This window comes from Scyliorhinus canicula, chromosome 3 (genome assembly GCF_902713615.1).
Source record: "Scyliorhinus canicula chromosome 3, sScyCan1.1, whole genome shotgun sequence".
In the NCBI taxonomy this organism is placed as follows: domain Eukaryota; kingdom Metazoa; phylum Chordata; class Chondrichthyes; order Carcharhiniformes; family Scyliorhinidae; genus Scyliorhinus; species Scyliorhinus canicula.
The window spans coordinates 238,300,273-238,876,988 of record NC_052148.1 but is presented as its reverse complement, the minus strand read 5'-3'; the positions used below and the strand labels follow the sequence as shown (position 1 = coordinate 238,876,988).

At 46.1% G+C, this 576,716-nt stretch overlaps 4 protein-coding genes and 1 pseudogene across 12 annotated transcripts in view; 3 read left to right on the top strand and 2 right to left on the bottom strand.

Moving 5' to 3' along the window:
- Positions 1 to 18,589, bottom strand: part of inpp4b (inositol polyphosphate-4-phosphatase type II B) — a 1,043,608-nt gene extending 1,025,019 nt beyond the window's left edge. The window contains exon 1 of the mRNA XM_038792440.1: positions 18,564 to 18,589. The gene's annotated coding sequence lies outside the window, so the exon portion shown is untranslated. The remainder of the gene's footprint in view (positions 1 to 18,563) is intronic.
- An 83,580-nt stretch (positions 18,590 to 102,169) lies between these two features.
- usp38 (ubiquitin specific peptidase 38) lies at positions 102,170 to 152,390 on the top strand. 3 transcript variants are annotated; one of them, XM_038792437.1, is made up of 11 exons: positions 102,170 to 102,373; positions 106,397 to 107,122; positions 110,239 to 110,374; positions 120,063 to 120,192; positions 122,804 to 122,905; positions 125,366 to 125,524; positions 128,117 to 128,310; positions 129,571 to 129,664; positions 131,060 to 131,166; positions 144,532 to 145,909; positions 150,761 to 152,390. In XM_038792437.1, the coding sequence occupies exons 2-11, from the start codon at positions 106,438 to 106,440 to the stop codon at positions 150,926 to 150,928; spliced, it is 3,153 nt and encodes a 1,050-aa protein (XP_038648365.1). In that variant the 5' UTR covers positions 102,170 to 102,373; positions 106,397 to 106,437; the 3' UTR covers positions 150,929 to 152,390. The 3 variants fall into 3 exon arrangements, with proteins under 3 accessions (XP_038648365.1, XP_038648366.1, XP_038648367.1); XM_038792438.1 differs by lacking the exon at positions 102,170 to 102,373 and adding an exon at positions 103,471 to 103,596; XM_038792439.1 differs by lacking the exon at positions 102,170 to 102,373 and adding an exon at positions 105,512 to 105,800.
- Positions 152,391 to 187,560: 35,170 nt separating this feature from the next.
- On the top strand, positions 187,561 to 453,899 carry gab1 (GRB2-associated binding protein 1). 4 transcript variants are annotated; one of them, XM_038792432.1, is made up of 12 exons: positions 187,561 to 188,095; positions 351,516 to 351,810; positions 382,568 to 382,781; positions 396,007 to 396,093; positions 414,458 to 415,062; positions 418,331 to 418,413; positions 419,971 to 420,274; positions 437,102 to 437,191; positions 439,069 to 439,168; positions 448,135 to 448,267; positions 451,401 to 451,529; positions 452,033 to 453,899. In XM_038792432.1, exons 1-12 carry the CDS (start codon positions 188,024 to 188,026, stop codon positions 452,186 to 452,188), a joined length of 2,268 nt encoding a protein of 755 aa, XP_038648360.1. In that variant the 5' UTR covers positions 187,561 to 188,023; the 3' UTR covers positions 452,189 to 453,899. The 4 variants fall into 4 exon arrangements, with proteins under 4 accessions (XP_038648360.1, XP_038648363.1, XP_038648362.1 ...); XM_038792436.1 differs by lacking the exon at positions 187,561 to 188,095 and adding an exon at positions 286,007 to 286,126; XM_038792435.1 differs by lacking the exon at positions 437,102 to 437,191 and having other exon boundaries at positions 187,562 to 188,095.
- A 10,120-nt stretch (positions 453,900 to 464,019) lies between these two features.
- On the top strand, positions 464,020 to 471,279 carry LOC119963666 (annotated as a pseudogene).
- Positions 471,280 to 475,964: 4,685 nt separating this feature from the next.
- On the bottom strand, positions 475,965 to 565,519 carry ints10 (integrator complex subunit 10). 4 transcript variants are annotated; one of them, XM_038792428.1, is made up of 18 exons: positions 565,340 to 565,519; positions 560,971 to 561,038; positions 560,288 to 560,391; positions 541,774 to 541,913; positions 536,006 to 536,087; positions 535,147 to 535,287; positions 533,088 to 533,259; positions 529,494 to 529,663; positions 524,162 to 524,298; positions 517,310 to 517,463; positions 506,069 to 506,151; positions 501,693 to 501,839; positions 498,870 to 498,978; positions 496,819 to 496,898; positions 487,864 to 488,026; positions 484,161 to 484,254; positions 478,787 to 478,858; positions 475,965 to 478,099 (listed from the first exon to the last, which is right to left on the bottom strand). In XM_038792428.1, exons 1-18 carry the CDS (start codon positions 565,466 to 565,468, stop codon positions 477,943 to 477,945), a joined length of 2,202 nt encoding a protein of 733 aa, XP_038648356.1. In that variant the 5' UTR covers positions 565,469 to 565,519; the 3' UTR covers positions 475,965 to 477,942. The 4 variants fall into 4 exon arrangements, with proteins under 4 accessions (XP_038648356.1, XP_038648357.1, XP_038648358.1 ...); XM_038792429.1 differs by having other exon boundaries at positions 484,161 to 484,212; XM_038792430.1 differs by lacking the exon at positions 478,787 to 478,858.
- Positions 565,520 to 576,716: the final 11,197 nt, after the last annotated feature.

Here is a 576,716-nt window from a genome sequence, read left to right as displayed (position 1 = left end):
GACGCTCGCTACGCGAACTAAGCCCGCTAGAACCCCCAGTGACCAGAACGCTTGCTGAAGGTTGCAGCCCAAGACCAGGACGAAGGCCTCGCTCCCTGACCTTGCCTGTTCCTGTTAGATAAGTATTCTGATTACTTTAGTTTAGTCATAGCTTAGTCTCTTAGTGTGTGCATGAGTACTTATTATAACTGTATAATAAATATTATCGTTTGGACCTTACTAATCGGTGTATCGTCTTTATTACTTTGAACTTGACCTTGGAATACTCGTGACGGTGTCTATACGGCACCTGGCGACTCCTAAGCTGAATAAATACATAGAACAGAGCCTAGTGGTGTTAAGCACTTGGAAGTTAATACACCCCAATAAACGCGTTTTGCCCACATACCAAAACGTGCAACAACTTCAATAGGCTATGTTCATTAGTCAATACTACTGTGGCCTATGCAGCTTCAGAAGAGGAGACAATCCACTGTCCAGTGTTCACACCAGCAAGCAACTGAGACAACTGTTGAAACTTAGAAGTTCGGTCCGACTATAGTAAGACATTAAGAATGGTCCCACGACCAAAGTTAACATGTCCAGTTTGATACCAGTGTAGTGTTACAAGTCGCAACCCTTTGAGTTTACCGATCATGGCTTATCACTTCAATATCTTTGACCTCATGATTCACGGTCAAAGGTACCGCTTCTCCTTTTTGGTGACCTCACGACCCTATGTACTGCTTGATATCCTTTCAAGTTGCCGACCATCTCAAATCACGAACTGTAACTTTATCTTTAAATTCACACACTCTTGCTGAAAACATGGATTTCCAACTATGTCCGACCCGGTGAACCAGCCCCCCCACTCCTTTTCACATCTGTTTAACACTGCTTCGTTCCTTCATACACTGAGTGGTCATTTGTTTGTTTCTTTATTGCATTTTTATTTGGTATTGCTCTTTTTAAAAACAATTATATTTTATTAAGTTAGAATACAAATCTCAGGAAAGAAGTTGGAGATTTATTTATCTAATTAATTATAATTTTTAAGGGCCCTTCAGAGATTCATGGGCCCCTTCTTGGCTCTCCGGGCCCCGGACTGATGTACTGGCTGAACCAAGACTACTGCTTGATATCCTTTGAAGTTGCCGACCATCTCAAATCACGAATTGTAACTTTATCTTTAAATTCACACACTCTTGCTGAAAGCATGGAATTTCCTTAATTATGCCAGACCCGGGCCCCCCTATTCCACATCCTTCCACTACCTCCCCTGCTTCGTTCCTTTTCATGCACTGCTTATTTGTGTCCTGTTCTCTTTTTTTTCTTATTCCTTTTTATTACTAAAACAGTTGTCTGTGTTTGTTTCTTTATTGCATTTTTATTTGATATAGGGGGCCCACTTCATCAGGGGCCCACTTGCCATCGGGCAAGCTGACACCCTGGCCAGTCCGCCACTGGTTGTGTGGTGTCATGGTCGCTGTTCTGAAGGCTGCGTAGTTTGCTTCAAACAATGGCTTGTTTGAGGTTGCGTGGTTGTTTGAAGGCATTATTTTAGAGACCTCTATAAGATCACCCCGAAGCCTCCTACGCTCCAGGGAAAAAAGTCGCAGCCTATCCAGCCTCCCCTTATAACTCAGCCCATCAAGTCCTGGTAGCATCCTCGTAAATCTCTTCTGCACCCTTTCTAGTTTAACAATATCCTTCCTATAATAGGTTGACCAAACTGAATACCGTATTCCATGTGTGGTCTAACCGAAGTCTTGTACAACTTCAACAAGACATCCCAACTCCTGTGTTCAATATTCTGACCAATAAAACCGAGCATGCCGAATGGCCTTCTTCACCACCCTATCCACCTGCGACTCCACCTTCAAGGACCTATGAACCTGTATTCCTAGATCTCTTTGTTCGGTAACTGTCCCCAACTGCCTATCATTAATTGAATAGATCCTGCCCCGATTTGATCTACCAAAATGCATCATCTCACATTTATCCAAATTAAACTCCATCTGCCATTCATCGACACACTTGCCCAATTGGTCAAGATCTTGTTGCAATCTTATATAACCTTCTTCACTATCCACTATGCCACCAATCTTGGTGTCATCTGCAAACATACTAACCATGCCTCCTGCATTCTCATCCAAATCATTGATATATATCACAAATAACAGTGGACCAAGCACCAATCCCCGAGTCACACCGCTGGTCACAGGCCTCCAGTTTGAAAAACCCTCCACAACCACCCTTTGGCTTCGGTCGCCAAGCTAATTTTGTATTCAATTGGCTACCTCACCCTGGATTGCGTGAGATTTAACCTTTTGCAACAACCTACCATGAGGTACCTTGTCAAAGGTCTCACTAAAGTCCATGTAGACAACGTCGACCGCACTGTCCTCATCTACTTTCTTGGTTACCCCTTCAAAAAACTCAATCAAATTTGTGAGACACGGTCCGTGATATTTCAGACGTTTTCGGGATTTCCCCGTTGTTCCTTCCTCCCGTGTTTGTTCGGCCTTTGAGGCCTGAGGGATGGGTGTCAGGTCGGTCCTGTTTGAAGCCGGTGAGGAGCCCTGAGGGAATGTCCGGCGGCCGGAGCGGGGACATCAATACAGAGATCGGATGCATGGGCGGAGCTTGACACGAGGTGAGGCAATCGAGGTGGCAGGCCCGAGTCCAGAACGCGATGTAGAGGGAGAGTAGAGCACATTGGGTGGCTCCCACTGAAAATGGATTTTTGAGGAGTTTGAAGTCCGGTCCCGGGGGGGCCCGCCGTTGAATGAGAAGACGGGCAAAAGCGCTGACAAGATGGCGGATGCCAGACCGTATGGTGGGGCTGAACTACTTATGGTGGAAAAGATGACCGAGGTGATGGCGGTGGATCTGGAAAAGCAGTTTGCGAGGCACATGGAGGCTTTTAGGAAGGAGACGGTGGTCGCATTGAAATCATTGGTGGAGGAGGCAATCGCCCCGGTGAGGGTAGCTGTGGCAAAGACATCGGCCGAGATGAGAGAACAGGGCGAGAAGGTGAAGGAAGTGGAGAAAGCCGTGCGGGAGACAAGCTGCGGAGAGTGGTGGAGGTCAACAGAGGACTCCGAGCAAAGCTCAAGGACTTGGAGAACTGCTCGAGACGGCACAATCTGAGAATTGTGGGCTTGCCACAAGAAGTTGGCAGAGCTGATGGGGGAGGGCAAGAACCCCTCCCGGTACGAGCTGGACCAAGCTCATCGGTCATTAAGGCCGAAGCCCAAGGTGAATGAGCCGCAAAGAGCAGTAATTATCTGCTTCCATAGGTACTGCATGAAGGAGAAGGTGTTAAGCTGGGCGAAGCAGAAACGCGAGGTGCAGTGGGATGGTGCTGGAGTTCGGATCTATCAGGACTTGACGGGGGAGTTGGAAAAAAGACAAGCAGCTTTCGGGCAAGTGAAAGTGGCATGGTACAAAGAGGGGGTGCGATTTGGTATGGTATACCCGACAAAGCGGAGGGTGACGTATGACGCCAAAGACTTTTATTTCGAGACAGTGGAGGCGGCTGAGACATTCGTGAGGGCGGAAGGCTTGGGACAGACGTGAGGAGCGGAGCTGGAAGAGAGACTGTGGACTGTGATTGGGGAGCTGGAAAATGTATAAATGTTATAACTTTCTTTTTACTGACGTGTATTGTAATTTACTTCTCTTCACATTGTTACAGAGTTCAAGTTATTGGTTGGGTTGATTGAAGTCGGCTAGTGAACGGAGGCGAGGTGAGAGGAAGGCTGCGGACATTGGAGCCTGGTTAGCAGGTTTCGATGGGCCGACGAGGCGAGCGAGGGGGGAGGGGGTTGATGCTGGGAGATGTTTTTTCGAGAGGAAATGTGCGGGGGGTGTTTTTGGGGGGGGGATGGGTTCAATGCTAATAATGTATAGGGGCGGTTCAGGCTCATGGGGCAGGGCCCGGTGGTATGATAATGGTGGATATGATGATGGTGGATAAGAAGGGTGGGTGGGGGGGGTGAGAGACCCCTAGTTAGGATAGTCACGTGGAATGTGAGGGGGGGTTAGGAGGTCCGGTCAAGAGGTCAAGGGTGCTTGCGCATCTTAAAAGTTTGAAAGACGATGTAGCAATGCTGCAGGAGACTCACTTGAGGGTGAAGGACCAGGTGAGACTTAAAAAGGGCTCGAGGGATAGCGGTGCTGGTCAGCAAAAGGGTACGTTTCCAGATGGAGGTGGTGGTGGCAGATCAGGGGGTAGATATGTGATTGTGACAGGAGCGCTGGAGGGGAGGTTAGTGGCACTGTTAAGTGTATACGGTCCCAATTGGGACGATGTCGGATTCGCAAAGAAAGTTTGGGGCCATCCCCGACTTGGAGACACATGAACTGATAATGGGAGGGACTGGAACTTGGTGCAGGAGCCAAGGTTGGACAGGTCACTGCCGCGCACGCTGGTCCGATCAGGAGGGGCGAAGGCGTTGGCTGGGCTAATGGTGGAAATGGGAGGGGTGGACACTTGGATGTTTCTGCACCCGAGGGAACGGGAGTATTCGTTTTTCTCAGCAGTCCACAAGGTATACTCGCGGATCAACTTTTTTGTGGTGGGGAAGGCTCTGCTGGCTGGTGTTAAGGGGTTGGAATACTCGGCAATTGCAGTGTCAGATCATGCTACGCATTGGGTGGATGTGGTACAGGAGGCCGGCGTGGAAATTAGATGTGGGACTTTTGGGGAACCAAGTGTTCTTTGACAAAATTGAAAAGGTAATTGAGGAATATGTAGGTTTCAAGTGTACGGGTGAGGTGTCGAAGGCAGTTGTTTGAGAGGCTCCAAAGACGGTGGTGAGGGGTGAGGTGATTTTGTTTAAGGCCAGGATGGACAAAGAGAGGTTGGAGCGGCAGAGGGTAATAGATGAGATGTTGGAGGTAGATAGGAGTTGTGCAGAAGATGGGGACCCAGCGAAGCTGGAAAAGAGAAAGGAACTACAGGCGAGCTTCGACCGACTGTCCACCAGGAAGGCGGTGCGCCAACTGAGACGAGCAAGGGGTGCAGTTTACGAACATGGAGATAAGTTAGTAGGTCATCTCCGGAAGGAAGGAGCGGCAAGGGAAATTGTTCAGGTGAGGGATAGGGCAGGGAAGTTGGTGGTGGCTCCGGATCTGATTAACAAGGTTTTTGAGGAATTTTATGAGGGGTTGTACAGGTCAGAGCCACCTAGGGGATACCGGGAGATGCAGGAATTTCTAGATGGGTTGGAGTACCCGAGGTTAGGGGAGGGGGACAGGGCTACATTAGAAGGAGCGATAGTGGAGCAGGAGATAAAGGATGTGATTGGGAGGATGCAGTCGGGGAAGGTGGCAGGACCAGATGGGTTTCCGGTGGAATATTATAAAAAAATTCAAGGATAAGCTGGCACCCCTGATAGTGGGGATGTTTGAAGAGGCGATAGGGAAGGGGGTGTTGCCACAAACCTTGGGGCAGGCATCCATTTCTCTGCTGCTAAAAAAGGATAAGGATCCGACGGAGTGTGGGTCATATAGGCCCATATCGCTTCTGAATGTGGACGTAAAAATATTGGCGAAGGTACTGGCGGGTAGGCTGGAGGAGTGCCTCCCGAAGGTGATAGGTGAAGATCAGACGGGGTTCGAGAGAGGGTGGCAGCTCTTTTCAAACATTAGAAAGGTATTGAACGTCATTATGGCACAGGCAGAGGGGAAGGAAATATAGGTGGTTATGGCATTGGACGCTGAGAAGGCGTTTGACCGGGTAGAATGGGGGGTACTTGATGGCAGTTCTGGAGCGGTTTGGAATTGGACCAAGATTTGTGAATTGGGTAAAGCTACTATATAAGGAGCCAAGGGCGAGTGTCCGCACAAACAACATCAGCTCGAGATACTTTTCTCTCCACCGTGGGACTAGGTAGGGATGTCCTACGTGCCCCACCCTGCTGTTTGCACTCGCGATTGAGCCATTGCATTAAGAAGTTCAGAGGTATGGAACGGAATAGTGCGGGGGGGATAGAGCATAGGGTATCCTTATATGCCAATGACTTGCTGTTATATGCCAAGAAACCGAGTGTGTCAATAGGGGGAATATTGGAGCTGCTTCGAGTGTTTTGGTCTTTCTCGGGGTATAAACTAAATCTAGATAAGAATGAGTCTTTTATGGTGTCTCGGCCCGGGGGGGGGTGTGCTGCACTGCCATTCCGTAGGGCAGGGACTCACTTTAGGTATCTGGGGGTGCAGGTTGCCCGGGAGTGGAGGGGGCTCCGCAGGTACATTTCTAGTTTGGTGGGGAGAGTGAAAGTTGATCTGGCAAGGTGGGGTGGTCTCCCTCCGTCACTGGCCAGTCGGGTACAAGCAGTTAAAATGAACGTGTTGCCGCGATTTCTGTTTATTTTTCAATGCCTGCCGATTTTCCTGCCAAAGGCTTTTTTTCAGAGAGATGGAGGGAAGGATTACTTTGTTCATATGGGGAGGGGAGGTGGCCAGAGTTAGAAAGGTGCTGCTACAGAGGGGAAGGCAGGCAGGGGGTTTGGGTCTTCCATACTTGATGTATTACTACTTCACGGCGAAGGTGCGGAGCTGGGTCAGAGGGGTTGATTCCCAGTGGGTCAGAATGGAGGAGAGTTTGTGCAGGGGGTCGGGATTGAAAGCACTAGCAACAGCGCCGCTCCCGATAGCCCCAGGGAAATACTCGGGGAGTCCGGTAATAATAGCTTCATTGAGAATTTGGAAGCAGTTTCGCCAACGTTTCGGGTTGGGGGCAGGGTCAAGGGAAATGCCGATTCGGGGGAACCACAGAACTGAGCCAGGGAGGTGGGATGGAAATTTTTGGAAATGGGAGAAGAAGATTAAGACATTAAAAGATTTGTTTCTTCGGGGTCGGTTTGCAGGTCTGAAGGAGCTGGAAGTGAAGTATGGGCTGGAGCAGGGGGAAATGTTTTGATACATTAGAGGTTCAAGATTTTGCCAGAAAGGAGATCCAGAGATTCCCAGTGGAGCCGGCCTCCACATTGCTGGAGGAGGTGCTGACGACAGGGAGACTGGAGAAGGGGGTAGTGTCAGCGGTTTTGGAAGAGGACAAGGCACCACAGGAAGGGATCAAAGCAAAGTGGGAGGAAGAGTTGGGAGAGGATACGGAGGAGGGGTTCTGGTGTGAGGTGCTCCGCAGAGTGAATGCCTCCACCTCGTGCGCGAGGTTGGGGCTGATGCAGCTGAAGGTGGTATACAGAGCGCACCTCACAAGGTCAAGGATGAGCGGATTCTTTGAAGGAGTATGTGTGTGAACGTTGCAGGGTGGGGGCCACGCTAATCACGTTCATATGTTTTGGTCCTGGCCAAAGCTAGAGGATTACTGGAAGGGGGTTTTTAGGGTAATTTCTGAAGTGGTGCATGTGAAACTGGGCCCGGGCCCCCGGGAAGCCATATTCGGGGTGTCGGACCAGCGAGGGTTGGAAACGAGTGCAGAGGCAGATGTTGTAGCCTTCGCCTCGTTGATCGTCCAAAGGCGGATCCTGATGGGTTGGAGAGAACCTCCCCACCCTGTGCCCTGGCGTGGCGGGGGGGACCTGTTGGAATTCGTGACTCTTGAGAAGGTTAAGTTTGAACTGAGGGGAAGGATGGAGGAGTTCTACAATTCATGGGCATTATTCATCATGCACTTTTAAGAACTGGATAACATTGAACATTAGTTGGGGGGGGGGGGGGTGGTGTGTGTTAATGGTGACTATGGGTGATTCCTGATTCCTTTTTGACATTTTGAAGATGCCGGCTAATGTTTGGGGTTTGGTGGGAGGATGGGATCGTTGTTATTGATATGGGGTTGACATATTTGTTACTGATTATTGTTTATTGTTGGTGGGTGTAAATTTGGGAGAAAGTGTGAAAAAGGAGAATAAAAAAGTTTTTTTTTAATAAATTGAGAGACACGACTTTCCCCTGACAAAGCCATGCTGAATTTCCCTAATTATTCCTTGCCTGTCTAAATGCCTGTAGATCCTGTCCCTCAGAATACCTTCTAACAACGTACCCATGACAGAAGTAAGACACGTCCGGTCGGTAGTTCCTGGGTTTATCCCTACAGCCCTTGGCACAACATTTGCTACCCTTATTCAGGTGTCATCAACAGTGCTATAAAGTAGCACTTATTCAGAAATAATCTGCTCACCAATGCTCAATGTTTCCAAGAGGACCACTGATTTCCACATCTACAGCCTTGGCCCTCAAATGGACATGAGAGATAAGGGAGAGCCCTTACCAGGAGCGATAGTGGTGCCCTTACCATTACAAGTTATCCCAGTGTGGTATTAAGGAGCCCTAGTAAAATTGAAGTCAATGGGAATCAAGGGGAAAACACTTTATTGGCTAGAGTTATGACTAACATGAAGGAAGATGGTTGAGGTTGGTACAAGCTAATTATCTCAGCCCCATGATATCACTGCAAGAGTTCATCTGGGTATTATGCATCTCCAGATGCTTCATTAATGATTTTGTCACCATCCTAAAGTCACAAATGGGGATGTTCTCTCATCAGTGTACGATGTTCAGTCCCAACTTTTTAATTAAAACAGCCAGTGCCTCAATGCAGAAAGACATGGGCAACATTGAGGCTTGGTCAGATAAGTGGTAATAATGTTTACCCACACAAGATGTGGAGATGCCGGCGTTGGACTGGGGTGAGCACAGTAAGAAGTCTTACAACACCAGGTTAAAGTCCAACTGGTTTGTTTCAAACACGAGCTTTCGGAGCACTGCTCCACACAAGATGGCAATGGCCATCTCCAGCAACATAGGATCTAACAACCTCTTCTTCATGTTCAATGGCATTTCCAACTCTGAACCCCCCCACTATCAACATCCTGGTGGTTTACTGTTGATTACTTATTTAATTGGAATAGCCACATAAATATATAGCTACAAGACTAGGTCAGCTGTATCAGGAAGTGGGTAGTGGGGGGGGGGAGGGGGGGTGCGGTAGCGAGTAGAGGCGGCATCGTGTAAGGGCACAAGTTTGGGGCATTGGTAACGGCGCCTCTCCTGTTCTCGCCGGCCCAGTGCTCCACAAACCTGGTGGTAGTGGCGGCCCGGAACGTCTGCGGCAGTGGAGAAAGCATACGAGAGTGGAGGGAGCATTGGTGTGGGATACAATTTGTGATGTTCTGGGGAGGCTGGATAAGGGGTTTCAGAGGTGGCAGTGAGCAGGGATTGAGAGGATGGGGGATCTATTTATTGATGGGCGCTTTTTCTGTTTGGAGGTAAAGTTTGAATTGCAGGGAGGGAACGGATTTTGATATCTGCAGATAAGGAATTTTGCGCGAAGGCAGTTTTCGACCTGTCCGCTCCTCCCACCACAGGGAATGTAGAACAGGGTAATTTCTAGAATGGGGGCGTGGGAGGGGAAGGTTCTGGATATCTACAAAGAGCTTATGGAGTGGGAGGAAACCCAGATAGATGAGCTAACGGGTAAATGGGAAGATAAGCTGGGGGGGGGGGGGGGGGGGGGGGTTAGGTAGAGGTGGATGCCTTGAGCAGAGTCAACATGTCCTCATCATGTGCCAGGCTCAGCCTGATACAATTCAAGGTAGTTCACCGGGCACACAGGACCGGATGAGCACGTTTTTTGGGATAGAGGACAAGTGTGTGAGATGTGCGGGAAGGCCAGCAAACACATGTCCATGTGTTTTGGGCATGCCCGAAGCTTAGGGGTTACTAGCAGGGATTTGTGGATGTCATGTCCATGGTAGTTAAAACAAGGGTGGCGCTGAGTCCAGAGGTGGCAATCTTTGGAATGTTGGAAGATCCGGGAGCCCAAGGGGCGAGAGAAGCTGACGTTTTGGCCTTTGTCGTCTTGGTAGCCCAGAGATGGATATTGTTAGCGTGGAGGGACTTGAAGCCCCCGAAATCAGAAGTTTGGGTTAGTGGTATGGCTGGGTTTCTCAGACTTGAGAAAATGAAGTTCGCCCTGAGAAGGACAATGTTAGTGTTCGTCCGGAGGTGGCAACCGCTTATTGACTTCTTCGGGAAAAGCTAAACTGTAAGCAGAGGCAATAAACTGTAGGGGGGGGGGGGGTATAGTTAGGCTACTTTGTGTTTAGGGTAGGTAGGATTAATGAGAGATGGAGTGATGTTTTTTGCACTATGTTTATATTTGTATTTGTACCGTTTATGGTTATAAAGGTATAAATGCCTTACTAAAATGTTTTTTAAAAAAAGACTCTGTTAGATGTGTTAAATTATTCTCTATTTGATGTAAATGTATCAATCATACAAAAAATTTGTGAAACAATTGTTGTACCGTCAATTACCACGAGACGAGAATGGTGGAACAATCGAGGCTTTATTGCACAAGATGTTGTGCCTCCTGCAGCTGGAACCAGAATGGGAGCAACACAGGAGAGCGTACACTTTTATACGCCGCCTGCTGGGAGGAGCCAGCAGGCTGGGATTTACTGTGGTACCTGTAATACAGTGGCAGTACCGTAATACATGCAATGAGTTACTGGTGGTGTTTACCACTACAATAATGTGGATTCTTTATTTGAAGCTAAGAGGGGGGGGTCAGGTTCATTGGCTTACCACCCAACTGCAAGTCATGGGACTAATACATCATACCCTGTCTCAATGGCAGTACCCTATTTCAATGGCAGTAGTGATTGACGTAATTTAAGATACAATCCTTAGATGTATACACATGTCACAACAAGAGGTTGGGGATTCCATGGAGAATAATTCACCACCTAACTCCCAAAAACCTGATCGCCATCTACAAAGGCACAAGTCAGGAGTGCGATGGAATATTCACCACTTGTCTAGAGGAGTGCAGCTTCAACCACACTCAAGATTGACACCACCATGAACAAAACATTCCACTTAGTTGGCACCTCATCCACCACTAGATGGCAATGTATACCATCTACAAGATTCACTGCAGAACCTCACCAGGGCTCCTTCAAGAACACCTTCCAAACCTTCTATCACTTCGAAGAACCAGGGCAGCAGACACCAAGAACTGGAAGAAGTTCTCCTCCAAGCCACTCAGCACCTGGACTTGAAATTAATAGGTCAAAATCTTGGGACACCTTCCTAACAGCACTCTGGTTGTACCTACACCACATGGACTGTTGCGGTTCAAGAAGGTGGCTCATCACGACCACCTCAATGGAATTAGGCAAGGGCAGCAAATGCTGACCTTGCCATCGATCTCCACATCCCATTAACAAATAAAAAAAATCTTTGAACCTTTGTAAAAAAAATCAATTCCACCAAACTTTCATGTCTACCATCACCTTTGGTAAATTAAAGCAGGTTTTGTGGTCAGGAATTTGTCTTGCAAGATGCAGCTTGCAGGACAAATTGTAAATAATATTGGCTATCTTCGAACATACACATTCATTGATAAACATTGCATTCCATAGCTGGCCTATCAGTGAACCCAGCAGCACGTGATCCATCATGTTCCACAATATATTTGATCAATTGTGACTGTCCTTACAATTTGTAACCCTGCGCTTAGAAGCCTTTTTATATCTATGGCCTGTATCAAGACAACATTAATTGCTTTTTTCTTTTTCACATCATGTCAACTCTGCAGAGAAGCAAGGGAAGGGTAATATTGCAATCTGTAGTCTCAGTTAAAGCCCGCTAGTCTTTTTTTCTTTACATATTTTTATTCTCCTCCTTTTTCACATTTTCTGCCAAATGTACATCCAACAATAATCAGTAACGAATCCCCATATCAATAACAACAATCCCATCCTCCCACCAAACCCTCAAACATTAGCCAGCATGTAAACAGAAACAAGTAACAAAAAGGAATCAGGAATCACCCATAGTCACAATTAACACATACAGTCCCCCTCCCCCCAACTCTCCCACCCCCACTAATATTTGATGTAATCCAATTCTCGAAAGTGCATAATGAATAACACCCATGAATTGTAGAACCCCTCCATCCTTCCCCTCAGTTCAAATTTGACCTTCTCAAGAGTCAAGAATTCCAGCAGGTTCCCCCGCCACGCCAGGGCACAGGGTGGAAAGGTTGATCTCCATCCCAACAGATGGAGCAAGAGATCAACGAGGCGAAGGCTGCAACATTTGCCTCCGCACCCGTTTCCAACCCTGGCTGGTCCGACACCCCGAATATGGCCTCCCAAGGCCTTGGGTCCAGTTTCACATGCACCACTTTAGAGATTACCCTAAAAACCTCCTTCCAGTAATCCTCCAGTTTTGGACAGGACCAAAACATATGAACGGGGTTTCCACCACCCCGCAACATGGCCCGCTAGTCTTCATTCCCTTCTGCTTACTTACATGATCTCTTCCTCTCAATATCATAACATTTCATTAGTTTTATTGATTTAGTTCAATGGCACAGTGGGGCAAATGGCCTCCTGTGTTGCAAAGCTCAATGGAATCTTTGTCTCGACTGAAAACTTTCAATAATCACATGACACTTTCCATCTTTGCTACTGGACTTGCTATTCATTTATATATTTTTCAGCTTTTTTTTTAAAGATTGTCTGGCCTGACGTTTATTCACATTGAAATGCATATGTCATTCCTTTATCCCTCTGCATGAATGGCCCAAATCTCCCAAATTCTCTTAATTATCTATATGCATCATGTGATTGTGTCATCAGCAAAAGTAGAAACATGATTTTCAGAGTTATATCATAGATCAGCCTCGATCTAACTGAATGGTGGACGGGCTAAAGGGGCTGAATGGCCTAGTCTCGTTCTTATGTCCCTTTCTCTGTTTCTGTAATTTAGGTGGGGATGATCCTGCCTGAATAAACTCAACGTCTTTGAGGAAGTGACAATCCAGGTGTACTGCAGTAATCCCAATGACATAAGTGTAGTGACGTTCAAATGGTTTTGATAACGTTCCGCAGAAAAGGCTATGAATTAAAATCAATTCTTAGGGTATTTAGAATAAACTCCTGTAAAGGCAAAGAGACTGGCTGAGGGATAAGAACCAATAAGCAAGCTAGCATTTTATCAACTGGGGAATCACCAAGTGACATGTCTCAGGGCTTGGTTGAGGATCCCCACGAGTGTTGGACATTGAATTCTCAAAGTGGTTAAATTTGCACGATAAACATGGAAACGCAATCAAATTGGAAGAGGCAGCTCAAAAAGTGCAGAACAAGTTGGGTATAAATGGGTAGATAAGTGGCAGATGAAATCTAATCCAGACACTACAAAGTGCCATGCATTGGATAGAAAAATAGGCAACAGACATAATTCATAAATGTTGTTGAAGTAGTCGAGGATGAAGCAGAAAAATACCTAGACACTAAGCATGTCCAAACAAAGCAGGTCGGCATTCAAAGCCAAACTACGTTGCCAAAATAGTGCAATGCAAATCAGAGGAAATAATGATCAAACTCTACATTCTATTGTCAGATTACCCCTGAACACCTCACCAATTGTCAAAACCAGGAGACTTGCGAAGACTGTCCAATGTCAGCAGTGAGCTATGTGGAAAGACTACAAAAAGGTGGGCATTTCAGTCCAGTAAGGAACTGTTTTTGAGTGGGATATAATAAAATTCACGACGGTTGACTTTTTCTACATCTTTTAATATAAACTGTGGGAGAGAACGAGAGGACGCAAGTAAACTCGCAAAAGGTAATGTTAAGATTGATATCAGGAAACTATACTTTAACACAAAATTATCAATGTATAAAATAAACTTACAAACAGAATATTGGAGGGGAACTTGAATCAAAAACAACTGGACGTGATAATGGCGGGACATTGGAATTTCTTCGGATGGATGAATTAAGATGGGCCAAATAATCTTCCTCATCCAAAATCATTGTATTAAAAACAAGTCAACCCCAAACATTTGTGAACAATGCAATTATTAAATAACCCAGAAAAAAAACTCTTTTGGATCTCCATTAATAACTTCCTCAAAGGGGAGTATATTTTTTTTGAAATTTGTAATCAAGTTTTGTTTTTTCTTTCAAATCAGTTTTCATAGTTGGTTATATCTTCGAAGTTAATTTGAGGCAACTTTATAACTTCTTTGAAGCCTCAGATTCAGATCGAAATCAAAAGGAGACTAATGTCGGAACAGAAGTAGGCCACTTCGCCCCTCAGGCCTGCTCGGTCATTACGTACAAGGGAACAGTAGGCCATATACTCCCTCAAGTCTGTTCCATCATTCCCAAGATCATGGCTGAACGGATTGTAATTTCAACTCCACTTTTCTGCCTACCCCATACCCATTGACTCCCTTGGGGGATGGGGCGGGCGGGAAATCTCATTGGCTGGCCGCCTCCACTGCTGAAAAATACGCGGTAGGTTGGTCAGCAAGTCCAGCCCATAGATTATAAATAAAAGGTCCCAGAATGGATCCCGGTTACACCCCACTTGTTACACCTTGAAAACCCCAAAATGATTCATTTATTTCTACTCTCTGCTTCCTGTTAGTAAACCAATCCTGGATCCATGCTAATTTGTTATCCTGACACCATGAGTCTTATTTCGTGTAGTAAGCCTTGATGTGGAATCTTGTCATAACAGTTCTGGAAATTCAAATACTACCCATCCACAGATTCCCCTTTATCCACCTTGCTTGTTACTTCCTCAAAGAGCTCTAATAAATTAGTTCACTGTGATTTCCCTTTCACAAAACCAAACTGACACTGCTTGATGGCACTGAGATTTTCCAGGTGCCTTGTTATAGCTTAATTGTAGATTTCAGCTATTTCCCTGTAACAGATGTTAGGCTAACTGGCTTGTAATTTCCTGCTTTCCATCTCCCTCCACCTTTCTTGAATAGAGGAGTTGCATTCACTATTTTCCAATCTGATGGGACTCTTGCGAGATCTAGGGAAGTTTAGAAGACTAAAATCAAAACATCCACTGGCTCAGCAACAATTTTGTTTCAGATGCTCAGATGAAATCCACCAGGACCTGGGACATGTCAACTTTTAGTTCAATTTTCACTGTACCTTTTCCCTGGTGCTGAAATTGTTTTAAATTCCTCGTCACTTTCACTTCCTGAGTTACAATTATTTACTGGATGGCATGTGTTTTCTCCAGTGCCGATGCAAACATCAGTTCATCTGCAATTTTCTTATTTTCTATATTAATTCCCCAGGCTCCTTCCTTCTAGGGCACCAAAGCACATTTTTGGTTCCTCTTGTCCTTTTTAACTATCTGTAGAAACTCTTACTATCTGTTTTTAAATTTCTGGATAGTTTTCTCTCGCACTCTAATTTCGCCCTTATTATTTTTTAGTCCATACTTCGCACAGATTGTAAAAAAGACAATGTGTTGACCTTCCACTAACCTTTGCAGAATTATACGCTTTTTCTTTCAATCTGATATTAATCTTTAATTTCCTTATGTTAGACATGGTGATGCATCCTTCTCCTGGCATCCTTTTTCTCTCACTGGAATGCACCTTTGCTGAGCGTTAGGAAATATTTCCCCGAATTTCTGCCACGGCATCTCTACTAACTCATTCCTTTACCTAATTTCTCTTCAGCCAGTTCTGTCTTCATACCTTCATTACTGCTCATATTTACAATGCAGGGGGAAGTCCAACACCTGGTCGTTGGCATGACACAGAAAACTTTGAGGGACGGCAATAGGCAGTTCACGGAGCTGATGTACATGTTAGAAAATCAGCCCTTCCCTCTCCTCAGCAGTGATGCCTCCATAGCTCTCAATTTTCTCCAACCAGAAGAGGCGAGAACAACCACGGTCCTCTGACAGCCAGAATGGTATACTGCGGAAGGTTCAACCATGAAACTGCAGCCAAATGTTGAGTTAATTTGTAACCTCTCCTTGCAAAGCAGGTCGGTTCTTCTCCATTCCGCGTAGCCAAACCTTCAAGGGCCAGACCAGTACCTTATGGGTAAAAGGATAACTAGGAAAAGAGTAGGGCCCATTAAGGACCACAATGGTCATGTGTGTGTGGAGCCGAAGGACGTAGGTAGGGTTCCAAATGAATACTTTGTGCCAGTGTTCACTCGTGAAAGGCACAGTGTGGTTATAAAAATCAGGGTGAAGGACTGTAATAAAATTAAAGAAATTTGCATAGACAGAGAGGAGGTTCCAAGTGTTCCGGCAGGCTTAAGTAGACAAATTGAACAGGGCCAGATGAAAGGTGACCATGGTCGCGTACTACCGGCCTCATCGCGCCCAGCCCAGGATGCAGCAAGGCCGTTAAATTTCCCGCGAGGCCTCGAGAGGTTTAATTGCCTTGTTATGCCTCGCGAGATCTGTCGAGGTGCGAGCCTGGCAGGACCAAGATGTCCAGGTGGCAACTTGCCCATGCAGAGTTTGGGCTCAGGGGTGCCCTGCCCTTATCAGGTAGGGCGAGGAGGGCCCGAGGATCCCCTCATTGGCAAGTTGGGGCATGGGGGTGGGGGGTCCTGAGGCCACGGTGGGGGTTCTAGAAATCGGGGCACCGAGATCTCTTCCTGCATTAGCAAGCAGAGCTCATTAGCTCAGGAAATTGTACGAAGTACGGCCACGGTGGGGTGTCCCTCGTCGAGGACCTGATATGAAGCACAGTCTCATTTAATAGCAGGGTTGTTCACAGCGCTGCCAGTGCCGGGAAATACACGGCTAAACGCACTCGACACGCGACTCTTTTTCATTTCTGTTAACTCGTGCCCCACGTGTGTAGATGAGGGTGATGTACCATCAATTCGACTCAAGACACATTTAGGATCCGAATAGTGGCTTTAATCTGCTAGTTGTTAGCCCGGTTGTTAGCTTCTACATAGAATGGCCGACCGCCGGGAACTCTGGGTACTTATACCCCGCTTCGGAGGCGGGGCCTACTTGCCTCTTGACCAATTGGAGAGCAGTCACATGACTAGTCCCAACCAATCGGACGAGAGGCACATGACCAGCCAGAGCCAATGGGAAGCCAGTGCTCTGCACCAATGGCAGTGCTCATGTCCACACCACCACAGAGGGCAATGCATTTGATGTTATCTACTTGGACGTCAGCAAAGAATTTGATCAGGTCCCACATGGGAGACTGATAGCGAAGTCAAGAGCCCATGGGATCCAAGGAGATTTGGGTAAATTGGTTCCAGAAGTGGCTGAGTGGCAGGAAGCAGAGAGTGATGGTTGAGTGGTGTGTTTTTCAGACTGGAGTATTGTGTCCAGTGGGGTCCCATAGGGATCAGTGTTCGGACCCTTGCGGTTTATAGTTTATGTCAATGATTTAGACATGAATGTAGGAGGATTAATCAGTAAATCTGTGGAGGATATGAAAATTGGTGGGTAGTAAATAGTGAGGAAGGTAGCCTTGCCTGAGGCTGTTTAGCACAGGGCTAAATTGCTGGCTTTGAAAGCAGACCAAGGCAGGCCAGCAGCACGGTTCAATTCCCATAACAGCCTCCCCGAACAGGCGCCGGAATGTGGCGACCAGGGGCTTTTCACAGTAACTTCATTTGAAGCCTACTTGTGACAATAAGCGATTTTCATTTCATTTCTTAGATAATCAGAGGATATAGACAGGCTTGTCAGGTGGGCAGATCAGTGGCAATTGGAATTCAATCTGGAAAAGTGATGTACTTGGGCAGGACAACAACAAGGGAGTACATGATGAACAGCAGGACCCTGGGAAGCACTGAAATCAGAGGGACCTCGGTTCCTTCAGATAACAGGACAGGTGAATACAGTGGCTAAGAAGGCATATGGTATTCCTGCCTTTATTAGCTGAGGCATAGAGTTTAAGAGCAGGGAGGTGATGCTTGAACTGTATGAAGCGTTGGTTAAGCCACAGCTAGAGTATGGTGTGCAGTTCTGGAATCCACATTATAGGAGGGATGTGTTAACACTGGAAAGGGTGCAGAGGAGGTTTACCAGGATGTTGCCTGGGCTGGAGGTTTTTAATTATGAAGAGTGATCGGATAGACTGGAGTTGTTTTCCTTGGAGCAGAGGAGAATGAGAGAGGCATGATTGAGATGTATAAAATTATGAGGGGTACAGATCGAGTAGACAGGAAGAAACCTTTCCCCTTGATGGAGGGATCAGGGGGCATAGACTTAAGGGGCAGGAGGTTTAGAGGGAATGTGAGGAAAATATTTTCGCCTAAAGGGTGGTGGGAGTCTGGAACACACTACCTGAAAAGGTGTTGGAAGCTTAAACACTCAAGAAGTATTTAGACATGCACTTTTGATGCCAGGACAGACAAGGCCATTGTTTTTGACCAGCGTAGACACTTTTTTTGTTTTAATTTAGCGTATCCAATTTATTTTTTTCCAATTAAGGGGCAATTTAGCATGGCCAATCTACCTACCCTGCACATCTTTGGGTTGTGGGGGTGAAACCCACGCAAACACGGGGAGAATGTGCAAACTCCACACGGACAGTGACCCAGAGCCGGGATTGAACCTGGGACCTCGGCGCCGTGAGGCAACAGACCAGCGTAGACACAATGGGCCGAAGGGCCTTTTCTGTGCAGTAAACCTCTATGACTCTGTGAAGGGGGGGGGGGGGGGGGGGGGGGGGTGTAAGTGACACCAGAGACAGAACGACCTTCAGAGAAGCCTTTTATCTCCAGAGACAGTAGGCAGGCCAACCACCTCACGAAATATCCAACCAAAGATGAGGTACCTACCCAGTCTTCTATCCACAGAAAGGCTTTCCATTCACCACTGAGCTTCTAGACACCTGAAAGGTGAAAAAGAAAAAACACTAACAGCCTGACAAATATCAGTTTCACCACCCAGAGAGAAACAATTACCATTAACTACAACCAATCACCATCAAACTATCCAGATTGTCCAGGCATGGGGCACCTCCCATCAATGGAATAAGCAACAGAAGCTGTTTTGTTCTAGTACAGAGACAATGATTGAATCGGTGTACCAAAGAACATCTAGTTCTAGACTAGCTGAATTTATTATTGTATAACAAATTGTGGGTTGGAAACTAATACTAACAAACTGGAACAATCACAAACAGCAACTAAGCACAACATATTCTCCTACAGACTCCTCCTAGGTTACAGTGTCACATGGTATAAATTGCCTGCCACTGAGTGTTCGGAGGTCAAACATGTCTACATGTACAATTGCTTATGGGTATCACTATACAACCTCCAAAGAGCAAGAGCCTTCAGAGCCTACCATTCTCCCAACCAGACAGCAATACAAGACCTTCAAATGTAAAGATCTCGAAAGAGGCAGATGGGGTAGTGACAACTTTATTAATACATGTCATTAATGTTGTTGATGTTTGAAATGAAATTGCATTGGGTTAGAACAGTTCATCCTTGCAACATTAAAGTTGGTACACATCCCTCATAAAAGGTGGTGGTGAGCTGCCTTCTTAAACCGTCATCACAGCCCTGGTGATCCCAAGGAGGAAGTGCTTCCATTATAAAGGAAGACTGGACAAATTGGGAATCTTTTCATCAACAAAATTAAGAGGTATTCAAAAAAAAAAAACTCAAAAGCGAAGCCTTGATAAAGTAAACCCAGAAATAAATAAAAAATTGGCACTGATTTGCGAATACTAGTGGGCCGACTACCGGGCTAGATTAAAATCAATGGAAGAAACCTGGGCACTTCCAGTCCCATGGTCGATTAACCAAGTGAGCAATACAAACACATTTTCAAAATAGGCGAGTTGTAATTTTTGCTACAGCAGGAGAACTTTCCTCCATTCAGTCCCACAGTGAGTAACCTGGGTCATTAATTTTTCTTCACTCACAGAAGCTTCAACGTTAATATTTACTGTAAGCAGGTTCTGCTGTAAATTAGTTCTGCACCAAATGTTACTAAAAATACCGCCCATAATTGAAGTTGTGTGTTGAATAAATTTAGCATGCTCCATATTTCCAAAATAATGGTTTACAAAAAGCAGAGTGATTAAAATTACAGTGAGAAGGGCTTAAGACTGCAAAGAAACTACGAAGGCTTTCAAACTGGCTCGTGAGCACCACCCATTGGTGATTTCAGGTAATTGTTTTCATTTTTGTCATCAAAAATCAAATTTAAATAGCAATGACCTGCGTTCTGAGGCGAGTTACAAACCTAGACAGCCATGGGATCATTTTTAGCAAATGATCCACAAGCAATTATATAATTGCATCTGTGAAAAGGGGAAACAGATGCTTTTCCAGGTTTTCTGGCTGCGGAAAACATTTAACTTTTGAAGAGATTATTGAATCAGACCCACAGAAAGCAATTATTTGGAACAACTTGTTCAATGTGTTGTATTCCACAACGTGGAACAGTTCAAGCGAGTACCTCTTAGATTATGCTTTATCCAGTAATGTGGATACCCACTCCACTCCACTACTTTTACTTGGACATGCTGCTAATCTTCCCAAGACCAGGATTTGAACAGCTATATTTTAAAATGTAGTGCCATGCAAGGGTTGGCTCAAATATGACTTTACCCATTTATCAATTAAATATCAGAACAAAAATAAAATGAACCAAAATTAATGGCCCAGAATTTGCTGGAAAATCAGCAACTCTAATGCAGATGGCATTAAGTATGTAAAATCTGTAGGGAAGAGGGGCGATGGCAAATCCGTCCAAATTACATAATTCTCCCATTAACCTTGTTATGATCCCCTGGGCCAGTGTGTCATCAATTCCAGCACACTTGACCCAGAGTCGCAACACAAGTGAAATTAGATGTTACGTTAAAATACCCGTGGGCCTTGGCTGAGCTCAATAAACTGCAGACACCAGATTTGTAAGTTTAACAGAAGTAACTTTTTATTATGTAGCATTATAATTAAACTGAGAAAAATGCAACTGCCTGTCAAACTCACCCTAACTTTCTAACTATGCCCACTCTCTACACACAAACAAATCAAGAGGGGAAAGGGTTGTTGAGGGGTAAAGAAAATATTCATAAAAATAATAGGAATTTGATGCACTGGGATGACTTCTAGTTGGTGTCTTTGAGATTCCGCTTTAGTTTGAGAGAGAGCGAACGCGAGCGAACGAGCACGAACGAGCGAACGCGAGCGAACGAGCACGAACGAGCGAGAGAGCACGAACGAGCGAGAGAGCACGAACGAGCGAGAGAGCACGAACGCGCGAGAGAGCACGAACGCGCGAGAGAGCACGAACGAGCGAGAGCACGAACGAGCGAGAGAGCACGAACGAGCGAGAGAGCACGAACGAGCGAGAGAGCACGAACGAGCGAGAGAGCACGAACGAGCGAGAGAGCACGAACGAGCGAGAGAGCACGAACGAGCGAACGAGCACGAGCGAGCGAGAGAGCACGAACGAGCGAACGAGCGAACGAGCGAGAGAGCGCAAACGAGTGAGAGAGCACGAACGAGTGAGAGAGCACGAACGAGCGAACGAGAGAGAGAGCACGAACGAGCGAGAGAGCACGAACGAGCGAACGAGAGAGAGCACGAACGAGCGAACGAGAGAGAGAGCACGAACGAGCGAACGAGAGAGCACGAACGAGCGAACGAGAGAGAGAGCACGAACGAGCGAACGAGAGAGAGAGCACGAACGAGCGAACGAGAGAGAGAGCACGAACGAGCGAACGAGAGAGAGAGTACGAATGAGCGAACGAGAGAGAGAGCACGAACGAGCGAACGCGAGACAGAGCACGAACGAGCGAACGAGAGAGAAAGCTCGGGCGAATGAGCGAACGAGAGAGAAAGCTCGGGCGAATGAGCGAACGAGAGAGAAAGCTCGGGCGAATGAGCGAACGAGAGAGAAAGCTCGGGCGAACGAGAGAGAGAAAGCTCGGGCGAACGAGAGAGAGAAAGCGAGAGAGAGAGAGAGTGAGAAAGAAAAAGCGAGAGAGAACAAAAGAACAATCCAGTTGCCTCACTGCGCTCGAGCGAGAGCAACCAACCCGCTCCCATATCCCAACATAGTATGGCGAGAAACAAATAATTACCACTTAAGCCCTATTTCCATACAATTAACAGGAGTGACCCCATAATTCAACGGCCTCCCATGATCCAATCGCCTCCCCAGCAAATTGCCACGCGGGCTCTGATTATTACTCGTTTTTAAAAGGTGGACTGGTGGAAGGGCTGCTGCGGCGATGCATGGCGAGTAGCCATGGCAGAGAGCCCGGGGGCACTAGGTTTTCTGCCCCTGTGCTCGGGTATAGATGGTATAGATGATTATTTGGATCCCACTGAACATGCCTTAGTGGAGTTGCTGGCTGGCTGGGTAGCTAGACGCCAGTTGCAGCATCGATGACAGAGACTTACGGCCCTGCCCTACACCCTGCGGATCCGACCTTCCAACAGGCCAGGGACCCAGAGGGGGAGACCCTTGACGGCTCATGGTGTACAAGCATCGCTGGTATTTCAAGCAGATGACAGACAGCGTGTGCCGCAGGATGCTCCGCCTGAACAAGCAGACACTGCAGCACCTGTGCCATGTCCTCATGAACTTGGCACCACATGGAGGAGGAGGAAGCCCACTTCAGGTGGCCAAGGTCCTCGCAGCCCTGAACCTCTGCGCCTCAGGATCATTCCAGGGTTTGAGCGGGGACTTGTGTGGCATCTCACAAGCTATGCCAAGGAGCATCGGACAGATCACAGTCGCCCTGTTTGCCCAGACAGCTAACTATATAAACTTTGACACGGACCAGGCCCAACAAGATGCCCGGGCAGCAGGATTCTCCACCATCACCAGATGCCCCAGGTCCAGGGCTGATAGATTGCTCGCAAGTCACCTTGTGCCCACTTGGCCATCTGGGAGTGCCCTACATCCACAGGAAGGGGTTCCACTCCCTGAGCCTCCAACTCGTGTGCGACCACCACCTCAAGATCATGCATGATTGTGCATGTGTCCCATCCATGCTCGCTCACACCCATCACCTGGGTGGGGGGTGGGGGGCAAAGAGACCCAGGACCCCCGTGTCTGGGGAAACAGGGGCATGGGTTCGGTGGTGGCGGAAGGAAGTACCAGAGGCGTCCTACTAGTTGTGGTGAAGGTTCTTTACTGTATCTCACACAAGTGTCCACCACTGTCCTAACCCCGTAATGAACCTGTACATCTCTGGACACCAAAGGGTAATTTAGCATGGCCAATACATCTAACCTGCACATCTTTGGACCGTGGGAGGAAACAGGAGCACCCGGAGGAAACCCACTCAGACACAGGGAAAATGTACAAACTCAGGCGGCACAGTGGCGCAGTAGTTAGCACTGCAGTCTCATGGCGCTGAGGACCCAGGTCCAATCCCGGCCCTGGGTCACTATCTGTGTGGAGTTTGCCCATTCTCCCCATGTCTGCATGGGTCTCACCCCGACAACCCAAAGATGTGCAGGCTAGGTGGATTGGCCACGATACATTGCCCCTTAATTGGAAAAACAAATAATTAGGCACTTTAAATTTAAGAGTGACCCAAGGCCGGAATTGAACCTCTATGGTGCTGTGAGGCAGCACTGCTAAGCACTGAGCCACCGTTCTACCCAAACATCGTCTTAAACATCCCCTCACCCTCAACAACAGTACAAATAACAAAATGTCAGTAAACAACAGCTCGAGAGGCCACAGGGACCAGAAACTGCGGCAAGGGACAGGAGCGGTGAGCAAGTGGGTTGGTGGAATCACAAGGTGAGAGGTCCCCAGCCTACACCGAGAGAAGGAGACCAGCAACCCAGAAAGCAGGCAAGAGTGTACCAGGATATTGGGGCAGACCTGGTAAAGCGCAGAGCCGAGTTCAACCACACAAAGGCAGCCCTGTACAAGAGCAAGATCAGATTCAGGATGTTATTGACAGCCAGTTTTTGGGTAACTTACCGGGGCAAAGAATATAATTTCACTGCCCCGGCAGAGGAGGACAAATTTGCCACAAGAATGGTCTGGACAAGCAACAAGAGGCAGCGGTGAGGAAGACACAGAGGAGACGAATGGGAAAAATTAAAAAATGGTAAATTTTGCGCAGGACTGCTTCATATCGCTGTGAACTCAAGAACCAGCTCATAGAAAGGAGGGGCGAGGGCAGCAGGCAGCCAAGCTCAGGACAGGGCGAGGAGGAGACAGTAGGGATACGAGCAGAGTGGGCGTAGCAGGGGGTCAGATCAACCCTGTGTGGGGGTCCATCAAACTAGGGGTAAAGCTTGCACAAGGAAGTATGAGAGAGAGGGAGGGCCGTGGCGCATCTCATAACCGGGGAAAGCGCATCTTCTGGGGGGCGGAGGGGGGGGAGAATGTGCAAACTCCACAGAGTGTCCCAGAGCCGGGATCGAACCTGGGACCTCGGCGCCGTGAAGCAGCAGTGCTATCCCACTGCGCCACCGTGCTGCCCACGAGGAGACAACTATGGAGGGGGGAGAAACAAAATGATACGGTGTGTGGCTGGTGGGGGCTTTGGACTGGCTTCAGTAGGTCGATATCGGGAACATGGAACAAAATGGCACCATAAACAACCGCCTTGGAGTTCCCTGAACAAAGGGAAACCACGGAGTACAAAGGCTCACCCAGTTGCCGGCCATGTTGGGTGACCCCTGGACAAAGGGAAGCCCCGGAGCGCAGTTGCACAACCACGAGGTAAGTATGGTTGATCCTGCAGGAAGGGTGGGGGCAGGTAGGCAAAATCCCCACATCAGGATAGTCACCTGGAACGTCAGGGGACTAAATGACCCAGTGGAAAGATTCAGAGTCTTAGTCCACCTGAAAGCTGACATAGTCTTCCTCAAGAGATACACCTGAGAGAGAAGCACCGACTGCAGGTAAGGAAGGGCTGGGTGCGACAGACCTACCATTTCTGGTACGGGACAAGAGCTGGGGGGGGGACGGGCATGCCACAACGAGGACAGTTACGGACTGTTCCGCTGTCATGCTCAGCGATGTCCTGGATGGGGCACCGAAAGTCCTGGTAAATGTGTAGGCACCCACTGACAGAATTTATTAAAAAGACCATGTAATAATCCCCGACATAGACACGCACCGACTGATGATGGGGTGGGGATTTAACGGTGTACAGGACCCACTGACTGGCAAGTCAAACCCCAGAACAGGGAAAACGGCAGGCTTGGCTAAGACACGGTGGCACAGTGGTTAGCACTGCTGTCTCACAGCTCTAGGGACCCGGGTTCAATTCTGGCCTTGGGTTACAGTATGGGGTCTCCATGTTCTCCTCGTGTCTGCGTGGGCTTCCTGCGGGTGCTTTGCTTTCCTCCCACAGTCCAAAGGTGTGCAGGTTAGGTGGATTGGCCATGATAAATTGCCCTTAGTGACCAAAAAAGGTTAGGCGGGGTTATTGGGTTATTGGCCATGCTAAATTGCCAGTAGTGTCCAAAAGGTTGGGTGGGGTTATAAGGATAGATTGGGGGAGTGGGCCTCGGTAGGATGCTTGTTCAGAGGGTCGGTACAGACTTGATGGGCTGAATGGCCTCCTTCTGCACTGCAGGGATTCTGTGATCACCAGCAGGGCTAGCATTTATTGTGCTCGAGGTGATGTGCCACTTTATTGAACCGGGTAGTGGTTCTGTGTCAGGGAAATTAACGAGTTGCCCACTTAGAAGCATGCTGGGAATGCTTGACTATATTTTAACACTGCTTTTGAATGAAAAGGTCAGTTAACATAAACAAAATACTGCTTAGTATTTTGGACTTGGCTTTATGATAACAAGTTATTCTTCTGAAGGACAACAAAACACGTACTCGAGTTGTTTTTAACCAAGGGCAAGAACATAAGTACTACGTATTTTATTTTACGTACTTTCCAAGGTTTATTTAACATAAACATGGCTGTTTACTTCTAGAGCTGTTATTTCAGACTATAAAGATATGCTTCCTTCGGTCTAATCTCAGAGTACTGTGGAATGGTTATGTAGCCGAACCACGGCTCCCTCCGCATATATTTGTGTCAAATAAAATGTCCTGAATCGAAACTCGAAGAATTTGTATTTGTTATAATTTTCATGACAGATTGACACCATAGTCCTGTTTGAGATGGCATTCCATGATTTTGACATGAAGGAATAATGATTTTGTTTGAAGTTAAAATAATGTGTGCAACACTCCAAAAGTTGTTTTTGGCAATAGAGATCACAAATCAGGGAGGTGCCGTTGAACCAGCCTTAGTAAGTTGCTATCGTGCATCTTGTTGATGACACACATTGTTGCCATTGTGACACTGGGAGAGGAAAGGAATGTCATTCAAGCAGCCTGCTTTATCCTGGATAGTATCAAGCTTATTGTGTTGTTGGAGCTGGAATCATCCGGGCAAGTGGAGTGTATCATAACACACCCCTGACTTATGCCATTGAGGTGGTCGAAAGCCTTCAGGGACTCAAGGTACCTATTCCAGAATTCCCAGCCACTGACCTAACCTTGCAGCTCCAATATTTATATGGCTGATCAAGGAGGTTTCTGGTTAATGTGGACCTCCAGAAAGTTGATGGTGGGGAATTTGATAATGGGAATCCTGTTCAACATCAAAGGGGGGGGCATTAAACTTGGTCTTGCCAGACATGATCATTACCCAGCACTTATCTGCCCAAACTTGAATGCTGTTATGTCTTGCTGCTTGCGACACATACTACTGCATTATCTGAGGTGCTGCAAATGCAACCAAACACTAATCATTGGCTAAATCCCAGCTTCTGACCTTATGACAAACGGAAGGTAATTGATGAACAGCCGTAGATGGTTGGGTCTAGGATGCTGCCACAAGGGTTTCCTGCTGTGGTGTCCTGGAGTTGAGGTGATATGCAACAAACACAACCATCCTACCTTTCTACTAGGTGTGACTCCAGACAGTGGAGAGTTTTCCACGATTCTTATTTACTTCAATTTTACAAGCATTCCTGGATGCCACAGTCAGTCACGCACTACCTTCATATCAAGGTCAGTCAAACTCGCACCATCTCTCAAATTGAGCGCTTTTATCCATGTTTGGGCAAAGGCTGCGCTGAGGTCTGCAGCAGAGTGGTCCTGGCCGAACCCAAGCAGTGTATCGATGAGCAAGTGCTTCACCTTTGATTACTTTGCAGCTGCTTGGAGGGTGCTGGTGCTGAGTGTGCATGGAGGACAATATATTGCATGAATTGGATTTGTCCTGTTCTTTGTGGACAAGACATACATGGGCAATTTTCCACCTTGATGCCAGTTAGAGGCACAGCTAGTTTTGGAGCGCAATGGCCCTTATTGTATTCATTGCACTCAGTTGTTTATTGATATCACACGGAGGGAAGTGGCTGAAGACTAGCATCCATGATAGTGTGGTGGTGGAGGAGGCCAAGATAGATGGTCACTTCTGTCCGAGGATGGTTGCAAATACTTCAGCCTTGCCTTTGCACTCACATTCTGGGCTCCACCATCATGGGGACCAGGACTGTTTATGGAGTTTCTTCGTGCTGTCAATTGTTTCATAGTCTACTATTTACAACTCAATATGGCAGGACTGCAGAGTTTTGACCTGATCTGTTGCACATGGGATCATTTAGCTCCAACAGTAACATGCTGTTTCCACTGTTTAGAATGCATTAGACCTGTGTTACCACTTCACCAGATTGGCACCACATTTTTAGATGTGCCTGATGCTGCTCCAAGCCTGCTGCGTATAAAAATGATAATGTTAGTGAGGGATATGTTGGGACACAACAGCCTGGAATTTCATCTGGATGCGCAGTCAGGGTAATTCCTGACTCCACAACACTAACTTTTAATACTGGCTGCCCAGATGTTGGATTTTCAATCCGGAGTGGGGAGGGGTTGAGTGGGCTATATTAGAAATCAGGCCAGGTTCCCCAAAGCAGTGAAGAGGATTCTGGGTGAAAAGGGGGCCTGGGCGGAAGGCCTGCCTTCAGGGCTCTTGCACGGTGTCTAAAAATGAAAAGATAAAACAAATATCCCTCCAACCTTCACCTCTCACACACTTTCACAGCCACACACTCACCATAACCCATCCACCAATTCATCCAACAGTCATCGTGGCAGACCTCAGGACCCATGCAGAGATTAGATAAAATAAAGATAGATAAAGTAAAGTTCTAAGTGTGTTACTAAAGAAATTCAGAAAATAAACTTTTCTACATTTGTGTTGTTTTTACATGAGGCATAATTGCAACAAACATTTAATTCAACAGCACAATCCCTCAAGAACACGCATTGGAGTTGATAGTCCCACTTCAAAGAATCTATAACCACTTGTAGCTGTCAATCAAACTAAACTGGCAGTTATTTGCTGTAATAATGGATTGTTGTGAAATCAATCCTGCAGCAGTAATCCAATAATGGAAGCCCTCAACCTACGTACAAACAATGAAACAGCACGCAATAATTTTTAAACACTCCAGACATTTTGCTTTAAAAACTTAAAGAGCAGGATTTTAATGCTTTGACAGCTCCCTTTGGCAGGGGCTTTTGACAGTTCCGCTTGACAGCTTCAATTAACTTCATAGTTAATGAGTTTATGCATTTTTCACACACATCCATGCCTCCTTTTAACAATTTAACAATAACCTCCCACAAAGGTATCCTAGGACCAGATGCAAAGGGGCAACTTATCTCACCAAAGAAGAGGTGATTGAAAGAAATGTAAAATCTTCAAACATGCACATACCAGGTTTGCTCTGCACCGAGTTTATCACTGTTGGGCGACCAAGAGTGGAGGCAGCCAATTTAATTAACCAGCTGCTTCAGTGAACCTTGTGACCCCTCACTCCATGAAATGGGAAGTGCCACTTTCAGGGGCAGGACTTCCAATTTCTGAGTTCATGCACCATTTTTGCCCCAGAAGTGAGGTTCTGCATTGCGGCAGAAATCCAGGTTAAGGTTACAGATTGTGGTGCAAACCTGCTGCTGATGGCTACAGTGCCTCATGACAAGTTTGGAATTGTTAGATTTATTCGGAATCAATCCCATTTTTCACTGTGATAGCAGCACCCAACACAATGGGTGGTCTCCTCAATGGACTATGTGATGATCTCTCCTACCAATGCTCTCACAGAAAGGCACACCTACAAATGATTGGTTGGTGAAGGAAAAGTTTCCCCCTCTGTTAGTTCTTTTATCACTGGTGAAGGCCCATTCTGACATATATCCTTCAGGGTATGGACAGCTCAGTAGCAATACCAGCCATTCTTGGCGAAAGACACTTAAGGATTTCATTCTGTCTCTTCTATATTCTTGTTACTCAGTGCTTCTTCCAAGTGATTTCAAAATTGAGGATTTGGAGTATGGCCATGTCATGCTGTTTCTTTACTCATTTGTGAGACATCTCTTCCAATTCTGGCACAAATATTTGGATGTTGTGAGGATGACTTTACAGGGGAAAGTGGCGAGGAGGATGTCAGGTGGCCCATCCAACTTTATTCTTATTCGATTTTGTGTAGCTGTTTGAAAAGTCAATTATATCGCTATGGGTCTGGAGTCACATACAAGCCAGACTGGGTAAAAATGAAATTTCCTTCCCAAAAGGACATTCATGTTCTGTTACTGATACTAGTTGATTCTGATATTTGTACTCCCCTTGACATTAAGTGCCATTACCATCACTGCATCTCCCATTAACAATATATTGTGGCGACCAGAGGCTGTGAATTCAGGTTTCCAGCATCTGTAATATTTTGCTTCTATTTCAGCCTTAAATCACAACAGCCCTCGGCAAGTAGACTCGTTCAGTATTCGGGGAATCTCGCTTGGAGCTTTACACAACCCCCTCAGATGTACTGCGAAAACAAATACTCACATTTAGTCAGGAAATTTAGCTCAAGTCACTGACGAAAACGTCAACAGATTTTCACACTGGAGGGTTCCGCCTTGCTCCAAAACTAAAAGCGAATTCACTCGTGTTCGTGTGCACATTTAGTTAACTCTGACAATCGTTAAAACAAAACTTTCAGGAATATCGCACACTCAGCATGACTTATTGAAGTGAAATAAGTTAGAATTGGTGGTTTCGTTTCCGTCGCCAAAATGAAGAGCCGTCAACAAATCGGGAGTCACCTCTTTGAGAAGTCAACTAACCCGAGCTTGGCCCAAGATTAGCCGAGAACACCTGTCACAAGCCGGCGCGCGGACTCACCTGAGGCGCGCTCTCCGCCACAGGTGAACGCTGCAGGGGAGCCTGTTCAGCAGCCTCTCAGCTTGGCCGCCCAGCGAGCACCTCTTCCAATCACAAGTCCCAATCACCCTCCCCTCCTCCCACGTCAGCCCGCCTAAAGATATTATTCTACCAAGGGCTCTGGTTTTTTTTTAAATCACAATATCCCATTTTACCAGAAGCTATAATTTAAAAGCGCAATAAAAACACCCGAAATGCTCTGAGAGGCACAATCTAGGGAAATGGTTTAAAGAAAAATCCCGGGAAATTGGCACATGATAGGCGCCTACTCCTGTCTTTTCGTTCAACCCGGATAGTTTTTTCAGATGTGAACTCGTTTCTCCGTTTCTTACTTCCGTATTTGGAACACTCGCTTGGTCAAGGCTAATATTTGTTTCAGGGTGCTGCTCGTTCTAACCACATCTTTTGCCTGGAAGAAGCTGAGGGTATAAATTCGACTTCGGTGTTATTTTGTAATGATGGTTGCACGTTTCCACCAGAATTAATCTTTGTTGTATTGAACTCAATCTACTTTTAAAGAAAAATAAATGTAAGTTTCCGATTACATTCTTCGATTTGGAACACTTGGCCAAGCAGAGTTCTTGTCTGTTTCTTTGGGTGAAAAAGAGGAAAAATCTATACAGACTGTATAGTTGATTGTTCGGAAGCATGTTTCCTGCGGTATTTGCTGTAACTTGTTTTGATACATGTTTGTAGTAAAATACTTTTTTTTTTAATCATTCAATGAAAAGATGGTTTGTTAGGGGCTAAATAGTCTCCAAAAACAGATGCAGGGATCATCATGATACGCAATTAACCTGTGCCTTTTTAATACAATTCAAGCACCAGCTTTATGCAGCCTGCTCATCTGAATAATTACTGCAAGCAGCCACTGCTAATTATGGAGTTCGATGACTGCACGCATCACCATGTACGGGTCTGAAAATTGTGAGCTAAAGCTGAGCTGCACCTCTTAAAGTGGAGGAGCATTGTAGCTGGAGCAGCTAAGTTGAGGACCTAGAATATAGGAGAGATATCTTGTACCTGCTGGTGGTCAGATGACCCTCTGAACATAAGCTTAAAAGGCAATGGGAAAGGATAACAATGAAGGGAAATGTCAGAAGTCAAGTCCTGGAGGCCTTGCTGTAGTGCCACAAGATGTCAATTAATATCACATGAGATCAAAGTCAGTTTATGTATCTTCACAAAACATCCAATCCTCTGTGTGCTTAACTGGATGGTCCACCAGCATTGGGCTTTGGACAATGGGCTATTACTGAGAAAAGAAATTCATAATCTAATGTAAATCATGGGCCTGGAATCAACTAGCTCTGATCATTTTTGGGTAACTGGTCAGAGGGGACCATGTTATGAGTCAACTAGCCCTGCCCTCCCTTTTGTGTTTAAGAAACTGCTTCTCTCTAGGCCACAGAACAGACATTGAAGAAATAAGATCCTGAGTGCAACATTATTTTTTTCTCCTTCTTCATCCATGCTGAAAGTGGTTGCTGTTTCCCCATCAATCTACCGCAGGCAGCATTTTGAGAATCAACCCAGCAACTACTGACTCAGCAAGAAAAGTTAAATCATTCATCAGCATCTTTAAAATGAACTCGGTACAGACTGCTAACTCAAAGTAAACCGGGATTTATTAATTCTTACAGGCTCAGAAGAAATAGGATGGATGTAGACAAAGCCAAAATAGGTTTGAATTATGGGATTTAGTGAAGATTTTAGAAGAAGAAAATAATTCGGTAAAGTGTTGTTGCTGCTCAGTGTGGTAGTCTGAACACCTCAGAAACAATTGGTGGCATTCCAAAAAACCAACATCGGGTGCTGCTACCAAGACCGTGTCTGTATCCATGATGGGGGGCTGGTTTAGCACAGGGCTAAATCGCTGGCTTTTAAAGCAGCCCAAGGCAGGCCAGCAGCACGGTTCAATTCCCATCCCAGCCTCCCCGAACAGGCACCGGAATGTGGCAACTAGGGGCTTTTCACAGTAACTTCATTTGAAGCCTACTTGTGACAATAAGCGATTTTCATTTCATGATGGGAAGCCCGTGTTCCAATGTAGCAGAGGACCAGAAAACCCATGAGATGCCTTTTGTATCCTAGGCACCAAACAAAGAGAACCATCCTCGGCAATGCTGGTTGCCTTTGAACCTTGCTTGTGGCAAAACAATTACAGAGAAGTCACCTGACAGGAGAATAAATGCTACAATATTGGTGGCAAATGCTTTCAGGTTCCCTAACTTAAAATGTATCTACAGAGTAAGTGTAGTGGCAGTTGGGGTCATTCTGAGCTTACAGTGCAGGAGGTTAACCCATTGCTGGGAAAAGACTAAGCGGGGTGCCAGTTACTATGTTCAGAGATTACAGAGCAGTGCAAGCAGACTGTGAAAACTGAAGAGGACAGGCAAATATTCTGCATATCTGCAGATGGCTGAGACAGTAAACTTTCAAGAGGCCAGAATCATGTCTGTTAGAGTCTGGCCCAAAGTTTTTTTTTGGTGCTTTGTCCATTTTTGATCCCTTTTTAAATTTGTGTTGTGTTATTGGAGTATTTGCATTTTCACTGGCATCTGTTTCAATGCTTTGGGAATTTTGATGTCCAAGGTGTGAGGATAAATCAGCAAAAGTTGAAGGGAATGTCCCAGAGGATGGTTGGCAGAAACCTTCTGTAAGATTGAAAGAGGGGCAAGGAACGTTCTCAAACAAACAAGAAAATGTTGAGAGAGGCACCTCACCTAGCTTGAAGTGCCAGAGGAGAGGGCTAGACAGCCGGTTACATGCCGTAGTGTCCCAGAGGATCTGGAGCATATTAGTGAAAACCCGCCCATCCTCAAAGTAAAGGAAAAGGGAAGGCAATATGCACTTGTGAAAATCACAGGAAAAATGAAGTGTGGAATTGCCCACTGAAGAATCAAATGGTCAAGTTCTAAATTCTATATATAACTGAAGCCAGAAATTTAGCTTCATAACCCACAAAAGACAAAAGTGGAGAACTCCAATACCTCACAGGGGCTAAAAAAAAACAGTTCATCACCCGCTGTCACCCTAGAGATCAGGGGCGAGATTCTCCGCACTCACGACGCGTCGGAGAATAGCGGGCGGCGCAAATCTTCACGGCGACGCTGGTCCGATGCCCTCCCGCTATTCTCCGAACCCCGCACAAACTCCAAGTCACCATTCCCGTCAAACGCCTCGAACGTGCCCCCGACATGACCAGAATCGCTAGTTTTTGGCCCCCCGCTATTCTCCGGCCCGGATGGGCCGAAGTCCCGACGTCATCACGCACTGTTTACATGGCGTCCAACACGCCTGCTTTTCAAGTTCGTCAACCAGTCGTGCTGGCTGACGACAGCTTCGAGGAGGTGAGCGCACCGCTCAGCGCACCGCTCAGCGCACTGCTGGAGTCTGGCCACAACGGGGAAGGCATCCCTGAGAACGGGGGGGGGGTCCAGAGCGGGGGGGAGTGGGGGAGACGGAGGGGGGGAGTGGGGGAGACGGAGGTGGGAGTGGGGGAGACGGAGGGGGGAGTGGGGGAGACGGAGGGGGGTGTGGGGGAGACGGAGGGGGGAGATGGAGGGGTGGGAGTGGGAGTGGGAGGGAGAGAGTGAGCGAGTGACCCGTCCAACCCCATAACAAAATGTCTGCCACCATGCCATGGCGTGCCGGTCACAACGACAAGGCCGCTGTTTGCCCTGTGGCTTACGGCCACAAGCCACTGACGCACCCGTGAGGAGGACATAGTTAACTGCCCGTTGGATGCAGAAAGTGACCAGGGGTTAGGCTGCCTGCGTGTCAGCAGCGCGTCCAGGCCACCGGGACACACAGGTATCCCGTGGCAGGCGGATGCCGAGGTGTCGACTAACCTCCGTCTAACATGTCCCGTTTCTCTGCCCCCACCACCCTTCTGTAGGTTAGCACAATGTCTGTGAACAGAACGGCTATGTTCTGCGCAGTGGTTGGGGCCGCTGCACTGCATTTGGCGATGCAGCAGCATCCACACCCACAACCCGCAGTGGATGCAGGGCCAGCTGCAGCAGCAGAGGGAAGGGCCGAGGATTTGCCAGTCGTCGAGCAGCATGGGGAGGAGGAGGAGGAAGAGGAGAGAGTGAGGGTGCAGCCACGGCGCCAGAGGCGACGACCAAGGCCGAGGGTGTACCGTGTCCGGGTCTCTTTCCTAACAATGACGGACATCACCTGCAGGAGGAGACTCCGGCTGAGTAGGCGGACGGTGATACATATCTGTCACCTCGTGGCGCACCTCGCCCCACGTGGAACGGGGGGGAGGACACGCGATCCCAGTTGCCATCAAGGTGACGGTCGCTCTTAACTTCTATGCGACCTGCTCCTTCCAGTCTCCGAGCGGGGACCTCTCCGGGATCTCCCAGTCATCGGTGCACAGGTGCATCCGGGATGTGACCGACGCCCTCTATGCCATCGCGGACCTCTACATCACCTTTCCCGAGGACCGAGCAACTCAAGACTCACGAGCTCGTGGATTTGCCAGAGTGGCCAGAATACCGATGGTGCAGGGGGCAATCGATTGTGTTCACGTCCCCATGCGCCCGCCTGCAGGGGACAGGGACGTGTTCACAAACAGGAGGGGGACATACTCCATGAATATCCAGGTGGTATGCGACCCCCACATGAGGATCATGAATGTCTGTGCAAGGTTCCCAGGGAGTGTGCATGACTCCTACATACTGGCGCAGTCGTTCATCCCTGCGATGTTTGAGGGACGTCCCCCCCGGCTGAGGGGCTGGTTGCTAGGCGACAGGGGTTATCCGCTGAGGTCTTGGCTGATGACGCCTATACGGAGGCCTCAGACCAATGCGGAAACCCGATACAACGAGACCCATGCAGCAACCAGGGGTGTGGTGGAGCGCTGCCTTGGCCTCCTGAAGATGAGATTCAGGTGCCTGGACCACTCCGGAGGGGCCCTACAGTACCAGCCCGACAGGGTCGCTCGCATTGTTGTGGTCTGCTGTGCGCTGCACATCGTGATGCAGAGGGGAGATGACCTGCTGCAGGAGGCGGAGGGAGAAGCCAGTGGCAGTGGTGCCAGCACAGAGGAGGAGGAGAGGGAGGAGGAGGAGGAGGCTGGCGGAGTGGCAGGCGCAGCACGCAGACACGACCCAGGTGCTGGTGATGTCCAGGAGGCGGCACGACAGACCCGGCGAGGACGGCGGGCACGCGATGCCTTGGTGGCAGCACAGTTCACGCGTCGCATGTGACGTTCCCGCTGAACACCAAACCACCACCTGCATCGCTAGTCGTGCAGAGAGTCAACACACAACTGCCACCACCACAAACCCCCCCCCACCCCCTCTCAGTGTACACTGCTTCACTTCGACATCACCCTTACCACTGGGTCCAGACGGTATGGCACAACATTGATGGCTGTGTCAGCGGGTGTGATCAGTGCCATGTGGAATGATGACAGCCCGCTCTGCGAAGAGCTGTGAGCTCAGAATCGTTAGAGAGAGTCTGACCCATGGCAATAGCTGAACCATCGACCTTGGTGGCCGCTGAGTTCGTCACGGACACTCCATCACGTGCCCGCGTGGGCTAACTGTGGGAGGGGGTGGGGGGAGGGGCAGGGACTGCACACCCGGCACCGAAGTTTCACCGCTCGTCAACCCCAGCGACACTCAGTCACCATCACGATTCCTGTGGCTGTGGAACAATCACACGGTTTTACAAATAAGGTGGAACAGTGCGTTTAATGTTAACAATAATTTACAGGTGCCCTAGCCCCTACAACTAAACTGTGCCCTTCACCCGTGCCAACTTACTCTGTGTCTCACTTTGTTGCCTTACGGGCCCTACCACTACGTCTACGTGAGTCCCCAGATGATACAGCAGGAGTGGAGGAGGACTGCTGCGAATCGCCCCCTTCGACTCGTTTCTCCTTGGCCAAGCGTTTCCTGGGGCGACCCGGCCTTGATGGGCCAGGCTGCTCTGCGGGCGTCTCGGGTGATGTTGTGCCACCCTGCTCTGCCTGCTGCCCACCCGATGCACCAGGGATGGGACGGGGGGAGGCCGAGAATTCCAGGACGTCCCGTGATGGACTTAATGGGACGGGCCCCAAAACCTCCTCCTCCCTCGGGGAGCCCGGTGGCCCCCGGGCCTCACTTTGGGATAGACGTGCGAGCAGGGAGGTGCCCCGTCGCGCCACCGACACCTGGTGCTGCCAGTCCTGGAGGCCTGCGACGGTATCCACCAGGATCCGAACGTTTGCAGACACGGAGTCCAGGGAGTTAGACATTCCCGCCAGGGACTGTGCGACCTCAACCTGTGAGTGCACGACGCCATCCAGCACATGTGTCAGGCGGTTGATGCTCTCGGCGACTGACTGCTGCGACTGGGCCATGACCTGGTGAGACTGGGCCAAGGCCCGCAGGGCGCCGGCAATGTCGTTTTGACTCTGGCACATTGCTGCCTGTGAGAGGGCAACCCTGTCCAGGGCCGAGGATGACGCGTGCACATTAACCCCAACGCCTTGCATAACCTGACCCATTGCCTCCACCGCGGATGCCATCCATGCGGTGTCGGACTGGGTCGCTGCCATGAGCGGCACCACTCCCTGCTCGTGGACGCGGTTCAACTCCTCTAACAGCGTCTGCAGAGCCAGGAAGATAAGACAGCCCTCATCCCGTCATTGTTTCCCTGGGTTTCTTGAGGGATCGGCTGTACGGGTGGGTTGAGAAACACCAGGAACTCAGAAAACGTCTGGGAGCCAGCTGCATGCTGGGCCTGGCCTGGCCTCCGCCAGTCCGGGCCCTCATCTGCTCCGACCTCCACCTGCTGTACCTGCTCAGCTGTGATGTGTGACCCAGGAGCCTCATCACTAAATAGGCCAGCCGGGGTGAGTGTCTCTGGGATGGTGGATGGTGTGGGAGATAGCAGTGCCGCAAGCTCGAGGTCGTCTTGGGTTGATGCCTCCTCTGTGTCATCGTCCAGGTGAGAGGCCGCAGGGCGTTGGCGGGCCATTTCTGTTTCCTGCTGTGTCGCCGCCCTCTGGGCGTTCTGCTCCACAGATTCTGTTGGGGAGGATGGGACTCCCCGCTGATCGGGCACCGAATGTTGTACAGCCCTGGGTGAGGTGGGGCCAGATGCGTGTCTCCGCCTGGAGGCAGACGGCCCTGGTCGTTCGGCATCACGTCCTAGGGAAGAGAATGAAACAGCTTATTTATATTCGCTCGGCCGGGCGCTGGACGGTCCCAGTAGGCAGGGTGTGAAGGGACAGAGGATGGGGGAGGTGTCCAAGTGGGCAGGGTGTGTGAAGGGACAGAAGATGGGGGAGGTGCCCAAGTGGGCAGGGTGTGTGAAGGGACAGAGGATGTGGGGCGGGGGTGTTTGTCATGGAGGGTTGTCTCACTTGTTGCAGCTCCGCCAACCTCGCATAGTGCGACCTCCCGGATGCCAGACCCCCCAACAAGGTCCAGAGCCCTCTGCTCAAACGTTGTGAGGGGGTGCAGGTTGGACGAACCCCCTCCAGTCTGGTGCCGCTCACGGGTGTTGTGAGCGGTCTTGGCCTGTTGGGGGAGGGGACATAGGTAGATCATTACAATACGGCAGGTATCAGCAGTCCGTTCAGATACTGGCACAGTTTGGGGGTCAAGTTGTCATAAGACCATTGCATCTCTCCACGGGAGCCAGAGCGCTGGATCTGTGACAACTTTGTGAACCACCCTCAACTAACTCTTCCCCAATCCCCCTCCACCCCCCCGTGCCAGGGGGGGAGGTGGGTGATTAAGTAAAGGGGGGGGAGGGATGGTTGTGACCAGGGGGCACCTTCTTGGCACTTACCCTGGCAGCCCTGGTGAGGCCGTGCATCTTTTTTCTGCATTGCTGTGCTGAGCGAGGGGTCTGCCCCACAGCACTAACGGCAGCAACCACCTCACGCCAGGCCTGGCGCACAGCGCTGGCAGGTTGGCAATGCCCTCTACGCGGGCAGATGATGCCCCTCCTCTGCTCGACGGCATCGAGCAGCGTCTCGACATCGGCCTCAACAAACCGAGGGGCAGCTCTCCTGAGCTCCGACATCATGGCCGACAGATTCTGTGCTCGCCCGCGCCTTTTTACGGCGTCGGGCGGCGTCACGTGGGCGTGGTCGTATCGTCGTCACGTTCCATCGTCATCGCGCACGTGATTGACGCGGCCGCGTTCCTAGCCCATTTCCCGGACGTGAATACGTCGGGAAATGGACCCTTCCCGACTGTCGTAAAACGCGCCCGTTTTAACGGCCAACTTCGCGATTTTTCGCGGGTGCGGACAATCGCGCCCCAGATTTATCAATGTGCCAGAACCTGAACTATTAAACCCATGGGATGTGAAAATAACAATTAAGGGGTTACAAAGTTTACAGGCAGTGCAACAGTGCAGTAACAACAATTTGCATAGTACAAGCCTTGGGATACAAAAGGTGGCTCCACAGCAGCTTATGAAATTCAACCACCCAAAACATTCAAGTATTAGCCCAACCCCCCCCCCCCCCCCCCCCCCCTGCGCGGCGTGTACTGCACATGTGCACGTTGATGCCGGCGCCACTGCGCATGCGCGGATCCCGCCGCACCCAGTTCATGGCGGGATCAGCAGCTGAAACGGCGTTAACCGCTCCAGTGCCATGCTGGCCCCCTGTAGGGGCCAGAATTAATCGTGGGGTCGGCCCGTTCACGCCGTCGTAAAACGCGACGGCGTTTACAACAGCGTTTACGACGGCGTGGACACTCTGCAGCGGGATTAGAGAAACCTGCCCCTTGTTTGTGATGCAGAGGAAGGTCACCTGTGTGGGTTCAATTCCTGCACTGGCTGAGGTTATTCATGAAGGGCCCGTCCTTCTCAATCGTACCTTCACCTGAGGTGTGGTGATCCTCAGGTTAAATCACCACCAGTCATCTCTCCCCCTCAAAGGGGAAGGCAGCCTGTGGACATCTGGGACAATGGCGATTTTACTTCCTTTACCTATTCACCCTATGCAAGATCTCGCTCCACAACCCTCCATTCACCCAGGACCAGCTCCTCCTCCCACCTTCCCTTTACTGCTTCCAATAGTGCTCTCCCTCTCTAACAACCATCCGCATATATCGGATATCTTCCCTTCCCCTATCTCATCTCGAATCAGCATCCTGTCCATAAGTGTAGATCCTGGTAACCGAGGAAACAGAGACAGAAACAGAGACAGTAGCGAACCTGGCCAGAGAGAATGGACGAGGGGCTGTAACCAATGCCCTTCGACACAAACCTACACAGGAAGAATCCTCTATCCACCCCCACCTCAGCTCCAACTCCTCCATCCACCCTCGTACTTTATTGATGTTTGCTGCCCAGTTGTAAAACATCAGATTCGGTAGCACCAGCCCACCAGATTGCCGCTCCCTCTGCAGGAAAGCTTTTAGAATCCTGGGAGTGTCACCTACCCAGACAAAGGCCAAGAATAACTTATCAACACGAACAAAAAGAAAAGATTTAGGGACGAAGATCAGGATACACTGGACCACAAATATGAACCTCAGTTGAGTGTTCATTTTAACTGTCTGCACTCTCCCTGCCAGGGACAACAGGAGGGCAGCCCAACTCTTCAAATCCACCTTCACCCCCCTCCACCAGAATGGCCAGGTACATGGCCTAATCATGAGCCCACTGAATCCCTAAATACCTAAACCTTATCTTGGCCAGTTTAAACGGCAGCCTCCCCAAATTTGTATCCTCCCCCAGCGAATTCACCTGGAAGATCTCGCTCTTAGCCACATTCAATATTTGCCCTAAGAAGGACCCAAACTTCCTTAGCAGCTCCATTGCCCTCCCCACACTACAGATACGATCTTAAACATATTGCAAGAGGTCATCCGCTTAAAGGGCCACCCTGTGCTTTATGCCACTCCCCCGTCTCTCTCTACCCCTCCACCTGCCTGACAATCTAAGCATGATGGCCAGTGGCTCAATCACCAGTGCAAACAGCAACGGGGACAGCGGACATCTCTGCCCTCTGCCCCTGTACAACCAGAAGTACCTTGACCTCATTGCGTTGGTCCATACATTCGACTTGGTGGCACTGCTAGCAGTCTCACCCAGAAGATAAATGTTGGCTAAACCCCAATTGCCCCAAAGTCTCAAAAAATACCTCCACTCTACCCGATCAAGTGCCTTCATGGAGATGATTCCCCCTGGAACATTCCCCAAGGAGGGTGGCAGGACCTTATTTAAAAGTCTCCAGATGGCATCTCTCGACAAAGCCTGTCTGGTCCTCAGAGATCACCTCTGCAAGCACCCCTCCAGATGTGTCGCTGGTACCTTTTGCGTCAGCATGCAACAGTGAAGTAAGCCTGTAAGAGACCCACACTCCACAGGATCCTCAATAAGTGTGCAAGGTGGCAAAGTGTTTTTGAATTCCACCAGGAAACCATCTGGCCCTGGTGCCTTCCCTGATTGCATGGAACAAATACAGTCCATAATCCATAATCACCTCCAACCCCTGCGGTGCCTCCAACTTCTACCTCTTCTCCCCCTCCACTATTGGGAAATCCAACCCATTAAAAAACTGCTCCAAACCCACATCACAATTCTAGTTTCTCTGTCATCGTCCCAGTTGAGATACTTGGGGGCTGGTTTAGCACATGGGCTAAACAGCTGGCTTGTAATGCAGAACAATGCGAGCAGCACGGGTTCAAATCCCGTACTGGCCTCCCCGAACAGAATGTAGTGACTAGGGGTTTTCACAGTAACTTCATTGAAGCCTACTTGTGCCAATAAGTGATTATTATTATTATTAACTCAACACAAACTTTGGACTGAATTTGGTACCATCCTGATCTACATAAATCAAGGGAATAATTGGAATTAAAGGAATAATTGGCAATCTAGTTGTGTGACACCCCTTGGGGACAAGCAATATTAAATATGGTAGAATTTTTCATCAAGGTGAAGAGTGACGTAGTCAATTCTGAGACTCGAGTCCTGAATCTTAATAAAGCAAACTACGATGATATGAGGCACAAATTGGCTATGATGGTTTGGGAAACGTTACTTGAAGGGATGATGGTGGATAGTCGATGGCAAAAATTCAAAGAGCGCATGGGTGAATTGCAGTAATTGTTGATTCCTGTCTGGAGCAAAAGTAAAACAGGAAAGGTCGTCAAACCATGGCTTACAATGGAAATTAGAGAACTTTTTAAAAATAAAGATTACAAGGGAAATTAGAGATAGTATTAGATCCGCAGAGTAGGCAAACAACTTGGCCAGGAAAATCAAGAGACCTGAAGATTGGAAGCAGCTTAGAATTCAGCAAAGGAAGGCCAGCACAGCTGCGCAGTGGTTAGCACTGCTGCAACGCCAATGACCCGGGTTCAATCTTGACCCTGGGTCACTTTCGGTGTGGAATTTGCACATTCTCCCCGTGTCTGCGTGGGTTTCATCCCCACAACCCAAAGATGTGCAGGGTAGGTGGATTGGCCATGCTAAATTGCCCCTTAATTGAAAAAAAATTTTTTTTTAACAATTCAGCAAAGTAGGACCAAGGGATTGATGGATAAGGGAAAAATAGAGTATGAGAGTAAGCTTGCACGGAACGTAAAAACTGACTGTCAATGTTTCTATGGGTATGTGAAGAGAAAATGATTGGTGAAGAAATGTAGGTCCCTTTCAGTCAGAACCAGGGGAATGTATAATGGGGAACAAAGAAATAGCTGATCAACTAAATAGATTGGTTCTATCTTCACAAAGGAGGACACAAATAACATACAGAAATGTTGGCGAACGCAGGGTTTAGTAAGAAGGGGAAACTGAAGGAAATCTGTGTTAGTAGAGAAATGCTGGGGGGGGGGGAAATGGGTGGAATTGAAGCCGATAAATCCCAGGGACTATAATCTACATCCCAGAGTACTGAAGGAAGAGGCCCTGGAAATAATGGATCCAGTGGTGATCATTTTCCAAGATTCTATAGACGCTGGAAAAGTTCCGACATTTGGAGGGTAGCTAATGTAACCCCACTATTTCAAAAAAGAGGAAACCAATGCAGACACGGGAGAACGTGCACACTCCGCACAGACAGTGACCCAAGCCAGGAATCAAACCTGGGTCCCTGGCATTGTGAAGCAACAGTGCTAACCACAGGGCAGCAGGGTGGCGCAGTGGTTAACACTGCTGCCTCAAGGCGCCAAGGTCCCAGGTTCGATCCCGGCTTTGGGTCACTGTCCATGTGGAGTTTGCACATTCTCCCCGTGTTTGCGTGGGTTTCGCCCCCACAACCCAAAGATGTACAGGCTAGGTGGATTGGCCATGCTAAATTGCCCCTTAACTGGTAAAAATGAATTGGGCACTCTAAATTTATAAAACAAAACAGTGCTAACCACTCTGCTACCGTGCCGTACACCAGTCGCTGAAGGTAAGTATGCAAGTGCAGCACGAGATCAAGGCGGTAAATGGTATTTTGGCCTTCACAATGAGAGGATTCAAGTACAGAAGCAGGAATGACTTGCTGTAGTTATCACAGGGCCTTGTTGAGGCCACACCTGGAATACTGTGTGCAGTTTTGGTCTCCTTATATGAGGAAGGATGTTCTTGTTCTAGAGGGAGTGCAAGAAAGGTTTACCAGACTGATTCCTGGGATGGCAGGACTGACGTTTGAAGAGAGATTGAGTTGGTTAGGAGTATATTCACTGAGGTCAGACGAATGAGGGGGGAATCTCACAGAAACCTAGAAAATGCTAACAGGACCAGACATGGTAAATGCAGGAAGGATGTTCTCGATCGTGGGGGTGTCCAGAACCAGGGGGTCATAGTCTAAGGAAACAGATTAGGACTTTCCGGGCTGAGATGAAGAGACATTTCTTCACCCAGAGTGTGATAAGCCTGTGGCATTTGCAGAAGAGATCAAAACTTTGTATGTTTTCAAGAAGGAGTTAGATGTAGCCCCTGGTGCTAAAGAATCAAAGGATATGGGGGTAAAGTGGGAACAGGTTACTGAGTTGGATGATAAGCCATGATCATACAGAATGGCGGAGAAGGTCCAAATGGCCTACTCCTGCTCCTATTTTCTATGTTAATATCATAATGGGCATTGCATTTACCATCTGGGGAACTTCTTTAAAAATTAAAGAGATATTTAATTATCAATGTCAAGTTATCATTTCTTCCTTTTTCTTTAAACAGTTCTCAGAAAGTCTAGTATTGAGAAAGCTCAGTTGTGTGTGTAGCACAATTAACTGCCAGCTAAATAAAGTTCAAAATTCAAATCCAAGTTATTAACTGACATTCAAAGTTGACAATTTCATGGTGGATGAGTTCTCTTTGTCTTAATTAAATTGTGAAAGAAGGATCATCCGCATTGCATAAATATGGTCCAAAAACTGCAACTATTATAAATATCAATTTGGGAATTATTCTTACTCGCTATTTGCCTTCAAGTTGTTTCTTCTGTAAGTAACTTCCCTTTTCACAGTCATTCTAGTCAAAATTGGATGAATGGCTCAATGTCATCATGTCAGTCGCAATGCGCCTGTTAATGCTCATTTGAGTTTCAAGGGTGAGAGGTGCCACAAACATCACAATGATTATGCTGACTAATTTTAACATTATTCAGTACTTCGGATCATGTCACACCGATTAAGCAAATTTGACTCCTGGAGTCGTGAAGCCAACAAACCAAGATAAATTCGAACTGAACTAGTTTACTCGCTTTAGTTGGTTCCCTTGAACAGCTGCTGCACTGTTATGGACAAAAAGAATATATTGCCTGTTAACAATTTGATTTGATACTTCAATAATCCTTTTTGATTCTGCATTATTTAAATTCACCTTTTGCAGTATGAATTCCACATGGTGTATGTATCGCTTGCCTGATAAGGTAGTCCACCATTTGTTCGGTTAACAGGCAGAAGAAGGCAACAACAACAAGGAAATTGGCAACAGGTAACTGCAGCCAGACAAGATGCATGAAGATAACCCTTCATGAACAGCTGTGAATGATGAGGACATTGTGGAATCAGAGCCACTGAGCCAGGGAGAGGATTCAGAAACTTCTGCTGACAAGGATGTAGAAGGGCCAGAATCAATAATCCCTTCCTGGTTGCGTTCTGAAAGGTAACTGCAACTATGCAATCGTTCGCAGTCATTACCTGGAACCAAGATTTTGTTTTAGACTGGTTAACAAGACAGAAATAACATGCATTGAGAAAGGTATAAGTAATATTAAACAATCTAGGTTGCACAGTTTTTTCAATGCAGTCGAATAAAATTATGTTCAATTCACATTTGCAATTTCTTCATTTTTCTCATGCAGCAAATCACCAAAGTCCACTATTGTGAACATCCTGATGTAAAAATCTATTTTACCAGCCCTGAGGAGAGTTCATTATAGTGAAGCTTGATTGTATTGATCACACTCTGTAGAGATAGTGTTAGTAAGCTTCATTACTAAAACAAATCAATACAGAATGATACCCAAGAGTGATTACAAGAGCAATTGAATCACAGGTTCAGAATAGTGTGATGATTTTAACGATGCTTGAAAAATTAAGATACAAAATTGACATTTGTTTACTCAGCTGCTTAAAGATTTGCAAAGTTGAAGCTTGCATTATTCTGTGCCATTACAAAACCTGTATCAATAAAGATATATACTGGCTAGATATATCCTAGGGGCACAATCTATCAGACACAGATGAGAAGCGCTTCATATGCTTTAATTGTGATTAAAATCTATTTGGACTTGCTTGTATTCCAGCCAGCATTCACCATAATGTTTTGAGACTTTTTTCTGAAATTTGTAAGGGTGAATTTTATTAATAATAAATAATAATAATAATAAATATTAAATACTAAACCGGGGATGAGGGCTAAGACTTGCTCAGTAGACAGGGAAGGTAACATGAAAGTAATTGACCAGTGTTTTGCTGTTGTAATGATGGCAAAACTACCAGTGTTCTCTGTCATTCTAACTGTTAAAATTGTGATATTATCACAGATTTGAGCCAAGGAAATGGGACGGAAATTGTCGGAAATGGAAGGAGAAGGGGATTAAGACACTAAAAGATTTGTTTCTTGGGTGTCGGTTTACAGGATTGAAGGAGCTGAGAGCAAAGTATGGGCTGGAGCAGGGGGAAATGTTGAGATACATGCAGGTTCGAGATTTTGCCAGGAAAGAGATACAGGGCTTCCCGGTGGAGCCGGCCTCCACATTGCTGGAGGAGGTGCTGATGACAGGGGGACTGGAGAAGTGGATAGTGTCAGCGGTTTACGGTGCTATTTTGGAAGAGGAGAAGCCACCACGGAAGGGATCAATGCAAAGTGGGAGGAAGAGTTGGGAGAGGGTATGGAGGAAGGGTTCTGGTGTGAGGTGCACCGGAGAGTGAACGCCTCCACATCGTGCACGAGGTTGGTATACGGAGAACACCTCACGAGAGCGAGGGTGAGCCAATTCTTTGAGGGGGTAGAAGATGTGTGTGAACATTGCAGGGGAGGGGCTCGCAAATCACGTTCATATATTTTGGTCCTGTCCAAAGCTGGAGGATTACTGGAAGTAGGTTTTTAGGGTAATTTCTAAAGTGGTGCCGGTGAAACTAGACCGGGGCCCTTCAAAGGCCATATTCGGGGTGTCGGACCATACGAGTTTGAAAATGGGTGCGGAGGCAGATGTTGTAGCCTTCGCCTCGTTGATCGCACAAAGGCGGATCCTGTTGGGATGGAGACCAACCTCTCCACCATGTGCCCTTGCTTGGTGGGGGGACCTGTTGGAATTCTTGACTCTTGAGAAGGTTAAGTTTGAACTGAGGGAAGGCTGGACGGGTTCTACAATTCATGGGTGTTATTATGCACTTTCAAGAACTGGATAACATCAAAGATTAGGTAAGGGCAGGGGGGGTGGGCGTTGGGAGGGTTGGGGGAGGGGGACTGTATGTGTTAATGGTGACTCTGGGTGATTCCTGATTCCTTTTTGTTATTTGTTTATGTTAACATGCGAGCAGTTGTTTGGGGGTTGGTGGGAGGATGGGATTATTGTTGTTGATATGGGGATTGACATTATATTTGTTACTGCTTATTGTTTATTGTTGATGGGTGTAAATTTGGTAGAAAATGTGAAAAAGGAAGAGAATAAAAATATGTTTTTTAAAATTGTAGTATTATCATAACTATGAGCATTACAAGGGTTAATGTAGTGTCGAGAGTAGCTACTAGAGGGAGCTGTAGATATAATTATATAAGGCAGTGATGCTAGACCTTAGGTGAGGAGTGTATGCAGGAGATAGCTAATGAAGGACTTATGAGCAGATAGTGTGAGTAAGGTTAGATTATAGTTTATACCAGTAGTGAGATTAGCAGTAGATGAGTGTAGTTAGATGATATTGATCAATTCTGTACATTTAAGGATTAAGTGTCGAATCCCAGTTTTAGCGGTGCAAATACAATCAAAGTTTTACTTAAGTAAAAGCTATACTGTGGTCTTTCTGAACACTATGCCAATCATCCTGAAATTTTTTTTAAATTTAGATTACCCAATAATTTTTTCCAATTTAAGGGGCAATTTAGCGTGGCCAATCCACCTACTCTGCACATTTTTTGGGTTGTGGGGGCGAAACCCACGCAGACACGGGGAGAATGTGCAAACTCCACACGGACAGTGACCCAGAGCCGGGATTCGAACCTGGGACCTCAGCGCCGTGAGTCAGCTGTGCTAACCACTAGGCCACCGTGCTGCCCTCCAATCATCCTGAAATAAGCAACACAAAGAACACCACAAAATTGGCAGCAACCTTTGGAGCCCACATGTGTACAATTAAGTGTGTAAGTCTGGAAGTTGTTGTTAGTAATTCCTTGTTCTTCCACAGGAAAATCCCTGCATATGAAAATCTTCAAAATCATCTGATGTGGTGCAAGCTTTCACTTTTTATGCCATCAATCTCACTGTAAAAGCTCTGGAGAAAGTTCTGCCTTGTTGAATCAGGTGTAGCTGGATGTTTAAGGGTGAAGTTTAGTTCAGTTGGCTAGTGTAGCCACCTGGGGTGGCCACTGCCCAACACAAAATGGAAGATTGCAAAGAATGCAGGGAAAATGGACATGTTGGAAAGCAAGCAGCTTGCAAGGCGATTGTATATTGGGACGACTGCAGAAACCAGTTTTGACTGTTGCAGAGACCAGACAGCACTGTGAAAGAAAACCCGTTAACATACTAATGAGGCAATACCGGGCGAGTCCCAGATACAATGGACACAAGTTAAGCATAAATCGATACATTCTATGGAAGACCAGACCCAGTGGCGCCAGAGAAGCCCAAACAAAAGGTCCCAAGAACTGCCCCAGCAACCAAGGAACTGCCCTAGGATTGGGGGGTTCAAACATATCGATTGGGAAGAGACCCAATCAATTCCAAGCAGGTAAGGGAGTCCGCCCAAAGGGGCGCGGGCCCCCTGGGACCTATAAAAGAAAGGTCCCACACATGGTTCACTCTCCTGTCTCCGGGCTCCTGTCTTCTACTACAGCCGTCGAGCAGCAGCCACCAACAAGTAAGTGCCTAACGACGATGACCGCTACCTGACATAGGCACTCCTGACACCCTTGGCAATTGATAGCAATCCGAAGTCTGCAGACCAGAGCAGAGCAAGAGGCCTTGTTCCCTGACCTCGCAGTTCCTTTGAGATAAGTATTAGTTGTTTAGCGGTAGGAGTAAGTTTAATCCTTTAGCGTGTGCATGGGTAGTTATTATAATTGTATTATAATAAACTCTAGTTGTTTGGACTTACTAATTGGTGTACGGTTTTATTGCTTTGAACTTCACCTTGAAGCTTGTGGCGGTGTCTTAACGGCACCTGGCGACTCCAGAGCTTAGAACGAGAAACAGAGCCAAGTGAGTGTTAAGCACACTCCCCCAGAACGAACAACATTTAATGGCAGACTCTGCCGGGACTCGATTAGAAGTGCCCCCCCCCCCCCCCCCCCCCCCACTCCGAGAGAACCCAGAAATTTGAATTGGAAATCCAATTGGGAAAAGGAAAAACCACAAGTGTTCAAGGAGTTCAAATCAATAACGATAATTCGGAAGTGTGTTTTTGCATGCGTCACTAACAGGGTTGTAAGGTTAAACTGAGAGATTTTTGTTGCGTCAAACTGTCGGAAGTTTTATAATCGGAACATAGCGAAAGCAGTACCCGTATTTAAAAACATTACCTGATCATCCCCTGTTCCAAATTAAAGAGAGAAAGAGGAAATGGCCATGCAGGCAATGGAACGCCTCATGAACCCAGAACAGTTCATGGTCGCAGTGACCAGCAGTAGCAGAGTAGGTCAGTGTCCCGTATGGGAGCTGGAACTCAGGAAATATCTCAAAGGGAAAGGATGGCCCCTTTGGAGTGAGTTTTGTGTGAATGAGGAGCCAGGTCCCAGGAGTATAGGACATACTTGGTGGGAGAGCCTTTCTCAAATTCACAGGAAGAATTTAAGTAAAGCACGCAAGCCGATGGCAATTGTGTCCTGCTTGGCACAATTGCAGAGGCACAGAGGAGGTCGTTCGGACGCTCCGAGCAGAATTAGAGGAGAGGAATAGGATGAGTAAAGTGGATGTCAGGGACATCGAAAAGGAAACCCTAGAGTTAAGAAGGAAGCTGGCAGAGTAGGGTAGAGAGGTGGATGATGCCAAGAGGGCACATCAGTCCTGTCTAGCCCATCTGAGCAGTTCCCAAACCCAATATGAAAAAACCTATCAAGATGTGCAGCGTGCAGTCCTGATAAGAGAAGAGTCAGAAAAGCAGGTAGAGGCACTGCAAAGGCAATGCTCTGACCTAAAGGCAGCTTTAAGAGCACTCCATGCTGCCACCACTGAGCAAAGGCAAAGCACAGTGGATCACGCAAAGTGTAGGAAGCAGATTGCGGAACTGCAATCTCTGCTTTCCGTACAGAATGGGTTCCAAAGCACGTTTGGAACACAGTTAGATGAGGAAAATGCCCCAGATTGGCAAGAATTAAGCGAGACAGCGCAGCGCTATGTTCAGGGAACATGTGCGCCAGCAGCGCAACAGAAAAGGAAAGCGCCCCAACCCCCCACAGATCAGATAGCACCCGCACCTATGAACCCAGTCACCACCCAGAGAAAGGCAACCATAGAAGGCGCACCCGACATCACCTACACCACCCCCTTAACTGTAACCCAACTCAGGGACGCATGTGAGAAAATCACCCCGTTCCTCCCCACTGCAGACCCCCACCAATTTTTCGCAAAAGTGAAACAGCAGGCTACCATGTACGGCCTGGATGAGAGAGAGCAAGTGAAGCTCACAGTTTTGAATTTAGACTCATCAGTAGTTGCAGCCCTCCCCGACCCACAGAACGTTGGAGGAGGCACACTAGAGGAGATGCATACATCTATTTTAGATGCGATAGGGTACAATAGAGGAGACCCAGTCGAAGGCCTAAATAAGTGTAGGCAAAAGAGGACAGAGCATCCCACAACATTTGCAGGAAGGCTGTGGATTCATTTCACTGCCGTTTTTGGTGATTTAGACCGAGCGCATTTAACCCGCGATAATATGGTTAAATGGACCCGCACCATAATCTCCCACGCCACAGATGCAGGACAGAATGTCTGCAGTAGTTATGACCCATCAGAAGAGGCCCATAATGAAAAATGGGTTTTGAAAAGATTGTCCCGCGCTTGGGAACAATCTGCCCAAGGCAAGGTTAAAGTAAAGACCCCAGAAGAAGCTCAGGCTGCAGCAGATATACAGGCAGTAAGAGCGCACCAAAACCCCGCATGGGTAAACGAAGGAAAGAACAGCCCCCCACAGAAGTCGCAGGAATGTTACAACTGCGGACAGTTAGGACATTTTGCAAGGGAATGCAACGGCCCACAGAGATCTCAGAGAGGCCAGCAGACAGGCACTCTGAACAGGAACAAAGCTAAGCCTATCCACAGTATAGGGACGCAGTCAGGACAGACCAATGTGGACGGAATGGACTGACGGTGTTCGGGCTCCCCCACTTGGGTCTGTGACACCCTCTGGGACCGATCCGGAAGGCCGGTGGTCACAGCAAAGATTAGAGGGAAGCCCATAGAATTACTTTGGGACACAGGAGGGTCCCGCACAACAATTAATTCCACCATTACAGCACAGGCAGACACGTGGCCGGCCACATCCACAAATACACTCAGCGGATTTACAGGTCACTCGCAGCAGGGACACATTATAGCCCCTGTATCAATTCAGCTAGGGAACATCTCCACCAGACACCCCATTGTTTTAGTTAATCTGCCCCGCACAGCAGAACACATACTGGGTATTGATTTTATGAATGCCCACAGCCTGTCGTTCGATCCAGTCAATCAGTGTGTCTGGAGAATGGCAAAATCGGACAGAGCACCCGCAACTCTCACAGTAGGAGAGTATGCAAATAGGATTAGCGCAGTAGGCAACTATTGTTTCGACCTGACCACGCTTAGCACGGACAAACAGGTTAGGGCAGTTTTGAACCGACACAGGACAGCATTTGCCAGTCACCAGCACGACTGCGGCAGAATGACTGGACAAGTTCAAGTTACTGGACCTGACCCGAGACCACAGAGACAGTACCGATTTCCCCTAGAAGCAGAGGGAGAAATTGGAAAGGTTATAGAGAGCTTATTAGAGCAGGGGGTACTTAGGACAGTAGCCTCGACTAATAATGCCCCTATTTGGCCAGTGAGGAAGCCCGACGGATCATGGCGTCTGACCATTGATTATCGGGAACTCAACAAAGTAACCCCAGCAGTAGCCCCCACGGTAGCAACAAGTCCCGAGACCATGCTCAAGCAGGGACTCCACTCCAAATATTTCACGGTATTGGACATTAGCAATGGCTTCTGGTCAATCCCATTGGCAAAGGCGTGCCAGTACAAATTTACCTTCACATTTAAAGGACAGCAGTATACGTGGACATGCCTCCCACAAGGATTCCACAATTCACCCTCCATTTTCCACCGACAGCTGGCAAATGGATTAGCCAAATTTTCCCGACCCGAATGTCTGGTACAGTATGTGGACGACCTATTACTGCAGACAGACACCAAGGCAGAGCACATCACGCTTCTAGCCGAGCTCCTGGAAATTTTACAAGAGATTGGATGTGAAGTTAACCCCAGAAAGGCCCAAATATTAGAGAATCAAGTGATGTATTTGGGTACAGTCATCACGCACGGCAAACACGAGATCAAGTTCAAAAGAATTGAATCGATTGTCAAATTGCCCCTTCCCCAGAATGTTTCAGCCCTCCGGTCGTTTTTAGGACTGGTTGTGTACAGTCGGAACCATATCGATGGTTTTGCGACAAAGGCAGCCCCGCTCTCAGACCTCCTTAAGAAAGGAGCCCCTTGGGAATGGCTTCCGCAGCATACAGAGGCTGTGGAAGAGTTAAAAAAGGCCCTTAGCGCAGCACCCGCGCTACAAGTTCCAGACCAACTCTCCCCCTATGCAATAGAGGTAGCTAGCACCGATCTGACCCTCTCGGCCGTGCTCCTTCAGGAACGGCACGAGCAGCTACGACCCGTGGCTTATGCCTCACGACTTTTAGACCCCGTAGAACAAGGATTTTCAGCATGCGAGAGGCACCTACTAGCAGTTTTTTGGGCAGTTTAGTACTTCTTGTACATTACCGGACTCAATCCCATCACCATTTTGGCCGAGCACACCCCCACACAGTTACTTTTAGACGGTCGACTGAAGGACGGTTCAGTGAGCCAGATAAGAGCAGCCAGGTGGACACTACTGTTACAAGGACGGGACATAACAGTTAAACGGACCAAAACACACACATTTTTAGCGGACAACCTCCAGTATCCAGGACAACCCCATGAATGTGAGATTGTAGCACCCCTACACAACACAGGACCCTTCATTGCAAAGACGCCCCCCAGAAAGATAGGGAATTCAAGCCAGAGCCCCCAGCACACAGACACTTGTGCCCCATTGAAGATATATGTGGACGGTTCATCCACAGTTTTAGATGGAGAACGCATCACTGGATGCGGGATCTATGTTGAGGATGCGCAGGGTCGCGCACTAGAAGAAATCGCATTAAAATTGCCAGGTCACTTAGGCGCGCGGGCAGCAGAGCTCGCGGCCATTGCTTATATAGTGGACCACCCAGATTCGTTCCCCAGCCCAGCAGACATATATTCGGACAGCTTATATGTCTGTAACAGCCTGACCGATTTCCTACCCCTGTGGAGGACAAGAGGTTTTGTCTCCGCAGACGGGAAGCCCCTTCCATCAGCCCCATTACTCCGCCATATCCTAGCGAAGGCAAAGGATAGGACGTATGGCATAGTTAAAGTTAGGAGTCACCATAGGTCATCCCCCCCTGGAAATGTAAAAGCCGACGCACTGGCAAAAGCAGGTTCCAGGTGAGGTCACTTTTGGACACCCCCAGCTAGCGCACCAGCTAGCGCCCCTGTGAGTGCAGTTCAGGTCTCACAGACAGAAATCAAAGATTTAGTACAGGCACAGAAGCAGGACGAAAATCTCCGGGAGATTTTTAAAGGAAACTTTGTGGCCCAGTACGATAGATTCAAACACGCTTTGATCACACATGAGGGTGTGATCATTAAAGATAAATTGTATGTGGTTCCTGAACAAGACAGGAATCAAATGATTGCCTTATTCCATGACAGTCATGGACACCAAGGGATCGACCCGACCACAAGACACCTTAGACAACTCTGTTGGTGGCCCAACTTACGACAAGATGTAACCCACTACATAGAGAATTGTTTAATTTGCGCACAGAATAACCCGGAGAGGTATCCAAAGAAGGCACAACTCAGCCACACTCGCCCCGTTAATGGCCCCTGGACAAACCTCTAGATCGATTTTATAGGACCTTTGCCCCCTTGCAGGAATGGCTATAAATATGTTCTGGTGGTCATAGATACCTTTACCAAATGGATAGAGGCATTCCCTTCACGCACCAACACAGCAAAGACAGCTGCAAAGATCCTGACCCACCACATCTTTAAGAGATGGGGTGTCCCCAGAAGTATAGAGTCAGATCAGGGATCTCACTTTACAGGACGGGTCATGAAGAACGTCCTGACCATATTCGGCATAAAACAGAACTTCCACATTGCATATCACCCCCAGTCAAGCGGGATAGTAGAACGCATGAATCGGACCCTAAAATCAACCCTTAGGAAGATGGTACAGGAGAACAATTCGACTTGGGATTCAGTGCTCCCATTCGCACTAATGTTCATCCGAAATACAGTTTCATCATCTACAGGTTTCACCCCACACACACTCATGACCGGACGCCCTATGAAAGGATCAGAATTCCTTTTAGGACTGGACATGACCAGCCCAGAAGTGATGGCCCTCACACACGAGAAAGCAGTCAAAGAATTAGTTGAAACTGTGAGGTCTGCACAGTTAGCAGCCGCAGTAACATTGGGAAAACGACGAAAACAGAGCACGGCCTGTTTTAACAAGAATGTACACCCCACAGAATTTCAGGTTGGACAACAGGTTATGCTATCTGTTTATAACCCCAGCATGTTTTTGGCTCCTAAATTTTCCGGCCCGTACTCAATTTCGGACAAAATCAGCCCCTCGGTATATAGGATAAAGTACCCCAACAGTAAGACTGCGTGGTTTCATATTAACCAACTGAAGGCTTATGGAACACAGTCAAACCACTCGCACCATGTCCTGCTGGATGCAGCAGAACACCTCGCTCTGCCCACAAGAGACACATTTCCACCCTCCCCCTCACAGACCAGTTCCTCATCGGACTCGACCTCGACTCCGCCCACTGACTCCAGACCACGCCCCGGAACGCCCACAAGCTGCCACAGCAGAGACAGTCCCAGTGACTGTGAAACTGAGGACAGCCACAGCACTCCACCCTACATCCCCCACTTCAGCGACTACGACCCCGACTCCAGTGACCCCATGGAGATCACTTACATTAAAAATCTGGACCCACACCCAAACCCACCAACCAACACAGACGACCCCGACAATGCTCCTTCAATTTTAGGCCCCACGATTTGGCACAGGAACAATTCTTGGCGACTTGTCCGCAATGACGAGAGTGACCCCCGGTCACACAATGCAAAGATTGCATGCCTGATCCATACAAGGGTATGGGATCCGGGAGAAGAGGAGGACTTGATGTCTGACTCCCGACACGGCAACCCCTTTGCGACCCTGTTCGCAGAGACTGAGGAGAAGTGAGGTGTCCAGATGATGTAAAAAAGGAACCGCTTGAGAGAAGTGATGTCCTTTCTGATGGAACCTGCACGTATGTATGTTTGTTTGTATGTTAAATGTTTGATTGGAGATCGGCCACTTACTTTTCAGCTGAAAAGCTTGTGACCACCTCACATGCACAATAGTTTATCCGCAGATATTTCTGAGAACTTCACTCAGTTGAAATGTCCTCTGGTGAACCGACAACAACTTGTCTTCTGTTTGCAGATGTTGGAGCATCTTGGCTCCTCCCTTGTTTTTTAGGTGCCCCTCTATTCTGGGAATAGAGGCTGCAATTCCACTATGACTACATTCTTGCCCGTTCATTTCAGGTTGCTCAGGCAGTGGAGAAACAGCATTGAGGACTCGCCCTGTCTGAGAACCCCCCTTTGGTCAACTAAGCTCGGGTACAGCACAGCATGCCCTACCCGGGGATCCCATACAAATCTTACCCGTAGCGGCCCACACGCAACCCATTCGGATATCTCATTTCTAACTTTTGGTTTCATTTTTGTTTAAGGTAGCCCTTTGGCAGCCATCCCATATGCTATTTACATCCAGGAACATTCGGATGGTAAATCGCAAAACCTGCGAGACGGCTCGCAGTGGCAAAGTTGTTAGGTGTATGTCTGGTCCTAAATTCGCTTTTGAAAAAAAAATGAGGGGAGTCACAGGGTGTGACTTGGCCATTCATTTAAGGGACAATTGGAATGAGAGGACAGATACACTAACATTACAGGTATTGAACGAATTATTGACAGATACTGTGCTTGATCCCATAGCTTTCGAACAGTCGAAGGAAGGATCAGAGCAAGATCAGCCATACAAAAGGACAGAAGGAAGAGAAGGAAGAAGACCACGATGAAAAACTACATGCTTTTAGTTACTGTTTTTGTATTTTTGCGCGCGGACACAAACTATTTTTCCCCTATGACCCCCGCCGTTAATGTTTCCCGCACATCGACTTCTCAAAGCCCAGTAATGAACAGCAAGGACCAGACCTGGTGCACAAAATTCATGAACTGGTACTCACTTTCGTATGTCATTGAATCACTTTTGGTGATTGCAGTTCTCTGCATCATAGTGCAGACCCTCAGGATGAGGAAATGGAGAAGGAGAGCCTCCCGTTCTTGCGCCTCAACCGTTTACAGAGTTCAATCCCCTATTTTCGGATTTCACCAATCCCCCCAATACGGGGAAACCACTGGTTTGTCCCTGGGAGGATAGATTTAGGGTTTGCGGGGTGGCACAGGGCAGAGATAAGGAGGTTGGGGGACCTATTCGTAGATGGAAAGTTCGCGAGCCTGGGTGAGCTGGAGGAGAGGTACGGGCTACCCCCGGGAAATGCCTTTAGGTACCTACAGGTAAGGGCGTTTGTTAGGTGACAAGTGGTGGGATTTCCCCTGCTGCCGCCACGCACGGTACAGGATAGGGTGCTCTCGGGGTGTGGGTTGGAGAGGGGAAGATTTTGGCAATATACCAGGTGATGCAGGAGGAGGAGGAGGCCTCGGTGGAGGAGCTGAAAGGTAAGTGGGAGGAGGAGCTAGGGGAGGTGATCGAGCAGGGGACTTGGGCAGATGCCCTAGGGAGAGTCAACTCTTCCTCTTCATGTGCAAGGCTCAGCCTCATACAGTTCAATGTGTTCATGCGGCACACATGACCGGGACAAGGATGAGCCGGTTTTTTGGAGGTGAGGAGACCGGTGTGGTAGGTGCTCAGGGAGCCCAGCAAACCACACCCATATGTTCTGGGCATGCCCAGCACTGCAGAAACTGTGGAAGGGCGTAGCGAGGACGGTGTCAAGGGTAATAGGGTCCAGGGTCAAACCGGGCTGGGGGTTTGCAATATTTGGGTTTGCAGAGAAGCCGGGAGTGCAGGAGGCGAAAGAGGCCGGTTTTCTGGCCTTTGCGTCCCTGGTAGCCCGGCGGAGGATTCTTCTTCAGTGGAGGGATGCGAGGCCCCCAAATGTTGAGGCCTGGATCAATGACATGGCAGGGTTTATCAAATTGGAAAGGGTGAAATTTGCTTTGAGGGGGTCGGTACAGGAGTTTTTCAAGCGGTGGCAACCGTTCCTAGACTTCCTGGCAGAATGGTAGACAACGATCAGTGGCAGCAGGAACCCGGAGGGGGGGGGGGGGGGGGGGGGGGGGGGGGGGGGGGGGGGGGGAGGGGGGGTTTATTTCAGTTTTGCTTCTATATAGTGGAGGTTTTGTCTGGGTGTATATATTTGCTATGTGTTTGGGTGGGTGTTAATTTATTATTTTTGTTACTGAGTTTCCTTAACATTTTTTGCATTTTGTACTTTATATTTTAGTTGTTGATATTTTGTGAAAACTTTAATAAAAATTATTTTTTTAAAAAAGCTTGTTCTCATGTGCTTTGCCTGCAAACACCAATCTTTTAGCTATTGGAAGTGTAGAGCCTGATGAGAGAGACAACAGGAACACATGGCAGGGTAGAAATTAACAATGAAATGAACAACTGTACGGTATACACAAATAACTGAACTACAACTCCTCTCCTCGAAGGGCCACCCTCCCTGACCTGCACCCAGGTCAGGACTTTTATACTGAGTGGTTTTCCCCTTGTTAAGGAGGAATCCTGCCCCCGATGAGCGGGGGAGCTCAGACTCAGCTGCGTAAGGGGGGAAAATCGTACACTGCACAGTCCTTGGCCCCCAAAGGGACCGTGACAGGAAGTATTTTAGATTTGGGTTTTGGTTGGAAATCCAACCCCCTTGCTGCGTCTCCATTTCTTCTCTTCTCAGTGTGTCGTGTTTGTGAGATTCGATTATGTCGTTTTCCAGAAATGCTTCTCTTGCATGTTTATTTTACTTCACATGAGGTGAAATAGCAAAAGCTGAGTAAGGCACTACTTTCTTCTACTAATGTTTCTCCTTGCGTTAGACTTGATTATTTGTTTGAAGGATAAATACTCGGTTGGGCAGAATTTTAATTTTCCCCACTGGTGGGTTTGCAGGGGAGGATGGCCACAATATTCTTTGGATGACCTTCTCACTGGGCTCTCACCCGCCCCAACCTCTCTGCAATTTTACACTGGGACGGGTGAGGCGTAGTTCATGGTGGCTGGCCAACTGAGCAGGTTACAGGCCCATTAAGATCCATCGAAGGAGACCAAATGGGAATTTCCAGTCAGGCTCCAGGTAACTGTCGGGACAGTACAGTTGCTTGGACACAGCCTCCTTGTGGCAGATCAAGGAGTTACTGCTCTGGATGGCTTTAGAGGCTCCACCCCCCCACCTGCCACCCCTCCCCTTCTCCCACCCCTCCCCTTCTCCCACCCCACCCCTCCACTTCTCCCACCCCACCCCTCCCCTTCTCCCACCCCTTCCCTTCTCCCACCCCACCCCTCCTCCCACCCCACCCCTCCCCTTCTCCCACCCCGCCCCTCCCCTTCTCCCACCCCACCCCTCCCCTTCTCCCCTCCTACGCCAGCTGGCCCGCCAGCTTTGAAAGCCCACCCATCATCCTTAACTGAACAACAAGCCTGCCTCTTGTCATTAATTGGCTAATTCAGGGAAAAGCACAGGTGAGTGGCTGTTTCCCATACACTGTGAGTTTTGACCCCCATTCGAGACTGGCTGCGAGGTCCAGAAGCCTGCGGGAAGATTCAGCTCCTGGAACTTATTCCTGTAATATTAGATGATACCCTATTAGCTTCAATTTGTCATGCAATGTTAAACTTGTAGTGCCACCCAGTGGTGCAGTATCTGTGGAATCTGAGAACACTCAACATTTTTAATATCTAGATGTATATGTGTAATACCTATAAAGAAAATGACCAGCACAACTTTTAACTCTCGGGCAGATCAAGAAAATTTGAGGGTGACTGAATTGACCAGCTTTTCAACATATTCTGGGTGATGTTTAGTTTTAACTTTTCTATTTTGTTAATAAAATCAATAATCTTACTTGTTAGTCATCTTTGTTTTTTTGAACTGATGGAACCATCAATTCTACGGACACGTGCTTGTAGGATTAGAATAGCGGTTTTAATATACTTACAACAGAGCCCGCCTGTTAGCCGTTGAACTTTCGGTGAACTGGCTGGCTGACTCTGTGGCACGGATCTTTATACAGCAGCTCCAGGGGGAGGAGTTATGGGTGGAGCCAAGGGGGGAGCCCAGTACAAACTCTCAAGTACTCCCAGAGCTACTCCCCCTGGTGGTCAGGTAGTGCAACTGCACTTACAATATTGATACATATATATACTTGGAACAGAGTGACATTGGTAACTTATAATACCGTGTGAATCTCATTCACCACATTCACCCCCTGTGAAAAAAATTGAGTCCGGCGGGGGTGGTGGCTCACAGAGTTAGTCTGTCCGGTGGGCAAATTGTTCGTTTCGATCTGCGGAGCACCGGGGCTGCAGCCTCTTGCGGTGGCTGGGTGGGTGTTGAGAGCTGGGGTACGATGGCAGACTCCGGGGCGGGTCTCGTCCAAACTTCATACATCTCTGGCTCGACCGGAGACTGGGGGCGCTGGAGGCGCGCTGGTGCTGGCGCGTGGAACCGGTGGGACGAGCTTGCGGAATCGGGGGCGCGAGGGTGCGGCAGCATAGGGAACGGGGTAAGGGGTTCCTCAGTGGGGGTAGAGGGGGGGGCTGGATCCAGCGGGTGCCAGGTCCCGAAGGGATACTGTGTCCTGATGACCGTCCGGGAACTCCACGAATGCGTACTGGGGGTTGGAATGGAGGAGGCGCACCTTTTCAACAAGGGGGTCAGTTTTGTGCCCCCTGACGTGCTTCCTCAGGAGAACCGGGCCTGGTGGCACGCCGGAAGTGAGACCCCCGTGGTAGTGCCCCTAGAAAAAATGAAGAGCCGCTCGTGAGGGGTTTGATTTGTCGCTGTACAGAGAAGGGATCTGATTGCGTGAAGCGCGTCTGGGAGGACTTCTTGCCATTGGGAGACTTGGAGTTTTCTAGACCGGAGGGTCAGTAGGACGGTCTTCCAGACCGTCGCGTTCTCCCTCTCCACCTGCCCGTTCCCCCTGGGGTTGTAGCTGGTAGTCCTGCTCGAGGCGATGCCCTCGTCGAGCAGGTACCGACGCAGCTCGTCGCTCATAAAGGACGAACCCCAGTCGCTGTGCACGGAGCTGGGGAAACCAAACAGGGTGAAGACACTATGCAGGGCCCTAATGACTGTGTGGGAGGTCATGTCGGGGCACGGAATGGCAAAAGGGAATCGGGAGAACTCATCGATGATGTTGAGGAAATAAATGTTCTTGTTAGTGGAGGGGAGTGGTCCTTTGAAATCGATCGCAAGGCGTTCAAAGGGCCTACAAGCCTTGACCAGGTGGGCCCTGTCTGGTCTATAGAAGTGCGGTTTGCACTCTGCACAGATCGGGCAGTACCTGGTGACCGCTTTTACCTCCTCGTTGGAGAAAGGCAGGTTTCGGGCTCTGATGTAGTGGGCGAGCCGGGTGACCCCTGGATGGCAGAGGTCATCGTGGATGGCTTTCAGATGGCTGATCTTGGCGCTGGCGCATGTCCCGCGGGTTAGGGCATCCGAGGGCTCGTTGAGCTTCCCCGGTCAATATTTAATATTGTAACTATAGGTGGAGAGTTCGATCCTCCACCAAAGGATTTTATCATTTTTTATTTTGCCCCTTTGCGAGTTGTCAAACATAAAGGCAACCGATCGTTGGTAGGTGATGAGGGTGAACCTCCTACCTGTGAGGTAGTGCCTCCAGTGACGAACAGCCTCCACGATGGCTTGTGCTTCCTTCTCGACAGAGGAGTGTCGGAGTTCTGAAGCGGATAGGGTACGGGAGAAAAGTGTAACGGGCCTCCCTGCCTGATTTAAAGTGGCTGCTAGAGCTACCTCTGAGGCGTCGCTCTCAACCTGAAAGGGAGTGGATTCATCCACCGTCCGCATGGCTGCTTTGGCGATGTCCTCCTTGATGCAGCTGAAGGCCTGGCGCACCTCAGCAGACAGGGGAAATTGTGTGGCCTTAAAAGTGGGCGGGCTTTGTCCGCATATTGAGGGACCCACTGGGCGTAATATGAAAAGAACCCCAAGCACCGTTTGAGGGCCTTGGGGCAATGAGGGAGGGGGAGTTCTAAGAGCATGCGGTCTGGGTCTGGGCCCAGGACTCCGTTCTCCACGAGGATGGCCAGTCTGTTTGTGCGGAAAACGCATTTCTCCTTGTTATAAGTTAGGTTTAATTTCTGCGCCGTCTGGAGAAAATGGTGGAGGTTGGCGTTGTGGTCCTGCTGGTCATAGCCGCAGATTGTCCAGATATGGAAACGTGGCCCGCAGCCCGTACTGGTCTACCATTCGGTCCATTGCTCGTTGGAACACCGAAACCCCGTTAATGACGCCAAAGGGAACCCGGAGGAAATGGAAGAGGCGGCCATCGGCCTTGAATGCCGTGTAGTGGCGGTCCTCCGGGCGGATTGGGAACTGGTGTTATGAAGACTTCAGATCCACCGTGGAAAATAGCCGATATTGGGCAATCTGATTAACCATGTCTGCAATTCTGGGGAGGGGATACGCGTCTAGGAGCGTAAAGCGATTTATGGTCTGACAATAGTCAACGACCATGCAAAATTTTTCCCCGGTCTTGACGACCACCACCTGAGCTCTCCAGGGACTATTACTGGCCTCTATGATCCCCTCACTGAGCAGCCGTCGGACCTCCGATCGGATAAAGACCCTATCCTGTAGGCTGTATCGCCTGCTGCGTGTAGCTACTGGTTTGCAATCTGGAGTGAGATTGGCGAAGAGAGGAGGGGGGGGGATGCGCAGCGTGGCTAGGCTGCAGATAGTGAGAGGGGGCAGGGGCCCGCCAAAGCTGAGGGTGAGGCTCTTGAGGTTGCACTGGAAATCTAGGCCTAATAAGAGTGGTGCGCAGAGGTCAGGCAGGACATAAAGTTAAAATTTTGAATAACTAGTGCCTCGAATTGTGAGCGGAGCGACAGTGCGTCCTTGGAGTTGGACTGAGTGGGAGCCCGAAGCGAGGGCGATAGTTTGGCTCACAGGAAAAATAGGAAGCGAACAGCGTCTTACCAGCTCTGGGTGTATAAAGCTCTCGGTGCTCCCGGAGTCAAAGAGGCATGGCGTGCTGTACCCGTTGATCTCCGCCATCGAACTTCGTAGGTGCTTGGGGCGGGATTGATCTAGGGTGACCGCGTTGAGTTGCGGGCCGCGTGATGAGTGCCCGGGAAAGTTGTAGTCTTCCGAGTGGGCGTCCGGTCGAGTAGATGCCGGTACGTTCTGGCGAGCTTGATGCAGGATCGCTGCGCTGAGTTGCGGGCTGCGTGATGAGTGCCCGGGGAAGTCGTAGTCTTCAGATGAGCTATCTGAGCATGGAGATGCAGATGGGGCCCGTGGATCGCACGTGGTGATCGGCGAGGAAGATGGCGGCCCCCATGAGTCGCACGTGGCCGGTCGCGTGGTGGGGGTTTGCCAAGATGGCGGCCCCCATGGATCGCACGTGGCGGGAGGGAGCGGAGTCGGCTGCAGCGTTTCGGGCCCCGCGGGCCCGCTGGTGTTGGGAGCGATTTGTTCTCTCTACTGGGGAGTTAGAAACTGGGGCTCTTTTCGCGAGGCACACTCTGGCATAGTGGCCTTTCTTCCCGCAGCTGCTGCAGGTCGCGGATCGGGCTGGGCAGTGCTGCCGCGGGTGCTGGCTTTGGCCACAGAAATGGCAGGCTGGGGCAGCTGAGTAGCTGGCTGGGGCAGCAGAGTAACTGGCTTTGGCAGCGCGGTAGCTGGGGGGCCGTGCGGCACAGGCCTGGGGGGGATTGTTGGTCGGGGGTCCACGATGGGGTCGCGGGGTCCGCGGGAAACGAGGTGAGGCTGCGGAAGGAGACTTCCATAGTGGTAGCAGCCTCCACAGTAGTATCTAAGTCCTGGGCCCCCTTTTCTAGCAGTCTTTGGCGCACATAGTTCGATCTAAGGCCCGCTACGAAAACGTCCCGCACAGCAAGCTCCCTATGTTCAGCCGCGGTAACGGCTTGATAATTAGTCATTAGAGAGATTGTTCAGTTCCCTAACAAATACGGCTAGCATTTCTGTAGGCCGCTGACGGCGAGTCGTAAACACGTGGCGTGCATAAACCTCGTTAATGGGCCTATCGTACATTTTGTCCAATATCACCAGCGCTGCGGTGTAAGAACCTGCCGGATTTAGCTGTGTGGAGATTCCATGGCTTACCCTCGCATGCAGTAGGCTGAGTTTTTGTTCCTCCGTTGTTCCCGCGGTGCTGGCTTCTGCCAGGTAGGCCTTAAGACATCTCAGCCAGTGGGAAAAAAATTCTTTAGCCTCTGCATCCTGCGGGTCGAGTTCTAGGCGTCCGGGCTTGAGGGCTGCTTCCATGGATTTACTTCGACTGTTTGGTAAGTATATTAAATTGATGGAACCATCAATTCTACGGACACGTGCTTGTAGGATTAGACCAGCGGTTTTAATATACTTACAACAGAGCCAGCCTCTTAGCCGTTGAACTTTCGGTGAACTGGCTGGCTGATTCTGTGGCACAGATCTTTATACAGCAGCTCCGGGGGCGGAGCCAAGGGGGGAGCCCAGTACAAACTCTCGAGTACTCCCAGAGCTACTCCCCCTGGTGGTCAGGTAGTGCAACTGCACTTACAATATTGATACATATATATACTTGGAACAGAGTGACATTGGTAACTTATAATACCGTGTGAATCTCATTCACCACATGAGGTATCCGTTCTGTGGGTAGGAACCACTTCGCCTAATATTGGTCTTTTGACTGACTACAAGCAGCTTCTGGAGCCAATTTTGTTTTTTTTTAAATGCATTTTATTCCAAACATGTATCAAAACAGGTTACAGCGAATAAACACCCCGGGAAACAAACTTCCCAACAATCATCTATACAGTCTGTACAGACTTTTCCCCTTTTTCAGCCCCCCCTCCACCGCGCGAACAGCCCCCCCCAAACACGGTCACAAACATTCCCCACCTTTCCTCAAATCCCCCTGAAGAGCCCCTTCGCTCATACGTTATCTTCTCTAATCGCAGGAAGTCGTACAAGTCACACAACCATGCCGCTACCCCCGGTGGCGATGCCGACCGCCACTCAAGCAAAATTCGCCGCCGTACAATCAGAGAGGCGAAGGCCAAGACATCGGCCTTCCTCCTCTCCATGAGCTCCGGCTCCTCTGAAACCCCAAATATCGCCACCAAGGGGTCCGGATCCATCTCCTCCTCCACTATCCTGGCTAAGACCGCAAACACTCCCGCCCAGAATCTTCCCAATTTTTCACAACCCCAAAACATGTGCGCGTGATTCGCTGGCCCCTGCCCACACCTCTCACAATCATCTGCTACCCCCGAAAGAACCCACTCATTCTCGGCTGAGTCATATGCATCCTGTGTACCACCTTAAATTGTATTGGGCGCATCCTTGTACAAGAGGAAGTCCCGTTTACCCTACGCAGTGCCTCACTCCATATTCCCCAATTGATTTCCCCTCCTGATTCCGCTTCTCATTTCTCCTTGATTTTCACCACCCGCTCACCTCCCTGCTCCCCCAGCCACTTGTATATATCCCCAATTTTTCCCTCCCCTTCCACATCAGGAAACAGCAGTCGCTCCAGCAGGGTGTATCCCGGCAACCTAGAGAACCCCCTCCAGACCTTTCATGCAAAGTCCCTAACCTGCAGATACCTGAACTCATTCCCCCTCGGCAGCTCTACCCTCTCCCATAGCTCCTCCAGACTCGCGAACCCTTCCTTCTAACACAGATCCTTCACCTTGACCAGCCCCACGTCCCTCCACCTCCTGTATACACCTCCACCCCTCCGGCTCAAACCCATGATTTTCGCACAGCGGCGTTAGCACCGATATCACTTCCACCCTAAAATGCCTCCTCAACTGATTCCATACCTTCACTGTGGACTGCACCTCTGGGCTCCTTGAATACCTACTCGGAGCCGTTGGCAAGACTGCCATCACCATACCCCTCAAACTAGACCCCTTACAAGCTTCCTCCTCCAACCTAACCCACTCTACCCCTTCCCTTTCCCACCACCACCGCACCTTGTCCACATTCACCGCCCAATAATAATGAAACAAGTTCAGCAACGCCAACCCCCACACTGCACCCAATTTTGATTTTAGCCAAACAAGACTGCGGACATTTTAAAGAGTGGCCCCCTCAGTCATTTCACTGTGATTCTTTACATCTCTTTTTTTTAATGATAGCATTGAATGCTACCATTTTTTTGAGGAGAAAGTGCACTGAGAAATTGGATACAACTGAAAGGAATTTATTTAATCTGCAGTGCCTTTGGGAGCTGGATTCTGCAATCCCCACTGGGAGTGATTTTGGCAGGGTGCAGCAACTAAAATATGGTGGGTGAGAAGCCCTCCTCCTTTCTGCCCATTCCTGACCGGGTCCCCATAATTCAGGCAATGGATAAGGCCTGTCCTCCTTAGGCCTATTGAGTTACATACAATTAATGACCTTAATCTGCCTCCACCACCATAATACATTGGGCAGTGGAAAGCATGCGAAAGTGGGAAGGCTGCATTTTCATCAAAGCTGGTAAAAGGGCAGGAAGGGGAGGTATATCCTTTTGGGGGGGGGGGGGGGTACCTTGTACACATTGAAGCACTCTCCTCTCTCAAGATTGTATCCCCTACTTTGTGCCTCTCCACCTGGCCTCCAAAACCTACCCCTATGTTCCTTGCATCCCCTCCCTAGGGTGCCCTATACCCTCCCAGGACTAAAAGCCGAGAACTCACCTGGAACCACTGAGGTCTGGTGTTGCTGGACTGAAAGAGCTGCCAGCCATTCAGATTGGCCAGGCGCTCTCAGGGGTGGGACTTTCTTCCATTGAGTGCCAGGAGACCCAATCTGCTGGCTAGGACCACCCGCAGCATAATATCACTGCAGGGCAGCCATTTTTCAGGTCGGCCATAAATCTAACAGTGCACCCCACTGTAAAATTCAGCCCCAGGAATAAACCTGGTTTGTACAACAACAGTATATAGCACATCAACATGAAATGTCACAGGAGCAATGTATAAAAGAAAATATTCTATCGAGCCACCTAAGAAGCCATTAGTCCAAAAGTTTGATCAAGAGCAGCATGGTGGCACAGTGGTTAGCACTGCTGGTTAGCACAGCGCCAGGGAACCGGATTCAACCCCGGCCTTAGATCACCGTGTGTGTGGAGTTTGCACATTCTTCCCATGCTTGCGTGGGTTTTCTCCGGTTTCCTTCCACAGACCAAGGATGTGTAGATTTGGTAGATTGGCCCTGCGAAATTGCCCCTTAGTGTCCAAAGGTTAGGTGGGGTTATGTGGTTGCGGGGGAGTAGGCCGAAGTAAGGTGCTCTTTCAGAGGATCGGTGCAGACTCGATGGGCCAAATGGCCTCCTTCTGCACTGTAGGGATTCTATGGTCAAAAATGTAGGTTTTAAGGAGTTTATATTAAAAGGCTGCACCCAACATAATATCAACCAGGTTTCTAGTTGTTTCTAGCAATGCCAACAGGCTTTACGGTCGAGGGGCTCAAGGTGACCCATCCCTCGAAAATATGGTGAAAGGAACACAGAGATTTACATTGCAGTCACAATAGAACATAGAACAGTACAGCACAGAACAGGCCCTTCGGGCCTCGATGTTGTGTCGAGCAATGATCACCCTACTCAAACCCACGTATCCACCCTATACCCGTAACCCAACAACCCCCCCTCCCACCCTTAACCTTACTTTTTAGGACACTACGGGCAATTTAGCATGGCCAATCCACCTAACCCGCACATCTTTGGACTGTGGGAGGAAACCGGAGCACCAGGAGGAAACCCACGCACACACGGGGAGGACGTGCAGACTCCGCACAGACAGTGACCCAGCCGGGAATCGAACCTGGGACCCTGGAGCTGTGTAGCATTTATGCTAACCACCATGCTACCGTGCTGCCCCAACAATGTTTTGCTATCAGTAAAAGACTTCCAATGAAATATTGCTGTTGTGCTATGTTCTTGCAGTTCAAGTGTGCGTCTTTTTGTCAGATATTGAATTGAAAACCCTTGTTTGAGTTCATCATTTACTAAATTTGAATCATTCAATGTAAACTGTGTCAATTCAGGTTCTTCCATGATACCAATATCTGACTCTTACGTTCTAAATTTATATTTATAAAATTGATCATCATTACTCTCTGACAATGTCGCATGTACATTCAAAAAATCCCAAGAATATTGCTAATTTTTAATATTGTTATGGGAGCGGCGTTTTCAAAACCCCAAAATGTATCATGGAGTTCAACCAACCTCTCCCTTTAATGTATTGTTGCTTTTGAAGCACACGGCTTGGTCTCCAGGTGTGGTATTACAATTATGGACACGTGGGTTTTTAAACACAAAACAATGTTTATTCCATGAATTCAACTTAACCTTTTTAAATAAACATTGGATCACTTACCACCCCTTACTTCAAAGATAACCCCGAAAATAATACAACACTAAATAATCCCTCAAAATGTTCCTTCAAACCTCCAAAAGACTTAACACCTTTAAACAGAAACACATCAGGTTAAAGACATTACTATTATGAGTTTAAATCACCCAAATGATTCAGAGATAGTCTTTCCTGGCAGAGATCACCGCAGATCCAGCTCACTGCAAACACAGACACACCCAAGCTCTTTTTCTTCATGCAGCTGTCAGCAAACCAGCCAGGTACTTTTCAGCTACTCTCTCAAACTGAAACTAAAAGCAGAAGTGAGCTCAACTCAGCTACCCCCACCCTCTGACATCACTTCAGTAATATGAGCTGCTTCATTTCTTAAAGGTACATTGCTTAAACATCCATTTCTCCCATGACAATATGGATAAAAAGAACCACAATTCATGTTTATATTGCCCATCCAATCAATGTCTCGTTAAAATGCAGATGATCATGTAATGAGGTGCATTAGCTTGGAAAAAAGTCACTTAAAGCGAAGTGGATACGAATTACACCATTTGTTATCTGATTGTTAGCTTGGTTCTGCAATATTAATGTGTATCTGTTCCCCTTGTTGCACAGTTGGAACTTTGGTAGTCGGTATCCTAACGTGTTGGTCAGCATACACTTTAAACAAAAGTATTGGGACTGGATTCTCCAATTTGAAGCCTAAGTGCTGATGCCGACGTGGGAACAGTCGTGTTTTACGCCAGAACAAAACACGCAAAAGCTGCTCCGATCCTCCATCTGGTGGGGGGCTAGCAGGCACACAGCGTAAAGCCCCCGGCTATACCTGCGGACCCAGCCGGAGAATTGCCTGGTCCATGGCCGCGCATGCGCACCCTTACTCCTTGAGCTCCAACAATATATTATTCTATTCCTTTCTCCCCCTTGTGTTTATCTGTCCTTCCCTTAAATGCGTCCATGCTACGCGTATCTAATCCCAAAACTTGTTTTAAATTACTTGAAGATGCACATTTGAACGGCAAAAACATAGCACAACAGCAATATTTAATTGGAAGTATTTTACTGATAGCAAAACATTGTGACTGCAATGTAAATCTCTGTGTTCCTTTCACCATATTTTCTCCATCTACCAGATTATGAAATAGAGTTTCTGAGTGTGGCGATGCTGGACACAGTCCGCAGTCAGGTTGCCGGGTTTCCAACCATTGGGACCACACATGGCCCGTGCCGTCGGGACCGCGGCCCATCTGGGGCGGAGTATCACACGGGTGGGCTGGCCAAAGACACGCCAACGGCCTTGCGACTGCACGCGGCTCGCCTCCCGATTAAATGTTGTGAGAGTATTTGCCTCCACCACCCTCTCAAGCAGCGTGTTCCATATTTCCACCACCCTCTGGATGAAATAATCGCCAGTTTGAAGGAGTGGAGCATCGCAGATTGGCGTCAAATCAGCGGCTGCCCCAATTCCGGTGTCAGAATCCATTCACCGCCCGATCGCAAATCCCAATTTTCGGCGTCGGGCTACAGGGGAATCCAGCCCAAAACTTCAGCAGATTCCCTCGATTAAAAAATAGACTACGGGTGAGATCTTCTAGTTCTTCACGACGGTGCGTTCTTCCGGTCCCACTGACAGCAAAGCCCAGCCGCAAATTCCTGGCAGTGTGAGATGGATCCAGTGGGAGGAAATTCACTTGGATGCTGCCTGGGATGGAAATTTCATCTACAATGATAGACTGGCTTTGTTTTCCCTGGAGCACTGGGGGGATCTCATAGAGGTATACAAAATTATGAGACAGAGATAGGATACATCGTAAGAATAATTTTCCGAAGGCAGAGGTGTCTAAGACCAGAGGGCATGGATTTAAGGTGAGGAGCAAGTGGTTTAGGGGAGACCAGAGGAAACATTTTTTCATCCAGAGGGTGGTGGAAATATGGAACACGCTGCTTGAGAGGGTGGTGGAGGCAAGTACTCTAACAACATTGAAGAAGCATCTGGACAAGCACTTAAATCGCCAGAGCATAGTAAGCTATCGAGCAAGTGCTGGTAAGTGAGATTAGTATAGATTGGTTTTTGATGGTCGGCATAGACAAGGGCGATGAAGGACCTGTTTCTGTTCAATAGAGACTGTGACTCGATAATTTTAAAGTCAAGGTGTTGCTTAACCGAGGGCCAATGTTGGTTAGCAAGCACAGGGGTGAAGAGTGAACGGGGCTTGGTGCAACTTGTTGGTGTTTGGGTTTTGGAAATGCAATGCTGTGCTAACAAACTGGCTTGCCATAGTCATGTGACTCTACCATGAGCAGTCTGCCACTTACAAGAAATCTTAATATCAGTTCAATAAATGCCTTCACAGAAACACACCAATGAAAACTGCTGTCCTTACATTTGCACCGGGGGACTTGGTTCTGGGTTCTGAATTTAAATTAGCTTACTTTTATGGTGGGTAGATGATGGAGGATCGGTCAGCAATATGATGAAATAGTCATGTCTCGAAGTAATAAAGGCATTCCTGCAGATGGCTTTTTTTATCTTCCTGTTTACACCCAAAAATAACTTCTTGCAAATCACTAATGATTACAAGTTTACTACAATCTATATCACTCATTTCCAAAATACTCATTAAGTTGTCTTTGGACAGCGCGGGAGATGGAAAGCAATTTTCAACGACAGCATAAACAAGGCATTAAATTCAATGAAACTGACACATTAGTCAATAGTTCATTTTCTGAAAAGTAGAATTCTTCCACAATGCTTTGATTTATTAATAAATAGATTATACACAATTATGAATCCCTTTTTAAAAAATCACATTAGCTCTCCTGCTTCATTGAAAATAATCAGTAATGAATTTCTACAAACTACGGGAACAAAACGGTAAAATGTGTGTTCTTAATTCAGTAACCTTCGATTTCCATTGCAATTATGTGAAGACTAAATCTCCACAAATTTGATTAGCTTTGTTCAATCAGCATATTAAAATCCAATCTCTTCATTTAGCAGCTAGATCAATTCAGGCATCTAGAATGTAAATGAGAATCAGTGAATGTGAATAAGTTAAACTGCTCTTAATGAACTCGTGACAGAAAATCACCAAAATATTTACTGTTTTACAAATAAATACCGCATGTACATTATCTGGTATTTCATATGAAGAGACAAATGGACTCTTCTGCTCCTATTTCTTATGCTTCTATGTCTAAGAATTAAGTTTGGGCCCTCTTTTATATATGTTTTTAGAAATTTAGAGTACCCATTTAGTTTTTTCCAATTAAGGGGCAATTTAGCGTGGCCAATCCACTTTACCTGCACATCTTTGGGTTGTGGGGGCAAAACCCACGCAAACACGGGGAGAATGTGCAAACTCCACACGGACAGTGACCCAGAGCCGGGATCGAACCTGGGACCTCAGCGCTTCAAGTAGTGCAGAGGTCTGGTGGCACAGTGGGTAGTATCCCTGCCTCTGAGCCAGAAGCTCTGAGGTTGACTCCCACCCAAGGACTTGATGGCCAAGGAAGAAGGCTAAGTTCATAACATGGCCAAACAGGTTGAGCGTCAACCTACAAATCCTTCCAACATGCCAATGGCTAAGAGTGACAGAGACTCCTGATCAACCATGTTTGATGTGGAGTGGCGCCCCTCAAGCTATAAGTCCCTGGCGTTAGACCAATGACCTGTTCCAGGATTTACTCGCTATGGAAACAGACAAAAGTTTGCCTTAGTACATCACTAGGTTCGCGAAGAGGATTGGAGTTTCAATAGTGCTGCACACAACAGTATTTTGAATGTTAAGGGAAAACACGCAGAGTGCAATAAGGTTCAGATGTGTATAATAAATTTGAAAAGGGAGCATCTAAATCTTGCTTCAAGTAAATGTTTATCTTAGTTTATTTATTGCATTAATAGGATTAAACATCCTCGATTGCTTGATGATAAAACAATTTTACAAGATAATGGATCAGGAAACTGGAAAGCTGCTTATTTGTTTGCAATTTTGATGCATAGGTGAAAATTGAACAATATTATTGTTTAAAAGTTAAGATGAATGTTAGGTATATTGTGCAATATTTCAGGCACAATTTTGCATGGCATGACTTTGAAAGTATTCTCAACTGGCATTGTAAGCTGCTTTCCTTGCACTCAGAAAGTGGAAAAGCACATGACTATGCAGAAGACTTCATCTATCCTGCATACATCCAGGAAATTTGTTGCCTTTGAGACTCTTTTTATGCCACAAACATCTCGGGCAGGATTCTCCATTCCCGCGGCAGAGTGTTCACGCTGCCACAAACACCGTTGCGTTTAACGACGGCGTGAACGGGCCGCTCCCACGTCTAATTCTGGCCCCTACAGGTTGCCAGCATGGCACTGGAGCGGTTCGCGCCGCTACATGGGCAGTTGCGCTGGCGCCAATGAGGACATGCGCAGTGGCGCCGGCGCCAACATGCACATGCGCAGTGGACTTCTGCAATGTGCCGGCCCCAATGCAACATGGCACAGGGTTACAGTGGTCGGCATGTAGGAAAGGAGGCCCCCAGCCACGGAGGCCGGCCCGCCAATCAGTAGGTCCCGATTGTGGTCCAGGCCCATCGGACGCCTGCCCCCCGCACAGGCCGCCACCCAACCCTTACACACCAAGGTCCTGCCGAACTGTGCGCCAGCAGGACTCGGCTCTTTTCCTACAGCCGCTCAGCCCATCTGGGCCGGGAATCAACGGGCATGCGGCCTGCGACCGGCACCTCACGCCAACCACGCCGGCACCAATGGCGCCGATTCTCCGCACTCAAGCCGGCGTCGGGGCGGCGTGCCGCGTTCACGGGGATTTTCCAGCCCGGCGCAGGGCTGAGAGAATCCAGCCCCTCTTACTTATACCTCAATTTTAACATTGCCATCTGGTGACCTATAAACAACATCTGAACTTTTGCATCCTTTTCTGTTCATCAATTCTCCCTTGGCATTCCTTTTTTTTTTTAAATAATTTTTATTGGAATTTTTTACAGAAAATATAACAACAAACAATGAAAAGCAACAATAAAATACCATAATAACTGTAACACCCCCAAGACCGTATCAACGCATGTATCACACACCACCCCCCCCCCCCCACCCCCCCAGCATTCCTAATGACTGCTTGCTTTTATTGCTAACCCTTCTTTCTAAGGCTGTAATAGTGTCTTGCATCAGTATTACCATTCCTCCTTCTTTCCTAGTTCTGCATTATAAACTGGAATATTTATCTGCCGCCCACATTTAGTTTGTAGCCAGGTCTTAGGCAGGGTTAAATATATACAGGGGCACCAGTTGAATTTACCCTCGAAGGTCCCAAAAAAGCCCCAGAAATGCCATAATTGGGGCGACAAGTGAGAGAAGTGGCCCCTGCACATGGAGCAGACAGGATATGTGATCCTCTAGCTTTGGACAGGACCAAAACGTGAACGTGGTTAACGGCCCCCCCACCCCCGCAACGTTCACACATCTTCTACTCTTTCAAAGACTCGGCTCATCCTCGCCCTCGTGAGGTGTGCTCTGTATACCACTTTCAGCTGTATCAGCCCCAACCCCGCACACAAGGTGGAGGCATTCACTCTCCGAGGCACCTCACACCAGAACCCGTCCTCCATATCCTCTCCCAACTCTTCCTCCCACTTTGCTTTGATCCCTTCCAGTGGTACCTTCTCCTCTTCCAAAATACCTCCGTAGACCGCTGACACTACCCCCTTCTCCAGTCCCCCTGTCGTGAGCATCTCCTCCAGGAATGTGGAGGCCGGCTCCTCCGGAAATGTGATGAACGGTATTTACCATTAATACCTTGCCCCTTTAAGAGGCTTGGAACCCTGGGGGACTCTGCCTCTGGCTACGCCCCCAGGAAACGGTATATAGGATAAGGCTCCATGTGGTGAGCACACTTCTCTCGGATGCTGTTCAGCTCTCTGTAGATTAAAGCCTTTTGATTACCGACCTCGCTCTCGCGTCGTAATTGAGGGTGCCTCAATTTAATCTACAGACACATCAAGATGGACAGCGCTCTAAAACCGGAGAAGCTCAACCTGGACGCCAGGTCGCCTGAAGCCTCGGAAAATTTAAAATATTGGCTCCAGTGTTTCGAGGACTATCTGGACTCCTCAACGACTGATGTCGACAGCACTCGCAAGCTGCGCTTACTACATGGCCGGGTGGGCCACCGACTCTCCGCCGTGATCGAAACCGCTACGACCTATGAGGCGGCGGTCGAAATACTGAAGAAACGCTTCATAAAACCGACTAACGAGGTACACGCCAGACATTTGCTCTCAACCTGCAGCCAGCGTTCCGGGGAAACGCTGGACGAGTTTGTGGAAAGACTCAATGCGCTCGCGAGGAACTGCGACCACAAAGCAGTGACGGCAGAAGAACACAGGAACTTACATATTCGCGACGCCCTTGTGTCTGGTATCAGGTCCTCGTACATCCGGCAGCGGCGCCTAGAAGACGGGGCAAAGGATCTCCAGGGCACGGTAACGCTCGCCTCTTCTCTCGAAACGGCCCACCGTAACCTCCGTACGTACTCCGCGGACATTGCGAACCTCTCTCGATCCCCTCCAGACTCGGCCGCGCTACAGACCTGTGTCACCCGACAATCCACTCACTCCGGGGGTTCCCCATGCTATTTCTGTGGGCAAGGCCAGCACCCATGTCAGCGTTGCCCGGCCCGATCCGTGATCTGCAACGACTGTGGGAAGAAAGGGCACTTCGCGAAAGTCTGCCTGGCTGGGCCCAAAGGCCACAAACAAAACCCTCACCAGGCCCAGAAATCATGCACCTGGTCTCACAGACTCCGCAACGTGGCCGGACACGCCCACTTCCGACGCGTCATCGACCTCGTGCGAGTCATGGGAGCGGCCATCTTGGCGGCGGCCATCTTCGAAACCCGACACATTCGACCGGCGGCGGTGGCCATCTTGTGACTCCGAGCGGCCATTTTGTGAGTTCGACTCTGACGGCCCGCATCTAGGCGCAATCACACTCGATCAATCGCGGCCGAAACACCTGAGAAACTCAATGATGCGGGTGCAAATCAACGGCCACGACACTCCCTGCCTATTCGACTCCGGGAGCACGGAGAGCTTTATCCATCCAGACACGGTAAGGCGCTGCTCCCTGCGCACCCACTCCGCCTCCCAAACTATCGCCCTCACCTCAGGGTCCCATTTGGTTCAAATCACGGGGTATCGTGTCGCTGACCTCGCAATCCAAGGCGCTAAATACTCCCGTTTTTAAACTTTACATCTTTCCTCAACTCTGCGCCCCCCTGCTGCTCGGTCTGGACTTTCAGTGCAGCCACCGGAGCCTGATACTGAAGTTCGGCGGACCCCTGCCCCCACTCACGGTATGCAGCCTGGCGACACTCAAAGTTGCGCCACCCCGCCTCTTTGCGAACCTCACTCCCGACTGTAAGCCCGTCGCCACCAAGAGTCGCCAGTACAGTACCCAAGACATAACTATTATCAAGTCAGAGGTTCAGCGGCTACTGAAAGAGGGGGTCATAGAGGCCAACAACAGACCTTGGAGGACTCAAGTATTGGTAGTCCGCTCCGGGGAAAAGCAACGAATGGTAGTGGATTATAGCCAGACAATAAACCGCTTTACACAACTCAATGCTTACCCACTTCCCTGCATAGCTGAAATGGTCACTCACATCGCCCAGTATCGGGTATTCTCCACGGTTGACCTAAAATCGGCCTATCATCAACTCCCTATCCGCTCAGAGGACCGCCCCTACATGGCTTTTGAAGCAGCCGGTCGGCTGTTTCACTTCCTCAGGTTCCCCTTTGGTGTTACAAACGGAGTCTCCATTTTCCAGAGAGCGATAGATCAAATGGTGGACCAGTACGGCTTATGGGCTACCTTCCCGTACTTGGACAACGTCACCATCTGCGGCCATGACCAGCAGGACCACGACACAAACCTGAGGAAGTTCCCCCAGACTGCCCGGGTCCTCAATCTCACGTACAACAAAAAGAAATGCGTGTTCCACACAACCCGGCTAGCCATCCTCGGCTACGTCATGGAAAACGGGGTCCTAGGCCCGGACCCCGACCGCATGCGTCCCTTAAGTAACTCCCCCTTCCCTGTAGCCTCAAGGCACTCAAACGGTGATTGGGGCTTTTCTCCTATTACGCCCAGTGGGTCCCCAGATATGCGGACAAAGCCCGGCCACTCATTAAGACCACGGTTTTTCCCCTGACGGATGAGGCCCAGTCGGCTTACGACCGTATCAAGGCCGGCATCATCAAGGCCGCCATGCACGTGGTGGACAAAGCCATTCCCTTCCAAGTAGAAAGCAACGCATCAGACGTCGCCCTGGCTGCTACCCTCAACTAGGCGGGCAGACCAGTAGCGTTCTTCTCCCGAACCCTCAACACCTCGGAAATTCGACACTCTGCAGTCGAGAAGGAGGCACAAGCCATTGTGAAGGCCGTGCGACACTGGGGGCACTACCTAGCCAGTAGGAGGTTCACCCTCGTCACTGACCAATGGTCGGCCGCCTTTATGTTCGATAACGCACAACGGGGCAAAATAAAAAACGACAAAATTCTGAGGTGGAGAATAGAGCTCTCCACCTATACGGACGATATTAAATATCGCCCGGGGAAGCTCAACGAGTCCCCAGATGCCCTGTCTCACGGCACGTGCGCCAACGCGCAATTGGACCGCCTGAGATCCATCCACGATGACCTCTGCCACCCGGGGGTCACCCGGCTTGCACACTTCATCAGGTCCCGCAACCTACCCTACTCCACAGGGGAGGTCAAGGCCATGACTAAGGCATGCCAGATCTGTGCGGAATGCAAACCGCAATTCTATCGACCAGACAGGGCCCGCCTGATAAAGGCCTCTGGGCCCTTTGAGCGACTAAGTGTGGACTGCAAAGGGCCCCTCCCGTCCACCAACCGCAACATCTATTTCCTCACTGTCATCGACGAATTCTCCCGCTTCCCTTTTGCTGTCCCCTGCCCCGATATTACCTCGGCCTCCGTGATCAAGGCACTGCGCAGCATCTTCACACTGTTTGGTTTCCCTGCTTATATCCACAGCGACCGGGGTACATCGTTCATGAGCGATGAGCTGCGTCGGTACCTGCTCAACAAGGGCATCGCCTCGAGCAGAACGACGAGCTATAACCCGCGGGGAAACGGGCAAGTGGAGAGGGAGAACGCAACAGTTTGGAAGGCTGTCCTCCTAGCCCTACGGTCAAGGAGTCTCCCAATCGCCCGCTGGCAGGAGGTCCTACCCGATGCCCTGCACTCCATTCGGTCGCTCCTCTGTACGGCCATGAACGAGACCCCTCACAATCGTTTGTTTGTCTTCCCCAGGAAGTCCACCTCTGGGGTCTCGCTTCCACTCTGGCTGACGACTCCGGGTCCAGTCCTACTACGGAGGCACGTGAGGAGCCATAAAATGGATCCAATAGTCGAGAGGGTCCACCTGCTGCACGCAAACCCTCAATATGCCTACGTCGAGCACCCCGACGACAGGCAGGATACTGTCTCCCTGCGAGACCTGGCACCCGCTGGCTCTCCCACGGACCCCACCGACTCTCCCACCGAACCCGACGTTTTCCCCACCGACCTCCCCCCCCTTCTACTGACGCTCCCCGCCCCGCACCGACCGCCGACTCCGACAGCGCCCCCCCCCCCCCACATAGCACCCCCTGCCCCCCAGTCGGCACCGGCACCGGCCACCCCGATCCCCCCCCCCCCCCCACCCTCCCCCTCCAAGGCGGGCAAAGGCTCAGTCAACCTTGCTCCCTGATAGACCACCATCGGAACCGACCGCATCCATGGCGCCACCACCAGAGCGGCGAAAGTCAGCACGGACTATCAGACCGCCACAAAGACTGAACTTATAATTTAAAACACTTCACCCCCGACGGACTATGTGTTTTTTTTAAACAGGGGGTGAATGTGATGAACGGTATTTACCTTTAATACCTTGCCCCTTTAAGAGGCTTGGAACCCTGGGGGACTCCGCCTCTGGCTACGCCCCCAGGAAACAGTATATAGGATAAGGCTCCATGTGGCAAGCACACTTCTCTTGAATGCTGTCCTGGTCTCTGTATATTAAAGCCTTTGATTACCGACCTCGCTCTTGCGTCGTAATTAAGAGTGCCTCACTTCTCCTCCTCCAAAATACCTCCGTAGACCGCTGACACTACCCCATTCTCCAGTCCACCTGTCGTGAGCATCTCCTCCAGCAATGTGGAGGCCGGCTCCTCCGGAAAGTTCTGTATCTCCTTTCTGACAAAGAACATAGAACGTTACAGCACAGTACAGGCCCTTCGGCCCTCGATGTTTCGCCGACCTGTGAAACCCCTGTAAAGCCCATCTACACTATTCCGTTATCGTCCATATGCCTATCCAATGACCACTTGAATGTGTTTAGTGTTGGCGAGTCCACTACTGTTACAGGTGGGGCATTCCACGTCCTTACTACTCTCTGAGTAAAGAACCTATGGTCATTGGATAGGCATATGGACGATAACGGAATAGTGTAGATGGGCTTTAGAGGGGTTTCACAGGTTGGCGCAACATCGAGGGCCGAAGGGCGTGTACTGCGCTGTAATGTTCTATGTTCTATGTTCTTTGTCAGAAAGGAGATACAGACTTTCCAGAGGAGCCGGCCTCCACATTGCTGGAGGAGATGCTCACGACAGGGGGACTGGAGAAGGGGGTAGTGTCAGCCCTTACTACTCTCTGAGTAAAGAACTTCCCTCTGACATCTGTCCTATATCTATCTCCCCTCAATTTAAAGCTATGTCCCCGCGTGCTGGACATCACCATCCGAGGAAAAAGGCTCTCGATGTCCACCCTATTTAATCCTCTGATCGTCTTGTCTGCCTCAATTTAGTCACCTCTTAACCTTCTTCTCTCTAACAAAAACAGCCTCAAGTCCCTCAGCCTTTCCTCGTAAGAACTTCCCTCCATACCAAGCAACATCCTTGTAAACCTCCTCTGTACCCTTTCCAATGCTTCCACATCCTTCTTATAATGCGGCGTCCAGAACTGCACGCAATACTCCAAATGCGGCCGCACCAGAGTTTTGTACAACTGCAACATGACCGCATGGCTCCGAAACTCAATTCCTCTACCAATAAAAGCTAACAACCCTCTCAACCTGGGTGGCAACTTTCAGGGATCTATGGACATGGACACCGAGATCTCTCTGCTCGTCCACACTACCAAGAATCTTACCATTAGCCCAGTACTCTGCCTTCCTGTTATTCCTTCCAAAATGAATCACCTCACACTTTTCTGCATTAAACTCCATTTGCCACCTGTCAGCCCAGCTCTGCAGCTTATCTATGTCCCTCTGTAACTTGTAACATTCTTCTGCACTGTCCACAACTCCGACTTCAGTGTCATCTGCAAATTTACTTACCCATCCTTCTACGCCCTCCTCCAGGTCATTTATAAAAATGACAAACAGCAGCGGCCCCAAAACAGATCCTTGTGGTACACCATTAGTAACTGAACTCCAGTCTGAACATTTCCCATCAACCACCACCCTTTGTCTTCTATCAGCTAGCCAATTTCTGATCCAAACTGCTAAATCACCCTGAATCCCATGCCTCTGTATTTTCTGCAACAGCCTACTGTGGGGAACCTTATCAAACGCTTTACTGAAATCTATATACACCACATCAACTGCTTGACCCTCATCCACCTGTTTGGTCACCTTCTCAAATAACTTAATAAGGTTTGTGAGGCACGACCTACCCTTCACAAAACCATGTTGACTATCTCTAATCAAATTATTCCTTTCCAGATGATTATACATCCTATCTCTTATAAACCTTTCCAAGACTTTTCCCATAACAGAAGTAAGGCTCACTGGTCTATAGTTACCGGGGTTATATCTACTCCCCTTCTTGAACAAGGGGATAACACTTGCTATCCTCCAGTCTTCTGGCACTATTCCTGTAGACAAAGATGACTTAAAGATCAAAGCCAAAGGCTCAACAATCTCCTCCCTAGCTTCCCAGAGAATCCTAGGATAAATCCCATCCGGCCCAGGGGACTTATCTATTTTAACACTTTCCAGAATCGCTAACACCACCTCCTTACGTACCTCAAGCCCTTCTAGTCTAGTAGCCTGTATCTCAGTATTCTCCTCGACAACATTGTCTTTTTCCTGTCTGAATACAGATGAAAAATACTCATTTAGCACCTCTCCTATCTCCTCGGACTCCACGCACAACGTCCCACTACTGTCCTTGACTGGCCCTACTCTTACCCTAGTCATTCTTTTATTCCTGACATATCGAGAGAAAGCTTTAGGGTTATCCTTGATCCTACCTGCCAAAGACTTCTCATGTCCTCTCCTGGCTCTTCTTAGCTCTCTCTTTAGAGCCTTCCTAGCTAACTTGTAACTCTCAAGCGCCCCAACTGAACCATCACGTCTCATCATTAGATAAGCCTCCTTCTTCCTCTTGACAAGTGTTTCAACTGCTTTAGTAAACCATGGTTCCCTCGCTCGACCACTTCCTCCCTGCCTAACAGGTACATACTTATCAAGGACACGCAGTAGCTGTTCCTTGAACATGCTCCACATTTCCATTGTGCCCATCCCCTGCACATGCATCCTCAGTCTTGCCTCATCGCATAATAATTGCCTTTCCCCCAGATATGACTCTTGCCTTGCGGTATATACCTATCCCTTTCCATCACTAATGTAAATGTAATCGAATTGTGGCCCCATCACCAAAGTGCTCACCTACCTCCAAATCTGACACCTGTCCTGGTTCATTACCCAGTACCAAATCCAATACGGCCTCGCCTCTCGTTGGCCTATCTATATACTGCAACAGGAAACCCTCCTGCTCACATTGGACAAAAACGGACCCATCTAAAATACTCGAACTATAGTGTTTCCAGTCAATATTTGGAAAGTTAAAGTCCCCCATAACAACTACCCTGTTACTTTCGCTCCTATCCAGAATCATCTTTGCAGTCCTTTCCTCTACATCTCTGGAACTTTTCAGAGGCCTATAGAAAACCCCTAACTGGGTGACCTCTCCTTTCCTGTTTCTAACCTCAGCCCATACGACCTCAGTAGATGAGTCCTCATCAAACGTCCTTTCCTGCCATCGTAATATTGTCCTTGACTAACCATGCCACCCCTCCCCCTCTCTTCCCACCTTCCCTGAGCTTACTGAAATATCTAAACCCCGGCACCTGCAACAACCATTCCTCGCCCTGCTCTATCCATGTCTCCGAAATGGCCACAACATCGAAGTCCCAGGTACCAACCCATGCCGCAAACTTACCCACCTCATTCCAGATGCTCCTGGCATTGAAGTAAACGCACTTTAAACCACCTTCCTTCCTGCCGGTACACTTCTGCAACTTTGAAACCTTACTCATGACCTCACTACTCTCAACCTCTTGTGTACAGGTGCTACAATTCAGGTTCCCAATTCCCTGCTTAACTAGTTTAAATTACATCACGTTCATCAGGTTCGAAAGACCCAGACCCATGCCTGCCTTCCCCTCTGCAGTAGCACCTTTCTAACTCTGGCCACCTCCCCTCCCCATATGACAAAATCTCAAAACTGCATGTATCTAAACATTCCCTCCTGCTCCAGCCCATACTTCGCTTCCAGCTCCTTCAATCCTGCAAACCGACCTAAGAAACAAATCCTTCAGTGTCTTGATCCCTTTCTTCTCCCATTTCCGAAAATTTCCATCTCACCTCCCTGGCTCAAATCTGTGGTTCCCCCGAATCGGCATTTCCCTTTGACCCTGCCCCCAACCCGAAGTGTTGGCGAAACTGCCTCCAAATTCTCAATGAAGCTATTATTACCGGACTCCCTGAATATTCCCTGGGGCTATCGGAAGCGGGGCCGTTGCTAGTGCTTTCAATCCTGACCCCCTGCACAAACTCTCCTCCATTTTGACCCACTGGGAATCAACCCCTCTGACCCAGCTCCGCACCTTCTCCACATTCGCCACCCAGTAGTAATACATCAGGATCGGAAGACCCAAACCCCCTGCCTGCCTTCCCCTCTGTAGCAGCACCTTTCTAACTCTGGCCACCTCCCATCCCCATATGAACAACGTAATCCTTCCCTCAATCTCTCTGAAAAAAGCCTTTGGCAGGAAAATAGGCAGGCATTACAAAATAAACAGAAATCGTGGCAACACGTTCATTTTAATCGCCTGCACCCGACCCGCCAGTAACAGAGGGAGACCATCCCAACTTGCCAGATCAGCTTTCATTCTCCCCACCAAACTAGAAATGTTGTAACTGTGGAGTCCCCCCCACTCCCAGGCAACCTGCACCCCCAGGTACCTGAAGTGAATCCCTGCCCGTCAAAATGGCAGCCCCCCCAACCCCTGCCCCCACACCTGGCTGACATATCAGAAAATACTCACTCTTGTCTCGATTCAGCTTGTACCCCGAGAAAGACCCAAACACTCGAAGTAGCTCCAATATTCCCCCTATCAACACACTTGGTTCCGACACATACAACAGCAAGTCATTGGCATAAAAGGACACCTTATGCTCTTACCCCCCACCACACCATTCCTTTCCATACCCCCGAACTTCTTAATGCGGTGGCCAACGGCTCAATCGCGAGTGTAACAACAGGGGGGACATAGGACATCACTGCCTAGTCCCACGGTGAAGAGAAAAATATCTCGAGCTGATGTTGTTTGTGCGGACACTCGCCCTCGGCTCCTTACATAGTAGCTTTACCCAATTCATAAATCTGGGTCCAATCCCAAACCGCTCCAGAGCTGCCATCAAGTACCCTCATTCTACCCGGTCGAATGCCTTCTCAGTGTCCAATGCCACAACCACCTCTGTTTCCTTCCCCTCTGCCGTGCCATAATGACGCTCAATACCCTTCTACTGTTTGAAAAGAGCTGCCTCCCTTTCACAAACCCCGTCTGATCTTCATCTATCACCTTCGGAGGGGCACTCCTCCAGCCTACCCACCAGTACCTTCGCCAATACTTTTGCGTCCACATTCAGAAGTGATATGCGCCTATACGACCCACACTCCGTCAGATGCTTATCTTTTTTTAGCAACAGGGAAATCGATGTCTGCCCCAAGGTTTGCGGCACCACTCTCTTCCCTATCGCCTCTTCAAACATCCCCACCATCAGGGGTGCCAGCTTATTCTTGAATTTTTAATAATATTCCACCGGAAATCCATCAGGCCCTGCCACCTTCCCTGACTGCATCCTCCCAATCACATCCTTTATCTCCCGCTCCACTATTGCTCCTTCTAATGTAGCCCTGTCCCCTTCCCCTAGCCTCGGGTCCTCCAACCCATCTAGAAATTCCTGCATCTCACGGTCTCCCCCGGGTGGCTCTGATCTGTACAACCTCTCATAAAACTCCTCAAAAACCTTTTTAATCTGCTCCGGAGCCAGCACCAACTTCCCTGCCCTATCCCTCACCTGCACAATTTCCCTTGCCGCTGCTTCCCTCCAGAGCTGGCCTACTAAAAGACTGCCTTATCTCCATGTTCATACACTGCACCCCTTGCTCGTCTCAATTGGCGCACCACCTTCCTGGTAGATAGTCGGTCAAAGGTAGAAGTGGAAAGTTAAAGAGGAGGGAGTCTCCACCAGCAACAAGGTCGGAGCAGACGCAGGGGAACCACTTTGTGAAGTGAGTGCCCATCAGGTCTGGCTCTGAATCTCAGTGAGAGGGTGGGGTGTTGACTGGACCTGAGTTTCAGCCAAGTATGTGGTGAAAACTGAGCCTCATTCTCAGCAGCGGCATGCTGGCTAGGTCTGAGTCTTAGCCAGAATTGTGTTGGCTGGGTTCAAGTCTCGATTGGGGCAGGGATAATGGTGCTAGCTGGCTCTGAGACTCACCTGAAGGGGGGTTCAATACTGGATCAGGTAACTGCTGAGTGAGTGCATGGGGAGGAGTTTGAGAAGAGTGCCATGTGTATACAGTCGGGGAAGAGGGGATAATTATGATGTGTGTGTGCCTATGAAGTCAAAGGAATCATTTGTTTGATATTTTACCTGAGAAAGTACTAGGAATTAATTCAATTAATTATTAAATTATCAGATTTTGAATTGGAAACCCTTGTTTGAGTTAATCATTTACTAACTTTGAATCATTAAACGTAAATTGTGTCAATTCAGGTTCTTCCAATATCTGACTCGTACGTTCTAAAATTATATTTAGAAAATTGATCATCATTACTCCCTGACAATGTGGCATGTACATTCAAAAAGATCCCAAGAATATTGCTAATTTTTAATATAGATATAAAGAACCTCAATTCATGTTTATTTTGTCCATCCAATCAATGTCTCGTTAAAACGCAGATGATCATGTAATGAGGTGAATCAGCTTGCAAAAAAATCGCTTAAAGTGGATGCAAATTACACCATTTGTTATCTGATTGTTAGCTTGGTCCTGCAATATTAATGTGTATGTGTTCCCCTTGTTGCACTGTTGGAACTTTGGTAGTCGGTATCCTGACGTGTTGGTCACCATTCACTTTAAACAAAAGTATTGGGACTGGATTCTCCAATTTGAAGACTTTGTACTGATGCCGGCGTGGGAACAGTGGTGTACCTGCGGATGTGGCCGGAGAATTGCCTGGTCCATGGCTGCGCACGGCAGCGGCCACGCCATGCAACATGGCGCTGGCCACGCGCGGAGCCAGTCCTGCCACGTGCTGTCCCCCAGTAACCCACCTTGCCACCCTGGAACCCCCCCCCACCAGTGCACTGGCCCCCGCCAAAGCCCCACCTGCCCGCGGAACAGCTCCCCCCCCCCCCCCCCCCCCCCCGAATGCGGTGGCGTTGGACTCAGTTGACAGCAACCACGCCCGGTTCACGAAAAGAAATAGCACACATGCCCCACGCCATCAGGAACTCGGCCCTTTGGGGGCGGAGCATCAGGGTGACGTCCTGAGGCCACCCATATGGTGTGTGGGGTTGAGTACGCCATTTCCGAGGGTCAGAACATTGCAAAGGTGTCGCTGCCCCTGATTTCACGCAAACAGGGATTCTCCGGCCGATTGCCAAACAATTTTGGCGACCAGAGAATCCCGCCCTTGATATTTCCTGCAGATGTGGCAGTCTGGATTAATCTTGCTTTCCAAAAACTAACACTCCAGACATTGCCAGTTCTGATCTTTATTTGTTCATTGTTAGCTGCAGTCTATCTCTGGAGCTAGAAGACTTTTGTGGTCTAGGGTTTGATGTTCCTGTGGGTGCCAAATGAATGGTGCCAGCTGTTTTTTTTTTTAGAAAATATTTTATTGAGGTATTCAAATGTTCACATTTTAAACATCAGAGGGATCCAACACACGCAAAAACCCCACAATAACATACCCAACACCCCAAGCCCTGACCCCTAACTAGCCATACATTAGATTCCCTGCCTTTATTCATCACTTCCATGCCTCTCCTCCCCACATCCTGCACCCACTTCTGCTGACGGTCAATTCTCCTTGAAGAAGTCGATGAACGGCCGCCACTTCCGCGCGTACCCGTGTACTGAACTTAAGGCAAACTTAATTTTCTCTAGGCTAATAAACCCTGCCATATCACTGACCCAAACCCCCAACTTTGGAGGCTCCGAGTTCCTCAATCCCAGCAAAATCAGTCTCCGGGCCACCAGGGAGGCAAAGGCCACAACGTCAGCATCCCCCCCCCACCCCCTCCCCGGGCTCCCGAATCTTCCGCCAGCCCAAATATTGCCACCTCTGGACTCGGAGTCACCCTCCCTTCCAGGACCTCTGGCATGACCTCTGAAAATCCCTGCCAAAATCCCCTCGGCCTTGGACAAGCCCAAAATATATGTACATGGTTCACAGGACTTCCCCCACACCTGTCCACCTCCACAAAAAATCTACTTATCCGGGTCACAGTCATATGGGCACTGTGGACCACTTTGAACTGGATCAGACTAAGCCTGGCACACGATGAGGATGCATTGACTCTCCTCAGAGTCTTCTCCCAAAGTCCTCCCAAACCTGCAATATTATCACTGGGCAGCAACCACAGAGAGGGTAAAGGGTGGATAAAGGAGCCAGAAGCCGAGTGGGTGCTTATAGAGGAGGGCAGTTAGGGACTTTTACACCAACAACAGGCTGACAACACACGGAACTGACGGAGAGATTTCAGCTGACTGGGGGGGCGACACGGGACAAACTAAGGTACCTGCAGATCAACAACTTCCTACGAAAGGAAACAAGGATGTACCCACAACCACCACGACAATCACTGCTGGAGGACCAGATGGACGCGGTCATCCTAGGGAAAGGGAAATGTGGTGACATGCATGGGCAACTACTCAGGGGGAACCAACACCCAACTGATGAGACAAGGGAGAAGTGGGAGGAGGACTTGGGGTTTGAAAGAGGGTGGGGACACTGTAGCGAAGCACTGCACAGGATCAACTCCACCTTCACATGCACAAGGCTGAGCCTAATGCAGTTCAAAGTGTACACAGAGCCCACTTAACCAGAACCCGAATGAGCAGGTTCTTCCCAGAGGTGGAGGATGAATGCAAATGGTGCCAAGGAGGCCCGTCCAGCCATGCCCACATGTCCCAGACTTGCTGGGTTTTGGGCGGCACGGTAGCACAGTGGTTAGCACTGTTGCTTCACAGCACCAAGGACCCCGGTTCGATTCCTGGCTTGGGACACTGCCTGTGCGGAGTCTGTATGTTCTCCCTATGTCTACATGAGTTTCCTCCTGGTGCTCCGGTTTCCTCCCACAAGTCCCGAAAGATGTGCTGTTAGGTAAATTGGACATTCTGAATTCCCCCTCAGTGTACCCAAACAGGTGCCAGAATGTGGCAACTAGGGGATTTTCACAGTAACTTCATTGCAGTGTTAATGTAAGCCAATAAAAGCTTATTATTATGATGGACTCTACTGAAAGTTTTTTTAAAATTTAGAGTACCCAATTATATTTTTATTCCAAATTTAGGGGCAATTTAGTGTAGCCAATCCACCTAACCTGCATATCTTTAGGTTGTGGGGCTGAAACCCACGCAGACATGGGGAGAATGCGCAAACTCCACATGGACAGTGACCCCCCCCCAGGCCGGGATTCAAACTCGGGTCCTTAGCGCCACAGTCCCAGTGCTATCCACTGCGCCACATGACGCCCCTACTCTACTGGAAGTTAATTCCTGTCATGAAAGTTTTGCAAAATTTTCCCACAACTTCTGACGGTAATCAAACAAAACTTGAGGCGATCTGTGCATTTCCAGATCCCTACCAAGTCTGAGAAGCCAAAGGAGCATCTATTTTGTTAAGGTTGAAAGACTGCACTCTCAGATATCAGAGGACTCATTAAAGGTTATGAAATATTCCCAAAGTAATACTTTTTTAAAATGCAGACTCTCTTACCTTCCCATTTCATTATCCTTCCTGCCACCATTGCAAACACATAGGATTTAGAAGGCAACCTTTAAGTTACCATGCATCTGCCGCCATTATTGTTCTGCGAGCCGAAGGTCGCAGGTTTGGGACATTATGTCACTAAGGAGTATTTCTGCGTTTCACTTCTGGTATTGTTCAAAGTGCTGAGCGATCGGTGCTTTAGTGTGAGTTAAAATGCATCACCAGGTGAATGGATTCTGGTGAGAGCAGCTGACTCTCAACACTGAGCAGTTGCAACAAGTCAGGAGTGGGGCTCAGGGCAGGGAGCAAGGCAAAGCACAAGACATTGTGCACGATTAAGTAAGTGAGCTCGGAGATTACCCTTTGCTTCGATATTTTCCCCATCTGTTCTGATACAATTCTGTCTCTCACACACTCCCACTGGATTATTGGAAGAATAGGACTGTGTGTCCACATACCTGAAACCCCACACTTCCTGCGTTAACAAAAGTGCAGACCACGACACATAACTCTACAACCCTTCTGACACCCACCCCGACACACACTTTGAAAAACCCTGCCCTAAACTGACCTCTGTAATCTCCCAGTGAGCCACTCAGTTGTATTAAATTTCTATGAAAAAGTCAAATAAGTAAAGAAATTCTGTAAACGTTTACCATAACCGTGAACCTTAGATAATGACCTTTATATCTCAAATCTGGGGAAAACTGGAATAATTAGGTGGAACAACTGACATTAGAAAAGTATCAGTAGCAATGTTTAGAGTCAGCAACGGTGTCAATTTAAAATCCACTCAAACAGGTGGATTTGTGTTTGTACAAGTGGCACACAATAAAATGAGACACATCAAAAGATGTGTACATCACAGTGAACGAATGACACTTGTCAGGTCCAAATTAAGCCTTTTGTGTTCTATTCAGCAACTTGAATTATTATCAGTCGTGATCGCATTGCACATAGGAAACACCAAGTACTTAGATGCAGTGCAGAGCAGGACCGAAAGACGGATCCCTCGTGGTTTTCTTATTTTAAAATGCCACTTTATTAGGTTGATGTGCAATATTTTAATTTTCCTCATTTTCCACAATATACACCCAACAAAAGATAACCAACAATAACAAATACAATAGGCTAAGACATCCGTCCCGCATCCCCCTCCAGCCCAGGCTGGTCCGACACTCCGAATATGGCTTCTCAGGGCTCTGGTTCTATCCTCACATGCACCACCCCCGAGATGGTCTTAAAGACCCCCCTCCAATACCCCTCCAGTTTCGGACAGGACCAAAACATGTGAATGTGGTTTGCGGGGCTCCCCCCACAGCGCTCACACACATCCTCCACCTCCTCAAAGAGCCGGCTCATCCTCATCCTCGCGATGTGCACCTTATATACCACCTTCAACTGAATTAGCCCCAACCTCACGCATGAAGTTGAAGCGTTCACCCTCCGGAGCACCTCACACCACAACTCTTCCTCCATATCCTCCTCCAACTCTTCCTCCCACTTCACTTTTATCCTCTCCAATGATACCTCGTCCTCCCCCAGAATCCTCCCATACATTGCCGACTCCACTCCCTTCCCCATTCCCCCTGCCATCAATACCTCCTCCAACAACTCTATCGGGAACCACTGAACCTCCTTGCTGGCAAAATCTCAGACCTGCAGATATCTAAATACCTCCCCCTGCCCCAGCCCGGATTTCTCCCCCAACTCCTCCAGCCTCGCCAAATGGCCCCTGTAGTGAATGTATAACCTATAAATCCACACTGTATATTACTGTGTCCCTGTGGGCTCCATCTGTGAGCCGTTGCGCGGGTCTGCCCACAGGGGGAAATGAGGAGCATGTACAGGGCTCCGCCCTTGGCTCCGCCCCCAGCAGGAAATATAAAGTGCTGCGGTCCTACGAGTCCGCCCTCAGTTCAGTTTAGTCGCAGGCAGGCTCAGTTGTAAGCCGATTAAAGCCACAGTTTACTTCACTCATGTCTTTGAATGAATTGACGGTCGCATCAGCCCCCCAGAAACAAATCCTTTAATGCCCTAACTCCCCTCTCCTCCCATTTCCGAAAACTCCCATCCCACTTCCCTGGCTCAAACCTATGATTCCCCCGAATTGGCATCTCTCTTGACTCTGCCCACAACTTTAAGTGCTGCCTTAACTGCCTCCAGATCTTCAACGTCGCCGCCACCACCGGACTCCCCGGATATTTACCTGGGGCCATCGTGTATGGCGCTGTTGCCAACACCCTCAGCCATGACCCCCTGCACAGGCTTTCCTCCACTCTAACCCACTAGGAATCCCCCCTCTGACCCAGCCCCTCACCTTTTCAGCATTCACCACCCAGTAATAATATAATAGATTCGGGAGGCCTGACCCCCCGTGCCTGCCGTCCTCTCTGCAGAAGCACCTTCCTAAACCTAGCCACCTTCCCCCTCCAAATAATTATTTATCCTCCGTCTCCCAACAATCCCACATCCAATCTCCACCCCGGCCTCTGCACTGCCCCTCTCCAACGCCATGTCCACCCAATGCGGCGCTCGATCCAAAATTATTATTGCCGAATACTCAGATCCCTTAACCCCAGCCAACAGCACCGTCCCACCAGAAAAATATTCTCGAATAAACCTTGTGGACCGAAGAGAAAAACAAATACTCCCGCTCCCCCAGGTGCGGAAACCTCCAAGGGTTCACTCCTCCCATTTCCTCCATAAGACCAGTCAACGTCTTCAACCCCCTCCCACCTTCCACCCCCACCCCGACGGGACAAGCCAGCGCGTTTGCAACCTGTCCATCCTTGGCTTCTGCAGCAAGTTCCAGTTCCCACCCACTATCAGCTCAAGTGAATCCAAGTCGGGGATGGCCCACATACCTTCCACACGAACCCTGCATCGTCCCAGGTCAGGCCATACTTCTTGCCAACGCCACCATCCTCGCCTCCAATGCCCCTGTCATTATCACATACCTACCTCCCTGGTCCGCCACTACTTTCTACATCTGGAACCTCACTCTTTTACTAACCAAGACCACTACCCCCCGCACGCTGCCATAAAACCCAAAATGAAACACCTGGCGAACCCAGCCATTATTCATCCTCAAATGGGTCTCCTGCAACATCGACCTTCAAACTCTTTAGGTGCGCAATCCTAAACCTCTTCACTGGTCCTTCCAACACCCTCATGTTCCACGTAACTAACATAACCCTTCTTATCCACCATCATCTTAACTCTGGGCCCTGCCCTCTGGGCCTGACCTGCCCCCAACTACTGTTACTGTTATAACCTGCCTGCTTGCTGCTTACCGCTGGCTGGGGACTAATGGCAATCCCGCAGTCCTTCGGGAGTATGAGCTTCCCCAATGAGGGGGGCGGAAAAATCATTAGCAGATTTTCGTTGTTTGTGTTACTAACCCACTATGATCCTGGAAAGCCTTTGCTCATCACGTGTGATGCATCCCCGTATGGTATTGGGGCCATCCTGTCCCACAAGATGGAGAACGGGGCCGAGCGGCCGATAGCTTTCGCCTTCCGCACATTGACTGCAGCGAAAAATAAGTGCGTGCAGATTGAGAAGGAGGGCCTGGCGGTGGTCTTTGCTTCCACCAGTATGTGTATGGCCGCCATGTCACTATCACGACTGATCATAAGCATCTGCTGGAACTTTTCCGAGAGGATAAGCCAACACCGCCCATTGCTTTCGCACGGATCCAGCGCTGGGCTTTGTTGCTCGCTACCTACGAGTATTCTCTGGAGCACAAAAAGCAGGAATCCAGATAGCAAATGTTGACGCACTGAGCCGATTGCCTTTATCAACCAGCCACATGTCGACCCCCACAACTGGTGAGGTGGTTGCAACCTTAAACTTTATGGACTCCTTGCCTGTCATGGCATCACAGATCCGTGAGCGGACCAAGACAGAGCCAGTTCTGTTAAAGGTTCAACACATAGTCTTGTATGATGGGCAGCATAGACAGCTCCCAGGCGAGTTGCAGGCATTTTCCTCCAAGTTATCAGAATTTAGCGTGGAAGAAGGTATCCTCTTGTGGGGGACGCGTGTGATTGTCCCGGAAAAAGGACAGGAGCTGATACTAAGGGACTTGCATAATGGGCATCCGGGTGTGACCAAAATGAAAATGTCGTCCCGGAGTTGTGTCTGGTGGCCAGGCCTCGACACCGACATTGAGAAGGTGGCCCAAATCTGCTCCATTTGCCAGGAGCATCAGAAGCTCACGCCAGTCGCGCCCCTACATCACTGGGAATGGCCAGGGCGGCCTTGGGCGCGCTTGCATGCGGATTTTGCCGGCCCTTTTCAAGGATCCATGTTCCTTCTATTGATCGACGCCCAGTCTAAATGGTTAGAGGTGCATTTGATGGTAGACACAACGCCCTTCGCAACAATCGAGAAGATGCGTTTGTCTTTCAGTACGCATGGCCTCCCCAAGGTGCTGGTCACGGACAACGGCACTCCGTTCACAAGTGAGGAGTCTGTGTGGTTCATGAAGATGAACTGCATACGTCATATCTGCACCGCTCCATACCACCCGGCTTCCAATGGGTTGGCGGAGCGACAGTGCAGACATTTAAACAGGGCCTCAAGAAGCAGTCTTCTGGGTCTATGGACACGAGACTGGATTGTTTTTTGTTTTCATTCAGGACCACTCCACATGCGGTGACTGGGGTAGCTCTCACGGAACTCCTAATGGGCCAGAGACTTTGCACCCGCCTTGGCATGGTTTTCCCGGACATTGGCGCAAAAGTACGCCGCACTCAAGAACGGCAGGGACATGGCTTTTCTCGGCATCGGCCAAGGTTTACGCCCGGTGACCCAGTGTTCGTTCGAAATTTTGCTGGTGGTGCCCAGTGGGTCCCTGGCGTTATCTTTCACCGAACAGGCCCTATCTCTTACCAGGTGCAAGCCCAGGGTCGTCTCCAGCGCAAGCATGTGGACCACCTTCGGTCCAGAAGACCATTTCTTCTAAAGATTCCCCACCCCTGGAGCTCATTTCTGCAGTCACAGAGACCAGACACAGTGGAGAGTATTCCTCACAATATTCCCCTGGTGCCGCACTCAAAGCCTGCGCAGGTTGTTGCCGAATTGCGTGGAGATAGAGATGCCGAGATGACGGAGGAAGCGGACTCCGACTCCGAGATGAAGACACAGGACGCCTCAAAGGGGGAGTCTTCGGGCCCACGGGCCGTGGATGTACAACCGTTACACCGTTCATCACGGAAGCATCGTTCTCCGTCTCGTTACATACCGCCCGATCCAGCGCCTCATGTAAATGGTGTCCGGCCTGCGGCAAAACGAGTGCGACGCCCTCCTTCGCCAGGGTCTTCGGTGGATTCCTTGGACTTTGGCGGGGGAGGGATGTTATAACCTGCCTGCTTACCACTGCCTCAGGACTAATGACAATCCCACAATCCTTATGGAGTATGTGCTTCTCCAAAGAGGGGGGCAGAGAAATCATGAGCAGATTCCCTGCATAAATAGAGCTGGCCAGTTTGGAACCAGCTAGAGAGGAGTGAGCAACAAGGGAGTTACTGCTGCTGTTGTATATATATATATATATGGACTTCCGGTTGCGGCTATGACTAGCTAAGCCGCACATTTGGAAGCTCCTGCAACAAAGGTGTTTTTGGGCCAATTGGAGGGCCCCAACGGCGCTGAAAAAACGAATCCCGGTGGGGGAAGGTCCCCTGAGGAGAACTAGACCGATTTTATGGTCGGTACCCGGAGCGGAGCGGCAAGAAAAACGGCAGTAGCTCCCCAAAAAAAGCGGGGGAAGAAAATCAAAATGGCGGCCGGCGGTGCACCGGAGGAGTGGAAGAAATGGGCGGAGGAGCAGCAGGCCGCTCTCCTCCGTTTTTTCACGGAGATGAAAGTGGAACTCTTAGAGTCCATGAACGCGACGGCCACCAGGTTGGTGGGAGCCCAGGCGATCCAAGAGGCGTCGATTAAAGATCTGCAGCAGGAGATGGCCGCGAGGGAGGAGGAGGCCACAGTCATCGGGGCAAAGGTGGAGGCGCACGAGGCACTCCACACGAAGTGGCAGAGCCGCTTCGAGGAGCTGGACACTCGGATGAGGAGGAAAAATTTGAGGATCCTGGGCCTGGAAGAAGGCCTGGAGGGGTCGGATCTCCCGGGATATGTGGCGGAGATGTTGAGCTCCCTGATGGGGGAAGGGGCCGGTCCGGCGCCCCTGGAATTGGAAGAGGCATACCGGGTCATGGCCAGGAGGCCTAGGGCAAACGAGCCCCCGAGGGCGGTGCTGGTGCGGTTCCAGCGGCTAAGTGATCGAGAGAAAGTCCTGAGGTGGGCTAAAAGGGAGAAAAGCAGCAAGTGGCAGAACTCGACGGTAAGGGTGTACCAGGACTGGAGTGCGGAGGTGGCAAAGCGGCGGGCCCGGTACAACCGGACAAAGGCGGTGCTACACGCGAAAAAGATCAAATTTGGAATGTTGCAACCGGCGCGCTTGTGGGTCACCTACAAGGACCAACATCATTATTTCGAGTCCCCAGAGGAGGCCTGGACCTTTGTACAAGAGGAAAAGTTGGACACGAACTAAAACCTGGGAGCACCGGCGGTCGTAGCCGCCGGGGGACTCTTGATTGTGCAAGTGGCCCTTTTCTTTTTCAGGCCAGGTCGGAACTGGGTAACAGTTTCGTGGAGTGTTTGGGGTGTTTTTTCTCGAACGGTTGACTTTTCTGAATATTTGAAGGTTTCGAGTTGTTGGGTGTTTCTGTATATTTGTACTGTTGAAATCTCTATTGTGGGTCGTTGGCTTCTTATGGGGTGTTTTTTCCCGTTTCCAATTTCCCTTAGTTATTTACCCCTCCTACCCTTTTTCTTTGGGTGCTTGGGGGGGTTTTTTGGTTCTTTTTTTTCTTTTCGGGTTATGGTTATCTGCGGTTATTTATACTGTTTGATGGAGGGTGATGGTTGGGCACGCGGTTAGTTGATAGTTAGTTAATTATTTTGTTATTTAAGTATGTAGTTAAGTATTTATGTATTTAGTTGCCATTGGGTATTTGTATTTATAGCGTTAAGTTGGGGAGACGGGACGGGGGGGAGCGGGTTGATTATGCGGGTCTTTCTCGGGGGTTTTAAGGGGATCTTTCACGGGCGCAGATGGGGTGAACCGGGAGGAGTCGGAATGTGGCAGGAGCAGCCGGGTCAGCGGAGACCAGCTGACTCTCGGGAGTACGATGTGGGGTACATCGCGGCTAGGAGGGGTCCTAGCCAGGGGGGGGGGGGGGGGGGGGGGGGGGGGGGAAGGGGAGGGGACTGGGGGGGGACACCGGGTTGCTGCTAGAAAGACCAGGGACGAGAAGGGGAGAGCCGGGGGGGGGGGGGGGGGGGCCATCGCTATGGGAAGCGGGTCAGAAAAGAAGGGATGACCCGGGGCGAGCAAGGGACAAGACATGGCTAATCGACAGGGAGTAGGGACGGGTCGCTCTGCGACCCGATTGATCACGTGGAACGTAAGGGGGCTGAATGGGCCGGTCAAAAGATCAAGGGTCTTCTCACACCTGAAGGGACTGAAGGCTGATGTAGCAATGCTGCAGGAGACTCATTTGAGGGTAGCAGATCAGGTCCGCCTGAGAAGGGGGTGGGTGGGACAGGTGTTCCACTCAGGCTTGGATATCAAGAACCGGGGGGTGGCGATTTTGGTGGGAAAGAGAGTGTCGTTTGTGGCGGCAGAGGTGGTGGCAGACAAGGAGGGCAGGTACGTGATGGTGAGGGGTAGGCTGCAGGGAGAGAGTGTGGTACTGGTAAATGTGTATGCCCCGAACTGGGACGACGCGGGTTTTATGAGGCGCCTGCTGGGCCTCATCCCGGGACTGGAGGCAGGGGGCCTGATCATGGGAGGGGACTTTAATACGGTGTTAGACCCTGGGCTGGATAGATCGAGTTCCAGGACGAATAGGAGGCCGGCAGCGGCAGAGGTGTTAAGGGGGTTCATGGAGCAGATGGGAGGGGTAGACCCATGGAGATTTGGTAGGCCTAGGGCGAGGGAGTATTCTTTTTTCTCCCACGTCCACAGAGTGTACTCTAGGATCGATTTTTTCGTATTGAACAGGGGGCTGATACCGAGAGTGCAGGACACGGAGTACTCGGCCATTGCGATATCGGACCATGCACCACATTGGGTGGACGTGGACATGGGGGAGGCGCGGGACCAACGCCCGTTGTGGCGCCTGGATGTAGGGCTGTTGGCGGACGAAGAGGTGTGCAGAAGGGTGAGAACGGGCATTGAGAACTATCTGGGTACGAATGACACAGGTGAGGTGCAGGTGGGGACGGTCTGGGAGGCCTTGAAAGCAGTGATTAGAGGAGAGCTGATCTCCATAAGGGCACACAGAGAGAGGAAGGAGAGGCAGGAAAGGGAGAGGCTGGTGGGGGAGCTCCTAGAAGTAGATAGGAAATATGCGGCGGCGCCAGAGGAGGGGCTATTAAGGGAGCGGCGTAGCTTGCAGGCCAGGTTCGACCTACTGACCACTAGGAAGGCGGAAATGCAGTGGAGAAGGGCGCAGGGTGCGGCGTATGAGTACGGGGAAAAGGCGAGCAGGATGCTGGCACACCAGCTTCGTAAGCGAGATGCAGCCAGAGAGATTGGGGGAGTGAGAGAGAGGGGTGGGGATGTAGTGCAGAAGGGGCAAGAGGTGAATAGGGTCTTTAGGGACTTCTATAGGGAATTGTATAGGTCTGAACCGCCGAAGAGGAGAGGGGGAATGAAGAACTTTCTCGACAAATTGGGGTTCCCAAAGGTACAGGAGGAGCTGGTGGAAGGGTTGGGGGCGCCGATAGAGCTGCAGGAGCTAATTAAAGGGATAGGCCAGATGCAGGCGGGGAAGGCGCCGGGGCCGGATGGGTTCCCGGTGGAGTTTTACAGGAAATTTGTGGACTTGGTGGGTCCAGTGCTGGTGCGAGCCTTCAATGAGGCGCGCGAGGGGGGGGTTCTGCCTCCAACAATGTCGCAGGCCCTGATCTCCTTGATTTTGAAGCGGGACAAGGACCCGGTCCAGTGCGGGTCCTACAGGCCTATCTCCCTCTTAAATGTAGATGCCAAGCTGTTAGCAAAGGTCCTGGCAACCAGGATAGAGGACTGTGTGCCAGGGGTAGTCCATGAAGACCAGACGGGGTTCGTGAAGGGACGCCAACTTAACACAAATGTTCGGAGATTGTTAAATGTGATTATGATGCCAGCAGTGGAAGGGGAGGCGGAGATAGTGGTAGCGCTGGACGCGGAGAAGGCATTTGACAGGGTGGAGTGGGAATACTTGTGGGAGACGTTGGAAAGGTTTGGGTTTGGGGAGGGATTTATCAAGTGGGTAAAACTGCTCTATTCAGCTCCGATGGCAAGTGTGGTAACAAACGGGAGGAGGTCAGAATATTTTGGGCTCCATCGAGGTACCAGGCAGGGATGTCCCCTATCTCCCTTACTCTTTGCATTAGCGATTGAGCCGTTGGCGATGGCACTGAGGGGTTCAGGGGGGTGGAGAGGACTGACAAGGGGAGGGGAGGAACATCGGGTCTCGCTCTATGCGGATGATTTGTTGTTGTATGTGGCAGACCCGGAGGGGGGAATGCCGGAGGTAATGGGGATACTAGCGGAGTTCGGGGACTTTTCGGGATATAAATTAAATCTGGGGAAAAGTGAGGTCTTTGTAATACACCCGGGAGACCAAGGGGAGGGAATTGGGAGGCTCCCCTTCAAAAGAGCAGTTAAAAGTTTTAGGTATTTGGGGGTGCAGGTGGCAAAGAACTGGGGGACCCTACACAAGTTGAACTTTTCCAGACTGGTGGAGCAGATGGAGGAGGAGTTTAAGAGGTGGGACATGGTGCCGCTGTCGCTAGCAGGGAGGGTGCAGTCAGTTAAAATGACGGTCCTCCCGAGGTTCTTGTTTTTGTTCCAGTGTCTGCCCATCTTCCTCCCCAGGGCCTTTTTCAAGAAGGTAACGAGTAGTATCATGGGGTATGTGTGGGCACATGGCACCCCGAGAGTTAGAAGGGTCTTTTTGGAGCGGAGTAGGGATAGTGGAGGGCTGGCGTTACCCAACCTTTCAGGATATTACTGGGCGGCAAATACATCGATGGTACGAAAGTGGATGATGGAAGGGGAGGGGGCAGCCTGGAAGCGCATGGAGAGGGCGTCCTGCGGCAACATAAGCTTAGGGGCACTGGTAACGGCACCATGGCCGCTCCCTCCCACGAGGTATACCACGAGCCCGGTGGTGGCGGCCACCCTCAAGATCTGGGGGCAGTGGAGGCGACACAGGGGGGAAGTGGGAGGTCTGATAGGGGCACCACTAAGAGGGAACCACAGATTTGCGCCGGGAAACACAGGAGGGGGATTCCAGAGCTGGCAGAGGGCGGGTATTAGACAACTGAGGGACTTGTTTATAGAGGGGAGGTTTGCGAGCCTGGGAGAGCTGGAGGAGAAATTTGGGCTCCCCCCGGGGAACACGTTCAGGTACCTCCAAGTGAAGGCATTTGCCAGACGACAGGTAGCGGGGTTCCCCGCGCTCCCCGACAGGGGGGTGAGTGATAGGGTGCTATCAGGGGTCTGGGTCGGGGAGGGGAAGATCTCGGACATCTATAAGATTATGCAGGAGGTGGAGGAGGTACCAGTAGAGGAGCTGAAAGATAAGTGGGAGTTAGAGCTGGGGGAACAGATAGAGGACGGGACATGGGCAGACGCCCTGGAGAGGGTTAACTCGTCGTCGTCATGTGCGCGACTAAGTCTCATTCAATTTAAGGTACTGCATAGAGCCCACATGACGGGGACAAGGATGAGTCGGTTTTTCGGGGGTGAAGACAGGTGTATTAGATGTTCGGGAAGCCCTGCGAATCATGCACATATGTTTTGGGCATGTCCGGCACTGGAGGAGTTCTGGAAGGGGGTGGCAGGGACGGTGTCGAGAGTGGTGGGGTCCAGGGTCAAGCCAGGATGGGGACTTGCGATCTTCGGGGTTGGGGTGGAACCGGGGGTACAGGAGGCGAGGGAGGCTGGAATATTAGCCTTTGCGTCCTTGGTGGCTCGGAGGAGGATCCTGATTCAGTGGAGGGACGAAAGGCCTCCGAGTGTTAACACCTGGTTAAACGACATGGCAAACTTTATCCAATTGGAAAGGATCAAATTCGCCCTGAGAGGGTCGGTGCAGGGGTTTTCCAGGCGATGGCAACCCTTCCTAGACCTCTTGGATCAGAGATAGAAACTGAGGCCATGACAGCAGCAACCCGGGAGGGGAGGGGAGGGCGGGAGGGGGGGAGGGGGGGGGGGGGGGGGGGGAGGGGGGAAAACGACGAAGGAAGTACGGTAGCGGCGGTGGCACGGGCAAGGCCTGCCCGAGGACGCTGCTAGAAATGATAAGTTGGTCTGACTGTCGGTTCGCCGGCGGGGGGGGGGGGGGGGGGGGGATGCGCGGGTAGGGGGGGGGGGGGGGGGGGATTCTTTTCTCTTTCTTGTTAAGTAGGGGGGTTTGACTTTGTGTTGTTATAATTTAAATGTAAATGTAGGGGGGGTTAAAATGTTTGTATTTTGAAAAATTCAATAAAAATTATTTAAAAAAAAAAAAAAAAAAAAAAAAATATATATATATATATATATATATATGTTATTGTAAATAAATGTTATATCTTTCTAACCTTCAACTCGTGCTGGATTCTTCGTGGCCCTCACAAAAGTTACCATTAAACTCCTCACCAGGCTCCAATGTCCGTAGCCCTTCCCCACACCACACCTCCATTCACTAGCTAACTAAAGCTTGCCCAGACACCCCTCCCCTCCCCCACCCAGTCCCAGGAAACATCCAGACAAAACACACCCCCCCCCAACCCAACATATTCCATAAAAACATACAAATCTCAGAAAAACCGTCGCTACAAAAACAACAAAACTTAACCTAAATAAGATAGCCTTCACAAATGCCTCCGCCGCCTCTACCGTGCAGCCCACATGAAATGTGCTCTTCCCCCAAGATCCATCCATATATCCCAGACAGGCTGCCCTCGTCCAACCCCGCATGGAGAGTATCCTTTCCAATAAAGTGGACGGCGTTGCTACTGGGAATATCAGAAATGCCTGCCAACATAGTCCCGTTACCCCCTACCCCCCCCCCCCCACCCCCCCTACCCCCCCCCCCCCCCCCCCCCCCCCAAGTCATGGTTTCACCTTTAACTCCTCCAAGTTGGAAAACCACCCCTCCAGAAACAAATCTTTCACCCCCTCAAGCCCTTTATCTTTCTACTCCCAAATGTGGCATCTAATTTGGCCTGCTCAAACAAATGATTCCCGCTAATAGGGGTCCATCTTGACACTGCCCTCAACTTAAAATGCTGACAGAGTTCCCACCATATTTTCAAAGTGGAGATGACCACTGGGTTCAAAGAATAATTCCCTGGAGCACAGACGCCGTCACCAGTGCCTCCGAGCTAGACACTTTGCACGTCCCTGACCCCAGCTGCACCCAAGTAACTTCCTGGTCCACACACCACCCCAACACCTTCTCCGCATTGGTCGCCCAATAGCAAAACATCAGATTTAGGAGCACGCCCCCCTCCCCCCCCCCCCCCGGCCTCCATATCCCTCTGAAGGACATCCTTCTGAGTCAGAAGAGTTCTCCCCACCCATATGAAACCTATTATGAGCCGCTCCATCGTTCAATAAAACTTAGGTAGAAACACTGGGGGGGGGGGGGGGGGGGGGGGGGGGTCATTGAAATAAAAACACAAATCACAGCAAGACATTCATCTCATCTCAATGGCTTTAACCCAGTCTGCCAGCGACAACGGAAATCTGTCCCACCTCTGCAAATCTGCCAGACTAGTGCAATTCAATTTGCGAAGCCTACCCCAATTCCCAGCCACCTGGACCCTGTCAGACACCAGACATTAGTCCCAGCGAGGCAGAACGGCAGCACCCCAAACCCAGCTCCTCCCTGAAGGGCCAACCACAAAATAATCACTCTTACAAGGAAGTTTGAAGAAACCTGGACTCTTCATCATTGAAAGGAGGCAAGTAGACCTGACAAAGATATACATGACACTAAGAAGACATTAAAAGGACTAGAAAGTCAATTTTGAGCATCAATACAAATTATTATTTTTAAAAATATTTTATTAAGGTATTTGAAAATTTTTATAACAGTAACAAAAACAATGACATCAACATGGTAAAATAAACATTCCCCCCCCCCCCCCCACAGCCCAATCTTCGCACACCTCAACCATACAGCAACAATCTGCCTCCCCCCCCCCCCAACACACCCTTGGAATACTGCATCTGCTGACATTTTTTATTTTCCCCGAGAAAGTCGACAAACGGCTGCCTCCTCCGGGAGAACCCTAACATTGACCCTCTTAAGGCAAACTTTATTTTCTCGAGGCTGAGAAACCCAGCCATGTCACTGACCCAGGTCTCTACACTCGGGGGCTTCGAGTCCCTCCACGTTAATAAGATCCGTCTCCGGGCTACCAGGGAAGCAAAGGCCAGGACGTCGGCCTCTTTCGCCCCCTGAACTCCCGGATCTTCCGACACTCTAAAGATCGCCACCTCCGGACTCGGCACCACCCGTGTTTTTAGCACCGTGGACATTGCCTTAGCGAAACCCTCTAAGCTTCGGGCATGCCCAAAACATGTGGAAATGATTTGCTGCGCTACCCGCGCACCTCGCACACCTATCCTCTGCCCTGAAAAACTTGCTCATCCTAGCTGCTGTCATGTGTGCCCGGTGGGCTAACTTAAATTGTACCAGGCTAAGCCTGGCGCACAAGGAGGAGATATAAACCATGCCTAGAGCATCCGCCCATAGACCCGCCTCTATCTCTCCTCCTAACACATCCTCGCACTTGCCCTTAAGCTCCTCCACCAGAGTTTCCTCCACCTCCGAAAGCTCCTGGTAAATATCCAATACCTTCCCGTCTCCCAATTCCTTCCCTTCGCCAACTCCGGAACCCGCCATCTAGCCTACCTGTGGTTGTTATAAATAGGGGTCCAAATCGATGCTGTCTCCATTCTCTTATATCTCCTCCACTGCCCCCAGATCCTCAGAGCCGCTACTACCGCCGGACTTGTGGAGTATCGGGCCGGCGAGAACAGGAGAGGTGCGTTACCAATGCTCCCAGGCTGGTTTCTTTACACTGCGCTTCCGAGAGTCAGCTGACCCATGCTGACTCGATAGCTCCCGCCCCGGTACCAAGCAGTCTGTCTCCCTATTGTACTCTCCTCTCTCCCCCCACATGAATAAACATTTTAAAAGCATCACAGTCCCCAATAAACAACAGAAAAAAAAGTGAAGAAACAATCATCTTTGAAAAATAGTCACCCAAAAAGCAGAATGAAATTCAAAGCCCATCCCCCCAACAAGGTCCCTGCAAGACAGATCAACCGTTAAACATCCACACAGCCCATTGTTTCACATAGAGCTACTTAAATTTTTACAATCCAGCACCGCAAATCGCTGCCACAGTACTTCTCCAAGGCTCAATGTCTTTTAATTCGCCTCCAGCTTCAGTTCTTTAATAAAGGTCAATACTTCGCCTGGCGTTTCAAAGTAGAAGTCCCATTCCTCATGCGTGTCTCACAGGCGGGCTAGGTACAGCATCCCGAACTTCACCCCCCTTCTTAAACAGGGTCGTTTTTGCCCGATTGAACACAACTCGCCCATTGGCCAAATCCGCTCCCAGGTCCTGATAAATGCGCAACTCACAGTTCTCCCACTTGCTGCTCCGTTCTTTCTTGGCCCATCGCAAAACGTGTTCCTTGTCCATGAAACGGTGAAAACGCACCACCATGACCCTCGGCATTCGTTCGCCCTGGGCTTCCTTGCGCGGGCTCTGTGTACTCTGTCCAATTCCAGGGACCGAGGGAATGCCCCAGCCATCAATTCAAATTAAACTACAACTCTAGATCTAGGAGCACATATGTATAAATGAATAAAGGCCAAGATTAGAAAGTAATAAGTTCATGAAAATAGCAATCAATATCTAGAACGGTCTTCTGCATAGATCAATGGATGCAGAAGCTTTGAGTCATTTAAGAGGCAGTCACATGCTGTGGTGAGGAAACGCACAATTTTCTTTATACAGAAGGATGATCTGTAGGTCTCCCTCATCTGTATTATCTCTGTAATATTGGCCCCGGTGGCCCTTTAATGTGTTTCCTTTACCAAATGTTCTGCCACTCATGATGAATTACAATTACAAATGGGGGGCTGGTTTAGCTCTGTTAACTGGACAGTTGTGATGCAGAACAATGCCAATAGCGTGGGTTCAATTCCCATACTGGCTGAGGTTATTGATGAAGGCCCTACCTTCTCAACTTTGCCACAACAGAGAATAATGGACAATCGCAGCAGGTCTGACAGCATCTGTCTGGCTTTGACAAAGAGTCATCCAGACTCAAAACATTAGCTCCCTTCTCTCTCCACAGATGCTGTTACACCTGCTGCTCTTGTCCAGGATTCAGTTTTTGTTTCAGATTCCTTCATCCGTAGTAATTTGCTTTTATTCTCAACCTTGCCCCTCACCTGAGGTGTGGTGAACCTGAGGTTCAATCACCACCAGTCAGCTCTCCCCCTCAAACAGGAAAGTAGCCTGCGGCCATCTGGAACTATAGAGGCTTGACCATTACAAATGGAAAAGTTGAGATTACATTTTCAATGGGAATTATGCACCAATTTTGGTAATGTCACTATAATAAGCAACACAGGCAGAGTGAACATGATCAATAATGACACTGGTTGCAACCACACACTTCAAGTGAAACGTTGTCCACAGGTTGTTACACTACATTTAAACCTAAACATTGGCAGTGAGTACTAGGAAATGACACTTGACAGTTTGATTGTAGCGTCATAGGCACGAAAGATGAAAATATATATCATGTTGGCGACGCGCGATTGCATGTGCTGAACAGACACGATTCACCTTGTTACCCACCCTGTTCTCAAATGACACTGAGTGCCTGGGCAATCCTCACATTTGCCTGGGTGGGAGGGAAATTGGCGAAACCTCAATAATTCTCTCGGAGATGACGCCGGCGATCACAAAATATGTAGTTTCATTTTAAAGTCTTCGTTCCCTTTTTTTCTCCCTCTTTTTCCCCCGCGAACTCTGATTCACAAACACAACAGCGGCGCTTCATTGACCGACTAAGATGAAGCAGTGCGGGGTCCTGTGTGCTGTTGTCGCGCTGACGTTTCTGGCTGAGGTGCCCACTCAGAGAGAGTGAGAGACGGTGGGTGGGTTGTCCGTTTGGATGAAGCGGTTTCGATGGTCGGGCCGCCTGCGTTGAGCGGTCTGTTCCTGGAGCGGGTCAGGGAGTGAGAGCCAGCAGGCGGGCGGGGAACGCTTGGAAGGCTGTGTTGCGGTGTGAGCGTGTGGCCGGCGGCTGCCATGGTTTCCCTGGGTAAGTTGTGACACAGCATTCCTTTTTGGAACGCTGAGACGCCGCTGACTCGCGCCGCGATTGTCTCTGGCCTTCTCAATATGACTTGCAACATTTCTGGCTTGGGAACTTATTCACTTTCCGTCGACCTGGTTTTGCTTTTAATGGTGGTTTATTGTACCGTATAGTTTCCTCGCATTACAGTGGGGCCCCCATGTTTTTTTCTCGCCATTCGTTTAAAAGGTTTATTTTAATCGGCAGCCACAAGTGTGCACAAAATTACACTGTCATGGTGTTGAAGTAGTGTTCAGAGATCAGCTGGATCGCTTAGATGCCAAGAGAAGTTTTTGCTCTATTTATTAAGCAACTGGAAATAATCGGTCTGATTTATTAAAGAATTCCGGGGTCTAACGAATGGGATCCCATGTTTCGAACAATATATTTTTCCATTTTCCATACTAACGTTTATGCCTCGACGTGTCTGTTCTTTATCTAACGTGTAGCTGTAGTTGCCTTGCGCAAAGAGGATCAGACCAAGTTAAGTGAAATAAACATTACCGGCTGTGTTGCTTTTTGCTAACCAGGAGTTTGCTTTCAGAAGTGATGCCCAGTAGTTTTAATTTGAACAAAAGCAAAATACTGCTGGAAAAAGCTGAAATAAAAACAGAAAATGCTGGAAAAGTTCAGATTAGTAAATACTCCGCAGAGAGAAATATTTCAGGTCGATGACCGTTCATGAGAATTTTACTTAATTATGGCCACTGAAAGTGGGTGGAGATACTTGGCAGGGATTTTCTATGTCCGTTTTCACCGCCCCCACCCCCCCCCCCCGCCCAGGGTTTGCTGTCAGTGAGACCAGAATGTCCCTCAGATGAGAACAGCTGGAAAATTCCAGCCAATGTTTGTTAGTCTGTTTCTCTGTAAACAGTATATCTTACAAATGAATGGACAGACTTCCTTGAAACTTGTACACCGATAGGATATGTGTAGGATATGGCCTGATGTAGAACTGATTTGTTTCTCGCAAATCTTGGAATTTTTTCTTAAAGGATCCATAAAGGTACATGTAGGGTAAATTGACTTTTTTTCTTTTAGAATGTTGTGTTTGATTGAGAATGTTGTTGATTATTTTAGAATGTTGTGGATTGCCTTAGCCTCTGTGGCGATGTGTCATAGCTGTCAAAATATGAGCAGAGTTTTCAGACTGTTGGATGTGGATTGGGCTGAAGCTTCCACAGCGAGACGTAAGCTCTTAATAAAAATATTTATTTTCTCCGCTTTGTGGCTACAATGCATCAGATAGGCAGGGAGAAACCTCCAAGAAGAATTGTAATAATGTTGAGTTCAGAAAGCGTGGCAGATGTATGCACTCTACTGCACTGCCCTCTTGTTCAGATTTGTTTTAAGCCTGGTTCACTTTTCGAATAGCTGGCTGGTAGTTGAGTATAAATGTTTATTCTTTGAAAACTTGGTTATACTTTAATAACATTAAAATAAAATCTTATTGTGCATTTTCTTGTAAACCTGTATGGTCAGTGACAGAAACTAGAAATTCATTGGCAACTAAATGGGGAAAATTGTTATTTTTTAAACTCTAAATATTCTTGCTACACTTGGCTCATTCTTTTGAAACCAATGGCTAATGGCGGCTTACAATTACACAAATACCAACACTCTTTTGGTACTTTACCCAAACATCCATTTTCGTGTTTGAACTTCGATGGAGTATTGGTAGGAAATTCACCTGTGGGAAGAGTTGAGTTCACCTTATTTAAACTCCACATGTGCCCATTACTGCACTCATGATAGTGATCATGAGCAGGAAGGAGCCATTCTACTTTTTAAAATCTGCACCGCTATCCATCTGAAATTGACTAACTCAGCAAAGAGCAGGTATCCTGATTCAGTACCATACAGCATCACGCAGTGCACCACTCCAAATCTCTTCATCCTTGAAGGACTTAACAGTTAGCAATTTTGCAATTCAAACCCTTCAATTATTTTTGCATGACTTCATAATTGAGTGGACTCGAAAACATTTTGGATGTGGAAAGCTCTGCCAATGATTCTGCATTCCTGTGTGTTCTCTACAAAAGTTCAGAAACTTCCAGGAACACCCAGTCTGTCCTAACTTACGAAACACAGTAACCAGCTACTGAAAACAAAACGATGTGCATTAATATAGCGCCTTGAGCATATTTAAATATCCCAAGACTTTGCGAATAAAGTTCAACCCAGAGCTACAGAAAAGATATTGTGGCAGCTGATACAAAATGTGGTCAAAGTGATGCTTTTAAAGACTGCCAGAAGGAAAGAGAAGCAGAGAGGTTTAGGGAGGGATTTTCTGGAAGCAAAGACATAGGCAGCTGAAGGCACGGCTGCCACAGATAAGAGTGAGGGAAATTGGGAATGCACAAAGGAGCAGAAGAGATCTTTGGGGTCGCAGGACTTGAGTCGATTGGACTGGGTGAGGCCATGGAGGAGTTTGAAAACGGGGGGGGGGGAGAATTTTAGAATTAAGGTGTCACCATATTGGAAGCCAGTGTAGGTCAGTGTGTTCCGGGGTGATGGGCGGTGAGTGAATGGAATTTGGTGAGAGGTGGGATACGCCCAGGAGAGTTTTAGATGTCATTGCAGTCAATGTCTTTTCTGTTGGTTTACAGCAACAAAAATGACGTTCAGATTTTGTTTAATTTCCTAAATCTAAGGACCCCCGTCAAATTCCTGTTAGATGAATTGGACATTTAAAAAATATAATCTTTATTGTCACAAGTAGGCTTATATTAACATTGCAACAAAGTTCCTGTGAAAAGCACCTAGTCGCCACATTCCAGCGCCTGTTCGGGTACACAGAGAGAGAATTCAGCATGTCCAAAGTACCTAAGTCTTTCAAGACTCGTGGGAGGAAGCCGGAACTCCCGGGGGAGACCGTGCAGACAGGGGAGACCGTGCAGACTCTGCACAGACAGTGACCCAAGCCGGGAATCGAACCTGGGACCCTGGTGTTGTGAAGCAACAGTGCTAATCACTGTGCTATCGTCTATTTGAATTCTCCCTCTATGTAACTGAATAGGCGCTGAAATGTGGTAACTCGGGGCTTTTCACAGTAATTTCATTGTTGTGTTAATGTAAACCTACTTGTGACAATAATGATTCTAACATTTCTGACTCTTTGGGGCAAACCCAGTATTGTCCTCCTGAAGTTCTGGGTATTCAGTTTGAAAACCTGTGATTATCTGAAGGTCTACCTGAAAAGACTGCAGTGTACCAACTTTGTAAATACAAATGAACCCTGATGGAAATGCATTATAATTCCAGAGAAATCATACGCAAATGCTTGAAAGCATTAGCAGCAAAGCAAATAATGCAAATCGGACCCAGAGTAAAGGCAGCAGTGCACTTCAAATGGATTTTGCGCATTAACTTTTTGTTGGTGCACAATGACAAGGTAATGGAAGTAAATGATCCCGCCAATGCAAACGTGTTTTCACTTCTGATTTTAGCAGTGAATTTCCTGCACTAAACTAAGGAAACACATTTTAGGAGGATTTCCAGCTAGTATTTGTATATATTTTCAAAACTCCTTTTTTTTTTCTGCTGTGGCTTTCATTGTGCCGTAGAAGATAATTTGTCTGATACTGTGAATTATTGAAGTTTTCTAAACGGAGGTTTCTAAAGTATAGATGAGGAATACTGCCACATACTAATCCAGTGGTGGCAGGAGACTAGCACCTTGGGGAGGACATACAGTTCAAGAAGACAGTGGGTGAGGATGGTCAGCCTTTAATGGTTTGAATCTGAGCAACTTTATTCCATGGTTATTTCTGAATCTTCTCGAAGCCAGCTTAACAGAAGGGCAGCAGCACCAGGCGCCATGAGCAGGAGAGAGGAATGGTGGAGTGGGTGCGGAGGGGGGGGGGGGGGGGTCATTTCTGTAATTCATCCATGTTTGATCTTTTTCCCAAAAAAATATGATTTGTCAAAATGTAATTGGGAAAGTACTATTTACCTTTTTGACTTTCTATTTTCTCCTCTCTCTCTTAGGATCTGACTACCTCCAGTGTAATCCTGTGGTACAGTAATCAATGATGGATAAAATACTGGAAGCCCTCATCACTTCTTCACACCCCCTACCAGTGAAGAAGGGGATTGTGAAGAAAGTGGTGGATGCAGCTGAGAACTCAGTTGACCGAGAACAATGCAAGGCTATGTTTGATCTAACAACGAGGTTAATTTTAATTGGGGAGGACAATTTCCAGAAACAAGTGGGTCATCAGGTACTTGACGCCTATGCCAGGTATCACCGTTGTGAATTTGAAGAGTTCTTTAACAAGGGCTTTATTCTCAACCTTTTGCAGCAAGGTTATGGATCATTGGATAAGAAAGATGTTGCCATCATTGACTATATCCACATGGGACTAAAACTTATAATGAGCTGCCCTTCTGTACTTGAAATCTTCGGCTGCATGCACACTGAGGTGCTGCGATTAGTTTGTGAGAGACCAGAGCCGTTGCTGTGTGCTAGGTTGAGTGAGTTGTTGTCTGACTTTGTACACTGTATCCCAAGGGGTAAATCAGCAGTGCTGTTTTGCCAGCAGCTAGTAAGGACAATAACTCAGTTCCAGTGCAATGCAACACAGGAGGAAGAGATTCGTGGATTTATTTCTCAGGTGAACAAAGTAAGCAATTTGCTACAAAGCATTTGGAAAGCTGAGCCTGGTGCACTTCTGCCTTCTCTACAAGAGGTATTCGTAATAATCTCTGCTACAGGTAAGGGACACGTTAAAGGATGAGTTCATTTTTGTTGACCCATTTAGTTCAGCGTTCACTTTTAAATGATTTCAGAAGAAGATTGTCCCATACCTCAATTTTTCCATTCTCGTACTCCAGATAAAGACCTCACTGCGATACCTTACAAACAGTCGTTCTTTGTGTCAGTAAGCTAATCAGCTATTTGTCGCGTCAAAATCAAGACTGATCTGATCACCACTTGACAATCCCGCTCATGTGTGTTCGACAGGGAGTCACAAACTTAGCACCAACAGCTGGAGCTCATTTTCTCTTCACCTCCACCCTATGGCAGTGAAGCCAGTTGAAGCATCACTGCCATTATCCTGGCGGAGATCAGCTAACTCTGGAGATCAAACCAGGGACCCTGCTGGTCTGTAGAGTTTAGTTTCACATTCCGAAATTGTCCTTTTATTTGAAGCGATTGTTTATTTAATGTTCTTCTCCCTTTTGTTTTCCTTTTGCCATCTATGATTCTTTCCTCCACAAATTATTCTCTGACTAGAGGCAGAAGAGCATGCAGTCAGCTCACATGCAAGGGCACATTCATGTGGGGTTTTATTTTGCCTATTTTAAAATGATGGGCACAAATTTGACTCTTGATCCTCTCGCGCCACCCCTTCCAAAGCTCTCTGCCCAGGGGCTAACTTGTTGAGATGCCAGTCACACCATCACCCTCCCCTGTGGTGGTGAGGATTCCCTGTCCACTTGGCCCTCTCCTGGACTCGCGTAAGTGGAACTTTCCAAGCATAAATAAATATAGCAAAGATCATATATTTTGAAAATGTCTGCTACTTGTATGTCCCTCCCCCTTTAAGAATGAATGACAAATGTTTAGAATTCTAAGCAAAATTTAATCAATGAACAATAAATGTGGAACTTTTTCAAGGAACAGCTACTGCGTGTCCTTAATAAGTATGTACCTGTCAGGCAGGGAGGAAGTTGTCGAGCAAGGGAACCGTGGTTTACTAAGGAAGTTGAAGCACTTGTCAAGAGGAAGAAGAAGGCTTATGTTAGGATGAGACATGAAGGCTCAGTTAGGGCACTTGAGAGTTACAAGTTAGCCAGGAAGGACTTAAAGGGAGAGTTAAGAAGAGCGAAGAGAGGACACGAAAAGTCGTTGGTGGATAGGATCAAGGAAAACCCTAAGGCTTTCTATAGGTATATCAGGAACAAAAGAATGACTAGAGTAAGATTAGGGCCAATCAAGGATAGTAGTGGAAAGTTGTGTGTGGAATCAGAGGAGATAGGGGAAGCGTTAAATGGATATTTTTCGTCAGTGTTTACACTGGAGAAAGATAATGTTGTCGAGGAGAATACTCAGGTTCAGTCGACCAGGCTAGATGGAATTGAGGTTCACAAGGAGGAGGCGTTAGCAATTTTGGAAAGTGTAAAAATAGATAATTTCCCTGGGCCAGATGGGATTTATCCTAGGATTCTCTGGGAAGCCAGGGAGGAGATTGCAGAGCCTTTGTCCTTGATCTTTATGTCGTCTTTGTCGACAGGAATAGTGCCGGAAGACTGGAGGATAGCAAATGTTGTCCCCTTGTTCAAGAAGGGGAGTAGAGACAACCCTGGTAATTATAGACCTGTGAGCCTTACTTAGGTTGTGGGTAAAATGTTGGAAAAGGTTATAAGAGATAGGGTTTATAATCATCTTGAAAAGAACAAGTTGATTAGCGATAGTCAACACGGTTTTGTGAAGGGTAGGTCATGCCTCACAAACCTTATTGAGTTTTTTGAGAAGGTGACCAAACAGGTGGATCAGGGTAAAGCGGTTGATGTGGTGTATATGGATTTCAGTAAGGCGTTTGATAAGGTTCCACACGGTAGGCTATTGCAGAAAATAAGGAAGTATGGGATTGAAGGTGATTTAGCGGTTTGGATCAGTAATTGGCTAGCTGAAAGAAGACAGAGGGTGGTGGTTGATGGCAAATGTTCATCCTGGAGTTCAGTTACTAGTGGTGTACCGCAAGGATCTGTTTTGGGGCCACTGCTGTTTGTCATTTTTATAAATGACCTGGAGGAGGGTGTAGAAGGATGGGTTAGTAAATTTGCAGATGACACGAAGGTCGGTGGAGTTGTGGATAGTGCTGAAGGATGTTATAAGATACAGAGGGACATAGATAAGCTGCAGAGCTGGGCTGAGAGGTGGCAGATGGAGTTTAATGCGGAAAAGTGTGAGGTGGTTCATTTTGGAAGGAGTAACAGGAATGCAGAGTACTGGGCTAATGGCAAGATTCTTGGTAGTGTAGATGAACAGAGAGATCTCGGCATCCAAGTACATAAATCCCTGAAAGTTGCCACCCAGGTTAATAAGGCTGTTAAGAAGGCATATGGTGTGCTAGCCTTTATCAGTAGGGGGATTGAGTTTCGGAGCCACAAGGTCATGCTGCGGCTGTACATAACTCTGGTGCGGCCACTCCTGGAGTACTGCGTGCAGTTCTGGTCACCACATTATAGGAAGGATGTGGAAGCTTTGGAAAGGGTTCAGAGGAGATTTACTAGGATGTTGCCTGGTATGGAGGGAAGGTCTTACGAGGAAAGGCTCAGGGAATTGAGGTTGTTTTCGTTAGAGAGGAGAAGGCTGAGAGGTGACTTAATAGAGACATATAAGATAGTCAGAGGGTTAGATAGGGTGGACAGTGAGAGTCTCTTTCCTCGGATGGTGATGACCAACACGAGGGGACATAGCTTTAAATTGAGGGGTGGTAGATATAGGACAGATGTCAGAGGCAGTTTCTTTACTCAGAGAGTAGTAGGGGTGTGGAACGCCCTGCCTGCAACAGTAGTAGACTCGCCAACTTTAAGGGCATTTAAGTGGTCACTGGATAAACATATGGATGAAAATGGAATAGTGTAGGTCAGATAGGCTTCAGATGGTTTCACAGGTCGGCGCAACATCGAGGGCCGAAGGGCCCGTACTGCGCTGTAATGTTCTATGTTCTAATAAGTTATCAAATTCTCCAGCTTCATTCTCAATTCTCTATTCTCTATTGTATGTCGATCAATTATTGAATGCTTTCCTGATTCCTGTCCTGGTTTGAAATTAAGATGATGCCCATCAGATAAGAGTCCTGTATCTGTTTGCTTTACAGACTCTATATTTGAACCATCTATTGCCCTCGCAAGCCTTGTTCAACACATCCCACTCCAAATGATTACAGTTCTCATTCGAAGCCTGATCACAGATCAAAACGTCAAAGATGCCAGCATGACTTGTGCTCTCTGCAGGTAAAGAAGAAACTTTTATGTATGTAGGTAGCACCTGTCACATACTCTGGAAAATCCCAAAGCACTTCTGAGCTACTGAATTGTTTGTTGACTTAGCAGTCACTCTCGTTATGTGGACAAATGCAGCCGCCTCTTTGAGCAGGTACTGTGTAAAGCCCATGTAATGATTAAAAATGGAGGGGTAGCACAATTTGAGGGGGGGGGGGAGGGGGCAGAGAGAATGGCACTGTTCATTCTCCTTCCATCACTTTGCTGAGGCTCAAGTGTAGACTGATGGCTCAGTGAACCCGCAAGGGGGAGGGACAGCACTGGGGAGACTGCTGTTTAAACAAGCCCAACACAAATTCCGGTACCTAGGGATCCAAATCGCTCCTGACTGGACGGGGATCCACAAATGGAACCTGACCAGTCTGACAGAGGAAGTCAAAAAGGACCTGCAGAGGTGGAACACACTCCCACTCTCCCTCACAGGGTGAGTACAGGCGATCAAAATGAATGTACTGCCACGCACTGGACAAATTAATCATGGCGTTTGTATGGGAGGGGGGGGGAAGAAAACTAAGATCACAAAGAAGGTCCTACAGAAAACAAAATCCAGGGGTGGCTATCACAACGGAGCTGTTGGAGTGTTTCTTGGGCGGGGATGGGAGTGCACTCCCATCCCCGCCCAAGAAACACTCCAACAGCTCCGTTGTGATAGCCACCCTCCAAACGTGGAACCAACTACGGCAGCAATTCAAATTGACCGAAATGTCCAACAAAACCCCCATCTGCAATAACCACAGATTCACACCAGCACTCACCGACGCCACCTTCAAAAGGTGGAGACAAGACCGGGGGGAGGAGCATTGACAGTCAGGGACGGTAGGGTCACAACACTGGAAGAACTGATGCAGAGATTCCAACTAGCTGAAGGCAACAAACTCAAATACCTGCAGCTTAACAATGTCCTACGGAAGGAGACAAAGACATACCTGCGACCACCATGACAGACACTATTAGAAGAGCTACTGGACGCAGACATCCTAGGCAGTTGGAACTGTAGTGACGTGTACGAACGTCTGCTGGAGAGGGCCGACACCGAACTGAACATGACAAGGAGGCAATGGGAGGAAGACTTGGGGTTTGAAATAGGGTGGGGACTCTGGAGCAAAGCACTGCACAGGGTCAACTCCACCTCCACATACATGAGGCTCAACCTAACGCAGCTAAAATTTGTACATGGAGCCGACTTGACTAGAACCCGAATGAGCCGAATAAAACCCGGAGGTGGAGGATAGATGTGAACGGTGTCAAGGAGGCCTGGCCAACCACACCCACATGTTCTGGTCTTGCACCAGACTTGCTGGGTACTGGACAGCCTTCTTCGAGGCAATGTCCAAACTGGTGGGGATGAGGGTGGAGCCAAGACCAAAAGTGGTGGTCTTCAGGCCTGGTCTGGTATCAGGCCAGCCAGATCTCTTCATGGGGAGGAGGGCGGATGCCCTTGCCTTGCCTCCCTGATCGGCCGCTGCAGAATCCTGCTTGGTTAATGATCAGCAGCACCACCTAAAGCTGCAGACTGGCTGTCCGACCTATCAGAATTTCACCAGATGAAGAAAATCAAATTCACCATTCGTGGGTCGGATGAGGGCTTCCACAAAACATGGGAGCGATCTCCCGACTTTCCTGAGACCTGTTTGTGGGCAACACATAAATAAATAACCAGTAGCCAGGGGGAAATAGCCATGGCAAGATAGAAAGAGGAAAACGAGCGAGGGAGGCTGCGCCGGCGGGGGGGGGGGGGGGGGGGGGGGGGGGGGCCGGAGGAGAGCGGGGGGGGGGGGCGCAAGGCGAGGTAGCAATTGTAGGCTGAGCCAGCCAGACAGCAAGAGATTGTAAGTAGTGAAACCTAAGAAGGAACCTTTGTGACTGTACAATAAATGAAATCGAACAGCAATGTATATAATTTTGAAAATGCCAATAAAAAGATCTTTTTTTTAAAAAGTGTATCCGAACAGGTGCTGGATTGTGGCGACTAGGGGCTTTTCACTGTAACTTCATTGCCGTGTTAAATGTAAGCCTACTTGTGACAAAGATTATTACATTTCTTCACCCAGAGAGTAGTCAGCCTGTGTTAGCTGCCACAAAAAGCAATTGAGATGAAAACATTATGTTTTCAAGAAGGAGATAGATATAGCTCTTGGGGCTAAAGGGATCAAAGGATATGGGGGAGAAATTATGGACAACCATGATCATAATGAATAGCGGAACAGGCTGGAAGAGCTGAATGGTCTTCTATATTAATGCAGTACAAAATGGGTTTTATCGACTTCCGATGGCGGCCATGCGCGGGTAGGTCACGTTTTCGGCAGCTCCCGCCGCTAACGGACCAACGGGCCCTTTCAAGGAGTTTTGATGGCCCCTTTTCAGCACAAATCGGCAGGCAAACGGCGCTAGAAGGCTCCCCACAGTAGTTTATGGAGGGGACCAGGAGCAGGACGGCCAAACAAATGAGCAGCGGCAAGAACGGGCGCAGGAACAGAAAATGGTGGTCGGCTCGGATCAAGCAGCGTGGGCCCAGTGGTCGCGGGAACAGCAGGAGTTCCTTAGAAGTTGCTTTGCTGACCTGAAAACGGAGATGCTGTCTCCAATGAAGGCCTCAATGGAGAAAATGGTTGAGAACCAGAAAATGCAGGAGAAGGCGACCAAGGAGATTGAGAAAAAGGTCTTGGATAATGAGGACGAGATACTGGGCCTGGCCGTCAGGGTGGAGGCGCATGATTTCCTACATAGGAGGTGGCAGAAGAGATTTGAAGACCTTAAAACAGTTCCAAGATGCAAAACCTGCGCATTCTGGGCCTACCTGACAGGTGCGGAGGGGTCGGACGCGAGCGCATTTGTGACCACGTTACTGGGGACCCTGATGGGGTCAGGAGCATTCCCTCGGCCTCTGGAACTGGATGGGGCACACAGAGTCCTTGCAAGGAGGCCCAAAATGAATGAACCGCCGAGGGCCACGGTGGTACGGCTCCACTGCTTCTCTGATAAGGAACGAGTCCTGCGGTGGGCTAAAAAGGAGCGGAGCAGCAGGTCGGAGAACAGCCTAATCCGCATCTACCCGAACCTGGGAGCAGAACTGGCCAAGAGGCGCGCTGGATTCAACCGTGTTAGGGCGGCCCTCCACAGCAAAGGGGTGAAGTTCGGGCTGTTACATCCGGTGATACATGTGGGTCATGTATCAAGATCGCCACCATTACTTTGATACACCGGACGAGGCGTGGAATTTCATTTAAGCAAGAAAAGTTGGACTCCACCTAAAGGACAGCCACACTGGGACGTTACTCTGGTGGGGATGGTAATTGCCGAGTAGCCGGAGGGAGCGACATTATGTTGTTCCCTCTTATTTTTGTTTGTTCCCTGTGTCTTCGGCCATGTTTTCAGCTTTTGTAGAGGTAGACCGCAGAGGGAAGAGAGGGACCCTACACGTAGGGCTGCTCTCCTGGCAGCCGGAGCCGTTTCTTTTATGTGGTCGGGTTTGTTGTTTGATTCGTGGGGAGAGGGGGCGGGAAATATTCTTTGGGGGCCGTTGAAGCAGATAAGCTGAGTTTTCCACAGGCAGGGAGGGGCCCGAAAAAACGAGGCATCTGAATAATTGGAGACCGAAGCGGGAGCGGCTGGGGTCAGCATGGGTCAGCTGACTCACAGAAGCGTAAGGGGGGGGAGAGCCAGTGTCAAGCAGGTGCTTGACTTGGGGGTTTGGGATCACGGGGCTGCTAAGGGAGGGGGGGTTGGGATGCCGCTTTGCTGACAGAAAGGAGCCAACATGGGGGAAACAGAGGGACAGTCGGGGGGGGGGGGCAGGCAATGGGAGAGCTTGAGTAAGCGGGGGACGCGGGCTCGTGGCTGGCTGAAAAAAGGGATGGCTAATCTGGCGGAGGGGGAGGGGTTAGTCCCCCATCCAGGATGATCATATAGAATGTGCGGGGCCTAAATGGGCCGGTCAAGAGGGCTCATGTGTTCTCGCACCTAAGGGGGCTAAAGGCAGACGTAGCCATTCTACAAGAGACGCACCTAAAACTTGCGGACCAAACAAGATTGAGAAAAGGGTCGGTGGGCCAGGTAATCCATTCAGGGCTGGATTCAAAGACCAGAGGAGTAGCAATCCTGGTCAGCAAACGGGTGGTTTTTGAGGCAGGGAATATTGTGGCTGACAAGGGGGGCAGATACATAATGGTCAGCGGGAAGCTGCAGGGGACTCGGGTGGTGCTGGTGAACGTTTACGCCCTGAACTGGGACGACGTGGAATTTATGAGACGCACACTGGGTAAAATTCCGGACTTAGACTCACACAATCTGATTATGGGGGGTGATTCCAACACCGTCATAGACCCTGTATTGAACTGGTCAAACCCCACGTCGGGGAAGCGACCAGCGGCGGCTAAAGAACTGAGGGGATCCATGGAACAGGTGGGGGGGCGTAGACCCGTGGAGATTCACCCGACCGAGGGCAAAGGAGTTCTCTTTCTTTTCCACAAGGTTTACTCCCGTATAGATTTCTTTGTGATGAGCAGGGCGCTAATCCCTAGGGTGGAGGGGACAGAATATTCGGCCATTGCAGTTTCCGATCATGCTCCACACTGGGTGGATTTGCGTCTTGGGGTGGAGAGAGGTCAGTCCCCATTATGGAGACTAGATGTGGGGCTGCTGGCAGACCACGAGGTTTGTGGGCGGATAAGGAGGAACATTTAAAAACTACCTGGAAACTAATGATACGGGAAGGTAGCGACGTCCACGGTGTGGGAGGCCCTGAAGGCAGTTATCAGAGGGGAGTTGATCTCTATCAGATCCCATAGAGAGAAGAAAGAAAGAGCGGAGAGAGAAAGGCTAGTTGAGGAGATACTCAGAGTAGACAGGAGTTACCCGGAGACCCTAGTGACGGGGCTACTGAAAGAGCGCCGGAGGCTGCAGGCGGAATTCGACCTGCTGACCACTGGGAAGGCAGTAGCACAGCTGAGGAGGGCCAGAAGGGCTGTCTACGAATATGGGGAGAAAGCGAGTAGAATGCTGGCGCACCAACTTCGCAAGAAGGAGGCTGCCAAGGAAATTGGGGAAATACGGGATAAGGAGGGCAACACGGTCATAGACCCAGAGGGGATGAACAAAGTTTTTAGGGCGTTCTACGGTAAATTGTATGAGTCAGAGCCCCTGCCGGGAGGGGAGGGGACGAAGCAATTCATGGACCAACTGAGGTTTCCAAAGTGGAAGAGGATCTGGTGGAGGGACTGGGGGCCCTGATAGAGCTGGAGGAGATGGTAAAGGGGCTAGGGAACATGCAGCCGGGCAAGGCCCCGGGGCCGGATGGCTACCCTGTAGAATTCTACAAGAAATTTTCGGAACTGCTGTGCCCTCTCCTACTAAGGACCTTTTAATGAGGCCAAAGAGAGGGGACCCTCCTTCCAACAACGCCACCGGCTTCGATTTCACTCATCCTCAAACGAGAGAAAGACCCGCTACAGTGTGGATCTTAGAGACCAATATCGCTCCTTAACGTAGATGCCAAACTGCTGGCCAAGATCTTGGCTGCTAGAATTGAATACTGTGTCCCTGCGGTGGTAGAGGAGGATCAGACAGGCTTCGTCAAGGGCAGGCAATTGAACTCTAATGTATGGAGGCTCCAAAACATCATCATGATGCCCACAGAGGGAGGGGAGGCAGAAGTAGTGACGGCGATGGACGCAGAGAAAGCCTTTGACCGGGTGGAATAGGAGTACTTGTTGGAGGCGCTAAGAAGGTTCGGATTCGGTGAGGGGTTCATAGGTTGGGTCCAGCTACTCGACCAGGCCCCCGTGGCAAGTGTGTGCATGAACAGGGTGAGGTCGGAATACTTCCGGCTCCACCGGGGGACGAGGCAGGGGTGCCCCCTCTCCCCTTGCGATAGAGCCGCTGGCTAAAGCGCTGCGGACATCAAGGAACTGACGGGGGCTGGTTTGGGGAGTGGGGGGGGGGGAAGAGGACCATCGGGTCTCACTTAACGCGAATGACCTGCTCCTGTACATCTCTGACCCACGAGAGGAGATGGGGGAGGTCATGCAGATTCTGAGGGACTTTGGCAATTTCTCGCGGTACACGCTAAACGAGAAGAAAAGCTAGATGTTTGTGATCCAAGCTGAGGGTCAGGAAAAGAGACTGGGAGATCTTCCGCTGAAGATGGTCGAGAAGAGCTTCCGGTACCGAGGGATATATGTGGCTTGAGAGTGGTATGCCCTCCACAAGCTTAAGCCATCTCAGCTGGTAGAGCAGATGGAGGGAGACTTCAAAAGCTGGGACATGCTCCCGCTATCGTTAGCGGGCAGGGTGCAGACCGTTAAGATGACGGTCCTCCCCAGATTCCTGTTCGTCTTCCAGTGCCTTCCCATCTTCATCCCTTAAGACCTTCTTTAAGCGGATGAACAAGATTATCTCGGGATTTGTATGGGCAAACAAGACCCCGGGAGTAAAGAGACTGTATCTAGAGCGTAGTCGGGGAGGGGGTGGGCTGGCGCTGCAGAACTTTTGCAGCTACTGCTGGGCGGCCAACATAGCCATGATTAGGAAATGGGTATTGGGGGAGGGGTCGACGTGGGAGCGGTTAGAGGCGGCCTTATGTAAAGGCATCAGCCTAGGGGCACTTGTAACGGCACCACTGCCATTCTCGCCAGCCCACTACTCCTCCAGTCCGGTGGCAGTGGCGGCATTAAAGATCTGGGGTCAGTGGAGAAAGCCCAGGGGGGTGGTGGGAGCCTCAGTCTGGACCCTGATACACAACAATTACAGATTTGTCCCGGGCAAGATAGACGGAGGGTTTCAAAGCTGGCATAGGACGGGCGCTAAAAGGATGGAGGGCCTGTTCATAGACGGGATCTTTCCCAGCCTGAAAGTGCTGGAGGAGAAATTCAGTTTGCCCCCTGGAAATGCTTTCAGATACCTTCAGGTATGTGCCTTTCTAAAAAAACAGGTGGTGTCATTTCCGCTGCTACCCCCACGCAGGATACAGGATAGGGTGGTCTCCGGCACCTGGGTAGGGGAGGGGAAGGTGTCGGACATCTACCAGGAACTTCAGGAGGCGGAGGAAGCCCCAGTGGAGGAACTTAAGGGCAAATGGGAGGAGGAGCTAGGTGGGGAGCTAGATGCGGGCCTGTGGGCAGATGCCCTAAACAGGGTCAATTCCTCCTCATCATGTGCTAGGCTTAGCTTAATCCAGTGGGGGTGGGGGGTGGGTGGGGGGTGGGGTGGGTGGGTGGGGGATCGTCACATTGTATTGTTCTTTTCTTTGTGTATATGGTTAACTTTTATTTCATTTTATGTTAACGGTGGCGCACGGTTATGCAAAAATTATGTTTTTGACAAAATCTTTGAATAAAAATAATTTTTAAAAAACAAAATGGGTTTATCACCTCAACTGATCATTTTTAATTGTGGTGTCCAGTTCTCCACCCTTGCGTAACTTGATTTCAAATATCATCAACTTTAAAGAATCTTCAACATTTAATTGCTTCATTGGTGTGCACGAGTCAGATTCCCAGGAAATTATAATTTTTTTGATACAGAAACTATTTTAAAACGTACCTCTTCCTTGGGAATGTGTGTCAGAGAAAACAAATGCAATTTGAAGAGGCTTCTCTGACCAGAATCATCAGCAGGATATCGGAATTTTGCCTGGGGATAGAGGGGGTAGGTTCAGGTGAACCTACTAGGTTAGGGCAGCACGGTAGCACAAGTGGTTAGCACTGTGGCTTCACAGAGCCCGGGTCCCAGGTTCGATTCCTGGCTTGGGTCACTGTCTGTGCAGAGTCTGCACGTTCTCCCCGTGTCTGCGTGCGTTTCCTCCGGATGCTCCGGTTTCCTCCCACAGTCCAAAGACGTGCAGGTTAGGTGGATTGGCCATGATAAATTGCCCTTAGTGACCAAAAAAGGTTAGGAGGGGTTATTGGGTTATGGGGATAGGGTGGAAATGAGGGCTTAAGTGGGTCGTTGCAGACTCGATGGGCCGAATGGCCTCCTTCTGCACTGTATGTTCTAATTGAATCCCAAACCAGCGTAAATTGACATGGAAAACTTGAACGTAAGTGACTACAGGCATAACTCACCCATGCTCTTTTGAATCAGCCCTGGCTGATTCCACCCAGATTTTGCTGGAATCTGGATGCAAAACTAGCAGACACAAGTCTCTCATCTCATTAAAGCTCTATCATATCTCTGTAATATGGGGATGTCACTTTATTGTATGGTCAATAACCTTTCATCTCTGATAGCTAACTTCACATCCAGCTCAAATTGGAGGGATAAAAGTCTCATTGTTTCCTGGCAATAATGATCCTAAACAATATAAATGTTAACGTTCCCAATCCAATTCCCAGTGGCTATTGCCCCAAGCACACAACAACAGTTAGCATATGTATTGCACCTTTACCGGCAGCAAATGTCCCAATCTTTTCACAGAGGCGTCTTCAGACAATTGGAAGATGAGCCAAAGGCGAGGGCATTAGGAAGAGTGACCAAAAGTTTGACCAAGGAGGTGCTTTTTTGAACAAGTCTCCAAGTAGGAAAGGGAGGTGAAGATGTTTATGGAGGGGATTCCAGAGCATGGGGCCTAGGCGACGTAAGAGACAGCTACTATACTTGGGCGAATAGAGAGAGGGTGCTTCGGTGGCTGAACCCGAGGACACAATTCTGGAGAGGTTATTAGGATAGAGGCACAGAGGTTTTAAACACACACAACTGTAGGAGTATAAGAATTTAAAATTGACAGTCACAGAACTGTGATTTTGGTCAGGGCTTAAACCTGAATGGAGAGATTCGAGCATGGAGCTGGGAATATTCTATCTTTTAAGTTTTCTTAAAAATATAGACGGTGTTTTGATAAATTTAGACTGATTTTAATTTGGTCGCGTGCAGCTTAATTACTGGATCCTAAATTAACCCTTTAAACTGTCTTAACTCAACAGAGATATAACCATCAGGCAAAGACTCAGACACTGAGCAAATAATATCAAAGTTTATTGAATAAAGGATAAAATAAAACAACAGTATGTTTATCAATTACCTAAAGGAGCAAAAGAACCAAAGATGAACCTATGCGATACAGACTTCACGTCTTCAGATAGATGGTCAGAAGAAGTGGAAAATGGCACCACCTCTTATTTACCAACAGGAATTCTACCTCTGCCTCAGAAGAAAAACTGCATTATGCGGGATCCACACCAACAGGAATTCTGCCCCTTAGCCTCTCGACCTGTGGCTACACCATATACATTTGCATGCCAACAGAAACTCTACCCGTCCCCAAGAGAAAACAATGCAGGGAACAATAGCACTGCAACACCTCCCCTATACCATTATCTTTCCTCTACCACTGTACCATCGCCTCTGGTTGGGGTTTTCGGGGGGGGGGGGAATGTGGTCTACTCCTGTTCTTATATTTAATGTGAGGGAAATATCAAGCAAATGGAAATTGACCTTGTGGGAAATTTATAGGCAACACAGTTAAAAAGCACTATAGGAAGCTTTTGTTTAAGAAATAAATTCTAGAATGCTTATTTACAATATTGTTAAAATGACGCAATTAAATAAACGTTTAGTTGAATATGCAGCAGAGAAGGGAGTATTTTTAAACGTCGATATGTAGAGTTTAAATGTTTCTGGTTCTATTTTTTTTTGTCTCCTGAAGAATGATTGATTGGCTGTCCTGGCCATTAGCTCAGCATGTCGAGACGTGGGTGATTGCGCTGCTCAAGGGATTGGCTTCGGTCCAGAAGTTCACTATCCTCATAGATGTCACTTTGCTTAAGATCGAACAAGTAAGTGAGGGGGAGGGGGGAACCAAGTGTAGCTTTTCCATCAGAAGAACCGAACACGGAAATGACTGTTGCCGATGTGATTGTACGAATACTAATGCAGAGATGTGAAACTGATTTAACATGTAATTTGAGTAGGGAGAGAAAGTTTGTGTGAGCATTTTGTGAAAACCTGCGCACACCTGTCAATATGGACCCGCAGCATCTGCTGAAGAAACTGTTAGTCAGATGTTTATATGAACAGCCAATTTAGTGGTAAATTATATCTCTTACACTTGCACACCTCAAATGAAAGTAATCAATCATCAAATTTAAAGACTGTTTGCATCACTTGAGAGTCCTGTTGAAATCTCAGCATTGAAACTCCCTGTTGCATTAATTATGTGGAAGATTACAGCATTAAAAGTATCAACGCTTAAGGTAATAAAACCTGAAAAGAAACTTGAAATAAATTTTTATATGATGCAATATAATGCTGGGACGATATTAGTGATGCAGAATGATGAGTGTTGCCGCAAAGCAATTGAAATACTTTATGTCGTCTCTCCCCCCCCCCCCCCCCCCCCCCCCCCCCCCCAAATAGCCGAGTCATAGAATCATAGAATTTACAGTGCAGAAGGAGGCCATTTGGCCCATCGAGTCTGCACCGGCTCTTGGAAAGAGCACCCTACCCAAGCCCATACCTCCACTCTATCCCCGTAACCCAGTAACCCCACCCAACACGAAGAGCAATTTTAGACACTTAAGGGCAATTTAGGATGGCCAATCCACCTAACCTAGTGGGCAGCACGGTAGCATTGTGGTTAGCACAATCGCTTCACAGTCCCAGGGTCCCAGGTTCGATTCCGGCTTGGGTCACTGTCTGTACGGAGTCTGCACATCCTCCCCGTGTGTGCGTGGGTTTCCTCCCACAGTCCAAAGATGTGCGGGTTAGGTGGATTGGCCATGATCAATTGCCCTTAGTGTCCAAAATTGCCCTTAGTGTTGGGTGGGGTTACAGAGTTATGGGGATAGGGTGGAGGTGTTGACCTTGGGTAGGGGGTAGGGTGCTCTTTCCAAGAGCCGGTGCAGACTCGATGGGCCGGATGGCCTTCTTCCGCACTGTAAATTCTATGTCTAACCTGCACATCTTTGGACTGTGGGAGGAAACCGGAGCACCTGGAGGAAACCCACGCACACTCCGTGTACACTCCGCACAGACAGTGACCCAGGGCGGGAATCGAACCTGGGACCCTGAAGCTGTGAAGCAATTGTGCCAACCACTATGCTACTGTCCATTTCATATAATTGAAAATAGTTTCCCCATTTTCTAACCTCTGCATCATTTCAAACAACTGTGTACCCACACAACCAGCAAGTATGCATGAATGAAGCAGGAGCATGTCCGTTGTAATCTATTTACCCTGAAAGAACGCATTATCTAATATCCTTTTCAACCTTGCATTTGCTTTGTTTGTTCCAGGGTCAGAATTTATTGTACTTGTGCTGCTCACTCTGTGCCTACAGCTGCTGATAATATGAATGCAGTAAATTGTCCTGTCTTGGCTGTGTTCCAGAAATACTGCTTTATTTGCCATTCACTGAGCCCGTAGCTGTTTGGTGGAAATCTTGTGTGTTTAAAAGTGGGGAATTGCAGTTACAGTAGCTTAAGGATTTAATTGAGCAAAACCATGATTTTTTTTTTTCTCTACGTCCCAGAAGTGTGTCAGGTCGAAGAGTAGGCATTAGACTTTCCTTTGGATCTCCACAATTATAATAAAGAGAACCAAGAGAATTTCCAAAGATGATTGCCTTGTTTTTGAAAATGTTTTTTTCCAATTACATTTTTAATAAATGGTAGAACGGCGTCTTCTGAGGCAGAAGTAGAGGATGCAACAAAAAAATTACATAATTATGGAATTGAGTTCACCCATTAGAAATTAAATTTAATATCAACTTAGTTTGGTTGTGGGTGGGGTGGTGGTGACAAAGCGCCATGTGCACAGGCCGGTCTCCAGTGTGGAGATCCAATCTCTGTTCTGCACTGTGGTAGCTGATCTCAGCTAGGCGGTGGTAGAGGCCCTAGAAGTCACTCAACACCCTGACTTGGAAACATATCGCCGCTCCTTTGCTGGCACTGGGACAAAATCCTGGAATTCCCTCCCTAACAGCACAGTGGGTCTACCTACACCTGAAGAAACGTAACGGTTCCAGAAGGCAGCTCGCCGCCACCTTCTGATGGGCAACTAGGGGTGGGCAATAAATCCTGGCCTAACCAGCGATGCCCACATCCTATAAATGAATATAAAAATAAATCCACGTGTCCCTAGATCATGGAGAAGAAAATCGAACGTGGCTTTTGCTGTTGATTGCGACCAATATCGTCTTTCAAAAGTAGGAGAGTGGGTGAGAGCTGTATCTGGCTCAGCTGTGATGCTTCTCTTGGTCAAAAAGTTTAAATACCTATTGTGCAAACATGTGCATGAGTACTGATTACCTGCTAAGGTACTGAAGGATGACTGATAACCCTGTGGATCCAAGCGAAGGTTATTGAAGTGTGTCCATAGTTGTCAAATTTGTGAAAACAAAACATTATTTCATGGCTACTAATTGGTGAATATATTTTCTGTGTTAGGTATTCCATCGTCTTTGGTATCCGATTGTGCGGCCTGGTGCTTTAACGGTTCTATCCCACATGCTGCTCAGTTTTCAGCATTCTCCAGAAGCCTTTCATTTAGTAAGTTATTCTACTTGTGCTGTTCAGAAAGAAAACATTTTCTTTCCTGGTATATACCTTTGCTTTCTGTGGCATTCTACTTTACTGTAAGACTTCAGAAAATATTTATAACATTTTTTTTAGGTAAGAAAAGATTAGCTAGTCAAAATGGAGAACAGTTGCTATTTCATAACTGGCTTCATTGTGAGCATTAACTGTTCTTGTGTTTTTTTTTTGTGTTTTATTAATTTCCTATCAAAACTAAATGTAAGATTAGTGCACTAAACTAGGAGCAGTCGAGAGAAGACTTAACAAAAGGTTTGTCGAAACGTTTATTAATGTTAAGCAATTGGGCAGACTAAATGCAACTTAAATTTGGCCTTGCTAAATTTATTGCAGATGGATGGAGAGGGTACAATGAGTGGAGTTGGAGACAAAGTAATAGTTTCACTGTCGAGATAACGTACTGAAGCAATTTTGTTTTTGAAGTGCTGGGATATATAGCAAGAGCAGTAGAATATAGATGATTGGAGCTTATGTTACATCTCTACAGTGAGCTCTCAGGCCACATCTTTGACCTTGTGCTAAGTTCTGGTTGCCCACACCACAAAAGAAAAACAGTGCTCTAGCTGGGAGACATTTGGAGTACAGTGACGAATATTAAGGAGTACGAAGTGGCAAGTAACAAGTTTGACTCCAAATATAATGGAAGTGAGCATTCAGGAAAGATTAGAGACTGTCAGGTTGTACCTTCTAGAAGGACGCTAGTTAAAGGGAAACTTTGTTGAACTACATGAAATATTAAATCATGCAGAATCAGCAAAACGTGAATGTTACCTCAGAGTAATCAGTCGGACCAAAAGACATAAAATTAATGAGAAGTAAATTTAAAGCCAGTTTTAAGGAGGGCTATATTAGGTGTATATTTGGAATAATCTGCCATACGAAGTCATAGACATTAGAGAGGCACCAAAATATGGTTGAATGTTGTAATTGAAGTGAGAGGATATGAAATAGATGAGCTTGACTGGGCCGAATATCACTTTCTCGTCCTTGTTCTTTTTAAACTTACTGTTTTTCACTGCACTCTTCAAAAAGACACCTTACAAAATGATACAATAAGAACAACTTGTAGAAAAATAGAGCAGGCCCGTCAGTATTTGTGAAAAGAGAAAAATCAGGTTAACCTTTTGCCTGTAATCCTGTTGTCAGAAGTACAGGGTGCTTTAGCTTTTTAAAACTATTTCCGTTCTTTAAATATTCTCCCAGTAGAAATACTAAGTATATAAAGCTTGATTTCTCACTTGACTATTAAAGTAGTCAGTTTTTTGAGTGCAGTGACTATTTTGTAGGTAAGCACAGCATTGCACAAAGGCAGTGAGCTAAAATAGCTACGAATAGATTATTCCATATTTGCAGTCAATGAATTACTTCACATTTACAATTCACTCTCTATTAACAAAATTGCACTGCGACAAACTCCAAAGAAAAATATCAGTTCCATTCTGAGTTGAAGGCACTTTTAATATTCTTGGAGTGAGATGGTGGTCCATTGCAGGATTATTGACTCATCATTAAAAAAAAAGGACTCGGGGGTTAACTATCAGTAACAAGAAATTTTAGCTTGATACGTTTATGACCTTGTCAGCATGGTAAATTCTTCCTTTGCTGCTGCGATAACCAAGAATCAAGCTCAGTGTGATTCTCCACTTCCATTCCTCTCTATGTTTAAGATCAGGATTATTGCACGTGATGACAGGCCTGGTTGAGTGTAGCAGAGTGTGAAAGTGAGTAAAGCAATGGTGCCCAAAGTGACCTGGAGCAGTGAAGTCCAGGAGCTGAGAACATGGGGAAGGCCAAGGTTAGGGGCGGGACTGTAGGGCTCGGGACACGATAGCCTTGCAACCGAGTTGACATGAATTGAGGGTTAGGACAAGCCACCCAGGTTACTGAATGGGCAAATAGGATCACACAACAGGAATGCAGTGGAAAAGCTGCGGTAACTCCAGGGAATGGTAGCCCTGCCCACATTTCAGCTAGTTGCTTGGGAGTTACAGTTTCCAATCTGCAAATAACAGTATTGAGAATTTGAACTGGAGGGCAGTGTCAGAAGGCCTTAAGGTAGCAGCGAAATCAAGTGTAGATACAATTCTTGCAGGGAGCATGGCAAGGTGCTGTCAAAGCCAAGTTTATGAATTTGATTTTTATTTGATATTTTAAAATTTTTATGAATATATAGTGTGGTGGGTGAATAACTATCATGAGAACAGTATTCTACTTGCGATGGTATAACAAAGTTAAATTTTGTAATATGATTGGATAACAAAAGTAACAAATGTAACCCAATTATGAAAGAAAATAAAAGACTCCAGTCACAATGTGACAGCAATAGATTGCCATAAACAAGAGAAATGTTACTTTGCACATATGTAAATATCCAAGATTTTACAGGTGTAACTCCATGAACTGATCTTTCCACAGATTGTTCCTCTCACTATAAAGCTAGTTCAGTTCCTGAAAGATGACGATTCGCCGACTGGTAAAATCTTCCTCATGCAGTTGACTGAGTTGGTGCACTGTATGATGTATCAGTATTCTGGGTTCCCTGATCTCTATGAACCTATTCTAGAGGCCATTAAGGTAAGAGCCTCAGAACTAATTGCCGGAAGCAACTGGGGTTGGATCTTACTGGGCGCTACGGTGGCCCCCACCCACCCCCAAAGCAATGTTAACAGCCTTTAGGTGAGACCTCTGACTAGGAAGGAAGTCCTGTATTGGGAGAGCTACCAGTCAATCAGACTGGGAGCACTAACCACTGCTGGGATTACAGACCATTCCACCATGCCGAGTAAATCAGAGGTTGGGGGTCTTAGGAAGGGGGTAGGGTTTAAGAGGCATGGGCAGCAGTGACTTTTACGGGGTGGGGGGGGGGGGGTTGCCCTCTATGAGCCCAGGGCGTCCATAAAGCAGGTTTTTCTTCACTCTTGCCCAACACCAGTTCATGCAGCTAAAGCTGCTGGGTTTCCCACATAGTGTGGGCCTCCCCCAGCTGTGGATAAAATAACAATGGCAATGAGTCCTTTAATTAGCCGTTCGGGGGCCTCAATGGGCCCAAAGGTGGGTCGTTATTGTCTCCGCCCCCGCCCATAAAATTTAACATTGGTAGGGGTAGGCAGCAGCAAGACTGGATTTTACATGGCTATCCATTACCTGCCTTCAAACTTGCTGGCAGGGGAGTCTAAAATCCAGCCCCTGGCACATTTTCTCAGATTTTAATAACAAAAGGTAGGTTACAACCAAATCAACTTGCAGCTTCATGGAAGGTAATGGAAATTAATGGCAGCTATTCCAGCATTTATCCATTCTATCTTTATGTTGAACTTGACCATCTGAAGTATGTTGTATAATTCCCAGAGCTGCAAATTGGCAGTTCACTAAGATCCAAGAACCGCATCTCAAGTTTAATTTCTATTCACTTCATATGGTGCAGAAGTGCAATGCATATATTCTCTGCATTTTTAGAAAAAAAAGCTTTACACAGATGTATTTCATTCTCTGTGATAATCCCCATTCAAACCTCACTGTATAGTGGCAAGCAACATTCATGTCTTTTAAATGCCAGGTGTTGAACATCTTCAAGAGAGAATTTAACCAACTTCCCTTGACATTCGGTGGCATTATCATCGCTGAAACGCTTACTATCAACATCCTAGGGTTTAGCATTGACCAGAAATTGAACTGGACCAGCCATATAAATACTGTGGCTCCAAGAGCAGGTCAGAGGCTGGATATTCTGCAGAGAGTAACTCCCCTACTGACTCCCCAAAGCCTGTCCACCAACTACAAGGCACAAGTCAGCAACTCACCACGGTTCTTTGACTGCACTTTCCAAACCCATGACCTTACTACCTAGAAAGACGGGTAAATGGGAACGCTGTCACCTGCAAGTCCGTGTGTGTCCCCCCCCCCCCCCCCCCAAGCCACACACCATCCTGTCTTGGAAATATATCACCCTTCCTTCACTATCACTGCATCACATGGACTGCAGCGGTTCAAGAAAGTAACACATTGCTAGCTTCTCGAGGCGATTTGGAGTGGGCAATAAATGCTGGCCTAGCCAGCGATGCCCCCATCATAGGATCACAAAATCCCAACATGCAGAAGGAGGCCATTGTGCACCGACCTTCTGAAAGAGCACCATACCTAGGTCAACTCCCACACCCTATCCCCGTAACCGCACCTAACCCGTGGATATTAACGAGCAATTTAGCATGGCCAATCAACCTAACTGACATATCTTTGAACTGTGGGAGGAAACCAGAGCACCAGGAGGAAACCCACGCAGATACAGGAAACCATCTTGATTATAGTACTGATAGACAGTGATCATTCGGCTATGATAACCTAATCATCACTCACAATAATAATTTCTCAGCTTTCTGTTCAGAAAAATCAGGTAATATTCCATATTGTGCTTCAAATTATAAATAAACTTACGGGGCAACACGGTGCACAGTGGGTTAGCCCTGCTGCCTCACGGCGCCGAGGTCCCAGGTTCGATCCCGGCTCTGGGTCACTGTCCGTGTGGAGTATGCACATTCTCCCCGTGTTTGCGTGGGTTTCGCCCCCACAACCCAAAGATGTGTAGGTTAGGTGGATTGGCCACGCTAAATTGCCCCTTAATTGGAAAAAAATAATTGGGTACTCTAAATTTATAATAAAAAAAATTATAAATAAACTTAGTAATTCTACAATTGTTTTGAGTTATTGATTTATTTTTGTAGGGGGGAAAATGCTCAGGCACTAAGTTTCTTCTTTGGTCAGTACACTTGATCTCCTACAAAGTGAATGTCACTGATACTATGACCCTTGCTATCATTTTCCAAATATTCACTTGGTTTAACTTTGGTTTAACTAATTTTCATCTATTTATTCCTATTAACATTGTTATTATGGTACATACTCATGTACAAATTGAGTTTCTGAGACAAGATTTTAGCCTAAGCATTTTACACAAGTAATATTTGAGAGGTTTATATCCACCGTCTCCTATTGTCTCACCACCTGTTTAAGATGGTACATCAAAGAGGCCAACTATTACTCAAATATATTTGGTATTCTTGTGTTCAGCTGTTTGACATTTTTGCATAATCTGGGTTTTTGTTGTCATATAGTGGATTATGAGACTACATATACATTGACAGATAACTAAATATAAATTTGTCTTTGTAGGATTTGCCAAAACCTTCTGAAGAGAAGATGAAGATGACTCTTAATCAAAGTGCTTGGACATCGCACTCAAATTCTTTGGCATCTTGTTTGTCGAGGCTTTCGGGAAAATCTGAAACTGGAAAAACGGGGTTAATAAACCTGGGCAATACATGCTATATGAACAGTGTCATTCAAGCATTATTCATGGCTACAGAGTAAGTGGTGGAATTCACTTTAGTATTGCACTGAAATTAAGGTTTTAATACTCAACTGTAAGCTTGACCCAATTGTAGCTTGTTAACATAATGTGGACTCGGTGAGGAGATTCAGGGCCCAGTTATATTGCCATTTTTGCTGAATGCTAAATTATTTTGGATCAGTATTCCTATCAAAATGTCATAATTACAGCAGTCAGTTGGGTCCCACTTGCTGGACACCATCTCACAATGGATTGATTCCTACTGGATGCAGTGTTAGTGCATTTTTTAAATACTTGGGAGGGCTGTTGCCTTCATAGATATTCTTAAGCAATAGAGGAAAGCAGACGCTCCCACCTTGCAGTTTTCTCATTATAAAAATCTGCTGTATGTGCAGAGGTCCTTCGTTGCTGATCCCAGCCTGCGTTTACGGGATGGTCGCGTCACGGTACTGTTACTGGGCTAGTAGTAATCCAGAGGCCCAGATCAGTGCTCTGGAATCATGAGTTCAACCTGATGGAATTTAAATTCAATTAATCTGGAATCAAATGGTGCTCTCCATAATCCTAAAACTACTGGATGGTTGTAAAAGCCCATCTAGTTCACAAATGCTCTTCAGGGAAGGGAATCTGCCCTCCCTAGCTCGTGTGTCTCCAGATCCACAGCAATGCGGCACTCTTGGCTCTCCTCTGACACCTAGCGAGCCACCCAGGTGTATGCAGCTCATCACCACCTGCTCCAGGGCGATTAGGGATGGTCAATTAACCCTGGCTTTGCCGGCAATACCCGAGTCCCAATGGATATTTTTTTAAGAAGACATGCTGTTGCTGATATAACTCTTGAGCTATCCACTGCCATGGATCCCAGTTTACCAGACACTGCTTTGAGACTGCTAACTGCAGTATTACTGATGTGGCAATGCCGGCGTTGGACTGGGGTGAGCACAATAAGAAGTCTGACAACACCAGGTTAAAGTCCAACAGGTTTGTTTCAAACACTAGCTTTCGGAGCACTGCTCCTTCCTCGGGTGAATGGAGCAGTGCTCCGAAAGCTAGTGTTTGAAACAAACCTGTTGGACTTTAACCTGGTGTTGTAAGACTTCTTACTGTGCAGTATTACTGCAAGCATTTGTATCAATGAATGTTCAGTAGAACGAGAAACTTAACAATTCTGTAAAAATAATACTTGCCCACGGTTTACTCGTTGTTGCTTTTTTGTGGGGAAGGTCACATTTTAGAAAGTAGCTTTGTTTCTTAAATGTTCTCAAAATTCCTTCAGTTTCAGAAGATCTGTTTTGTCACTAAATCTAAATGGAGCTCGTTCTGTGATGAGAAAACTGCAACTTCTCTTTGCTTTTTTGGCTCACACTCAGGTACCGTTTTTTTCTTTTAAAAATAAAACAACCCTTTCATGAAATTTTACAATTTAGTCTGATGGCTAAGCATTCAGGTGCTTTTATCTAGTGATTGCTAATTTCAAAACCTTTGTGGTAAAAGTTCTTCATTTTGGCTTGGGGAAATGGATATTAAAATTTTAGTGACATTAGCAGGATTTTTTGCCATTAATACTGAACTTTAGGAAGAAGGAGGGGGCCTGAGTTTAGACCGCAATATGGAATAATCATAGATTTGTCCCGGGCAAGATGGACGGAGGGTTTTAAAGTTGGTACAGGGCAGGCATCAAAAGGATGGGGGACCTATTCATAGATGGGACTTTCCCTAGTTTGAAGGCGCTAGAGGAGAAATACAGTCTGCCCCCTGGAAATGCTTTCAGATACCTCCAAGTCCGCGCCTTTCTCAAAAAACAGGTGGGGACATTTCCGTTGCTACCCCATCGCAGGATACAGGACAGGGTGGTCTCTGGCATCTGGGTAGGGGAGGGGAACGTGTCGGACATCTACCAGGAACTGCTGGAGGCGGAGGAGGCCCCAGAGGAGGAACTGAAGGGCAAGTGGGAGGAGGAGCTGGGCGGTGAGCTGGATGAGGGCCTGTGGGCTGAAACCCTAGGCAGGGTGAATTCTACTCATCGTGTGCCAGGCTCAGCTTAGTTCCGTTTAAGGTGGTACATCGGGCACACATGACGACGACGAGAATTAGCAAGCTCTTTGGGGTTGAAGACAGGTGTGCAAGATGTTCAGGAAGCCCAGCAAACCATGTCCATCTGTTCTGGGCATGCCCGGCGCTTAAAGAATTCTGGCAGCGCTTTGCAAAGGCTATGTCCAAGGTCTTGGATGCTCGGGTAGAGCCGAGTCCGGAGATAGCGATATTTGGGCTGTCGGAAGATCCGGGAGTGCAGGAAGCGAAGGAGGCTGACGTCCTGGCCTTTGCACCCCGGTAGCCCGGAGACGGATCTTGTTAATGTGGAGAGACTCGAAACCCCCGAGTGTGGAGACCTGGGTTAGTGACATTACAGGGTTTCTTAGTCTTGAGAGAATAAAGTTTGCCTTGAGAGGGTCCTTGCTGGGGACTGGTAGAAATTTTCATCTTAAATTAAAAGCTGAAGTTAGTGTTTTGATCTTTGGAACTTTTTCACAAAAATATTTAAAGGTTGGCATTTGCAGTAAGTGTTTGGCACTTAAGCATGCTAGTTGTTAAGTGTTTTTTATGGTTGAGTTTATGCATTGTTAAAATATATTTGCAAATTTAATTGCAGTCTGTCTCATTAAAAAATAATCAAAATGTGACAAAAGTAGCAACATTTTTGGATGTTCAGCTTCTACATATTTCAGTTGGTGTTAAATATTCAGTTTCCATTACTGTGCCAACAGAGAGCAGCATATGCTCCACAGAGCTTCTTTGAAGAATCAAGGCCACCATGGTTCACCCCTGGATCCCAGCAAGACTGTTCTGAATACCTCCGGTTCCTTTTGGATAGGTAAGTAGTGTTCTTGTGTAGCAACCTACGTTCTGGAATAAACATTGTAAACTAGGTCGCTCAGTCCCTTTTATGTGACAGGCGAATTAAATGCTGCACTGCTGTCTGTGGATCGAGTCAATGTGGTGTCAAACCGGGTAACAAGTCTTCCACTGTCCTGATGCATCATAATGCTACACTTTTCCAGTGCAACCTGGAGGTGATGGTGTTCCTACGAGCTTCCTGCCTTATCCTTCTTAATGATAAATGTTGCGGGGTTGGGAGATGCTGGGTGCGATTTAAGGGGAAAATGTCAGTGTCATCTCAGGCACATCTGGCAGGGTGTTTCTTGACGGTCGCGTTGGCGAGATCTAAACCCGTGTTCAAGGGCACTTGGTGCCAGAAATGAGCCCCCACGAGATTCTCGCCATTACTGGCTCCCTCATCTGATTCGTCCCTCGGCTTTTTTCCGTTAACGAGGGGGAGCTGCTTTTAAACATTCCCTCACCAATCACCCCCAGTCAACACACAAGCCCATGCCTACTCGCACGTGGACCTACTTCCTGCTTTGGCAATGCCGACCTGGCCAGGCTTCCCAAAGCTGTGGATGAGGCAGGCCAGCCTGTTCCCCCGAGGAGGTCACCCCCTATAAGGAACGTGTGCTGGAAATCGCAGGTTGTCCAAGGAGAGAGCAGTCACCGACAGTGAGGTTTGCCCGCTCCAGAGAGGTGAGGATACACTGCCCCTTCACCCAGATGACATGTCTCGAGGGAGTGGTTCATGTCAGACAAAATGATCCTTGCCTCTCACTGACCACATGTCCATTCTCTTGCAGGATCTTTATCTGATGAGGCCATGCTACTCCGAGTCGTTGCCCCACCCCCCACCTCCCATGAGACCGCCATTGAGGTGTCACAGCTATGAGCTCCACCTTCCACCAGCGCAGAGATACACACCTCAGTGGGTGGCATTAGTGGACAGGCTTCTGGGCCACAACGTGGTGAGCACCACACAGTTGCTGATGTACATCGGGTGAAGGCAGGAACATCCCAGGGAGACAGCTATTGGAAATGTGCTGGATCCCAGGACTCAGCTGGGTCCCAGTCAGATGCCGAACCTCTGGACAAGGTTCTCCCAGAGCTGGTGCAGATGATAGGCCACGGCCGTGACAATCAGGAGCGGTATCAGTGATATTCCAGTGACTGCAACGCCGATTGCAGGTGTCCCAAAGGCTTTGGGCGCAGGAGATGGTGCGGGCAATATATGGCATGAAGGCCACCAATGCTAGGTGGTGACCGCAGTGAAAAACTTAGAGCATGATGTCTGAGCCATGTGTCCTGGAGCCCAAGGCATGGCACAGTCTGAGGCTGAGGGCATAGATAACGTCCCAGTCACTGAGGGGACATGTCCCAAACACAGGTGGACATTACTGAGGCACTCCAGAGCATGGCCCAGTCACTGAGGGCGTTGACACCATGGTGCAGACAATGGGAAGTCTCCAGGACTTGAAGCGCCAGATGATTCAGAGGTCTCTGGAGCTCACTCCAGCTGCCCCTCAATACCATGGAGTCCCCAGGGCCCAATGGACACCGTCAGGGTGGAGGAAGCACTAGAGGCCAACCTGGGACTTGCCACAATGGCGAGGGTGGAGGTCTCCAGTTCTTCCGAGTGCCCATTATAATAGGTCTCTACCTCCGTTTCCAGCCTCCGTATCTCGGCAGATATCCCATGTCCACCAGTAGCCAACCCGTTATCCTGAGATGGTTCTCAAAGACCAGAGATCTCCGAGTGCCTCAGGATGTGGCTGGCATGCCTGTTCCCTGGGTAGCAGGCACATGACCATGACACTGAGGCAGTGGTCGTGCATCATCTGAACATTCAAAGAGTGAAACCCCTTCCTGTTAGTATAGGGCACTCCCTGGTGCAAGCAGGTCGACATGCATGCCATTGAACCCCCACAGGACCTGGCGCACCCTGGCAATAGCAGCACATCCTGCAGCCCGCGCATCTTGGTGGACCTGGTCCAGCTCAAAGGTGCCAAAGTCTTATGCCCGGGCATAGGAAGCATCCATTACTTGGATGCACGCGTGCGCCTTAGATTATGAAATGCCTCGATCACTGGAATGACCTACGGCGACATGGTGGTTAGCACTGCTGCCTCACAGCACCAGGGACCCGGGTTCTATTCCAGCCTTGGGTGACTGTATCTGAGTCAGGCACTTTCTCCCCGTGTCTGCGTGGGTTTCCTCCATGCGCTCCAGTTTCTAGCTACAATCCAACGATGGGCAGGTTAGTTTGAGTGGCCATGCTTAATTGCCCCATAGTGTCCAAAGATGGGTTGGGTGGAATTATGGGGAAAGGTCAGGGGAATGGGCCTAGTTAGGTTGCTCTTTCAGAGGGGTCAGTGCAGACTTGATGGGCTGAATGACCTACTTTTGCACTGTAGGAATTCTACGGTTCTATGACCCACAGGCATAAAGGTTGAGGGCTGTGGTGACCTTCATGGCCACCGGGTGCGGGTGTCCTCCTCATCCACGGGGTTCCAAGTCCGCGGGGATGTAGCACAGGTGCTACACTGTCTCTCTCCTGAGCCATCATCTTCTGCGGCACATGGTGTCCATCATCTTATTGAAAGACCAGCGACGGGTGTACTCTTTGGGCTGTCACTGGCCTCCCCTTCTGGGTCCCTCCTGAGGTTGATGGGTGGCCGGGTCTTGTGGGTTTGCAGCGACCCCCTGCACAAGGTGCCACCTCCAGCCTGTATTGCCACAGCTGCCCTCTCCGGGTGTCCCTGCCTCGGCTACCAGCAACAACGCGAGGGCAGTCTCTGCTGGATCCACACGAGCAAATCTGTGAGGATTGAAGGAGAGAGACAGACCGACAGTCAGTTAGGGCTTCCATCCTGGGACTCTCAAATTCCCACAAGCCTCCCCAACCTGTGCCTTCTGTCTTCTCCCAGAGTGCCATCCAGTCAGCCAGTTGTGCTGGGAAACCTAGCTCTGCACACTCACTCCTTTTTTTTTAATAAATTTAGATTAGCCAATTATTTTTTTTTTTCCAATTAAGGGGCAATTTAGCGTGGCCAATCCACCTACTCTGCACATTTTTGGATTGTGGGGGCGAAACCCACGCAGACACGGGGAGAACGTGCAAACTCCACACGGACAGCGACCCAGAGCCGGGATCGAACCTGGGACCTCAGCGCCGTGAGGCGGTTGTGCTAACCACTAGGCCACCGTGCTGCCCTTGCACACTCACTCCTGACCACATCAGGAGTCCCCAGACCTCTGCCGGGACCTTTTGGGAAACCGTGCTCCGGTGCCCCCCCCGATTCACACATTTACCCTTTGGTCAGGAGAGGATCACCAATGCTGATACCGAGATCTTTAGTGTTTGATGGTTGGTAGCTGCCTACATGCTACTGACGCTAATATAGTTCAGGCATCAAGGTTTGCTTGACATGCAAATCATCCTGTGAGACATAGCACACACTCCCTTGGGGAGGCACGTGAGTTGAGCGGAGTGAGGTGCTATCACAACTCACAAGGCTAATTACTCATTTGAAAAACCCTTCAGCTGCGAAGCTTAGAGGCTGCTCACAGTCAAAGGGGGTGAAATTGAATTTCAAGATAGAAGGCACAGCAGCACTCTGTCCTGGAAATGTTTGGAAGGACAGATAGGCTGCAGCTCTGGTTGCCCCTGTTATATCACTCCTTCTCCCCCCCCCCCCCCCCCCCCCCCCCCGCTGAACTCCTGAGGGGCTCACCACCACCACCCCCGAGCGCTGGAGCAGCAGCTCCTTGAGCTGCATGCTGGAAAATGGAAATGGCTACTCCCCTCCCCTCAGAAGCCATTGCGCCAGCTTCATGTTTTTAAAAAGGAACACCAAACGGCGCCCGGGTGATTTCTCCATGGGGATTTGGGTATTCCCGGGAGGCTGCTGCATTCGACTTCAATCTCGCTAATGAGATTGAAATGAATGCAAATGAGGGTCAGCGATATTCTTTGGTGACATCTGCAACTATCCATCGGGGGGGGGGGGGGGGGGGGGGCAGGGTGAATTGCGAAATTGTTCGCACCCCGCACAAATCTTGATTTCTCCTTTCTCGATATTCACCTGGCGCGTCCCAGTCTGCGCCGGGCGCAACGGGCCAGTTAAATCGCAGCCAGTTTCAACAAAATTACTTGCTGCAGTTCATCACATAGGCAGTACAGCAGTGGTGGAGGTGATATATATTGGTCGGGGTTCTCCAATCCAAGTTCGCCCCGCAAGCGGGAATGGAGAATTTAACCCTCAGCAGGACCGGACATTCCCGCTGGCGTGAACGGACGTGGAATTCTGGCCATTGTGTCTGTTGGCATAGCAACAAGCTGACTACCCTATACTGGATGGTGATCAGCTTCTTGAGTGTGGTTGCGATTGAACACATTCGGGTGAAAGGTCAATATGTCATCAGGTCATCTCGACTTGTGCCTTGTAATTGATGGAAAGACAACGACGGGACAGGAGGTGAACCATTGTCAAAGGGTAGCCAGCCACTGCCCTACGTTTGTCGTCAGTGGTAATGTTGTTTGATACATCGTCCAGTCACTGGTGACTGCCTTCCATCGCTGGATGATGAAGGTAGAGAGATTGTGTTCAACGACCTTCGTGCCAGTGAAGGTCAGGTTGGTCCTTTTCTCTGTGGGAGAGGGTCATTGCCTAAGAAGTATTATTTAATATTCTTTCACGGGATTGGGGATCATTGGCATTGCCAGCATTTATTGCCCATTCATAGAAACATAGAAGGAGGCCATTCGGCCCATCAGGTCTGCCCTGACCTTCGAAAGAGCACCCCATCCAGGCCCATTCCCCTGCTCTATCTCCATGAGCTCATCTAGCCTGCACATGTTTGGACACTAATGGGCAATTGATCATGGCCAATCCATCTAAGCTGCCCATCTTTGGTCTGTGGGAGGAAACCAGAGCACCCAGACCAGGCACGCAGACACAGACAGCACAGACTGTCACCCAAGGTCGGAATCCAGCTGGGGTCCCTGGCACTGTGAGGCAGCGGAGCTGGCCACTGCCACCCCTTTTGTACATAGGTTATTCCTACTTGCCATTGAAGGTGATGGGTAACCATTTTCCTGAGTTTACACTGGTGGTTGGGGAGCTCATCAAGCCGGCTGCTTTGACCTGGATAGTATTGAGCTTCCCATGTGCTGTTGGAGCTTCATTCAGGCAAGTAGAGAGTATTGCATCAAACTCCTGACAGTCAGGAGGTAAGTTACTTGACGTGACAGAAATGGGTGAAGTGCAGTTTGACCAGTCCCCACTATTCCACAGGTCACTCCAGTAATTTAAAAGTTTGATTCCTTCACCAAAAGGACCAGTTGTTTACCTTCACCACTGTTAGCCAGAATAAAAGAGGTTTTTTTAAAATTCCAATTAAGGGGCAATTTAGCATGGCCAATCCATCTACCCTGCACATCTTTGGGTGATGGGGTGAGACCTACGTAGGCATGGGGAGAATGTGCAAACTCCATTCGGACAGTGACCTGGGCTGTGATCGAACTTGGGACCTCGGCGCCGTGAGGCAGCAGTGCTAACCACTGCACCACCATGCTGCCCCAGAATAAAAGAGACTTTAACCAGTCTTCTTTCAATAAACAATAAACTTGTTTGTTTATTATAAAACCAGTCTTGTCAAATAGCAAAGCTTAACACCCAGTATAAAATATGAAAGTATACTAATTACTCTTTCAAAGGGCAGCACGGTGGCGCAGTGGTTAGCACTGCTGCCTCACGGCGCCGAGGTCCCAGGTGCGATCCCGACTCTGGGTCACTGTCCGTGTAGAGTTTGTACATTTTCCTCGTGTTTGCGTGGGTTTTGTCCCCACAACCCAAAAATGTGCAGGGTAGGTGGATTGGCCACGCTAAATTGCCCCTTAATTGGAATTGGGCACTCTAAATTTTTTTTTTTTAAACGTACTCTTTCAAGATAGCCGAAGTCTCTCTCTCGCTCTGTCGCACACACACACACAAAAATAGAGACATTCTGCCAAAGGTTACAAGTCAATGGCTCAAGGAAAGGAAAGTCCTTGAAATGCTGTTTTTTGATTGGTCTCTCAGCGCTGATCCACAAAACAATCAATGACTCTTGCATTGCTTTTCAGACAGGCTTGAAAAACACTTCCAGGTACCCTATTCCAGCATGTAGAGAAACTCCGGAGCAGTTTGTGTTCACTTCCAGTTGTGGACAGTCTCCAGACTATAAAAAAGCTGCTGTCTTTTCATGAGCAATTGGTCCTCCTCCTTCTCAAAGCAAAACCAAAACCAACTCTTAAATACTGTTTTCCGAGAATGTTTTTTCAATCCGAGCCGCAAACTACCATGTGACCCCCCCCCTCTTTCGGCACAGTACACCAGGGTCAAGGGGTTTCCAGATTCTTTGAAACTGTTTCATCAGCTTTTCTTCGAAAAAGATGTCTCTTCCAGGAATAGAGATCGGAATCTTGGCATTAACCATTTCCGAAATAGTGTCTTTTAAAGTACAAATTGTTCCAGAATGTTCTGAGTCCTTGAACCATTCTCTGTAATTAAAGTGTTCATGACACTTGCCACAGAATTCCCAGCCTCTGACCTGCTCTTAGAATCGCTACCGTGTAGGAGGAGGCCATTCGGTCCATCGAGTCTGCACCGACCCTCTGAAAGAGCACACCACCCAAATCCACTTCCCAATAACCCCTTTATCCTAACTTTCACATCCCTGGACACTAAGGGGCAATTGAGAATGGCCAATCCACCTAACCTGCACATCTTTGGACTGTGGGAGGAAACCGGCACACCCAGAGGAAACCCACGCAGACATGGGGAGAATGTGCGAACACCACATAGTCACCCAAGGCCAGAATTGAACCCAGATCCCTCTTGTTGTGAGGCAGCAGTGCTAACCACTGTGCGGCTTTGCCACCCATGGTGCCACAGTATTTAAATGGCTTGTTCAGTTTCTGGTCAGTGATAACCCCCAGAATGTTGATAGGGAGGATTCAGAATGGTAATGCCTAGATGAACGGCATGGGGCGATCACTAGATTATCTCCTGTTGGAAATGGTCATTGCTTCACAGCGTCCGGGTCCCAGGTTCGATTCCCAGTTTGGGTCCAGTTTCCTCCCACTAGCCCCGAAAGACGTGCTTGTTAGGTGAATTGTACATTCTCAATTCTCCCTCAGCGTACCCAAACAGGCGCCATATTGTCGCGTCTAGGAGATTTTCACAACTTCATTGCAGTGTTAATGTAAGCCTCCTTGTGACAATAATAAACATTATTATTATTGTCTGGCACTTGTGTGCGGCGCATGATGTTACTTGTCATTTTTCAGTCCATGCCTGAATGTTGTCCAGGTCTTTCTGCATATGGAAATAGATTGCTTCAGTTTCTGAGGAGTTGCAAGTGACGTTGGGCATTGTTCAATCGTCAACAAACATCCCCAATTCTAACCTTATGATAGAGGGAAAGTCATTGAGGAAGCAGCTAAAGATTTTTGGGCCAAGGACACTATCGTGAGATACTTGCAGTGAAGTTCTGGGACTGGGATGATTGACCTCCAACCATCATCGTCTTTTGTCTGGGCAATGTCAAATTTTGCTGACCTAAGTTGCTTTGTTATTGGAAGAGTTGTGAGTGCTGAACACTGAAATTATTGCTGAATAGCTCTCGTCTTGACTTGATGATGGAGGAAATGAAGCAGTTGAAGGTCTGTCAAGAGTCAACATCAGTACATAACGCTGATAAATCTCACAACGTTCTTAAAACAGAATAGGTAACTTTTTGACTTATTGGAAATATCAGGTAATTTGATTTGATTTCCTTAAACAGATTTAATTTCCTTAGTTTAGCTAGAAAAAAAGACTCGAATTTAAACAACACATTTTACAACGCAATTGCTTCCCAAAATGTTTTGCAGCCCACAAATTACTTTTGCAGTGTGATCACTGTTATAATGAGGCTGCTAATGTTTACGGTATCACAAATATTACTGAGATAAATTACCTAATAACTTGTATCTGGTAGTGTTGGCTGGGGACCAGGGCATAATGAGATGTCCCCTGCTCTTGTTCAAATGGTGCCATGGCATCTTATATGTCCACCGAGAAAGCAAGCATGAGATCTTGTATCTCACCCAAAAGACAGTACCACCTGAGACTGCAAAGCTCCTTTCAGCTGACCTGCTAAGGTGCTGTAATGGGGATTGAGCCCATGGCCTTCTGGCTCTGGTTACAGTCATTGAGCCTTTTGTTTTGCTTGAATCATTTTAATGAATAATTGAGTTTGTTTCTATCGTACGAGAGAAGTTGTGAATTCTTGGCAAAGGTATGAAATGAAAGGGAGATAACAGCTGGGCAAATTAGCACTGCCCCACAAAGTTCTTTAGTTCCCGTCGGAACTGCCCATTTTCAACAAGGACCATTGATTCCGGCTGACACAGAAATGGGTAACCTCTCCAGGCTAGGTCCTTTGAGCACAGGAGAGACAAAAGGGGGATAGAACATCTCTTTTCTGCTATCCACTCTGTCTATGCCCCTCATAATTTTGTAGACAAGAGTAGAATTGAGTTGGCAATAACCGAATGGTGCGCTTTAATTTTTTTAAATATTAAGGGGCAATTTAGTGCGGCCAATCCAGCACATCTTTGGGTTGTGGGGGTGAGACCCACGCAGACATGGGAAGAATGTGCAAACTTCACACGGACAGTGACCCGGGGACGAGATAGAACCTGGGACCTCAGCGCCGTGAGGAAGCAGTGCTGACCACTGCACCACCGTGTCGCCGGTGGCGCAATTTTAAAGCAGGTGCAAGAATAGAGAAAACAGGCAGTTTACGTCTACAAATCTCTGAAGGTAGCCAAGACAAGTTGATAAAGCTGTATGAAAAGTATACAGGATCTCTAGTTTCTAAATCGAGGTCTTGAGCTGAAATTTGTGGGAGGATTGCCAATGAAGTTTCAACATTTGCTGTCATCATTGACCATAGAGTCAGCATTTCCGTGGTGCGCAGATTCGTGTGGAAATCCTGAAGTTGGAGGCTGTCACGAAAGGCCGGCACCACCCACGCACAATAGGAGTTGCAAATCATTGAAATCAGCAAGAATTTCAACTGCCTCACGTTGCTGTTCGAACCCTATAAAACATTACACCTCGTTCAAGTACAGCAATGCGATTAACAAAATATGACAAATAAGTGGCAAAATGTTTATTTAATTGTGTTACACTGTTAAATAATAACTTTCTTTTCAAAAGCTAATTAATTTTTTTTAGCTCTTCAGAATGTTTTAGCTTCTACTTTCATCCCGTGTGTATGTTCCAATCTTTAATTTTCTCTGACATAACATTTTTGGGAAGCGATTTCATTTTTGTTTCCTGTTTGTGTGTCTGTGAAAAGTGTTGCTTCATGTGACTGGTGGCTTGGACAGCCTGATGTCATCCCTCCGGCTTCTGCCCTGTGCCTGGCCAGGAACGAACGGCGCAGTGCATTTCTGTACCAGTGCACAGCGATAGAGATGAAATTCTCACCAAGCGATCGACGAAAGCAAAGAGTGGGGATTAATGGGTGTTTCTCTGGTTGGCAATCAGTAGCTAGTGGTGTCCCTCAGGGATCCGTGTTGGGCCCACAATTGTTCACAATTTACATAGATGATTTGGAGTTGGGGACCACGGGCAATGTGTCCAAGTTTGCAGATGACACTAAGATGAGTGGTAAAGCGAAAAGTGCAGAGGATACTGGAAGTCTGCAGAGGGATTTGGATAGGTTAAGTGAATGGGCTAGGGTCTGGCAGATGGAATACAATGTTGACAAATGTGAGGTTATCCATTTTGGTAGGAATAACAGCAAACGGGATTATTATTTAAACGATAAAATATTAAAGCATGCCGCTGTGCAGAGAGACTTGGGTGAGCTAGTGCATGAGTCACAGAAGGTTGGTTTACAGGTGCAACAGGTGATTAAGAAGGCAAATGGAATTTTGTCCTTCATTGCTAGAGGGATGGAGTTTAAGACTAGGGAGGTTATGTTGCAATTGAATAGGGTGTTGGTGAGGCCACACCTGGAGTATTGTGTTCAGTTTTGGTCTCCTTACTTGAGAAAGGACATACTGGCACTGGAGGGTATGCAGAGGAGATTCACTAGGTTAATCCCAGAGCTGAAGGGGTTGGATTATGAGGAGAGGTTGAGTAGACTGGGACTGTACTCGTTGGAATTTAGAAGGATGAGGGGGAATCTTATTGAAACATTTAAAATTATGAAGGGAATAGATAGGATAGATGCGGGCAGGTTGTTTCCACTGGCGGGTGACAGCAGAACTAGGGGACATAGCCTCAAAATAAGGGGAAGTAGATTTAGGACTGAGTTTAGGAGGAACTTCTACACCCAAAGGGTTGTGAATCTATGGAATTCCTTGCCCAGTGAAGCAGTTGAGGCTCCTTCATTACATGTTTTTAAGGTAAAGATAGATAGTTTTTTGAAGAATAAAGGGGTAAGGGTTATGGTGTTCGGGCCGGAAAGTGGAGCTGAGTCCACAAAAGATCAGCCATGATCTCATTGAATGACGGAGCAGGCTCGAGGGGCCAGATGGCCTACTCCTGCTCCTGGTTCTTATGTTCTTATGAGTCTTACTTTGAGGTCAGCAACTCGTGCTGCCCCACTCACTGCAAACAAAAGCAAGGAAATGATGCTGAACCCTTTTATGTATCGTTGATTAAGGGCGTGACAAGAGAGATGCTAAGGTTGTAGGGAATCTAGAATTAGGGGGCGCAAATTAAAAATAAGGGATCTCCCATTTAAGACGCCAATTGGGAGAAATTCCCCTCTCTCGGGGTTGTTTGCCTTTAGACTTCTTTTCCCAAGAGAGTAGCGGAGGCTGGACCAGTGAATATATTCAAGCCCAAGTTATTTGATCAAGGAAGGAGTTGTGGGGGAGGCAGGAGAGTGCAGTTTGGGCCACAATCAGATGGGCCATGATCATATTGAACGGTGGAGCAGGCTAGACAGGCTGAATGGCCTGCTCCTCCTATTTTCTTGTGGTCTTATTAAGCCTAAGATGGTGTATTCTGTTCAAACACTACTTTAGTAAAGACGTCAACTCCTTGGATTGGAGAAGGGGAAGAGGCGATGGATTGGATTTGTTTTTTGTCACATTAAAAAAGGTACAGTGAAAAGGTACGAGCAGCTCAACACATCATTTAGTAACTGAAAAGATAATAAAATTAAAATAAAATACATAATAGGGCAACACAAGGTACACAATGTAAATACATAGACACCGGCATCGGGTGAAGCATACAGGAGCGTAGTATGAATCAGGTCAGTCCATAAGAGGGTCATTTAGGAGTCTGGTAACAGCGGGGAAGAAGCTGTTTTTGACTCTGTTCGTGCGTGTTCTCAGACTTTGTATCTCCTGCCCGATGGAAGAAGTTGGAAGAGTGAGTAAGCCGGGTGGGAGGGGTCTTTGATTATGCTGCCCGCTTTCCCCAGCCAGCGGGAGGTGTAGAGTCAATGGATGGGAGGCAGGATGGTACCAACAATGAGGAACCAGAGTGACAGGGAGCGAGTAGAAGAGTTGAGTTTGCTATCAGATCAGAGAAGGTAAAGGGGAGATTTATTTGAGGTATTCAAAATTATGGAGGATTTTGACGGAATAAATAGGGAGAGTTGATAACTAAAGGATGCCGATTTGAAATGAAATGAAAATCGCTTATTAAGATAACTAGCATTAGATCTAGGTGAGGAATGTCAAAAATTTGTTTTATATAGTGGGTTGGTGCGATCTGGAATGCACTACCGTAAAGGGTGGTGGAAACAGACTCAACAATAACTTTCAAAAGAGCATTGGATATGTACCAGCAAAGGAACAAATAAAATGCAGGGCTGTGAAGAAAGAACAAGGGAGAGAGATTAATTGTATACTTATTTTTCAAAAAGAGCTGACATGGATACAATAGACCAAATAATGACCTGTCCTGTAACATTCTATATATTCATATTACAAAAATGCTGATTTTCCATGAAGCTGAACTGTATATACCTTACAATTCTTCATTTAAATCTACAGAAAAGGAAGTGTTTTTGGGTGGGAGTAACCCCATGGGATATCGGGGAATACGGAATACCATGTGGGAGGGGGGCATAGAATCTCATAGAATTTACAATGCAGAAGGAGGCCATTCGGCCCATCGAGTCTGCACCAGCCTTTGGAAAGAGCACCTTACCCAAGCCCACACCTCCACCCTATCCCAGTAACACCACCCAACCTTTTTTGAACACTAAGGGCAATTTATCATGGCCAATCCACCTAACCTGCACATCTTTGGACTGTGGGAGGAAACCGGAGCACCCGGAGGAAACCCACACAGACACAGGGAGAACGTGACCCAAGCCGGAATCCAACCTGGGGCCCTGGAGCTGTGAAGCAACTGTGCTAACCACTGTGCTGCCATGCTGCCCTGTGGGAGGGGGGCACTGGTCTGGGTCTTTATAATAGTTACACAGAAATTAGAAGAGGTTAGAATTCTTGTAAATTACCCTGAGTAACTATTGGTCTAAGCCTGGCGGAACTAACCCAAAGTTCACATTTTAAATTCCATTTTCAGATAATTCACAGTGCAAGGCAATTGTCCAAAGAAAGTCGACACTTCTGGGCAATTGCTGTGCAAAAGCTTGTCTGTGAAGTTCAGAGAGGGATCCTCCAGTGGGTCCTTTTGAGGTATCCTCCCCCCACCACCACCAATCCGACACTGGGGAGCTCAGACGTTGTGGTCCACTTCCCACTAAAGAGTGGAAGGTTATTGAGTCTACCTATTGGTGTGCTGCAAACCTGGATCAGAGGGGGAGTGCTCACAGGGAGCATTTAAAAAAAAAAATCTAAAGTAAACTTTGCTCTGGTAACAAAGTTAAAGAAAACATATTATACCAATTTTGTAGATATATTTTTTTTAGTTTCTCACACAACCAGCAAAATACCCCAGTTGATCGCTACAAGTATGGAGAGTAGCAGATGTGAGGGTTTTTTGGTCAATGTTCTACTTTGACCCTTCTTTCGGGATCCTCACATAATAGTTTTATTCCTGCCCCCAGCCATCGCTAGTACAGTTTGATTCAGGCCTTCCATCTGGGAGGAATACAGGCAGGAAAAGCTGGAAGGAATTACACTTTGGGAGAAACTTGTACAGTTTTAAAACAAAGTAGTGGCCTTTACAGTGAGTCTGTGTGTGTATAAACTTAGGATCATAACGAAAGTCGACCTATGGACAAATCCAAAACATGCTTAGTAGAAAATTATCTTGTGTCTTTTAAATTTCACTGCTGTTCCCAGTAAACCTCCCTTTGTTTCCTATTCTTCTCCCTCCAGGTTGCACGAAGAAGAAAAAACTTGTCGGATTCTTCATGAGAGTTCCCCCTGCAGCAGTAGCAGCTCGGCACGTGGCAGCAGCTCTCGGGAGCATCCTGAGGAAATGGCACCTCTCTCGGATGGAAATCTGCCAAGAAATGACGATGATGATGGGAAAACATTAATAGAGAAAATGTTTGGGGGCAAACTGCAAACCACAATCCGCTGTCTAAACTGCAAGAGCACCTCTCAGAAACAGGAGGCTTTCACTGACCTCTCTCTTGCCTTTCCACCATGCCTTGAGGATGTTGTCGAAGCTGGACCCACGCAGCTGCTTACCCCAGCAGATTATGAAAGCACGATGTCGCATTGTCATACTGCATTCGTCTCCGATGCTCTTCACAGCGAGTCTCCTGTAATTCACGGCCTCCAGGTGGAGGAAATTGGACACGGATCAGAGATGATGGTGGGTGATATGCTTCAGAGGTTTCCGTTGCAACCCATTGCTTCTATTGATTCCTGTAGCCTGCCAGTGCCATCTGATAAGCTGGTCTCAATTCACAGCAATAAATCGATTGAGCAGAATGACAAAACAAAGTCTGTCCCTCATCTGATAAATTACTTTTTGGCCCCGGAGATTCTCAATGGAGAGAATAAGTATTACTGTGAAAAATGTGCCTCGTTGCAAAATGCGCAGAAGGTTATGCAGGTGGTCGATGAACCTGAATACCTCATTCTCACTCTCCTGAGATTTTCGTATGATTCCAAGAGTCACATACGGCGTAAAATTCTGGATGACGTGGCACTCCCTCTTGTTTTACAGTTGCCAGTTGAAAGAACGGCTTCAAAATCACCAGCGCTCAGCCAACCCTTGCTCTCTGACTCGCCTGAAAACCTGCCTAAAAAACTGAAATCCTCTGGTTCGGTCGACTCGAGTGATTCACAGCCAGTATCTTACCTCCTCTCGTCTATCGTGGTGCATTCTGGGATGTCATCCGAGAGTGGGCACTATTACTGCTATGCCAGAAACACCAGTTCAGGATCTGTCGGTCAATTGTGCTACAAGACTAACCTTGCAGATCTGTCCCCTCAGGGTTGTGCAACAGATAATGATGATTCCAACACTTCGGTCATTTGGCATGACCCTAACTGCAAAGAGACATCCAAGGAGTGGTTTCTGTTCAATGACAGCAGAGTATCTTTCACGTCCTTTCAATCCGTTCAAAACATCACCAACAAGTTTCCTAAGGACACAGCATATGTCTTGTTTTACAGAAAGCAGAGTGCTAATTGTGGAGTCTACCCGAGTACAATAAACGGACTGTGGGTAAATGGAGAGCCGCCACTACAGAAGGAACTCCTGGATGCGATTACTAAAGACAACAAACTTTACCTCCAGGTATTTTTTCTTTTCTGGTGCATTTTTTGTGCACTTCAAAGTGTGGACTTTCAGCCGTAGGAAAATAATATGATCAAATTTTATGGCCCAGCGTTGGGTAGCACGCACAACTAGACGCTGAATAAAATGTCATCTACAAGATATCATTAGAAGAGCACCTTCCCTTCCCTACACCCTTCCTCTAGTGGGCTTGTATAACTAGCCACAGTCTTGTACGTCAATGAATGAGTGAGAGCCAAAGCAAAAGCACTTTTGTGCAATGGGCCTGCGACCATTGGGAGGTGGGGTCTGAACAGCCTAATTTTATTCGCCCACAACCCTTACAACAGCCTAAATTTATTCGCCCACAACCCTCTCACCCCAGTGGATCAAGGCTGCATTAGAGCACAGAAAAATCTGCAGATTTTAAAGTTCCACCATGAAATACAGTTGGATCTATTATGCAACTTCTCCTCGGACCCTTTCCCCAGTAACCCAGCACATTTACTGAGTTAGTACTTGAGCACACAGACGAGGAAAGCCAGAAGCTTGGTCTTGTCTGCTGAGTTTGTAGGAACAGTGCAATTGGCTCCAACTGGGTGAGAAGGGGGAAATCATCAACTTCCTCACTGCGACTCAGCAACCACTGTTGAAGTTAATTTTAGCATTCCTTCACACACACTTTTGTTTTAACCCTTTGGGAAATGATCGAAGGATTCCCACGCTGATGATCAGCCCGTTACGAACGCTCCTTCCATTGCCAACGAGTCCTGGCGTTGGACTTGGACCCAGAGCTTCTGGTCCAGGGGAAGGGATGCTACAACTGTGCCGCAAGACCTCCACTGAGGACGCTAGATGAGAGCAAAACTATGCCATTTTCTGCAGTCAAAGCCCACTCACACCCACTCCCAAGGCTCACAAATGAATAAAAGCTACTTGGGCAACATACGACAGGGTGATTGGCATTGGTGGAACTGTTCTTCGCAAGGAGCCACAGTAGCATTTAGAAGTGAGAAGGAAAAATTTGGCAAGAGGTTAAACTTATACAAATGTGGACTGAGGGCAGGTGGTGCAACATTGGCTGTCAACTTGCAATGTTGTGGAATGGCTAGTTTTCTTTTTCCTCTTAACTCTGAGTTTATTTGAGACCCAATGATTCAGGGAGACGCCGTCTCTCAGAGAGGGGAACGGAAACTAGCATGGACTTTTTGTGGACCGCCAAAGGCCACCTCAGGTGGCATTGTGAAAGAATCTGAATAGGTTACTGATCTGGTATGTCAGCCACTAAAGGTGCACAGCCTGACATAAATTGTTCATGTATGTTTGCGTGGGTTTCACTCCCACAACCCAAAGATGTGCAAGCTAGGTGGAGTGACCACGCTAAATTGCCCCTTGAATTGGAAAAAATTAATTGGGTACAATAAATTTATATATAAAACAAAATAAATTTTTTTAAAAAGAAATACATAAATTGTTTATGTAACCTCATAAAATAAGATAACGGGGGGGGGGGGGGTGGATTTTCCAGGCGCGTTTGGCGCAGTTGCGAATCCCATTATGACCGCTAACTAGGGGCTGGTTTAGCACAGGGCTAAATTGCTGGCATTTAAAGCAGACCAAGGCAGGCCAGCAGCACGGTTCGATTCCCATACCAGCCTCCCCGAACAGGCGCCGGAATGTGGCGACTAGGGGCTTTTCACAGTAACTTCATTTGAAGCCTACTTGTGACAATAAGTGATTTTCATTTCATTTCATAACTCTCACGAGAGGATTATAACCGGATTTGCGCCAGAGAGATCGCCTAATGAGTTCCCCCCCGCCCGTGACAAAATCAGCTTAAAAAGGGTGTAACCTGATTACCATCCATTTGAATTCATTTCAATATACCTCAATGGCATAACGGCGTACATTCCAGGGATGTCATGTGTCTCTCGCCCCCACCACCACCACATGACATCACGCTGGCGGGGATCACTACTGTTCTCCAGCAGTTGGGATGACCACCCTGGGGGCTCGGTGGCCGGTACTGTAGCCCCTGGGTAGTCAGAGACATGGCAGAGCTGTGCCCTGGACCTGTCCGCTGACAGCCTGGCAGTGCTGAAGCGAAGCCTCCAGGGTACCTCATTGGGAGGGTGTTCTCACTAAGCTCTGATGCCGATGGGGGGAGGGAGGAGTGCATGGGGCAACACTCTGAAGCTCCATTCCGGCAATGGTGGTACTACCATATGGAGATCAGGGCGCAAAGCATGTCCCCTGCTTTTTTTGACTAAATGTCAGAAGATCTGCAGAGAAAACATGCCTTGTGTCTCTTGGGAGAAGCATGCTGGTTTTCGGTCAGAACCTGACACTTTGGGTGGGATTTTCCCAAAAACTAGTAATTATAAATTAATGCACTGCTGAAGTGGCCATGGTATTTTAACTTAATCGTTTTTGCATTAAAATGCATGTAATAGAACATAGAACATTACAGCGCAGTACGGGCCCTTCGGCCCTCGATGTTGCGCCGACCCGTGAAACCATCTGAAGCCTATCTGACCTACACTATTCCATTTTCATCCATCTGTCTATCCAGTGACCACTTAATGCCCTTAAAGTTGGCGAGTCTACTACTGTTGCAGGCAGGGCGTTCCACACCCCTACTACTCTCTGAGTAAAGAAACTGCCTCTGACATCTGTCCTATATCTACCACCCCTCAATTTAAAGCTATGTCCCCTCGTGTTGGTCATCACCATCCGAGGAAAAAGACTCTCACTGTCCACCCTATCTAACCCTCTGACTATCTTATATGTCTCTATTAAGTCACCTCTCAGCCTTCTTCTCTCTAACGAAAACAACCTCAAATCCCTGAGCCTTTCCTCCTAAGACCTTCCCTCCATACCAGGCAACATCCTAGTAAATCTCCTCTGAACCCGTTCCAAAGCTTCCACATCCTTCCCATAATGTGGTGATCAGAACTGTACGCAGTACTCCAGGTGCGGCCGCACCAGAGTTTTGTACAGCTGCAGCATGACCTCGTGGCTCCGAAACTCAATCCCCCTGCTTATAAAGGATAGCACACTCGCAACTTTTTTTTTATAAACTTAGTGTACTCAATTCAATTTTTCCAATTAAGGGGCAATTTAGCATGGCCAATCCACCTAGCCTGCACATCTTTGGGTTGTGGAAGTGAAACCCACGCAAACACGGGGAGAATGTGCAAACTCCAGACGGACAGTGACCCAGAGTTGGGATCGAACCTGGGACCTCGGCGCCGACAGGCTGCAGGGCTAACCCGCTGCGCCACCGTGCTGCCCATCTCACAACTCTAACTACAGGAGAAAAAAAAAAGTTTCCAAAGTCAGATGGCATTTGACATGTTCAGTCAATCCATGCCTCAATTGTCCTGGAAACGTCAGTTTTTGCCGTGCATTTTACCAGTCACTTTGCATACGACTGCCCCGATTTCTCTTTTCTGCTTTTTTTTCTCCGGAGAAATTTCCATTAATCTGCCCTCATCTTCAATTCGGAACCCTCTGCAGGAAATCTGGCATCTATGAAGAGGGTTGAAAACATCAAGGCTCTTCAACCAAGCGGATTTAAGTATTCTCACCAAGCCATGTAGAGTCCAAACCAGGAAGAAAACCGGGGAAATAAATTATACTTAAATCCTGTGCATGAAACAAAATGAAGATTGAGAAATAAAGATAGGGATAAGGGAGGGATTTAAAATAGGCAGGATAAAGTTGTTTTTATTTCAATAAAAAAATGCACCACTAAGTTTCTTGAGAGTATGATATTATACACTTATAAAATTTAATTTGCAGGGCCAGAGAGGCTGTTCTGCAGTAATCACCACATTACGTGGCTTAAAAACTCACTCCTAAATGTATCAACCCTAACCTTTGCAGCCTTTTAGTGGACTAGTAGGTATGCACCCCAAATTGGCACTAGTATGATGATCCAATGCCGAGTTTGTTGGCAAGGTCTGCAGCAGTGCACCATGTGAACGAGGTGAGTATCTCTGGCAGCAGCAACTGGATGTCTATGTAAACTGGGAATATGCAGGCACCAGGAGCAGCTGTTGGATTTACCCTGTAGTAACAATGAGCATTGATAATGTATTTTATTATCACAGACAAAATCTGGGCCACCAAGCTTTTAGACATCAGTGTTCATGGTAAACGTTCATTTTATCCTCCCACTCTGAACTAGCTTTCTTGTATGTTTAACCGTTTATTGTTTCACCTTCATTTCCAGTGGTTCTTCATGTAGATTGTGTGTGCTGGTATCTATCAGCTGTTTTCAATCGCTCTTCGTTTTACACCAATTTTCTCTCTTTACCTTTACTGATTTCCCTGCTTCCTTAAAAATACTGGTGCTCTAGTCTAAACTTTTTAAATGCCCAATATAAAATTCTAATTGCGCTGAATTGCAACACAGCTTCTCAAATAAAAGCTGAGTTGGTGCTAGGTGTTATTAGTGATTATAAGCCTGTTTCACAGCATATATGCACTCCTTCAACTTTACTAAGCAGGTTTCATTAACATCCTGTTCAATAGGTAGATGTGAAATTTCCAACTAAGAATGCAATAGTGTGCCCTGCAGACCTTTCTGTCTCTGCATTCTGAACATATTAATAGCCTATGCTTTACGATGTCTGATGATATTCCTGTTCTAAGTCCAAGGACGTATAAAAGGTTGGGGCCTCACATTGTGGGGCTTTGAAAGTTTGAATATGTGCACAAGCACTGCATGGAACTGATTGCCCCTCTGCCCACTGTTTTGGAATGCTGGTTGGGACAAATGTTGATCTATCTAACTGGAGCTTTCCTCCTTGAATACAGTAGCAGGAGCAAAAAATAGAAATTGACTTTTTATTTTCCTTCCTACAGGAACAAGAGCTAAATGCCCGGACCAGAGCATTGCAAGCATCCTCCGCTACATGTTCGTTTCGTCCACGCGGCTTTGATGATAGTGACCCACCAGGGAGTTGCGGCCCAAGTGGCGGTGGTGGAGGAGGAAGCGGTGGCTTTAACACTATTAGCCGGCTTGTCTTCTGAGACTCCTTCAACAAGGCCAACGTGTTTTTCTCTGCCCCTTCCTCCTGCCGATAAATGGGGCAATTATGTAACTTGTGCATCAAGCCTCTCCATGGGTCAGACTCTCTTGGTGAAGTCTCGAGACGCCTCCTAACTGCTCTGTTTGTTTTCCGGGCCCACTTGGCATTTTGAGAAAAAATTGACTTGTGCGAACTCCATTTCCTTGTTAATCCTGAACGAAGGGAAAAAGACAGGAAAATATTCATGATTGCAATAATTTTTAATGTTTGTAGGTTTCTTAACCTTGCAGCTGAACTTCTCCTTAACTATACTTGCATGTTTGGATGAATTTTGTAAATAAGACATTCAGCATTGTACTGTGTATTTGTAAAAAGGCTGTAAATACATTGTGAACTTTTAAAACCCACAACTAATCAAAATATGGAGTTGGTAATTTTTAAAAATTGCCACATTTCTTTGATATTTTTGAATGTGTAAACAACATCTTGGGATTTCAGGGAGCAGTGTTTATCACAGATTTGATAGTCATTTTGCTCTTTTTTTTGTGTGTGTGATTGTGCCTTGAGGTGAGTATAGACGAAGCACATTGAGGGTGCAAGAACCGAAATTGAGAGGAATATTTTCAAACTTTTTTGGAGGAAAATGCACAACCTTGGGAGAGGGAGGAGAATTACTTATATGTTTGTCATAGATGTAATTTAACATCTTAAATCTTGTTTACGTTTTGAAGTTTCTAAGAAACTCTACCATCACTTGAAGAGATCTGAGGTTTATTGCACATGTATACTAAATATAAACGGCAAACAAAGTGTTTGCCCCCGTGTGAAGTTCATGGCTGATGCAGTGATTTAACTACTGAATAATTCCATGCATTGTCAAATTTACGAATGTTGTGAGAATTGTTCCAGCATTGGGTGGACTACAGTGCTAACTGAGAACTTATTATAGAACTGAATATTTATAAATATTTAAATTTATAGGGCATATGATTAGGAAACAAACAACTTACTGGATAAATGTTGCCTGTTATTCAATAACATCTTTTCACTAAATTATTGATTTTTTTTAATTTTAGAAATACACTGTGATACTTTAGGATATAACTATTTTGAAAAAAAAAACATTTAAACACCATTTTCTAAATGATTTCCAACTTCATTTAGACTAGTGAAGATAGTGATTGATCATTGTCATTTTTGTTCTGCACCAGTTTTCCTTCAGTCGATACCTAATATCAAACACTGATGATGCATCAAAACTATTCATTATATTTTATATGGCTTTCTTTTTTTTGGCTTATTTTTTAAAATAGCTTTATCGGCTTGATTTCCTTCCCCCACCCCATCCACCTCTTTTGTAAAATCTTTACCTTACAAATGTTAATATGTGCAGGTTTTTTTGTTGTGCCCATTTTGTATCACAGGGCCTTGATCATTAAAGCAGGACTGCTTGTTACATTCTATTTTGGCTTCTTCATCTCAGACCACTTCGTAGATAAGTCTTTGCTCACTTATTGCGCGCTCTAGTCGTGTAATGTTTGATTTCAGGAAGTGCCAAATTAACGTAACACTTGATTGTGACATAGGTTTTTTAAATAAATATTTTAATTCTCATTTTCCACATTTTCATCAAATATACACCCAACAAAAGATAACCAACAATAACAAATATAATAGCATTCCCCCCCCCCCCCCCCGACCAACAACCGCTTTATCAGACAAACCCTAACCTCCCGCCTACATCCCAAATACAAAACAAGAAAGAGAATCCACGGTCATCCCATACATGGTAACCAATAAACCACACACACAACCCCCACCCCACCCCTAATGTTCGATGGCATCCAACTCTTGAAAGAGCATGATAAACAATGCCCATGAATTGTAGAACCCTTCCATACTTCCCCTCTGTTTGAACTTCACCTTCTCGAGTGTTAAAAATTCCAGCAGGTCCCCCTGCCATGCTGAGGCACAGGGTGGAGAAGCTGACCTCCACCCCAACAGGACCCGCCTTCGGGCAATCAGCGAGGCAAAGGCTGACAGCTGCCCCCGCACCCACCTCCAACCCATGCTGGTCCGACACCCCGAATATGGCTTCTCAGGGCCCTGGTTCGATCATCAGATGCACCACCCCCAGGGTAACCTTAAAGACCTCCTTCCAATAATCCTCCAGTTTCGGACAGGACCAAAACATGTGAACCTGGTTTGTGGGGCTCCCCCCATAGCACTCATGCAACATCCTCCACCTCCTCAAAGAACCGGCTCATCCTCATGAGGTGTGCCCGATATACCACCTTCAACTGTATCAGCCCCAACCTCACGCACGAGGTTGAGGCATTCACCCTCCGGAGCAACTCTCATCACAGCCCTTCCTCCATATCCTCTACCAACTCTTCCTCCCACTTCGCTTTTATCCCGTCCAATGATACCTTATCCTCCCCCAGAATCTTCTTATAGATCGCTGCCACCACCCACCTCTCCATTCTCATGCCATCAATATCTCCAGCAATGTGGGGGCCAGTGCTATCGGGAAGCTCTGAACCTCCTTACTGGCAAAATCTCGGACTTGCAGATATCTGACCCAGCTCCTCATCTTTTCAGCATTCGCCACCTAGTAATAGTATAATAGATTTGGGAGGCCCAACCCCCCTACCTGCCGTCCCCTCTGCAGCAGCACCTTTCTAATCCTAGCCCCACCCCCACCCCCAAATAAACGAGGTAATCATCTCCACCTCCTTAAAAAACGCCTTTGGTAAAAGATCGGCAGGCACTGAAATATGAACACAAACAGCGGCAACACATTCGTTTTAATTGCCATTGTGGCATTGGTTTCAATTACTAAGCAAATTTTAATTAACATTAAGTCAATAAGCAATAGCAACGATGTAGAGGTTTTATGGTAGTTAGTAAACTTGCATCTCCTGTGGGTAGAAAATGGCTAATAATTACAACTACTGTCCTGTACTATTCTTTTGGCAGTTCTTTTCCTCTCCCCTCTATTGATAAAAGCTACACAACAATCATTCTCCGCAGGTACACTATCCACTTTGAACCAGCAAAACTGAGAAATACAATCCAGGAAATGACTTTTTTTTGGGGGGATGTTGGAATTCAAAAGGAAACAGGATCAAACATATTGGGCAGCACGGTAGCACAAGTGGATAGCACTGTGGCTTCACAGTGCCAGGGTCCCAGGTTCGATTCCCCACCGGGTCACTGTGCGACGTCTGCACGTTCTCCCCGTGTCTGTGTGGTTTTCCTCTGGCTGCTCCAGTTTTCTCCCACAGTCCAAAGACGTGCAGGTTAGGTGGATTGGCCATGCTAAATTGTCCTTGGTGTCCAAAAAGGTTAGATGGGGTTATGGGGATAGGGTAGAAGTGTGGGCTTAAGTGGGTCAGTGCAGACTCGATGGGCCGAATGGCCTCCTTCTACACTGTATGTTCTATGTTCATTCTAACTAATGTGATGAGATGTTTATATTTAATTTGTATAAATGCACCACGGTGGTGCAATGGTTAGCACTGCTGCCTCATGGCGCCGAGGTCCCAGGTTCGATCACGGCTCTGGGTCACTGTCCGTGTGGAGTTTGCACATCTCCCGTGTTTGCGTGAGTTTCGACCCCACAACCCAAAGATGTGCAGGGTAGGTGGATTGGCCACGCTAAATTGCCCCATTATCGGAAAAATGTATTGGGTACTTTAAATTTAAAAAATAAATAAATAAACTAACCGAGCCATTTGTTCCATGCGGCAAGATGGTAATTGACCTTCAGTGTTGTATGACACAGTTTAAAATGTCCCTAACAAGTTAAATCTTAGACAAAATGCTTATTATTTGTTTAATTCACCTGAGGAAGGAGCAGTGCTCCGAAAGCTAGTGATTTGAAACAAACCTGTTGGACTTTAACCTGGTGTTGTAAGACTTCTTACTGCAATACATTACTGCAAGGCACTTCACAGCAGTTTGAAGCTATAATACCCAGCTATCGGAGGAACAGAAGCTTGGCCAAAGTGTAGTGAGATTATGGACAGACTTGGAAAAATAAGGATAAAGATTTTGTCAGACCTGGGAGCTAATGTCAGATCGCAAACATGTGAATTTTGGGTGAACAACACTCGGCGTGAGTTAAACACAGGCAACAAAGCTGAGGGTGAGCACAGGAAAGCATTGGATCAATAAAAGGTAGCAATGGCACAATTGAGGGTTTCGGCAGAAGTCAAACTGAGACAGGGCCAGATCATGTTACAGAGCTGAAGATAGCAGCCTTAATCAATGTTCCTTCGTGGCTCAGGAGAGTTGTGAAAAATAGCAAAATGAAACCTAAGATCTAAAATTATTTTAATTCTTCCCGTTTCATTTCAAATGACGATGTTTGGAATGGATTTAAAAGAAAACCTGTAGATTGTGTGACAAAAACAGCAGGGGGAGCCACCCATCCATACATAATCAATTTTCAAACTGAAAAAATTCAACAATAATTATCTGACAAATCACAAAGTAAGAATAACTATCATCATTTATGGTCTGAGCTTCAACTTGCCCATTGCCTGTAATGATGGTTGTGAACTCTGGTTGGGGACATTCCTAGTGCTTTGATCGTGGGATATTCTGACCACATGATATGTGACCATATAACAGCTGATAGAATGACTTTTAAACAATTACATTTGTCTTGTATTGGTTCGGTCCCTGCAGTTGAGTATTTTTGCTCCTGGTTTAGAGTTCGCAGCTGTTGTGCAGCAAGTTCCAAGAAGCTGTCTGGGAGAAGGGAGAGGGTGAACTGAGGGCATTGATGGGGATGATTCAAAAGTGGAGAGATTGAAAGAAGGGAAAACAGAGGTGGGTGGAATCCTGATTCCAGTGGGAGCTAATGTTAACTCACTGAAATTACAGATAGTTAATAGTAATACTGGTAACACTCAGATTCCCCTTCTAATCAACAGTAGTACCATACAATAAACTATCTACACAACTGATTATGAGTTCGAGGGTCTTCCTTCTCCCTCCACACTCCCTCCAGTAAGAATCCTTGATTACCATTCCCTAGTTCACCAAAAGAACTATCTTTCACAACACAAAGTTAAGTCCCCAGTTTTCACTTGCCCTTTTACTGACTGCCTCCCTCGGTGCCGCTCCAACTCACCATGTGCCTGTCCCACTCCACCAGCTGGTGTTGCATGATCAAAAAGAAGCAGTGGTTCTAATACCTACCTCTGGGGAACCCCATATCTTTCTCCAGTCCAAAGGACAACTGTTCAGCATGACTTTCCTCATCTAATTTCATATCCATGCTGCCATTGTCCCTTTTATTCCATGGGCATGAACTTTGCTAACAAACCTTTTATGTGGTATTTTATCAAACACCTTTTGGAAGTCCATATACACTGCATTAACCATATTACCCTCATCAAACCTCTTTACTTCATCAAAAAAACTCAATCAAGTTAAGTTCATAGCAAATCTGTCCTAGATTATAATTTCTAAAAGCTATCCAGCCACTGAGGTTAAACTGACCGGCCTGTAGTTGCTGCATTAATCCTTCCACCCTTCGTTTAAACAAGAATGTAACATTTGCAATTCTACGGTCCTCTGCACCACCTCTGTATCTGAGGAGGATTTGAAGATTATGGCCATTGCCTCTGCAATTTTCACCCTTTCTCAGTCTCCTCGGATGCATCTGACCCAGCCCTGGTGCCTTGTCAACTTTAAATACAGCCAGCTTTGCCAAATACTCTGATCAATTTTCAACCAGCTTTTTTATTTACTAATTTTCAGCCATTGCAGTATCTCCACTTGCACTACAACTTTGACAGCATCTTCCTTGGTAAAGGCAGGTGCAAGTACTTCAAACACGTCCTCTGCCTCCCTGTGTAAATCCTTTCTTTCATCCCTCATCGGCCCTATTCCTCCTTTCACCATCCTTGTAGTATTTATATGCTGATAAAAGACTTGTGGATTCCATTTCATGTTGGCTGCTGACCTTTCCTCATTCTGACATTTTGCTTCTCATTTCTTTCTTTACTCCCCCTCTGAACTTTCTCATTTTAGGCTGGTTCTCACTTCGTCTGACATTTGGATCTTAATTTTGTTTCAACTTACCCTGTCTCTTTCATCATCCGCAGAGTTGTCTTAGTTTGCCTGACCTTTGCCCTCGTGGGAAGGTACCTCGACTGCCCCAAAACTATCTCCTCTTTAAAGGCAGTTCATCGTTCAATTACATTTTTGTATGCCAATCTTTGATTCCAGGAAATGTTGGTTCCCATGGCCATCCTGAACCCATATCCTAGTCTCTTTCTCTCCCCAACACACCATTCCCCCAATCTCCACTCTCTCCTACTTCCCATCCTCCAGTCTCCCTTTTCACCCAAGACCTCATTTCCCAGTCTCCCTCTCTTCACTCAAATACCTTAACTATGAGGGTAGGATGCAATTTACAAATACCCACTCATGAATGATTTGTAAAAATAATGTACAAGGCAGATTTGGGAAGGAGAACAATTTCAAAAACGGTGGAACCACCAGCTATCTGAGTGGGACATTCACTATTTATAACATTGTGGGCTTGGCAGATATTGGGGTTAATTAAAAACAGTATATGCCAGAAACACCTAGCAGCTCTGTCTGCATCTTTGGCAAGAGAAATTGAGTTAATGTTTTGAGTGCAATATGACTTCTTCAGAACTTTCGGACACTTCTTCAGTTCCGAACTGCCAGACCTGCTGCATTTTTGCAGCATTTTCTGAGTTTTCTTTCAGAGTTCCAGAATCAGTGGTATTTTGTTTTTATTGCAGATATTGGGATGGATAGTACTTAATTTATAAAACAGCTGCTCAGAGAGATATTGGGGTCAACTAGGCACAATTCACTAAATAGTGGGACAGGGTGAAATTGGGTTGGATGGGATACCCCTTGTGTGGCAGTGGGAGAGGCACATTTGGGAATTGTAAAATTTATAAAATCGTGCAGCAAGCAAATATTTCAGTGGGTGACGTACAATGTATAAAAACCATGGACCAGGCAGATATAGGAAGGGGCACACTTTACAAAATAGTGGGGGCAGGGGCACATATGGGGCTCTCATAGCATAATTAACAAAAGTGAGAGCCAATGTAGGTCAGTGAACACAGGTGATGGATGAAGAGGACTGGGCGTGAGGAAAGGCACAGGCTGCAAAGCTTTGGATGAACTCACAAGTGGCTTTGGCAAATATTGCAACGGGCCACAATTCAAGAAAAAGTGGATCAGGCAGGTATTGTGGGCAGGGAACAATTTATAGAACAGTAAGGTATGCAGATATTGGGATGAGTTGGGCACAATTTATGAGATAACAGTTCAGAGGGAGTGATGAATAGGGGGAGTAAAATGTATAACATAGTGGGGCAGACATATTGGGGTCAGTGGGGCATAAATCACACAATAGTGGGGCAGGGAGATGAGATATAAGAGCGGAACTAGGAATTCCGGCGGCAGCATAAAGACGGAGGTCGCACATTAGGTGGCTCCTGCACGAGCCTCTGGTTTTTGGAATTTTATGCCGGCTTCAGTGGTAGTTTTTGAATGAGCTGGAGTGGGAAAGTATCAGAAAGTTGCGAGATGGGGCAGCACGGTGGCGCAGTGAGTAGCACTGCTGCCTCACGGCGTCGAGGTCGCAGGTTCGATCCCGGCTCTGGGTCACTGTCCGTTGGAGTTTGCACATTCTCCCCGCGTTTGCGTGGGTTTCGCCCCCACAGCCCAAAGATGTGCAAGGTAGGTGGATTGACCACACTAATTTGTCCCTTAATTGGGAAAAATTAATTGGGTACTCTAAATTTTAAAAAAAAGAAGGTACGAGATGTGGAAGACCCAGAAGAAGGGCACTTGGAAGAAGGAGCAAGCGAAAGTCTGCCATCAAGTGAGTCGGTGGAGGTTGGATCGCTGGATGGGGCCGCTCCCCTCACAGTGGGAACTCTGATCGAGGTATTGGCAGGGGAATTTGAGGGGCAGTTCGCAAAGTACATGGAGCTGCAGTGGGGAGAGATGATGGCTGCGATGAAAGAGTGCATGGAGGAGGCAATCGCCCCAGTGACGGTGGCAGTGTTGAAGATATTGGTCGAGGAGCAAGGAGAGAACCTGGAGGGGATGGAGGAGACTGTTGCAGCACAGCAACCAGTTTACCTCGATGGATAAGGAGTTACGGGAGAGACTTCCGGTGTGCATCATGAAGTGAGTGAGCACACAGAGGCAACTCCTGCCTAAGGTTGCAGAAAAGAGCTCTTTTTTGGGCAGCACGGGTTGGAATTTCGATGAAAAGGCGTAGGTGAATGTTCAAGGAGTATTTTCCCCCAGGAATAGGATGTTTCTTGGTTATCAGACCCTCAGAAACAGTGCGAGATTTGTCTGAACAGCAACAAACAAAAGCCTCTGCAAGCATGCTAGCGGGGGAAGGGCCAGCTTATAGGTCTCAAGCTGACCTGAGGGCCTTTATGAAAGCTGAATTCTAGCAGCAGAGGGAAGAACTGTGAAAAGATCTCACCAAGGCCATTGAAGAAGCGGAGACGGACTTCCGGTAGCGGTGAAGCGGAGCTAAGCCGCACGTTCAGTGGCTCCCACTATTTTCGGACTTTGGGGCTCTTTTAAGGGCTCGTAGTGGTTAGTGGTGCTGTTTGGAATTTTCCCCGTGTGGGAACACTCCTTCTCAGATTCTCCACCGGTGGATGGCCTGGACTAGGAGTGGAGCGGTCAGAAAACCGGCTTTGCAGTTGCGGCTAAGCCGCACCGCAGCTCCCGCTACTTAAGGACTTTTGGGCCGATTTGAGGGCCCCAAACGGCGCTGTCTCGACGAATCCCGGTGGGGGAAGGTGTCTAGAGGAGCATTCCCCATAATTTATGGTGCTCACCCGGAGTGGGACAAAGGAAAAGGCTGCAGCAGCTCCACAAGAAAAGCGGGGGAAGAAGGACAAAATGGCGGCCGGCGGAACACCCGAGGACTGGTGGAAGTGGGCGCAGGAGCAGTAGGCCTCTCTTCTGCGCTGTTTTGCGGAGCTGAAGGCTGAGTTGCTGGACTCACTGAATGCGACTACCAACAAGCTGCTTGGAGCTCAGGCGGCCCAGGAGGTGTCTATCCGGGAGTTGCAGCAGCAGGCCGCTGAGCGGGAGGAGGAGGCCGTGGTCCTCGTGGGGAAAGTGGAGTTGCACGAGGCACTTCACAAAAAGTGGCAAGACCGCTTGGAGGAGCTGGACGTTCGCACGAGGCGAAAGAATTTGAGGATCCTGGGCCTGGCGGAGGGGCTGGAGGGGTCGGATCTCCCGTGGTATGTGACCACGATGTTGAGCTCGTTGATGGGAGCGGGGTCCTTCCATTTGCCCCTGGAGCTTGAGGGAGCTCACAGAGTGCTGGCCAGGAGGCCTAAGGCAAATGAACCCCCGTGGGCGGTGCTGGTGCGGTTCCACCGATTCAGTGACCGGGAGTGTGTGCTGCGCTGGGCCAAGAAAGAGAGGAGCAGCAAGTGGGAGAATTCGGTAGTACGAATCTACCAGGACTGAAGTGCGGAGGTGGCAAAGCGGAGGGCCGGGTTCAACCGGACGAAGGCGGTGCTGCATGCCAAGCAGGTCAGATTTGGAATGCTGCAGCCTGCGCGTCTGTGGGTGACATATAAGGACCGGCACCACTACTTCGAGTCCCCGGAGGAGGCGTGGGCCTTTGTACAGGCGGAGAAACTGGACTCGAACTAGGATCTGGGGACACACTATGGCCGTTGCTGTTTTCGCTGTTGCTGTTCTTCAATTTTGACACGTGTTTTTTTTATGCTGCTTTTCTTTTTGCTCTGTTTCCGGGTGGGTTTGTCTGTTGGGTATGGGTGTGGGGTATGTGGGGAACGTTGGGGGTATGTGCTTTATATGTTCTCTTCTGTACGGAGACGGGGGTTGGGTGAAACTGGATTTTGAGGAGCTGCGTCGGAAGGGTGGGGTGTGGCAGTGTGAAAGCGCGGGCTTTCCTCTGGTTGTCCGCGCTGCGGGGCAGGGGGGGCGGAGCTGGAGGTGGGGGCGTGGCCTCTACTGGTTTTCTTTCCCGCGCTGAAGCGGTGCCAAGGAGGTGTGGCAAGAGGGGGATGACCCCATGCCGGGAGGAGATGGGTTTTGGCAGGAGCTGCCGGGTCAGCAGAAGTCAGCTGACTCACGGAAGTACCATGGAGGGTGCGTCGCGGCTAGGTGGGGTCCTAGCCTGGGGGGGTGGGGGGATACCGGGTTGCTGCTGGAATGGCCAGGAAGGAGCTGGCGTGGGCCGGGGGGGTAGAGGAGAGGCGTTATCACCATGGGGAACGGGTCAGGCGGGGCGAGCAGGCCTGGGGCGAGCAGTCGATAAGCTATGGCTAGCCGGCGGGGGAGAGGGGCAGGTTGCTCTCTGATTCGGCTGATTACCTGGAACGTGAGGGGGCTGAATGGGCCGGTTAAGAGAACCAGGCTATTTTCTCATCTGAAGGGGCTGAAGGCGGACGTGGCTATGCTCCAGGAGACCCACTTGAAGGTGGCGGACCAGGTTCGTCTGAGGAAGGGGTGGGTGGGGCAGGTTTTTCACTCAGGATTGGACGCAAAGAACCGGGGGGTGGCAATCCTGGTGGGGAAGAGGGTGGCGTTCGAGGCGGCTGAGGTGGTGTCGGACAAGGAGGGCAGATATATTATGGTGAAGGGTAGGCTGCAGGGAGAGAAGGTGGTGCTGGTTAATGTATATGCCCCGAATTGGGATGATGCCGGCTTCATGAGGCGCATGTTGGGCCATATTCCGGACTTGGAGGCAGGGGGCCTGATCATGGGGGGAGACTTTAACACAGTGCTGGATCCCCCACTGGACCGGTCCAGTTCAAGGACGGGTAGGAGACCGGCGGCGGCCAGAGTGCTGAGGGGGTTTATGGACCAGATGGGAGGGGTGGATCCCTGGAGGTTTGGGAGGCCGAGAGCGCGGGAGTATTCCTTTTTCTCCCATGTCCGTAGGGTCTATTCCCGAATAGATTTTTTCATCCTGAGCAGGGGATTGATCCCGAAGGTGCAGGATGCAGAGTATTTGGCCATAGCGATCTCAGACCATGCTCCGCACTGGGTTGATCTGGAGATGGGGGAGGCGCGGGACCAGCGCCCGCTCTGGCGCCTGGATGTGGGGCTGCTGGCTGATGAGGAGGTGTGTAGGAGGGTTCGGGGAAGTATTGAGGGGTATCTTGATACCAATGATACGGGGGAGGTCCGGGTGGGGATGGTCTGGGAGGCTCTGAAAGCAGTGATCCAGGGGGAGCTGATCTCCATCCGGGCCCAGCGCCGGCCCTAGGGTTGCTGGCGCCCCGGGCAAGCTGAACTTCGGCGCCCTTGGGGGGGGGGGGGGCCGAGAGGGGGGCGGGGCCGAGGGGGGCCGCGGGGGGGGGGGGCAGGGCCGAGAGGGGGGGGGCCGAGGGGGGCCGCGCGAGGGGGGGGGGGGGCCGAGAGGGGGCGGGGCCGAGAGGGGGGGCCGAGGGGGGGCGGACCCGGGCGGGGCGGACCCGAGGGCGGGGGGAGCGGACCCGAGGGCGGGGGGAGCGGACCCGAGGGCGGGGGGGGCGGACCCGAGGGGGGGGGCAGGCGGACCCGAGGCGGGGGGGGGAGCGGGCGGACCCGAGGCGGGGGGGGGGGGGCGGACCGAGCGGGCGGGGGGGGGAGCGGACCGAGCGGGCGAGCGGACCGAGGGGACAGACCGGGGGGGGGGCCCGCCCTGGGGGAGTGCGGCCACACTGGGGGATTGCGGCCACCGCGCATGCGCTGGTTGGCGCCGGCCCAACTGCGCATGCGCGGGACCCGAGTCTGGCGCCCCCTAGCACATGGCGCCCCGGGCAACAGCCCGAGTTGCCGGTGCCTTGAGCCGGCCCTGTCCGGGCCCATAGGGAAAGGAGGGAGAGGAAGGAGAGCGAGAGACTGGTGGGGGAGCTCCTGGATGTGGACAGGAGATACGTGGAGGCACCGGAGGAGGGGTTGCTGGGGGAACGGCACAGTTTGCAGGCCAAATTTGACTTGTTGACCACCAGAAAGGCGGAGACACAGTGGAGGAGGTCGCAGGGCATGGTATATGAGTATGGGGAGAAGGCGAGCAGGATGTTGGCGCATCAGCTCCGCAGGTGAGATGCGGCTAGGGAAATTGGTGGAGTGACGGATAGGGGTGGGAATGTAGTGCAGAAGGGGACAGAAGTAAATGGGGTCTTTAGGGACTTCTACGAGGAACTGTACCGGTCAGAACCTCCGATGGGGAGAGGGGGGATGGAGAGCTTCATGAACAGGCTACGGTTCCCAAGGGTTCAAGAGGAGCTGGTAGAGGGGCTGGGGGCGCCGATAGAGTTGGAGGAGCTAGTCAGGGGGATTGGACAAATGCAGTCAGGTAAGGCGCCGGGGCCAGACGGGTTCCCGGTGGAATTTTATAATAAGTATGCGGATCTGGTGGGCCCCCTGTTGGTGCGAGCTTTCAATGAGGCATGGGAGGGGGGGGCTTTGCCCCCGACGATGTCGCGGGCACTGATCTCGCTGATCCTAAAGCGGGATAAGGACCCCTTGCAGTGTGGATCATACAGGCCTATCTCGCTCCTCAATGTTGACGTTAAGTTGCTGGCGAAGATCCTGGCCACCAGAATAGAGGACTGTGTGCCAGGGGTGATACACGAGGATCAGACAGGATTTGTCAAGGGACGGCAGCTCAACAGGAATGTGCGGAGACTGCTAAATGTTATTATGATGCCGGCAGTGGAGGGGGAGGCGGAGATAGTGGTGGCGCTGGATGCGGAGAAAGCGTTTGATAGAGTTGAGTGGGGGTACCTGTGGGAGGTGCTGGAGCGGTTTGGATTCGGGGAGGGATTCATCAAATGGGTGAGGCTGCTCTACGCGGCTCCGATGGCGAGTGTAGTTACAAATGGAAGGAGATCGGAGTACTTTAGGCTCTACCGTGGGACCAGGCAGGGGTGCCCCCTGTCCCCCTTGCTCTTTGCACTGGCGATTGAACCTTTGGCTATGGCGTTGAGGGAGTCAGGGAGATGGAGGGGTCTGGTGCGGGGTGGGGAGGAACATCGTGTATCGCTGTATGCGGACGACCTGCTGTTGTATGTGGCGGATCCAGAAGGGGGAATGCCGGGGGTGATGGAGCTGTTAGCGGAATTTGGGGGCTTCTCGGGCTATAAGTTAAATTTAGGCAAGAGTGAGGTATTTGTAGTACACCCGGGTGATCAGGAGGAGGGAATTGGGAGACTCCCATTTAAGAGGGCAGTGAAGAGTTTCAGATACCTGGGGGTGCAGGTGGCCAGGAGTTGGGGGACTGTCCATAAGCTTAATTTTACCAGGCTGGTGGAGCAGATGGAAGAGGAATTTAAAAGGTGGGACATGGTGCCGCTATCATTGGCGGGTAGAGTGCAGTCCGTCAAAATGACGGTTCTCCCGAGGTTCTTGTTCCTTTTTCAGTGTTTGCCCATCTTTATCCCTAGGGCCTTTTTTAGAAGGGTTACGAGCAGTATCATGAGCTTTGTTTGGGCGCATGGGACCCCGAGGGTGAAGAGGGTCTTCTTGGAGCGGGGTAGAGATGGGGGGGGGGGGGCTGGCGTTACCCAATCTCTCGGGGTATTATTGGGCTGCCAATGTGTCGATGGTGCGCAAGTGGGTAATGGAGGGGGAGGGGGCAGCATGGAAACGGATGGAGAGGGCGTCCTGTGGAGATACAAGCCTGGGGGCCCTGGTAACGGCGCCGTGGCCGCTCCCTCCTACGAGGTATACCACGAGTCCGGTGGTGGCGGCTACCCTCAAGATTTGGGGGCAGTGGAGGCGACATAGGGGAGAAGTGGGGGGCTCGATGGAGGCTCCGTTAAGGGGGAACCATAGGTTCATCCCCGGGAACATTGATGGGGGATTTCAGGGTTGGTACAGAGCGGGCATCAGACAGCTGAGGGACCTGTTTATTGATGGGAGGTTTGCGAGCCTGGGGGAGTTGGAGGAGAAATTTGGGCTCCCCCCGGGGAACATGTTCAGGTATCTGCAGGTAAAGGCATTTGCTAGGCGGCAGGTGGAGGGATTCCCTTCGCTTCCCGCGAGGGGGGTGAGCGACAGGGTGCTTTCGGGGGTCTGGGTCAGAGAGGGGAAGATATCTGATATCTACAAGGTTATGCAGGAGGCGGAGGAGGCGTCAGTAGAGGAGCTGAAATAGAAGTGGGAGGGGGAACTGGGGGAACAGATCGAAGACGGGACATGGGCTGATGCCCTGGAGAGGGTTAATTCTTCCTCCTCATGTGCGCGGCTTAGCCTCATCCAATTCAAGGTGCTGCACCGGGCCCACATGACTGGGACAAGGATGAGTAGGTTCTTTGGGGGTGAAGACAGGTGTGTCAGGTGCTCGGGGAGTCCAGCGAACCATGCCCATATGTTCTGGGCATGCCCGGCGCTGGAGGAGTTCTGGAAGGGGGTGGCGAGGACAGTGTCGAGAGTGGTGGAATCCAGGGTCAAGCCAGGATGGGGACTCGCGATTTTTGGGGTTGGGGTGGAGCCGGGAGTGCAGGAGGCGAAAGAGGCCGGTGTGCTGGCCTTTGCGTCCCTAGTAGCCCGGCGAAGGATCTTGCTACAATGGAAGGATGCGAGGCCCCCAAGCGTGGAGACCTGGATCAATGACATGGCGGGTTTCATTAAGCTAGAGAAGGTCAAATTCGCCCTGAGAGGGTCGGTACAAGGGTTCTTTAGGCGGTGGCAACCTTTTCTCGACTTTCTGGCTCAACGATAGGGTACGGGGACAGTAGCAGCAGCAACCCGGGGGAGGGGGGGGGGGAGGGGGGGAAGGGGGAGGGAAAAGGTGGGGGAGGGAAAAGGTGGGGGGGGGGCGGACGATGACTATGTTTGTTTATTTAATTTAAATTTATTTTGAAGTTCTTTTGTTGTTCATTGGGGTTGGGGGGGTGGGGATGGGATACATGCGTCGATACGGTCTGGGGGTGGTACGGTTATTATGGGTTATTTTGTTGCATTTCATTGTTTGTCGTTATGTTTTATATTTTCTGTAAAAAATTCCAATAAAAATTATATTTAAAAAAAAAGATAAGGAGTTACGGAGGCTGGCGCAGGCCATCAAAGGGCTCAGATCTAAGGTGGAGGACCAGGAGAACAGGTCCAGTTCAAGGTGGCAAAATCTATCGGACTCGAAACGTTAGCTCTTTTCTCACCCTACAGATGCTGCCGACCTGCTGAGATTTTTCAGCATTTTCTCTTTCGTTTCCGATTCCGGCATCTGCAATAATTTGCTTTTATCAAGGGTTAATGTAATGTTACTACTCTGGTCACAAGATGGTGCTATAGAGCAACTATGTAAATATCACAGGCGGGATTCTCCGAAATGGAGGCAGAGTGTCCGTGCCATCGTGAAAGCCGTCGCATCTCACGATGGCGCACAACGGGCGCGGGCACTACCATTTCTGGCCCCCACAGGGGGCCAGCACGGCGCTGGAGCGGTTCATGCTGTTCCAGCCTCCCTTCCCGGCGCCAACTGGGCGCCGTGCCAACCCGCGCATGCACAGTGGCACCATGCCAACCCGGAAATGCGCGAAGGACTTCCTCAATGCACCGGCCCCAATGCAACATTGCGTGGGGGTTCAGGGGCAGGCCGCATAATAAAATAGGGCTGGGGCTGGAGAGGCCGGCCCGCCGATCGGTGGGCCCCGATCGTGGGCCAGACCCCATCGGAGGCCCCCCCCCTCAGGGGCCCACGATCGGCGCCGCGCCAACACGCCGGCGCAAATGTCGCTGATTCTCCGCTCCTCGGAGAATCGCGTCGGGGCGGCATGGCGCGGTTGCGCCGATTCTCTGGCCCGGCGCGGGGCTCAGAGAATCCCGTCCCACATACCTCCTTGACATCTGGGAGAGAGTCGGAGAGAGCAAGAGAAGTAGAAACAGATACGTTTGAGATAGTTTAACTGAAAGCACAGTTTAGTATTGCATATGTGTAGTGTAATCTTTATTTAACTAATTCCTTATTAATATGTTTGAATCTAATTCAGTGTAGTGTAATAAATTAGTTTTGTTTGTTAAACATTGTTTGCTGTTCTTTGTTGACACTACAACCTTCACCATCCTGAAAGAACAAAAACATAGAACACAACAGAAAGTGAATGCAGAAGCAAGATTTTGGATAAGGTATTGATGAATTTGGAATTCCTGACTTTTAATTACAAGGGAATATTGAGGTTTATTGGCCATATTTTATGGAAACTTTCGGAGATAGAAAAATGCAAATCTAAATATGTGAAGTTGAGCAATCTGATTCAGCAAAGAATTACCAAATTCAAGAGGGTCCTCCTAGTCAGAGCTGTGCAAAAACATTTTTCTTTTAAAACAGACAGATTGTGCTGGAAGCACTCAGCAGTCCAAGGAGCATCAGCGAAGATGCTTCAGATTCCAGCATCTCCAATATTTTGCTTATTTTATTATATTATTCGAGTTGAGTTAATGTGTTGGATATGGGTCTTTTGTAAAATTATTTTTGACACGAATAATAATCTGATCATTATCCATGTGTAATATTTAGTCCACTTCAGCATTTATGCTTACAAAATTTGAAAATATTTCCCCTTCAACTTCCGGTGACAGCGGGCGGGAGGCAGCCGCGCATTGGAGGGCTCCCGTTTGGGAACGGCATTGTCGGGGGTTAACGCCCGGTCCTAGGGGCAGCAAAGTCAGGAGAAAGCACAGGGAAGGGAAATGTCGAGGATCAGTAAAAAAACGGCCGTGAAAACAGCTGAAAGTCCATCGGGGAGTGGAAAGGTCACCGCGGCGTCGGTAAAGAAAATGGAAGCTGGAGCGCCAGGGAGGCCGCATTGCCTACAGCTGAAGAAATAACTAAGGTGATGGCCGTGGAATTCGAAAGGCAGTCCACAAAACACATGGAGGCAATGAGGAAGGAGATGGGGGCGGTATTGAAAGTGCTGGTGGAGGAGGCGATTACCCCGGTGAGGGCGGCGGTGGCGAGCGCAGTGGCGGAGGTACGGGAGCAAGGCAAGGCGCTGAAGGAAGTGGAAGACACATTATTGCAGCACAGTGATCAACTTACCTTGATAGGGAAGGAGATGCGGAAGGTGATAGAGATCAACAAGGATCTGCGAGGCAAAATGGAAGACCTGGAAAACAGATCCAGGTGACAGAATTTGAGGATTGTGGGGCTGCCCAAAGGAGTGGAAGGACCGAGGCCGACTGAGTATTTTGCCACGATGTTGGCAAAACTATTGGGGGAGGGGGAGGATCCCTCCCGATATGAACTGGATCGGGCTCATCGGTCATGGAGGCCTGTACCAAAGGCGAGTGAGCCGCCAAGAGTAGTGACTCTATGCTTCCGTAGGTACAGTGTAAAGGAGAAGGTCCTGTGCTGGGCCAAGCAGAAGCGGGTGGTGCAGTGGGCTGGAGCTGGTACACACGTATACCAGGACTTTACGGTGGAGCTGGCGAGGAGGCGGGCTGCCTTCAACCGGGTGAAGAGGGCACTGTACATTAGCAAGGTGCAGTGCGGCATTGTATATCCAGCGAAGCTGAGGGTGACCTACAAATTCAAGGATTTTTATTTTGGGAGGGCAGAAGCAGCGGAGGAGTTTGCAAAGGCAGAAGGACTGTGGCAGAATTGAGAAATGGTCATGTACCGATGTAGCCTCATGACTGTATTTTTTCTTTTTTGTTTCACTGTGTGCTGGTGTATGGGCTACAGGAACCAACGTTGTGTATATTTGGACAAAGAAAGAAATGGGACTTTCAGTCGTAATGAGGGTGCTTTGGGGTGTGGGTGTGTATACGGGGTTTGTGTGCTAAAGGGGACTTCTAGGTTTTCCTGGGCCAAGGCAAGGGGGAAAGAGACCCCAGCGCAGGCTTCCACACTGGCATGTTTAAGCCGGCCAGTGAACGGGGGTGAAGTGGGGAGGAGGGGCTGTGGCTATTGGAGCCTGGCAGAACGGGGTCCGATGAGTCTAGCCAGGGTGGAAAGTTGGGGGGAAGGAACCGAGGTTGGGGGGAGGAGTTTTACATGAGGCAGTGGATGGGAGGAGTTGGGGGGGGGGGGTTTACGGTACTCTTTCAAAGGCTGGATGGCATTGAGTGTCGGGGGGTGGGGGGAGAGACTCTATAGGTTAATGGTGACCATGGGCGATTCCAGACTCCTTTTTCTTTTTCTCCTTTGTTTTTTTTCCACCGTGGGAGGGTTTGTTTTATTTGATGCAGATATTGACAGGTGGGCCGTTGGTTGGGGCGGTGGGAGGATGGGATCGTTGTTGATGTTAAGGGGATTGACTTTGTATTTGTTATTGTTTACTGCTTGTTGGGGGGATGTAAATTTTGAAGGAAAATGTGAAAATGGAGAATTAAAATATTTTTTTTTAAATAAAATATTTCCCCTTCAAGTTGTTAGTTCCTTTATTGCTACTATTATTTTTCAGCAGGTCTGAGGATCGACTTTTGTTCAAGTATTGAGATACATTGGATAATTTTAGGGTCATAGAGGTCTACAGCACAGAAAAGGCCCTTCGGCTCATCACATCTGCGCCAGTCAAAACCAACCATCTAATTATTTGTGTCCTGTTCTCTTTTTTTCTTCTTATTTATCATAAGAAACCCCCATCGTGGGTATCCGCGGCTCGGATGCAACGCGGGTGGCTGTCTTGGACCCCAACACCCGTGTTATAATGGGGGACTACAAACGATTGCTCTTAATATAGTGGACTGCATGTAGTAAACTATTTAAAAATATCAACCAATTACTTAAAATTTTAAAAAGAAATTCAATTATAACATTCTGTATTTACATTTGGTATCTACTGCCAGTAATATGTACAGTACATGTACACTGTAATTACTAAGAAATACACATTTTTTCCACAAAAATTTTAATAGTACCCTTTTTTCCATATGTATTTTTTGAAAATTTTATTTATTCGTTATGAAAATTAAATGATAGCATTGTAGTTGTGGGTGGGCCCCCTTTGTCTCCTGGCAACCAATATTTTTAGACCCAGTCCGCCACTGATCACATCCCTCCTATAATGTGGAATTCAGAACTGCACACAATATTCTAGCTGTGGCCGAACCAACGCTTTATACAATTCCAGCATAACCTCCTGATCTTAAACTCCATGCCTCGGCTAATAAAGGCAAGCATACCATATGCCTTCTTAACCACTGTATTCACCTGCTCTGCTACCTGAACGGGCCGGTGTACATGCACACCAATGGTCCCTTTGATCCTCAGTGCTTCCCAGGGTCCTCCCATTCATCATGTATTCACTTGACTTGTTTGTCCTGCCCAAGTGCATCACGTCACACTTATCCAGATTGATTTTTATTCGCCACTGGGGTCAGCCAATCTGACCAGCCTGTCTGTATCGTCCTGTAATCTTAGGTTATCCTCCTCACTATATTTTTTTTTATAAAATGTTTTTTATTGAGTTCTCATATTTTACATCCAACAAATTACAAATTATTAGAGAGAAAAAAAAAACACGCAAAAATTAACATGTATATTTACAGGTAAGCATCTTCATAATAACAACTGTGGCCGCCCCCTTTAGCCGGCATACATATTTTACATTCCCCAATATGGCCGAGGCACATGTTTATAGGCATTTATTTACAGTTTGGTTTTGGGCCTTAGCTTGCCATCAAACCCCCATAACGAACCCGTAGCCCCCCCCCCCCCCCCCCCCCCCCCCCGGCTACCTTCCCCCGATTCCCGTCCATTTTCCCCTGATTCTTGGCCACCCGGCTATTCTTCCTCTTGTACGTTGGCCACAAACAGGTCCCGGACCAATTGCATGAATGGCTCCCACGTTCTGTGGAATCCGTCGTCTGACCCTCGGATGGTGAATTTGATTTTCTCCAGTTGGAGAGATTCCGAGAGGTCGGACAGCCAATCTGCAGCTCTGGGCGGTGCTGCTGACCGCCAGCCAAACAGGATTCTACGGCGGGCGATCAGGGAGGCAAAGGCAAGGGCGTCCGCCCTCCTCCCCAGGAATAGATCTGGCTGGTCTGAAACCCCGAAGACCGCCACTATCGGGCATGGCTCCACCCTCACCCCCACCACTTTGGACATAGCCTCGAAGAAGGCTGTCCAGTACTCCACAAGTCTGGGGCAAGACCAGAACATGTGGGATCCTCCTCACTATTTACCACCCACCAGTTTTCGTATCATCCGCAAATTTACTAATCAACCCTCCTACATTCAAGTCTAAATCATTTATATAAATCACGAACAGCAAGGGCCCCAACACTGGTCCCTGTGGGTCACAGGCATCCAGTCAGAAAAACACCTTAAACGATCACCGTCTATTTCCTGCCACTCAGACAATTTTGGATCCAATTTTGAAGCTGCTTTCATTAAATACCTTAATGTTATGCTCTAATTTTTGTATGTTTCTTCAATAATTGGAAGGTACATCAGTACATAAGTTTACATTCTGTCTCAGTTGTTCATCGCCTGTACTGTTTTGATGTTAAAGCATATTTGTATTTCAAATTGTTGTCACATGATTTGCAGTGCAATTTATATTTACAAGTTTCAAATAACTGAAATATGCCCTTTCTTTTAAAATTTAGATTGCCCAATTATTTTTTCCAATTAAGGGGCAATTTAGCGTGGCCAATCCACCTACTCTGCACATTTTTTTGGGTTGTGGGGGCGAAACCCACGCAGACACGGGGAGAATGTGCAAACTCCACACGGACAGTGACCCAGAGCCAGAATTCGAACCTGGGACCTCAGCGCTGTGAGGCAGCTGTGCTAACCACTAGGCCACCGTGCTGCCCTCTTTTTAGACATTTTTAATATAGTAACTGTGAACTTGTCATAGAAAAGTCTTAATTCTTGCAGCTGAGTTATGCAAATAAAGGACTGGAGGGAAAATACTAAACTTTATGTAGCTCTCTAATAGAAATTATTCATAATTCACTTCCTCTGTTGCCTGGTTTATTTTTCCTCATACACAGGGACCTGTTCTCTGTAAACTAAAGGAATATAAAACTTGGGCCTTTTTTGAATTATGCATGGGCGTGGGGCCCTGAAGTTCCACATTGTTTTCTCCATGGCAACACCTCAGCTAATCAGAGTTGATTTGCCAACCAATCTCCTGCAATATAAATAGCTGTGGCTGTTTGAAATTTGGCACTCTTACATATTTCTCCTGATGGGCGCAAGGTGAAAAGTTTCAGTAACATGTCTCTCTTTTCAGCAGTGTTCACATTCTCTACTAAGCAACACTTAATCTTTCAAGTTTTCAGAAGGGAGCTTCACCATGAACCTTTTTTAAAACCATAAAATGGTTGAAAATAGATTTTTTTAAATGTAAATTTAGAGTACCCAATTCTTTCTCTTCCAATTAAGGGGCAATTTAGCGTGGCCAATTCACCTACACTGCACATCATTTTGACTTGTGGGGGTGAGACCCATGCAGACACGAAGGGAATGTGCAAACTCCACACGGACAGTGACCCGGGGCCAGGATTGAACTCGGATCAGTGAGGCAGCAGTGCTAACCACTGCACCACCATGCCACCCCAGTTGAAAAGAGTTATGATGAACTTTGATTCCTCTTTTTGTGCTCATAATACATTTATTGAAATAACAAAGGCTTATTATCTTTGCTGTGGGAATTGACTGTAAACCACCACAGATAGGGCTTCCAAGATAATCCCAGTTGATGAGTAATAAAATGAATGCAGAAAAAGAAGACCATCTGTTAGGAAAGAAAACATGGGTAGGCACGGTGGCGCAGTGGCAGCATTGCTGCCTCACGCCGCCGAAGATACGGGTTCAATCCCAGCCCCTGATCCATGTGGAGTTTGCACATTCTCTCCATGACTACATGGGTATCACCCCCACAAACTCAAAGATGAACAACCTAGGTAGGTTGGCCACACTAAATTGCCCCTTAATTGGAAAAAGAAGAATTGGGTACTCTTCTTAAAATAAAAAAAAGGAAAGAAAAAGTATCATTCTTCCATCACAGCTTCCAACTATCTGTAGAATAACTCAAGTTTTTATCTCAACTACCTTAATGAAGTAAAAAAAAATCTAGAATATAAATATAACTTTTCTTATTCGTATTTTCCAATTCTAACTGATTGTACTCCATAAATTACTTTCCATAACACAAGAGCTCAAGAACTATTGTGTGCTTTAGAAAGGTAATTCAATATTTATCTGTGCAGGATTTTGTTGAAAATATTGGTATAGTCCCATAGACCTACTCTTAATATTGGTGGATTCCCTAACTGAAGGGTATTGTCAGCTACTTGAGAGAAAAGAATGCCTTGGGACTTTGTTGTGCTATATGGGCAGCACAGTAGCCTTGTAGATAGCACAATTGCTTCACAGCTCCAGGGTCCCAGGTTTGATTCCAGCTTGGGTCACTGTCTGTGTGGAGTCTGCACATCCTCCCCGTGTGTGCGTGGGCTTCCTCCGGTTTCCTCCCACAGTCCAAAGATGTGCAGGTTAGGTGGATTGGCCATGATAAATTGCCCTTAGTGTCCAAAATTGGCCTTAGTGTTGGGTGGGGTTACTGGGTTATGGGGATAAGGTGGAGGTGTTGACCTTGGGTAGGGTGCTCTTTCCAAAAGCCGGTGCAGACTCGATGGGCCGAATGGCCTCCTTCTGCACTGCAAATTCTATGATATCCTAATAAAAATCTAAAATGTTTTTTGTAGGGCAGCACGGTGGTGCAGTAGTTAGCATTGCTGTCTCACGGTGCTGAGGTCACAGGTTCGTTCCCAACTCTGGGTCAGGGGTCAAGCCCCCTGAGAATCCTACATTTTTCATTCTATAAGGTCACCTCTCATTCTTTCAAACTCCAATCAGTACAGGTCCAAACTACTCAACCTTTCCTCCGAAGAAAATCCTCATACCATGGATCAACCTAATGAACCTTCTCTGGACTTCCTCCAATGCCAGTATATCTTGCCTTAGATAAGGGGATCAAAACTGTTCACAGTATTCCAGGTGCAGTCAGAAATAAAGGCCAAGGTTCCATTTGCCTTCCCAATTATCTGCTGAACTTGCATGTTAGCTTTTTGTGATTTATGCACAAGGATCCCCTAAATCCCTCTGTGCTGCAGTTTTCTGCAGTCTTTCTCCATTTAAATAATATTCAGCTCCTTTATTCTTCCTAACAAAGTGCATCACTTCACATTTTCTTACATTACATTCCATCTGCCAAGTTTTTTACAGAGAGAGTGGTGGTGGCCTGGAATGCACTGTCAAGTGAGGTGGTTGAGGCAGATACATTAGCGACATTTAAGACTTATCTCCGGGGCAACATGGTGGCGTAGTGGGTAGTCCTGCTGCCTCATGGCACCAAGGTACCAGGTTCGATCCCGGCTCTGGGTCACTGTCCGTGTGGAGTTTGCACATTCTCCCCATGTTTGCGTGGGTTTCGCCCCCACAACCCAAAGATGTGCAGGCTAGGTGGATTGGCCGCACTAAATTGCCCCTTAATTGGAAAGAAAAAGACTTATCTGGATAGGCACATGAACAGACAGGGTATAGAAGGATACAGGCAGTTGGTCTAGATAGGACATGTAATCAGCGCAGGCTTGGAGGGCTGAAGGGCCTGTTCCTGTGCTGTATTCTTCTTTGTTGTTCTTTGTTCACCATAGTCTCCAAATCCTTCTGTAGACTCTTTGTGTTATCCTCACCACTTGCCTTCCCACCTATTTCTGTGCCATTTGCAAACTTGGCAATCATGCATTTACTTTCCTTACCAATCATTAATGCACATTGTAAATAATTATGGCCTCAGAACTGATCCCTGTGGCACTCCATTAGTTACAGGTTGCCATCTTGAGAATTCCCCTCTTATCCCTTCTATCAGTTGGACAATCCTCTATCTATGCTAATAAACTATCCCCAACACCAGGGGCTCTTATCTTATTGAACAGCCTTTCATGTGGTACGTTATCAAATGCCTTTTGGAAATCCAAGTATATTACATCTATTGGTTTCCTTTCATCTATTCGGCACATTACCACCTCAAAGAATCCCAATAAATTTGTCATGCATGATTTCCCCTTCATGAGGCAATGCTAACTCTGCTTTATTATATTATTCATTTCTAAATTCTGTGCTATTTCCTCCTTTATAATGGGCTCTAGGGCAGCACGGTGGCGCAGTAGGTTATCCCTGCTGCCTCACGCCGCCGAAGACCCGGGTTCAATCCCAGCCCCGGATCACTGTCCATGTGGAGTTTGCACATTCTCTCCATGACTGCGTGGGTTTTGCCCCCACAACCCAAAGATGTGCAAGATAGGTGGATTGAACATGCTAAATTGCCCCTTAATTCGAAAAAAATGAATTGGGTATGCTAAATTTAAAAAAAAAATTGAAAAAAATAATGGACTCTAACATTTTCCCAATGACAAAAGTTAAGCTAACTGGCCTATGGTTACTTATTTTTTTCTCCTTCCTTTTTTGAATAAAGGTGCTACATTGGCAGTTTTCTAATCCTCTGGGACTCTTGCAGAATGTTAGAACTCTAGGAAGATTATTACCAGTGCATCCCCAAACCCTGTAGCTACTTATTAGTTTCCCTAGTATTTGTTTCCTAGTGATAATTATTGCATTTATTTCTTCCCGTCTTTTGCCCCTTCATTATTTAGTATTTTTGGAATGCTACTAGTGTCTTCCACTGTGAAGACTGACGCTAAGTATTTATTTAACTCCTCTGCCATTTCCTGGTTCCCCATTATTATTTCCATCTCATTCTCAAAGGGGCCTGTGTTCACTTTGGCCTTTCTCTTCCATTTTATATATTTAAAGAAACTTGCTGTTCTTTTTTATATTATTCACTAGTTTACCCTCATAGTTCATCATCTCCCTCTTTATTTTTAGTCATTTTTTTTGGTTTTAAAACTTTCTCAATCCTCTGGCTAACCACAAATCTTTGCCAAATTAAATATTTTTTTCTCCTTCAGTTTAATACCATCCTTAACTCCCTTGGTTAACCGTGGTTGATTTTTCCCCTTCCTAGAATCCTTCTTCCTCACTGAGATAAGTAAGTAACCTTTTAAGTAACTAATTTTTATTACCACAAATAGGCTTACATTAACACTGCAATGAACTTACTGTGAAAAGCCCCTCGTCGCCACATTCTGGCACCTGTTCGCGTACACAGAGGGAGAATTCAGAATGCTCAAATTACCTAACAGCATGTATTTCAGGACTTGTGGGAGGAAACCGGAGCACCTGGAGGGAACCCACACAGACACGGGGAGAATGTGCAAACTTCACACAGACAGTGACCCAAGCTGGGAATCGAACCTAGGACCCCGGAGATGTGAAGCAACAGTGCCCTATATTTTTGTTGTGAGTCATGAACTATTTTTAGAGACATCTGCACTGCTGCTCAATCATCGTTCCTGCTAAACTCATTTCCCAGTCATCTCCAGCCAACCCCGCTCCCATTCTGTTATGAATACATTTATTTCAATGTAGTACAGTTATTTCTAACTCAAGTTTCTCACTCTCAAACTGAATGCTAAATTCTACCATATTATGGTCACTGTTTCTGAGGGGATCTTTTACTCTGAGATTCTTTATTAAACCTGCCTCATTGTACATTACCAAATCCAAAATAGCCTGATCCCTCATTGGATCCACAACATATTGATCTAGGAAACAGTCCCTAAATGTTCCCCCATGGCTACCTATGTCAATTTGATTCCCTAATCTATAGATGATTAAAGTCACCCATGATTAAAGTACTGCCTTTTTTACATGCCTTTATTATCTCCTGATATAGTCTCTGTCCTACAGTATAGGTACTGTTTGGAACCTATAGACTATTCCCATCAGTGTCTTCTTCCTCTTGTTATTTCTTACCTCCATCCATATGGATTCTACATCTTCTGATCAAAGATAATTTCTTGCTATTGTATTTATTCTATCTCACACTAACAAAGCTACCCCCCCCCCACCCTTTCCTTCCTGCCTGCCCTTACGAAAGTCACATACCCCTGAATATTTCATTCCCAGTTTCGACCTCCCTGAAACCACATCTCTGTAGTGACTATATGTTCATATCCATAAATCTCAATTAGTGCCGTTAACTCATTTGTTTTGTGCCGAATGCTACATGCATTTAAATGAAGAATCATTAATTTTGCCTTTTCACAATTTTTCCCCTTTTTGTTGCTGTTTTTTAAAATTTTTGTACACTCTGTCCTTCCCTTTCACACATTGGGTATCATTACCTAAATAGTTGCCTAGTAATACTGTCATATCCTTTTGCTTTGTAAGCCCACATATCCGCTCTCAGAACACCTCCCCCCCCTCCCCCTCCCCTCTTCCTATTTAGTTCAGAGTACCTCTCTACTTTCCTAGTTTTGCAGTTTGCAAGAACACTGGTCCCAGCACACTTCAGATGTAGACTGATCCAATGGTACAGCTCCCACTTTCCCCACAACTGATGTCAGTACCCCAAGAGTTGAAACCCACTTCTCCCACACCAGCCTTTGAGACATGTACTCATCTCTCTAATTTTATGTACCCTATGCCAATATGCACGTGGCTCAAGTAATAATCCAGAGATTATAACCTTGGAGGTTCTGTTGTTTATATTAATGCCTAGATTCTTAAACTCTCTTTGCAAAACCTCTTTCCTTATTCTACCTACGTTTATTGGTACCTACATACACCATGACAACAGGATCTTCCCCCTCCCACTTCAAGTTCCTCTCCAGCCTGGTGCAGATGCCCTGAACCCTGGCACCGGGCAGGTGACACAGCCATCGAGACTCTCGATCCTGACTAACAACATCTATTCCCCTCACTGTACAATCCCCAACCATGACTATATTTCCTTTCCCCCCCCCCCCCCCCCCCCACTTCAATGGCTCCCTGTATCATGGTGCTATGATCAGTTTGCTCATCCTCCCTACAGTCCCTTACCTGTCCACAGAGGGAGCAAGAATCTCGAACCTGTTGGACAAGCGCAGGGATCAAGGCTCCTGCAGTGCTACCTCCCAGATCCCTCTACCTGCCTCACTTGTAGCCACACCCTCCTGACTACTGAACAAATTCAAGGTAGTTAATCTAAGGGGTGTGACTACCACCTGAAACAGAGTCCAGGTAACTCTCCCCCTCCCTGATGTAGTCAAGGAAACACTTCTCCCACTTCCCAAAACTCCCCATTTACCTCAACTCCAGAGTTTTAATCACTGGAGCTCATACACATTTCTCATGTCACTTTTTCATGTGTTAATTGAAGTGACAACCATTACCTGCTATCTGTCTTTGTTGCACACTCTGATGGCAGAAATTTTTAGGTTTTTTTGGGGCCTGCCACCTTGTACCCAGTGCCCTCTAATTCTGTAGTTTAAATTTAACAATTTGCTTTCTTAAATATTATTCATGATTTTGGCAGGGCGGCACAGTGGAATGTTTGTGGAGTTTGCACATTCTTCCCATGTGTGGTGAATGTAATATATGTGATATCATCATTCACACTGTCTTTGTAAGCGCAGTAGCGTTATCCAACCACTAGGGGGAGTAGCTCTGGGAGTACTCAGGAACTTGTACTGGGCTCCACCCTTGGCTCCGCCCACGACTCCTCCCCCTAGTGCTGCTGTATAAATACTCTTGTCCAGAGTCAGCCTGAGTTCACTAAGAGTTCATCAGCGGGTAACAGGCTGGCTCTGAAATAAGTCGATTAAAGCCTAGATTCATATCGGAAACACGTGTCTGGTGAATTGATGGTTCCATCAATATGTCCCTGTGGGTTTTCTCTGGATGCTCCGGTTTCCTCCCATAGTCCAAAGATGTGCAGGTTAGGTGGATTGGCCCTGGTAAATTGCCCTTTGGTGTCCAAAGGTTTAGGTGAGGTTTCTGCGTTACGGGGATAGGGTGGGGGTGTAGGCCTAGCTAGACTGCTCTTTCAGCGGGTTGCAGACTCGATGGGCCAAATGGCTTCCTTCTGCACTGCAGTGATTCTATGATTCTCACACTTCAAAAATCTGGGTCACATTCGGTCCTTAATTCTTGCCTTCCTCTCATAAAGTATTGCCAATGCTATGGTGACTCAGATAAAAATGTCACATCTCTTTTGCTTCTCAGGTGCTATTCTAAATGTACAATTGGAAAACAATGCCTTCAACTCCATTCCTGGGCAAGCGTGGCTTACTGACTAAAAAAAGGCCATTTCTGGACAAAATGACAATACTTTTGTCTCTTTGAGTGAACTGGATACATAAAATGCTCTTCATGCCCCAAAAATAGTTGCACATAATAATAATCGTTATTATTGTCACAAGTAGGCTTAGATTAACACTGCAATGAAGTTACTGTGAAAATCCCCTAGTCACCACACCCTGGCGCCTGTACAGATACACTGAGGGAGAATTTAGAAGTCCAAATTACCTAACATCATGTCTTTTGGGACTTATGGGAGTAAACCGGAGGAAACCCATGCAGACACGGGGAGAACGTGCAGACTCCGCATAGACAGTGCCCAAACCGGGAATCGAACCTGGGACCCTGGCGCTGTGAATCAACAGTGCTAACCACTGTGCTACCATGCCGTCCTCATCTAGCCACTGCTCCAGTATTATGGCAACACTGGCATCTACCTGACGATGTGTAAAATTGCCCTTTCATGTCCTTCCCATTGTAGCCATGTTGGCCACGCAAAATGGACACTGAGCCAAACTAAAATGGAAGGCTGCTGGGAAACAGACAGTTTAGCCAGAACAGCAGTCTGCAAAGAGCAGTTTGCATTCTGCAGCAGCAGAAACCAGTTTGGGCTCAGGTGAAAAGACCTTAGCTAGGTGCAAATGGCAAAACGCTTTGCATGCTAATGAGGCCATCAGACTTGAACACCCACACAATAGATACATTTGGTTCTGAATGGACACATTCTAATCAAGACCCAGACATCGAGGCACCAGAAACCTCCAAACAAAAGGACATAAGAAACGCCCCCTCCATCACGGAGACCCCCTCGCATTGGGGAATTAAGCCAGTATCGATAAGAAATTGATCCAATAGGTAGAGCCCGCCCGAGAAGAGGGAAGGACAACGGAACCCCTATAAAAGATAGGGACCTCGTGTTGTCCGGTCTGTTAAACCCGTGCTCCGGCTCTGACTGACATCTCGCATCCTGACTCCAGCCGTTGAGCACCAGCCGCCGAAACCGTAAGTTCAACGCTCGCTACGCGATCCAAGCCCACTAGACTCCCAAGTACCAGAACGCTTGCTGAAGGCTGCAGACAAAACCAGGACGAAGGCCTCGTTCTCTGACCTTGCCTGTTCCTGTTAGATAAGTATTCTGTTTGCTTAAGTTTAGTTGTAGCTTAGTCTCTTAGTGTGTGCATGAGTATTTATTATAACTGTATAATAAATATTGATCGTTTGAACTTTACTAATCGGTGTATCGTCTTTATTACTTTGAACTTGACCTTGGAATACTTGTGACGTTGCCTATACGGCAACTGGCGACTCCAGAGCTAAATAATTACATAGAACAGAGCCTAGCAGTGTTAAGCACACGTCGAACTCGGAGGCGTGTTAATACACTCCAATAAACGCGTTTTACGCCCATAGTAAAACGTGCAACACCATATACACTGACAAATGTGACCTAGCCAATTACCACCTGACTTTTAAACTTCATCCAGTGATGGAACAAGTCACCAACAGTGCTTTCAAGTGATATTTACTCGCCAATGATCTGCTCATCAATGCTCAGTTTACATACCACCATTACCCTCTAGTTCCAAACATCATGACAGCTTTGGTCTAAAAATGGACTTAAGAAATGAATTCCAGGTCTTAACTCAGAGCTACTGTCCTTAACATCAAGACAGCATTTGTGCAGCATGATGGCGCAATGTACTGCTGCCTCACGGCTTCAAAGTCCCAGGTTCAATCCTGGCTCTGGGTCACTGTCCGTGTGGAGTTTGCACATTCTCCCCGTGTTTGCGTGGGTTTCACCCCCACAACCCAAAGGATGTGCAGGGTAGGTGGATTGGCCGTGCTAAATTGCTCCTGAATTGGAAAAACTCAATTGGGGACTCTAAATTTATTTTTAAAAAGATAGCATTTGAATGAATCTGGCACCAAGGAGGCTAAGTGAAATTGATATCTCTAGGGATCGGAAGCAAAATGTTTCAACAAAGAAAAAGAGTCATTGTTAGGGGCCAGTCACCATAGCCCCAGATCATCATCACAAAACACCTCAGTGCAGGGTGCGAGGTTCATCTACCTTAAGCTGCCTCATCAATGATGTACCCTCCATCAAAAGGTCAAAAGTGGGGACATGCACTGTTAATTGTACAATGCTCAGCTACTTTTGCAACTCTGTAAAGAACATAATAGTTCATGCCGGATACAGCATTCAGGCTCGGCTGATAAATAACAAATAACATTCGTACCACACAAGTGCCAGTCAGTGACAGAAAGCAAAGGCTTGAATTTATATAGTGCCTATCAGAACAACCTGATGTCTCAAAGTGTTTTGCTGCTAATTAAATACTTTCGAAATGTAGTTACTGCTATAATGTAGGAAACACATTAGCATCCTATTTGCATAGAGCAAATTCCCACAGACAGCGTTGTGATAATCACCAGATAATCTGTTCTGGTGTTTTGAGATAACCCCCTTTTCTTTTTCAAAATAGCAGAATATTTTACATCCACCTAAGAGGGCAGAAAGGGCCTTAATTCAACATATTTTCCAAAAGGCAGCACCTCCAACAATGCAGGACTCCCTTAGTACTGCATTGCGAGGGTCAGCTTTGATGTTTGTGCTGAAGTCCTGGACTGGGACTTGAATCCACATGCTTATATCTTAAATGTGAGAATGCTTCCAAGTGAATCACAACTGACCTATCGAGAATGAGATAATCACCTCCCCATGACATTCAACAGCATTACCATCACTGAATCACTAGGCAGCACGGTGGCCTAGTGGTTAGCACAACCGCCTCACGGTGCTGAGGTCCCAGGTTCGATCCCGGCTCTGGGTCACTGTCTGTGTGGAGTTTGCACATTCTCTCCGTGTCTGCGTGGGTTTTGCCCCCACAACCCAAAAATGTGCAGAGTAGGTGGATTGGCCACGCTAAATTGCCCCTTAATTGGAAAAAATAATTGGGTAATCTAAATTTTTTTAAAAATCACTGAATCACTAATCATAAATATCTTGCAGGTTGCTATTGTCCGGAGGTCAACTGAATCAGCCACATAAATGCCATGGCTACAAGAGCAGGATGGGGGTTGGGTATTTTGCAGTGAATGACACACCTTCTGACTCCTCCAAACCTCTCCACCATGAATAAGGCAGAGGTTAAGAGTGTGAGTCTTGGATGGGTCAACTACAACAACACTCAAGAAGTATGACACCATCCAAAACATCATGCATGAAGCAGTGCATCTGTCTGGCACCCCATCCAGCAGTTTAAACATGCCGTTTCTCCCAGCACCAGGTCACTGTGGAGGCATCTGTACTATCCAGAACACAATGCTAGTATTTGCCAAAGCTTCTTTAACAACACTTGCCAAACCCACAATCTCCATCACTTACAGGAACAAGAGCAGAAGGTGCATGGAACTGCCATCACCTCTCTAAATCACATTGTACTGGACTTGGGTAAACTCCTTCACTGTTGCTAGGTCAAAAGACAGGACTTTAACAGCATTAGGAATACATTCATCTATAGACTCCAGTGGTTCAAGAGAAGTACCAAACATCTAACTTCTCCAAGATAATTAGGGATAGGCAACATGTGCTTGTATCGCTTGTGATATCCAGATCATGAATTAAAAAGCACATTCAGACCAATTGTGTTGTTCATTGGTTGATTATAAAGTGCTGAGGAATTATTACTACACATAGCTCAGTGGACAAAACAGCTGGTTTGGAATGCAGAACAAGGCCAGCAGCGCGGGTTCAATTCCAGTAGCGACTTACCCAAACAGGTACCGGAATGTGGTGACTATGGGCTTTTCAGAGTAACTTCATACTTGTGACAATAAAGGATTATTATTATGTTATGATTGATAGATTTTTATATTCCAGTTAATGAAATTGCATAATCAAGAAATTAACATTTTAAACCACATATTTCTGTAATTTTCTTAGTCTGTGGGAAATATTGGGCATTTCATAAATTCCCGTGTGTTAAACAGAAAGAAGTCTTCATCTAAGACTAAAATCAGGATATGTGATTGAAGCAAAGGTTTTTGATAAAGTGGGTTAATTTTACTTGGTTAAATTTAATTTATTTAATGGTGGCATCTTGTGCAATGGAACTACCTTCACACTATCACTGGTAGCTATGCCTGACCACTGGAATTCTCTCTTTAAACAACAACTTACCCTCTGCTGCTCCCCATTCCTTAGGACACGTATTTAAAATCCTACCACTCTGAACGCACATTTGATCATCTGTCCTGGCGTCTCCTTCTTTAAGTTGGTGTCAAATTGTGCCCGATTACACTCATGTGAAATGCCATGTGACGTCTTACTCTGTGAGAAGTGTCATATGAAGAAACGTTATTGTTAGAGGCATGCAGCATGTCTGAAAAGGAGCCCAGGACCTTAGGTGTCAGTTCTTTTTAAATGTTTGATTCTCCAGGGCTGATGACATTGTCATGTGAGAGTACCTTCAAGAAATGGGTGTTTATCAAATAGCTGTAGTGGATGTACCTTTAAGAAATTAGTGTTGACTAAGATACCTGCAGCTCAGAAACTTCCTACGAAAGAAGACAAGGACTTACCCACAACCACCACGACAGACATTACTGGAAGAGTTACTGGATGCAAGCATATTAGAGAGAGGAAACTGTAGCGACATGAAAGACCGACTGTTAGAAGGGGCAGACACCATACTGGACGCAACAAGAAGGAAATGGGAAGAGGACCTGGGGATTGAGATAGGGTGGGGACTCTGGAGCGAAGCACTGCATAAGGTCAACTCAACCACCACTTGCGCAAGGCTCAGCCTGACGCAACTAAAAGTGGTACATAGTGCCCACTTAATAAGAACCTGTATGAGTAGGTTCTTCCCGGAGGTGGATAATAGATGTGAACGGTGCCAAGGAGGCCCGGCCAAACACGCCCACATGTTCTGCTCTTGCCCCAGACTTGTGCAGTACTGGACTGCCTTTATCGAGGCACTGTCCAAAGTGGTGGGGGTGAGGGTGGAGCCATGTCCAAAAGTGGTGGTCTTCGGGGTTTCAGACCAGCCAGATCTATTTCTGGGGATGAGGGCAGACACCCTTGCCTTTGTCTCCCTGATCGCCCGACGTAGAATCCTGTTCAGCAGGTGGTCAGCAGCATCAGCTAAAGCTGCAGAGGCTGTCCAACCTCGTGGAATCTCTCCAAGTGGAGAAAATTAAATTCGCCATCCGAGGGTCAGACAATGGCTTCCACAGAATGTGGGAGCCATTCACCCAATTGTTCCGGGACCTGTTTGTGGCCAACAAGCAAGCAGAAGAATAGTCAGGTAGCCTGGAACCAGGAGAAAGCAGCCAAAGCATGAGAGTGGGAGATAGACCGGGAGAGGGGGTGGGGACAACTCAGTCTAAGAGGAAGGAAAGGTGAACTACAGGGGGGGGGGGGGGAAGAGACAGGGAACAATAGAGGAGAGCCAGGGAGGTAGGTGGGGGTGGAGGGGGTGGTGGGGGAGAGGGGGAGGCGGGGAAACGTTAACCAACCTGACATCCACAGGAACAGAGAAAAAGGAGAATACAGGCGGAGGATGGGAGAGCCAGCTGAAGCGGCAGCATGCACGAGAAGACAATAGCGGTGAAATCCGGACAGGAGAAGCGAGGGGCAACACTGGCACCAGACCCACTCGAGGATTGCCCTCCGGAAGTGTCTCACCGGTACAAACGGATGCCTACTTACATATATATAGATATATCATATCCTGTGTACATAACGGCAAGATATACTCTGTTCAAAAATCCAATAAAAAACATTTATAAAAAACAATAGGTGTTTATCAAATAGCTGTAGTGGATGTACCTTTAAGAAATGGGTGCTTATCAAATAGCTGCAGTGATGTCAGAGTGCAGGTGGAGCTGGGCTGTCTGTCTTTCACTTTCATTTTTGAGCAGTGTGTGTTTAGTTCTGTTTTGAGAGTTGGATAGCTGCATGCAAAGCAAGCTGTACAATGATTTATCTCTACAAGATACAGACTGTCTTCAGCTCAGTTGAGGATTTCAAAGTAATACCTGTTTCTGTAGAGAACTTAAACGTGGCCAGCACGGCGGCGCAGTGGTTAGCACTGCTGTATCACGGCATTCAGGTCCCAGGTTGAATCCCGGCTCTGGGTCACTGTCCGTGTGCAGTTTGCACATTCTCCCTGTGTTTGCGTAGGTTTCACCCCCGCAACCCAAAGATGTGCAGGCTAAGTGGATTGGCCATGCTAAATTGCCCCTTAATTTAAAAAAATGAATTGGGTACTCTAAATTTATTAGGAAAAAAAACGAGAATGTAAACCTGCCGTCTTTCTTTGAAAAGGGTTTAACGGATGGATGTTCCTAGGAAAGATTAAGGGTTAACTTATAGAGTACTGTATTCTCTGGGGGGAGTATTTGAGTTGATAGTTGCTAAGATGTTCACTGTGGATTCATATAATAAACATTATTTTGTTTTAAAAGTACTTTACCTTTCTGTTGCATCACACCTGTCGAGTGGGACCTTATGCCCCCCATAACCACAATTTAAAAAAAAGTTGAGTTTGGTGAACTCCATGATACACCTTGGAGATCTCTGAACCCTGGTCCATAACAACATCCCTCAGCTTGATGAACACAAAATGTATGAGTGAAAGGGACCCTCAACTGGTGCAAAACATTCAATGTGGGTCCGTTCCAATGATTTTACCAATATGAAAATGCAAAAATAATCAATTCAGAATTAGAACTGTACAAGCCAACATATTGTTTGTTAAAACTGCTCTTTAGCTAAATATATTAATTTACACAGATTGTAAAGTGTTTACCAGTGATATAAATATGAACCCTTGCAATAAAATATTCTCGAAAAAGAGTTTTGTCACTTTAATTTTTGATATAAAAGCTGCTTATTTATGTTTGAAGACTGATGATGTCCCCTGAGGTAGGGTGGCTCAATGATTGACTTTGGCAGTGTGAGGGTGTTGGACAAACACCAGTAGAGGTGGCCATTAGCCGAAAGACGTTTCATCGTTCTTTTAATTCTATCTTACATGACAATATTCTGCTCCCCTGCAATAGCCTGACTCAGCAGATGTTTCCGACCAGTTCCACGATGAAGTCATCAGTGCGCTCCACTCGAACAAAACACTTCGTAAACTCATCACAAATCCGTCGCCACTTTATTTTAAATGGGCGAGTCCGGACAATTGTAAATTGATCATCCAAATCTTCCAATTAAAGAACCACGCGCTGTGGCAACGCTGTTTAGAAACATGCACTCGTGTTGCAACAATGTTTTATTGCATGAGAGACGCGCTCTGCTTGTCTGTGCGCAGTGCTTTCGCTGCAAAATGTTAAACCATTCCCCACTTCTTACACATCTCCTTTCGATCCCCCTGGCTCGTTCAGCCCCAGATTCATCATCAGCCAGTATCACTACATACGTACAAAAAACAAAAAGATGTAATTGCGTTTTTCTTTTCTTCAAGTAATGCCTTTCGTTTGGTGAAAAAAAAAACATACCGAACCAGATAAACCAGTCCTTTGTTTGCAATGGGGAGGTGGGTACAGGAGGAGGCTCTCTGTCCTTTTCTACACGGACAGGGCAACTTTTATTTTTCTTTCCAGGCGAATAAACGACGAAGGCCTTCCACCTCCGTGGTTACCTTGCGTTCCTGTGACTTTCCACACACACATACACAATCGGAGGGAGTTTCACCTTCAAGTGAGCTGCAGGAATCTGCTGGATCTTTTGTACTGCATTCCGCAGATTCCTTCCCAGCCAGGCATAATCATTTTCTCATGACACAGCTCAGCAATGGAACTGGGTGGCATAGCAACCTCACACTGCTGCCAATAAAAAGTTCACATATGACTTTTACAAAGATATATTGTTTTCAAAAAATAAAATGAAAATCTGAGTTTTATTTCAGATAATGCTGAGTCTGACCGAGATAGGCACTTTAATGAGTTATACTCTGGATGGAGCATTGTTTACATTGTTGCAGCTGAAAAATGTAACACTCGGTTTTCCCGATTGGGGGGGGGGGGGGGGGGTGAAACGGGCCAAACGCTGGGATTGTCACCTGGGAAATGTAGTTTCCAAACATGATCTGGAAGGCTGACCCACTGGGATGGCAGACTGTTCTTCCTGGTGTCAATGAGAGAGATTCACACTGGCCCTACCGAAGGGAACCCCCCAGTGTCACAGATCCAGCCCCGAAATCCGCTCCAGTGACCAACACAGACACAAAATAAACTTTCACACTTTCGGACCAGCCTTGGCCACTGGGTTGGGTGCTGGAGGTGCACTTTCCCAGGCTAGAGGAAGCATCAGGTGAACTCACTGGGGAGGAGGAGAGGCGGAGGCGGAGGAGGAGGAGGAGGGGTGGAAAGTAGGTGGGAGGCTTTGGGATTTTGTGTCAACTACAAATCCCACAATTCTGTTTCAGGATTCCTCTCCTTCCCACACTCACCCCAGATCGCGTCAACTCACGTCGCCCACGTCACTGAATAGTTGGATCGGTTGGGAGTCGGTGAGTTTTTTTTGCATTGGGAAAGTCTGCAGGCGGCGGCTCGGAGGGAGCGGGGCTGTCAGCCAGTCTCTCAGTCACACAGCCAGCCTCCCCGGGGAGCTGCGGCGCGCGAGACACGAGTGTCCGGGCTGCACTGGGCCGGACAGCACCGCGCTGGACAAGAAGCGGGAGAGTCAGACTCCAGATTTCACCACAGCCAAGTCTGCCCCACCATCACCCGAGTGCAGCTTCCCCGACCACCCCCTTCCCCGTCCCGAGGCTTGTTGGACAGGGGGACTGGGGAAAGCGAGAGCTGTACTGGGGGAAAGTTGCCTCACTTTACTTGACTTCACCGGCCTGGGTGCTGGAGAGATCAGCCCTGGTCTGCCTTCACCGTCATTTCGCAGCTTCCCCCCACCGTGCCGGCAAGAAGATGAGCGCCGGCGATATCGTCTACAACGGCTGGCTGAGGAAGTCTCCACCGGAGAAAAAGTTGAGACGTTACGTAAGTTTCATTTAAACAGCACGCAACTTTCTGATCACATTACATATACAAATGTGTACACAGATTTAAATGTTTCGGTTCTGCAGTGGGCGATGCTGCGAGCGAACCCCATTGTAAAAGTTTAATATTTACCTGCGCACCATTAATTTCTCATTCCAAACAATGATCGATTGGTTATTCCCTCCGGCAGGGCAGAATGGACAGCCCTTCATACTGGAAGGGGTACAGTAAATGTGTACAGTAACTGCTGGCACTGGTCCTTTACGCTTCTTCATCTCGTTAGTATGCAAACTAGGACTTGTTTGGAATTACTTACTGGACGTGATGATTTTATTGAAAAGCCGAACCAAGTTATTGCCAACATAGGCAATGGGGTGTGCAGTAGTTAATTGCAGATTTCCAGCGTTTGTAGATTTACCAAAACAAAAGTTATGGAATCCGGTGTGTCTATAGGTATGTTGTGATGTTTGTAATTTGAGTGAGATTAAAGTCACACATGGCTGAACACAGCAAACATCAGACCGCCGACACATGTTGAGCGGTGATCGTTTTCATGGGACGGTTTGTGAATCGAGCAAACTGTCAGAAACCGAGTTTCCAGGATGGGACACACCCATTAACTTGGCTGCTGCGATGATTATATTTGAGGTAGAATGGGTGTTGATGTATTCGAATACACGTGCAATGCCAAACGACGTGGACGGATGAAGTGGCTGCTTATAACGCGCTTAGAAATACATTTCTTGGGAAGTCACGGTTGCCTCGGCTGCAAAGCTGCCCCCCCCCCCAACACACACACACACACACACACTGCTGCAGGTCTTATGATTGTAGTATTTCAGCAAGGGGGCTAAAAGGAAAAGTCCTTTCACCCGAGCTACACTTGTGATTTGAGAAGGTGGCTCTGATGGGACTAGCCAGACATGACGAGAAAGATCACTGGATTCAGATGTATCTTTAAATATCCACAGAATCCCTACAGTGCAGAAGGAGGCTGTTTGGCCCAAGGAGTCTGCACCTTGGGCGCCACGGTGATGCAGTGGTTAGCACTGCTGCTTCACGGACCGAGGACCTGGGTTCAATCTGTCCGTGTGGAGTTTGCACATTCTCCCCGTATCTGCGTGGGTCTCACCCCCACAACCCAAAGATGTGCAGGCTAGGTGGATTGGCCATGCTAAATTGCCCCTTAATTGGGGAAAAAAAATAATTGGATACTTTAAGCTTATGTGTACTGACCCTCTGAAAGAGCACCCTGCTTAGGAGCTTTCCCTCTCCCTAGCCCGGTAAACCCCACCTAACCTGCACATCTTTGGACTATGGGAGTAAACCGGAGCACCTGGAGGAAACCCACTCAGACACTGGGAGAATGTGCAAACTCCACACAGACAGCCAAGACCTGTAGGAATATGCAACCTTGGCAGAAGCTCGTGGCAGCCTTGAAGGTTTTCCCTTTCTTTGCAGTCAAACGTTTTGCTCAACTGGGTTTGTGTGGCCTAATTCTCACATGAAAAGTGGGAACGTCATTTTATTCCTGGGCAACACCTATTTTATTTTGAAAATGTAACTAGGCAAACTTTACATCATTCAAACTGCAGGTTTGAAGGGCCAATGAGCTAATTATTTACTGCAGCTTGAGAAAATAATTTCTAGTGTAGGGACTTTGAACCTTTTTGGTTTTGCAGTGCCTGCTTTACTTCTGGGTAAAATAATTTAAGGTAGTCTTAAATAAAGATTCCTTTCATGGGGCAGTCTGAAATGGTTATGATTTAACACATTTGAAAACCACAGATCTTCAGATATACTTTCGAGATATACTCAGGGAAACATAATTCGTTGTTATGCATTTCCTCAAGAGTTTTACTTAGTTTCATTACAGTTTTATGGCAGTGACAATATAAGTGAAAAGCGGTTTATCACTCTAGAGTCCAAGTTCTTGGGTTCTTTTTTATTAAGTCTTTGTTAAATTTCCTTCCCATCTATTTCCTGCAGAATTAGTTGCTTGCAGAGAATAGGCAGATTGTTGAGAACAGTAAATGTCTTGCTACTGTCAACACCATGTCTTGAACCTCAAGACTTTTAAAACTGGTACCGTGAATCTTTTTTTTTTTTACAGACTATTAGATTGAAGTGTTCAGAAATGAGCATTGCTTTCTTTCTTTTGCTTTTAGTGCAAAAGGATATAAAAAGTGTCAGGATACATTTAGTAAGATTGGTGTCAGGAATCCGATTGCCGTATCTGTCAGTGGTTTCTGCATTTTCATATGTAACACACCTCTTATCTTCCTGCTGTTAATATTGCTAATCAAAATGTGGACTGAATAAATCTAAGTGCAACATGTGCAATTTCCACTTCAGCAAGAGCAAGTACCATGTTCCCATTGTAATTATGTAACAAAGTTCTATTTTTAAATTATTATTTATAATATAAATTACAAATGTTTTTCAGCAGCAATATTTTTGAGGCCATTGATAGTGGGTTTGGAAGTTTGCTGCCCATGTAGGTTGAAATGGTTTATGTATTCAAGTCCTCTTTGTCATAATGCTCAAGAAAAAGGGAGAGAAAAGTGTTTGTGTGAAGGTTGTATTGGTCTCCCTTGCTCTGGGCTTTCCAATTAAGAGAAGAATGTGCATGTATGTCGAACCATTCGCATCTTCAGGCCACAGCAGGTCACTTCACAGCCAATGAATTACTTTTGAAGTTCAGGCAGAGTTGTTTCACAGGCAGATGTGTGAGGCAACTTGTACACAGCAAGGACCCAAACATTAGCGAGATAAATAACCACTTAATCTCATTTTGGTGTTGACTAAAAGATAATGTTGGCCAGGACCTCAGGAGCACTTCCTTGCTCTTAAAATAATGCCACATGATCTTCTATGTTTACTGTAAAAGGTGAATAACGCCTTGATAGAGGCTCATCCAAAAGATAACAGGTATTGCAATATCGTGTTCAGTTAGTACCGCATTAAAATATCTGCATTGATTATGTACAGAAGCCCCTGGAGTGAGACCTGAATCCACAATCTCTGATTGGAGTCGGTTGCTCCACTGACCTAAGCTGGCACCTTAATTTTGGATCTTTAAACTTAACTTAAAATAGCCCTGTTTTCTTTTCAAAAATTATCTGACAAAATCTGTCACCAAGCTATATAAGAATGTATGGGAACTGTTGAACCAAAGCTTGGTCAAAGAGGTGGATTTTAAGCAGCCACTTGAAGGAGGTGGAGAGGTTTAAGGAGGGAATTCTTCAACTTAAGAAAAGCACATCTGGAGGTGTTGCCTCCAATACCTGTCAAAAGAACATTGAGTGTGTGCAAGTGCCAGTGTTGGATGATTGAGTAGAGATGGCAGTCGTCACAGTCACAGGTAATGCCCCCTCTTCTATCCATGTAGGGAATGGATTTTGTTATATACACCAGTGTCAAGGTAAGGTGCACCACCAGTAGAAACAAAAAGCCTCTATATAATGTACATTTAAAAAAATAAATTTAGAGTAACCAATTAATTTTTTCCAATTAAGGGGCAGTTTAGCGTGGCCAATCTGCCTCCCCTGGACATCTTTGGGTTGTGGAGGTGAAACCCATGCAGACACGGGGAGAATGTGAATGAAATGAATGAAAGTCACTTATTGTCACAAGTAGGCTTCAAATGAAGTTACTGTGAAAAGCCCCTAGTCGCCACATTCCGGCACCTGTTCGGGGAGGCTAGTACAGGAATTGAACCCGTGCTGCTGGCCTTCGTCTGCTTTACATGCCAGCTATTTAGCCCATTGTGCTAAACCAACCCCTGCAAACTCCACACGAGCGACCCAGGAGCAGGATCAAATCTGGGACCTCGGCACTGTGAGGCAGCAATGCTAACCGCTGCGCCATCGTGCTGCCCTATAATGTATATTTTTAAACAGTTAAACAGAAGAAGGAGAAAGAATACCATTCCCAGCCATTGACACGGTTGTTAGTCCACAAATTTACCAGCTTTACTGATTCAATTTTAAATTTATCCTGGTGACATTTGAACTCAGAATCTCTAGATTGTAAGCTCCACCACTACACTACTTCACATGAGAGAAGCATTAGTTAGTTTTTATTTTGTAGCTTGTATTTTAGTTATTTGACAGAAGAACAGTTGAATTGGTGTCATCAGCTCGAGACAAAAAGATTTTTTGTTTCACTTTAACCAGCTGAAAATTGAGGTTTTACTTTTGAATTGTTAGAAAATGTGTAAAAGGGAACTTTTAATTTTTCAGCTTGTTGAGTGTTCTCTTCACTTAAAAACTGCTACGAATAGTAAGGAAATAGGGAGCCAAATATTTATTCACATCAACAAATATAATTAGGCAGTGGTAAAGTGTCTGTGAATTCGGAGAGAGGTTAGCTTTTGTGAACTGAAGAATGAAGGTCAGAGAAACACGGTGTTCCTGTAAATTAAGTGAATATTGAAGAGGGAAAACTTCACCTGAGGACTGGTGAAGAGAATGGAATCCCAGGAGGGAGAATGTCTTGAGTAGATTTTTGGGGATGTTGTCGCTTATATTTGACCTAGTCTTTTTTTTTGATTAAACATCTTTGAATTGCAATGTAATAAACCATTCTTAAAATAAACTTGTCACTCAGATGCCTAGAAAAGTGAATAGGTGAGCGGTAGTATTTCAGAATATTACACGGGTGGAAAGGCAACATGCGAAAACCTTGAGAACCGTTGCATTATTATTTGGAAGTCTGGGTTAGGAATCCAAAACTTTTCTCAAACTACCAAGAAATGCCCATGTGCAAACTCCACATGGACAGTGACCCAGAGCCGGGATCGAACCTGGGAACTCGGCGCCATGAGGCAGCAGGGCTAACCCACTGCGCCACCATGTTGCCATTCATGTATTTTAATATGCCAAATGTCTTTGGGATCAATGTTCCTTTAATAATTACACTAAATTAATGATAGCAGAATGACTAGATCAGTGATATTGAGTAGCCCAAAAATCCATTTACTCACTGAATAAATCACTAATTCTTTCAACTTGTCTCCCGCTCACTGCTTTTTGCCTCCCGCTTGCTGCCTCTCCTCCTCACACGTTCGCTACCTGATCCCCTTAGTTGCCACCTCTCCCGCTCACTGCATCCCTCCCTGACCGTTCCACTTGCTGCCTCTGCTCACCACTTCCCTCACTAATCCTCCCACTTTCTGCCCCTCCTCCTCACACTTTCCTCACCCGATCCCTCAGTTGCTGCCTCTCCCGCTTACCGCATCCCTCCCTGCCGCTACTGCCTATCCCACTTGCTGCCTCCCTCCCTGAGCCCTCGCTTTTTGAGTGAAGGCTTGGGAGAGGAGGCGCAAGAAGGAGGAAATGAGTGAGGGAGTGGGAGGGACGGCGTGAACAGGAGAGTTGGAGCAGGGAGTGGGAGAAATGCTGAGTAAAGGGAAAGCTTTTGGCTCCAAGAACTGACGAGATTTAAATTTTGCTGTTAATTCCACCTGATTAATTATGTTAGCCTGCCCTCTTAGTCATTAATTTCCCTTTGTGGGGAGTGTACCAGGTTGTTGCTGATGGGCTAGTAAACCTTGTTTGACCATCAGGCTGTGTGTAGCTGTAATAATCAAGTGTGTAGCGCTTGATGGACTGTTGCACAGGCATGTGGTTTGGAGTGAACATTGGTTACAAGGATCAGGAAGGGTGGGTGAAGTAATGGAAGAATTTGAAAACTAAATTTGAGTTGTAGCTGGAATGGTACCAGATGTAGGTTAACAGACATGAGTGACGGGTGAATGGGACTTGGTGTGAGCCAGAATATAGAGAGTAGAGTTTGGACCTCCGGTTTTTTGAGGGAGCGAGGTGGAGACCAGCCAAGAGAGTAATGCAATAGTTGAGCATGTTCAGAATTGGTACAGTTGAGTTGAGGTGACAAACGAATGGGTGGGCAGCAGATGAGTTGAAGCTCTGGTAGAGACAGACAATATTATGGAGGTGGAATTAGGTAGTTTTGATGATGGAGTGGCTATAGGGTTGTAAATCATCTGACTTAAAAATCATCCTGGCCTTTATCGACAAATTGTTTCTCATACCTTGAGAAAATATGTAAACTGGTACATATCAAAATTATAAAAACAATGAAAAACAAGAGGTCCGTAATCTAAGAAAAAAATAACAAAGGCTCCTGACTTTTCCCAATGATTTGGGAATCTAGTCCAGGCTTTGTAATTGCTTGTAACAATTTTTCTTGTTTCAGAATGGAATTGTGACTTCAACCAATACTATGTTTCTGTTTGCTTTGATTTCAACAAGGCCATCATGACGCAAATGCTTCGACAGATTCCATTGTTATACATGTGTACACTGAAGTGCTTGCTGGCTTTGTAAGGTCTGACTAGGTTTAGAAATAGTGATTTTATTGCCATGTCAAAGGCAATAAGAATATAGGTACAAGACGCATGGGTGTTATATTTTAAACTTATGATTTCCTTTTGTCACAAAGCATGCAGATGTTATTTGCGAGAGTGTCCCAACTTGAAACACCGGCTCGTGGGGTGTATCATTTTATTTTGTTTTGGTGTATGGAGACAAGTGAAACCCCAGTGAGAATAAATAAGCCAGTCAAGTTTAATAATTATTAAAGACTATTTATTAAAGTAAAGACCATATACACAAACAGGACTACACTACTCTTGTGCAATTAAGATGAATGAATTAATAAACACACAGTTTCTATAGAACATACATAGAACATTACAGTGCAGTACAGGCCCTTCGGCCCTCGATGTTGCGCCAACCTGTGAAACCCCTCCAAAGTCCATCTACACTATTCCCTTATTATCCATTTGTCTATCCAATGACCATTTGAATGCCCTTAGTATTGGCGAGTCCACTACTGTTGCAGTACACTTTGTTACAAACTGTATCTATGATACCTGAACTCTGTAAGACTCCCCAGTTCCACAAACAGCATCCAAATTGAATAACCAATTGTAGTTAGCACACAATACAGGGATGTACTCAAATCTGGGAACCATCTTTTCCCTGCTCCAACAAAGACATTTAAAAGCCGCTGTTACAACGGTTTTCTGTACTGCCTTGGCTCTTAGAAACATGTTTGCTGTAAGCTTGGCCTTTAGGCTTGGTGGCTGGAAACTGGCCAGTCTGCTTTCTGAGACTGCTAGATGGTAACTGCCTCCCTTCCTTCTCAGGTGCTGGTCAATTATACCTTTTGTTGTTCTTTGATTATGCCTTCTGTGTATTCGACTGTCTGACCCCGTCCACTTACTTGACTATACATTAACATATGTATATCTTGGGAACCTTCCCAATCGTCTATAATCTGTTTCTCCTCCATAAACTATTCACGCTTGATTATTATCTAAACTACCATTCTAAATTCATTACTGAGAGAGATGCATACCGATTGAGGCCCTTTGAATATTATCTATGCTGTCTCCAGGCAGACCCATGACACTTTAAATCAGTCTCTTTCTTACTGTATCAAGAATTGGGTAATTCACCGGCATTTTAATTTAATTTTTTTACTGAGCTCGAGAGGTACGAGATTAGGAAAACAGGAGAGGCACTCAACCTCTTGTGAAACTGGTGAGCGCATAGTCATAGTAATTACTTGTAGCCTGCAGAATATGCTGGAAACTCTGAGCAGGTCAGCCAAGATATTAACATGTTGGTCTGCCTCTTGTGTTTCAGTTCTGAAGAAAGGCCCACATCAGAAACTTTAGCACAATTATTTTCGCCACATGATCTGTGTTCCAGTATTGTCGGTTATTATTTCATGTCAGCAGCATTTTCTGAATTTGTGCTTTTTGATCTTTTTTTACATTTTGTAGCTTGTTGATAGAAATGTCAATCTGAGGAATGCAAACTTTTGGAATTGTAATGTTGTCCATCGCTTCTAAATACCCATCACTGTGCGTGAGTAGGGAGAGATATTCCAACATACCCATTTTCCACAGTGTGGGGGCTGTAAAATCATGATGTAGCAAAAACAAGAGGAAGTTGCTGAAGAGGAAAAACAAAATTTGCAGCATGAACATCTTTAAATGTAAAAACACATTCAGATTGAAACTAAATGTGCAATATCCTGATTTGTTCTGTAAGAGGTAGTGGTGTCAGCTGTGCTCCCCCTGACACTGCTATCAGCACTATGGTTACTGCCACTGGCAGTTTGATAAAGGGCGGTTAAAACTGATTATACTACTATGTCTCTCTTTGAGTTCGCCGTACCTGCAGTTATTGTTTTGTTTCTGTTCTACGATCTTTAGTTTTGCTGTTCTTTTCTTTCTGAAAGGAGTTTGACTACTGTGAGTTGTCCTCTTGTCCCCACCAGTACACACATCAAAATATGAACGGTAACTGTTCGTTATTTCTCCATTTTTCTTAATCCGAAATTGTTTACCAAAGTTGATAAATGAGGACAATTGAGTGGAAAATGTTGAGAAAGTGCTGCAATTGAATTTATTTAAAATGTACGTAGATGTACTTAATGGAGTAGTCCTGTTCATTCATATTAGTAACAGGTCGGGTCCCACTTAACTTTTTGCAAAATATACATTTAATGTTGACTGCCCTTTAAGGAAAACTGTTAGTGTGGGCTTAACCCCTGGCCTTTTAATTTCAGATCATGGAATTCAAATCCAGTTCGGATTGATAAGATGCATGTTTCCTCTCCAGCTATGAGGATCTGTTTTTCAAAAATTTTGGAATTTTAGAGAACCCAATTTTTTTTCCCCCCAATTAGGGGGCAATTTAGCTTGGCCAATCCACCTAACCTGCTCATTTTTGGGTTGTGGGAGTGAAACCCACGCAGACACGGGGAGAATGTGCAAACTCCACATGGACAGTGACCCAGAGCCGGAATTCGAACCCTCAGCGACGTAGTCCCAGTGCTAACCACAGTGCCGCCCAGCTGTGAGGATCTTCTATGGATTCAGTACTGATCATGGGATTCCAGCACAAAACTGTTCCTCATTTGGCCTAATCATTAATCGCATTTCAAAGCTTCATATGGTGACTGGCGGTTACAAATGCAAGACTGGTGACACTGGGGCAATAGTCACGTTCTCCTGCCTTTGGAACTCTGTCATTTGTTGGGGAAGAGTAGAGGGAGATTGACTGGGTAATCTGACTTGGGATTGCTTAATGCTGACACTGCCTGAAATGAAAGAGTTCTCGATGAGCACATAAATACATTTTTTATTGGCTGTCACATATGGAGGAGGCACAAAAGCGCATGTCAGAAATTTAGACAGTTGTGGCTGAATCCAACTTTGGCTTATTGTTTGAAACAAGTATGAGGAACTAGGCATTGATCTTCCTGCTCAGAGTTCTACACTTCAGTTTTTCAAACGTTATGTAACCCCCTTACTTTCATACTTGAAATAGGCCTGTCAGAATGATATGACAGCATAGAGAATGTGCTGGTCTGTAGGAGTATCTTTTAAAAATAAATTTAGTGTATCCATTTGTTATGGGCCAGGGTTTAGAGAACCCCGAAGTGTATCATGGAGTTCACCTGACCCACAACTTTTAATAGATTGTAGTATGGTGAGCACACGGCCCGTGGTACAGCAGAAATGGAAAAGTATTTTTAAAAGCAAATATAATGTTTATTCTATGAACTCAAGTTAACCTTTTTAAAACATACTGTGAGCATCTTAGCAACCATCAATTCAATTACAACCTCCAAAGAATACAACATTAAGTAATCCTTAATAATTCCCAAACAACATCCAGAAGACCTTTTAACAGAAGCACCTTGCCGCCTCTTCTGTAGGGGTATCTAAAATGATCATAAGTTAGCTTTCAGTCTATTTCAATGATTGCTTAATTAATTTTTTCGTGTATGTTTTGATTAATTAGCATCTCAAATATTGTTTTTTGTTAACTAATAGTACTATTTTTCTTGGATGACTTGCATTGTCTTCTGCAAGTTAGGACCAGGGCTCTGGAGGAATTACAGGTGGTCGATTAAACAGAAAATGTTGAAAATCTCCAGCAACATCTAACTGACTTCCACATGAAAACCCCTTGGTTTTGCTAAATATGAACCAGGGTACAGCAATCTCAAATGAGAGAATGAAATGAAGTTATAGCATCAATCGTGAAGCTCCAGAGTGCTCATTATTAACACCAGATGATGCAAGTGCTTAACATGCCATTGCATGAATGCAGGAAATCCCACACAAATTAGTGAAATATTTTATAATCTGATTCACATACTTGTTGCTTTTGTTTTAAGTTAACACAACTATTCATTTTCACCAACAGTTAGTTTCTGCATTTTTAGATGGGAAGGTAGAAATTAAAGTGGAGGAATATCACACTTTCCAGTTTGTGGTTTGGATTTTATGGCCTGTTAAGAGATGCGGAAATGTTTCCATATTCTCTTTATCTGTTACTTATGAATTTCAGTGCATGGTGTAAGCATAGAGACAGAGAAAATGTACCATGCAGAGAGGCCGTTTGGCCCATCATGTCTGTGTCAGCTGGAAAAATGCTTTTGCAGCCTAATCCAATTTTTGTGCTCTTGTTCCCTAGCGTATGGCACTTAAAGTGCATATCCCAAGTATTTTCAAATGCGATGAAAACTTCTGCCTCTGCCACCCTTTCAGACTGGTTCCAGACCCCACCATTCTTTGGATGAAAAAAATCCTCCTCAACTCGCCTTTAATCCTTCGACCAATCTCTTCTATGCCTCCTGGTTTTGGCCAGTCTACTAACAGTAATAACTTCTATCAACTCTATCAAAGCTCCTCATAATTAATACACCTCAACTAAATCTTCCATCAACAACTTCTGTTTTAGAGAAAGCAACATCAGCTAATCTAATGTTTTCTCATGGCTAAATTCCTCCATTCTTGGTAATACGCTTGTAAATCTCCTCTGTATCCTCTCTAGTGCGGTGACATCATTTCTGTAATGTGATAACCAGAACTGTATGGCTCCTGTAGCTGTGGTGTATCTAGTGTTTCATACACGTCTATCACAATCTCTCTGCTTTTATACTCCATTCCTCAATCATTAAGGGAAAGTATTCCAAATGCATTCTTAACAACCTTATCTCTGCCCTGCTACCTTCAGCGGACTATGGCCATGCATTCCCAAGGGTTCACAACCTTTCTCAGTATCCCATTAGAACATAGAACATAGAACAGTACAGCACAGAACAGGCCCTTCGGCCCTCGATGTTGTGCCGAACAATGATCATCCTACTTTAAACCCACGTAACCCGTATACCCGTAACCCAACAATCCCCCCATTAACCTTATACTACGGGCAATTTAGCATGGCCAATCCACCTAACCCGCACATCTTTGGACATGTTTATTCCCTTGTCTTTTTGCTCTCCCTGAATGCATTGCATCACACTTTTATTTCTCCAGATGAAATTCCATTGGCTACCAGAACAATCCATTGATATATTTTGCAGTCTACTACTTTGTTCCTCATTCTCAACTGCAGGACCAATTTTTATTGCATTCATAATATTTTCCTCATCATGCCGTCTGGTTATAGCCCCTGCAAGGGAACTATAAGCCAAAATAATCAAATTTACTAAATGACCCTCAAATGAAGAATTACCAACGCAATTTCTCAACAATAACTTCCACTTCATCGCAAATTAGGACCGATGCAAATTATATATGAATTAACAGCAAATAATACTTCAATAAAATTGTAAATTTTGCTTTAAGAAGCTGCTACAGCAAAGATTTGTCTTGCACAACTACAAGCACCTGCATTGCTCCTCTCGGACACATCGCACCACACCCAGTTCCAAGGTTCTCTAACCCATTCTCTGGTGCATAAAACTTCCCCACTCCGTTGATTTATATCTAGAATCATAGTCAATTTGCCTCTGTATTCCATTCAAGGTCCCTGGAGATGGTCATCACTCAAACAGGTCACTGCTCCAGAATGCCCTTAGCTAGGTTCATGACAGTCTTGATGGTACAGATAACTCAGAAACTCCTGTACCTGGGTCCTTTAATAAACCACATTGAAATGTCTGGTCTGCTCTGACAAAACAGAAGCAGTAGCAGTAAAATTGTCCAATTTACAATGCCTGCTCCAATTCCTCCTTCAGCTTCCTATCTTGTTTAACCGTATTACACACACAAACTTTTAAAAATAAATTTAGAGTACCCAATTCATTTTTTCCAATTAAGGGGCACTTTCAGCGTGACCAATCGACCTACCCTGCACATCTTTGGGTTGTGGGGGCTAAACCCACGCAAACACGGGGAGAATGTGCAAACTCCACACGGACAGTGACCCAGAGCCGGGATTGAACCTGGGGCCCCGATGCCGTGAGGCAGCAATGCTAGCCACCGTGCTGCCCTTACACACACAAATGTAAATATGCCTTCCCCGCTCACCTTTGTCTGCAACTCTCCTTTGTGCTTGGCCACATAACTTTTGTATGTCAACTTCTTTCTTGTTGGTGCTGTTTCCAGGTCGAGGGTCACCAGATCACATGGATCAATATTTCTTACAGTTCAAGGAAATTACAATTGATCCCTTTACATTTGATGTAAAGTTCTTATCAACCATTCTTAAAATGTCCGTGGAATCTGTAATTACTTTTAAAGAAATGGGAAAAATGCTTCATACTGTACTGTTTCTGGACCAGAGGTTGTCACATTCTATCAGTCTAATTCATTGATATATACTATAAATAGCAATGGACTCAGTACTAATCTCTGAGAAATAGTCTTCCAGAAACATCTGTCAACCATTATCCTTAGCTTCTTGCCACTGAGCCAATTTTAGATCAAAATTGCCACTTTTCCATGGATCCCATGGACTCCTACCTTTCTCACCAACCTGTCATGTGGGACCTTGTGGATTGCTAAAATCCATTTGGATCATATCAACCACACTACCCTTATGGGCCTTCCTTGGCTTGGATAAATGTTTTGATGGGGTGATACTCCGACATAACCTTCCCGCTCCTCCATCCTGCTCTGTATGTTCTTGGAAATCCGGGGGGGGTGAAAGTTCAGAGTCCCAACCATTCTCCAAGCAGGAATGAACTTATTTTGAAGATTCTCAAACTTCTTGAATACCTCCCACATCTCTGACACTGATTTACCTTCAAGTTGCTGCTTTCAGTCTAATATTGTCAAGTCATATCATGGCTTAGTAAAATTGTCCTTTTCCCAATTCAAAACCTTTTTTATTTTTTTTGTTTTTGTTTTTTTTTACAAATTTAGAATACCCAATTATTTTTTCCAATTAAGGGGCAATTTAGCGTGGCCAATCCACCTATCCTGCACATCTTTGGGTTGTGGGGGTGAAACCCACGCAGACACGGGGAGAATGTGCAAACTCCTCACGGACAGTGACCCAGAGCCGGGATTCGAACCTGGGTCCTTAGCGCCGTAGGCAGCAATGTTAACCACTGTGCCACCGTGCTGCCCCTAAACCTTTTTAACTCTTCGTCTATATTATCCCTTTCTATGATTGCTAAATATAATTAATTTGTGCTTTATACCACCAAAATTCACTCCCATTCTCCCCTCTTCCACTTGCTCAGCTTCATTTTCTTAGTTCAGAACTGTTGTGCTTACTGTGTACTGGCTAAAAGAGTTCACTAAAATACTTTAAAATAATTCTGCACCCTCTACAGTTTTACACTGATGTAATCCCAGTTAATATTGGGTTAGTTGAAATCCTCCACTACTGCTGTCCTACTGTTTCTGTACCTTAGTAATCTCCCCATATAATTTGTTATTCTATCCCCCTCTGACTGTTTGCGGGTCTATAGTACACTCCCAGCAGTGTGATAGCCTGTTTTTGTTCTTCAGGTCAACCCATATGTCGATATTTGGTGATCCTTCTATCATACCAACCCTCCTCGCAGCTGTGATTGTTTCTTTAATCAATATTGCACCACCCCACACCTCTTTTTGTATCCATCTCTCTATCCCACCTGAAAACACTATAACCAGGAATGTTGAGTTACCATTTCTGTCCTTGTATAAGCTACATTTGAATAATAGCTGTGATATCATACTCTGTCTATCTGTGCCCTCAGCTCCTCTGCCTTATTCACTAGACTTATTACATGAAAGTATATATCATTAATGATGTTTTTTGTAATAATCTTAAAGAAATCACTGAATAACTCCTTTTATTTTCTTGACCTTCCAACTTGTTTACCAATTCTTTGCCTTCTATTTCCAGCTTTGCTTCTCTTCCATCTGAAGTTATGCATGGATTGTGATTTGCCTTTCAAACTGGTTTTAAAAACTGCCAGGACAGCACCAGCATATCAACCTTCCATGATATGGGACCCAACCCTGTGGACATGTGATCAATTTGGATAGTACAGGTTCCACCTCCCACAGACCTCGGCCTAACACCTCCGAAATCTAAAATCCTCCTCACTGCACCATCTCGCCAGCCATGTATTTAGCCGCACTTTCCTCAGATTCTCTACTCACTGGCGCATGGTACCAGGGATTATCTCGAGATTCCTACTTTGAGGTCCTACTGTGCAATTTATTTCCTAGCTTGCTGAAATCTGCACGCCGATCCTCATCCCTCTTTCTCTCTTATGTCATTGGTACAGCTGTGGACCGTGATTATTGGCTGTTTGTCCTTTCCTCTCAATGTTTTTCAGCTGCGCAGTTACAACCTCAATGTGACATCGGGAAGGGACCGGCCATCCTGAAATAAAATCTGTGGCTGCAGAAAGGCCTGCCTTTTCCCTTAACTATAGAATCCCAGGGCAGCACGGTGGTTAACACTGCTGCCTCACGGCGCCGAGGTCCCAGGTTTGATCCCGGCTCTGGGTCACTGTACATGTGGAGTTTGCACATTCTCCCCGTGTTTGCGTGGGTTTCGCCCCCACAATGACCACCTGTCACAACATGCTGTTCATGCAGCCCTTAACCTTGGGGATGCACAGCAGCAGCTGTGGCTCAAGCTCTGAATACTGGGTATTGAGCTTCTTCAGATAATGACAATTCTTGCAAATATAATTGTGTCCTGGAGTTCCCACATGGCACATGAAATGTATGCATTTGGTGGGACTAAGGTGCCCTGCTATGTCCCTATGTCTTAGACTATTAGTTAAACTTACCAGAAATAAAACTTGAGGTTCACTTAGACTTGAACTTAATTAAAATTTCTGAATTTAACGTCTTAGATCACTGACTCAGTTTCTTGGTTTAACCCATCCAACTGCAAGAAAAAAGTCAATGGTACTACTCATCTGTTGCCTACCAGCTTTCCTGTAGTGTCACTACTTGAATTTTTGTATCTCTGCTGCTGCCCAGGTGCAAGCTTTGATAATGGCTTGTCCATTGGAAAGTCATCCTAAGTATCTGTTACTCCTGTAGGTGGCAGTGTGATTGGTATTTTCAATGTTAATGATGTTACTCTGTTTGACACAATAGTTTCACTTTTCTAGTGAGTGTATATTGTCCTGCAATTGCACCATTTGGCCACTGGGTTTCCACACATTCCTCAATCCTTTATTTTCATTATCACAGAATCTCTAATGTTCAAAATAAAGGTTAAAATGGAAAAATCAAATTAAGTAATTCATTACACCAATAAATTTATCAATTGAATTGTTTGTTATGTCGTTTTACGTCTTCATTAAAGGTTTTACTTGAGGGCCGTAGACTTTCCCAAAGGCCTGGGCTTAAATGAAAAAATGAACTGAAATGAAATAAAATTTCATTTTTTAATTTAAGCCCAGGCCTTTGGGAAAGTCTATGGCCTTCAGGTAAAACCTTTAATGAAGACATAAAAAGACATAACAAACAATTCAGTTGACAAATTTATTGGTGTTATGAATTATTTCGCATAAACTTCATATTTCTGCCCACTGCCATCAAAGTGCCATAGTTTACAACGGTTTGTCTTCATGCTTCCGCTCCATTACCTCTGTTGTCGGTCATGGATCTATCCTTGATCCCTTCTGATTTGATATCTACATGCTACCCTTTGGGGACGTGACCTGAAAGCACAGTCAGTTTCATGTAATTGTTGAAGACACCCAACTCTACCTTTCTGGACCCTTCCACTATCTCTGAATAGTCGGGCTGCTTCTCCGACATCCAGTACTGGGTGCTTAAAACATTTCCTCCAATTTTTGAAGGGCTGAAGCTTTGGCTTCAGGTCCTGACACAAATCTAGTTCACTAGCCACTGCCTCCATCCATCTACCCGCCAGCCTTCTAAGGCTGAACCAAACTGTTTTCAACTTTAGCATCATATTTGACTTGTGATGAATTTCCAAGTGAATCATCAAGACTGCCTGGTTTCAACTCTATAACATGGCCCTCTGCTCTGCCTCAGATCATCTGTTGCTGAAACCCTCACCATTTTCCTTCTGTTGTGCCTAAACCACAGTGTGCCTTTAACCCAAATACGATAGACAAATGACCACAAGTTGTTTCATACAGCAGTATAATTTATGTAGATGAATATGTTCCTTTGATTAGTTGTTTAGTTGTCTACCTCCATTCATGACAGAATATTGCAGGCTGCAGAGCTTTGAACTGATCCCTTGTTTGAGTTTGCTTAACTCTGTCTATAACATGCTACCTCTGCTGTTTGGTGTTCATATAGTTTCACCAGATTGGCACCTCATCAAGTATATAAGCCTGGTGTGTTTCCGAGGGTGTCTGGTGTCCATGTAACCATTCTTCGACTAGGAGTCTAGTCAAATGAAGATCAGTGGGCATCATGTTAAAAACTTGATTTTGTTTGCTGTTGCACTTTCTTGCAAGGGTCATTGATTAGGAATCTGGAAAGACGACTACGCTTATCCCCGATTTCCCCCATCCTTCCTTTATCCGCTTCAGTGTAAGAGTGCTGAGACTAAATGTAGCACCCCAAATGCATCCTTGCCTAATGTCAGCTAACAGCTTAGTTTAGAGATCAAAATTAGAATCTTTCTGGTTAATATGGCTCAACTACTCATTCTAAAACTAAGAATGAAAGGGATTGTAGGCAAATTAGATGGCAGTCAACTTAAATGCTGATCTTACCTTTCTGAGTTCAAATTCAGCCCTGCCGGTCACTCCTGTCTTTTAACTTCCTGGTTCCAGCTGGAGCACAACACCTCCCCTATTTTGACATAAATTAAGAATGTTGGAGTGGCCAGAGGATTACTGTTATGAGAAAATTGAAATATAATGTCACACTGATACGATAATGGTTCTCTCCTGAGGTTGGGGCTGAGTAACAAGAGCTGTACGCTCTGCATGTTGTTGTGCTACACCTGATCCAGAAATGCTTGAAGCTGACGCTGGATGCCTGAAATAGACAAAAAATTTTGTGTTCAGTGCATTGGGGAAAAGAAAAGTGTTGTCCGCTGAATTTATTCTCCTTGCACTGCCTCCCCATTGGTAGGAAAAGGACAGTTAATTCCAACAAAGCAATGAATTCCTATAGGGTGATAGGATAAGTCACAGCAAATCAAGAAACTTAAGAACATAAACAAGTGGAACAAGATAAGACCATATAGCCTGTCACGCCTAATGTGCCATTCAATATGATCATTCTTAATCTTGGGCTTGAACATAACTTTTCCGCCTGCTCTCCATATCCCTTGATTCACTGAGACCCCAAAATATATCCACATCTACAATCCTCTGGGGTAGAGAATTCCAAAGATTCACAACGCTTGGAGTGAAATCATTTTTCCTCAGCTCAGTCCTAAATGATTGTCCCCTTACCTTGAGACTGTGACCCATGTTTTAGATTCCCCAGACAGCAGAAATAACCCCACTGTGTCTACTCTGTCCCACATCCCTTCATAATTTTGTATATTTTAATGAGATCACCTGACATTCTTAATTCCAGAGAATACGGCCCCAGTTTATTCAGTCCCTCATCATAGGTCAGCCCTATCATCCCAATTTACACTGTACTGCCTCTAATTAAATTATATTCTTGTTTAAATGAGGAGATCAATATTGCACACAATACTCCAGGAGTGGTCTCATCAAAGCCCTATATAATTGTAACAAGATATCTTTATTCCTGTACTCCAATCCTCCTGCAATAAAGACCCAATATGTCATTGGCTTTCCTTGTTTCTTGCTGTACCTGTATGTTATCTCTGTGTTCCTTGTATGAGTTGTCATGAAGCACACTGATGTTATCCATGAGGGTATCCCAACTTGGAACACCAGTTCATGGGGTGTAGAGTTTTATTTTGTTTAGGTATGAGGGGCCAAGGAAGTCCCAGTGAGAATAAACAGCCCAGTCGTTGTGTAACAATTATTACCGGCTATTTATTAAAGTAACAAAAAGACAAATACACACACCCATACACACACAGACTATGCTGAATGTACTCCTCATTCCAAAATATATCTACAATTCCTGAACTTCTTAAGACTACCCTGCTTTCCCAATCAACACCCAAAGTAAAAGAAATCTGTAAATTACACTAGTTTATAGTAACCACACGATGCAGGGATGATAATCCAGTCTAGGAAACATCTTTCCTGGGCCAACAAAGGTATTTAAACAGCCTTTACGAAGGTTTTCTGTACTGCCTTAGCTCTGAGACTTGGAGGCTATTGTCTGTAAATCCTGGCCTTCAGGCTTGGTGGCTAGAAACTGTCTTGTCTGCTTCTGCCTGCGAAATGTTAAATGGTCTTCTGGCTTCTGAGGGTCTGGCCAATTATTCCTTTGTTCCTCTTTTTTTATGCCTTTGTGTATTTGGCTGTCTGCCCCTATCAACTTCCTCAACCCCAGACATTAACATATTGATCTTCCCCAATCCTCTATGTAAACTGTTTCTATTCATAAGCCATTCACATCTGATTCTTATCTAAACTGCCTTCTAACCTCGTTATTCGGAGAGTCGCATCTCATTGAGGTCTTTTGAATACTGGCTACTGCTGTCTCTAGGCAGATTTCTACCGGTTGCTGGACATCTCACGTCCTATTATATTTTATTAAATTTGTTTTACTGCTGTTGCTAGGCAAGTTCATGACAGAGTATACTCAAGTCTCTGACCATCAAATGTCATGCCTGTTGAAAACATATTCTGCTTTTCTATTCTCATGACTAATGTGAACAATCTCACTTCCCCTGATCAAGTATTCTTTGGGAATCTAGGTGTACCTTATCTATAGGCTCCCCATAATGCACTTTGCCAGTTGCATTCCTCGAAAAACGTCACTACATTTGACAAGCATAATTTCCCTTTTGTAAAACCATAGCTGGTTTCAATCATTTTATGCTTTTCAAAGACTTCCTTAATAATAGATTGCAGTAGTATATATACGATTATAATAGTTTCCGGAGCAGCACGTTGCGCATTGGTTCGCACTGGGACTGCGGCGCTGAGGACCCAGGTTTGAATCTCGGCCCTCGGTCATGATCTTTTTTTTTTTATAAATTTAGATTACCCAATTATTTTTTCCAATTAAGGGGCAATTTAGCGTGTCCAATCCACCTACTCTGCACATTTTTGGGTTGTGGGGGCAAAACCCACGCAGACACGGGGAGAATGTGCAAACTCCACACGGACAGTGACCCAGAGCCGGGATCGAACCTGGGACCTCAGCGCCGTGAGGCGGTTGTGCTAACCACTAGGCCACCGTGCTGCCCCTCTCGGTCATGATCTTTGTGGAGTTTGCATATTCTCCCCGTGTCTGCGTGGGCTTCATCCCCACAACCCAAACATGTGCAGGTTAGGTGGATTGGCCACACTGAATTGCCCCTTAATTGGGGAAAAAAATAATTGAGTACTCTGAATTTAAAAAAAAAAGTAACAATACATTCCAGTACTTCCCGTAAGATTGATGCAAGGCTCCAACTGGATTGTAATTCCCTGTTTTTGCTCGCTCTCTTGTATAGCATTTGCTAGCTTCCAATCTGCAGCCCACAATCTAGGGAACTGTGGAAAATCATAGCGAGTGCATCCATTATCTCTGCAGCCATCTCATTTTAGAACCCTAGGGTCTAGGCCATCAACCCTGCAGATTTGTCAGATTTTAGTCCGTTAAGGTCCTGCAATACTCTCTTTTCTTGACATTACTTACTTTCATTTCCTCACTCTTATTAGACTTAGGTTATCCTCTATTTCTGGTATGTAACTTGTGCCTTCTACTGTGGAGACAGACATAAAATATTTGCTCAACGTCTCTGCCATTTCTTCATTCCTCATGATAATTTCTCTTGCCTCTGCTTCGAAGGGACCAAAGTTTACATTAGCCACTCCTTTCCTTTGAATATACTTGTAAAAGTTCTTACAATCGGTTTTCATATACCTGGCTAGTTTAATACCCTTATGTCCCATTTTTTTCCCTTTTAGTCAATTTCTTGACAGCCCTTTGCTGGGTTATTAAAAAAAACTCCTAATCTTCAGATTTACAACTATTATTTGCAGCATTACAACCCTTATTTTTTTTTAAATCTCATACTCACCGTGATCTCCTTTGTAAGCTAAGAATGGATCTCACTCAGTGAGGTTTTCTTTTTCAATGAAATATGTTTTTGTCACATTTTTAATTGGGGGGGGGGGGGGGGGGGAGGTGGTGTTGGTGGTAGTGGCCATAACTTATCCGTTTAAAAATTCACTGATTTGCTGTTATTTTTGCAGTTGCAATCTGCTACATGGCTGAGATCTTTTGCATTGCTCACTTTTGCTTCATAGGTCCGTGAGTTTGTGGTACCTCTGACCGGTTTTCTGTCGTCAACCCTCTGTTAACGGGATTTCAGGCAAAAAGACTTAGTTCATTGGCCAATAACAGAGCTTTTTATTTATTTTTGTGTTATAGCCTCAATTCCTGCTTCCACATTTTCATAGTATCTATAAGCAATTCACCTCCACCCTGTTATGTAACCCATACATTCACCGAAGAATTTTACCTACTTACCCCTTAGTAGCATTGATATCTTGGGTCCTGCGTTGCTAAGTAAGTAAAGTAGGCTAATAACCACTGTTTCAGGTTAAAACTTTAAAGTTATTTTATTATAATTTTTTTTTCTTTTAAAAAGATGCAATCACTGTCTTTACAGAAAAGTAAAAAGATCTTGCTTCTGGACCCTCCTGGTTGGTTGAAGGGACCTTCAGGCCCACCTTGACAATCAATCTTTTAAAAATCTGGTCTTCTTTAGATGTATTGGCTGGTTAGCTCGGTTGCTATGTCCTATCTTTCCCATGTACCGAGCTGTGAGAGCTGGCTCTGCTGCCTGACTCTGAGATGACTCTGCCTCCTCTTTAAATTCTGGTCTTCCTTAGATGTATTAGCTGTTTTAGCTCGGCTACTTGGCTCTGTCCCTTTCCCATGACCGAGCTGACTGTAAGATGATTCTGCTTGCTTCTCTTGTTCCTTCTCTGCTTCTCTCTCTCTCTCCCTCTAGTTCTGGTAGTTCCTGCTCTGGTCTCTGGGTTTATATTCTCTTTCTAACAGTTATTAAGTTTTTATGACTTTATTGTAAAGTAACTTTTATTTCACTTGGATTGAAAAAAGTATCTTTTTAAAAAATTTAGAGTACCCAATTCTTTTTTTCCAATTAAGGGGCAATTTAGCGTGGCCAATCCACCTATCCTGCACATCTTTTGGGTTGTGGGGGTGAAACCCACGCAAACACGGGGAGAATGTGCAAACTCCACATGGACAGTAACCCAGAGCCGGGATCGAACCTGGGACCTTGGCGCCGTGAGGCAGCAGTGCTAACCCACTGTGCCACTGCTGCCCTTGAAAAAAGTATCTTTGATATAAACATTCTAGTACAACTAAGTATTCATTTTGACATAACCTCACCTCTCGGGTCTCTGTTTCCTTTGTGATGTTCAAAGTTCCTTTGTGATATTCAAAAATGCTTTGACTTCAATAGAGGTGTGAATTTTGGTTTGGTTCCTGTCATTTCTATAGTTTTATTTTCCAGTTGCGTCCCCAGCTCATAACTTGATTTTGATTTCAGCTTTAAATGATGTTTCTCGTGGACTGATAGTCTCCAGTTTTCTTTAATTTACCTGATATCGGCAGAACTTCACACCTAGGATTGTCACGAAATTCAACTGAACCTCATCCTTTCCTTTCCAGCTGCTTACTAAGATAGTTAGTTAATTTCAATGAAGGTGTAGGCATCTTGTAGATGTGAAGGAGGGAAGGAATGTTTGTGGAAGGGGTGCCAATCAAGCGGCTTTGCTTTGTCCTGGATGGTGCTGAGTTCCTTGAGTGTTGTTGGAGCTGCACTCATCCAGGCAAGTGGGAGGGTTGGCATGGTGGCACAGTGGTTAGCACTGCTGTCTCACGGCAGCAAGGAACTGGGTTCGATCCCGAACCTGGGTCACTGTCCATATGGAGTTTGCACATTCTCCCCATGTCTGCACCCCCACAACCAAAGATGTGCAGGTTAGGTGGATTGACCATGCTAAAATTGCCCCTTAATTGGAAAATAAAAAAAAAAATCAATCCAGGCAAGTGGGGAGTTTTCCATCACACTCCTGACTTTGTGCCTTGTAGGTGGTGGACAGGAATTAGGCAGTCTGGAGGTGTGTTACATGTCTCAGGATTTCTAGCCTCTGGTGTGCTCTTGTAGCCTCAGTATTTATATACCTAGTCCAGTTCAATTTCTGGTCAATGGTAACCCCCCAGGATGTTGATAGTGGGGGATTCAAGATTGTAATGCCATTGAATGTCAAGATGTGATGGTTATTTTCGCTCTCTTGGAGTTGGTCATTGCCTGGCACTTGTGAGGCATGAATGTTACTTGCCACGTGTCAGCCCAAGACTGGATATTGTCCAGGTCTTGCTGCATTTATTCATGGACTGCTTCAGTGACTGAGGAGTCGCAAATGGTGCTGAAGATTTGTTCATCTCGGCACAGCTGACGATTGTGCAATTTTTTGGACAAATTTCAAAAACAAGTAACAAACATAAGGCGATACTTGTTTTCCCAGGATATAGTTGGGTACTGAAGGGTAGGAAAGGGTAGAAACTGTGTTCAGGGACATTTTCTTAATCCGTCTGTCTCCAGTTGTCTCACACTCCCAATTCTCAGGCTTACTATTATTTATCACATTATTATAAACAAGGGAGGAAGCAGTTTTGGATCTGGGTCCAAGAAATGGGTTAGGACAAGTGGAGTGTATTGCTATTTTAGGGAATCATCTAGCTAGCAGTGACCATAACATTTGGTTTCTGTAAAGGGATCAGAAGATATTGATGGTAAAATTGCTCCTCAGGGGAAGAGCAAATATCAGCGATTATTAAGAAGGGACTTGACACAAGAGTGGAAAAGGTGATTGGAGAGTAAAGCAGAAATGGAGCAATGGATGGCATTCAGGGAAGAGATCAATCAGGTATTGGGAAAGATTTATATGGAAGAACATTATTTTCTTTGTGAATTGTTCGGATCAGGAATGTTCCACCTGAAGAAGTGATGAAACTGGTTCCGTAAATAATTTTAATGTGAGCTTTTAATATTAGCCATTGACAGGATGTGAGTGCTGCTGGCAAGACCAACATTTATTGCTCATTTCCACTTTCCTTCCTTTCAGAAGGTGGTGGTGAGCCATCTCCTGGTATAGCTGATTAGTAATTTGGTGCAACTGAGTAGCACACTCGGTCACATCAGAGGGATATTAAAAGTCAACCATGTTGGCATGAATTTGGAGTCACATGTAGGTTAGACCAGGTAAGGATCGCAGATTGTCTCAAAATTGGTTCGATGCAGGAGGAGGCTATTTGGCTCATAGTGTCTGTACTTACTGCCATGTGCCCACTGTCTCCCCATAACCCTGCATATTCTTCCTTTTTCAGATAAACCTAATTTCCTTTTGAATGCTTCAGTTGAACTTGTCTCCATCACACTCTCAAGTACTGCATACCAAACCCTAACTACTCGATGCGTAAAAATGTTTCTCCTTGTATCACTTCTGTGTCTTTTGCTAATTACTTTAAATCTGCGCCCTCTTGTTCTTGGTCATTTAGATGTTTTTAATGTAGATTTAGAGGACCCAATTATTTATTTCCAATTATGGGGTGATTTAGTGTGGCCAATCCACCCACCCTGCACACTTTGGGTTCTGGGGGTGAGACCCAAGCAGACACGGGGGAGGGAATGTGCAAACTCCACACAGTGTTCCTTTTTACGCTCATACTATTGCTTCCCTTCAGATCAAATTTTTGGTGACCCTTTTCTGGTTTCTGTAACTCTCCCAATTCTCAGGCTTACTATTATCTATCACAATATTATAAACATCTTTACATTCAATTCTATTTGTTCATCAGGGGGCAGCACGGTAGCACAGTGGGTTAGCCTTGCAGCCTCACGGCGCTGAGGTCCCAGGTTCGATCCCATCTCTGGGTCACTGTCCGTGTGGAGTTCGCACATTCTCCCCGTGTTTGCGTGGGTTTCGCCCCCACAACCCAAAGATGTGCAGGGTAGGTGGATTGGCCACGCTAAATTGCCCCTTAATTGGAGAAAATGAATTGGGTACTCTAAATTTTTTTTAAACTGCCCTTTAATTGGAAAATAGAATTGGGTACTCTAAAAACAAAAAAAACTTTGTTCATTAGCCACAGATATATCACTTTTCTCATGGAGCGTTGTATCAGTGAATGTATTTTCTCTGAAGATTTGGAATTATTTCTTTAAATTTTGCCATTAATTATTTTTTTAAAACTCATTTTCGGGATGTGTGCATTGCTGGTTAGGCCAGCATTTATTGCCCATCCCTAGTTGCCCTTCAGAAGCTGGTGGTAAGCTGCCTTCTTGAACTGCTGCCTTCCCGGGGGTGCAGGTACACCCACAGTGCTGTGAAGGAACAGCAATATATTTCTAAGACAGAGTGGTGAGTGACTTGGAGGGAACCTCAAGGTGGTGGTGTTTGCAAGTATCTGCTGCTCGTTTCCTTCCAGATGGTAGCGGTCTTGGGTTCAGTTTTTAAAAATAAATTACCCAATTTTATTTCCAATTAAGGGACAATTTAGCATGGCCAATTCACCTACCCACCACATATTTTTGAGTTTTGGGGGTGAGACATGGGGAGAATGTGCAAACTCCTCACAGACAGTGACCCGGGACCGGCATCGACCCGGGATCTCGGCGCTGTGAGGCAGCAGTGCTAACCACTGTGCCACTCCATGGAGGGTATTCTCAATGTGATTGTGCGGTGTTTGTGCAACAAGGATTGTGCGGTGTTTACTTCTATTGTATTTTGCCTATCAACCATAGACAATTTGCCCCTCAGACCTATGTAATCAACTTTATTTAAGTTTAAGACTCCTGCTTTGGACTCGAGTATATCACACTCAAATGTAAGGAGAAATTCATCGTATTATGATCACATTGTCCCATAGGATCCTTTATTATCAGATTACTAATTAATTCTGACAGATTACACAACATGGGATCTTAAAATAGTCTGTCCTTTTCTCTTTCTCTCTTTTTCTTACTATGCTCAAAGAGGGCATTGATGACCAAGGACTTCTATGTGTTCCAGGGTTTTGCCTGGCAAGGTACTGCAGTGATTTCTTGTTGCCTACTTCAGGTTCTGGCTAATCAAGAGACTCTCCAGCTCTCACTGCCTGCCATTGGAAGGATTTTCACATTGGTAATCAACCTGTTTGGCCATGTTTTGAATATACTTTCTATGGCCATCAAGTTCCAAGTGGGACCTAAACCCAGAGCTTCTGGCTCAGAAGTCGGGACGCTACCACACTTTCACAGATGAAGATTATTGCATGATCTTTGATACAATTTTCCTGTTATTTCTTGAGTAATACTCTGTTCAATGATCTAGTTACTGTTGGCATGTCTACAAATTACTCGCACTGATGTTATCTGCCACATTATTCCTTATCTCCACCAATATAAATTCTACTTCCTAATTTTGAGCCATGATCCTTACTTCCAAATATCCTGTGGCATACTTTATTATCAGGGCTAAATGCCCCAACTTTTCCATTCTGTCTCCTGATCTTGGTCACCTTGCAACCATGGGCGTGATTCTCCAGAAAAATTTCTAAGTTCATTTGTGGCAGGTTTTCCAGGATGTTTCCGCCTGGCGAGTTCTTCACCACTATTCAAAGACACTTAGTTTCTTTTTTGGGCCCTGGGGAGTTTAGCCCACACTTAGAATTTTTATTTAGCACTAGGGAGCTGAACTCTGAGATTGGGCTGCCATTTTGAAAGGGTGCCCCGATTTCTAAGTGAGCTCGTGGGTCCCCCACAGCCACCACCCATGGGCAATGCCACGCCCCACACTCATGGACATTACCCCACACCCCCATTTGAGGACATCCCGCCATAGGGTTCCTGGAGGACTCCATCTTCAGACCACTCCAAGCCCCCTTACAGCACCCCCTCCCTTACAGGGCGCTCACCCATCACCCCCACCCGCCTCTCCCAACCTCCCGGAGGCCCCTACCTACCTGACCTGCAAACTACCACCCTTGAAATCCCCCCCCTCCATGCTCCTTTATGGGCATGGCCCTCTCGGCCACTGACCCTTAGCAGTGCCACCCTGGCATTCGGGCACCCTTGCACTGGCACCAGTCAGTGCTCCTGTCGGCTTGGCAGTGGCATTTGTGTGGAGCAGTGTTGAATGGCATCTGGCTGGAGCCTCCCTGGGGTGGCCGGGAATCTGAGGAGGCCGGTGGATATCGGGCAGGGAGGTCTTGACTTAAACTTCCGCAAGCGTAATTTGGTCCTGGCCCTTTTGGCGACTCCACGCCTCGCTGGACTTGGCAGCCTCAATGCCTCGTGGGATTTACCCAAGAGACCTGCTGGAGGGAATTTCTGGGATACTCCGGCTGCGTTGTGCTCTCGCTTGAGCGAGAATCGCATCCCAATACCTTTGTAATGGTTTTTAAGTGTTTCAGTTTACTTTTCTGCCAATGTGCACACAGCAAGATCCCACAAGCAACATGTGTCTCAAGAATAAAAGGAAACATTTTATTTCATTGGTTAAGCTGAGGAAATATAAAGTGGCAGGGCCTGACAGGGTACATCTTGGATGCAGGAGAAGTTGAAAGAGGAAGTTGCAGAAGCTCCAGAAAATTATATTTCAGGGAACCATTAAGTCTGGATGTGTGCCAGAGGATTGGAAGCAGCTCAAAGCAGGAACCATTTTTAAAAAATGGAAGCAGACTAATTACATACTGCACAGCTCAGCAAACAAAGTAGGGAAAATTTTTAGCACCTTTTAAGGATGAAATTATCACAGGCCTCGATAAATGGAAAATAGCTGTAAGCAGGCAGCACTGATTTCAGAAGGAATGATCAATCAATGAACCATCTTTATTCATATTTTTGTTTCCTCGTACCAGGTTGCATCTGAGTGATTATGTGATATATCCTCTCTAAAGCAGCAATATCCTTCCGATAGTTTGGAGCCCAGTACTAGGCACAGCATTCTAACAGATCTTACTAAACCTTTATGAAAGTTTTCCATTACCTCAGCTCTTGTATTTTATATCTCGAGAAAATTCCTCAATTTCTATTATCTAGAAGAGGCCCTAGACTTGAACCTTGGTCGACACCTCTACCCAATAAGAACCACTCTAGAAAAACTGCCTTTAACTCCTCCTCCATTTTCTGTCCTGACAAGTTTTTAAAATCAAGTTTGCTATCATCCAAATTCATGCCCCGAAAATAGTTATCGTGCTTGACAAACCTTATAGTTTCGTAAAAAGGACACAGGCATGGTGGGTGTGGAAAATTCAGTGGGTTTAATGTTCGTGGACTTTAAGAAAGCTTTTGATAATGCACAACATGAGGATTATCAGGAATCTTTAAGGGGCATGACATTTGGAAGATAGCGAACTGTGTTTTCTAGCCGTTTATCTGTGGAACTCTTTGCTGCAAAAGACTGTGAAGGCCAAATCACTGAGTGTCGTTAAGACAGAGATAGATAGGGGCCGGGATTCTCTCCTACAAGGCGGCGCGGAGGGTCCCGGCGTAGCGGAGTGGCGCCAACCACTCCGGCGTCGGGCCTCCCCAAAGGTGCGGTATTCTCTGCACCTTTAGGGGCTAGGCCCACGCCGGAGTGGTTTCCGCTCCACCGGCCGGGGCAAAAACTGGTGGCAACAGCCTTTGGCGCTAGGCTGCCCGGCGTCGGGGCTGGCCGAAAGGCCTTCGCCAGTCCGCGCATGCTGACGTCACCACCGGCGCATGTGCGGTAGGGGGGTCTCTTCCGCCTCCGCCATGGTGGGAGCCGTGGCGGCAGCGGAAGAAAAAGAGTGCCCTCACGGCACTGGCCCGCCCGCCGATCGGTGGGCGCCGATCGCGGGCCAGGCCACCATGGGGGCATCCCCCGGGGTCCAATGCCCCCCCCCCCCAGGACCCCGGGGGCCCGCTCGCACCAGAGGTGGTTTAAACCACGTCGACGGGATTGGCCTGTCAGCGGCGGGACTTCGGCCCATCGCGGGCTGGATAATCGGCGCGGGGGGGCGCGCCGATCGGCGGGGCGTGATTTCCGCTCCCGCCGATTCCCGGGTGGCGGAGAATTCCGGCCACGGCGGGGGCAGGATTTACGCCAGCCCCGGGCGATTCCCCGACCCTGCGGGGGGGGGGGGGTCGGAGAATTCCGCCCAGGTTCTTGATTAATAAGAGGATCAGCGGTTATGGGGAAAAGGCAGGAGGATGTGGATGAGAAACATATTGGCCATGATTGAATGGCAGAGCAGACTCGATGGGCCGAATGGCCTAATTCTGCTTCTATGTCTTATGGTTTAGAATTATGGAAGGGCGGGTCAGGGTCGATGGAAACAGCCAAGTATGTGGGGGGATCAAGAACAGCGATCATAGAGACGAGATTAATTATAGAATTATAGAACAGTACAGCACAGAACAGGCCCTTCAGCCCTCGATGTTGTGCCGAGCAATGATCACCCTACTTAAACCCACGTAACCCGTAACCCAACAATCCCCCCATTAACCTTACACTACGGGCAATTTAGCATGGCCAATCCACCTAACCCGCACATCTTTGGACTGTGGGAGGAAACCGGAGCACCCGGAGGAAACCCACGCACACACGGGGAGGACGTGCAGACTCCACACAGACAGTGACCCAGCCGGGAATCGTGCAAGACGCTTAGAATAGAGGGCAAGAGGAACACCTTCATGGGTTGATGTTGAGGAATTTGCTTCCAGAGTAAATGGCTGAGGCAGAAGTTACATCAACATTCAGGTTTTGAATGGGTAGATCTGTGACAAAAACAGATCGACTAATATAGGGTAGCTAAATATGCTTAAAATGCTTGGCCACCATGAAGAGCACACGGTAGCAATGACGGTGGGCTGAATGACCTGTTTCCATGTTGTAACTTAATTGTACTTTTAAATTAAACCTATTGTGTCTGCAGGGTGAAGCGTGCAGTTGGCCTTTTTAGACAGAAGCCCCAGTTGTCTTTGAAATCTAGCTAATCAACTTATTGATCCTTTAAAGGATAGTGGATATTTAAACAGAAAAAGCTGGAAACTCGGAGCAGATCAATATACGTCTGTGGAGACGAGCTTATGCTTTGGATGTGAACTCTTCTGCGCTGAAACACGAGATCCAGATAGGCACAGTAACTCGATCAGAAAAAAGGGAGCTGAGATATCATCAGTAGAATAATTTAAAAGATCAAAGTGAAATGATGTGATAATTGTAATACTATGCTTGCCTGTCTCCGATCTCTCAGTTCTCAAGTGTCTGCTTCACAAAAGTTAATTGGTTGGTAAACTTGCATTTATATAACACCTTTAGTGTAGTAAAACATCCCAAGGTGCTTCATAGAAGTATTCTTGAGCAAACGTTTACAGTGAGCCACAAAGAGAAAGCAGAATAGGAGACAAATATCTAGTCAAAGTAATGCTTTAAGGAGTGTCTTAACAGGGGGTAGAGACAGAGAGGTTTAGGGAGGGAATTCCAGAGTTTTGGGCCAATGCAATTGCCATAACCACCAGAAAATTGAGTGATTAAAATTGGGGATGCATAATATGCCAGAATTATAGGGTTACAGAGATCTCGGAGGTGGTGGGATTCACAGGGATTACAGAAATCGGAATGGAAGAGGCCACAAAGTGGGTTGAAAACAAGGATGAGAATTTTAAACTTGAGGTGTTATTTGACAATGTTGGTCAGTGAGCACAGTGGAAATGGGTGAATGGGATTTAAACACACAAACTAGGAGCAGAAGTAGGCCATCCGAGGTAGGTTCTTTACTCAGAGAGTGGTTAGGGTGCGGAATGGACTGCCTGCTGTGATTGGTTATTGGATAGGCACATGGAGCACACCAGAATGACAGGTTGTGGGACAGCTTGATCTTGGTTTGCGACAATGCTCGGCACAACATCGAGGGCCGAAGGGCCTGTTCTGTGCTGTACTGTACGATGTATTCAGCCCTGTGGGTCTGCTCCACCATTCAGTATGATCATGGCTGATCCAGTATCTCAATGCCTTCTTCCACTTTATCCCCATACACCTTGATGCCATTAAAATCTAAAAGATTATCTATCTCTTTCTTGAATACATTCAGTGACTTAGCCTCCACAAACTTCTTTGGTAAAGAATTCCACAGGTTCACTATCCTGTTGAGTGAAGAAATCTTTCCATGTCTCAGTCCTAACTGATCAACCCTGTATCCTGAGACTGTGTCCCCGGTTCGAGATTCCCCAACCAAGGAAAACAACCTCCCTGCATTCTGGCCTATTATACATTTCAATCAGATCTCCTCTTATCTTTCTCAGGTCTAATGATTACAGGCCCAGTTGAACCAATCTCTTCTTATAGCGCAGTCCCATCGGCCCTTGTATCAGCCAAGAGAACCTCCGCTGCACTCCCTTTGTCACAAGTATATCCTTTCTTAGGTAGGGAGACAAAAACTGCAAACTCTACGCCAGGTATGGTCTCACCAAGGTCTTGTATAACTGCAGTAAGACATTCCTACTTCTGAACTCAAATTCCCTTGCATGAAGGTCTACATACAATTTGCCTTGCTGCACCTGCTTCTCCACTTTCATTGACTGCTGTAAAAGGACACCCAGATCCCTTTGTACATCCACATTTCCCAACATGTCACCATATAAATAATACTCTCTTATTCCTACACCAAAATGCATACCTTCTCATTTAGCCATGTTCTCGCTGGACCCGTTGAAAAAAATCAAAAGGTTTTTCTTCAAACTTGCCATGTTTAGTCTTCACATGGCTTTGATGTTTTGAGGATTTTAAACTTTTATTTTCCAATACATCCCAGCATATAACACATATGGGCTTTGCATCCTGATTTGCGCTGGCACAATTAATAAAGCCATACTTCAAGGAATCATCTTTATACTACTTTGTTCCCGATTTCAGTTCCTTAATCAGAGGTTCTGAAGCTCACCATAGCACTGCTTTGTTGTGCCGTGGTCTCTCCTGCGAAGCTCTGACCAGCAGATTCAGTTGTTTATGTCTCTGGCCCCCTCTTCCTTATTACAAAATGATCCATCTTCGGTTCTTCACAGTCCTGCTGCTTGCCCCTTAATTGGGATAAAAAAATAATTGGCTACTCTAAATTTATTTTTAAAAAGTAGCCTATTAAGCACACTAACAGGTTAATTGGGGGCAAATGTTTACGGCACCACTGGAATTTTCCTGATGGCAGACAGCCTCTCTTGCCACTGAAGTCAGAGCCCAGAAGGTAACTGGAGACACCATCTCAGTGGCAGGCCGCCACCTCTCAATCACCCCTGTACGATCCTTCTGCGATGCAACTGCCATGGCAATAGACCATCCTGTGGATGAATCCTCACTCCACAATGATGATCTTACAGTTATGGTTATACATGATTTTTTTAACTTTTAAGAATGCTGCATAGAGTACTTTCATTTTGAGGTGCCTTCCTAGTCTCCTGCCTGCCTCAGCAGAGCCCAAAGCTCCTGGTGGCTGCTGGCTGGACATCACTGTGGGCCCTCCTATTCGTCTTCCTATTGACCTCAATGGAACAGGATTCCTGAGGCAGTTTTTCAAATAACTACTTCCGGATTCCCAATCCAGAATTATGCCTGCCATGAGGATCAAAGGCCCTGCTAGGAAAATTCAGCCTCGAGGAGACAAAATTTTAAGCAGTTAAACATTGGAAAGTCCAAAGCAACATTTGCCTCCACTACAAGTTCCATACCGTTGCCACAAATCTCTCCCCTGCAGTCAGGCTGAACTAGTCTGTTTGTAACCATGACTTCCTATTTGAGCCTGACGGGGGTTTGAAACTCTACTTCCTCGCTCACAAAGACTGCCAGCTTCCACCTCTAATGTTGCTGAGCTTTTCCCCTATGTTACCCTCCCCTCCCCACTGACTTTGAATAGTGAGCAGGCAATTTGTCAGATGAATTTCCCTGTAAAACAAATGGCAAATATAAGATAATAAAAGCTAAACATGCTGGAAATACTAGCAGGTCAGGCAGCATCAGTGGAGAAAAATAGAGTTAACATTTCAGGTTGATAATCTGACTCTTTTAGCTTTCGGAAAATGAATATACTGGGGAGATAGAAGTTAATCAAGGTGAAATTCTGAGGCACTTGAAGCCAAATACTGTCCCAGTGGATTATGAAAGACTCCTTCTGTATTGCACATAATACACAAACAATTAATTTGTAGAGGACAGTTGTGATAAGTCACATATAACAAAGGCCAATTGTTCGCCGACTTACAAATACTACCTACAGTGAGATGTTTCTGTTAAGTATAATCAATTTTAATAATGACGGTTAAAGTTCTGATGTTGGTACATAATCCTTGGGTTTTGTTTTGGGTGTTAACACTGGACAGCTTATACTAGTTGAATAAAGATTAGAAAGGAACTATTTCCAATTTATGTCCATTGAAAAGAGAAACATTTAAAATCGGTTAAATATTGCTTCATTGATTTGTGCATGTTTGTGCATTTAACCAGAATGAAAGGTTAAATGATGCTTATACCCTTGTCCCTGTTTGTGCTGCAGTTATGCTGTGAGATGTCATAACAGCAATGTGTAATTTCTCAAGTTACTGAAAGATAGCCACAGTATGTTTCTCAGCCAATGCAATTTGCTGAGCATCCTGCACTATTTTCTGCAGGTCCCTGGTGGACTCGCTATGACTTCGTTTGTGCTATTAGTTGCCAGTTTGGACTGAGTCCAGTGTTTTCTTTTCAGCTGATAGGTGGTTTCTGAGCTGACCAGTGCAGTGACTGATTTGGGGGTTGGGGGCTAATATGTGCAGTGAACTTTGATTGAAGCGACTGTTTACAGCTCATTCTCTTGCTGATGCGGCAAGACCTCGCCAATGTATGTGATGTTTTCCCCACCCCCATAGTATGTCCCGATGGAACACTGATGTAATGGTGGTAAGACTACCTGACGTTGATTAGGCTGAGGTTTTCTTCATTTGTAGTAGCAAAGCCTCTGTCAGTGGAAGTGTGTTGTAACTGCCTCGGCACCCAAGGACTACAAAAGTAAAAACCAGCTCTTCTTGGAAGTGAATTCTGCTTTTTTATTTCAACAAAGGTACTTTGCAAATTCAAGAATTTTTGATAAACAGGAACAGATTTTGTGATGTACTTGTAAAGCTTTTATTTTGTTTCAACTGTTGTAAATCGCAGGCTGTCATAAATAGACTTGTCCTGGAAATGCCACTTAAATAGCAGGGATTTTATTTTCGATTCTTTGGGCAGGAGTGTCGACGAAGGTTAGGTTTTAGACAAATTCAAGTGCTTTGACTAAACTGGCTGGTAATGGGTGTAGTTTGGCAAGTAGGATTGCAGTATCTACAAAACATGAGCAGTTGCTAAGCAAACTGGAATACTCTAAAAATGTTGGAATTAAGGGTGATTGTGACTGCATGTCCTGTACAATAATGTCCACTGGCATATTTAGAGTTAAGTGTGGCGGTTGGAGGAGAAGAGAATTTGTATTTGGATTTTTTTTTATTTTCTAAACTTGGATTTTGATTTTAACATTTTTTTTAATGGCTATAGTGTACACGCTGCTCAGGAGAAAACATCCACCCACATCCTGTACAACATTGCTTGGTGGGTGTTGTTGGTGAAGTTGATTGTTTTCCCAGCAGTAAGGTCGACCAAAAGCTATAATCTTTCATTCTGGTGTTATGAACTGTTCGGCTAAAGCATTTTGAGGTATGATCAACTTAACTTCCAAATTACTAATATTTGGTGTGCATTTAAATTAAATGCTCTTTGCTTTGTAGAGGTTAATTTTGCATGTTTGACGTTGTGAAGCAGAGGTTTGTGTACAAGGGAGCAATGTGATTTGATCGTGCACAGTGTGCCAATATGCTAAATTTCTGAATTCGGAAATGTTGATCATAATTTTGTATTTACCTTCTCATTGAAATTAAGGTACTTTTCTTCATATCCCTCTTCCCAGCTTGCTCCTTTGTACCAGTGATTAACAAAATAAGAATCTTATTACTGACCAGTTGAAACTGAAAATTGTTCCACACATCAGCACATTGTTGCTTCACTGGGCTCATTCGAACTAGAGTGAAACTTTAAATCATATTGGAGCACGCTGTCCATAATTGTAGATTAATCTCATTTCAAAATCTACAATTGGATCAAAGAAATTGAATACTCTGCTCCCCACCTTTGACATGAAGTGAAACGAAAATCGCTGATTGTCACAAGTAGACTTCAAATGAAGTTACTGTGAAAAGCCTTTGTGGTTGCTATTGTCTATAGATTGGGCTTAAAATGGTACTGCAACCTTTTTTTAATTTCTGCAGGAAAATCACTTTCGGCTTGAAAGTAGTGCTGCAAATTATACAGTTTCAAGAAAGCAATATTTAAATTCCAGTTGTTTCCCCAATCATCAGCTTGTGTTGACTCATCTGTTGAATTGTGGACTTTTGTTTTTGGCACTCGTTTTGCTGTCATCAAATCTGACAATGCTGGAATATTCGTGTCTTTAATAGAGCCTGGTAAAATGTTCTCGGGAACCAAAGTGCCCTTTTGATTGAAACTTGTTCAGTCGAAGAATGGGAGGGATTGGTTGGATCTCTGACGTAGATGGTTTTGTTAATGTGAAAGCTAAAACAGTTTGCAGAAGGATAGAACCCTCCGGTTGCTTTCAAGAAACTTGATAAGTTGAGCAGGCATGCGATTGATTGATAATTATTTCACATATGCACGATGTGTGTGCACATGTATTCAAGTAGATTATGTTTACATATGTTGTGGAATGTATGCTTATAAAAAAAAACACAGCTTGCTTGAACCCTTGATCCAGTTTATATATGGAAATCTGATACATAAGTTGTTGTATAGACATTTGGCATTCTTGAATTTCACTCGAGGCTTGGCTATAGCATCAGTAAGATGAATTTATTGGCTTAAAGAAAATTGAGATACGAGCTAAGATAACAAGTAAAGCACATTTTCCTGGGTAAATGAAACGTTTATGGTGAAACAGTTTACAAATATCCTGTAAGTTCTGCGTGGTTACATTAATGATTTTCTGTTGACTTGCTTGCAATATTTTATTTTCCTATCTTGTTCTCATGGATGACACTGGAAAAGCTACATTTTATTACTCCTCCCCTGTTGCTCAAATAAACTATTAGCGAGCCTTCTCCTTGAAGCATTGAAGTGTCCTGAATTTTGATGCTGCAATGATGAAGCAATTTAATCCAGATCAGCAAGTAGGGGACTTTGGCGATGACTGTATTCTCATGATCAACTTGCTTTTCTGCAGGTCGCAGGGTAGATGGGGCATCCTGTGGAGGATATTTACTTGGAAACGCAGTGTGCTGATGGTAGGGAGATTGAATATTGCATCTGGTGGCAGGGATGCCCTTCAAGAAGAATGTTCTGTTCAGGATGATGTCAAGCTGCTTGAGTGTTACAGCAGCGCCCACGAATGGAAATTCTAACCACTTGTTGATTGGGTGGCACAGTGGTTAACACTGCTGCCTCGCAGCACCAGGGACCCAGGTTCAATTCTGGCCTTCGGTGATTGTGAGGAGTTTATAGATTCTCCCCATGTCTGCATGGGTTTCCTCTCGGTGCTCCATGTATCCTCCCACAGTCCAAAGATGTGCAGGTTAGGTGTGGTTACAGGGATAGGGTGGGGGAGTGGGCCTGGAGCGGGTGCTCTTTCGGAGGATTGGTGCAGACTCGATGGGCTGATGGCCTTTTTCTGCACTGGAGGGATTCTGAGTCTTGTAGATGCTAATGATGTTTTTGAGGGGTCAGAAGGTGAACCAGACATCAGAGCCAGACTCTGCTGTACTCTTGGAGTTGTCTTGATGTGGCTGGTCGTCAACTGTAGAATTAGGTTGATCCATAGATCTTTTTGTCTTCTGGAACAAGAGCATTAATTGTGTCTGCTCCAAAGTCCACACATTCTCCAGAAACACTTCCACAAGCATCTCTGAGCTAAATCAATTTTTTCTTCTTGTTTTTGTTGAGTTGCTTGCACTGTGGTGAAGTGAAGCTGCTGATCAATGGTGGTTCCCAGTATATTGATGGCAGAGGACTTGGTGATGGTAGTGCTATTGGAGGTCATGGGAGATGGGTCTTTTCTATTGGAAATTTTGTCACTACCTGACCTGCGGCGTGAATGTTATTGGCCATTTGTGTGCCCAAGCCTGGATGTTGTCCAGTTTCAGCCAAAGGTGAGTATGAACTGTTTTATTATTGGAGGATTTGAACATTGTCGAGTCATCATTGAACAGCATCTATATTGGGTGGAAGGCAATTGATGAGGTGGCTGATGATTTTTGGTGGTTACTTCCATGAGGAACACGAGCAACAACGTCCTGGGTTGCAATGATTTGCTTCCAACAACCATGACCATCTTTCTTTGGAAGGTACGACTGTAGTCACTCAAGAATTTTCCTAATCAGATTCACTAACTGAAGGTTGCTCAGGCTCCTTGGCACATATTCAATTGAATACTGCCTTGATGTTCAGGGCTGTTACTTTTTCCTCTCCTCTCATTTGGCTTTTGTTTGCATCTTGATTAAGACTGGTCTGGAGCCAAAATGGTTCCAGCAGAAGTCCCATTCATCACAGGGGGGCAGTGAAGTCAATAGATGGTATTAAAAAAGCTGAATATTCCCAAATGCAGCCCTCCCGACCTTTTGTCACTTGCAACTTTTACTCAACTGCTCCGTCACCTCCCCCACCGAAAAGCGTAGAGGATAGATTCTCCTGCCAGGTGAATCTGTCAGAAACGAGCCATTTCTCATTTGAGGGTCTATAATATAAATTTAGTTTTAATTTCTCTCTTTGACACTCAATACATTTGCCACTGTCCCTGATTAGCTGTGTGCTGATATCATATAATTTACAATGCAGAAGCATTGAATTGTGGTTGAACTTAGTATATTCAGGGTGATTCCTTGTTCAATAATGCAACCTCCCAGGATCATTTATGGCCTTAGTTTTGAAACATTTTTGGTTGAAGGACCCAATTTCAAATGGAATCGTAATCACCGACCTCAAATCCAAAAGATAATACTGCAGAATACCTGTGTTGAGAAAGTCTTGGATGTATAAGAGTGTTTTAATAAAGCTTTTCAGAAAACAGATAATTACTTGGATTAGCAATTTAAGAACTAGTACACTGACGTCGACAGTGATGAGACAGACCAGATTAACCAGAGATACAAAACAAGCGTAACTCGACTTTCTACTGCCTGCCAATGGAGCTTCTTTTAATGTGGTTAAAGATTGCTTGTTAATGACATACATATGTCGGTTTGCAGATTGCATCCAATACAAACAACTCTTGGCCAAATCAGTGTTACCAGCAGGTTCATTTTTTTTAGATGTTTTAACAGGCTCAAAACTGATTCCAATTTAAATTTTTAAAAATAAACTTCCCAGCCCACTTTCTCTATTATTTAATCATACAACGAATTTACATTATTGCAACAACATGGTGGAAGATTTAAGTGGTGTTCATTTTGCTAACTGTTGGAAAGTCTCTGTGGACCCCAGTTTGAGAACCACTGACTTAGAGTAATTCCTTATTTCATCAATCCTGCAGCCTCCCAAGATTTAGTGAAGTGACAGGTCTTGGTAAGTTTGTCCTTGCACACATACTTTCAGAAAAATGAAGTCTGGAGGAATGTGTAGCTCCCTGTACTGGAACGATTATATAGAACATAGAACAGTACAGCACAGAACAGGCCCTTCGGCCCTCAATGTTGTGCCGAGCCATGATCACCCTACTCAAACCCACATATCCACCCTATACCCGTAACCCAACAACCCCCCCTTAACGTTACTTTTATTAGGACACTACGGGCAATTTAGCATGGCCAATCCACCTAACCCGCACATCTTTGGACTGTGGGAGGAAACCGGAGCACCCGGAGGAAACCCACGCACACAGGGGGAGGACGTGCAGACTCCACACAGACAGTGACCCAGCCGGGAATCGAACCTGGGACCCTGGAGCTGTGAAGCATTTATGCTAACCACCATGCTACCCTGCTGCTGGTTTGCTGTATATTTTATGGGCGCGATTTTCCGCTGCCCACGACGGGTCGGAGAATAGCGGGAGGGCCTTCCCGACATTTTTCCCGACCTCCCGCTATTTTCTCCACCCCCCCCCCCCCCCCCCCACCCCCCAACGGCCGCCCCACGACACGAATCGCTGCTCGCTGTTTTTTACGGCGAATAGCGATTCTCCCCTGGCCGATGGGCCGAGTTCCCGGGCCTTTACGGCCATTTTCACGAACGCAAACACACCTGCTCTCCCCATTCGTGAAAACGGACGCAAAGTGCCGTCCTGGACAACCATGGCACCGATTGGCACGGCCGCACCACGGCCGTGCCAAGGGTGGCATGGGCCCACGATCGGTGCCGACCGATCGCGGGCAGCGGGTCCGATACCCGCGCACTCTTTGTTCCTCCGCCGCCCCACAGGATCAGTCCGCGGGGCGGCTGAGAGGCATGACGGCCCGCGCATGCGCGGGTTTCAGCATATGCGTGATGACGTCATCCGTGCATGCGCGGTGCCCACCGATCGCGGGCCCATGCCACCCTTGGCATGGCCGTTGTGCGGCCGTGCCAATCGGTGCCATGGTTGTCCGGGACGGCACTTGGCGGCCGTTTTCACGAACGGTGAGAGCAGGTGTGTTTGCGTTCGTGAAAACGGCCGTAAAGGCCTGGGAACTCGGTTCATCGGCCAGGGGAGAATCTCTGTTCGCCGTGAAAAACGGCGAGCAGCGATTCGTGTCATGGGGCGGCCGTTTGGGGGGGGGGGGGGGGGGAGGAGAGAGAGAAGATAGCGGGAGGTTGGGAAAAATGTCGGGAAGGCCCTGCCGCTATTCTCCGACCCGTCGTGGGCAGCGGAGAATCGCGCCCCCTCTGTCTGGTGTTAGTTATTTATGCTCTCTAGCTCACGCTAACCAACTAGTTTGATTATAAATTGGATTCGCCATGCTGATTATTTGTCAAGTTGTATATTAGGATAACTTCTAACCCTACAACTTCAGTATGGGAACATTATATTATGGCTAAATTTTTATGTTTTCATGCTATGAAGATTTCAAATGACAAAAAATTAGGGCGACACGGTGGCACAGTGGTTAGCACTGCTGCCTCACAGCGCCGAGGACCTAGGTCTGATACATGAGCAGTTTACACATTCTCCCTGTGTCTGCGTGGGTCTCATTCACAAGCAAAACGATGCGCTGGATAGGTGAATTGGCCATGCCAAGATGACCCTTAATTGACTGGGGGGTGGGAGGGGGGGGGGGGGGGGGGGGGATATTGGGTACTCTAAATTTATAAAAATAAATAAAGAAATTATTGCAAGTTGCACTTTTGGTAAATCCAGTTTCGTTTATCACAGTTGAGAGATGCCATTTTTTATTTGTTTATGCTGTACAGTTATCCTCATTCAGCACTCTGAATGTCTTCCTAAAAAATGGCATGCTAAATGAAGACCTGTTTTAAAAAAAATACACTTTCCCATAAGAAAACGTGTAATAAGGTTGATTTTTAGATTAAAAAACTATTGACTGCCTTGAACTAGCCCAAAAATCCTTACTAATTCTTAATAACTTACTAACTCTTAATAAAGAACTTAGTAATGCTTTCAACATCCCTCCGGTTTCCCTCTCCTCCTCGCCGCTTCCATCCCGCCTACTGCTTACCGCTTCGACCTGCCCACTCGCTACCTCCCCAATCCCTCCTCATCACATCCCTCCCCGACTCTCCCACTCGCCACTTCCCAATTTCAATCTCTCTCGCTCACCATTTCCGCCTGCCAAACTCTCACTGTGAGTGGGGGCCTGAGTGAGGGACGGTGACTGGAGTTGCCATTGGGAGGGTGCAGGAGGAGCGGGAAGCAATGAGTGGGCCAGTCAGAGAAGGAAGCTGCAGGGTAGCATGGTGGTGCATGGTGAGCAGTGCTGCCTCACGGTCGCCGAGCTCCCAGGTTTGATCCCGGCTCTGGGTCATTGTCCGTGTGGAGTTTGCACAGTGTCTACGTGGGTTTCGCCCCCACAACCCAAAGGTGTGCAGGGTAGGTGGATTGGCCACGCTAAATTGCCCCTTAATTGGAAAAAATGAATTGGGTACTCTAAATTCTTTATAAAAAAAAAGAGAAGGAAGCTGTGAGTGGTGTTTTTGGAGAGGCAGCACGAAGATTGATGAGGGAAGTGGTGAAGTGACAAGTTTTCTTTTTAAAAGAAGACTGAACGTGTCCATTGACCACGCAACAATGCAAGTGGCAGTATAGCTATTTGGGGAACCATTTACCAACCTCACTAAAATGAAAGTCTGCCATTTGAATGCACCTTTAATGGGTTACATCTGTATGACAGTTTAGCTCAGTTAGCTGGACAGCTGATTTGTGATGCAGAGCAAGGCCAACAGCGCAGGTTCAATTCCCACACTGGCTGAGGTTATTCATGAAAGTCCCGCCTTTTCAAACTTGTCCCTTGCCTGAGGTGTGGTGATCCTCAGGTTAAATCACCACCAATCAGCTTTCCCCTCAAAGGGACATGTAGCTGTGGTCATCTGGAACTATGACAACTTTACCTATATTGTGACCTCTGTGGCATTGTTGTAAAAGTACTTCACGTCTGTAACTTGTTTAAAGCGCTGGCGTGGGTCAGTATCATTTTTGCAACAACTCAGATCATGCAATGAAAAGTTTAGCCATGTAAATCAGGGAGGCCCCAGCCTGTACTTTGTTAGCAGGTCCTGACTAAAGTGCCAATAGGGCTAAATTTGACTATGACACTTTTGGGTACGGCAGACCGGGAAACATAGGCAAACATTTTGCACACGTACTGGGCATTTTGGTGATATGTGTGTCGGGACCAGGGGGAGGATGGGTTTAGCTGCGATGTCCTTTGTGGCTGAATAGCCTACTGACCTCCACTGTTATGCATGAATCACGGCCATTTAGGTGCAGTACAAGAGTGTATAATTCTGCTCAGCAAGGAGCCATTATGGAGGTGAGGGGAGAGACAGTTTGTCGATCAAAACAGTTGTCATTGATAGGCCGGTAATGAGCAGCAACCATCATTAATGTTTACAACTGCTTAAACTTCTATTTTTAGCACATGCTGTGAGGAGGGTTTCGAGTAGCTTTCACACTGTTCTCTGAAGACAGATCATGAAAACATATTGGACCGTTTCAGACTGTGACGCACAAAACACATAAGGATTGTATTTCTTTTTCCTTTCTGCTTCGTAGAGCTGCCAAATGCTGAGCACAATAGATGAACTTTTATTCCCTGGATGAAATAGTGCTGCTGGTGGGTGGGAGAGAAATTAGGAAAGAAGTTCTATAGACCACCTACTCTTCTCAAAGTGTAATACGTCAGTGGATGGAGGTGTGAACTGGAACCAGTTATCCAAATGCACTTTATGAACTTGCACTAATCAAAATGTACTACAGGAAAAGATTTGTAGAATATAGACTGATCTCCAGATTACTGCAAAACACAAAATATGAATTGTTTGTGCAGCTGTTTGTAGGATGTCCTTGGAGATGGGGAAACCGTGTGAACAATTTTTATGTTTGATATTTATTTTTGTCCCAGCAATATAGCTTAATTATTTTCTACAATTTTCCAATTCAGTATGCCTTTTCTTTTTGTCAGTTCTCTCTGCTTTTATTAGGAGACATTTATTGATCATGATTGGGATATGGTTCCTCTGCTCGTTATTCTTGGGTTGGCTCTCCAAATCGCTCTGGGTCACTATTTTTTCCTCTCATCGTAATCCAGAGGCTCTATAGCCGCTCAGTAGCCTCAACAGTTTGGACCCAGAACTTAACTTTCCTGAATGTAGTGGGGACCAGGGTGCAGTGAAGGGCCAAATGCAGCAGGTGAGCCACTTTGATTGGACCACTAAAGATTCTTCTGTCGTTGTCCACCCAGTCAATTTGAACAGCACTGCACTTCAGCTCAATGGAGGCTTATCAATAGGCTGAAGCAATGTCATGAAAGGCAAGTGAATTGAATTTCAAGATTAATTTTGTTTCTCTTTTCCAAATACTAGTTGAAATGAAATGAAAATCCCTTATTGTCACGAGTAGGCTTCAATTAAGTTACTGTGAAAAGCCCCTAGACGCCACATTCCGGTGCCTGTTCGGGGAGGCTGGTACAGGAATTGAACCGTGCTGCTGGCCTGCCTTGGTCTGCTTTAAAAGGCAGCCATTTAGCCCAGTGTGCTAAACCAGCCCCTAGTTTTGTATTAGCAAGATTATTTTGGCATTATTCATTCTCCTACCCACACTGATTCAATGCTTTACTGATATAACGGCAGCTAAGTGTTGTCGCCAACGTAAACACCAGAGTGTTTCACGCCGGCGTCAACGGGCCTCTTGGGTCCAGCGATTCCGTGGCCCACAGGGGGCCAGCACGGCGCTGGAGTGCTCCATGCAGCTCCGGCTGTCAATACGTGGCCCTGCACTTCCGGCCATGGGTCCGCGCAAGCGCGTGGCGGCCACTTCCGTGCTGGCCCGCTGTGTGGGTCTGCCATGCCACGCTTGGTAGGCCCCCCCTCCCCCCCCCCCCAGATCGCGCCCACCCACCAATCGGTGGCCCCTGATTGTGGGCCTAGCCGTTGTGGAGGGCCCCCCCCTCCGGAGACTGATTCCCCCCGCTTGCCCCCCTACCAGGGCGGCTACCGCAGCCGCGATGCCGAGCTCCCGTCGGGTGGAACCATACGTGAACCACGTCGGTGGGAACTCGGCCGGTCGACCGCGGAGAATCATCTCGGGGGGCCTCTTTCAGTGGCCCCTGACTGTTGCCACGTCGGCTGCGCGCGTGCGACTGTCGCTGATTCTCCAGTCGCCGGAGGGTCGCGTCCCGGCGTCAAACCCGATCACGGGTCTGGTCTGACGTCCCATTTTCCACTCCCGCGCCGAGCACAATTTTGGTGCGGAGGCTCAGAGTATCCCGACCAACGTTTTTGTTTCTTCTTTATTTTATGTTCTTTTAAAAAATAAATTTAGAGTACCCAATTGTTCATATATATATTATTTCCAATTAAGGGGCAATTTTAGCGTGGCTAATCTATCGAACCTGCACATCTTTTAGTTGCGGGGGTGAAACCCACACAGACACAGGGAGAATGTTCAAATTCCACACAGATAGTGACCCGGAGCAGTGATCGAACCCGGGTCCTCGGCACTGTAGGCAGCAGTGCCAGCCACTGGGCCACCGTGCCGCCCCTCGGCCAAGGATCTCGCCTTAAATGACCATTTACAGGTGGCAAAGGCCATAGTAGCCGAGTAATTCTAGCCCTGATCAGTCACCCACAACTGTACTTTCCATAATGTATAACAACTCAGCAGTTGGATAACTGTTGATTTTTATTCCTCTCTTCTCTCTCCCCCTTCATATATATGATGCAAGGCTATTTGTAGTCCCATTGTCATGTGGGCTATTTGATCAAGTCAACATCTGCTTTATAACCCCTTAGTGTCATATTCTTAATCTAGTAGTTAGGTGTTTTTCTAAACTGAGCTGAGCATGTATAAATGTGATTCATACTCAAAAGTAAGCCATCAAAATGGTATATTACAGTAAACAGGGCTGACAGTTGTAAAAGGCAAAGTGTTTATATTCCCTAATTCAGTGTTGCACTATGCTACACTTGCAGTTTATTCAGGCACTGTTGAGAGTCTCTGGTGGTTGACTTTGGAGCAGTTAAAAATTCAGGAACAAACCATTAGATCTGATGCCAAATAACTTATTCTTATCTACTCTGTATCAGTTATGCTTCTTCGAGCTAATGCTTTAAGTTGCATGTTTGGAACATGTGATTATTTTAATCCTGATATAATTGCAAGTAAACTCTGTATGGCTCTGGTTTAACCTTTGCTTGATCTAATACAATGTCGTACTTTCTGTCAAACATTTTCAGGTTATTGTACTTTTAAAGTGTCAGTGTTGTGAAGATCGTGTACATGATGAAAGGTTGCTAACTCTGGTTGGACATATTGGAGGAGTGTCTTCACAGCCAGTCTCCATCTGCTTCACCCCTACACTCACGCCCTTGGTTGACCAACACACCATATTCACAAACCAATTGAAAAGCAAATGGATTCTTCTTCTTGACCATCACGGGCGGCACGGTAGCACAGTGGTTAGCACACTTTGCTTCACAGCTCCAGGGTCCCAGGTTTGATTCCCAGGTTGGCTCACTGTCTGTGTGGCGTCTGCACATTCTCCCCGTGTCTGCGTGGGTTTCCTTCGGGTGCTCCGGTTTCCTCCCACAGTCCAAAGATGTGCAGGTTAGGTGGATTGGCCGTGCTAAATTGCCCCTGGTGACCAAAAAGGTTAGGTTGGGTTGCTGAGTTACGGGGATAGGGTGGAGGTGTGGGCTTGAGTGGGGTGCTCTTTCCAAGGGCCAGTGCAGACTCGATGGGCTGAATGGCCTCTTTCTGCACTGTAAATTCTATGATCAGTCAATCAGCATTTTTCTTTTTATATTTCGTGAACAAAATTGTTCAAATATATTTTTTGTCCTGCTCCTGCGGTCTTTCTCCTGGGTTGTGCACAGCTGTGTCCTGGTGAGTGGCATTTAATTCCCAGAGACTCCACAACTCTAATGTCATAAATAATAAAAACAATGATGGTGTTTGACTGGAGTGAACCCATGCATCAAAGGGTCTTTGTGTTTGATAAGTGCGTGGTATATTGTGGTAGATTTTACTGCTTTCTTTTCTGATCCGTTGCATTATTAATAACTCCCAGAATAATTAGCAGTAGCCTGCAGCTTTAGTCAAACTGTCCATTGCCTGGCAAAGTTAGCAAATAGGTTTGCAGCAGGACTGCAGCGGCATGAAGTGTTCAACTCACTCCCTTGTTTTTCTGCAAAGAGATCTGAAGCTACAAAATGAATGGACCAACCATCTGGAGCTGAGCAATTTCTGTTTAACAGAGATGGAATTGCGGGTGTGACTCCACAGAGTTTTGCGACTCCCTCTCAGAGAGGCTCGCTCACTTGTTGATGGAATGTAACTGGAAGTATTGCATTAACTTGCATTTAGTACAGGGCTTTTAAGTGTACAAAAACAAAATCAGGCAAATACTTCGAGGAGGAGTTATCAGTAAAAAAGAAAGCAGATGATCCATTGGGACTGGATGGACAAAGCTAAACTGGAGGATCTTGGTATGTGGTTTAGAAAGGGAATTCCAGAGCATGAGGCTGAGGTGGGTAAGGCACAGTGTCGATGGTTGGACCAAGGGTTGGGGGGGTGGGGGGGAGGAGAGAACAAGATATTGAAGGAATTGAAACATGAGGACAAGAGTTTCGATATGTTGGGGAACTGTGAGCTAATGTAAATTATATGAGGATAGTGGTGATGTGGGATAAGATATGGACAAAAGAGTTTTAGAAGAACTGAACTGTGCAGACTGGAGGATTTAAAAAATATTACTTTGTGGGCTTTGAGCATCTCCAGCAAGACCTGCATTTGTTGCCAATCCATAATTGCTCATTTAAAGGTGGTGCTGGTGAATTGCCTCCTTGAACCGCTGCATTCCATGTGTTGTAGGCACACCCATAGTGCAGTTAGGAAGTTCCAAGTTTTCAACTCAGTAGCAGTAAAGGAATGGCAATCTGATCCAAAGCCATTATATTGTATGTTTTAGAGGGTGACTTGCAGCTGTTGATGATCCTATGCGTCTGCTGCCCTCCCCCTTCATGGTATTTCTCAAAGGTGTTGTTGAAGGGGGTTTGGGAATTGCTGCACTGAATTTTGTAGATGGTACACACACTGTTGCCACTGTGTGTTGGTGGTGGAGGGAGCGAATACTTAAAATGATGGATAGGGTCTGATCAAGCAGGCTGCTTTGCCCTGGATAGTTTCAAGCTTCTAGAGTGATTGGAGCTGCACTCATCCAGGCAAGTGGAGATTATTCCATCTCTCTCCTGACCTGTGCCTTATAGATGCTTTGCGTATTCAGGAGTGAATTCTTTCCTGAGTGGCGCAGTGGTTAGCACTGATGCCTCATGACACCGAGGACCCGGGTTCCATCCTGGCCCCAGGTCACTGTTCGTGTGGAGTTTCCTGTGTCTGAATGGGTCTCAAGCCTACAACCCAAAAGGTGTACAGGGTAAAAGTGGATTGGCCACACTAAATTGCCCCTTGGAATTTTTTTTCATAAAAACGGGCCAAGTTCTTTCCCACATAATTCTCAGTCCCTGACCTGCTCTTTTAGCTGTAGTTGCCGCGTATGTGTTAGATCAATGGTTCAGAGGATGTGATGATATGCCACCGCCTCCCCTATCCAGCATAACAGATGTACTTACACAGACCCGATTACACACCTCAAGGCCCTCACTTCTTTCTGTCAGCTGCTGCAGAAGCTGACCTGGTATACTAGTGCTGGTTAATCTACAGTCCAATCAGCACAAGGGAACAATCATCCCCAGCTGGATGAGTCCCATGCAGGGTTATTACGACCACCCTTCCTCAGCTCCTAAAATTCACTCAAAAGGACAGCATGGTAGTACAGTGGTTAGCACTGTTGCTTCTCAGCGCCAGGGACCAGGTTTGATTCCCGGTTTGGGTCACTATTTGTGCGGCGCCTGCATGTTCTTATGCCTGCATGGATTTCCTCCCGGGTGCTCGGGTTTCCTCCCACAAGTTCTGAAAGACGTGCTGCTAGGTGAATTGGACATTCTGAATTCTCCCTCGGTGTACCCGAACAGGCGCCGGGATTTTCACAGTAACTTCATTGCAGTGGTAATGTAAAGCCTACTTGTGGCAATAATAAAGATTATTATAATAAAAAAAACAAGCATGGAGGAGAGGGCAGAGAAGAAATTGAAGAGATCAAAAAAGGGTTTTGCAGCCAAACAAGGCGGCAGAAAAATGAGGGAACAGGAAGGACTGGAGTGCACCCCACCAAACATTACGTCCGGCCAAACACCCACCAACCAGACAAAGGGCGAAGCCACTAACGGCTGAGCCTGGGGACAGTGCGCACCACAGCGTCTGACCCAATGCCGTGCAGAGGGGGGGGGGGGGTGGGGGGGGGCAGGCAGAGAGAATCATCAGACAATGTCCAACTCTACACCCCATATACCCCAAATTGCTTGCATCAGCATACAAAAAAGGGGCATTAATCACACCCACCGAACGCTCCAGGAACTGCAGCCCCAGAATTTATATAGTATCGATTCATTCAGGCACATCACAAAAAAAAACACAGGGCCGTGCACCCCAACACCAGACCAGCATTCTTACCTGGAGGACCAGTCAACTCAACAACAATAGAGTCAGCAACGCGCGCAGCAACCCAGCAGTGTATGCAGGCACAAAACCTGCAGCCCCGTGGCAAACAACAGTACCCATGTAAAATACCACTGTAGTACATCTCACAGTCCCAACTATTATAGAGCAGTCTTTCAAAATGGACACCACACTTACAAATCCAAACATTCCAAAATTGCGGCGGCCAACTCCAATAAGGACTACCTAGTAAATCCTTCTGGCACAGCAAATCATCATCGCGAGAGGTCCGTAAATGGAAATGGACAGAAACATTGCACAAACATCACCAGAAGTCACCCTGATGATGTCGCTTCCAGTACTGCTATACTGTATACATCAGACCCCAGAACTCTCCCAGCACATGCTCTCCACAAGCCCGCATCAATCCTCAGCCACACGGTGCTCACCCACCATTTCCAATTCCAATTCACCCTCATCGCCAATGAAGTAAATGGCAAAAGGGAGTCCAAAGCATTCAAAGCAAAACGTTTATACAGCATAACAGCAGTATTCACACAGGACACGCATCCAAATCAGTTTACACAATCCTTTCTCTCAGCTGCTAAGAAGCTGACCTGTTATACTAGAGCAAGTTAACTCACAGCCCAATCAGCACAAGAGAACACTCATCCCCAGCTGGATGAGTCCCATGCAGGGTTATAACAAAATGGAACAATGAGACAGCGGTCTCACCAAACAGGAGAGCAGAAAAGTATTGGAGCAGCATAGAGGGGTCAACTATGCCAGAGGTCAAGAGGCCAAGTAGGATAAGGCAGGATAATGAGTCATAATGATAAGAGAATGCCACCTGCGATTTTGGGTAGGGCCGTTTTAGTGCCCATGCAGGTCAGTTTTACACAATTCTCAAGGGAGATCTGTTAAACTTTCTGAGTACTTTTATCAACCTAAATATGTTGATTGTGCAAGGATGCTTGGTTTCCTCGGAGAATATTTAAAATTTAGTGGCTGGGAGCAGAATTTTAAGAATTCACTTTACTGCATTGTGGGTGTAAAAGCAGGCATTACTAGCTGCAGACAAGATTGGTAATTTCTATAATTGTACTGGGGAGGATTTTAAATCTGATATTGTTCTCTTTGTAAAAAAGACCATTGCATTACATGGTGCATTTCATACTGGGCTGTTGGGGAAATATATGAAGATATGTTTTTAAAAGAAATTACCATGAGAGGATATTTTCAGCAATTATAATCCTTTTTTCCTTTAGTTGCTGAATTTCTCACAAAGAGTTCCCAGGAATGAGTCAGTGTTTGTCGGGGGCGGGGGGGTGCCCCACCCCAGGGGGGGTGCCCCACCCCAGAAAGGACTGCCTTACTTGTAACATTAAAGACTAAATCTCCAAAGCAACTGCCTTTATATAATTTCTATTTTCAGAAGAGACATTAAACAAAAACCCCATCTGCTCTCACAGGTGGGCGCAAAAGATCCCATGACACAATTTCACGAAAAGCAGGGATGCTTCTTCTTGTGCTCTGGTCAATATTTATGCTTTGGTTATAAACCCCATTGCTGCTTGTGGGGTCTTGTCTGCTAGTTACTGATTTTTTCTTCCTTGTAATACAACAGTAACATCACTTCAATTGTGCATAATTGGCTATGAAATGCTTTGGGATTTGATATGGTTCTGAAAGTCATTGTATGATTCCAAGCTTCTTTTTCACATCCATTCAACTCCTGTGTTACAGGAGTTGAATGGATGTTACAATCATGTTACAATGATGATACAATTTCCTGCTGTTAAGATTCCACCCGTTGTCCCAGGGCTGGGCACAGGGCATTGTTGCCTTATGTTGGTGCTTTGTTTTGGATCATAAGAGTGACATTTCTGTCTTGATTCCTGGGATCTAATCAGTTTAATCTGGTTCCCTTATCCTCACACCTGTATTGTAGACCCATAAAAAGACAGGCCTAGAATGCAGGATTAAAGAGACATTGAGTAGAGTAAATGTGGAGATCTGTTGCACAGACAACAATCCTCTGGTAAACCCAAACACCAAAATTAAAGTGGCTTTATCCCATTTTGCAAACTTAATATAATCTCCTTAATTGGACTGTTGCAGATGGACAGCAAACCGAAGTTGAATCTGTCAGCGTGTTGCTGCTCTAGTTTCCTGCTGCAAATCTGGCTAAGGCAATGATTTTCTAGTAAGTAAAAAGCTGGGTTGGTAGATATTGCAATGGGCCTAAGCAGAAACCAGCTTCTTGTGAATCCTGCTAAGGTTACTTCCAAGTTATAGTCAACTGCACGTGTCAGGAGCTGGATCTTCCTGACATGTAGACAGCCCTGGACTCCGAAATGCTAAAGCAACCCCACACACGCCTGCATTTGCAACTGTCCCGCACACGGATGGTGGGTTTTTTTTGCCAATACATTAGGAAAACTTTGTTTAGAACGGCTGTAGAAAGTGACCGTTCAACATAAACTTTAGTACTTTAGTGTCCGGCAATGGAAAGTTGGTGAAGATTCAGCATTTTCTCCTCCTCCTTCTTCAGAGTTGTACACTTTGTTCTAAATTTTATGAGTTCATGCTTTTGGATAAGTGCTATTTTGGATAGCCCTAATCTGAATTTCTATTCATCCTGGATAGTTTGAGTTTGTACTGTTCACAAAATTTCACATCTGTTTGGCATTCCACAAACTGAAGGAAAATCTGGATGTAATTTGATGGGAATTTGAGTAAAATTTTGGAATAGTTGCCAAAAGAAATCTGAGGCAAAGCAGCCTTGGACGGATGGCCAAGCAACTTGTTGGTGCAATTGCAATCCATTATAATACAAAAAAACCTCAGCTTTTTAAACCTCCCCATTTAAAAATTGTTGTTACAGTGAGTTTGGCAATGTCTGCCTCTCAAAGTCTTGTAAGCTTACAACTGTAAACGGATGTGAGAATCACCCTGCATCAAGAAGACAATGTACCGTATATGGCAACAGAAACCTTGTGCTGAGTAGGCACTTTACTCGAATCCAAACACGGGAACTAGTAAAATGACCAGTTATTCTTTGGTGTACAGTAACAACATTGCCTGCTTCAATGGCCGCCCCAGTAACTTATTCAGCTACTCTTATCTTTTGTGTGGAGCCCTGTTGCAGGATCTTGGGGCTGATTTTGTCCATCTTAAAAGTTACCTTTGATGTATCCAGATGTTTTTTTCAAGTTTGAGGTGATGGGTAGTTTAAATACTGTTGAGCTAGCTGTGTTTCCTCAAAACGGGAAAGAAGCAGTTGTGTCATTTGGAAAACATATGACACTCTTTGAATTGGAAAATAATTGAATAATATTTTTCTGTGAGCCGAGAAATATAAGGTGGAGGCTAGGATCCAAGCTGGCCGGGAGAATTTTCAAACAGGATGCTGTACTACTGGCTGTTGAGTTTTTTTTTAGAGAGAAAGCTGCAGGATGTTTTGTGGAGGCTGAGGTCAAATGTGCTAAAGGAAGAGTTAGAAATCACAGTTTAACTCACTAAGGACCCACTGGTGTGGGAAAGTGTGGCAAGTTCTTCATCATTGTACATGTTGAAACACTTGGACTATGCAATCATGCCAAACTTAAAAACAGATCGACTTGGACTTCTGCACTGCATGGCACTACACTAAAGACTGGAAATGTAATAATCTTTATTGATGTCACAAATAGGCTTACATTAACACTGCAGTGAAGCGATTGTGTAAATCCCCTAGTCGCCACATTCCGGTGCCTGTTTGGGTACACTGAGGGATAATTCAGAATGTACAATTCACCTAACAGTCATGTCTTTCGGGACTTGTGGAAGGAAACCGGAGCACCCGGAAGAAATCCACGCAGACATGGGGAGAATGTGCAGATTCCGCACAGACAGTGACCCAATTCGGAATCGAACCCAGGTCCCTGGCGCTGTGAAGCAATAGTGCTAACCATTATGCTACTGTGCTTGGAGACACACTGCCACTGGCCCATTGGTGAAATAGATGAGGATTAACAGTAACAGAAGCTTTTTTAAAATTTGGGTCATGGCGCCCCTGGCAAGGCCAGCATTCATTGCCTATCCCTAATTGCCCTTGAAATGTCTGATCTCATCTCACTAAGTGTTTGCTTGATCTGTTTTTGGAGCGATTGAAACAGCACATGTGTGAATGACACAAATATCCAGTTCCGGTCACAAACGGGTATTATTACACCCCCCTGGGTTATGCTATTGTATAAGCAGATGTAAAGCAGTGTGAGCCAAGTCCCACAAAAGCAAGTGCCCCAGCCCACTTAGGGAAGTGTCTGAGGCCATTGAATGCACAAAAATATCTATCACAGAATTTGTGCTAAGTGGTAAGTTCATCTCAACTTTTCCCCTTTCCCCCAACATCTTAATTTTCAACTTGAGTTCTCTAGTATTTGAGGATGTATTATAGTAAACAGTGAGGCTGGATTAATTAAATCAATTACTCAAAACCTTGAAAACTATTTTTTTAGGTCACCGTTTGAAGTCTCTTATCCAAAAATAGCAAACTTGAGTTCCAGGGGCGGGATTCTCCGACCCCCCCACCCCCCACCACCACCGGGTCGGAGAATCGCCGGGGGCCGGCGTGAATCCCGCCCCCAAAGTCTCCGGCACCAGAGATTTGGCGGGGGAGGGAATTTCGCTGCACCTGTTGGAATAGGCCGATGGGCCGAAGTCCCGCTGCTGTCATGCTGGTCCCGCTGGCGTGAATCAAACTACCTACCTTACCGGCGGGACCAGGCGGCGTGGGCGGGCTCCGGGGTCCTGGGGGGGGCGCGGGGCGATCTGACCCCGGGGGGTGCCCCCACGGTGGCCTGGCCTGCGATCGGGGCCCACCAATTGGCGGGTGGGCCTGTGCCGTGGGGGCACTCTTTTCTTTCCGCGTTTGCCATAGTCTTCACACTGGCGGACGCAGAAGTGACCCCCTCCCCTGCGCAGCCGCTGACGCTCCGGTGCATGCGTGGACTTCCGCCGGCCGGCGAAGTCCTTTCGGGCCCGGCTGGCGTGGCGCCAAAGGCCGTTCCCACCAGCCGGCGGGGCGCCAACCACTCCGGCGCGGGTCTAGCCCCTCAAGGTTAGGGCTTGGCCCCAGTCTCCGCACCTTTAGGGGGCAGCCCGATGCCAGAGTTGTTCACGCCACTCCATCCTGCCGGGACCCCCTGCCCCGCCGGGTAGGGGAGAATCCCGCCCCAGAGTCTTTCCAATTACTCAAAATGCCTTATCCCCAAAGCACGTCAACTGCTTTACTCTGTATCCTATCGAGGGCAAATACACATATATTGCTTTCCTCATCAGCATTAAATGTTCCAAACTGCACTAGTGGTGCTATTATATTATCCTTGGGATTGTTCTACTTGTTTGAAAATGGCTTTGTTCAGAGCAGCAACATGATCCTTGGCTTCAGGTGATTAACCATACAAAGAGATAGTTATCTGTTCTCCGTGCATATCAGCTCAAAATCCCTAATGTATCATAGCTTAGTGCAGCTGAAAGTGTACTCATCTTGAAAGGCGCAGCTGTATGTTGGAGGACCACTTTCATGGCTTTTTTTCTTTGTCTGTTCGTGGGCTGTGAATGTCGCTGACAAGACTGGCATATACTGCCAGTCCTTAATTGATCTTCAGAAGGCGATAGTGAGCTGCCTTCTTGTAACCATTGCAGTCCATGTGCTGCCAGTACACCCACAGTACTTTAAGGGAAAGGGTAATTGGACTTTGGCCCAGAAACAGTGAAGGAATGATAAAACAGCTGCGTGCCTTTAAGAGGAACGTGCAGGTGGTGGTGTTCCTATATGCCTGCTGCTCTTGTTTTTTGAGGTGACTGATTTGGAAGGCATTGTCAGTAGGAGCTCTGGCCACTGTAGTGCATCTTGTAGATGGTACACACTACTGCCAATATGTTTTTGTGCTGGAAGGAAACGATGTTTAAAGTGATTAATGAGGGTCAAGCGGGCTGCTTTGCCTTGCATGGTGTCACACTCCCAAATGTTTTACAGATTCACTCATTGAGGCAAGTAGAGAGTATTCCTTCAAACTCCTGACTTGTGTCTTGTAGATGATGGACAGGCTTTTGGAGAGTCGAGAGGTGAGCTACTCGCCACAGAATTCACGGCATCTGACCTGCTCTTAGAGCCACAGTATTTATATGGCATTCCAAGTTAAGTCTGTGATCAATGGTAACCTCCCAGGTTGTTGTTGATAGCAGAAACAGTGATGGGAATGTCGTCAAACATGAAAGGGAGATTATTAGAATCAAGGGGAAATTATTCGATTCTCTCTTGGTTGGTGAAGGTCATTGCCTGACACTTGTGTAGAGCATATTTTACTTGTCAATCCAAGCCTGGTCGTTTTCCTGGTCTTTCTACAGTCAGTCAATTACTGCTTCAATATCCGAGGAGTTGTGAATGGTACTGAACACTGCAATCATTAGAAAAAAAATCCAAATTTGTGACCGTATGATGGAAAGAAGATCATTGGTGAAGGAGATGAAGATGGGTGAGACTAGAACACTACCCTAAGGAACTCCTGTAGCGATATACTGGGGTTATGATAATTGGTCTCCAACAACCAAAACCATTTTCCTTTGTGTGAGAGGTATGCTCTAACCAGTGGAGATTTTCCCCCATGATGCCCATTGACTTTCTGTATTGCTCAAGCTCCATGATGCACACATTTAATCAAATGCTACCTTGTTGTCAAGAGCAGTCACCTCACCATCCATATTTGGGTCAAAGCTGTGATGAGGTGTGAAGCTGAGTTTGTTTTGTTTTTTGTGCACAAATATACCTGGGAAATTTTCCACACTGTAGAGTAGGCTCCAGTATTTTAGCTGTCCTGAACAGATTGGCTAGGGGTGCAAATAGTTCTGGAGAACAAGTCTTCGGAATTACAGCCAGAATGTTGTCACGGCCCATAGCCTTTACTGTATTTAATGCTTTTGGTTTCTTGATATTGCACACTTAAGTGAATCAGCCAAAGACTGGCACCTGTGATGGTGGGAATCTCAGGAGGAGGGAAAGGTCGGTCATCCATTTGGTAATGCTGGAGGAAGATGGTTGGAAATGCCCTGTCGTTGGTGCAGGGCTACCCCCAGTATTGAGGATCGATCTCTGTGGAAATTCCTCCTCTATTAATGGTTTAATTTTCAACCACCATTCACAACCGGATGTGGCAGGACTACAGAGTTTTGATTGCTCTCTTGGTTGTGGGATCACTTAGCTCTGTCAGGATGCTGCTGCATGCTGCCTTTGCTGCTTTGTTTGGATGTAGTGCTGTGTATTAGGGTCACTGGGTTGGCATCTCATTTTCAGCTTTGCTAGGTGCTGCTCTGGACACCACGTTGAACTGGTGTTTGTCCCCTGGCTTGATGGTAATGGTAGATTTGCTGGACCATGAGGTGACAGATTGTGGTTGAATACAGTTCTGCTGCTCTGGTGGCCCACAGCACCTCATGGATACGCAGTTTTGAGCTGCTGGATCTGATCTGAATCTGATCCATTTAGCATGGTGGTAGTGGCACACATCACGATGGAGGGTATCCTCTGTGTGGTGATGGTGTCATGAAACAAGCTGCAGGGTTTGTCATCCCACCTTGCCTGAGTTTGCTATCCTAGTTAAAGGTTGGCAAGCTGCTGCTGTCAACTGCTTTAAGATAGCCAATAGAATATCTGAGTTGGGAGCTTGCATAAAATACTCAAAGGAGGGCCATTAAGTAGGCACCAAGTTAATGCGCCTTCGGCTAGCATGTTAAGTTGAGAGAAGTAAGGCATTTTACTCTGGAAAAGCCTGTCTCTAAAGAGTTTTAATTGAGATGGTTAAACATAATGAAAGTTAAACTCTGTCAAAGCAAATGAGCCAGTCAAGCTAAATAGGTTAAGGAGGTTGCTGACACATGCAACTACTACAAGAATTCATATTGTAGATGGGTACTAGAGAATGTGTCATTGCACTGTGGTCTCCGATAATTTCTTGTCCTGCATTAAGGGTCAGAGGGGAATTTCCGAGAAATTGATTTCTAAATTGGCCTTTAGTAATTTCTTTTGCCTCATCTGGACTAATGGATTGGGTATGGGTTGAACAGTGCAGTAGTTATACCATGCCATTATAGGCCAAGGCTGATTGGCCAGTTGAATCTGTATGCTTTTATGCATTATTTTAAGACGTGCTCAGTTATAAATAATTTTTTTAAATCGCAATAAACCTCAGGGATTCACCTGTCGGTATAGGTACCAATAAGTACCAGGATATGAAAATATCTGTTTTGTATTTATTTGGAACAAAAATCTTTCACGTTATTGTCCATCCCATACTGCTGCACTGCATTCAAGTAATAGTTAAAACATATCTGACCTGCGTGGTCATTGTCACCACTGTCACCAGACTCCTAAATGACCCTCTTATGGACTGACCTCGTTAACACTACACCCTGTGTGCTTCATCCAATGCCAATGCTTATGTAGTTACATTGTGTTGTGTTGCCCTATTATGTATTCTCATGTATTTTCTTGACTTCTGTTTAATTCCCTTTTCTTCCCATGTACTGAATGATCTGTTGAGCTGCTTGCAGAAAAATACTTTTCACTGTACCTCAGTACACGTGACAATAAACAAATCCAAATCCAATCCAATCCATTAGCTTTTGTTTTCATAAATCAGTTGCAAAAGTTGCCAATGCTCCTGCCTCGTGTGGTTTATTATGAGCATTATTGGAATGAATACATTCTGGAGGGCAGTTTATCTGTGTTGCTTTCCCAGTTGAACTCACCACATGTGTCTGCTGGAAGAAAGAATTATTTGGTTGACTTTTCCAGGCACCTCTGGTGGCCTTCTTGTAGCTACCATAGATTATACTGGCACATCTTTCCTGCGGTGTACTAATTTTATTTTCCTCCAACAATTATTTGTTTTATTCATTCGTGGGATGTGCGCATCACTGGCTGGGCCAGTATTCATTGCCCATTCCCAATTGTCCTTGCGAAGATGATGGTGAATTGCCTTCTTGAACCGCTGCAGTCCATGTGATGCAGGTACACCCACAGTGCTGCTAGGTCGGGACTTGCAGGATTTTGACCCAGCAATGAAGGAATTACAATGTATTGCCAAATCTGGATGGTAAGTGGTTTGGAGGGGAACTTTCAGGTGGTGTGGCTGCCCATGTTTTCTACTGTGTATTCATTACACTATCGTGTATTCATTATATTGGCCGCGATTCTACGAAATGGAGACTAAAAGTCCCGACGCCGGAGTGAAAACCGGAGTGTTCCACTCCGACGGCGGAGCCCGCACCCAGCCCCCTATTCTCCCGCCCCCAGGGGGCTAGGAGTGGCGTCGCGTATTTTATGCACGGTGGGCCTTTGTGGCGCTGCGTAAATGACGCGGCCGGCGTCGCGTAAATAAAGTCACCCACGCATGCACGGTTGCCATCCTCCCCGAGGTCGCCCCGCAAGAAGGTGGCGGATGGATCTTGCGGGGCGGCGGAGGAAAGGAGGTCCTCCTTTAGATAGGTCGGCTGGCCGGCTGGCGGGCCCCGATCGCAGGCCAGACCCCATCGGAGGCCCCCCCCCGATGAAGGAACCCCCCCCCCCCCCCCCCCCCAGCGTTCCCGCACGGTTCCCACCGGTAGCGACCAGGTGTGGACAGCGCCGGCGGGAACCTGTGGGGGTACCGACGAATCACCGTTTTGAGTGTCTCGGGCGATTCTCCGGCTGGCGCGTCGCAGAACTTGACGGGGCCGTTCTTGCCAGTTGGGAGAATGGCGGGACGGCGTTGCGCAATAAAATGGCGCAACCGGCGATTCTCCCAACCGGCGCGGCCTCGGAGAATTGCGCCCTCTGTTTTTAATAAGTTGTTGTGCACTCTACCAGTGTGAAAAAAACGATAATGCCATGACAAGGAAATAACCGTGACCTTATTCTGTGATGTGATTATATACTTTCATTTATAATGTTTCTCATTATTAGAATGAAGGAGGCAATTGTAAAAATCAGTCAAGCACAGGAAATCTAAAAGAAACAATAGTTCAGTCTGAGGTTTTGGTGAAAAGCAATTTAGATCAGGTACCTGTCGTGACTGTCACTCATTTTGATTTATAATTGGAGCTGATTTGATGTGTGATTCTGAAAATAATCATTTGCTTTAAATTGATTTCCTTCTGTCTCACTCCCAATATCCCCTGATGTTGGAAACACAAGCTTTGCTTAGTTGCTTATTAATGTGAGGTGAGACTTGACCATTGCCAACCACTAACTTCATTGCAGCCTGAATACAATAGCTCAGTGTTGTCAGGTTTTTCTTTCTCTTTCCAATCTGCTGTGTTCTCTTCTACAAAAGGTGAGTATGGTGAAGGATAAAAATACAAATAGATGTTGTGCTTCAGCCGGAGACCAAGGTTAAAATGGTGACCTCATCAAATTTAGCCAGATGAGTTTGGGTAAAAGGTGTGTGCACATATGCGTGCACACGTGCATGGCAGACAGAGCATCAGTTTAACATCTCATCATAGAGACGGCACCATCAACAATACAGTGCTTCCTCCGTGCTGCACTGGAGTGTCACGCATAATTATTGTGCATAAGTCCATTGCCTGGACCTTCTAACTCAAACAAAAGTGCTTCCAGCTGAGCCACATCTAACATGATATAATAGAAGTTTAAAGTCTCATCCAAAAGGCTGCAAGATCGGTGAAGGTTTTCAACGGCAGCGACATGCCTGGTCACGGAGGACAGCACGGTGGCCCAGTGGTTAGGATTACTGCCTACGGCGCTGAGGACCCGGGTTCGATCCTGGCTCTGGGTCACTGTCCATGTGGAGTTTGCACATTCTCTCCGTATCTGCGTGGGTTTCACCCCCTCAACCCAAAGATGTGCAGGTTAGCTGCATTGGCCACGCTAAAATTGCCCCTTAATTGAGGAAAAGAATAATTGGGTACTCTAAATCTTTTAAAAATTCAATTTAAAAAAAAAGTAAAATGTCTCGTCACGTTAAAATTAGAAGCGAAGGACACCCGCTCCAAAAAAAGTCAACGTCCTACAGAGCACTCTCAGCATTTATTTATTTCAGATTTCCAGTATTCGTAGTATTTTGCTTTTTCCTAAATTAAGAGTGTTGAAGGGGTTTTGCTGGCAGTTAAAATAGATCAACAGCATGAACTGGCATTTTCCTAATACTAATCTTTCAATTGAGGTTCGAAGAGACTGAAATCCATTTGATCTGAGTGTCTTCCTGTGCATGTAGAATATTTGTCACTTTGCTGGGACGATGCCTGTTAAAGACACAGTTGTTTTCACGGAACAGCTTATAAGCAATTCTGATGGCAAAGTTTACCATTTCCTGCACAGCTAAAGGAAGTCTGGCACAGTGAATCAGATAGAGTGAGGAATGACAGATTATCCTTTCTCAGGAATGTAGGACAGAAAAGACCATTTACATTTCATATGGTTATGCATGTTGGAAATGCGAAATGAAATCTGTTCTCGATTAGAGGATGTCTCAACTCGGGTGCAATGGTGAACGGGTAACATTTATCGGTCCTTAAGTTTGAAATGATGAAAAACGTTGCAGGCGTATTGAATCCTGAAGGAATTTGCCTTGCCCTGCCCATGCAACTCCTCCGCCCCCAGCCCATTCTTTCCCAGGTTCTGTGCCTGCTTGGAAACTGGTAAATCTCAAGTTTCTCCCAGTTTTGATGAAAGATTTTTGACCTGAAGTGTCAACTCAATTTCCCTCTCCACATGTGCTGCCTGACTCAAAGCATTTCAGGGCTTTCTGGTTATATTTCAGATCTCCAGCATCTGACGTGCACAGTTTTTAGTTTAAATAATCATTGTGTTGAGGGTATTTTGGGAAATTGTGAAATCTGAGCCCTTAACCGTTGAAATTTCATTGCTATGGCGAACAGGGTTCAGAACAGAATGGTTGAGGTGATCCTGGGTCTTAGACTTCTAAATTCTGTTGAATGTCTCATAGACCCAAACATGTTCTCTCTGCCCAAGGTGCTTAAATCAGTAGGAAATGTAACTGCGGTTCCCTTGATGGCTTGAAGAGTTTATCCGAGAATAAATTGCTGGTATGTTCTGAAGTAGTTTCTGGGATAATGATGAGGTTTGCTGCAAATGGCCGCACCTTCCTCTCAATAGCAGGGTGGAAATTAGCCAGGTTTTCCTCCCTGGCGGCACAGTAGCACAGTGGTTAGCACTGTTGCTTCACAGCTCCAGGATCCCAGGTTTGATTCCCGGTTGGGTAACTATCTGTGCCGAGTCTGCACGTTCTCCCCGTGTCAGCCTGGGTTTCCTCCGAGGTGCTCCGGTTTCCTCCCGCAGTCCAAATGATGTGCAGGTTAAAGTGGATTAGCCATGATAAATTGCCTTTAGTGTCTAGAACTGATGGGTGGGGTTACTGGGCTGCGGGGATAGGCTGGAGGTGTGGGCTTGTCGGGTACTCTTTCCAAGGACTGCTGCAGACTCGATGGACCGAATGGCCTCCTTCGGTAACGTAAATTCTGTAATATGGTTGTTGCGCAGTGAATCTTGCTGTTGATTCTGGAGGCTGTTCATGCTGGGGTGAGGTCAGGAACAGGCTGGGATTCATTATTGGATAACCTGCCAACACTCATACGTTTAATTATCACATATATGGATAAGCCCCACTTCCCCACAGGGCCATCACCACTTGTTCTTAAGTTTTTCTTTCACTAAGCATTGACCTTTGTTATCCCAGAAACATGTTCTGCTGTCTTACCTTTATGCCACTAGCAGGACCCTCTATAGTCCTTCACACTGCCATTATCACTTCCTTTGTCTTGTGCCCTACACATCTTTGTTGCAATCTCACCTAGTTCTCACCTATCGCTGACCTTCTGCTTTGCTTCACCTGCCCACCCCTTATAAGGTATGCAATCAATCACATTTCCCCCTCTCTTTAGCTCTGAATAAGAGTCATATGGACTTGAAACGTAAACTCTGTTTCTCCCTCCACAGATGCTGCCAGACCTGCTGGGATTTCCCAGCATTTCTGTGTTTTTATTTCTGGCTTCCAGCATCCGCAGTATTTTGCTTTTATGACTACTTGGCACAAGACACTAGAGGATAACTGACACTAGAGGATAACTTGGCACAACAAGGAGCTAATGGGTCAGAGAGACAATATCATCAAGGCAAACTATTTGTCCAAGTTGAAATGGTTTACAAGAAGTCAGTGACAGGTGCTGAAAGATGTTTTGCTGACTTCAAAGCTTCTGCACAAGCCAGTTGCTCCCAGATGGGGTGAATAATTAGATATTTCTCTTGGAACACAGCACAACTGGGAGAAAGGCAGAGACCTCACCGAGCAGGTCAAGCTGCTAGGAATGGGGGAAGGGCTCTCAACAGGAAGCTATATCCACCTATTGTATTCAGGGGAACAAATATCCTATCTGCACCTCGGCAACAGCAATGTTCGAACATTAGGTTGCAATATAAAGTTGATGATCTTTGACTGTTAGAGAAAAAACTATATCCCTTTTCCAACCCTGCCCATCCCAAATAATGGATATGTGAACCAAGATCAAAAGATATTGCATATTGTAAAGCCAGCGCAGAGTGTAACTGATTCTGCGTTGCTAAGGTTAGGCTGTAAACTCTTTGAGAGTCCTATATCAGTGTGGAATCGTGGCGATGATGATGGTGAAATATTCCAGTGTTGAACGGGTGATCTTTGAAGGGTCTGGGAATGTTTTTACAGGAGATTGTTTGGGTCAGTTACACAGGCCATGAGGAGGGCTTGATGGGCTGAATGGCTTTTCCTGATCTAAACGTCCTAAAAACATATGATATTGCATCATCCTTTCGCAATTTTGTGAATTGGGAAAATACTGGGCAGTTAGTTTAATAAAAGTAGCTGCATGGTATGATGTCTGGATGAGTATTTAAGGATGGGGTCATGACACAATGAGTTGATGGTGGACTTGAGGCTGGAATGTGTCATAATGCTGCTAAATTTACAAAATGCAGAATTTTATTTTAAATTTTATTCCTATTCAGCACCAGCTTTTCAGATTAGAAAAGTCTTCACAAATATTTGTCTCAATTTGGGTTCGAGATTTTAGCTGGCAACAGATTCAATTTTTGTGTCTCCAACTTTTGTGTCTCCAACTAAAAGTTAAATAATAATGTGACAAGTTCTGAACTTTGTTGAAACTTTGCAACAAGAGTGTTTGCAGCTGAATCTTCTATACTGGTCAAGTTATGGAGCTTGTAAACATAAAACCTTTCAAAAAATTTTTTGGTAAATGTCCTGTTCAGGGATTGGAAATTCTTATTGTGGGGAATTTTTTTTTTAAAGTGAGATGTACGTGGCAGATAAACTTTGAACGTTTTAATGCCTTATCTTGTTTACTGCATTTACCTGATGCACATCCCCGGTGTTGCATAGTGTGATGAAAAGGCGATTGGAACTGAGGAGTGATGTTGGCGTCAGGTTTTCCTCTTCCTGTTTAGGCCATTGCAGCTGCACCTTTGTTTGGTGGATTGTTTAAAAATAGAATTTCAAGTGCTGATGTGGATCTGGGAAACATTTTAGAGTAAGTGAGCTCAGTCTTTAATTATCATTTAGTGTCTAAATGCTAAAATAGTTTCAAAAATTGGATGTGCATGACAGATTCCATTTCTGATATCATTTAAAAGTTTCAGTGAATTTCTCACTGGCTCTATTTGGCAATGTACAACTTTTCATCCACTGACTACTTGAAATCTTTTGCTTTGTCATGCCTGCTTGGAGACAAAGGGCTGGTTGGCTGAAAGAGGTTTATTTGATCAAGTTGTTAGTAAATTGTTTTTTTTTGGTAGGTGTGAATGTAACATAATTTGTGTTCTTTTTGACCTGTCATGTGCTGAGGCTGGAGACTGAGATGGTTGAATCAGAGTTTGCAACGTTTGAACCAGAGACGCTCTGTGCTGACTGTCACCATGTTATGGTTTGCATTTTCTTTCCTTTTCTTCAAATATCCTCTTGGCGTGAAAATGAGAAGAGAAAGATGTTTTATTTCAGCACCCCCCCTCCCTTTCCCCCTCTATGCGGAGTGGCCAGGTCATGATGTACATCAGCAAGCAGCGCTGCTTCGGTTCCAGCACTGCCATTTTGGAGTTCAACACTCCAGCCGATGGCCTCTCTTAACCTCTGCATGGTTGGATGCATTAAGCAGTAGGAAGAACACCACCTGCCTTCTCAGCCGGGTGAAAAAATAGGATCATAAGCCACGTTATAGGTTAGTCGCTGGTTGATTTATCATGCGTGCTATGACTATTCTACATGGGATTGGTGCCCTCTCTGGTTTTTTCAAGTTGCACAGGCCTACAGGGAGCGTGACAGATGCTGAAGGTCTTTTTGCCGATTTGAAGGCTTCCACAAAAAACAAGTTGCTCTGAGACAGGGACAAAACAAGTAGGCCTTTCATTTGGGATGCGGCATGACTGGGAGCAAAATGTACTGACCGTGTTCCATGAAATATGGAATGGACCAGTGGGAATGGACAGAAACAAGTACACGGTGCTTTCTAGTAATGACCAAACATGACAAAGCCATCCACACAAATGGAAAGACCATTTGTTTCCAAGATAGTGCGTCAGCAATCTTTCTTCCCAAAGACGGTCCCACAACGGAATCGTTGCCAAAGGAAGTAGTCACAGCCCCATCACCGGAAATCTGCAGGACCCATCATTAGGTTATTTCCATTTATCAATTTTCATTATCAGTCTACCATTTCAGCAGGTTGTAACTGGTTTAGCTAGCGTTATCCATATACACGTTGACTGAAGACAAATGTTAGTCTGTGGTACCAACACTGCTAAAGCCGAATAAGGTAATACAGAGCAGAACAAGTTGTTAGATGTGGGAGAAAGGCTCTCAGCAAGAAGCCACATCCACCCAAGGAGTTCAGGGAGTAATTCTCCCATCAAAACCTCAGCAACAGCCAATGTTTTGAAACCATACTGCTTCATTAAGGAGACATTTGCTGAAATCTGCAAACTGGTGCAGCCATGGCTCCCAAACTCCTGATCAGAGCAAAGATTGCATTGCTTAATTGCAGAGGCTGTGCAGATCGTAGCGACTGTGATTTTTTTTTTTGCATCTGGCTCCTTCCAGACTGTTGCTCACGTTATTAGCAAGATCTCACAGTCTGCTATCCAGTGTTGCAGCTGGGAAGTCATTGAGGTGCTCTATTCAAAGACAACGTCAAAGAGTGACTTTATTTCAGTACCCCTTTTCAGAAAGAAGCAAGGACAACAGTTTTCAAACTTTTCCCATGGTGCAGGTTGCCATTGACTGCATGCCTTTGCAGGTGACAAAGTCAACCCTGCATGTATTGAAATTAAAAGGCTTTCATTCCAAGTGGGGTTAGGCTGGATGGTTCATTTTCCGCCAGTGCAGAAATGAGAGCCAAGTGGTCTCCTTTTGTGCCATAAACTTTCTATGATTCACTCAATGCCCTGCTTGTTTGTGACCAAAGGTAGTGGCTCACATAGATCACTGCCTGGCACTCTGGTAACAGAGCATGATGGCTTAATTCTGTGGCAGTCCACCATGCCAGCTGCATTTCAGCCACCATAGCAAACTGCAGGGTGGTTCCTGGGTGATGAGAGCTATCTGCTGACCACCTGGTAATAACTCTGGTGTGCAATTCTTGCACAAGCGCACAACATGCCTCGACTGAAAGCAATGCGACCACAAGATAGAGCAGACCATTGCAATGTTGAAGCAGCTATTTCATTGCCTGGACCACTCTGGGGAACCCTGTAGTATTTCATTTAATAGGTTGCAAGGTTTGTGCTGCTAAACTACACAACCGTGCCTTCGTGTGGAGAGACAGGTGAGAGGCTGACGAGCCAGAGGACTTGGACGAGGAGCAGGAGGTGGAAGAGGAAAGGAAGTGGTAACCTAAACCCCTTAAAATGCTTATCTTCCCTCTGTCAGTGACCGTCACAACATCCGCCTGGCCATGATGTAAAAATTAAAGTGATATAAAAGAATAATATAAAATAAACATTTCACAGCAAATGTATCAATAAAATTATACCACGTTGTATACACACTTAAAATAATCACCCTTGTGCATGCATTCCTTTAGTGCCTGTCTTCTATGCGACTTTGCTTGTCCTGTGCTAAAATGACCTTGCAGGAAAACCTCAAGTAGCTTTGAGCTGAGAAGACTTCTTCAGATTGCACTATCTCTGTATGAGTGTCAACAGTCTGGGCTGGATGGCTAATAGGGAACAACAAGGGTACTGGTAAAGTGGCAGGTTTAAGAACACAAATGCTGTCACTCTGGTTTAGCACACAGCTAAATCGCTGGCATTGAAAGCAGACCAAGGCAGGCCAGCCACAAGGTTCAATTCCCGTACCAGCCTCCCCGAACAGGCGCTGGAATGTGGCGACTAGGGACTTTTCACAGTAACTTCATTGAAGCCTACTTGTGACAATAAGCGATTTTAAGACTAGGGAGGTTATGTTGCAATTGTATAAGGTGTTAGTGCGGCCACACCTGGAGTATTGTGTTCAGTTTTGGTCTCCTTACTTGAGAAAGGACGTACTGGCGCTGGAGGGTGTGCAGAGCAGATTCACTCGGTTAATCCCAGAGCTGAAGGGGTTGGATTATGAGGAGAGGTTGAGTAGACTGGGACTGTACTCGTTGGAATTTAGAAGGATGAGGGGGGATCTTATAGAAACATTTAAAATTATGAAGGGAATAGATAGGATAGATGCGGGCAGGTTGTTTCCACTGGCGGGTGACAGCAGAACTAGGGGGCATAGCCTCAAAATAAGGGGAAGTAGATTTAGGACTGAGTTTAGGAGGAACTTCTTCACCCAAAGGGTTGTGAATCTATGGAATTCCTTGCCCAGTGAAGCAGTTGAGGCTCCTTCATTACATGTTTTTAAGGTAAAGATAGATAGTTTTTTGAAGAATAAAGGGATTAAGGGTTATGGTGTTCGGGCCGGAAAGTGGAGCTGAGTCCACAAAAGATCAGCCATGATCTAATTGAATGGCGGAGCAGGCTCTAGGGGCCAGATGGCCTACTCCTGCTCCTAGTTCTTATGTTCTTATGTTCTTATGTTCTTATGATCATAGGGGCTGATTTAGCTCACTGAGCTAAATCGCTGGCTTACCAAGCAGGCCAGCAGCACGGTTCGATTCCCATATCAGCCTCCCCGGACAGGCGCCGGAATGTGGCGACTAGGGGCTTTTCACAGTTTCTTCATTGAAGCCTACTCGTGACAATAAGCGATTTTCATTTCATTTTCATTTCATCTGAGAGAACAGCAACCCGCTGCTTCTTATGGTCACTGCCACTCTCACCAGGTGGCACTTTGGCAAGTCTGGCCATGTCTTGCAGGTTAGGTTGTTGTAACACCCTGCAAGGACATTTGAATACTGGTAGCCATCACCATGATGGCGGAGTCTGAGCTTGTAAGGCAGCAAGTGGACCTTGCTTGAGCATGAGCTTCCATTGCAATACTCAAACTTTTTGTGGAAGGTGCTTGTACTGCAACGATAACTGAGACATTGATGCTGCATCATGTTGGGGTCTGCAGGTATGTTAATAAAGATAGCCACCATTTACACATTAGAAAGAATGGACTCAAGTTCTGCAGATAGCCCTGGGGCAATTTGGTGAACATGGGGTTCCCAATGCACCAAACATTTAATTCTCCCCAAAATCAAAGTCCGCATCTGAATCCTCTGCAGCAGAGTTCATGTGTACTCTCACCCCGCTGAGAACTGGCTCCCTTATCATTACCTCCTGTGCTGGCTGAAACACACTATAGGCTCGATTCAACTAAATGGGAAAAAAGTCCCATAGTGATCATGTTTGGCTGCTCAATTCCTGGCGCTCGCAGCACCAAGAAACACATGGGGTGGCTTCAGCAGGGAACGCGTGGATCACCTCAGGCTGCATATAGCCCCGTTTGTTACACTGGGGAGCTCCGCTTGCCGGAACTCCCTAGTGGAGCGAGAGATTAGGGCACCATTTTAAAATGTCCATTACAGCTGGCAGGCACCCAGGTGACACCAGCAGTGCCAGGACACTACCCTGCCCAAAGGGCATGCAGCTGGGTGCCTCCAATTCCCTGGGAGACCCCCCACAAGTGCCATTCCGTCTGGTCACCGTTTGTGGGGATCAGTGCTGAACAGCGCTCACCCGAGGTCCTAGAGGCAAAGGGGATGAATTCCGAAGCATTGGGTGCCTCAAGAATCTGCACATTAACGTCAGAAGCATGAGATTGTGATGAGGGGAGGGAGGAAATGAGGTGCAAACTTGCACCATTTTCACCATTGTAGGTCAGAAGAGACTGTTTTGGACTGAATTGAGAAGGGACTATGAGGATTAGGTATGAGCATGTAGTCTCTTTAGTGGATTTATCCCTGTTGCAGGCCACGGCTTCAGCAAAGACCCTCTGAGTATGGGCAGTATGACCAATACGCTATCTTCCATAGGGCTTAAAGAATGCAGGCATGCGTATCCACTATCGCATTAGTGCCTACTGCTTATGGTTGTATGCCATTTTCTCCTGCAAGAGAGGGAAGTGTGTCAGTGAATGTCATGGAATCAGTTTGGCTGACGTGGCTGTCATGGTTGAATTGCTGACAGCGTGTGCAGGCTGTGAGATGTGGGTTTGAGGTTTACAACAAAGCTACCTGTGTATGAGGATGAGATGAAGCATATGGAAGTTAAATTTGAGTCTTGATTGATACAGATCATTGCAAGGTGACAGTGTGGTGATTTAAGCACTGTCTGGCTAAGTCATAGATAAGGGGCGATCGGGGCCCACCGATCCACGGGTGTACCTGCGCCGTGGGGGCACTCTATTCTTCCGCACTGGCGGCTGTAGCAGCCCGCCGTTGCCGGTGCGGAAACGAAGCCCTCCGCGCAGGCGCGGGGATGACATCAGCACATGCTGGCGCTCCCGCGCATGCCTCAACTCGTGCTGGCTGGCGGAGGCCCTTCGGCGCCGGTTGGCATGGCGCCAAGCCCCTTTCCCGCCGGCCGGCAGGGCGCAAACCACTTGGGGGTGGGCCTCGCCCCTGAAGGTGCAGAGGATTCCGCACCTTTGGGGTGGCCCAACGCCAGAGTGGTTCACGCCTCTCCTCGGTGCCGGGACCCCCCCCCCCCCGCCCCGCCGGGTAGGGGAGAATCCCGCCCAAGATGTGACATTTGAAAATGCATTCACTCACCTTGATCACATGTGTGAGATCATTTATAATGATGTAAAATCCACGATCATCTTTCACTTTTTAGACATTGTACATCGAACAAAATAAATTATTGGGGTGTACACATTAGAAACTGAAACACTAAGAAAAAATATTATTTTAAAGCTTGGAAATTTTGTTAGAATGAAAGCAAGGCATAACTTTTGTGAATTCTTTTAATAGTGATAGTACAGTGTAAAAGGGGAAATTCTCATGGGGTCAAAGGGTCTCAGTCACACGCCCTCTGGGAAAGTGTAGTAACTGTGCAGGCAACTTCTGGATTTCCATGCTTTAACAGTCACATGTCCAGACACTAGATGAAGTGAAAGTTGCCAGGATTGCAGGAGCACAGATATATTGGAGTGATGTGGGGCGGGAGTGGCCACATCAAGGTTGTGGGGCCACAGAGGGATTTGACAACAAAGGTGAGAATTTTCAAGTTTCACCCACAGCTTGTGTTTCTGCTTTTTCTGATGAAGTAAACTGATTTACCTGCCGTCCAAATTGTTAACCTTGCGGTGAAACGTGTCGATTTTGTGGCAAAAGGGTTAAACTATTTAACAGTCCTTGAAAAAGTTGACTACTTCTGTACATGGAAGGTTTGTTTCATGATTTTAAATTTTATTGTTTACGCCCAAGATTGTGGTGTGACTTGAGTGACTGACACAATACCATTTAAGTGCTGTCATAAATATAGTGCTGCAAAATGATACGCTTTTGTTCCAGTTGGCTAACCTTTTGCAAAATTGAGTTTAAATTTAGCAGTTTTGTCCATTCTTATGACCATGCTGCACTGCAAGTGACTCATGGTGATTTTTCTGTGAGTGTTAGTCATAGCTGATCCAGAGGTGCCTCTGAGAGTCTGTTGTGAAGTTGTGAGGGAAAAGTAACCTTCATGGTTTAATCGATTTGACTAACCTCAGTTGTTTGCCTGCTTTTTGGTGGAGACGGGTTTCTTTAAATGTTCTGATTCACAGCTCTTCCAAACTATCTATTCTTTTTCTGGGCAGCACGGTAGCACAGTGGTTAGCACTGTTACTTCACAGTGCCAGATTCCCAGGTTCGATTCCCGGCTTGGGTCACTGTCTGTGCAGCGTCTGCACCTTCTCCCTGTATCTGCGTGGGTTTCCTCCGGGTGCTCCGGTTTCCTCCCACAAAGAAAGACATGCTTGTTAGGTAAATTGGACATTCTAAATTTTCCCTCTTGTGTACCCGAACAGGTGCTGGAATGTGGCGACTAGGGGCTTTTGACCGTAACGTTATTGCAGTGTTAATGGAAGTCTACTTGTGACAATAAAGATTATTATTATCGCAACATTCTTAAAACATTTGGATTTCCATTGGTAGTGTCCACACAAGAACGGATCACAGGACATTTGGAAGTGTTTTTGGTCCATTGGCTGCATTTTGTTCTATTTTCCGTCAGTGGGTTTCAGCATGCGTTTTGACTATTCGATTGTTCACTCAATTTCTTTAGTTGAGGAAGATCATATGAAGTTCTTGGCACAGTGCAGAGATGCTGCTTTTCACTTACCGGGCTTACTGCATTATTGATATGATGTTGTGATCGCTGATCGATCCCCAGGCAGAATAGTGCAGGGTTGAGAGTGAGCTTTGGAAACCATTCACAGCTCGATTTCCCCTCTTACACCCCCAACTGCAAATGTCAGAATTGCATCAGCAACATATGACTGGTCCTTGTAATGTTAAATGCACGGCAGTTTAAAGAAGTATCCTTAATCTATGAATACCAAAGGCCAGAGTACTGGATGCTCCAAGCCTTCCATAGGACAAGAAAAAAAATGTTGGAGCAACGTTTGAGGGATTTAAAAAAAATGAAAACTGGAACAATCACATTGATGCACAGCTGCAGAATTCCAAATGCACATAAATTATCTTTTAAAAATCTCTATACCATTCTTCCTTCGTGATTCTATTATTTAAAATGATAATGTGAGTAAATCCCTGATATCTAATACTCATTGAGATGCATCTGCGCCCTACATTTGAGGGACAAAACTACTGCTGTAATGGTCAGTGATGTCAATTCACCTTTAATAAAAATTGTTTCTTAAGGTGTTTTATATTCTCACCTGGCTGTGAGAGAGTGTTCCCTTTCATGTAATGCCATGTAATTCAACAAAAGAACAGGTTTTGGGATCCACGTAGACCCAAGATTCTGCATCAAAAGCCTGTTTAATTAATTCACATGCAGATTGTCTGTGTGCTTGGCTGGTGGACACAGCTGAAGTTAAGGTGTAACTTAATTTACGGTCACAATGTCTGCAAGGTACAAGAGGGACATGCATCAAAGCTGCAGAAGTGCTGAATCCAACTTGTACACTCTGAAGCTTTGGGACCCGCATTGGATGGAAAGACCCAAGACCCAGCAAGAAAAAAAAAACTGGATTTCTGCTGCAGCAAGCAAAGTGCATTTATTTTTCAGTTGTGCTACTGGATACGCAGGATCTCTTAGGAGCTAATGTGTTGTGTTCTTTCATCAGACTGTAATTTATTTATGCAACTGATTCCCTGTCTCCAATATCCTACACTGTTCAAAACATGTTGGCTTTCAACGATAGATAAAAGTGCTTAATGTTCAAAGTGTGAAATCCACATATTCATACATAATAGGACAATGTCTAATGTAAGGCTGTTTTTGTTAATATCTTGCACAGGGGGGGGCGGGGGGCTCCGATGGGGCCTGTCCCGCGATCGAGGCCCACCGATCGGCGGGCCGGCCTCTCGCTCCCCAGGACTATTTTCTTATGTGCTGGCCCCTGAACTCCCGAGCCATGTTGCGTTGGGACCAGCACGTTGAGGGAGGCCTTTTGCGCAGGTTGGCGCGGCACACAGTTCGTGCCGGAATGGGAGGCTGGAGCGGCGTGAACCGTGCAGACCCCCTGTAGGGGCCAGAATCTGTACTCCCAGCGGCCCGTTCACACTCTGCCGTGGACACACTGCTGCCGAATGGGAGAATCTCACCCAGGGTTATAACAAAACACTGAATTGCAATTTTGCTTTCTACTTGTAATATGCCCCTTGATTCCTGGTGACTTAAATAAAACTTAAACCACATGATTTTGTTCAATTATTAAAAATTCCACCATGCATTAATTTTACTGTGGAAAAAGTCATGGCCCGTTCAACTTTGCTCATGAGTATACTGGAAACATTGAGGAAGTTCGGCCGGTTCTCAGGGTACAAATTAAATATGGCCAAGAGTGAGATGTTTGTGGTGCAGGCTAGGGGCCAGGAGAATAGACTGAAGGAGCTGCCATTTAGGCTGGTTGAGGAAAGTTTCCGGTACTTGGGGATACAGGTGGCACGAGACTGGGGCAGGTTGCATAAGTTAAATTTGACTAGAGTGGTGGAACAAATGAAGAGGGAGTTTCGGAGATGGGATGCACTCCCGCTGTCACTGGCGGGGAGGGTGCAGACTGTAAAGATGACAATCCTCCCTAGATTCCTGTTCATCTTCCAGTGCCTCCCGATCTTTATCCAACTGTCCTTCTTCAAAAGTACTGGCAAAATTATCATGAGCTTTGTCTGGGTGGGAAAATCCCTGCGGGTGAAGAAGGGGATGCTTGAAAGGAGCCGCGGCGAGGGAGGGCTGGCAGTGCCGAGTCTGATCAACTACTACTGGGCAGCTAACATAGCCAAGATAAGGAAGTGGATGGTGGGTACGGGGTCTATCTGGGAGTGAGTGGGAGGCGGCTTCGTGCAGGGGCACCAGTTTGGCAGCCCTGGACACAGCTCCCCTACCGCTATCACCGGCCAGGTACTCCACCAGCCCGGTAGTGGGGGTGGCCCTGCGGATATGGGGCCAGTGGAGGAGGCATGTAGGGGAGGTGGGTGCCTCTGTCTGGGCTCCAATATGTGAACATGAATGGAGGGTTTCGAACATGGCGGCGGTGAGGAGGGTGGGCGATATGTTCCTGGAGGGGAGCTTTGCAAGTTTGAGGGGCTTGGAGGAGAAATTTGGTCTGGTAAGGGGAAATGACTTTAGGTACTTACAGATGTGGGACTTTGTACGCAGACAGGTCCCATCCTTCCCACGCCTCCCGCCAATAGGGATCCAAGACAGAATAGTCTCTAGAGGAGAATGAGGAGAGGGTAGAGTTTCGGATATTTACAAGGTGCTCATGATGGTGGAAGAGTCCCAGACGGAGGAACTGATATTCAAATCGGAGGAGGAGCTTGGCAGGGAGATGGAGGACGGGCTTTGGGCAGACGCCCTGAGTAGGGTAAACTCAACTACAACATGTGCCAGACTTGGCCTGATTCAGTTTAAGGCCGTCCACCGGGCCCACGTGACGGTAGCTCAGATGAGCAAATTCTTTGGGGTAGAGGACAAGTGCGCTAGATGCGCGGGAGGACCAGCGAACCACGTTCACATGTTTTGAGCATGTCCTATGCTTAGGGGGTACTGGGAGGGATTTGCGGGGGACATGTCCCGGGTGCTGAAAACAAGGGTGAAAGACCCGGGAGTCCAGGGGAAGAAATAGGCCGATGTTCTTTGCTTCCCTAATAGCCCGGCGGCGACTACTGCTGGCATGGAGGGACTCAAAACCCCCGAAGACCAAACTATGGCTTTCGGACATGTCAAGGTTTCTGGGTATTGAAAAAAATTAAGTTCGCCTTGAGGGGATCTGTACTGGGTTTTGCCTGAAGGTAGCAACCATTCATCGACTTCTTCGCGGGAGCGCGAACGTCAGCAGCGGCCCGGGGGGGGGGGGGGGGGGGGGGGGGGGGGGAGGGGAGAGATTAGAGTAGAAGGGATAAATAGGCGGGTAGTGTCTATGGGAGAGGAGCGGAATTTGTGCATTATGGTTTGATTGAAGAATTGGTTTTCCGTTGATGTTTGCATATTTCTGTTATCTGTAACTGTTTACAATGCCAAATATGCCTCAATAAAATTGTTTGTTTAAAAAAACTTTGCTCATGAGGTATATTTAATTATTTAGATGATAGAAGATAATGGAATGTCGGAGTCAACTGTTGTCTTCAGTTCCTAGTTGGATAATCGCAATCTTTGGCTGAGAAATTCCATTTGGTTAGCTAGATGTGATAATGTATTGATTAAAAGCAGCTTTTCACCAGTAAGTTATATTGGAACAGTTTAATGATTTTGTGTATCCAAATATTTGAATACATTGCTTGAATAATTGATAGAATAGTTCATCAACAAGTTGGCTGCCACAGCACTAAACTGTTAAGTATCAATCAATATCAGTAATGGCTGGAGATTACAGCTCAGCCATTAACCTTCTGCTTTCCAGCCATCCAATCTGTACTGACAATATTGTAAAAAGAAAGTTAGTTTTTGGTGTGCACTGACCTAGAAATTGGCAAAAGCTACCCAATACAGGTGTGAATTTAAACCTGTGCCATAGGCAAACAAGGAATTACAATGTAAGTACAGTAGGCAGAGATTTGCAACAAAGCCGCAGGTACACTCAATGTCTTTTTAAAATAAAATATAAGTACAGGCAGTTGCTGACTTAACGGCCAACAGCCCTTGCAGCATTTATAAATTGACACCCTGTTTCGAATTTACAATGCTGGTTTTGACGTTACAATGCCACGCCAGTGAACAAGTTCAAACATTCATATGGTGCACATCAAGTGTTCTGTGCTGCCCATCCCCCGACTCAAAACATTGGGTTGCTTTTCTCACATTGTGCTTGGTGAATCTTTGTGTTTACAAACTTTCTTTGGGTGGCACGATGGCACAGTGGTTAGCACTGCTGCTTCACAGCACCATGGACCGGGGTTCAATTCTGAACTTGGTTGACTGTGTGGAATTTGCACATTTTCCCCGTGTCTGTGCGGGTTTCCTCCGGGTGCTCCGGTTTCCTCCCCAGTCCAAAGATGTGCAGGTTAGGGTGGATTGGCCATGCTGGATTGCCCCTCAGTATCCAATGGTTGGGTGGGTTACGGGATGTGATGGGGAGGAGTGAGCCAGTGTCGCTGCTCTCTCGGAGGGTCGGTGCAGACTTGATGGGCTGAATGGCTTTCTTCTGCACTACAGGGACTCTATGATTCAATAACAAAGTTTATATTTTATAATTTATTGCTGTACTTTTCATAGTTGATCGAGTACAAAGTTCTGGGGTATTTTGCTGAAAATAGGGCCTTGGTACAGGAACTAATCCTCCATTAATAATATTGTTCTTATAATTAGTTCCGACTTAAGATGTTTTGACATAATATGCGATCTTCTGGAACCAGTTCTGTCACCGGACCGAGGACTGCTTGTATCTGAAGAGCAATAGACACAAGGGCCGGGATTTTCCCCCAACTGGCAGGCGGGCCATCCCGGCACAAAAGAGTGCCGTGAACCACTCCGCCGTTGGGCTGCCCGGAAGTTGCGGAATCCTCCACACTTCCGGGGGCTAGGCCGGCACTGGAGTGGTTGGCCCCGCGGCAACCGGCGCTGAAGGGCCTCCACCGGCCGGCACGAGTTGGTGTATGCGCGAGAGTGCCAGCGTGTTCTGGCGCATGCACAGAACTGCTGGCGTGATCCCTGCGCATGCGCAGGGGGTTTCTTCTCCGCGCCGGCCATGGCGGAGCTTACAGAGGCCGATGTGGAGGCAACGAGTGCCCACACGGCACAGCAGGCCCGCCTGCAGATCGGGGGGCCCCGATCGCGGGCCAGGCCACCATGGCCCCTCCCCCCCTTCCCTCGGGGCCGGATTCCCTCTCTGCGCCCTCCAAAGGACTCCGCAGGCCGCCCTCAAAGCCAGGTTCCGCCGGTATGGACCTTGTGCATTTCATGCCAGCGGGAGTGGCCGTAAACGGGCGGCGCTCGGCCCATCGGGGCCTGAAGAATCGCCGGGGGGGGGGGGGCACTACCAACGGCCCCCGACCGGCGCGCCGTGATCCCCGCCAAAGAAACGGTGCCAGAGAATTCGGCAGCCAGTGGGGGGGGGGGGGAGGAGGAGGAGGAGGAGGAGGAGGAGGAGAATCCCACCCAAGGTGTATTATTTTTGATGGAGAGGAAGGACATGGTACTTGAGAACAATAGTTTTTTTTCAATTTGTCGTATTTTGGGTCTAACAACAAATTGAGCATTCCAGTTGCAAAATCTGGGTATACCTTGAGGCATACTGGCTGCTCGGAAGCCCGCAGAAGACTTCACCTGGCATCTACTGGCTGCGCAACGCTCCCATTTGAGCTCAACACGGCCGGTAGATAGAGTCCTGTGTCTTTTTCTCTTCCCCCTTTCTCTCTGTCTATGTCTCTCTCTCCCCTTTTCTCTCTTTCTTTCTTTCTGTCTTTTTCTCTCTTCTCTATCTCTCCTTTTATTGTGGAAAATAACAGCTCATGATGTAGGGGATAACATATTGGCATGGATAGAAGATTGACTGGCCAACAGGAAACATGAGTAGGTATAAATGAGTCATTTTCTGGTTGGCAAATCTTATTCAATTTTTTCAATTTCATACATGACAAAAGCCATAAGAAGTAATAACAGACTCCCCCCACCCCCCCCCCCCCCACCACCACGCAATTAACGGTGACCAGCTCTTTAAACTACAAAATAAATGTCTGCTATCTTCCCTTATACCCTTAAATTGCTCCACTCATGGTGTGTTTAACTTTTTCGAGATACAAAAGATCACCTAGCCATACCGAGCCACTGGGTGGAGAAGCTGACCGCCAACCCATCAGCACCCACCTTCGAGCGATCAGCGAGGCAAAGGCCAAAACATCAGCCCCCTGCCCCAGTGTACAGCCCTGGCAGGACCGAGACCCCAAATCTGGCCCCGAGGGGACAAGGCTTCACTTCCATTTGTAGGATCGCTGACATGGTGCCACAGAAGGAGACCCGGAACCCCACGAGCTTCGGACATGACCAGATCATATGTATATGGTTGACTAGGCCCCTCCCACGCTCCTCGCACTCATCCTCCACAGCCGCAAATAGCCTGCTCGTCCTGGATTTGGTCAAATGGGCCCTGTGTACTACTTTCAACTGTATCGGCCCTAACCTTGCCCATGTTGATGTTGCATTCACCCAAAGCAGGATGTCGCACCACACCTCGTCCTCCAGCTCGAACCCCAACTCCTCCACCCACTTGGCCTTAACCCCCTCCAAGGATACTGCCGCCTCTGCTATAAGCCTCCCATAAATCCCCAAGGTACTCCCCTCCTCAATTCCTGCCAATGACAAAACCCTCTCCAGCAATGAGGAAGGCTGCACCACCGGGAAAGTTGCAAAGATCACCTTCACGAAGTCCCGTGCCTGTAGATATCTAAATGTAACCGCCCATGATATCCAAATTTCTCCGTCAACTCCTCAAAGCTCGCAAACTGACCCTCCAAAAACAAATCCTTCACCACGACAACCCCCTTCTCCTCCCATTCCCAGAACCTAGCATCCAGCCTCACTGGTTCGAACTTGTGATTCGCACAGACCAGCACCAACTTGGACACCGCCCCCAATTTGAAGTGCTGCTGAAATTGTGTCCATATGTTCAGTGTGGAGGCCAGCACTGGATTCCCTGAGTACTTCTCTGGAGAAAAAGGTTGCAGAGCCACCACCAATGCCCTTAACCCCGACCCGCTATATAATCCCGACTCGGGGCAGCACGGTAGCACACTGGTTAGCGCAGCTGTCTCACTGCGCTGAGGTCCCAGGTTTGATCTTGGCTCTGGGTTACTGTCCGTGTGGAGTTTGCATATTCTCCTCGTGTTTGCGTGGGTTTCGCCCCCATAACCCAAAGATGTGCAGGATAGGTGGATTGGTCATGCGAAATTGCCCCTTCATTGGAAAAAATTAATTGGGTACTCTAAATTTATTTTTAAAAATATATAATCCCGACTCCAACCACACCCATACAGCCTCAGGATCCCCCCCCCCCCCCCCGTCCCAGCACCGTCTCAGTGTTTGTCGCCCAATATATCAGACTTGACAATGCCAAGCCTCCCAACTGCTGTTCACTCTGAAGTACGTCCGCTGGACCCTGGCTACTTTTCCCACCCAAATCAATGTCGAACTCAATCTCTCAAATCCCCGATAAAAGGATTTTGGCGAAAAACTGGCAAGCACTGAAATGGAAACAGAAAACACGGCAAGAGATTAATTTTCACCGACTGAATTCTGCCAGCCAAGGACAGAGGGAGGCTGTCCCATCTCTGTAAGTCCGCTTTAATCCTGCTCACCAGGCTCATAAAATTCAACTTGTGGAGCCGAGTCCGATTGCTGGCCACCTGCACCCCATAATATCTAAAATTGGAACCTGTGAGCCAAAACAGTAACACCCTCAGATTCACCCTTCCCCAACTGAACGACTGGGAAACACTCACTTTTCTCCCAATTCAATGTTACCCTGAGAAAGCCCCAAATCGCTTCAGCAGAGCCATGTTATCACCCATTGTGGGGATCATTGCTGCTACATCTAGTCAAAGATAATCAGCATACAAGGATACCTCGGCGGGATCCTCCATTTTGCTGGCAGCGGACTCACGCCTGCGGATTTCCCGACACATGGAGGTGCCCACAATGGGAAACCGCGTTGGCCGGCTGCCGGGATAGAGGACCTCGCTGCCAGCGGGGGGGGGGTGCCGCATCATAAAACGGGTGCAGGGGGATGCAGAATCCTGCCCCCTGTGCTTGATCCTGCCCCCCCTTACTATCCCCCTCCACCTATCCGAAGTCCTCCAGGCAGTGGCCAACGGCTCAATTACCAACATGAACAAGGGGGGAGGGCACATCTGCCTCGTTCCCCTGTGCAACTGAAAATATCCTGAGCTCGCAGTGCTTGTACAAAATCTAGCCTTGGGTGTCTTGTATAATAACCAAACCTTTGCCACGAACTTCAGCCCTATCCCAAGCTGTCCCAACACTGCCAAGCAAATATCCCCATTCTACCCGACCAAAGGCATGTTGGCATCAAAGCCACAATGACATCCTGCTCCCTCCCTTCCGCTGGGGAGACATTCAAAAGTCTCCTCGCATTGGACGACAAGTAACTACCCTTCACAAACCATGTCTGATCTTCCCAAATAACCTATGTCAGACACCCTTCCAACCTCGGCGCTACACCGTCGTCAAAATCTTGGCGAACACGTTTAATAATGAAATCAGGTGATACAGCCTACACTCCACCAGCTCCTGATCCTTCTGTAGCAGAAGCAAGATGGGCGCTTGCATCACTGTCTCCAGAAGAGACCCCTGACGCACCGAGTCCTCAAACATCTCCACCAGCAGCAGCACCAGTCGATCAGCAAATCTTTTATAAAACTCCACCGGGAACCTGTCCGGCCCAAGAGCTTTACCTGTCTGCATTCACCCATTTGATGTTCTGACTCCCTCCCATCCCCCACGACCCCTCCAACCATTCCCAAGCCCCAGCAGTCAGTCTCCTGGGAGTAAAATCTCCCAGGAGACTGACTGCTGCCTCAGCTGACCAGCCAAAAGCCGACTGACCGTCTCTCCATGTTCGTACATTACTCTCCTGAAGTGCCGCAACTGCCGTCTTATCATTGGATAGCAGATCAAATTGCATCTGCAACTTCTTTCTACTAGCCAGACGCTCTGGCATCAGGTCATTGAACACCTGCCATCCACCTCCAGGATCTCGTCCACCAGCCGCTGGCGCTCCTCTCTCGTCTCCCTGTCCTTCTGTGGACCTTGTATGAAATTATCTCCCCTCGCATCGCAGCCTTCAGGCCCTCCCACAGTACCGAGGGCGATACCTCCCCGTTCTTGTTAAGCTCGACATACTCATTAATCCCCTTGGCCATCACACAAAATCCCAGATCCACCAACAGCCCCGCTTCAAAACTTCACGCCGGCTGCTGCTGGGCTGGTCTGCGCTCCAAAACCACATCCACTAGGTGCAGATCATGATCGGAAATCTCTATTGTGGAATGTTCCTCATTCCTCCCCCCGGTAGCAGCGCTTGCCCCATTACAAAATATCCAATGCACGAATACACATTATGCACTGGGGGAAAAAAAGGCCCCTGCCCCCAGGGATCACTGATCCTACTTGGGGCTCAAAACGGAGTTCAAATCCCCCGCCCCCCCTAAAATCAAGTGGTTCATATCCATATTAGGTATTGCAGCCAGCATAGAATCATAAAATCCCTACAGTGCAGAAGGAGGCCATTAGCCCACTGAGTCTGCACCGAGCCATAGAAAGATCACCCTACCCAGGCTAATCTCCCCCATTTTATCCTGTAACCCATCCAATCTTTGGACACTAAGGGGCAGTTAATCACGGCCAATTCACCTAACCTGCATATCTTTGAACAGTGGGAGGAAACCGGGGCACCCGGAGGAAATCCATATGGATGCGGGTGAAAATGCAAACTTCATCCCCCCCATTCACTATCCAATCTCACTCAGCTAGCAAGGTAAGGTTGGCAATAGTTAATGAATGGTGCGCCACAGGGATTAGCATTTGGACCTCAACTTTTTATCGAAATACATAATACTAATCTTTATTGTCACAAGTAGGCTTACATTAATACTGCAATAACGTTACTGTGAAAAGCCTCTAGTCGCCACATTCCGGCGCCTGTTCGGGTACACCGAGGGAGAATTCAGGACATCCAAATTACCTAACAGCACATCTTTCGGGACTCGTGGGAGGAAACCGGAGCACCCGGAGGAAACCCACGCAGGGAGAATATGAGACTCCGCACATGGATGAAGGGATCGACGGTGTGATTGTTAAGTTTGCTGATGGTACAAAGAAAATAGGAAATTAAGTTGTGCTGGGGATAGAAGGAGACGGCAAAATCTCTTACCGACTGACTCACTGCATGATGAAAGTCAATTTTGAAAAATGCCACTGTTCAAACTCATTCCACAACATTCTGCCCTCTCTCTGTCAACCGCCAACTCTCTTTTCTTCCCCCCCCCATGCATTGCCATAGGCCCACTCAAAATCACCATTCCTCTTCCCTCTGCCATCCTTGAAAGTCACGTTGGACCCTATTACATCCGATCTCCACACACTTTTCATCCCCTCAGAGCCGTTACGGTCCACGTGTACAATCTGATCCTGCCCCTGTCCTGTTATCTGAGCTGTTTGTCGTCATCTTCTGTATGGCCCACCCGATGAAACTTTCCCCTACCAGACTCTCTCCCTGTACCTGCCGCCCTACCATACTTCACTCCCTTTCCCCGCCCCCCTTCTGACTGTGATGTCCTTCCTATCACCCCCCCCCCCCCCCCCCCCCCCCCCCCCGCCTCTTGGGTGAAGCTATGCAAGGATCCCAAAAAGGAGAAAACAACATCTATGGGCATCAAAGTTGTCGATAAAGTGAAGCTCGCTAGATGCATGTCACTTGCATATAGTCAGGAAACAGACCAGTCTAAATTCCTGCTGGCAGAGCACTTAATTTGGAGTGGGGAGTATAATTCTGGTGAGTTGGCCTTTAATTTTCACAGTCACTTCATTGCAGTGTTAATGTCAACCTACTTTTTCATAGAATTTACAGTGCAGAAGGAGGCCATTTGGCCCATCGACTCTGTACCAGCTCTTGGAAAGAGCACCCAACCCAACTGTACACCTCCACCCTATCCCCATAACCCAGTAACCCCACCCAACACTGAGGACAATTTTGGACACTAAGGGCAATTTAGCATGGCCAATCCACCTAATCTGCACGTCTTTGGACTGTGGGAGGAAACCGGAGCACCCGGAGGAAACCCACGCAGACATGGGGAGAACGTGCAGACTCCGCACAGACAGTGACCCAAGCTGGGAAGCGAACCTGGGACCCTGGAGCTGTGAAGCAATTGTGCTAATCACTGTGCTACCGTGCTGCCCAACTTGTCTCACTTACAAAGATTAGTATTATTAAAATGAACATTCATGAGATGCCAGTGTTGTTCTTGGTCGGCATTGATCTGCAGGAAACTAGATCAGCCTTTAAGCTGCCATTAAATTCAGGAGAACAAATTTTCTGCAGGTGGAAAATTGAAATTTCCCACCACACCAGATTCTAGTGCCTCTGCTCGCCACGATTCACGCAATGGTGGGAGTGGAAAATTTGGCCTGGCGATGAGGATTTCATGAACATTAAAGAATACTTTCATTTAAATAAAAGAGTTAACCTAATAATGATGCATCTACATCAAAAAGGTGCGGTGGGGTTACGGGGATAGTGTGGGGATGGGGTGGAGGTGTGGACTTGGGTAGGGTGCTCTTTCCAAGGGTCGGTGCAGACTCGATGAGCCGAATGGCCACCTTATGTACTGTACATTCTGTGATTCTGTGATCTTATCCTACGGCTAGCTCAAATCAGAGTGACACAGCTTTGATTCTGTTCGGAGAATGTCCATTTTAAATAGAAGGTTGTTAAAAAAAATGGCTAACCCAACGGAAGTTCAATCCATAATGGCTTTCCGAAGGGAAGTGAAATAAAAACTTAGAGGAGGATTGGACAGGCAAAGTTTTGGGTCTCTGGATAGTTTTTTCCCTGACACAATGTGCTGCAAAATTTAATAATTCTACAATTGTAACTGTACAATAGCTAACAGTTCTATTCAAGATAAAAGTGGAAAATACATCTTTGTAAAAAAAACAATCTTTACAAATGGGACTCTTAATGATACAATAGTGCTCTAAAAGGAAAGGGAGCCAATTAGATGTCCTGATAAGTGGTACAGTATTCCCAGTTAGCACCTTTTCACATGAAATAAAACTGCATATTTTTCATCCATAATTTGATTTTTGGGATAAGCTTGGAGTGTGTAAATGTCGCCCTTCCAAATTGTGCCATGCCTTTTAGATTCTGGGCTGGCATTAATAAACTAATCGGCTTCTGTGAGCATTGATACTTTATTCTGTCAAGGGATTGACATAATGGACTGTTAGTGGGATTGCATGTTGAAACCACACAGATTACCTCATCGCATTAGTGAACATAAAATGGAGCACTTGGTGCAATGTTCCAAGGCTCTTGCAATGACTGCAGTGAGGGCAAGATTTATAAGGATCTCCAGCTTCATCTTTCTACAGGGATATGTGCTGATGGGCAGTACTGTATCTTGCGTTCCTATAAGTACATTGTCCTTCATGAAACAGGAAGCACACATATATTGCAAGAAAAATTGGGCAAGAATATTATTGCAAACACTCTCTGATCCACTTTGTATATATAAAGGGTTTCAATATTTTGTAAATGGGTTACTTATTTTACAAAATGCTGGTCTTGTAATGTATTTTAAAAATATAATGCCTGCTTCTGTAAGAAGTCCATATTCATTCATAGCTTTGTTTCTGGGTCCAATTTATGCGTGTTTTGGGAACTTGGCTTTTTGCAGTGAAAGTTCTTGACTAAAATGAAAATGCTTAGCATGGTCTGAACGATTGGGCTAGGAATAAGGGCACAGTAGCATGTTGTGTTGAATGATAGAAGCTAGGTAAGTTGCCTTGTTAATGAGGTGCAGGAGGCCTGATTTTAACTCTGAAAGTGAATGGGTTAAAAGTGTACCCCATGAGTCAACTGAACTCGGCCTAGTTGTGGCAGTGCAACTTTCCCCCAAATTTGTAGGCTCGAGAGGAAAAACCAGTTGCTTCTGATTTTTTTGTGATCTTTGTTGGAGATTTTGTGTATCTGTTTTTATAGGCGAGGGCAGAATTAGGCTCAACTGTGCAAAGTACTCCATCGTACGGTTCAATAACCTGGGCACAATTCCTGACGAATGAAGAATGCCTGTTTGGACATGATAGCACATGGGCCCGCTGAGCCACTGTACTCAGGAGAGAAGGGGAGAAACCTACATAGAAACATGTAGAAAAGAGAAGCAGGAGGAGGCCATTCAGCCCTTCGAGTCTGCTCCGCCATTCATTATGATCATGGCTGATCATCATATTCAATACCCTGATCCTACCTCTGCTCCATCCCTATATCCTTTGATCCCTTTAACCCCAACAGCTATATCTAATGCCGTCTTGAAATTATACAACAATTTCGCCTCTTTGTGGTAGTGAATTCCACAAATTTATCATTCTCTAGGTGAAAACAATTGTCCTCCCCTCAGTCCTAAAATATTTACCCCTTATCCTCAGACTATGACCCCTAGTTCTGGACTCCCCCACCATTTTTGAATCTACTTTGTAATCCTGTTAGAATTTTATAAGTTTCTATGAGATCTCCCCTCACTCTTCTAATAAACTTGAGAGTACCCAATTATTTTTTTTTCCAATTAAGGGCCAATTTAGCATGGCCAATCCACCTAACCTGCACATCTTTGGGTTGTGGGGGTGAAATCCACGCAGACACGGGGAGAATGTGCAAACTCCACACGGACAGTGACCCAGAGCCGGGATCGAACCTGGGACCTCGGCGCCATGAGGCAAGAGTGGTAACCACTGGGCCACCGTGCTGCCCTCTATTGCGTTTTCTTGCTAACGTATGAATCTTCTTTGAATCAAAAACTATCCCCAATTTCCGTTGTAAGGCATAGTTTGTCCACGGTTCCCTTTCTACTCTTGCCTCAAATAGAAATAAACAACTTTTGGAGTCCACCCATTTGTTCCTTGAATGCCTGCCATTGCCTATTTACTGGCCTTCCTTTCAGTAATGTTTCCCAGTCAATCATGGTGAACTCATGCCTCATACCATCATAGTTACCTTTATTGCTGAAAGTTGAAAGAAAGCAAAAGTGTACATTTGCGATCTGCCTTCTCAGTTGGCCATTTTGAGATGACAGTCTGGACAGTTCAAAACATTTCCTTTGCATTCCCATGCAAAATGGCTGTTTGATTGTCAGTTTGTTAGCACTCCCATGTTTTGGGTTCCAGGCCTATTCCAGGGCTTGAGCTCAAAAATTAAGGCTAACTCTCCAGTGTCAGTACTGAGGTGATGTTAAACCCAGGTCCCATCTGTCTGCTGGGGTAGATGCAAAAGCTTCCATTACACTATTTAATAGAAAAACAGACTGGTTATCCCTGATGTCCTGAGCAAGATCTATCTCTCCATCAACATCACAAAAACAGATTACCTGGTCATGATCACATTGCAGATTGTGGGATCTTGCTGTGCACATATTGACTACCCACATTTCCTACATTTACAGCAGTGACTACACTTCCAAAGTATTTAATTGGTTGTAAGGTACTTTGAGACCTCTGATCATGAAAATCACTATATGAATACACGCCTTTTTTATGGCACAGAATAATGTGCAACAATGTTCACCTGTATCACGTGATTGATTTCAGTACATTTCATTGGTGTTTTGGCTAAAAATTGGGGCTAGGCAGGAAATGGTCCTGGAAGTGGCCATTAAGTAGCTATGCAAGTGCCATAATCGGGGCAAGGGCTGGTTTCTCTTCCTCTCCTCCCCCCTCCCCCAAATTTCAGAACCCATCAGAATGGGGGGGGGGGAAAGATTGTAAAAGTCTGGCAAGGATAGAGTGTTATGTGCTCCATGAACAGTGAGCAGTTAGAGCCTCACTGCTCTAACGCCCCCCCCCCCCCCCCAACCCATGTGTTTGATTTCAGTACATTTCATTGGTGTTTTGGCTAAACATTGGGGCTCGGCAGGAAATGGTTGTGGAAGTGGCTATTAAGTAGCTATACAAGTGCCATAATGGGGCCAAGGGCTGGTTTCTCTTCCTCCTCCTCCTCCTCCTCCTCCTCTCCCCCCCCCCCCCCCCCCCCCCAAATTTCAGAACCCATCAGGAGGGGGGAAAGAGTGTAAAAGTCAGGCAAGGTCATGTTCTTGAATAGCATCTAGTAATCTTTAGATAGGATAGAGTGTTATGTGCTCCATGAACGACCATCCAGCCTCACTGCCCTAACGCGTCCCCCCCCCCCCCACCCCACCAATGCACGCACACACAGCAGTATAAATCTAATCCTATGTCCAAATGTCTCTAGTTTTGACCAAGAGTCTTCCAGACTGAAAACATCAGCTCTCTTCTCGCTCCACAGATGTTGTCAGGCCTGCTGAGATTGCCCAGTATTTTCTGCTTTTGGTAAACATAAGTTACTGTGTCAAGAGATCATGAAATGTTCTCCAAGATCCTTCTGGTCCTCAACAAAGAAAGTGCAACAAAACTGGATCTCTGAGGGTTGTTTTCTCTTGACATACAGAATCAGATTTTTACACATCGTTTGTTGTGCACTTCTGAAATTATTAGACCTTCAAGTGAAACACAGTACTTTACAAGTGCTTATCTCCTCCTTTTCCCTTTTTGGTGGATTGGCAAGGTTGCCATAATATAGTGAATTTCGTTATTGCATAATTTATTAAATTTAAGTTCTAAAATATGTTGCCACTTGAAAGAAAAATAGAACTTTACTCATCAGCTCAGCTGACCAATTATTCTAAAACGAAGTTGCAAAACATTTCCCTAACTTCGTAATTAAAGAGACCTAAAGTTGTAAAGTTATTTTTGGGACTGTTTTGGAATTGAAATTATGGGTCATGTGACACTAGGAAGTTATGCTGGGTTGAACTCCAACTTCAGAAAATTACAATTCCTCATTCGGAAGCAAACTTTCGCTCTTTAATGCATACCCCCCTTCCTGAACCCAGAATTGAAGTCTGTATGAAATACTGACAAACTAGAGGTTTTACGTATTGGAAGTATAGCTATGCAACCTGGTGTTAAGAGCTTGTAAGTACTAATTTATGATGGATTTATGTTCAACTACATAGTTCAAGATCGTTAATTAACCTCCGACCTAGGAAATAATGTCTTCACGAAAGTTGTTGTAGTTTGCGTGCTTTGATTTTCATCTTGATTTCTCTCTTCTCCTCCGCGCCCATCCCTGATATCTGCCTCTTTATCACTTCCACTTTCTCTGACTTTTTCAACACTTTCTCTCTTGCTTTTTCTTTTTCCTTTCTGTTTCTCCCATTCTTCTAGCCCCCTCCTGTCCACCTTTCTGTTTCTCTTTTGTGGTAATATTTCTGTAACTTAATTTAATTTGGTAAGTCTATTGAATAGTTTCAACCTTGCATTTTATCATCAATGAAACATTGTTTTTTTCTAATGTTAACCATGTAAGCGGATTTGGGGAAGGTGGATGGGAGTTCAGGTTCAGGTAAAGCAATGATTAATGAGGCAATCTGAAAGGATGAAGCAGACGAACTGAAGATAAATGTAACGTGCAGAATGTTTAAATGGTTTCATTGACTATTCCCTTGCCCAAAAGAGATTTCTAATTAACATAAATGAGAAAAAACTTTAACCCACGCTGCAGGGGTAGAATTTTGTGCTATAGCACATTGTTTTATTGCATTAAGAAAATATATCTTTGTTTCCAACTCAACGCTAAACCCTTTCTCATTACTTCTCGGTTGTTTTTTTTCAAATATTCACTTGCAAGTTTACACAGATCGGCCATGCAATTCTGGATGAGAAGCAGGGAATATCTGGCAGTACAGTATTCTCTTTGCCCTGTGTATCGAGTCGGGAGGGCGAAGGGGTGGGGGAGTTAAGTGGTGCCTGGAAAATGGAAGAATTCCCTTTGGACTTCACTTGCTTTGTAATGCTTGTTTTTATTGATCGGATGTAACAGAGCTAAAAGAGGTTGGTATGGCTTTTTCCTCTCGTCTTCCAGTGATGGTGATATGCAGTCTCTCACTGGGGACTTAATGAAGCTTCAGAAGAATTGTTGCTTGCCCTGTGAACAAAGCAAGTCCTGATCGGCTGAGGTAGCGTTTATTAGCGTTATTTTTCTATTGAGCAGAAAATCTTTTGCCATCATGTTGTGCCGCAGTTGGGAGAACACAACAAGTGGGGCTTTGTATGTTGGTGCTAGTTTCCGGTTACTGATTTTTCAAGTAGCTGTTCTGATTCAAAAAGGGACAACAGGGCACAGAATTTAGCAGCTGTAAATTGTTTTATAAATCTCTGGTAATTTGCAGTTCAAATGCCAAAATGTGTCAAATTGTATAGCACATAAAGAATGATATTGTCGGAAGAAATTGTGTTGAAAAACTAACAGGGTGCTGCAGTGCTATATCTTTGTTTACCTAAATATCAGTGGCAAAATTCAATAAATGTAAATGTATAGTTAAATCATTGAAGGCTTGCATTATGTCTTTCTATATAGCATGGTTCTTTATAGCATTGTGTACTATAGTACTTAGTTTTTTAATGATTATGATTAGAGAATTCAAGGTGACCTTTGTTGTCTAGCTCTGTTAACTCTTGTTTTGAAATCCCTCCATGGCCTCGACTGCTGCACCCCCCACCCCCTCCACAAAAAGCTCAGGCAGCTCTCCGATTCTGGCCTCTTGTTTACAAGCGATTGTGATCACTCCACCACTGGTGGCTGTTTCTTCAGCTGTCTGAACTCTGCAATTTTCTCCCTAAATCTCTTCACCTCTCTACTTTGCTCTTCTCCTTCAAAACAGTGTTCAGCACCTGCTGCTTTGGCCAAGCCTTTGCTCATCCGTCCTAACCTCTCCTTATGTGGTCCTTGGCAGGTTTCAATTGTTTATACTTGCTCTTGTGAAATGTTTCGATATGTTTTACAACATCGTATCACTGCCAGCCGCTGTTGTAATTGACCTCTGCACCCATTTGTGACCAGGACTATTATTTCATTAATCGGCCGCTGACAATGTTGCATAGCAAATTAGCCGAACTGCTGTTGATGCTTCCATCGTCGTCTTTGGATTTGGGTGGTTGTGATACCATATGGTATGTTTAATAATACCAATTCAACATGATGCTGCGGAGTTGTGGAATGCTGTAATGATGTTTTCTGAATTTTCCTGCTACTGTATCATGGTTTTTTTTTTTTACCCACCCTTTGTTTCTTCGGAATACCAATGCTTCTTTCCATTGCTGGATTGGGATTATCTGTTAAAAAAATAGTTTTTTCCATTCAAGGGATGTGGGCTTCGCCAGCTAGCAAATCATTCATTGCCAATCCCTAATTGCCCTTGATAATTTCTCTCTGAGCTTCGTCAGTGTTTTATATGTCTTTACCCCTTCTCTTTTCCTCATTGTATTATTGAGTCTGTCTCGATATTCAGTTCTTTAAAAAAAAGTCTGAACCCGAAAAGAAAACTTGTTTATTCGCTCTACAGATACTGGGCGGGATTCTCCCATTCGGCGGCAGAGTGTCCACGCTGCCGGAAATGCTGTCACGGGCCGCTGGGAGTACCGATTCTGGCCCCTACAGGGGGCCAGCACGGCGCTGGAGCGGTTCATACCGCTCCAGCTCCCCATCCCTGCGTGCACTGTGCGCCGCGCCAACTCGCGCATGCGCGGTGGCCTCTCTCAACGTGCTGGCCCCGACGCAACATTGCGCGGGAGTTCAGGGGCCGGTGCATAAGAAAATAGGCCCGGGGAGCGAGGGGCCGGCTTGCCGATCAGTGGGCTCCGATCGCGGGCCAGGCCCCATCGAAGGCCCCCACCACCCCACCCCACACAGGCACCACCCGACCTGCGACCAGAGTTCCCGCCGGCTGCGACCAGGTGTGGATGGCACAGGCGGGACTTTGCCTTTTTAGAGCGCCCACTTGGCCCATCTGGGCCGGAGAATCGGCGGACCGACGCCGCGCCAAACGCATCGGCACCAATGGCGAAGCGGAAAATTGCATGCCAGCGTCGGGGCAGCATGGCGCGGTTGCGGGGATTCTCCGGCCCGGCGCGGGGCTGGGAGAATCCCACCCGCTGTGTTTCTGGCATTTTCTGTTTTTATATCAGATTTCGATCATTGCAGTATTTTGCTTTTTACTTCTCCAACTATTCATTTAACAAACAGAATATTTACAAATGTGAAGGACGCTTACCTCGTGAAGTCTTTCAGTCCAGGTGCTGAATAGCAAAATAGGCTGAAAAAATGTTAATGTATGATTCTGAATGATGCTCCATAACTTACAGTAGTGCAGTTGTTGATATAACATACATTGTTCTCTTTTTAATATGGGGCTACTCTCTGTTTGCATCTGGTACCCCCTTAAGTGGCTTTTATACTTCTATATCCTGCTCCTGTGAAGCGTCTTGGGATACTTAATTATTTTAAAGGCACCATATAAATATAATTTGTTGTTGTTACTGCTGTTAATGTATGTGGAGTATTTCAGAAATTAGAATACTTTAAGAATTTGATGAAGCAACATTAATTATCATCAGTTTATTATCCGAGGTTCTTCCTATTTCAGATTCATAGTATTGTCTGACAAAGTCTCGACACTGGCACTCACTGACATCGAACGAGTTAAATCATTAGAATGAAGAGTTTTTGGGGGTCCTAATCAATGTCCATTGCAATGGAGGAATTCATAGAATAAAATTGAAGAATGCTAAGTAATGACACGTTAGCTTCCATTCATAACAGAAGCTCTGTTGTCAAATTGTTGTTAAATTGTTGTCCCAATTTCCTTGGATTATGTGTGAACTTTGTTTTAAAAGAAGGCTGCTCAACAATTTCTCCCTAAAACAAGAGTATGCGTTTTATGTTAATAGTCTTTAGAACTGCACAACAGCTAGATGGACTAGTCAAGCTCAAATCTTGCAGTGCCTAGTGCTTTCCCAATTCAGCAACTTCTTAGATGTTGTATGATCGTTGTGCCAAGGTGAATTATCTTGTGCCATGTTTGATCCTGTTAGTCCACTGGAAGCACTGATTGTAATGAAGGTTTGAAATATTGTTTGTGTAAGGTAGGGTTTAATGTGGTGATTAGTCAAATGGATATCCAACATTTATAAAACGTACTTCCAACCACCAAAATATAAATTGTTCATCATTTTTAGGAAGAAAAGACCATGCATCTATACGTTAGTTGACTACTTCGGAAGAGATTCTGGTGATTTACCTTTCAAGCGCCATCACTGTTGCCAAGTTGGCAACTGTGGCAGCTGATTTCACGATCACTCTTTTGGGCCAGACTAGCGTTCCAGACCCTTTGAGAGCACCTTCCATTAGCTTTGCTGCCTGGGGGCAGCGCGGTGGCATATTGGGTTAGCACTGCGGCCTCACGGCACCAAGGTCCCAGGTTCGATCCCGGCTCTGGGTCCCTGTCCGTGTGGAGTTTGCACATTCTCCCCGTGTTTGCGTGGGTTTCACCCCCACAACCCAAAAGATGTGCACATTAGGTGGATTGGCCATGCTAAATTGCCCCTTAATTGGAAAAAAAATAGGAATTGGGTACTCTAAATTTATTTCAAAACAAGCTTTGCTGCCATGTTCAGTACATGTCCAGCAGAAATAAACAAACACCTATCGCAGCAACCCCCCTCCCTCCTTGTCCCCTTGCTTTGCCTCAATTTTTCGTGTACTTGTAAAATAAATAGACTGGGATTCTTTTTGGGCCTCCACCAGGTCTATTTAGTCATCAATAAATTAGAGTAATTCTATTCTCCTCCAGATCTACAATCCTCTGCGAAGTCTGTAGTCCGTTAACTCTGATTATGCCCCACATCTTTGATTTTGCTTTGAGTTGTCTGGGCACTAATGTCTTGGGTTTCCTCCTGAAACTTTTCTGCATCACCACCAATTTTTCTTCTCTTAAAAATCTTAGCCCCCCCCCCCCCCCCCTGTCTTTTTCTTGTCAATTTTTGTCTGATTTTGTACATCACTAATTTTGTTCAACATTAATAATATTATTAAAAAAGTTGTTGTGGAACAGCACAATAGACCTTATTTAGTTTAAAAAACATTTAGTAAACTTGTTCAACAAGAACATACAAATACACACCAATCATATCAATTGTAGAAGTGTGCTCTGTTTCTTTGAAAGCAAACATGATGAAATATTCCACATCTATGCACTAATCCGTATCTCTACAACTGTTTCATAGCTTCCATTTTCCTTCTTCCTTTGTGCTGTCACAGCTAGCTAAGATAAACCGTCCTATTTATGGAAATTACTTTTTTAAACTCTAATCCAGTTAAATATCCATTATTAAATTGGCCTCGTTTGTACATTTGAGCATGGTGGCAAGATTTGTTTGCGACCTTTAACAGCGAACAGTTTGAAAAGAATAACAGATAACAGACCACAGAACCCCGAAAGTGCAGAAGGAGGCCATTCGACCCATTGTGTGCACCAACCCTCAAAAAGAGCACCCCAACTCTGACCTATACCCATAACCACACATACACCTTGAATACTAAGGGGCAATATAGCATACCAATCCACTAACCTGCACATCTTTGGATTGTGGGAGGAAACCCACGCAGACACGGAGAGAATGTGCAAACTTCACACATGGGTCCCTGACACGGTGAGGCGGCAGTGGTAACTACTGTGCCACCATGCTGCCCATAATTGAACGGACCGATATATTGGACCTCCAAAGATGTTCCAAGTAAAAAAAATAACAGCAACATTTACTGCTGGTAGTCTTTAAACTCTTATGCACTGTTCCTGATTTGAAGGAACATGTAAAGGAAAGTGCAATGAGACAGGACAGTTAACTCCTGTTATCTGGTGCACTTTGAAGTGAAGTTGTGGGAAAATTCTTTAATGATGATTGCTCAGTTTTTGGCTTTCTCTCAACACGCTTTCAGGCCTGAAAGTTGGTGCGAGTCGAGTTGGCTATTCCGGCGCACTTCCAATCGTGACCTTCCTGCACTTAATTTTTGTTGGAGTTGGGGTGCTTTATGATGTTAATGTTGTTGTCCAAAGAAGCTGGCGAGAACTGATCCTCCGAAATTAGGGGAATGCTTTTAAAGAATGCTCCGATATCAGAATCATTTTACAGGTGAACTCTTAGAACATAGACATAGAACAGTACAGCACAGAACAGGCCCTTCAGCCCTCAATGTTGTGCCGAGCCATGATCACCCTACTCAAACCCACGTATCCACCCTATACCCGTAACCCAACAACCCCCCCCCCCCCCCATTACCTTACTTTTATTAGGACACTACGGGCAATTTAGCATGGCCAATCCACCTAACCCGCACATCTTTGGACTGTGTGAGGAAACCGGAGCACCCGGAGGAAACCCACGCACACAGGGGGAGGACGTGCAGACTCCACACAGACAGTGACCCAGCCGGGAATCGAACCTGGGACCCTGGAGCTGTGAAGCATTTATGCTAACCACCATGCTACCCTGCTGCCCCAAGCTCTCTCTCTCTTTCTCCAACCCCTCCCATCGCCAATCCCAGTCCTTCCAAATGCCTATGGCACTGCCAGGGCACTGTCTGCCAAGTCCCCCAATATTCAGGGGTTACAATGGCTGAGTCCCCTGGCGTGGAGAACAGTAGTGATTTGCGGCGACTTCCAGGTTGCACTGGCAGGTGAGAAAATTGCAGGAGCCAGGAGAATGCTACCTGAAGCTAATTCCAAATATTTCAATTTGACTTTTAATATGCTAATAGGCGTGAACGAGTTTACGTCTGTTGGTAAAGCCTGGGAACATTGTGGGCTGTTTGGCGCCTGGCGCACATCCCGTTTCAGGGCTCTCCCGCAATTATTCAGATTTAGTGGGATTTGGGCAGGGCGCAACACGGCCCGAAAATCACCCCCCCCCCCCCCCCCCCCCCCCCAAGTCTATCAACTGCACACTGTACTATTACACATGCTATAAGAGGGAAACATGTCACAAAACTAAGAATAGCTCTTTAAGATCAATTGAGCTAATTACCACTTTCTCCGAGCTCTCCAAAAGACAGAAAATACTATCGCCTTTATATACAGCCTAAAATAAAAAGATTCAAATAGTTACAAACAAGAAGTGTCCGCAAAGCAGCAAGATGCTGCAAGAAACTGGTGCAACACTGACTTCAACATGACACAAACAGCTTCAAAAGAAAATTCCAAGACTGGAATTCATGCAGTTGTTTGCTGATAGAAGATGAACCGTTGTCCTTTCGCAGCAGAGCAAAGCAGGTAACCTGGGACCACAGAGCTGTCCCGTCTCTATTTTGATGTTAAAGCAGACTTGTCTGGTAATAAAACAGATTATTTCCAACAGCCAGCCAATTATGGTTTTAACCATGGAAAATCTTTGTTCTACCTCAATGTTTGAATAGTTTCAATGCCATTTTGTGGCCTGTTTTACTTTTCACACTTGTTAACAAATACTATCTAGTCCTTGTATTGGTCATTGCTTTTAAACAATGCACGTTTCAAATTTCAAACGAGAAGCTCCCTAGACAGATCAATCAATGAGGGTCCACTTACTTGACTATACATTAACATATGTATATCTTGGGAACCTTCCCAGTCGTCTATAATCTGTTTCTCCTCCATAAACTATTCACGCTTGATTATTATCTAAACTGCCATTCTAAATTCATTACTGAGAGAGATGCATACCAGTTGAGGCCCGTTGAATATTATCTATGCTGTCTCCAGGCAGACCCATGACACTATAATTCAGTCTCTTCCTTACCGTATCAAGGTTGGCGCAATATCGAGGGCCGAAGGGCCTGTACTGCTCTGTAATGTTCTATGATCTAATAATGCAATATCTATGAACTTGTGCAGTTTGGCATATGCCAGTAATCGAAACATCCTAATTGAAATATCCCACAATTGACCGATTTAAATTGGAATTTGACAAGTAAAATTATCCTTACCGTTCCAAACAACCAAGCAATAACTACCATCTCAAGTCAAATTGCTGTAACTTGCATGATCTACGATCCGAAGAACTGTTTGCTGCTTATGGATAGGTTCTCATTTTGAACTTTATAAACAAAGGCGGCTTCCATGTGAACTTCAGTATGTCCAGAACATTTACTTTTTAATCTGTGTTCATGTATCAACTTGGGTCAATGGAATTGGCCTCTAGCCACATTAAATAATTGGCAATTTCAATGTGAGCAATTGCATTTTGGATTTGTAAACCTAAAAAATGTTAATACTCTTCCACATACCTTTGCCAGCATTTATCCCTCGACCAACACCACCCAAAAATTGAACAAGTCACTAATCTCATTTGCTGTTAGTGGGGGCCTTGTTTGATGCAAATTAGCTGTGAAGCACTTTATGATACCTTTAAGACTGAAAGCTGCAACTTGTTTTGTATAACATAGTACGGAAGTACTCTGGGTTCCTTTCCATTATAAAGCACACCAGTTTCTACAAAAACAAACAAATAACTAAGAACATTGTTTTGTAGTTTTTATGGGAAAATGCACAGTTGTGAAAAACAAACCACAAAACACTGGTTAAAAATTCCACGTAACAAAAATAGAATCTGCCCGAGTTACAGTAAATCACTGGGTCCAATTATAGTTGGACACATTACAAAATGCAATCCCTAAAATACCGGTACAAACCAATTGTTTTTAAAAATAAATTTAGAGTACCCAATTATTTTTTTCTTCCAATTAAGGGGCAATTTAGCGTGGCCAATCCACCTACACTGCACATCTTTTTGTGTTGTGCGGTGAGGCACATGCAGACACGGGGATAATGTGCAAATTCCACATGGACAGAGACCTGGGGCTGGGATCGAACCCGGATCCTCAGCGCCGTGAGGCAGCAGTGCTAACCACTGTGCCACCATGCCGCCCGTAAAAAAACAATTGTAACTGTTGCAATGCTGATTGTTAGCAGTGGTGTTTTAGGCAATGATTCCAATGTTTTGTGCATTTTCCAGTAAGTTATTACAGCATAAATGTCGAAGGAGAGTTCAAACGTAGGAGTACTTTTTCCTGTAAGAACAATAATGTAAAATAAAACCAAATACAGATTTAAAAGAAAATAAGTCTGCTGCCTGCTGAGAATACTTTGAACTGAGTTTCATATCTCCCAAGAAGACCCATCAAAACTGAAAGGATGACAATGACCTCTCGCTCAATTGGCTTTTAGGACCCACTGTGAAATAAGACTCTAGTTTCCTCCCAGTCTTGGGGGTAAAAGCACATGGACTAAAACTAATTAGGCATCAGACTGACAATGTCATTCTGGGAAGCGACAAGGATGGCAGCGTGGGAAGTCGAAACATCACCGCCAGTTTAGTCAGGACTGAGTTTGTGACTGAAGCATATTGTTAGCGATACTAAAAGAAGCTTGACTTTACATTAACCACGTCGTAATTGACCTGAGAATGTCTGCTGCTGGGACTTGGGGGGGGGGGGGGGGGGGGGATAAAATGTGTTTGATTGGTGAACACTGAAATTCACCTTCCTCCTAAGAACTTGGGGCGGGATTCTCTCAGCCCAGGGCCGGCCACAAAATCCCCACTACCGGCACGAATCACGCCACCCTGACACCGGCATGCGATTCTCATTGGCGCCGGCGTGGTTGGTGCGGTTGGGGGCCACACGGCATTCGTAAAAAAGCCAAGTCCCGCCGGCACCGTCCACACCTGCTCTCAGCCGGCGAGAACCCGGCGTGGAAGGGTTGGGGGGGGGGGGCAGCCTCCGATGTGGCCTGGCCCACGATCGGCGCCCACCGATCGGCAGGCCAGCCTCTCTGACTGGGGTCCTCCTTTCTTCCGCGACGGCCCCTGTAGCCCTGCGCCATGTTGCGTCGGGGCTGGCGCGTTAATGGGAGCCACTGCGCATGTGCGCGTTGGCACCAGTGCCACTGCGCATGCACGGATCCTGCGGCGCCCAGTTGACGCCGGGATCAGCAGCTGAAACGGTTCACGTGAACCGCTCCAGTGCCGTGCTGGCCCCCTGTAGAGGCCAGAATTGTTGATCCTGAGGCCGTGTTGATGCCGTCGAGAAATGCGACGGCGTTTCCAACGGCGTCAACACTTAGCCTCAGGATCACAGAATCCCGCCCTTGATTCTTAAATCAATTAAAATATTATAAATGTCACCATTTCTCCTTTTGGAATTCAGCTCTGATAACAGTTTGATCAGTTGCCATGATTTTAACATTTGGTAATTGTTAATTGGAGTGTGTGATTTTAACTCAAGTCACTGGATAGGAACAGATTCAAAGGTAAACTGAATTACAGTATCCTCAACTCAAAAAGAATGCTGGAAATCTGAAATACAGAAAATATTTGATATACACAACAGGTTATGAAACAGGCTATGGAGAGAGAAAAACAGAGTTAATGTTACAGGCCTGTGACCTCTCAGCAGAAGGGTTCTGATGAAAGGTTCACAGACCTGAAACGTTAACTCTGTTTCTCTCACCGTTTCTCTCTCCACAGATGCTGTCTGATCTGATGAGTATTCTGAACACCAATCAGTTTGGCTCTCTGAAGTTAATGTTCAATCAAAAAAGCTGCTTCTAAAATAATTTCCCTTTGATCGTCTGAAGATCTCCCTAATCTAATCTTACCTACAACAGCTCAAAGTAGGTAGGATCATTTTCCTTTTGCAAACATTCTTAGTTTTAATGAACAAACCAGATGGAATGCCTGAAACATTTCAAGGCTTGTAACTGTATTTTTTTTTTACTGGTTTGGTTCCTATTTTGATTCACTTTTTAACTGCACTTTCTCTACAATGCCACAGATTAAATTAAAATCCTTTCTTGATGTTGAATCTTGATGCCAATGAGGAAATTGCTTGTGAAATAGACTGAAGTAAGAAGCTGTTAAATCCACATTCAATGGCACAAGGGCCGTTCGTTGTAATTTCCTGTACTTTTTCATAACTAATGTAAGCACTTGTTTTAATGTAATATAAACATCTATTGATGCTTATAACTGTGCCGCATTGCATGCCATTAAGTGAAGACGGAATGGAAAGATAAATGGAAATTCGAGCCTAATGAAATTACCACATCAGTGATGCACCTCCAGTGATTCACTAAATTACTTCGACATAACTGTAATGTTTATTGTAGCCAAGTATAATGAAAACAAGTTCTACTTAAAAATAGTGCTTGGTTAGAATGAAACAAACTTCTTCTGTGAGCCACGTGCTACTTGTTTACATTTTCATTGCCAGGTTAACTGCGGTGTTCCATATCGTAAATCAGTGTAACTCCCACACATTGGTTTCTCAATTTGGTTCTCAGTCCCAAGCAAGGTAATATTATCAGACTTGTATGCCGTTTATAGTGTAGCTCAGCTTGTGAGACAGTGCTGTAATACTAGTGGGTGGTTTGAGTACCACCAGTTGGGGCGGGGAGGATCACGCCACAAGATGGTGAACCAGTGACAAAGATGGCTGCTGTCATGCAAAGTTGCGAAACCAACAGTTGTAGCAACCGGGGCATGTGCGATTATTCTAGTCTGTGTTGTATTGTGCTCTGCTGTATAAATTTGCCAAATTTGGAGCATGGGGAATCAGTTCATATTGAGTGGTGATGATTCTGCAAGATGAATTTGGTATTGAGATGAATCAACAAAATATCCAGATTATTTTTTATTTAAGTCGTAGTTGGTTACATTTAGAAGCACAGAATGCTATATCACAAAGGGGGCCATTTGATCTTTTACTTCATCTGTCCCAATTCTTCACTGGAGCAACCCAAAACGTTTCATTTCTTACTGTCTGCTCACACCCTCTGGCCTGCCTCAGGTATTTGTCTGATTCTCTTTTTGACAGATGTGTTGCATCTGATCCCAGCGGCAAAGTATTCTAAGCTCTCAAGGGTGCGATCGAACGACCACGCTGTGCCCGGGGGGGGGGGGGGGGGGGGGGGGGGAGATGTCGGGGGCCTTGGAGATCGCACACTGAACTTCCAAAGCAGAACAAGTCTGTTCGCCGTCGGTGAACAAAACGGGGCTATGCGCGGCTCGGCCACACGTTCCCCATTGAGGCCCCTTATCAAATACAAATTGTGTTTTATGGCCTTGTATTTCTTGGCGCTGCGAGCGTGGGAAAACAGGCGGCTAAACACGCTCGCTGTGGGACTTTGTTCCCGCTTAGTTAAATTGCGCCCCAAATCTCTATTTCACGTTTCACATTACACCTCTCATTTTTTTTTAGTAACAGTTTTTAAATTGATTGCACTATCCGTTTGCAACTGAATTAACAATTCTGTACTGTTGCCCGCGTTGCTCAGTGGGGGGGAGGGGAGCACCTTTTCTTGGGCGTGTGGATAGGCGGCAGTGATTAGTGGTGGTGTGTTCCAGGATAAGGGACTGAAGCTGATTCTGGAAAGGGATGATGGATTTATTTTTACATAGCTATGGTTGATCTGAGTGTTCTGCTGCTGCTGGTGACTGTTATTTTCAGTCTATTGTGTCTACTTCCTGTGTGTCAAAGGTCTTTGGAGGAGGGTGGTGTAAAGATGGGAAGCTGGCAGGAAAGTGACCAGACTGCATGTCGCAGGGCAGGCTCAACCGCAGGAACAGCTGGTGCATCGACTGAATTCACAGGCAACAAAGGGTAAAACTATGGTGAAAATACTTGCGGATAGACTTTCAGTTGAAACGTTCCCATTCAGTTGAGATTTTTGTTTTGGGATCTGAAGCACTAACGGGCGGCTGTCCCCTGAAGTCAAGCTGAAGTAGGAGATGCAGCGTGAAAGTGAGAGTTCAAGGCTTGGGGTGATTCCTGCAGCTGCAATCATGTCAGAAACCTAGTTTTCTCTTCAGAAGGTGGAAATCCGTTCACTGTATAGTGGGGAACTTGCGTTTATTAGCAACATGTTAGTTTTTTTTTAAAAAGGGGTTGTGTAAAGTTAGAAACTTGAAGGAATTGTGATGTTTTCTGCAACGCCGTTTCTGATCATAGATATTACTTGGAAATCATGAAAGTTCACAAATGATGTTTGAGATCGAGACCCTAGTTAACAGTGATTGCTGGTAGTGTTAGCCCGTAAAACAAATAAAGTCTGTTTTCATAAGTCTTGTTCTGCCTTGGAAGTTCAGCGTGTGTAGCGACAGAATATTTGAACAGCAAGTCTAACCTTACTTTAACAAAAATAATTGAGCAAAGCTTTTAGTGCACATTTTTCTGGCAGATTTCCGAAATGTACATTTTGAAGCCCCTTTTAGAAATGTTTTTTTTCCCTCCACCGTCAATTAATCTTGCTCCTCCATCTTTTTTTATTTTAACATGGACTCCCTAGTATGTGTGGATTGTGTGCCCGGTCCAGGCTATTCATGAATTGTCGTAATTTTCAGATTTTATTTTCTTCTAGCTTTCCATTGGTTAACATTTCACTTGGCTGCTGTGACAGGAATGGTGTTCGCTGAGTCTTTGTGTAGAGTGAAATCTGTTGTGTGAAGTGTGTGCTCCAGAAATCTGATGAATGAGAGCCTTTTGGTGTACTACTTGTTCTTGTTTTGCTACGCTACTATTAGGTCGTCTTAGAACATCTCGAGCAAATTCTTGCAATGGGGTGGGAGGTTTGGGCTATTTTTGTAATCCCCTAAAATTGGGATTGACGGCGTTGAGACCAACAAATGTAAAAATCCTTTGAAAACAGGAAACTCGGCCACTGTGTGTGTGTGTGTGAGGAACAGATGATCAGGATGATAGCCAGCTGAGTGGAAACTTCCAGGGAGCCTGTTTTTTCCTTGTTTTGCTCCGGCGCAACTGAGCTTCCTGGAAAACTCTCCAAAACACAAACTTTGGTCCGATCTTTTGAGTTTGGTGTAGTCACACAAGCAGCAATTCCCATTGTATTCTGAACTGCCGCCACAGAAGTGCAGACAATGTTGTTTTTTTTCTCTCTGATGGCACAATTTGCCTTATTTCCATAACATAATCAGTCATGTTGTCTTCCATTTGTCTTAGAATCACAATGAAGCAGTATTTCAAGCATATTGTTTGTGGAAGGAAAAAAATTGTAAGAGAAGCAATTGTTCTGTAATTTGCATATTATATTAAATATTGCGTTATTGGCAATTGACATGATATCTCAAATGTAAATGGAGAAAACAAATGTTACGTTATTCTCTCAAGTGCCTAGGATGTTAATAGATCATGCTTGACTGAACATTGTGATAAGGGGTTGCTATATAGAATCCTCTTGCTCCCTTTATTTGTACACATGGTGGCAATTTTGGCCCAAATTTTCGCATCGAAATAATGGCGAGGCTAATGGCACCAATGGTTATTTATGGAACAACGATATCCCAACTTCAGACAAGTAGCACATTCATGGCCAAACTCCAATATCCAATGGTTGTGGCCCAGGTTGCTCCACCCACCCAGTGCCTTAAATAAAAAAGGCATCTTGCTGTATAACTCACAATTGAAATGCAACAAATGGAGTGAAGGTTGTATTTATGCAATAGATATGAACTAAACTCAAAGTTAGATCTGGTCTACTCAGGTCTTAAGTACCCATTTAATAACATGTTAAGCGCCAATCATCCCTAATGCACAAAAAATTAACTTTTTTTTTGCAAGTATGAATCTCATTCCTTTAGATATTAATTATCTGAGATATTGACAATGTATTTTTGGTTAGTCTGCCATCCTCTTTCCTCTCTCTCGCTCTCTGTCCTAATCCGCAATCTCTCTTCCCTCTCCATTTCTCTTCCAAATTGCCATTAAATTATTTAACTCAGACTCCTTCTCAGACCATCCACTGTTGATTTCCCAATGGTTAAATCTGATTGATTGAGAAGAAACGCCATTGTTTGCCCTGTTAGTTCAGCTCTCGAGTGCCTTTTTTTCTCAGTGCGCCATTATTAACTGGCAGTTCCAACAACCTGTCACGTAATTTAAAAAAAATAAAAACCTAAAGGCACGATCTTCCCGCCTCGTTACACTCGTGCTTAAGCGTAACGAGGCTGGTGAATAGCGAGAGGCCAAAAACGAGATCCGCGCCGGTCGCCAAACAGTTTACGATGCCACCATTTAAGCCCTATTTCCATACAATTAACAAGAGTGACCCCATATCCAATGGCCTCTCATCAATCAGCAGCTCCCCCGGCAAGTGCTCTCGCTGGCGCCAATTAGTACCCCTTTTAGAAAAAAATGAACCTGGCAGAAGGGCTTCCGTGGGGAGCCGAGGAGGTGAGGAGCTATCTGTTCTCACAGGCAAAGAGCCCGGGGATGCTGGGCTTACCACCCCAGTTCTTGGCGGGGGACCCTCCGCAGCGGTGGGTCACTATGGAGGGAGGGGGGGGGGCAATTACTCACGGTACCACCGTGCCAACCCCTGGATCCCAACCTATTCCGGGGGCAACCCTTGTCCCTGTCCGTCTGCCCCACCGTTCATCCAAAACCCCCACTGAGGACTGGCTGCGCGGCTGAAGGCTATCACTAATAGGGAATTGGCAATCGTGGTTAAGTGAGCACTTGACAAATGCCAAGAGGATTCCCGTGGGTAGGCGGGCCATGTAGCATGTGGGAGCCATTGCCTAGCATTCCAATCGCACCTTGATGCGTGGACACTGTGCCTGACCACTGCGGGAGGCAACACCACACACGCAAACACCCAAGGGTTGGGACACAGCACCAGGGACATGTCCAGGGCCGGAGGGTGGGTGAGCGCCATGGGAAGGGGAGTAGGGTGGATGCCTGGAGAAATGGGTAAAGGGTCCGGGGGTCAGCCTGCATTGTGGAAGAAAGTGTCAGAGGCATCATAATGGTTGTGCAAAAAGTTGTTTAATGTGCTGTATAATGCCCCATTCCCGATAGTGCCGCCCCTCCCCCTCCTCCTTACCCCGGTGCCCTCAAGGTGCTTGGCCCTCCAAGCTGTGCCACTACGTCTTGGTGTTTCCCCAGGGTGCACATCCGAGATGGAGGCAGCCAGCCGCTTACCGTGTTCCGTGGCTCTCAATGCCACTGGTGGGCATCTTCTGGGCGCTCGGGGGTTGGAGGGCCCCGGCTCACTTGTCGGCAATGCATAGCCGTGCTGCCCTGACCCGTGTGCTGACGTCAAGATGCGGCTTCATCAGAGGGGTGGAACTCGGTGGAGCTGGTGCCACCATCGTCACTCCATGGGACGGGTCTGGGTTGGTACCCAGTGTCCCTCCTCCCGATCGATACCCATAGGGCCCTGAGGTTCACCTCGGGACTGAGGGGCAGCTGGTTCAAGCCCCGGCTGCCCCTCCATTATCTAGCTCTGCCAGCCCTGGCGGTTCCCCATGGTCTGCACCATGGTCTCGACGCTCTGAGACTGGAACATGCTCTGCAGTGCCACAGCAAAGCCCACCTGTGACTGGGGCAAGCTCTGCTGCGCCTCAGCCATTCCCATCTGAGAACAGGACATGTTCCGTAGAACCTCATCAAGATTGGCGTGGCACTGGGTTACATCCCCAAGCGAGGCAGACATGCTGCCGAGACCCTCAGCCACGGCCATCACTGACTGCGAGATGCCTTGGACACCTTCACTCATCGTGCCGACGTTGTGCACCAAGGCTCTCCACTACGGTCGCCACCCTAGCAATGTTGGCCTTGATGCCACTCATTGTCGGCGCCCTCCCCTGTGCCTGTAGCCTCTGAGACTCCTCCAAGCGGCTATGGACCTGCTGGAGTGATGCTGACATCTCCCTCTGAACATCCCGGCCGCTCCCTATCGTCTCCATCAGCTCCAGGTAACCCATTTCCAGAGGCTCAGAATCAGACTGGGACCAATGGGTCCTGGGATCCAACAGACCTCCGATTGCTGTCTCGGCTGGGGTTCCTGTCTCCACCGGATGTACATCAGCAACAGTGTGCTGCTCATCAGATTTTGCCCCAGGAGCCAGACCAATAAATAACATGTCCCGGTGAGACGTGTGTATCTGCGCTGGTGGAGGGTGAGGATGACAGCTGTGCTGCGACTATTATGGTGGCATCCTCTGAGCTCTCTTCCGTGGTGTTCTCCTCGGAGTCAGGAGAGGGAGTCACCCAGGACGGGTCTTGAGCATGTACTGTAGGCTAACATTTCGGTATATTACCAAAGGCGTGTCACATTGTCAGAAGCACTGGGAATGATTCTCCTGCTGCATTGCGCTCAGGCGAGAGCACAGTGTGGCTGGAGAATCTCGGGAGAGCCCTCCAGTGGGCCTCCTAGCCTCCGCGACCTGCGGGATTCACCAAAATCCCGCAGAACTCAGGCTGCCCAAAAAGGGCAGGGCCAAATGACTCTCACAGATGTAGGTCTTAAACCCACTTAAGACTACCTGCCATCGGAGACCCCTGAGTGAATAGGGTCAGTGCAGGGTGGCTCGCTGGCCTTCTCCCTAGTACATGGGGACCGTGGCACTGTCACTATTGCAGTCCCAAGCTAGCAAGTGCATACCTGTGTGCCAGGGTGGCACTGCAAGGGTGCCTGTGTGCCAGGGTGGCACTACCAAGGGTCGGGCTGAGGGGGGCAGTGCCCATGAATGGAGGGAGGTTTGAAGGGTGGGCGTGTGCAGGGCAGGTAAGTAGGGACGTCTGGGAGGTTGAGGGTGATGGGAGGCGCTCCTGGAAGGGAGTGGATGCTGTAAGGGGACTTGGGAGGGCTGAAGAGGGCCCCCCCCCCCCCAGGGATCCCATTGTGGGGTGTCCTCATTTGAGGGGTGTGGGGTAGTGCCCATATGTGTGGGAGGTGACTTTGCCTGAGGGTGGGGGGTCTGGGGGACCCACAAGCTCACTTAAAGATCAGGGCACCCTTTCAAAATGGCAGCCCGATCTGAGTTCAGCTCCCCAGTGCTAAAAACAAATTCTAAATGTGGGCTAAACCGGTGAGAAACTCCCCAGGGCCCAAAAAATGGCCATGTGCTATTGAAGAGCAGTGGGGAACTCGCCGACAGAGTTGGCTGGAAACTTCCTGAAAAATCTGCCAGAAATGAACATCGAAGTTTATCCGGAGAATCGCGCCCGCTGGCTTTCAGATGAGTCTTTAAGCCGAGCCCGGACTGCCAGGCTTGGGTGGATACAACAAGATCCACAGCACTATTTGAAGATAACTGGGGAAGTTATTTGACCAAATGTTATACCTTAGGTCAGGGGTGGGCAAACTACGGCCCGCGGGCCGCATGCGGCCCGACAAAGGTTTTTATGTGGCCCGCCAATGAGGTGCCCGGAATCATAACCGGCATTTTTGAAAAGCCGCCGGGGAAAAGCCGCTGAAGTAAATGCGCTTATTCAATAAGCGCATTTACTTCAGCGGCTTTTCCCCGGCGGCTTTTCAAAAACGCCGGTTATGATTCCGGGCACCTCATTGGCGGGCCGCATAAAAACGCGCGTAGTGGGGTGGATGAGTGGGGCTGTCTCATTGGTCGGTTTAGTTGGGTGTGCGACCAATAGGAGTCCAGGTTACAAACAATAAGCCTTATTATTGTTTGTAACCTGGACTCCTATTGGTCGCACACCCAACTAAACCGACCAATAAGGCAGCCCCACTCATCCACCCCACTCCGCGCGTTTTTATCGTTGACTTGGCTAGGCTGTGCTTCTGTCAGTGTTAAGGATCAGCACAAGCAACTTGACACCTGATTTCAACAAACTGGTAAATGACTGCAGTCAGATGTATCATTCTCATTGACATTGTTCTGTTACTTACTGAGTTACTTTGTTTTTCAAATAAATGTGCTTTTTTTTCTTTAAAGACCTTTTATTTTGGCTATTTAAAATATTAATTATTTTACTTAATATACTATGCGGCCCTTTAAAATTGTGAATTTCTGAATGTGGCCCTTGCACGGAAAAGTTTGCCCACCCCTGACTTAGGTAATGCCATTTGCTCAGATAAACTGGCCGTTTCTCTCACTGCTGTTTGTACGAGCTTGCCGAACGCACATTGTTGCCAAATGTGACTACATAGTGACTATAACTCAAAAGTAATTAATTGGTTATGTAGTGTTCTGGAATTTTTGTCCAATGTTGTAAATGCATTGAACGAATAGAAGCGCTTTACATTGGGAATTAATTACTTCTGAGGTTAGCGGTTAATTAAAATTCAGTTTCAGCTGCTGGACTAGATTGTAAAAACACTTTTTTTTAATGTTTTGTATCCTGTTTATATCGTTCTGTGGGGCTAAAACCTCAGGGAGCTAATTGCTGCAACATCCTGTCCTTGTTTGGCCCTGGCTACCTGGTGAATTTCAGTCGCCGTTTACCACTTTTCTCCCACTTGAAGATAACAGCCCAATGAAATGAAATGAAAATCGCTTATTGTCACGAGTAGGCTTCAATGAAGTTACTGTGAAAAGCCCCTAGTCGCCACATTCCGGCGCCTGTCTGGGGAGGCTGGTATGGGAATCGAACCGTGCTGCTGGCCTGCTTGGTCTGCTTTAAAAGCCAGCGATTTAGCCTGGTGAGCTAAACCAACCCCCAATGTGTCCTAAGCAGAGCTACTCGTTTATGGTGAATAAAAAATGGACATTTGGCCTGATTAGAAAGTTGACGAATTTTATGATGCCAAAGGAATCACATTTTACGATTCTGTTGGTTTTCCCTGAGAACTGCAAACAGGTGACCTCCTAACGGTACAATTCGGATGAGCCAAAGTGCCTGGTACAGTCATGCAGTTAATTTGCCTCTCCGAGATCTGGGGTTGATTGTGGTGGGGTTGTTATTGAGTCATCCGTTAATAGGCATTGGTTGCAATGCTATATGACTCCAAGGGAAATAACGGAGCAGATCTTGCTGGAAGGGAGCATCTCAGATCGTGCCCTGTTTGTTAGACTTCCGGTTATGCGTTTAGCCTTTAAAATTGCTTACCCCAAATATGCTGGAAACGCAAGGTGATAATGGCACAAAGAAGGAAAGAGGGCGTGTGGAACCTGGGTGAACAATGGGACTCAATGTATCTCCGTAACCATTGAGGTTTAATGTTCAGCGAATAAACTGAGGAGGATGAATTAGAGCAGATGTGAATTCAATTAAATCAGGTACAGCAGGGAAAGTAAGTTTGAATTAAGAGGAGGAGAAAAAGAAGCCAGGGAAAGGATTTAGAACTTGATATTTCCGTAATCTCTTAACACAATGCAAAAACGAAAATCAAACCAACTTTATTTTTTGGACAAGAGGCTCATTAACAGTTACCACGTTGTTAACCAAGTACTTATGCAGATCGTTTTTAGAATGAACTCTCTGTGGCGAGCTTAATGGTCAATAAATATAAACTTAAATAACGTCCTGAAAATCACGGGGATATGAAAAGCTATTATTACAAAGCCAATGGTGCAGCAGCACAATTGGTAGCAACTTGTGATTTGCAATTCACAGCGTATCTCTTCCTTGCTGCGAATTGCTGGTGAATTTTCATTAATATTGATTCACAAGCCGTTATTTTTCACCCACATCTTACAAATGGAGTAAAGTCCCAACCACAGCAAATTGTGGGCCTACCACACCAAGATGACTAAGGCTATGCAGTTGAATTCCTCTTCTGGATGGGAAATGGGTCTCAGATTTATAATAATAATCTTTATTGTCACAAGTAGGCTTACATTAATACGGCAATAAAATTACTGTGAAAACCCCGAGTCGACACATTTCGCCGCCTGTTCAGGAGAGGGAGAATTCAGAATGTCCAAATTGCCTAACAGCACATCTTTCGGGACTTGTGGGAGGAAACCGGAGCACCGGGAGGAAACCCATGCAGACACAGGAAGAACATGCAGACTCCACACAGACAGTGACCCAAGCCTGGAATCGAACCTGGGACCCTGGAGCTATGAAGCAACAGTGCTACCCACTGTGCTACCGTGCTGAACATTGGTGTTAGAATGAGAGTTTTGACAGCAGCCCGAATTTGAGACATTGAATCTCCTTAGTGAACGCATTTTGAAAGTTAGAAAATTTGGGCTGCTCACCTATCCTTACTTGCAAAGTGGTCCATGTCTTAGTAACCTAATTAATAAAATGAAAGCTAAAAATTTTTGGTTTTGAGGCACATATATTTGGGATACTTTTTAGCCTAATTTGTCATTCCGGCCGACACCTCCTTTACAGTAGAGGGGTTTGACCAAATCATTGAATGCACATAAAGTTTAAGTGATTTGGAATGCATTGTTGTGCTTTACTGAATATAGTAAGCAAACCTCTGCCTGGAGAGAGTCACATAATTTGTGACCCGCTTGAGGCAGATGGATCAGCTGGTCCAACATTGCAAGTTGGATAAATTAAGGTAAAAACTGTTTAAAGAGGCAATGACTCAATATTGGATGACACTTTGAAATGAGCAGCTGTATTGGAAGCGGAGGTGGACAATTTTGCAGCTTAGACTTGGTCCTGCCTCTGCCGTTGGCAGGAAAAGGTTGAGGTCCATCGAGTGGCCCAACAAAATCCAGGTACATGTAAATATAAACAGCAGATGAGAGTGTTCAGATGTGGCAACTTGGGGCACTATGGAAAACATGCCTGAGCCCTGCCACGGGAAAGATACGTAGCAAATTTATTTTTTTTGGAAAATATTTTTCAGTTTTAAATTTTTTTAATGTAGTAAAAAGGGGGCAAAGACCATTTTGCCAAGAAGTGAAGAAACAAAGCTATAAAACAGAAAGCAAAGCTTGGGAAACTGTAAAGGGAGGGTGGCATGTGGTACAGTGGTTAGCACTGGGACTGCGGTGCTGAGGACCCGGGTTCGAATCCCGGCCCTGGGTCATTGTCCGTGTGGAGTTTGCACATTCTCCCCGTGTCTGCTTGGGTTTCACTCCCGCAACCCAAAAATGTGCAGGTTAGGTGGATTGGCCAAGCTAAATTGCACCTTAATTGGAAAAAAAAATAATTGGGTACTCTTTTTTTAAAAACTGTGTAAAAAGGAAAGAACAATTCAAGTAGCACAACTGAAAAATGGAAATGCAGAGCTGGTGAGTTGGGCAGAGGAATGGCAGATGGAATTTAATCCTGATAAGTGTTAGGTGATGCATTTTGGAAGGTCTAAAAAGGGCAGGATGTGCACAATGAACGGTAGATCCCTCGGGAGTATTGAGAAACAAAGGGACTTTGGTGTATAGATCCATGGATCCCTGAAAGTGGCAGCACAGGTAGATAGGGTGGTGAAGAAGGCATACGGAAGATACGGAATGCCTGCCTTCATTAGCCGGGGCATAGAATATATCATAGATGTCATAGAATTTACAGTGCAGAAGGAGGCCATTTGGCCCATCGAGTCTGCACCGGCTCTTGGAAAGAGCACCCTACCCAAGGTCAACACCTCCACCCTATCCCCATAACCCAGTAACCCCACCCAACACTAAGGGCAATTTTGGACACTAAGGGCAATTTATCATGGCCAATCCACCTAACCTGCACATCTTTGGACTGTGGGAGGAAACCTGAGCACCCGGAGGAAACCCACGCACACACGGGGAGGATGTGCAGACTCTGCACAGACAGTGACCCAAGCCGGAATCGAACCTGGGACCCTGGAGCTGTGAAGCAATTGTGCTATCCACAAGGCTACCGTGCTGAGTGGAGAGGTCTTGGTACAACTTTATAGAACATTGGTTAGACCACAGATGTAATATTGTGTGCAGTCCGGCTGCCACACGATCGGAAGGAGGTGATTGCACTGGAGGAGGTGCAGAGGAGATTCACCAGGATGTTGCCAGGGATGGAAACTTTCAGCTATGAGGAGAGACTGTATAGCTTGGGTTTGTATTTACTGAAGCAGAGGAGGCTGAAGAGGGATCTGATAGAGGTGTACAAAATTATGAGAGGCTTAAATAGGGTAGATCATAAGAATATTTGCACCATGACAGAAGTGCCTAAGACCAGAGGGCCTAGATTTAAGGTGAGGTGTAAGTGGTTTAGGGGGACCTGAGGAAACATTTTTTTTCACCCGGGGATGGTGGAAATATGAAATGTGCTGCCTGAGAGGGTGTGGAGGCAGGCACTCTCAACTTTTAAGAAGCATCTGGACGAGCTGAAGCAGTTAAGGTTATAGACCAAGTTCTGGTAAATGGGATTAATATAGATGGGTGTTGTGATGGTCGGCACAGACATGATGTGATGGGCCGAATGGCCTGTTTCTGTGCTAAATAACTCTAGTGTGGTGGTCGTGAATACATGTTTTCTCTTCACGGGAGCAGCCACGCAGGTTCCACTGATTTGTCGTGTTCCTTAAAATAAATTTCAAGTACCCAATTCATTTTTTCCAATTCAGGGGCAATTTAGCTTGTCTAATCCACCTAGCCTGCACATCTTTGGATTGTGGGGGCGAAACCCACCCAAACGTGGGGAGAATTTACAAACCCCGCATGGACAGTGACCCAGAGCCGTGATCGAGCTGGGACCTCGGCTCCGTGAGGCACCAGTACTAACCACCATCGCAGTGGTTAGCACTTTTGTGGTGCAGGCATAGGGACATAGTCCCAAAAACTGAGAATCCAGCCCAAGTTTTATGACTCCCAACAGCACGAGTCCAAGGTGATTCACATTGCTGGAAAGATGGACATTGATGTCATGACTACTGAGGAAGTGTCGAAAACACAAATGTTCATGAGAGAAGGAAGCTGAATGGTCACGCTGCTTGTGGTAGGTCATGCTGCTTGTGGTAGTTCACGTTGCACCCAAAGCAATGACAACTTGGAAAGATTGAAAGCAAATCAGACAAGGATCCAGAATTGATGACATCAAACAGAAAATCCAAGCTGTAAATGGAGAATTGTCCATTTAAGGTGTCCACTGCTGTACAAGACGGAACTATGCACTAATTGGGAAGTCATGATGTGGAGATGCCGCCGTTGGACTGGGGTCAGCACAGTAAGAGGTCTTACAACACCAGGTTGAAGTCCAACAGGTTTGTTTCAAATCACTAGCTTTCGGAGCACTGCTCCTTCCTCAGGTGAATGAAGAGGAAGGAGCAGTGCTCCGAAAGCTAGTGATTTGTAACATAAGAACATAAGAACTAGGAGCAGGAGTAGGCCATCTGGCCCCTCGAGCCTGCTCCGCCATTCAATGAGATCATGGCTGATCTTTTGTGGACTCAGCTCCACTTTCCGGCCCGAACACCATAACCCTTAATCCCTTTATTCTTCAAAAAACTATCTATCTTTACCTTAAAAACATGTAATGAAGGAGCCTCAACTGCTTCACTGGGCAAGGAATTCCACAGATTCACAACCCTTTGGGTGAAGAAGTTCCTCCTAAACTCAGTTCTAAATCTACTTCCCCTTATTTTGAGGCTATGCCCCCTAGTTCTGCTGTCACCCGCCAGTGGAAACAACCTGCCCGCATCTATCCTATCTATTCCCTTCATAATTTTAAATGTTTCTATAAGATCCCCCCTCATCCTTCTAAATTCCAACGAGTACAGTCCCAGTCTACTCAACCTCTCCTCATAATCCAACCCCTTCAGCTCTGGGATTAACCTAGTGAATCTCCTCTGCACACCCTCCAGCGCCAGTACGTCCTTTCTCAAGTAAGGAGACCAAAACTGAACACAATACTCCAGGTGTGGCCGCACTAACACCTTATACAATTGCAACATAACCTCCCTAGTCTTAAACTCCATCCCTCTAGCAATGAAGGACAAAATTCCATTTGCCTTCTTAATCACCTGTTGCACTTGTAAACCAACCTTCTGTGACTCATGCACTAGCACACCCAAGTCTCTCTGAACAGCGGCATGCTTTAATATTTTATCGTTTAAATAATAATCCCGTTTGCTGTTATTCCTACCAAAATGGATAACCTCACATTTGTCAACATTGTATTCCATCTGCCAGACCCGAGCCCATTCACTTAACCTATCCAAATCCCTCTGCAGACTTCCAGTATCCTCTGCACTTTTCGCTTTACCACTCATCTTAGTGTCATCTGCAAACTTGGACACATTGCCCTTGGTCCCCAACTCCAAATCATCAATGTAAATTGTGAACAATTGTGGGCCCAACACGGATCCCTGAGGGACACCACTAGCTACTGATTGCCAACCAGAGAAACACCCTTTTATCCCAACTCTTTGCTTTCTATTAATTAACCAATCCTCTATCCATGCTACTACTTTACCCTTAATGCCATGCATCTTTATCTTATGCAGCAACCTTTTGTGTGGCACCTTGTCAAAGGCTTTCTGGAAATCCAGATATACCACATCCATCGGCTCCCCGTTATCTACTGCACTGGTAATGTCCTCAAAAAATTCCACTAAATTAGTTAGGCACGACCTGCCTTTTACGAACCCATGCTGCGTCTGCCCAATGGGACAATTTCTATCCAGATGCCTCGCAATTTCTTCCTTGATGATAGATTCCAGCATCTTCCCTATTACCGAAGTTAAACTCACTGGCCTATAATTTCCTGCTTTCTGCCTACCTCCTTTTTTAAACAGTGGCGTCACGTTTGCTAATTTCCAATCCACCGGGACCACTCCAGAGTCTAGTGAATTTCGGTAAATTATCACTAGTGCATCTGCAATTTCCCTAGCCATCTCTTTTAGCACTCTGGGATGCATTCCATCAGGGCCAGGAGACTTGTCTACCTTTAGCCCCATTAGCTTGCCCATCACTCCCTCCTTAGTGATAACAATCGTCTCAAGGTCCTCACCTGTCATAGCCTCATTTCTATCAGTCACTGGCATGTTATTTGTGTCTTCCACTGTGAAGACCGACCCAAAAAACCTGTTCAGTTCCTCAGCCATTTCCTCATTTCCCATTATTAAAACTCCCTTCTCATCCTCTAAAGGACCAATATTTACCTTAGCCACTCTTTTTTGTCTTATATATTTGTAAAAACTTTTACTGTCTGTTTTTATATTCTGAGCAAGTTTACTCTCATACTCTATCTTACTCTTCTTTATAGCTTTTTTAGTAGCTTTCTGTTGCCCCCTAAAGATTTCCCAGTCCTCTAATCTCCCAGCAATCTTTGCCACTTTATATGCTTTTTCCTTCAATTTGATACTCTCCCTTATTTCCTTAGATATCCACGGTCGATTTTCCCTCTTTCTTCCGTCCTTCCTTTTTGTTGGTATAAACCTTTGCTGAGCACTGTGAAAAATCGCTTGGAAGGTTCTCCACTGTTCCTCAACTGTTCCACCATAAAGTCTTAGCTCCCAGTCTACCTTAGCTAGTTCTTCTCTCATCCCCTTGTAATCTCCTTTGTTTAAACACAAAACACAAGTATTTGATTTTACTTTCTCACCCTCCATCTGTATTTTAAATTCCACCATATTGTGATCGCTCCTTCCGAGAGGATCCCTAACTATGAGATCATGAATCAATCCTGTCTCATTACACAGGACAAGATCTAGGACCGCTTGTTCCCTCGTAGGTTCCATTACATACTGTTCTAGGAAACTATCGCGGATACATTCTATAAACTCCTCCTCACGGTTGCCTTGACCGACCTGGTTAAACCAATCGACATGTAGATTAAAATCCCCCATGATAACTGCTGTACCATTTCTACATGCATCAGTTATTTCTTTGTTTATTGCCTGCCCCACCATCTCGTTACTATTTGGTGGCCAATAGACTACTCCTATCAGTGACTTTTTCGCCTTACTATTCCTGATTTCCACCCAAATGGATTCAACCTTATCCTCCATAGCACCGATGTCATCCCTTACTATTGCCCGGATGTCATCCTTAAATAACAGAGCAACACCACCTCCCTTACCATCCACTCTGTCCTTCCGAATAGTTTGATACCCTCGGATATTTAACTCCCAGTCGTGACCATCCTTTAACCATGTTTCAGTAATGGCCACTAAATCATAGTCCTTCACGACGATTTGTGCCACCAACTCATTTACTTTATTCCGAATACTACGAGCATTCAGGTAAAGTACACTTATGTTGGTTTTTTTACCTCTGTTTTGAATCTTAACATCTCCAGTTTTATTCCTTTTGTTATTACTGGGCCTATTCACTGTGCTCCCCTCAGTCACTGTACCTTGTACTGTCGCCCTTATGGATTTCTGACTATGTCTTCTCTGCCTTGCACTTTTCCCCTTACTTCCTTTTGTTTCTGTCCCTGTTTTACTACCTTCCAACTTCCAGCATTGGTTCCCATCCCCCTGCCACATTAGTTTAAACCCTCCCCAACAGCTCTAGAAAACACCCCCCCTAGGACATCGGTTCCAGTCCTGCCCAAGTGCAGACCGTCCGGTTTGTACTGGTCCCACCTCCCCCAGAACCGGTCCCAATGCCCCAGGAATTTGAATCCCTCCCTCTTGCACCATCTCTCGAGCCACGCATTCATCCTATCTATCCTGACATTCCTACTCTGACTAGCTCGTGGCACTGGTAGCAATCCTGAGATTATTACCTTTGAGGTCCTACTTTTTAGTTTAACTCCTAACTCCCTGAATTCCGCTTGTAGGACCTCATCCCGTTTTTTACCTATATCGTTGGTGCCTATGTGCACCACGACAGCTGGCTGTTCACCCTCCCCCCCCCCAGAATGTCCTGCAGCCGCTCCGAGACATCCTTGACCCTTGCACCAGGGAGGCAACATACCATCCTGGAGTCTCGATTGCGTCCACAGAACCGCCTGTCTATTCCCCTTACGATCGAGTCCCCTATCACTATAGCCCTGCCATTTTTCTTCCTGCCCTGCTGTGCAGCAGAGCCCGCCACGGTGCCATGAACCTGGCTGCTGCTGCCTTCCCCTGGTGAGCCATCTCCCTCAACAGTATCCAAAGCGGTATATCTGTTTTGCAGGGAGATGACCGCAGGGGACACCTGCACTGCCTTCCTACTCTTGCTCTTTCTTTTGGTCACCCATTTTCTATCTCCCTCCGTAACCTTCACCTGCGGTGTGACCAACTCGCTAAACGTGCTATCCACGACCTCCTCAGCATCGCGGATGCTCCAAAGTGAGTCCATCCGCAGCTCCAGAGCCGTCAAGCGGTCTAACAAGAGCTGCAACTGAACACACTTCTTGCACGTGAAGGAGCCAGGGACAGTGGACGTGTCCCTGAGCTCCCACATCGCACACGAGGAGCATGACACGGGTCTGGGATCTCCTGCCATGTCTTAAACCCTTGGTAAACTTAAACAACTACAATTTCAAAATAAAAATAAGTAAATTAGACAATGAAAAGAAAAAGAGAGACTACTTACCAGTCACTTACCAGGGTTAAAGAGCACCTCCTCCCACTCTGCACCGAATTACCTCACTGCACCAAATTACCAAATTTCAATCCTCCACTCTGTACGAGTCTCACTCCGGATGAGTCTCCTGGAAAGTGACAAACCTGTTGGACTTGAACCTGGTGTTGTTAGACTTCTTACTAATTGAGAAGTGTGTTCTCAGAGGCAGCAGACTTGTAGTGCCAAAAAAGCTTCGGACTAGACTGGTAACGCTAATTCATGAGGGTCATTAGGGAGTCATTGGTACTAATCAAAACTTACCAACCAAAGCATGGTGGCCAAAAATGGAGAAAGATATGGCCAGTTAGTCGAAATATGTCATGGATGTCAATTTGTCAGCAGTCCAATTCACCAGAACCAGTACACAATGCACCATCACCGACTGGACCACGGAAGGTTGTAACAGACAGCTTAATAAAAGCTGGACAGGGCCCTCAACAGTGTGCGGTCCATCTCCCGCGCCACTACCCTCGCCCCCTCCACTCCCTCCCAGAAGAAGGATAGAGTCCCCCTTGTTCTCACATTTCATCCCACAGCCTCCGTATGCAAAGCATAATCCTCCGCCATTTTCGCCAACTCCAGCATGATACCACCACCAAACACATCTTCCATTCACTCCCTCTGTCAGCATTCCGCAGAGACCATTCCCTCCGAGACAATCTAGTCCACTCCTCCACCATACCCAGTACCTCTCCCATCACCCATGGCACCTTCCCATGCAAGGGCAGAAGGTGTAACGCCTGCCCCTTTACCTCATGCTTAAAATTCCAGGCCCAAAACACTCATTCCAGGTTAAGCAGCGTTTCACTTGCACCTCTTTCAATCTGGTCTATTGCATTCGCTGCTCCCAATGTGGTCGTCTCTATATCGGAGAGACCAAACGCAGACTGGGTGATCCCTTTGCTGAGCATCTTCGGTCTGTTCGCATTCAGGATCCTGACCTTCCTGTTGCTTGCCATTTTAACAAAAGACCCTGCTCCCATGCCCACATGTCTGTTCTTGGCCTGCTGCAATGTTCCAGTGAAGCGCAATGCAAACTGGAGGAATAACATCTCATCTTCCGGTTAGGCACACTACATCCTTCCGGCCTGAACATCGAATTCAACTACTTCAGATGATCTGCCCCACCTTGACCCATTTGTTTTCATTTCAGTTTAACTGTCTTTTACCGTTTCTTTCTTTCCTGCACCTTTCTCCTCTTTGCTTCCCCCTTCCCCTCCTCCCACACCTACAGTTCGTCCTCTGATGTTAGTTTCCCTGCTGTTTGACCTTTCACATCTTTTGTCCTCTCTGGGGGCTGCCATTCTTTTCCCTTGGTTTCTGTGGCCATTAGCACCTAGTTTCCCTGGGTTTCTGTGGCTATGACTCATCTTTAATTCCTACTCCACAGTATAAATATTTCCCAATTTCTCTGTCTGTTAGCTTTGACAAAGAGTCATCGGACTCGAAACATTAGCTCTTTTCTCTCCCTACAGATGCTGCCAGACTTGCTGAAATTTTCCAGCATTTTCCCTTTTGTAACAGACAGCTTGCTATCCAGAGGGAAAAATATTAATTCCAGAGGGGGCGACAACACTTCCTAACCCCAATGTGCCGGCCAGAGTTCCTGAGACACTAGACAGGCCATGGCGTGAGAGGAGACCACCAAAGCAAAGTGAAGATTGTCTGATTTGGTGACATAACAGGAAATTGGAAATCAAATCAGCTGAACACTGGTCTTGTGATTTTTAAGTTCCTGTTTGTGATGTTTGCAAGTACATGACAAAGTAATTGGATTGGATCATGGGTCAGCCCATAGGGGCTGGTTTAGCACAGGGCTAAATCGCTGGCTTTGAAAGCAGACCAAGGCAGGCCAGCAGCACGGTTCAATTCCCGTACCAGCCTCCCCGAACAGGCACCGGAATGTGGCGACTAGGGGGCTTTTCACAGTAACTTTGAAGCCCATTTGTGACAGTAAGCGATTTTCATTTTATTTCATTGAGGAGCATCACGTTACATACTGATGATCATCCAAATGGATACCATAATAGTTCCAGGAAGTGACATACCGAACAAAAGACTGAAAATATTAAATACATCTGTTTACTCAGTGAGTTAAGGAAATAATGATTTATGTTTTTAAAACAAAGTTTATTGCAGTATGTTTAGTACAGCACGGAGTCTAAACTACATACACCAAGCAGAAAAATCTGGTCTTGTTTGTTTGTTGTGTGTGTGGACTGAGTGTTAGATACTATACAGAATTTGGATTAGATACTGTAAGGTACACTCTCTATGGGGCCATCTGACCTGGGGGAATTGACGGTCAGATGACGCATGTTGGGGAGTTCATGGCAGATTAAATTATGTTACTCTTGCAGTTAAATCTGTGACTTCAAGTGTTCTTTCAGCCCAAGATGCAACAAGGTGGTCATCATATGCATAGTCTGTGTCAGAATGTCACAAAGATTTATATTTGATGTCATTGCAGCCACGTGACCCTATTGTTCAACATCCCAATGGTGTTACTTGATGCAACATTGCACAGAGAAATTTAGTGATCATAGGAAAATGTGCACTTGAAGATACAAACTCAGCAATGGGTCCTAGATGTATAAACCTCCCCGTATTGTAAGGTACAACATCATTAAGCCGATGTTAGCAAGAGCCAAAATGGAAGTATATAGTTGTACAGCAAAACTTGTCTGTAGTGGCAGAAGATGGAAACTGGAAGATGGAAACTGGAACATTATCATTGAAATGGCAAGGCTCATAAGCCCCTTTTAGTTTTGAAACTGAGAATGTGATTGAACATTGTCATCTTTATTTTACAATTTGTAAACAAGTCCACTTTCACATAATCATGTTGCCATTCCTGTTCCTTGCAGTCACTTCACGTCACTTACGAGTGTGCACTTTGAGAGATGGCATTATATAGCTCAGTAAATAATGATCTCAAATACTTACAGATGATGTTGGCAAATTAGGAAGAAGACATTCTTGTCTTTGAAGGACCATATACAATATAAACTCTTCCACTGTTCATTCTTGGTATCACTGTGGTTTGTTGCTGCATCGTGTTGGTTAACAAGATTTTACTATGTGGTTTGTGGTTGATGGTATCATCTTGCAGTTTATGACCAGTAATTGTACATTGCAGATTGGGTTGAGGGTGCCTATTCTGTGCTGATTATTGCTGATTTAACATAAAATTGCAGGAGAAATTGTGCTACCTGATGACAAAGTTTAAATTCTCCAGGTTCACATATAAATAGGATAGAACATGACTATTTTTGAAAAATTAGCTTTCATCTTGCACTCCTCCAGGCAGCTTGCAAGAAATACTAGCAGTAAAGGGGAATACGCTTTATACTGCATGAGACGAGAGTGTTGATTGGTGGAGACATGGCCACGGAGAATGCAGCAGAGAACACAAGCCTTTGTTCAAATTCAAACCAGGCTAGTCAATTCTGCTTGGTCAAGGGATTGCCATGTGGAATGATTCAGCGAAACGGGGCTGTCCCCAAGCTTTTGTTTAATGTGGACATGCTCTTTCCAATGCAAGGGACAGAGCTCTGTGTGTAATTATGTGTGGCTCCATTATCAGTGAGCCACACATAAATACAAATGAGTACCCTTTCCTTGATGTGCTAATGAGAAATGGGTTCTCTACTACTGTCTATTGCAAGCCTACCTTCACTGGTCAGTATACTTGGGTTTCCTACAGTTCCACGTGCTGTAAGATTGGTCTCATCACAAATTCATAAATGGGGCCCGAGCCATTTGCTCACCATGCAAGTTTCCTGCTGAAATAAAGTATGTAAAAGCCATCCTACCAAATAATATAGACCCGGATCAGACCATTACACACTATATATTGCACAAACTCATGAATGGGCGTAAGGCTGCCACTTTGGCCCTGAGCAGTGCCCTGAAAGTATAAGGGGTGAAATTCTCCCCTACTCGGAGGGGCGGGGGGTCCCGTTGTAGCGGAGTGGCGCCAACCACTCCGGCGTCGGGCCTCCCCAAAGGTGTGGAATTATCCGCACCTTTAGGGGCCAAGCCCTCACATTGAGGGGCTAGGCCCGTGCCGGAACGGTTGCCACCACGCCGACTGGCGCCAAAACCGGCAACAACGACCTTTGACGCCTGTAGCCCGTCTACGGGGCTGGCCGAAAGGCCTTCGCCGGTTCGCGCATGCGCCAGTGCGTCAGCCGCCGCTGACGTCACCACCGGCGCATGCGCGCTGGGGGATTCTCTTGCGCCTCAGCCATGGCGGTGGCGGAAGAAAAAGAGTGCCCCCACGGCACTGGCCCGCCCGCCGATTGGTGGGCCCTGATCGTGGGCCTGGCCACCGCAGGGGCACCCCCCCGGTGTCCGATCGCCCCGCGCCCCCCCCCCCCCAGGACCCCGGGGGCCCGCTCGCGCCACCGATCCTGCCGCCACCAGAGGTGGTTCAAACCACGGCAGCGGGAGAGGCCGCCCAGCGGCGGGACTTCGGGCCATCGCGGGCCGGAGAATCACCGCAGGGGGCTCACCGATCGGTGGGGCGTGATTCCCGCCCCCGCCAATTCCCGGGTGGAGAAGAATTTCTGCCACGGCGGGGGCGGGATTTCCGGCGGCCCCGGGCAATTCTCCGACCCTGCGTGTGGTCGGAGAATTTCACCCAAGGTGTCTCAACAATTTGTGCAACAAGTGAAGCTAGCGTTTTTGCTTATAAAGCCTCCTTCCTATGTTACAAAAATTCCATGGATCCCCTATAGCACAGCACGAGTATTTTTTCTGCATAAAAAATAATTAAGCATATTATATTTTTATTTTACTTAATGTGAAACCTGTTGCTGGTGCTGGCCACCAGATTGAGGTTCAGATGAGAGGCATGGGTTTCAGATCAAGCCTCTGGTGAAAAGAATAAGTAGCAAATTGCAAGTGGTGATGTGTTGCAGCTGGAAGTTTGCTTCGGCCTCTAGAGCGACAGAGCTCAGTTATTGGACCCCTCAATGATACTTGGGATGCGATTCTCCCAAAAAATGACTCAGTCCATGGATGGGCCAGGAATGCGAACGGGATGTGTTTCCCACTGCAGAGGCCAATGGGAAGCCACGCCATAACGTCTGAACGTGGTGTAAATAATTAGGCATCCTGGGGTTTTTGGTCCATCTGTGGTGGGCAGGCTCTAGGGCATGCATCCTACCACCATATCCTGGTTCCATATTTAACAAGTGTCCAACATCACTGACCCACAATTGAAGAAAGAAGATGGACTTCCTGAAGGAAGAAGATGGACCCCCAGAAAGACCCTGTACCAGGAAGGTGGGTCTCTTTGATGACACGAAGCTGGAAGATCCACCTAATTGGTGCAGCCCCATTCACTGTTGAGGTGCATCAGGGTGGTTGGTGGCCTCCATCCCAAACTCCGGAGCCAGCCTCAGGCCTTCCTTAAGAACCTCTGACTTGGTCCAAATGTGTTCTGGACTGGTGTGTTTCCCTGCTGGCGTTGCAGAGAATCTTGAGGGAAAGATTCTGTTTGGGCCTTTATCTATGTCCTTTGCAATGGACTGGAATGCAAATTGGTCTCAGGCTGGCATCAAAGGATTCCTGACCCTCCGTGGTAGGCAAAATCGGAAGATCCCACTGCAACTTCACACTGGAGGGAAAATAATCCTGATGCCTCTTGCTGACTTCTCTCCTCCACCCACCTACCCAGCCTGCTATAGAACCTGCTGGCAGGGACTTGGTGGAGGTGGGGGGGGGGATTCCACCCTAACTTAAAATCCAAAGGAATTTCAAAAATGTAGTTTAAAGATACAGTAGAGGGGCGCAGGCAGTGCAGAAAACACGCCACGTTCTACATGTTGATTATTTCCAGCTGATCCCTTGTAACCATCTCACCTCCTCAGGGTCCCGGACCGCCCCAGTTGAGAACTTGGTAACTGAGAATTTGTAGCAGTGAGTTTGAATATGCAGGCGGAACTTGTTTTTGAACAAATCAGAGTCTGCTCCAGCTGTAGCTTTGCCTTTTAACAAAGTGGTTTGTTACTTTGAAATGACTTGCAAAAGAATGTTCAGTACTAAACCATTAAAGCTGCTCAATTCACACTATTGGATATTACAATTTTTCACAAGCTAAAAGAAAGACTTTGAATTTGATATAGGTGTTTATTTCTAATCTAAAACTGACTTTGCTTGTTTTGCTATTTAGGTTTTTGGTTTCTCCTATTTTACTTGGGATCGCTGCAGTATTTGTTTTTTAAAAAATATTTTTATTTGGGTATTTGCAAGTTTTTATAATAATAACAATAACAGCGACATAAACATGGTACAATAAGCATTTCCATCCCCATCCCAATTTTCACCCCCCCCCCCCCCCCCCCCCCCCCAAACAATAAGAAATAAAACAGTTTGGCCCTCTCCTTTCCCCCCCCGCCCCCCCAACTTTTGGTATTCTGCATCTGTTGACATTTTAATTTTCCCCGAGGAAGTCGATGCACGGCTGCCACTTCCGGATGAACCCTACCATTGGCCCTCTTACGGTGAACTTTATTTTCTCGAGACTGAGAAACCCAGCCATGTCACTAACCCAGGTCTCTGCCCTCAGGGGATTTGAGTCCCTCCATATTAATAAGATCTGTCTCTGGGCTACCAGGGAGGCAAAGGCCAAGACGGTCGGCCTCTTTCGCTCCCCTGAACTCCCGGCTCTTCCGACACCCCAAAGATCGCCACCTCCGGACTCGGCACCACCCGTGTTTTGAGTACCGTGGATATTGCCTTAGCGAAACCCTGCCAAATCCCTCTAAGTTTCGGGCATGCCCAAAACATGTGGACATGATTTGCTGAGCTTCCCGCTCACCTCGCACACCTGTCCTCTACCCCAAAAAACTTGCTCATCCGGGGCACCGTCATGTGTGCCCGGTGAACTACCTTGAATTGTATCAGGCTAAGCCTGGCACATGAGCTGCAGTACTAATTGATCATCAGTCTCTTTCTCCTCCTGTTCCTCTTATAATGCCACTGTGTTTTAAGTCTCCAGTCACCACACCTACCCATTTGGTGTTAGGTCCTCTTCACCTTTCTGGCAGCCCTTTTTAAAAAAATTTAGAGTACCCAATTATTGTTTTTCCAATTAAGGGGCAATTTAGCATGATCAATCCACCTAACCTGCACATCCTGGGGTTGTGAGGGTGAAACCCATGCAGGCACTGGGAGATTGTGCAAAACTCCACACCGACAGTGACCCGGGGCCGTGATCGAACCCAGGTCCTCTGCGCAGTAGGCAGCAGTGCTAACCAATATGCCACCGTGCCGCCCAATCTTTCTAGCAATCCTATCTCTATTGTGTGTCTCACCACATTCCCACTGTCTCCCCAACAGATGACCATACCATTTTGGTCTTCGATGGGCTCACAACCTTCACTGATCCCCTGATGTGTCGGATGCTGATTTTGTCCTTTCTCATTACACCACATTGCTATTTAGTCATTAACTGCAGATTAATTCATATCGGCAACTGAACCTTATGATGTGTTTCACAAGTGACTTATTGATACTGTTCCATTAAAAACTGGGGCAAAAATGCTGCGGTGCTTTGTGATAAGTTGAAGCCGCCGCAGAGTTCGCTAAACCCAAATTTGGAGAAATGCAAATCCATCATACACCAGGGTGACTTGACAGTTCCAACATTGCATCTTTACGGCTCCTCTGATTCAAGGTTGTCAAATTAGTACAAGTACTGAATTTTGACGATTGTTGTATTTACTCCTGTTTACTGGCAACTGGATTATGGATGGCTATTAAGCTCACATATTTTAAATACTTTTCTCTCTTCAGTTGGTCTCAATTCCAACCAGTGTTTGACATAAAGGAGTTTATTGTGTCACCCACTCCCTTTCCAGCCCATTTTTATTTAATCTTGGGATAGGAAATGGCTTCGATCGTTGGAAACTGTTGTACCGTTTAACACATCAGCCAAAGGAAGCAGTGCATGCAAGTGACAAGAACATGGCGCTCGTGTAAAGTTAATACTTTAATATCAAGATGTCAAGTCCTGGATTTCTAATCTCTTTCATGCATACATGTTTGATATCAAGACTGGTAGAAGATTCAAATCACTGATTGCTTGTAGTGTTTGATTAGCAGGCCCTATTGTAGCAAAGTGGAGAAGTATTTCCCAATGGTCCTTTTGAAGGATTATTGATGTTGTCAATTAGTTGACATTTTCATCTCTCCTGTTCCTGGAGACAGCGAGATAAAAAATATACAGTGCAGAATCCTGAAAGATTACATCCAGTTTGGACCCAGAAGGTGGTAGGTTTGGTTCTTTTACATCTGCTTCATTAGCTGAGGTAAACAGGAATGTGATGAAATTGGTCTTTGCATCATTGGACTAGCTGGAGAGAAGAGGAACAGTTTGTCGAGAATTCCTTTAGCTAATTACAGCACATGACGCCAAAGATGAGAGATGATTCTGCTATTTTAGCTCCATGACTGAGTTGCTTGCCAAAACCCATTACAGTTCCTAGCATCAAAAAATGCACGTTTTGCCACATTAGGATGTGGCCAGTACTCATGACGAGCAAGTCGAGCCTCTCCCTCAGGTTATTTCTGTCAAATAAACTATTCATCTGGAAATGTTGGAATCCAGACCATGGTGATTTATGTCTGTTGCACCTTGATGGTGGATCTTCTAACAGAGTTGAATCGATAGTTGAGTCGATACGACAGCGAACTACTTTTTAAAGATAAATATTTTTATTCTCTTCCTTTTTCACATTTTCTCCCAAATTTACACCCAACAATAATCAGTAACGAATGTAATGTCAATCCCCATATCAATAACAACGATCCCATCCTGGCACCAAACCCCAGACATTAGCCCGCATGTTAACATAAGCAAATGACAAAAAGGAATCAGGAATCGCTTATAGTCACCATTAACGCATACAGTCCCTCTCTTTCCCCCCCCCCCCCCAACCTTCCCAGCCCCCCAATGTTCGATGTGATCCAATTCTCGAAAGTGCATAATCAATAACACCCATGAATTGTAGAACCCCTCCATCCTTCCCCTCAGTTAAATTTGACCTTTTCAAGCATCAAGAATTCCAGCAGGTGCCCCCACCACGCCAGGGCACAGGGTTGAGAGGTTGACCTCCACCCTAACAGGATCTGCCTTCGGGCAATCGACGAGGCAAAGGCTACAACGTTGCCTCCGCGCCCGTTTCCAACCCCAGCAGGTCAGACACCCCAAATATGGCCTCCCGAGGGCCCGGGTCCAGTTTCACGTGCACCACAGATTACCCTAAAAGCCTCCTTCCAGTAATCACAGCAAATTACTTTTAAACCTCAAAATACATTAATATACTTTTTTTTTAAGAATGCGGGAAGAGGAAATTTATTACTTAGCCTCTTGAGCTTATCTGCAAAACAGCTGAACCTAAAGGAAGGAATAGCAATCCAGGGATGTCAACCTGGTCACAGGAAAACTTAAATCCTGCCTCTGGTTAGGTCAGTCAAGCCTCTTAAACACATTTTTCCAATCGCTTTTATTCAGGCACAGGTTGTTTTCATGCAGCGTTCTATCAGTAAGGAAAATATATATTATATTTAGCTTAAATATATGGGCTATGAGGGTTGCAGAAGCCAAGTGTGAAGCATGATTAACTGACTGAAGATACAACAGCATGAAGAAATTCCAAAACAAAAATAAGTACTGGAAAGCATAGAAGGTTTGCCAACTTGTGAGCAGTTATCTCTGCCGAGGAATTTTCATTGTGGTGGTAACTGGAAAAAAGGCGTCACGGTTCTACCTCGTATTCTTTTTTTTTTAAATTTAGAATACCCAATTCATTTTTCCAATTAAGGGGCAATTTAGTGCGGCCAATCCACCTACTCTGCGCATCTTTGGGTTGTGGGGGCGAAACCCACGCAAACACGGGGAGAATGTGCAAACTCCACACAGACAGTGACCCAGAACCGGGATTCGAACCTGGGACATCGGCGCCATGAGGCAACAGGGCTAACCCACTGCGCCACCGTGCTGCCCCTTCTACCTCGTATTCTGACCTTAAAAGCAAATTATTGTCCTTTTGATGTACATTTTATTTGAAGTTGGGAGGCTGATCAAAGTTGTCTAAATTTGGCAAACTTCTACATCTCCAACATAATCTGGAGTGGCCTATTTTAGGTTCATGAGGAGTCTTAATTTAGTTTGATGTTGACTACCCCATAATTTTCTGCCACTTTTGTGTCGCATTTTTGTTTTTTTTAAAAACCCAAATGCAAGAATACCGACCATTTAATGGGTTAAAATTCTATGACCTTAATGAGGTACAGCAGTGTCTGATGTATAGATGTTCTGGAGGTGTTAATGTCTTAAATCTTTAGTTTTCAGTAACCATAACAGTGTAAGCTTCCAACAATATTTTCGCCTATCAGTTGGGTTCTAAGATCCGAGTGAGTTCAGCTCAATAATTCCATGTCAGAAGCAACTCACTTACATAGAAGTTCATTAAGATTGGTCAGACAAGATTGTGACCTTTCGGGGAAATCTATCATGACAACAAGAAGTTAACACCATTTACCAAGAAGAAGAGTCAAGTTTAGCTCACTTAGATTTCAGATTTTAATTTTGGCATATGGTTTCTGCCGTTGAATATCTTACAAAATAATCTGAAATCTCGCAAGATTTATCCAGCCCGCCTCGCGAGACGTCGCAATCTGGATCTTGCCCACAATGGGGGGGGGGGGTAAATTTGCATATAAAAATGTGCCGTTAGGCTCATGTGTATATGCACTCACCAGATCTAACCAACCAGACCCCGGGATCGAATCCTCTTGCTGAAGAGACCCAAGTCAGGCGCCATTTCGCACTGGTCTCCACAAACAGGAGCAGACCAGGGGAGGAGAGGAGAGGAGGAGGTCTTCCAGACTATTGGAGGTCCACGGGTGGTCGCCATCTGGGCATGGTGGCACCCTGGCACTGCTGATGCCACCTGGGCACCCTGACAATGCCACCTGGGTGCCCACGTGGCACTGCCATGGTGTCAATGTAGCATTTTGTGCTCATGGCAAAATAGATTGGAGCCCGGGGGGCGCCCTGTCCTTATGAGGTTGGGTGCATGGGTCTCGAGGACCCTCCAATAGGTAAGTTACGGGGTCTGCGGTCACGTTGGGGGATTGAGAGATCAGGGCAGCATTTAAAAATGGGACTTAGTAGGGCGGCACGGTGGTGCAGTGTTTAGCACTGTTGTCTCACGACGTCAAGGACCCGGTCACGGGTCACTGTCTGTGTGGAGTTTGCGCATTCTCCCCGTGTCGGCATTAGTCTAACTCCAACAACCCAAAAAGGTGTGCAAGGTAGGTGAGTTGGATACACTAAATTCCCCCTTAATTAGAAATAAAATTGGGCGTTCCTCGCCGAGGTCTCAGAATGAAGCACAGTCCCGTTTAGCGAGGGTTTTCTTGATGCTACAAACACCAGGAAACACCCGGCTAAATGCGCTCGAAGCTGGACTCTGTTTCATTTACGCTAAGTTGCTCGTCTAGAATCTGTTTAGATTTTATTTTATTCCGGGACTGCTGTCACTTTTATTCGAAAGCACTATCACAGCTGTTCTGAAATATGGGCAGTGAAAACAGAAAATGATGGAAATACTCGGGGTGGGGGTGTGTGAGGGGGGAGGAGTTAGTGGGCTGAATTTTAATGGCCCATCTTGCCGGTGAGATCTTCAAATTCTGCTGAAGTCACTGGGGTTTTGAACAGCTTGCCGCATTTTGTGACCCAGAAATTCTGTCCCATGGCCGAAATCCTCCGTCCATTTGCAGCCAGGATTTTCCGGTGCCACTGAGAGTGAACGGAATTTGGTTTGGAATGCCCTCGCTTGCAATGGGTCCCTTCAAGTAAGGTACCGGAGAATCCAGCCTAATGGTTTCAGGTCAATAACCCTTCAGAATAGTTCTGAAAACTGGTCATTGACCTGAAACTTGTTTCTCTGGCTCGCTCTTGCTCTCGCGCGAGCTCTCCACAAAAGCTGCCAGACCTGCTGATCCGTCAAGCCTTCCATCCCATCCACGACGATGCCTGCAGTGGACGGGACCGGAACATTCCATCTTAAGAGTGGATGTATTGTGCTGAAAGTGCACATTCTGATTTTTCTGCGGCACAAATTGGCCGTTCTGGTCTAGAGGGGCTGGTTTAGCACAGTGGGCTAAACAGCTGGCTTGTAATGCAGAACAAAGCCAGCAGCGTGGGTTCAATTCCCGTACCGGCCTCCCCGAACAGGCGCCAGAATATGGCGACTAGGGGCTTTTCACAGTAACTTCATTGAAGCCTACTTGTGACAATAGGCGATTATTATATTGATCCAAAATGCATTTATCGATTTTTGAAAGTAAGGCTGCTTTTGAGCAAAAAGTCAGTTTTTGAAATGTCGTCACACAAGGTGGGCTATTTCTGCTTTTCTATTGTGGGCCTGCAGGTAAAAGTAATCTAAATTGAAAGACTGCATGAGGTACACGGCATTATTGACAAATTAAACACCTGTATCAGATGAACTGAACCAAAGTCAAAGCAAAACCGTGCGGATGCTGGAAATCCGATAAAAACAGAAAATGCTGGATAACCTCAGCAGGTTGGGCAGCACCTGTGGAGATAGAAACCAAGTTGACATTTTGAGTCTAAACGATTTCTCTTCGGAATCCAAAGTCTAGTTTCAGATCAGTGAGTAATGTATTATTCTGTGCATCAAAGTACAAAGAAATGGAAATAATAATAATCTTAATTGTCACAAGTAGGCTTACATTAACACTGCAATGAAGTTACTGAGAAAAGGGCGATCAAGTAACACAATTAAATGATGCAGACCTGAGTATTACCATTCTTAACTAGCAATGATGCTAATTAACTAGCAATGATGCTAATGGCAAAAGCATTCGAAGGAATAACCCTGGGCAGTTCATTCCTGCTAAATATTGTTTAGGTGTTTCACAGAGTGACACCGTACATTTTAATCACCAGTTATTTATTTGTTGAAAGCTCATTTAGAAAGGGAATGTTTGTTTATATGCTAAACCTAGATTACACCGCATGAGACTAATTAACACTTGTACTTCCTCGAGATGTGCTGGAGCCAAACTGCAAGGGAATGCAGCATGGTTACATTATTACCTCATTAGCTATCAGTGGTATGAAAAACCGGGAGATGTAATTTGTATTCCTTTTTGCAGTGTTGAAAAATCTAAATATTAACTTTGCCAAGTGAATCCTCTCCCACTAGTCATTGCAATGTATCCTCCATAGTAGTAGCATGGAGAGATACCAGTGAGAATATCAAACTGCTAAAATAAAGCGCTGAAATTATGCATGATAATCTTTAGCAAGAAGCATATGCCATTTCTAGATTTCTGAAAATGTGATTAATATTGAACATACCAAGTCAGTTTATCATTCTGACCTCCGGTTTCCTCCCCCCACATGTCCCGAAAGACGTGCTGTTAGGACAATTGGACATTCTGAATTCTCCCTCAGAGTACCTGAACAGGCGCCGGAGTGTGGCGACTCGGGGATTTTCACAATAACTTCATTGCAGTGTTAATGTAAGCCTACTTGCGACAATAATAACGATTATTATTATCTGGTCACTTGTGGAATACTATCCCACATATTAATCTAAAATGTTGACTTGAAAGGCAAAAATGTAATTTAGTTATTGCAATCCAACTTTTCCAATACTTCTGATGAAGGCAATGTAAATTGAACATTGTGTCAGGCACACATTACTATTGATAGATCAGAACTATTGTGATATCAGTCGCAGTTGAAAATGAAATCGCTTATTGTCACGAGTAGGCTTCAATGAAGTTACTGTGAAAAGTCCCTAGTTGCCACATTCCGGCACCTGTCCGGGGAGACTGGTACAGGAATCGAACCGTGCTACTGGCCTGCTTGGTCTGCATTAAAAGCCAGCGATTTAGCCCAGTGATTAAACCAGACCCTAGATCGCTTATTGTCACGAGTAGGCTTCAATGAAGTTACTGTGAAAAGTCCCTAGTCGCCACATTCCGGCGCCTGTCCGGGGAGACTGGTATGGGAGTCGAATCGTGTTGCTGGCCTGCTTGGTCTGCTTTAAAGGCCAGTGATTTAGCCCAGTGAGCTAAACCAGCCCTTGTTGCAACTAATTTTATTGAGCATTAAAATTATCCTTTCCTCCCTCCCCACCATGCCCAACTGTTCAGTAGAGGATCTGCGCAATATCATCTGCTACCTGCTATAATGGCATTAGAAATTCAATCATGCACTGCTGCCTCACAATACTGAGGACCCTGGTTCGATCCCAGCCCAGGTCGCTATCCATGTGGATTTTGCACATTCTCCCTGTGTCGGCATGGGTCTCACCCCCACAACCTAAAGATGCCGCACGGTAGCATTGTGGATAGCACAATCGCTTCACAGCTCCAGGGTCCCAGGTTCGATTCCGGCTTGGGTCACTGTCTGTGCGGAGTCTGCACATCCTCCCCGTGTGTGCTTGGGTTTCCTCCGGATGCTCCGGTTTCCTCCCACAGTCCAAAGATGTGCAGGTTAGGTGGATTGGCCATGATAAATTGCCCTTAGTGTCCAAAATTGCCCTTTGTGTTGGGTGGAGTTATGGGGATAGGGTGGAGTTGTTGACCTTGGGTAGGGTGCTCTTTCCAAGAGCCGGTGCAGACTCGATGGGCTGAATGGCCTCCTTCTGCACTGTAAATTCTATGATTCTATGTGCAGGGTAGGTGGACTGGCCATGCTAAATTGCCCTATATTTGGAAAAAAAATTCAAAAGTTAAAAAAAAAAGAAATTCAATCACAGAACAGTCTATCGAGAGGAATGTTCTCCAGCAACATGAAGCATTGTATTCATGCAAGGTGTCTTTAACTACAGATTGAACTTCATAATGAAAGTTTTCTTTAGAAAATCCTTGTCCTTCATCCCGGATTCTGTCAAGGTTCAATCTTCATATTATTAACTTTTTAAAAAATGTCCACATTTTGCCCATTCCAAATAGGGCATCACACCTACTTTCCTGAAAATATATTTTCTGCCATTTCACCTGTTTGTATAATAACAACTAATATAAATTATGTCAACAATTAGCAAGGTTCAAACAGGGCTGAAAACGACAAATCATAAAAATCAAAAAAATTATTCATCAAAAATTATTTTGTACACTATAAATGCTAAAATAAGTTGCTCAAATTATTTTTCGAAAAATCTTTGAATATTATCAGCTTGTTTAAGTTTATTTACATTGTTTACGTTTGTGCACTTGTCACCAATTTGTATTAAAGTTTAGCAATTTTATGGGAAAGTTTGTGTGTCCATTAAACATTGTCACTTGAGGCGTAACTTCAGACAGAGTTTTGGGCTTACGTTTGGCTTTAAGTTGACTTCTGGTGCCCTAATTTGCTGGGTCCATGACTTATGCCACTCAAGGTGTTCTGTGCTTGTGTTTCAAGTTTTTCCCTGCTGCCCAGAGTGTGGAACTTGTTTATCTACCAACTTATTTAAACAGAATTCCCCATTGTCCTTCATTCCTACTGAATTATTTATATGAAATTGAGTCTGCTGAATAAGCTACCTTTAAATTAGAAATCGGAATAGAATCTGTGATAAAAGTTATGTATTTTTGATTGGTTTGGTTTAGTGGCTGTGCCTTTAAATTGTGTCACATTGGATAGACAGTTTTACAAAAGCAGTTGCTGTTCAGATTCCTGAGAACTCCTGATTTTTTAATTGTACTGCAAGTTTTGTTTTTTAAATGTGTGTATGAGACATGGGCATTTCTGGCAACATCTGCATGTATTGCCCATCATGAATAGCCCTTGTGAAGGTATTGGTGAGCCACCATCTTGAACTGCGAGCCGTCGATGTTGTATTGGTACACCAGAGTGCTGTTAAGTAAAAGTGTTCTGGGATTTTGACCCAGCATCAGTCAAAATCCACTGCCCCCAACATGGCTCTTTTGTGTACCATCTTCAAGAAGTGCTGCACCAATCCCATGAAAGTATCTTCAACAGTAACTTCCAAAGCTTAACCTCTGCCACCTAGGTGAACAAGAGCAGGAGGCAAATGGGAACACCCCACCTGCACGTTCCCCTCCACTCGCTGACTTGGAATCATATCATTGTTGCTTCACTGGCGCCGGATCAGAATCCTATAACTCCTTTCCTAACAGCACTGTGGATGTTCCCATGCCACATGAACTGTGAGGAATGACTTTGGCTAATGGAGAATTTTGAGGACTCGCTGGTCATTCCACCGTGACCATATACCAATGTACTACCATCTCTGGTGGGTCTGTCCTTCCAGTGGGACCCTAATGGTGAATGAAGAAAGATACGATTCTGAGAGCATGTCAAAACTGTGGGCAGCAGTTGAAGGACATTACAAATTATACCCATACATTCTGACTTTGAGGTTGCCCCCACCCTGTGAGGATTTGAGTTTCTATTCTTTTATCAGAAAATTGGACAGTGAATTCTCAGCATTATTTCAGAGAGGTTTTGGATTTGAAATATTACATGCTCAATATTATTCAGACGATGCTTGTAATTAATGGTGCCTGTGTTTCTTTTGTGACATTTGAAATGAAGATTATTTACTGCAAGTGGTTTCTGTCATATCAATGATATGTCTCTCGCCTCTTTATTTTTGGCTCCAAGTTCATTTTAAAAGTACAAGACTAGAATAGCTACATAAACTGAACTTTGGAGTGTCTTAATGTTTTGGTCATTTTCTTTGTTTATGGAAGTGTAAAGATTACAAAAAGATTACAAATCGTCAAACTTCTTAATAATGCACTCAGTCCTTTAAGATGAAATTTAAAAGTAGGAATCGGGTGATAAAAGCGTGGTGGGGGTGGGGTGGGGAAGAAGATGACCTGCTCACCCAAAGGTGATTGGGGAGGAGGTTGACTCCAGCGAATTTGGGGAAATGGCAATGATCTCAGTGTGTCTATTTGCTTGGGCCCCTTTCAGTACTGCCTGTCTGTGGTCCCCAAGACACATCAGCTGCCCCCCTGGACATCGCCAGCATTCAACCGAAAGACCTCCAGGTCCTGGGCCCTCTACCCAGTGTTGACAAACTTCTGAACTGCCATTCCAGTGTTCTCAAATTGCAGAATCTCTCCCTATTCTTAGCTCCGCAGATCTCCCTCTCCAATGTTCCCAGACCCTGGACTTCTCCCAGTGATCCCAGATCAGAGATTTCCCACAGTGTTTTGTTTTGAGGGTCTTTCTCTTGGTCTCTGTAAACTGTTAAATACTTCGACCATTTTATTCACAAAACATGCCATTACCTACAAGATGAACAAAGGACAAAACAATTTTGCGGTTTAACCCAATTCTATTCACATTTATCTGATTCTTTTACTGTAACTCTATTTTATTTGGGTATTGCAATCTTCAATATCACTCACACAACATATGACTCAGACTCACCCATGAGCTCCAGGTATTACTTGCACCTGGTGAAGGAGGCTGGCCAGGCTATAATCACTTGATTATCTTCTCTGGCCTTGGAGCCCAGGGTACCTTCTTATTGCGATGGTTGTGCCTGGAGGACACCCAGGTTATTGCTCCTTATCTGTTCCGATGTTCCTTCTTTTATTTATTTACTTTGTAAAAAATTTAGAGTACCCAATTACTTTTTTTCAATTAAGGGGCAATTTAGTGTGGCCAATCCACCTAACCTGCACATCTTTGGGTTGTGGGGGTGAAACCCACGCAGACACAGGGCGAATGTGCAAATTCCACATAGACAGTGACCCGGGGCCGGGATCGAACCTGGGTCCTCGCCGCTGTAGGCAGCAGTGCTAGCCACTGCGCCACCGGACCGTCCTGTTCCTTCTTTTATACCGGTTCTGCTAGCACTGAGTTACATGTATACGCCCACACCTCCCATCCAGACTTAATGGGAATTAACAAGATACTTCTGTTCAGCCAGGGTGATTCACTCAAGATCCATTGTCCTCTGAAACACTCTTGTCTGACCGGCTATCAGCCCATTATGCAATCTTGATGGCCTCTTTGTTTATCGTTCATCCTGCAGAAAAGTTGATCACCTCCTACCTGGAAGTCAGTAACATATTCATAGCATGGTCTTTATCCTTTTGTGTCAATATGATACCCTACTCTCAGTGGGTAATCACAAAGTCCTTTTGGCGATAATGAGTTTTTGTGTTGATGAGCTGATTGAAAAAAATTCAAAACACCAAATGTGCAAATGATGTGGGAGTGACACCCAATTTAAAAGAAAAGTGAAGAAATTGGAGGCGGGGAAAAGTCTGAAAATTCTGGAGATCTGAAGTGACGAGAAAAAATTCTGATGAAACACACTGCATCCACCAGTCTAGACAAACAAATAAAACTTCAGCAACACAGCCTACCCTCTCATCAGTACCATCACTACCACGGGTACAGTGTTTAACTTAACCTGTCCATGTCTAAAATATCAACCAACCCTCTGGATGCTGACCGACCCAAAATATATCACCAACACCCCTGTGTATAGAATGTGATTATTATAGCTAAGGGCTTAAATCATTGTTCAGGCTAGAGAAAGAATTATAAATTAATTGTGAAACTTACATTGAGCATGCTTGAAACTGGACAAGACACCAAAGATGGATCAAAGTGGGAAGCGGAATAGAATTTAAAGTGACAAGCTGCAGGGAGGCCAGCATTTCACAGGCATTTGGCAAAATGTCCTCTAATTTGAATTGGAGGCAGCATAATAGATTGGAGGAAGCAAATGTAAATTGCAGTTTCACGTGGAAGTATTGTTTGGGGCCCTGAACAGCGGTGTGGGAAGGGATAAAGGGACAAATTGTTGCATCTGCTGTAATTTTCTGGGATGGTGCCAGGGAAATGGGCAGCTGGAAGCAGGGGTGGCGAATGAACATGGCTCTCCTGGATGGAACAACCCCTTGGAAAAGCAGAAAGAGAGGAGAGAAGGATGTGCAACGTTTTAAAAATTGTACAAGAAAACCAGATGTTCAGCCCTTTTTCATTCAGTAAGAATGAAGAACTTAAAAGTATTAATGCTCTTCTGTCGCCGTGGAAGCCACCAGATTTAAATATAGAATCTGATTTTTTTTAGATCCCGTATATTTACACATAACAAAGAATGATTTATATGAGTGCATTCTGCAAATTGGCAAAGCATAGAGGAGCTTTTGTTTTGAGATTGAGCAGGGTGCTGATGTCAGTGCTTCTGCCTCACAGAATTATTCTAGCATCAAATTGATCATTGTTCCCTAATGCAGGGAACCTTTCTTTCACAGTTATTAAATTGTCTAATTTATGTGATTGGTTTTGTTCTTTATTTTGACTGTGCCAGTTATGCAGAACATGAGTCATCTAGATTGATGTAAACACTAATGAGCACTGTATCACACCGTGACGGGAGTGACAAGCCCCCCGTTTATGCACAGAATATCTCACCAGCTGACAAGACCAGTTACTGATGTTAGACAAGTGTTGAAGCATTGTTGATTTTAAAACCTCACCGGCACAAATGAGTTATCTTCGGCAGGAATACAAAAAGCTCCCATATATTTTTGTGGGTCTGGAAATAAGATGCAAGAACTAAAGTCACTGCCTAGAACACAGCCAATAAATCGCATATGATCACACTTTCTGAAATAAAACACTCCTGTCCAGTGACTTGGTTGAAGGGACTGAATGTACAGTTGCTAAATATGCTGATGACACGAAGATAGGTCGTAAAGTAAGTTGCGAAGAGGACACAAGGGGCGGGATTCTCTCATCCCGCGGCAGAGTGCCCACGCCGCCGTAAACGCCGTCGCATTTAAAAACGCGTGAAAGGGTCGCTCCCAGGACGAATTCACAGCACTGGAGCTGTTCACGCCGCTCACCCCACAGGCTGCCCTCCGACCCTTCCACGCTGAGTTCCCGCCGGCTGAGAGAAGGGTGGACGGCGCCGGTGGGACTCGCCGTTTCCACGACAGCCGCTCAGCCCATCGACGGGCCGGCCGCGCAGAGTGGCCCGCGACCGGTGCCGCGCCAATCACGCTGGCGCCAATGGTGCCGATTCTCCGCTCTGCGGAGAATCACGTGCCGCCGTCGGGGCAGCACGGTCCGGTCGCGGGGATTCTCCAGGCCGGCCCAGGGCTGAGAGAATCCCGGCCCAGAAGTCTGCAAATGGACAAAGATAGATTGTGAGTGAGCAAAATTTCCAGATAGAGTATAACATGGGAAAATGTGAACTTGTGCATTTTGGCAGGAAGAATAGAAAAGTAGCATGTTACTTAAATAGAGAGAGATTCCAGAGCTGCCAAGATCCAGAGAGATCTGGGCGTCTTGGTACATGAATCAAGAAAAGTTAGTATGCAGGTACAGGAAGTGACTCAAAAGACAAATGGAATGTTGTCATGAATTGCAAGGGAAATGGAATCTAAAAACAGAGATGTTTAGCTACAACATCTAGAGTACTGTGTATGCTTTTAAGAAAGGGCATAAGGGGCGGCACGGTGGCACAGTGAATAGCATTGCTGCCTACGGCGCTGAGGACCTGGGTTCGAATCCCGGCCCTGGGTCACTGTCTGTGAGGTGTTTGCACGTTCTCCCTGTGTCTGCGTGGGTTTCACCCCCACAACCCAAAGATGTGCAGGTTAGGTGGATTGGCCATGTTAAATTGCCCCTTAATTGGAAAAAATGAATTGGATATTCTAAATTTAAAAAAAAAAGAAAGGGCATAAATGCATTAGAAGCAGTTCAGGGAAGGTACACTTGACTGATACCTGGGTTGTGGGGGTTATCTTATGAAATAAAGTTGGACAGGCTGGTCCTGTATCGGTTGGAGCTTCCATCATTAAGAGCTGATCTTGCTGAAACATAAAGGATCCTGAGGGGACTTGACAGGGCGGATGTGTAGGAGAAACTAGAACTAAGGGACACAGTTTAAAAATACAGGGTCACTCATTTGAAACTGGGATGAGAAGCAATTATATTTTCTCAAAGGATTGCTTCTCAGCTTTTTGGCTAAGACGAGCGTGAGGTCAGGTGTAATGCCTGGATCTGGTATGTCTCTCTTGTAGGGACCATGAATTGGATTCAATTTGAATTGTTTTTTGGAGCAGGCAAGGAGCTAGATTAGGGTTTTGACCCTGTCCACATTCTGAGCTCTGGCTTTGTAACTTCTTAAAAAATAAATTTAGGGTGCGCAATTCATTTTTTCCCATTAAGGGGCAATTTAGCGTGGCCAATCCACCTACCCTGTACATCTTTGGGTTGTGGGGGCGAAACCCACGCAAACACGGGGAGAATATGCATACTCCACATGGACAGTGACCCAGAGCCGGGATCGAACCTGGGTCCTTGGCGCCGTGAGGCAGCAGGGCTAACCCACTGCACCACTGCTGCCCATCTGGCTTTGTAACTCCGATAAAGTAATTAAAAAAATAAATAAATATATTTTTCAAAGGGTTGAGGACCTTTGGAACTCACTTCCTCAGAGAGCGGCGGAGGCAGGGTCAATTAATATTTTTGCGACAGAGGTAGAGAGATTCTTCACCAACAAACGAGTCAAAAGTTATTGTGGGGGACAGAATGTGGTGTTGAGGCCACAATCAGGTCAATCATGATCCTATTAAATGATGGAGAAAGCTCAAGAGACTAAATGGCCTACTCCTTCTAAGTCATATGTTTATATCGTATGAAGTCTTACAACACCAGTTTAAAGTCCAACAGGTTTGTTTCAAATCACTAGCTTTTGGAGCACTGCTCCTTCCTCAGGTGAAAGCTAGTGTTTGAAACAAACCTGTTGGACTTTAACCTGGTGTCATAAGACGTCTTACTGTGCTTACCCCAGTCCAATGCCGGCATCTCTACATCATATGTTTATATGTTCATATAACTCAATGCTTTAAAGAAATTCAGTTTAACATGTTTCATTTTAATTTGCATATGCTGTTTGGCACACATTTGGAAATATAAAATTTAATTTTTAAAAATAAATTTAGAGTGCCCAATTCATTTTCCAATTAAATTGCAATTCAGTTTGGCCAATTCATCTACCCTGCACATCTTTGGGTTGTGGGGGTGAAACCCATGCAGACATGGGGAGAATGTGCAAACTCCACATGGACAGTGACCCAGAACCAGGATCGAACCTGGGATCTCAGCGCTGTGAGGCAGCAGCATTACCCACTGCGCCACCGTGCTGCCCTAAGCATAAGATTTAATGGTAAAACAGAAATGTAGAGGTTCAGGGTTCCGTACTAGGTCCCATTTCCTGCACTGAGGAGCTCTGCTGATGTGACCCCTGGACTCCTCCCAATGCCCCAACTCACCTATGGGGGGTGGGGGGGGGCCCGCACCCTGCCTCGTATGGACATGGCACCCCTGACTGATCGCCAGTATGGGCAAAATGCTAACTGGGCACCTTGGCTGCCACCCAGGCAGCGCCCCTACCAGGCTGGCAGTGCTAGGTTGGCAACTTTGGTGCTGCCAGGGTGCCAGGCTGGCAGTGCCAAAATGCCCAGATGGCATCAGCAGTGCCAGGGTGCCACCAAGCCCAGAGCCTAACTATCCGGGGCCTTCGATTGTCAGGAGGATCACCCCCTCGAGTGCCGCTCCGTCTGGTCCTGTTTGTAGAGACCAGTGCGAAATGACACCCGGCTGGGGTCTCCTCGGCAAAGCCCATGGATCCCAGGGGCTAGTTTGTTCTGCCGTAGACATAGTTCATATAATCATAGAATTCCTACAGTGCATCCCTTCAGCCCATCGAGTCTGCACCGACTCTTGGAAAGAGCACCCTACCTAGGCCCACGCTCCCACCCTTTCCCCGTAACCCAGTAATCCCACCTAACATTTTGGACACTAAGGGACAATTTGGCATGGCCAATCCACCTAACTAGCACATCTTTGGACTGAGAGAGGGAACTGGAGCACCCGGAGGAAACCTGTGTCGACACTGGGAGAAAGTCCGAACTCTACATGGTTTCCCGAGGCCGGAATTGAACCCAGCTCCCTGGTACTGTGAGGCAATGCTGCTAAGTACTGTGCCATCATGCTGCCCAAGTTAAGTGAACTGAATTGCACACTGAACTATGCAAGTCCAGATCCTGCCCATTGTCTCGCGAGGTCTCATTAGATCTCACAGGGCATAACGACGGTTGGGAATCCCAGAAGAGGACTCTAGTGCAATTTACCGGCCGTGGTCCGTCCAGATTCCGGCAGGACGTGGCCGGTAAATTGCGCCCTTGGTTTCCTCACATCTCTTTTTGCACCTGTTCCACCACCCCCCCCCCCCCCCCCACCACTCCACTCTAGTTTGTTTGTTTCTCTTTCTTTATCCTTCTCACTCTTTATCCTTCTCACTCTCCTCCTTTTCCTCATTCAGTTTTCCCCATTGCAGAGGGAATATGGTGGGAAGTATCATTCCCTCTTCTCCTTGTATATGAAACGCTTAATCAATACTTTCCATTCTGATGCAAAGCAAAAGATCTTGTGAAACTGAGATAATGATGATTTACATACCAGCTTCAGGGATTAGCCATTAACTAGTTCAGTTTCAGTTCACGCTGCACAGAAACTTTGCAGGGCTACAAGTATTACCTAGGTTGAGTTTAATTGTCTGGCCAAGTGCATTGATGCACCTGAAACAGTGTAATTTTCATTCTCTATTGATGAAAAGTAGGGATGATGCCAAAGCCAGTGATACGCTTTCAAGCTGCTGTCAAATGATTTACGTATACACAACGCAGTCCTTTGATAATGTTTTGAGAACAGCATGTGCAAATTAATGTTTAGTCTGGATAACGATCACACGATTGTAGCATTAAGAGAATGCTGGAGAATTTCTCCCAGCTGCTTGGAGTCTCTGACGATTGGCATCCAGAGCTGTTTACTGTGCAAATGCCAATTTCAAGCTGTGGATAGCCCACGTAATGCTGCTGTGAGTAAGAGGTGGGTGAGAATCGTTAATGTGTCCAATAACTTTGAGAGATGAAGAACTGATTGGTGGATGTTCTGAGTAAAACCATAGAACATTAACAAAAGTAGTTGACGGTGATTCGAATTATGGACATGTCTTGCTTAATGGTTTTCAGTGAATCGCCTTATCATGGTTGATTTTCAAGATCTTGACGATTTCTTTTCATAATTTACTGTTGCTGCTGTCTGGTGGTGTGCTACACTGCACTATTGTTTAAAATAAATAGTGCTGCAGTTGGCCAAATGCGCGCACTAGGGATGGAGAAAAACAGCCTGTGTTCCTGATTACTTTCTAATGACTCCGATTTGTGTTAGTGGATGTTGGGTCAGCACAAGCAGCATGCTTGGATGTCCACCACCCTGCATGATGGAGTGGCCTGCCAGTGCACTAAAGGTGAAATTACAGTCTGATAATCTAGAGTACCGAGATAGTTTCGATTATTTAAAACGAAGGGCAAAGAAAAATGTAAGAGTAAGGACAGGGTATGAATTATAATAGGGGCCAAATAACATCTGTATGCCCCCATCTGATTATCCCACAATCTTTAACTCCACTTCACCTGAAGACTATACTTGGTCTTAAATCCCCACGTGGTGCACATGTTCTAAGGCAGGGGTGGGCAAACTTTTCCGTGCAAGGGCCACATTCAGAAATTCACAATTCACAAAGGGCCGCATAGTATATTAAGTAAAATAATTACTTCACCCGGTTATGATTCTGGGCGCCTCAAAAAGAACATAGAACAGTACAGCACAAAACAGGCCCTTCGGCCCTCGACGTTGTGCCGAGCAATGATCACCCTACTCAAGTCAACGTATCCACCCTATACCAGTAAGTAACCCAACAGCCCCCCCCATTAACCTTAAAATTTTTTTTAATGACTTGGTGGGCCGCAGAAATACCTTTGGCGGGCCGCATGCGGCCCGCGGGCCGTAGTTTGCCCATCCCTGTTCTAAGGAGAACAATATCAGAGTCCCTACTATCGCCACATGTTGCCCAACCTGAACCCTTGATTGGAATTCTTGTACAAGAATATCTGTTCACTTTCTGCAAACATATTTTAAAAGCCCCTGTGAAGTTGTTTTCAAATTTCTGAAGTGCTTTTATCATAGAATCTACAGTGCAAAAGGAGGCCATTCAGCCCATCGAGTCTGCACTGGTTCTTGGAAAGAGCACCCTACTTAAGCCCACACCTTCGCCCTATCGCCGTAACACCACCTAACCTTTTTTGGACCCGAAGGGCAATTTAACATGGCCAATCCACCTAACCTGGGCATGTTTGGATTGTGGGAGGAAACCGGAGCACCCGGAGGAAACCCCCACAGACACAGGGAGAAAGTGCAAACTCCACATAGACAGTCACCCAAGGCTGAAATTGAATCCAGTTCCCTGGAGCTGTGAGGCAGCAGTGCTAACCACTGTGCCAACATGCTTCCCTATTTTGATTCTGAGATTTTAAACAGGTCCCTCTTAAATACATGCTCTAGCCGAGAATGATCATCGTACCTGAAGACATTGCATCACATTACTGCACCAACAACTGAAATTATTGCAACTTGTATGAGATGCCTTTTACAGAGAATTAGAGCTACTATGGTAAGGGAACTGTGGGAAGAGGAGATACTTATTATCTTATTTGCAGTTTCCAACATTCTCATTTGGAGATACTAATATTGGCGCAGAATTTGCATACTGAGTCTCTCGGCAAGACCATGGCACAGCAAAGCTTCTGGAGGAATAGGGCATCTCAGATAGCAAATTCCTGATTTCTGTGATTAACTGCACAACGCCAGATGTTGCCGCCTGTTTTACTCCTTCATGGTCCACATTGTGTTACTCATTGTGTTCTCTCTTTAATTGGCTCTGTTTATGGTGGTTAATATGGTCGTCTTCCTTAATTCTAATTACGTTTGCTCAAGAGTCGCCAGGTATCTTTCGATAACTCCACAAGATTCAAAACCGAATACTGATCAAAGACTCGATACACCAGTTAGTAAGTTGGAAATCAATGCTCATTTATTTACACACACAGTCAATTATACTCATGCACAAACTCTACCAACTAAACTATCACTACTACTAAAGCCTATACTTAGCTTCGGGCGCCCACTCAGTCAGCGGAACAATGGCCGTTGGTCGGTTCTGAGGCTGCTGGGGTGGGGCTGGTACGGAATAGTAGCTAGGAGCGTCTATCTCGTAGCGTGTGTTGACTTTGGACTTACTTGTTCTGGTGCAGCTGCTAGGCAGGCCTCTCGTCGCTGAGAGCCAAGGCCCAAGAAGAACAATTCTCTCTTGGGGGCATCTTCTTATACCCGAAGGGGACTTCATGCACTTTTGGGTGGGCCTTGAACTTGGTCCCAATTAATTGGACCGTATCCTGATCATTGGTATTGATTTCCTCCAATAAAGGGGTGGCTACCCTGATTGCTGGGCGGCCCCTAGGTGGCCGTTGGCCTGCTTTGTTCTAGTCTCCTCTGGCGCTGGGGTGTCTGCTTTAGTATCGTTCACCTAAATTATTCTCTTTTGTCCCCGGAGATGGCTCATTAGTATGGTAATGGATTTGCAGTATCGGTCTTATCTGGGAGCTACAGCTCCAATCAACAGACAAACCTTGCACCTGCTTGCTTTTTCAGCATTGTCCATTTTCCCTTCATTCTTTTCAAAGTGTCCATTTTGTAATTGGGACGTGGCTACCCCAGGTGGCTACAGTTGTCAACTCCGCTATTATTTGTGCTGAAAAATCTGGGTCAGAATCTTCATTCTTCTAGTGTGAGCTCATTAAACTTGAAAGCCAAATATGCAATTACAAAGAAATTAAGCTTTTAAAAAAATAAGGATTAAACCAGATAATAGTTTTCCAATAGGCACCTAAAACATGCCTAAGCCTGTGCACTGCGTTTAGCTTCATTTTATGCGGTCATACCTGCACATTTACATTGTCTTACTTCATAGAGAATTTGTATCTGTAACGGCACAATCAAAAAGACAGCACGTGGCAAGGAAAGGAAGGTATGGTCAGTTACCAAGGCCTAGATTGAAATTGCAAGATCAGTGTGTCAGTGTGAGAATAGGAGCAAGCTTAAATTTGCTGACTGTGGTAACAGCAAAGAAAGGCCATGAGAGTCTGAGTAGGAAAATGTGTACAAAAATGAAATGGCGAATGATGACGGGGAAAGAGTTTGAGCAACGCGGAATGCTAAACTCTCAGTTGGAGAGAAAAATTAAAGAAACAAGTTTTGCTTTATTTTTTTTGCCTCCTTGACTCTAAGATATTATTTACGCCCTTCATGTCAAAACCCAACTGGTTCACTCGTGTTCTTTTTGGGAAGAAATCCTGGCCTGACTTGCACTTGACAGCAGTCCCACACCATATCATGTAGAATTAGAATAATTTTCTTTCCAAATGGGTTATGTGAAGGAAGTTTAAGATAATTATTGCTGCCTTATGTCAGGAAATGTCTTGGATGTGAATTGGATCCCATTTTCAATTTGAAGTAAAGAGTTTAACTAATAGATGCAGTGAAGTCCAATGAGGATGAATTTTGGACAGAAGGACCTGGAGGGATGGGACAAAGTGAAAATAGAAGGCAATTAAGTTTCATGTCAACTTTCTGTCTGTAGTAAAATAACATATTTTACAGACCTGCACCGATTGAAACATCAACGCAGGAGGTAGTTTCTGCTTTGCAAGGTGATACATATGAACGTATGAATTAGGAACAGGAGTAGGCCATTCGGCCGTGAAGCCAGCCCTGCCATCATGGCCGATCTGATTGTGATCTCCATTCTGCCTACCCCGATAACATTTCTTTGCTTATCAAGAATCTATCTAGCTCTGCCTTAAAGTAATAAAGACAGACTGGTTAAAATAATGAAGACAGGCTGTTCTGAGCTAGACTGCAGGTTGATAACTAGGACCACAGTTCAGGTTTCAAGACAGTCTTGGAGTTTTATTTCATTGTAAGGAAATCCGATGAACTGTTTTTCAGTGTGACATTCATGTTCTTCTTTTGAGGGGGTTTCTCTCTCTCTGTTTGACTCTGTTGTCTTCCTACCTTATTTTTCACAAGTTTACTTATCACTTTCTTTTAAGAGCTTTGAACAAGGGTCTTGTGAAAACTCCTGAACAGCAACTTGGAGTTAGTACTACTTGTGAGATTGTTATATTTCCTTTTCATTCTCTGACTTCTAAAATGTTATGAAATTAGCAGAGACCCACAAAGCAATTGGGCTGATATTAGTATTTAGTATTTATATTGCAACAGAACTTCTTTAAATACTGGTTTCTAGTTATCCTTTCACCAAAAGCTTCAACTGAATTAAAATGTCTCACTCTGGCAAAAGCGATGTAAAGCTGTCCATGTGTAAAAATGGGCCCAGAAATATTAATACAAATTTTGTCAAGAATCTGGCCTTGTGAATTGTTTATTGCTGAGTTTAAAAGGCAGGTTTACAACCGATGGACTCAATATTATTCAAAGAATATTAAACACCTATTTGCTTAAAATCTACCAGTAATAATTTAAGCATTTATCATTGAAGAAACAATCTTGTTCCATGATAATATCCTTTATTAGAATTCAAGTTTTATTGCCCATAATTGAAATAGGATTAATTGCTGGCCTATGTGTTTTTTTAAGTTATGGATTGTCAAAGATTCATTTCTATCTCCTTGTAAAATGAATATTTTAAATGTAAGTTTTATTGGCAGAAACTATACTATTACTTAGAAGAGAGACTGGTATTAACAGATTTTTTAGCATGTGTGGAATGTATGTGGTGCCTAATTTGAATGAATTTACAAGAAGTGCTGGCTGAATTTTTTTCAAAATTTCTGGAAAATGGTCCTTGGTGCTCTGTGTGGTTTAATTTGCAACCTTTGAATCCAAAAAAATGGTTTGATTAATTGGTATTTCAGTGTTGTAACTTTTTTTTGCCATTTCTGCCACTTCCAGCTGAAGATGTAACACCTGCCTTTTCGCCGTCTCTCTTTTCACAGTCCAAGGCCCTAAACACACTTTACAGATGAAGAGGTGATTTACCCGTACTGCTTTCAATTTAGTTTATTGTATTCACTGCTGACAATATAGTCTCTTCTCATTGGGGAGACCAAATGCAGATTGGCTGACCGCTTTGCGGAATGCATCCATCCAGTCCGTAAGCCTCACCCCGAGCTGCTGATAGCCTGTCTTTTTAAATCTTCACCTTGTTCTCACACTGACACCTCTGTCCTTGGGCTGTTCCACTGAAGCTCAGCGTAAGATAGAGAAACAGCACCTTGTCTTTCGATTAGGCACCTTACAGCTTCCTGGTCTCAATATTGAGTTCAACAATTTCAGACTGTGAACATTATCTTGGTTTCCTCTTTGCCCGTTTTAGTTTTTCTCTTATTTTCTTTATTTTGACGGCGGCAAACCTCTGAGCACATTTTAAAAAAAATTTAGGGAGTACCCAATTCATTTTTTCCAATTAAGGGTCAATTTAGCGTGACCAATTCACCTAGCCTGCACATCTTTGGGTTGTGGGGGCGAAACCCACGCAAACACGGGGAGAATGTGCAAACTCCCCACGGACAGTGACCCAAAGCCGGGATCGAGCCTGGGACCTTGGTGCCGTGAGGCAGCAATGCTAACCACTGCGTCACCGTGCTGCCCTCTCAGCACATTTTTTATTTGTGTTTTTTTCCTTTTTAAAATAAATTTTTAGTACCCAATTCTTTTTTTTAGCATGACCAATTCACCTACCCTACACATATGTTTGGGTTGTGGGGGTGAGACCCACACAGAGATGGGGAGAATGTACAAGCTCCACACGGACAGTGACCCGGTGCCAGGATCGAACCTGGTTATTTGTGTTTTTGTCTTATCCTATCACCATTCTTTTAACCCTGTAATAGTAATTTTCCTTTCCTGTCTTCCACCCTATCACATGCTTTTCTTTGTCCTTGTCCCATTCACCCCTTGCTCTTCGATTATATCTCAAGTTGTGATGAAAGGTCTTGGACCTGAAATGTTAATTCTGTTTCTCTGTCCACAGGTGCTGCCTGACCTGCTGAGTATTTCCAGCATTTGCTGGATTTCAAATTCCCAACATCTGGCCTATCATGCTTCTCTTTCCCTTTCAGTGTTAGAATTGCCTTAACTAAAGGCACAGTCTCCATTCCTCGTAACTGTACTTCATCATTGCTCCTCATCTCTGTGCAGCCTTTGATGTGGTTGATGATTGAATTCTCCTCCAGTACCATTCCCTCTTTGTTCAGCTTCATGGGACCCACCTGACTTGGTTCCACTCTATCTGATTGTAACTCGAGCATCTCAGCTAATGACTTCACTTACTACACTGCACCATCCAACAGTTTCCCAACCATACATTGTCGGGCACCCTCCTCTTTCATATTATATGCTGATCATTAGCAACAACATCTGCAGAAATGGGGTTATCACACTTGGGTGAATCCCAGGACTACCTCTTTCAATTCCACCACTGTCTCTGCAGTCAAACTACTAGTCTGGGGCGAAATTCTCCGACCCCCAGCAGGGTCGTAGAATCGCCTGGGGGCACCTAAAATCCCGCCCCCGCCGTGGCAGAGATTCTCCGCCACCCGGGAAGTGGCAGGGGCAGGAATCTCGCCACTTCGATCGGAGAGGCCCCTGCGGCGATTCTCCGGCCCGGATGGGCCGAAGTCCCGCCGCTGGGAGGCCTCTCAGCAACAACATTCCGACCCCTGAGTGGTTGGCGCCACTCCCCTACTCCGGGACCCTCTGTCACGCCGGGTAGGGGAGAATGCCGCCCCTGTTATGAGCCAGGGTTTAGAGAACCCCAAAGTGTAGCATGGAGTTCACCTGACCCACAACTTTTAATAGATTGTGGTATGGGGAGCACACGGCCCACTCTACAGGTATGGTATAGCAGAAATGGACAAGTATTTTTTAAAGCAAAACAATGTTTATTCTATGAACTCAAGTTAACCTTTTTAAAACATACACTGAACATCTTAGCAACCATCAACTCAAAGACAACCCCCAAATAATACAATACTAAGTAATCCGTAATAACTTCCCAAACAACATCCAGAAAACAAAAGAAACATATTTTAACAGAAGCACATTAGGTTTATATACACTACTGAGAACATTTATAATTCTGAATTCACCAAATGATCAACAGTACACCTTCTCTGTCTGGCTTCAACTCCAACACTGAAAATGAAACTAAAACACACCCTGCAGCAAACAGCCTAAAACGAAAGTAAAAAGCTAACAGACAGCCCAGCTCCACCCACACTCTGACATTACTGATAAACACCCAATTATTGAAGGTACATTTCTTAAACACCCATTTCTTAAAGGTACTCACACATGACCAGTCCAACATTCAGACATGAATGTGCTGCAATTTCCTGCAGTTAAAGATTGTGAAGAACAAAACCATTGGTCGGTATTTTACAGTAGCAGCTTTCTAATAACTGCATGTTAGCATGAAACGGACTACAGAAAGTCTGAGCAAGGAACAGCTATCCCTGATTACTGGAAAGTCCTGGTCAATGACTTTGGCCCTGATACAATGCGCACTGTCCCAGACTAAACCAGACTGTTGAAAACCTCCCAGTCTACTCTTATTCATCCCTGAGCTGAGTTTCAAAGTCCACATTTTAATCGCAAAGATAGCTTACTTTCACTTCTACAACATTGTGTGCTGCTGCCCTTTCTCAACCCATTTGCTGCTGAAGCCTTGTTCATGCCATTGTCACCCCACCATATTTAACTAATATTCTTCCAGCTGGCCTCCAAATCTGTATCCTCTGTGAACGTCAGCTCCTTAAAAGCCTCCACATTCCCTAAGCTGTTCCACACTTGAGTCCGAGGCACTCACCATCCAGCTGCTCCCTGACTACACATTGGCAATCTGTCTTCCAATATGTGAAATGTAAAATTTGTATCCTTGGCCTTGCACATTCCTAACCTCCAGTTAATTAAAATTTAAACCTTCCTGCCCTTGTTTATAACCAGTGAATTTACTGTGGTGCGATAAAGCACATTCAGTCGTGTGAGTTTATGACTGACACGAACAGTTTACCTATGTTTGATTAGAATTGAAAGTAAGCCCCTAATGATTTTTGTAGTTGAATTTAACACTTCCGCACTTGAGTTTGTGCAAAAGCCAGTTCAAGCGCCCATGAGTGCTGAACAGGGATCTGTCTGTAGCTGCCGCATTAACATATTTATATTTTTCTCAGCTTTGACGCTGGTGGATCTGCTGTATTTTAAACATTTTCTGTTTGTAGATTCTTCTCTTGGTTATCTATTTGCTGGGCAGCCACACTTCCTAAACATCAGCATCTTGAATTGCCAATGATAAATGTCTGATCCAATAATTCTGTCTCTGCCGCACATTGTCTGCTTTCCACTACTGCAGTGCCACTTTCAAACTCAGTGAATGAAACGTGTGCCGATCGGGGTTTTTTTCAGGAGTCAGCACCATTTCCATGTCCCAAACCGGCGTGGGTTTGTATCGTCCCCTACGGTGCAACCTTCACAGAGGCAATCTCTGAATTGTCTGACTCCTTGTCCGCCACCCATGGGAGAACCACCGGGCAGGTTCAGAGGCTGCTGGATCATTAGAGGGCCTGCAGTGAAAGCCTGCTGGGAGAGTGGGCGCTGCTGAGGCAGGCAGGAGGACGCAAGAGTGCCTCAAGGTGACGGCACCCTCTGAGAATGACTATGTTTTAATAACTCCCTGTAGGCTAAGTGTACAGTTACAACTGTGACCTTCTGGCATCTTCTAAGTAGTGGGCAGGAAATAAAGCAGGCGTGGCTGGACCCCGGTTTGCAACCGAGAGACCACCTCCATAGAGCTGACAGACTTGACACTCAATGGGAAACTGCTTCCCTGTTTGGAAGGTCCTGAGCAGATCTACCCCATCCCCCATAACATGCCCTTCATTGATTGATTAATAATAGCTACCTGTGTCTGACAGGCAGGGCACCCCTGCCATTGTTCATTCACCTCTAGCAAGGTCACATGGAAGCAGGAACACATTGGCTTGCTGGCCTGATGCGCTAATCTGCAAGTTTGCTCATGGTCCTGCTTTCAAACTCGAGTGAACCTGGGGTGCAGGATGATTCAGTTCAATGATCCTAATGCCACCCTTGCTGTCCTTTCACTCTCCATGTTCCATAAACTCCAACTTGTCCAAATCACTGAGCCACATCTCTCACTAATTCACAGTCATCCATATTTCTAAAATTTTCACGTCTATATCAACCTAAACATTCTGTACAATTGACTTTGACCGTTTCCCTTTAATCTACCACGAGTGACATTGTTCAGCCACCAGGATCCTCATATTCTTTCAAACACCTCAATCTCCCTGCTTCCGCATCTCTCACAACCTTTACACCGATTTGTTTAAACTATTCTTCAATTCTCCCTTTATTGTATCTATTTGTGAAGTACTTGGACATTTTTTGTACATTTAACAACTGTATAGATTACATTTCATAATTTTCATCTTAACTACGAGTCTGCCCGCCACTCTACTGTCTGAAATATAAGCTGTAATAATATATATCGCAGTGTTAATGAAAGCCTACTTGTGACAATAATAAAGATATACAGGGATTGCAAACATTTGTTCTTAATTGGCCAGTTATAGAATGAGAATACAGGATCATAGTTTCTGGAATCACACCCTTCAAGGTGTGACCTTGCTCTTTCTCGACTGATGTGCAGCTTGTTCTGAAGGGGTTAGTCTCCGTCTGATGTAATCTCCTACAGCATATAAATGCCAGTTTATGACTAATCGGCATCTGAAAAATGACATGACCTTAAAATGAGTTGTGAAATCTCTGGTTTTCCCTCTCTGAGGATTACAGAATTTCTGGACCAAAGAAAGTATAGATTTTCTGCAATTTTCTGCCACATACTGAATTAGACCACAGTGCACGTCTTAAATGATTTCCAGTTGGAAATGTTAGGTCATTTCTTGGGGTCAGTTGAGGGTTTGACTGAAATGGGGTGAAGAAGATCAATGGGGGGTGATGTCAGGTGGAAGAAGGGTGCAATAGCTGTATTGTTAGTGGGGGTCCGGGGGTGGGGGGAGAGTTAGCTGTGTTTTTCTGAGAACTGAAGGACTATTGCAGATAATTCTTTGCTGAACATTGTGCCAGAATAGAGAAATGATTTTGCTTGACCTGGATGCTTGGAATTGCATTTCCATGAGGCCTTTAAATAAAACTGCATTGGAAAAATAAATGTCAGCACAGTTTCTGGTTCTCAAATACGATACGTTCTCACGTTAAGTGGCCCTGTTTTAAGTTGTTTCAATTTAGCATCATGTCATTAATGGGGTTGGTATTTTCATTGCGCATTGTGGATTTCATACTAGCGTTGTCTCATACCGGTTATGACTGAGGATCACGTGATCCAATTGGTGCCATTTTAGATCAGCCGCTCTCACTCCCCAACCCCCCAGGTCGCTGTCAACCCTCCTGTTGGTGACCTCTCCAGCCTGCTACCTACCGCCACAATCCTGCAAGCTGAAGCTGCCCTCACTCCATCGCCCTTATTCACAGCGATCATCAGCATCACTTGTCTAATATAGACAGCTGGTTAAACCGGCACAGTGTAAGTGGTGGGAGCTGTGAGTGTGCATTTTAAAAACATTTTTGCACTAAAATACAGTTAGAGCACCTGTAATTTAAACAAATTCCCTGATTCTATGCAGGATTGATACACTGCTTTGGTGGATGTGTTCCTAGTATAACAGCTACAGTAGTTGTTGAGTGCTCATGAAAAGTCACAAATACAGAGGATACCTTGTTCTCTTATTTGAACATTTGTTGTTTATTTTTTACTTACTACTATTTAATGGTTTGTTTATAAGCTGGGAGGTGATACAGCAACCCATCTTCAAAAGACTCTAATGTTATTGTGTTAAGCAAGTCTCCAGTTAGTTCAAGTCAAGTTGCCTGCTTTTTATAGGGGTGTAACAGGGTGGTTTTCCCCCAAGAAACACATTTATAATTGGTTTGTTATCACCACAGTATAATTAATAATCCAATTGTATTTATTTTGGAGGTCTGGGCCCTTTCACAGAATGTCTTTGCTTCTTTATCTGCACAGGAAATGTGTCCTGTGGACAGATTAGAAATCTGAATTGTATAGTCAAGGCTAAGCAATGTGTGATCTTATTTGTCTTTGTTGTCTTCTTCATCATTGTCTTCCACGTGTTGTGTGTAAAACCGCAGACACATAGACCCGTTTATTACTCAAATATTTTACACAGGTGTCTTTCTTTGTGAGATGAAGAAAGGGCACATACAAGTGTATGATTCAACCAAATTTATTTATCAAACAGTAAAAACAATCACCCTTCTTAAATTATCCCAACACCATACTACATTATCCCAAGATTCTCAATACTACCCGAGCCGATGGACTCAGTCAAACGGAGGGTCCGATTCTCTGAGTCTCGATTCCTCAAGGCCTTCGGCCGTGAGGGTGGGTCTTGCATTTTGCCTCCTTCCATCTCTGGTTGGTTGTCCAATCTTCTCTGCTGCCTCTGCAAGTCTTCGCTGGGGAGGGTCCTGGTGGTCGATCTTTATACCCCTCTTCTCGTCTTGCCAGAAGGTTCTTTAGCCCTTAGCCAATGAGGTCTCGGAATGGGGGTCGCAATACCCAGTGGTGTTGTGGATTATAACTCTGCAGGACACCAGGAACACAACTCTAGACGTTCATTCCTAGATATTGTTTGCACGTAACCTCTCCATATAAGATAACGATGTGAAAACTGGGTGTCAGACTGTCTAGCTTTATATGGGCAACCCAAAACAATCGATTCATAGGAACAGGTCCGATTGTCTCCTGGTGGGTGATGACAGGGCAGGTCCATAAATATCCTGACAGTTTGTCCGTGTTCAGTCTATTTGAACGTGGCCAAGTTTGAATTCCCTTCAGGCCAATCCTGGAGCCGACTGTGATTTGATTTAAAAGGTCCAGTCCTTAATTTAAAGTGTCCGATCTTATTGAGCCTAAAATACAGGCTGCTGTCCATTTTACCACACTCTTAGTTTTTTGTTCTCTGCCCAAGGCATGTCTGAGCCACTGCAATCTCCACCATGTGTAGGGAAAGGATGCAGGTGCCAAATCAACTCCAACGGGAACTGGGATCAAACACCATGCTGTTGGTACGGATCTCATCCACACCAGTCACCCAGTCAACTGAGCCAACCCGCATCCGCAAGGGGTTCATGTTGCTGAGGCAACATATACTTTTACATGCATGTTGTAGCCTAGAGCTATAGGTAGTGATGGCAGAGGCCCAAATTTATTTCTATCACATGGCTAACCAGGAACCTCTCCAGCTCTTTCTGCCTGCCATTGGCCTATGTTGGGGGGTTTTGCAACTAGCTACTCAACATTTTTGGCCACATTATAAACGCACTCCCTTGGACATTAATTCCTGGCGTGGGATTTGAACCCAGAGCTTCTGGAGACGGGCACCAGTGCATTAATCTGTTTGTAAATTGTTTACTTTGTTAAAGGCATGGGTTTTATTTTTGGAGTATTGTTTTTGGAAATGTTGTAATGATTGTAGAGCGGCCCGCGGCCAGCGCTGCACCAAATTTCTTACCTAGAATAGGACCTTTCTCAATTTTGTCGGCAACTTTTGGCTCCGTTTTGTTGCAAGATTTTAAAAGCTTTGAATTTGATGGGATGGGTCTTCAATTTGTTCCGTTAACTATTTATCTTGGCTGCAGGCTTCATTTAGTTTTGCTTTCTGTTGCGAAATGTTTAGTTTGTTTTTAGTTTCCTTTCTTTTAGGCAGAATGATTAGCAATTTCAAGCTGCGCTTCCTGAATCCTGACGTCCAGTAGTTTTTCCTTTTCGAAATTACAAAATATGAGGAATGGGTTAGGAAATAATTTTTTAAAACAAATACATAAGAATTATAGTAAAATGCACCTCTTTCAGAAGATTAAGAAATGCTACAGCTCTTCTTCAAACTATGCTGTTTAATTATTCACGTATCTCAGAACAGCTTCACAGCACTTGAAATGCTGTATTTTAGGCAAGACAGCAGCTATTTTATGGAAGGTAAGTTCCTACAAACAGTAATGACTATTGAGTCTGTTTTGGTCCTGGTGATTGAAGGAGGAGTGTTAACCCAGGACAGAACACAGAAGTTTAGGTTAGCAGGTATTCCTGTTTTGAGGAGGATTGCAACTGCTATTAAGCTTACCGTGAATCTATGGGCAGCACGGTGGCTCAGTGGGTTAACCCTGTAGCCTCACGGCGATGAGGTCCCAGGTTCGATCCCGGCTCTGGGTCACTGTCCGTGTGGAGTTTGCACGTTCTCCCCGTGTTTGCGTGGGTTTCGCCCCCACAACCCAAAGATGTGTAGGCTAGGTTGATTGGCCACGCTAAAATTGCCCCTTAATTGGAAAAAATGAATTGGGTACTCTAAATTTAAAAAAAAAGCTTACCTTGAATCTGAATTCCAGGATTCATCAAAACTCAACATCCAAGGCGGCACAGTGATTAGCACTGCTGCCTCACGGCACCGAGGCCCTAGATTCGATCCCAGCCCTGGGTCACTGTCTGTGTGGTGTTTGCACATTCTCCCCGTGCCTGCGTGGGTCTCGCCCCCACAATCCAAAAGATAGGTGGATTGGTCACACTTAATTGACCCTCAATTGGAAAAAAATTGGATTGCCTAAATTATTTTTTAAAAACTCAATGTCCATTGTTGCACATCTATAAAATCCTATTGTATACCGTATGGTGTCTCATGATCTAGCCGGCTTTCACTCAATATCTGCATTCTTTCTTGGTTTTATCTAGTAATCTAATTTTTCCCCTCCGACTATCCAAGGTATTGCTGATATAAAATGCAAATAATTCCAGATTTTGTGTGAATTTTCACAGTTGGTGTAAGAAGGACAGTAAAGGGCTATATTTTAAACACTGAAAATCTCAGTTTTGGGTTAAGATGGGATTTGCACTGTGTGCAATCCTGGGGCATAATTTGTGTAATGGGCCATATTTGCAGGGCAATTCCTTAAGTTTTGCTTCCTCTTGCCAATTCATTGCAATGATATTTTGCATCACAAGTTGCTGAAAGTGTGAGCTAATGGCATCACAGTGAGGGAAACGGGCATCTGAAACCCGAGTAAGAATGAAGGATTACAAATGAAGGTCTGAGAAGGATAGGCAGCATGGTAGCATAGTGGTTAGCACAGTTGCCTCACAGCTTCAGGCTCCCAGGCTCGATTCCCGGCTTGGGTCACTGTCTGTGGGGAGTCTGCACGTTCTCCTCCTGTCTGCGTGGGTTTCCTCCGGGTGCTTCAGTTTCCTCCCACAGTCCAAAGATGTGCAGGTTAGGTGGATTGGCCATGCTAAATTGCCCTTAGTGTCCAATAACGTAAGGTGGGGTTACGGGGATAGGGTGGAGGTGTAGCCTTAAGTGGGGTGCTCTTTCTAAGGGCTGGTGCAGACTCAATCGGCCAAATGGCCTCCTTCTGCACTGTAAATTCTATGATGTTTAGCTCAGTGTGGGTGACTTCAATGTCAAATCAGGTACAGGAGAGAAAAGAGAGGGAAGAAAGATTGAATTAAAGGAGAGAAAAAAGACAAAGTAATAGTTTAAAGAAAATCTTTTAAATTTTACAACTTTAGCATATCCAGCAACAATTAAAACCTGAAGGAATGAGACTCTGAATTTGTAATCTTTAATTTTCAATGCCAGAGGATTACATTTGCAGTAATTAACTCTCAGCATGTCATTTAAAGAATCTCTGCTGGCTAATACGGATTTAATTAAGTATACATGACTTTAAATGGCTCCAGGACAGGCTTGTTGCATCATTTCAGACTAATTCTAATTTTCTGTGCCGAATTCAGTTTGGATGTACTGTGCAGCGTCATGCTATTTAATTAATTTCAGTAGTGAGACAAGCATCAAGGTGCAGTTTACAAGAAGCTAATGGCAGAGCAGCATAGCTCAAATAGTAACTTTTGAATTTTCACCCAGCTGTTCTTCCCTGACGTTGCTGTGGCGTTTGTGAAACAAAAATAGTGATACAATTAGTCTTGCCATTATTTTGACAGGAAATTATGGGCCAGTATTTATACCAGCACTTGTGTGTGAAACCACAAAAATTCCCAGAATTCAGTCCAGAGCAATCCAAACTAATCCCACAACGTACTCTTTCCCTAGAGCTCAGGCCAGATGTGCAGCAGTGACCATTTCTTAAAAATCCTTGCACTTATGTTTCTTAGGGGCACAATTTAATGAGGGGGAAAATAATCCCAGCTTGGGCGCCTTTGGTGTTGGGAACCACCCCACTATCCAACAGGGCTCATTTTTTTGGGCTTCGTCAAGTCATGCCCCCACCAAGGCCACACGCCTTAATTTCTCATACTTTCTCTTCATTTTTCAATGCTGCCCCATCTCTCAACCTCCCACCATGGCCTCTGGACCCCACAACTTGTTAGGGGGTTCACCAGCCCTCCACCAGTCCACCTCATAAGGGCAGGGCACCCCTTGGCCCAATCCCCGGCACGGGAAACATGCCACGGGTGCCTGGCTGGCAATGCCAAGGTGCCTGGCTGGCAACAGGAGTGCCAGGGCACTACCCTGCCCAGAGCCCAACCACCCTGGGGCCTCCGATGACCTGGAAGACGCCCTCTTCCCCCCAGGTGCCGTTACACCTGGTCCATGTTTGTGTTGACCAGTGTTAAATGGCGCCATGGCGAGGCCTCCTAGGCGTGGGCGTTCGATCCCCCGGCCTTGGGACACTCCGGCCTAATCATATATGAGTGAGGCTAACTGCTCACTGAAATATGCAAATCTGGATTCTGCCCAGTGAGGGCGAGATCCAAATCGCGTTGTCTTGCGAGACCTCATTCGATCTCGCGAGGCTTCCCAACGTCACAAATCTCTTTAATGGCCTCTTTGCATCCCGAGTCGGGCGGGAAGAGGCTGTTTGATCGGGCACTTAGTCTTTCGGCGGCATTTTCCCTTGTTTCTTCTAAGTTCATGACCAGCCAAAAACACCTGTGTGCAGCTCACTGGCTCCAGCATATTTTTTTTCCAAGTCCTGGACAATATGGAGAGAAAAGCCAACTGTGCAGCCAGTGAGCTGCACAGCTGGCCTTTCTCTCCATATTGTCCAGGACTTGGAAAAAAAATATGCTGGAGGCGTACCTCCACACACACACACACGCACACACATGCAGACACACCACAAGCATACGCACCGCACACAAGCAATGTGAGTGGGGAATGATACAGCGGGGAAGCCCGCTCATGATATTGAAATTAGTTTCCCGCCCTTCCTGGACAGGAATCTCATCACCTTTAACTATTCCTCACATTGTACAGGGAGTCGCTTGCACTCTTTCATTCAGCATATCATGTGCTCCTGGTGTGCAGGAATGATGCAATTTTGTAAAGTTCCTCTGATAATGATGAGTCAGAATCCTCCTATAATCTATGTAAAGGAAATTATTTTGAGGCATCAGAGTTGCTTTCCATTTATTCCAACTTAATTAGACACCAGCCAATTAAGTGTACAAAATGAGGGGTTTCTGAATGTTGCTTAGTTGAGTTTTTACTTTTTTTAAATTGTTGGTTAGAGGAAGCAATCCATTCAAAAGTCCCACTAATTTGACAATATGCCAAAACGTGGCTGTTAAATATCGTATCTGTTTCTGCAGCAGTGAACCAGTAGCCTTCGTTGTTTCAATTTTATCCTATTTCTTTGACATTCTTGCAAAATAACAGATGCGCCAAGGTTATGCAGAACTGACCTCCATTTGCTCCCTGTTTCCGTTGTACTCTCCATTCCTTTAAATGGACCGTACCTAGGTGCAAACATGCACTTAAATTTTTATGGCCAGAATGAGAGACACTTAACTGCTTTGAGGATGTCTTCTCCAGACTTCATTTAATGGTTCCAATTGACATTCAGAGACTTGAGCAAACAATGCAGTATGAAGCTTGCACACATCTGATGCACAAGTCATAACTTTGTGGAAGCTGCTAATTTATTGCGTGCAAATAGACGTTCATGGGGAGTTCGTTAGTCGCAGTACACAGGAGCGACCGAATGGAGTGATGGGTGTCAGGGAGGACGTCCTGCCAGCGGGAAGCCGGGAGAATTCTGGACCGTAGGGCCAGCTGGATGGCCTTCCAGACCGTCCCATTCTCCCGCTCCACCTGCTCGTTTCACTGGGGGTTGTAGCTGGTCGTCCTGTTTGAGGCAATGTCCCTGTTGAGTAGGTACTGGCGCAGCTCATCGCTCATGAATGAGGATCCCCGGTCGCTGTGGACATAGGGGGGGAAACCGAACAGAGCGAAGCTGGTGTTGAGGGCTTTGATGACGATGGCAGACATCATGACGGGGCATGGGACGGCGAAGGGGAATCGGGATTACTCGCCGACCACATTGAGAAAGTACGTGTTGCAGTCGGTGGAGGGGAGGGGCCCTTTGAAGTCCACGCTGAGGCGTTCAAAGGGGTGGGAGGCCTTCACCAGGCGCGCACGGTCTGGCCGGTAGAAGTGCGGTTTACACTCCACGCAGATCTGGCAGTCTCTGGTGATAGCCCTGACTTCCTCGATGGAGTAGGGCAGATTGCGGGCCTTTATGGAGTGATAAAAGCGGGTGACCCCTGGGTGACATGATCGGCGTGCAGGGTGCGGAGTCGGTCCACTTGTGCGCTGGCACATGTACCTCGGGATAGGGCACCGGGGGACTCGTAGAGCTTTCCGGGGCGATACAAAATCTCGTAATTGTAGCTGGAGAGCTCGATCCTCCACCTTAAGATTTTATCATTTTTGATCTTACCCCGCTGTGTGTTGTTAAACATGAAGGCAACTGACTGTTGGTCAGTGAAGAGAGTGAATCTCCTGCCGGCCAGGTAATGCCTCCAATGCCGCACAGCTTCAACGACTGCTTGGGCCTCTTTTTCAACAGAGGAGTGCCGAATTTCGGAGGCATGGAGGGTGCGGGACAGAGTGCTACGGGCCTGCCTGCCTGATTGAGGGTGGCGGCGAGGGCGACGTCTGATGCATCGCTCTTGACTTGGAAGGACAACGTCTCATCGACCCCGTGCATTGCGGCCGTGGCGATGTAGGTCTTGATATGGTTGAAGGCCTGGTGAGCCTCGGCCGTTAGTGGGAAAACGGTGGAGTGAATGAGTGGGCGGGCCTTGTCCGCGTAGTTGGGGACCCACTGGGTGAAGTACGAGAAGAACCCCAGGCATTATTTGAGTGCCTTGGGGCAGTGGGGAAGGGGGAGTTCCATGAGGGGGCGCATGCGATCGGGGTCGGGCCCTAGAACTCCGTTCTGGACCACATAGCCGAGGATGGCTGATCGGTCCGTGCTGAACACACACTTCGCCTTGTTGTAGGTTAGGTTGAGGAGTTTGGCGGTGTGGAGGAATTTGGAAAGGTTGGCGTTGTGGTCCTGCTTGTCGTGGCTGCAGATGGTGATGTTATCCAGGTACAGGAAAGTGGCCCTTAGTCCGTACCGGTCAACCATTCGGTCCATCTCCTGTTGGAAGACCAAGACCCCGTTAGTGACGCCGAAGGGATCCCTAAGGAAGTGGTAAAGGCGGCCGTCCGCTTCAAATGCGTTGTACTGGCGGCCCGCCTTGCGAATGGGGAGCTGGTGGTAGGCAGATTTCAGGTCCACTGTCGAGAAGACCCGGTACTGTGCAATCTGATTGACCATATCAGATATGCGAGGGAGGGGGTACGCATCGAGCTGAGTGTACCGATTGATGGTCTGACTGTAGTCAATGACCATCCTGTTTTTCGCCCCAGTTTTCACCACTACCACTTGGGCTCTCCAGGGGCTGTTGCTGGCCTCGATGATACCTTCCCAAAGCAGCCGCTGGACCTCAGACCTGATTAAGGTCCTGTCCTGGGCACTGTACCGTTTGCTCCTGGTGGCGATGGGTTTGCAATCCGGGGTGAGGTTCGCAAACAGGGGAGGTGGGTCGGCCTTAAGGGTCGTGAGGCCGCATACAGTAAGGGGTGGTAGGGGCCCGCCAAATTTCAGGGTTAGGCTCTGGAGGTTGCACTGGAAGTCCAGGCCGAGTAGCAAGGCAGCGCAGAGGTTGGGGAGGACGTAGAGCCGGAAGCCACTGAACTCAATGCCCTGGGTGGTGAGGGTGGCGGTGCAGTACCCCCGGATCGCCATGGCGTGGCATCCGGAGGCCAGGGAGATTCTCTGGTTGGTGGAGTGGACCGTGAGGGAGCAGTGCCTTACCGTATTGGGGCGGATGAAACTTTCAGTGCTCCCGGAGTCCAGAAGGCAGGAAATCTTGTGCCAGTCGACCTTCACTGTCATCGACGCGGTCGCGAGGTTGTGTGGCTGTGACTGGTCGATCGCGACGGTTGCCAGACGTGGCTGGTCGGCGGCGGTCGCGGGCGATGAGCGGCCCGATGAGGTGTCCGACGAGCAGGGGTCCTGAGGCAGGCAAGATGGCGGCGCCCACGGACTGCACGAGGTCTGAGGTGAGGAAGATGGCAGCGCCCGCGGGGGGCACATGGGGGGTGCAATCGCGGCGACCAAGCGGGCATGGCACACAGCAGCTAAATGTCTTTTCTTACCGCAGGCTTTGCAGACGCGCTCTGTGCCGGGCAGCGTTGTCAGGGGTGTTTTGACTGTCTGCAGAAGTAGCACTCGAGTCCCCCGGGGTTGTTTGGTTGCCGCACGGCGCAGGCCTGGTGTTGGCTGCCGGAGGTCGCTGGTGGGGTGCATGGTTGAGTGTTCGCTGGCTGGGTCCATGATGTCCAGGAGGGTGGGCCATGCGGTCGGGGGCATACGCCTGTATATTGCGTGAGGCGACTGTGAGCGAGAGCGCTTGTTTCTTGGTCACCACGGGGTCGAGGGTAGCCCCTTCTAAGAGTCACTGGCGGATAACGGCCTGGCAATCGCAGTCTCTCACTAGGAGTTGCAGGGCACGCCGGAAATCTTCCACAGACTCACCGGGGAGTTGATACCGCGTTGAGAAGAGGTGCCTGCCGTAGATTTTGTTGGTCTGCTGTGTGTAGTGCTCCTTCAGTAGCGCCATGGCCTCAGCGCATGTCGGCGCATCCCGGATGAGGGGAAAGATATTGGAGCTCAACCGCATGTAGAGGATCTGGAGCTTCTGTGCCTCTGAGGGTGGTTCAGTCGCAGATCCGATGTAGGCTTCAAAGCAAGCTAACCAATGTGCGAAGGCCGATTTGGCATTGTCTGCTTGAGGGTGCAGCTGCAGGCGATCAGGCTTGATGCGGAGATCCGTCGTTTTAAAATCTCTGCGTAATAAATTGATGCACTATCAATTACGACGAGACGAGAGTAGAGAGTAATTGAGGCTTTATTACGCAGAGATGTGGAGCCTCCTGCAGCTGCTGCCGAAATGGCTGCAGCTCGGTGAGCCCACATATTTATACTCCGTCTACTGGGCGGAGCCAGCTGGCAGGGATCTACCCCTGTACCTGTAGTACAGGGGCCTACCGTAATACCCTCGTATGCAGTATACACAATATAACAGTGGTGACTACCACACAAGGGGAAAGATAGATCAGAAACTTAGTTACTGCTACTAAAGAGCTCCAATGCCCTGGGGGGCAACTCTGAGAAGGCCTTCAGAGGGAGGCACACTCCATTTCCCACCCGAGATGGGGAAAAGTTTACGGGCGCAATTCTCTCCAAACAATTTCTAAGTTAATTTGTGGCGGGTTTTTTCAGGAAGTTTCCTGCCGGCAGGTTCCCCACCGCTCTTCAATGACACGTCACTTTTCTGGACCCTGGGGAGCTTCTCGCCGGTTTAGCGCACCCCCCCCCCCCCCCGAGCCTAAAAACGTGACTAAGTGTCATTGAATAGCAGTGGGTGAGTTCTCCTAAGGTTTAGTATTAGATTCTGGTCAAGGCGAAAGATGGAAATGACAAAGTCCAGTGGCTTCAGTCTTCCCAATAATTAATTGGAGGAAATGTCTGCTAATCCAGTCATCTGACAATTTCGCACTTCAGGAGAAAACATGTTTTGCTTTTGTATCTCGAACGTTTTTGTTCATGGTTTTGGTTATAATATTGGAGAGGGTTGAATGCAGACAGAAACAATGTGAAAGACACATCAACATCTTTTGGAGGATTAAGAATTTAGAAGAAAAGAGTGAGTTTGAGAGGGGGGGGGAGAGAGATCAAAAGATTGAAGTTGGGGGGGGGCAGAATATTTCGGGCACAGAAAAATGGAGAAGTACAGAGTACGATGAAAACAAAATGAGATACTGGAATTGCGAAGTGATGGAACCTGGAGACTTTTCATATCAGTAATCAACTGGTGATAATAAAATCTCACAACCAAACTGTAAAGTTCCAGGCAAGCGACCACGTGGAAGCGATGACTGACTTTAAGAAAAACGCAAAATGATTTTATCTATTATGTTATTCCATCTACTTCCGGAAGGGTCTCCCGTGTCTGACCCACACTTGGGCCGGGGTATTTATGTCCCAGAAGCCCCTGGCTTAAGGGGTTGGGTTCGCTCCCACATCTAGGCCAGGGAGATCGTACTCTGAGGATACAGGCCCCATGGCCTCTGGGTCGGGTTATAACCAAACTAATATCGGGATATATCTGACCACTCAAAATAGTGTTAAATTCTGTTAATCCCTCAATTAATGGCTGCCCTCCTAGTTTTGATAGATTGATTTGGTCTGGATATGATTTATCCAGAAGAGGATTTATTTGGCTCTGCCAGTATCCCAATTCAGTACGCATCCACTTCTGTTTGTGAAACACTTCAAACAAAAACGTGAAAGGTAGTTTAATCATTGTATATATATTTACTTTGTAAGTTGTACTGAAGTGGGTATTAATGGTGCTCAACGGAAATCAAAAGATAATTTCCTGACCTGCTTTTTCAATTGATTACGGTAAAGCAGAACTGCCTGAATTGCTGTTTTGAAGTGGTCGGGTTTTGTTTTGCACTTAGCAAAAAAAAAAGTGTTATATTCTTCAAGTCATAATTTTGTAGCCTGATTGGGATGTTCAGTGAGAGCTTGATTTTGTTTTTCAGGGTGATATGAATGTAGTCCAGTTGAGTCGGCATTTTAAAAACTCACTGTTTGAGAGTCTCCAATTTTTCAGGGACTTTTGAAGTGTTCAAATCTTGCACGGAGTACAGCTGCGTTGCTGTAGCATTGTCACAAGCATATTTAACATGCTGAAGTTACGACAGTCAATGAGCTGTAAGGACTTAGGGGAAAAATATAGTGCAGAGTTATTTCTCCAACATGTGGAACTTTGGGAGCACTTCTGATATTAAAGGTAGCTTGGCCTCCTGTAGTTATTTGTCTCTGAGGAAGAAGTGTGGATTGATTATTTGATATTTTCATGGGTTGCATGGATCGTCGACTGGGTCATGTCAAGCTGTGGAAGTGCTGTGCGAGGAAGACATGAGGGGCAATTCCTGTTTACTGCTCATTTTAGCTTCATTCTCCAATAGGAGTAACCCAGCTGCTTCCCTTAGACGTTTAACTACTATTCATTGTATGCGTCTGATATCCTTATTTATGAGAACCACAACTGTTACATTCAGGAACTGATGCAGTTTCAAATGTTTTAAAGATCCAGTTAAAGACACTATAAATCTCTGACATTTATTGGGAAGTTAAATTTAGAATATAGAACATTACAGCGCAGTACAGGCCCTTCGGCCCTCGATGTTGCGCCGTCCTGTGAAACCCCTCTAAGGTCCCTTTATACTATTCCCTTATCGTCCATAATGCCTTTCCAATGACCATTTGAATGCGTTTAGTGTTGGCGAGTCCACTACTGTTGCAGGCAGGGCATTCCACGCCCTTACTACTCTCTGAGTAAAGAACCTACCTCTGACATCTGTCCTATATCTATCTGCCCTCAATTTAAAGCTATGTCCCCTCGTGCTGGACATCACCATCCGAGGAAAAAGGCTCTCAATGTCTACCCTATCTAATCCTCTGATTATCTTGTATGCCTCAATTAAGTCACCTCTTAACCTTCTTCTCTCTAACGAAAACAGCCTCAAGTCCTTCAGCCTTTCCGCATAAGATCTTCCCTCCATACCAGGCAACATGCTTGTAAATCTCCTCTGTACCCTTTCCAATGCTTCCACATCTTCCTATAATGTGGCGACCAGAACTGCACGCAATACTCCAAATGCGGCCGCACCAGAGTTTTGTACAACTGCAACATGACCTCATGGCTCCGAAACTCAATTCCTCTACCAATAAAAGCTAACACACCCTATGCCTTCTTAACAACGCTCTCAACCTGGGTGGCAACTTTCAGGGATCTATGTACATGGACACCGAGATCTCTCTGCTCGTCCACACTACCAAGAATCTTACCATTAGCCCAGTACTCTGTCTTCCTGTTATTCCTTCCAAAATGAATCCAAAATTTCTTGGCACAATGTTACCAATATGCTACCTGCCTTATGTGACTAATTGGGACTCCAGATGTGGTTGATTGCAGCTGTGACCAGAAAATTGAAAAAAAGGGAACATTTTTCATAAGAGTAGGCCATTCAGCCCCTCAAGCCTGCTACAGCATTCAACTGGATCATGGCTGATCTGCCCTCAACACTATTTTCCTGAAGTATCCCCATATCCAATGATGCCTTCAATATCTAAAAGTCTGTTCATCTTAGACTTAGGGCGCGATTCTCCAAAAAAAAATTCTAAGTTAATTTGTGGCAGGTTTTTCAGGGAGTTTCCCGTCGGCTCTGCCAGCGAGTTCCCCACTGCTATTCAATGATATTTAGTCACTTTTTTGGGTCCTAGGGAGTTTCTCATCGGTTTAGCCCACACTTAGCGCAATCTGCCCAAAAGGGAACAAAGTTCCTGAGCGAGCGCGTTTAGCCACATGACTATTCAATGCGACTCGCTTTGAAAAAGGGTCCCAAATGGGGAACGGGCGGCCGAGGCCACACCGAGCCCCGTTTTTTACAACGGGGAGCTCTGGTCTTGGTTTTCTTGAAGTTGTTAATAAGAGATGAAAAGAATTGTGTTTGGAAAATTCTGTGAGAACAAATTAGTTCCTAGGTGTCGTTATTGATTCTTCCTGAAGGCTAAAATTTAGAAATGGTTAAGTACCATGTTTGTGGCAATATTTGTTTGAAACTATTTGGAATGATTGCAAGAAAGAGAGGACATTTAGAGTTCAAATTGTTGATGCGAGAGCTCTGTTCCTAATAACTAACTTAACAGCTTATTGGTGCTGTAACAGCGCGAGCTGCGGCTCACCAAACGAAATGGGCCAAGGTCATTGAATAATAAACTATTTTGTTACTTATAAATTATATCTTTTCAAAGGATGCACTGTTGTGTCTTTTTAAAAAAACACAGAAACTATTGCCTACCCTACCTCCAAAGCAAAGTACAACAATTAGTGTGTTGCAGGGCTGTACAGACAAGGTAGGCCCCAGGCTTCATTCTCCTGAGTCAGAAGGTTGAGTCTTTGGGGCAATTTTCAGGACCGGAGAATGCAAAATCTCAACTATCACCCCGGTGCAGCAAAGTGCTGGACAGCTAGCAATATTGTCTTTCAAATGAATCATTAAACTTAGAACCTAGCCACCTGCCTGGGGGTTGTAAACATCATGCGACATTACTCAGAACAGGGAATTTACCCAGTGTCGTTGCCAATAACCACCATCAAAACAGGTGAACTAATCTAAGTTGGTGTTTGTTGGATCTTGCTGTGCACAGACCAGCTGCCATATTTTACAAAGCAGCAGCAACAATCATATCTTCAAAAAGTGATTAATTGGCAATAAAGCACTTCAATGTCGTCTAAGGCCTGAAAGGTCCTACTCCTTTCACGTGCGTTCTCTCTCTCTCCTGTGGCATGGTGGAATATGGTTCGACAGCCAATGATTACTGAATTGTTACAGTCCAGAAGGTGGACATTTGGTGTGTCATGTCTGCGCCGGCTATCTGGATGAGCAGTTCACCTAGTGCAGTTCTCCTGCCTTCTCCCCGCAGCCCTACACATTTTTCCTCTGTAGATAACAATCTAATTCCCTTTTGAATGCCTCGATTTGAATCTTTCATCAAAGTCAGACAGTGTATTCCGGACCTTAATGACTCTCTGTGTGAAACCCAAGATTCACTTAATGTTGCTTCACTCAAAGTTGTGGCTTTCTGGGATGCAACCACAACTTTAAGTGAGGACACACTGTGTGCTTAGATGCTCTTTCCAACAGCTCTTCATACACTTACTATTTCAAGTAGTATCAAGTAAATCTCCCTCTACACTGTCCCCATCAAAGGCTCCCAGGGCAGGTACAGCACAAGGTTAAATACAGAGTAAAATGTTCTCTGCACAGTTAATAATAATCTTTATTAATGTCACAAGTTGGCTTACATGGCACTGCAATGAAGCTGCTGTGAAAATCCCCTAGTCGCCACACACCGGCATCTGTTCGCATACATTAAGGGAGAATTCAGAATGTCCAATTTACCTAACAAGTACATTTTTCGGGACTTGTGGGAGGAAACCGGAGCACCCGGAGGAAACCCATGCAGACACTGCGAGAACGTGCGTTTAATCGAACGCTTCCAGGGCAGGTTGAGTTAGCACAGCGTGGCGAATGTACTGCTCTACTGAGTGTCCTCTTCACTTGTATTTTAACTATAGCCATAACTAAACACACAAAGCAATTACAAGTATTTCTATATGACCAAAGTAAAGTTGCCAATGTAGCATCAGTGATCTTGTCTCCTCCTCCCACTCTCTTTATTGCTAAACACTGTTGATTTTATTAAAGCACTATACAGTAGCAAACATAGAACATTTTAATAGTGCTGGCACTTCAATGGCATGTTCTTCTTGGTGTATTTGCAGGCATGGAAGAAGCGTTGGTTTGTACTTCGAAGTGGCCGTCTGACTGGAGATCCGGATGTGTTGGAATACTACAAAAATGATCATGCAAAGAAGCCGATCCGTGTCATTGACTTGAATCTTTGTGAGCAAGTGGATGCTGGGCTGACCTTTAATAAGAAGGATCTTGAGAACAGTTACATTTTTGATATCCGAACAATTGACCGTGTCTTCTACCTGGTAGCAGACACTGAAGAAGAAATGAATAAGTGGGTTCGATGCATCTGTGATATCTGTGGGTTTAATCCTACAGATGAGGGTAAGTGCCTTATTTTGTTTATTTCCACTGAGTGCTGCGCTTGATGGTATAAAATTGGCATTGTTTTTACACAGTTGGGTCCACAATTAGAATGAAGGGATTGCATCCTGAAAATTCTATTACCATGCGGCCAGATTAGAAGCAATGGGTCCAAAGTACCGGCCGCGTGGCGCTCAACCGGGAGGGCGGCACGGCCGGTAGATGCTGGGTGAAGCCTCCCGCAGGCTTACTGGAAGCCAGTACACCTCGGGAGATCTGGTGGCGAGATCAGGATCCCGCTCACAACGGGCATGACCAAGTCGCGCTCACTTAAGAATGTTTTAAACCTACTTAAGCAAACTCACCCAGGATCTACGGCTTCCTGGGATCTACAGGCCTCCCCAGGGAGGCCGCAGCCAGGCGCCATTCCATACTGGTACGCAAAAACATGGACCAGGCGGAATGGCATCTAAGGAGGTCTCCCAGGCCATCGGAGGCCGCTGGGTTGTCAGAGACAGTGCAGGGTGGCCCCCTGGCCTTCCCCCTGGACTGCCAAGGTGCTTGGATGGCGATGCAGGAAGGATACCAGAGTGGCACTGCCAAAGGTCAGGGCCTATGGGGGGGCTATGCCCATGAAAGGAGGGTGGAGTGGGAATATTAAGCGTGGGGGGGGGGGAATGCAGGGCAGGTAAGAAAGGGGCTCTGGGAGGTTGGGCAGGGGTTGAATGGTAGGAGCCCTGGAAAGTGTTAACCTGTAAGGGGGTATGGGGGGCCTGAAGAGGAGGGACCCCGAAGATCCCATGGGGGGGATGTCATCACCTGGGGGTGTGGAGTAATAACCATGTGGTGAGGGGTGACATTGCCCATGGTGGTGTTTGGTTTGGTGGAGGTGGGGGGTGGCTGTGAAGGACCCACAAGCTCACTTAGAGATCAGGACACCCTTTAAAATGGCGCATGATCTCTGATGAGCTGGTCTGACTGGCAAGTTCAGCTCCACAGTGATGAAAATTACTCTGTGTGAGCTAAACTCCTAGCAAAACCCAACAAATGACACTCAGAAACCTTTCTGTTAAATTGCACCCAATATTTGGATAGGCAGAGGTGGGATCTAATTAAGCTAAGAAAGTTATGACCTAAGTGGGGAGGAAGAACACATATTAAGCCAGCCTGTAAATGTATGGGTCCATTGGAGCACCATGCAACTGAGGAAAATACATCATACAATGCATGTGTCATGTGGTAAGCTGGGCATCACTGGCATCCAGTAATGCCAACAGCTTCTGGGTTTAATTTTTTGAAGGAGAAAAAACTGTGAACATTTTTTCGAAACTTGCCACAGCACTGAGCATGCTAACTGTGGTGATTTGCCTGTGGGCTGTATCATAGTTGGATGGTGTGCGGCCTCCAACCAGCAGGTGGTGATACAGACACACCATGCGGTCTCTAGATCAAGGTCATGTGACCTGTGACTCCGATATAAAGGGAGACACATCCAGCCATCTTCAGAAGAAGGTTGAGAGGGTAATAAGACGTACAAGTGAATGGTCAGTGTTAGGTGCACGTTCCAGAGGAGTAGTTAGCAGACTCCATGATACGCGCGCTGTATCAGATTGCTATCTTGCCACACGAGATTTAATAAAAGATTCTGGTTTGGACAAGTTGAAGTGTTTGGTGAGTTCCTTCGTGAAGTATAAAGGACCAAACATAACACTAACCATTTAAAAAAAATTTAATTTAGAGTACCCAATTCTTTTTTTTCCCAATTAATTGGCAATTTAGCGTGGCCAATCCACCTACCTTGCACATTTTTGGGTTGTAGGGGTGAGACTCATACAGACACGGGGAGAATGTTCAAACTCCATACGGACAGTGACCCGGCGCCGGGATCGAACCTGGGTCCTCAGCGCTGTGAGGCAGCAGTGCTAACCATTGCGCCACTGCCGCCCCACGAGCATGCTAACCTGAGTTACCTGAGGTGGTCCTATCAGAAGGGAGGCCTGGCCTCACTACTTCTCCTTGTTGGCCCCCCTGATGGATCCCTTTGACAATGGCTCCCTCCACACTCCAGGACAAGATGATCTGTCTGGAAGGGCAAAAAATGGTCAGGCTGTACATTTAATTGTGGTCAGTGGTGTTCACCTTGACATTGCTGCTGCTGTTATTCAGAAGTTCTGGGCCGATGAAAGGGTGACTTACCCTATAGCCTACAGCACTTCAGTGGACATGCCAGCAAGCAGCCCATATGCCCTGCTCAGTCCTGGTCCAGTAGTTGCCTTCCTGCCGCTTAAGTCAGATGTTGATGACCTATTCTACCTCCATAACTTCGCCTAACACTGCACAAATGACAACCCACCTGCAGCGGGAACCATCATCCATGCTTTTTGTTGCCTCTGGACTTGGTTATTACAAATGACTCTTGGCTAGCCTTCCACCGTCTATCGCCTGGTATACAGGGCTTTGGATGTCCCATGTCTGTTGAAAGAGCCTGCATGAATCCAACCTTCTATTCTTCAAGAATGAAGCGGAGGGAAAAAGATTTAAATAGCTATAGTCATAGAGACAACCGTAGGTCTTTCTTTTTAAAAAATATTTTGTTGGAGGTATTTTCAAATATATCCAGAACAGATACAAGCAAACAACAACAGTGACAGTAACCCTTACACAATTAACACTATTCCCCTGTACCGCCCTCTCCACCGCTCTTTTTACATACCGCCCTCATTGTAAAGAACTCCAGAACGGCCTGTTATCTTGGAATGCACTTGACAAATGCAAGTCCTTCCTTTTCTTTTTATTAAATTGACATTCCAGTGCGACTGCATGTCTGCACATAGATGCGGGTTCTGTCAGACCATCACACTGGATTTGTCTTTTTTTTTCCACTCAACACAGCCATTATTTCAGCATGAGTCAATGGACAGTAATTAGGCTGTTAGGTATCCTGGCTGATCTCTGTATGCCCATTCCTCCTGTACCAACCTTTACAATTGCTGTCCCAGAAAGTAAAAGTACAACTCTGGTTCATCACATTTACCTTGCTGAAACTGGCACCCATCATGGACGCTAATTTCATGCAGATAGTTCCCCGTGTGTAGAATAGCCAGCAGAGGAATAGCAGCCTGTCGGCCATTAACTGCACTCTTGTATTTTAAAAAAACCTCTTCACTTTGTGCAAAGACGATCCATTTTTATTTAATGGAGAAACTACATTACAGTGCATTTATCTCAAGATTGTAATAACTTTGTGCCCATTAATAAGTAATGCAGATATTGAAAACCTGTTGAGAACAAATAGAAACGCAGATGCTTAAAAGTGCAATGCACTTTCCTGTGTTCACTCAACTTTCTGACCTTATTTCACGTCTTCTGAAGACGTCACCTTGTCCTGTGGTACAGTCCTGCAGGTACTGTTGACCTTTCAACATTACACTCAGGTGGCCCCTTTTGTTTTGTGACCTTACTCAAATATGTGCATTAGAACTTAGAGAACTATGTAGCAGGTCTGGTTCAGGTGTCATTAAATAATTCTCAAATTTTGAAAAATATCTCAATTTTTAAAACAGGCACAGAGTTACTGTACACAATTATCTTTGTGCCAGCTGTCCCACCACAAATCATTATGTTCCCAAGCTTGCTTACACACATGCATCGGGCTGTCAAAACATTTAGAAGTTACAGAAGCAGACAGGTTTTTAGTAAGCATTTTAGAATCCACTCAATGTACTCTGAATGCCTGTCCATTACAAAATGTGGTTATTCTAGTGTGAACAGCACTAACCATTCCTTACAGTGGGCGAAGCTGACAAAACAAGGTCATATTTGTGCTGTGTCTAATTTTTCAGAAAAGGGTCAGCACTTGCCATCATTCTTGCTGCTGTTGCCGATTGATGAGGTTTATTGCTATCTGCAAAGTGAGCTGATGTAATGAGCCATGCTGACACGATAAATTTTGGCAGAGAGCGTACTGTCTGCTGAACCTTGATGTTTGATAATAGCTGGATTTCAACAACAAAGTTTGTTGACTTTTCTGCAACGCAGAAAATGATCTTGTATCTTGTGCAGAAGACCCCTGATTTAACACAAGCAAGTTAAGTGGGTGCCCAGATGGACCGGGTGTCCTTTCCTGGCGCAGAAACAAATTGGATCACAAGTGTATTTTCAACTTATCATCTGCATTGGCAGAACTGAAGAACTTGTTACATCTGTCTCCAATTTTAACCTTTTGGTGAAATGCGTGCAACTAGTACGATTGGCTAAAGTATTTTCAGCTATTCCTTAAGGATGAAATTTTGATTCAGTGCACAGTATAGACTGCAGTTGAAGCTGTACACGACCATTTCATTACTGTGCATTTATCTTCAAGTTTGGCAACTGGGTTACATGGGCCCGCTGCTATAGTAGACCAGAATAATTGAAAATAATTTAATGGTAGTCATGCGGTGAGAACATATGTGCAGGAAGAACCAGGAAATAGCTGTTGATCTGATCTGGGTCAGGGCACACTACCACAATTAGTCTTTGGAATGAGGTCATTGAAAACATTGTGTAACTACACAACCAAAAAAACATGGTTACAGCATTAGAAGCTAACATGAACCCGTTGATTATCAAGTGTGCTTTCCCTGAGTTGAGTAAACTCCGTGTTTATCAGATATTTATGGATCTTTCAGGCCCTCAGGATATCCCAATGTGCTACATAAACAATTGATTACTTTTGAGTAAGTGCACTTATGTCATTAGCTGAGCAATGTGGAAGTGCATTTACATACAGCAAGGCCCACAAACATTGAGCAAGATAATGGACCAGTTGATCTGCCTCTTGTGATGTTGATTAAAGACACTGGAAAAACAGTTTTGATTAGTGCAATGGATCTGTATACCACCGGAAAAAGCAGCAAAGACCTTGGTTTGCACCCTTTTTCAAAGGTGACATCTCTAGCCATACAGAACAAGCCGGGTATTGTGCTTACGTGTCAGCATGGATTACATAAAATCGTAGAATGGTTACAGCACGGAGGTTTTTTGGCTAAGATCATGCGTCAGATCATGCCCAAGATGAGGTGCAATGACTTTTCTTGTCAGCTTGAATCTTTTATGTCTCTCTTGTGGAGACCATGAATTGGATTCAATTTGAATTGTTTTTTGGAGCAAGCACAGAGATGGGTGAAGGGCAACAAAAACAAATGCTGGAAAATCTCAGCAGGCCTGACAACATCTGTGGAGGGAGAATGGAGCTAGCATTTCGAGTCTGGTTGACTCTTCGTCAAAGATGGATTAAGGGTTTGCCCTGTCCACTCTGTATGTTGGCTTTGTAACTTTGAGAATGGAATAAAAATGAACAAAAAATTAGGCCTGTTGTGTCTGTCCTGGCTCTCTGAAAGAGCAATTCACCTTGTGCCACTTCGCTGCCGTTTCACTGCAGCCCTGCAGATGTTTTCTCCTCCCATTGTGATCCAATTCTCTTTTGAAAGGCGCAATTACATCTGCCTCCACCAACTCTCAATCAGTGCATTCTAGGTCCTAACCACTCGTGTAATAAAAATGTCTCCTCCTGCCACCATTCCTCCTTTTGCCACTCAGCTAAATTGATGTCCTTTGGTTCTCGTTTGCTCGACACATGGGAACAGTTTCTCCCCGTCTACTCTGTCCAGGCCCCTCATGATTTTGTATATCATCATCAAATCTCCTCTCGACCTTCTCTGAGAACAGCCCCAGTTTCTCGAATCTATCTGTCATTAATCTTTTCTGCACCATTTTTAATGCCTTCACAATCTTCCTAAAGTATGGTGCTCAGAACTGGATGCAATACTTCAGTTGAGACCGAACAAACTCAAACCATGGCCTGCCGAGGGTATCGTCACGGGTGGAATGGAAAATGTGATCGACCATTTAAATGCCCATTGACATTGGCTGGGAATTTCCAGTTTCTGGGGTGGGCACAACCGGAAAATCCCACTCATGGAGTGGCGCTTCAATCAAAGCCTTCTGAAAAGCCAGCAACAGAGCCAGGTGCCGCTATGATTGATAAATATTTAGCCTGTTGAATGTTTTCACAGATCAAATAGATATAGTGTTGTAACTATGGGCTGAACGTGTACACCCAACATCAGAAAAACAACTACTTGATTGGTTAAACCACAATTACCTTTTCACTTGGAACTCCTTATTGTCCTGTTGTTCGGAATTTATGGTTCTAAAATAATCTATTCTCACACTTTTCAATGTTGGCTTGAATGGGTATTGCCAGCTATTAGACTGGAGGGAGGTACGGTGAAGATTTATGAAGACTGTTTACCCAACGTGTCCTCGGGCATTAAAACCACACTCAAGGGAGTTTGCAATCTTCCTAAAGGCAAGAAACGTAAAAGAAATATAGTTCAAGTTTAAAAAGTAGGTTTCTGAGCATTGTCTCAGCAATACAATTCCATTGATCAAATTTATTTGTTCCCTAACCACCACCATATTATGTTGGTAAGAAAAACAAAATAGAACAGCTATTTTTATATAAATTTAGAGTACACAATTAAATTTTTCCAATTAAGGGACAATTTAGCGTGGCCAATCCACCTGCCCTGCACACCTTTGGGTTGTGGGGGTGAAACCCACGCAAACACGGGGAGAATGTGCAAACTCCACACAGACAGTGATCCAGAGCCGGGATTGAACCTGGGACCTCGGCGCCGTGAGGCTGCAGGGCTAACCCACTGCGCCACCGTGCTGCCCTAAAATAGAACAGCTTTAATAAGTTGGGACTTTCTCTTCACCCACTGGCTTGTTTAGAATTATGAGCTTTTTTTTTTGTCACTGCTGAAATATTGGGCTTTGCTCTGATGCCTTCCACAGTCAAAAAGCTGATATTCTTCATTGTGGGCTCAGACTGACGGTTTCAGCTTAACTAATAGAGCGATGCTTTGCCCATGAAATACATTTTAGTATGATTCTATGCCCGTGAAATACATTTTAGTATGAGTCAACAATCTTTGAACAGAATTTCTATAGAACACCCCCCCCCCACACAGAAAGTTTTAAATTGAAGTAATGAACTTCGGTCAGGGACATTAGTATTGTGTAGATCTGTAAATATGTTTTCTGGATAGGTTCATAGAAAGCCAATTGTCGTTTTTAGACAAACACTTTTGTATTGTTATTAGCCATGTTCACTCCTGCTGAGTACACAACAGCTAGGAAGAAAAGAACATTGTAAATGATTGAAAGCGTGGAAATTGCAGGGAGAAAATCAAAAAGTAAACAAAAGCGTGACATTTTATACAGTTAGTATTGTATGAGGTGAACACCATCCCCTAGTGAGATGTCACCTCTGGTAGTCTGCCGGCTGTGCTTCCTGTATCTTAAGTAACCATCCCTGATCGCTTGCTGAGAGACTATCTGGAACTCTTCATTTCTGCCAGTCGCGTCCCTAATTTTGCTTTGTTTAGGTAGTGATACGTTCACTGGGTGATGAATCTTTAGTTCTTTTATCTCATGGTTTACTGAGATCAGCTGCATCTCTCGTCTTTTTCAGTGATGTGGAACAGTTAATGTCTTCTCCTATATGTGTGCCTTACTGTCTAATCTCAGTTTCCCCCATAGGTTGTTTACTCATTGCTCGGTTTCAGGACGCCTTTCCTTGGGTTCCCATTTTCTTTAAGATTTCAGAAGGGTCTGAAGTCTGAGTTGGATCATGTTACTCTGTGCTCCAGACTCCAGCTTCAGCCTCAAATTGATGGCTGTGGGCTTATTTTTCACCCTCTTCCTGATCTGATTGGGTGTGTGAACTTCTTTTTTCTGGGAACTGTTGCACACAGCCATTTTGTGCAGTTGTGTGGTTCACATGTCTGCTGTGCCCTCAAACCCGTTGTCATCTTCCAGGATATGTGTGTTTTGGGTTCTCTCTTTATCGTTCGCCCAGTTGCTCTGACTCTGATAACTCATTCACTGTTTTCTTTCTTTGTTTAACACACCTTTTCCCAATGATTGGGCTTTCCCACAAGCTCTGCGGTTTGATCTACATACAGGACATTTCCTTCTGTTTGTGATCTTATTGTCATCCACAGCTTCTGCAGATCTTTCTCTCTGTCTGATGTGCATTCCTTTGTTGCTACCTTTCCCTTTGACTTAACTGAAAGTTAGCTGTTTTGGTTGACCACGCCTTCATTTCTGCTCATGTTTTCAAGTACTCCAGAAACATCTGCAGCCTAATATATTGTGAGCTTGTCCTTTCCAGTATGTTCTTTTTGTACTTCAGGGTTGCAGAGATCCAGATGAGTAGATCTACTATCCTTTCCTCCATGTCCTTAAATTTAGATTTTCTGGCTGTATTTTTCAACTTGCAATGAAATTGTCGACTGGCTCACCTAGGCTGGGATTCTCCCCTACCCGGCGGGGCGGGGGGTCCTGGCGGGACGGAGTGGCGTGAACCACTCTGACGTCGGGCCTCCCCAAAGGTGCGGAATTCTCCGCACTTTTAGGGGCTAGGCCCGCGCCGGAGTGGTTCCCGCTCCGCTGGCCAGCGCGAACGGCCTTTGACGCCCTGCCAACCGGGGCCGAAAGGCCTTCGCTGGCCCCCGGAAGTTCGCGCATGCGCCGGTGCGTGAGCAGCTGCTGACGTCATACTGGCGCATGAGCAGGGGAGGGGGTCTCTTCCGCCCCCGCCATGGTGAAGGCCATGGTGGGGGTGGAAGAAAAAGAGAGCCCCCACGGCACAGGCCCGCCCGCCGATCGGTGGGCCCCGATCGCGGGCCAGACCACGGTGGGGGCACCCCCCGGGGTCAGATCACCCCGCGACTCCCCCAGGACCCAGGAGCCCGCCCGCGCCGCCAATCCCGCCGGTACCAGAGGTAGTTTAAACCACGCCGGCGGGAAAGGCCTGTCCATGGCGGGTCTTCGGGCCAGAGAATCGCCGCGGGGTGCCCAGCGCGGCGCGATTCCCGCCCCCGCCGAATCTCGGGGGGCGGAGAATTCAGGACACGGCGGGGGCAGGATTGACGCCGGCCCCGGGCGATTCTCCGACCCCCCGGGGGGTCGGGGAATTCCGCCCCTAGTTCCTGAAATTCCTACGGGTAGATCTGATTTTTTGACTTGGACTGGAGATGTGTGCTGACTGAATTTTTATTTTAATTGTCTGGGTTTCTGCTGTCGTTTCTGCTTGCTTCTAGCAAGGTTGGCCATTCCCATTTCATCCAACCATCCCACGGTTGCAGTGTCCCAGGTTAACACAGATGTAACCAGCATCTTATGCATGGCCACCTCTGTTCAGAACTCTCCTGTTTTTTTTATTTCTTTATCACTGGAGTCCTGCATTTAAGAACTATCTTCCCAGCTTGGCTTTTCAAGATATTCAACTTGCTGTTCGTAGAGTCATTCCATTCTCCAGCTTTAAAAGAAAAGACGTATAGCCAGTACGCACAATTTCAACTGAATCCTGCTCGAAAGAAATGTCCTCTCTGGCCTCCTTGTGATGAACTAAACCCAAACTGCTTGAAACAGAACAACACCCAGGGTCCCTTTCATACCTACTTCTGGTTGACCTGTTCGGAAACCCCCCCACAACCATTGTTTCAGTCCCAGGCAGCTTGGCTCACATGATCAATTACTGGACGCCAGCTGCTTTTGCTTTTTGTTTTACAATAATTCGTCTTTCAGAGAAACCTAACTCTTGTGGGCCCCATCACCCCAAAATAAAAGTTTCCCCCCACTCCCCAAAGCACATGAGTCATCGCATTAGATACATTTTTTACTTGGACCATTGTGAGCAGTTTTGAGCCCCGTATCTAAGGAAGGATGTGCTGGCCTTGGAAAGGGTCCAGAGGAGGTTCACAAGAATGATCGCTGAAATGAAGGACTTGTCGTATGAGGAACGGTTGAGGACTCTGGGTCTGCACTCGTTGGAGTTTAGAAAGATGAGGGGGGGGGGGGGGGGGATCTTATTGAAACTTACAGGATACTGCGAGGCCTGGACAAATGGACGTGGAGAGGATATTTCCACTTGTAGAAAAAACTAAAACCAGTGGACACCATCTCAGACTGAAGGGACAATCCTTTAAAACTGAGTTGAGGAGGAATTTCTTCAGCCAGAGGGTGGTGAATCTGTGGAACTCTTTACCACAGAAGGCTGTGGAGGCCAAGTCATTGAGTGTCTTTCAGACAGAGTTAGATAGGTTCTTGATTAATAAGGGGATTAGGGGTTATGTGGAGAAGGCAGGAGAATGGGGATGAGAAAATATCAGCCACGATTGAATGGAGGAGCAGACTCGATGGGCCGAGTGGCCTAATTCTGCTCCTACGTCTTATGGTCTTTTGGACCATGACTGCAGTGCAACAATGAATGTGGCACCCCAGGATCTATGTTCACTAAACTATCAGCTCCCCACTCTTTACAAATAATATAACAATATGACTGGCATGTTCTTGTAGAATGTAGCATTTCTGCATTGCTAATAGATATAGAGGTGTTTTTATTTAAAGTGCAACATTCACTAACTGGATGAAAACAGTAACAATTTATGGTGATGTATTTCATCAAACTGTGCTGGATTACCCTGTATACAAAACAGAAATGACATTTGTAGGTTAACCTTTGTATTTGCATAAACCTTTAAACAAACCAAAGCAAACAAACCCTGTGTTCCCATTTGGAAAATATTTTTTAGGGCCTTAGTTACAAAGCATTAATTGCACTTGCCATTTCACCTTGAGTAAGCTTTAATCTTTCAATAAAGATGATCTGGAGTAATAAGCTTGCCCACACAATATGTAGTTTTTAAATATAGGGTATGGGGGAGGATTGGTAAATGGAAGAAAAGGCCTGAATGTTTAGAGCATTCCTAGCTGTCAGTCATGTGTCCAGTTTGATTTGTGTGTGAAACTAAATTAGAATTCTATTACAATGGATGTATGACTATAGCAGAGAAGGTATTATTTGTATGATGTTTTTCAGAATAAACTGAATTATCTTTATAACGGTGTCTCCTTCAATTTGTCCTCAATAGATTTGCCAATGCAGTTGAAGGAACAAACCTCTTTTCTCTCTGAGAACAAGTGATGTGTGTGTAGGTGGGGGTTTATAACACCAGGGACTTTCCCACACAAGGCATGAATCAGCAAACACAGTGACTGTTTGGTATTCATAATGCTGTTTGACATTATGATTCCTCTCTGTTGGTATATAATTCAGACACAACATATTAGTCAGACTTATGGTATTTCAAATACAGTACACAAAAGAGCAACAGACATGGCAGTATTAGTATAAAATGACTCTGAGCAGATTCATTTATTGTTGGACACAAAATCTGATTCTCAGAGCTTTCGTGTGGAGTTGAACTCATCCATATGAAACCACCTTGAATAGGGACAGAAGCCACCTTGTTTCATGACCAATAATGTGGGTCATGAAATGAATTCTGCCATGCAGGTCTTGTTACCAACTTAATTTTGATGGTGTCTACACAAGATGAGGGTTAACACATCATTGTCATCACAGATGGAGGAAGGACAAAACTCACTCTATTATGTTCACAATATTGCACTGTCTGTGAGGTCATAGTAGCTGTAAGATATTTCCAGCATTCAGTCACCGCAAAGATTATAACCAAGTGGCCAACTGAGTGGTTCTGAAATCAGCCCACTCTACACAATGGACTGTTGATTGTGCTGAAGCTTGCAATATGAAAAGGATAATAATCCTTGGGCCAACTTTAGGAAGTTCCCAATTTGTTGGTGGGTGCTGACAGTGCTGACTACTAAGATAGTCTTAAGCAGTGGTTCCCCTAAGTTGTGTAGCCACACTGCGATCTGAAAGTTCCCGTGCAGGGTGGCAGACTAGATTTCCCCTTTATATTACCATGAATGTGCAGCCATGCAAAATCTTTAAAGGGCTCGGCACTGTGGCTGTGCGTGACACCAAAAAATATATATTAGTGGGGACATTGGTATTTAGGATATTGCCAATCTACCTTGTTCAGAGCTTTCTCAATGCTATATTGTCATGATGTTCAGAATCATACTCAACCTGATAGAGTAATGATGTATGAAGGGGCTTTAATGTATGTTCGGAGTGGGACTTCCTGTGATGGCGGGCGGGAGGCAGCCGCACAACGCAGGGCTCCCGATTGGGAATGGCATTTTCGGGGCTTTAAGCCCACTCCCAGGGTCCACGGAGGCGTCAAGGGCAGGGGGAAGGCATGGAGAAGGCGCAGAGGAGGCACAGCAGAAGATGTCCAGGATCAGCAAGAAAACGTCCGTTAAAAAAACAGCTGAGGCCCGTCGGGGAGTGGAGAGGTCACCACGGGGTCACCAAGGAAAAAGGCTGGAGCACCAGGGGAGGCGATTTCCCCGGTGACGATGGGTGCAGTGGCGGAGGTGCGGGCGCAAGGGGAGGCGCTGGAGGAAGTGGAGGAGACGTTGTTGCAGCACAGTGATCAACTTGCCTCGATGGCGAAACTATTGGGAGAGGGGGAGGATCCCTCCCGACATGAACTGGATCGGGCTCATCGGTCGTGGAGGCCTGTACCAAAGGCGAGTGAGCCGCCAAGGGTAGTGACTCTGTGCTTCCGTAGGTACAATGTGAAGGAGAAGGTCCTGTGCTGGGCCAAGCAGAAGCGGGTGGTGCAGGGTGCTGGAGCTGGTATACGTGTATACCAGGACTTTACGGTGGAGCTGGCGAGGAGGTGGGCTGCTTTCAACCGGGTGAAGAGGGCACTGTACATTAGCAAGGTGCAGTGCGGCATTGTATATCCAGCGAAGCTGAGGGTGACTTATAAGCTCAAGGACTTTTATTTCAGGACGGCGGACGCAGTGGAGGTGTTTGCGAAGGCAGAAGGACTGTGGCTGAATTGAGAAGTGGTCATGTACCCATGTAGCCTCATGTAGCTGTATTTTTCCACTGCAGCGGGTGTATGTGCTATGAGCCAACGTTGTATATACTTGGACAAGGGAAGAGAGGGGACTCTCATTGATGGTTCTTTGGAACTTGGGTGTGTATGCGGGGTTTTGTGCTAAAAGGGATTTCTTGGTTTTCCTGGGGCCGGGCAAGGGGGAAAGAGACCCGGGTGGGGGCCTCCACGCTGGCTGGTTTAGACCGGCCAGTGAACGGGAGTGAGATAGGGGGAGGGGCTGCGGCCATCGGAGCCTGGCAGAACAGCCAGGGCGGAAAGTTTGGGGGAAGGAACCGAGGTTGGGGGGAGGCGTTTTACAAGAGGCAGTGGATGGGAGGAGTTGGGGGGGGGGGGGTGGTTTACAACTCTTGGGTATCACATACGGTACTCTTTCAGAGGTTGGACGACGTTGAATGGTTGGGGGGGGGGGGGGGGGGGGAGAGTGGACTCTTTGGTGACCACGGGTAGTCCCAGACTCCTTTTTCTTTTTCTCCTTTGTTTTTTGTTTCCACCGTGGGAGGGTTTGTTTTATTGGGTGCATATATTGACAGGTGGGCCGTTGTTTGGGGTGGTGGGAGGAGGGGATCGTTGTTATTGTTAAGGGGATTGATTTTGTATTTGTTACCATTTACTGTTTGTGGGTGGGGTGTAAATTTTGCAGGAAAATGTGAAAATGGAGAATAAAAACATTTTTAAAAAATAAATAAATAATGTATGTTCAGAGTGTGTCATGGAAAGGCATGGCTGCTTTGGACAGGAAGGGAGACGTCTTGAACAATATCCTCACAGCAAACCAAATACAACTGAATATTTATTTTAAGTAATCTAGATTTCTTCAAATTGATGCTCGGGAGACTGTTTTCGTCCATGCACCGCTGCATCAATCTGTGATGACCCATGTACTGGGAAAAGCCTGGATTTTCTTTTTTGCGATATATGCCTTTCAAACCAGAGTGCACTGTGATGTTTTCTGGTGAGAGTTAATTGGGATTCTGGGGCAGAATTAATTACCACTTAAGCGTCAATTTTCAGGTGGCAGGCGGAGGCTCAGTGGGTGGGCGGGGTGGCGGACTCCATTAAATCTCCATTTTGTTTAAACATTGGGTGCCCCCTCCTACAATATCTGCAGCGTGATTCAGCAGATTGAGTTAAAGTCTGCTGAATGGCAAGTTCAGCGGGAGCGCCGAAAACACTTTGCTATTCAATGGCACTTTGCCTTTTATACATCTGTTTTCACTATTAAGGATGTTGTAGAGCTGCCATAGCTGGGTAGATTTAAAAACAACTTGCCAATATTGAGCCTTTAGAATTTGATGCAAAGTGAGTCCTTGCTACGATTGGATTGTTGACGCTGGTTGTATTCCCCTCAGTAAATGCCATCACTTGGCTCATGTATTTATCAGTTCGTTGCGGTCTGGGAATGTTTCCATTGACTGGATGGGAGCCTGTGGTGCCTAAATTTAACAAAGGGTGAAAGTCGGTGTCCAGCAAAATGCATGCCAATTTGACACTCGATACTCGAAGGAATGATTAGAGATGCTCTGCACAATTATTTTGATAGAATGCTGCTCATTGGGGATTCTCAATAAGGCTCTTAAATGTAAATAGTGTCTCGCCAACTTGGCAAAGTTTTGAAAAGGTGACAAAGTTGTTTGATGGCAAATAGTCTGTACAGGCTCAGCCATTTAAAGCTTCCCTGCTTATCCTGAACAGCTGACTGGATGTGCATTGAACGTGAGAGCTATTTTGGGCAGCTCTCCCACATTACCTTTTACCCAGCCTGGTTCATCACTGTTTCTGGTCACAAAGTTAAATTTGAACACATTATCAACTTTTGAATGAAAAGATGAGAACTGACTTGCCCTTTCAACTCAATTATAACTATCAATGGAATAGCTTTGCTCTCGATCCTAAAACATTTTGATCTCCTCGAGTCTTTTGCTCCTGATTTCTGCTCCAATGCTTATTGAACTTCACTGGTCCTTGTTCTGGACCCTGACATGTTGAGCTCCTTGCAGGATACTTTTCCCAGGATTGGTTTGGAGGTGGGGGCTGGGAAAGTTATAAAATGGCGCGTTGGACCGGCTCGAACTCGTACTCTGGGAGACTGATTGCTCCAACCCCGTAGGTTTCGTGCGGGTTATAACACTACCTCTGGCCGCTCTTCCCAGGGACTGGCTGCATGCCTGGGCGTCAAACCGCTCTGCTTTGGAAAGAAGCCAGTTGCAACCAATTATTTTTTAAATGTACTTTATTCCAAACATGTGTAAAAAGAACCAGCAACATATAAAATACAATCCCCACAAAAGCACAGTACACTGTTTGTACAAATTTTACCCTCGCCCACCCACCGCACATCGAAGCCCTCCACTGACCCCCGCAACTCAAACCTTAATCTTCTCCAACTTGTTGGAGCAGCACGGTAGCACAAGTGGATAGCACTGTGGCTTCACAGCGCCAGGGTCCCAGGTTCATTTCCCTGCTGTGTCACTGTCTGTGCGGATTCTGCACGTTCTCCCCGTGTCTGCATGGGTTTCCTCCGGGTGCTCCTGTTACCTCCCACAGTCCAAAGATGTGCAGGTTAGGTGGATTGGCCATGATAAATTGCCCTTAGTGACCAGAAAGGTTAGGAGGGGTTATTGGGTTACAGGGATAGGGTGGAAGTGAGTGCTTAAGTGGGTCGGTGCAGATTCGATGGGCCGAATGGCCTCCTTCTGCACTGTATGTTCTATGTACTATGGATAAAGTCATACATGTGCCCCAGTCAGGCTGCCACCTCCGGCAGCGTTTACGACCTCCAATTTAGCAGGACCCTTCGCCGGGCAATTAGAGAGGCAAAGGCCACAACATCGGCCCCTTCCTCCTTCGGCACTTCCGTTACCTCGCAAATCGCCACCATTGGGTCCAGCCTGACCTCCACTCCCACAATCTTAGATAGCATCCTTAACACTGCTTCCCAATATCTCTGCAGCTTCTTGCAATCCCAAAACACGTGTGCATGATTCGCCAACCCACTCCCTCACTTCCCGCACTCCTCAGCCAACACCTGGAAGAATCCACTCATCCTCCCTGAGTCATATCTACCCTGTGCACCACCTTGAACTGAGTCATGCTCATCCTTGTGCAGGAGGAGGTTGAGTTCACCCTCTACATCGCCTTGCACCTCAGTCCCCAGTCTATTCCACCCCCCCAACTCCTCCTCCCATTTGTTCTTGATCCTCACCACCTGCGCCTCCTCCCCCCACTCCCCCAACCACCCATATATATCCCCAATCCTACCCTCTCCCAACTCATCCAGGAGCAGCAGTTGCTCCAATAACGTGTAATCTGGCGACCTGGGAAACGTCCTCCACTCCTTTCGTGTAAAGTCCCTCACCTGCATATATCTAAATTCACTTCCTCTTGGCAGCTCAAGCCTCTCCCGCAACTCATCCTGACCTGCAAACTTCCCTTCCATGTACAAGTCCCTCACCCTCTCCAGCCCTGCCTCCCTCCCCATCCATCTCCCCCAGCTTAATCCTTTGATTCGCTCACAGTGGCATCAACGCCGACATCCCCTCCAATTTAAAATGTCTCCTCAGCTGATTCCACACCCTGACCGTTGAGTGTACCATCGGGCTCCCAATATACTTCCCGGAGGTAATGGCAACCACACCGTCTCCACATTCACCGCCCAATAATAGTGCAGCAGGATTGGTAACACTAAACCTCTTTTCTTTTTAAAAAAAAATTTAGTCTACCCAATTCACTTTTTTCCAATTAAGGGGCAATTTAGCGTGTTCAATCCACCTACCTTGCGCATCTTTGGGTTGTGGGGGCGAAACCCATGCAGACACGGGGAGAATGTGCAAACTCCACACAGACAGTGACCCAGAGCCGGGATCGAACCTGGGACCTCGGCGCCGTGAGGCAGCAGGGCTAACCCACTGTGCCACCGTGCTGCCCTCACTAAACCTCTTTTCTGTGTCTGTCTCTGTAACAGGGCCTTCTTTGCCCTCAGCACCTTCCCTGCCCATATGAACTCCAAAATCACTGTCTCCAACTTGTGGAAAATGCCTTGGGGAGAAAAATCAGGAGGGTCAGGAAAACAAACAGGAGCCTTGGCAGCACATTCATCTTTATCACCTGCACCCTCCCTGCAAATGTCAGGTGTAATGTATTTCACCTCTGAAAATCCTCCCTAATCTCCTCCACCAACATTGTCAAATTTCACTTCTGCATCGTAGTCCATTCCCTCGCACCTCAACCCCCAAATACCTAAACTTCTCCCTAGCTACCTTGAATGACAGCACCTCCAACTTGGCCCCCTGCCCTGATCACATTCACCGGAAACACGTCACATTCTTCCCGACCCGGAGAAGGCATTTCCGGTGATGGCGGACGGGAGGAAGCCGCACATTGGAGGGCTCCCGTTCGGGAACGGAATTTTTGGGGTCTTAACGCCCGGTCCCAGGGGTAACAGGGGCGGCAAAAGCAGGGAGAATGCACAGTGAAGGAAGATGTCAAGAACAAGTAAAAAAACAACCGTGAAAAAGCAGCTGAAAGTCCGTCGGGATGTGGAAAGTTCACTGTGGGGACGGCAAGGAAAATGGAGGCAGGGGCACCAGGGGAGGCCGCATTGCCCACGGCTGACGAAATTACTATGGTGATGGCCGTGGAACCCGAAAGGCAGTTCACAAAACACATGGAGGCGATGAGGAAGGAGATAGGGGCGGCATTGAAAGTGTTGGTGGAGGAGGCGATTGCCCCGGTGAGGGCGGCGGTATTGAGCGCAGTGGCGGAGGTGCGGGGGCAAGGTGAGGCGCTGAAGGAAGTGGAAGAGACATTGGTGCAGCACAGCGATCAACTTACCTCGATGGGGAAGGAGATGCGGAAGGTGATCGAGATCAACGAGCCAAAATGGGCGACTTGGAAAACATATCCAGGCGACAAAATCTGAGGATTGTGAGTCTGCCCGAAGGAGTGGAAGGCCTGAGGCCGACTGAGTATTTTGCTACGATGTTGGCGAAGCTATTGGGGGAGGGGAATGATCCCTCCCGATATGAACTGGATCGGGCTCATTGGTCGTGGAGGCCTGTACCAAAGGAGAGTGAGCCGCCAAGAGTAGTGACTCTGTGTTTTCGGAGGTACAGTGTGAAAGGGAAGGTCCTGTGCTGGGCAAAGCAGAAGTGGGTGGTGCAGTGGGCTGGAGCTGTTATACGCATATATCAGGACTTTACGGTGGAGCTGGCAAGGAGGCGGGCTGCCTTCAGCTGGGTGAAGAACGCACTGTACATCAGTAAGGTGCGGTGCGTCATAGTATACCCAGCTAAGTTGAGGGTGACCTACAAATCCAAGGACTTTTATTTCGGGACGACGGAAGCAGCGGAGGAGTTTATGAAGGCAGAAGGACTGTGGCTGAATTGAGAAGTGGTCATGTACCGATGTAGCCTCATGTAGCTGTATTTTTTTCACTGCAGCGGGTGTATGTGCTAAATGAGCCAATGTTTTATATACTTGGACAAGGGAAGAGAGGGGATTCTCTTTGATGGTTCTTTGGAGCTTGGGTGTGTATGCGGGGTTTGTGTGCTGAAAGAGATTTCTTGGTTTTCCTGGGGCCGGGCAAGGGGGAAAGAGACTCCTCCAACACCCAACTCACTATCACATATCTTCCTCCCCCCGGGTCCTGCACTTCTTTGACCCCCACAAACACCGTACTTTTCCCGGTGCGCGAAAACCTGGGAGCTCTTAATCGGTCCGTTTAACCCTCACACATTCCACGTCACAATCTTACCAGAGGCTTTAGCCTCCATTCCCCGCTACCATCCGCCATCATCCCCTTGCGGTTCTACTTCCTTTAATATCAGCACCCCCCACCCCCACCCCCCTGCCGCCACCTCTCATGAACTCCTCTGTCATCTCACCTTCGTTCATCAGCATTACCTGTTAGCATGGCAACTCTCGCTCGAAGGACCCCCCCATGCACTCGTTTCCATCCAATTTCCCACTGGTTCCTCATTAACCTGTGCAAATGACCCTTACCCACCTGAATACCCCTCAAAAACGCCCCACCCTCCAGTAACACAAAACAGCCTTGACATCTCGGGCCCGATTCTCCCATACCCGGTGGGGCGGGGGGGTTCCGGCGGGACGAAGTGGCGTGAACCACTCCGGCGTCGGCCCACCCCAAAGGTGCAGAATCCACACATGTGCAGGAAGGTTTCACCTACGCGTTGGCCATCGCGGAGGCTCGCATGGCCGACGCATAGGGAAAGAGTGCCCTCACGGCACAGGCCCGCCCGCGGATCGGTGGGCCCCGATTGCGGGCCAGGCCACCATGGGGGCACCCTCATGGGCCAGATCACTCCGCGCACCCCCCCGCCCCCCCCCCCCAAAGACCTTGGAGCCCGCCCGCGTCGCCAGGTCCCGCCAGTAAGGGACCTAGTCTAATATACGCCGGTGGGATTGGCAAAGAACCAGCGGGACTTTGGCCCATCGCGGGCCGGAGAATCGCCGGGGGGGGGGGGGGGGGGGCGCTGCGCGCAGCCGCCAACCGGCGTGGCGTGATTCCCTCCCCCATCGAATCTCCGGTGCCGGAGAATTCAGCGGGGGCGGGATTCATGCCCCTCCCCCCCGACAGTTCTCCCGCCCAACACCCTTGCAGATTTAGGTCCTCCATCTCATGCCAATTCTCAGTTCTCCCCCAGTTTATGGACCCGTATAAAGTCATTGGCATCCTGTGTTATGTTTACCTTCGAAATTGTTGTTAAAAAATTACAAATGCCTTGATAAAATGGTTTTTTTAAAGAAAACGTCATTGGCACCTTCTGGTGTCTCAAAGTAGCACTCCCAGCCTTCAAAAGTGACACACAATTTCGATGGGTACAGCACCCCATACCGAACTGTGCTAACCACTGTGCTACCGACATGGTGCTTGTCTAAATCTGGGCTCACTCCCAATAACCCCTTTACCCCTTGATAGGATGCAGAGCTGGGCCGAAAAATGGCTGACAAGTGCGAGGTGATTCATTTTGGTCGGAAAAATTTGAACGCGGATTACAGGGTCAACAGCAGGGTTCTGAGTAATGTGGAGCAACAGAGAGATCTTGGGATTCATCTCCACAGACCTCTGAAGGTTGCCACTCAAGTGGATAGAGCCGTGAAGAAGGCCTATAGTGTGTTAGCGTTTATTAACCGGGGGCTTCAGTTTAAGAGCCGTGGGGATATGCTACAACTGTACATTACCCTGGTGAGACCACATTTGGAGTATTGTGTGCAGTTCTGGTTACCTCACCTCACTCAATGTGGAAGCATTGGAAAGGGTGCAAAGCAGATTTACCAGGATGCTGCCTGGTTTGGAGGATAGGTCTTATGAGGAAAGGTTGAGGAAGCTAGGGCTTTTCTCTTTGGAGCGGAGGAGGATGAGAGGCGACTTAATAGAGGTTTATAAGATAATGAGGGGGATAGATAAAGTGGACGTTCAGAGACTATTTCCTCGGGTGGATGTAGCTGTTATAAAGGGGCATAACTATAAGGTTCAGGGTGGGAGATATAGGAGGGATGTCCAAGTTAGGTTCTTTACTCAGAGAGTGGTTAGGGTGTGCAATGGACAGCCTGCTGTGATCGTGGAGTCGGACACTTTAGAAACTTTCAAGCGGTTATTGGATAGGCACATGGAGCACACCAGAATGACAGGGAGTGGGATAGCTTGATCTTGGTTTCGGACAAGGCTCGGCACAACATCGAGGGCCGAAGGGCCTGTTCTGTGCTGTACTGTTCTATGTTCTGTGGGAACCAAATTAGAAATAATGGTGTCAGAGCGGGCATCAGAGAGCTGAGGGACCTGTTCATTGACGGGAGGTTTGCGAGCCTGGGAGAGTTGGAGGAGAAATTTGAGCTCCCCTCGGGGAACATGTTCAGGTACCTGCAGGTAAAGGCATTTGCTAGGCGGCAGGTGGAGGGATTCCCTTTGCTGCCCGTGAGGGACGGGGTGCTTTCGGGGGTCTGGGTCGGGGATGGGAAGGTATCTGATATCTACAAGGTAATGCAGGAGGTGGAGGAGGCGTCAGTAGAGGAGCTAAAGGTTAAGTGGGAGGGGGAGCTGGGGGAGCAGATCGAGGATGGGACATGGGTGGATGCCCTGGAGAGGGTTAACTCTTCCTCCTCATGTGCGCGGCTTAGCCTCATCCAGTTCAAGGTGCTGCACCGGGCCCATATGTCCGGGACTAGGATGAGTAGGTTCTTTGGGGGCGAAGACAGGTGTGTCAGGTGTTCAGGGAGTCCAGCAAACCATGCCCATATGTTCTGGGCATGCCCGGCACTGGAGGAGTTCTGGAAGGGGGTGGCGAGGATGGTGTCGAGGGTGGTGGGATCCAGGGTCGAGCCAGGCTGGGGACTCGCGATGTTTGGGGTTGTGGTGGAGCCGGGAGTGCAGGAGGCGAGAGAGGCCGGTGTTTTGGCCTTTGCGTCCCTAGTAGCCCGGCGGAGGATCTTGCTGCAGTGGAAGGATGCGAGACCCCCAAGCGTGGAAACCTGGATCAATGACATGGCGGGTTTTATTAAGCTGGAGAAGGTCAAATTCACCCTGAGAGGATCGGTACAAGGGTTCTTTAGGCGGTGACAGCCTTTCCTCGACTTTCTGGCTCAGCGATAGGGAACTAGGTCAGCAGCAGCAGCAACCCGGGGGGGGGGGGGGGGGTTGACTATGTTTATTTAATTTAATTTATTTTTAAGTTCTCTTGTTGTTTACCGGGTTTGGGGGGGGGGGGGGTGGGGGGGCTCGATATATGCGTTGCTACGGTCTTGGGGGTGTTATGCTTATTATGTTGTTTTATTGTTGCTTGTTACTGTTTGTTGTTATATATTTTGTTTAAAAAAATTTCAATAAAAATTATATTAAAAAAAAAGAAATAATGGTGTTAAGTTAGATGCCAGGAAATACTTATTTCATTATAGTGGTTGATGACTGCTGATGACTGTTGATGACAGGTGAGCCTGAATTTGCAACAGACATTAAAAAGTAGCTGGATGAATTGCTGTGGGTAGGATGTATCTGAAATTACAAAAAGGCAAGTGGAGCTAGCAGGAATGAGTGTTAACAATTTCAGTAGACTCCAGGAGCTTACTTGTCTTTGGGAATCAGAGAAGAATTTTCCAGACACACAAACATCTGCAGGACTTTCCCAGAAATTTGAAATATGAACAAAAAATGTTGAAAATATTCCGCAGGTCAGGCATCATCTGTGGAAAGAGAAACGGGTTCAACATTTCAGGTTAATGTCCTTCCATTAGAATATTCTCCAAAAGATCCCAGAGGTTATTTTCATAAATTGTCCATTTATTGGAGTCATACCTGGAACGAAGGAAGATGATCGTGGTTTTTGGATGTCAATTATCCGAGTTCCAGACATCACTGCAGGAAACTCTCAGGCTTTTGCCCAATCATCTTCAGCTGCTTCAGCAATGACTTTTCCTCCATCATAAGGTCTGAAGTGAGAATGTTCACTGATTATGCACAATGTTCAGGCCCATTCACAGCTCCTGAGATAATGAAGCAGTTATATCCACATGCAGCGAGATCTCAACAACATTCAGGCCAAGATCTCGACAACATTCAGGCTCAGGCTAATAAGTGGCAATCTCCAACAAGAGAGAATCTAACCATTTACACTTGGCATTTAATGTTGCTACCTTCACTGAATCCCCCATCTTCAAAATTCTGGGGTTACCATTGACCAGAGCCGCCAACTGTTGTCAGGAGAGGGCATTGGGTCAGGCACTTAACTATCAAATTGCCGCGCCACCTCGTTAATGAGTGCAAGGAGACTTTTGAAGTGACAGTCAGCCCATTAAAGATCTTCCAGGTAGACATTCCCACTTCAACTCCTTCACCAAGGTAACATCTTGCAGTCAATGCGAGTTAAACCAACATTTGACCTCAGGGCCCCATCATGGCCACCTTCAAGGCTCTTTAGCACCTAAAGGAAAATTTACCTTTCAGTGATTAGGAAAGAAGAGAGTTCACCAATAAAATTGCAGGTGGTAAGTGAAGGCTGAGTACCTGGTAACAAAACAATAACGTCATAAATAATTGGGAACATTTTCGGAGTGTAAAGTAGATTGAGGTGCAAGGAAGCTGGGGGTTTTGAGATTGGGGATGAGAGAAGGAGGGAGGATAAGTAATGAGGTTGCAGATGGGTAAAGGGTAGTCAACAGGTACTGAATACAGTAACCCAGAAATATATGCATGCCCCTTAGTTTAGGGAAAAAAAACTAACCTAATGAAAGGAAGAGAATCAAATTAAAATGATTAAACTTGAATGTGAGAAGCAGCTGAAATATAAGTGCGGAACTGTTTGTGGCAATCAGGAACAACCGTATAATATGGTGGGAATGTTAGAAATATGGTAAACCCATAGGATGGAAATGAATTTAACATTCAGGAGTATAGAATATGCAAAAGGGACAGAAATGAGGCAATGTCGTCATATATGTCAGGGTCAAACAGAGCATAAAATAAGTTAGTCCTATGGGAGGAAATAAGGTTCGTAAAGAACCACTTTAGGATTGAATTTTCCAATGGGAAAAAGATCCAAGCTAATGCTTGGGATTTGCTAAAGAGCACCAGGTCAGCACAAGGAGGATAGATTGCTCCGTGAAGAGAGAGTTTTTCAGAGACAGGAATATAATTGGAATCGGAAACCTCAACCAACCAAACATAAACTGGATTCCCAGAAGTTTGGAGTTTGACTTGGTAAATGCAATGCATGACTGTTTTTGTGGCTCAAGTATGCAAGACCAGCCATGAGAGCCAGTGCTCACCTTAATCTTGCATTCTTAAATGGCCCAAGAAATTTAAGTCATGCAAACCAAGGGTGAAGTCACTGCAAATTTAAAACAAACTGGGATTTGGTTATATCCGCGATGAGGAGCCAAAAGAGCTAACTTCAAAGAAATGTTTAAAAGAATAAAGATAAATGTGCTGGAACAGGAAGTTTGTTAATATTTCAGTAGACGACGACTTTTTAAAAATTGATGCTGGGCATGTAAGACAAATACAAAGAGCTGGATTTTAACTTTGCGGTATGTTGAGAGCAGCGGGTAGGAACCAGTAGTAATGCAAGGGAAGCCTGAAATTAAGTGCAACATGCCTGTATATGACGTTTAAATGGTGACATTGCATTATAGTGTCCTTGGGCATCCCTACCATTTGGCAAGATGTCAATCTGCATGAGGCAACATTAAAAGAACACTCCAAAAACATGCAATTTGTTGGAGTTGGGAGCACAAAGAAGAAATTGACAAAATAGAGTCCCGAGGTTCAAAGGCTGCCCTTGTTTTTGTGACAGCTCCCTGAATGTGATGATGGGGTTTGCAAATCCCAGAACAGGGAATCACTGCAGACCTACAGAAGACAAAAGCCATAAGAAAATTCCCGCCAGCCAGGAATATCCCCAAACTACAAAGGTTTATGGTATGGTCAACTTTACAGACCACCAACAGAAAGCTCCCAGCCCAAGTACTTTCAATAAAGCCTTTCACACAAGCAGGCAAGAAAACAGCTGTGAATCATATTTAGTGAGTGGTAGATTTCCCTGTTGTGTCGCCAGAGCCCCCCAGCCGCCACTGTGCTTTCTCCTGACTTTCATTATTTTGTTTGAGGAATTCCATGGACCCCCACAGTTAATTTCCAAAAACCATGTTAAAATCATTGTAACTGAGCAATTAAGATATTGAAATTGACAACCTGTCTCCCTTAAAGGGATTGGACACATTTAGCCTAATGTATTGCAGTTAAATGCGGAAGCAAGCACATTGGAGCTGGCATTCCAATACACTCTAATTTTTCCATGTCTTAACTCTGCCCATATCCAACTCACACACTTACTTGCATTAAAATCTACCAACAGTCTGCGCATCCACCCCCACCATGGGATCAACAAGCTGAAACTCAGCAAGCCTGATCCTAAATGGATTTACATAGAACATAGAACAGTACAGCACAGAACACGCCCTTCGGCCCTCGATGTTGTGCCGAGCAATGATCACCCTACTCAAACCCATGTATCCACCCTATACCCGTAACCAACCCCCCCCCCCCCCCCCCCCCCCCACCCCCCCCATTAAATTAAAATGACAGGGGAGTGGGAACCTATACAAGTCATCCGAGGAGGGGGAATCACAGACAAGAGCGAAAGACAGTGGAATAAAAAAAGTGATAGGCATAGAAATCAAGGGCCGGATTCAAACAAGGCCACAGTGAACAATAGAACAGTACAGCACAGAACAGGCCCTTCGGCCCTCGATGTTGTGCCGAGCAATGATCACCCTACTCAAACCCACGTATCCACCCTATACCCGTAACCCAACCTTACTTTTTTAGGATACTACGGGCAATTTAGCATGGCCAATCCACCTAACCCGCACATCTTTGGACTGTGGGAGGAAACCGGAGCACCCGGAGGAAACCCACGCACACACGGGGAGGACGTGCAGACTCCGCACAGACAGTGACCCAGCCGGGAACCGAACCTGGGACCCTGGAGCTGTGAAGCATTTATGCTAACCACTATGCTACCGTACTGCCCCTACATGTTAAAAAGGAAATGGAGGTAAAGTTACTTAAACCAAAGCTTAATTTGGGGCTTGGCTCTCAATGAGGTTGATGTTTTGGGCAAGCTGAATCTCCAGGACCAGATGGTCCCAGAGTATTGAGTGAGATTTGTGAAGCACTGCAAATGTTTTGATGGCTTTTCCTTGAGGTTGAGGTATTTTGTTTTCAGTGCAGTTAGACTAGGACAATTTGAATGTAGGCACATACCGAGGTAGGTTTGGTCAACCCTTCACTTATTTGTTCAAGGGAGGTGTTTGCCATGCCTCTACAATGCTGGAGCCCTTCCCTCATGTGGCAGTAGGTTTGATGTTGAAATTAGGCATACTCCTCCAAGTGGTCTTACATGGTGTCCTGAGCATTCTCCTCGTTGTGGTTGGGTTTTCCATGTGGAAGCAGTGTTGAGGGAGCGCTATCATTTCCTTTATTATCCTTCTTGTGCTGGCACGCAGTTCAGGGCGGTAGCTAATATTCCTGGGGAAGGCCGGGCATTCTTCCCTTCGGGGTTTTTTGTTTCCTTTTCTTTTCATCTGTGTGAGAAATGTGCTGTTAGAAGTCCTGGTATGATCTGATGGTCTATGGGAGGTTCCCTTTATGGTATTGGGGGAAGGGATTTTCCTCCCCCTCCCACCAGGCCAGTTTTTGGGTATCTTGATGATACTTCCCTTTGGCGAGGTGATTTCCCCAGCTAGGTCTGGCATAATCTTTTGTTTACTGTAAATGGGGGTGGTGCACTGCCCTGGATGTATTGTTGAGGTGCAGGATTGGCTGGTGTGCTGGGTTTTGGGTTGCGTTAGGGGTACTGATTCCTGTGTCGAAATGTGCTGGGCTTGGCCAGGTCTAGTGCTGTGGTTGGCATCCTGTTGCTCTTTGGAACTTGGGATGTCCCTTCTCGAAGACACTCATTAGGGACTTCCTGAGAAGCTGGGTTTTGCTTCTTCTCCGCATGGCTCCCTGGGGTTGAGTCGAGTCCTGTACTTTGGCTGATAACCTCTTGTCCCTCCAATGATGTGGACGCTTTCTTGTTTGAATGAGCAACTTGTTCTCTTCTTCATTAATGGGTGATGAGCGTGCGCTGGGGGATTATGGACCCATGGTGGGGTCCTGATCCTTTGTTATCCTGCAATCCACTCTTATTTCTAGTTGTCCTTTTTGTTTTCCTTAGGAGCTGCTTACGGCCCTGATCATAATCTGGACACGTTGTTGTTGGTCCTCTCTGTATAAATATGTGGAATGGAGTTGGTTCTGCTCTGGCCTTGAGACTGAGATTATGTTGCTCTGTGTGATATATATGTAATACCCCATTAGAGCTGGGGCTCTCGCCCTTTTTCATTGTATGTTTGCTTTTTGTTAGCGGGGGGGCGGATATAAAGAATCCGTGATTGGTTCCTGCATGGTGCAGATGGGCCTGGTATATGAGGAGAGGATGTTGCGGTATGTCTCTCTTAAAGGGATTATGGTGTGTTGCGGTTTATGGTCTTGTGATCATTGGTGCCTCTGGCACTGCTGGGGTGGAGGGAGATATATATTGGTGTGCGCCAGAACATGGTGCGAAAAGTTTATCCTGAACTCTTGTGGCAATTGTGTGCATCGGCTGAGTGAGCAGGTGTGCACCATTTTACCATGTTCATGGCCTTATCCTGTTTCTCCCTTGTTCTCTGGTTGGGCTTATAGAGGTATCAAGTTATGTCTGATGATTGTATAGAGCTCATTATACTGCGGTTCTCCTGTGACCCACTGTATTCATGCCTGTGGAGCCTTTTTGTTTGCCTGCTGTGCTGTGTCGATCTTGTGGTTTTCTTGTGTTGTTTGTTAAAATGGAAAACCTCAGTAAATACACTTTTGAAAAAACACTTTTAGATGAGCAAGAAACTTCATGGCCACCTTCTTGCGTTCTTTTGAGGAAGTGATACCTAAATGCACTGTAGTTAATCCGACAAAGTTATGTTCTTCAACTTCCAAAAGGTATTGATTAGTTCCATAAGTGGCTAGCTATGCTCAAAGCCCCATGGCTCTGAATTTAGCTGGCATTTTGCAAACATATGTTGGTTGGGTAGGTTAACTAATTTAAGGTCGTCAGGCTTGCAGTGAGGCGCATTGGTGTGTACTGAAAGTTAAATATTTTAATACACAGGGCCCTGTTTTTGTAAACCGAAAGAACATTTGAACATATTGCACCTGTTTCAACTAAACCGATAAGTGATAGCCATTCGCTGGCTCATTCAAGCTCTCTAGTTTAATTTTCAAACTGCTTGGCAGTTAACTGTCAGTCATCATCAATTGGTACATTCACCGGCAAAGGTTCACTTACCAACCAATCAGCACTCTCCTCTCATACAGTTGTTGCTTCCCCTGGCATTAGTATTCTTGCGAGTGCAAGATGAAAACCTTCAACAAAATGTCTTTTTTTCAGCAATACTCAAGTTCTGTACAATAAAATGACTAAAATTCATTTTGGTGATGTCGTAAAATTCCGTCTGTTACCTTGATATGAAAGCACCTAATCAGAAACAACGTCATAGATGAAGTCCTAGAAGTCATAGAAGTCATCCGGGGCCGGATGGGATTTATCCTAGGATTCTCTGGGAAGCCAGGGAAGAGATTGCTGAGCCTTTGGCTTTGATTTTTAGGTCATCATTGGCTACAGGAATAGTGCCAGAGGACTGGAGGATAGCAAATGTGGTCCCTTTGTTCAAGAAGGGGAGTAGAGATAACCCCGGTAACTATAGGCCGGTGAGCCTAACGTCTGTGGTGGGTAAGGTCTTGGAGAGGATTATAAAAGATACGATTTATAATCATCTAGATAGGAATAATACGATTAGGGATAGTCAGCATGGTTTTGTGAAGGGTAGGTCATGCCTCACAAACCTTATCGAGTTCTTTGAGAAGGTGACTGAACAGGTAGACGAGGGTAGAGCAGTTGATGTGGTGTATATGGATTTCAGTAAAGCGTTTGATAAGGTTCCCCACGGTCGGCTATTGCAGAAAATACGGAGGCTGGGGATTGAGGGTGATTTAGAGATGTGGATCAGAAATTGGCTAGTTGAAAGAAGACAGAGAGTGGTAGTTGATGGGAAATGTTCAGAATGGAGTTCAGTTACGAGTTGCGTACCACAAGGATCTGTTCTGGGGCCGTTGCTGTTTGTCATTTTTATAAATGACCTAGAGGAGGGCGCAGAAGGATGGGTGAGTAAATTTGCAGACGACACTAAAGTCGGTGGAGTTGTAGACAGTGCGGAAGGATGTTGCAGGTTACAGAGGGACATAGATAAGCTGCAGAGCTGGGCTGAGAGGTGGCAAATGGAGTTTAATGTGGAGAAGTGTGAGGTGATTCACTTTGGAAAGAATAACAGGAATGCGGAATATTTGGCTAATGGTAAAATTCTTGGTAGCGTGGATGAGCAGAGGAATCTCGGTGTCCATGTACATAGATCCCTGAAAGTTGCCACCCAGGTTGATAGGGTTGTGAAGAAGGCCTATGGTGTGTTGGCCTTTATTGGTAGAGGGATTGAGTTCCGGAGCCATGAGGTCATGTTGCAGTTGTACAAAACTCTAGTACGGCCGCATTTGGAGTATTGCGTACAGTTCTGGTCGCCTCATTATAGGAAGGACGTGGAAGCTTTGGAACGGGTGCAGAGGAGATTTACCAGGATGTTGCCTGGTATGGAGGGAAAATCTTATGAGGAAAGGCTGATGGACTTGAGGTTGTTTTCGTTAGAGAGAAGAAGGTTAAGAGGTGACTTAATAGAGGCATACAAAATAATCAGAGGGTTAGATAGGGTGGACAGCGAGAGCCTTCTCCCGCGGATGGGGGTGGCTAGCACGAGGGGACATAGCCTTAAATTGAGGGGTAATAGATATAGGACAGAGGTCAGAGGTGGGTTTTTTACGCAAAGAGTGGTGAGGCCGTGGAATGCCCTACCTGCAACAGTAGTGAACTCGCCAACATTGAGGGCATTTAAAAGTTTATTGGATAAGCATATGGATGATAAGGGCATAGTGTAGGTTAGATGGCCTTTAGTTTTTTTTTTCCATGTCGGTGCAACATCGAGGGCAGAAGGGCCTGTACTGCGCTGTATCGTTCTATGTTCTATGTTCTACAGTGCAGAAGGAGGCCGTTTGGCCCATCGAGTCTGCACCGGCTCTTGGAAAGAGCACCATACCCAAGCCCACACCTCCACCCTCTTCCCATAATCCCATAACTCAGTAACCCCACCCAACACTAAGGGCAACTTTGGACACTAAGGGTAATTTAGCATGGCCAATCCACCTATCTTTGGACTGTGGGAGAAAACCAGAGCACCCGGAGGCAACCCACGCACACGCGAGGAGAACGTGCAGACTCCACACAGGCAGTGACCCAAGCCGAGAATTGAACCTGGGACCCTGGAGCTGTGAAGCAATTGTGCTAACCACTATGTTGCCGTGCTGCCCGCGAGTGTGGCATCGAGGACAGATGCGATTTCTTATTAACCTGTTTGCTGGTTTTTTTTAGCTTATTCTGATTCTGTTTGTTCAAGCCAATTTCACAAATGCATGTTTTGGTCCAGTCGTGCTTTTGCTGCTTATAGGAATTTGTTGCCAGGATGTTGAACAAAAATATATTTTTTATGGGAGGTGCGGGGGAAGTGCACGGAAAGTTTGAGAGACGGAATCATTTCACTGTTGCATCAGCTTTGTTAATATTCAAAATAATATCTTGCCTTCCAAAAGAACCTCCACAAAATGGTGATTTAGTCCAGCATCTCATTGTAGCCTGAGTATACAATTCCGAGGTCATGCTTAGTTACTAAGAATGATTGGAAAAATGGGATTTTTGTTTTTAAAGTTATGGAACTACTCTTTCCCTGCGATGCCTACATTTATCCAGCTACAAAATCTGCTTGTCAACCGCACAGAGAAGTATTTGACATCTGTAATAAAACTTTCTTCTGCAGACTGACCCATTTTGAGCTTCGGAGAAAATTGTCTCTGAAACTTTTAGTGAAACACAGCAAGATTGTTCTGCTGTCTACCCATTGCATTGAAATACAGTGCTGCATAATTAACATTTTGAGTGCATCTGGTTTAATGTTTTTCTCACAGGATGCAATTTGGTGAAGCTTTCAGCGTGTTGGAATGTTTGCACAACTCATTGCCACAATTTGAACTTAACTTTTCAAGTACATTGTAGATTGATCAATTCTTTCAATCTTCTGACCCCCGCCCCTTCTCAGTTTTGTGCTGTGAAAAGCTGAATTTCACTGTTACGGATCTTTTTATTTCAATACATTTATTGATAACACTGCTCTTTTTTTTTCTTGTCCCGCTATAGATGCTGTTAAGCCATCAAATCCCTCTGGTAACGCTGGCACTGAGGTACCACTTTCTGTACAGCCTCCAGTGCGGCCAGCAGTTTCGATGGGCTTGCTACCTCCCCCCTATCAGCCAATCAGCGTGCGACGCCTGGAATCATTATCCAGCCAGGAAGATCCGCAGGATTATCTGTGGTTAGCCAACTGTGAAAGTAAAAAGCCTGAACCCGCTAGGTGAGATGAGTGCCTGGGAAGAGTTTCAGTGTCATTTGTAAACTCCCATTCGTGCTAAATCAGAAGATGTTTTTTTTAAATTCAGGCACAACCTCACAATTCATATAGTTGGAATGTTATTCATTTGAAAGAGGAATGGAAGTTGTACTTTTTGTCAGTGGTAATTGACTGTTGATTTGAAGCAATTTTTTTATAAAATTCATCTGAAAGGCTACTTCTTTTTTGAGGTTTGGATTTGAGTTTTCAGTTGATTTGGGCATAAGGTAAGTTCATCGATGTTTCATTTTGACCACTGATATCAGGACTGTGTCTTTAATACTTATCACTTGTGATGGTGTAGGAAATATTGAATATTGTCTAGAAAAATGGCAGAGTTGGCTTTTATGACTATGCCCTGTTTTATTGATGAATTTAGTTTGTTGCCTGGCAGACTTACATAAATGTGGGATAGTGACCAATGTGATAAAGTTGAAAATATGAGCATGATGTTTGCTTGGTCAAAGGACAAGGAAACTGGAGGTGAAACTGTCCTCACCTTGCCTCTTGTTCAGTTTTTGCATCTTTGACGCTAATATCCCCAAGCTCCATCTCCTTTTCAAGATCTCTCGCTTTGGGTCGATTACCTGATTTCCATAGTTGAGTCTTTAATCCTCTACTCTTCATCAAACTTTAAACCTGTATACTATGGGAAGCACGCTGGTGCAGTGGGTAGCAGTGCTGACTCATGGTGCCGAGGACCCGGGTTCAATCCTGGCTCTGGGTCACTGTCCGTGTGGAGTTTGCACATTCGCCCCATGTTGGCATGGGTTTTGCCCCCACAACCCAAAGATGTGTAGGGTAGGTGGATTGGCCACGCTAAATTGGCCCTTAATTGGAAAAAATGAATTGGGCACTCTAAATGTATTTTTTAAAAACCTGTATACTTTTTCTTTAAATGAAAAGGCCACTATCTAACAACTTAGTAGAATCACAATGTCATGGAAATTGAAGTTTTTTAAAAAAGTATTTCACTCTAATTCTGTCTGTCCAGCAATACAAAGCAAAGCGAATCTTTCATCTGAATTGCACAAACGTATCAGTAAAAATGGTCTCCAGATGAAACTTGCTCACAACAATACTACTGTTGTTCATTGGAATGCATAGCTACACAGGAAGTAAAAGACTTATCCCAGTCAGATTTACAAGTGTCAATAAGCAAAACAGATTAGAAGTGTGACATGCAACCGATTACCCAATTCCCTTGCAAAGCTGTAATAATTACTACATATAAAAGAAAATCTCTGGATCACTTAAATCATCTTCTTTGTGTTGTTCAGCCTTCAAGGCAAAAAATGGCCTTGTTTATCATCTGGGATGCTTGGTAGTGTTCCGATGGGTACATAGATCGAACTCCGCCAGACAGTTCTGCTGCAAATAGGACAAAGTACCTTGGACAATTGAATTTTGGATAAGTTGTTGCCTCAGGATTTTCTCTGCTTATGTCTTCTCTCTGATACCCACTTGCTTTCAAAGGAGGCCGCCTTTTTATTTGGTTACGTCAGGCACAGTGATCCTGGGTGAGCTTCTCCCAGGACACAAAGTCAATATCAAAACTCCTAGGTGAAGCCTTGACTGTCCTTGTAGCATTTCCTTTGACCGTCATGAGAGCATACCTCTGACTCAAGCTTTCCATAAAAGTGTCAGACACTCAGACTACATGACCTGCGGAACTCTGTTGTGATGGTTTCACTATGGTGTTGATGCTTGGCATGCCAGCTCAGGTGAGCACCTGTCACCTGATCTTCAGTAGCTTCCAAGCAAAAGTGGCGAGCTTCTTGGCTGGTGCACAGTTAGAGTCTGGCATGTTTAGAGCGAATGGGAAGGACTGTTGCACTACAGACATAATTTGGTAGGTAGACGTCACTCCTCTTCATTCCCAAACTGGAATGATGGAGGTCTGCCAAAGGCTACACTTTGGGAAATTCTTCCTTGTGTCTTGTCGTCAAGAGAACAGCTTGAGAGTGTGTTGCTGAGATAAGTAAACTTATCCACTGCTGACAGGTATAGTCATGGACAGAAACCTTTGGCTCAAGATGAGGCTTTCCTGGAGCGGGCTAGTGCATTACTTCAGTTTTCTTTGTGCTGACCTTAAGGCCAGAGCGGTGGCATGCATTAGTCCACACTACATTGCATATCCAGCTCTGAACCAGCAGCTAGTGCACAGTCATTGGCAAACAGGAGATCACAAAGGACACCCTTGGAGACCTTAGCCTTTGCCTGGAGTTGTCCCAGATTCAGTAGCTTCCATCCATGAGATGTCTGATCACAGCACGACAGAGAAAAGTATGTTGAAGAGGGTTGGTGCTAGTGCACAACCCTGTTTAACTCCATTAGTGACTGGGAATGGGTCAGAAGATTGACCATCACCCAGGATATTTGTAAGCACAAAGACATGGAATTGTTGAATTATGATGAATAAAGAAAATGTTAACTGAGGCAGATTTAGGGATGATGAGGACCACTGAAGCCTGCAGCAAAATGCTCCATCGTTTGACAAAAGGTTGGGATAAGTGGTCAAGTGTGGTAACCACTTAAAATGAGTGCATAAGAAAACAGCAGTCACATGGGCAAGGATAGACTGAATCAGCAGAGAGTAGAGGTTACATGAAATATAAAGCAGAAAGAAAAGGAGACTGCAAGACTTGAGAGAGGGGTAACCAGGAAAGAAGTGGACACGTCCTTGAGTTCCCCCATGTAATACAGAGGGTAAACCAACAAGCAAACACCCACTAATTGTCACAGATTTGTGAGCATCATTACATTGTCTGTAATTGTCACGTAATTGACTAATAACATTGTGTATACAATAAGGAAGCAGTTTTGAAGTGTGAAATAAATAAAAAGGATTTTTGAAGCAACGAAAGGAAGTTATTTCTGCTAATTAACTAGCTGGAGTTGGATTGGGGCCCCAGTGGAAAGTACCTGCTTCATTTTCAGGGAGAGACGTGGAGTACAATTCAACTAATTGGGAACAAAGTCCCATAGTGAGCACATTTAGCCGCCTGTTTCCCGGCACTTGCAGCGCCAAGAAACACATGGCTATAAAATGCGACTCGCATTGTATAAGGGGCTTCAGCGGGAACGAGTGGTAGTGGCCGCACACAGCCCCGTTTTATACACTGAGGAGCTCCGCTCGCCCGTACTCCCAAGTGTAGCGAGAGATCGGGACACCATCTTTATATAGCGTCCCGATCCCCGAGGCATCCGAAGCAACCCGCTGTCCCTCCCCATCACCCATGCGGGGCACCCACAGCCCAGTCTAGTGTGCATAAGAAATGCCATCTTGGCCATGCCACCCTGGCTGTGCCCTCGCTATCTGGAAGCGTCACCTGGGCACCTTGGCAGTGCCAGGTTGGCACCCAGGTGGCACTGCCAGGGTGCCCAGGTAGCACCAGCAGTGCCAGGGCACCATCCTGCCCAGAGGCATGTAGCTGGGGGCCTCCAATCCCCTGGGGGACCCTCATGACTGCCGTTCCATTTGGTCCCCATCCAAGTGGCACTCGCGCCCGAAGTCTCCGAGGCAAAGGGAATTGATCAGAAAGCCTCTGGTACCTTGGGGGAATCTGCAGATTAAAATGCGACTAGCTTTAATATGCAGATTTGCCAAGAAGTGACCACGCCCACAATGGGCGGGATTTATATTGCAACGTCTTCGATTGGATCTCGCGAGGCGTTGCGATTGGGGCCGATCCCAGGTGTAGATTTTGTGGTCTCCTGGCTCTTATCAGGCACTCTGCACCACAGCGAGCTGCTTTTCGGGTGCAGCCTGACCATTGGATCGTGCCCATTCTTACTAACTGATTAAAATACAAGCTCTGTTTAATTGATAAAATCATTGTGTGAGAGGAGACCTTCCAAGTGGTAGACATACTTGATAACAGGTAGGTAAATACAGAATGGTTACAAGGCTCAGTCGGGTGAAGGGTATTCCTGTAGACTTTTGAAAGTAGGGCGAGAAATAGTAAGACCGAGTTGTTTGGGGAGAATTCTACAGAGTAAAGAAAGAAATTGCATTTAGATTGCCGCTTTAACGTTCTGGAATGTTCCGAAGCATTTCACAGGCAATAGATTACTTTTTGAAATCATTAATGCAATGTAGGCAACTGCAGCAGCCACTCTATCACACTGAGGTTCCACTAACAACAGTGAGGACAGACCAGTTTCCGATTTTGCTGGTTTTGCTTGAGGTCTGAATATTGATGAGGACACTGCACCCCTGCTCCCTTGCAGATGGTGCCAATGATTTATTTTTTGTACACACAAACAGACAGATAATCATGGCGTGAAAGGCAATGATTCTAACAATGTAGTACTCCTCTATTACTACACGGAAGTGTTGGCTATATTTTGTACAGTACTCCAGTTCTGGAGCGGGGTTAATACTATGACCTCAGAGTGTGTTACCCCTAAACTAGATTGCCAGCAGCTTGGTCGCATAAAGATTGGTCTTTAATGGAGTACCTTAAAAAGCAGCGGGACAACCAAAAATCTGTACTGAAGAATGGCTGGTGCATGTATGGCGCTATTATTTTGGTATGATGGAATGATGTCAGGGACGGATTTTAATACAAGGACAAGGATCTTGATATTGTGTTCTGCAGGATGGCACTAGGCCAATGGAGCATGGCAAGGACAGAGTTGGTAAGTGCAGGAGAATTCTATCTGTACAATCAATAACAATTATATTTGATTAAAATTACCAAAGCAATTGAAACATACAGTAGTGGGACATGTAACCTGGAAATTAATTATTCTCAAATTTTGCTGATACTTACCAGCATCTTTCTACATATTTTTTACCATATCCTTAACATTTAATATGCCAGGGCAGCATGGTGGTGCAGTGGTTAGCACTGCTGCCTCACCGCGCCGAGGTCCCAGGTTCGATCCCGGCTCTGAGTCACTGTCCGTGTGGAGTTCGCACATTCTCCCTGTGTTTGCGTGGGTTTTGCCCCCACAAACCAAAGATGGGCTGGGTAGGTGGATTGGCCACGCCACATTACCCCTTAATTGGAAAAAAATGAATTGGGTGCTCTAAATTTATTTTAAAACACATTTAATATGCCATTCATTCACTTTCTGGTTTACTCATTTATTTTCCGCACATCAATGTCGCACTGTTATCATTTTTCAACTGAACTACAAATGATCCCTCCAGGAACTGAGAATAACCTAATCATGATGTTTGGAGTCTCTTAATTGACATCTGTACCATCCCAGTGTTTACCTCACAGTGCTTACAAGCTTTGTCACTTCAAAAGGACAGATATTTCCAATTTAGTAAAAAGAATGTTACTTTTTTTTGTCTTGTACAATATTCTTTATAAAACAGTACTTCCTCTAACCTAATACAATATTCTTTATAAATCATTGCATCCTCTAACCTAATATGACCAGCGGCTAGCATAAAATCCTCCACAAGATTGCATCTGTTGTAGATTCAAGAAGATTCAAAACAATCTTGTTAAAAGAAAATCCAACACTGATGTTGAATATAACATTTATATGCATCCTCTGACTGCAGCAGCTTTTTAATAGTCGTCATTCCTTCAATTTCATAATCGGAGCATTGGCCTTGGTCCTATTGCCTGGATTAGTGCAGCTCCAGTGACCCTCGATAAGCTCAACAGCATCAGAGGACAAAGCAACCTACTTAATTGGCACTGCGTCCATCAGCTTAAACATTCACTCCCTTCACCACCTTTGCACAGTAGCAGCAGCGTGTAGCCATGTACAAGATACACAGCAACAACCCACCAGCACTCCTACCAGTTGGAAGGACAAGGGCAGCAGATCCATGGGAACGCCACCAGCTGCAAGTTTTCCTCCAGTTCACACACCATCCTGACTTGGAACTATATCGCCTCTCCTTCACTGTCACTGGGTCGAAATCCTGGGACTCCCTTCCTAACAGCACTTTGGGTGTCCCTAGAATACATGTACTGCAGCAGTTCAAGAAGGAAGCTCACCACTGCCTTCTCAAGTGCAATTAGGGATTGGCAATAAATAGTAGCCTAACCAGTAGCCATGAACATATAAAATCTTTTTCAATGTTTGACTACCTATAAGCAATACCACAAAAATGTGTTCAACAGTTGCCTGTGATCACCCCGCTAATGTTTGAATCTAAAAAGTTGCTATAATGAGGGGAAAAAAATTATTTTGTCTAGTTGTTTCAAATAACTTGCAATTTTCTTGTTTAAAAGGAAAACTCAAATCATCATTTTCCAAAATGGTAAAAAGGTAGTAAATAGAAGGGATGGGGCCAATTAAGGACCTAAAGGGAATCTACGCATGGAGGCAGAGGGTATGGATGAGGCACTAAATGAATACTTTTCAACGGTCTCTATCAAGGAAGATGATGTTGCCAAAATCAAAGTGAAAGAGGAGTCAGTTGAGATACAAGATGGCTGAAAGATTGATGAGGTGGAATTCGAAAGGGTGGCTCGACTTAAAGATAGTAAGACTCTAGGATCGGATCAGATGCATCCGAGGATGCAGAGGAAAAAGAGGTTGAAAATTGCAGAGGCACTAGATTTAATCTTCCAATACTCCTTAGATACAGGGGTGATGCCAGAGGACTGGAGAATTGCAAATGTTTACACATTGCCCAGAAACTGTTTAATCACAGTGGTAGGAAAGTTTTTACATAAGAACTAGGAGCAGGAGTAGGCCATCTGGCCCTTCGAGCCTGCGCCGCCATTCAATTAGGTCACGGCTGATCTTTTGTGGACTCAGCTCCACTTTCCCACCCGAACACCATAACCCTTTATTCCTTTATTCTTCAAAAAACTATCTATCTTTATCTTGAAAAATTCAATGGAGGAACCTCAACTGCTTCACTGGGCAGGGGATTCCATAGATTCACAACCCTTTGGGTGAAGAAGTTCCTCCTGAGCTCAGTCCTAAATCTACTTCCCCTTATTTTGAGGCTATGTCCCCTAGTTCTGCTTCCACCCGCCGAGTGGAAACAACCTCCCCGCATCTATCCTATCATTGAAGGTGACTTGTGACAATAAGCAATTATTATTATTATCTATTCCCATCATAATTTTCTATGTTTCTATAAGATCCCCCGCATCCTTCTAAATTCCAACGAGTACAGTCCCAGTCTACTCAACTTCTCCTCGTAATCCAACTCCCTCAACTCTGGGATTAACCTAGTCAATCTCCTCTGCACACCCTCCAGCGCCAGTACATCCTTTCTCAGGTAAAGAGATCAAAACTGAACACAATACTCCAGGTGTGGCCTCACTAACACCATATACAGCTGTAGCATAACCTCTCTAGTCTTAAACTCCATCCCTCCAGCAATGAAGGACAAAACTCCATTCGCCTTCTTAATCACCTGTTACACCTGTAAACCAACTTTTTGTGATTCATGCACAAGGACGCCCAGGTCCCTCTGCACAGCAGCATGTTTTAATATTTTATCATTTAGATAATCCCTTTTGTTGTTATTCCTACTAAAATGGATAACCTCACATTTGTCAACATTGTATTCCATCTGCCAGACCCTAGCCCATTCACTTAAACTATCCAAATCCTTCTGCAGACTTCCAATATCCTCTGCACCTTTTGCTGTACCATTCATCTTAGTATCGTCTGCAAACTTGGACACAATGCCCTTGATCCCCAACTCCAAATCATCTATATAATCATCTTTTAAAGACAATAATCTCTAGAACAAAATGAACAGTCACTTGGACAAGTGTGGGTTAATCTGAGAAAACCAGCATGGAATAGTCAAAAACTTGTTACAAAATTGTGTGTAACTAATTTATTGAGTATTTCTGATGTGGTATCAGAGATGGTTTTTAAAGGTTGGTTGATGTGGTGTATATGGACTTCAGACAGATATTTTATGAAGTGCCACACAATAGACTTCCCAGAAAAACAGAAGGCCATTGAATAAAAAGGGATGGTGGTAGCAAGGATACGAAGTTGGCTGAGTGGCAGGAAACTGGTGTAGTGGTTAATGGTTATTTTTCAAACTGGAGGCGCGCATATAGTGGGGTTCCCCAGGGGCCAGTATTAAGGCCACTGCTTTTCTTGATTTTTTTTTCTCTGAAAATCTTTTTATTGGCTTTTCTCATATTTATAAACAGTTGTTGCTTATATACCTTACATTTTTCTTGCCCACGCTAATTTGCTTTATTTTAAATAGAGGTTTGTTTTGTCCTTCATTTGGCTAACTGTACATACATTTTGCTGCCTTCTGGATCGGCCTATGATGTCCCCCCCACCGCCCCCCCGCGGGTTGCCCAGTTCTTTGATTCTTCATCTTTTTTTTCCCCTGGCTTACTCCTCATTGCTGGCCTCGAACAGGTTTTAGAACAGGCCGACGAACTGCCCCCAAGTATCCAGGAAGCCTTCCTCTGACCCTCGGATGGCGTGCTTAATCTTCTCCAGGTGGAGAAATTCCGAGAGGTCAGCGAGCCAGTCTGCAGCTTTGGGTGGTGCTGCCGATCGCCAGCCGAGCAGGATTCTCCGGCATGCGATTAGGGAAGCGAAGTCAAGGCTGTTGGCCCCCTTCTCCATGTGTAGCTCTGGCTGCTCCGATACCCCGAAGATTGTCACTATTGGGCATGGCTTCACCCTCACCCCCATAACCTTGGACATTGCCTCGGAGAAGGCTGTCCAGAACCCAGCAAGCTTGGGGCAAGCCCAAAACATGTGGGTGCGATTGACCTGGCCCCTCTGGCACTGTTCACATTTGTCCTCCACCTCTGGGAAGAACCTGCTCATTCGGGTTCTGATTCTTGAGATATTTTAACAACCTCTCCTCGACTAAGGGGTGTGCAGGGTTCAATTTCAAAAGGATAGTGATAGACTTGAAAAGGAAGGCTGCTAGAATCGGCAGAACACATGGCGGATGAAATTTAATGCAGAGAAGTGTGAAGTGGTGGGTTTTGGTCGGAAGAATTAGAAGAGGCAATATAAAATAAAGGACACAATCCTAAAGAGGATGCAGGAAAGATAGAATTGAGGTTGTGTGCGCGCAAATCATTAAAGAGGGCAGGTTGAAATGTTGCTCGTTATGCTTTTCCTTAATTTGCTCTGTTTTAATTACCTTTGCTCAAGAGTCGCCAGGTATCTTTCTGATACCACCACAAGGTTCAAAACCGAATACTGATCAATGACTCGATACACCAGTTAGTAAGTTTGAAATCAATGCACATTTATTTACACACACAGTCAATTATTACTCATGCACAAACTCTACTCACTAAACTACAACTACTACTAAAAGCCTATACTTAGCTTCAGGCGCCCACTCAGTCAGAGGAACAATGGCCGTTGTCCGGTTCTGATACTGCTGGCTTCGAACTGGTATAGAATAGTAGCTAGGAGCGCCTATCTCGTAGCGTGCGTTGACCTTAGACTTACTTGGCTGGTGCTTGGCAGGCCTCTCGTCGCTGAGAGCCAAATGCCAAGGTGAAGATGAAGAGTTCAAGAGTTCTTAAGAGCGCGCTCTGACCTTGGGGACTCTGTTTTATACCCCAAAGGGTTTCACGCCCTTCTGGGCGGACACTGGACTTGGTCCCAATTAATTTTTAATGAGGCTAGGGACAGAGAGACCCTGCCGCCGCCAATGTCGCAAGCCACTATATCACTGATAGTGAAGCGGGGTAAAGACCCGGAGGCGTGTGGGTCCTACAGGCCAATCTCCCTGATTAATGTAGATGCCAAGCTCCTGGCAAAGGTACTGGTGATTAGAATTGAGGACTGCATGCCGGAGGTGATTGGGGAGGACCAAACTGTCGGCCAACTTGAGACGATTACTTAATGTGATAATGATGCCCCCGGCGGGCAGGGAGGTGGAGGTAGTGGTGGCGATGGACGCCGAGAAGGCCTTTGACCGGGTGGAGGGGGGCTATCTATGGGAGGTGCTCGGACGGTTTGGGTTCGGGGAGGGACTGGTGAATTGGATCAAGTTATTATATCAGGCCCCAAAGGCCAGTGTCAGGACAAACAGAGAAGTGTCGGAGTACTTTAGGCTGTACCGTGGGACCAGACAGGGCTGCCCGCTCTCCCCGCTGCTGTTTGCGCTGGCCATAGAGCCGCTGGCAATTGCGCTGGGAGCCGCAAAGGGATGGAAGGGGATGGTTAGGGGGGGGGTAGAACATAGGGTCTCTCTTTATGCGGACGACCTGCTCCTGTACGTGTCGGGCCCAGTGGCCGGGATGGGAAGTATACTGGAAATGTTGAGGAAGTTCGGCCAGTTCTCAGGATACAAATTAAATATGGCCAAGAGTGAAATGTTTGTGGTACAGGCAAGGGGCCAGGAGAACAGATTGAGAGGGCTACCATTTTGGCTGGTTGAGGAAAATTTCCGGTACTTGGGGATCCAGGTGGTGCGAACTGGGGCAGGCTGCATAAGTTAAATTTGGCCAGGGTGGTGGAGCAAATGAAGGGAGAGTTTCAGAGATGGGATGCACTCTCGCTGGCAGGGAGGGTACAGACTGTAAAGATGACAATCCTCCCTAGATTTCTGTTTATTTTTCAAGGCCTCCCGATCTTTATCCCACAGTCCTTCTTCAAAAGAGTTAACAAGATGATCATGAGCTTTGTCTGGGCGGGAACATCCCCGTGGGTGAAGAAGGCGATGCTCGAGAGGAACTGCAGTGAGGGAGGGCTGGCTTTGCCGAGTCTGATTAATTATTACTGGGCGGCCAATATCGCTATGATAAGGAAGTGGATGGTGGGTACGGGGTCTATCTGGGAGCGGATGGGGGCGGCTTCGTGCAGGGGCTCCAGCTTGGCAGCCCTGGTCACGGCTCCTCTACCGCTGCCGCCGGCCAGGTACTCCACCAGCCCGGTAGTGGTGGCGACCCTGCGGATATGGGGCCAGTGGAGGAGGCATGTAGGAGAGATGGGGGTGTCTGTCTGGGCGCCAATCTGCGACAACCATCGGTTTGCCCCCGGGAGTATGGATGGGGGGTTTCGGTGGGGAGGGTGGGCGACATGTTCCTGGAAGGGAGCTTTGCGAGTTTGAGGAGCTTGGAGGAGAAATTTGCTCTGGTAAGGGGAAATGATTTTAGGTACCTACAGTTGCGGGACTTTGTCCGTAGACAGGTCCCATCCTTGCCACGCCTCCCGCCATTGGGGATCCAGGACAGAATAGTCTGTAGCGGGGAAGGAGGGGAGGGTAGAGTCTCTGATATTTATAAGGTGCTCATGAAGGAGGAAGGGTCCCTGACGGAGGAACTGAAACTCAAATGGGAGGAGGAGCTAGGCAGGGAAATGGAGGACGGGCTGTGGGCAGAAGCCCTGAGTAGGGTAAATTTGACCGCAACATGTGCCAGGCTCGGCCTGATTCAATTTAAGGTCGTTCACCGGGCCCACATGACTGTGGCTCGGATGAGCAAATTCTTTGGGGTAGAGGACAAATGAGCTAGGTGCGCAGGAGGACCAGCGAACCACATACACATGTTTTGGGCATGCCCGATGCTTGGGGGATACTGGGAGGGATTTGCGGGGATCATGTCCCGGGTGCTAAAAACAAGGGTGGCGATGGGTCCAGGGGTGGCCATTTTTGGGGTTTTGGAAGACCCGGGAGTCCAGGGTGAGAAAGAGGCCGATGTTTTGGCCTTTGTTTCCCTGATAGCCCGGCGACGAATATTATTGGCATGGAGAGACTCAAAGCCTCCAAAGACTGAGTTGTGGCTTACGGACATGTCAAGTTTCCTGGGTATGGAAAAAATTAAGTTCGCCTTGAGGGGATCTGTACAGAGGTTCGCCCAAAGGTGGCAACCATTCATTGACTTCTTTGCGGGAGAGTGAGCGTCAGCAGGGGGGGGAAAGAGAGGGTAGAGGGATAAATTGGCGGGTAGTACCGGTGGGAGAGGAGCAGGCTTGTGCAGTATGTTACGACTGAAGTATTGAATGTATGTGGATGTTTGCACATTTTTCCCTTTTTTGCTTTCTTTCTGTTGATGTTTGTAACTGTTTACAATACCGAAAAACATCAATAAAATTGTTTGTTTAAAAAAAAAACAAAAAAAAAACGTTTAAGGGCTGCTTGGCTTTACAAATAGAGACATAAAGTACTAAAGTGAGGAAATTATGACTAATCTTTATGATGAAACAAAGGTTTGTCCTCAGCTGGAGTATTTTGTCCAGTTGTGGGTACTGCACTTTTAGAAGGATGCGGAGGGGAGAGGAAATTACTGAATTAACTATTCCTGAAATTACAAAGATAAACAAACAGGCTTCAGTCGTGGGAATCAACGGTTTAGATCTTCGTAGATTTAAATATACAAACACATATGTTGACATGCATATAGATTTCCATGAAGTTACATTGCAGTTTTCCCCAAAATTTCATATTCCTCGTTCATACCATGACTATTCCAAAACTGCAGACCAGTAAATAATATCAAAGAACGTAAATTGATCTAGCCCATTCTATCACAATGTTTATTGGTTGTGTAAATTGCAAATACAATTATCCAGTTACTGTTGTAGGAGCATTACATCATGTAAGCTATATTACAATTTATAATACACACTTTCAGTACATTTTCTGTAAAAAATGCCGAACAATGAGACCGCACAATCAGAATCATAATATTCTCCTTTTTCATGTAAAGAATGCCCTTCATGGCAAAGTCTCCATCAATCAAGAGTCCACTTGACAACGATTCTGCACTTTCTTCTCATGCAGTGTAAATTGTTGTTCCATTTACCGTTGGTTTATCTTGCATGAATAGTATCTTTTTTTTCAACAGTACTCAAGTTCTGTACTGCCAAATGACTAAAATAAATTGACTTTGAGCAATTGTGCATTATTTCAATCTTAAGAAAGACTTGGTTTTATCTATGGCACTGGCCCTTGAAGGAAACAAGAATAATATACTAATGCAAAACCAATATTTAATACAGTTGCTGAAGTATGTTGGACATTAGCTGTTGTATATTTAATGTTTCCAGTTTATTCATTTATTTACCTGTGCTTTGGTCAAATTTAAATACGTCATTCAGTTTGTGATTTTGTTTTTGCCTGAGTTTGACAGGATAGCTGTGAAACGCTGCTTGCCATCAGCTGCATTTCAATGGAAGATGGCAGTTTTATGCAAATGAATGTTTCTTTTTGTTTAAGATCTTTATTACATTCTGCACTGAAATTAGATTTAGCCACGCCTTTGTTATGTTGTCGTCTTCCATTTCCTCTGTGAAATAGCCGAGCATCATCATTTGCCACAGAAGAAGGGGACGAGTATCTTCTGCTGGAAGATTTTGAAAGCAAAAAGCATCCGTTTCACAATCAGTGAGTTTAATGAACTGCAAATGGGTCTATAGTGAATACATAGACCCATGTGCAGTTCTCAGTGTTTCAGACTTGATCTGTGTGCCAGAAATGGTTTGGCTTTCCACTCTGCAAACTACACTCTTGTCACTGCTTGAAATTCTAACCTTGATAAATCTGCTTCCTACTAACCCTTTACAGTGGCTTTTGTGAAACCTTATCAGAGTTTGTGGGAAATGGCATGGTGTGAGACTCGTGCTTGGTGAATTCTGAGTCCTGGGTTGTAGAGGTTGCATGGTGATCCTTTCTCAATCAGATATTAACCAATGTAGACCCTTGAGCAAATGTTTTATATGATCCTCTAATCTAATTTATTGAAATGGATCCCTATATGAATTGATTCTAACATTCCTATGTTGATGGGTAAGTTTATTAAATACAACCAATTCTTTTTTTAAAATAAACATTTTATAGAGGTATTTTTGGCTTTGCAACAACAACAAAATAAACAATGTACATGAGTCTACAAACATAGTGCAAATGCCTGCTTCCTCCCTTACAGGTCCCACCTTTATTAACCCCCTACTCTAAGCTAAAGTAAGCTAAGCTAAACTAAAATACAGCCAATTCTAATGATATATAAGACCTACCTACACACTGTAGAGCAATTAAAGAAATATTCCAGGATAAGGCACTAGTGAATTATGTTTGAATGTTATGTTAGGTAGAAAAATGGTCACCTATGAAGTAGTTGACTTAATCGGAGTTTGCATTTATGTATCTAAATTATATATATATATTTGAAATATTCTCAGTGTGTCATGTACTATATTATATAGAATATTGTAGCCAATTGATTGAGGGCTGCCATATCAGCTGAAACTTGATGACAATCATTTAAATACAGTGGTGAGGTAGAGTTGGATGTCATCAACATACCTGTGCAAACTAACACTGTTTTCTCTATGATATTGCCAGGGGCAGCGTATAGCTGAGAAGTAGGAGGGGGACAAGAATAGATCCTTAACGGAGCAGGAAGAAAACCATTGCAGGTTATACTCTGGCTACAATTAGACAGATAAGAATTGGGACCAGTGAGTACAGTTGCCCTCAGCTGGACGATAGTGGACTGACATATTAGGAGTATGGTGTGGTCAACTGTGTCAAAGGATGAAGACTGGTGAATAATTAAGTTGCCCTTTGAAATGATCATTATGGACCTAATGTGCTGACCTCTCAGTGGTCCCGAGGATACCCGTATATTTTTTAGTCATTGGCCATGCCACAAGATATCCCTAAGAAATTCCACTAAGGAATTCAACCTCTAAAACCTTATTGGGTGAATTGGGGATGTTCTCCAGAGAGGGAACCCAAAGTAGTCCCTTTGTCCCCAAATTTTTGTACCTTGCTCTTTATTCAGAGCTAAAGACCTCCGTCCCAGACCTCAAAATAATGGGCTAGTGGAGAGTTAGGTGAAACTCTCAAGTGTATGTCAAAAGAAAGGTGATCAAGAAAAACGCCTTGTATCATGCTTGCCATTGGGGGGAGGGGAGTGTCAATCTTCTATGGGGTATTCCCTGTTGATTTGTTGTGTGGTCAACAGGCTTATGGAATCTTTGATACTGCTAAAGAGGAAACCTCCAAAAATATTGTTGAACACCTGGTGAAGGTGAGGGAGTGGATTGACGTGGTTACTCCTACGCGACCATGTCATTGTTCTTCTGTACTCCTGAAAGCTTTGTGGCAAGAACCTTATGCTATAAACCTCAAAGAAGAAATCCTCAGAAGGTCTACCAGCCAAACATATTTAAACCATTGAGAGAGTCAGTGGTGGAGAAACTGCTAGGGATCCTGACCCCAAGGTACATCACCGTTCACATCTCTGGTGAACTGATTGAAGGCCAGTACGGACAGGTTCAGGACGTGGACCAGACCATGATGTATTTCCATCTCAACCAAGGAGGACAAGGGCAATCTGAGGTGTGCTGGTGGCACCACCTGAGCTGACTATTAAAGTAAGATTACAGAATTCCAGAAGTCAAAACAGGAGGAGGAGAATTAGTTCAGAGGATGTTGAGACTAGGTGTGTCACATAATGAATGGATTAGCCCCTTGTCTTAGTTTGAACTCTGATGGAAACTGATGGTTTTGAAAATTGAACAAGGTATCGCGATTTGATGCTTACCTGATGGTAGCTTAGATTTGATTTGATTTGATTTATTGTCACATGTACCGAAGTACAGTGAATAGTATTTTTCTGCGTCCAAGGGAACATACACAGTACGTACATAGTAGACAAAAAGAATAATCAACAGAGTACATTGACAAATGGTACATCGACAAACAGTGGTTACAGTGCGAAACAAGGAGCCAAACAAAGCAAATACATGAGCAAGAGCAGCATAGGGCGTTGATGAGTTGATTGTGATTGGAGAACGTCAATTATCTCACCACCATGGAACTGAACAAAACATACTGGAGATCATTGTAACAGCCCAAAGGATGTATTTTCAGCCTGTTAAGCTCATTGATGAGCTTGTTAATGAGCCAGAGAGGGCAAGAATTACATTTTCAATGCAGAAAGCGGTGAACTGCTTATAATTGTGGAACTGGGTTTTGTGGGTGTCCAATAGGTACTGCCTAGGCTCCAGCGTGCTGATTACCAATGCTTGTATACATTAGTTTTTGGATAAAAGCAGATTTCTGATGATTCTGGAATCTGAAACAAATACACAAAATACTGGACAATCTCAGCAGGTCTGATAGTATCAGTGGAGAGAGAAATAAGCTACCGTTTCAAGTCTGGATTACTGTCATACCTAGAGAGAACTGGAAATATGGTCCGATTTATACTGTGATTGGGGTAGGGTGTGTGTGTGTCCGTGGAGCTGGATAGAAGGCCAGCGATAGATGGAGATTGGCAGAGATGTTGTGAACATCTTTGGGGCCTCACGGTAGCATGGTGGTTAGCATCAATGCTTCACAGCTCCAGGGTCCCAGGTTCGATTCCCGGCTGGGTCACTGTCTGTGTGGAGTCTGCACGTCCTCCCCGTGTGTGCGTGGGTTTCCTCCGGTTTCCTCCCACAGTCCAAAGATGTGCGGGTTAGGTGGATTGGCCATGCTAAATTGCCCGTAGTGTAAGGTTAATGGGGGGATTGTTGGGATACGGGTTACGTGGGTTTAAGTGGGGTGATCATTGCTCGGCACAACATCGAGGGCCGAAGGGCCTGTTCTGTGCTGTACTGTTCTATGTTCTATGTTCTAGAAGGACAAAGAGAATGCAAATGAGGGTGATCAGAGATAAGAAGGGTGCTGATAGTGGAACATTAAGAGATTAGAATGTGTTAATTGCAGAACAAAGTTAAGCAGTGTCTCAAAGGACAATTAGGAACAGGGAACAGCTGGCCCAAATGGGGTGGGGTGTGGGAGGGGGGAACAATGATGGGGGGAAACAGATTGATGTAAGAAATGAAAATAAATTGATAGAAATAAAAATGGGATGAAGGTGGAGGAGAGAGTTCACAATCTAAAGTCGTTGAACTCAATGTTAAGTCCGGAAGGCTGTAATGAACCTAATCAGAAGATGAGGTGCTGTTCCTCCAGTTTGCATTGGGCTTCACTGGAACAAACTGCCAAGGACGAACATGTGGATGTGAGAGCAGGACCGTGAGTTGAAATGGCAAGCGACAGAAAGGTCTGGGTCCTGCTTGCGGATGGACTGAAGGTGATCTGCAAAGCGGTCACCCAGTCTGCATTTAGTCTCTCCAATGTAGAAATGAAATGAAATGAAAATTGCTTATTGTCACAAGTAGGCTTCAAATGAAGTTACTGTGAAAAGCCCAGTAGACTGCATTGGGAGCAGCAAATGCAATAGACCAGATTGATCTGTTTTTTCCTCACCATTGTCCCCCACCCCGCTTCTCCTCACCCACTTGGGCAATCGCTTACCTGTTCCCAGTTGTCCCACTGCTTACCTTTGTTCTGCTATTAACACATTCTAATCTCTTAATGTGCCACTATTCAGCGCCCTTATTAGCCCTGATCATTCCCAATTACATTTCCTTTGTCATTCTGTCCACGTCATCTCCACCTATCGCTGGCCCTCTATCCAGCCCCATTGCTCCCCTCCCACCCCCCACGCATGCACACAACAGTATAAATCTGACCTTACTTCCAGTTCTGTCCAGCTTTGACAAAGAATCATCCAGACTCAAAATGTTAGCTCCCTTCTCTCTCCATAGATGCCGACAAACCTGCTGAGATTGTCCAGAATTTTCCGCTTTTGTTGCACTCACTAGTTGTTGAAGTTGGCATTAATAATGTGTCATACTGAAGTTCAGTGTTGCAGCAACCGACTTTATGATGTTGTGCAAACAGGTCTTGTGCACCATTGCAGAAATTATACTTCAAGATTTTCAAAGTAACTAGAAATCTGCATGAAGGTAAGTAGAGTAAGGCTTCCTTTATCGGTTACTTTTAAGATCATATACCTAGTTATTTGAGCTATGGAAAAATACCATAAATCTACTTACGCAGGGTATTTTGTTTCAATGAGAGCTGACCACTGAATCACTCAACATGTAAAAATAATGAATGAGCAGGATGTTTGTTTGTGGATGGATTGAGGTATAGTTTATTCATGGAAACACCAAACTTTCAAAAACGGGCAAATATTTGTCCCAGAATTGTTTTTGTGGAACTATTTTGCGCCATTTATGAAGTCTCATGTACAAAATTGTACCATTAAAGGTTATTATTGTAATTTCCAGAAGTTGAGTTATAATGGTATGTTATTGAATCATTAGATGGGTACAACACAAAGGGAGGCTAATGGGCCTATTATGTTCATGCCGGCATTCTGCAAGAGAAACTCAGCTCGTCCCATCTCCCTTCCCTTTCCCCCTAACACTGAACAGTTTTTCTCTTCAGAAAATTATCTAATTTCCTTTGGAAAGTCACAATGGACTCTGCCTCCAGAGCATTCCAGATCCTAACCATCAGCTGGGAACAGTGTCCTGCAGTCAGTTCTTGTTGAACAAAAATACAAAGAGTGATATCGCAGAAAAACCAGTGGAGACAGGGGAGATCAAAGAAAGCAAGAAAGAGTGTGGGCGGGATTCTCCATCCCGCCATCCCTGTTTTCCGTCTCGGCGATCCCTGCCAGCAGTGGGATTTTCTGTTCCCGCAGCCAGCCAATGGGGTTTCCCATTGTGGGTCACCCCACTCCGTCGGGAAACACGCAGGTGTGGGTGCGCATCCGGCGGGATCCCGCCAACGGAGAATCCCGTTGTGAGATTGAGAGCGGAGTTGGGAGGAGAAAAGAACGTGAGAAAGAGTGAGTGAGATTGAGAACTGAGTGGGAGGACAAACAAGTGAAAGAAAGAGAAGAACTGAGAGCGGAGCCTGGAGGATAAAAGAGCGAGAGCGCGAAGCCTGGAGGATAAAAGAGCAGACTGAGAGCGGAGTGCTAGTTTGGAACTCCTGAGGTAACAACAGGATTCAAAAATGACATGAAGCAAGAGGAAGCAGCTGATTGGGTGAGTATGGCCGGGTATGTATTTACTACTTTTATAGCTTTGAGTTTATAAGATTTATATTTTCTGGTCTATAGGCTATAAGGGCTATATTCTGCATACCAAGGACCAGGCAAGAAGGGCCCTTGAGTAATTGATAATATCCAATTTTAAGTATCTTTCAGGAGGTTTAATTTAAAGGGGCAAATCATGGCAGGAGAGCTCAATGCTGTGGTTTTCTCCTCCTGCTAAATGTGGGAAGACATTTGGGGCGACTAGGGGCTTTTCACAGTAACTTCATTGCAGTGTTAATGTAAGCCTACTTGTGAGAATAAAGATTATTATTATTTTCAGTACCTGGTGCAGCATGGCCGGGATTCTCCAATCCCGTGGGCAAGTTCTGACGCCGGCGTGAAAAGCGGCGCCAACCACTCTGGCATCAACGGTCCCCGATAATGAGGAATGCTCCCCTTCCTAGGGAGCTAGGTCAGCGGCGGAGTGGTCCCCACAGCTCCAGCCGGCGCGGGTTTGCGCATGCGCACTGCAGCCGGCGTGTTTCCCGTCTCCGCGCCCACCCCCGGACAGAGGCGGAGCCCTACAGGGGCCCGGAGCAGAGGAACATAGGCCCCCACGGAACCAGCCCGCCCGCCGATCGGTAGGCCCCGATTGCGGGCCAGGCCACCGTGGAGGCGCCCCCCCGGGGTAGAATCCCCCCGCCACCCCCTCCAGGACAGCACCCACAGACTCACCTTCCAGGTCCCGCCGTGTGGGACCACAGGTGACCCACGCCGATGGAACTCGGCGGCCACTTGACCCGTCGGGGCCCATAGAATTGCCGGTTTGTGGGGGGGGGGCGCTTTCAACGGCCCCCGACCAGCGCGGCGACAATCCCGTGGGCGCCGGAGAATATGTAAGTCGGGGCGTGTTTCCCGTGTTCCCCACGGGGATTCTCTGACCCAGCACGGTGTCGGAGAATCCCGGCCCATGTGTACGGGAAGTATCTCCAACTGCAGCTCCTGAAAGCCCCGTTTCAGAGCTGGAGTGGCAGCTGGGGATACTGGAGCATCTGCGAGGCAGAACGTATTGTGGATGGCACATATAGAGAGGTGGTCACACCATAGGCTAAGGCTGAACAGGCAGGAAGGGAATGGGTGGCCACCAGACTGAGCAAGAGGACTAGGCAGGCAGTTCAGGAATCTCCTCTGGCCATTCCCGTGAAAATCAGATATATCGCTGTTTGGTGGGAGTTGCACCATAGTTGGCTATGCTGCACAAAGGAAGAGTAAAAAGTGTAGGGATGCAATAGTTATAGGGAATTTAATTACAAGGAGAAGAGATGGATGTTTCTCTGGCTGAAAATGAAACTCCAGGATGGTATGTTGCCTCTTTGAAACTAGGGTCAAGGATGTCTCAGAGTGGCTACAGGGTATTCTGGAGGAGGAGGGTGACCAGCCAGTGGTTGTGGTACACATTGGTGCAAACAACATAGGTTTAAAAAAAAATGATGAAGTCCTAAAAGCAGAATATCGGGAGTTAGAAAGTAAGTTGGAAAGTAGGTCCTCAACGGTAGTGATCTCAGGATTACTACCAGTGCTGTGTGCTGATCAGAGCAGAAACAGCAGGATATTTCAAATGAATACGTGGCTGAAGAGATGATGTGAGGGGGGGAGTTTCAAATTCCTGGGACATGGGGACCGATTCCAGGAGAAGTCGGACCAGTCCAAATGAGTTTAATTAGTTTAACAATGCTTAATTTAGTGTAGATTTCCAACCAGCCAATCAGGTCACAGCTTTAATGTGATGTCACTTCAGTTTCCACCCCACCCCCACACACAATTTGAAAAGGTAATAAAAATAAATAAAAATCACTTACCTTCCCAGGTTCTCAGGTGCTCTCTGGTTCTCTCCTTGCAGATTAAGAATTACAGGCCAGAAGAAAGAGAGAGAAAAACAGTAGGGAAAAAGTACCTTCTCCCACTCTGCACCAAATTACCTCACTGCACCAAATTACCAAGTCCCTCATGGCAGACTGGTACAAAAGGTGAAGTCACACGGGATCAGGGGTGAGCTGGCACGGTGGATATAGAACTGGCTAGGTCATCGAAGGCAGAGAAAAATGTAACTGGTCTGATCAGTAAGTTTGCAGACGACGCAAAGGTTGGTGGAATTGCGGATAGCGATGAGGACTGTCAGAGGATACAGCAGGATTTAGATTGTTTGGAGACTTGGGCGGAGAGATGGCAAATGGAGTTTAATCCGGACAAATGTGAGGTAATGCATTTTGGAAGGTCTAATGCAGGTAGGGAATATACAGTGAATGGTAGAACCCTCAAGAGTATCGAAAGTCAGAGAGTTCTAGGTGTACAGGTCCACAGATCACTGAAAGGGGCAACACAGGTGGAGAAGGTAGTCAAGAAGGCATACAGCATGCTTGCCTTCATTGGCCGGGGCATTGAGTATAAGAATTGGCAAGTCATGTTGCAGCTGTATAGAACCTTAGTTAGGCTACTCTTGGAGTATAGTGTTCAATTCTGGTCGCCACACTCCCAGAAGGATGTGGAGGCTTTAGAGAAGGTGCAGAAGATATTTACCAGGATGTTGCCTGGTATGGAGGGCATTAGCTATGAGGAGCGGTTGAATAAACTCGGTTTGTTCTCACTGGAACGACGGAGGTTGAGGGGCAACCTGATAGAGGTCTACAAAATTATGAGGGGCATAAACAGAGTGGATACTCAGAGGCTTTTCCCCAGGTCGAGGGGTCAATTACTAGGGGGCATAGGTTTAAGGGGCAAGGTTTAGAGGAGATGTATGAGGCAAGTTTTTTACACAGAGGATAGTGGGTGCCTGGAACTCGCTGCCAGAGGAGGTGGTGGAAGCAGGGACGATAGTGACATTTAAGGAGCATCAGGACAAATACATGAATAGGATGGGAATAGAGGGATACGGACCCAGGAAGTGCAGATTCTGAGACTCGGGTCCTTAATCTAAATAAAGGAAACTACGATAGTATGAGGCACAAGTTGGGTCTGATGGATTGGGGAATGTTATTTACAGAGGGGACAGTGGATAGGCATGACAAACATTCAAAGAGCAACTTAACTATGTGAATGAAATACTGCAAAAACAGCAGGATTTCATTACCCTCAGAATAAAGTTTTACAAATAAATATATGTATGATAAATAAATTAAAGTAAGTAAAATTCTGGACCCCTCACTTTCGAAAGGATGAAAGAAAGGATTCACAAGAATGAAACCAGGGATGAGGAACTTCAGTGATGAACAGAGATTGAGAAGTTAGGACTGTTTTCCTTGGAGAAGGGAGAGTTGAAAAGAGATCTAATAGAGATATTCAAGATCATCAGGAATCTGGTCAGAGAACCATTGAAAAGCTATAACACAGAAAGAGGCCATTCATCCCATCATGTCTACACTGGCCAAAAAACGAGCAAAAAAAAAGAAACTAGCCACTTATTTTAATCCAACTTTACAGCAACTGGTCTGTAGCCTTGCAAGTTACAGCACTTCAGCTGCAGATCCGGGTACCTTTTTAAATGAGCTCAACCATCACTTCAGGTAGTGAATTCCAGACACCCACCATCCTCGAGGTGAAAATGTTTTTTCCTCATTTCTGCTCTAATCCTTCTACTAATCCCTGTAAAATCTGTGCCCCCTGGTAATTCACCTCTCAGCTAGGGGAAAAGGGTCTTTCTGGGCTATCCTATCTAGGCCCCTCATAATTTCGTATACCTCAATTAGGCCATCCCTCAGCCGCCTCTGTTCAATTGAACCTAACCAAGTGTTGTTCAAACTTTTATTCCCGTGACCCACTTCTGCCGATCAGCCTATGCCACAAATGTCATGTTTGCTTACCTTTAATGCAAAAGGATGCCTGCTGGGTCCTCACAATCCCACTTGAATTAGATTCAAAGGAGGAGAGGGCAATGCGCATATCAGGTACAGACTTCAGCCAGTTCCTCTGGGCCGTCTTCATCTTTACAAAATGAAAAATCCAACCTCACACGTGTAGGCCATCGTGAAGGGCAGTAGCAACAAAATGCATGTTTTACATAGCACCACATTCCCGTGGGAGATGCTGCACCAGAGTGCTGACAGCCTTGGGCTTTTGGTGTGTTTTCAATATGTTATCACAGGTTAGCTGCAGCAGCTTAGTCTTTTCGTTAAATTAGTAACCGACTCTGGAGTCTCCACCTCAAAAATCATTTTTCACCCACCTTCTCATTCAAAATCTAAACGTCTCCTCTCATTTGCCAGTACAGTACTTCCCTGCATATAATATATGTGGGCTTTGCATCTTTATTTGTATTGGCACAGTTGACAAAACCATACCTCCAGAAATCATCTTAATACTGCTTTATAGGTTGTTAACCAAAGGCCCTGTACAGAGCTAACATTAGCAGTGCCCTGTCCTGCCCTGGACTCTTGTGTGCAGCTCTCTCCAGCAGATTCTGTTGTGAGATCTTGTCCAATAGGTAAACTACCTATTTGAGTCTCTGGCATCTGGATTGGATTTGTTTATTGTCACGTGTACCGAGGTACAGGGAAAAGTATTTTTCTGCAAGCTGCTCAACATCTCTAAGAAAACCATTTATCTTCGCAGTTCACTTCCCTTGCTCGGCAGCAGCTGGGAAATGGAAGCAACACTGCTCTGTGATTTGCCACCAAAAGCACAAACCTGGAGGGCGTTTAACGTCAGCTTTGGGTGCAGGACACGTCACCTGCTGTCTGCTGCCACTTCTGGTTGGAAAACTGTCCACAGCCTCATTTTTTTTCCATTTAAAAGGCAGCAGCCATTCTCTTTTTTTTTTGTTTGCAATAAATATTTTACTTTGGACAGGTAGGCACCAGCGATCCCAACAGCAAAGAGCATTATTTCTGCTGGTATCACAATCCAGCTTTCAAAATCCATTATTTTTCCAGAACACAATTTCATTATAATTCATGCCAAAATGCAAAATTTCTTCAAGATAACAATTTTGAGTCGCGACTCAGAAGTTTAATGCTCAGGAAGGTGCAACACTGTAGCCTGCATCCTCCAAACATTACACTTTCCTGCGCGAATACCAAAATGAGCTGTAAACATTTCAGGGTTCATGTCGTTTTATACCAATGTTCAGTTTATATCACAAGAGAGGAGTCCTTCTCAGTAGAACCAGGCATTAATTTCAAAATGCGACTGCAGATGCTAAAATTAAATGTAAAAAGCTGTGGAAGGGTGAGATTCAGGCCTATCACCAGGCCTGTCTCAGCAGATGAACTTTCGGGCCTACGCAAGCATCATTTCCCCAGGTAAATCATCAAGAGGAGCCGTACACCGGGAATTTGGTTCCAATACTCAGCTCCCCCTCAATCACCGGGTTTCACTCACCCTGAGTGCCCAGCAGAAAACCTCCGGGACACCGACCGACACTCGGCTGTCGCCACACAAACTGGGGGTAACCCCGAGGCGTGGACATTTATGTTTCTCTCCCCACCCTGCTGACACCCCCCCCCATTGTTAACTCTCTCCATCGGAGCCACAGACTTATTAAAACTTGGCCGCCATTCTCAATATGAAAGACGGCCGCTTCTCCTGCGATTATGAGCACGACAACGCGACCGATCGCTCTGCGACCCTCCGGACACCCGCCCACAACCCACCCACAGGTCGCAGCCCTGACCTAACCGATCCATCTTTCCCCATAGCTGCGTTTTTCAAGCCGGGCAACATTTTGTAAACCACCTTGGTACTCACTCCAGAGCAATGATGTCCTTCCTGTAATGAAGGCTAGCCTAGCCAGCAAAGCCCACATCCTGTGAATGAATAAAAAAAATGTGGTGACAAGAAATGTAGACGAAACTCCAGCTGTGGCCTAACCAGAGTTTTATACAGTTCCAGCATTCCATCGCTGCTTTTGTATTCAATACCTTGTCCAATAAAGGAAAGCATTCCATATACTTTCTGTCCTGCCACCTTCAGATACCTGTGGACATGCCCCCCTCAGCCCCTCTCAATACCCTCCTGTTATTGAGGATTTCCTTGTTATTTTTACCCTCCCCAAATGCATTACCCCACAGTTCTCCAGATTGAATTCCATTTGCCACTTTTCTGCCCACTTAACCAAACTAGTGATATCTTTCTGGAGACAGCAGCTATCCTCTTCCCCATCAGCTACAGCCAACGTTTTAGTCATCTGCAAGTTACCGCTTTCAATTTGCAAAAACATCCATCAACCATTCTGCCACGTGGAACCTTGTCAAATGCCACATCAACCCAGATGGCCTCATTTAATGCTTCATTTAGTAGATCATCACTCCTTACAGCTGTAATTGATTCTTCAAACAATAATGATACACCCCTACCTTTAATTACCCTCTCTATCCTGCCTGAAAACTATATCACGGGATATTTAGCTGCCATTTTTGCCTCTCATTAAACTAAGTTCCAGTTATAGTGAGGATATCATGCTGCAATGTGTTTATCTGTGCCCTCAGCTCATCATATTTATTTGCCATACTTCTTGCCTTTCCCTATGTACCTTTCCACACCGCCATCTCCCATTCCCTGCTGTTAGGTTCCCATCCTCCCTGCCAATTTAGTTTTCCGCCCCCACCCATCTCTCTCTCTCTCTCTCCCCCCCCCCCACTGGACAAAATCCTGGAACTCCGTCCCTGACAGCACAGCAGGTGTACTTACAACACAGACTGTAGCAGTTCAAGAAGACAACTCGCCACCACCTTCCGAAGGGCTACACCTGATGGGCAATAAATGCTGGCCTAACCAACACCCACATCCTGTAAATTAATTTTTAAAATGCTTCCTAAAATCTGATTTCAGGACCACATCCCCTTTTCCACCAAAGTCATTGGTGCTATTATGGACCACGATCTCTGGCAGATTACACTCCCCCAGAAGAAGGTGCTGCAGCCACTACATCTTTGACCCTGGCACCAGGGAGGCAACATACCATCCTGGAGTCAGGACTATGGCCGCAGCCTGCCTGTTTCCCTATCTAACAAATCTCTTATCACTACTGCTTTTCCTTTCTTCTTCTTCCCCTCCTGTGGTGCCACAAACCTGGCTCTGATTGCACTCATCCGAGGAATCAACGTCCTCACCAGTATCCAAAATGGAAAACCGATTGACAGGTGGGTCCCCAGGGGACTCCTGCACCACCTGCCTAGTTCTCCTGGACTTGCTGATGGTCACCCATTCCTTTGGCCAACAGGTTCCCAAGCTATGGTGTGACCACCTCTCTGAATGTGCTATTCATTAAGCTTTCAGCTTCACGGATGCACCTCAATGACTCGAGCTCTAAATGCCAAAGCTCAAATTTCTGTAGCTGGTGACACTTCCTGCACATGTGGTTGTCTGGGACGTAGGTAGCGTCCACAACTTCCCACATGTTGCAGGGTGTACATTCTTTAAAATTTTTTTTAGAGTTCCCAATTATATTTTTCCCAATTAAGGGGCAATTTAGCGTGACCAATCCACCTAACCTGCACATCTTTGAGTTGTGGGGTGAAACCCACGCAGGCACTGGGAGAATGTGCAAACTTCACACAGACAGTGACCCAGGGCCGGGATTCGTACCTGGGTCCTCAGCGCCTTGGGCAGCAATGCTAACCACTGTTCCACGTGCCGCCCACACAGGTTGCACATTCAATACATGGGACCGTCCTGCCACGGCTTCGATTTACTTTCCTTATATTAACTTTATTTTACTTCGGTTCACCTTTCCTCCTCTTTTTTTTTTACCCGGCATTGGTTTGACTTCACTTCCTTCTTGCTTGTGTATCTTACTTAAAAGTAAGTAGTTACTTCTTTTGAGAAGAATGTGTTTTTATCATTTACAGCTACTCAAAAGACAGTTTCTCACCAACCAATAAACTTATGTTTAGCCTGGGATGTAACTCTTGGATTTTTTTTTTTCAAACTCTGCCTTTGTGCAGATCTTCAACTCCTCCCTAGAGATTGAAAAGCATTGAAAGTGAAAATAACACCTCACCTCATAGTAATTACACTCTGAACCAGCTACACTCAACCTCTCTGATTGATACTCCTGAGGTTCAGATGACTCTCCTACCTGGTAAGTTACAGAACCAAATTAGGCCAATACCGTATTTGCTGATCTCATTTGCTCTCCAACCGAGAGCTTGATTGGCCCTGCCCAAGCCTTGAAGAAACTTTAAAACAGCAAATTTGAGTTAAATGCTAAATTGCAAGCAAGCAATGCTAGATTTTATAAAAAGAGCTTAACCCTTAAAATTTACAATATCACTCCCTTGCCCATCAAACTCGCAGCAATTACACTCGGTATCAGCTCCACGCCTAGGGAGATATTGTTCCTATTCCGTGAAAGGATCATGAATGAAAGTGCACGGATTTTGACTAATTCGTAAAAGAAGCAAAAATGAATATGAGAAAAAGCTTTTCCACGTAGCAGATCTGTATTCACTAGTAATAATAATAATCTTTTATTGTCACAAGTAGATTTACATTAACACTGCAATAAAGGTACTGTGAAAATCCCCTAGTCGCCACATTCCGGCACCTGTTCGGGTACACTGAAGGAGAATTCAGAATGTCCAAATTACCTAACAGCACGGCTTTTGGGACTTGTGGGAGGAAACCGGAGCACCGGGAGGAAACCCACACAGACACGGGGAGAACGTGCAGACTCTGCACAGACAGGGACCCAAGCCGGGAATTGAACCTGGGACCCTGGCGATGTGAAGCAACAGTGCTAACCACTGTGCTACCGTGCTGCTACCTGCGAGTATAGTGGAGGCAGGTTAAATTCAAATATTCAGAAGGGTATTACACTGTTATCTGAAAAGGAAGAATGTGCAGGGATATGGAGAGAAGGCAGGAACTAGGTGAGTTGCTAAATCGAAGAGCCGGTTCAGGCACGACAGACCAAATGGCCTCCTTACGTGCCATAACAATTATGCAATTCTGTTTGTTTGGATCAAACCCCTTGAAACTGAGAGTAAAAAGAAAATACGGCAGATACTGAATCAAAATCAGGAAAGGCTGGGAGGACACCGGACAGTCAGCTCCAGAGAGAATGGATTGATTTCAGGTGAAGGGAGGTCCGATATCTCCACGGATTCTGACTGACCCACTGTGATTTCCCATTTTCTTTTTGTTTTCCATTAAAATGCTGCTATGTGGTCTGATATCTTCTCTCATCATGTAATGCTGAATTATGGAAGCACAATTTTTATTCTCTTATCTTTTCCTCGCTCTCCATGCCTGAAAATCCAATCAAGCAAATCACTTCCACTCTCTGTCCTTAAATCACCGGTGTGCCATTTCACAGACTTCGGGATCCTGAACATGTCCAACAAAGAACACTTACTGCCATGATGAAAAATTAGCTATTCTTCATTTAATTGTACATGAATAATTTAAATATTTATTTCATAATGGGATACGGTTCTCTAAATTATTTTAAAGAGACAGATTTAACCAAGATAAAACAATAAAAGCTAATGCGAGTGAGAGAGAGAGTCACGTGTTGACAATGATACATTTTGGAAGGGTTATCCGGGTTGGATTCAGATTTTGTTTATCTGCCATATTGCTTTAAGGACAATCTGAGGAGCAGATGATCTCTGCATCTCAAAGCCTAAGTTGAATTAGGAGTGTGCTTCTGTCTGCACCAATGGCTGTAATAAACCAAGTTCAGTCAAATTTGTCGACAATCAAAACCTTTCTTGGAACTTTTATTTAGAAATCACGGACTGAATTCTCCGCAACGGCAGACGCCGTCGTGAAACCCGGAGTGTTTCACGATGGCGTCGGAGGCCGCTCCTCGCCCCCTATTCTGCCCCCCCCCCCCCCCCCCCCCCCCCCCCCCCTCCGGGGGGGCTAGGAGCGATGTTGCGGAGAACCCGGCACGCCGGGAATGACGCGGCCGGCGGCGACTAATGACGTCAGCCGCGCATGCGCAGGTTGGCCGGCGCCAACCCGCGCATGCGCGGTTGCCGTCTTCCCCTCCGCTGCCCCGCAAGACGTGGTGGCTTGATCTTGCGGGGCGGCGGAGGGGAAAGAGTGCTTCTCTTGGAGACGCCGGCCCGACAATCGGTGGGCACCGATCGCGGGCCAGTCCCCTCCCGAGCACGGCCGTGGTGCTCAATCCCCTCTCCGCCTCCCACAGGCCCCAAACTCACCTTTCACGATATGTTCACGTCGGCAGCGACCAGGTGTGGTTGCCGCCGGCGTGAACAGGTCGGGAACGGCAGGCCGCTCGGCCCATCCGGGGCGGAGAATCGCGGGTCGCCGTGAAAAACGGCGACCAGCCTTTCTCCGAGCGGCGTGTCGCAAAGCGCGACACGCCATTTTGGGGGGGGGGGGTGTGCCAGAGCGGCCCTCCCGCGATTCTCCCACCCGGCGTGGGAGCGGAGAATCGCGCCCCATGTGTTACGTTGCTCCCAGCGTTCTTTCCTTAAAATAAATTGGAGTACGCAATTCTCTTTTTTTTTATCCAATGAAGGGGCAATTTAGCATGGTAAATTCACCTACCCTGCACATCTTTCTGGGTTGTGGGGGTGAGACCCACGCTGAAACGGGGAGAATGTGCAAACTCCACACAGACAGCGACCCAGGGCTGGGACTGAACCCGGATCCTCGGCGCCTGAGCCAGTAGTGCTGTCACGATTACAAATACTCCGTTGTTAAAATGGGACTGGACTCTATATTGTCCTCCTAATTTTTTTGCATATTTCGCAGTATGGCACTTAACATTGATTGAAGTCAAAGTTTTTTGTCTTGCACTCATCAGGATACTTGTCCCCTGGCAATGTTAGGGGAAACAACACATTAATACTGTATGAGAAGAGAGTGCTGATCGTTTGGCAAGTGGGCTCTGATTGGTGGAAGAGTTGCCATGGAGAATGCACCAGATTCCAATTGCCAACCAAGCTACACAATGGTATTCTTGCAAAGTGCCCTGATGAGAGCAAGATGAAAAGCTTTGACAGAAAAGCAATACTCAAGTTCTGTACCATCAAACAAAATTGATGTATATTTTCATAATGTTATCAAATGGTTGAGTGGGCAGAAATCTGGCGGTTGGGGCATTAATGTGGGAAAATGTGAAGTGGCTCACTTTGATAGGAAGAATAAAAAAGCAGAGCATTTCTTAAATGGAGAATGGCTGCAGAATTCTGAGGGGCAGATGGATCATGACGTTCTAGTGAATGAGTCACAAAAAGTTAGTGCGCAGATACAGCAAGTACAAACGCTAATGGAATGCTATCCTTTATTGCAAGAGAAATTGAACATAAAAGTAACAATGTTATGCTTCAGCTATACAGGGCATTGGGGAGACCACATCTCGAATATTGTGTTCTGTATTGATCTCCTTATTTAAGGAAGATTATAAATATGGTGGAGGTGGTTCAGAAGAAGTTCACGACATTGATACCTGGAATGAGCAGGTTGACCTATAAGAAAAGGCTAGATAGACTGGGCTTGTTTTCTTTGGAGTGTAGAAGAGTGAAGGGTGACTTGATTTAAGTATACAAGATCCGGAATGGTCTTGACAAGATGAGCATAGAAAGGATGTTTCCTCTTGTGGGTGAGTCCGGAACTAGGGGACACTGTCTTAAAAATAGGGGTTGTCCTTTTGGGATAGAGACGAGGAAATGTTTTTCTCTGAGGGTTGTGTGACTTTGGAACTCTCTGCAGTTGACCGGACCAGCAGAATTCCGGTATTGGTCTTCATTTTATTCTGTTTCCTTGCGCCCTGTAACTGCTCCTTTCCTTCTGTTCCCTCTCAAAGGCAAAATTCACCACTTTGCAGGGAAAAATCCCCCCCCCCCCCCCCCCCCCCCCCCCCCAGCTCGAACATGGATCAAACTACATATTGTTTGCACCGATCTGATCCACATCGACCATTGAGCCAACCAGCCCACTTTACATGCATGTTATGGTCCAGAGCATGAATAGTGATGGCAGACGCTCTTTTCTTTCCATCGCACGGCTGACCAGAAATATCTCCCGTTCTTACTGTCTGTCATTGCCGTTTGTTGGAAAGATTTACAAATAGAAACTCCACCTATTTGGCCGCATTATGAACGTACCTTTCTCGGCCATCAAGTCCTGGAGTGGGATTTGAACCCGGAGCTTCTGGCTCAGAGGCAGGGACGCTACACACCGCCACAAAGTCTCTTCAGCAGCTCGTTTAGATTCACATGTATGTTGTTCAGAAATTAACATTGTCAAAGATTTATTCTCACTGAGAAATGTTTAACTTGTATGGGTAATGTGGTTTTCTTCTAACAGCGAAGGTGCAAATTCTAAATTTGAGGTATGGGGAAGCAAGATTCAATGTCAATTGGTGGGGACTGGGGTAATGGGTGAGTGGGATTTGATGCCGTATAGGATATGGGCAGCAGAGCCTTTGATGCGTTGAGGTTTATGGAGGGCAGAGTCTGAATGGGTTCACATCGGGGTGAAGATTGCTCATTAAATAAAGCACAGAAATTTGAAGTTAAAGTGTAACATTTCTTGTCCGCATGTGTGCATTCCAGTGGATTTACTTTCTCTTGTCTGCTAATTGAAGTGATTATTTAATGTGACTACTTATAGCAGCCCTACCCTTTCTTTCATTATTGGTTAAGTTAGAACCAGGTGAGATCAGTGGACCAGCCTTCTGTGTCATTTCCTTTTTCCAATAAATATAAACGGCACAGCTAAATATGGTCCCAAAGAAAAGTTGGGGTTGCTAAATTGTCTCCACCAAATCAGTTTACACTAAAGACAGCTAATTGCAAACTTGATTTGCACTGATCACTTTTCTACAAGTCTTAATGGTGCTAATGTGAGAAAACAGTTTTTAAGGTGTTCTTCTTTGTTTTTCAGGTTGCATGCAGATTCTTTGACCAAGTCCACCTCATCAGAAACTGACTGCAATGACAATGTACCTTCACACAAACCCCCAGCACCTCCTGCATCGAAACAGGCTATGAATGGCTTCTTTTCACAGCAAAGTTTTTATGATTCACCCCCGCCCAGAGTTACATCCACGTCTACAGATTCAAGTCTTTATAACCTGCCACGGAGTTATTCTCAAGACATCATTGCCGGAACTTGCTCTCCATTGGTTGGTGATACTGAAGGCGATTTATATGTATTTAATACACCCTCACGGATATCTGGTATCGACAGTCAAATGAGACAGATGTCTGTCTGCTACGACATTCCTCCAACACCTGGGGGTACTTATCAGATTCCACGACCTGCAGAGGGGTCCCTGAGTCAGAGTTGCTCAAAGTTGGAACCTATACCAGACGTTCCTCCACCTCGCCCACCAAAACCTTCTCTATCTCATGAACGTTCCCCTGTGGACACCTATTGTGTACCACGCTCATCCTCCGAGGCCGATACTAATTACAGCATTCCTACATCAGGCAAAACTCTTCGAAGCAATACCATTGGCACTGTGGAAGGCCATTGGCTCAGAAAAGGTCAGTTCAGTGGCTTGAGTAAGTAACCGTACCTTCTCTGATCTCTTGTTTATCCACTGAATCATAAAGACCACGGAAGCCCCGGGTTCAATTGCCAGGCTGTGTTGAGGTATCTGTTCACAACTGCCATTGTAATAAGAGTGGTACAATTCGTCTCGCTGCTCCTGGGTTAATAAGAGAAAAAGTATTTTTGCTCTGGTTGCTGTGCAATGCCTCTTCCTGCAAAATGTGTGTGTGTGTATGTCAAGTGAGGGCAGAATTAGACTTGATATGGTGCTCTCCGTGGTGGAATAATCGAGCAACATTTGCTGCTGAGGTGCATGAGTGAGCTGGGAGTCCATGGAATTTTGTCTCATCAATATCTTCAGAGCAGAGTGGTGGGAAATGGGTTTCAGAACATTTTCCAAAAATATGGAGTCGTCACCCAAGGGACAAGCCATGAAGCCAAAAAAAATGAGTTTGCATTGGCAAGTCCGCACCTGCCCAGAAATATGAATCTGAAATAATATTTCAGAGGAATTGTAGTGTTCAGATGTGCCTGGAAATCTGTACTTAAAATACCCCGTCGATTGGCTCGTTTATAGAGTGGAGAGCAGCTTGAGGAGAAAAGTTTAGTTTTTGAAAGAGGTACCTTTTTCATTATAAGTCTATCCCATAATCAATGTATAATTCATAAAGGTTAGAAACAGGAGGAATTCACTTTCACCATAACGCTTTAACGGTGAAAGTGAATTCCTCCTGTTTCTAACCTTTATGAATTAAAACCTTTATGTCCTTTGGGTGACAACTCCATATTTTCAGAAAAATAATTTGATGGCCACATGCTGACCAAGCATGGTTCAGTAATGCCACTGACTGTCATGACATTACTTTAAACATGTACAGATTTTTTTTCAGAGATTCTGAAGAGGGATCTGTAAGTCATTGAACCTAGCACATGTCAGAGCTTGTCCATTAGCAACTTCAGCGCATTTTTCCCGGGGCCCATTCTGCACCCAGCAAGCACGAATGTCAATTCTGTGGAACCGAGAACCATGTTATGGTTGTCTTGATTGTATCACATAATACATAAGAATGTTCCTGTTGCGCTTTTCAACAGTCCTAGTGTATGGGGTAGAGCCTCAGGCAGCGGTGTTTATGTATGAGCATTTACTTTCTCAGGTTTTAAGTGTCTTTTACTAGCAACATCCTCATTAGCCTGCTTAAAATCTCAGGTACTTCTGCCACCTATATACTGGAGCTAAGCCAACAAGGTGTGTGTCCATGTACAGCCATTAATTTGTGTGAAATAAGAATGATGGGAAGTACTTGCAATGCAAAATATTCTGTTATCCCAACATTTTGCTTTTAATTTATTTAAAATCTGTTAGCACCTTGGTGCAAGATAAAGGAAACTTAATTTTTCAGGTTGAACAGGAGCTTTGATTAACGCTTGGGTGACAGCTGCTGAAAGTTTAGTCGCTGAGTGTGAGTGTTGACTCAGTGGGGATTGGCAACCCTTTCATTCCTGGATGTTAATTAGTTGCCATGGTGCAATAAAAATGACTGAATCGAATAGTAAAGCCGCAATAGTCAGATTGTATGCCAGCATTTCCCCTTCCAAGCTTTTTACCTTATGAAATCATCAAATTCAACCTAAATTAGGTAAGGTTTTCAATTTGGATTAGTTACAGGCTGGAGTAATGATTTCAATATATTACGCCTGTACCTTGGAACAGGAATGGGCCATTCAGTTCATTGAGCCTAACCCACCGTGCAGTTAGATCATGGCTGATCATCTACTCCTGCACTATCTCCATTTTCCTAAAAACCTATTGATTTCTGTCTTGAGCAGGCTCAATGGCTGAGCTTCCACAATCCCCTGGGTAGAGAATTCACCACCATCTGAGTGAAGAAATTCCTCCTCATCTCAGCCTTAAAGGGCCTGCCCCTTATCCTGAGATTATGTCCCCTGGTTTTAGACTCTCCAGGCAGGGGAAGCATCTTATCTACAGCTACCCTATCACGCCCTGTAAGAATGTTGTACGTTTCAACGAGGTGCCTTCTCATTCTTCAAAACTCTAGGGAATACAGTTCCAGTCTCAATCTCTCCCCATGAAACAATTCTGCCATCCCAGGGATTAATCTGGTGAACCTCCATTGCACTTCCTCTACGGCAAGTGTATCCCCCCCTAAGACAAGAGGCCCACAACCACACATGGTACTTCAGATAAGGCCTCACCAAGGCCCTATACAGCTGCAGACATATTTACTCCTACTCAAATCCCCTTCCAATGAAGCCCAAAATACCATTTACCTTCTTCATTGTTTTGCTGCACCTGCATGCCAACTTTTAGGGACTCATGAACACGGGCACCCAGGTGTCATTATATTACAATAATGTATTTTTTTAAATGTCAGCCTTTGGAAAAGGTGACATCGGCTAGCTTTGCTATCAGTAATGTTATTCTCCTTCTAATTAGCTCATACTATGTAATCCCCTCCCAGCTAAAGTGTATAGCATTCTGCTGCAGCTGTAACCAGAGAGTAGGAAGCATGCATGAGTGCACAGCTAGACTCTTCCCTCTGAGGAGAGTTCTGTTTCTCCTCCTTTAATCGAGAAGTTGGCACATGGCTAGTTTCTGCTATAAACTGGAATTACAGCAAGCTGCGACTATGTCCATGCACTGACTCACTCATTGCTCCCAAACCTTTTTAACATTTTCAACTCGTGAATAGAAAATTGCTGCCATTTCTATTTTTTCAGGTCCGTATTGGAGCGTGCATATTGTTTTGAAAGGTTTGGTAGAGCGCAGTAAAGAATGAAAATAAAAGGAAGCACAGGCTGAAGTAAAGCCACAACATTAAGTCACTTCTGTGCAATTAATTTTATTTCATATTTGCAATAAATCCATTTCTTTCTGGCTTTAAGCTATTATTATGAGTTATTGTAATATTATAGCACATTAACTTATGTCGGTATAAAAGATCCACCTTAGACATCAATTATAGAGAAACACCCACTTTTAAACATACGCAACTTTTTAAAGTCTTAAAAATCTGTGCAATTTTGTGATGGACCTAACACATGTAAGAATATTTGAGAGTGGATTTGACTGCCGTTTTGAGAGGGAAACAACACAAAAAGCTTGGTTTTGTTTCTATTTCAGTAAATTAGGAAACTTTCTAACATTGGATTTAACATGTTCTGTTGTTAGTGTTCTAATTTCTTCCCTGGAAGAGCACTTCGATTTTAACAACCTTACTCTCGAAACCCCTTCTTTTACAGACTGTGGTCCTCAAGATAGTTATGATATTCCGAGAACATTTTCAAATTCAGTCGATCTTGGGGAAGGATTTAGTAGCTACCTAGTAAGTGTGTTTTATTTATTTTGATGTAAGTCATCACAAGGCTGTGTTTATTTATGATGTAGTGTTCTTAACCCTTTTGGTTTCAAAGTGCAAAACCGTCATTTTTCAGTGTACGTTGTAAGGTACAATGGTGTGTTAAAATAGCCACCAAGTAAATCATGTACGGCGTGGAGTAGTTATTACCAAATACAGTACTTGTAGAAGAGATGTTTATTGTGTAATTCTTGAAGAAGCTGAGTGTCAGCCATGGCTCAGTTGGTAGCACTCTTACCTCAGCCGCAAAGTTCTGGGCCCATTCCAGGGTTTGAGCACAAAAGTCTATGCTGACACCTCAGTGCAGCACTCAAATGCTTGTGGTGCATTTGAGCAGTTAACTCCTGTCATCATGGTTGCATTGCAAATTAAATTGCCAAAGGAAAGTTGAGACTACAGGTATAGCACAGACTTGTCCAATGCATTGCTCGCCATGCCCCCACAATGTGGCCCCCAGAGACAGTTTTCAAAATACTGGGTAGTGGAATGGAAGGTTCTGGGGGAAAAAACCTGTTCCTCCAATCACAGGTCATTCCTCTCCCGTGTTTGCTTGCTGCTGATCGGTTCACTTATCCGGTTCCTTGCTCATCCTCACCTACACACACAAACGCACCCACACACATAGCAGGTGTGGGTCAGTGAGTGAGCATCAAGAAATGTGGAGTGAGCCAGACAAACAGTCTTTCTCCTTCACACGCACTAACGCTGATCTTTATAAATTACTCTTTTTAAAAATGATCAATTTATTGCTTTGACATTATTTTTGCTCAGCGCTTTTTTTTCCTGATTACCTCAACTTTATTTTGAAATTCATGTTTAATGTTATGCCAAACCTAGTCGTTCCCAAATTTGGGGAGTGGAGGAATTTTAAATGGCCTGTAAGCCCATGGCAATCCTTCCTCCTCTAGGCTCGTTACCAGGGCAGGGTACCCCCAATGTCTCAATTCTTCCAAAATGTGTGATATGGTGCTGAGCTATACAAATCTGAATGAGGGAAGGTGTATAGGATGAGATTTTAATTAATTCAAAACCCACCCACTTTGAGTTAAAATAGAGCCCCTGGTGTATTTCATGTCCTTGAGACATCCAAAAGTACTTTGCAGCCAATTAATAACTTCTGAAGAGTCGTCATGCAATTTGGTAAACACAGCACCATACCCTTCCCGCTGCAAGGTCTCACAAACAGCTATAGGGCAAATGGCCAGTTGACCTGTTTTTAGGATGTTAGTTGAGGACATTGGGAAAATGCCAGACTCCTCTTTCAATAGTGCAGTGGGACCTTAGTGGTTTAACATCTCCTCTGACAATGCAAAACCTCAATACCACTGAGAGTCGATCTAGCCTATCTGCTCAAACCTGTATTGAGGTTTGAACCCAGGACCTTCTGATTCTGAAGTGCGAATGGTGCCATTTGGCAAGCCGATATTAAGGGGAATGCTGTCCTATATTTTTTTTTTAAAAAGAGGAGCAATTTGAACTAACTTTAAAAACAAAAGTTACAACTTTTTTCCCTTCAATTTTAAGCAAAAGAAGGGTATGGTGCCACTGGCAAGTTTGTGTACTGAAGAAGCTGACCAGAACTACGTACCCATGGATGCCAACTCTCCACCACGCCTGCACTCAATCAGCCACTCTGAACCAATCCAGGAAACAAATTATGTAGCTATGACACCCGGTCCTTTTGATTTCCCCGCACTGGGAATGCAAGTACCGCCTCCAGCACACATGGGTTTCAGGGTAAGCCCAAAAACTCCTCCGAGGAGGCCAGTACCTACTGCTGATTGCCAGCCACCACCAGTGGACAGGAACCTAAAACCTGACAGGAAAGGTAAGAGTAGATCTGTACAGCTTTCCTCTGGCTTTAGATCGTTTGCATTTATTTTAGTCTACCCTTCAGTTCAGAATATGACGAGCTGACATAACATTTTGATATTTTGTGCTACAACACCGAAAACATTTGAATGAGTAGAAATATTTTATTTGAATGTTCAAGGTAAAGTAATTTTGAAATGTTTGCTGCTAATTTGGAGTTCTGCAAGAATGTGACGTGCCTACAATTCTCACATTGAAGTGTAAGATTTTAAAATGAAAATGCTTTTGAAATTGAAGCGTTCGCTGCACAATTTGGGGGGGGGGGGGGGAAGGAAAAGTTGCGCAGAAGCTGAATACTTGCTGCAATACCAATTAAATTATACATTGGATTCAAAACTGCAATTTTAAAAGATATTTAGAGTGTTTACAACTATTAAATAAGTCTGAAGAGAGCTAAATTTTACCTATTAATTTAGGACTTTTTTTAATGCAATTGATAAAATGTACTTGAAGGACCCTTCCAGGTTCAAAATGAGTTATTACTTTAATAGCAATCGCCTTTTCCTTCACTGTGCCTGGATTAGTTTGCATAGAAAATAATGGTGTTATGAGGCCACCTGCAGTCTTAAATGCTTTTGGCTTGTTAACATTAAATTGTTTTCAACTGTGAAGCAGACTTTCCCTACATCCTATGCTGACGTATGATGAGTGGATTTTGATTCTTCTGTCAGAGACGTTACTACTTTTTCAGGGTTCGCTTTCTAAGTTTGTGCTATTATCCAGCCAAACGTGACACATGCATGTTAGTCAGATCGACTTGCGCACTTTTTTTTTTCTTTTAAATTTTTAGAGTAGCCAATTATTTTTTCCAATTAAGGGGCAATTTAACGTGGCCAATCCACCTAACCTGCACATCTTTTAGGTTGTGGGGGCGAAACCCACGCAGACACGGGGAGAATGTGCAAACTCCTCACAGACAGTGACCCAGGGCCAGGATTCGAACCCAGGTCCTCAGCGCCGTATGCAGCAATGCTAACCACTGTGCCACCGTGCTGCCCCGGCTTGCACACTTCACGGTTTTGATTGGGAATATTTTTTAATTGACAATATTACATTAAACCACCTGAATTTTTCCTTTTAAGTTAGTAAATTAGCTACTTTGACTCAGCCCACTGCTGTTTTAGAAATGGAGAAATGCTAAAATGTTTTGATTTATTTTTGGAATGTTATTGTATCTGTTGTTTATTTTTATAAAGTTGATGTGCTCTTGTACCTGGGCCTTGCTGCAAAATGCTTTTATTATACAGCTGTTACTGGTGGAGGATGCTACTAGCTGGGTTTATTCTCAATCATCACATTGCATTTGCTTCTAAGACCTTGGGTTAATTTTAACAACACCTGCATTTTACGTAATGTGCAAAAATTATTTTTAATATTTCATTAGGAAGTGAATTGAAGTTTCTAGCATCAATGTTGTCACTAGGCACATTTGGGATCTTGGTGCCAATAATTATAGTGATGGGAAAGAAAAACACACCTCTGGGATGTATTTCTTGCATGAAGGTTCGGCACCTCGCATTGCTCTGAGCTCAAAACCTGGCCCTCGTGCTTTACAGCTCCAAATGCTCTTTGAACATGGCCCAAGTTTGGAAAAACAAAGCCTGTAATTGTTTGGAGGGTGTTTTACACGATCTAGTGGACCACAGCAGGAATGTGACGTTTTATCTTTCACTAAGACCCTAGTGACAATATATGCATGTTAAACTTTGAAGAACATTACCTGAATAATCTGCTTACAACACTTCTTTCCACCCACTTTCCTTTCTTCGTCCTCTGCTTCTGTGCAATCAGGTGCTCCTTGTCTCGCAATACCCTTGCTACTCCGATTGTTAGACTGATCTGGTACTGGTAATTACAGAGTGTAGGTGGTATGTCACCACCATCCTTTGAGGGATGATGTACCCGCATATTAAGTACAGTATTCCAACCCTGTAGCTTTGTTGTGGATTGAAAATGAGCTTGTAAATCGAAAGCAAGTTTGCATTTACTGTCATTGAGTCTTGATTACATTGATGTAGTGGCAGAAAGCATCATTTATTTGTGGAATAGTATTCGGGCGCTTTAATTTTGTTTGAAATCTCAGATGAATTGTCTGTCAGATACTTTTATAAGACAAAATTCCAACGAGAATGGTACTTGACTTTTGCTCAGAATGTACATCTGAGTGTTGGTTTGTGGCCATATTTGACATGTTGAGCAACGGCTGGTCCGTAACAATCAGTGACCTAGCGGGTCCACGTGGAATGAAAGACACTGAAAACTTATTGTTTTGCATTGTTACTGAAACTGGTGCTTGTGGTTTATTGATAGTGTGTGACTTGGGTTTGGGTTCAGAAGTGTTTTATCGTAAATTGGGAATATTTCCCCAATGTTGTGAAATAATAATGAGAAACACATGGATTAACAGATACCTGTGTAAACATGGAAGCATGGGGAAAATGGAGGTTCATGAGTGGTCTTCATTCCGGAACGTCCATTTTGTCTCAGGATTATATAAATGCTGCGAGGTTTGTTAAAAGTGGGAGAAAAGATCTTTTGGTTGGGGGGGGGGGGGGGGGGGGGGGGGCGCCGAAATTCTCTTTTCCTCCATTGACCATGTTCCTTGTGAATTTGGCTGAAGCCTATGCAGGTGATTATGAGAAAAAACAGCAACCTCAGTTGGATTGGTAATAATAATCTTTATTAGTGTCACAAGTAGGCTTACATTAACACTGCAATGAAGTATTGCTTAAGGTACTGTCAGCCAGTCTGTGTGAGGTCTAGATTTTCTCGGTAGCGATCGTTTCCGAATGGGGACCAGACTTTCGGATACACAGTTTATTTTATAATCCCGAATGTGTGGTATGGCTGTTTTTTAAAATATATATATGTGTGTACTAATTTCTAATGGCATGTTTTTCCATGGGAGATGAGTTGTATCAATTGGGTGTATATGTGTTGTGGTTAGCAAAGATGTGTATTTGTGCCGATCTAACCCTCCTGAAATGCAGTTGGTAAGTGGAATCAATAACACTTACAGGCAAACTTCCCCGTAATACGGCAGGTTCAAATTGTCATGTTTCATTTTTAACTGGGGAGGAGATGTTTCCTTTGTAGAGATATGAAAGCATTGGTTTTTTGGGGGGGGTTTTTAATTTTTAGAGTACCCAATTAATTTTTTCCAATTAAGGGGCAATTTAGCATGGCCAGTCCACCTAGCTTGCACCTTTTTTGGGTTTTGGGGGTGAAACCCACGCAAACACGGGGAGAATGTGCAAACTCCACACGGACAGTGACCCAGAGCCAGGATCGAACCTGGGACCTCGGCGCCGTAAGGCAGCAGTGTTAACCCACTTGCCACCGTGCTGCCCTTTGAAAGCATTGTTGGGGAAATGTAATGGAATTTCTTTTACTTTTTAAAAAAAAAAAATTTTATTGAAATTTTTTGAAAAATATATATCAACAAAACAATACAATAATACCAATAATAATAATAAACACCCCCCCGGCACCCGTAACAATGCATATAACAAACCCCCCACCACCCCCCATCCCCAATAAACAACAGAATAAATTAACAATAAGCAAATTAACTTAAACACTATCCCCTAAACCCCTTCCCCGGGGTTGCTGCTGCTGCTGACCTAGTACCTTATCGTTGGGCCAGAAAGTCGAGGAAAGGCTGCCGCCTCCTAAAGAACCCTTGTATTGACCCCCTCAGGGCGAACTTGACCCTTTCCAATTTAATGAATCCCGCCATGTCATTAATCCAGGTCTCCACACTCGGAGGTCTCGCATCTTTCCACTGCAGCAAGATCCTCCGCCGGGCTACTAGGGACGCAAAGGCCAAGACATCGGCCTCTTTCGCCTCCTGCACTCCCGACTCCACCCCAACCCCAAATATCACGAGTCCCCAACCTGGCTTGACCCTGGATCCGACCACCCTCGACACCGTCCTCGCCACCCCCTTCCAGAACTCCTCCAGTGCCGGGCATGCCCAGAACATATGGGCATGGTTCGCTGGACTCCCTGAACACCTGACGCACCTGTCTTCGCCCCCAAAGAACCTACTCATCCTAGATCCGGACATGTGGGCCCGGTGCAGCACCTTGAACTGGATGAGACTAAGCCTCGCACATGAAGAGGAGGAGTTCACCCTCTCCAGGGTGTCCGCCCATGTCCCCTCCTCAATCTGCTCCCCCAGCTCCACCTCCCACTTAGCCTTCAGCTCCTCTACCGACGCCTCCCCACCTCCTGCATTACCTGATAGATGTCAGACACCTTCCCATCCCCAACCCACACCCCCGAAAGCACCCTAGCCCTTACCCCCCGCGGAGGCAACAAAGGGAACCCCTCCACCTGTCGCCTAGCAAACGCCTTGACCTGAAGGTACCTGAAAATATTCCCCGGGGGGAGCTCAAACTTCTCCTCCAGTTCACCAAGGCTCGTGAACCTCCCGTCAATAAACAGGTCTCCCAACTTCCTAATGCCCGCCCTGTGCCACCCCAGGAACCCGCCATCCATGTTCCCTGGGACAAACCGGTGGTTCCCCCGCAGCGGGGCCTCCACCGAGCCCCCCACTTCCCCCCCTGTGTCGCCTCCACTGCCCCCAAATTTTGAGGGTGGCCGCCACCACCGGGCTCGTGGTATACCTCGTTGGAGGGAGCGGCAACGGAGCCGTTACCAGTGCCTTCAGGCTCGTGCCTCCGCAGGACGCCATCTCCATCCTTTTCCATGCTGCCCCCTCCCCCTCCATTACCCACTTGCGTACCATCGAGACATTAGCCGCCCAATAGTACCCAGAGAGGTTGGGCAGCGCCAGCCCCCCTCTATCCCTGCCCCGCTCCAAAAAGACCCTCCTTACCCTCGGAGTCCCATGCGCCCAAACAAATCCCAGAATGCTGCTGTTCACCCTCCTAAAAAAGGCCCTCGGAACGAAAATGGGGAGGCACTGAAACAAAAACAAAAACCTCGGGAGCACTGTCATTTTAACGAACTGTACTCTACCCGCCAATGACAACGGCAGCATTTCCCACCTTTTAAATTCCTCCTCCATCTGCTCCACCAACCTAGTAAAATTGAGCTTGTGCAGAGTCCCCCAGCTCCTAGACACCTGAACCCCCAGGTACCTAAAACTCCTCACTGCCCTCTTTAGCGGGAGCCTACCAATCCCCTCCTCCTGATCTCCCGGGTGCACGACAAACAGCTCACTCTTGCCCAGGTTCAATTTATATCCTGAGAAACTCCCGAACTCAGCAAGAATCTCCATCACCTCCGGCATTCCCCCCACCGGGTCTGCTACATACAACAGCAAGTCGTCCGCATACAGCGACACTCGGTGCTCCTCCCCCACTCGCACCAAACCCCTCCACCTCCTCGACTCCCTGAGAGCCATAGCAAGAGGCTCTATTGCCAGCGCAAAAAGCAAGGGGGACAGGGGGCACCCCTGCCTCGTCCCACGGTGGAGCCTGAAGTACTCGGACCTCCTCCCATTTGTCGCTACACTCGCCATCGGGGCCTCGTACAGCAACCTCACCCATTTAATAAACCCCACCCCAAACACGAACCTTTCCAACACCTCCCACAAGTACCCCCACTCAATCCTTCTCCGCATCCAATGCCACCACAATCTCCGCCTCTCCTTCTGCTGCCGGCATCATTATCACATTTAGCAGCCTTCGCACGTTAGTGTTCAGCTGCCTCCCCTTCACAAAACCCGTCTGATCTTCATGTATCACCCCCGGCACACAGTCCTGTATTCTAGTGGCCAAGATCTTCGCCAGCAACTTGGCGTCTACATTCAGCAGTGAAACCGGCCTGTATGAACCGCACTGCAAGGGGTCCTTATCACGCTTCAGGATCAGGGAGATTAGTGCCCGAGACATCGTCGTGAGCAGAACACCCCCCTCCCATGCCTTGTTAAAGGTCCTGACCAACAGGGGGCCCAGCAGGTCCGCATATTTCTTATAAAATTCAACCGGGAACCCATCCGGTCCCGGCGCCTTCCCCGACTGCATGTGGCCAATCCCACTGACCAGCTCCTCCAACTCGATCGGCGCCCCCAGTCCCTCCACCTCCTCCTCCTGTACCCTTGGAAATCGGAGCCTGTCCAAAAAATTCTCCATTCCCCCTCCCACCGCCGGCGGCTCCGACCGGTACAGTTCCCTATAGAAGTCCCTAAAGACCTCATTGACCTCTGCCCCCTGCCGCACCACATTCCCATCTCTATCCTTCACTCCATCAATCTCTCTAGCCGTGTCCCACTTACGCAGCTGGTGCGCCAGCATCCTGCTCGCCTTCTCTCCATACTCATAGACCGCTCCCTGTGCCTTCCTCCACTGTGTCTCCGCCTTTCTGGTGGTCAATAAATCAAACTTGGCCTGCAAGCTACGCCGTTCCCCCAGCAGTCCCTCCTCCGGGGCCTCCGCGTACCTCCTATCCACACTCAACAGCTCCTCCACCAGTCTCTCCCTCTCCCTCCTCTCCTCCCTCTCCCTATGGGCTCAGATGGAGATCAGCTCCCCCCCCTAATCACTGCCTTCAGAGCCTCCCACACCATCCCCACCTGGACCTCCCCAGTATCATTGACCTCGAGGTACCTCTCGAAACATCCCCGAACTCTCCTGCACACCTCCTCATCAGCCAACAACCTCACGTCCAGACGCCAAAGCGGGCGCTGGTTCCACGCCTGCCCCATTTCCAGATCCACCCAATGCGGAGCATGGTCTGAAATCGCGATAGCCGAATATTCGGCCTCCTCCACCCTCTGGACCAGTCCCCTGCTCAGAACAAAGAAATCAATGCGGGAATAAACCCTGCACATGGGAGAAAAAGGAGTACTCCCGAGCCCTCGGCCTCCCGAACCTCCAGGGATCCACTCCTCCCATCTGGTCCAGAAGCCCCCTCAATACCTTGGCCGCCGCTGGCCTCCTGCCTGTCCTTGAACTAGAACGATCGAGTAGGGGATCCAGCACCGTATTGAAGTCCCCCCCCATAATCAAGCCCCCCACCTCCAGGCCAGGAATGCGGCCCAACATACGCCTCATGAAACCAGCATCATCCCAATTTGGGGCGTACACATTAACCAACACCACCCTCTCCCCCTGCAGCTTACCGCTCACCATCACATATCTGCCGCCACTATCAGCCACAACCTCAGACTCCTCAAACGCCACCCTCTTCCCCACCAGGATCGCCACCCCCCCGGTTCTTTGAGTCGAGCCCCGAGTGGAAAACCTGCCCCACCCACCCCTTCCTCAGACGGACCTGATCCGCCACCTTCAGGTGGGTCTCCTGGAGCATGGCCACGTCCGCCTTCAGCCCATTCAGATGCGAAAACACCCGGGCCCGCTTAACCGGCCCATTCAACCCCCCCACGTAATCAACCGGATCAGGGGGAACCCCGCCCCCCTCCCCCGTCGACTAGCCATAACCCATCGACTGCTCACCCCTGGCCATCACCCATTTGGCCCATTTCCCACGGCGATAGAACCTCAACCCGACACCCCCCAAACTCCTCCCTGGCCAATCCAGCAGCAATCCGGTATCCCCCCCCAGGCTAGGACCCCTCCTAGCCGCGACTCTCCCTCCACTGTTCTCCCGTAAGCCAGCTGACTTCTGCTGACCACGGCAGCTCCCGCTCTAACTCCGACCCCTCCCGATATGAGGTCCCCCATCCTTCCCTGCATCAGCTCCTTGGCACCGCTTCAACGCGGGAAACCCGGTCTAATAGCCACGCCCCTCGCCACCAGCACCACCCCCTCGTCCCGCAGCGTGGGAAACCAGAGAAAAGCCCGCGCTTTCACACTGCCCCACCCCACCAACGCAGCTCCCAAACCGCAGTCCCAACCCAACCACCAACTCCGTACAAACAAAGACACAGATCAACCACAAACCCCAGTACCCCCCTCAGAACACGAAACCATAACCCACATCCTCCGAAAGCGAGAGAAAAAACAAAAACAAACAGAATAACCCGCTACAGCATAAACAATGATACATGAATAGAATAGAAAAACTCCCACAGCCCCCAATCTCTAGTTCAAGTCCAGCTTTTCAGCCCGCACAAAGGCCCGCGCTTCCTCCGGGGACTCAAAGTAGTGATGCCGGTCCTTGTAGGTGACCCACAGGCGCGCAGGCGGCAACATGCCGAACTTCACCTGCTTTCCATGGAGCACCGCCTTCGTCCGGTTAAACCCGGCTCTCCGCTTGGCCACCTCCGAACTCCAGTCCTGGTAGATGCGCACTACCGAATTCTCCCACTTACTGCTCCTCACCTTCTTGGCCCATCGGAGAACACACTCCCGGTCGCTGAACCGATGGAACCGCACCAGCACCGCCCGCGGAGGTTCATTCGCCTTAGGCCGCCTGGCCAGTACTCTGTGGGCCCCCTCTAGCTCCAGGGGCAGATGGAAGGATCCTGCCCCCACCAGCGAGTTCAACATCACGGCCACATAGGCCGGCAGGTCCGACCCCTCCAGCCCCTCCTCGAGGCCCAGGATCCGCAGGTTCTTCCTCCGTGACCGAAGCTCCATCTCCTCAAACCGATCTTGCCACTTTTTATGAAGTGCCTCGTGTATCTCCACCTTCCCCACGAGGGCCGAAACCTCCTCCTCGAGCTCAGAGGCCTGCTGCTGCAACTCGAGTATCGCTGCACCCTGGGTTGTCTGGGTCTCCAGCAGCTTACTCGTCGTCACCTTCAGGGATTCCAACTACTCCCCTTTCAGCTCCGTGAAATAGCGCAGAAGGGCCGCCTGCTGCTCCTCAGCCCACTGCCTCCACTCCTCAGGGGCTCCACCGGCCGCCATTTTGTCCACCTTCCCCCGCTTTTCCAGGGCAGCTGCTGCCGTTTTTCTCCTCGCCCCACTCCGAGTCCGCACCATAAATCCCGGGGGGTTTTGCTCCAGTCCCCTTTATCCACCGGGAATCACCGAATCAGCGCCGTTTGGGGCCCTTAAAAGAGCCCACAAGTCCTTTTAAAGCAGGAGCTGCCGAACGTGCGGCTTAGCTCCGCACAGCCGCAACCGGAAGTCCGAATTTCTTTTACATTTTGACCACACTTTCCCTTGAGAGTTCATGCTACTGATGCTTTGAAGGCTGATTTGTTTCTGCTGTTAATAATAATAAGCGGGGGGCAGCATGGTGGCCTAGTGGTTAGCACAACCGCCTCACGGCGCTGAGGTCCCAGGTTCGATCCCGGCTCTGGGTCACTGTCCATGTGGAGTTTGCAGATTCTCCCCGTGTCTGCGTGGGTTTCGCCCCCACAACCCAAAAATGCGCAGAGTAGGTGGATTGGCCACACTAAATTGCCCCTTAATTGGAAAAAATAATTGGGTAATCTAAATTTATTTTTTTTTAAAATAATAATAATAAGCGGGCTAGCGTCTGAGTTTTGTTAATTTTTGCTTGTACCCTTCACAGTAAGCGGGTATACTTTGTCAGATTACTGCTTCGGTGAATTCTGCGAAGCTTTTGGATATTTCACAATTACGCTATGAAAATATGGTTTGTGTAGTCCTCGGGCATTAAACGTTTCCACTACTAGTTCCCTGTGGGTTTACCCATTCTCTGGTCAAGAAGACTGCATGGACCAATGCAGTGGAAAGCTGTTTCCACTCAGTCACAGTAATGCACTTTAACCCCAAACTCCAGAGAGTGCTCTTAATTCACGGGTGTTTTTTTTCCCCCGCATCCACATTAACTATTTCATTGTTTTCTCATTCCGTACCAATTGGTTGCCCGTTCTGTTTAGGAGGCCCACTGGAAAATGTGTCAGACTCACCAAACATGTTTCACATCGGCCCGTAGAACCAACAGAAAGAGAAGACTCCATCATTCTGGGTTGGATTCATGCCAAGCCACCGAGATAAAATGAGTGTGCCAGTCACTGCTGATACTACTGACTTTAATTAGAGGAAACAAAAAAGAACATGCAACCCTCTGAGCAACACAGTCAATCCATAGCATTGTGCAGAGGGTCAAGAATTACTGTGTGATTTTTCTCCTTCTCACTCTCTGCAAGTTTCTGATTGTGGGCATATTATTGGAGGAAGTGACCAGCTTTTTATTTCTGGGGAAGAAAAACCAGCGAGTAAATGGCCATGAACTGATCATTCACACCAGCTAGTAAAGCCGCCATAGTCCCAGATGACCATAGGCTGCTTTCCCCTTTGAGGGGGAGAGCTGTCTGGTGGTGATTTAACCCGGGGATCACCACACCTCAGGCGAGGGGCAAGGTTGAGAAGGCGGGAATAACCTCAGCCAGTACAGGAATCGAACCCACACTGTTGGCATCGCTCTGCATCACGAACCAGCTGTCCAGCCAACTGAGCTAAACCACCCCCACATCAGCTAAAGCCGCATGAGTGAAACTCTTATTAATGGAATGTGTGAGGAAGTGACAAAATCCAAAATACGTAGAGCCTTTAAAAGTACTTGAAACGGATTGGCAGCATATAAAAATGCTCTGAAATGCTCTGGCCGAGACATAGATAGTAAAACATGTAATGAAAAATAATCACCCGGAATTACCCATGAGCTTTCTCTCAGTCCATCATTGTAGTTTCACGGAGGTTGAACAAAAATCCTGACTATGAATGTAAACAGGGCATCTGTCAAAGTTATGGTGGTGCAGCTGGAGAATTCCGGAGGAAATGTCTAACAAATATAAATCTTCCCATCTACTACAGTTCACCAAAATTGCATCATTATCATTAGGTCCCTGTGCCTGTCCCTGCCAGACCATTCACCACCAAACCACCATCAACATGGAAGAAATCCCAAAGCAACCATAGAAATACATGGGAGGCCAAATAAAAGTACTTCTTAACAGCATGAGCCTTGCCATTAATAAGGCAGAAGCATGATCACTGAGCCATATGGGCTGGAAGAAATTGCTAGTGGCAACATCCTCTTGTAGATAAACAACATTTGGTTCCAAGTTCATTTGTGTAATAAACATGGGGAATCTGTAATTTTCAACAGTCTGCAGAAGCACCATTGTTTACTTGCAGTAAGATTGCAGCCACTCCACTTGCATTATGTGGAAATTAGTAAGAGGTATCACGTACTCTCACTTGCATTTCTGCAGAATAATCTTAATTAGCTTTCAATCGAGAAAGGCAAGAGAAAAAATAATTGGCTCCATAGATGCCGAATTTACTGTTTGCAGCCCTGATCCAGATGAATTTAATTAGCATGGAGTACTTAATCTGATTAAGTTTTGTACAAAACATACATATTAATGCATACACATTTCAGTAGCAACTTTTGATATATTGTAGAACAATATAATAGCAAGTGGGTATCTAAAATATCCTGAAATTGGCCGCAATAACTGCTGTCGCAATAAATCGCCAGCCTTGTAAATTCAGAATTGACTTTGACAAAGAAACCAGCTGGCTCTTAATCTGATACATATTGGGATGCAAGTTAACATAGTTCAATTATACCTTAAAACTTTTGCTTCATTGTGTCGAACGTAGTAATATTAATAGGGCATTTCCACTTCAGGATTTGATTGTTAAGATAGTTAACAGTGCCGACATGTGTGCCTGTAGGTGTGTGTGTGTGTGTGTGGAAGCAGTGTAGCCTTGTACTATACTGTAGGTCAGTTTGCACTTGTACTTTCAATTTATTGCAGAGTTGTTTGCTTTCTCGAACCAATTCTTCCAGATTTCTTTTAAAATTCCCATCCGTTGTTACACAATCCCATAGCCATCTGCTGCTTCGCCTAAATAAATAATGTTAGTGTCGTCGTGAACGACTAGTGTCAACAGCCTATTTGGCCATGGCGGACATCATAGCCAAACCTAATCCTGTCCAAAATCAAAACCGAAAATTCAGGTGGTAAGGCAGCATCTGTGGAGAGAGAAACAGTTAACATTTCAATTCACTGATCTTTTATCAGAACTGGAAAGAGTCAGCGATGTAACAGGTTTGAGGCAAATACAGAGTCTGTGTTCAAAGCTGAGGGAAAGAACAAAGCGAAGGCCTCTGATAGGTATGAAGACAGGAGTGATTAAATGATTGGATTGGATTTGTTTATTGTCACGTGTACTGAGATACAGTGAAAGTATTTTTCTGCGAGCATCTCAAACAGATCATTTAGTCCATGAAAAGAAGATAAAATAAAAAGAAAATACATAACAGGGCAACACCAGATACACAATGTAAATACATAGGTACAAGACAAAATGGGACGGTAAAAAAACAGTAGATAGGTCTAGAGGAGCTGTAAGTAAGAGCAGAATCTTCATCTGTAGCTAATGTACTAAACATGGGGTAGTACTTACTACTGAAATGTTGAAGTCGGTATTGAACCTGGAAGGCTGCGAAGTATCTGATCCATATTTGAAGTGCTGCTACTCGAGCTTATGTTGAGCTTCTTTGAAACAGTGTAAGAGGCCAAGGATAGAGGTCAGGGTGGAGCGGAGCATTAAAATGACATGCGCCTGGAAGCTTAGGTCACACTCCAGGCTGAATGGAGGTGTTCTGCAAAGTAGTCACCCAATCTGTCTTTGACCTCCCCAAAGTAGGTGATTGTGAACAGTGAATAGGGAATACTAAATTATCAATATACAAACGATTGAAGAGTGGACCAGGTTGTTGTGGAGGTCCCTTCAGAATGGTGGAAAAAGGGCAGGGTGATTCTTTATCATCCCCAACAGCACCTCCTCTACCCATTCAAACAACTGAGATTCAACAGCTAGCCTTTAAGTCTTCCTTTTCCGGGGCAGCATGGTGGCGCAGGGGTTAGCATTGCTGCCTCACGGCGCAGAGGTCTCAGGTTCAGACCCATCTCTGAGTCACTGTTCGTGTGGAGTTTGCACGTTCTCCCCGTGTTTGTGTCGATTTTGCCCCCACAAAGATGTTGAGGGGGTTGGATTACGAGGAGAGGTTGAGTAGACTGGGACAGTACTCATTGGAATTTAGAAGGATGCAGGTGGATCTTATGGAAACATATAAAATTATGAAGGGAATAGATAGGATAGATGCGGGCAGGTTGTTCCCACTGGTGGGTGAAAGCAGAACTAGGGGGCATAACCTCAAAATAAGGGGAAGTAAATTTAGGACTGAGTTTAGGAGGAACTTCTTCACCCAAAGAGTTGTGAATCTATGGAATTCCCTGCCCAGTGAAGCAGGTGAGGCTCCTTCATTAAATGTTTTCAAGATAAAGATAGATAGTTTTTTGAAGAATAAAGGGTAATGGTATTCGGGCGGGAAAGTGGAGCTGAGTCCACAAAAGATCAGCCAAGATCTCATTGAATGGCGGAGCAGGCTTGAAGGGTACGATGGCCTACTCCTGCTCCTAGTTCTTATGTTTTTATGTGCAGGATAGGTGGATTGGCCACACTAAATTGCCCCTTAATTGGAAAAAAATGAACTGGGTACTCGAAATTTATTTTAAAAACAGTCTTCTTTTCCCAACACCATGGGTCCCAAATGCTGCTTCCAGGTTCAAAAGCAATTTACTTGTACTACTTTCAATTTAGGACACTGCATTTGCTGCTCACGATGTGATCTCCTCTATGCTGGGAGAACAAGCTCAGATTCAGTTATTGCTTTGCAGAACACCTCCACTTAATCCACAAAACGTGACACCAAGCTTCAGGAAGCCTGTCGTTTCAATTCTCTGTCCCATTCTGACTCTGAACACAGCATTCTACACTGTTGAATAGCATTGGCGGCCTTGCTGGGCTGACGCTGGGAAGTTCATGGCTGTTCCTGCTCGCTACAACACTTAGAAATCTTTCTGGAGGGTCAATGACCTTTCATGAGAACTGGGAAAGTTAGAAACGTAACAGATTTTAGTTAAGAGGCAGGGAAGGGGATTGGGAAAGATAGGCTTGAAGAACAACACTTTATCTTTTGAAGAGATGCTTTACAAACTGCTGGACTGAACATTAATTTCAACAATTTTGGATTATAAACTCTGCCCTCATTTTGTTTTGGATGGCAGCTGTTGGTGATGGTTCTGCGCTTCTCATTTACAGATCCTCTAGATACATCTATTATTCTTTGCTTGTTACCATCCTCTTTTGCCTGGCACCATCATCCTTTTTGTCATTTATCTCTCCTATTAAAGGAGTCTTGTTCCCTTTGGACTTTTATCTTTCCCAACTCCCTTCTCTGCCTCCTAACTAAAATCTGTTACGTTTCTAACTTTCCCAGTTCTGATGAAAGGTCATTGACCTGGGTGCAATTCAGCCAAAAATGACTTAAAAATTCTCCAGAAAGATTTCTAAGTGTTGTAGCGAGCAGGAACAGCCGCAAACTTCCCAGCGCGGCCCCAACAAGGCCGGCAATGCTATTTAATTTTAATTAGTCCACTCAAAGAGGTCTTACGGGCTTCTCGCTGCAAATGAAAGCTCGCCAACTGGTTTGCGTTTCACTACGTCGCGAACCGGGCCCGGGTACGACAGATTCTGGCCCCCACAAGGGGCCAGTATGGCGCTGGAGCGGTTCACGCCACTCCAGCCTCCTTATGCGGTGCCAAATGGACGCAGCGCCAACCCATGCCGGCGCTAATGGCACCGATTCTCCGCACCTCGGAGAATCGCACGCCGTGGTCGTGGCGTAGTTGCGGCGATTCTCCGGCCCGGTGCGGGGCTCGGAGAATCGCCCCAATATATTGCTTCTGTGGCCTAACCAATGTTTTATAAAGTTGTACCAAGACCTACCTGCTCCTAATATTCTATGCCCCAGCTAATGAAGACAAGAATTCTGTATGCCTTCTTCACCACCCTATCTACCTGTGCTGCCACCTTCAAGGATCAATGGACTTGAACACCAAGGTCCCTTGTTCCTCAATACTCCAAGGGACCTACCTTTCATTGTGCATATCCTACCATTGTTAGGCCTCCCAAAATGCACCACCTCATAATTATCAGGATTAAATTCCATCTGCCATTGCTCTGACCAATTTAACAGCTAATCGATATCAGTCTGTAGCCTAAGACTTTCCTCCTCACTATCAATAACACCACAAACTTTCATGTCATCTGCAAACATCCTAATTATATCTAATTATACCTTCTACATTCACATCCAAGTTGTTAATTAGTTGGGACAGGATCTCCCACCATGCTGACGGTCCCTGATCTATCCCTGCCTTTCCAAGCATTGATTAATTCTGCCCCTCAGGATTTTTTCCACTAATTTCCCTACCACTGGGAAATTTTGGCTGCTCAGTTCAAGGAGGGTGCGTCTATTCACCCTTCCCTCTGATCAGAGCGAAGCTTCTGTTTAACACGATGAAGCCCACAATGGAACTGGCCTCTCCTTTGTATAGCTTGAGGGGAGGAAGCGTGTTTGAGTCTCCAGCCATCTTTGGGCTTAAAGTCATTACTTACCCAATTATTTTTTTTTCCAATTAAGGGGCAATTTAGCGTGGCTAATCCACCTACTCTGCACACCTATGGCTTGTGGGGGCGAAACCCACGCAGACACGGGGAGAATGTGCAAACTCCACACGGACAGTGACCCAGAGCCGGGATCGAACCTGGGACCTCAGCGCCGTGAGGCGGTTGTGCTAACCACTAGGCCACCGTGCTGCCCTTTAAAGTCATTACTGCTCATGGGAGCCAAGTGCCTCAGCCCCCTGCTAAGCAAGCAATGGAAGTTTTGTGAGAAAGTAGTTAAATTTTAGCCTTAATGCTAGTGTTAAATGTGGTTTGTTTCCCGTGTAATTTAAAAGATTGAAGTAATGGCTGAAATTGAGGATGTGGCTTTCAGAAGTCTTGATGTCTCCAAGGTTTTGATTGCTAAACTAACCACATAGGAGTGAGGCTGTTTACTGGAAATGACTGATGGAATAGCAGAAGGGCGATTAAGTTTAAGATTTGCAATATAGATTTTTAATGCTGCATTCTTGAATTGGAAATACTGTCCCCACCCTAATTTGAGTACCAACTTGGCGATCATTCACATTATGTGAACCATGTGATGGCCAGTGTGGTAAATGGAAATGCAACACACTGGAGAAGGTGATGTTTGGAAGTTAGAGCCAGACACATTAGTCAGATACAACAGAGGAACCTTTACTCAGCATCTCACTGTGCATGGAAGTGCCTAGCTGATGACAGTGGATGTCTGACATGGAAAGTGTTCCATTTCTCAGCACCAGCAGTGGACCAACCGCTAAAAGATTTTAAAATAAAAATGGATCTGTTTGATAGCATTGTCTTCGCAATTGACTTCACTGCCTTGCAACCAGGGTTGGGCAAAAATTAGTCACTCTTCCTATAACTGATTGCTATCTAGTAGTCCTGCTACAGCATGTGTATGTGTCATCTGAGGGCAGGATCAGATTAGAGTGTGCATCCTTCTCCCCCACACACAATTCTGTAGGTGTTTACTGTTCAGACACTCCTATGAAAATGGCTAGTTGGAAAAGACATCTGAGGGAAGGTCATCCCTGTCCAGCTGTTTGGGGAAAGGTTTATGTTGGTGGTTGTGACAGAAAAGTTCAGCTGTTTGTTTGGTACTAGAAGGTTCATCTGTACCCTGTGAAGTATTCTGCATTTACCTTTCAATAATGTGCCTGCTTTGTCTACACCGCTTAGGACATGTGCATGCTGTACCTGTTTACTCCTCTACTTACAAAGTAAAAAAATAATGCTTTGAGTAAGCATGAGCATGGTGAGGACTGGCTGATCGGCCAGAGGTACATTTATTGCTTTTGCTCGGCTGGTTAACACTTGCACTTGCAATTTTGCAACTAGCCACGCTAAAAGCCCAACATTGCACAGCCATTTTAAGGAGAAAAATTATAACCGAAGAGTTTTCTTTTCTCATCAATTAGGTCAAAGTCCTAAAATATTAAGAACTAAACCTGTTTTAGAACGAACTGATACTCAAACCATAGGTGACTTTACTCCAAGACGACACAAGGGTAGGTAATGTTCAGCATGCTATATTAAGATGGCTTGGAACTTTAACTTACTAAACTTTTCAGTAATGACTTACTATGCGATTAATCCTCCCGTCAACAAGTTGCATTCTTGTTCAATTGATCAGTAAACATTATATCTCTGTTTGTAGTTTAGGTTTGTTTTACACTTTTTGATACTTTTTGATTATACAATGGCTAAATATTCCTGAACAAATCATATCTGCTATTTATGATTCATAACTGTCTACACTTGTAAAATACTTTTGCATTCTAACAACTTAACTGGTTGCTGTTTTAAACTTTATCATCAGTAAGCAGTTCAATTTTAACCTTGAATGCAGAATTTACTGACAACTTAATTACACTGTATTTGTATACTGAACGAAAGTGAACAATTGTACAGCAACTTCATACCATATTCTGAGGAGCACTTGACTCCAAACGTTGTTGAGAGTGGCCTCTACTGTCCTGATGAGAGTATTCAGAAAAGTTCCAACATATTAAAATGGTGTGGAGAATTTACTAAGCAATCGACATTCTGACATGATGAAAACAACATTTATATAATACATAAAAACTTCAAATGAAAGCAGTTTTGTTCCTTGAATAGCCAACAGCAACATGCCTTGGAAATCTCTCTTCCAGTTAGGACGAGCAGAACAGAGGCCGATTTGGCTGAAACTTTTATCTTTTCCATTTTATCAGCAAGCATATAAAAATGATTGAGAAATTATTTTTAAATCCATCGTGTTTGTTTCAAAATGTTTTGGATTTTAACAAAAAAATACTTGGTTTGGTGTTCCTTACAAGTTCAACAGATTGTACTTAGTAATTCTATAAAATTGTCTTTGCTTTTACGGAATTCAGCAGATATTTTAACATGACTGTGTGATTCACACATCCTTTTAGAAGGAAGTCTGCTTGTCCGGCAACACACTTTGAAAATTCAGGTGCGCATTGCCCTTGGTTTTCTGACATTTCAAATGAATGGATGGATAACCATTGGGCTTGTCTGCCTCAGTTTCCTCATGGGGCTGCTGACAAGTGAAGCTCCCTGCCGGTATTATTGTCTTATAAAATCATCATCTTGTGCATCAGGCAGGCTATTTGCAATACTTGATGCTGAGGTTGGGAGCTCAAATGGCCTCTGTTTCTAATTAGTGCAGCTACATTCTGAAATTTCCTCACTGGTTTTCAGCCGACTTTTGTTTGCCTGAGGTAACACCAGCAAGCAGTAAAACATTCTGCAACACATTTGTTGATTTTAAACATTCTAAGATTTTTGTATTTTTTTTTAGTTTTGTGCAAGTCAATGTTCAACAGCAAGTACTTTGCGTAACAGTTTCCTAAAACTAGCTACAGGTTTAAAACATTTGGCTTGCATTTCTGACAACCTTAGATGGATGTTCGAACAAGTTTCATGTCGAGGGTTTTGCCAGATCGTGATCTTTTTCTCAAGAGGGTGGGGGAAGAGGTGGACCGCGAAACCACACTTCTTGTTTTCCCACACTTCCTGAGAATTGGCCATGTCCTCCATGACACCAACGGATTTTCCAGCGGTTGCAATAATGATCTACTAGAAGTCCAAGTGCATGAAGCACAGTTGAGCCTTCTTAGTCAGATATGTTTGAAAGTAAAACATTGACATGTTTAATGGCGAGTATCTTCACAGGACCCAGTAATTCCCAATTAATATCTGTCTGCAACATTAGTCACAAGTTGTGTACTTATCCAATTTTAAATGATTCTCTAAATAATAAACATGCCACCAGCACTGCTTAATATTTTGTATGCCGTATGTAAAATAATGATGCCCACCAATTTCCCCATTCTTTTTAACACAGCAAGTATATTCATGTGCACTTTTTATATCACAGTTAAACCTGCCCCATTGGAAATTAAACCTTTACCTGAATTTGAAGAAATGCAAGAATTAGCTCCAGTCAGATCGCCAGTGACCAAATCCTTTGCCAGAGAGTAAGTACTAACTGTCACTTAATATTGTGTGTTACGTATTGCATTTTTTGTCAACAGGCTTTGGATAAAATAGGTCTTTTAAGAATAGCCTTCCTGACTTTGCATTCATTGTGTGTTTTAATGTTTATGGAATTTTAAAGATTTGAACTGCAGAGCAGTGTGATAAGACATAAAAAGGGAGTTACCTCAAGTTAGCATGAAGATATGGACAAAGTTACCAGAAACGTTGAGTTTCCCGTTCTGACTTGACCTTCAAACCTCATGATTCATCAGGACCTGGTTGATTGGGAAGGTTAGCAGCAAACCTTCCATTGATACCTTCTGGGAAGTGAGAGCCCCTAGAACACTGCAGACGCTGCATCAAAAGCATTAATGCAGTACTGGCCATCTTTCTGGGAAGGTTTTTGCAGACACTGCGATGCACGCATGGTTGGAGGGAGCATCATGATTGTAGGTCTCGTGTTTTGGCACTAAAACGAATGAAGGCAGTCTTGTCAATTGGAGAGATAATTACAGTTGCCCCTCCAAAGCTAGTGAGGAGGCAGAACTCCATACTGTCTTTTAAGGCGTATGGTTGCAGAGCCTTCAGTGAAGAGTTTCACACATCTCTCTGACATGACACAAGGGTGGAATAATTATCACGAGTCAGCTACACATCAGATGAATGTGAGGTTCACAAAGGGAGGTGATCATTGAGTGGGAGAATGGCTCACCCTCATAATAAGAGGACACGTAGATACATGTGCACAATGCTTTCAAATGAATACACCATTCTCATGAACAACAAATCTATTACAAAGGCGTATGTTATTTATAATGATGGAACACCCTTGATCCAGAAGTAAAGCCATAGCTTTTTAATTTTTCTTTAAAAAGAAATTTAGAGTACCCAATTATTTTTTCCAATTAAGGGGCAATTTAGCATGGCCAATTCACCTACCCTGAACAGCTTTGGGTTTTGGGGGGTAAGACCCATGCAGACACGGGAAGAATGTGCAAACTCTAGACGGACTGTTATCTGGGGTTGGGATCTAACCTGGATCCTCAGTGCCATGAGGCAGCAGTGCTAACCACTATGCCACCGTGCCGCCCTGCTTCTTAATTTTTCTAACGCTACGTTTAGGTACAACCCCGAGTACAGCAGAGGTGGAGGCAGCCTGCTGACTGGGGTTCGACTTTGATTACTTTGGCCGTCCTCTAGGTGGTCAGGGGTTGGTGGGCCTGGCCTGCTTTGGGTGTCATGCTGTGGGCAGGTACAGCGTGAGGTGATGGGGTCACAGGCAGAGGGGATTGGGATGTGCTCTCGGAGCCACATAGCTGGATGGCCCTGGGGTGTCCTTCAGCTGGTCCTCCTCATTCTGGGTGCCCAGGGGCCTCTGCCTGACTCCAAGAAGGAGCTCCTGGAGTGACGTGAAGGTGTGTCACCAACCCCCGCCCACCCACACCACAGATGGATCCCACCAGTGGTTAAAGCGATGGAGTGCAGGCCCAAGCACAAATCCGGCAGGGCTGACTGGACCAAGACAGTTGCCACCTTTCCCATTGGGACCTCGAGGTGCTTGCATGTCGATGCCATGACACCAGGCAGAATGCAGATGTGCTCCTCCATCCTTCTCTCTAATCTTGCAAATCTCTTGCAAATCTCCCTGATTTTTCTCCTGCCTGCCCAGGATGATTGATATGGTCGTTTCCAGAGGAATATCATCTGACTCCAACTCAGAAGGTGCCTGTTCTCAAGAAGTCTTCCAAGTGCCAGAGACCTGGGCTGTCACTCCCCTCCAACTGCTCTAGAGACTTGTATGTGAGAGGTTCCCCAGAATATGACTCCTAGTCTACCCTATACCCAGGACCCACTAAGGTGTGCCTCTGAGCTAATGGAGGATGCAGTGGCAAGACTTCCTCAAATGAATCCTCACTTTTCCTCGTCCGAGGTAGCCTGAGGACGGGGGCTTATATTGGTTCTGGAGGTCTGTCTGGACCTGTTGGACCTAAAAGAAAGGGCAGATAAATTTATTTCATGAACAGATTGAATACAACATTGCCTGTCACTCACTGACTGTCCGGATGTAATGAACTCATGGAGGGCTCACCTGAACTGGCTTTCTGGGAAAGGTTGATTCGTCTTCTCCCACAGGAGCAGTCAATGTCCTCTCCCACCAAATCTGGGGCATCCTCCTCAAATTACATGAGGTACACAATTCGGTCTGGGATCTCTCTCTTGTTATAGGCAAGCTTGGCGTAGATTGCCTACGTGTTATTGGAGTATGGTGAGGAGAGATGGAGGAAAGAGCAGGAAACATGCATTCCCTGTGTGTGTGCTGAACCTTCCCCAGTAAGAGCTGAGGATGGGGTTTGTGCAGCATAATAGATGGGCTGCCGCTGATGTTAAAGTACTGATGCAACAATCGGTGGTAATGAGTACCCCGCTAATATTGTGTGAGATCACTGAGCAGGGTAGCTCTTTGTGTGCGTGATGCCATGATGAAAGTGTGAGACTGGAATGAGCTCAAGGTTTACTTACCCTGGCGGAGCAGATTAAATCATTAATCGTCTTCCTGTGCTGGATTGTGTTTTGAGGGTGGTTACCCAATGAGCTCACCACCCTTACAATGGCCAACAAGGTGAGGTTGGTGGGTTTCCTGGAGCCATCCCTGGGGTAGAAGGCATCCCTGTGTTGCCACTCACCATTTATGAGGGCACCCAGGGAATCATTGCTGAATCCCAAAGCAGCTTTCTTCTTTGCCGCAGCCATTTCCACACTTCTCTTTCTGAAAGCTGGGTTGAGGGTGGTGCTTGAATATGGCGGCAGGACCATCGAGCCCATTAGGTGTCGGTGGGACGAGCGAATCAGCTCCCAACCGCCACATGGTGACATTATTTATAATTAACGAGCGTAAAATCAGGCACTATTTCCCCATATGCCATCCATGTGGGACGCGCCCGCCAGCGGACTTAGTTTTAAAAATGGTAAATTCCGCCCACATTTGGGTTTTTTAAAGTAAATATGTAACTTTGTACAATCAGATTTGTTTGTTTTTTACTGAAGGCTTTGGAAATGTACGCTGTCGGTTATGCTTTGTTTTTGCTATAGCAGAGTACCCTGTATAAATTACCATCCCTTTCATGTATTACCTTGATTAAATTCTGTGGAATATACATGGCACACAGTATCGTAAGAGCGTTTGATTTACTGGTCCACACCCTGTTCGACAGGAAGAAACATTTGCATCGCCGTAATAACAAAACAAACACCAAAATCTATTTGTGGCATTTGGCTTGTGTGTAAACTGAAAGAGTGCAATCCTTGCAAGCCAGAGCTTGTTTTGTACCCCTTGTGGTAACTTCGCCAGCATACTGCACAGAAATGCATCAGACTCTGACTGCAAATCGCCCAGTTGTGAAATGTTTAATTGCCCAGATTGAATGCATAAATCTCTCAAATTAAAGGCATATTCTCCAGTCTATTCAACATCAGTTAACTAGAGATTAACAGTTATATTCAGTCAGCTAAATCCCCATGTGTTCTCTGTGTATAAAGTATGTTTTAGGATCATGTATAAATTGCATTTTCAGTCCGTATCTGTATTGCTTGAAAATTGTGTCAAATATTAATTGGTTGATTCATGCATTGACTCATCATGAAGGTGAACTTTGGACTTGGCCACAATGTTTGATTCCACCAAATTTGGGTGTTAGCTAGGATTTTTAAAAAAATACTTAAAATACCATTCATAAAAGTACATCAGTGCGTTCTCAAGTTCATTTCTGATAATGAGTATATACTTTTTCGGTTTCCCTTACCTAGCTGTGTAACACCTACTGATTAGCTAGGCTATTAATAGTGAACCTGTAAAGCAAATTACTTTTCATTTTGGTTCCAACACTTTGCTTGAGGAGGTGGGTTGGGGGTGAGGATGCAAGAAATGGACTAAATATAACTGAAAGAAAGAAACACGAGTTATATGGAATATAATTGTGAATCCTTGGAAATTGTTGGATCTGTTTTGATAAGAATTGGAAGGAGAACTCTCCTCCGCTGGTTGGAGATACACCATTTTTTAAAATAAATTTAAAGTACCCAATTCATTTTCTTTTCCAAATAAGGGGCAATTTAGCATGGCCAATCCACCTACCCTGCACATCTTTGGGTTTGTAGGGATCCTAGCCAAGCTCATATCAAAGCTCCAAAACCTAGGACTTGGCTCTCCACTCTGCAACTGGATCCTTGATTTTCTGACCAACAGACCACAATCAGTAAGAATGAACACCAACACCTCCTCCACAATAGTCCTCAATACCGGTGCCCCGCAAGGCTGCGTACTTAGCCCCCTACACTACTCCCTGTACACACTGCGTGGCAAAACTTGGTTCCAACTCCATCTACAAGTTTGCTGACGATATGACCGTAGTGGGCCGGATCTCGAATAACGACGAGTCAGACTACAGGAGGGAGATAGAGAACCTAGTGGAGTGGTGTAACGACAACAATCTCTCCCTCAATGCTAGCAAAACTAAAGAGCTGGTCATCGACTTCAGGAAGCAAAGTACTGTACACACCCCTGTCAGCATCAACGGGGCCGAGGTGGAGATGGTTAGCAGTTTCAAATTCCATGGGGTGCACATCACCAAAAATCTGTCCTGGTCCACTCACGTTGACGCTATCACCAAGAAAGCACAACAGCGCCTATACTTCCTCAGGAAACTAAGGAAATTTGGAATGTCCACATTAACCCTTACCAACTTTTACAGATGCACTATAGAAAGCATCCTATTGTGGTGCATCACAGCCTGGTATGGCAACTGCTTGGCCCAGGACCGCAAGAAACTTCAGAGAGTCGTGAATACCGCCCAGTCCATCACACAAACCTGCCTCCCATCCATGGACTCCATCTACACCTCCCGCTGCCTGGGGAAAGCGGGCAGCATAATCAAAGACCCCTTCCACCCGGCTTACTCACTTTTCCAACTTCTTCCATCGGGCAGGAGATACACAAGTCTGAGAACACGCACGAACAGACTCAAAAACAGCTTCTTCCCCACTGTCACCAGACTCCTAAATGACCCTCTTATTGACTGACCTCATTAACACTACACCCTGTATGCTTCATCCGACGCCAATGCTTATGTAGTTACATTGTATATCTTGTGTTGCCCTATTATGTATTTTTTTGAATTTTGTTTAATTCCCTTTTCTTCCATGTACTGAATGATCTGTTGAGCTGCTTGCAGAAAAATACTTTTCACTGTACCTCGGTACACGTGACAATAAACAAATCCAATCCAATCCAATCCAATGAGACCCACACAGACACAGAAAAAATGTGCAAACTCCACACGGACAGTGACCCAGGGCCGGGATCAAACTCGGGCCCTGGGTGCTTTGAGACAGCAGTGCTAACCACTGTGACATCGTGCCACTCTCCGGTTGGAGTCATACCTAACACAAAGGAAGATAGTTGTGGTTGTTGGAGGTCAATTATCTCAGTCCCAGGACACTGCTGCAGGAGTTTCTAGGTCCAACCACATTCAAGTGCTTTATCAATGACCTTCCCTCCATCCTAAGGTCAGAATTGGGGATGCTCATTGATGATTGCACGATATTCAGCACCATTCACAACTACTCCGATACGGAAGTAGTCCGTATCCATATGCAGCAAAACCTGGACAGCATTCAGGCTTGACCCGTTAGTGGCAAGTAACATTTGTGCCACAAGTGTCAAGCAATGACCATCTCTAACAAAAGTGATTCTTACCATCTCCCCTTGACATGGCATTACCATCACTGACTCCCCCACTATCAAGATCCTTGAGGTTACCATTGAGGAGAAACTTAACCGGGAATTTCATTCATGGGATGGGATGTAGCCATCACTGACTAGGCCAGCATTTGTTGTCCTTGAGAGTTTGATGGTGAGCTGCAGTCCATGTGTTGTAGGAACACCCACAGTGCTGTTAGGGAAGGAGAACCAGCGACAGCAAAGGACCGGCAAGATGGTTCCAGGTCAGGGTGGTGTGTGTGTGTGACACAGTATTTATATAGCAACATAGGAACAGGAGTAGGCCATTCAGCATCTGGAGCCTGTACTGCCATTCAATGCGATCATGGTTGATCTGTGACCTAACTCCATATACCTGCCTCTGGTCCATATTATCACTTAATACCTTTGCTGAACAAAAATCAATCTCCGATTTAAAATTAACAACTGATATAGCTTCAACTGCTGTTTGTCGGAGAGAGTTGCAAACCTCTACCACCCTTTTGAGGTCTAGTTCAGTTTCTGATCTGTAGTAACCCCCAGGATGTTGATAGTTAATCTATAGCCATATAAATACTATGGCTACAAGAGCAGGTTAGGGGCTGGGAAATTTGTAGCACGTAACCCACCTCCTGACTCCTCAAAGCCTGTTCACCACCTACAAGGCACAAGTCAGGAATGTGATTAAATACTCTCCACTTGCCTGGATGAATGCAGCTCTGACAACACTCAAGAAGCTCAGGACATAGCAACTCGCATGATTGGCACTATCTACACCTTAAATATTCACTCCCTCTACACACACAGTGACAGCCGTGTTTTCCATCTACAAGATGCACTGTTGTAACTCACCAAGGCTTTTTCAACAGAGCTTTCTAAACCCCTGACCTCTACATTTAGGAGGAAGGACAATGGCAGCAGATGTACTAGAACACCACCACCTGCAAGTTCCCCTCCAAGCCACATACTTTCCTGACTCTGGACTATATCACTGTTCCTTCAGTGTTGCTGGATCAAAAATCCTGGACCCCCTCCCTAACAACACTGTGGGTGTATATGCACCACATGGACTACTGTGGTTCAAGAAGGTGACTCAACAGCGCCCTCTGGAGGACAATTAGGGATGGGCAATTAATGCTGGCCAAACCAGCAATGTCAACATCCCCCGAAAGAATACATAAAAAGACATTTGTGCACACTAAATTTCTTTGGGCAGTGTCCACATCCAGAAAATGTTTTAGACGTCAGACTAGGTGATGCCGAAATTGACCCACACAATTTAAACTCCCGATGAATTGCAAATTCATTGTGTTGCATGCAAACCCTACCTTCTGTGATCACAAGCCTTTTGCATCCCACAATATGAGGGTCTTTCCATGTTGAAACTGGGCAACTTTCCTTTACCTGTAACCCAAAAGAAGCACATAAGAAATATGTGCTGCAAATGGACCATTTTTTAATCTTCTGCAACCCAGAGCTCACTGTTTTCTCATTGGATCATGACCCCTTGCAAAAGAGAGCTGGATGATCAGTAGAAAGGCTTCTGGCTATGCTGTTCTTGAGCTGGCCGTTAGGTGGTGCACAAAGGCAATCTGATGACAACTTGGACTCCCATGTTTTTCGTTTCTAGAGCAGCCGATGAAGCACTTTGTACAGAGCCATGCACTCTTAACACTTTCATGCATTGCACTGGAGCCTTTTACCTTGCAAATTCTATCAGTATTTGAACTTTTGATAAAATTAATCATTTGTTTTCTCAAGTATTTGGAAATGCCTCGACATATTTATTCTACTATTAATTGACACTAGAAACTAAAAATAGTTTTGCCATGTTCTATGGTAAAAAGAAAGAAAGTACTTGCATTCGATAAAGCACTTTTCATGGCTAAATGCTCCAAAGCACTTCAAAGTCAATAAGATACATTTGAAGTGTGGTCAATTGTTACAATGTAGAGAAGATGACGCACAGCAAAGTTACCTAAACAGCACTGAAAAGAGATTAATAAATCATTTGTTTTAATAATTGAGGGATAAATATAGGTCAGCACTATGGGAGAAGTACCCTTTTCTTTTGTACAGTGGCACGGAATATTTTGTACACCTAAGGGGACAGACAGGACCTGAGTTTAACGTCTCGTCAGAAAGACACCACCTCTGATAGTAAAAATTGGGCATTTTCATCTGCCCTATTATTGGATTGCATTGCATTGCATTGGTTTATTGTCGCGTGTACAGTGTACAGTGAAAAGTACTTTTCTGCGAGCAGCTCAACAGATCATTAAGTACATTAAAATAAAAAGAAAATACATAATAGGGCAACACAAGGTACACAATGTAACTACATAAACACCAGCATCGGTTGAAGCATACAGGGGTGTAGTGTTAATCAGGTCAGTCCATAAGAGGGTCATTTAGGAGTCTGGTAACAGCGGGGAAGAAGCTGTTTTTGACTCTGTTCGTGCGTGTTCTCAGACTTTTGTATCTCTTGCTCAATGGAAGAATGAGTAAGCCGGGTGGGAGGGGTCTTTGATTATGCTGCCCGCTTTCCCCTGGCAGTGGGAGGTGTAGATAGAGTCAGTGGGTGGGAGGCAGGTTTGTGTGATGGACTGGGCTGTATTCACGACTCTCTGAAGATTCTTGCGGTCTTGCAGCCTGCATTATTTGGATTATTTACCGAGTAAATAGTAGGTTAATGTCAAGAAACTGGATACTACTTGAACATTCTTTTGTGGCATTGGACCTGACTCGTGCAAAAAGCCCATTTCGGGGGCTATGAATCCGTTCCCATGGCTCCCAGTCACTTATTTTCAATTGATGTCCGATGTGATTGTCACTTTTTCAAAATTTTACATGAATTGACATTTGATCCTAATTACCAAAAGCTGTTTTACTTGGATAATTAATTTGAAGTTTTCCAAACATGCTGTACATGAATAAAATTAGACAAACCAGGAACAAACTTTAATTTATCTCTGCTTTTAACTCAATCACACAGTATATTTTATTCATTAACCTGAGCGTGATTTTTATATCACTGTGAGTTGCGCATAATTTGGGGTTTACTCATGAGTGCTCTGTTCAGTCTATTGCCTCACCAGGGATGTGCACGTACAGTTTTATTCTTTGCAAATGGTGATCTTATGTATGGGAGGATCATAAAGTGTAACTGTTTGGATTGTTGCTTCTTTTCCTCCTCCGATAATCCCAAAGAATCAGCCTCTCCAGGTTTCCTGTCAATCCCCGACCAGCCTCCATACACAGCACTGCTTCCAGCACTGATTCACAGGAAGACAGTGAAGAGAACTACGTGGCCATGGAGTCTGCTCCCTCCACAGACGATCCAGTATGTAACCTTCAGATTCATCGATTTTAATGTAGCATTATCATGTCACAGTCTCAGCAGAGACCCTGAAAATATAGTGCAATGTAGGTCTCTAGAGTATTTAGAAACATTCACAATCAAAACTTGCAGCGGTAGTGATCGTCCTTCTGATTTTAACATAAGTAAAGTGTTGATTTGATTCTTCTCATGAAACGCCTTGTTTGGAAAAAAAAGTTCAATTTACTCATTAAAAAACATGCATGGCATCATTGGACGGCTATTTAATATGACTAAAGTAAAGTTATCTAGCTGTCTGCATTTGGATCTTAGGGTAAGCTTTGCCCATCAATACCTATCTTTTACAAAAGGGAATTGGATTTGTCATTCTGTTCCCAAGTTGGAATAATGCATTTGGAAGGACTCCTCGTACATCTGTGAATCCTCTCATTTTGCTTGTATTGCTCTCTTTAATCGCTCTTTCTTTTTCCTTCTTTGGTTCCTTTTAGGATCTATACTAGAAGCTGCCTTTCTTTTATTCTAGCTCATTTCAGGGCATCAAAACTCCTGCATTGCCTTTTCCAATACTGTAATCTTCTGATACTATTTTTGTATTGTTTTCCCATCATCAACTCATTTCTTTTTCTCTCAGGATCTGTGCTATTGCTCATCACGGCTTTTCCTTGGAGTTTTCTGAAGTTTTCTACTCCCTAGTTTCTCTTTCCTTTAAGTTTACCATTTCCTTTCTTTCTGTCTCTTCATTTCTTTTCAGTGAAGAGTCCTTCTATTGTACTGTTCCTATTACACCCATTGAACGGGAAGTATCAGGAAGGGAATGGACAGAAGAGATGAGGTGGGATGATTTTGGAACCACAGCTTTCACCTCTGTAAGCCGCTGTTTTTTCTGTAAGACTGTATTTTTAATGAAAAGGGGTTTCTGTGTAAAGCATTGTTACTTTTAGTGAGCCACTCTTGAACACTCAGTTGAGTTCACAGTGTTAATACGTTACAGATGTACAGAATCTTAAAGAGTAATGATGTTTAGTGATGTGTTTTTGTAACTATAATGCACCTTGGATGAGCTTATAAGAAGGCATGGAGCCATAAATGCTGCTATTAATTCTTCATCAGAAGCTCGAGTATTGTAGAGTTTCTAAATGATAGTTTAGCTTCAGCTAGAAATAAATGAGTCAAGAAGGTACTTTTATTTTTGAACGGCCCCAGGTACAGGAAGTGAAATTGCAAGACTCAATCATTGTGATTACATCTGTCCTTACTGGACATCATGGAATTTCTTTGGAATTCATTAAGTGATAGCTATCATCCAATATCAGAAAATCCAGAATGGGGGCGGCACCGTGGTGCAGTGGTTAGCACTGCTGCCTCACGCCACCGAGGTCCCAGGTTCGATCCCGGCCCCGGGTCACTGTCCGTGTGGAGTTTTCACACACTCCCCGTGTTTGCGTGGGTCTCACCCCCACAACCCAAAGATGTGCAGGATAGGTGGATTGGCCATGCTAAATTGGCCCTCAATTGGGAAAAAAAATAATAGGATACTTCTAAATTGATTTTAAAAAAAATAGAAAATCCAGAATCATAAAATGTCATGTATAAATGATCACTCCAGGTAATGTCTTGCTGAAATAGGATACAGAAGAGTTCATTTGAACTCCTGTAAGCTTTTTCTCACCCCGGAGGACAAGGAGAAAAGTTAGATTCCTGCTTTAGACACTGGCACCGCAGCCAATGTAGGTCAGGTTGATATTTTTCTCCCTCCAGGAAAGAGCTTAACTTCCACAATATACCTTTCAGCAGCCAAGCTAATTTTATCATTTGTACATAATGTAGAAATGCAGGTTCTTGCTATTAATTGGTTAGCACTTCTTTGAACTAATTGGATTACTAACTTTTCATTTTAATTTAACTAATTTATGACATATTGCTCCTCAAGGATTTTTTTTTTTAAATCCTGAAACAAAAGAATATTCTCCAGCTAATCCCTCAGTAGTCAGTCTTTGAAAAGCTTCTCTTCTGACTAGAGATCTGAGCATGAGAGACCCAAACTGTCAATTGAAGTTGACTACATTTGTTGAATGAGCTTTTCCTGTCCATTCTTTGCTAGTGGAAGCACTGTTGACGAAAAAAAAAATAGTTTACTGTGACCGCTCGATTAATGTCTGCTGCAAAGTGATTCCAGAGGGACCTGTTTATTGTTAGGCACATTTTCCTTTTAACTGGATAATTGCTGTATTGTATACAAGCAGAAGTGCAACCTGGATTACTGCACTGGTAAAAAGAATTGCTTGGTAAATATATCTTTAGCATTGCTGAAAAACTGAATGTTTTAGTTAACTGGTGCATTCTTCATGGCAACACCTCTACCAATCAGGCTCCACTTGCCAACCAATCAGCATGCTTTTTGTATGAAATATAAACTGCTGTTCCCTTTAATTTAACTCCCCTGAGGAAGGAGCAGTGCTCCGAAAGCTAGTGATTCGAAACAAACCTGTTGGACTTTAACCTGGTGTTGTAAGACTTCTTACTGTGCCCACCCCAGTCCAACGCTGGCATCTCCACATCATCCCTTTACATTTGGTATTCTTGTGAATTGTGCGAAAGAGTACAAGATGAAAAACTTGATAACATGTATTTTTCAGCAATGCTCAAGTTTCATACTTCCATACAACTAAATATACCGTTGCACAGTGTTTGGCCTGATTACAGTAATGTTTAACAATCTGAACAGATTTTCAAATGCAATTATTTTATAATAGCAATTTTGTCCACTAGAAAACAACCTATTCTCTGTTGTATTGCAACAACTTGGTGGTAAAGGTTGGTGATATTAAGTTGTACATTTTGGGGGCGGCATGTGGCGCAGTGGTTAGCACTGGGACTGCGGCGCTGAGGACCCGGGTTCAAATCCCGGCCCTGGGTCACTGTCCGTGTGGAATTTGCACATTCTCCCCATGTCTGCGTGGGTTTCACCCGCGCACAACCCAAAAATGTGCAGGTTAGGTGGATTGGCCACGCTAAATTGCCCCTTAATTGGAAAAGAAAAAATCATTGGGTACTCTTTTTTAAAAAAAATTTAAAGCTGTACATTTTGTCCCTGTGGTAATGTTAAATTTACCCGGTTGGCTTTTCTTTTTTGCAGACTATAAAACAAGGAGTACTGCAATTTGGTGACGGGGGAAGTAGTTTAACAAGATCTAAAGGCGACAAGCAACAAGTGGAGTACTTAGACCTGGATCTAGACCCTGGAAAATCAACACCACCTCGAAAGGTACCCATTATACTGCTGATGAGTGTTTGCACGTAATGTTTGAAATGTATCTGTAGCTGGCCACAAAAACATAGCATTGTCCCTGCTGTCCAACTATGTTGCATTGTACTCGGAACACTCAGACATGACTAATACCTCTGCAATTGTTATAGGAGTTACTTATGATTTGGCAAGTCACCTTATGGAGTTTCTAAATAGTGGTTTTATTTCAGTCATTTCAGATTTTCATTCAACCCAGAGATGCAGCATTAAAGAACTATCATTGTTAAAGGCCAGTGTTCAAGCATGTTGGAACAACTGTTCATTTACACAGAATTTTGCACTTCAAATCTATTATGGTGCTGACCCAGATGTGCCTGAGTTTGGAAATTCCACTTTTTTATGCTATTATGTATTCAGGCAATACTAATTTTACTTGGCTTGGATACCTCCAAGGTTCTCCTTGATTACTGAGTGGAATAAAAACTGAATAATGCTGCAATCTTCTGTTTGTTTTATTTCAGAAAAGCAATGGTACAGGTACAGTACCAGCAGATGAAAAAGTAGATTATGTATTGGTGGACCAAGAGAGAACACTTGCACTGAAGAACACCAGACAAGCATGGACTGATGAAAGACAGTCTACAGAGTCTGAGACCCCAGCTAAAAGTGCAAAGTGACCTAATGCTGTTATTTAACAGATCGCCATGCCTTGTTGAGATGCCTTTACGTTCCTGCCGCTAATGGCCTTCTAGCCAGTGTGCCCTACGCGAGTAAGCCATCGACCTGTTCATAAAGCGGTCAGAAGTGATTAATGGCCAGTGACTCAAAACTTTACATACGAGAAACATACATCATCAGAAAGTGGGAATGATTGGAATCAAGTTGATAACTAATTAGGAAAGTGCAAGTTGTATGGATTTTCATACATTGTCCGCGGAGGCGACCTTTGACTCTGTATGATGTTTGCTGCAATTGGACTTGGGATGCTTCATGCCCTGAAATATTCAGTTTTAAAATGCTGTTTGAAAGAGTTATTTGGGGTACAAGGAGCAGACGTCAGTTATTGCAGGAATCTGGCCTCAAAAGTCAAGCCCACCTATGTAGAAAATAACTTCACTTTTTTAAAAATTCTAGTCCAAATCATGGATAGTTTTAAATATCCAATCTGAAAAGTACATTCTAGCTAAACTAATTTTCTAATTTTTTTTTGGAAAAACTGAAGTCTAGGTTTATTTAAGCTAGGTTTAGTTGAGACAATGTTTTGACACGTTAGACTTAACAGAAGTAGTTACAGTACAACTACTAATACATCGTTCAATCTCTAGAGCAACATTGCTGGCAGTGACCTTTAGATGACCTTTACCAATAATTATCCACAAAAAGAAAATCCAGAAATCCCAGCAAATTCCTTTCATGTTTTTAAAGCAGAATGAACCATCGATGCCAATGATTTCTCATTCTTTGGTGTATATGTCATTGCTAATGTAGAGGAGGAACACTCACTAAACCGTTATTGAGTTTGTAACTCTGGGAAGTTGAGATTTTATTCCTTGTAACATGGTTTACATGCCTGGATTCAAAAATAAAGTTGCCGAGTGCAGATTCTGCAGGTAGAGTCGCGCATTCCTTGTCCCTGATCCAGAGAAAAACTACTTTGATATTCCACCAAATGGTTCATAATTCTATGCTCAGGTGGTACCTTTTGGCAAATTCTAGTGTGCTTGTACCTGAGAGTCTTGTTTCAAAATATACAAATTCCATTTTCGTCATGTGTTTCTGAGCCCTGTGCAAAAAGCATGCAATTTTTTGTACGACTTTAAGCAGTAAGTTCTTCCTGAATTTACAGATCGTTGCATTATTGCTTTTGCATTTCGAGATCAGGGATGCAGTACTTAGATTTTTTTTAAATACCACCTGCTGTTTATAATAGCAACTAAGTTATGTGAAAGCCCCATCTCCAGGAGCCACCTACATCATTTCATCAATGTAACCGCCGCCTTATCTTGGGAATGTGATAATTATGTTGTACATAAACCCTTTTTCTCTTCAGATCACTTATAAAGTGCTTACAAACTGTAAATGTACTAAAAGTTACTAACATTTGTATTTACAGAAATTGTCTATATGCATAAAAATGTTGAAATCCATCGAAGATTTGATCATTAAATCTTGAATGAATGACAATTTTACGTGTATGTTTGTAGTTTTCCAACTCTCAGGCTTTGGATCTAAAATAAAAATCTCGGCTGAAGAACCCTTTTCTCTTAATGTAAATTGCACATAGCGATGGTTACTCATTATAATCATGCAGTAATACTTCTTGTATTTTAATGCAGGTTATGGAAATGTCAGTCATCATGTAAATGTAAAATTAAATCAATGACGATATTCCGCTCAGGGTGTTTGAACTTATTTTCTAGTCATTTGTGCAGATATCCGGATGAACTGGAAAGTATTACATAACCCCCACCACCATCACCCTCACCACCCTGAACCTATTTATTCATATTCCGTGACAGTGCAGTGTGTAGGAAAAGACCATTAGGTGAACGCCATCTCCTTATGTTCTCTTTCTATCTCATTCATAAGTGTGCACATCCCATTGGCCATAATGGGGTCCCTGTGTATATATAGATATGTAGCTGATGTGTGCACAAATGGCTAGAATGGTGCAGTCAAAACTCTGATGCCCTTATCCTAACCTGCACCAAATCCCATTCAGCCAGGTTTGCTGACCTACATTGCCTCCTGATCTGACAGCCCGTTGATTTTAAAATCCTCAGCCTCAATTTTAACTCCTTTAATTTCTTTGCCCCTCCCTATCTCTGTAATTTAATTCCCTACAACCATCTGAGTTCCCTTGTTACTCCTCCTCCTGGCCTTTCACACACCCACAATTTCAATTATGCCATCATCGCTGGCCCTCCTATCAGCTGCCTAGGCTCTGGGAAATCCCCCCCCCCCACAAACCTCTCTACAATTGCAAAGACTCATATTTATTGAGAACCTTTAGCCTGATAAAACATCCCAAGATGCTTCACAGGAATGTTACCAATACAATTAGACTCTGAGTTATGTTAGGAGATATATGGGCCAATGGCCAACAGTTGCTCGGAGAACATTTAAGGAGTATCTCAAAAGAGAAAAGGGGTTTAGAGAGGGATTTGATTGCTTCTACAGTGCGGAGTGTCTTGATATTTTGGAATGCCCGCAATGGAAGGATGCATCAGTGGTCAAGCAAATTCTAGATTTTGGTCGAAAGACCCTGAAGTAAAATGTTGGTTTCTCCTAAGAACAGTGGAGGAGAAAAACTTGAAGTTTAATTTTAATGTATGTGGCTTACTGAAGTAAAAATGGAACATGGGTTTCAAGTCATTTTAACTTGAAGTGTCAAAGCTGGTGCTGGAGATGCTGCAGAAATGTGGGCTGAGCAATCCGCACTGAACAAAGCCGCTTACTCGGGGCTTTATTATTCCAGTCAGACCTTTGATCAGAAAGGTTGTACGCTTCTTTTGCGTAACCAAAATAAACAAAATCTACAAATTAAGAGATAAAGCAGCACCTTAACGGGATACCACATCAAATCGCAACGGAAACTTAAAACATCGCAACAAAACGTGATTGAAAGGGTCAATGAACCAGGCCCTGCGCTGCCCACCGGGCATGGAGAAAGGTGTGTGTAGGTGCAGGAATTTCACCTTAAACGGATGCCTGGTGCAAAAACAAGGCAGTGACGATGGACCTATACAAGACTTTCATCAGCAGTTTTGAATAACCTGGGCAGACTTTTAAGGGCCCGTTTTGGCAGGAGCAGGGCCATAAAATGTGCTGATCTGTTCAAAAGTCCATTAACTTTGGCACAGCCGGAAAATTCTGCAGCCCATCCCTGTCGAAAGAATATTAGTGCTCTGGAAAACATTGAACAGAGGTGATACCAATAATGAATACATAATCGTTATGATGGGAGACTTCACTAGATAAGAAGTGGAATTCTCTATCGGCTGACTCCGGAATCGGAAAACGTGATTGGGCAGAGAAGGGGTTCTGACACCGAAATCATGGTGGGTGTCGGTTTCACGCCAAATCACAATTCTCCGTTACCTCAACTGAGGCGTCAATGTTTTCCAGAACGTTCGTGCAGCAAACACCATCGGCATATCATTAGCGGGCCTGACCCGGTATTCTCCAGGGCCTCCACAATTCCCCGCTTCCATTGGGCCGAATTCCCGACGACGGGGTTCAGTCATAGGACACGGAGAGGCATGACCATGAGCTGCTGGGCTGGACACTGGCTGGGGTGGGGGTCAGGGCCCTGTCCGGAGAAGGGGAGGGGAATTGATGGGGGAATGAGCTGGGGAATGAGCTGTGAACTGGGGTGACCCCCCCCCCCCCCCCCCCCCCCACACAGGACTGGGGTGGTGTCCAGGCACAGACTGCCGTTGCTGTGACCCACAAGGCTGCTGCGCACCCCACTGACCACCCACCTTGGCCTTGGTTCTGCTGAGTGACACCAACCGTATGGGTGCCTGAACCCACCCTCTGACGTACCACCCCCCCCCCCCCCCCCAACTGGCCGCCACCCGCCGGAGGGGCATTTTGGAGCCCACCCAGGGCAACGCCCACTATAGCCCCTACGGGGGCTGTGGGTCGTACAGCTGGCAAGGGCAGCACCAGCCGACGATAGCCCTGGCAGCATGGACGGGCGCCATCTATGCCAATGATACAAAGATTAGATGTCTAGTAGGTATTGGATATGGGAACATAAAGTTACAAAGATATATTGATAGATTGAATAATCAAGTGGGTGAACCTAAAACAGGGAAGTGTGAGATCATCTGTTCTGGATCCAAAAAAGGATTAATCTGAGTATTATAAATAAGCTAAGACAGCGGTGGCCCAAAGAGATTGAGGAGTCACATCACTAAAATGTTGTAGCTGGCCACAATGTAAAATCAAAACTTCTAATGAAACATTAGCCTTTATAACCAGAGAGCTGGAATATAAAAAGGACATTTTTAAGTCCTGGTTTTGAGTGTAATGCCGTATTTTGAGTACTACCTTAGAGTTATGGCACCATACCATAGAAAGGCTACATTGACCATAGAAATACTGCAGATTCACTATAATGCTACCAGGCTAGATTGTGAGAAGGGATTGCAAAAACCTGGGGCGGGATTCTCCGCCGGTGGGATGCTCCGTTTTGCCACCGCCTAGGGGTTTCAGACACCGTGGGGCTGCCCCACAATGGGAAACCCCATTGACTGGCCAGCTTAACACAGAACCTCGCCGGCGGGTTGAGGCAGAAATGTGGCACGGTGGGACGGAGCATCCTGCCGCTGGTTTGTATTCTCTGATAGAATAGGTTTGATTGAGGTTTTTAAGATTTTGACATGAATTGATTGGGCAGAAAAAGAGAGCATTTCTGCTGGCTGGGTATTCCTCAACCAAGGGACATCACCTTACAATCAGAGCCAGGCTGTTCAGGAGAGAAATTTGAATTGTGACAACAACAGCACTGTCTTCTCTCGTGAAGACAGATGCAAAGTCCTCATCTTGTTTCGGACACGCAGAGTAGGAGCAGACATAAGCCATTGGGTCCCTCGAGCCTGCTCCACCATTCAAAAAGATCACGGCTACCCTGTCTGTATTTCGAATTCCACATTCCCATCTACCCCTAATAACCTGTGATTCCCTTACACAGCAAGAATCTTATCTACCTCCGCCAGAAATATTCATTGAGCCCCATTTCCACCACCTTCTAAGGCAGAGTTCCAAAGTCGCGCAACCCTCGGCAAAAAGAAAGCTGCTCATCTTTGCCCTATAAGGAAGTCCCGTCAGGGTCACTCAGCTCCTGACCTCATTACAGCCTTGGTTCAAACATGGAGAAAAGAGCTGAATGCCAGAGGTGAGGCGAGAGTGACTGCCGTTGACATCAAGGCAGCATTTGACCGAGTATGGCATCGAGGAGCCCTAACTAAACGGGAGTCGATGGGAATCAGGAGGTAAACAGGATATCACTGTGGGTGTTCCTCGGGCTCGTGTCCAAGACCCAACCATCTTCAGCTGCTTCATCAATGACCTGCCTTCCATTAGAAGGTCAGAAGTGGGGATGTTTGCAGATGATTGCGCAATGATCAGCACCATTTGCGACTCCTCATAATGAGGAGTCAAAATGCAGCAAGACCTGGATAATATCCAGCCCTGGGCTGATAAGTGGCAAGTTACATTTGCGCCACACAAGTGGCAGGCAATGACCAGTTCCTACAAGAGAGGATCTAACCATCGCCCCCTGACATTCAATGACATTACCATACTGTGGCTACCAGGGAAGGTCAAAGGCTAGGAAGCCTACAGTGAGTAACTCACCTCCTGTCCATCATCTACAAGGCACAAGTCAGGAGTGTAATGGCATACTCTCAACTTGCCTGGATCAGTGTAGCTCCAACAACACTCAAGAAGCTTAACACCCTCCAGGACAAAGCAGCACGTTTGCTCCTCCTCCCACAAACATTCAAACCCTCAGTCACCAGCGAACAGTAGCAGCTGTGTGTTCCATCTACAAGATGCACTGCATCACCATGGTTCTTGACAAATCATATTGCAAACCCACAACCACTACCATCTAGAAGGACAAGAGGAGGGCAGCACGATGGCACAGTGGTTAGCACTGTTGCCCCACGGCACTGAGGTCCCAGGTTCGATCCTGGCTCTGGGTCACTGTCCGTGTGGAGTTTGCACATTCTCCCCGTGTTTGCTTGGGTTTCGCCCCCACAACCCAAAGATGTGCAGGTTAGGTGGATTGGCCATGCTAAATTGCCTCTTAATTGGAAAAAATGAATTGGGCACTCTAAAATTAAAAAATAAATAGAAGGACAAGAGCAGCCGATACCTGGTAAACCCACCACCACGAGGTTCCCCTCCAAGTCACCCACCACCCTGACTTCAAAATATATTGCCATTCCTGCCCTGTTACTGGGGCAAAATCCTGGACTCCCTCCCCAACAGCACAGTGGGCATATCTACACCTCGGGGATTGCAGGGCAAAGAAATGCTGGCCTAACCAGTGATGGCAACATCCCGTAAATGAATTTTTTAAAAAAATCACTGTTTCCAAATGCTATCCCAGTGAGCCAGAATCCACTTATGTTCCTATGAGGATGAAGTAGTGTTGGATTGTTTTCTGAGAAATATAAGGAATAGGAACTAGAGTTTTTGAGCCTGCTCCACTATTCAACAAAATCATGGCTGATGTTCTACCTCAATTCCACCTTCCCACGCTATCCATGCATTCTTTAATTCCCTCAGTACCCAAAATTATTCACCTCTGTTTTCAGTCTCCAGATTGGAAGTATCTACAGCAGAGGGTTGTAGATGCTCAAAGATTCAAAACCCTTACATGAAGAAATTTCTCCTCATCCCAGTTCTAAACATCTGACCCCTCATTCTGAAACTGACTCATTGTGTTGAAAACATACTGATCAAAAAGGGTCCGTCTACATTTCAGGAGTTCCCCTATTCTGTGCCCCTTTGCTGTTGTCCTAGTCCATATGAGGATAATTGAAGCTGTCCATTTATTATCACTCATTTAAAACTTCTGGAATCTTCCTGCAATTCGCCTGAAAATTTGTTCCTTTAGCTCCATCTTATTATTTTCTGGTCTGTTCTATACATCTGGAGATCTTGTGGAGCTGTGGGTAGCGCAAAGCTCTTGGTTCAAGTCCCATTCCAAGACTTGATGGCCAGGGGAGGTGTATCCATAACACAACCAAAAAAGTTGAGTGTCAAATTTGCAAACTTTCCAACATATGCCAAGGGTAGGTGGCAATTACTGGTCAGAAATATAAGGGAAATAAATTGAGCCTCCAGGCTACAACATGTATGTAAAAGTGTAAGTTACCACAACAACTCAGTCCTTCGTGGGATGGTTGGCTGGATGGCCAATGTGGATCAAATTGGTGGCAACGGCACAAGGGTTGGTCGCTATTTTGGCTACAGTGGATTTGGGACCTCCCTTCTAGCCCTAGCTGGAGTATAGATCACGGTGCCATCAGTTTGTTTAGAGAACTTAAGCGTACAGCTAGAAATGTAATAGACCCAGTATTATTTCTTCATGAAATCAGATGGATTCTGTACAAGTATGACATCCTGTTCCAGTGCTAAAACAATATTTTTGATCAATATTGCCATTGCTTCTTTTGTTCACTATCTTTCCTGACTATATTGTAGCTTGGAATTTTAAAAGTGCTCATATCTCCCCATGTTTTTATTAGATCTTTGTTATTTCCACTATATCATAGATCCAATTGGCTACTTGTGCCTTCAGCTATGTTTCCATATTATCCAGGTCCTTCCGGCAGCAGAACCGATCCCAATGTCTCATTCCAAGAACCCCCCACTCAAGCCCTTCACTCTGCACATTTCTCCAACCATATTGAGTTTCGGAGCCATGAGGTCATGTTGCAGTTGTACAAAACTCTGGTGCGGCCGCATTTGGAGTATTGTGTGCAGTTCTGGTCGCCACATCATAGGAAGGATGTGGAAGCATTGGAAAGGGTACAGAGGAGATTTACAAGAATGTTGCCTGGTATGGAGGGAAGATCATATGAGGAAAGGCTGAAGGACTTGAGGCTGTTTTTGTTAGAGAGAAGAAGGTTCAGAGGTGACTTAATTGAGGCATACAAGATGATTAGATAGGGTGGACATCGAGAGCCTTTTTCCTTGGATGGTGATGTCCAGCATGAGGGGACATAGCTTTAAATTGAGGGGAAATAGATATAGGACAGATGTCAGAGGGAGGTTCTTTACTCAGAGAGTAGTAAGGGCGTGGAATGCCCTGCCTGCAACAGTAGTGGACTCGTCAACACTAAACGCGTTCAAATGGTCATTGGATAGGCATATGGACGACAAGGGAATAGTGTAGAGGGACTTTAGAAGGGTTTCACAGGATGGCGCACCATCGAGGGCCGAAGGGCCTGTACTGCACTGTAATGTTCTATGTTCTATATGTTAATCTGTTTTAACACTCACGAGAATGTGGCATGAGGAGTATCCTGAGATCGCTGCCTTTGAAATCCTGTTCTTTAGCTCCTGAACCTCTGCCAGGTCTTAACTCTTAACGTTTTGATATCATTGGTTCCAACAATGAGGACAACGTCTGACTGTTACTCTGCACCCCGCTAGTCGCCTGCAAAATATTCTGCACTTATTCAGTGATGTCCTTTATCCCGGCATTGGGGAGACACCATATGATGCATCGTTTACAGTAACATTTGCAAAAATGCCAGATATCAAAATTCCAATGAGAACTGTGTTTCTAAACTTCACTGTGAGCCTCTTGGGCAGCACTTTAGCACAGTGGTTAGCAGTGTTGTTTCCCAGTTCCAGGGTCCCAGGTTCAATTGCCGACTTGGGTCACTGTCTGTGCGGAGTCTGCATGTTCTCCCCGTGTCTCCGGGTTTCCTCCCCAAGTCCAAAGATGTGAAGGTTAGGTGGATTGGCCATACTAAATTGCACTTTGATGGGCCGAATGGCCTCCTTCTGCACTGTAAATTCTATGATTCCCTGAATTGTGCCATGTTGCTATGGATTTGTTTTGAACTTCATTCATGTCATCAACTTCACTAATATCCAGCACCCCATTTATACACAGCATTCCTTGGCTCGCATTCTAATATTCCTGTCTTGCATCTGGATAACCTACTTGCTGCTCACTTATTCCAGTACAAAAACATTAAAATGGCTTTTTTATATGTCTATTTGAGGGAAATTCATGGTAAGCATCCTCTTTCAATTTACTTCAGCAGATTTTTTTCACTCGGACACCTTTTTCCCTGGTTGGCCTGGCTAATATTTATCCCTCACCCAACATCACAAAAAACAGATCATCTGTTCATCATTCTTACATGTCTGCTTGAGGGAGCCTACAGTGTACCTATCGCCTGCCAAATTTTCCATGACACTTTAGATATAGCCAATTTCATTGGCTGCAAAGCACCTCGAGATACCCTGATGTTACAAAAGATGCTATTCAAATGCAAGTCTTTCTTCTTCCTTTATTATCTTGCTGGCTCCAGCAGATCCATTTACTCTTTCAAACACCCTGTTTCATGCCTGCTGTGGCAGATAGTTCTAGGGAGGGGGCAGAGTGGTAGTCATGCAAGGTTCCTTCCCATGTCGTTTTCAAATATTGGGCTGCCAGATGACTAAAATTGCCTTTCTTTTGTCCAGCACATGAGAGCGGCACGGTAGCACAGTGGTTAGCACTGTTGCTTCACAGCGGCAGCACCTGGGTTCGATTACATGCTTGAGTCATTGTCTGTGCGGAGTCTGCACGTTCTCCCCATGTCTGCATGGGTTTCCTCTGGGTACTCCAGTTTCCTCCTATGTCCCGAAAGACGTGCTGTTAGGTGAATTGGACATTCTGAATTTCCCCTCAGTGTACCTGAACAGGCGCTGTACTATGGCGACTAGGAGATTTTCACAGTAACTTCATTGCAGCCTACGTGTGAGATTAATAAAGATTATTATCCAATTTTGTGCATTTCAAATCATAATAATGCACTTCACAACCGATTATTCTAGATTACAGGATGGGCCTCCAAGTGGACATGAAGATGATTCAGGAAATAGCAATCGACATTTATATTGAATCTTTACTGTAGTAAAATTTTCCAAGCATTATCAAAGAATATTCCACAACAAGCCACCTGAAGAGGAACTAGGGCAAGTCAAGAGCTTTCAAGAGCATCTTAAAGGGGGAGAGAGGTAGGACGTCAGAAAGAAGGGAATTCCAGACCTGTGGGCCTATGCAGCTGAAAGCATCGCCACCAACAGTGAATGAATAAAAATCAGGGTTGCATAAGGGTGGCATGGGGATATAGTGGTTAGCACTGTTGCTTTACAGTGCCAGGGATCCAGGTTTGAATCTGACCTTGGCGAATGGCTATCTGGAGTTTGTACCATCTCCCTGTGTGTGCATGGGTTTCCTCCCACAGTCCAAAAATGTGCAGGTGGATTGGTCATGTTAAATTGCCCCTAAGTGTCAAAAAAAGTTAGGTGGGGTAACAGGGATAGGGCCTAGATAAGGTGTTCTTTCGGAGAGCCAATGACCCAAATGTCCTCCTTCTGCACAGAAGGGATTCTATGATTCTGAGGGGCCAGAATTAGAGCAACATAAAGCTCTTGGAAGTTTGCAGAGCTAGGGCAAGTTACAAAGATATGACAGGACAAAGGAGTGAAAGGATTTAAGAGTAAACATGAAAAATTTAAAATCAAGGCATTGGCAGACAGGTACCTCAGTGAAAACAGAAATGATGGGTAAATCGGAGTTGGTACAAATTAGGCTCTGGGCAGCAGTGTTTTTGCTGAGCTGAAGTCTCCAGATGGTGCAAGGCCAGCAAAAAGAGCACTGAACTGTAAAATAGAGGGCTTTTCTTCCTTATTTCATACTGGAACAATATTCCATAGGCTTCTGCTTCCTTTATCTTTATTGCTGTATCATTTCACTTTGGGTTTTAATTCTGTATTCACTCCCTCACCTTTACCTCAGTTTGGTTATTATTCTTTGTCTTCTTTTGTTAGATTTATTTTCCAAGCGGTTGTTCGTTTCTTTAGTAAAGTACATGTGTTTCCTCCAGGTGCTCCAGTTTCCTCCCACAGTCCAAAGATGTGCAGGTTAGGTGGATTGGCCATGATAAATTGCCCTTAGTGTCCAAAAAGGTTTAGGTGGGGTTACTGGGATAGATTGGAGGTGTGGGCTTAAGTGGGATGGCCTCCTTCTGCACTGTAAATTTTATGCTTCTTTTTAAGAAAAAAGGCAAGTGTTCGCTTTCAGTACCTCAATATAAATTGATTATAATCCAGCTAGAGATGCTGTGAGAAAGTTTGGAAGAGTGCTCCAAATGTATTTTTTTGGCAAGTGTACACACAAAGATCCAACAGTTATGCTGGAGAGTTTGATACCAACTGTAATTTTCCATGGGAAAGAAACTGCTTGAGGTATTGGCTGAAGTTCCATTCTTGTTTATACTGCTTTGAGACCAGCTGTCATTTTCCCCTTATCCACATGTCAGCTGTCAGGCATGTTTATATTATCCAGAGACTGCATTTATAGATTTTGAACAAAAGTAGTTTCCATTTGCCATTTTATATCAACTCTTTGATTAATTGCAAGTTACCACAACCGTTGCTCACAACTATCCTCACCACATTCCACTCACTTTGCTAATCTAGTGTATGCCAAATGTTATTCTCTACCATAGCAAAATGGAAGAGGGCTATTAACCAACCAGAGAACTCCTTGCAAACTGTATCTAATACTATCGCTTTTAAAGATCATGCAACTGATTAGGAACTAAGATATTTCTAGGCTGAGAAAATCTCAAATGTAATTGCTTGGTCATAAAGCTGATTTAATTTTACAAATATCTTTGTTGAAAAACCTCACTCAAGTAAATCTGCATCACCTGCTACATGCAAGTTGGAACAATATCTTGGTCCAAGTACCAGGATGATAGCTAGCAGTGATGTAAACTACTTCTGTATCAGGTACAAACATCACAACAGTTAACATTATGATGCCTTTCCAGGGCTGGCATTTAATGTTCTGCAAGTATAAGCAACAGAAGGATTTCAGTCTAACAGCAAAGTTTTTTTTCCATACAGCAAGTGATGTGGCCCAGAAAAGTCAGGCAAACGTTTTGATTTAAAAAACATTATTTTTTATCTGCATTATTCTTCGATTTGAATTCTTTCTGATTAGTATCAGTATGCGAGGAGCTAAACACCACAGGCACATCGGTTATGTCTCAAAAAGTAGACCATAAGTCCAAGATCCAGGCATGCTCAATGGTATGGATGAGGTGTTAACTAGTATAAAGAATAGAGCTATCAAATATTTTTTTTAATTTTCTTGCCAGTCTCAAAAATTAACAAGCCTTTTGATATTGATAGAGGAAGAGCAATCTTTACTTGGAATTTCTTTTTGCTTGCACATGTCTTCTCAGGGAGTTGAAAGAATCAGGACTAGCTTGAGACATGGGTTAGAGCAGGGGTGGGCAAACTACGGCCCGCGGGCCGCATGCGGCCCGCCAAAGGTATTTCTGCGGCCCACCAAGTCATTAAAAAAAAAAAAAAATTTTTTAATTTTTTTTTTTTAATTTTTTTTAAGGTTAATGGGGGGGGGGCTGTTGGGTTACTTACTGGTATAGGGTGGATACGTTGACTTGAGTAGGGTGATCATTGCTCGGCACAACGTCAAGGGCCGAAGGGCCTGTTCTGTGCTGTACTGTTCTATGTTCTATATGAGGCGCCCAGAATCATAACCGGGTGAAGTAATTATTTTACTTAATATACTATGCGGCCCTTTGTGAATTGTGAATTTCTGAATGTGGCCCTTGCACGGAAAAGTTTGCCCACCCCTGGGTTAGAGTAAGCACACCCTGGGCAGAAAGTAATGAAAGTGGTGCATGCTATTGTCAAGGGTTGCTGGACAGATCTTAATTTTAGAAGAATAAGATGGACTGGTGGCATAGTACGAACACATATTACATCCTGGGCAATACAGGAAATAATTTATAATGGTAGCACATATTTCCTCACAGTACCTCAGCAAAGCAAGAGAGCCGAAGAGAGAGAGCGAGAGAGAGTGCAAGAGAGAGAGAGCGAGAGAGTGCAAGAGAGAGAGCGAGAGAGTGCAAGAGAGAGAGCAAGAGAGCGCAGGAGAGAGACTGCAAGAGAGCGCACGAGAGTGCAAGACAGAGCGTGAGAGATAGAGACAGAGACAGAGAAGAGGAGAGAGAGAAAGAGAGCGAGAGAGACAGAGAACAGAGAGAAGAGAAAGAGCTAGAGAGAGAAAACGCAAGACAGCACGAGAGAGTGAGAGCATGCGAGAGAGCGAGAGCGCACAAGAGAGAGCGAGTGAGCACGAGAGAGCGCAAGAGACATAGTGCGAGAGGGAGTGCGAGAGAGCATCAGAGAGAGCACGAGACAAAGAGACAGTGAAGAGTGAGAGAGAGAGCGAGAGAGAGTGCAAGAGAGAGAGCGAGAGAGTGCAAGAGAGAGAGCGAGAGAGTGCAAGAGAGCAAGAGAGCGCAGGAGAGAGACTGCAAGAGAGCGCACGAGAGTGCAAGGCAGAGCGCGAGAGATAGAGAGAGAGACAGAGAAGAGGAGAGAGAGAAAGAGAGCGAGAGAGACAGAGAACAGAGAAGAGAAAGAGCTAGAGAGAGAAAACGCAAGACAGCACGAGAGAGTGAGAGCATGCGAGAGAGCGAGAGCGCACGAGAGAGAGCGAGTGAGCACGAGAAAGAGAGCGCAAGAGACAGAGTGCGAGAGGGAGTGCGAGAGAGCATCAGAGAGAGCACGAGACAAAGAGACAGTGAAGAGTGAGAGAGAGAGCGCAAGAGTGGGAGCACGAGAGAGTGAGGGCGAGAGAGAGTCCGGGCGAGAGAGAGCACGCGAGAGAGTGAGATAGAGCGAGCACGAGAAAGAGAGCTAGATGGGGCTTTAGGTTATCATTTCCAGAAGACAATGCAGCCACTGCTCAATATTGCACTAAAATGCCAGCCTAGACATATGATCAAATCGCAAGCTTCTGACCCAGAGATGACAGCATCCGGTCAAACTGGAATGTTCGAGAGTCATTTACCCAAGAAAGACAAAATGGGGCATTGGGTCTCACCAGTGTAACAGGTTCTCACTATTGCTCAAGAATCTCTTAAACATGGTAAGAAGTCTTATAACACCAGGTTAAAGTCAAACAGGTTTGTTTCCAACACTAGCTTTCGGAGCACTGCTCCTTCCTCAGGTGAATGAAGAGGTATGTTCCAGAAACATATATATAGACAAATTCAAAGATGCAAAACAATGCTTAGAATGCGAGCATTTGCAGGTAATTCAGTCTTTACAGATCCAGAGATAGGGGTGACCCCAGGTTAAAGAGGTGTGAATTGTCTTAAGCCAGGACAGTTGGTAGGATTTTGCAAGCCCAGGCCAGATGGTGGGGGATGAATGTAATGCGACATGAATCCCAGGTCCCGGTTGAGGCCACACTCATGTGTGCGGAACTTGGATATGAGTTTCTGCTCTTAAATTTGGGAACTGGATGGTGGCTTCAGGACCGTGGACCTGGTGGTGGAGAACAGGGCAGATAAAAACGACAAGCTGGCAGAAGTGGAAAAGCAGAATAGTTACCTGAGGAAGTGACAGAAATAGAGATTTCACATTATTCCAGATGGCAACTGCTTGTACAGGGCTGTGAGTAAAGCTGCGTATGGCGACCAGAGCATGCACAAAGACCTGAGGGAGGAAACCCTCCTGCATACACTGTACAAAAACTGACTCACCCGAACTCACTTTCTCTCTTCTGCTTTCTTCGGTGGGGTTTAAACTAATTTGTCAGGGGGATGGGAAAACGAGTTGTAGTCCAGAAGCCAGTGTTGACAGTAGTGAGGTACTGAGGAGGATATCAAGGTCGCAGGAGTGTACCGGCAGACAGGAAGGTGGGTTGAATTGTGTCTACTTCAATGCAAGGAGCATTCGCAATAAGGTAGGTGAGCTTGGAGCGTGGATTGGTACCTGGGACTACGATATTGTGGGCATTACAGAGACATGGCTAGAACAGGGACAGGAATGATTGTTGGAAGTTCTGGGGTATAGATGTTTCAGTAAAAGTAGAGAAGGTGGTAAAAGAGATGAAGGAGTAGCATTGTTAATCAAGGATAGTTTAACGCGTGCAGAAAGGCAGTTCGAAGGGGATCTGCCTACTGAGGTAATATGGGCTGAAGTTAGAAATAGGAAAGGAGCGGTCACATTGTTAGGTGTTTTCTACAGGCCCCCAAATAGTAATAGAGATGTAGAGGAAGAAATTGCAAAACAGATTATGGATAGGTGTGGAGGTCTCAGGGTAGTTGTCATGGGTGACTTTAACTTTCCAAATATTGATTGGAACATCTATAGGTCGAACAGTTCGGATGGGACAGTTTTTGCAGTGTGTGCACAAGGGTTTCCTCATACAATATGTGGATATGCCGACAAGAGGTGGGGCCACATTGGATTTGGTACTGGGTAATGAACTGGGCCAAGTGTTTGATTTGTTTGTGGGAGAGCACTTTGGAGATAGTGATCACAATTCGGTGTCTTTCATTATTGCAATGGAGAGGGATAGGGCCATACGGCAGGGCAAGGTTTGTAATTGGGGGAGGGGCAATTATGATGCGATTAGGCAAGAATTAGGGAGCATAAGGTGGGAACAGAAACTCAGGGAAAGGCACAAAAAGTGGAGCTTGTTCCAGGAACAAATACTGTGTGTCCTTGATAGGTCCCTGTCAGGCAGGGATGGAATGGCTGTGTGAGGGAACCATGGTTCACAAAAGAGGTTGAATGTCTTGTCAAGAGGAAAAAGAAAGCGTATGTAAGGATGAGAAAACAAGGTTCAGTTGGGTCGCTTCAGGGTTACAAGGTAGCAAGGAATGAGCTGAAAAAAAGGGCTCAGGAGAGCTAAGAGGGGACATGAGAAGTCCTTGGCGGGTCGGATCAAGGAAAACCCCAAGGCTTTTTACTCTTATGTGAGAAATAAAAGAATGACCAGGTGAGGTTAGGGCCGGGCAAGGACAGTAGTGGGAACTTGTGCATGGAGTCAGAAGAGATTGGAGAGGCATTGAATGAATACTTTTCTTCAGTGTTCACCAAGGAGAGGGGCCATGTTTTTGAGGATGAGTGTGAGAGACAGGTGGGTAGGCTGGAGGAGGTAGATGTTCTGAGGAAGGATGTATTAGCAATTTTGAAAAACCTTAGGGTTGACAAGTCCTCTGGGTCAGATGGGATATATCCTAGGATTCTTTGGGGGGCAAAGGATGAGATTGCAGAGCCTTTGGCTTTGATCTTTGGGTCCTCACTGTCCATGGGGATAGTGCCAGAGGACTGGAGAGTGGCGAATGTTGTTCATCTGTTCAAGAAAGGGAATAGGAATGACCCTGGTAATTATAGGCCAGTTAGTCTTACTTCGGTGGTCGGTAGGTTAATGGAAAAGGTCCTGAAGGATAGGATTTGACCATTTGGAAAGATGCAGCTTAATCCGGGATAGTCAACACGGATTCGTGAAGAGTAAGTCTTGCCTCACAAATTTGATTGAATTCTTTGAGGAGGTAACTAAGTGTGTAGATGAAGGTGAAGCAGTCAATATCGTATACATGGATTTTAGTAAGGCGCTTGATAAGGTTCCCCATGGTCGGCTCATGAAGAAAGTAAGGAGATGTGGGATACAGGGAAATTTGGCCAATTGGATAAGTAACTGGCTATCACATAGAAGACAGAGGGTGGTGGTGGATGGAAAATTTTCATACTGGATACTAGTTACCAGTGGTGTACCACAGGGATCAGTGCTGGGTCCTCCTCTATTTGTGATTCAATGGCTTGGAGGAGGGAGCTGAAGGGTGGGTCAGTAAATTTGCTGATGACACCAAGATTGGTGGAGTAGTGGATGAGGTGGAGGGCTGTTGTAGGCTGCAAAGAGACATTAGTAGGATGCAGAGCTGGGCCACAAAATGGCAGATGGAGTTTAACCCTGATAAGTGAGAGGTGATTCATTTTGGTAGGAAAAATTTGAATGCAGATTACAGGGTCAACGGTAGGGTTCTGAGGAATGTGGAGGAACGGAGAGATCTTGGGGTTCATGTCCACAGATCTCTGAAGATTGCCACTCAAGTGGATAGAGCTGTGAAGAAAGCCTATAGTGTGTTAGCGTTTATTAACAGGGGTCTTGAGTTTAAGAGACGTGGGGCTAAGCTGCAACCGTTCATGACCCTGGTGAGACCACATTTGGAGTATTGTGTGCAGTTCTGGTCACGTCATTAAAGGAAGGATGTGGAAGCATTGGAAAGGGAGCAAAGGAGATTTACCAGGATGTTGCCTGGTTTCGAGGATAGGTCTTATGAGGAAAGGTTGAGGGAGCTCGGGCTTTTCTCTTCGGAGCGGAGGAGGATGAGAGGCGACTTAATAGAGGTTTATAAGATGATGAGGGGGATAGATAGAATGGATATTCAGAGACTATTTCCTCGGGTGGATGTAGCTGTTACAAAGGGGCATAACTATAAGGTTCAGGGTGGGAGATATAGGAGGGATGTTCAAGGTAGGTTCTTTACTCAGAGTGGTTAGGGTGTGCAATGGACTGCCTGCTGTGATAGTGGAGTTGGACACTTTAGGAACTTTCAAGCGGTTATTGGATAGGCACATGGAGCACACCAGAATGACAGGGAGTGGGATAGCTTGATCTTGGTTTCGGACAAGGCTCGGCACAACATCGAGGGCCGAAGGGCCTGTTCTGTGCTATGTTCTATGTTCTTCTATGAAACCGCCCATCACATCAAAGAGCACCTGGACGAGTTTAATCCCATCATTGAAGGGGACATTGGGGAGTTTTTGATCAACGCTGCCCAGGATGGGGCCTGGACTGGTTACCCAGAGCTACTGACTATGAGTCAGATGCTGAACGTATTTTTATTTTTTTAATAAACATTTTATTGAGGTATTTTTGGTATTGTAACAACAACAAAATAAACAATGTACATGAAACTACAAACATACTGCAAAAGCCATCTCCCTTCCTTACAGGTACCACCTTTATTAACCCACTACTCTAAGCTAAACTAACCCTCTCCCTCCGCCTTCCGCTGACGATTAATTTTGCACGAACGAACGGTTGCCACCTCCGGGTGAACCCTAACAGTGACCCTCTCAAGGCGAACTTGATTTTCCCCAAACCGAAAAAGCTAGCCATGTCAGATAACCAGGTCTCCGACTTTGGGGGCTTTGAGTCTCTCCAAGCTAATAGTATCTGTCTCCGGCCTACCAGGGGAAGCAAAGGTCAGAACGTCTGCCTTTCTCCTCCTGGATTCCCAGGTCTTCTGACACCCTGAAAATCGCCACCTCTGGACTCAGTGCCACCCTTGTTTTTAACACTGTGGACATGACATCTGCAAACCCCAGCCAAAATCCCCATAGCTTCGGACATGTCCAGAACATGTGGACATGGTTCGCTGGTCCTCCCGCACATTTTCCACACCTGTCTTCCACCCCAAAGAATCTGCTCATCCGGGCCACTGTCATGTAAGATGAACGACCTTGAATTGTATCAGGCTGAGCCTGGCACATGTTGCGGACGCGTTGACTCTACTCAACGCTTCTGCCCATAGACTATCCTCTGTCTCTCCTCCCACTTGCGCTTCAGCTCCTCGGTCTGCTTCTCCTCCGACCCCATAAGTTCCTTGTAAATGTCAGAGACGCTCCCTTCTCCTAACCACCCTCTGGAAACTACCCTGTCCTGAATTCCCCCTTAGTGGTAGGAGCGGGAAGGTTGACACCTGTTTACATAGGAAGTCCCGCACCTGCAGATACCTGAATTTGTTTCCCCCTCGCCAACCCAAACGTCTCCTCCAGCGCCCTCGTCAGATGCTGAACGTTAACATATACTTGACCACAAGAGGTAGCCTGGAAAGACCTACTGTTTCCAACATGGTCCATTGCCTTGGCCCAGAAGATCAATGAAAAGCCAGCATATGGCTGAGTTGGCTCAGCAATGGACATTATGACGCTGTGTTTGATCAGTCTTTACCGAACCCAGAGTATGAGGCCTGGTGCACAGACACATGTTGAGAGGAAACGAGACAAGCATATAGCGAAGTCCATGTCAGCTTCTCTTTCAAAAATGTACATCGGGCCATATGGTTGTTTTAAAGTCATTTCTCCCGCACTACAACGTATGATAGGTTTATAGAATCATAGAATTCAGTGCAGAAGGCCATTCGGCCCATCGAGTCTGCACCCGACGTATCTACCCTATCCCCGTAACCCAGTAACCCCCACTTAACATTTTTGAGACGTTAAGGGCAATTTAGCATGGCCAATCCACCTAACCTGCACATCTTTGGAATGTGGGAGGAAACCCACATAGGCACGGGGAGAACGTGTAGACTCCGCAGTCACCCAGCCGAGAATCGAACGTGGGACTCTGGAACTTGAGAAGCAACTGTGCTAACCACTATGCTATCGTGCTGCCTCCACGGTGATAAGCCCGTGGTGTCAACTTAACCCAGGATTCAGATAATGTTAACCAAGGATTAGATCCTGTGAATGGTTTATAGAAGTTGCCTATGATTTAATTTATTCATGTATGGCAGAACTTGAGATTCCCTGATGAAACTCATATGAATGAGCAAGACTAGCAGCGTGAAGTATAAATGGAAAGATTGTTAATATGCTTTTTATTTATATTTATATGCTTACACATTTTGATTGGGCAAATGGCACTTTAAAATGGATCGTAAATTAACTCTATAAGTATTGCCTTAATTCAATGTGTGAATTCCTTTTTTTTTATAAATTTAGAGTACCCAATTATTTTTTCCAATTAAGGGGCAATTTAGTGTGGCCAATCCACCTATCCTGCACATCTTTTGGGTTGTGGGGGCGAAACCCACGCAGACACGGGGAGAATGTGCAAACTCCACACGGACAGTGACCCAGGGCCGGGATTCGAACCCGGGTCCTCAGCGCCGTAGGCAGCAATGCTAACCACTGTGCCACCGTGCTGCCCCCAATGTGTGAATTCCTAGATGTTTTACCAAATGTTTGAGCTCAAACTAATGAGGGTTGCGGGGCACCTGAACTTTTAATCGGGTTTATTGGAGTGAAGAGACCAGAGGATTGAATGGGACGGCACTGTCTCATTAGGCATTTTTTTAAATCTTAAAATTCTGATGTTTGGAAAACAACTGATGTTTAGTCTCTGCTTTGGAGAGATTTTTTCTGAAGAACATTCAGAACATTCCAAAGATGTGCAGGTTAGGTGGATTGGCCATGCTAAATTGCCCTTAACGTTTTTACTGTTTATATTGCATTTTTGTGCAATTACTGGTTTGTTACTGTAATACCTCCGTTACGGTCTCGTACATGGTATTCTGGCAGGTGGCTTTTTGCCACTAAATTGCTACCTTGATTTTATAATTGGTTGGAATATTTCTGAGCTTTCAGATTTTTAAGGTTAACCACAATTACTAATTTTATATGCTGACTTTTATACGCTGTCCAAGACGTTTTGAAATTTTACGTTCCTCAAGTGGTTTGTAGGGTCGAACTTGTAACCAGTTTGCAATTACTGTATTTGTATTGATTGTAAAGTTATCAATCAACATGGAATGAGTAAAAGTTACGTGACATTTCTCTTAAAAAAATAATCTCTTAAACAAATGGGTTCCTGCTATTGTAGTTCTATGGAAATAAACACAATGCTCAAAATTGCTTCTGCAATTATAGATCTAGGAGATTGGCATTTCAATATTTAATATTTCAATATTAGAAAGTCAGCATTGTTGCAAAAAGCAAACACAATTATGTGCTAATTGCAGCATCTGTCTAATAAACCGCAGATAATTTTTATTAGTTTTATGGGATGGTGCATCTAACGTGCATTATTGCAGACTTGTTTACATCAAAAATAAAGAGGTTTTGAAACTACATAAAGGGAAGATGTAATGGTACACATTGTTATTTTGTGAAACTATCACAGTTGCTCTATGAAAACAAGCAAATGAGCGAGCTTGTGTTTATATAGCACATTTCACAACTGAAGTACTTGCCAATGGACTTCCCAGCCAATTAAGTACTTTTGAGCTATAAGTCATTGTTACATCCCATGAACAACAATGAGATAAATGGCCACCGAATGTTTCAGAGATGATTGCAGCGGAACAAATGCTGGTCATGACACCAAGAGAACTTTACTTTGAAGAATTCTGCAGGATCTTTGACATCCTCCTGAGAAGGCAGATAGGGTCTTATTCACTATCTCATCTGAAAAATGGTACCTCCACCAGTGCAGCACTCTCTCAGTAATGCACAGAAGTGTCAGTTTAGATGTGTGTTAAGTCTCTGCAGTGGTGTACCAACATGGTAGAACGAGGAAGCAAGAATGCCTTGACAGGACAAATAGTTTCAATGTTACAGCAACTGCATCTGACCTAAAATATTGAACAAACAAAAATCAAAGACATGTACAGCACAGGAACAGGCCCTTTGGCCCTCCACCGACCATGCTGCCCGTCTAACCTAAAATCTTCTACACTTCCAGGGTCTGTATCTCTCCATTCCCACCCTATTCATATAGTTGTCAAGATGCCCTTAAACGTCACTATCGTACCTGCTCCCACCACCTCCTCGGGCAGCGAGTTCCAGGCACCCACCACCCTCTAAAACCCTCCCTCGCACATCTCCTTTAAACTTTGCCCTTTGCACCTTAAACCTATGTCTCCATATAATTAACTCTTCAACCCTGGGATAAAGCTTCTGACTATCCGCTCTGTAGACTTCTATTTTGTAGACTTCTATCAGGTCGCCCCTCAACCTCCATCATTCCAATGAGAACAAACCAAGTTTATCCAACCTCACCTCATAGCTAATGCCTAATGCATTGAGGGATAAACTTGCAAGGCTGCATTTCCAGCACATAACCACAGGTTGTAGTCCTGACACTGAAATATTATAGGGCTATTTCTAACTCATTCTCATATTTAGTGAGGCTCCATACTAATAGCAGAATCTTCCTTTGGGTATATTATAATTGGTAAATACAGAGGGAGCCCTGCAGTGACACGTTGGCCTTTATTGCAAGGGGACTGGAGTACAGGAATAAAGAAGTTGTGCTCGAGTTGTACAGGGTCTTGGTGAGGCCACATCTGGAGTAGTGTGTGCAGTTTTGATCTCCTCATTGAAGAAAAGATACACTTGCCTTGGAGACAGTACAGCAAATGTTCACTAAATTGGTTCCTGGGATGAGGGGGATGGCCTATGTTGAGGGGCTGAACAAATTGGGTCTAGTTTCTCTGGAGTTTAGAAGTATAAGAGATGATCTCATTGAAACGTACAAGATTCTGTTGGGGCTTGATAAGGTATAGATAGTTTCTGCTGGTCGGGGAATCTAAAAGGCGGGGCACAGTCTCAGGATAAGGGGCCGATCATTTGGATGAGGGGAAATTACTTCACTCAAATGGTGGCAAATTTTGGGAATTCTTTATCCAAGAGGGTTGTGGAAGCTCCACCATCAAATACACTTAAGGCTGGGAAGACAAACGTTGCGGGGGAGGCTCCGCAAACCACGTTAACATTGCAGCGGACCACGTTGCAAACCACGTTCATATGTTTTGGTCCTGTCCATAGCTGGAGGATTACTGGAAGGAGGTGTTTAGGGTAATCTCTAAAGTAGTGCACGTGAAACTGGACCGGGCGGTTGGGAGTCATATTCGGGGTGTCGGACCAGCCAGGGTTGGAAAGGGGCACGGAGGCAGATGTTGTTGCCTTCGCCTCGTTGATCGCCCGAAGACGGATCCTGTTAGGGTGGAGATCAACCTCTCCACCCTGTGCCCTGGCATGGCCCGGGGGGGGGGGGGGGGGGGGGGGGAATCATGTGAAATGGGGAACAGGCAGGGAAGTGGACTTGAAGGCCGAGATGCATTGAATGGTGGGGCGGGCTTGAAGGGCCATATGGCCACCTCCTGCTTCTTGTGTACTTGGCTACACCGTCTTCAGTCCCAATTCTGTAACACTCATTTTCGGAAGTGTAAGTGCGTAAACGCAACTCTCAGATGTCCAATTGTTTATGACTATACAACGACTGATTTTTAGCATATGGCTTAGCTCAGCAACTAATTGAAAAATGCATGATTGAGATCATATGTTTTGAAAGGGAATGATGGATTAACTGAACTCGAGAGGAAATGGAAACAATTTAGCAGTCGCTATAGCACAGTAATGGACTATACATTTACGAGAACCCACATCTTCCATAAAACTAAAACTGCACCAAAGCACTTACTACTATTTTATCATCATGTTTAAGGGCCATCCTTGGAAGGAAGTAGACTGTGCAATGTACTGTACACGGACCAACATCCAATTTTAAATGGAAACAGGTGAAGTGTACACTGTAGAATGATTGGCAGTCATAATCCAGAGGAGACTAATAACTATTCATCACTAAACAGAAGTGCATCAAATTTGAAGACTTAAAAGAATCTGAAAACCTATAACTTGCTCTGCTACACAGAAAATATCCAAGAAGGCACACGCACAATAGGAAAAATTTAGATCTAATTTGGATTACAAGTTAATCCTTATCTTCAAAATTAAGAATAGATGGGGCTACGCCACAGACATGAGATAATGATTTTTATACCGTGTTTACCAAGTGTGTTAGTCTTGCTAATGGGCAAGGAAAAACACCTAACTCACATTATATGTAGGAAATCTGACTTAATTTGAATCTTCTTTCACACATTCAAGCAGATATATTTAAATATCAAGTGATGTGACAAAAGATTAAAATATATATGAAACAAACAGCATTAGTAAACGTGTTACATGATGAGGCATTAAACTCAAATACAACACATCACAATAAAGACAAAATGGCATTTCTTGGAAACATTTTTTCATAAAGACACAAGTGCACGTAAACTACAACAGTTCTGTAAACATGTACATGAATAAAAAAAACATGGTTTATGTGGACTCCGAGAACTACATTACTTTCCACTAATAATTCAATGTTACTAGTTCCACACTGGATAATTGGTTGATGACTTTCTCAAAGAAACCTCCTTTTGTATCTTCAATGCATTCCATGATGAAGCACTGTTTTACTAAACAATGGACGGCCTGCTTTCAGCTTATTTAAAGCCACTGAAAATAATGTATTAGACTCTCAAGTAAATTGAACTGGACATGTATCTGGGAATAATAGGTAATGCCAGAGATTTAGACCACACGTGAGCACTTAAGTCCATCTGTTTCAGTCTGTGGGCCTATTATGACATCCCAGAACAGTCTTTCCTTTCTTCAAGATCAACTTCAGTTAAGATCATCTTACTCCCTCAGTATGGCAGTGGGTTACTTTCACTTGAAAGGCTAAGCTGTTCCTAAAAAACTTTTCAATTGCCACGGGAATGGTTAATGAAAACCAGGAATGCACTGACTGCTTCAAGTTTTGGAATATGACTGGAGAAGTTACAGCATGTAGGTACTCTAAAGAGGGGTGCATTTGGTCCAACATATATCAGTCATCAGTTGTTCCCTACAACAGCTCTCCACCTATGCAGAAAAAGTTCAATAAAGATCTGTGCTTGGAATTTCTGTGGGGGTTCTCTCAATCTACTGCTATGAACAGCCAAAAACAACCATTTACACCAAAGTTCAATGAAAATCCATTGGAAATTATCCTTGATATATTGGAATCAGCTGTTAATTGCAAATCAGATGTTCTCCGCAATCTCACACAGGCTGCTGTGTTAAACTGTAAAAGAAAACCAAAAGGTTCTCCAGCCTATAGAACAACATTAAATGTTTAAGATGATAGCATAGATTGACTATTTTTCAAACCTTTTTTTGTCTCCCAAAAATGTATTTATCTCCGGTTCCTATTCATGTTAAATAGATTCTGCAAGTATTAGTTCCACTGCTAGAAGAAATTAATATTGCATCATAGCTGTTAAATACAAATGCCTAGTGATAGGAGAAAAAGTATCAAAAATTCATTTGGATACAACTTTTAAGATAGTGCATTGATCCCCATGGGATAGAAATAATTTAGGACCAGCTATTCAGTCTGGAAAACGTTGATTAATTGAACTTAACTGACAGCAGATACTATAGTCTGAAAATGATGCGACTGTGGAATTGTAATTGATCCAGTATTAACATATGGGTCTGCTGAAGAGGAGCGGAACTTTATTTTTGAGTGTGATGTTTGAATTAAAAATTATTATGCTTATTTCTTGTTCATAATAATATCACTACGTTATAAGGGGAGAGGACAGAGTTATAACACTTACTTAGTTCATCCGGCCAGATTGAGAAAGAAAGTCTGCTATTTCTGTGGCCATATGCAACCCAAGTCAAACGAGTTCAGAAAATATCAGCTCAGCTTCTGATTAGTGCAAGATCCACATCACCAAAATCAGCTTGCAAAATTATGGCCACTTGAGATTCCCACAAGAATTTGGTGTAACCAATCAGATTTGTGCAGTGGCTAAAGCACATTGTTGGGCCAGGCAAACGGAGTTTTCTTTTTCTCTACACAACTGGCTAAAGCCATGCATGTTTGAGTGCTTGAAGCTGACAAAAATGACAGAAAAAATGAAAAATATTCTAGTCCTTTAGCACTGGGATCTCTGGCCTTAAATAATGCAAATATTCAGCAAAATGGATTACTTAAGGCATCAATATTAGTGATTTTTCAGTGGCATTGGAACATCTCCTTTCACGACTGTCTTGTGTTCCATCAAAATCCAATAACAAACTTTACCACGCACAAGAAGGGAACAGTGCACTTCAGCAGATCGACACAACCATCCATATGTGCGAAAAGGAAAATGCCTACTTATGTCTGTCACATCAAAGTCTGAAGCAATATGATCTTCTCATTAATGCAAAATCTGTGTAACACAACCATTAGATTTTCCCCACAACGAGAAACCTGCCGCTCCATGGCTAATCTGAAATCTTCTTTCACTCCCTTCGTAATACCTCGGGTTACTGTGTGATGTCTGCAACACAAATTTAAAAAGCAAATCATCCATCTGGCTACACATTCCTGTCAATTATAAATAACTTTTCATCCTTTGGCTATATCCCGCCATAAGAAAATTTCAAGTTATTAATATTTAACTTACTAAAAAATAATAAAATTTAAATATATAATGTATGCATAGAACGATCACTAGTATTTGAAATGTTTTAAATTTGTTAAATTATTCAATCTAAATTAATTTTTCTTTAGTGCTGTCTAGCCAAATTCCCAAGTTTGCGATTAAAGTATTTTTGTACTAGTTACATAATAAAAGTTCATTCTTGAGTGCTTAAGGATATTTAGAAGAACAATGATTTATGACCAATCATGCTTTCTAACTAAAGCACACTAATTTGGTGGTTGACTTTTTTTTTTAAAGCAATGGTGCAAATTCATTGGAATGCATAACATAGTTGCTACCGTGATAAATGCTCCCCCGCTGCACTAATTTCGTAATATATGCATAGACAACCCTTCAAAAGAAATAATCTCATGGCAAAGTTTGCATTTTGTGAAGTACGATATACTAAAATGATCACTGTATGGCATGATTCTTAAGTCATGGATTGTGTAAACAAAAAAATAGAAAAATAAAGACATTCTTAAAAACCCATGGGTTAACATGGTGACAAACACAGCACATGACGAACAGGTCGTGTGGTACCTGTCAGCTGTCTGACTGCTGGGCTGCAGTTTGAACTCCTGCGGAAGAACCCCCAGTGGAGGGCTAGAATTCCTTGAAAACAGTAAACATCAACAGTACATTCAACACTCACACATATTCACCAATAGCACAAATCTTCTACCCGTTACCAATAGGAAAAAGATAACTGGAAGGAATTGAACAGAGTACATAATAACTTTCAAATTCATAATTTGATACTACATGCACAAACTAGATAGGGTTTTCATAAGTTAAAACATAGAACATAGTAAAACACAAGACACGTGCACACATTTTGAACAACTGGTTTATAAAAACAGTCGTAATGAAATTAGGAACTGGTGTTTTTTACAGCAGAGGAAATGTGTGCAGGATTTCATCATCACATCTGTTTATGAATAAGGTCAAGAAGTCCTATTTTTCCCCTACAGACCTTGCCTGGCCATGCATCTCCTGTGACAGAAAAGACAGATGACTTCATCTCAAACTTCCATCATTGCTCTCTTATTGGCAATTCTGGCATTATTTGCCCATTTGCTGATTTCTTTTTTTAAATTACATTTAATACAGTTAATAAAAGATTTCACTACAGTAGAAGCAGGACGGGAAGCTTGAGAGTGTGTAACTTCGCAGCTCATTTTCTTCAAGATTATGCATGCATAACTACTTTTGAAAAGAAACTTAAAAGATGTGATAACATGCCAAGTTTTACCAAGAATAGCCAAGTGGAACTATTTCTTAATCAAATCAGACACGATTTTTAAAAAATAAATTGAGTATACCCAATTCTTTTTTTCCCCCAATAAGGGGAAATTTATTGTGGCCAATCCACCTAGCCTGCACACTGTTCGGTTATGGGGGTGAGACCCACGCAGACACGGGGAGAATATGCAAACTCCATACAGACGGTGACCCAAGGCCGGACTCAAACCCAGGTCCTCAGCGCCATGAGGCAGCAGTGCTAACCACTGTGCCACCGTGCCACCCCATTTTTTAAGCTCAAAAGCAGCACTCTGGACTGCCAGAATTAATTAAATAATGGGGAAAAGCAGCATGAGTTTGATCCCACAATAACAAACAATGGCAGGTTGGCAAGATCATCAAATTCAAGGCCACAGCACTATGAAACAGACCCTTCACACCTGCACTCCACCCCCTCCCTCTTCCCGCCATCCATCGCCAAAACATTTAAATATATTAATTCACATGCAGACGATACTTTTTAAAAGAAAGCAAAAGAACAAGTTTAAATTTGGGAGATTTTAATAAATTAATATTTTATCCCAATAGAAGACACTAGCTTCAGTATGGCCTGAATATATGTCAATACAACATCCGTGGTTTGTTGGAGACTACATCTCAGTCCAGAGAAGAATAATTAATTAGTGGAGAACCAATTTCAATGGGGTGAGAATGCTTCCAAATTATCTCGGTCAGATCCAACAACAGGCAGAGAACGTGGTAACTCAACAATGGGCACCCTTTAAAGAGATGGTTCAGATGTTGTCAAGACATAGTTCCACGAGGGGGATAGGGAGGGTAAAGAAATCCAGAGCACCCTGGATGACTAAAGAGATAGAGAGTAAGATAAAGCAACAAAAAGAGTACAAAAGATAGGTGTCAGATGGATAATAAATTGAGAATCAGGCTCAATATAGAAGGTTCAGAAGAGAATTAAAAAAGCAAAGAGCAGCAAAGAGGGGGTATGGGATGGCACGGTAGCACAGTGGTTAGCACAGCTGCCTCACAGTGCCAGGGAGCCAGGTTCGATTCCAGCCTGGGGTGACTGTGGAGTTTGCACTTGTCTGTGTGAGTTTCCTCCGGGTGGTCCGGTTTCCTCCCACAGTCCAAAGACGTGCAGGTTAGGTGGATTGGTCATGATCACTGTGCGCGGTCACAGGGATAGGGCGGGGTGTGAGACTAGATAGAGTGCTCTTCGGAGGGTCAGTGCAAACTCTCTCTCTCTCTCCCCCCCCCCCCCCGGTCAGTGCACTGAGCTGAATGGCCTCCTTTGCATGTAGGGATTCTATGGAAGTGACTGACAGTAAACATAAAAGGGATTTCAAAGATCTTCTGTAGAAGAAGGGTGTCAAAAGCAGGATTGGGGCTGGTTAAGGAATAAAAAAGGGAATTTGCACTTTGAGGCATGGTAGCATGGCTGTGGCACAAAATAAACATTTTGCATCTGTCTTTATCAAGGAAGGAGATGCTGTCCAGGCCATGGTGAAAAAGGACATAGTTCAGACACTTGATTAGTTTAAAATTGATGAGGAGGAAGTCTTGGATAGACATGGCAGGGAATGCCAGCACAGATATATTATGGTGAAATTATGTTGAGCTAAAATAAAAATAAAAGCTGTGGATTCTGGAGATCAGAAATGAGAACAAAAGTGCTGTAAAGCCTCAGTAGGTCTGACAGCACCCATGGGGACAGAAACAGAGTTAACGTTTCGAGTCCCTATGACTTCTTCAGAACCAAACTTCTTCCAAAGAAGAATCATATTGGACTTAAAAGGTTAACTGTTTCTCTCTGCACAGATGGAAACACAGTGCGTGGAATGCACTGTCTGAGAGATACATTCAATTGTGACATTGAAAGGGGATTGGATCCATATCTGAAAAGGAAAATTTACAGAACTAAAGGGAAAGGCAACATGGATATGATGGGCCAAATGGTCTCTTCACATGCTGTCCCGATTCTATGTGCCTGTAATGCCAGTGCTAGCTCCATACTGCAGCTATCTACCCAAATCCATTTGTTTTAATTTAATAAATTTAGAGTACCCAATTAATTTTTTTTTCCAATTAAGGGGCAATTTAGTGTGGCCAATCCACCTCCCCTGGACATCTTTGGGTTGTGGAGGCAAAACCCACGCAAACACAGGGAGAATGTGCTAACTCCACATGGACAGTGGCCCAGGACTGGGATCGAACCTGGCGCCATGAGGCAGCATTGCTACCCTCTGTGCAACCATGCCCCCCCCCCAATCCCTTTATAACTATTCCTTCCCCCAAGCCTATTTAAGAGTTCCCAAATGTAAAAACGAAACAGTAGGTCAGCACAACTGGCCACAACAGAAAGGTGTTTCCAATATGACAATTATTTTCCACATAAGAATAATTCCTCAAGTTTGACTAAAACAATTTCTCAACAGGAAGGGTAATTATTGAAATGTTGTTTACCTCTGAAATTCTCAGAAGATAATTTAGTGATCAAGGGAAAGCTGGACCTTACCTGCAATTCCAGAGATTCTAGGTTCCAGTAATCCATATTATAACACACACATTCATGCGCACACATACACTCATACAGAGATCAATTGTACCACACCATGGCGCTTAACCAGAGTTCTACAACAGTATCCAAGTGTATCTGAGCCAGTGGGACAATAATGAGAAACAAAGTCAAGGAATGGGGAAAATACTACTTTGTTCTTTTTTGGTTTTGATTACCCCCTCCGATTTAAAAAATGTTGATGCCTGAACTGAAACACAGCAAAAGGCGTGCTAATTGCTCTCCAGCAATTATCCAAAACACTGTCTCTCCTGCCAATGCAAGTTGGCCCTAATGATGGCCACCAATTCAGGTTTGGTGTAGCAACACACTGGTCCACTCATATGCAGAAAGCCAATGATGTTGTGCCCAGTGTGTGGCTTTGAATTATGGCCATAGTGTGGAAAGCAGGAACAAGAGCAGCGTAGGAGACAGTGTTGGTTTATTGCATATTCTAAATATTTGTAAATATTGTACCAGGGCGATTAAAGTTTTATCTTATCATGTTTACCAAGAACTAAAAGGATTCATTTTGGGGTTTGCGAAGAAAAATAATCCTGCCCGTTGCTTGCTTTTTATTTATCAGCCATTTGTGATGCATCAGAGGGCAGCTTGCTAATGCATTGCTGTCAGGAATCAGATGAAACAATTTCCTTGTGGGATTCTAATTTTATGAACTTTTGAACTAAAGTTAGACAACTTTACTAAAAAATGGTGTGTGGTGTACACGGACATCACCAGCAATTGGAACCCATCAGTCGCAACAATGTTATGTTGGTACAACTAGGCATTCACCGCATTGGTAGCAAACGCAGCCTATCCAAAATAATTTGTGCTCCCGTGTGTGCATCACCACCATCAGATGCCTATTCACCAACAGGGAGTACCACAGTCAAATGTAATCTTGCACTCATCTGATGTCTATGTGTGCACTTTCAGTATAAGTGCTGGACAGTAATCAGAAATGGCAACCTTGGTTAATTGTCCCCTCCCTAACCCAGGTACATTGCAACAAACTAGAAGTACAAAAGCTGGATTTTCCAGATCTGGATGGTGAAGTTAATCATAAACTCAATAAACCATCCAGACATTTTAAAACTATCACTGGGGCGGCACGGTGGCTAGCACTGCTGCCTCACAGTGCCAGGGACCCCGGTTCAATTCCAGCCTTGGGTGACTGTCTGTGTGGAGTATGCACGTTTTCCCATTGTCTGTGCGGGTTTTCTCCGGGTGCTCCAGTTTCCTCCCAAAGTCCAAAGATATGCAGGTTAGGTGTATTGGCCGTGCTAAATTGCCCCTTAATGTCCAAAGATATGCAGGTTAGGTGTATTGGCCATGCTAAATTGCCCCTTAATGTCCAAAGATATGCAGGTTAGGTGGATTGGCCGTGCTAAATTGCCCCTTAATGTCCAAAGATATGTAGGTTTGGTGGATTGGCCGTGCTAAATTGCCACTTAATGTCCAAAGATATGCAGGTTAGGTGGATTGGCCGTGCTAAATTGCCCCTTAATGTCCAAAGATATGCAGGTTAGGTGGATTGGCCGTGCTAAATTGCCCTTTAGCGTCCAATGGTATGCAGGTTAGGTGGATTGGCCGTGCTAAATTACCCCTTAATGTCCAAAGATATGCAGGTTAGGTGGATTGGCTGTGCTAAATTGTCCTTTAGCATCCAAAAATATGCAGGTTAGGTGGATTGGCCATGCTAAATTGCCCCTTAGTGTTAGTTAGTGCAGACTCGATGGGCCAAATAGCCTCCTTCTGCACTGTAGAAGTTCTATACCACATTGTGCAAAAGAAAAACACATTTTAACTGATGTAGTAAAAAAAAAACTTTAAAATGTAACTGTTCCAAGGACATTCAAAATCACAAAAACAAATGTTTAAAGAAACGTTAATTATTCACTAATCTTCCAACTACTGTTGGCCTTCTCAGAAATGTAATCCCTTCCAGCATATCTTTCCCTTAGCAATTACAACATATGCTCCTTGTAACATGCTGTAAGAAAGCAAGGAGCAACATTAGTTACTCAAACAAACAATGAAATCCCAATTATGAATAACAGTGTGCATCAATAATTGTCTTACAAGTTTCGTACTCACTTTATTAGAAGACCTTGATTTGGCAACAGCTCTAGATGAATTTTACCACCTTCTGTAGTTCTGAGATAAGCAAATTCTTCCAACATGTCAATGTCGACAGATGTGATTAAGGACAAGTGGACTATTGTTATTTTAGCACTACACTATTAGTTCATTTTTAATACATTCACAAAATATGCAGAATGTATTCTTCTACCACTAAGATGGGAGCACATTCGTAATTAACTCTCATCTGGTTAATTTATTCAGATGGAAGAAAATCATGTCTCGTACAACACTAGTGGAATAAACAAACAACACAGAATTACATTGAACATGCAACATAGAAGCAGGCCATTCAGCCCTAATGATGTTTCTGCTCCACATGAATCTCCTCCAATTTCCTTTATAATCATCTGAGCCGTGCAAAATATTTTTCTCCTCCCTTTTCTCTCATGTACTCTAATTGGTGGAAGTTAGAGCCAGATTACAAAATGTCACTTCAGTGTACAAATATCCCCTTTTAAGGGTGTTCTAATAATGCATTTTCATTTTAATGTGGTTCAAAAAGTAAGAATGTACCCGAATACTGCTGCCTCCATTTTCACTCTAGCGTGGTTACTGCACATGCCAAGAACTACATTGTCACGAGAGTAACATACTGCAGCCAAATGAGCACATAATTCAGTATTTTTCTTCTCCATTGCTGGTTGTGCTTCATCTGAAGTTGAGGATATGAGATCTGACTTCAGCTGACTAAAAATACAAATTGCAGCACGATAAAAACTGATGTCACCACTCAAACTGGAGTGTGTTCCATGGCATCATGCTTTCTTAATTACCTGTTCAAATAAGGCAAGAACGTTTGTTTCAGGTTAAAGAATGGGACATGTCATCAGGATCAGGGGGGATCTTATAGAAACATTTAAAATTATGAAGGGAATAGATAGGATAGATGCGGGCAGATTGTTTCCACTGGTGGGTGACAGCAGAATTAGGGGACATAGCCTCAAAATAAGGGGAAGTAGATTTAGGACTGAGTTTAGGAGGAACTTCTTCACCCAAAGGGTTGTGAATCTATGGAATTCCTTGCCCAGTGAAGCAGTTGAGGCTCCTTCATTACATGTTTTTAAGGTAAAGATAGATAGTTTTTTGAAGAATAAAGGGATTAAGGGTTATGGTGTTCGGGCCGGAAAGTGGAGCTGAGTCCACAAAAGATCAGCCATGATCTAATTGAATGGTGGACCAGGCTCGAGGGGCCAGATGGCCTACTCCTGCTCCTAGTTCTTATGTTCTTATGTGCAGATTTATAGATTTTTTAAAAAATATTTTGAAAACTGGGCAGAGGGAATAGTTGGAGGGGATGCAGAGATGAAAGCATCTGCATACCTTGATGAAGTTGTGAAGACATCAAAAGATTGTACTTGCTTCTGCTGCCTTTGAAAGTTTAAGCAGTTCAAAGATATTTTAATTTTTTTTAAATGTAGAAGTTTCCAAAGTGTTGGTTACCCACATACTATACGAGTCTGACTTTGGAGCATGGGGTAAGATGGATGAACAGAGGCGGCACGATGGCACAGTGATTTAGCACTGCTGCCTCACAGCACTGAGGACCCGGGTTCGATCCTGGCCTCGGATCACCGTCCGTATGGAGTTTGCACATTCTCTCCGTGTCTGCGTGGGTCTCATCCCCATAACCCAAAGATGTGCAAGGTAGGTGGATTGGCCATGCTAAGGTGCCCCTTAATTTAATAAAAAGGTAAGACGGATGAACAAAAGATAACAATAGCAAGAGATACATTTGGAATATTGGGGACAATCCAGCAAGCATAAAAATCAAGAATGATACAGTAAACATATTGCTTGGACATGCGATAGCATTTCCAGGAGACTAAAGCGTGGCATTGGGCACATTTCAAAAATGGAAACAGCTGGATTACATTCTATCGCCCTGCACACAGATGTACATGAAAAAAGAAGCCAAGGAAATGTGGATAGACAATGCCAAGAGTGACTTGTTACAGGAAGGGTTACCAATGACGGAAACAGCCACGCTCATTCAGAATTAACAACTGTTAGCTCACCAAGATGTCAAGGATATCGAAGGGTTGAAATTTAAACTTATCTGTAATCAAACTGTATCATGGAGCAACAGGCTTGCCAAGACGAGAAAGCCTTGCTTGCCTTATGTTTTAACTGCCTGAATGTCATATACAAAAAAATGCTACTGTAAAGAAATAAATGACAGTAACGGTGTTTCAGCCAGGCGTGGTTAAAGTATAACATTGGTTTAGTGGAATAAACACTGGCAGAGGGATCCATTAAATATAATGTAGAAGGATAACTTAGCAAAAACTGTTCTGCAAAGAGGTTAAGAACAGTTTGGTCAGGAAGTCTTGTTTGAGGCAGTTAGCATTTAGAGCAAACAACTATGAATGTTTACATGGATGAACTGTCTTCAAAAGATTCAGGAATAGATAAGTTATGCAAGCTTATCGGTGACATGCACCTTTGATGTGTGGAAAATGTGATGTATAAAGGAGCATGGTTTTCGAGGGCTAGCACTAAAATGTTGTTGGGACATTTCTGATTCCTGTGATCATTATTTAAGTGAGAAAGGTCTGGAAAATGAAATAATATTCTCTTTTTTTAAAAAGGACTGTTTTGGTGTGTTGAATTCTGCAATACATCAGATTAGAATTATTCAAACTTTGCATGAATAATTTATATCTTCTGAACTTCTAAGCACGTTGCAGTCTTATAATACAATCTCCAATTAAATGTTTTTTTGACATATCGAATTAGTAGAAACAAACACTAACAAGAGAATATCACACATGTTCACTAACACAGGTGACATCGCCCTCAAGTATTTTTATTTTCTTCATTTGATATTTTATACTAAACCTGGAGGTCATAGACACATTGGGCTGGATTCTCCATCCCGCCGCGCCACATTTCTGTTTTACCCCGCCGGTGGGATGCTCCGTTACGCCGGCTGGCCAATGGGGTTTCCCATTGTGGGGCAGCTCCACGCCGGCAAAACGGAGCATCCCGACGGCAGAGAATCCAGCCCATTCATTTCTGCTCTTTCAAACTCCTAATTTCTCAGCACAACAGTTGAGGTATGAAGTCCAAAAATGCTTCTCAAAAAATGAAGTTTAAGCACTGTCGTTAGTGTGCCAAATGCCGCCAGTCAATTTGTGCACTGTCAGATTCCATCACCAGCAAATAAGTTGAAAGACAAATTCATCAGTTGTGCTTGCAGTGGTTAGCACTGCTGCCTGACGGCGCCGAGGACCAGGTTCGACCCCAGCCCCAGGTCACTGTCTGTGTGGAGTTTGCACATTCTCCCCATGCCCGCGTGGGTCTCACTCCCACATCCCAAAAAGATGTGCAGGGTCGGTGCATTGGCCACATTAAATTGCCCCTTAATTGGACAAAAAGAATTGGTTACACTAAATTTATGAAAAAAAGTCACCTGTTCTTCACAGAGCAGTGACATCATTTACCCCCACCTGATCGACCAGACAGGGCCTCAATTTGGCATCCCAATTCAAAAATGACGCCACCACCAACAGCTGTCTCTCTACTACAGCAAAGTGCTGAAGTTTGAAATTGAATCCATGACCTTCAGACTCAAACTCACTCCAATAAAGGTGACTAATAAACAGGATTGCATTTTAGAATTTCCAAACATACAATAAAAAAGGTAAAAGGATACTTGTGACATAATTGAAGAAGTTTTCATACTGAAATGATCCTTGCTGACAGATTTTGTTAACTGCTTTGAGAAATAGGTTCTCTCCACGAGGCCAGTCCAGTTGGAGCAGAACAATCACGTGACCTAAAGCTAGATCATCCCGTATGTCTGTAAAGGCTCTCAGCTATAAAAAGCAAAATTATTTGTTAAATCTCCCTCAAGGAAAGAATAAATGGCAGAATTATTTTTCAGTAGTTTGGTTTTATTTTATGTTGTCAAAGGTCTCAATTTACAACTGAAAAAACTTAACTGATGTGGTGACACAACATGTTAGTGTACAAATGTGTATTACCGGTCCAATAGCAGATACTAACTGATCCCCAAATGATTGATCAGTCATTATAACTCATCATCTGATTTAAATTATTTATTGCTGATGGTATTGTTTACTAATAATTAGGGATGAATTAACTGTCATCCTTTACACCTCTTTCGGGGGTTTATCACAGGCAAAGTCTATTCCACTTGGGATTACACTCATTTCCTATTTGCTTTCACATGCAGGACCTCTCATATCAAAATTGAACACTTGCCAAGCCTTAAAAATAAAACGTACATGCCTCCTTATCACATCTTCAGTATGCTCCAAAATAATTTCCAACCTATTTTTAAAAAAATGCATTCACTTTGTAGGCAGAAAGTACAACCATTTATACCGAGCAAGCTCCCACAAGACAAATAGCCAATTCATTTTTTGGTGTTGTTGTTTATGGCAGATGAAACGTTGGGCAAACTGGGAAAAATCTCTGTTAATTTTCCAAACTGCCTCAGGACTTCTATATTCATCTAGCAGGTAGATGGGATTTTTGTTTAATGGCTGCTCTGAAAGATAGAGAGGATAAAATATATGCGACATACAATATAAATTCAAAAATATGCTATATAAAATTCTTAAGGGCTTGACAGGGTAGATGCTGGCAAAACACTCTGTCTGTGGAGTTTTCAAATGCCATAACCAATAGCACTAGTAGCCTCAGCCACTGTTCAGTTCTCCACACCCTCCACTTAAATACCAACAATCAGGTTTCATGCTTGCTTCACTTCGCCCTCACCCACTTGGCACTACTGCACACCTCACACCCGCATCTCAGATTACACACACTGTCAATTATTAAACCACGACAGCCTTTTTATCCATACAAATTGCACAACACTCACCAACTCCCTTGCCTCTCTCTTGCAGGATAACATGGTTGACACTTGGTTGGAAACAGGAGGAACTAACTGGAGGCGCCAGCACTGGACAAAATAGTACTGGTCATTATTGGGATAGCCATTGCTGAGGTCATGGCCAATGACAGGCCTGAAATCCTCAAAGACGGCAGTACTTCATACTCAATCCTTTTTTGCACATCTCATTTCCCTTTTCGCCTGTACACTTTTCTGATTATAAGCTACAGGTGCTGTAGGCATTGACCTCTTACTCCCCACTCTCCATTTCCCAGCATTGCTCTTGTGCCTTTTTCCTTTCAGATATGCAAGAGGAGCAGTGGGGCAGTGGAGAAGCACCGAGGAGAGAGTGATGAAGGCATCATACTACCACTTGATCTCAGACTCTTAGCCACCAGCTTGGATACTGGCAATGTGTACGTATTGAGGATAGAACAGGAGCAAGATTTGCCCATGATGGGACACCGACCATGTGTGGTCTGCAACGAGGGCAGAGGGTAAAGGTAGTACAGGTTTCAACTCACTGGAGGGCAAGGTTAGACAGGAGGTCTACTTCAGAAAACTCAGGTGAGGGTTTCAATTCAGCAGCCTACAGAAGAAACTGATGGATGCACAGAACAGAATATTTGGTACATTGGGAGACCTGCTGTCAATGTTCAAGCATGGAGGAGTCCAGAACAATTTGGAAGAAGGTTTTGAGGAGAGTGTGAAGTCCATCCTTTCCAACACAAAAGTGGTAGCAACTCCATTCACACATTCATGGGCTGCAATGTGATGCAGCATCTGATGGAGAATATCACAGTTTCCATTGCAGCACAGGTCCAAATGTTGCAGTGGAAGCTCAGGCTGCTGTCATGCAAGGTGCCAAGTCAACTCGGACATGTTCCGATTATGGCTGTGGATTAGATTGTGCAGAATGCCACAACAGTCCAGTAATTTCTCCTGCAATAACTCATCACCCTGGGGAGTGGCAGTGGCTCCATGAGCTCAAACCTGCTGTTCTCTCTCAGGATGACAGCATTCTATCTGCCATCCGGCCACTCCACCAGTGCCTTTGCTGTTGTAGATCAGTTTAGATTGCTCTCGCCAACGGCCGGTTGGTGTAGTCCATCAAAGTGGCCTTGAGGCCCAGAGCTGCTAAAGGTCATCCTCCAATGCCATTTGCAGCTTCTTCTATCGAATATCGGCAGCCTTCCATCAGCAAGCTGCAGTCACTGAGGTAGCACTGCGTGGGAGCAGTAGGACAGATAAAAGCACACAGAAGACAAGCACTACAGAATGCACAAGGGTGCTTAGTTGACTTTTGTATGCAATTTTGCAGGATTTATAAATTTGGTTTGGAATGTTTATTTATAATAGTTTTTATTTTTACATTGCAGATAAGCAGACACTGTGATGTTACTAACAGAGGGAAGGTAAGGTGCAGGACCGTTTGCGAATGGTGAATTTTTTTCATAGAATTTACAGTGCAGAAGGAGGCCATTCGGCCCATCGAGTCTGCACCGGCTCTTGGAAAGAGCACCCTACCCACGGTCAACACCTCCACCCTATCCCATAACCCAGTAACCCCACCCAACACGATGGACAATTTTGGACACTAAGGGCAATTTATCATGGCCAATCCACCTAACCTGCACATCTTTGGACTGTGGGAGGAAACCCGAATGCGCACAGACCGAAGATGCTCAGCAAAGCGATCACCCAGTCTGCGTGTGGTCTCTCTGGTAAATATGGGTGATCCCACAGGACGGGGGTTCCGAAACCCCCCCCCACCAGGATTGTTACCTGGAATGTAAGGGGACTCAATGGCCCAGTGAAAAGATTCAGAGTGTTCGCCCACCTAAGAAGCCTAAAAGCAGACATAATCTACCTACAAGAGAAGCACCTGAGGGTGAAGAACCAACTGCTGGTAAGGAAAGGCTGGGTGGGACAGACGTACCATTCATGCTACGGGACGAGGGCTGGGGGAGTAGCAATATTAATTCGCAACGGTCAGCGGTGTCCTGGAAGGGGCACCTGTCGTATTGGTAAACGTGTATGCTCCCAACTGGGACGCCACAGAATTCATAAAGAAGACCATGGCGGAAATCCCCGACCTTGACACACACCGACTTATTATGGGGGGGCGACTTCAACTGTGTACAGGATCCACTGACCGACCGATCAAACCTCAGAATGGGGAAAAATGTCCGGCATGGCTAGGGAGCTAGGGGCCTTCATGGAACAGATGGGGGCGGTGGACCCATGGAGGCTCCTGCACCCGGGTAAAAGGAGTTCTTGTTCTTTTCGCAGTTGCACAAGGTATACACCCGTATCGCCTTCTTTGCAGTGGGGAAATCAGTGCTTCCAGGGATCACGGGAATGGACTAATCCATGATCGTTATCTTTGACAACGCTCCACACTATATGGATGTGAGGTTGGGGACAGGCCAGACCCAGCACCCCACATGGAGGCTGGACACGGACTTCCAGGCCGACAAGGCTTTCTGCCAAAAAATATCGCAGGCCGTAGGCGATTACGTTAGTAACAACCAAAACGGGGAGGTCTCACCCTCCACGTTTTGGGAGGCACTGAAGGCCGTGATCAGAGGAGAGATCGTAGCCTGCAAGGCAAGTAGAGATAGGGAAGAGAGGGTGGCCAGGCAACAGCTAGTGGACTCCATCCTGGAAGTCGATAGAAAGTAGTCCGAGGCCCTGACCATAGAGCTGCTGGCGGAGAAGAACAAGCTGCTATCCACTAAGTAAGTAGTGTACCAACTCCGCCAGACACGGGGGACCTTCTACGAACATGGAGACATAGAACATAGAACAGTACAGCACAGAACAGGCCCTTCGGCCCTCAATGTTGTGCCGAGCCATGATCACCCTACTCAAACCCACGTATCCACCCTATACCCGTAACCCAACAACCCCCCCTTAACCTTACTTTTATTAGGACACTACGGGCAATTTAGCACGGCCAATCCACCTAACCCGCACATCTTTTGGACTGTGGGAGGAAACCAGAGCACCCGGAGGAAACCCACGCACACAGGGGGAGGACGTGTAGACTCCACACAGACAGTGACCCAGCCGGGAATCGAACCTGGGACCCTGGAGCTGTGAAGCATTTATGCTAACCACCATGCTACCCTGCTGCCCCAAACAAGGCGGACCGCCTATTGGCTCACCAGCTGAAAAAGCAGGCAGCCAGGAGGGAAATAGCGCAGGTTAAGGATAGCAAAGGCTGACAGGTAACAGAGCCAAAGGAGGTCAATCCGGAATTCGAGATCTTCTACCGGGGACTGTATGCCTCTGAGCACCCCAACGGGGACGCGGGAATAAAACAGTTCCTAGACAGACTGGAACTACCAGTGGTGGGGGAAGACAGACGGCGGGAGCTGGAAGCACCAATAGACCTGGGAGAAATCATGGAGAGCATCAGCTCCATGCAGGCGGGGAAGGCACCGGGACCCGACGGGTTCCCGGCAGACTTCTACAAAAAACTTGCACTAGTCCTGGCCCCACACCTAAGGGACATGTTCGCGGACTCACTAGCTGGGGGCACCGTGCCCCCAACGCTAGCGCAGGCCAAAATCTCACTAATACCCAAAAAAGATAAAGACCAGACGGAATGTGGATCATACAGACCCATTTCACTGCTGAACGTGGATGTGAAAATACTCGCAACGGTCCTGGCCAAAAGGCTGGAGGGCTGTGTACCAGAGGTGGTCGCAGAGGACCAAACGGGCTTTGTCAACGGTAGGCAGCTCACAGTGAACATCAGGCGGCTGCTGAATGTGATAATGACGCCCCCCCCGGGGAGAGAACACCAGAAGTGATCACCTCCCTGGACGCAGAAAAGGCCTTTGACAAAGTCGAATGGAAATACCTCCTCGAGGTACTGGAACGGTTTGGACTAGGAGCGGGATTCACCGCCTGATTGAGGCTCCTGTACAACGCCCCCAAAGCGAGTGTCCGAACTAACTTACCAGCTCTAAATACTTCCATCTGCAGAGAAGAACAAGACAGGGCTTCCCCTTGTCCCCACTCTTGTTCGCGCTAGCGATCAAACCCCTGGCGATAGCCCTGCAGGACGCAAAAAGCTGGAAGGGAATCCGAGAGGACTCTGTGCAGATGACCTGCTCCTCTATGTTTCAAAGCCACAGGAGGGACTGAAGGCAATACTGCAAATACTGAAAGAGTTTAGAACCTTCTCGGGCTACAAACTTAACCTGGGCAAAAGCGAGACATTCCCAGTGAACCCAAAAGGGGGAGGGACAGAGCTGAAGGGATTCACGTTCAAAACGGCCCAGAACAGATTCCGTTACCTGGAGATCCAAATAGCCAGAGACTGGATACAGATCCACAGATAGAGGATGTAAGAAAAGACCTTCAACGGTGGGCTCACGCCCACTCTCCCTGGCGGGAAGAGTGCAGACGATCAAGATGAACGTTCAACCCTCCGGGCCCTAGCCACAGCAGCATTCCCATACTCCTCAACAAGATACACAACGAGCCCAGTGGTAGCGGCCACACTGGGAACGTGGACCCAGTTGAGACAACACTTCGGGATAACCAAAATGTCCTTCATGGCCCCTATCTGCGGCAATCACAGATTGCCCCCAGCCATGCTAGATACAACCTTCAAAAAGATGGAGGTGGGATGGGGGCACACTGACGGTCGGGGACTTCTACGTAGGGCACAGACTGGTAACACTGGACGAACTGACGAGGAAGTTGAAACTAGCAAGAGGACAGGAATTGAGACATCTCCAAATAAAACACTTCCTCCGCAAAGAGACAGTAGGGTACCCCGGGGCCCCAGAAAGCGCACTACTAGAAGACCTGATAGGCACAAGCAGCAAGAAGGGGGGGCTAGGTGGGAAAATATATGGACAGCTACTGGACAGAGCCCGAACACCACTGGATGGGAACAGACAAAAATGGGAGGACAAACTGGGGACAGAGGTAGGATGGGGACTCTGGAGCGAAGCACTGAGCAGGGCGAACTCCACCTCCTCCTGCGCAAGGCTAAGCCTAATGTCGCTCAAAGTGGTGCACAGAGCGAACCTGACCAGAACCTGAATGAGCAGGTTCTTCCCCAAGGTGGAGGACTAATGTGAACGGTGCCAGAGGGGCCCGGCCAATCACACCCACATGATTTGGGCTTGCCTCAAGCTTGCTGTGTTCTGGACAGCCTTCTCCGAGGCAATGTCCAAGGTTGTGGGGGTGAGGGTGAAGCCATGCACAACAGTGGCAATCTTCGGGGTATTGGAGCAACCAGAGCTACACATGGGGAAGGGGGCCAATGCCCTTGCTTCCGCTTCCCTAATCGCACGCCGGAGAATTGTGCTGCAGATTGGCTCGCTGACCTCTCAGAATTTCTCCACCTGAAGAAGATTAAGTACGCCATCCGAGGGTCAGAGGAAGGCTTCCTGGATACTTGGGGACAGTTCGTTGGTCTGTTCTAAAACCTGTCTGAGGCCAGCAACGAGAACCAAAGGACTGCGCAACCACCGCTGTTGTGGGAAGATAAATAATTAGGATTTATTAACAATAATCTATTGGGACAATTAGCAGTTACTCAAAGGGATTTTAAATCTACATAGTGTAGTACAGTACACTAAAGCAATTTTCATAAAGCAGGCAGCATAATCAAAGACCCCTCCCACCCGGGTTATTCACTCTTCCAACTTCTTCCATTGGGCAGGAGACACAAAAGTCTGAGAACACGCACCAACAGATGCAAAAACAGCTTCTTCTCCTCTGTTACCAGACTCCTGAATGTCTCTTTGGACTAAACTGATCTCTTCACACATCTTTTCTACTGATGTGCTACACTCCATATGCTCACCCGTTGTCTGTGTCTATGTATTTAAATTGTGTATTTATGTATGTCCTATGTTTTTTTCATGTATGGAACGATCTGGACCTTATGCAGAACAATACTTTTCACTGTACATGCGACAATAAAACAAAACAAATAAACAAACAAATGAACGGTCCTTCCTATAACTGAATGAGTGTTCAGTTGTGCGGGGGTAAGAGGCTGAAGTATTAAGCTCCAAAATGGCATTAAAAATGTCACACTCTGCTTGCTCTGCGTCCCTCCGGCAGATGTGCATTGTGTGTGGTAACATCTACATTCACTATGGCATCCGGTACATGCGGGAGACCTAGGGGAGGGGAACTGTGCGGACATGTATGGACAACTGTTAGGAGAGATATGCCTACCCTGGACGAGACAATGAAGAAGTGGAAGGAACTAGGCTGGGAGATGGGGAGGACTCTGGATCGAAGCACTGCGCAGGGATAAGCCTGTCAAAATTAAAGATGGTTTACAGGGCGCGCGCGCAGGGGGGGGAACAAATGCACCCAAGAGACACACAGGAGACAGGCAGAGGGGAGGAAAACTACAAGAGACCAGTGTTTGCTGGCAAATTAATGCCTGAACCACAATGTACATAAACCACTGTAAATATGTGTTTCAGCCAAGTCTGACATGTAAAGTCTGCAAGAGAAGTATTTTTGTTAAGGGGGGCTACTGTTATAGTTGTCAGTTGGAACAACTTCTCTTGTTAATATATGTGTTGATCTTGTTTGACCCAATCTGTGATATAAAATGTTCAAAGCTCAATAAAAATATTTTCAAAAGACAAATATGGCATTCGGTGCGATTCGCTCCTCAAGTGTGTTGTCATACCATGGATACCATTTGGAGCTCTAAAGGCACTGTGGTACCCACAAAATAGAAACTACTGTGCCCAATTTATTGCCCAGTATGATTTGTGTTCACAATTCCCCATGTAACAACCTGGTGGCTCTCTGAACAAACACCAGTAAGAGGCCAGATAAATCCTTAGTGAATAGCAATATAACCAGCACGGAGGTGGACACTTCCAGCGATCAGTAATCTTCTGTTTTTCCTCTAATCTGGAACTAGGGTGGGAATGCGAGAGTGAAAAAAAACAGAGCTAATAATCCAGATAATATTAAATTAAGTCTTTCCCGATGGCCTACTAGATGAATACACAGTCAATTGCAGTACTGACCCAGTTATTCATAGTTCTGTCTTGCAGTTTGTGGTGAGTTAACACAACTGAGCTAAGCAGAAAATGAGACAACACCATTGGCTTCAGTATGTGAGGATGGTTATGGGGCATGGGAATAGGACATTATGGCCCTTGATCATTCTTTTAAAATTTAAAGTACTCAATTCTTCTTCTTCCAATTAAGGGGCAATTTAGTGTGGCCAATCATCCTTCTACACATCTTTGGATTGTGGGGGTGAGACCCACGCAGACACGGGGAGAATATGCCAACTCCACACGCACAGTGACCCACGGCCAGGATCTAACCCAGATCCTCGCTACCGTGAGGCTAACCACTGCGCCACTGTGCGGCCCTGCTCTTGATCATGATTATTATACAGTGACCCATGACCAAAAACACAAACGCATTGGGGAATCCTGGGCTCCTGAAAGGCACTGCACAAATGTGAGTTTTTCCTTTCTTCTTCTTTATAGTTAGCCATCATGCTAGCACTCATTACCCATGTTCACACACAAGAATAGTTTAGTTGAATAAAGTAATCAAGGGTCAACAGTGCCATGGAGTTTCAGCCTCCAAGAAAGAAAGAGAAAAAAATCTATTGCCCTTCACATAAAGCTTTTTTGTGTTCACCAGAACCGACTCAAGTCTTCACTTACAAATACTGTAAATTACTCATGTTAACAAAGAGGTCCAGTTAGTCGGTTGACTTACCTTAAAACAGGCCAACATTAACTGAAGGCAATATGGCATCATAGCTTTGCTTGTACAGGGCAACAGTTTAAGGTCTAAAACTGAAAATAAAGTTTTAAAAAGTTGAAAATAACAACAGTACAACTAGATCTCGAGAAATTAAGCAGATTTATAATTTCTTGCATATGTTAAGTAAATAATGCTGCACGTATAAACTGCCAGAAGCAGAGTGGGTTCAATTCCCATAACAGCTGAGAATTCTGAATTCTCCCTATGTGTACCCGAACAGGTATCGGAATGTGGCGACTAGGGGCTTTTCACAGTAACTTTATTGCACTGTTAATGTTAGCCTACTTGTGACAATAAAAAGATTATTATTATTATTATTATTAATACAACAACATATTTATATATCATGTATTTAGTTAGAATTTAAAAAAAATAATTGTTTTCCTTTTCCTTTCCTGCTTCTCAGCAGCAGCAAATGAAGCTCAAGATGCTCGGAGGGAAACCATTTCCTCAGCCTCCAATATGCTGGTATGGATCAGGGACTAGTTGCAGTTCAGTGGCAGTACTAGTTCTGTCCTCTATTTGTTGTCTTTCATTTTTCTACAGCGGTGGGAGTTCAGGAACTGAGCAACATGTAGCTAAGCAAGCTACATTTCTAGGTTAGTGCTTTCATCATTATCAAAAAGGTAGAGGGCTCTAACTTTCTCCATCTCAAATGGAGATTTGTATCAATGTCTTAATGCAGGTGAAGGAATAAAAGTTGCAATGCAATATCTGTTGTCTTAATGTCTTCTAAATTGCCAAAATTCTATAAGTAGGAAATAACCCAAAATCCTGGCAGCATTACCATTGCTTTGATAGTAGACGGTCTAAAGTTTCAGAGGAGCACAAACATTCTGAATATTTAGGTGTGGAACAGGTGGCAAGAATCCACTTGTCCCAACTGTACCTCATGCGTGAAAATGAAAAGACATCTCTTGCACAGACACGGGGCGGGATTCTCCAGGAATCGGCAGGACGGGCAGAAACGACGCAATGGAGTGGCGGGAACCACTCCGGCGACGGGCCGCCCCAAAGGTGCGGAATCCTCCGCACCTACAGGGGCTAGGCTGGTGCCGGAGTGGTTTGCGCCCCACCGGCTGACGTGGAAGGCCTTTGACATGCGCCAGCCGGGGCCGAAGGGACTCCACCAGCCGGCGCAGGTCCACGCATGCACGGGATCGTCAGCGGCTGCGCATGGGGGGGTTCACCTTCGTGCCGGCCATCGCGGAGGCTGACACAGCCGACACATAGGAATAGAGTGCCCCCATGGCGCAGGCTCGCCCGCAGATTGGTGGGCCCCGATCGCGGGTCAGGCCACTGTGTAGGCACCCCCCCGGGGCCAGATCTCCCCCCCCCCCCAGAGCCCGCCCGCACTGCCAGGTCCCGCCGGTAAGGGACCAACTCTAATTTACGCCGGCGGTACCTGCATACCCATTGCGGGCCGGAGAATCGCCCGGGGGGCACCGACCGATGCGGCCAGATTCCCACCCCCGCCAAATCTCCAGGGCCGGAGATTTCGGCAGCCGGCGGGGGTGGGGTTCACCCCCCCCCCCCCCCCCCCACCCCCACCAACCCCGCCCACGGTCTTTGCCAATTTTATAAATCAGGTTAATCAATCTGAAACATTAACTTTGTTATATGTTATAACTCTGCATATTCCCAGCATTTTCTGTTTTCGATTTACAATATTTTACTTCACTAGAAATTGTCCAGTTGCACTCCAAACTATATTAAACCTTACAAAAAGAAGTTGGAAAATATTAATCATAATTACCTACTTGAGCCAAACTAACTGTGCACCTCACCCTAATATATTTTGCCCTTGTTGAACAGGGAAACAGGTTCCTGTGGCACTGTAGAGATGTACTTAGATAAAAGCGTTCAACGAGACAACATACAGTTAACACTTTTGCATGTCTAGTTTAAAAAGAAAATTGGCACGGCTAAATCTTCATAAACTCAAAGTCTTCGGGTGAAGAGATAAAATAGTACGTATCTAAATATCACACTGTAGTCCATACCTTTCCTAAATCTAGGTTTCACTTTTGGAATTTCCTCCTGTACTTTCACTACATCTTGTGTACATGGAATGACACTGCACATAACATCCAACACCTTATCACATGTCATCTACGGAAGAAAAACAAGAACTCAGATTCACAATTGACTTCATTACACTGTCAAATGATGAAAAAATAAATTACAAGGTCATATATTCAATACATCAACTTGAACTACCACGCCGGGTGGTAGAATCGCGCGAGTGCCGGGCGAATCACGCCACGCCGCCCTGGCACCCCCACGTGATTCTCCCACCACCCCCCCAAATGGAGTGTCGCGTTTTGCGACAGGCCGCTCGGAGAATTCTCCGGCCCGGATGGGCCGAGCGGCCTGCCGAACCCGACCGGTTTACGCCGGCGCCAACCACACCTAGTCGCTGCCGGCGTGAACATCGCACGACCGCTGCATGTGGGGCCTGTGGGGGGCAGAGGGAGGATCGAGCACCAGGGGCGTGCTCAGGAGATGTCTGGCCCGCGATCGGTGCCCACCGATCATCGGGCCGGCGTCTCTAAAAGACGCACTCTTTTCCCTCCGCCTCCCCGCAAGATCAAGCCGCCATGTGGGGCAGTGGAGGGGAAGACGGCAACCGCGCATGCGCGGGTTGGCACCGGCCAACCTGCGCATTCGCGGGTGACGCCACTTAGGCGCCACCAGCCGCGTCATTCAGGTCGCGCCGCTTTGACGCAAGCGTCAAGGCCCGGCGCGCGAGATTGACGCGCCGCCGCTCCTAGCCTCGCGGGATTCATCCAAGCCTCGTGAGACGTCAGACTCAGAACTCTGCCCCAAATGGGCAGGACCGAATGACACTCGCGGAAGTAGGTCGTAAACCTACTTACGACTTACCTGCCCGGGATCCGCGTTTGGGCCGGAAAGTGGAGCTGAGTCCACAAAAGATCAGCCATGATCTCATTGAATGTCGGAGCAGGCTCGAGGGGCCAGATGGCCTACTCCTGCTCCTAGTTCTTACGTTCTTATGATTCATCGGCTTCCCTGGGGAGGCTGCACCAGGGTGCCGATCAATGCTGGTCCACACAAGCGTAGACCAGGCGGAACTGCACCCGGGCAGTCACCCGTGCAATCAGAGACCCCTGGGTGGTCAGGGTAAGTGCATGACAGCTCATTGACCCTCCCCCTGGAAAATGGGCTCCGAGGTACTGCCACCCTGAAACTACCGTGCCCGGGTGGCACTGCCAAGCCAGCACGAGCATTGCCTGGGTGCCAGGGTGGCACTGCAAAGGTGCCCAAGTGCCAGGGTGGCTCTGCCAAGAGTCAGGGGACGCCATTCCCATGAAACATGGGTGGAGGGGGTGTTGAAGGATGGAGGTGTGCAGGGCAGGAAAGTAGGGGCTTCCAGGAGGTTTGGGGTGGGGGGGGGTACTAGAAGGTAGGGGGTTCTGTCAGGTGATTGGGGGGGGCTGAAGAAGGGGGACCCCCAGGGACCCATAGCGGGGTGTCCAACTTGGGGGTTGTGGGGTAGTGTCCGTGTGTGTGTGTGTGTGTGTGTGGGGGGGGGGGGGGGGGGTGACATTACCCATGAGTGTTGGGGGGGGGGGGGGGGGAGAAAGAGTTGTAGCCTTTTAAAAGTGGTGGCCTGATCTCCGAGTTCAGCTCCCCAGTGCTAAAAGAAATTCTAAGTGTGGACTAAACCTGTGAGAAACTCCCCAGGACCTAAAAAAGTGACTAAGTATCATTGAATAGAGGTGGGGAACCCCCTGAAAAACCCACCACAAATTAACTGAGAAATTATTTGGACGAAATGTGCCAATAGTGTCCGCTATTCAGATTAGTAGTCAACTGCATGAGAATCTCTCAGCTGAGTTCCAGCAACCCATCAAAACATTAACCCATATAGTTACTTAGATTATCAACCCTACTGCTCATTTAAACGACTAACATGTACATCAAAAATGTGCATCCAAGTTGATCATGGATGGGATTCTCCGACCCCCCCCGGCGGGTCAGAGAATCACCAGGGGGGTGGCGTGAATCCCGCCCCCGCTGTCTGCCGAACTCTCCGGCGCCAGAGATTTGGCGGGGGCGGGAATCCCGCCGGTCGGCGGCCGCACGCAGAGCCCCCCCCCGGCAATTCTCCAACTGCGATGGGCCGATGTTCCGCTCGTTCTATACAGGTCCCGCCGGCGTAAATTGGGACCTGGCGGGGCGGGCGTGCTCCGGGCTCCTGGGGTGGGGGGTGCACGGGGCTATCTGGCCCCGGGGGGTGCCCCCACGGTGGCCTGGCCCATGATCGGGGCCCACCGAGCCGCGGGCGGGCCTGTGCCCAGGGGGCACTCTTTTCCTACCCGCCGGCCATGTAGGCCTCTGCCATGGCGAAGGTGAAACCCCTCCTCACGCGCATGCGCGGGGATGACGTCAGCAGTCGCTGATGCTCCCGTGCATGCATAGACCCACGTCGGCCGGCGGACTCCCTTCGGCCCCGGCTGGCGTGGCGCCAAAGGCCTTCCACACCGGCCGGCGAGGCGCAAACCACTCCGCCACCGGCCTAGCCGCTGAAGGTGCAGAGGATTCCGCACCTTTGGGGCGGCCCGACGCTGGAGTGGTTCACGCCACTCCGTCCCGCCGGGAGCCCCCGCCCCGCCGGGTACAGGAAAATCCCGCCCCACATCTTCAAGCAGATTAACAAGATTTCCCAAATCTTTTCAAAAATAATCAATAATGCAATAGTTTGTAAAGTGGCCTGGCAAAAGTCAATTTCTATGTTTTCAGAATATATTACTATTCTATGTTCTACAATTTCTATGTTCTCAGAATTGTTGTGTACTTACTCTGTATTCTCCCAATGCAAAGTGACAGGCAGCCATTTGGATTAATGCTCTCTGTTGTTCAAGTGTGCCCTGATTCATGACATGTTGCTGGGCTCCTTGAAGAGCACCTAACTGATGAAGACTGTTGATTGCTTTTCTATACTGTCCCTTCAAAAGAAAAAAATCATTTACATACTAAGGCAATAAAAAAGGGAAAAACATAATTTAAAGTATTTATTTAATCCTATTCTATATAATTTTTTAAAAATGGATGTCTTATTTTTAGGCCACTTCAATCATCCTGCTTTCCTTTAATCAGCAAATTAATATTTACATAGAACATAGAACAGTACAGCACAGAACAGGCCCTCCGGCCCTCAATGTTGTGCCGAGCAATGATCACCCTACTCAAACCCACGTATCCACCCGATATCCGTAACCAAACAACCTCCCCCTTAACCTTACTTTTTAGGACACTACGGGCAATTTAGCATGGCCAATCCACCTAACCCGCACATCTTTGGACTGTGGGGGGAAACCGGAACACCCGGAGGAAACCCACGCACACACAGGGAGGACGTGCAGACTCCACACAGACAGTGACCCAGCCGGGAATTGAACCTGGGACCCTGGAGCTGTGAAGCATTTATGCTAACCACCATGCTACCCTTTGAATGATAAATGATAGAAACCGCAACTTCTTTTATTCTTCTCATAACTAATGTGGTGTCAAGGTTACTTTTATCCAATATCTTTTATCCTCTACCCTTTCGTAGTCTTTCTCTCCTCCTTTTCTCAGCAGCACAAAAGACATTCTCATGGGGTGGCATGGTGGCACCATGGGTAGCACTGCTGCCTCACAGTACCAGGGTTCCCTTTCTGTCTGTGTGGAGTCTGCACATTCTCCTGTGCGTGCGTGGGTTTCCTCCGGGTACTCTGATTTCCTCCACAATCCAAAGATGTGCATGTTAGGTGGATTGGCCATGATAAATTGCCCCGAGTGTCCAGCGGTTACGTGGGGTTTCCATGGTTACCGGGATGGGGCACGGGAGCGGTGCCAAGGTAGGGTGCTCTTTTAGAGAGTTGGTGTAGACTCATGGGCCGAATGGCCTCCTTCCCCACTGTAGGGATTCTATGTGTATTGCTGAAAAAAAGAGACATGTCAAAGCTTGTTGGGTTCCAGGAGGAACGGATTTTTGATGGAATGATACCTAACCTCCTACAACTTGCATTTTTCCAATATGTGGCTGATATGTTTGGTATATTTAAATGGGCAGCTGCATGTAATAGTTTCCTACATGCCTTAATGGGCTCCACCCAGTGCTCAAATTCACATTAAATGTAACGGTCAAATTATTCCCTTCCCTTGACAAATGAGTTGAGACATCTGCCAGGGGTTCTCTACCCCGGTCTCCCTGCAAGCCTACCTTCACCGGACAATACATGCATTGGGATTCTTATAGTTCCAGACACAATAAGATTGATATTATTGGCAACCTTGTACATAGGGCCTGGGCCAAGCTTGATGTCAAAATAAGGCGCACCAAAGACATCCTGCAGGATAATGGATATACCGGTTAAATCATTTTGCATTAGATACCACACAAACTCATGAACGGATCAAAGGCCCTCACTTTCAGCCCTGAAAAGTGTTCAGTCTACCTCAGATTACCTTGCTGGGTCAGGTATCTCGGGCGTGATTCTCCGCTCCCCACGCCTGGTGGGAGAATCGTGGGAGGGCCGGGCAAATCACGACACGCCACCCTGGCACCCCCCGCGATTCTCCGACCCCCCCCCCCCCCCAAATGGTGTGTCGCGGAATCGCCACTCGTCGTTTTTCACGGCACTGTTTCATTCACGTGAACGTTCCCAACCTGTTCACGCCGACGGCCACCACACCTGGTCGCTGCCGGCGTGAACATAGCGCGAAAGGCAAGTTTGGGGCTTGTGGGGGGCGGAGAGGGGATCGAGCACCACAGCCGTGCTCAGGAGGGGACTGGCCCGCGATCAGTGCCCACCGATCGTCGGGCCGGCGTCTCTAGGCGACGCACTCTTTCCCCTCCGCCGCCCCGCAAGATCATGCCGCCATGTCTTGCGGGGCAGCGGAGGGGAAGACAGCAGCCGCGCATGCGCGGGTTGGAGCCGGCCAACCTGCGCATGCGCGGCTGACGTCACATAGGCGCCGCCGTCGAGTCATTCTCGGCGCGCCGCTTTGACGTAAGCGTCAAGGCCCGGCGGCCGAGTTTCTCACAACGCCGCTCCTAGCCCGGGGGGGGGAATAGGGTGCGAGGAGCAGCCTCTGACGCCGTCGTGAAACTCGGCCACGTTTACATCGGCCTTCCCAATGCCACGCGGGAGCGGAGAATCGCGCCCCTCAAATATGTGAGCAACAGGGGGAGCTAGTTGTTTCACGCTATTAGTGATATTTGCCACTAACAGATGCTGCCTTCAAGCCAAAAAGACGCTTTGCCTATCGCACAAATGAGCAATTTGGCATACGAATTCAGTGCCAGTGTGATGCTAGGTATGTAGGCTATACATTCCAAAGACTGGCGGATCATATCAAACAGCACATCCCAGCCGCTGTGCGTAATGGGCAAGGTACAGACGGGACCCAACCAGCCAATGCTTACAAACCTCAAAACAGTATCCACCATTAGATGTGACTCCACGATTGAACACAGAACATAGAAAAATACAGCACAGAACAGGCCCTCCGGCCCACAATGTTGTGCCTCCTCAAAGAACTCCAATAAATTAGTTAGACATGATTTCCCTTTCAAAGAATGACGTGGACTCTGCCAAGATTGCATTCAGGTTTTCTGAGAGTCATGCTACAACATCCTTAGTAATAAGAGTCCAGCATTTTCCCAATGACAAATGTTAAGCTGTACTTTCCTGCTTTCTGTCTTCTTCATTTCTTGACAGAATTCAATTTCTTGAATTCACTATTTTTCAATCTGATTAGATTTTCCCAGGATTTAGAGATTTTTAAAATATGAAAACCAATGCATCTACTATTTTGGACAACATTTGCTAGTCGGGCTTGCAATGTGGCGCATGTGTGTTTATTGGAAGCTACATATATTAATACATAAGGTCCTGTTCTTTGCAGACAGAATGAACACATGCACACATTGCATCTGTTTCAACTAAAAAAAATAAGTGATAGCCATTCACTGATTCAGTCACCGGTGTAATGCCATGACCAATCAGGCTCCAGCTGCCTGGTTTAAATTTTCAACATGCAGTAGAAATTGTTTTCCTCTTATACTGCTATTTTTATGAAGTGTCCTGATGAGTGCAAGACAAAAAGCTTTGACATGTCTTCTTTCAGCAATACTCAAGTTCTGTACTACCAAATGCCTATAGTTTCATGTGTGGAACTACATCACAGCACAATGCATTGGTGCCAACATGGCATACCACTGGTATAGTTCTAAAAGAAAAAGTTCAAACTTTATCCATTAAAATGTTTTGGCCTATCTGTACAAGACATTTTGTGAACATGAGCATGGGATTCTCATTTGCCTTCTAACTGGGTTACATTAGTAGTCACGGTCTCCTGAAAAATGTACCTTTTGTGTCAGAAATAGACATCTGCAAAATACGTTTTTTTTATTACATTCAGCATTTCACAGGGGCATCCAAACATAGAATCAACCGCTCAGAAAAGTATTGCATGGGTAGTGGGGGAGGGATCAGATCTACCCTCCGGAGAATAACACTGTATTAGCAACTAGGGGTACATTGAATAATTTCCCAATATGGCAAGTCATGAAATATAACCAGATAAAATATATATAAAAGCTCCAAGATGTTCATAAAAACCTGTTTCACTAATGTCCTTCAAGGAAGGAAACTGCCACCCTTACCTGGTCTGGTCGACACGTGACTAGAATTCCACACTACATGGTTGACAATGCCTTCAGGCAACTGGACATGGGCAATATATGCGATCAATGTTTTTTAAAAGAGGATGTTCAGAGGCTAAGTGGACTGAGCAGGACAGATTACACTGGAAAATCCAAGCTTATTAGCAAATCTGAGTGTTTGGTTAAGCGATACCTTTTTTGGGGGGATTTGTAGTGGGGTAGATGAGGAACTTTATGACAGCTGGATGTGGAGAATTTTGGTTTGAATGTGATTGTGTAATTTTTTGGGGGGAACATGAATGGCAATTAAAGTAGAAAATAATAAAATAGAACAAAAATATTGACTGAAATACTTATCCAAGGAGAGATTCGACAGTCACAAGGTAATAGACACATGATAAGAAATTGTAATGTGACATTAACTTAATTAACTTCAATTAATAAATTCAGAATAATCAGATATAGTTGACAGCAAAAGATCTTTCTGTGCTTCCACAGTCAGCGTGACCTGAAATAATTTACCTGGTACACAATCATGTCAGTTATGAATATCCTCAGCCACAGCCAAGTTTCAGTCTTCCAAGACATGCAGATTCGTGTGAATTCTTAAGAGTGAAAAATGATCACAAATAAATTCTACAATATATCATAAAACAATATGACTAATAGTGCATCTTAGTTTAAGGAAAAGCAGAACAAGATTTTTCTGTACTTGTAAGTATCCTTGCAGTGTTATGCAACCACCAGAAACAAGTATTATTCTGCAAGAATTCCAATACATCAGCAACTTTGGAATATCAATGACACATAATTAATATAAAAGGAACTATAATTCTGGGTCAGTCAATCCCATGACTCATATCATTGTCTGGTATCCCTGATTTATGGGTTCTCTTTGAAATACATTTCTGAACAGAATAAACTATCCCTTCTGAGATACTACCCTCAACATAGTTTCTGAAATTAGGTGTAAAGAGAAATTATTTTCTATTATTTTGGCACTGCATTAAGGTATGCTAAAAGGTTAGTCGAGCCAATACTGTTGATTATCCTAATCTGTATGTTCGCCCACAAGGGAGGCAAAGGTTATTGGGGTAGGAAGGAAAGTGGAGTTCAGGACACAATCAATCAGCCATGAGCTTATTGAATGCCGGAGCAGGCCCAAGGCCTGAATAGTCTACTCCTGCTCCGAATTTGTATGCTCACTTATTTGACATGCATCTGGAAACATCACAATCATGGAGCACATCCAAGTGCAAGAAACTAGGTACACCACCAAAATATTATGCCACATAATCAGAATAGACCTAAGGTGTGTGGCCATCAGAGTACCTTTTTATATGTATTATAGCTGTTTGCGATTTGAGTAAACTTCTTCTGTTTACCAGATTAACTTCCAAAATGGTGACTAGGGTATAGAATTAGGCACTTTTGGCATACTAGCTGGTTACGGTTTTGGATCCAACTCTATAGCTATTTCTGAGAAAGACGGTAACCAATAGAGATTTTGGAAACGACTCACTTTCTAAGATGCACTTCTTTATTATTTGGGATTCTTTGGCAACCTTTCAAACATTCAAAAGAGCAGTCTTCATTATGATAACTGCAAACAAATCCAAGACCTTGGAACTAATTTCCATACTTTATCTCGAAATATTTAAATAAAAAGGCTTGAAAATAAGCAACCCAACATTTTACAAGTGTGCAGCGGCAGTTCTTCCCTAAAATTATATTTAAGAAAATGCAAAAGAGCACTGTTGTATCGATTTTGAATATTTGCAGTCCCTTTCAGATGCTTTGATATGTGTAAAACCAAACCCATCACGTATAACAACTCACAAACATTTCAGAACTTAGTAAGAAAACAACTAAAAAGAATTGTTGTGTAAATTGGACGGCGGAGTAGAACTTTTTTTATGTGGTTGCTCTCCAGATGCCTTGATACGGTCAGGGAACCATAGAGAGGTGACCTAAATTGAAGGACTTTCAAAGTTCACAATGCACAAGAATTTATTCTAGGCATTCTTATATGTAGCATTAAACAAGGTGTGCCAGAGTGCGGAGTGCTGAAAAGGCGAACACCAGAAATCTACTGCTGAGTCTGTTATTAAGTGCTGAACTGTTCAAAGGCAGAAGAACAGGCAAGCAAATATAGAGCTGCCATTTGACTGATTGTACAGAGTTTCTACACCCTTCTGTATAGAAAGTAAGGTTTTACTACCATTCACTTACACAGCTCCCCAACTGAGCAGATACAAAAGATAGAGTTCTACAACTGTACTTGCAAAAACAACATACATTGAGGCCCCAATATAGCATTGAACTCAGTATAATGCGCATGCCCTGGAACCCAAATTTTTCATTTACATTTATTCATTGAAGTGGGTGTCAGATCATGCAGGCCATGTTGCTTAGACTGGGAGGATTCCATGGTTCTAAAGTTGAGTGTAGTGAAATCATTTCCACTTGGTGTAAATTAGTGAAGATGTAGAGATCCAGTCTGTGTAACGTAGGGCTAGATTTTATTCTCCCATGCTGGCAGATTTGGTGGTGGGATGGAGGGCGGGGGTGGGGGGTGTCTGTGTGGTGGTGGCATGGGGTTGGTTGTATACATGTAATATCCAACTGATGGCCTTTCCCCTGTCTATATGCTCATCCCGGCCTGTCTGAAATTTGGGGAGAAGTAGAGGAGGAATCGGCAGCACACCCTCCCTTGGGCTGATTGAACCTCTTAAGTGGCCAATTAACTTCCAATTAAGAGCTTCATCCCGTCGCCACAGGTATTTTACCATGCCATGCTAGAGGCCCAGCAGTTTTAGCTGCGCAGACTGGTGTCAGGTAAGGATGGGGGAACATTCTTTGCGACCCCCATGGACCTATCGGAGGCACCAGATCGCCAAAGTCATTGTTTTTAACTTTTAGTTTTTTTTACCTTTACTCTCCTTTCAAATTTGAGTGTATGCCAGGCCATATACTGTGTTGATTTACTTAAATGAAATCCATTGACAATTGTTATTTTAAACTTAAAATGTTAAACCCATTTCAAGCTCAACACAAGCTCATCTCAATGAGAAAATATATGAACTAGGATTTATACATTATACAGAACATGTGGCGCCTTGGGAGATGGTGGGCGGAATTCTCCGTTCCACACGGCGCCTGGGAGAATAGCGGGAGGGCCTCCCAACATTTTTTACGATCTCCGCTATTCTCTCCCCCCCCCCCCCCCCCCCCAACACCCCGAGTCGCCGCTCGCGAACGGCGATTCTCCGAGGCCGATGGGCCGAGTGGCCGGCAGTTTACGACCTTTTCACGACGGCGGCAACCACACCTGGTCGCCACCGTCGTGAAACGGGCGCCAGACTCCCGTTTGGGGCTTCTAGGCACCCGTTTGGCACGGGAGCACCACGGCAGTGCTCCCGAGGGGACAGGCCCGCGATCGGTGCCCACTGATCGCGGGCGTTGCGTCCAAAAGGGACGTACTATTTTCCCTCCGCCGCCCCGCAAGATCAAGCCGCCACGTCTTGCGGGGCGGCTGAGGGAAAAGACGGCAACCACGCATATGCGGGTTGGCGCTGTCCAACCCGCGCATACATGGCTGATATCATTAGGCGCGTCAGCCGGAGTCATGCTTGGCGCGCGGCCTTGACGACGGTCATCAAGGCCGCGCCGCCGAGACTCCCAGGGCCCCGCTCCTAGCCCCGATGGGGAGGGAGAATCGGGTCCCGGGAGGGGGCGTGGAGGCTGCCGTTGCGGAGAATCGCGCCCGATACATTTTAGACCAATTTAATCAGATCATCTGTCTTTCTGCTTTAATCTGACTACTGGCTTGATGCTCTTGAAAGGACATTTTTATAATGTGGCCTCGCCTATAATGGGGACTGAAGATTTGGGCCCCATAGACCACATTATAGAAGAGTTCCAGGGTAGTTTACAAAGGCATGGATGAGTCTCAAAAATTTTAAAACTTGTCCTTTGCTTCAGAACCATAGAATTCCTACAGTGCAGAAGGAGGCCATTCCGTCCATCGAGTCTGCACCGACCCTCTAAAAGAGCACCCTACCTAGGCCCACTCCCTAACCCCGTAATCCCACAACTCACCTCCATCTACATATTTTAGGACACTAAGGGACAATTTTAGCATGACCAATCCACCTAATCTGCACATCTTTGGACTGTGGGAGGAACACCAGGAGGAAACCCACGCAGACACAGGGAAAACGTGCTATAGTAACTTCCCCAATCTTTTTTTGTTCCTCGGTGCCATGAGGCAGCAGTGCTAACCAGTACGCCACAGTGCCGCCCCCAACCTTAGTCGCTAAAGAAAAACCAAACAGAAGAACGGCAGTAAAATTGTGCAATTCATAGGGCAGCACGGTGGCGCAAGTGGTTAGCACTGCAGCCTCACGCGCCGAGGTCCCAGGTTCGATCCCGGCTCTGGGTCACTGTCCATGTGGAGTTTGCACATTCTCCCCGTGTCTGCGTGGGTTTCGCCCCCACAACCCAAAAATGTGCAGAGTAGGTGGATTGGCCACGCTAAATTGCCCCTTAATTGGAAAAAATAATTGGGTAATCTAAATATATTTTTAAAAAGAAAAAATATTGTGCAACTCACTGTATAAAGAGTGTATAGATAAGAACAGGAATATTTCAGCCACAGGGCATGATAGCTGTAATGACCTCCAATTAGCATTATTGGTTGGCCAATTGGAGTATGAGCTCCCTCAATGATAGCTCATTGAGGGGGCCCATATAAGCACCTGTGAACTAGGCTTTGTGAACAGTCTTAGGTTGACTGGAATGCTAGCAGCACTGTTTGGAGCTGATCTTGTATCTAGTTATTGGAAATAAATATTGGTATGGTGACGGGACTCCTGCCTCCTGTGGAGTATTACAATAGCAATCATGCTTTTATTGTTCATACCCTTGTACCACCACCATTTTGGTTTGCGATGGCACGGGCATGACAAGAAGGACTTCTGACATCTTGAAATCAGTAATTAAGCAAACCTCCACAAAATCAAAGACAACAATCATATTTTACATTTGTCACAGACTTTAACAGTCGAATCAGTGGCAGTCCTATACCATAAATGGAATACTACAAATGGCGCAATACCAGAGAACAATTTCAACCTGGAAAACCTGAAATGAGATTGAATTGTTCAATGCTTTCACACTTGTATTAGGCCAGAAATAGGTTAACCAAGCCAGTAATTTGATGCAATAACTTAACTCAACAATCTCTAAAACATAGGAAGATAATGCATTTCGCAGATGTCTTGAGGGAAAATAAATCAAAGAAGTCCTCTCCTCCCAAGTCCTTGTTCAAAATCCTGAAATTAGCTTCCAAACAGCACTGTGGGTGCACCTATATATCAGGGACTGTAGCAGTTTAAGAAGGCTGCTCACCACAACCTTCTGAAGGGCAACTAGGAATGGGAAACAATTGCTGGCCTAGCCAGCGACGCCCACAACCTGTAAATGAATATTAAAAAATAACAAATTCCGGTGGCGGCTATGGAGTGAAAGGTTGCATATTTGGCAGCTCCCACTCTTGGTGGTCTTTTTGTGGTTTTTAAGCTGGATTTCGATAGGAATTCTCCAGAATAAGAGATTAAAAGCTAGAGGAGAAGGAGGAGACCCCTAGTTTATGGAGCTGCGCCCGAGGAAAATCAAAAAAGGAGAAATCAAAAGTTGGCTGGAAACGACGACCAGAGTTTGAAGGAGGCAATGGCGGGGAAGTAGGGTTTGACCTCGCCAGCTCAATGGTCGATGGACCAGTTGGTGGACTTCTTGACTGAGACGTTCACTCAACATCGCTAGGAATGTGCGGAGGACCTGACCCGGGTGGTGGACTCGATCAGGGCGGTGGTCGACCGTGTGGAGGAGAGATTGACGACCCAGGGACAGGCGATCCAGAGGCTGCAGGAGTTGGTGGTGGAACGAGAGGAGCAGTCCACTGCGATGGCAGCGGAGATCGGGATGCTATGGGACCAACAGAAACGACTGCTGGAGAAAGTGGAGGACCTTGAGAACCATTCTCAGAGACAGAATATCTGGATCGTTGGTCTGCCAGAGGGGAAGGAAGGATCGGATGCCGATGCGTATGTGGGGAAGATGCTGGAGAAGTTAATAGGGGAGGGTGCGTTCCCCAAGCCGTTGGAGATGGACCGGGCCCACAGGGCGCTTATGCGTAAGCCCCCGACGACGATGGTGGCACAACTGCATCAGTCCCTAGATAAGGAAGGTATCATGAGATGGGCCAGGCAGACGAAAGGTTGCATGTGGGAAGGTGCTGAGATCCGGGTGTACCAGGGCTTGGGAGCAGAACTCACAAAGAGGAGGGTGAGTTTTAATAAAGTCAAGGCAGCCCTGTATGAGAAGCAAATAAAGTTTGGACTGCTTTACCCAGCCCGTCTATGGGTGACCTATGAGGATCGGGAGCTGTACTTTGGCTCGCTGGAGGACGTGGTGGACTTCATGGAGGACAATAACTTGGTAGACAAACAAGGATCTTAAACCTTGACTGTGGAGAACTGAGTTAGAAGTTATGTGTTGCCCTTTTAAAAACTATAGTCTTTTAACTCTAATTTAAGTTGCGATGTTTGAAAAGCTGTTTGCGTTTTTACATGTATAATTCCTTTTTCTTTGTCCGGGCTTCTCTATTTGGTTCTGCTTGAAGGTGTTAGAATAGATAAGATTTTGTTAAGGGAGGAGGGGTGGGCCTCTGTGCTTCGACCTAAGGGGTATGGTTTGTTTGTTTTTCATGCTTTGTGCCATTGTTTTGGGAACTTATACTAAGAGTGGGGGGAGAACCGGCAGCTGGTAGGATGCCAGACGCCGGGGGCAGGAGCTAGCAGGCTAGCTGAGAGGGCTAATTCATGGAAGCAAAGTGGGGGGTGAGCTGAAGATTAACATTTTGGGGGGGGGGGGCTGTCTGACGAGGAGGGAACTTTTAGGAGGTTGGAGGAGACGAGTAGATGATGGTAGCTGCCGAGGGGCGGGCTAGGTGAGGTGCGGTGCATGGGCCAAGGGCTGGCCTAGGAAAGGTCATGGCTGATCGACAGAGGACGGGGGGGAACAGGGACGGGTCCCCACCCCGACCAGGCTGTTATGTGGAATGTTCGTGGACTGAATGAGCCGATCAAAAGAGCCCGTGTGTTCGTACACGTGAGACAGCTGAAGGCGGACGTGGCCTTGTTGCAAGAGACGCACTTGAAGCTGAGAGACTAAGTTAGACTAAAGAGGGATCAGTCGGACAGGTGTTCCATTTGGGATTGGACTTTAAAACGAGGGGGGTGGCAATCTTAGTTAATAAAAAGGTGGCATTCGAGGTTGGGAAGACAGAGGCAGACCTGGGGGGATAGATATACAGTATTATGGTTAGTGGAAAGCTGGAGGGAATGGCAGTGGTGTTGGTCAATATATACGCCCCAAACTGGGATGATGTGGGGGGATTTTAATATGGTTCTGGACCGATCAGGAAAAGTATCAGCAATGACGAAAGAACTGCGGGAGTTTATGGAGAGCATGGGGGGTTGGATCCGTGGAGATTTGGGAGGCTAAGGAGCAAGGAGCATTCATTCTACTCCCATGTGCACAAGGTATATTCCAGGATAGACTTTTTCGTACTTGACAAAACGCTGTTAGCGGGGGTGGAGGACATTGAGTATTCAGCAGTCGTGGTGTTGGACCACGCTCCATACTGGATAGACCTACGGGTAAGCACAGGAAAGACCCAGGGTCCACAGTGGAGGCAATATACGAATATGGGAGAAAGCCAGTAGGATGTTAGCACATCAACTGAGGAAGGAGGAGGCAGCGAGAGAAATTGGGAAAGTAAAGGAGATGAGGGGGAAGGTAGTGGAGGACCCGGGACTGTTAGCAGAGGATGAGATTTTGAGAGCAGGTGAGGGAGGCCATTCGGGGTACATAAAGAGCAATAACACGGGAGAGACCGCGGCAGGTGTGGTTTGGGAAGCAGTGAAGGCGGTTATCAGAGGGGAATTTATTTTGATTCGGGCCCACAGGGAGAAGAGGTGGAACAGGCAGAGTTGGACAGGCTGGTAGGTGAAATCTTACAGGTGGACAGGAGATATGCGGAGTCTCCAGATGAGAGCTCCTCAAGGAGCGTCAGAGACTCCAAATGGAATTTCGGCTCCTGTCCGCAGGTAAGGCAGCTGAGGAGAGTGAAAGAGGCAATATACAAATATGGGAGAAAGCCAGTAGGATGTCAGCACATCAACTGAGGAAGCAGGAGGCGGCGAGAGAAATTGGGAAAGTAAAGGAGATGAGGGGGAAGGTAGTGGTGGACCCGGGGGTGATAAATGATGTGTTTCGCGAATTCTAAGTCGACTCTATAAATCGGGACCCCCAGCCGGGGAGGAGGGTATGAAGCAATTTTTGGAGAGGCTAGAGTTCCCGAAGGTAGATGAGGAGCTGGTGGAATGCCTGGGGGCCCAATTGGGCTCGGGGAGGTGATAGACGTGTTGGGGGGCGATGCAATCGGGTAAGGCCCCGGGACCTGATGGATGCCCAGTGGAGTTTTATAAAAGGTTTTCTGGGTTACTGTGGCCGCACCTGGTTAAGGCCTTTAACCAGTCTAAGGAGTTGAGAGTGCTCCCCCCAACGCTATCACAGGCATCAATCTCTCTCATTTTGAAGCAGGGCAAAGACCTGGAGAGCTGTAGATCGTACAGGCCGATTTCCCTTTTGAATGTAGACGCTAAATTGATGGCAAAGATCTTGGCCACACGTATAGAGGATTGTGTCCCGGAGGTAATTGGGGAGGACCAGACGGGATTTGTGAAGAGCAGGCACCTCACGTCCAACATTAGAAGGCTCCGGAATGTTATAATGATGCCAGCGGAGGTGCGCGAGGTTGAGGTGGTAGTAGCTATGGATGCAGAAAAGGCCTTTGACCGGGTGGAGTGGAAGTACCTATGGGATATTTTAGGCAGGTTCGGGTTTGGGCAGGGATTTGTGGATTGGGTCCGGTTGCTATACCAAGCTCCGGTGGTGAATGCAAGAATCAACCGGGTCCAGTCAGAATACTTTAATCTCTAGGGGGACAAGACAGGGGTGCCCGCTCTCCCCACTACTGTTTGCCCTGGCTGTGTTTTTTTTCAATGTCTCCCGACATTTGTCCCGAAGGCCATTTTAGGAAAATGAATGCGGCGATCTTGGTTTGTGGGGAAACCCCGAGGGTGAAGAAGGCATTCCTGGAATGGGTTTGGTAGGGGGGCTTGCCGCTCCCGAGTTTTATTAATTATACTGGGCGGCCAACATATCGATTGATGCCGGTTGTTGCGAACTGCGGGAAGTGGCTGGACTTGTATCTTTTCCGCAGCCGGGGTTGCGCCGGTGGAGGGAGCGGGATCCAGGTGTGGGGGGTCCAGGCTCGGTGAGGGGGGGGGTCCGGGCTGCCAGCGTCCGGCCTCCGCTCTGCTGCACGTTCCCGCTCAGCCCGTATCAGCACTGCGCATGCCCATTGAGCCTGGGCATGCTGGGAGCTGTAGGCTAGGCTGCAGCATGTTGGGAACTGTAGGCTGGGCTGCAGCATGCTGGGAGCTGTAGGCTGGGCTGCAGCATGCTGGGAGCTGTAGGCTGGGCTGCAGCATGCTGGGAGCTGTAGGCTGCGCTGCAGCATGCTGGGTGCTGTAGGCTGGGCTGCAGCATGCTGGGAGCTGTAGGCTGGGCTGCCGCATGCTGGGAGCTGTAGTTCCTCCACAGGGGACAAGGTCTCTACACATTCCACCCAAGATACCCAGTTCTGGTTTAAAACTTGTTTTTACTCCAGGGGGATGATCAGTGTTTAGAAAATAATTCTGAGGTCAGCTCCCCATCCTCAGCGCCGGCAGCTTCCAATCCCGACAATGCAGCAGGCCATTCAGCCCATCCAGTCTGCACTGACCCCCTGAAAGAGCATCTCCCCCAGACTCACACGTACCCCCCGCCGGAACCCCATAAACCCCACCGAACCCCATAAATAGCCCCGCCTGAACCCCATATACCCCCCCCCCGCCGGAACCCCATAAACCTCCCTAACCCCATACACCCCCCCCCCCGCCTAAACCCCATAAACCCCCCGCCTGAACCCCATATACCCCCCACCCGAACCCCACATACAAAAAAAAAACATATCGATCGATGGTCAGGAAGTGGGTAGTGGGGGGGGGGTAGGTTTGGGAGCGAGTAGAGGCTGCATCCTGTAAGGGTACTAGTTTGGAGGCTTTATTGAAGCCGTTCTCGCCGGCTCGGTACTCCACAAGACCAGTGGTATTGGCAGCCCTGAGGGTGTGGGGACAATGGAGACAGCACATGAGATTGGAGAGGAGTTGCAAGTGTGGTCACCAATCTATGACAATCATCGTTTTGTTCCAGTGGGCTAGATGGGGGCTTTAGGAGGTGGCAGCGGGCAGGGATTGAGAGATTTGGGGATCTCTTCATTCAGGAGGGTTTCCCGAGCCTGGCGGCATTAGAGGAGAGAGTTGCTGGGTGGGAACAGGTTTCTGTACCTGCCGGTACGGGACTTTGTCCGGAGGCAGGTTCCAGGCTTTCCTCGCCTCCCCCCCCCGAGGGGACAACAGGATAAGGTGATGTCAAAAATGGGAGGTGGGGAGGGGAGGGTCTTGGAGATATATAAGGAGTTGATGGAGTGGGAAGGAGCCCCTATCGGGGAGGTGAAGAGGAAGTAGGAAGAAGAGCTGGGAGGAGAGTTAGAAATCGAATTATGGGAAAAGGCTTTGAAGACAGTTAATTCATCCTCGCCTTGTGCCTGACTTAGCCTGATCCAGTTCAAGGTGGTTCATAGGACCCAAATGACGGTAGCCCGGATGAGCAAGTCTTTTGAGGAAGTGGAAGATAGATGCGGACGCTGTGGGGGAAGCCCGGCGAATCATGCACATATGTTCTGGGCGTGTCCGAAGTTGAGGGGATTCTGGCAGGGATTTGTGGACGTCATGTCAGAAGTTCTGGAAGGGAGGGTTACTCAGAGTCCAGAATTGGCAATATTTGGGATATCGGAAGATCCGGGGCCCGAAGGGGGGAAGGGGGCAATGTTCTGGCCTTCTCCTCCCTGGTGGCCCGGAGATGGATTTTGTTGGGATGGAGCAAAAGTCAGGAGCGTGGGTCAGCGACATTGCGGGTTTCTCAGGCTGGAAAAGATTCGCCTTGAGTGGATCAATTCAGGGGTTTGCCCAGAAGTGGCAGCTGTTCATCGACTTCTTCAAGGAAAATTGAACGTCAGTAGTAAGGGGGGGGGGAAGGGAAGGAAAATGTGAAGCATGGTAGTTTAAGACAAGGACAGGGAACTTAGTACACGGGTAATTAGGAAATTGGGCAGGGGGCAGCACGGTGGAGCAGTGGGTTAGCCCTGCTGCCTCATGGCGCCGAGGCCCAGGTTCGATCCCGGCTCTGGGTCCGTGTGTGGATTTTGCAAATTCTCCCCATGTTTGCGTGGGTTTCGCCCCACAACCCAAAGATGTGCAGGGTAGATGAATTGGCCACGTTAAATTGCCCCTTAATTGGAAAAAAAATGAATTGGGTACTCTAAATTTATTTTTAAAAAGGAAATAGGGCGGAGGTAGTAGGGGACGTTGTTTTTAGATCTTTTGCATGCGTCGGCCAGCGCGGTTGTTTAAGGAATGTTAAAGTGTTAAACTGTAAACTGTGAAAATTACAAACGCTCCGATAAAATATTTTCTAAAAAAAAAAGAGTAAGAGAATTTAATTTCCATTATAAGATGGGATCAGCCCTACCTTTTTCCAAAGCCTCTTGAGAATGAAGCAACTCCCAACTTTCTCTTGCAAGCTTAAAGTTCTCAAGTACATCAATTGAGTTTGGCAGCTCAATCTTATTGACAATAATGTGACGGCTACGCCCTTTTCCAGAACATTCTTCATCGTCTGAACTCTAAAACATAAAGTGAAATAACGTTAACTTCTTTCAAATTTAAATGTGAAGCGATTAATATTGCTTTATGAGTTACTCTTTCGATCAATTTTCCCTCTTCTGGATAAGTTGACTGCTTTGATGGTCTCTTGTACCTTGCACAATGGTTGTTCTTCATGTGTGAGCTTCGACAATGAACATTCCCCGACAATTCAACCATGAACGACAAAGGGCTGGATTCTCCGCACCCTCGCGCCAAAATCGCAGCCGGCACAGGGGCGAAAAATACAACGGGGGCGCAAGGTTCACCGATTCTGCTCACTGAGACAAACACAAAGAATACAAATTGCATCTCTGCTGTGTGTTTAATGGATAAAACAAATCTGAGATGCTTCACAAAGGTAAAACTGAGAGTTTGGGGGAAGGAACAGAAGAAGAGAAGGACGGGACTATATGGTCCTTCAAGCCTGCTCTGCCATTCAATATGATCATGGCAGATATTGGTTTTCAAGTCCGCTTTCCTTTCCGCTGCCTGTTGCCTATAATCTCTTGATTCCCCGAGAGACCAAAAATCCGTCTAGCCCAGTTGCCTTAAATATATTCAATGATGGAGCATCCTCAACCCTCTGGGGCAGGGAATTCCAAAGATTTACAATCTCTGACCTTGAGACTACTGCCAGAGGTCTTAAATTCCCCAACCAGGAGAAACAATGTTGCAGCGCATACCCTATCAAGTTCCTTCAGAATCCTGTACCTTCCATTTCTCAAAACCCCAGCGAAAATAGAACTAATTTGCTCAGCCTCTCACCATAGGAAAGCCCCTCATCCTGGGATCAATTCAGTGAATTTTGCTGTGTCGCCTCCAACGCAAGTATATCTTTTCTATGGGGGTGTGACTTGACACAGGAGAGAGATTTGACAAAGGAGGGAAACTGGCTGCCATTATGATCCAGGACAAACACATCAAGTGTTTGCAGCTCAAGGACCTCAGGTCAGAATCACCGAGCTGGACGCTGAACAGCACACAGAAGGGAGAAAGCTACTTGGATACTTTGCACCATGAGGCGCTTACAACCATTAGAATAGGGTTCTCAGATTTGATCAGTGGTCAGGGACATGACTGTGAGTGAGGCAGGTAAGGAGATCCAGAGGGCACGAGTGCAGGAGCCTCAGTCTTTTCCATTGTCCAACAGGCTTGAGGTTCTTTGGATGAGAGTGGAGGCTGCAGGGTGGATGAGCTGACTGGTAGTGGCACCGTGGTGCAGGATGCCATTCAAGCGATGGAGCAAAAAGGAATGTAGTGGTGGTAGACAGTACTTTAGTGAGGGGAATTGACACTGTTTTCTGCAGTAAAGAGCGAGAGTCCAGAAGACTGTGCTGCCTGCCCATTGACAGGGTTCGGAACACCATCCCAGGGTTGGAGAGGAACTTGGTGGGGGGACTCACTCACATGATATCAATAAATGGCTGAATACATTGGATACTGCAAAGGCTCTGAACCCTGATAATATTCCGGCAACGGTACTGAAAACCTGTGATCTAGAACGTTCCACACCCCTCGCCAAGCCGTTCCAGTACAGCTACAACACTGGCATCTACCCAGCAATGTGCAAATTTGCCCAGGCATGTCCTGTACACAAAAAACAGGACAAATCCAACCAGGTCAATTACTGCCCCATCAGACTATCGTTGATCGTCGTAAAGTGCTGGAAGGGGTCACCAACAGTGCTGTCAAGTAGTATTTACTTAGCAATAACCTGCTCACTGATGCTCAGTTTCCGTTACACCAGGTTCACTCTGCTCCTGACCTCATTACAGCCTTAGTTAAAATGTTTACTAAAGTGCTGAATTCCAAAGGTGAGTTGACATCAAGGCAGCAAAACTAGAGTCAATGAAAACTGGGGGGGGGGGGGGGGGGGGGGGGAACCTTCCACTGGTTGGAATCACACATGGCACAAAAGATGATGAAATGAAAATCGCTTATTGTCACGAGTAGGCTTCAAATGAAGTTACTGTGAAAAGCCCCTAGTCGCCACATTGCGGCGCCTGTTCGGGGAGGCTGTTACGGAAATCGAACCGTGCTGCTGGCTTGCCTTGGTCTGCTTTCAAAGCCAGCGATTAGCCCTGTGAGCTAAACAGCCCCTTATGGTTGTGGCACGAGGTCCATTATCTCAGTTCTAGGACATCACTACAGGAGTTCTTCAGGGTAATGCCCTGGCACAACCATCTTCAGCTGCTTCATTATTGACATTCCTTGCAACACAAAGTCAAAGTGGGGATGTCCGCTGATGATTGCACAATGTTCAGCACTATTCCCAACTCCTCAGACACTGCAACAGTCCATGTCCAAAATGTAGTAAGGCCGGGACAATATCCAGGCTTGGGCTGACAAGTAGCAAGTAACATTTAAGCCACACATGGTGAACAATGATTCTCTACAACGAGAGAGAATCAAACCATCGCCCATGACATCCAATGTAATTACCATCACTGAATCCTCCAGTATCAACATCCTAATGTCATAATATACACCAGTATATCATGGTGCAGACACACACACTGATCGACACACAGCAAGACCAATCAACACACACAACACCGCAGCCAATCACCAGTTAGAGTACACTCACTATAAAGACAGAGGGCATCAGTTTTCCCGCTCATTCGGGATGCAGCCTCTCAGAAGGACAGAGCTCACAGCTTACAGCACAGATCTTCACCATGTGCTGAGTGCATAGACTGGTTAGGATAGGCATAGGTCTTTAGTCTAACATAGTGTCGACCCACGGTGAAAGTATGTTCAAGAGTTTCTAGCTTAATAAAATAGTGTTGTACTATTTCAAGTGTTGGTAGCCTGTATGGGTTACTGCTGAGGTAGACGCAGTCTCCACGGATCCAGAGTACCCAACACATCACCTAGGGGTTACCAGTGACCTGAAACTCAACTGGACCAGCGACAAACATACTATAGCTACAAGAGCAGGCCATTTGGTGAGTAACTCACCTACTGACTCCCCACAAAGTACAAGTCAGGAGTGTTGGAATACGCTCCATCTGCCTGGATGAGTGCATCTCCAGTAACACTCAAGAAGTTCAACACTGTCCAGGACAAAGCAGACTGCTTGATTGACACCCTTTCCACAAACATTCACTCCCTGCACCAGCGAAGAATAGTTGCAGTAGTGCACTGCAAGAACTGACCACGGCTCCTTAGATAGCACCTTCCAAAACCACAACTAGTACCATCTAGAAGAGCATCGTCAGCAGACACATGGGAACACCATCACCAGGAAGTTCCCCTCCAAGTCACTCACCATCCGGACCTGTAAATACATTGCCGTTCCTTCACTATCGCTAGGTATAAATCCTGGACTTTCGCTCCCTAACAGCACTGTGGGTGGGTCTATACCACATTCACTGCAGCGGTTCAAGAAGGCCCAAGGACAATTAGGGGCAATTAGGGATGGGCAATAACTGCATGGTTAGACAACGCCGCATACATCCCATAAATGGACTTTTTTTAAAAGCAGATAAGCAGCGGCGTTACAAAAATAATAAAAGGACAAAAGACTGTATCTGAATGTTTGTCGCATTTGAAACAAAACAGATGAGCTGATAGCTCAAATAAAAATAACTAAGCATGATCTGATAGCCATCACAGAGACATGGCTGCAGGGTGACACAGATTGAAATCTGAATATTGATGGACACATAACATGTAGGAAGACACAAAGCTAGGAAAAGATGGAGGGGCGGCTCAGTTACTTATTGGTGATATTAGCACAACAGACAGGGATGACCCAAGTTAAGGAAACCAGAGTGTAGAAGTAATTTGGGTAGAGATGAGGAATGATAAAAGCAAGAAGCCACTTTTGGGAGTGGTGTACAGGTCACCTAAGAGTACCAACAGGGTAGGAAGAAGTATAAAAGAAGAAATAATGGGAGCTTGTCAGAAAGATACAGCGATACTCACAAGGATTTTAAGCTATGTATAACATGGAAAATTCAGACGGGCAAAGGAAGACTAGATGAGGAGTTGATGGAATACTTTTGGGATATTATCTTAGAGCAGTACATTCTGAAGCCAACCAGGGAGCAGGCTATACTAGACCTGGTATTGTGCAACAAACAGGTTTAATGAATGATCTCATTGTGAAGGCATCTATCTATAGGTAGTAGCGATCATATGATTGCATTTTACATTCAGTTTGAGGGAGGGAAAAGTGGGTCCAAAACTAGCATTTGTAATGGAGAGACGGTGGCGTAGTTGTATTGTCACTGGACTAGAAACCTGAAACCCAGGGTAATGCTCTGGGGACCCGGGTTCGAATCATGCCACTGCAGATGTTGAACTTTGAATTCAATAAAAATCTGGAATTAAAAAGTCTGATGATGACCATGAAATTATTGTAAAATCCCATCTGGTTCACTAATGTCCTTTAGGGAAGGAAATCTGCCATCCTTACATTGTCTGACCTACATGTGACTCCAGACCCACAGCAATGTGGTTGACTCTTAACAGCCCCCTCAAGGGCAATTAGGTATGGGCAGCCAGCTGGCCAGCCAGCGACGCCTACATCCCATGAACGAATAAAAAAACATTTAAATGAGGGCAATTATGAGAGTGCAAAGCAGAGTTAACTAAAGTGAACTGGCAATTTAGGTTCATGGATAGGTCAATAGAGATGCAGTGGCAGACACTGAAAGGGATACTTCAGAATACACAGGATACATTCTAACCAGAAAAAAATTTCCAAGGGGAGGGCTCATCATCCATGGTAAACTAAAATAGTTAAAGATAGCATAAAACTTTAAAATGGGCAGCCGATCGGAAGACTGAACAGAAAATAAATAACACCAAAGAAAGATTAAAGTATCAATAGGAGGGGAAAATTAGAGTACAAGAGAAAGCTATTTAAAAACATAAAACCAGATAGTAAGAGCTTCTATAGGTATTTAAATAAGGAAAGAGTTAACAAAGTGAGCGTTGGTCCTATAGAGAGCGAGCCTGGGGAATTAATAATGGAAAATGAGATGGCAGAGGAATTGAACAGGTATTTTACATCGGTCTTCACTGCAGAGGATACAAGCAGCATCTCAGAATGAGCTGGAAATCAGAATTGGAAGAGAGGGAGGAACTCAAGGAAATTATGGTACTGAGCAAATTGTTGGAACTGCAGCTGACTAGGGCCCCTATGCCCTAATGGACTTCATACTAGTGAGATGGTTGATGTGTTGGTTTCAATTTTCCAAACGTCCCTAGATTTAGGAATGGTTAAATTAGATTGGGAAATAGCAAATGCAACTCTATTCAAAAAGGGAAGGAGGCAGAAAGCAGGAAAGTACAGGTCAGTTAGCTTAACGTCTGTCATCAGGAAAACATTAAAAGCTATTTTTAAGTAAGTTATAGCAGGGCACTTAGATAAATTCAAGGTAATCAGGCAGTGTCAACACAGTTTTGTGAGTGGGAAATAATGTTTAACCAAGTTATTGGAGCTCTTTAAAGTAACATGTGTTGTGGATAAAGGGAAACCGGTGGATGCGCTGTAATTTGTAGAAGGCATTTGATAAGGTGCCACACCAAAGGTTATTACAGAAAATAAAAGCCCATGGTATTGGTGTAATATATTGACACAGATAGAAGATTCACTAACAGGAAACTGCAGAAAGAATATTCAAGCCTGGAGGTAACAGAGGTTCAGAGGAGAGTTTCAGCAGAAGATGAGCTGAGCAAGGGACAGGGTGGTTGTGGTCATGGAGGCAGAGCCAGACAATTTTGTGATGAAGATGATGTGGAGTCATAAACTGAGATCAGCATCAAGGATGGTAGAAAAGTTGTGAACAGTTTTGTTAAATGTGAAACAATAGCAAGAGAAGAGGATGGAATCAGCAACAAATTTGTGACAGGAGTAAAAGATGATTGCTTGCATCTGTGCAATGATTACAATAAAAACTTGCATTTATACATTGCCTTTAAAGTGGGAAAATGCCCCATGGCACTTCACAAGAAATAATCACAGAAGAATGGAGCCTCAAGACAAATAAAACAGACGGGGTAACAAATAGCTTGATCAAAAGGGTAAGTTATAAGGAAGGTCTCAGAGGCATGGGGATCAGGGAGACCAACTATCCTGGATTTTGCAAGATCGCCATGTAATTGGGCTGGTTGTCCCATGTTGTTTGAGGCCGGGGTGTCCTTTTTCCCCACATGTTTTGTGCATGTGGATCCCTCTGTGATGTCCTCTCTGATAGCCTGTTGGCAGCAATTCCCACAGCTCTGGAGACATTCTCTGTGATGGAGATGATATGGGTTGAAGCTCAGTTCGAGACCAATAGGACTCTGAAAATGCAAACAGTAAGGCTAAGCCTGAGACAATGCCTGGGGAGGGGAATGGAATTGGCAACGAGGGCGCAGAGTTGGCAGCAGGTGCCGATGACAGCGGCGTTGGTCACCCAGGGCTCACCTGCAAGGAATTGCAGCTCAACCAAGATTGGATATCAACTAAACACTCTAATAACTTAAGAGGCAGTTGTGGTGACAGAAGAGATCGGAGAGGAACAGTTGGATGTCATTAATATACATCAGGAAGCTGACGCATGGTTGCAGATGATGTCACCATGAACAATATTACAAAAGGTCTGACAGCTGACCATTTACAGGAGGCAAAAGAGCAACTTTCCAAAAATAATGACAAATTCAGGAGATACAGATTACTCACCAGTGTTTTTTCCCTCCCATCTCCAAGTTTCCGTCTTTTATGAATATGTTTACCCCTATCGATATCCACATCACCATAGATATTTGACAAGTCATCCAACAAAATAAGAGGAACTTGGTTGCTGGAAGGGCTAGATGCTAAAGGGAAAATTATTTTGAGCTGTTAAATCAATATGCATAAAATAGCATCAGCATTACCAAAAACATATCTCCATTACAAAGTTTACTGCAGCAACTCAGCAAGGTTTCTTCAACAGCACGGTAGCATAGTGGTTAGCACAATTGCTTCACAGCTCCAGGGTCCCAGGTTCGATTCCCGGCTTGGGTCACTGTCTGTGCGGAGTCTGCACATTCTCCCCGTGTGTGCGTGAGTTTCCTCCGGGTGCTCCGGTTTCCTCCCACAGTCCAAAGATGTGCAGGTCAGGTGGATTGGCCATGATAAATTGCCCTTCGTGTCCAAAATTGCCCTTAGTGTTGGGTGGGGTTACTGGGTTATGGGGATAGGGTGTAGGCGTGGGCTTGGGTAGGGTGCTCTTTCCAAGAGCCGGTGCAGACTCGATGGGCCGAATGGCCTCCTTCTGCACTGTAAATTTTATGAAATTCTAAAAACAGCACATCTCAAACCAGCAACCACTATCGCCTAGAAGGAAAAGGGCAGCATGTGCATGGGAACACCACAATCTGCAAGCTCCCCTCCAAATCACATCCCATCCTAATTTGTATCATATCACTATTCTTTCATCATCGCCGGGTCAAAAACCTGGAACCCCCTGAGCAGCACCGTGGGAGTAACTTTATCATGCTGATTGCAGCAGCGCAAGAGGGTGGTTGCTCACTACCTTCCCAAGGACAATTACGGATGCACAATAAATGCTAAACTTGCCAACAGAGCCCACATCTCAAGAACGGGTGCTATTTTGGAGGGACAGCATTACTATTTGTTTCCTTCACAGAATATATTGAGTAAAATTGGCTCTGTTAAACATTTATGAAACTAAAAGCCAGCACTCTCTTTGGATACAGATCATTAACATTAACCAAGCCACATAACACTGTGAACCTACAGGGCAATGATTGGTACACTGCTCAGACAGAGTCAGCATTCAAATCAACATGGCAATTCTCAGTGTTGGTTCAACTTAATTGTTCAGATTTACTCCTCTAGATTTCCCTAATCAAACAAAAAATAATTTCTTAAAAATTGCTAATCATACAACAATCTGAACAGAAGTAGTGTAGGCTTTGGAAGCAGTAAGGGGTGGTGTAATTGGTTAATACAGGTGAAATATTTATCAACATATAGTTTTCTGGATTGAACATCACTAACAACTTCAGCCTGCACAGCAGTACTGATGTAGAATTTAGGTTATTTTACATGGTGTGACACAGGAAAATGTCAAAAACACAGTAAACAAACCCAACTTCAAATACGCTCAGTTTGGATTCTGCCATGGCCACTCAACTCACGGCCGTATTACAGCCTCTGACCAAACATGGACAAAAGATGAGGTGAGAGTGACTGCCCTTGACAACAAATAGCATTTGACTGAGTGTTGTATCAAGGAGCCCTAGCAAAACTGGTCAATGCGAATCAGGGGTAAAACTGTCCACTGTTTGGAGTCAACACAAAGGAAGATGCTTGTGGCTATTGGGAAACCGATCATCACTGCCTCAGGACATCGCTACAGGGGTTCCTCACCGCAGTATCCTAAACCCACCGCCTTCAGCTGCTTTAATGATCATTCCACCATTATAATGTCAGAAGCGGGGATGTCCGTTGATGATTGCAAAAAGTTCAGTACCATTCGTAACTTCTCAGATGCTGAAGCAGTCCTGTCCATATTCAGCAAGACCTGGACAACATTTAGGCTTGGGCTGACAACCTCAGAATGCCCCCACTATCAACATCCTGGGTCTATCACTGAACAGAAACCTAACTGTACCAGGCATGACAATAATTTGACAAGAGGCCGGGAATTCTGCCGAGAGTAACTCGCTTCCTGACTACCCAAATAAAAGCAAATTACTGCGGATGCTGGAATCTGAAACCAAAAAAAAAATGCTGGACAATCTCAGCAGGTCTGGCAGCATCTGTAGGGAGAGAAAAGAGCTAACGTTTCGAGTCCAGATGATCCTAGGTCAAAGCTTTGACAAAGGGTCATCTGGACTCGAAACATTAGCTCTTTTCTCTCCCTCTGGATGCTGCCAGACCGGCTGAGATTTTCCAGCATTTTCATTTTGGTTCCCGAGTACGCAAAGCCTGTCCACCATCTTCAATGTATGTCAGGAGTGTGCTTGACTACACCCCCACCACCACCTCCATTCACCTGGAAGAGTGCAGCTCCGACAACTCCAGGCTCTGCACCATCCAGGATAAAGCAGCTCACTTGGTCATCAGCATTAAAAATTCAAGGGCGACATGGTGACGCAGTGATTACCACTGCGCCTCACGGCGCCAAGGACCTGGGTTCGATCCCGGCCCCGGGGCACTGTACGTGTGGATTTTGCACATTCTCCCAGTGTCTGCGTGGTCTCATCCACATAATCCAAAGATGTGCAGGGTAGGTGGACTGGCCATGCTAAATTGCCCTTTAATTGGAAAAACAGAATTGGGCACTCTAAATTTATTTTAAAAAGCATTAAAAATTAACTCCTTCCACCCCGGTGCACAGTTTCAGTGGTGTGTAATATCTACAAGATGCACGATAAGATCTATCACCTAGAAGGAAAAGTGAGCAGACATATAGGAAGCCACCGCCTGTAAATTCCCCTCTAAGTCACACACTATTCTGAATTGGAACTATATCACTGTCCCTGGGTCAAAATCCTGGAAATCTCTCCCTAACAGCTCTGTGAATGGACCCACACCACATGGACTGCAGTGATTCAAGGCAATGGTACGCCACCACCGTCTCAAAAACAATGGCCAGAATTCTCCGACCCGGTCCCTGGGGAGGGCGTGAGACTATCGCGCCCTGCTGCCCCGACACCGGCCTCCCTATTCTCCAGCGTCGTTTTTCGGGCGGCGACAAGATCGGCGTCACGTCAGTCAGGGGCCATTGACAGCGGCCCCCCAGCGATTCTCCGGGCCTCGATGGGCCGACAAGTTTTGCGTGGATTACTCACCTCACACACGGCGGGGCCTGGAAGGTAAGTGTGCAGGGGCCGTCCTGTAGGGGGGGCGGGAATATCTGACCCCGGGGGGTGCCCCCTGCAATTAGGGCCAACCGATCGGAGGGCGGGCTGGTTCCGTGGGGGGCCTACTTTACTCCGCGCCGGGCCCCTGTAGGGCTCCATCATATTGCCCGGGGGCCGGCGCAGAGAAGGGAATACTCCGGCCATTCCCCATGGCAACCTAGCCCCCTAGAAAGGTGAGAATTCCTCACTTTCAGGTGCCGGCATGGGGATTATAGCCCCATTTTCAGTGAAACCCGCCAAATAAGTCTGGTATCATCACCAACAATTACATCCTATGAACTAACAAACATTAAGTGCAGCCTGTAATGCAGATGGATGGAACAGCCTGCAGGACGTCCCAATGGTTTGGTGGTAATAGTTAAAGGACAAGTGCTGACCAAATTAAAAATAAACAATGGCTAGACTGTTAAAACACAAGCAACTACGGTGAAATTCACAAGAAATTTGATTGTAAAAGTCCTGAAATTCTTCGAGTCAGACACTGCTGGTGGAAGTATGACGGGTGGCACTTTCCAGCCTCCAGTTGTGCTAGTATTGTCTCTTTCCCAAATCCCAACAGTAGATTCATTTACATAAAAAGAGCCTTAGTATAATTCATGGTACTCACTAGAAGTCCACCCTGCAGGGGTCAAAATTACCAATGGCACCTCACAGTCCCACTGATGTGGGCAGTGTGAAGAGGGTTGGGCATCTTGAGCAAATTATGAAACATTGATTTTTAAAAAGTCCAAATATTTCTGTCGCTGCTTTTCTAATGGCAACTGATAACTCTAGCATTAATAATCCACTTCCTCATTTGTACAATGTGCCTGCAAGACGCAGGTATGCCATTCTCCTGTCCATAAGAAAGATTAAATTTCTGGTAGGCAATCAATCATTCTACACCCCAACTCTTCCGATCACACAGAATGGTTGGTAGGGGTCGAGCATGGAGAATTATGAATTGAGAGGAGAAATGGTTGAAGACTAACCAGAACCTGATGCATGCCACCTATTTCCCCATCCACTCTGCTGACATATACCCTGCATGGCCCTCCCAGCCCCAGGAAGTTCAGGACTAAAGGTCTTGCACTGTAGTTTTAAAAAGCCAATTCTTCCAACATAAATCTATGCTCTTAAGCTAAATTGAGATCTGAAGCTTGAAATCTATTGAGCTTCAACAATCCTCAACTATGAGATGTTTTGGGTAGCACGGTGGCACAGTGGTTAGCATTGCTACCTATGGCGCTGTGGACCTGGGTCCAAATCCCGACCCTGGGTCACTGTCGGTGTGGAGTTTGCACGTTCTCCCCGTGTCTGCATGGGTTTCACCCCCACAACCCAAAGATGTGCAGGATAGGTGGATTGGCCACACTAAATTGCCCCTTAATTGGAAAAAATAATTGGGTGCTCTAAATTTGTAAAAAAAAATGAAAAAGAAAATGAAAACAAAAAAATGAAAAAAAAGAGACTTTTCAGTAGATTGTACTTTCTAAAATAAATTATGCAATTTTAGTTTCTTCATGTTTGAATACATGTGCTCTTGGTAACACTTTTCCATACCTTTCTTTTTTGAAAATAAATTTAGAGTATCCAATTATTTTGTTCTGATTAAGGGGAAATTTAGCGCGGCCAATCCACCTAACCTTTGGGTTGTGGGGGTGAAACCCACGCAGACACAGGGAGAATGTGCAAATGTGCAATTCCATACCTTTCTCTCAGAGTTTTTCAATTCTGATTGAAACTCGTTGACTTACAAGAGGCACTTCTACATTAGGTCAATATAGTGATGCTGTGAAAGATGCATGTATCTTCTCTGTTTTGTTTAATGCAATTTTAAAACAATTATAACCTGCCAACGAAACACCAGTATATGGACTGCGCCAGTTTAAGAAGGCGGCTTACCAATACCTTCTGAAGGGCAGCTAGAATTGGACAATAAATGTTGGCCTAGCCAGTGACACCCAAATCCGCAAAATAATTTTTAAAAACATATATTCTCTCATATGGCCGATTACCAGCTTTCCTTATTTTCCTGCCTGCATTTCCATACAGGTGGAATTTCATTGTAAAATATGGGAATTTCTGGAGATGCTAGAACTCTAATTTTGGTCTACCTGAGGCAATGTTATTTTCTTAAGAATCCTTTAACTAACCTTGAAATAGAGATGGCTGGATACTGCCGACATATTGGAATGCATTCTTGAAGAAAACGAGTAACGTAGAATAAACAACTTGATGTTTATACTTCCTGTGGCCTTCGTCATCAAAGTTGTTTATATACCTGCATAAATCTTTCATCCTATGCAGAATTTCACCACAATTCCTGAAAGAAAAATTTCAAAAGTCCAGAACTCAAGGATGAGTGAAATACTTGGAATAAAACACACAAACACAACCCTCAATATTGCATTGAACTGTGAATTTAGATTTCAGGCTGCAATATCTGATGCACCATTGGTTTTTTAAAAATGTTTGTTTATCTTACACCTATATATTTTGAACAGTCAGAAAGAATGAAAGCAGTGCAATAACAGTACTATGTATGGACTGATTCTGAATTAAAGAATCAACTTTGCTTTAGTTCACTTTTGAGCTTTGCATTTATAGACATCCACCCTTGTCAACAAAGTAGGAATCAGCGCTTTAACCCAACCAAAACTTATTTTAAACCAAGGAACTAAAGCACTGGAGAGCACCACTGTTTAATACAACAAAGGGGGAGAAAAAAGGATTAGTTAAAGGAGATTATTGAAACTTGACGGAGGAAGGAAAGGCTGAAGGGATGTAAAGGGTTCAATAGCTGTGAGCTTTGAAAATATGCACTGAGCTTTGATTTCAAAACAATGAGAAGTACAAGGAGGATAAGCATGTAGATTGAAATATTGGGTGCAATTCAACTAAATGGGAACAAAGTCCCATAGCTAGCGTGTTTAACCCCGTGTTTCCCAGCTCTCACAGCGCTGAGAAACACATGGCTCTAAAACGGCATTTGCGTTAAATAAGGGGCCTGAACAGGAAATGTGGGGCCAAGGCAGCACATAGACCCGTTTTCTATACCGAGGAGCCCACTCGCCTGAACGCCTCAGTGTAGCGAGAGATCGGGACGCCTGATCTCCGAAGCTCCCGAGTTGACTTCTGACCTCCCCGAAGCCCCAACACGCTATGGAAGGGATCCCCACCCACGCGCAGGGCACCCCGATCTGAATGCCAGCACACACAAAATGTTAGCTTGGCACCTTTGCAGTGCCAGCCTGACACCCTGGCAGTGCCGGCTCAGCAGGCACCTTGTCAGTCCCAGGCTGGCACCAAGATGGCACTGCCAGGGTGCTAGGCTGGCACCAGCAGTTCTAGAGTACCACTCTGCCCAAAGGACATGCACCTGGGGGCCTCTGATCCCCTGGGAGACCCCCAGACTGCCGTTCCGTCTAGTCCCCATTTGTGGAGACCAGTGCTTAACAGCACTTGCACAATGCAAATTGCACAATCTCTGAGACAAAGGGGACAGATCCCAACGCCTCAAAAAACTTCATATTAAAGTGAGACTAGCTGTCTTGCTCTAATATGCAGATTTACTAAAAAGTGATCCCGCCAACAATGGGCGGGAGTTATATCGCAACATCTGGCTAGGTGTTGCGAGTCGGATAAATCCTGGGAGTCTCCCGGCTTTTATCAGCCAATCTGCGCCGCAGCAAGTTGCTTTTCGGGCGCTGCGTGGCCATTGGATTGAAACCCTTGATATGAGGACTAAGAAAGAAAAGTTCAGAGGAGCAAGGAATAGAGAAACACTGTGAAAACGTCAGGCAACAAGCATTTTTCTTGCAGCTAGCAGAATTTGCACAATGTACTAGTAAGAAACCTTGGGCGGCACAATGGTGAATTTCACCGTTTATCTGTGGGGATGGTAGGTGGGGATAGCACTGCTGCCTCACGGCGCTGAGGACCCGAGTTTGATCCCGGCCCCGGGTCACTGTCCACGTGGAGGTAGCACATCTCCCCGTATCTGCGTGGCTCTCACCCCCACATCCCGAAAAGATGTGCAGGGTAGGTGAATTGGCCATTCTAAATTGCTCCTTAATTGGATAAAAAAGAATTAGGTACTCTAAATTTATAAATCAAAAGGGGAAAAAAAGTACTACTAAGAAATCTGATTAGAATTTTTACCTTGGTTAACTCAAGATTATTTCAAAAGCGTATTCACCGACTTCAACTTCTATTAAGATAGGGCAACTTGACACCCAACAAAGAATAGTGATGTAAGTAATAGAGAATAATTAGTTGCATGTTTTTACAGTTTATTCAAGGTTACGAATGTTGGATCATGTAAACAGTTGATATTAATTTATTCATCATTGTCGAAAGGCCATTTTGCCAGTTCGACACTAATTGGAGGGGCCTTATGTCCTGCCTGGGACTAGGAGGATAACTAATTAAGGAGGGTAGAAAAAAAGGGAAACTATCTCCACGGGATCCTCTTTCATGTTTTTCAAGTGTGCTTGCCTCAGAATAGCCATCAACTGTCTTCACGGAGAGGTCTGTGCATTGGACACGCCTACTTAACCAACATTGGAAGGCAGCCTGGAAATCAGTTCGCTTATAAAATTATTAAAAACTTTGGGCACGGTTCTCCGCTCCCCACGCCGGGTGGGAGAATCGCGGGAGGACGGGCGACTCACGACACGTCCCCCTGACGCCCACCCCCCGCTCGGAAGAATTGCCGCTCGCCGTTTTTCATGGCGACCGGCAATTCTCCGACCCGGATGGGCCGAGCAGCCTGCCGTTCCCGACCGGTTCACGACGGCGGCAACCACACCTGGTCGCTGCCGTCGTGAACATGGTGCCAAAAGCTGGTTTGAAGCTTGTGGGGGGCGGAGAGGGGAGTGAGCACCACGGCCGTGCTCGGGAGGGGACTGGCCTGCGATCGGTGCCCACCGATCGTCGGGGCGACCTCTCAAAGGGACGCACTCTTTCCCCTCCGCCGCCCCGCAAGATCAAGCCACCACGTCTTGCGGGGCAGCGGAGGGGAAGATAGCAACCGCGCATGAGCGGGTTTGAGCCGTCAGCCGTCGTGATGTCAGCCGCGCATGCGCGGGTTGGAGCCGGCCAACCTACGCATGCGCGGCTGACGTCACTTAGGCGCGCCGGCCGTGTCATTCTCGGCGCGCCACCTTGACGCAAGAGTCAAGGCCCGCGGCCGAGAGTTACAGAGGGCCGCTCCTAGCCCCCGGGTGGGGGTGAATAAGGTGAGAAAAGCGGCCTCCGAGTTCACGACGAACTTCCCGAATTTTCGCGGGAGCGGAGAATTCCGCCCTTTATATTAGATCAATTGAAACACTCTCCCCACCTACCAGCCCCACAGATAAACGGTAAAATTCACAAGTAATAGAATCATTGAATCATGGCAGTGCAGAAGGAGGTCATTCGGCCCTCTGATTATAATAGCATGTGGTTTAGAGCATTTTTCTTCAATGTTTATCCAAGAAGGGCAGCATGGTGGCCTAGTGGTTTGCACAACCGCTTCACGGCGCTGAGGTCCCAGGTTCGATCCCGGCTCTGGGTCACTGTCTGTGTGGAGTTTGCACATTCTCCCCGTGTCTGCATGGGTTTCGCCCCCACAACCCAAAAATGTGCAGAGAAGGCCATGCTAAATTGCCCCTTAATTGGAAAAAAATTATTGGGTAATCTAAATTTTTTTTTAAAATGTTTATCCAAGAAAACAGTGGGCCTAAATGCTCAATCAGAATTCTAACCTGTTTGCTTTGTCCATCTGCCAGTCACACCTCATTGCCACAATAGACATGATTTCAAACAATCTGTCCCATGGATCCATTATCAACGATGACTTCTCAGTCAGCCCTTCTATGATATACTTCTGAGTGCTTCGCTTGGTGGGTGACTTTATATCAGCTGTGTCTTGGGAACCTAGCAGAAAATAAGAGCAAATTATTTTTGGTGTGTTAACTGGCTAAAACACTAACAAGGAAAAAGCAGCCTTTCCTTCCATTGAGCATCATCCTTTTAATTTCCTTAGCCTAATTGAGAAAAATCCATCCATTCAGAACTTGAACAAGGATCCAATTCACATTTCAAAGTAAAATTCTTCGCCATCAAAACACATCTAACAGGTTCATCAATTTACCTTGCAAAATATTAAATTCACCACCATAAATGGTCCTCAATTCTGATCGGCCGCCTGTCTTAAAACTAAAGGATATGCTCCTCACGCAAGTCATTGTACATACACACAAATTAAGTCCTCCTTCGTCTCCCCATCGCAAGTGATACAGTAATCAATAATTTTGCTGCATTACAGGTACCGTTTAATTACCTAAGAAATGCAACACCAGTTGAAATGCAGCACTAAATTAAAAAGGGATGATGAAATCAAATTCCAACAATTAAAGTCACCAGTAACTATCCCAGGGAGTAGCAGGCACCAGGATTTCAGGTAAGTAGGAACTTCTGAATCAAGCAGTACTGTCGGTGAGCAACAGCATAAATCAGGTACTTTCCCCAAAGTCATAGTGAGAAATAAGAAGAAGTCTCACAACACATCGCTTCTCTGCCTTTTGGCTAGGATGAGCACGAGGTCAGGTGTAATCCTTGGATCTAGTATGTCTCTCTTGTGGGGGCCATGAATTGGATTCAACTTGAATTGGTTTTTGGAGCAGGCAAGGAGCTGGATTAGGGGTTCGCCCCTGTCCACACTCTGAGCTCTGGCTTTGTAACTCTGATAAAGTAATAAAAAGAGATCTCACAGCACCAGGTTAGAGTCCAACAGGTTTATTTGAAATCACAGAGCTTTCAAATAAACCGGTTGGGACTTTAATCTGGTGTTGTGAGACTTCTTACTGTGCCTACCCCAGTCCTGCACCAGCATCTCCATATCATAGTGAGAAATAACAGGGATGGAAATATTTCCTGCCAAATTATGTCAGTTGTCTGGCGTGAGCAGAGAGAAAAATTGGCACAGGCATATTGCAAGGTTCCACCCACTTCTCTCATAGCAATCTTCCAAATTCTGAACCTAATTACAAGTGAGAATAGTTTAATAAGATGAAAATGAAGTAATGTAAACCTCATTATATTCAGTAAAGCTAAGGTCTTAAAGAATGACAGTACAGAACGTGAGCATTTCCAGGTCTACAAGAAAACAACCCTAACCTGATATGGGCAACGTGGTGAATCAGAGTCATATTCATTTACGGCACTGAAGGAGGCCATTCAGACCATTTTGTCCATGGATAAACTATTAAAGTCACTACAATAGGTACATTGCTGTCAGTTTCTCTAAGCCAGCAAACCATTTGTATTTTTCATGTTTGCCAGCCCCTTTAATCTTATGTAAATGCTGTAGTCCACCAAAATAATTCACAAGCCTGACTATGGAAACTTCGCCAAAGTTAGTCATGAAGCAGACAAAAATCCCTCCACATCTTCCAATTGTGTTGTGACCAGGTGGAACATCTTCCCAGTAGTCACTCTGAGCCACACCAGTCATATTTCCTAGCAGTCAACAATGAGATACGGCCAACAACTCGAAGCACTACTCCAGCTTATCTTTTTTCATGAGGAAGATGCTTGAAACAAGGAGATTTAAATCAAGGAAAGTAAAATATCACACTAACTTCCCAAAAACAAAACTATATTGGATGTGCTGTAAAAGTCCTATTTACACAGGTTTACACAACTGATGGTTAATAAATAATTAAAAGATCACTTTCTAACAGCAATAAAAGCAATTCTTTCTCTTACAACTGGTCCAGTGATCACGCAATACTGTGCTCTTAGGAGAGTACATTGTATTACCTTGATGCTGATTTTCCAATGAAGGAGATCTGGTAACGTAACCAATATAAAACTCTGCTGCCTTGTGGAGATACTGATACAAAAGATTGGCAGGCAAGCGCACGTCAGGGTTATTAATAATTAGAGGTAGAACATCACACACTGTAGGTACAAAAGTACATTGTGTTATAGAAACATTTTCGTTACCACAAGAAAAAAAAAGTTTCATTTGTCAACATGACACTACAGGTAATACTATACAAAGAGTTAAATTATACACAGGCCCCTCCTTCAAAAAGAGTGCAGCTTCAGCAAAGGAAATACATTATTGATGCTGTTTTATGTTAAAGGAGAATAAATAATCTAAAAAGAGTATTTTTTGAAAGCCAGAAATCATAGGAAGACAATGACTGACCCCAATTCTTGGATTATAACACAATACCCCAAGAAATGACAAACAGACACAAGGGATTTTGCTGGATATCCAAATAGTATGGGGGCAGCAGCAACCAGCACCTCTCCCAACTAAACATTCCTCATATGTCCACTTGGTAAACATCAGCAAACTGTTCATCAACACAGGCATCACATTGGCACCTGACCACCTTGCACACTGCATTGTGAGTAGCAATGAGAAATAGGGTCCTGCTTCATTATTATCCTGCCTAGCCTATGGGCATTAAGGTGCATGCAGAACTGCTTTAGTTGTGATTAACTCAGTACAAGGCAGAGATAAAGACTGAGATTTTACAAATCTAGATAAGTCAGAACCACGCCATATGGTACATTTACCAATGTATCATCCATCAGCAAGTTCCAACTGAAAGCAATCCAGGCATTGCTACAGACTCATACTTTTATAAAGACTTTGCTTTCTTACCAAATAATTTTCTAAAACAGTTGACAGGTGAGTCTTGATCATCAAGGTTTTCAGCTTCCAATAATGTTTCACCGAGGCTGACCTAATTTATGAAACAAAGTAAACATACCAAAATTATTTAACACCATCAATTCATTCATACTCAAAATTCTTTCTAAGTTTTCAAGACCCCTATTGTTTAAAGTCTTGTGTTTAACACACATTGCATTTAAAGTCCTGTGTCATGCATGCAAAGGTCTCTGTAAACTTCACAATTATCAGTATAGATGAGGGAGGCCATTCTCCCCATCTAGCTCATCCTTTTATAGAAATCCATTACCCCTTCCCCTTCACAATATCTAACCACCTCCTAAATGCTTCCACCATGCTACAAATCAATCACTATGAGGTAAGTGCTTTTTAACAACAGTTCTAAACATCTCATTCTCTCCCTCAGTCTCACCCTCTCACCCCCTCTCTCATTCTCTCTCCCTCTCATTCTCCCTCCCTCTCATTCTCTCTCCCTCTCATTCTCTCTCCCTCTCATTCTCTCTCCCTCTCATTCTCTCTCCCTCTCATTCTCTCTCCCTCTCACTCTCTCTCCCTCTCACTCTCTCTCCCTCTCACTCTCTCTCCCTCTCACTCTCTCTCCCTCTCACTCACAGAAGAATGTTAAGAGGCGACGTAATAGAGGCATACAAGATGATCAGAGGATTAGATAGGGTGGGCAGTGAAAGGCTTTTTCCTCGGATGGTGATGGCTAGCACGAGGGGACATAGCTTTAAATTGAGGGGAGATAGCTATAGGACAGATGTCAGAGGTAGGTTCTTTACTCAGAGTAGTAAAGGCATGGAATGCCCTGCCTGCAACAGTAGTGGACTCACCAACATTAAGAGCATTTAAATGGTCAGTGGATTAACATATGGATGATAATGGAGTAGTGTAGATGGGTTTTAGATTGGTTTCACAGGTCAGCGCAACATCGAGGACCGAAGGGCCTGTACTGCGCCGTAATGTTCTATACCTTTCTCTAAAGTTCTTTGCTTAGCGGTCATGGTGAAACACAAACTATGTGCCAAATTAGCCTTTTCTATTTCGCCTAGCATCTTAAATAAATATTCCTCTATAACAGTGTTTTCAAAGTGGGAGTCGCGACCCTCGATTCTCGATGTTGAATGGATTGCCAAAATTGATTTGTCAAGATTCCCTGATATTTTTGGGGGTCTCTCTGTAGTATACAGTATTACCACATGAGGGAATAAACAGGTTGGTGTGCCCTGCACATGTGATTGCCGCCAAATTTCTTTCCCTTTGTAGTAAATTGATTTACATTCTTATGTTACGCATGTAGTGACAGGCTGCATTTAATCCATGGATTGTTTGTCATCTGAAAGATAGGGCCAGAGACATCATAGAACATAGAACATAGAACAGTACAGCACAGAACAGGCCCTTCGGCCCTCGATGTTGTGCCGAGCAATGATCACCCTACTTAAACCCACGTAACCCGTATACCCGTAACCCAACAATCCCCCCATTAACCTTACACTACGGGCAATTTAGCATGGCCAATCCACCTAACCCGCACATCTTTGGACTGTGGGAGGAAACCGGAGCACCCGGAGGAAACCCACGCACACACGGGGAGGACGTGCAGACTCCACACAGACAGTGACCCAGCCGGGAATCGAACCTGGGACCCTGGAGCTGTGAAGCATTGATGCTAACCACCATGCTACCGTGAGGCCCCAAATAGTCAAGAAACCCATTGGCCAGATTCGAAAACTCCGAGTCAGTGATTGAATAAAGCTGGCTCCTACTGAGGAGACTTGGCTACTGCACCTGATCTGTGACAGTTCAAAACACATCACAAGTCCATAAGGTTGTCATCATTTTGGTTTAATGTGTCCCAGGAGTATCCAATATTGAGTAAAACAGGCATTTTATTGCTGTTGTCCTTCACAACGACCTACATGTGCAAGCTGGGATTTACCATTTTGACAAAGTGACGGCAATGCAAGGGAACCAACTGAACTCTGCGCCTGATATGCGCATTGCCCTCTCATCCTGTGAACCTGATTGGAGCGAGATAATAATAATAATAACAATAATCTTTATTGTCACAAGTAGGCTTACATTAACACTGCAATGAAGTTACTGTGAAAAGTCCCTAGTTGCCACATTCCGGCACCTGTTCGGGTACACAGAGGGAGAATTCAGAATGTCCAAATGACCTAATAGCACGTCATTCGGGACTTGTGGGAGGAAACCGGAGCACCCGGGGGAATCCCACGCAGACACGGGGAGAATGTGCAGGCTCCGCACAGACAGTTACCCACCCGGGAATCAAACCTGGAACCCTGGTGCTGTGAAGCCATAGTGCTAACCGCTATGCTACCGGAGACCCTGAGGACCAAGCAGGCTCACCTGTCACATTAAGTAAGAGAATGTGGCAAGCAGCTATGTAACAGTGAAACAGACATGAAATATAATTTTCTTATGACGCTGCCTTTTCATTGCACCTACAATCAGATTTATAGTTAGCTGGTTATTATTACTGGGTTGCATGGGCGAAAGTTTAAAGTGGGTCAGTTTGAAAACCACTGACCTACATTCATCCCCTTCAAAAATAAGAAAGAAAAATGTAAGTTTTTCTAACATGTGCTTGATTGTTGGATACTTCTCTGAACTAATCAGTGTTAAGTAAACATTAACTGCCTGGAAGAATAATTACCATCAGCAATGTGGCTGACTGCATTTTGAGTGGGACCTACCACAGGGTTGCAAATCATCCACTTGTTTCAGATGTTGGTCCCTTTTTAATATGAAATTATATTATTAGTGTGCAAACTGGAGTTCTATGATCCCAATTGCCAATTTAGGTCAGAACTAGCCAAGGCGTGGTTAGCATTGCTGTCTACGGTGCTGAGGACCCGGGTTCGAATCCTGGCCCTGGGTCACTGTTCATGTGGAGTTTGCATATTCTCCCCGTGTTTGCGTGGGTTTCGCCCCCACAACCCAAAAGATGTTCAGGATAGGTGGATTGGCCACGCTAAATTGCCCCTTAATTGGAAAAGGTAATTGTGTACTCTAAATTTATTTTTAAAAAACAACTAGCCAAGGCCTATCCCATGCACAGTCCAATCAGCTCAACAAACAAGGGAACAGAAGAGATTCAGCAACCATGAAGCGTTGAATTATTTTTGTGAGCACCAGAAAGCACCTGAAATCCTTTTTGCCTTGTAAATCTTTTCTGCATCTTCTTTAATGCTTTCACATCCTTCCTAAAGTCTATTGTCTAGATTGGACACAATATACCAGTTGAGGCCAAACCAGTATTTTATAAAGATTCAACATAACTTCTGTACTCCATGTCTCTAATTAGAAAACTCTAAATCCCATATGCCTTTTTAAAATAAATTTAGAGTGCCCAATTCATTTTTTCCAATTAAGGGGCAATTTAGAGTGGCCAATTCACCTACCCTGCACATCTTTGGGTTGTGGGGACAAAACCCATGCAAACACGGGGAGAATGTGCAAACTCCACACGGACAGTGACCCAGAACCGGGCTCGAACCTGGGACTTGACGCCGTGAGGCCGCAGGGCTAACCCACTGCACCACTGTGCTGCCTTCCATATGCCTTTTTAAGACAGATCCAAAATAAACCTATAAAAATAGTCAGGCTTTCGCTGAAAACAATTGTTATCATGACCTCCTAGGAACATCAAATTGAGAAGTCAGTAGTGTTAAGCAATTTGTGCTATCTGGATTTCACATCCGTCAATTTAAAGCTCAACTGAAAAGTTAATGCTCAATGTGATAAAGTACGCCAGAGGATTTTGTAAGGAAATTTGCACAGAAAAGTAGTGATGTAAACTTGAAATACTGAGCACAGAAGATGAAACTGTGGCTCACAGCAAAAGATCAGCAACTGTCCCCACCTTATCTGAAATCCCTTAAGTCACTTCCCCTCCATCCCTAACAAAGTAAGCAGGAATTCTTGGATGACAAACTTCCCTCTCCCATCCCCATGAAGGCAAATCTGTGGAGAAGATCAAAAATCCAGTCTTTTCTCAGATCTCCTATATACATTGACAGACCAGAAAACAAATCTAATTCAACAAGCCCTCCCAAAAAAAGTACTGAAGTTGTAGCATCCTAATATATTGTTTCATGCATCCTCTATTCCTGCTATAGTGTGGGGCTCAATACCACTTATGTTACTAAGAGTAAGGTCTTATCAATTTTTATATAGGCTTATTATTAACTTTTGTTTTTTATTTTTCATACTATGTGGTAAAATCAAGAATACATTTATCTCTTTTGTAGCCTTATCAACCTGATGTGCTGCCTTTAAAGTCCTGTTCAATGTACCCCAAATTGATTTGCTCTTCCACAATATCGATTCTACTTCCATATTGAATATATTTACTGCTGTTGCTTTATACTAAGATGCATCGCTTCAGAATTATGCAGCAGAGACAGAATTTCAAAGGGCAGAAGACACACAAGCAAATAAAAGGGAGACAATAATGCCATCTAATGTCAGGGTGCCTGCAATTACAACATGATTGTCAAATGTCAAAATGGGTTCTTGCTGCTATACTGTCATGGAAAACCTTGGCTTAAAATTCATGACAAGAAGCAAGTTTCATATGCACAGGGAATGCACACTGGTCACAAGACTCTTAACATAGTTATAAAATCTTTAGGATGAAGGGTGCAGCTATAAAACTAACACAGCGACATTAAGTGCAGGCACTAAACATCCATTTTTAACATCACAAACATTTACTTGTTTTAATATTTAGACATTTTATTTCAACAATTTATATGAAGACAGTCTGCTCTTTCATCTCCTGTGGTCTTTTTAAAAACAAAATTAGATTTTTTTTAAATTCTCAGTGTATTTCAGCAGTTAGAGAGGATAAGCACTGAACTCAAATTGGTAATCACCAGAACTCCAATATATCAACTACATGAAGTCATATCTGAGTTGAGTTAATTTTGTCAGTTCTTGTCCAGAGCATTAGATGAGAGTGCAATGGTGCATTTCTACTCACTCCCTTGCCTCCTGTTGACCAACATCTGAAGGACGATTGGCTGGTGAACATGTGACATTCCATAACCTAGATCACATCAAAACTGCTGGCTGCAACAGGATTGATTACAGTTGATAGAGACCATCTCTGTATTTGTATTAGAGTAAAATCCAGATTTCAGCAGAAAAAGAAGAAATAATCTATTATTTGTTTGCAATCTTTGATTTTGACCTTTTAGGTGGGGGAAGACCATTTTTTCCTTCTCCACATTTCCCATGTCTAATTGTATCACATACAGGACCAGATTAGGAATGTAGGAAAGAAAATGTCTCCAGCTCCTGCACCATTGTGATATTTCCATTCAGAGTTATGGCCTCTGATTTTCCATTCTGACCCATAAGGAAATGTTCCATCTCTGCTAAGCACATTCACCAACAAAACTGCTGGGGTCAGGTATTCACCAAATGGTAAATCTTGGACTTGACCTCTTATGTCCCAGTTTGCCTTTATGTGCTACAGGTTTTAAAAATCGTAGAAAATACCACAGACAGAACAAGCAGATTATTTTAGTTCAGGAACAGTTTCTCAAAGTAAGAGAAACTGCTGCATTAATTCTGAACTTATTTTCGTTAAAGAACAACAGATCAGTAGCAACAGGACACATCACGCCAGTACAGCAACAATATACAGGTTAGTTAACAACAGTAAAAAAAAAATTAGATTGGTATTACGTGAATATACATACCCCATGCTGTACCACAGAATCTGGGAACCGTCTCAAGAGCAGCAGCAGCATCTCTGCTCTCTCCAACGTGTTGAAGCACTGCTCTGTGGCTTTAAGAAGCATTTCACATTGTGTTCGACCTGGAAGGGTCTCAAACAATCCTGAAACATAATTTAACAGAGTTTTAAATCTCAGAAGTGTACACTATATTATTTGGACTTAAAAATCTCACAAAAGGATTCATATTTGGTTCGTGCAGACCTTTCAGGGAGGTTATACAAGGTCAATCAATACTTCAAACTTCACACACAATTAATTCACATTAACAAGTTGGGTGGCACAGTGCACAGTGGTTAGCACTGCTGCCTACGGCACTGAAGACCTGGATTTGATCCCAGCCCCGGGTTACCATCTGTGTGTCTGCATGGGCTTCATCCCCACAACCCAGGGTAGCTGGATTGGCCATATCCTTTTATTAAAACAGTAAAAAATATATACAAGGCCAAATGGTACAAACACAAATTTTGTGTTGGAGAAACAGGGTATCCTCCCCTCAGTACCAATATATTGGAAAGGGGGGGGGAGGATACTCTGATTATTAAAGCAGTTCACAACACATTTCTACAAAAAACAAATGGTACAAGCACTAAACTTTGCGCTGGAGAGGCCAGATACCCTCGCCTCTGTACCAACAGAAGGGAAAGGAAGGGGGCGGTGGGGAAAGAGGGGAAAAGATGGTGGTGGGGAGGGAGGGAGTCAGAGCGTTGGTGGAGGGGGACACTGCCTGAACTATCTACGGAGGCAGAAAAATAAAATATCCTTCAATTATGATGTGCCAGATTACGGTAGTCCCCCAGAGGGGATGAGGGACTACACAGTGTCAGGCACGAGTGAACCATGCACCCCACTTCAGAGAGCCTCAATTGCACCCTGCGCTCCCGACACTGGGCGGCTGACAGCCTTCGGGGAGTCGCCCTCCGGGCCTGAATCCTCCACCACCCCTTAACTGCAAAAAATAATGGGTACTCTAAATTTATAAAAAAACAAGTTATATCATCTTCCTAAATGAAACACAGAAACATGGCCTATTCCATAACAAAGAGATGCCAGTTTGGGAACTCTTGCTCTATTTCTACACACCCCATTCAACATAGGACAAGCACTGGTTCAATGTATCTCAATGCTGGTTTTGAATCTAGACAGACACCATGCTGGCCACTTAGGAAAACTTGCTATAATCCTTTTGTTTCACAATACAGAATGGTAGATCCCTTCCTTTTCTGGGGAAAAATGATTGGAGTACAAAGTTCATACGAAGAGTAGCAGATATCCAGAACTTCCACCCCAAAAGGCTGTGGATATTAGGACAATTGGAGCTTTGAAGACAGAAATATATTTTTGTTGGGTGGGACATCAAAGACCATGAAGTAAAGGCAGGTAAATGGAGTTGAGGTGTAGATACGTCGTGACCTAATTGATCATGTCTAATCATATTTTTGTGGAACTATCTACAATTAACTGGAAATAATGTTATGTCTTTTAGCATTTTGTTTTAACAGGCTGAGAGATTGCAGGAAGCAAGAGCAAGAAGCAAGAACCACCAGACAGAAGGCACTTTCACGTGACTGTGACTTTCCCACTGTACACAATGGCTAGTATGACATAATGTTGTTCATAAATAGGGGGGCCTCACGGTAGCATGGTGGTTAGCATCAATGCTTCACAGCTCCAGGGTCCCAGGTTCAATTCCCGGCTGGGTCACTGTCTGTGTGGAGTCTGCACGTCCTCCCCGTGTGTGCGTGGGTTTCCTCCGGGTGCTCCGGTTTCCTCCCACAGTCCAAAGATGTGCGGGTTAGGTGGATTGGCCATGCTAAAAAATTGCCCGTAGTGTAAGGTTAATGGGGGGATTGTTGGGTTATGGGTATACGGGTTACATGGGTTTAAGTAGGGTGATCATTGTTCGGCACAACATCGAGGGCCGAAGGGCCTGTTCTGTGCTCTACTGTTCTAATTCTAAAAAAAATAGCTTTTCATAAAATTAGAAAACATTGCTTATTTTAAAAAGCCAGGATGGAAGCTTCTTTTACCTTCTCCATTTCCCACTGTGCACATATACTGCGCAATGCCTAAATGTCGACAGACAACCAGAACATTGATCATGCAGGGATATGAAGGTAATAAAATACTTTGAAATCTCACTGCCAGCAATTCGGATTAGAAATAAAAGAGTTAAATCCATTTAAGTGGTGTTCATATTAATTTAAAGTAGGATGGTGTCCAGCTCAACAAGCCTGCAAGGAGAGCTCACAGAAAGGCGGGAGTTCTAGAAAAGTTGGCTCGCTCACCACAACTAAGAAGGGGATCGCGAGAAGGACCCAGTGCTCAACAGGAGGAAGGGCATCCAACAGAGGACGGTAGTGAGAAGTGATTGAGGAGAAGTTAACTCGCTCACCACTGCTAAGAAGGGGATTGCGGAGGACCCAGTGTCAAAGAACAGTAAAGCCCCAAACATTACATTGCTGTAGTGTTTCCATCCTTTCCTCCTCCTCAAACCAAAGAGAGGGAGAGAGGCAGTTAGATAATTGTCAGTGGCTTAGAAACAGCAGAGCCTCAACTGCATGCAACATTTTGATCAGTAAAGACAGCAGGTTCTCTTGGAAAGTTTATGATATGTGTGGCATGCAAGATGTGGGAGGTTTTGGATCCACAAGACATCTGGGACAGTCTTATCTGCAAGAAGTGCCAGAGGATAGCAGTCCTTGAACAACCTGTGGCTGATTTGGATCAGTGAATCTCTTCACTGCGCACCATGGAAGAGGGAGAGAGGTTTCTGGAACAGTGGTACCAGAGGGTGGTTCTTCCACATCATGATAGGCAAGCAAGGAGGCATGTAGGGATGGCAGGAGAGTGGGTGACCATTCGTCAGAAGGAAAAGAGATAGCAGGTCCAGCAAACCCAGGTCGCCTTGGAGCTGTGTAACAGGTATGAAATTTTATATACTTATCAAGTTAGCAACATGACTGAATCGGGCACAGATGACTTGAAGGATGGTGTCTGAAGCTACTCTGAGAAAAGGGAGGGAGGCTGTTTTGTAGCCATCCAAGATGGACACTGGACTACAAAATGGAGAACTGCTAAGGCTGCAGGGAAAAACAGTCTTAGTGAGGACAAGCAGCTTGCAGAAGACTGTTTTGCATTCTGCATGTACAGAAACCAGTTTCTGGCCAGGTGCAGAGTTTCAGCCAAAGGTGCAAATGGGAAACAGATCTGTATAGTAATGAGGTGATCCAGATCCAGACCCCGCACAATAGAAACATTTAAGTATCAATGGATACTTTTCCTTAGACGCCCAGACAGAATGGCGCCAAAGCAACCAACACAAAGAGCCGTAGGGACCGCCCCACCCATCGAGGAACGACCCTCAGATTGGGGAGTTTGAAAGATATCGATTGGGAGAGACCCAATCGATACCTGGCAGGTGAAAGAACCGCCCCAAGGGGGAACGGACTTCTAGGACCTATAAGAGTAGGTCCCGCACATGGTTCGGTCTGTTGTTTGCTCCGGCCCAGACCTGTTACATCGCATCCTGACTCCAGTTTCATCACCGGCCGTTGAGCCTCAGCCACCGAACTGTAAGTGCCAAAACAACGATCGCTACGTGATCCAGACCTTGCTAGATCTTGACAACTTTGCGAATCAGAAAGTTGCAGACCAAGAACGGGACGAAGGCCTTGTTCCCTGACCTTGCCTGTTCCTGTCTAGATAAGTATTTAGTTGTTTAGTATTAGAAGTAAGTTAGTCTCTTTAGCGTATGCATGTGTATTTATTATATTTGTTATAATAAACACCAATCGTTTGGACTTACTAATCGGTGTACGGATTTATTACTTTGAACCTGACCTTGATATACTTGTGACGGTGTCTCAATACGGCACCTGGCGACTCCGAGCATAATTACACATACAGAGCCATAGCAGTGTTAAGCACACGGCCTTTAAACGGAGGCGTGTTAATCACACTCCAGTAAAACGAGCAACACTGTTAGGCAGATTAAAAAGATGGTAGTAGTGGGTGATTCAATAGTTCAAAGGATAGACAGTCTATTTTTCAGCCGAGATTGTGAGTCCATATGGTCTGTTGCCTCCCAGGTGCAAGGATTCGGGACATAACAGATCAGCTGGACAAACTTCTGGAAAGAGAGGGTGAACAAGCAGAGGTTGTCGTTCATTTAAGTAAGAAAGAGAAAATGGCCAAGCAGGCAATGGAACGCCTCATGAACCCAGAGCAGTTCTTGGTCGCAGCGACCAGCAGTAGCAGAGTAGGTCAGTGTCCCGTGTGGGAGCTGGAACTCCGCAAATACCTGAAAGGAAAGGGATGGCCCCTTTGGAATCAGTTCTGTATGAATGAGGAGACAGGTCCCGGAAGTATAGGACATACTTGGTGGGAGAACCTCTCTCAAATTCATAAGAAAAATCTTAGTAAATCACGCAAGTCGATGGCAATCGTGTCCTGTTTGGCACAGTTGCGAGGCACTGAGGAGGTCGTTCAGACGCTCCGAGCAGAGTTAGAAGAGAGAAATAGGATGAGCAAAGTTGATGTCAGGGACATAGAAAAGGAAAAAATGGAACTAAGAGGGAAGCTGGCAGAGAAGGGTAGAGAGGTGGATGATGCCAAGAGGGCACATCAGTCATGTCTAGCCCATCTGAGCAGTTCCCAGACCCAGTATGAAAAAGCCTATCAATACGTGCAACCTGCCGTCCTGATAAGAGAGGAATCGGAAAAGCAGGTAGAGGCATTGCAGAAGCAATGCTCTGACCTAAAGGCAGCTTTAAGAGCACTCTATGCTGCCACTACTGAGCAAAGACAAAGCACAGTGGATCATGCCAAGTGTAGGAAGCAGATTGCGGAGCTGCAATCTCTGCTTTCTGTACAGAATGGGTTCCAAAGTACTTTTGGAACACAGCTAGATGAGGAGAATGCCCCAGACTGGCAAGAATTAAGTGAGACAGCGCAGCGCTATGTTCAAGGAACATGTGCGCCAGCAGCACAGCAGAAAAGGAAAGCACCCCAACCCCCCACAGATCAAATAGCTACCGCACCTATGAATCCAGTCACCACCCAAAGGAAAGCGACCACAGAAAGCGCACCCGATATCACCTACACCACCCCCTTAACTGTAACCCAACTCAGGGACGCGTGTGAGAAAATCACTCCGTTTCTCCCCACCGCAGACCCCCACCAATTTTTCGTAAAAGTGAAACAACAGGCAACCATGTACGGCCTGGACGATAGAGAGCAGGTTAAGCTCACGATTCTGAGCTTAGACCCATCCGTAGTAGCAGCCCTCCCCGACCCACAGAACGTTGGAGGAGGCACACTAGAGGAAATGCACACCTCCATTTTAGATGCAATAGGGTATAACAGAGGAGACCCAGTTGAAGGACTAAATAAATGCAGACAAAAGAGAACAGAGCATCCCACAGCATTTGCTGGAAGGCTGTGGATCCATTTCACGGCAGTTTTTGGCGAATTAGACCGAGCGCATTTAAACCGTGACAACATGGTTAAATGGACGCGCACCATAATCTCCCACGCCACAGATGCAGGACAGAATGTCTGCAGCAATTATGACCCCTCAGAAGAGGCCCATAATGAAAAATGGGTCTTGAAAAGATTGTCCCGCGTTTGGCAGCAATCCGTCCACAATAAAACAGCATTTATAAAACCCGAGGAAGGACAGGCAGATGCAGACATGAATCCAGTTAAAACACATCAAAACCCCGCATGTGTAAATGAGGGAAGGAACAGCCCACAGCAGATCAAGTCACAGGAATGTTTTAACTGTGGACAGTTAGGACATTACGCTCGAGAATGTCAAGCCCCCCCAAAACAGCAACAGAATCAGCCCACCAATGCCCCCCGAAGCAGCAACGAAACCAACTGCCCCGACCCCCCACTCAGGGAACAATACCCAAGGGAACAATGCACCAGAGTGCCTGCTCCGCCTTATGTGCCTCAGAGGTCATGTTACAACTGTAGGCAGCCAGGACACTTCGCCCGAGATTGCAGGAGACCCCCAGCACCAGCTAGACCCGCCCCCAGATATGAAAGAGAACACCACCCACAGCAGCTACAAGGTCCCAGCTGCCCCATGCAAATTATGAGCGCTTACCCACCACTTCTCATGGCAGGGATACCTCAGCAATGTCAGTTCATTTTTGTTTCTCTCCTTCCCCTCTTCTTCGGTCACACTGCACTGACTCCATATGCTAGTTACACCCCAAGCCAAATGTAATTTACAGTATCCTTTGTTCTGATGGAACCTGTACGATATTCGTTGCATGTTTGTTTGTATGTGTTTGTTAAATGTTCAGTGTTTAAATTTAAACAGCTTTTCACAGCCCCTCGCCACCACTGATGGAACCTGCACGTATGTTTTGTTTGTAAGTTTGCGTTTGTTTGTCTTTTAATGTTAATGGTTCAGTTGGAGATCGATCACTGTCTTTTCAGCTGAAAAGCTTGTGACCGCCTCGCACGCACTTCAGCTTGTCCGCCGATACCTTTGAGAATTTCAGTTCCCAATCCAATGGTTTGATTGGAGATCTTTTCAGCGGTAAGGCTTGTAACCGCCTTACACGCACACTAGTTTATCTGCAGAAACCTCTGAGAACTTCAGTTGTATTCCTCTGGTGAACCGACACGGTTCACGACTTATTCCCTGTTTTCAGATGTTGGAGCATCTTGGCTCCTCCCTTGTTTTTAGGTGCCCCTCTATTCGGTGAATAGAGGCTGCAATCCCACGGTTAACACATTCTTGCCCGTTCATTCCAGGTTACTCAGGCAGTGGAGAAACGGCACTGAGGACCCGCCCTGTCTGAGAACCCACTTTGGTCAGCCAAGCTCGGGTACGGCACAGCACGCCTTACCCGGGGAGTCCATCCAAATCTTACCCGTAGCGGCCCATACGCAATTCATTCGACCTTTCGTTTCAAAATTTGCTTTCATTTTTCGTTAGGTAGCCCTTAGGCCGCCATCCCACATGCTATTTACATCCAGGAGCATTCGGATGGTAAATTGGCAAAGCCTGCGAGACGGCTCGCAGGAGGAAAGTTGTTAGGTGTATATCTGCTCCTAAATTCGCATTTGAAAAAAAAAATGAGGGGAGTCACAGGGAGTGACTTGGCCAGTCATTTAAGGGTCAATTGGAATGAGGACAGATACAATAACAGTACGGATATTAAACTGTGTATTGACAGATACTGTGCTTGATCCCATACCTTTCGAAAGTCGAAAGAGGGTTCACGGCAAGGATCGGCCATACAGAAGGAAGAGGACAAAGAGAACGAAGAGAAGACCATGATGGAAGCCTACCTATTAGTTTTAAAAGTTGTTGTATTTGTATATGTGGAAGCAAGTCACGTTTCCCCCACAACCCCCGCCGTTAATGTTTCCCTCACACCAACTTCCCCGTGCTCAGCTCTGATCAGCGAAGTTCAGACCTGGTGCGCAAAATTCATGACATGGTACTCAATGTTGTATGTGATTGAATCACTGTTGGTGATTGCAATTCTCTGCATCATTGTACAGACCCTCAGGTTGAGGAAATGGAAATGGAGAGCCTCCCGTTCCTGCCCCTCAACCATTTACGGAGTTCAATCCCTTATTTTCGGTTTTCACCAATCCCCCCAACCCCTTGATGCCTAGGAAATGAATAAAGCAATATGTTAATAAAGAAGACACTAATGTATTATATTGTTCTGAACTCGACTGCTGAGTCAGAAAGTGATATGTAATGTGGTGTGAATGGATAAGGTTTTTAGACTGTAATAAAATGTTTAAAAGGAGATAAGGATAGTAGTTGTGATAGGTAGAGGTTCCCGGTTATTGGTAATGCATGTCCCCTTTGACATAGCGCCAAGTAGAAATGAGAGATAAAATTTTTCTTGCCATAGTTAAAGACAGCGTAGGCGCCCAGGAACTTGCTAAGGTCAGGGAACCCAAAGAGGGCACCCAAAGGCACTCGAAGAAACATGCATAGGTGATCCTTCACAATTTCTCGTGAGGATCACAAGGAGGGAATGTAGCCATCTAAGATGGACACTGGACTACAAAATGGAGAACTGCTAAGGCTGCAGGGAAAAACAGTCTTAGTGAGGACAAGCAGCTTGCAGAAGACTGTTTTGCATTCTGCACGTACAGAAACCAGTTTCTGGCCAGGTGCAGAGTTTCAGCCAAAGGTGCAAATGGGAAACAGATCTGCATAGTAATGAGGTGATCCAGATCCAGACCCCGCACAATAGAAACATTTAAGTATCAATAGATACTTTTCCTTAGACGCCCAGACAGAATGGCGCCAAAGCAACCAACACAAAGAGCCGTAGGGACCGCCCCACCCATCGAGGAATGACCCTCAGATTGGAGAGTTTGAAAGATATCGATTGGGAGAGACCCAATCGATACCTGGCAGGTGAAAGAACCGCCCCAAGGGGGAACGGACTTCTAGGACCTATAAGAGTAGGTCCCGCACATGGTTTGGTCTGTTGTTTGCTCCGGCCCAGACCTGTTACATCGCATCCTGACTCCAGTTTCATCACCGGCCGTTGAGCCTCAGCCATCGAACTGTAAGTGCCAAAACAACGATCGCTACGTGATCCAGACCTTGCTAGATCTTGACAACTTTGCGAATCAGAAAGTTGCAGACCAAGAACGGGACGAAGGCCTTGTTCCTGACCTTGCCTGTTCCTGTCTAGATAAGTATTTAGTTGTTTAGTATTAGAAGTAAGTTAGTCTCTTTAGCGTATGCATGTGTATTTATTATATTTGTTATAATAAACACCAATCGTTTGGACTTACTAATCGGTGTACGGATTTATTACTTTGAACCTGACCTTGATATACTTGTGACGGTGTCTCAATACGGCACCTGGCGACTCCGAGCATAATTACACATACAGAGCCATAGCAGTGTTAAGCACACGGCCTTTAAACGGAGGCGTGTTAATCACACTCCAGTAAAACGAGCAACACTGTTAGGCAGATTAAAAAGATGGTAGTAGTGGGTGATTCAATAGTTCAAAGGATAGACAGTCTATTTTGCAGCCGAGATTGTGAGTCCATATGGTCTGTTGCCTCCCAGGTGCAAGGATTCGGGACATAACAGATCAGCTGGACAAACTTCTGGAAAGAGAGGGTGAACAAGCAGAGGTTGTCGTTCATGTGGGAACCAACAACATCGGGAGGGACAGTTTTGAGGTCACGCAGGACCAATTTCAGGAGTTAGGGAGGAGGTTGAAGTGTAGGACCTCCAGGGTAATAATCTCAGAAATACTACCTGTGGGCAGCACGATGGTGCAGTGGGTTAGCCCTGCTGCCTCACAGCGCCGAGGTCCCAGGTTTGATCCTGGCTCTGGGTCACTGTCTGTGTGCACATTCTCCCCGTGTTTGCGTGGGTTTCACCCCCACAACCCAAAGACGTGCAGGGTAGGTGAATTGGCCATGCTAAATTGCCCCTTCATTGGAAAAAATGAATTGAGTACTCTAAATTAAAAAAAAAAGAAATATTACCTGTCCCACAAGCTTCACCATTGATTCCATCTATACCTCCCGCTGCCGGGGGAAAGCGGGCAGCATAATCAAGGATCCCTCCCACCCGGCTTACTCACTTTTCCAACTTCTTCCATCGGGCAGGAGATTCAGAAGTCTGAGAACACGGACAAACAGACTCAAAAACAGCTTCTTCCCCACTGTCACCAGACTCCTAAATGACCCTCTTATGGACTGACCTCATTAACACTACACCCTGTATGCTTCATCCGATGCCAATGCTTATGTAGTACATTGTATATATTGTGTTGCCCTATTATGTATTCTCATGTATTTTCTTGAATTCTGTTTAATTCCCTTTTCTTCCCATGTACTGAATGATCTGTTGAGAGCTGCTTGCAGAAAAATACTTTTCACTGTACCTCGGTACACGTGACAATAAACAAATCCAATTTAGGCAAAGGCAGATCAGGAAGGTAAATGTGTGGCTTGAGGGATGGTGTCGAACGGGAGAGGTTTCGATTTTTTGAGTCATTGGGATCAGTTTTAGGAAAGGAGATATCTGTTTAGAAGAGATGGTCTTCATCTGAGCAAACATGGAATCAATCTCCTGGCAGAGAGAGTAAATAGTGAGGTGCAGGTGGTTTTAAACTTGTATGGCGGGGGGTGGATTGACTAATGGGCCTAGTTTTAGAAGTACCAGTGAGGGCAAAGAGGGGATTAGGGAAAAGGAAATGAGAGACGACTTGAGTGTTGACAGTGAACAAAGAAATGGTTGACTCCCAAAGGGCAAGAAAGAGATAAAGGCAGGGTTAAATTGTATGATTGTAAATGCACAGGGTATAGTGAACAAACTTGGGGAACTGGAAGCAAAAATTGCTCTAGCGGAATATGACATAATAGCATTGACAGAATTATGACTCAAGCCAACCAGGACTGGATACTTAACATCCTGGATTATAAGGTTTTTAGTAGTGACATGTTGTGTAAAAGGAGAGGTGGTGTAGCAGTCTTGGTCAAAGATAGTATCATAGCTCTTGAACAAGATGCAGTTGCTGAATCAGATTCTATATAGTCAGAGGTGAGAAACAGGAAGGGAGCGGTGAACTTATTTGGTATTTACTATAGACCTCCAAATATTGGGGAGAAAGTGGAAGAGAGTATTTGTAGGCAGATTATGGAAACCTTTTCTTAAGTTATTCATAGTTGTAGAAATTCCTCTTTTCTATCTTCTTCTTGTGCAATGGTGTGCGTGTATGAAGTTGCGCCCATCCCCGGGTTTGAATGTATAAATTAACTATATTTCTGATTTAACTCTGAAGAGAGTTTACCGTGAGACATTTTAAAAACTGACCTCACAAACAGAGGGTTTTAGGAAAACATGCCATATCCTACTTCAAAAATTAACACACCTCTGCTTCCAGGCAGACGGTGAGAAAATAAAGGAGTTCAGATTTGCCTTTCTTCCCTGTAACAAAAGTTATGTTAAACCTGTATAAAGGTCTGACCTCAACTATAGTACTGTGTCCAGTTCTCATAAGGTCATAAGAAATAGGAAGAGGATTGGCTCATTCAGCCCATCCAGCCTGTTCCATTACTCAATCAATGGAATAAATATGGCTGATTTTATTGTAGCCTTAACTCCACTTTCCTGCTTTACCCCTTGTCAATCAAAAATCTATCTAACAGTTTCCGGTGGCTGTGATGGAGTAGGAAGCCACACATTTGGGAGCTCCCGTTTTAAAGAGACTTTTCGGCTCTTTTGAGAGCCCAAACCGGAAATTTTTCGACGTCTCCCGGTGGGGGAAGGTGTGCTGAACAACTTTCCCCGCAGTCCATGCCTCGAACTCGGAGTGGAAAGGGGGAAAAAACGGCAGCAGCTCCTCAGAAAAACGGGGGAAGGTATCCAAGATAGCCGCCGGAGGAGCCCCAGAGGATTGGAGGCTGTGGGCCCAGGAGCAACAAACTGATCTCCTGCGCTGCTTTAAAGAATTCAAGGATGAGCTGCTGAGCTCTCTGCAGGAAACGAACAGAAGACTGTCAGAGATTCAGTCCACCCAGGGTGCTGCCATCAAGGAGTTGCAGACGCAGGTCACTGAACAAGAGGAGGAGGCCATGGTCCTCGTGAGTAAGGTGGAGGGGCACGAGGCACTCCACAAGAAGTGGCAGGAACGCTTCGAGGAGCTTGATCACCGCATGAGGCAGAAAAATCTGCGGATCCTGGGCCTTGCGGAGGGGCTAGAGGGGTCGGACCTGACAGCCTACGTGGCTATAATGCTGAACTCGCTAGTGGGGGCCGGGTCTTTCCATCTGCCCTTGGAGCTGGAGGGAGTGCACAGGGTGCTGGCCAGGAGGCCTAAGGAAGATGAACCCCCGCGTGCGGTGCTGGTGAGGTTCCACCGGTTCAGTGATCGGGAGTGCGTGCTGCGCTGGACCAAGAAGGTGAAGAGCAGCAAGTGGGAGAATGGGGTAGTACGGATCTACCAGGATTGGAGTGCGGAGGTGGCTAAGCGGCGGTCCGGATTTAATCGGACGAAAGAGGTGCTTTATAGAAAAAAGATAAAGTTCGGAATGTTGCAGCCCGCGCGCCTGTGGGTAACTTATTCGGACCGGCACCATTATTTCGATTCCCCGGAGGAGGCGTGGGCCTTCGTGCGGACGGAGAAACTGGACTTGAACTAAGGGTTGGGGGTTGCGAGGTCGGCTGTAATATATTAGTGCTGGATTCTGCTGTTGCTGTGTTCTCTTTTTCTTCTGTTTTTCTCTTCTTGTCTTAGTACTTTTGCAATTTTGATATGGTTATTTACGGAGGGGTTGTTCTGCTATGTTTTTGTTTTTGTGCTGTGGGGCATTGTTTGGGCTGTGTATCTTGTGGGCAGGGTTGGGGGGGTCTGTTGTATTCTATGTCGTAGTGGGGGTATGGAGTGGGGCTGATATTTGGGAGCTGCGTCAGAAGGGTGTGGTGGGGCAGTGCGAAAGCGCGGGCTTTCCTCTGGTTTCCCGCGCTGCGGGGCTGGGGGGGGCAGAGACGATGACGGGGGGAGGCGGGGCCTTAACTGGTTCTTCCCCGCGCTGGAGCGGTGCCTGGAGGAGGGATAGATTGGGGGTTGATCCCACTTCGGGAGGGGTCGGGCTATTGGCGGGAGTTTCCGGGGTCAGCAGAAGTTAGCTGACCCACGGAAGTACAATGGAGGACGGTTCGCGGCTGGGAGGGTTCCTAGCCTGGGGGGGAAGGGAGGGGGGGGGGGAAAAGGGGAATACCGGGCTGCTGCTGGTAGGGTCAAGAAGGAGCTGGGGGGGGGGGGGGACAGAGGTGAGGTGTTGTCGCTATGGGGACTGGGTCGGGCAGGGGTTGCTGGCCTGGGGCGGGCAGTCGACGGGCTATGGCTAGCCGACGGGGGAGGGGGGCGGGACGCCCTCTGATCCGGTTGGTCACTTGGAATGCGAGAGGGTTGAATAGGCCGGTGAAGCGGTCGAGGGTACTGGCTCACCTGAAGGGGCTAAAGGCAGATGTGGCAATGCTTCAGGAGACCCACCTGAGGGTGGCGGACCAGGTCCGCCTGAGGAAGGGATGGGTGGGGCAGGTTTTCCACTCTGGGTTGGATGTGAAGAACCGGGGAGTGGCGATTCTGGTGGGGAAAAATGTGTTGTTTGAGGCATCGGAGGTGGTGGCGGATAAGGGGGGTAGGTATGTTATGGTTAGGGGCAGGCTACAAGGAGAGAAGGTGGTACTGGCTAGTGTGTATGCCCCAAATTGGGACGATGCGGGCTTTATGAGGCATATGTTGGGACGGATCCCGGATCTGGAGGCAGGAGGTCTGATCATAGGGGGGGACTTTAATACGGTGTTGGATCCTTCACTGGATCGGTCCAGCTCTAGGACGGGTAGGAGGCCGGTGGCGGCCAAGGTACTGAGAGGGTTTATGGATCAGATGGGTGGAGTGGATCCATGGAGGTTTGTGAGGCCGAGGACACGCGAGTACTCTTTCTTCTCCCACGTACATAGGATCTACTCTCGGATAGATTTCTTCGTGGTGAGTAGGGGACTGATTCCGAGAGTAGAGGAGGCCGAGTATTCGGCCATCGCAATCTACGACCACGCTCCGCATTGGATGGAGTTGGAGATGGGAGAGGTGCGGGACCAACGTCCGTTGTGTCGGTTGGATGTGGGGTTGTTGGCGGAGGAGGAGGTGTTTAGGAGAGTCCGGGCAAGTATTGAGGGGTACCTTGAGATGAATGATACGGGGGAGGTTCAGGTGGGGATGGTCTGGGAAGCCCTGAAGGCAGTAATTTGTGGGGAGCTGATATCCATCCGAGCACACAGGGAGGAGCGAGAGGAGTGAGAGGGATAGACTGGTGGGAAAGATGCTGGAGGTGGACAGGAGGTATGCAGAGGCACCAGAGGAGGGACTGTTGGGGGAGAGGCGCAGCTTGCAGGCTAAATTTGATTTGCTGACCACTAGAAAGGCGGAGGCACAGTGGAGGAAGGCACAAGGGGCAGTGTACGGACATGGTGAAAAGGCGAGTAGGATGCTGGCTCATCAGCTCCGCAAGCGGGATGCGGCTAAGGAGATTGCTGGAGTGAGAGACAAGAGTGGGAATGTGGTGCGGAAGGGGGTAGAGGTGAATGAGGTCTTCAAGGACTTTTACGGGGAACTGTACCGGTCGGAGCTAACAGGGGAGAGGGGGGGAATGGAGAGGTTCCTTGACAGGCTTTGTTTCCCGAAGGTGTAGGAGGAGAAGGTGGAGGGGCTGGGTGCGCCGATTGAGCTGGAGGAGCTAGTTAAGGGGATCGGGCAGATGCAGTCAGGGAAGGCACCGGGGCCGGATGGGTTCCCGGTGGAATTTTATAAAAAGTTTGTGGACCTAGTGGGCCCCTTGCTGGTGCGGACACTCAATGAAGCGTGGAAAGGGGGGACTTTGCCCCCGACGATGTCGCGGGCGCTGATCTCGTTAATTTTAAAGGACAAGGACCCCCAGCAGTGTGGTTCATACAGGCCCATATCTCTCCTCAACGTGGATGCTAAGGTGCTGGCAAAAATCCTGGCCACCAGGATAGAGGACTGTGTGCCAGGGGTTGTGCACGAGGACCAGACAGGTTTTGTGAAGGGAAGGCAGCTGAACACGAATGTGCGGAGATTGCTGAATGTCATCATGATGCCGGCGATTGAGGGGGAGGCAGAGATAGTGGTGGCGCTGGATGCGGAGAAGGCCTTCGATAGAGTGGAGTGGGGGTACTTATGGGAGGTGTTGGGGAGGTTTGGATTTGGTGAAGGGTTCATTAGATGGGTAAGGCTGCTATATGAGGCCCCGATGGCGTGCGTGGCCACGAATACGAGGAGGTCGGAGTACGTCCGGCTCTACCGAGGGACCAGGCAGGGTTGCCCCCTGTCCCCCTTGTTGTTTGCGCTGGCAATCGAGCCGCTGGCGATGGCATTGAGAGATTCAGAGAGGTGGAGAGGCTTGGTGCGAGGTGGAGAGGAACATAGGGTGTCGTTGTATGCCGACGACCTGTTACTGTATGTGGCGGACCCGGTGGGAGGGATGCCGGGAGTGATGGAGTTGCTCGCTGAGTTTGGGGCCTTTTCAGGTTATAAATTAAATTTAGGCAAGAGTGAGGTGTTTGTGGTGCACCCTGGAGACCAGGAGGAAGGAATTGGTAGGCTCCCGCTTAGGCAGGCAGGGGAGAGCTTTAGGTACCTGAGGGTGCAGGTGGCCAGGGACTGGGGGACTCTTCACAAGCATAACTTCACCAGACTTGTAGATCAGATGGAGGAGGAGTTCAAGAGGTGGGACATGCTGCCATTGTCGTTGGCGGGAAGGGTATAGTCCGTCAAAATGACGGTGCTTCCGAGGTTCTTGTTCCTCTTTCAGTGCCTGCCCATATTTATCCCCAGGGCCTTCTTTAGGAGAGTGACCGGCAGTATTCTGAGCTTTGTGTGGGCACATGGGACTCCGAGAGTGAAGAGGGTGTTCCTGGAGCGAGGAAGAGATAGAGGTGGGCTGGCGCTGCCCAGCCTTCTGGGGTACTAGTGGGCAGCCAATGTGTCAATGGTGCGTAAATGGGTGATGGAGGGGGGAGGGGCGGCGTGGAAAAGAATGGAGATGGCGTCATGTAGAGGTACGAGCCTGGGTGCCATGGTAACGGCACCGTTGCCGCTCTCCCCTAAGAGGTTTACCACGAGCCCGGTGGTGGCGGTGACCCTAAGAATCTGGGGACAGTGGAGACGGCATCGGGGGGAAACAGGTGGCTCGATGGAGGCTCCACTGGATGGCAACCATCGGTTCATCCCGAGGAACACGGATGGGGGATTTAGGGGGTGGCAAAGGGCGGGCATCAGCAAATTGAGGGACCTGTTTATTGGCGGGAGGTTTGCGGGCCTGGGGGAACTGGAAGATAAATTTGGGCTTCCCCAAGGGAACATGTTCAGACACTTGCAGGTAAAGGCGTTTGCTAGGCGACAGGTAGAGGAATTCCCTTTGCTGCCCTCGCGGGGGACGATGGACAGAGTGCTTTCGGGGGTGTGGGTCGGAGAGGGGAAGGTGTCTGACATCTATAAAGGTAATGCAGGAGGTGGAGGAGTCGTCAGTGGAGGAGCTGAAGGCTAAATGGGAGGAGGAACTCGGGGAGCAGATAGAGGACGGGACTTGGTCGGATGCCTAGGAGAGAGTTAACTCTTCCTCCTCATGTGCGAGGCTTAGTCTCATCCAATTTAAGGTGCTGCACCGGGCCCACATGTCCGGGACTAGGATGAGTAAGTTCTTTGGGGGTGAGGATAGGTGCACCAGATGTTCGGGGAGTCCAGCGAACCACGCCCATATGTTCTGGGCATGCCCAGCACTGGAAGAATTCTGGAAGGGGGTGGCGGAGATGGTGTCAAGGGTGGTTGGATCCAGGGTCAAACCAGGGTGGGGACTCGCGATCTTTGGAGTTGCGGTAGAGCCGGGAGTGCAGGAGGCGAAAGAGGCCGGTGTCCTGGCCTTTGCGTCCCCGGGGGGGTGCACTATTGTAGTGTCTATTCTGTAACTTTATAGTGTGTTAATTTGCGTTGTTGTTAAAATGCTGTGTTGTTCGTGGAGTTGGGGCGAATGTATATGATTGTTAATATTATTGTTATTTTCGGTATTTTACTAAGGTGTGTCAATGTTGTATAAAATCAAAATTTTTCAATAAAAATTATTTCAAAAAAAAATAATCTATCTAACATTGTTCTGGGTATCACACTTTAGAAATAGTGTGAAGGCAAAGAAGAAGGGAGCAGTAAAGATTCACGCGAATGGTTCCCGGAATCAGGAACTTCAATTATGTATATAGATCAGAGAAGTTGGGGATGTTCTCTTTGGAGAAGAAACAAATAAGAATGTTTAATAGAGATATTCAAAATCATGAGGGGGTCTGGACAGAACATAGGGAGAAACTGTCCCCTTTGCCTGAAGGGTCGAGAACCAGAGGGCACAGATTTAAGGTAATTGGCAAATGAAGCAACAGTGACATGTGGAGAAACCTTTTTTACGCAGTGAGTAGTAAGAATCGGGAATCCACTGCCTGAGAGTGTGGCGGAGGGAGGCTCAATCGAGGCATTCAAGAGGGAATTGGACAATTACGTAAAAATAAATGTGCAGGGCTGGTTTAGCTCAGTGGGCTAGACAGCTGGTTTGTAATGCAGAAGCAGGCCAACAGCGCGGGTTCAATTCCCTTACCAGCTTCATTGCAGTGTTAATGTAAGTCTACTTGTGACAATGAAGGTTATTTATTTATTTTATTTTTAGAAGGCAGAGGTGTGGCACTAGATGAATTGCTCCTTCAGAGAGCGAGCACAGGCGCATCAGATCTAATGGACTCCTCTGCTGTAATTATTCCAAGATTTTATGAATGAGACCCCACGCATGCAAAAGTTATTTTTCAGGCTGGCAATAGTTAACACAATCACATTGTTATGCAATTACTAAGGATTGAAATGACTTGACTTAACTTTCTGTGGCAAGCTTACTTCGTATACACCATTCAGGAACTTCAAGCTGCTCAATCTGTTTGATAGGGGATTCAGAGAGGGGTGCCATTTTCTAATGGCAGATCAGTGCATCTCCAATAGCAACTTTTGGATTTCTGCATTCAATCATATATCTGTCCTCAGCTGAATTTGCTATGGCATTTGCACTAAAATAATGGTGGCCACCATTATCCTGATCTTTACTTTGACAACTTATGGGCTACTTTCTCTTATTTAAAAAAGGGCTGTTACAGAATCATCCTCCGGAAGATGTTTCATTAAGGTACAGTCTTCTCTGTACAAAAAAAATATTAGTAATGTTGAGTTACAAGTGCATAATCTAATCAAAAGGATTAGAGGACTACACAAATGATGACAGCTAAAGTCAGTTGGACTTGTTGGATTAGATTATTGCCTGTAATTTGCTGACCATCAACTTGTATATGGATGCTACTTTATGTTTTCCTAAACTGCCATGGCTTTTCACTGGAGACAATATGTCATTTTTTGAATGAGATGCTATGCAATCTGGAAGCACTTTCAGTTTTATGACACAGCATCACAGGATAACGGGCACATTCTACATTGCAAGTTATTCAGAAATTCACTATCTTCTATATAAAGTAGCATACAACATGAAACAATAATAGCAACAAGCCGTTCAAATTGAGAAACTTGCCATAGAAAAGTCTTACACACATTCATGCACCAACTTGAATTAATTTGCAACCAATGTGTACCCAGGCCTCCAGCAGCATTGTTTCTTCAGTCAGACGGTTAGAAGCAGACAAAGGTAGCTTGGAGTAACCCATCTTCCAATTTCTCCCTCTATTCACGTCTCTGTCATTCAGTATTTTCCTATCCCTGAACCCTCTCCAAACAGCACTGTACACTGGCAAAATTAATTCAAATTCCATTCCATCGCCCCAACCGGGTAGAATAGTGAGTTGGTTTACCACAGTTTAGCAAACAAACGATGCAGGAAAAGACAATTTTTTTACCTCTTAAAAACTGTGTTTGCTTGTCCTGGACATCATTACGCAGTGCTGCTGTAATAACGCTTATTTCCCTCCATACCATTGGCTGATCAGGAAAATTTGCAAACCTAGTATTTAAAACAAAATGCACTGAGATACTTGTAATGTACAGACAATACTTCACTGTTCTGGAAAGCATTTTATAAGTCTTGAAATCAGGTAAACTATACTTGGCTCAGATATATCAATACAAATAAAATTGGGTAAATTATATTGGAATAGAATATAATTTGATTTGTAATTTTGTGTTAAATTACCGAATGCTGGTTTTTCTAATTAGAAAAGTGCATGAGGTATCATCATCACTTTCTTGTTGCTCAAAAGGATTTCTCATTGATAATTCCATTAATTAACGGTACATACATCAAAATTATTAAATATTTCCTTTTTGGGATAGAAAGGGAAAACGCTCCTGCAGTAATGATTATTTCATATTCAGAGCCTACACAATTTCCAACGGATAAGTTCTAATGAATGGTCTATATCCAAAATGTTTTCTATTCAGATGCATCGCCAACATTTTGCTTTTAATTCAGATTTCTGGCATTTGCAGTTTCTTCTTTACATTTTCCTTAGAGATGTCTAGCAGCACCTGAAAGCATTTTTATTGCCGCCTGTTTGTGCGGTAAATTATTTGTGTTACTTACATGTCATAAAGGAGTCTTCCAGCTGAAGCTGTTCTCTCAGCATTTCGTTCAATCATGTACATTTCATACTATGAACAGAAAGCATTAATTATTAACTTGAAAATCCATTAAACTGATCTAAAGCATTTAAATGATTTTATAAAAGCATTATTCAGTAATAGCTCCAAAACGAAAACAACAGAGTAAACGGTGAGCTTCAAATATCAAAGCAGTCTAAACAGCCGATGACATTGAAGAATTCTCAGACAGCAAACCAGGAAATAACAAGCAGGTTTGATTGGTTTTTTTTACCTTTTTAATGAGTGAAATAAATATTGGGACTTTATACATTGGGTAAGATAGAAGCTGAAATACCACCTTCCACAAATACAAAATTGAATTTTTTTAGGCCAGAGGGATTGTTCAGTGATAATTATGGCATAGTACAGCATTAAGAACTGTTGATGTTTGGTATCATTACTCTGAAACTGAGAGATACTTGGTCGCACCACATTCAACCACTTAACTTTTTACAGCAAGATGAACATAAAAAGTGGATGCTCATGTCAAATCCGTAATTTCAAATTGATTTAGATCGACAAAGACTTTAACAGGACACACCGTGGAACAGCAGGGAATCAATGACAGCAATTAATAGGATAGCTATGCTTGTGTCAATGCCAGAGGTTTCTCTCAGTTTCATTGAGTAATGATAGCGAACACCAACACTTTTGCTCTCGTTGAAATCACCAAGTCCAGGCCAGCAAAACATGTTAAAACTTACTTTCTACTTCTGTTTATTGTTAAGAACAAGAATAATTAAAAGATTAGTGGAGTGGGGAAAAAACACAGTAAATTAGTCTAAAACGTTTTTGTAGAATTTTTGAATAATACTGATATAAATATTTCAGTTAATGTGTGATTGAAATGAGCTGCAATTTGACAGTAACCAGCGCAACTTTCAGTTAAGTACTAAAATATTGATCCAGTACTCTACCAGATATGATTATTAGGTTAAACGATTCACTGCTTGGTTAAGTGGTCCAATGAGTGCAAAGACAGAGTGCAGCGGCTTCATTCCCACAATATCAGTTGTGATGGCAACACAGGAACGGAGTGAAATTGGAGGTAGGGTAGATATCAGAGAACAGCTTGTGTCAATTGGAGATAGGGTAGATATCAGAGATCTTCCATGATATTACTCAAAATAAATAAATTCCTGCAATGGATTAGTTTCAATTTAATCAAATAATTCTGCTCATGTCACAAGTTACAAAAGCAAGGTGAAATGAAATGAATTTCTACCTTAAAATCATTGCAGGATTCATAATTTTAATGTGTAACTGTGAAATTGGATGTAGGGTAGATATCAGAGATCTTCCATGATATTACTCAAATTAAATAAATTCCAACTATGTCTATTTTTCTGCCCTATCAAAATTGAAACATATTTCTCCATGACAGATTACCTATTGGATTATTTCTTGCTGATCACAACACAAATGGTACTGGTTATTAGTAGCTATTTCAATCGGCCCCCAGTCTTGCAAAGTAAACATTGTGTCACTGAAGGAGGTTTCAGAGGAACAAAGTAAAGTGGTTTAACATTTTCAGATGTGTTGAGTGATGGATTAGGTGTAATTTTTTCCAGTCATTCTCTTGTTGGCCTTCCGAACACTTTCTCATTTCCTTAAATCACAAGTTAACTAATTAGAATCAACTTAAAGAAGAAAATCGAGAAAGTTAAGAATCAGGAAATTAAGGGTGGCAAGGAGACACAGTGGTGCCTCACAGCGCCAGGGACCCAGGTTCAATTTTGGCCTCGGGTGACTGTCTGCAGTTTGGACGTTTTCCCTGAGTCTGCATGGGTTTCCACCGGGTGCTCCAGTTTCCTCCCACAGTCCAAAGATGCGCGGGTTAAGTGGATTGGCAAAGCTAAATTTCCCCATAGTGTTTAGCGATGTGCAGGTTAGGCTATGGGGTTACGGGGACAGGGTGGGGTGGACGAGAGAGTGGACATGGGTAGAGTGCTCTTTCGAGTGATTGGTTCAGACTCAATGGGCCGAATGGCCTCCTTCTGCACTGTAGGGATTCTAAGTGTCAAGCCATTGTATTCAAACATCCCATGCAATTGATATTGTGGGAATCTTTTTAAAAGTAACAACAGGTTTGCTTTCAAACTACATCGGAGAGGAGAATGAGAGTCCACTCTGGGCAACTGGTAAGCCCATGTCTCTTTCTGGATCTTAACCAGGAACCTACGATTGTGACCTGATATTGCGTTGCTTGTACTTAGTTCAACAGGCTGTCTAATGTCAACATGCATCTAAACAGAAGGCTATGTGATAGCAAGTAGCCATGTAAATATTAACCAAATTAGTTCAAGAGGCAGTTTTAGAATGTGCATTACAACCGTAATAAAAGATCACTAACTGCTTCAAAGGAATGTTATTAAACAGTTTGACACTGAGCCATATAAAGAGATCTTAGGGCTTTACAACAATTTATTTCTAAGTAATTTACAACAATTTATTTCTAAGTAGAAGAGACGCTTCATGGTCCCTCTCATTTATCTTTTAAAAAATATTTTGCATTAAGGTAAGCACAAAAGTCTCCAGTCTTCCAATACATCGTAGGGGGCTGGTTTAGCACAGTGGGCTAAACAGCTGGCTTGTAAAGCAGAACAAGGCCAGCAGCGCGGGTTCAATTCTCGTACCAGCCTCCCCAAACATGTCTGGAATGTGCTGACTAGGGGCTTTTCACAGTAACTTCATTTGAAGCCTACTTGTGACAATAAGCAATTTTCATTTCATTTCACATCACTGTGCCCGAGTCAAGCCAAATTGGCTTAGCTGTCTTAAAAACGTAGCTGAGATCATTCATCATTGACAATTGCACCATTAATTTCCTACATTAAGCCTGCCTTTCTAACTGCAATTCCAGATTTAGTGCTAATTTATGCCAAATTATGGGACATTGTGCAATGTATACTTATTAAAATCTGAGTTGAGACAGCCCAAACCTAGCAAGGCATGGTGATGCAGTGATGAGGACCCAGGTTCAATCCCAGCCCTGGGTCACTGACTGTCCGCGTGGAATTTGCACATTTGTTTTCATATATAAATTTAAAGTGCCCAATTATTCTTTTTTCCCAATTAATGGGCAATTTAACATGGCCAATCCACCTACCCTACACATCTGTGGGTTCTAGGATGGGACTTACTCAAACACGGAGAGAATGTGCAAACTCCACACGGCCAGTGAGCCGGGGCCGGGATCAAACCCGGGTCCTCGGTGCCATGAAGCAGCAGTGCTAACCACTGCGCCACCATGCAGCTTTAGGAATTTGCACATTCTCCCAGTGACTGCATGGATCACACCCCCACAACCCAAAGATGTGCACGGTAGTGGATCGGCCTTGCTAAACTGCCCCTTACTCTAATTTTTTTTTAAAAAGAGACTGCCGAAACCTTCTTTGTGATCCTTAGAGAGTGAAAGGAGACTTTCCTATTAGTCAGTACTGGATTTTATGCGAGTCACAGAGGTTGGAGTCACGGGAGTAAATGACTCTGCATATCCTACACTGTATTACAATCAGGCTAGATTTTAATCTAAGGATTCTGAAATTTTTGGGGGGGCAGCACAGTGGCAGAGTGGTTAGCATCGCTGCTTTACGGCACCGAGGTCCCAGGTTCAATCCCGGCCCTGGGTCACTATCCAAGTGGAATTTGCACATTCTCCCCGTGTTTGCGTGGGTTTTGCCCCCACAACTCAAAGATATGCAGGGTAGGTGGATTGGCCATGCTAAATTGCCCCTTAATTGGAAAAATGAATTGGGTACTCTAAATTTAAAAACCAAAGGCTTCTGTAGATTTTTTTAAAGGTATGAAAATTCTTACACTTATATGCATATTAACCTTTAAAAAAACAATGCATTCATTGTCTGAGCAAGTTGCAAGGTAAAGGCTGTGAAGGCTGCACTACTTTATGAAATTATCAATGATTAGCTATGCACCCTGTATAGGCCTGTCATTTGTTGAACAGTAAACAACGTATCGAGCAGATGCGTGACTTTTACGCAATATAAATTGAGCAGAGTTTCTGATCATTTTTGTAAAACTTTCCAGAGCTGCTGCTGTACTAATCTGCTCAACGTCAGTCACTAGAAGGGCAGCGTGGAGATATAGGCATTATTCATAGTGTTATGCACTGTACTGAACTGTAAAACAGTAAAATGTAGTTCCTCAGATGTAGAAATAGGAATAGCTGATGGACAGTGAAGATTATTGTTGACAATGACTGTGAAGCCATAAAACACTCCAGGACATGTTCCAAAATAACCCCTTTATCATCATCTTGACTCTTCCCCCTTCCTCCGGCTCACACCGACCTGAATACCGAAGTCGGTAGGGTACAAAGTCCTGGCGGTGATCAGCCAGGCTTTGGCGGCCCACGGATCCTCCACCACTAAATCCCGAGCTTTCTTCACCAGGAATTCACAGTCCACCTGCGCCGCCATGATTCCGCCGGTTGGAGTGGAGACCCGATGCGCAGGCGCACCAAACCGGACATGCGTGCACCAGGTCTGAACGCGCGCATGCGCCGAGGCTCCAGCCCTCATTGGACACTCCGTCCGCCAATGGGCAGTCTTCCCTGCAGAGGCTGCGGGACGTGAACGACTGAACTTCCATTGCTATAGCGCCTTGCAAAACTTCGAGTCATCCCAAAGCTTTCCACCGCCAATTAAACTGTCCCAATGTAGGGAACCACGGCAAGTTAATTAGATAAATTACCAATTAAATTGTTTTATTTTTTAAAATAAATTTAGCATACCCAATTCATTTTTTCCAATTTTAGCATGTTCAATCCACCTACCCTGCACATCTTTGGGTTGTGGGGGCAAAACCCACGCAAACACAGGGAGAATGTGCAAACTCCACACTGATCCAGAGCCAGGGTCGAACCTGGGACCTCAGCACCGTGAGACTGCAGTGCTACCACTGCGCCACTGTGCTGCCCTAATTTAATTGCTTTAATAGTCTTGGTTGAGAGATACATGTTGCCAGGCCACCAGGAGCACTCCCCTACTTTTCCAGTATGATCTTTTATATCTACCTGAGCAGGCAACCAGGATGCCGGTTTAATGCCTTCTTCAAAAGATGGCAGTGGTGAAATTGGGTTCGTTTGGCTGATATGAAGCGCCTTAAAGTTGCAAAATTGGCATGAATAGTACATAGAATGTGCACAATTCTGACACACAGTGCACTAGTTGCTACATTGGTAAAAGGGCTGGCATACATGCATTAACATTATGCAGAGATCATAGAACATAGGCAGCACGGTAGCATTGTGGATAGCATAATTGCTTCACAGCTCCAGGGTCCCAGGTTCGATTCCGGCTTGGGTCACTGTCTGTGCGGAGTCTGCATATCCTCCCCGTGTGTGCGTGGGTTTCCTCCGGGTGCTCCGGTTTCCTCCCACAGTCCAAAAATGTGCAGGTTAGGTCGATTGGCCGTGCTAAATTGCCCTTAGTGTCCAAAATTGCCCTTAGTGTTGGGTGGGGTTATTGGGTTATGGGGATAGGGTGGAGGTGTTGACCATGGGTAGGGTGCTCTTTCCAAGAGCCGGTGCAGACTTGATGGGTCGAATGGCCTCCTTCTGCACTGTAAATTCTAAAAAACATAGAGTGCAGAAGGAGGCCATTTGGCCCATCGTGTCTACTGACCCACTTAAGTCCTCACTTTCCCTGTAACCCAATAACCCCTCCTAACCTTTTTGGTCACTAAGGGCAATTTATCATGGCCAATCCACCTAACCTGCATGTCTTTGGACTGTGTGAGGAAACCGGAGCACCTGGAAGAAACCCACGCAGACACGGGGAGAACGTGCAGCCTCCACACAGACAGTTACCCAGCGGGGAATCGAAACTGGGACCCTGGCACTGTGAAGCCACAATGCTATCCACTTGTGCTACCATGGTGCCCTAATCAGACACTTACAGTCTAGATGTTGGTATATTTTTTCTATTTTACTATCCTCTTCTAAGCTACATAAAGTATCAGTAACTGAGCAGGTGGTTGAGACTGAAATTGCACACTGTGTCTTCATCGATCTTCACCCTCTTCTTGCTCTTCCTCCACTGCCTGGGCAGATTGCAATGCTTGGGTATTTGAAGGGAAAAAGGAAGAAGATTATGGTGAGCGGGGAAGAGAAAGTAAGAGCTGCATGCTTCCACTCTAAGACGCTTCTGTGTTAGAAGAGAATGTGGATGAGGTAGAAGTGGGTTGAGAAGAAGGTCTAGGTGAGCGGATAACCTCATCCACATTGACTCAGCCCTACCAAGGACCACAGCCTTAGCAATGCCCCTTCCCATTAGAGCCCAGTCTTCTGCATGTGTTCTGAATTGTGCAGGTTAATAGCGTACCACAATCATTGCCCCCATTTTCGGGGACTAAACGATTTAACCCCCAGCACCTCAGATAGTGCAGTACTACTTCAGTATTGTATTGGTTGTCAGCTGACAGGCGCTCAAATCTTCGAGAGTGACTTGAACACACAACCTATTGCACAGATGTAAAAATATAGCCCACTGAGTCATAGCTTTAATGTCCTCAACAGCGGATCAGGCGGATGATACTCATATAGCAAAGGCTCCGATGGCAGATGAGGGTTACCACAGTTGAGAGATCCCAGTTGCTGAGGTTTCCTCGCCAGTGGAACTGGACCTACCTTATGTCAAAGCCTGTGTGTCGACAGATGTACAAAAGCATTCCCATATTAAAAGATATCCCAAACAAGGAGTATACCTAGAAGAAACCAGCACACCTCCCATACAGACAAGACCTGCAGCGATCATAGATGCGGCTCTAGGATCAGGCTCATCAGCCACACAGGACATAGATAACCCATAACAAGTGACATAGATTTTCTTAGGTGGACAATCATCCTCATTGGCAAGTTAGTGCGGAAGAAGAAGAAAACTATTGCAACACACAGTTCATTTATAGGGTTCAGTAAGAGTGTGGTTAAGAGCACTTTTTACTCTTCTGCAAAAGGTGTCATGAAACATTTAAGAATCACCAGAACCAGCAGATTCAGTTTAACACCCTCAACAATGTGTGATTTTTCTTGATCTCTAATCTGGACAGGGTGCATCCTAAATTGCTGGGGGCATAATTCTGGAAATTGTATCCTCTAATCACAATCTTCCAATCGCCCTTGGATACGGGAATGGTGGCAAAGGACTGCAGGGTTTGAGTTTTATGTCCCTTTTCAAAGAAAAACACTGGAACCTCTGAAGCTGATTGGCCAGGCACTAGGAACAGTTGTGCGTTGTGCATCAGCTCGCACGACATCTGCTGGCAGTTGTGCAGTTTTTCCCACCTCTGGCATCATTGGCGTGTGTGGTGAATTATAAACCTATTAATTCACACTGTGTTCCAGTATATGTATTGTGTCCTTGTGGGCTCTGTATACGAGCCATTGCATGGCTCTGCCCATAGGGGGAGATGAGGAGTTTGTACTAGGCTCCACCCTTGGTTCCGCCCATGGCTCCTCCCACTAACCGGAAGTATAAAGCTTTGCAGTTGTGAGCCTGTTGCCAGTTCATCTCATCGCAGGCAGGCTCTGTTGTAAGGTTATTAAAACCACTGTTCACTTCCAATCACGTGTCTTGTGAATTGATGGTCACATCAATTTAATAATCTTAGGAAACTTGAAGAAAACTACTATGGAATCAGCCCTAAAACCTCGACCCGCAGGCTGCAGAGGCAAAAGAAATCTTTCTACACTGGCTCAGATGTTTCAAGGCCTACCTGGCTGAATCAATCACTTCAGAAACTACGGAGGAGCAGAGTCTCAGCCTACTGCACGCAAGGGTGAGCCACCGTATCTCTACTCAACTTAACAGTACTACCTCGTATACGGAGGCCCTGGCCATGCTTGATCGAATGTACGTGAGGCCCATCAACGAAGTCTACGCGCGTCACATTTTTATGACCCGCCGCCAGCGCCCCACGGAGTCGCTGGACGAATTCCTGCGCGATTTAAAAGCTTTAGCTCGGGACTGCAATTATCGAACTGTATCAGCCGCCCAGCTTATGGAGCTCGCTGTCCGAGATGTATACGTGGTAGGGCTCAGGTCCAACTATGTGCACCAGCAGTTGCTTGAAAAAGGGGCCCAGAACTTGGAGGACACTGTAGAGTTAGCTACAACTATGGAGGTCTCGTTCCGCAGCTTCACCTCGTTCCCCGCGGACCAAGCGACCCCATCATGGGCCCCCGACCAGCGACTGCACCAGGCCTGCGCTGCGCGGCCACCCACCCACGACGCAGCTCCAGTGTGCCATTTTTGTGGGCGGCCCCAACACCCACGGCAGCACTGCCCGGCCCGCAACGCAACCTGCAGCAGCTGGGGTCGCAAAGGACAGTGCTGGGACCTTTGCTGTTCGTAGTATATATAAATAATTTGGAGGAAAATGTAATTGGTCTGATTAGTAAGTTTGCAGACGACACAAAGGTTGGTGGAATTGTGAATAGCGATGAGGACTGTCAGAGGATACAGCAGGATTTAGATCGTTTGGAGACTTGGGCGGAGAGATGGCAGATGGAGTTTAATCCGGACAAATGTGAGGTAATGCATTTTGGAAGGTCTAATGCAGGTAGGGAATATACAGTGAATGGTAGAACCCTCAAGAGTATTGACAGCCAGAGATCTAGGTGTTCAGGTCCACAGATCACTGAAAGGGGCAACACAAGTGGAGAAGGTAGTCAAGAAGGCATACGGTATGCTTGCCTTCATTGGCCGGGGCATTGAGTATAAGAATCGGCAAGTCATGTTGCAGCTGTATGGAACCTTAGTTAGGCCACACTTGAAGTATAGTGTTCAATTCTGGTCACCACACTACCAGAAGGATGTGAAGGCTTTCGAGAGGGTACTGAAGAGATTTACCAGGATGTTGCCTGGTATGGAGGGCATTAGCTTTGAGAAGAGGTTGAATAAACTCGATTTGTTCTCACTGGAATGACGGAGGTTGAGGGGCGACCTGATAGAGGTCTACAAAATTATGAGGGGCATAGACAGAGTGGATAGTCAGAGGCTTTTTCCCAGGGTAGAGGGGTCAATTACTAGGGGGCATAGGTTTAAGGTGCGAGGGGCAAGGTTTAGAGGCGATGTACGAGGCAAGTTTTTTACACAGAGGGTGGTGGGTGCCTGGAACTCGCTGCCAGAGGAGGTGGTGGGAGCAGGGATGATAGTGTCATTTAAGGGGCATCTTGACAAATACATGAATAGGATGCGAGTATAGAATAGAATAGAATAGAACAGTACAGCACAGAACAGGCCCTTCGGCCCTCGATGTTGTGCCGAGCAATGATCACCCTACTCAAACCCACATATCCACCCTATACCCGCAACCCAACAACCCCCCCCTCTTAACCTTACTTTTTAGGACACTACGGGCAATTTAGCATGGCCAATCCACCTAACCCGCACATCTTTGGACTGTGGGAGGAAACCGTAGCACCCGGAGGAAACCCACGCACACACGGGGAGGACGTGCAGACTCCGCACAGACAGTGAACCAGCCGGGAATCGAACCTGGGACCCTGGAGCTGTGAAGCATTTATGCTAACCACCATGCTACCGTGCTGCCCAATAGTAGAGTAGAGGGATACAGACCCCGGAAGTGTAGAAGATTTTAGTTTAGACGGGCAGCATGGTCGGCACAGGCTTGGAAGGCCAAAGGGCCTGTTCCTGTACTGTGCATTTCTTTGTTCTTTGCTCTTTGTAAGGGTTCGGAGGTCGGCCCGCATCGCAGAAGAAAGAGACAGAGACGTCATACTAGGTTTGCTCAAGTGTTTTTAATGGGTCATATGTGTCATAAATTTCCTCACTCCGATGGTGCTGCCCCACTCTTCCCACCACCCCGTCCCCCCCTCCCCCACTATCGAACAAACCCCCCCACCCTTTATGATAAAGCTTTGACAAAGAGTCATCGGACTCGAAACGTTAGCTCTTTTCTCTCCCGACAGATGCTGCCAGATTTTCCCGCATTTTCCTTTCCCCCCACCCTCTCCCCCTCCCACTGGTACCCTCAGTGATCCTCAATGTGCTTGCCCTTCCTAGCTCTACCACTATATCTAGGTGTCTCCCCAAGGTGCACATCTGAGGTGGAGGCAGCCAACTCCTTACCTAATCCTCTGGCCTTCGATGCTCCTGGCAGGCGTCCTCTGGGGCCTCTGAGGTCGGAGGGCCCCGGTTCACTTGTCGTCGGCACACGCACAGCCGAGCCACCCTGTCCCATGTTCTGACCTCGAGACGCAGCCTCATCAGAGGGGTGGAACTCGGGGGAGCTGGTGGCCACCGTCACCACTCAATTGGACAGATCCGGGTTGGTACCCAGCGCCTCCTCATCCCGGTTGGTGCCCTTCGGGCCCTGAGATTCACCTTGGGACAGAGGGGTGTGGTAGTCAGTATTAGGAGTATTACGGTACCTAGGTTGATGCTGTAAGATCATTGGTGTGGGAGGTACCTGAGACAGTAAGATCATTGGTGAAGCCTGCCTGCTGGTTCCGCCCAGTAAGGCGGAGTATAAGAGTCTGTGTCTCCCTAGCTATGCATTCTGTACCTGCGCTGCTGGGGGAAACATCTAGTCCAATAAAGCCTTCAATTGTACTCCAATCTCGCTTCGAGAGTTATTGATCGTGCATCAAGGGGTAGCTGGTTCGAGCCCCAACTGACCCTGTATCAGCTGACTCTGCCAGCCCTGGCCACCCTGATGTTGCACCAAGATGTTGATGCCTTCGGCAGTGCTCCTCAGTGATTGGTCCATGCTCTGCGGTGCCTCGACAATGCCCACCTGCTACTGGGACAAGCACTGCAGCGCCTCGGCCATTCCCATCTGAAAGCGGGACATGTCCCGCAGAATCTCATCAAGGTCAGCCTGATACTTAGTGACATCCCCCAGCAAGTTGGACATTCTCCTTAGACCCTCAGCCACGGCCATCACCGACTGCGCAACACCTTTACTTATGGTGCCGACGTTGTGCACCAGGATCTCCATTATGGTGTTGGTCACCCTGGCAGTGTTGGCCTCGGTGCCACACATTGCCGGCGACATCTACTGCACCCGTTGCCTCTGGGACTCGTCCAATCAGCTATGGACCTGCTGGAATGTCACTGACATCTCCCTCTGAATGTCTGAGTTTCACCCTAACGTCTCCGTCAGCTCCGGGTAACCCTGTACCAAAGGTTCGGCATCAGGCAGTGACCCAGCTGGATCCTGGGATCCAGCAGACTTCCGACTGCTGTCTCGCCTGGGATGTTCCTGCCTCCATCTGATGTGCATCAGCAACTGTGTGGTGCTCACCAGATTGTGCCCCAGAAGCCTGACAAATGTTTCCCACCGAGGTGCGTGTATCTGCACTGCCGGAGGGTGGGGATGACAGCTGTGATGTATCGATTATTTCTTCCTCGGAGAGCTCCTCCGAGAAGTTCTCATGAGAGGCTAGAGAAGGGACGGATGGCCGTAGCGGGCCAATCCCAGGGACGAGCTGCCATCCAGACGGGTTTTGGGCTTCTGGAACAGACAGTCCCAACGATTTTGCAGATGCAGTCGCAGAGCCAGGGACTACATGAGGGGTTGTCGACGAGCATCCAGCAACTGCAGGGTAGGTGGAGAAGTCCAACCATGTGTATGGATCAGCATATCGAAGGCCTGGGGCATTCTGTGCAGGCGCTGGCTGAAGCCCAAGAAGGGTGACCATGTTCCAGAGCCACCTGGACTTTGCAGAGGTGCTCCTGAGTGTGGCCCAGTCACAGTGAGCCATGGCTGAGAGCATTGGTAGCATTGGCCCAGACATTGGCCGACATGGCACAGACACAGAGGGAGGTGGCTCAGTCCCAGAGGGAGGTAGCCCAATCCCAGAGGGAGATGGCGCAGTCACTGGCTGATGTGACATAGACCCAGAAGGTGGTGGCACAGTCACGGCATTATTTGCCGCAGTTCCAGACAGAGATGGTCCACTCCCTGTTCTCCATGGCCGCTAGCATGCAGAACCTGGCCGAGACAAAAGCGGGTCTCCACGACTGGCAGTGCCAGATGATGGGGAGCCTCAGGGGTTAGCTCCGCTCGCACTCCCATCCCATGGAGTATCCTGGGGACCAATGGGCTCTCCGAGGAGGAGGTGATGGGGCCCGTGCTAGTGACACCCGCAGACGGGGTGCTGGAGCACCGCAGCACCTCGGACTTTCCCCCTCTCCTGTTCCTGGCGAATTCGGTGGGCAGCAGGCAGAACAGGGCAACATCTCACGACCTGGGACATCAGAGCAGCAGCTGGGCCCACCCAAACCCAGAAGACGGCCGCCAACGGGGACCCAGGTCACAAGGTGGGAATCACAGCAGGCTGTCTCCACTCCTAATGTACTGACTGGGGGATCCACCTAGGCATGGAGTTAGGGCCCACAAGGCCAGAAAATTAGACACCAGTTAAGTTGGCATGGGTGCATGACAGTTTTTGATAGATATGTTGCCACATTAAACACCTGTTACTACTGTTACAATCTGCCTCAGTGCTCAGTCAGATGGGTGTGAGGGATGGGTTGGTCTGGGCCGGCCACAGAGGGGGCACGGTGGGCGGGGGGTATTTGTGGACATTGGGGATGGGCTTGGCTCAGGGTCAGTAGTTCAGCCAGCTTTACGCTGTCGCCATCCCCCCCCTCCCACACCGTCCCCACTTCCGCCACCCCAGGGATTTGATGGGATCGCTTGATGGAATGGCCAGGTGCATTCAGTGATCATCCAGGTGGATGGTGGAAAGTGCTACTGTGGGCAAGAGTCAAACATTGTCAAACGATGTGGAGCACCAGAGCTCATCGCAGAACAGGTTGTCATCATCCTCCATCCCATGGACCAGACCCGCTGTTACTTCCAACCGAGGGCCCGCACCCTCGTGGTGTGGCAGGTAGGTATCACAGAGGAGGTTACAGGCGAGGGTGTGGTCGGCTGGGGGCAGTGGGTATGGGTGGGGTTGGGATGTGGTGTCCGAACCTCTGGCCAGCCTTCCCCACCCCAGGTCAGTGATCCTGGAGGTGATTAAAGCGCCCCATGCTCTTTGGCCCTGATGAAAACGGAGTATGGCCTCCCTTGCCTGCCCGGGCGACATGGTAGCACAGTGGTTAGCACTGTCGCTCACAGCACCAGGAACCTGGGTTAGATTCCCAGTTTGGGTCACTGTCTGTGCGGAGTCTGCATGTTCTGCGTGGGTTTCGTCTGGGTGCTCCTGTTTCCTCCCACAAGACCGAAAAGACATGCTTGTTCGGTGCATTGGACATTTTGAATTCTCCCTCTGTGTACCTGAACAGGCGCCAGAATGTGGTGAATAGGGGCTTTTCATAGTAACTTCATTGCAGTGTTAAGATAAATCTACTTGTGACAATAATAAAGATTAAAGATTAGATTTTTGGTTATCACAAATCCTGCACCAATAATCTAGTCAGGTGGTAGTACTTTTGGCATTTACAAATATTTTGGGAGGCTTTTAAAGTTATCACTTGTACTAGAATATGGCTCTTTTGTTCCAGATGATCACAAAAGGGTTTGGGAATCCTGGCACAATGTCCTATTAGTGGGATTAAGATAAAAAATATCAAAAGGATTCCCCCAGGATTCTTTCATACGAGTAAGAGAAAAGTAATTGATTGAGTTTGAGAACACAAAATCAATAGCACAGTGAACAAAATTGATTTTTATGGTTCCTAAGATTGTTGCAAAGACCAGATAACGTTCTCCATGGTGAGGCTGCGGAACAAAAAGTCACAAGTGAATATATTGGGATAGTTTGAGATATTAGACATGTAATATTAATTTGTCAACTGCACATTGAGGGAGAGGAGTCCCCGTCATGCGGCAGTGCTCGTAGGGGGACATGTGTTCCGTCAATCACCTCAGGACATCCTGGCAGTGGCAGCGAATCAGTTGCCTGGGCAACCTGGTGGACACGCTCCATATCCAGGTGGATGTATTGTGCCGCCAGGGCATACAGGGCCTCCGTAATGGCACAGATGCACCTGTGCACAGAGGTCTGGGAAATCCCAGACAGGTCCCCACTTGGCACTTGGAAGGACCCTGTTGCAAAGAAGTTCATGGCGACCGTCACCTTGACGGCTACCGGGAGCGGGTGTCCTCCCCCATACCATCACGGCATCAGATGTGCCATGATCTGGCACAGATGTCTCTCGGTCTCTCTACTCAACCGCAGTCTTCGGCAAAACGCTCAGTCCGGCAGGTCCTCGTACGACAGGCGCTGCTGGTATACCCAGGGCCTGATGTGACACCTCCTTCCCACCTCCTCCTCGGTCTATTGGGTGGCTGGCTCACCAACATCATCAGCTGGCTCCTGCTCCCCTGGCGCAGGCTCCTGTTCTGCAGGGCCCTCACCGAGCAGCTCCTGCTAACGCAACCACAGTGCAGCCGCGAGTGCTGCGGCGGCTAGGCAGATGCCAATCACTCCTGGTTCAATACTGAAATCCATTTTCTACAGGGGTTAAAGGGCTGGCATGTTAGCAGGGTGAGTACTCCCGTGCCCAACAAGCTGCAACCCCTGTCCCAACATAAATCCCCCTCCACCAATCCCTACCCCCACTCTCGGCCATTCCCCTGATACTTTGCCAGCTGCACTACACTTCTGACCCCATCGGTGCCTGGCACCAGGGGTCCTTCCCCCCCCCCCCCCCCAACTGTGACTGCCAGCAGGGGTACCATGGTTGTGGTACATTCGGCCTGTCATGCTTCCTCCTGTGGGTTCCATTGTGGGTGCCCTCCTTGGGCCGACCATGTGATACACTGCCTTCAGGGTGGCACCAGGTTGTGAGGGGGGGTGGGCGCAGTGCCCTCCTTGGGCCGACCATGTGATACACTGCCTTCAGGGTGGCATGCGGGCAGACTGGGTCCATGGGTGGGGCCAGGCCTGGGGGGATGGGAACCCTAGGGATCATAGCTGCAGTGTGCTGTGGGTCTTTTGAGTGGTGCACTGGTTCTGTCTACTTGTCTGGGAAATGGCGGCCCATGCCAGGAAACCCCTGTTCCGGGAGGCACCACGACCACACATGGCCCTGGCAGACGTCCACCCCTCCTCCCCCGACCAGCCCATAGTTGCACTTTCGGAAACTTGGATTACCTGCTCTCACTCACTCATCAGCCACGGTGCCTATTTCCTGATTTTAAATACCACACGTGAACCTCGCTGTTGTCACTTCTGCCTGGCAGAGGTGGAGCATCGCAGGAGGCCAGAGAAAACCGGGTCAGGTTAATGATATGCAATGGCCACTACTGTGAAATTTGTATGTCGACGCCGAGGCACAGTGTGGAACTATTCACGCTATTATCGAGGCGCCGGAGCATGGCGTTCCATTGGATGCTTAGCATCGACCTCGATGTTTGGCTGACACGCAACTCTCCGCCCAATCGGGATTCGCAATTCTAGTGCCGCTGATCGGAGAATCCCACTCATTGTCTTTGTGGGCAACCAATTAAATTTAACATTTCCCAAATATAACAGTGTTCTTCAGCAAAATATCCTGCTTGGTGGTACAGCACATCCGTGTTGGATACAACATTTGGGAGTCAGCCAAACAATGCATCGTAAGGAGAACAGTAAAAGGCAGTTCTCATTCCATCCTAGTGAGTAATTGTAGGATGCTTTTCCTGCAAAAACATGTGCCACGTTAGCATTTTAGTTGATTCAGCAGGGAACTGGTGTGATCATCT

Excerpts from the sequence above, each read along its gene's own strand:
- usp38 (XM_038792437.1), top strand. The coding sequence starts at position 106,438 with ATGATGGATAAAATACTGGAAGCCCTCATCACTTCTTCACACCCCCTA. Across the intron at positions 125,525-128,116 it reads CTATTCTAGAGGCCATTAAG|GATTTGCCAAAACCTTCTGA; the intron begins GTAAGAGCCTCA and ends TTGTCTTTGTAG. Across the intron at positions 129,665-131,059 it reads CTTTTTTGGCTCACACTCAG|AGAGCAGCATATGCTCCACA; the intron begins GTACCGTTTTTT and ends CTGTGCCAACAG.
- gab1 (XM_038792432.1), top strand. The coding sequence starts at position 188,024 with ATGAGCGCCGGCGATATCGTCTACAACGGCTGGCTGAGGAAGTCTCCA. Across the intron at positions 351,811-382,567 it reads GTTTAATCCTACAGATGAGG|ATGCTGTTAAGCCATCAAAT; the intron begins GTAAGTGCCTTA and ends GTCCCGCTATAG. Across the intron at positions 420,275-437,101 it reads CCTAAAACCTGACAGGAAAG|GTCAAAGTCCTAAAATATTA; the intron begins GTAAGAGTAGAT and ends CTCATCAATTAG.
- ints10 (XM_038792428.1), bottom strand. The coding sequence starts at position 565,468 with ATGGCGGCGCAGGTGGACTGTGAATTCCTGGTGAAGAAAGCTCGGGAT. Across the intron at positions 561,039-565,339 it reads CTACCGACTTCGGTATTCAG|TATGAAATGTACATGATTGA; the intron begins GTCGGTGTGAGC and ends TTCTGTTCATAG. Across the intron at positions 535,288-536,005 it reads CTGTTTTAGAAAATTATTTG|TGTGTGATGTTCTACCTCTA; the intron begins GTAAGAAAGCAA and ends TTGTACCTACAG.